The following is a 449,295-nucleotide window of genomic DNA, read 5'->3' as shown; positions in this document are numbered from 1 at the left end:
CTGAATAAACGAATGGGAAACTATTTAGTGACTCACTTAAAGCAGCTTCCCAAGCACTTCACATAAATTAATTACAGTGCGCTTGTAAATGTGTTATATAATTGTTGTTGTTGCTGTTGTCAGTTGTCTCGTAATTGTTGTTGTCGAGCTAAACAATTAAGTGCAAATTGTTAAACATGCAGAGCTGCGGTTTGTGGCCGTGTTTGTGTTCTTGTCTCTCTTCCTGTCCCATTACTATCTGGCGCTTTGAAACTCTCCCTCCGGTATCCCAAAACTAGCTGCGGTTTTGCATTTGACTGACTTTTAGAGTGGAGACCTTATACGAAACTTTGTGTTCTAGTTAGTTGCTTAAGTCATTAAGTTGTTGAAGCTGGGGCTAACTATTTAAAAAAAAAGACTACAGCATGCCGAAATTTAAACATTCATGCAACGAAAAATATATATTGGCTTTAAAATTTAATTTTTCCTTATTTCGGTACAAATCCTTATAACCATATTTATATCCAAATTATGCCAGATGCCAGTTTGATTATGATTTTTATATAAATTGAAAAAAGTCTGTCAGGCAGTCTATTTATTAGAAAAATGGCTGGTCATGTTATAGACAGATGAAGATAAGTGGGCTTTGGATATATTACAGGAGGCATTTGCTTACCTAGGGCTAAATCGATATAAATGTTAGTTTCATTCTTTTCACTTAAACACATGGTTTCTCTTCCGTGCGGCAGTCATGACTAACTTCATGAAAGTCACACCTGTGAGCGCTTGCTCATAACAACAATTATGCTAATGTAGTTCAGTCCGGCGACGTCAATCCAACATAATTGCTAACAAATTAGTCATGGTCACACTGGCCCAACTGCAGCTGCTGCAACAGCTACAAATGAGTGTCTGGGCTGTCGGAGTCCATTGTGCTCCCACTTGACTTGTCGGAGGCGAAGTTTAACACGTTTCATTGTCTAGCTATGTGTGTGTATGTGTGTGTGTGTGTGTGTCTGTGTGTGGATCCTGGCAATTTGCGTGTCACGCTGCACAAATGCCAGGCAGCCAGCTAGGTCCGGGTAAAAACCAACTGTGGCATTTGCCAGCCCACTTCTGCAGGGCCCAATGAAGCAAATGAGTTTCATTTCATGTCCTTCAAACAGACGCTTGTCTGTGTGTCCTAACTCCTGCCCGGCAGCCGGCTAAGTTGGCCCAAAGTGTTTGCCTGGCTGGCATCAGTGCCTGCCGGTATTCTAACCGTGTTCTGAAGCGATCTCCTCCCCCAACCCCGTCAACCTTCAACTGGTGTTGCCTTTCGAGTGCTCCACTTTTGATGGAGTGCGTTAAATTTATATTATAATATTAAGTAAATGAATGGGCTACTTAGGAAGAGAGAAGTAGCCCCAGTTTGTGTTTGAAGCATTGTTAATATATGCGTAATCATGCCGAAGAAGGTAATGCAGTGTCTATGAAAAGGAAGCTTGTGTCTAAAAAATTTCAATGCCCGTATAGCTTAATAATACTATACTATGAAATATCTCAGGAAAGTGTAACAGCTATTAGTAAATGAGATGTGAGATATTGATGGATTTTCTACGATTCTGTAGAAAAAATGAAAAGTATATGATATTTTATGTTTTTCGCCAATGTCAGTTTTCTTTTTATACACTGAACCCATTATAAATGAGTGAAAAGGGTATAATGTGTTTGTGCAAATGTATGTAACAGCCAGAAGGAAGTATCTCTGACCCCATAAAGTATATATCAGCATCAAGCCATGTCCGTCTGTCTATCCGTCCGTCCATCCATAAGTATCCGCATGTCTGAACACAGAAATCGGAGAACCTATAAGAGCTAGAGACTTGACAAGAAACACAAAAGTTATTAAAGAAAACGACACAGTAGCGCAACATGCATTTGGTGTTAGTAGAAGAGGGTTCAGGGTATGTCCCTTGTCTTACTTGTTTGTATTTGTATTGTTTTGTGGACCATAAATGTTTTTATAGACAGACTTTAAAAAGTGATCCACATAGACTTTACCTTAGTCCACTAGGGTACATAAATTCATATTTGAATAGCTCATACATATGGATTAAATGTTTTAGTTATTACTGTCAACTCCTGAAAGTTGCTTAGAACTGTTTTAAGGTTTCCACAATACCCTGCATAGAGGGACGCTTCTCGGGGTTCTTATCCCAACATTCTTGCATCAGAGTTTGTATTTGTTCAGGACATTCAAAAATTAGATCTTTTAGTGAGGGCCGTAACTCTGCATAAATTGAAATTTTAATGTTATTCTTTAACATCTATAATCAAACGCATATAATTTATGAACATACCGTGATCATTAATATGTCTTAAGAGTTCAATAGGTTTAAGGTCATCTTGTTCATAGTACGGCATCTTACGCGACAGAACTTCCCAGATTGTAATGCCCATGCTAAAAACATCACATTTCTCAGTATATCGCTGACCATTGAAAACCTGTGTTGTGTAAAGTGCGTTTATTGAAATGATTTATATACCCGACTATATGAGATATATGAACCTCGGGTGCCATATACAAGCAAGTACCCAGTCTACTTGTCATTAGGGTTTGCACATTTCTGACAAACCCGAAATCGCAAAGTTTCAAAGTGCTTCTTGTGCCGTCTAGCAACATATTGAGAGGCTTCACATCACGATGAATCACTGATCTCTCTGATAGCCGATGTAGATAAGCGAGTCCCTTTAAATGGAACATGAATAAGTTTCCATCCGCTCTGATTGAAAAACGTATGTATTATATACCTCCGCAGCCTGACGTAACCAGCTTATACCTTGTGCAAGTGTATATGGTGTCTTGCTTTCGTGTAAGAGGGACCACAAGGATCCGCCTTCTGCATATTCCATAATTAGGTGGGTTTTCATGTTTTCGGTCGCTATACCCTTTAATTTGATGATGTTCCTATGATCGACCATTGCCAGATAAATTACCTCGCGTTCAATATCCTTCCTCTCAGTTGTCTCCTCTACGGTTTTAATAGCAACCACATCGCCATTATAGGTGCCTTTGAAGACGGATCCAAAGGAGCCTCTTCCAATTTGCTACAAATGTTGCACTCTTTTTTTTACTAATATTAACCTTATACATATTTACCATATAAATGTACCTCTCCGAAAACAAGCTCACTAAGTTGAATTTCTGACATCTCTCCGTTAGCTTCGAACGTATACTGAAAGTACAAGTATAAACTGATATTAATTCGTACTACCTGGCGATATCTTATCAGCTGCGATAACAAATTTTCTTATTAGCAATACACATTCAGTTTTGCTATCGGCTAACAAGATTAAAATGATAAAGTGATGTAGAGTTTTGACCTGAATGAAAGGATGAGGACTTCTGTAATATATTACAAGCCGACATTGATGCCCTTAACTCTTGTGTCGATCCGATAAGTTTGGCGTATTATACACCTTAATCTTTTTAATTTTGTCTGACTTACTATGGCTTACATGAATCGTTTAGAGTGATTAGTATCAGTACATAACAGTATTCTCCATAAAGTTTGGCTAATGTCTTAGTTTAAATTCGTGTTGTACATTGAAAAAAAAAAAATGAGATAAAAGAAAGTGCTATAACACACGAAATATATTTCCGATAGTGCGAAACTCATATACCATATAAACAATTTCAGGTCATATGAACATGTACACATATTTTGAATTAGTTCACGTCAATAAATATTTTACACTAGATAGGCATTGTACTTTTTATTTTCTATATCTCTTAAGTTGTGATTGCAGTTATTCTGAAGAGCTGAAAGCATAGAAGCGTATTGTATATGTATATAGTCAACGTTGTTTATTTTGCCACGATGATAGGTGGTTCTTATCAATACCGCATGTGTTGAACTTTTGAGCATATATACTATTTTTTTGAGTCATATTTAATATTAAAGAAAAGAACTCAATCAATATATCATTGCATTAATTTGTATTATCATGTAAGGAAGCTATTGGTCGGGGTATGAGTCTTAGTCTCACCAGGCCCAGCGACTTACAAGTATTATCAACTTATTGCTTATGAGTTTTCTAAAGTTTTCTAGCGCTCAACACGTCTACTGGGTAGACGTTGCCAATTCAGATTTTTCCCGTCAGATCTGGCTTTTTTGCAAGCCTGAATGCTTTATTAAATAATATAATAATATATTTAAAAATGCTTTGGCTCCTCATTTCTATGAGGATCTGCAAATAGATATGGGTGATGCCAAGTTTAGTTTGCTGTTGGATGAAACAACAAACAGTAATTATCTGCATTTAGTCGGCATTAGCGAGTCCTTGAATTTGTTGTATACTCTATTACTTTTAATGAAAATTACTTTTAATGAGTAGAGACTCACCCTGATCGTTGCACTAGCTCAACTTCGCCTCGAGCTTTCGCAGCCTCGCTTCAAACTAGGCTCCTTGCCCTTAATTAGCTTCAATACCTCGGCACATTGCCTTAACTGGTCTGATTACTAATACAATGTTTACATAGTATACAATACTTATATCCTATAACTATAATTATGAACTGTGGGGTGGCTACATTAGTGGCCGCCCCACAATTATAATTATTTTTATTTTGGTTATTATTAAAAATACGGAATATGGTAACAAATTATTATGTTCTAAAATTGTCGCTTATTTTTTTAACTTGTACCTTATATAAGATACTGAATTAAAAGAGAACGTAGTACTTTTTTATGTTCGCTAGTCCTTCTTATTATGCAACCTGCCTTTTTAGCTGTCAACTCCTTTTTGATATTTTCAGCCAACAATTCTGTAGCTCTCACTCGACGTCTATTCGGGACACAAGTTATTTTTTTCTAGTATCTGCCACTGCCATTTGGCTGGCAGCCCTCGTTTCTTGTCATTTTAAAGCCATTTGATGTATGACAAATCAAATTTGACAAACTGCCAACAGTTGTTTTGCATCTTTGCAACATTTTTCAACGCCTTCGCATGGTGGAGGATTCGCTAGTCCCCAAGTGTGTCCAGAGGGACATGTGAAATCAACGCTGTACTTTTTCACATTAATACTGTAGCATAGATATAGAGATGCAAGAGAGAGGATGAGAGGGATAAAGAGAGAGAGAGAGAGAGAGAGAGAGAGAGAGAGGTAGGGAGAAAATTTACATACTCATGACATGACATGCAAAAATGCTGCAAGGGACCAGGGAATTGTGGGGGTTTCAGTGAATGTAACTTTAATACAGACAAAGGGATTGAATCTCAATATGGGGCTTGCAGGCCACAATTCTAATGATGATGCTAATGATATAGCAGAAATTTCATATCATGTCCGATTAGGCTCTTGCTAGACTAAGCAAACCTTAAAGAAAATAACTAAACACGTACGAGCTGCCATTACATCGGTCGGTGCTTTGAATCCAAACGAATATTGCGCCAAAGTTTCTACTGACACTTGGGAAATAAAAAGAGTTAGCCGTTGCCTTTTTTGTTTAATTTCGTGCACCACATACCCAATCCCCCACATCATGTTCTATATTTTAAATAAAAAGTCAAGTGAAGCTCTGACTGTCTGACAGTCCAACTCGAAGCCGGGAAAACGTGCGCTCAATCAAGCGCCTCTGCAAGTACTGCTGCTGCGGCTTCTGCTGCTGCTTCTGAGCTTCAACTGGGGAAATTTACAAGTCACACACACTCGCAAAGAGAAAGACACAAATGCGCCAAGTGGAAACCTAAGTATGTGGTCGGAGTTGGAGCAGCAATTGCAGTGGAGGCGACTCATGACTCTTGACTCTCTTGCATATCGCATAAAAAATTAAATCGCCAGCGTAAGAAATATGCAATTTGCTCGATTTGTGCATGATTTCCATTGAAAAAATGTGTACAGGCAGCGAAATGATTATAAGAAAATAAAACTGGAACGTCAGAAAACAAATTATAATAAAGATTCAGGCAACAGCTTACATGAATTTTTTTTTATTTTTTTTTTTTTTGACTCAATTCAGTTACCTAAAATTGTGCTTTAAAAATGTATTTAAGAAACTTATTTATGAAACAACCTTATTTATAATATGAATATTAATGTTGAATATAAACCTATCGATTGTTGTGCATGTGGTGCCAATTCATATTTGCAACCTATCAATAGCAATAGATAAAATGTGGAATCTTGCTCCTCTTTAGATTAGGGAAAGATTCAATATATTCAAACTTTTTAAATGCACCAAGGAACTACTCCCAACATAGGAGACTAGTTACCTCAAACATTCATTTAAATTTGCACCTGAAGGAAATTCCAAAATCTAAAGAGTTTTCGTTACAAATTTAAATTACCCCCTTCCTCCCTCGCTCCTTATTTTCAATATGAAGCGCTTAAAAAGATATAGCATATGTACACTACTCTTGCAATGGTTTTTCGCTAAGTGTACCCAAGCCCCATGTATACCCTGAATACACATGATGATGAGAAGTCGTGCGTGTAGTTCCCTTTCCTTATACAGATATAACTGAAAACAGGAGAAGAAAAAAAAAACTATTTTAGAACACAGAGCGCTACATGTGCCGCTTCCAAAAAGTGTACCCCAAGGATATGGTGTCAGTTTGGCAAGTTATTGCATTGCATCGAACCCAAACCCAATGCGCAATGCTATTGATGGGAACGGTTTTAGGCGCCCAGTTACCAGTCGCTCTCTATTTGGTCCTCCCGGTACCCTGTGCCGTGTGCCCTGTGGCGCCTTTGACTTCCATACGCTTTTTGATTGTTGTGCGACTGTCGCTTAACATTCGAGGCTCGGAGTCAGAGGTTGGAGCTTCCAGCTTCGATGTTTGCCGTTTGACTTCATGCATGAGCGACTTTGAGTGGAAGTTCATATTGGGTCTAGTCATGTGCCTGGAAGGCCACCAGATACTCCGCCTGCGTACCCAAAATTACTTTTGCTCTGTCGCTTTGTACATTTTATATGAAGACGAAGTTGCTCCAAAGGGATAGCCAACTGCAACGTGAATGTAACCTGGACGCAGGCTTCAACTTCTGTTGCATCAACGTCCTGTGCATTTACCTGATGTTAATGCCGGATCTGGTCTAACCTGGGCAACTACTGGCAAAATCAAGTTATCTGCATTTGTGTTGTCGTGATGCTATGTGAAGTTTTGGGCAGAAACTTGAGACATAGACGGCAAGTAAATTAGTAATCAATATGTAGAGTTTTTGTAGCTCTGATGCCGCCGCCTGCAACGCTGATCCCATTAGCTGCACATGCTACTCTAGACTCAAAGCTCCCAGAGAACTTCAGGCTCCACTCCAGCTTAATCAAAAAACTTACCAGTCTGATGGTGGCTGCTGATGAAATGCTGCCACAAGAGCTGCAACTGGAGCAGGAGGCGCAACATTTCCTCCATTTCGTGATACACACACATAAAGCACTTTGTATGCATGTCGGCGACTTGTGGGCGCTGGCGCCTTCGGCTCCACCAACGTCTTTTGCCTTGTCCGCGTCCTGTGTTATGAATATAAATTTATTTCCCACGTCACAACACAAACATGAGGTACACACACACACACACACGCACTCCCCATATATATATATACAGACATTTCACACATCGCGCATAATAATAATAATAAACGATAACGAAATTTACTTCCTAGTAAGCCACACACATACACGACACATACACAGACAGGGGCACACGCATAGCGGGATGGCTCCTAGATGGAGCGACAAAGCGCATCCTTCCTATTTCCGGAGTGTGCTCTTTATGAAATTTGATGTTGCCAAACTATTACAGTGCCTTAGAATAGGTATATATACGCCTGATCCCACTCCATGGCTTATAATTTGGTTAATGCGTCTGCTTTGTGCGCTTACTTTGTGGCGTATGTCCGTTCACAGTAGAATATTTTGGTGTTAAACATTTCCAAAGTTGGTAGTAAGCGCAGTTCGCAGTTTGTGGACTTAAAACGATTTGAGAGTGAAAACTTAAATAGATTTTAATTTATGATCCATCAGATAAGCTAATAACAGAGAAAATGTTTGCTATAACTTTTCGACATCCTTTCCCCAATTGGCCGAAGTTGGTGCAAGCAGCATTTCTTGATTTGTCTGTTCATCAAAGTATTCTTATAAGCAGATCCACCTCATCACAGCACCCCTCAAATGTAGCCGGGTGCAATGAGTCAATGATCTCCTGTTTAACATGTATGTAACAATAAATTACAATCAAATGTAAAGTTACATTGTTTTGCACATTTTTATAGCAGCTTTAACTTAATCCAAATTTGTGGTGTCAAACTATTTTAACTATTAAAAGAAATCACAATCATATAAAAATAGAAATATCGATACTATTAATATATTTACATCCAATGCATTTGCCGAAACTTCAAAGTCTTATTAAATTGAACTTGAATTATTTAGAGCTAAATTTGCGGCCAATTATCATCAAGCCATGAATAATTTCTGCAATAACTTTGTAGCGAAGCACAGATGAGGTAAGTCTGGCCCAAAAAAATAAGGATAATATATAAATATACTTATAAAGGTCTATATATACGGCAGAAAGCGCAGCTGCTTGCCATTTTTCTAATACACGTTATATTGATGTAAGTTTTCATTATGCGGGGCGACAAACGCGCCGCAAGAAGTCAGCCAGCCAGCCAGGCAGGCAGACAAGCAATCTGTCCCAGCTACATGAGTGTGTGAGGGTGTGTTAGTGTGCGGGTCTGTGTGTGTGTGTGTGTGTGTGCATGGTACAACATTATGATGATGACGTTGACAAACCTACGCACAAGGCGACAAGGCAAGACGGCAGCTTAGCTTAGATTTTTTTATTTTCTTTTTTTTCCATACCCTGCACCCATTACACATGAATACAGAAGAGGGTTTAATGTTTTTATGCAAATAAATGTAACAGGCAGAAGTTGGCATTTCTCTGCTCCGATGGATTGGTCAAATTATGAACAAACTAATTCAATAAAATAAATTCTTATTGCTAGCATTTCGAAAATTATCGGCGAGGCATGGCTTAAACCATGAGCTCAAAGACCTGTTTTTCTCATAATTATGAGGAAGTGAGGAGATGTCGAATTCGTGCTGCGGCAGCTGGGTACAGGGTATCTGCTTGCGAGGCACACACGGCTAGTGCAATCTGATGTGTTTTTTTTTCGGTTTAGTTGCTGGCACAAGGAATCGCAGGAAACTCATCTAGAAAATTGTCAAAGTGACAGCTGTGCGAAAGTATTGTGACATGTGTTTAAATGAGCTGCATTTGCGATGCCTGTAGCCTTAAAGCCACTTCGAAGTCAACTTAAATTCAGTTTGCCTCAACTTTTTTGAATGCCGAATGCAAACATTCGAGTGGAGTAAGCCGAGCCAAGCCTCACAGACGTTTAGCAAACAAGCACAATGGTGCAGTAAGGGGGCGAGGAGATGGGGTGCGGGTGGTGGTGGATGTGGGGGGGAGTATTGCTCGTGTGTCCTGTTTTGTGTTTTGTCTGCATAATTTAAACGTTGCATGCTGCAAAGTTAACTGTTTTTTTCGTGTGGCGTGTGGCCCAATGGATTCTGTGCAGCTGACCAGCTGCTATTTTTAAACAAGTTGGCAACGCGGTGTCTATCGTCGGGAACTCGCTTTGTGCGCGGCAACTAAATTATCTCCATTGTTTGCGTTTGTCGTTTGCAACTGCCACACCTCTCTTCATCTCTCCATCCCCCCATTGCCATCTCTCTCTCTCTTTCTCTCTCTCTCGGTTGCTGTTTTGTGGTATTTGTTGCAATTGAAAAGGCCTCGCCGGCTCGTTTAGTGTGCCGTGGCATAAATTTCGTAGCTAAATTGTGTATTCCCGGCCTGGTTAGCTGACAGTCAAGCCATTGCGGCTGACTAGTTTATTGCGATTGCGTTGGTAACTGAAAAATACCGCCAAACAATGAAATCAATTAACTAGAGATGAGCACGAGGCGCATACAATCTTTTTTTTTTTTTCAATCCAGTGCATGTGAATTGATGCTAATGAAAGGCAAACATTATTGAGATTATACAACGAGAAATATTGCGTTTAATTGAACTGCTATTGTTGATCTAAACGGCGGCGAATTTTGTGAAACACGAAGAGTATTCTCTTAAATAAAACCCAGTACTACTTATTCTCATTGATATATGACTATATGACAGCATATAAATAATAATATATATAATTATATTAAACAATTAAAATTAACTAAAATTGAAGTTTCTTCATTTACAACTTCATTGAACATTCTTATCTATGAATGAATTTACTGAATCAATTTTGTACTAAGTATTATTATTATAATTTGCATCATTTTGATACTCTGAACCCATTAAAAATGGGTAAAATGGGTATAGCAGGCAGAAGGGAGCGGAAGGCTCCGAGCCGATAAAGTGTATATATTCTTGATCAGCAATAATAACCGAGTCGATCTAGCCATGTTCGTCTGTCTGTCTCTCCGTCTGTCTATCCGTAACCTAAGGATACCAGAACCTATAAGAGCTAGAGCCTTTAAATATTACCTGTAGGTTCTCCTAGTCATGCGCAGATCGAGTTTGTTTCCGATAATCGATAGCTTGCCGCGTTTCCAAGCAGTCTATAAAAATAGATATCGACATCAATTTTTTGAGATAATTGGGTAAATGTTAAGAGCTAGCCACCAAAATTGATATGTTGCTTCTAGAATATTATATATCATCTGAGTAGAGTCGGCAGCAACTTATGCGGTCTGTTGCGAATTCTGCTAGTGGAACTGGTGTTGGAATAAGAGGGTTCAGGGTATTTCCTAGTCGGAAGGTCCCGACTAGAACTCTTAATTGTTTTTTTAATAATATTATTATGATCATTATAACTTTTATTAATTATATTATTATTATTATTATTAATTTTGCTCCAACCTAAACTTTAATTTAATTCAGTGTCCAGTTAAAACTTAAAATTACCTTATAAGCTTTTTCGCTTTATTCAGTTGCCTGCTCTAACCGATATTCAACTCTTATTTCAATGTCAAAAAGTCAAGTAGGGAGTCGTTGTCCTTCTGGCACTTGACTCGTTAATCATTCGCCTCCAGAAATTACGTATACGTTACGTGTAACCGGTCAGATAAGCGGCGTGGGCGTCAGCCTGGGCAAGGTTAACGTTTCCGGATGACATTTTTGCTCTAGGACAAAACACAAAAGGGCTTTTCATTTGATAAATGAATGTAGTTTTCCACATGCAACGGGTTCAAGGTGACTAACAGCCACCTGAGTTGGCTCAGTGCCCATCTCCAAGATGCCAAGGTAAAATTATGCAAATGAGCGCACACTAAAGAGCCAAACAATTTGTCAGCCATGCAGTTTTCCGAGTGAAAACTTTGCAAGACAAATCAATATAACCGGCCAAAAATTGCAATTAAAATACTTGGCCTAAAAGTTGGCTGAGTCGAACGCGTGACTGCAGAAAAAACCCACTCGCTAATTAGGCAGAAAATCAATAATAAGAGACCTGAGCGGTCTTATCCATTAAAATCAATTGACAATGCCATTTTACAATCACCTGAAGTCAGGCATTGCGCAAACGGCACGTTGGATAAAAATCAAAGTCTGAAATGGCGCATACAAGAAAAAAAAAAAAAATAAATAAAAAGCATGCAAAAAGTTGTGGGAAGGTGGTTTCAGCCATTGGCTGTTGCATTTGGCTTTCTTTACGCCATGTTGTCATTTAACTGTCAGTTTGTCTGTGTGTTTGTGTCGCGAAGCTGTCGCCTAAATGTCGCCTGGGGAGCTCAGCAAATGCGTTCGGGGAGTCACAAGCTTTTTGGGTTGCGGCATGTGGCAACCCATAAAATTGTGAAGCATATGTGGAATATGTTTGCTGTGTTTTACTTTGCCGTCCCATGGGCTGAAGTGCCGCTAAAGATATAGCTAATCTCTATTACTCTTTACCTTTAAAACTTTTAAAACTTATCGCACAGCTTCAAGCTCAGTTAAATACCAAAAAATTCAGCTACACCTTAGACTCGTATATATACAAAAACATATAGTTGGTTGCCGCCAAAGTTTATCTCTGCTAATTTCCACCAAGCATTTGGGTTTTTGTCACCTGACAAGTACTTACAGGAGCTTTAAACTTAAGTTTTCGAGAGCGAAAAAGATTTTATAACAAACTTCTATTTAAGATAATGCTATGAGCAAATGTAGAGAAATTTCGTAATTTAAAGTGGCTGAAATTTTACTAATAAAAAGTTTCTGTTTAGGTTTTCCTACTGCTAATCTTTCAGTCTAAAAGATTCCTTATTTATTTAAATGAATATATATATATAAACTTATCAGAGTTGAAGATAAATGGTAGGACAATCAATGCATTGACGTTCAGGGCTTTTTCAGAGTATGTAAATATAGAAGTCTTAACACATATTTACAATTTAACATAGTTTTGCTTAGGTAAAAGGTTATGGATTCTTATCAGTTAATCAGTCTGAAGACATAGTACTATATAATAAGACAGACTTCATAGTCTTCAGCCATCTCTGTCTCCTACCTAACTTTTTGGCTAGTCAATGTTAATTGGGCATCATTTTCAAATCTGAGAAATAAGAGTTATATAAATATTGTTATATGCTAGTTGCGGCACATGTTTGGTACACAAGTGTTGTTTAACAAGCAGGCAAATATTTAACGATGCCACGCACTCGAGTGGCTGCTTAAACCGGCTAAACAAGCACTCACTCTGGTGGGATGCGCACTCATATGCTCACACTTTCAGATTCATATGGTATGAGGAGCCGCAGCATTTGCACTCACCGTTAAGTAAGTGCCAGGACCTGTGCCACACTCTATAAGTAGCGATACGTAAAGCCGAAGGAAAAACTGTTACGAAATATTGTATACACTTATTGGTATAGGTATTTGGTTGTGTGTCTGTGTGTGCGTGTCTGCGTGTGTGTATGAGTGTGTGTTGGTGTTGGCCTGGTTTCTCAACGTTCGACTTTGCAGCCATAAGTAGCCGGCAGCCTGTCTGCTGCAATATCGCAAGGAAAAGGCAGCAAGTGAAAATGGCAAGGATGCAGCTGCAGTTACAGATGCAGCTGACACAAAATGCCAGCTGGCTCCTTAAAGTATTGAATGCCTCAGTGCACATGTGCGAGGGTGTAAATATATGTATAGCCCGCCAACCCGTCCTCCGCTCCTGCGAGCAGTGTTCTCTGTTGTTGTTGATTTCCATTACTTTCAATATTTTCCAGCATTTTATTTGTCTGCTTTAATTTAAATGCATGGCCTGGCCAACGAGCTAGACGAAAGTGGAAATTAAATTTAAAAAACAAAATTTCCCAACAATTTGCAGGCCTGCCGGCGCAAACGCTTAATCCTTTATGCCTGTTCCTTTAGTCGCAAAATATAGAAAAAGCGTATAAGAATGCAAACGGTGGGGTGCAAGAAAAAAAAAAAAAAAAAAACAAAAAAAAGGACGAAGAAGGAAACAAAGTTACCAAATACTTTGGCGCATTCCGCAGTCCTGAGCGCCGCTGGCTACACTCAAAAATGTTTGCTGGCGGCCCAATAAAATCATCAGGAAATCCGCAGCCAGAATTGCAGCTGCCAGGACAGCAACAGCAACAGCAACAGCAAAAGCAAAGGACGTGGCAGACACGACTGTCTTTCAATTTCTTCCCTTTGCGAAAAAATGCCTTTGCCTGTTTTGCCTGCCGCTTACCAAATTTCTTTCCTTCTTTTCGTTTTATGCGTTTTCATTTTTGCACTTGAAACCTTTCCATTGCTTTAAAAAGGAAACTTCACAGACGAATTTCCATTAAATTGCTGTGAGTGGCGCCTTTTCTTTTTGCCAAATCAAATGAACTTATTCTTGTTATTTATTTATTTTTTTGTACATATTTTCCAGATACCTCATTTTGATCTATCTGTAAGCGTCTGAGTTCTTTGGCAGCAATTGCAATAGGATACTATTTAATAGGGTAAGAACTATTTTATTTTTATCACATTGAATTTCACTCTATTCTCTCATATTATTTTCCATTGTATTTTTTACATACTCAACTATACTCTCTCTCTCTGGAAACAAGCGGATTTTCAGATATATCATTAAACTCTTCTACATTTGGAGGGAATATTATACTCCAGAATTGGAATTTCGAATTTGAAAAGTTCAAAATTCTCAGATATTTATTTTATAAAATTCTTTTCTATGCAAAATATTTACAGTATTCTGCTTGTACTCTTAATTCGTAGGGTCAAATCTGGTAGGCAGCCAATTAAGTTTGACAGTCGTCAGTTGAAGTTCCATTTCCGTTGCGCCAAGTTTTCTTTAGGGAGCAATCAGCTTGAATCCCTTTTTTTCACTAAACACAGTCATAAAAAGCATTCAAGGCTCCCCACTAGTTGAGTGTTAATGCAGAGCATGTGAAATTGTGGGTATGAGAGAGAGAGAAAGATACACTAAGAGAGGGAGATAGAAAGAGAGAGAGAGAGAGAGCATGTGAGTGGCTTCTAGCCTCAAAGGAAAATCCTTGCCGAATACGTGCGGCATTTTCAACGCCAATAAAATCACAAAGTCACGTACGGTACGCCTTGGCCCATGTCCATCACGGGCACCACAACTCCTTTCGTCCTTTTGGTCCTTTCGGTCCTTCTGTGCTTGCGTCTGGTTGCGTTTTGTACTAGTGTTTTATGGATGTCCTGCGGTTGCTCTACCCATATAAGTGTGCGTCCCATCATGTCCTTTATTATGACAAGCTGCGGTTTTTGGGCTCGCCGATTGCCTTATCGTTGAGGTCCTTGTAATAACTCTGCGTTGTGTTTGTGTTAATAGTTTTTGTTTGTTGTACATATTTATGGGGCGAATTTTGTTGCTCTGGCCGCTTAATGTCAAGGAAAGGGGGTAGATAAAAGTATTTGTGGCTGTGTGGCTAGTTATTAGAATTAATGCGAGGAAATATCCTTGACAATTGTTGCTTTTGGATATCCAACATTGGCTTGCGGCAAGTTTATTGTGATGGGTATGTTTTGGGAGGAAATTGAAAGATGATTCGATTGGGAAATATACTTGAGATTACTGAAGATAAACTGTTTTATAATGTGCAGAGATATTCAGACAGATAAATAATTGCTGAAAATTAAAGATAATAAAGGGTGCTTATAAAAATAATATATATTAAAAGCAACATGTTTAGCATACTTCTTTCTCTTGTAATATTTTGTTTACACACAACATCACGATAATCTCGTTGTAGATTAGTCAATGGCAACTTTCACTTGACTGCGTGCAAGTGCATGTCATGCTCAAATCAATGTAAAGGTTACCACAGTCCCTTATACCTTACCCCTAGTTTGTCTGTCGCCCGCTCGACCCTCATGTATATCTATCTATTCATATATTTACATCACTCTCTCCAGCTGCGCTGTTGCACAAATACAAACGGGAAGGTTGTTGGCAATTTTTCAATGATGTCCGCTTTAAGAATTTATGAAAACGATGAAGCTGATTTCATGGTAACCGTGCCAACTATCATGTGAGAGCCAAAGCAAAAAGCAAACTAAAGCGAAACGAAACGAAACGAACGGAACGCAGCGAAACGAACCAAAGCTGGGCAAACAAACACGAACTCAGTCTCAAAAACAAAGATCCTTTTCGCAGGATTGCCACAAAAGGTTGCCAATGCCATTACCACAGTCAGTGCTGCACAATCCCCGTTGTTGTTGTTGTTGTTGTTGCGGTTATATCCTTGCAATGATTTTCCAACGCTGTGTTTACCCACGTTCGTCCCCCGGCTCATCTGTTTGTCCTGCGTCCTGTGCCCTTTGCTGCCTCAGCAGCTCACTGAGCTGTGCGAAAACCCGCGGCCCTGGCCGGGAATAAATTATTAAATCATACACAGTTCTAGTTTAAGGCAAGCAGCTTAAAGTTCATCTAGGTTTACCTAGCACTGGCAGGCGGTTGGGTAGCTACGATGGGGGCGGTGTGTGCCTGAGCCATTTATGAATATGCGGCGTTGAAATTTCACAGTCAGCGCTTTGCAAATCTGCTTATGAGCTGCCGTGCCACTCGCTCAAGCGTCTAATTGAAGTTGCGGCAAGAACGCGTAGCATGCCACAAGCGACGCAACGGCCAACTACCGCGATAAATTCTGCCAAAGAAATCGCTGGCAATCGATAATCGCTTAATTGGCCACAGGACGAACTGGTTGATGCAGTCGCTGGTACCGAGCATAGAAGTACAAAAACCACAATAAAAAATGAGCTAACGAATTCTCAATTGCGGCGTCACGTGCGCGGCTTGTGGCAAATGGCTTAACTTGTGGTCTGTATATGGCTCTGTATATGTGTGTGGGTCTGTGTCTGTGTTGGCCATATGATTTTAAGGCCAGTAGAAGCAGCGGGAAGACAAGAATATTATTTCCACACTTAAACGGTACACTGATCAAAAACTGAGTTTTTTTATATTAGAACAAACTGTTTATGATGAAAGGTTTTTTGTAGTTTTTAGTTTTGGACATAATGCGAAAAACTATTTCTTTTCTTACATTAATTATTAAAACTATATCTGGTTTTTATTAAAACTAAGTATATCTTGAAGTAGAACAATCTACAGAATGCTATCAATATATATTTTTAAATGTAAATATTGCTTGAATATTTCACATAGCTATTCTAACTGATCATGAATTAGAAGTAACTCCACATCAGCACTTGCGAAGAAAATATAGAGATTATTCAACTTTAAATTATTAATAAAAATAATATAAAATTATATGAAATGTGAAATTTTTAATGAATGATATATATGTAAATGATATATATGTGAATTATATATCAAATTTCAGCTCAATCAGATTTTTTATATTTTCTACATAGTTTTTATTTGTATAAAACTCAGTGCTAACCGAATTCGACAGTTTTTCTCCGATTTTTTTTTTTGCCAGGTCATTTACAATGCTTTTGGTCAGCATTAAAACCCTTTGAAATGACTCGTTAAAACTTAATGTTTGCACCTTTTTATGATTACCTGTGCTTATGGGCCACATAATTGCCAATTGCGGCGCATTGCTCAAATATTTTTCGCAGCCCCCAAAATGTATTCCACGAAAACAGCTTACATATGTCGACATTTTATACGAGACTGAGTACTAAAATGCCTTCTTTTTCCTGCTCTTTGGGTCTGCAGGCGTTGTAAATAAAACATTGTAAAGAGACAAAAGGCAAGTGGCATAAAATGAGCAGCGACCAACTCATAAAACAAAATGCCAAAGTGCCAAAGCACAAGCCGCAAGTGCCGTCAAGTGCGAAATTTAAATTTGCATAAATTATACAACAGCACAAAAATTTGAGGGAACAAGCAAGAAAAATCAGCGTAGCAATACAAAAAAAATAGATATATTTAAAAATTGTTGGCGGAATATCATGAAAAATATATGATATAATCATGAGGCCCATTCCGCAGAGCGTTACAGATTTGGGCTTGGTCAGAAGCTGACCGACCAGCTCTTTGTGCTATTATGTTTTAAAAAAAATGCTGCAACAAAATGAAACAAATATAATAAAAAGACAACAAGTTATATATATATATATATATATATATATATATATATATATATAAGTTATATATATATATATATATATATATATAAATATTAGTTTTATATATTATTGAACTGAGGTTTCATGATTTTCAAAATTACGAAGAGTGTTGACTTATTAAAAATTAAAATCTTTAGCTGACTAAATGTTAACTATAGTTAACATAAGCATTAGCTGCGTCACTTTAAGGCTTACTTGTCTAATGAGTTGTCAGTTCCGGTAAATCAAAGTTAGTGTTGCCCCAACATCAAAGAGAGCGGGTCTCTAGTTGAATGGAGGGGGGTTTTTTTTTGTTATTTTGGGTGCTTTCTGCCTCTTCGATTAAACTCGCATTCGCAGCTCAAAGAGATATATTATCTTTTATGTGTGGCCTCGCAGCATCGTCGTCATTAGGCTATGCACTTTTTCTTCTTTTGGGCTTATGTCTGGTCGGTTTTTTTTATATATGTGTCTTCCACCAATTTTTTTCTTTTTTGAGCACATTGCACTGAACGGGAATCATCACACACACTATCACACACACACACACACACACACACGCACACATATTCGCAGATGCCGTGACGCTGCAATTTTAACACTTTGAAGTCCAGTTTGAATTTGGGCGTTGTTGCATGCTGGCCTTCTTTCTAGTGGCAGCCGCCCCAGAACCCGAACCCACCGGTTCCTGTGCTCCTGCGGTGCTTTAGCGCTCGTTTCCTTTTGCAACTATTTCAACAAAGCGCAGTGCAGTTACTTTTATGTTTTGTACGTGCCCCAGCAAAACGACAGCTGAGCAAAAACGCAAAAGAATCGCCGGCTATGATGATGTAGCACGTGTCAACATCAGTTGTGACTGCTGCCTCTATTGCTGCTGCTGCTGCTGCTGCTGCTGCAACTGGCTCAGGCATTGGCTCTGTGTACGCTGCACAACATGACCGCCTGTCATCATAAATGTCAGAGGAGTTCAGCGTCCAGAGGGGTAACAAACAGAAACACAAAAAATAAAAAACTAAGAAATGCTAGACGGGACATGCACTGACATTTTGCTGCATATCAAAGTGAAATGGGATCTGTGTATAACCTGCCAAAAATTATATGGAATGTGTTGACAACTGATTGAGAACTGTTTAGTTAACTGTGTGTGTGTGTCTTTTGAAATTAAAATAAGCATAGCAGGGTCTTCTTCTGGCGTTAAAGAAAGCTTTTGCAGCTTTTTATACCCTGAACCCATTAAAAATGGGTATAAGGGTATATTGTATTTGTGCAAAATCCAAATGTATGTAACAGGCAGAACGAAGTATCTCCGACCCCATAAAGTATATATATTCTTGATCAGCATCAATAGCCGAGTCGATTTACCCATGTCCGTCTGTCTGTCCGTCATTGGGTATCATGAGTTATCAGATCCAATAAAAACTCACTTTCACTTATTTATATCTTCAAAGAAGTTTTGTACGATTCAACTGATTCAACAAAAAGTTGAGTACTTATATGAAATTTAATTTTTAGAAAATATGAATCTATAAAACAAAGCGTATACAAGTATTTGTTTAGCTTTTATTGTCTACCTGAACCCAATTGAGTTACTTACAAATCTCCACCTGCAATTTGTTTAGACGTAATTTGTGTTTGCCACAGTTTCGACAGGCTCAATAGGCGATGCCCAGTTGCCCAGTGGTCCAAATTAATTGGCACCATTGCGGCAATTGGGGGATTGGCAAATTTGGTGGCTGGCTGCCAAAACTGTCAGAAATTCAATGCGCGTTGCCCCGACCAGCATAATTTCAATTAATAATCAAATCGGCAAAACGGACACGAACCACGCCCATACCTGCTTGGATCCCGGGGGGAAAAAGACCATGCTGACGACTTTACAAATTGAAATTAACATCGTGTCGCGGGCGGTGGGAAATGAAGAGGGGGCTATGCAGCCACAAATGTAACCAGGTCATTTTGTGGGTTGCGCTGAAATTAGAATAAGTTTTGGGGACTGCCAACACTGGGGTAGGCCCATCAGCAGAATTGTGTTAATGAAGGCGTCAGTGTCTGGCACAAGTATCTTTATTATTTCGTAATTAAGTGGCTTGCCAAGTGCCGCCGAGACGAGCACGAGCATGAGTAGGGGCCTCGCCCTCCCAGGTCACTTAGAAATGCACAAAAAGAAGAAGACGGCAACTCTGGCAAAGAAAATTGTGTTGATTCAATTTGAAAAGCCTCGACGGGCTGTCAAACTCTGGCAAGGAGTCGAAAAACAGACAGACAGACAGGCAGACGAACAGACTGACTTGCTCTCGAGTGGGCGGCCGGAGTTGAGTTAGTTCAGGTCTGGGTACCACCAGGACAGTTGTGTTGACAGCCCATTCAAGTTGTTTGCGTTTTTGTTGTCGGCCGCTTTCATTTGTATCTACGCTCTTTATATATTGTCTTAAGCCGTTGCCAGGTGACTCGCAAAAGGAGTCAACAACTTGTTGGCTTTTGACCTAAGAATTGTAAACTATATTATGCCTATGAACTCGCTCTTGACAACATCAGCTTAAATAAACAAGCTTACTGAATGCATTTACAATTGAAGATGGGCGCGGTTGGGTTATTCTACGGAACTGGAATAATAGCTTCTAAGCTAGCCATAACGAGCTAATTGTCGAAAGTCTTTTAATTTCATGCCATATGCGACTATCTTGATAATTATTGCAGACCCATTTATAAATTTAGTTAAATTTAGTTAGCCACACAGCCTAATTTACTATTTATATTTATTTTCTTCGATTTTCTTTTTAAGCTCCTATTATTTTCATTAGTGTCTGACCACCTTCTCAAAGACAAGGTTAAATATTGATTCACAGAGTTGTTTATCTTAATTCATATATGGTCTTAATTTGAGATTTGGGCTCATTTATAAGAATTTATAGTTGATAACATAGAATATACATTTTTAAATTAAAATTTTCAACAATTTATAAAGCGGCATGGATAAATTCCTAAGCAAAAGATAAACGACAGCGCCAGAGTAAACATATCAGCATCATCAATGCCCAACCAGAAATAAAGAAACGTGCCGCCGGCATATTCTTTTTATGGAAAATCGAATGCGGGGCAACTGGAATATTGTAAGACAAGCGAGAGGAAAAAGAAAACACGCGCGTATTTTTTGCTTCTTTTCTTATCTGTAATGATAGATGCCACGCCCACGTACGCAATGCCGCGCCTGCGGCAATGCAAGCGACAACAATTTACAATAAATGGAGTTAAAAGTTACAATTCAAACGGGTGTGGAGGTGGAGCGGAGAGGAGCGTGGCACATCATCATTGTTGTTGTTGCTTTTTTAAACGTGCGATAAGCCGAAGCAATTTAATAGCAAAAATAACAATAAAATACGAGACAGACAGGCTGGCAGGCAGACCGACAAGCAGACGGACGGACGGACGGACAGAGAGACAGAATGCCTGGCAGCAGGACAACGAGACGGCAGCCAGGATCCAGGCAGCAGCCTTAGCAAACAGTCGAAAAATAAATGTAGCTGCCTTGAGGGCGCCGCCCGCCCCCGCCGACAAGGACACTGGGCGTGAAAAGTGTGTCGTCGCGCATATGTAAATATTTGCATAAAAAAAAACCAAGTCGGAGGCGACAGACTAATGTGGGCATAATAGCTTTCGATTATCGAAAGAGAACAGCGAGTGCCGCACCTTAAAGCAATGCCACTTAAAGAGCTAAAACAATAAAAAAGTAATAATACTAACGTAACTTCATGGATTTTACAATGGCACATATTTTGTGCATGTGTAAAAAATTGAATCATAGCATTTAAAATTGTTTTGCATTAATTTTCTCAACATATTTGTAATCATAAATATTTGTCAGCACTAAAAATTAACAATCTATTTTTAAGCAAAGAGGTTTGAAAAGCCACAACAGATATAATGTTTTTTAATGTATTTCTTTTTACTTCAGAGCTGCTCAAAAATTCCCTCACATATATATCTAGTAAAAAGGCTAAAATAGGAATCTTTTACCTTTAATATGTTATATTTTATATTAACAAATTAACATTTAGTACCTCTTGACTTTCATATATTGTTGACTAGATTTTAAAAACAAATTTTAAGGTTCTTACAATATTTATGTATGTATGTTTTTGAATTGAGAAAATTATTCCAATCGTTAATCCTTTCTTTTGAAATTTATTAGTTGAAGCTTTTTTTTGTTTTATTCATAAAGACACACAAGTAAATAAGCCCTTTGTTTAAGTGCAATGGGCCCAGTTCAGCTTAGCATTTGGTAGGCAATTTTCATAGCTCGCATTTTCCGACTTCTGCATATTTGTGCGACAAATTGCGAGCCAATTCCGTAAAACAGTTGCATTCTCTTAGACGCCAGAAGAACACATAAAAGAGAATTATCAGAATGAACAAAATTTCTGTGTGCATGCCTAACAAGAGATAGGAGGCTTACCAAGGTGGGGCGTGGCATACAGAAAAAAAAAATGCAAAATGTGTGTGGCAAAGTTTTGTGCGGAACATGTTTGCCATACTTTTTATCTGCGCCCAATTCTTTATGCGAGCAGTTTATTAAAGGATGCGAACAACAGGCAAGAAGTGTCCTGCACAAAAGAAGTCCTGCGTGCCAGCACACGAGTGTGTGTGTGTGTGTGTGTGAGGTAAAAAGTTGTAAGTGCATTTCGCATAAATGGAAAATTGTTCAATTTATCGGCGCACAAAGGAACGCAACCCATGAGCCAGGAACGTGGTCAAAGAATAACTTCAGAAACTTTATGCAATTGAATAGATAAATATTTATGCTGGTCAAATCGTGTGAAGGGACTCCCCCGCTTAACCCTTGAAGTCATGAATATTATGACTTTATTTCCGTCTCACTCCCAAGTTCTCGCCACAAGTAATTGCCACAAATGAGGCGCATCAAATTTGATTTGATTTGAGCTTTTAAACCACAACAAGAATACAACGCTTGAAGGACAACATTTAAAGCGCTGCAAAAAAACAGCCATAAGCAGGATAAAGAGCTGCGTAAGGAGGATGATAAAAATATCAACAAGCCAGCAATAAAACATTCAACATTCAAGGAGTGCAGAGCAGAGCAGCCAAGTGAACATTGGACCATTGTCGAAATGACATCAATAAAATATTTAAGGCGACAACAAAGAGAAGCAGCCACCACATTCGCATCCACGAATGGCCTTCATGCTTCAGCTACCTCTGCCCCTGCTTCTTATTCTCCTCCTGTTCCTGCTCCTGCCCCTGCCACGCCCTCACAGTTGGCAAAACAAACTCAAGAAGTGCGCTGAATGGGTAACTCCACTCGACTGGCGCCGTGGCAAACGAGCTTAACAGGATAAACCGATGAGAACTGACGAAGGCGCTGTGAATGAGGTTGAGAATGAGGAGGAAAAGGGTTTGGGGTTAAAATTGAGATTGAGACGAGAAACTCACTTCAGCAGGTTTTCACTCGTCTCGGTTTCAACTCGACTTTGAAGTGCAACATCGGAATTTGAATTCAATCGCAATTGCAATCGCTTCCCTCAGAGCCCCATTCCACGCCCTCATCTCAGCTCCATCTCCATAACTGGCTTTTTATTGCGGCTTCCCCTTCTGTTTTTCTATCTGTGTATTATTTGTGGCTGCTCCGTGGCAAGCGGCTTAGACTTGTTAGCAACGTCTTCCAACTGTTTACGGGTCTTAAACGAACAGAGCGGGGAGTGGAAGTGGGTGGAGGCAGTGGACGGAACCAAAGTTTACTCTGGAAATCGCGACTGACAATCAGGGACAGCACATAGATGGGTTGCCATCGATAGGCAAAAGACAGCAATTGGGATTGGAAACCGAATTGGGCAGTTACTTTAAATGTTGACCAAATAGCCCATAGACTGGATATTCCCTTGGTTCGGTTTTGGTTTCGGTTTCGATTTCTCATAATTTGCATCATTATTTTGGTGGCTGGTGGCTGCCTCTGGAATTGGGTAAAGATAAGAACTTAAGTATTTCTGGATTTTTATGAAATTTACATATTTTAATCAGCCAGCGTCGATTTCCCAGCGGCAATCAATTTTCTGGCAACGCTTTGTTTCGTTATTCAGCTCAAAAAATCAGCTGCGATTTTATCTTTCGATTTTCTTTGATCTAATTTCGCGGGTAGTTGCAATTTCTGAGCTATGCATACATTAAGATATATACCCTGTGCCATCGCCGCACTTAAAGCTGCATTTGAAAATACACTCGATCCAGCCGGACAAGGGCTTTGGGGTCTGTCAGGGCTGACGTCGTCGCGACTAGGGCTTAGAAACGCGACAGGAAATGATAAATGGGTTCGTTTACTGTTGCTTCGCTTAAGCATTTAACTTAAAGCATATTTTCTAAGAATAGCTGCGCTGTTTACAGCCCCACACGGTTCAAAAGTCGAAGCGGATATCAAATGACCTTTTAATGAGCCGCCTGACCACAGGGGACAGGCGCGATGGAATTTGAGACTTAAGTGTTAATCGATGCATTAAATGTACAATTTTAATGCAAATATTATATAATTAGAGGACTTTAAAAGGAACAGCCTATAAAATGGAACCAATAATCTGAGCAGGCAAAGTTTCCCATTTAGATCGAGCGCCTGCGGAGGGAGTACGAAATGCAATTGGGACATAAATTTCCATTTTCGGTTTTATGCCCTCGAGAGCTCAGAGTAATTTAACGCTAAGTTTTTTGTTGTTTTTTCTGTTGCTGTTGCTGCTGTTGTTCTTCTGGTTGAGCCAAGCCGACGCGCCGCAATAAAATAAAATAGTAAACATGCAGAACAAGAAGAAGAAAAGGAAAATAAGTCGCGCAAAAAATGCGAAAAGCAACTTGGCGCTAAGTGTATCCCTGTCCTATTCTACACTCCTTTGCCGCTTCCGTGTCCATGTCCTGCCTGCTTCAGCTGGTTTCGCTGCTGACCGCAAAAACTAAAATGGGCAAAAGTTTTTTGGGTACTACTTTTGGGCCGGGGTAACGAGTGGCGCCTCAATTTACGCGGCTTTGAGTGGTTTTTGTTTTGCTATTTATCTTGGCCTGGTTAGCAGTTGTCCCCCTCACCTAACCACGGCTGGGCCCTTTTGCTTTGCTCCTTTCTTATTTTGGCGGCAATTTAATGTCATCATAAATACAAATTCCATGCGCAGCAGGACTTTTGCAGTTGCTTTAGTTGCGCTTGAACTTCATTTCGTGGTCCTGTTGGCTGCTGCTTTAATCCTTTGTTCCGCAACTCGGCTGCAATTCTATTAACCCAAGCCAAGCCACAAGCGAGCCTTTCTTTCTTCTGCTCTCTCCAGTTATTTTAGCCACTTGCCAGTCTCTCAATTGCCAATAAATTTTAGCCGTTATCAAGCTGGCCAGTCCCCACTTATTCATACACGTGCCAGCAGCTGCTGCATCGACTGAAACACCGCAGCCATAAAGCCGGAACTGGAACTGAAGCTGAAGAGGGAACTAGTGCTGAGTCTGGGCACGGACGTGAAAATGGGCTGGGACTGGGCATGGGGTCTGGTACTCGACTCACATTATTTAGCAGTTTTATTTTTTGTTAGCAGCACATAAAACTAGCCGAGTAGAAAATATTCCAGGCTGCATTCACTTTCGTGTGCGCTTTTTTCGTGCTTAATTTTAACGCCCAATAAAATATTTTCTTAACGAATTTTCATAGGCAAATATTTAATCCTGTTGAATCGGTTATTTGGAAATTTTTTAAACGTATATTAAATTTGTATTTTTAAGTTTTGTTTGATTAAAATATATTGAATTTCTTTTGAGAAAAGGTTTTTGAGATAACTTGACTCAGATTTTAAATTTGGCTATTTGGTTTCTTGTTTTTCTTGTTATTGTTTTCTAAAAGAGAAAACAAATATAAAATATTTATTTATCTGCTAAAGGTAGACTATTTATCTATTTTTTCTATTAATATGTTCATTAAGATTTGTTTAAGAAATAATAATTTTCACATGACAATTTTGGTTAGTATACAATTTTATATTAAAGACTGTTTTTGTCATTAAAATTGTTTGAAAATATAATTTTAGGCTGTTCGTTTAATTTTTCCCCTGGATAGATAATAGAAAATTCATTGAACAAGGCAAATATGGGGATATTTCCGTTTGGAAATAGGAAAACTAACTGTACGGTTCTAAGCTTTTGCTAAGCTATTTCTCAGTTGAATCCAATGAAATTTCATTGCACCGCATGCCACAAGTCTCCTTGGAGAATCCTAGACTTTTCCGCGTGTCAGGAGGACGCGCCATGTCCTTGCACTTGAGCAACAGTGGCAAATGTAATAAAAATTGTTGCAAGAGCGCGAGAAGAACACACGGAGAACAAACCACCAGAGCACGTGCTCCAGCGGGAAATGTTTCCCGGTTGCGAGTAGCAAATGCCGACACCCTTCACTTTCCCCTCCCCGCCCAGTTAACCTAGTGTGGTGGAGCTCTACAAGTGCCGACTTTGGCCGTCGTTTGTTTTGCCCGTTGAGTGCAAATTATTTATGCCACATGCGGGACTCCAAACACACCTGCCCTCCGCTCAACAGCAACTGGCAATGCAATCAAAGCAGGCAGCAGAAGATAGATGCATATATATGGTGAGAGAGAGAGAGAGAGAGAGAGAGAGTGAGTGGCGGGATGGGGGCGAGCGAAGAGGCGAGAGAACAAAAGCCACATTGCCATTTTCCACTTTCCATTTTCACTCGAGTGCAATTTGGTGGCTTTGGTTTCTCTCCGTCTCGCGCCTTGGCCGGAAGTTGAAGTCTTTTGTTTTCATTTCCGTTATTTAATGCAAGTGGCATTGTTATTGTTGTTGTTGTTGTTGCGCGTGTTGCAGGTGCCGTTGCCAGCTGCCTTGACTAACATAATATATGACATTGCCCCGGCTGCGCGGTCCTCCCCTCTGCCCGCCTAAGCTGGGCGCCCGAGCGCCTTCAACAACTTTTAACGCCGCAAACTTGTTGGCACCTACTTGTCCTTGCTCTGGCTCCTTGCCGGGGCATCCTTTCACCACTTGGCAGCACTTTTCAGGCAGCCCATTTGCATTTCGCCGCTCTGAAAAATGTTGCCTTCTCCTTTATTTTTTGCCTTTTGCTCTAAACGAAGTTAACCAGATTCTCATGTTCAGATAATGATTTTCGCTTTATTTGCATGCGATTTTTACCAGACAGTTGTTGTTGCTGTTGTCCTTTTCTCATGAGTTTTACTCTATTTTTGTGGCACATTCGCGGATTCTTTGTTTTCTTGCTGCTTAAAATTTATTGCCGAAATGTGTATTTTAAATAAACTTTGTTAAGCTGCTTTCACGAATATTTTTGAATTGTGGTCTCTGATATTTATTACTCTCCAGCTAAGAGTCAGTTGCGAATTTAAATTCTATTATATATTTTTTTATTACAATTTTCATTGAATTAATGCGGATAGTAGAAAAATTATAAATATATATATTATATATTATAAAAACAAGCTAATATGGCCATCGTCGAGGATATTACAGTAAATAAAGAACATTTATGAAATTCCGTCTGACTGTTTTTTTGCCAAGTAGGACTTTTCCATTTCTCCCCATTCCAGGCAGCTTATATGATGGTACTGACCAGATCGGGTATTGTATCTTACAGTTGCCGTAGGTAAAATCTGTCGAAAACTAAGTTTTTGCAAGAACTTTTATGTTTCTCAAGATGTCCTGATCAAACTCGGCATTTATTAGATTGACTATGCTATGTATGTATGTATGTATTTTTTTATTTTCAGATATTTACATTGAAGTACATAATACGGAGAGAGTCGTCATCCCCATACCTAATTTCCGAAAGGTTATTCCGTGAACTAGGTAAGTCGCATAAAGTGGCAGCATTGGAAGTCACGCTTTATATTTTTTTGTTTCTAATTGAAATTGCTTAGCTAAAGATTGGCTTACAGATTGGCTCGTATGGAGCTTAATCCATTTGGGCCCTCCCCCCTCAACCCAAACGCAATCAAAAAACAACTTTTGCGCTGCGGGGTAACTTTGAGCTCAGCTGCATTTACGCTCAATCTGCCACACACTTGCCTTGACGGCCACAAATTGCTTTTTAATAACTCAACTAAGCCAAGTTAAACTAGCAACAAAAACAAGAACACCTACAACAACTGCAACAACAACAACAATCGCTGCTACTGTTTCAATTTACCAACTGGCAGTTAAATGAAGGCAACAAACCACAAACTATGCAAGCAAATCTGTTAACTATCCCCGCCCGGCTCTATTCGAACTTCTTGGCTTAGCTTCCTGGGCAGCCCCTCTCGCCTATGGATTGCGTAAATCTCTGTTTTTGAATAGTTTCCCCAAACCAAAAATGTTCTCTCTCAACCCTTCATGGGGCTGTCGAAACTTTAAAACTTGAGCAATTTGTGAATTTAGTGCCAAACTTTGTTTCTCCACTTTTTCATTATCGTTTGCTGCTGTTGTTGGTTCTGTTGAGGCCACCTTCTCGTCAGATCTCAATTCTCACTGTTGTTGGTTGCGGCTGGCCAAATTGCGATTGCTGACCTTTTTTTTCGGACAGCTAATGGCAAAGAAGATAAACTACTTAGAGAAATGTTTATATGATATGTCCTTAATTTAAATGTCATTCACTATAGACGAGGACTCACAGCCAATTTAGTAGCAAGATTTCAACATTGCTTCAAAATAGAGAGCTGGATCGAGCCAAAAACGGAGCAAGTAAAATAAAAAGTAGAAGAGAGAACGAGTGAGAGTTTTAAAAGACAAATGGAGATGCGAAACAAGGCGGTGTTATATATAGTTAGATGAATATACATATAGGTAATAGATAGATATATAGATAGGTAGGGTGGCCAAGAGAAGGTGGCCAAAATGGATAAAATGCTGAATGTAGAAAAAGGAAAGAAGAGAGAGAAAAAAATGTATTTTTATATACAAAAGAAAAATACTGATAAAACAGCATGTAAACCAGGTCATGTGCTAATGTTTTGGTTCCTTTTAGAGCACATTCATACATTCATTTGTACTTGTATATTGCGGCTTGTCCTTGACAACTGCAACATAAATGTCAAGTAAATTACTTTTCCTCTCTTTTTTAGACTGCCTCACACCGAGTCTATGTATTTTTCTGTCTATCTAAGCGACACGAAATGTACACACACACACACACACACACACACATACACAAGGGTGCACACATGCAACATAAAATGGAACTATTTAACAGCGACACCGACGCCAAATCGCAACAAACAGAACCAAAGAAGGCAATAGCAACAAAAATAAAAACAACAACATAAACTACATCCATGAAATGTTCCATATGCAATGCAGCAACAACAACAGCAGAAGCTACAACAACAATAAGCGGCACATTTTCTTTTTGTGGTAATAAAAACTAATTAAATCTGCACGAAAAACACGCCAACAAACAGCAACTCCTTGTTGCTGTAGTTGTTGTTGTTGCTGCTGCTTGCAGTGTGTAACATGTTTCAACACTTTGCGTCTGGTCTAGGGCCAAAAACTACGCCAGCTACATATAGTAGAATGTGTGTGTGTGTGTGTGTGTAGGTAGAGGGAGGGGGGCACTCAAATCCACATTGAAAATTTAATAACCAAAAATTTGCAGCCGAGTTTCGTTTTAGTTTCTCTTTCTCCTTCTCTTTTTTTTTTCTTTTTTCGTGAGCATCCAAATTGCAAAAGTGCGCCGTATAGCCGCCACCCTGCTTCCTCCCCCACACTTTGTATATTCATCTCTTTTGCTCTGTCTCTGCTTTGCATGTTTGTGTGTGACTGGCTCTAATTGTTGTTGTCGTCGCTAACTGTTATTGTCATACCCTACAGTAATCAGTTATCGGCAGCAGCGAGATTGAAGATTCGCAGCAGGCGCTCTTAATCACATAATATATATTTCTCGATGTAAAAATCAGAGTTATCTTTAACTCTGTAATATTGAGGATTTACTTGCTTTAATTGCAATTTATATTAAATACTTGACATAGGGTATTTTGGTAGTCGTAGCAATTGGTTGTTTCTTTTTTCGTATATTCTAATTGTTGCTGTTGTTGCTGTTATTCATTTATGTTTTATGTGGCATTTGCCGTCGACTGTTTTTGGCACACGGCAACGGAGACAACGAAACTTTTTGGCAGACAGTTGCTGCTGTGATTTTTGTTGCTATTGTAATTATTATTGTTGGCACTTTGGGCTCGAGTTGTGCTGCTGCTGCTGCTAAGTAATAAGCAGCCACAGCAGCAATAGTAACAACACAAAAGTGTCGACAGACGAAAATGTAATAAAATTGTTGGCAAGTCTGCAGCACAAGGTTGAGGACGTAGTCGAGCTGCCGCCAGCGCGTTTGCTGCCAAGTGACCAGCATAAAAGAGCACACACACACACACACACACACACACACACACACACACATACACATACACTGGCACTCCGCACACATACCATAATGGCGTTGTAATGCTCGTAAGCAGGTGTAATTGAATGGCCTTCCCCGTCCCTCATCTTCCTGTTACCAGCCAAACTCCCAGCGGAGTTTTCACTTTTGGCACGAGATTTCAAGTGAGCTACGACATGTCTATATCTATGTTTGTGTGGGTGTTCAGCTGTTTGAGTGTGGCTTTTCCGGCTGCAGGAAATATCACATGCATTGTGGCATAGAATTAAATGCGATAATTGTATTAATTGCCTCCTGAAATATTGTGTGGTATTCAATTATATAAAAAACGCTATATCTTATTTAATTTATCTTTGTTCTTAATAATATGAATACATTAAATATTTATCTTTAAATATTTAATGAAGAATTTAAATTGCTTACAAATTCTGATTTTTAAGCGCCCATTGGTCACGTTGGTTGGCAGAAAATAAAACGTTGCATACCTTAAAGGGCGTCTGTTAGCATTTTTAACAGTATGCTATTTACATTAACAGCCGACTGTTAACAGCCGCGAATACAATTTTTTTGGCCTCCTTTGGGGTATGCAATAAATTTTTTGTTGGCAGGCCAAGTAAAAATTGTATATTTGAATGCTTATAACTGGGCCATATCCTAGCGGATTTTCGAAAGATTAAGTTCGTTGGGATCGTTAGGGCCAAGCGCATCGGCCTGCATCAACTAGAATTTCTATACCGCTAAGAAAATTTAGGCGAAATTTCCTTTGTTCAGCTGATAGTCCTCATCATCCAATTCAAAAATATTCTATAAGAAGGACGAAAGTCATAAAAACAGCTAAGCAAAAAGGACATTCTTGTACTTACGAATAAGCACATAGCTCAGCCATATACCTATGTATCCTGACGAGTCCTGTGTCAATCACACTGTATTCACTACGACTACCAGCTGGCCAAGGGACATCAAAATGTTCCTTGTCATTGTCAAGAAATCAAGGATTTTGGTATATTTTCTAGAATATCGCGAAAAATTTTACAAGGCCATGAGTCTTTGACGACCCCATAATGTTTTAATGCAATTCGATACAGTTGGCCTCCACGATCCTAACGCACCATGTCTTTTGAAAATCTGCAAGGATATGGCCGAGTTATGGCTATTTCTTTCCTCAAAATACCCTTTTAACTCGCTTATGATATTTTTGATTCAAATGTGCTTTTATCTTTTTAGATTGAAGGATTCAAGGACTCTAATCGATTCAAAGGACTTTTACGAATCTTACAAGGCTATTCCTTCCAGGATCGGACGTATTTTAAGCTAGATGTAGCAATATTACGTTAAAATCGAAAATACATTTAAAACACAACCAAATTGTTAACTTTCGGAAAAATAAACAATTTATTTAAAATTATAAAACAAATCTCTGTTTGGCCATTTTTGGCCATTTTCTGATTAAACCCCTGTAATAAAATTTCGTGAAATTTTTTGTCGATTCCTGGAAATCCTTAAATGCCAATCGATAGTGCTGCTTCTCACGAGTTCGGAAAGGTATATCCTTCTGATATCCTTAAGGATATGGCCAAGATATGGCTATAAAAAGAATGTCCTTTTCAGAGAAGTAGCCATATCTCTGCAACCAGAAGGACGATTTTGATGTCCTTTGGCCACTTTGAAGTTTTAGTCAATGCACGTTGGTTGACACAGTACTTCCAAGGATCCGCAAGGATACTGCTGAGATATAACCATTTGAATTTACAAACCAAATGTCCTCATATCGTGGCTGTTTAAAGGACTTTCGTCCTTTTCATTATATTTTATGAATGGGCAAGAAAAGGACAGTGTGATAGCCAAAGGACATGCCGATAGTCCTTGATGTGCCCAAGTTACGGCTAGTTTTGTACTAATATCCTTTTTAAAAAAATAGCCCTAGCTCGGCCATATCTTTGCAGATTTTTAAAAGAAATGGTGCGTTTGGATCGTAGGGACCAACTGCGTCAATTTGCATCAAAACATTATTGGGTTATCTTAGAATGATTGACTTTTAAGATTAGAAACGTGGCTAGATATCTCGGAAACTGCTTAGACGCTTTTGATGACTTTTAGCCAGCTTATAGTCCTAGTCTATGCGAGTTGGTGAATACAGGACTCTTCAGGATCAGCAAGGATGTGGTTATCCGAAAAAGGAATTTGAGATTTGCGTTACTATAATTATAAACTTAAAAAATATGTATGTGAGAGGACGCCTAGTAGGGCGGGCAAGAGAGCGATCTCGGAAAGAATTCGCCTTTAACCAATAACCGATGAGCGTTAAGAGTAAGAAATGCATCTGAGCAAGGATATGATCAATATTCGTACCGACCAATGAGCGTTAAGCACCAAATATTCGTATTAGAGGGATGCATACATGTAGGGCAGCTCATAAAATAGCATATAAGTATGAGTCAAGTGCGAAAATTTGGAGGCTCTTCAATACTATAAACAGATTAAGAATAGGTTTCTTTGGTCATTGTCAAAATCGTCTGGGTTCGCTCGGACACGATTCGAATCGTCATATCAATGAATATTCTGTTGTCCTTTGGCCAACAAACAGTGCGTCTGGCGCCAGCTCAGAAAAGGTAGGCCATATTTAATTATCATAAAATAGAATGATGGCCACCAGAGCTTAACAAGTTTATGGCCACCATTCGAATATTTGCCCAGCAGCTTGCTATTAACCCCGGGCCAAGAGGCGACCACTTCAAAAGCCGTTCACTAAGGGCGTTACTCATTAGTCGAATGGCCTCTGGGCCGGAATGGTAATTTGATACTTTATTGACTTGACAGAGGCATGACCTCTCAAATTGCCTGCCTATTAATAGTCGAAACACTTTAAAATTAAATGCAAATTTGCCAAGGAAGCAACAATCGAGTACGGAAAACGGGAAAACTCGTTTATCATTTCTAGCCGCAGTCGACGGCTTGACAGGTCTCTTAGATAACGGCCAGAATGGGTTAAGGTGTAGACAAAAGTTAAATTCAAATATAAAGTATTCCTCTCAATTCGTAACTACGCAACGAAATTAGATCAAAGAGCAGAAAGGAAGATAAAATCTTTACAGATTCTTTGCTTGAAAGGCGAAACGCAAATTGATTGCCTCTGGGAAATCGACGCTGGCTGATTAAAATATGTAAATTTCATAAAAATGCAGAAATACTTAAGTTCTTATCTTTACCCAATTCCAGAGGCAGCCACCAGCCACCAAAATAATGATGCAAATTATGAGAAATCGAAACCGAAACCAAAACCGAACCAAGGGAATATCCAGTCTATGGGCTATTTGGTCAACATTTAAAGTAACTGCCCAATTCGGTTTCCAATCCCAATTGCTGTCTTTTGCCTATCGATGGCAACCCATCTATGTGCTGTCCCTGATTGTCAGTCGCGATTTCCAGAGTAAACTTTGGTTCCGTCCACTGCCTCCACCCATTTCCACTAACCGCTCTGTTCGTCTAAGACCCGTAAACAGTTGGAAGACGTTGCTAACAAGTCTAAGCCGCTTGCCACGGAGCAGCCACAAATAATACACAGATAGAAAAACAGAAGGGGAAGCCGCAATAAAAAGCCAGTTATGGAGATGGAGCTGAGCTGGGCGTGGAATGGGGCTCTCAGGGAAGCGATTGCAATTGCGATTGAATTCAAATTCCGATGTTGCACTTCAAAGTCGAGTTGAAACCGAGACGAGTGAAAACCTGCTGAAGTGAGTTTCTCGTCTCAATCTCAATTTTAACCCCAAACCCTTTTCCTCCTCAATCTCAACCTCATTCACAGCGCCTTCGTCAGTTCTCATCGGTTTATCCTGTTAAGCTCGTTTGCCACGGCGCCAGTCGAGTGGAGTTACCCATTCAGCGCACTCCTTGAGTTTGTTTTGCCAACTGTAAGGGCGTGGCAGGGGCAGGAGCAGGAACAGGAGGAGAATAAGAAGCAGGGGCAGAGGTAGCTGAAGCATGAAGGCCATTCGTGGATGCGAATGTGGTGGCTGCTTCTCTTTGTTGTCGCCTTAAATATTTTATTGATGTCATTTCGACAATGGTCCAATGTTCACTTGGCTGCTCTGCTCTGCTCTGCTCTGCACTCCTTGAATGTTGAATGTTTTATTGCTGGCTTGTTGATATTTTTATCATCCTTCTTACGCAGCTCTTTATCCTGCTTATGGCTGTTTACAGCGCTTTAAATGTTGTCCTTCAAGCGTTGTATTCTTGTTTTGGTTTAAAAGCTCAAATCAAATCAAATTTGATGCGCCTCATTTGTGGCAATTACTTGTGGCGAGAACTTGGGAGTGAGACGGAAATAAAGTCATAATATTCATGACTTCAAGGGTTAAGCGGGGGAGTCCCTTCACACGATTTGACCAGCATAAATATTTATCTATTCAATTGCATAAAGTTTCTGAAGTTATTCTTTGACCACGTTCCCAACTCATGGGTTGCGTTCCTTTGTGCGCCGATAAATTGAACAATTTTCCATTTATGCGAAATGCACTTACAACTTTTTACCTCACACACACACACACACACACACTCGTGTGCTGGCACGCAGGACTTCTTTTGTGCAGGACACTTCTTGCCTGTTGTTCGCATCCTTTAATAAACTGCTCGCATAAAGAATTGGGCGCAGATAAAAAGTGTGGCAAACATGTTCCGCACAAAACTTTGCCATACACTGGGTCCCATTATCAAAATGCTGTTACGCCCCTGTTCATGAGTATCTCTTTTAGGCTTGAGAGGCAGGCACAAGGAACTGCAAGAGAGTTTCGCATTTTGCTGCTGTTCGTTGAGAATGGGAGGGGTTTCCGGGCTGACCAGAGATATAAGTGCATTCGAGGGTTAATAGAAAGTAGCTGCAGTAATAGGTATTTGCTATGCATTTTTCATAAATATAATTCCATTTTTTTGCAAGTGCCCAATTCTTTGTTGCTTCTCCTTGCTAGTTCCTCTTGGGCGTAATTTATTTTTCCAGTATTTTGGCTTCATTTGTATTTGTTTGTTGACTTTGTTAACTTTGTTGTTGCTTTACATAAATTTCAGTTGAAGACTTTTTCTTGCATTGCGGAAATTGTCGTGAATAGTTCATTTCAGCATTTTACGTTTCGCGGGGATTTATTTTCGTTTGGATCTTTTTTCTACATTTCTTTTTTTGGCGTGGAAAACTTTGTCCAAGCAGCTGCGATTGCAATTGCCATTTAGTTGTTGTTGTATCTGTTGGCAGTTGGTAGCAAAAATAATTTCCCCTTTATGCAGATGAGTCCTGTTCGCCGTCCTTGGCATCGTCCTTTCTCGTAATGAAATTGACATCTTGTGTCGCGATTTCAAGCTGATTTTGTGCTTTGCTTTCCCTTTATTTCTTTTACAGCGCATTCTGTGGTCCTTGTTTTCCCATCAACATGAAAATAGTGCCGGTATCTTTGCTTGCCTCGCAATTTAATTTCCGCATTTTGTTTAGCTTCCCAGCATGACCTTTTAATAAATGAGAAAAGAATCGCTTCATGCCCCTAATCTCTATAAATGCAGCACATTTTTTGTAAATCTAGCTATTAATTAATTTTGATTGGGAAGTCCTAAAATCGTAAAATATTAATTTGAAGTTATAATTGCAATTTTTGCAATTTTGACCCAGTTCTCCGCCACACTGAAAGCCAATTTTACAATTTACTCTGCACTTCTTGCCCATTTTAATTTGGAACATCAAACTATTAAATTTAAGTATTTAAATTATATGCAAATTTTTATATTATTTGTTATCTTGATATTAAGATCTTTGTATATTAATAAATTAAATATAGCCTTCAGCCCGCTTGAATGAACAGGGTATTCTGCAACCCATCAATTATACAGTAAAACCAACCCTCAGTGAAGTTTCGAGAGCGCAAAGTTAACGAAAAGTTCGGCGCACAGCAAATAGCGCAGGCACACGATCATAAGGGACTTTCGCAGAGAAGTATTTCCTAAAGTGACCAATAAACGTCAAACAATGAAATGTCGTGTGAGCGCGAGGCATATGTATTTGTGAGGCCTCTCAGAAAATAAAGCAAGCATTCGACTATACGAGGAATTCGCGCAGAAGCATTTCTTTTGGTGGCCAATTAGTGCCAAGCCTTTAAAATCTTGTCTTTGCGATACATATCTACCTGAACTACACCTTACTCTTACGAATAATTAGTGATTAACGCTCACACGCTTCACTACGAGAATTGCTTTCTCTAATTTCTAAGTAGCCTCGCACTCTCACGAAATTCTAATGATAAAGGCATGAATTCCTCGTATGTTTGAATTCGTGCTCTATTTTCTGAGCGCTTCACAAATGCATTTGCATAGCGATTTTACAAATATTTATTGCTTAACGCTTTGGGTCCATTGCTTCATTTTCTGAACACTGATATTTTTTGTTCGTTTGCTATGCGCCCTCACAAATCCATGCATTCACAACAATGTTAAGGCTTGGCGTTCATTGTTTTGTACAAGAAATGCTTTTGGGTAAATTTCTCGAATTTGTATTGCTCAATACAAAAATTATGTTGTGCGATATATTCCTATGATAGAGTGAATACATGTTTTTAACCCAAGTCAAGCTATTCGATTCGACAAGAATCAATTGTGTTAAAAAATCTGTTTCTTGCTTCCTGTGCTCTCTCCCATTGTGTTTCTGTCTCTCTCGTTTTCGCTCTACCTCTCTCATAAGCCATGGCAACAGGCACACAATGCGCGGCGCTTGAACTTTTATTAAAAATTGAAAAACTGTAATGAAAAATGCATGAAACCGATCGACGACAGGCTGCATTTGGGAACAATAATTAAATTGAAAATGACAAATTTTATTAATTATTATACTTTTCTTTTTTGTTTTACATTCTCAATGACTTGAAAATGTTGTGTGCAATAAAAAATGAATAAATTAAATGGCATAACAAATAAAATGCGGTCGCAATATTCAGTTCAATCGTTTCGAAGTTACCTCACACTTTGTGCACCGACTAATTGTTTATTAATGTGATGCACTTTATTTACTCCGTAATCTGTAAATGGTTAAATGGGGTATAGTGGACTTATACGATACTACGAATAAAATACATGAAGAATGAATAAAAGCTGTGGGCTACAGGTACTTTGCTTAACTTTTTTTTATCGAAAATTTGATTGTTCTTTCATCGAATTTCCATGACCTATAAAAGTTAGGGAATGACTTTCTGATTGATTATGAAATAGGAAGGTGCTTAAGTATTTTACAGTTGAGCATACAGAAATTAAACTTTTAATATTTACCTGAAAGAAAGCCACGCTCAGCACATCATAATGAGTGAGGGTATTTAACATTCGGTAGGGTATCTGCTGATCAAGAATAGCCGACTGGAACTTTCCCACTTGTTTTATTATGTATTGTTAATTCGTGTTGTTTGTGGTGCTTGTTGTTGTTGGTGCTTGTTGTTTTTTATTTGGTGTTTGTTGTTGTTGTTGTTGTTGTTGTTGTTGTTGTTTTTGTTGTTGTTGGTGGTGTCGGTGTGTTTCGTGTTTCAATATGGTTGGCAATTAAGCATTTCACACATATACACGTATTTGTTGTTGATTTTTATTTTAATTTGCTCATTTTGGAGTCGGGCTTATTATATCAATTTATATGCCATTTCCTTTTTGCAGCTTCAACTCATTTCGTATGCTTAAATACAAGTTACATAGTTATATATATTTAGTGTATATATATTTTTATATATTTATGTATACATATATATATACGTATTTGTATATATGTATTTTTTTTTGTGTCGTTAGCTTTGCAATTATTCGTAACTCATTAATATATTTTATATTTAACATATTTCGTTTTGTATTGAAAGCAACACAATTTTATAGCTTTAATGTTTAACATTCTCATTAGGTATATTTTTTTTACACTAATATTTAAGCCTTAGTTACAATTTACTTATTAAGGCTTAAGTATTTTAACAAACGGATGGGACAAATGTAAAAAAAAAAAAAACATATTAAATATCCAGTTTGTGCAATCGATTGGGTTATTTATGGGTAGCATTATAAGCAGGGTGTATTTAATGGCAATTATACCTGTTTATATTCTTTTTAAACTCTGATAAACTGAAGAATAGAGGTTCCTTGGCAACATAGTTTTTCATGATTCCAAGACAGAATATAATTAATTTAAATGAACTTCTGGAATAATGATTTCTTATGGAGTTTTATTTCTGAGGAAGTTTAGGGTATACTGGAAGTATTGATGCATGTGAGAATAATATGATTTATTTCATATCGAAGATTTTGTGACTGACGCCTATTAACTCTACAACACATAAGCATACATACATCTTGAGAGCAGCATCAGCTATAAAGCGCTTGACCAGCCTATTTCTAATACTTTCGACGCATTCCAACATATTATAGTCTACAGCTTTGCTTCAACTGAAAAATGCATTTATAATTGGGTGCACCAAAAACCTAAATACACACAGTTGCACAATCGAACATCCTTTTTTATATTTATGTACTATTATTTAAATGATTTTTACTCTCGATATGTTGTTGTTTTTGCTCTAACAATATACTTGTATAATTCGCATTTTAATGTTGCATACCTTAAGGCAAAAGTATGACAACTATCTGGTGCGTGTGTGTGTGTGCTTGTGTGAGGGTGTGTATAAAAATGCCATCAGCGTTTAACGCACAAATATATATATATTCATCATATAATTATTAAAACTCTTTGACTCCAATTGAGTGCATCAAATTGGTTATATACTGAATTTTTTGTTTTATCTTTTCATCTTTAAGCACAGCATTGAAGCAAAATTAAATTGCAATTGTTTACCCTTGTGAAAGTTTATAAATTTTAACTATACATATAAATATTTATATATATTTACTATATATGATAAGCTAATATATATTTGTTAGGTTCACACACAGGGTTGCCACATTATTTAAGCAGCAAGCTCTATTTGGCTTTGTTGCGTACTTCGTTTCGGGGGCGGATCATAACTACGGTCTTGTTGACTAGGGGCTATACGAGTAGCTTGTGTTATATAGTGTATATATATCTATATATCGTTCATATGCTAGATGAAAGCCTTACATCAAGTAGATATGTAGCTCAAAGTTAACATATACTTAAACTAAAACTTGCACAAACCTCTCCCCGCACCGCTATTAACAATGTTGGCAGCAGAGCGAGCCACGCTATGGCGACAGCGCAGTTGGCGTCGCTGTCGGCGCTGCTGACGACGGCGGCGCCAGGGGAATTGCCATTTCCGGTTATCGCATTCTGCGTTTTATCTAGGAAGGATTTTTGTTCTGATAAACCGATTTCATTCAAATTCGATTGATAACGCGTATCTGGAGGCGATTTTGACAATTTTTTTTTTTTTTTTGATGATGATGATTGGGACAGCACAAGAGAAAGAGAGAGTAAGATGGGAATAAAAAGAGGATAGACAGAGATATAAAGCAAATGTTTTGTGGTAAAACAAATAGGGTGCCAGGTGATCTATTGAGTATTCTCGATGATGCGCCGATCTCCTTGGATACTTACTCTTATCCTGACCGTAATTGGAGCGCGTTGCATCGGAATTGCCATAGCCGATATTATTGCTGCCGCCCTCGCCCCAATGCGACTCGCTTGTGTACAGACCCGAAGAGGCCGTCGTTGGCGGATAAGAAACTGCAAAGTGAATTGAGCAGAGTAATTAGTTCTTACGAGCTAATTAAAAGTTAGAGAAGTTCTTTGTGCTATTGATATATAAATAATAACACTTCTATCTACCCGTCAATTTATCTAGTCATTTCACTCGATAGCCATTTTTTACCCTAAGTTTTTCATAGTTATAGACATTGTCTCTGTGCTTCTTGTTACTCGAACTATTTTGATTGATTTCTGTCTATAGGAATTTCCTGCAAATTTGCTTACGGCCCACTGTCAGGCCTCTCACACATAAAGGTTTTTCTTTTCGTCTCACGCCCACACTCACACATGCTCAATTTTGCATAAAATAGCACAACTTGTAGAGTTTATTTTGTTGTATTCTGTTTATCTTTTTTTTTAGCATTTGTTGTTTATGATTCATTTACATATTTTTATTTTTATACATCAGACAAATGTATTTCAATATTCTGTTGTTGTTGCTTTCACTGGAATTTGCATGCAAATTGATCAATTTTAGCATTTTTAGCACGTCTCATTTCATTTGATTTTTTATGTTATTTATTTAAAATTGGTGCCGTCTGTTATTTTGCGTCTCACTCCACATATTTTATATGCCCGAGTTGATAGAACAAAATGCTAATTATTTTGTATTTTCATTATGTGACAATATGCACAAATTCCAACAGCCCAGCCATACGCCCTACCAATTGCAATTGCTCATATAATTAAAGCTCTCAGCTGTCCCGGCTACATCGTCCATATTTTCAATTAAAGCACGTTTTAATTATGCCGCCCAGTAAAATATCTCCGCACGTTTGTCCGAAGCGCAAATTCAGTTTTTCCCCAAACTATTTTAAATATGCAAAATCATTTTGATTGTCAAACGGTCTTTGGTCAGGATAGTACCTATTATATGCAATATTGAATATTCAGTTCACTCGGGAATCTCATTAGAAACTAATTAAAACATTGATTTCTGGTCATACTAAATTGAATAGGATATGTTCAAATTAAAATATATTGGCCTTTTTTTCGGGTTTGGTATTGAATATGAATACGTGATTACGCTGCTTTCTATTCTATAGAGTGTACATTTCAAGTCAAGTTGGGGACGTGCGAAGCAAAGTGGATTAGCTAAGGGTTGTGTTGGTTCCCAGAAGGAATGAGGAAGTCGAATCTTATAATATATGCAATAATATCTATAATATTATGTCTCTATTATTGCATTACTTGTACACTTAAATAACTAGCTGCAAGTTGTAATTTAAGCTGTTTTCTATTTTCACCACAAATAATCTACCTAGGTTAAATCCTAGTAAGTCAACAAAAAGAAAGTCTAGCTCACATCTAATGAGCTTTCGAGCATAGCTTCAAGCCGAATTCAGCTAATTAAGAGATCCATATCCAAGGAGCAGGCTGAGAGAAAATACGATGTAGTCCATATTGAAAAAGTGCCGCATTGGCCTTAACACGAATTGACAAATTTCAGCCATTTAGCCATTGAGGCGAAAAGCAGAACAAAGAAAATCTCAACCGCAATGGCCCAGAAAGGGTCGGACTTAATTGCCTGGCGCGCTGCTGACCAGGAACGTGAACTTTTCAGCGGAAGGGGACTAAGACGAATGCTTAACACCTTGCAATGCCCTGCTCGGTGCTTGGCCAAAACTAAAGGCAGCAGAGCTGAGCCATAATCAAGCCACTGGAAATCAAGTCACGTGCTCTGTGCCTGAGGTGAGCAATTGGCTGGGCAGGGTTGCCGGATTGTCCTGACAGAAGTTTTTACTCGGATGGGGCGGGGCGGCATAGAGGGGCCTCAACTGGGTTTTTGACTCACACATGTGCTGCTAACCTCAGGCAAACTTAAATTTTATTTCACATGGATGGAAGGGAAAGTGTGTAACTTTTCTTTCTGCAACGCTTCAATTTTGTAGCTCAAGTTGTGAGTTAATATCACGTTTTAAGTTTAATTACGTGATGGATTTGCTGAGGGCTGCTTTAAGTTGCCGAAGGTTGAACGAAATGGCATTTCTTTGCTCCACAATGAACGAAATTTTGTGCCCGAGTCTAATTATAAATAATTGTAAAATAAAGTTTAAGCGCGTTAAAGCAAGTCGAAAACTATAGATTCGGACAAAGATTTGCCAAACATTAAATAATACTTTTTTAATGCATACATCCCATATGAAAGCTTTTTTCTATATCATATTATTGATATATATTAAATCGTTTAAATGGGTTTCTCTTCGCTCCTGACGTCAATATGCAGGCGTTACGCAGATAAACTGAACTCTCTTTACTTACATAAAAACAACATTTCATTAATAATAAGCTATTTTCATTAAAATAAACAAAAAGAAAATAGAACTCAAAAAACTTATTTAAACGCTGACTTTGCATTCCCACCATAAAATAAACCAGGCTGCGTATGCGCAACATATTTTGCTCTGCCTCGCGAGGCTTTTCCTTTTCAGTTTTCGCAACTTTTGTTTGGCAAACAATTAAAAATGCATTTGATGGCAACTTTTTGAACAAGCTGCGGAATTGCATGACGAGAGTGCTGAGTGCTTAAATGTGTCGCACAATTTTAGAAGCCTCGAGTTATTTACTCACCATATAATCGTATAATGCCATCCGTTTCGCCTCTGGGATTCTTGGCCACGCATTTATAGATGCCATCATCCCCGCTGCCGACATTTATAATAGTCAGCTTCATGTGCGTTTTGTAAGCGGGCACGCCGACGCTTGATTCGACTCTGGAAATGAATTGAGATTCAAGAAGGAAAATGTTAGTCCTCAATGCATACTATGTAAAGTTTACTTAAATGATAAAGAATTTGACTATAACTTACTTGTATTTATACGAATCATGTATGATTGGTCCCTCGCCGCGTGTCCAATAATTCAAAGATGTCGGATGCGCCTCCGTAAAACATTCGATGGTAACATTGAAACCTTCGGGAGCGCCAACCAACTGATGTGGAATGAGCAACATGGGCGGAACTATAAAAAAATATGCATTATGTTTAAGCAATATTACAAACTTTGTCTAGACTTGAAAATATGTAAGTAGCTATCAGATTCTGTTTTAATAAAGAGTGGAAACTCCTAACTTGGTTTATCTAAAGATTGTTATAGTATACAATCTATTAGAACATTTATTCATATTTTCTTCTATATGTTTCATGGATTGGTTACAGTTTGTAAACAGCGTTTATATATGTTTATTGGTTTTCAAAAATCGTCGTTACTCAGGCAGCTTACCATAGATTTAGAAAATGTATAATTAAATAATACTACTTTTAAGAAAGAAACTTAAAGAATTTGTTGCGGTTAAGGGAGGCTTAAACTACAAAAAAAAAATCGTTGTTTCATTCCGTTGCAAATTGTAATTTGTCTATAATTTAACTATTTTCATTTATTCTGTATTCTTTTAGTAGAGTCCCTCAGACACTATTGCGCACCGTATCAAATGTGTTTAGCTATATCTTTTATTAAAAAAAAACTATCATATTTAGGCATCTTTGTTGTAAGCTAATTATGGTGAGACCGTCGGCATTGTCAACTTATCGCATTAATGCTGACAGCTTCCAACTTTCAATGCTTTTGTTTACTGCGTTACCCAACACTATAGTGTACATAATATCCAGTCAGCTCACTTAACCCCTTGACAAGTTAATTAAGTTGCGCATTTTGTCACACTTAAGCCGCGTGACTTAATATCCTTTTGATTAAGGATATTAAAAAAAAAAAGCGAAAAAGTGGGAAAAGGTGTCCAACAAACCCGTCAAAAGGCAGCCATAAGCGCAGATACTTAAGGCCACTTTTCATAAACATAAAAACAACGCTAATTTGTGTCCAAGCTGATTAAAATTTCAATTGGCTTGCCACAGCAGGGAAGAAGGAGAGATGGAAGGTGGAAAACCCTTCAGGTTTGAGCCGCAGCTTAATTGCCAGCTCGTGGCTCGCATAAATCAACAAAAGGTAAAAGAGCCAGCGAAATGACAAGACAAACCCAATGAATGAATGGAGGAACCATTGTGTATAGAGTCAGGACTTTTTATGCTCAGCCTAATGATGATGACAGGCTCAGGGATCTCACAGACAATAACTACAGCAAATGCAAAAAAATATTCATTAGTGGCCATTGAGGAGGAGAAAGAAAAAAGCAGCTGCTACTCGCATTTAATATCTTAATTAAAAACATGCGCTGTGGTGCATCTCGAGTGTGGCAAAAGTTCTGTCAGGGATTTTGTATTATGTTTTTTATATGGATTTTGGGTGCACAATGACAAATTTTTGTATAGGTGTCTTTATATAATTACTAGCGAGGCGCAGGACTCAACAGATGCACACAAATCACAAATAGACTCGAAGAAACAGAAGAAAAAAACAAGCCAAACAAAATACTGAATAATGCTATTCATAAGATTTTTCATGAGCTGCGCTCGCTGAAAGAAAAATAGTTTTTCTTTTTCTCTTGTTACCCACTTTGAATCAGACTTGTGTATATGTGTGTGTGTGTGTGTGTGTGTGCCTGTGCGAACTATGGCGAACTTTTCCTGCTGGGCAAAGAAAAGGCGTAGCCTCGTTGCCTCGTGTACTCTTGACTTGTCTTGGCTCTCAATTTAAATGAAAATCAGTTGCATAAAAAATTATACTTAAGATCTGGCTCGACATGCATTTGCATAAACCAAAGTCAGGAAAAAATGTATATATGTATATATATATATGTTGGACGAGCGAAATAACTTGAATGCATGCATAAATTGGACTTGAAACTTTGTTTGTCAATATGCAGCAGGAAGAAACTTATAAGTTTACCGAAATGAATTAAAGAGATTGTACGGTCAAGAAAGGTCGCTAGTTATGATGAAATAAAGTTCTTCAAACTGTTGGCCAAATAAAATCAGCAAGTTTTTTTGGAATAAATTCTAGATTGCAATTCAGTAAGGGCGACGTACCATAACTCAAGGTAGAATTATAGATATTGATTATAAAAATATTTAAGGCCAGCGAAGAAATTTACAAATTTCAATGGCACCCGCCTAAAAGAAACCTACGTTTCGATATATTAGATATTGCGGCAAATCGGGAACAAGCATATTGAAAATTATAAAAATCTGATAGAAAGGAATAGTTAGTAGAAAGGAGCAGAACATAAGTTGTGTAATAGAGGAAAATAACAGAACGTGGTACATGCTTGAAAATCGCATATAAAGGCGGATGCTAGAAAAGATAGAAATTGAAAGCAATTCAAGTATACACATCTCAGATAAGCCTTCTTTATGTCTGTGTTGAAAGAAGTTTTCCATTGCTTCCATCGAGTTTCTCACTGCAAGCTCTTTAACTCGCGTTTATTTTTGTTTCTGCTCACTTTTAAGAGCACGTGCTGTACGCAATCCTTTTGTCCATCTTTATAGTCCATTCACCTGTCCCATTTGGCCAATCGCAATGCAATCAGCTCACTGCCATCATCTTGTCCATTTGCCATTACACTAATTCCGCAAATATTGCGCCAACATCCTTTGGTGCAATCAAGTCCACCTCTTCGCCAAACAATACCGTGGTACTTGAACGGTAATCCTTGACTGAGCCCCAGTCCAAACTACGCCAACCGTAACGAGGCTTCATTAACTGCTAATTTTCAAGTTGTTTACACTCGGCAATGGCACCTTGCAATTTTCTACAAGCTGCCAGACAAAACTGTCACTCAGTGTCCACTCTGACTACTGAGGCGCAAGCACCAAACCACTCAGCAGCCCCCTCGCTCTCACCTTCGCCCACGCCCTCGCCCTCGTCCTTGTCTTCGCCCGCCCTAGTCCGCACTGCCTGGCTAAATTATTGTTGACTCAAGTCCTTTTTTATCCAGCTACCCGACTCGCTGGCCACTTAGCAGCGTCGCTTGCTGCTTTCTTATGTTCAGCTTTTACAATATTGTCGCCACTCAATTGTAATTTAAATCAGCGCCAAGAACTATACAGGAAATGCTGGAAATGCTTGTCCTGTCACCATGTCGAGAGTACCTAAAGTCAAGTACATTAGTGTTTTCTTTCATATGCCCTGGCATTGGGTATTATCATTTTGTAGGGCACTTGAGCTGGAAAAATATTGAACAGTACACATCTTTTCGTTTCCAAAATATCACTAGATTTAAGGCTTATATAATCTAAACAAAAGATGCAACTGACTTCAAATATTTATTTTGAATTTAGTTAACTTTAAGACACAAGAACAAAAGAATTTTCGTTTTTATATATTATAAAAAGCTGTAACGGCAACTGGATCGATAGTACTGTATGCAGTTGATTTCGATATTATCGAAACTGTTACCGATAGTTTTGCAAGACTACAAACGCGTGAATGCTAGCTTTGGCTCTCAGAACTTTAGCCTTTTTTTATTTGGCTTACAGCTTTTGCATTCACTTCGAGTCTTCGAAAATTTTGTGTGCAATTAGATGGCAGCAAACTGGCTCAAATGAAAGCCAGTGCAAATCAGTCATTGGCATTTTAAAGCGCTGCTAAGCACCGACAAATTGTATAAAAAGCCAAAAGAAATAATATGAATGCTGAATATCTGGATTGCATACCAAATTAGCTGCTTAAGTTGCCGATTTGGTAAACCAAACAGCGAACGTTGCCTCGAGAAATCTTTTTGCCTTATTTTTTGTTTTTTTTTTTTGTTTTTTTCTGAAGTGGTTCAGGTTAAGGGTCGTTCCCAGCATATGTTGTCCCTGTGTCCTGCTGCTGCTGCTGCACAAGGCAAGCAAATCAGTATGCAGTCACAAATGTAGGAAACAAACTCGTTTACACACACACAAACACACGCACGCACACACACGAGCACACACTAACCGGAAACAGTAGCTGAATTTGTTGCTTCCTGTTTGTTAAGCAACGCACGCCACAATAAACGTACAAACATAGAACAAAATATAGTAAAAAGAGAAATAAAACTAGAGAGCTAGCGAGGGAGAGCAAGCTTGTGTGCGTGTGTCCTGGCCAAAGGACATATGCAAGCTGTCACAGTTGTTTTAACAAATTGTTTGGGAAGCTTCTGCAGACTTTTTTTTTCAGTGGATTGGAAATTTGTTTTGACAATTTTTTAAAATCAGCGTACGATTTTATTTTTGTCCCAAACAAAAATCGTTGCTTCCAATACAAAGTATATTTATCGAGCCATGTTATATGTCTGGGTTTACTGCAAAATGAAGACCAAGTTTAGAAATTGGATTTTGTGACTGCTGCCTCACAAGCTGCATACAAATTGCGACTAAAAGGCAGCTATGCATTAGTTTTGCTAATTGTGTTTATTGAGAGTGTCTGGGTGGGCAATTTTGGATGTACACCGATTAAAGGGCGAGCTTTTATAATTGCCAGAAATGTGTTCAAATGGTTTGCATGTGCTATTTCAACGATGCTCGTCCGAAGACGACATACCTCGAACTGGGCCTGCTTTTTGAAACACAGTAAATATACTCTTGATTTGTATTTTAAACAGATATATAAAAAAAGTCCCTATAAATCGGCTTGTACTGTTTTCTTGAAGGCATTACACATTTACGTTACTAGTCACCTGCTTTTTTAACAGTGTATACAGTGTGCAACAAGGTTTATTAGGTTTGTTGTTTTCTATCCCATCTGAAGTTTGTTTAGGCTTCCCAAACACTCCATTGCACAGCAAATCTGTTTAGTTTCCTTTTGTTTTTTTTTTTGTGCTTTGCTTTTTTTGCTCTTGCCATTTTGAAGTAATTTTTTCATATTTTCTACCCAATGTTAGTCCTCACTCTCTGGCCCAGGCGATGCACATTTTTTGCCGGGTCCGTCTGCAGCAATCAGGCATTTCGACTTACTCTTTTATGGCTTCGCCTCGCACACGTGTAATTTGTATTGCACTTTTTGTTGCCGTTCGGGGAGTCAATGGCAAAGGAGTGTGGGTGCGGTGGGTACTTGTTACCGGGCCGTGGGCCTTGTGTAGTGGTTCCTACGGGTGTCGCCTCGGTCGGTTTGTTGTGTTGCCTGCCCAGCGAATGTCGTGCACAAAACCAAAATAGATTTATGCTTGCGGCATTTTTAAGTGACAGCAAACGAGCAAATTTTCTGTAACGTCCCGCCTACCCGCCAGCCACGCCCCTCAATTGTTGCCCACTGCCCACTGCCCACTGACATGACAGCGCACGGACAACATGTGATGTGACTGACTGTCGCTTGTAATAAATCTTAAAAAGAACCGCACACTGATTTGAACTTTGTTTCCCTTCTTTTTTTTGTTTGCAATTTTTTGTCTGAGCTTTCGCAAAACTGCGGCAACAGCTACAAGTGGCGCCTCAAATTGCAAACAGTCATCGACAGTGGGCTCAAAGCGAAAATAAGAAAGAAGAAAATAATATAATGCGGCCAGCTTCAAAAAGCATATGTCCCAAAAAATTTCAGACTAGCCTGAAATATGTATTTTGGCTTTTGCTAAAAAGGATATTAGGAATTTTGGGCAAAAGTGGACGTTAGCTTTGTATTGAGTAGATATGATTGCTAAAAAAGGCAAAAGTATGTATTATATAGATTTCGTTCAGTTCACGAGCCAAAATAAACTGGGATCTTTGTTCGAGGTTATTACAAAATATGAATACCAAGTTGCAGGTTTTTGTTTGCATAAAACAGAAATGTACAAATTATTTCCATGGCAAAAGAATATAAAAAAAAAAAAAACAGTTTTGACAGAGCTCACTAATTTGTGCTAAAATTCGTATACACGCAAAACTGTTTTCGGCTTAATGTCAAAGGCGGGCAGCTCTAACTTTTTTATATATATTTTTTTTTTTGTCAATAGTAAGCCGGATTATTTGAACTGCTTCAAAAATCCGCGAATAGTTACGTCAAAATTTATTTTATTTTATTTAAAGTCTGTCTACTTATGCGGAGTCATAAGATTCATAGGGCCTTTAGTTCTGAGAAGTTTCTAAGATATATTCTTATTCGAAGCACCATCGAATTCGCCAATTTCTGTCACTGTGCATGTTATGTGACCCGCTATCAGATCGAGTTTAATCCTCAACCGCGAAATGGAAATATGAGTTGCCCGGGACAACAGAACATATAACACACAACCACTTGCGTACTCAAACACCTATACAGACTCACACACACTCACACACATGCAGGACACAAGCGGATTCTATACAAATGTAGAAAGGTAGTTTTTAGCCATCATTTTTAGCCATCAAAAAAAATAAATTGAAAATCGTTGGGCAAAGCGCAAACGCAATGCATAAACTGTAAAACTGTGTTTAGTTTTTGCAAAATTTCTGCAATTTTTACAAATTTCACAATTTTTTACAACTTTGAATAGTTGTTTGTGTTAACAAAACTGTTAACGCTGCAAGTGCTTGGTAAATAGTCGTAAAAAAAATATGTTCAGTAGAACGTAAGAATCACTTTATCATTTTCCTGCTGACAAACAGTCAAAGAGCAAAAGTGAAAAGCTAACCCGTAGCCCCCGGCATCCTGCAAAAATCCCCCATGGCAGCCATTATACTCACAGTCCACGCTGACTTTGATGCGCTTCGAAACCGTTGGGGGTACGCCATTGGATGCAATGCAGAGATAGGCGCCCATGTCCAGGCGTGAGATGCGGGTTATCTCTAGCGTGTCGCCCTCCCATTCATTCACTGCAACAAGAAAGAGAGAGGCCGTCAGAGAGAGAAAGAGAGAGAGAGAGAGAGAGAGGAATAGAACAGCTAAATGATTGATGCAGGCAATGCGAATGCTTCTCTACTGTCCGTTGCGTTTGCACTTACCTATGTGATTCTTATTGATGGCTATGCGCGAATTATCATCACGTTTCCATTTGATAATGGGTCGGGGACTGCCACTGGCCCGACATCTCAGCGAAATGTTGGCGCCCTCGCGCACGATGACATCGCTGGAGCTCAGCGAATCATCGATATTTGGTGGCACTGTAAGCATGTAGCATGTAGGTTTTAAAGATGAAAGAAATGTGATGAGTATTCGGGCAAAATGACAGCGAATTATTTATTTAAAACAAGCCAGCCCTGCTTTATAGAGTTGTTGCTAACACTCAATTGTTATAGCCATAATCCGCTTAAATCGCAAACAATGCCCGGCCACATGCAACTGGTTATCATAAAACCCATTTAAGATTAAAGCGCCTACATTGCGTAATATACACATATATCGCATATAGCCACATTCACAATGCACACACATACATATATAACTGTTGGCACCCAAATACAATGGAACTGAGCCGAAAAAGCTGCGTATAGCGTCAGCTAAAATAGGTGATAAATTTTATTGTTTGTGGGTGTCAATTCTGAGTGTGAGTGGGCGTGTGTGTGTGCGTGTGTATGTGTGTGTGTGCAGCAGGATATTGCAATTGAAATGTTTTCAGTTTCAATTTTATCAGCTTTCAATATGCATTTCGTAATTATTTCAGTTATATTGTGCAATTGATCCCAGTGCACAAAATGTGCTATATTTCTGTATATATTTATAACGCAGATGCTTAAATCGAAACCTACAGAAAATTTGGCAACAATTTTGAGGCATTTAATGAGACTGGCATTAATTTTTGATTATTTTCCTTGTTCTATGCCGACCATTTTAATAATGTGTAATAAGTTTGTCAAAGCCAACAACAGTTGTAGAAAAGGAAAACCAGAAAAGGAAAACTAAACAGCCGTAACTGTGGATGCCAAGGTGCTAAGTTATTTTTTTTTCGATGGGTTAAACATTTTATGGCAAAAATATTATCAACATTTCAAAAGTACAAATTTAACACCAGGGAATTATATGTCAAAATCTCAGCTGCATTTAAATAAATAAAACGCCAAGAGCCCATTTTTATTATGATCTGATTCATTATGCGGCTGATGCAGATTAGTTGATTTCAACATTATTAAATTATTTTTTAAACAATTAAATTTTAATCGTGTTATTTTAATAAATTTTCATTTGACGTGTGATTTAATATTAATAATTCACAACGAACTGCACTCAATTTACTAAATTTTTCATTTCGGTTCAACTTTTTTATGCAGAACCGTGCCTTTAAAAATATTGTTCAATTTCCATATAAGTATTTGTCTTGTTTATTGGTTTTATGAATATGCAAATCAAATCAATGATGCTTCAATAATAATATTAACAACGCTTTTTTCCCTTATATTGATATTTTTTTTCAGATCCAACTGACGAAGTTTTTATCAATTTTGATTAGAGCAAAGCGAGTGCCAATATTTTGGCTAACATCATTTTTGCACAACTTTTTTTTTAATTTTGTGTCGCTTTTAAGCTTTCTGCTATATTTTTTTTTGCGCATAATTTTTTAATTAAAAATATGCGCTCCCTTTTGGCCAAATTTCGAATGCATTTTTAATAATTTGTTTTGTTTGCCAGCCAGGAAAATAATTTCGCCTGGCCGAAGGATTCACTGAACTGTATACTGGACACACACATACACACACACACACACACACTCACACAGACACTCACACACATACACAGCAAAATTTTGCTTTTGCTTTTGGCTTCTTCTGGTACCGAGTTCTGTTTCGGTATCCGTTCCCGTTGCCTTTGTTATTGTTTTTTCTCTCGCTGTGCGCGCGCTTTAAGGCATATAAATTATTTTTTAATTCGCCGCGTATTTGTACAGGATTTTCGTGTGTTTTTTCCGCCACGGCTGACGCCCACCTTTGGGGCATTTTGGCGCACTGGAGCCGCTTCGCTCTGGCTGCGCCGCGTGCTGATTAGATTAGATTTAACCACATTTTTTTTTTTAAGCTCCGGCTAACCAACTTACCCACAACATTCAGATAGCCGAACTGCGTTTTGGCCGTCACCGTATTGATCTGGCACATGTAGCGCCCCTTGTCCTCCTCGTGCACATTATTGATGTGCAGGTACCAGGTGCGATGTCTGTCGTGCTTGTCGTGCGTGACACTGATGCGCGGATTGCGCGTGATCACGTGATTGTGCACGGTAAGTATGGCTGATTGTTCAAAGTGCATCCAAGCGACCTGAAAAAAACCAGATTGTTGAAGAAAACAGATTATTATAAATATATAAAAATAACTGATTCTTTAACTGAGTTAAGTTTATTATTAATTCATTAGTAATTATTAATCCAACAGCGTATGAACAGAAAAATATATGCATATATATGTGAAAAATAATATAAGCCCCAATATTAATATCTTCTAAAATTAATAATTTCTAAAGAATAAAGGCGTGTTCATAAGTTTTTTAATCAAACAAATGTAATTAAGAAACTGAAATATTTCTTGCGTAGGTTGGTCTTGCAAATTTAAAAAAATTCAGATTTTTACGGCGACATTTTTAATCTAAATATAAAAATTCTAAGAAAAGAGCTATAAATGTGAAGGGGTTAAGTAAAAGAAAAATAATGCTTTACATTCATTATTCAAATTAACGCTTCTTAGGAAAACTTTTATAAAACTGAGCAAATAAAGCGAAACGAAGCTGAAAGAGCGGGAGACCAAAGCAAAAACAAGCCGTTTCGTCCTTTCATGGCCCATTAGCATTTTTATACACTGTTGTCAACGGGATTTGGGAAATGTTGGAATTGAAGACGGCTAAGTCTTTCTGTCCGAATAATATTTGTTTCTACAACAATATCAGAGTCCAACATTCATGTTTTAGTCTGTAACATAGACAGTTGAAAAGTTCACTCGTGAATTTCCTTTCCTACGCGATTTTAAAAGCAAGAAATGGACCTGTTTTTTAATTTGTAATACCAAAAATTATAATTTGTATGTGCCATATGATTCTCTGGAGAGAGAAACGACATTGACTCGCCTACAATTGTGGAGAAAAGCCACATAAACCTTTTATACGTTTTTTTTTTTTTTCAAAACAGAGTATCTAGCGGTCGTAGACTTTCAACTGACACATTTTAACTTGTTTTTCTTGCGGTTCGGTAAGTAAAAAATGGAATAGAAAAAAGCGAAATGATTTATTAATTAAGCAGCTTGTGAGAAATCAGCGTGTAATGAGCGATAATGATTTGATTACTCGACAAAAAGGGAAAAAGAAAACGGATTAATGCAATTAGATAAAAGAGAGAAAAGGAAGAAGCAAGGCAAATGCAAAGTGAATCTGATTGAATAAATGCAGCAAAGATGACAGTAAAAGTCAACTAATTAGTAGCTTACATTGCGCATACGCCTTGTACAACCAACAACTAAATCAGTAGTTTAAGCAAACGATGCCTTTCGATAGATGTTCACGGTAAATGCAAAGATCAAGAGCTGGCCAGGCTTAGACACATCATTACCATGGGAAATGGAGAGCACGGCCATGAATATCAAAAGCACTTGAATTGCTGCAGCGACGCCTTAGAGCATCATTACCAAGCACTCAAAAAGCTGGCTCAAGTAGCTAAGCCCAAGTCAGCTTCACGGACTGGCTGACTGGCTGACTGAGTGACAGCGGGTGAGTGTGGGAGAGGTATACCTAGGTGTGCCACCTGATATCTTGGCTGTATTTTTTGGCTTGCCATATCCAGGAAATAGAATCAAATTGAGGTGTAAATGCGAGCAACAAGAAAACGAGAGCTGACGACGACACAAGAAACGTGCAGCGCATGAAGTAAATAAAATGGCCAAATTGAAGATGGGGCTGCAGTGGGGGTGAGCGTAGAACAGGTACCAAAAAGCGTAGACCGACTCGTTTTAGCTGATGGCATGTCTAAGTAGCTGTGTCTGTGCGAGTCAGTGGGACGCAGCTCCACAAGCCAACCCCCCGCCCGCCACCGCACTTACCAATGACAGCCAGCTTCTCGGTTACATGTATTGCATGCGTGTAATTCATAGCTATCATAGTACACACACCCGCACACCCGCACACCCGCACACCCGCACACACTCGCACCGCAACGCACATGAAACCGGTCGAGTTTATTTTTATATGCGACACTATGATGCAATTTTCTCGCTTCCGCTTTTTGCCAGCGCTTCTGGATTTTTTACATTTTATTCTTTTTTTTCTTTTTGGTTTTTTGTACCTACTTTTCCTTTTTGTGATGCTGAGCTGTGAAATTGCAGTCGTCTACGTGTGCACATTGCGGGGTGAAGTAGGAGTTAACCCTTATAAGAGCAAGTATATATAGTTGCATGCCGTTAGATGTTATTAAATAGTTTTTAAAGGGGCGAACGAGGAAAAAAACCACTAAATGCGTTTATGCACGCTGCACAGGTGTGTAAAAATTTGCTTAGCACTTCGTTAAGGGAGATTCTTAAGCAGATATTGGAAAAGTGGAATAGAGTGGACACGCAGTCGAAATTGGTATGGATTTAAAAGTAATTTAGCTGGGCTGCACAGCTACGGGAGCTCGATCTCGTCGTGCATGTTCGACTATAAATATCTTGTTATTTTCTTTAACCTATTTATTATTTTTTTATATATATTAATATAAATATATTCCATATTAAAATACAACCAATTCATATGCTTTGACACAAAGATATGTGATATGAACCTTATTCTTATTTGGGATCTGTCATTTAACTCACCTTGTATGAGCCAAGATTTTTAACCGAGCAACCCAATTTGACATTTCGTCCAGCAGGTACAGTTACATTTTCGATGTATTCAGTAAATTCGGGTTCTTCAACAACAGCTGCAAAATAAACATAATTTACTTATTATAGTTTTGTCAACAATTCGTGCGTATTAATTTGCATCTATTATTTTATAATTGTTGGGATTAGATTTATATATATAAAATTCAATTGGCTGCATTAAATTAATTGTTCAAAAAAATTGGAGCAGCATGAAATAATCAAATTTTACTGAATTGAAAGTGGGAATAAAAAACAAACAGGCTGAAATATTTACAAGGAAAATGAAACATATGTTAACACAAACACCCACGCACACTCGCTTTATTTGCTTTAAATATCAACAAGTTAAACATTTTCACGCTTCGAGTTTTTCGCAATTCATTTTGAGTTTTCCTCGCGGCTCTCATTAAATTATTAACGAATACACAATTTATTTTCTTTTTTTTTTTTTGAACGCATCAAATTGCGGCGACCAAAAATCTTGTCAGAAATGATTTTCAATTTAAGTGCGAATAAATATGTAAACGAAAAATTATTTGCGACAAGCCGAAGCTTAAATTCACTTTCATAAAAAGATACATTATTTACGATTTTTCATTCAAGCTTTCAGAATTATATATAATTTTGGCTGGGATCGCAAATAAAAATAATTTTTATGGAATCAATTTAACTTTATCCGACCCAAAAATGTATCTGTAACAGCTCGAAGACTCTTCAATTAAGCTTAACAAGAATACTCTTAGTTTACATGGCAACAGCGGACAAGGCCATAGCAATATAATTGCATTCCCAAAAGCATATAATATCCTCCAGACACACAAATGGGTTGTCCTCAATAAAGTTCAAATATATTTCTCTGCATTGGCTACTGTATGCGCTTTATGAATAAGTATCTTCTACTTTTGCTGGCTTTCGTCTTGATTGCGTAATGAAATAAAATTGCCAGTGAAAACATCAGACTTATGTACGTTTATTTAATTGAATTCAATCGCTTTGAGCCGTTGCAATTAAATTAACTTGTTATTAAATCACATGGCCAAAAGGCATCAATTCAAATTAAAGGTAAAGAAATGAGTTTATAAATGGGTCGATGGTACCTACAAAGCTGAGACGGCAACTTGACAAACTCTTGCCTAAGAAAAAAGCTAAACTAATTCATAATTATATCAGTGTTCAAAGACGTTCGAGTTATGTTCGGATTGGTCTTTATAATTGTATATAGCTTGTATCTTGTATTGATTCCTATGTAATAAGTGCCTCGCTCTAATAACTTTTATCGAATTGTTCAATATGTATAATATAAATAGTTATATATGTTAATGAAATAATTTTCGATTGACATTTGTATAGAATGTTAGGAATTTAATATAATTTTCAGCGCCCACAAGTATGCAACAGTTTTGGGGCCCTGCTCTAGCCTAATTAGCTATTTATAATGCCTGGCAGCCACAAGCACATAATACACACTCACACGCAAACCCGTATTTGTGCAATATGGCAGAATGCACAAGGCAAAAGTCAATACAATTTGGTTAGCGCTGCCAATACAACTGCCCCCAGGGCTCTTTCCATACACACACACACACACACTCTCTCGATCACAGCCAGCTGGCATTTGACATATGACATTCGCCACGCCCACTACATGCATCGACCCATCTAATTATGAAACAGCAACAAGGGGAGAGGAAAAGTCGCATAAATTAGCAGCACTCAAGGCAAACATAACCATGACATTCATTCCGCCTTTTTTCCATTCTATGCCTCATGCACTTGAATTGATAAACAAAAAACAAAAAAAAACAGAAACAAGCAAACAAACAACAAACGGAACAATAGTAAAATAGAAGAGAAAAAAAAGAAGGGAAACTGCTGCTGCAACTCGAGCGTGCAACCTTTTTGCAGCAGCGTCAAATTCTCTGCATAATCATGGGATTTCATCCAGCTGCAATTTTCGCGCCAGAGCGCGTGTCTGCATATAAATTTTGTGAGGGCCTCGACCGCCATCACCTCCCACAAAACATCCCCTAGCCCCACCACGCACTTGTTAAACTACAGCACCTACTCCCCAAACAGGGGCGAGACCCAGAGCAGAGTTAGGTGACACGCAGATGACCTGTTAAATTCATTATTTTAAATTAAATAGAATTTAATAGTTTAATAACATTTTGAATTCATAAGAGGGCAAACCCCTTTATAGAATTTGATTTAAAGTTCTCCTATGTTTGGTTAAGATTCGCCTGAAGAAAAGCAAATATTTACAGAATATTCTATATACTTAATGTGATATTCCATTCTTCCAATTTGTTTAGACTTTGTTAAAAAATAAACTAAACACTTATTAAAATCTACTTAGTTGAAATACCAATAATTACAATAATAATAAGATGATTTTATAGAGAGTCCCCCAACAAACCGTCATAACTATTCCGTTTCGACTGTTGTGCAACATAATATACCCAATTTAACGTCTGGCATTGCACAAAAAGTTGGCAATGATATTGGCCAGCAGCAGTTGATGGGCTTGTCAGAGAAGGGGTGTGGGAGCAACAGTGGTTATGGGTGCAGAAACAGAAGGGAGCGGGAACGGGAGCGAGAGCGGAAACTGGGAGCTCGGAATGTGGCTGATGTTGCCTGTTGCGACGTAAATTGCGTTGCCTGAATGAATTTTGCGCACAGTTAAGCGACATTTGCGTTGTTTTTTGTTGTTTGCCTCTCGCGTGACTCCAACTGCACCTGAGAACAATGACAGCCGGCAAGGGCGTCAATATTTCTGTGAATGGGGGTACATCTCTTTCTCTCTCTCTCTCTCGCTTGTGGGTGCTCCGATTCCTGTCACCAATATTCTTTTTTCACGCCGCGTATCTGTGCAGCTGCTAGCTTTCAATTTTTGGCATATAGCACAGTGTATCACTTATGACCCGCGGCTGCATTTTATCCCTGTCGGTATCTCTGTATTTCTATCTGTCTCCCTGTCAGTGTGTAAATATGATTGCCCGCGGTCAGCCGTCTACGAGCCGAGTGTTATTGATGGCATCAGACACTCGTGTCAGCCCAACAGGCAAACCAGGCATAAAGATAACCAAGATAAGTACGCCGCATTACACTGTGCAGCAAAATAACAATATCACAAGAAATGTGTCAGCTCCGAAAAGAACCCTATGACTAGACAATACTCTGTACGGCTTAAAAAATTCACTCTGTAAAAAAAAAACAATATCTTCATTAAAAAACAATCACGAGCTATTGATTGAGGACTCACATTTTAAATTGACTAACATTTAAAATTGTTTCTCATAATTTGATATCTGATTTCATAAAAAGACTATGCTCACGTAACTACAATCTTTCTAACAATTTATATACACCTTTATTAAATATACAGTTAAAACTTTTAAATATTTCCGCTTAAACTATAAGTGAAAACTAGGCTGAAACGTTTTATTTCATGCCTATTTCTATAATTAAGAAATTCCTGCACAATTGCCGACTACGAGAAATATATATGAGATATACATATTAACTGGTCGATTTCAAAATATTTATATATATTTCAATAAGTCAAGCTCAACCAAGGTAGCTATTTACTAATTATTAAGGGCAGACAGACAGACAGACTCGGGGCTTAATACTGCTTATGAATATATATTCAAGTATATATTTATTTGTTAAAATTCTTTCAATTTTTTCTAAATAAATACATTAAATCTATCTAAACAATTTCGTATTGAAGCAATAATAATATAATTGAGCTTTTTATTATATAATTGAATATGTTTTCTCCACAAAAAGCTTACTAAAAATCTGAAAAACAAATGTAAATAAACATTTGCAATTTGTAATCTGAAATAGCGCGTTTTGTGGGCGGTTCTACTTACTATTTAAATTCGATGTTGGCACATTGGGCATACCGCCGGCGACAATTACACCATTGCTGCTTAGAACGGTGTTGCCATTGGCGGTGGCGCCACCGCTGCCAGTTGCGGGTGCCGCTGATTTGCTGCCACTGAGATGCTTGCTGCTGGCGCCGTAGGCGCCGCTGCCGCTGCTGCTGCCGACGCTGCCGTTGAGTATCTGCGGCAAGATGATCTTGTTGGTGGAGTCCCCCGCTGTTGCCGTAAGCACTAGGAGGGCCCCAATTAGATGCCAAGACGGCAGCAACATCAACTTGCCGTTGCCTTGCCACTTTCCCCAGCCAGGAGCACCAACGTTGGCCTCGTGGCCTGGCTTAAGTGCATCTCTCCACGCGAGTCCCCGCGAGCCGCTTTACTTAGCCCTGCTCCACTCTCGGCTATCAAATTTGCCTGCGGCTCGATTAAATATTGTTTGTGCGTTGCTTTTTGTTTGCTTAGCTTCTTAACACGGTTTAATTTTCTTTGACCAAAACAGCTGCAAGGTTCATTTGACTTGTGATATTTTTCAAATTATAAAAGTGTCCGTCAACCTAGGTGCAATGCATTTTTAAGTTTAAATATTTTTATATTTTTGAAAAGTGAACGAACTTTGAAACATAAATTTATTAGTTTATTTAGCTCAAACAATTAAATATGCTTCTAAAACTTTTTTTTAGACATCGAGTTAAGTTTCTTGAAAATTTTCGCTAGATTTTTTTCTTTCCTAAATATCTTTAACTGCACGCACTCAATTCCTAATCTACTTATCACTTCTGTTACACGCTCATCAATTAAAAAAAAAGCCGCATAAAAAACTAATTAAGCTTAACAATTAAATTTTAATTTGCAGCGGTATAAAAACGAGCCGAGCAGAATTTATTAATTTAATTACAAACACTTTGGCGAACTCATAAAAAGTGCATAAAATTTGTTATTTCCACTTTTTTGTTGCTGTTTGTAAATCTGTTTTTGTCTATGCCAAAACGTCATCATGTGTGTGTCGGTGCGGGTCGGAGCGGGCGGGTGCGTGGTTTGTAGAAAATTGCTTAATTTCATAAGCGAGTCATAAGGGAAAAAGTTTTTGTGCGTGTACCGCAAGCTGTGGACCCACACCGCACACAGTTCCCAGCCCATTCGCATTCTGTGCATCCATGAAAAAAGCGACACGCTTAAAAGCCATAAAAAAGTATGGATGCTCTAGAGAAAGTTTTTCTATATTTCTTGTATTCTGCTTTATATATATAAATTTTGTTTTTTTTTTTTTCGAAATTTGAGCAGATCGCCAGCAACACGCACGACACATAAAATGTTTCATATATTTTTGTTGAACGCAGATGAAGTTAAGCGGCGAAAGCAACTTAATAACTGACGACGTTGACAAAGTTAACCGAAACCCACTGAAAACTTAAGATAAACGTAAATGAAAACAGCTTTTAAATTAATTGCCTGACATTTTGCATACGAGTTGACAATATTTCTGTCCCGTTCTCTTTCGCTCTCTATCATTCTACTGTTGCAGAGAGTATAAATGGAATAGTAAAATTGACAGAGTAAGAGGGCTTACAATAATTCCTTATAAGTTTGTTAATTTGCAGAACAGTCATTATTCCTTTTAAGATGTTAAATAAATCTGTTACAAGAGGTATTTGTATATAAATAACTTTACTTTTTCAATGATCAATAGACTTAACCATATTTCACATATACTTATTACTGACCAATACGATTTACTCTACTAACTATTTATTGTTTTAGTTTATCTATTGTTATTTCCTTAACTGTGTTTTTGAATATACGAATCGGGTACTGCTCCCATTTCGCGGCAGAGTTGGGCAACTATTTTCCACTGCTGCTGACTTTTGTTCTTATCTAAAAAGTGGAACAGCATTTTTATCTGCGCGCATATCCCAAAAGAAAGTCGCACACCTTTCGCCCAGATAAACCAGACCATATATCAATTGGGCGCCAGAGGGCGCTGCAGCCGTTGCAAACAAACTCAGAGGGAAATCTTTATGACTTTTTGAGATTCGGTCTGGCGAAAGGGTTTTCTTTCTCACTCACTTTTTCCAAATGGCTGAAACTTTTCTGCGGCACGTGCAGCAGCAACTGCAAAATGGGCGTGGCATCCAGAATATGGCGGCTTAGTCGGGCATAATATTTTGCCAAACTTTATTGAATTCCCAGTCAAATCTGCGTGGCATCTGTGAGGTTAGCCCAGGCCCGGAAGGGAAACTGAACGCACAAGTTGCTAGACAGCAAACAATTGACAGGGTACAGCAGGGCGTAGGGGAGGCTAGGGGGTTCTGTAAACCAGAGTGCATTGAAAGCAAATTTATGGACGCCAAAGTCATATGGAAAACTCGAGAATTAAGCAATTTCTGCGTGCATACTTTCTGGCTTTTTGGGTTGCTCTACTATCTTCTTTTTTTAGGCTAAACAAATGGAAAACTTGTTATTAGGATATGCCAGGAAGTGGTAAAGAGATAAAAAGAAATCCTGGCTGAAACGAAAAAAAGGAGCTAAAAATGAATTAGTCAATGCGGAAAAAGCAAACATTGGCACTACAGTGGAGGATGTCAGAAGTCGGGTTGAAAGCATTTCGAAGCTTACAAGGATACACATTCGTGAGTTGTTTGCCTTTAAAACTATATAATTTATTATAGCCTTTGCCTTAACCTCTTCTATGTTTTGAGTAAAGTTTTTTATTTATAAATTAAATTTTATATATAAACAATTTCCTTTTCAACGCTATTAAAACATTTTCTAAGGCAGACAGATAAAACGTGAGTCTAATAAACATTGCTTAACCACAAGTCGTCCTTTTTCCCTTCACTCAACACACGTTTATATTAAATTTAAATAAATTTACTTATGCATTCTCATTTCGGTAACAAAAACTTCATGCATGTACGTTTTCCTCGAATAGCATAATTTTCTTTTGAAGTTCTCTAAAAAACTTTAAGAATCTGCTATTAGTTCACTTATAAATTTAAATCAGCGCAGCATCAAAAAATATTTATGTGTGCATAAATAAAACCCCATTAGGCCATTATTTTTCAAACGGACAAATAATTTACAAACTATAATAATTTAAAGTTGAAAGACTTTGTTGACTTAAATGTTTGTTTTATATTGTATGCTGTCACCCTCATTTTCACCATAAAAAATAATCAAATGAATATGCAAAGAAATAACCCAATTATTTTAAAAAATAAATATGCGTTTTATTGCCTTAGACAAAGTCTCTATGAAATCGAGTCCAATAAAACCAATTGATTTAATTAGACGCCTTTGCCGAATTTCATCCTCTTGTAATATATCCTGCTGAAAGGACAGTCCTACAAACTGCCTGTGTAAGTTTTTTCGATGCTCATCAGAAATCCAAGTCAGACTGAAATCAATGCCAGCACAGAGCCCAACTTCAAATGGAAATAAAATACAGTCATACGAGTACATGTACACATTTCCAACTGTGGACTGGACAAAGCCAGACATGTGACCAATTAGCGCCAAAATACTGAAGGACAATTCGAGGCATAGGGCGGGTCAGAGGCTGGAGCTTGCCAGTCGGCAAGTTCTCAGGACCAGAAAGTAGGTTCTGAGTGCAAACAGAAAGCGAATGCCGCATTGGCAGCCATTAGCTATTAGTTAGGCATTCCAGGCACACGTTTTAATTTCAGAATTTTTTGCTTCTCTTTTCTCAAGCCTAATTAAAAGCGTGTGTGTGTCGCACACGAGAAAGAAATAGAGAAAGGGAGACAAACATGAACGTGAATTTAGAGTTGAATAACATTTATTTTCTCTCGCACAAAACGTCATGGATATTTTGTATTTTGTGGAGCTTCCTTAGTGGCACCCAGAAAACAAACAGAATTTGTTTAAATGGTAAACAACAGCAGAATAAAAAGAAAACAAAATATAATAAATATAATAATAATAAGCTGGGGCAGCTGTGGTCCTCGCTTGACGTGCCAAATCACCAGCCCCAGCGCATTCACCCTCTGGCCTTTATTTATTTTTGTTTTGTGGCCTAAGCTACAGTCGCTAAATGCTGACAGCTTTTGGCTTTCAACGCTGCGACATTTGCTGCGGGTAATGGCAACTGTCGGTTAAAGAGGGGCGGCTCTTAGGGGCGGGGTTTAGCACGGGGCTCATTGTTGCCCTGCCATGTTTACAATGAAAAGCCGCCGACCAACAAATTAGCATATGCTTAAGTGGGTTCTACTTTAATGTGGCTCAAACTGAAGTTTCAGGTGTCTGAAATGTTTTCTATTTTTAAAAGTGTTTACAATTAAATTGTAGGAGAGAGAGAAACTAACGACAGAAAAGAAAGAAAGAGAAAAGGAGCATAAGATCCCGCTTTGGGAGAGCGAGAAAAAGGAGAGGGACAGAAAAATAGAGAGAATTTTCAGTCTAGGAGAATAAGAACAATAGAAGATACAAAGAGAGAGACAGAATAATAAAAAATATTCGAGTGAATGGAAGTGCGGATCAGTTAAAGAAAATGGATGAGACAAGGCGAAAATACGAAAAAAAAAATAGAGAAATTAAGGATTTAAAAGAAGCAAATTTAAATTAAAAAAATAAAATAAAATGAAATAAAATAAAAACATATAAAATGTATGTATTTCAAGTAATAATTGAGTTGGTAATTATAATGCTTTTTAATATAAATTTCAATTACTACGCCTATATGCTCTCGACGAAAATGCTCTTCCTAAGCCCAGATTTCACCGCAAATTCTATTTATCTTACTCAAGCCCAAACTGATCCGGAAACTCACTGTAGACAGGCCAGACAAATTGCTGGCAATTTGTAGTTGGTAACAACAAGGAGCTCAATAGCATCAATGCCAATGTTACAGATGTAGCCTACAGATACAGCTACAGAGATACAGATACACAGATACAAAATACAAATAAATACAGTTATTGTGCTCCATTGAGTTGCATCAATAACTTTTCACTTGTGCCTCACAATTTGTCGCACTGCGTGGTGGCAATTTAAAAGGCCAACTCGTCCCACCGCACCATTCTCCGGCTATGCCCTGGCTCAGCTGAAAATCCAGTCCTTGGCGGAGTGGGCCCCATCATCATCATCAATGGCAATGGCAATGGCAATGGGAATGGGAATGGGAATGGGAATGGGAACGGGAATGGCAGCCAATGGCATCATATTTTTGCAATTTGTTTGCCTTGCTCTGCGCAATTTGTAAATTTGTTACGCCAAACGATACACAAAAGATATGCAAAAACTAAAGCGCAGCAGGCAAAAGTCCAAAAACCAAAGAGAAAACAATAAGCTGCAATGACGCTGGCTGAATAAAAAAAACTTTTTTCGGTAGCGCCATCTGCCATTGATCTGCATTGATGCCAGCAAGCACGCACACGCATGCAAAGAGCGAGCGATAGAAAGAAAAAGAGAAAGAGAAAGAGAGGGAGTTGGGCAAGCGCGACAGTCATACTTATTATGTATGCAGTTTTCAAGCTGTTTCCTGCAGACTGGCACTCTCTCTCTCTCTCTTTCTCTCTGCCTTTGTGGATGTGTGTGTGTGTGTCTTTCTCTCTCCTCCTCTCTGAGTTTGTGCTGGGTTAATGTATTTTTAAGCTAAATTCTTTGTTTATATTTGCTTTGCTGTTTTCGTTGGTGTTTTGCTGGTTGCCACTGCAACAACACCAACTACGATTCCAATTTCAAAACCCTCTCTCTCTTGCTCTCTTTCAATCCTATGTTCCGAGTCAAGCCCCCATTTAACTTTGGTTTATTCATTTAGACATACGCCCATAAGTTTGTCTCAAGTTTTCGGCATTCAGCCTTTTAAGTTCTCTGATGACATGAGTGTTTTTGTGGTTCCTTTTATTGTTGTTGTTGTTGATGTTTTGCTGTTCTGATTGTTCTTGTTGCTGTTTGCTTTTATTGCATGAAATGTGCATTAGCTGAGAGAACTGTTAATTGTTTGCACATGTTAAGTGCTTAACATAGGCAAAGAACTAGTTACATTCAAGTGTTGGCATAAGTCAGTTTAGTGCTCTGCTTAAAAGTAATTTAAGATTTTGATTCAAGAACTTAAATATAAATATTTACATAATGATCGTGGACCATTACTTATTATATTTTGCTTTGCTTGCAACTTATTTAATTGCACTTCCCATTTAACAACTATTTTTGGGCTTTCTATAAATGTATCAAATGCCGTTCTTTATGTCAACTTAGATATTTTTCATAATAATTACTTGAAATTCTTATTTTTTAAGATTGCAAACAACATCAGAAATTAAATTACATTTACTTAAAATCATTCGTATTTTTTATTAACCAAGCTATTTTTGTGCTATGTTATTTGCCTAACTATTTTTTTCTTTTTTTGGTAATAGACCTAAAACTCCTGAAATTTTTAAATTTGTAAATATTATAATTTTTTCTAATAGATCGTTTTTTTTTTTTTTGTCTACTCAAACTGTTAAAAGTATCAATAAAATATTTCAACTTAAGTGAAAAATGATTGAAAACATTATTATTAACTGTATTTAAATATTTATATTTTTCTCATATTTGAAACCTTCGAAAATAGTTTTTTTTTTTAATAATTTTAGCTAGTTCTTCAATGTCTCAAACTCAACAGAAAGCACTTTCACAACACTTTATTAATATTTCGAAAACGCTCTCAAAAAGTCAACGTAAGTTTTCGAAACACGACATTTCGTTAGAAGATCCTCCGGGTAGTGAATGCGACCAACAACTCGACGCGTCCGCTTCGTGCAGAATCCGTAGCGAAACTGATTCGTCGACTGGCGCCATACGCACACAGAACAGAGCCGGCTGGCTCCAACAACAACAAAAACAACAAGGACAACAACAGCATTGAGAAGAAAATGGCAAAATCAACGCCAACGGCAAAAAGAATAACTGACGAATGAAATAAAAAAAGAAAAATCCTAACGCTTTGGCAAACGAATGATAACAGGCCAAAAGCCGAGCGGCAAGCACGAAGCAGCTTCGGCTGGCACCAAGCATCGTGTAGGATGCTGTTCGTTGTGGGTTGTGTTGTTTTTGGTATTGTTGTGATAGCCGGCATGCTTGTCGGTTGGCTTGTAGTCTGCGTGCAACCACAACCGCAACAACAGACCGCAAAACACGCGACAAAAATGTTAACAGAGCTTCCAACCGTAACATGCCGCCCGCAACAGCCCACCAACACCAACACCAACAAACAACATACCCTTGCCATTTACATGGCACGTAAATGACTTCCGGACTGTTGAGCACTGACGCTGCAAGGGTTTGAGTTGTGTTTGGGCTTGGTTTGCGTCGAACCCAAGCCCGAACCGACTTGCAACAAGTTGACAAGTTCTGTTGAGGTTGAGGCATTCGCCAATGCGTATTCGGCTTAATTAAATGAATGCAAATTAAAAAAATAGAATAGCAAACAGAAATCAAAACAAGTTTGTGTGATCCTGCAACGCTGCCTATTATATATTTAATTAAGCAAGTTAATTAATTTCATTTAAATGAATTTTATTTGATATGTGCGTGTGTGTGGCCAACTGTAAAATACATTTAATATGCACTTCGTGTGTCAACTAAATTGAAAATTGCCTTTTTTGTACTCTGCCAATTTAATTTACTCACACATAATTTAATTACGCAATTGTGTTGTATTGAAAATTTTCAATGTTAAAAACATTTTTTTTGAGTTATGCCACAAACAACAATAACTTTTTTTTTTTTCAAAATGAATCGTATGTACTCAAGTATATTAAATAGTCGTATAAAAAAAATTGTTGTTTTGCATTAAGTATGAATTATTATTGTTGTTGACATTGCAAATATTTAAATTCTTTAAGTAACTCTCAGATCTTAATTTAACGCAGTAATTTCTATATGTATTTCAAAATTAGCAGCTATATCCATCTGTAGTTATATCTATTTTCATATTGATTTATTGAATATATATATATATATATCGAAACATTAAACCTGCATTATAATATGATTGACTACATTTTTTTAGTTACCAGTTGAAAGTTTTTTGTAGCAATAGATCTAAATGTGTGCATCTCGAATCCATTTCCAACTGCTTGTTCCTTAAGACTAGCAACTCCTCAGACAGATGCCAGCTGGTGAAATATCAACAACCAGACGAACAACAGAAAAGAACAACAACAACAGCAGCAAGAGGAATTCCTCCCAGTTGGACGAACTAACTAACAAGCTTAATGAACTCTTTCAAATCAGAGGCATCGCTCAATGCCAGCAACATTAAAACTGACAAGGCTAGACACACGCAGCAAGATGGTCTCTAGGGGCGGGGGCGGTTAGTAGGGGGCACGCCGGTCGACCAGGACAGTACGTGCCAATGCCAACAACAACAACAACAACAACAACAAGAACCTCAGACGCCACTTGGCATGTTCATTATGTAAGGCGCTTGCCCAGGGGACATGGTGTGGTAGGGGAGCTGTCCCCCTTGTGTGGGCGTGGCCGACTGTTGCGCCGCGAACAGCAGATTGTGCGCGTGTGTGTGTGTGCAGCATGTGGCGCGACGCAGAGGCCGCAAAGGTCGTTGCAACACATTTTGTTGTTGTGACGCCAAAAGTCAAGTGTGTAGTGGGGCGGGGAATGTCGGGCAGGTCCTTTGCCGGCCATTACAACACTTTGTTGGCTGCTTTGTAAAGTTGTTGGCCCTGGCAAAAAGTTTCATTATTTTTTTCTCATTTTGTTGTTTTTTTTTTTTTTGCCGCCTCTTTGTATTTTTCACGCCGTGTCGAAAGTTTTCCTCTGCGCGTTAGTTGTTGTTGTTGATTTTTTCTCGACAATGAAATTTTTGACTGCTGATTGTTTGGTGTTCAATGTTATTCTTCCGGTTCCTGACTTAAAGCAGACGGCGCTGTGAAAAAAACAGCTAAGAAAATTTCTATAAGCATTCTTAAAAAAAAAAAACGAAAAAAGAAAAGCTTGCAGCAAATTGAAAATGGAAAGTTTTTGTTTTGCAGTGGCGCTTCTACTTTTGCAACATTATATAACTAAACATTTTTTTTTACATTTTCTTTTTTGTACCAACTATCTCTGTTCCTCTTGTGCTGCTGCTGCTTAAGTATGCGTCTAGTCGCAGGTCTCAGCAAATGAGGTAAAATAGTTTGGTATTGTACGAGCTGGCAAAACTTTTGCTCAGCGATATAAAGATTTATGCGGCAGATATTCAAGTTACTTGGCAACTGAAGAAAGAAAAACAGCACGTGATTCCTCAGGTGTATAAGTATAAATTAAGTAAAGGAAAGCAAAATGTGAAAACTGATGTATGGCACTTCCTTTTCAAAATGTGGATTGTAGCATTAGGTAAATGTCTTTAAGCTATTGATGCATGCAATAGTATTTAGGTATTTTATGTGAAGTATGTGATTAAATGTGTAAAAGCTCTTTTGAGTTTCTAACTATATTAAGATTTATGTTTAAGCATTACATATTTTGTTTTAAAAATACTCAAAGTTTTGTAGCTCACCTATAAATATGTAGAAAATTATGAACTAAGAATTAATTTATCCAGATAATGGCGACAATTTTCATTTCAAATTGTTGGAATTACAACATTGTGTAGGAAAAGTTTGTAAAATAATCTTTTTTACTAAATTATTAGATTTATCCTTTTTTATGAAAATAAAAAAAACACGTAGTCTTATATGCAGAACTGGCAGATGATAGTAGGTACTATAAGCATGTGGAATGCAAATAAGTATATTCCTCAATGCCAAAAGTTGAAATTTGTTTATTCTTTATAAAGTTGAAATTGCTTTGGGGAACAAATCGAATCACTCATCGGCAAATAGAACCAAATATTTGCTTCAACAAGCTGCCATAAATAATTCCACACTCAAAATATGCATTTAGCGTCGCTGTTCGCATCACCAGCTTCCTCTTGCTCTTGCTGTGAGATGTGCCACAACACCATAAAATGCGAATCGCAACAACATTCCGGGCCACAAGAAAAACAAACCCACAAAATGCTTGCACATATGCTTTGGCTTCGCCCCGCTCCCTACGACCAGTTGCTTTCATGCATAAAAAAATCAAAGTTTCAATGCATTTTCCAGCAATTTTCACACTCAAGCTGCCATGCAATGCATATGCAGCACTTCTCTACTTCAACTCTTCAACGCTTCAATCCCCTGCCCTTTCATACCCTCCATTGGCCTGACAGCTGCACTTACGCAATGTTACGCATAAGTGAACCCCGCTCCACCTCTCCCAACCAAACATGGGCCGGCAAAAAGTATGCAACGCGTTTTTCAGCGAATTTAATAAAATGACATGCCGAAAATTGCCAGAATTCGCATGCATACAGATATATGTCGAAAAAGGTTTCGTTATGCCATGCCCCCCAACGTCGCCCTCGCGCATATCGAGCTAACAGCAAAAAGCATTGCATAACATCAGGCATTTTGGCGATGAACCCGTGTGGAAAATGATGCTTTTAAAGTGCGATTAGAATGTGTTTTGTCATTCTGCAAAAATTTTGCATAGCCATCGGCAGTCAATAAACAGCCCCCATGCCCTACCACGACCCACACCCACCCACAACAACCCCTAAAAAAAAGGCCGCACTTTATTAGCCGCCGTGACTAAGCGCCTGGCCAAGATAGAGTCGCGTGGCGCCCGAATGTATGCCTCGGCATTTCAGCGGCTAATAACTCAATAAAACCAAAGAGGCAGGCGCCTTCAGCCGACCCACAGCATCCCCCTGCCCCGCACCTGCAATCCACCCGATGCTAAGCCGATTTCCGCTTGTTTGCCACGCAATTACAATTTGTCAGCTTGTGGCTCAGGTTGTCGTCTCTGGCTCGTCGGCTGCCAACTGCGGCGCATATATATCAAACGCCTAATTAGTGATTATAGCGAATGGCACAACACTCACAAAGGACCAAAGGCAAGCGCCTGGGCAGGGCCAAACGTCAGGTTGACACTTTGCCTGTCAGGATTTGAGACTTCACTTTGCCAATTGGCCGGGCCAAAGGCTATCAAATTTCTATTATTTCTTACTGACAACCCATAAATGGCATACAAGCCAGAGGTAGATCCTTACACTTCGAGAGTTGTCTGCCGATTTTAAGCATAAGACTCAATGCGAATTTTGAATTCAGAATATGTGTGATCCACACACTTATTCGAATCGAATTATTATTTTCAAATATATATATACATAAATTTTCAAATATATTTCATAATTCTATTTATGAATTTAGCTTTTAATTTGTATACTTGAAGTTCTAAGAATTGTTAAAATATTTAAGGAAACTTTATATATGCTTAGTTCAAATAATTTTATATATTTAAATGACTTACTAACAATATATTTATTAAAATAATTTTTAAATAATTTCTTTTAATGATTTTATTTGTTATATGTCTCGCCTTATTCACATCAAAAACTGATCTACAGAAAGCTGCAGCACTTCAGTCAAAACAACCTGCCGTGCGTTTTTGGGAATGTATTTTTAATATGATTACCTATTGCGTTGCGCTCAAGAGTGTGCAATAAAGCAGAGAGTTTTAAGTTGGGCCACACGCCTACGGGGCCTAATGACCACACGTAGGACATCTTGTCCTGCGGTCACCATAAATAACGCCGGGCGCATTTGTCATACGACCCGTTGCCTCTCGAGCTGCCAGGAGCCATGGCCAGCGTGGAACTGCTGCAGTCTTGGCCCTGGCGCCGACGTGTTGTTGGGCTGTAAATCAGCTCATTAGTTAAGTTGGCAGCCCCTGTTACCCCGGTTACCTTCCACGTGGTTTGCCTTTTGCCTGGGCGGCTCGTTAAGCTTCATTTAATCAAAACAAAAGTTTGGGCTGATGAAAAATGGCCAATCGGCCTGGCCGAACGCGGCTAAAATGCCGCTTTGAATGCTAATAAATCTCATTTGGAGGCTTAAACTCAACCTTTGCCACTGCCAAATATAATTTAAGGCAACGAGAACAAAATCTATCTTCGTGTGTGTGTGTGTGTGTGTGTGTGCGGAAAACTTGTCGACAAGTTTCCATGTGGGGATTTCGTTTAGTGTTAATGCCCCACTCGAATCTCGGGATTTCTTTTGCTGCCACTTGATAGCCGGGCATAAGCCAAGGATTGTGGGAATTCGTTTAGAGTGTAAGTGTGTGTGGTTGTGTATGTGCGACTGTGTGTGTGTGGGTTAATGAAGCGTTGCCAATGGGCGTGTTGCGAGTGGGCTCTTAAAGTTAACTGAAGGATTGTCCGATGCGGGGTTATGATCTTTTGTTGATTGGCCGAACACGAACTGCTTTTTGTATTGCTGTTTATCAGCGCATGCGAATTTAAGCAAAAGTTTATTTTGACAAATACCCAAAGAAAGGCAGGGTATAAAAATAAGGAAACCCGAAAGGCATACGCTTCCCTCTAAAGTTTCAGCAACGCGAAAAACTTTGCTGTCGAACAATAATAATTCAGAAAATAGCCCAAAGGAGCTGCACACACAACAACAGCAATTTAAACAAGTAAAATTGCTAGAATCGACAGTGCTGACTAGGCGATACCCTGTATTAAGATCTGTTGAGTCACACATTTACAGAACTGTATTTTTGTAAATTAATTGCAACTACAGTTCAATGGACGCCTTTAAATTATCGCCGTGAAAATGGTATGCCAATTAAAAAGAAAAGATTAGGAAAAAATTATAGCAAAATAAAAAAGGAACCTAAAGAGAAGATATTGTGGAACACTCGCTTTTCAATGACAAAAAATATTATAGATATAATATCGATAAATTATCGGATTTGAGACTGTTTTAAAGAAAACTAAGAAGATACGAACGCTATTAACGTACAATTATTTTGTTCATTTCGGAAATAAATCTATTGAGCGACATATTTTCTTATCTTATTGGCAGATTGCCTTTTCCTTAAAGTGAAAATCATTTTAACAGGAACTTAACCAAAGTGAAAAATCGATATCATAACAGACAACCAATTAGAATAACTATAAGAACATTTTCAATATGTATATGTTATACAAGAATAAATTAATAAGCTCTCGACCCACCGCTTGCAAAAATTGTTCCTCAATAATTTCTGTATTTATTATGCGAATATACCATGGAATATAGAGTAGAGTAGAGTGGAAGTTAAACTAGATATTTAACTAAAGGAATATTTGAAACCGACATAAAACAATTTTGAATGAAACTGTCACAAATTCAATAAAATTATGCAAGGTTTTATGGGTAAGGGTTAAACAATGTATTCCTTATATGGTGTCTTCTTTTCGCACTATTTATTCATGCCGCATTTTCCCGTTTCCCATCTTAACAGGGTATTAGCGCAACAACAAGAGCTTAAGTAGCGACCATAACGAGGGGCTAAGTGTATTTGACTTGCAGGTATGCCAGCTATAATGACGTCAAAGTTGGCAGCACTTTTACTCATATTGTTGCCGTTACCTAACTGTTACCTCGCCGTTGCTCTCTCCCGTTCCCGTTACCGTTCCGGTTCCCGTTCCCGTTCCAAACACCTTTCCTCCCTTTTCAGCTCCACTATCATAATGATAATGATGATAATGGACGAGCGCGGACCAGTGGCTGGAGCTGCGTTGATGACTTGCAGCTACTCCAAGCGCGCTAATCTTAATTACTTTTGTTTAATTACTTTGACGTTTCGGCCCTTCTCAGTCTTTCCCCCTTTCACCGCCCTTGCATTGTTACAGCGCGCTGTGGTGTGCCGGAAGCTATGCAACGGCTTTTCTTCTTTTAAAATAAATAATGTTTACTTATTATTTTGAGGGGGGAGCGCGCAAAGTTTACGCAGTTAACAAAAGCTTTGTGTACCTTTTTTTTTTGTGTTGCTCAGCGAAAAAACCGAAACCGTAAGACAAATAAAGGCCACATGCTTTTAGGCGATTTTCGCGGCACATTTTTTTTGTTTTTGTAAACTAATTTAGTGATTAAAATCTGTGAAGCAGCTGCTGTTGCTGCTGCGCACCTGAAACGCCGCAGGGAGTCACCTGTACGCCGAACCCCTAACCAATTAACATAATAATGTTGATTTTTATTGCTTGCCAAAAAGTTTTGTCATTGACTTGGCCGATCCCCTAATTAGGGCGTGGCCCGACCTGACTTCCAGCCTCGATGCTAAGTTTATGTTAATTTAAAGTGCCGCCTGCTTAAATTTTTCATATTCTGCAAAAGACTTGCTGCCTCCGCCTCTTTAGCGTTATATGGGCCATAAAATGGTTTGATTGCTCACTAAGCGCCTGAAAGTATGCACTAAAATTTCCACAAGCACAAGTTTGTGAGCTGCAAATTATTTATGGGGCCAATGAAAATCAAAAGCCACAAGCTCAGTCACACATTCTGGACATAAAATCACCAAAAACGAAAAGCAGGCCCAACTAAAAAGGGAGTTTTTTGAATTGCGACATTTAAATGCTCTGCATAATGATGGGATTAAATTTGTGTAACTAATTTTATCAACATTAACTGTTGCAATGCTTAAATCAAAGTTTTCAATGGTATTTCAAGCAATTTTCAAAAGCACTACTTACTCTTTTGATAGAATTTGAAACTAACAGTAGCAGTCCCAGGCGTTGACGTTTGCGAATCCATTTGGAAATATAATAACACAGTTCCTCCACATGCCTACCAAAAGGCTTTCCAGTCTCATCTTGACAGCTAAAAATAAATGTAATTCAAATTTATTTCGTTAACAAAAAATAACAGCCATATTATAGGATATAGGTTATAGAAATATATATAGAATAGTACTTGATGCAACTAGTTTCATTCTACTTACAAACATTTTATATAAGACTTTATCTAAGATGGTTGTAGAGGACTTTATTTTATTATTTATTTATTTATGTTTATGATTATATTTAAAATGTATATTTATTTATATATCAATCAGTTTAGCTTTACGTCTAGGCTTTTCGATATTCCACATACCTTAAATTTTGTAGCACAAACTATTTGTATTTCTGGCTGCCCTCAAAAGTAGGCTATAAATGTTAAGACCAAGCAATTGCTCTCCCGCACAGGCTTATGACGTGTTTAAAAGGCGAGCGTTAGCTTCAAGCTGTGGGCGTATGTGTGTGTGTGTGTGTGTATGTGTGTGAGGGCATGTGCAAGTCAGTGAAGCATGAAACTGAGCCCAAAAAATATGCGACTGCGGCAGCTACAAAGGCGTTGAAGCAATGTGCGTTGTGACAGGCTGCGTGTGTAGGTGTGTGGGTGTGTGGGTGTGTGGGTGTGTGTGTGTCTCTGTGTGTGTGTGTGTGTAGACTAACACCTGATTAGATTTGGCGAAATAATAATGCGAAAGCGGACAAGGACTCAAGCAAACGCAGACAAAGTTAATGCGATTTTCTAGATACTTTGCATTTATTTATTTCCCATTTGCACCTCAAGCAGGCAGCTGGGGAGGCGCGGGGCTGCCTGTTGTAGCAGGCGCTTGTTTTGGGTTGTTTTTTTTTTTTTTTTACCGAAACACTTTTGAAATGTATTCGAAAACCTAGCTAAATTCCAAATTATAAGAAGGCATCGCAAAACGTGAAAAGTATACAATTTAACGATAGATTCCACGGAGATGGTTTCCCCGCCCTCAATTGTGGCCGCAACGCTGCTGCAAATGTGTGGCATCACGCTGTTCATACGCCAGCCGCAGGATCAGTGCTCGCCGGCGCCGATGCTGGCCAAATGGCTGTTCGTGCTGACTCTGCTGCTGTTGCTGTGGAGGTGCGAGATGCTGCCAAAGCGTTACACTAGCCTCTATCCGCGCATCCACATCTGTGTCGAGCTGCTGGGCACAGTCTTCATCTCGGAGCTGGCCATACTGATTGGCTGGTGCAGCTACGAGCGTCTCGTCCACCAGCTAAGCCATCTGCTCTGCCCGAACTGCCGCTGGTGCGGCTACTTTACGCTCGGGATGCTAACGCTGCTGCCGTCGGCGCTGCTACTGTTCACCCTGGCACCGGCACAGTGGCGCGAATTTCTGGTGCAGCTACTGTGGCAGCTGCCCCGGCCGGAGGCAGATGAGTGCCTGCTGGCATGTGCCCGCGAGCTGTCCAACTATGTAAGGGGATTGGTGTACTTTTGTCAGCTGAGGCGCGAGGATCGGTTGCGTGCCATACGCTTGTTTCAGCTGCAGGCGGAGCGTACGGCACCGCGCGAGGAGCGGCAGCACTAAATAATTGAAATCACAATCGGAATTGGAATCGAAATCGGAATCGGAATCGGTATCGGTATTGGTATTGGTATTGGTATCGGAATCGTAAATTGTTTATTATGCACACAAATTTATGCGAACATCTGTTGTTGTTATCCTGGCCTCTCACATTTCACAGTCTTTCTTTTCGCATCCGCAGGGGGGGTGGCTTTTGGGATACGGTTTTTGTCTTTGCCAACTTTGTTTGCTTTTAATTTTTTGCTCGAGCTACTGTTGTTCGTCCCTCCTCCTCTCTCTATATCTCTCCCTCCCATCTCACTCTCCCGCTCTCTCTATCTATCTGTCTGTACCTTCGCTCTCTTGGCCATTTTAATTTTCGTTGGCTGTCGTCGACATGTTAGCCGCAATTGATTTGCCGTAAATTGTATTTTTAATCTGCCGACAGGCGTACCACATTTACGTTACGTTCAATTCGCCTCTTGTTTTTCTTTTACTCTTTTCCCTTCCTTTTTTTTTTGGGAGATGGCCCAAATGAATGTGCCAGAATCTTATTTATTTATTAGCTCACGCACTGCACACAAAGGTAACGCACTTATGTTCAAAACAATATCGTCGCAATTTCAACAATTTTCCGTCGAAAATAAGTTTGATCTAGACTGAGAATAGCTTGGCTACTTAAATAAGCTTCAATATTCAGAATCAGGATTTCGAGAATCGAATTTTTTTGTCTCAACTCTAATTTTGCTAGTTTTACAAAGGCTAAGCTACTTAAATAATAGAATTATACATTTTTTTTGTTGAGATTTTTCAAACTAGATAAATTTTGAAAGGAATAAAATTCAGCGATTTTGTGTGGGCGACTTTGAAAAATACCTTGTAACCATACGAAAGAAAGTACATACAAATATTTTTTAAATTAAATAAAAATAAAGAAATTATAGCAAATTGTTGGTTTCGAGAAGAATTGCTGTGCTTATTTCATTTTCTAAATTTATGTATTGAAACTTCAAAGGCAATAACGTTTTCCAAAACATCTAACTATGAGAGGAATACACAGGTGTTTTATTTATTTGTAGATTTTCGAGCAATCGATTTAATTGCAAATTGTGACAAAGCAGACATCAAACAGCGACCCTAGAAATAACATGAGTGCTCGGCCCACAATATTTTTAGGCGATGCCAATGAAAAATGATTGACAGTTCCGAAAATCGCATTAATGTCACTCATACGCCGCGTGTGCCAGTTGCTGTTGCTGTTGCTGTTGCTATTTCTGTTGAGTAATTGAATTTGTGTTTGTGTTGATTTGATGTAACCTGCTCAAAGTCGAAGTGGAAACAGTACATTTAATATATCAGCATACCCAAAGACACACAAGCAACAAATAGTATGCCACCTCACTCCCCCGACAGTCACAAGCAGCGTGTCAAGTTTCTTGAAGGGGATGAGACAGTGAAAGGGGGAGAGAGAGAGGGTGTAGTGCTTGGCATTCCATCTGGCAGTGTGTGTTTTTTGTCTTAAGACATTTATTTCATTGTTTGTCTTTTGCTAGGGAATTTGATTAGCTACGAACTGCATGGAGCATCCCAGCTTCTGCTTCTCTCTCTCTCTCTCCCTCTCGAGTGCAACACGGCGTATGCTTTATGTAAAATAATGTTAGCTGCACTTGCCACAGGGAGTCGAGTATCGCATAATATATATTTAACTAAAGTAACGCTTGTTTTTTGTTGCTGTTGATTTGCAAATAAAAATCAACTCTCAAGTAGAGTTATATATGGTCTGAAGACAAAGTTGATTGAATGTGCAAATTACTCGCATATATAATGATGGAGAAAGATGTGCGTAATGCAACATAGAAGTGTTATACAGTTTCAAATAGATTCGGCAACGCATTGCAAATGAAATAATATAAAGTTAAGGGATACCAAAGAATATCTAGAAAAAAAATAGAATTTGTTGCAATTAGGAAAGTGCCTAAATATTTAGTCGGGCAAACAATAGAAACACATAAATTGAAAGCGAGTCTTGAGCATTTCGTGATGGAATGTTATAAAAATATATATATCCAACAGTGGTATGAAAAACTGCCAAAGTATAGAAAGTAAAAATATAAAATATAAAACAATGTTGCAAAGAACAGTATAATACAAATTTATTAGCGCTAAGAAAATGCGGCATATGTACCAAGATTTTAATATTATTGAGTATTTTAGTAAAAGAGAAATATTTATTTTGCAAAGAACAAAAGTCAAAAGTGATTGGAAATAAAATATGTATCCAAAGTAATGTCTGTAAATACTATTAATTTCATAAGTATGGTAAATTATTATATAATATTTATTAATATTAAATAAATAAAATTACAATTGATCGATCGCTCAAGTCGAATATCGGAACATAAGTTAGTTTCGAGTAGTAGTTGGGATAATGCCACTATGCTGCATTCGCAAGGCAACAGCAGTTATTGTTTTGTTTATTGTATCTATTTCTTGTATTTGTTGTTGTTGTTGTTGTTGTTGCTGCTGCTGTTGCAGCTGCAGTGGCCACTTGAGTTGCTTTTATTTTATTGAAGATTTGTATCAAAATGTCAACAGCTACGTATGTCAACAACGAGAACGGCAACGGAAATAAAAGCAAAATGGCAAAGAAGTTGCTCTTTTGATGTGGATTGTGCAGTTGTCTCGAGTTGCCCTACCCCTCCCACATGCTGCCCGCTTCTTGCTGCTGCAGCCAGTGCTCGCTGCTTTCTTGACTGCCTTTTGAGAACTGTAGCAAATAAAATGTTTACTTAAAAAATTGCAGACATGCACTGCTCGCTGTTCGGCTGTTCGGCTGCCTGAAAATGTTGAAATGCGCATTTCAGTTGCTGCTACATTTGCTTTTGGGGTGTTCGGGTCTTTGGGTGTTTTGTTACCAGGAATTTACTGCAGTCACGACTACGCCCTGACACAAATACATTTAAAAATGTGCCAACATATGTTGAGCTTGGCGGGCGGAGAGGCATTTAAGCACATATTTCTTTTGGGGTAACAGCGTTGACAGTAGCCCAGTACGCTTGCCACTTACGTTCGGAAAGCAGAAAGTATTTACAGACTACGGATTGGAATTACGTAAAAATTTATCGCTATAAGCCAAAGTATTAAATATTTAATTTACATTAAAACTGTTTTGTATCTCTTTTAGATAAGAGAGTCTAAATGCCCATAGAAAATGTATTCAGACCTGAAATCTTCTACTCGAATGAACATACAAAAATTATTAAAATTAAATAATAAATAAATAGGCAATCAATAAATTAAATAATTGCTAAAATCGAAAATCTTTGTGCCAATTTTAACTAAACGTATGTCAAAAATTTAAAAAATATATATTTCGTAGCGAAAAATACAAAAAATAGTTCAATTTAATATAATAATTTTTACTTCGATTTTTGTTTTATTTAAATGCGATAAATTCAAAACGGATTGTCCAATTTTGTTTAATCCTTTATTTTTCTCGCATATATCCCGTCAAGCATATGGCACACAGCACAACACAACAGAACACAATGCGACAGGCTGGCCAACAGGAGGTAACAACAACAACAACAACAACAACAGCAGCAGCAACAGCAACAGCAACAGCAAAGGATCAACAATCAAGTCACAACAAAAAGTAAAGAAGACTAGCAAAAAGTTGTTAGCCAATTTAGTAAATGTCCAGTCTATGTGTGTGTGTGTGTGTGTGTGTGTGTAGCTCGTTTGCCGCTTTGTGTACTTTTTGTGTTTCGTATTGAATAACAAATCATTTGTGGCATATGTTTAGGGGCCTCAACACAACTTGCAGACTGACAATAACAACAACAACAACAACAACAACTTAAGCCCAAAATGGGCGAACACGTTAAATGGCCAGTTAACATTTGGATAGTTGGTTAGTTCGTCAAGTTGTTAGCGCTTACGAAAAGTTGTAGATCACAGTTAACCAAATTGAGGCATAGTTAAATAGCACAATTTTCATTGATAGCTCAACTATTGACTTTTATATCCGATATAAATGCTGCTTCACTTTGGTTAAAGTTTTGCGGTTTTTTTTTTTCGTTTGCGTTTGCATTTTGGCCATGGCCTGTCACGCTTGCGGGGATTAGCAAAAGGCTCTCTGCGCTCTCTGCTACGTGAGTAATTTTTCAAAGCATGCAGCCACACACACACACACACATAGACATTCACACAGACGCGCTCACAGACAATCGTAGCTTTCATGGATATAGATGCCTGCCAATCGTTATGAAGTCAAAAAACAAAAACAAAAAAAACAAAGATTGAAATTTCTTACGCAATATCTACGACTCTCAGATGACCTGTAATTGTGCTTCTCTTTTGATTTTATTTATATGCATTTAAGAAAAAATGCTCTCATCGAACTCTACTGCGGGTTAATTTTAACATAATATATGTTTTTTTTTTTTAATATTATGTGGGCACTTATAGTTAAAATTATTGTTTAAGTATTGTTTCTTTCTTAAAAATGTCATTTTTTTTATGTTTTGCTTTCAGTTAATATACCCTTGAATATGCCTCGTTCAGAGTGAACATTTTAGAGTGCTGAACGTTAAACAAAAAATGTGAAGTATAAGCCGTAATACAATTTGTAGGCTCCGCTCTCTTCATTAGGAATTTTATTTCTTTTTGGCCAGCGATAAAAAAGAATTTATTGCCGCAAGTTCAAACCATTTTGTGTAGTAACATTTTTTTTCTTTGGCCCCAATTGCCACGCTCGCTGCATTTTCAATTGCATTTAATGTATATATTTAGGGTCCGCGCATTTTCTGCTTTTTGCGCTTTTCCAATTTAGTAAAAAAGCTCGCGCAGAGCATTTAATTTTCTCATGACTTTGCTGAACTTTAGCGGCATATTTTAGATTTAGAGGACGCGCTTGAATTGCCCCCGCCGGTTGAGGTTAATTAGACCTTGTTAATTGACGGTAATTAGGTCAGTGCTAAAGGTTAGTTTGCCAGCTGCCTGATGGGGGCTATAAATTATCCCGATCTGAGCAAAGTTCCTACTAATGAAATTTTTGCAATGAAGCAACTGACGATTATTCGAATGGTGATGCATAGTGTAAATTACCAAACATAATTGCGAAATAACTTATCAACGATGAATATCGATATAATCATCAATCAAGGAAAAACTAAATTGAACGATATCAAATGAATTGTAATTAAAAACCAAAATTGATCCTCCATGAAATACCCTTGAATAGTCATTATTAAAAGAAAAATTAGATATTAGCTCATCGTGTTTCTAAATAAGATCACAAATTCAAGGGTTATTGTAAAATAATTCCATGTGATCGCAAAAGAGCTGAATCCCAGGCTCCCCTCAGGCTGACCACCTGATAGCTCGATTGAAGAAAATATGTATTCAAAAGAAAATTCTGAATGAGTCAAGTTTCTATACTATTAGAAAACAGGACAACTTAATCTAACTTAATTCACATAAATGGCGCATTAGGAAAAAGCGAGCTTGGAAGGCGAAAATATTAAAAAGTAATAAAAATATATATGTTTATCCATCTCCTACAGGCCTTTTAGGGGAAAACTATTTTTTTCCATTTTCAGAGATATTCTCAGAATTTCCAATTTTAAGTTTGGAATTTGTTAATAGTTGTCATGAAAGAAAAGAAAAACCAACATGATTTATTTGGATGTTCAAATAAAAATGGGTATACATTATCATATTTCTCCATTTTAACTTCTTTAGGTCAAATAAATTATTTTCCTTGTAACCATTTTCAAGTAAAACGAATTTAAACTATTTTAAAACATTTATTTCGAGTATTTTGTTTAAGACAAATAACTATTTATTTACCAAAGTCAAGCCAACTCATGTTCCTTCAAAATCGCATCAGTCTCTGGCCAAGTCCAGTTCCCAACTGATGTTTAATTGGGTGCTGCTTGGACTTTTAAAAGGGGCACATAGCCAATAAGAAATGAGCATTTAATTTCTAAGCTGCACAGGATTGGCGTGGGTGCCTTGGGGGTTGATGAGAGCGGAAGCTTGATGTATGACAGTGAAAGCTCAGCAGCAGAGCTTGCAAGCTTAACATAACAAGAGCTTTTTGAAGGGATAAATTGACCAGTATTTGCTGGGCAATTTAGGATGAAGCTTGCGTGTCAACAGACTGTTAGTTAACAGTAACAGTGGGGTAATTGTGTAACAGACACGCTTAAGAGCGTAAGCATTGGCACTGTTAGTTGACTTAACAGATATGTTAACATATGAGCTTAAGAGAGTTTCCTTTTAACAGCGTGTTGGGGAAGTCTGTTATTCAGACAGCTAAAGAGATTCTAACAGTAGTAAGGCTTTGTTAACATGGAAGCTTAAGAGAACTCAAATGTTAAATATGTATAACTTTCTTTACTAATTAACTAACAAATTTATTTAATGCTTTAAGTTTAATATGCCGGAAGGACACGCTGTAAAGTGTAGATAAATAGATTTAGATTCACCAAGAATGACTTTTCAGGCTAATTATTATCAACTTATCAGCAACATTTTTAGGGATAATATACCAATCAATTAGATGCACTTAAATGCTTATCTTTAAGCATTAAACCATAACTGTATATCCACAGCTTGCAAAAGCGTTTAACATTCATTCGGCGGATGGCATAAAAATATATCTTTTGCTTGTTGTTGCTTTGTGGTTAAAACAAATTAAGTGGAATTAATGCGGCTACCTCTGACTTTTCACCTGTGCAACCGCACAGATACACACACACACACACACACACACACACACACACACACACACACACACACACACATACATACGCTCAACTCTCGCACATTTATGATTTTCGAAAAGCCCAAAAGGACTGGCAAGCCTTTGTGTAATGCGTTTTTTGGTTTCGCTGTTTTTGACATTTGAGCTCTTCCCGTGTGCATTAAATATTCAACACGGCCTGAACGCCAGTGAAAAGGCCGAGCATATTCAGTGTAAAGAGGAAGAGTCGCATTGCTAGCACGTGTAAATGCCAAAGATATTTATGTGGATTGTAGTACCAAAACATAGCTATAATTGCAAATGATGTAAATAAAAGGGCAGTTGAAAATAATTAAAATAAAATAACAACTTGGCAGAAGGCATGAAATTACTTGTTTTTTTATACAAAATATGAACTCACCTTTCGCTTGCTGTCGCCGACAAGCCGCACTCTCTGCATATATAGAGCTACTTCTTATTTGTAGTATTTGGCCAAAAAATATAAAAAAAAAAAAACGTGAAGCAGCAAAATGCAAAAAACTTTACGCCAGACGCTCCACTTGAATTGCCCCACCTTGGCGTCGAGCCTTTTGGCCCAAGTGGGTAGCGTCCTTTCAAGTGGATTCAGCTGGGAGCACAGCGCAGACAAACGACCCACGTGCAAATTCTGTTGCCACAGTTAAAGAAATATTTGCTTCGTTTTTTTTTTTCTTTTGGCCAAACAACTGGGAAAATATTTTTATAATTTCCTTTTTATAGAAATTTGCATTTTGGTGCCTGCCATTTCCGCTTTGCCACTTTACCATTTCCGGTTTTGACGTGCCATAATTGCGAGTCCTTTGCCTGAATTCCAATTGTGCACTATGTGTATATGCGGTTTAATGCCATTTGGCTTGATTTTCAATTCATGTCAAATAAATTAAGCGATTTCAATTTGCTTCATATTCGCTTGAGCAAATCATTTACCATGTGTCATGCGGTCCGTCTGCTCTCTGTTACTTTGCCTGCAATGCAAGAATTTAATTTTAAATCGAGCATTTTGCGAGCGTGTATTCAACAGTTAAAAGGCAATGCATACTAACTAATTTGTATATCTATAAACTCTTTGATGCTGCGTTTCATTTATGAACCAACACCTGCTTGTTTGCACCTGCTTAAGCATGTATAGCTCAGTCTCAGCAGTATACAAATAATTAAACGTAAAGAAACTATTTAAACCGAAAACGAAAACATATTTATACATACTTATATTTAAATTAAGGATAAGCATATGCCTTCTTGTTACAGCTTTAATGCAACATTTCGACAGCTTTGTTCGACTTTCATGTAGGAATTGATTTTTGATAGCACGAAATCACACTCTCGACCAAAACGGATGCTATTTCAGTGTGAGCCAAATGTGTATATAATTGTACAATATTAATAATTAAAATCAATTAACATTCTTATCCTCTGATATTGTTACTTTATTACCCATCTGAGCGAGCAGAGCAGTTAAAAATTCCATTAAAATCAATCTTGCAATTTACACAAGTTTATTCATTTAATGTGGCTGCGCGTCGGTGGGGAAATTCGATTTCGATTCACACACGCATAGCGAGCTATTTGTGAAAGTCTTTAATATTTTAATTGGCAACAATAAGTGTAATTAACATTTAAAATTATCAAGGCAACATAAATTGTTTGACGGCCATAAATATGAATGAGGTGGAGCAGCATAAACAGTGCCAAAACGAAAGAACAATAAGGACAGCATTCGGATGGCTCTTTTCCTTTTCCTTTCCCCTGTCGTAGTCCCCTGTTCACATCGATGGCTCGCCGGGACTTCAGACGGCGGCGCGTGTAAGGCAAATATATCAAACCAGGAAAAGGCATAAATGTTGCATAATTTAAATAAAATTGCATTAATATGTTCTTGAAAAGGACACAGCAGAGCACAGCACACACACACACACAGACATAACTGCAAGCTGCGGCAGCAGTCGCGCCTGCCTGGGCACAGTTCCAGACTCCACAGACAGCACAGAGTTCTCCTTGCTGAGGCCCATAACTCATCGCAGCCACGTTGCTGGCCACAAACACAAACACACTCGAGCTGGTTCACATTCACACACACTCGCACACTCGTCCTGCAAATTCACACCAAAATCAAAAAGCAATAATGATGCTCGAAAAGTGAACAAGCAGACCATTCCACATACGCGGTGTGTATGTGTGTTTGTGTGTTTGGCATGCAACACAGCTCGGTGTGCGTATGTGTGTGTGCATGTGAAGGGGAAGCAAAGAACGTACGGGGAGTGAACGTGTGCTCAGCAAGTTTTGTAGTATTTGTCGTTATAAATTTGACATCAATTGGCGCAGCATGTGACCAGCAAAGGGCCAAAGGACTAAAGTGTAGACAAGGATTCGAACTGTTCTGTTGCGGTAAATAAGTGCCGAGAATTGGAATATACATAAATATCTAGGAATATATACATAAATTTAAGATTTATGTACATTAAACACATTTAAAATATGTTTTTCAAATGTTATATATGTAGCTTTACATTAACTAGACATATTCTTATGCATTTCAAGGCTATTTTATATGAAAATTAATAATTATAATATAACATTTAGAATTCATAGCATTATTTTAAAATTTAATATTAATATATTAAAGTCGGTTTTAATGAATATTTTACTTTGTTTTAATGTACATAAATTAATATACTATTATTACTGATTAAAAGTAATAATATTTTCGATTTGCGTCAAATTAAATATTCAACTTAAATTTCGCGGCAATAGCTCACAGACAAAGTCTCAATGGCACACAGCGCGGACTTTAAAGCAGCCCTGGTTTGCTCCTTTTTTTTAAATCTGCTAACATGGCTCCAGAGCCTTTTACGACAAACAAAATTTGCAATATTGAGAGCTTTGCAAGCAGTGAAGGCTAGTCTGGGAAGAAGCTTAACTATTGCCCTCAAGCAGTGCTCCTCGGCAAGCAGTTCATAAGCTAACAAAGCAGAGCAGGTGCACATCCTTTTCGATGTTTCTTAGCAAAGTTAACAGCCAAGACACATATTTTAAAGCAGTACAAATTCAACTGCTTGCCACTGTTGTAAAAGTGTAACGAGTTTTTGAATATTCTTATGTTAATAACAATAGCAAATAATTAAAATCTTAAATTGTTTAACAATGTCTGAAGAACCACTCAATGTAATATACCTGAAGAAACAGTAAAACTTCTAAAAATATTCGCATAATGTATGACATCAGAAACAACAACAAAGTGACTATGAAGTTAATGACAATATAATAAATTCGAATCTAATACAGAGACTAGCTAAGTATATGTATATATGTATATGTCTGTAGTAACTTACACATGCAGTCAAGCGAATTATCTATAACCCAATTAGTTACGCATATCTTGGCTTTCTGTTCTCATATTCAGCAGACAGCACTTTCTATAAATCACTTTGGTTGCACGCTAACTTATTACAATCTTCAACCTGGTTACAGCTGCCACATGCCACAGCATATTCAGCCCCGTCCGCCTCGCAGCGAGCTAATGACGTGTGAAATTCTCCATGTAAACTGATGCTAATGCTGTCTGTCTCTGCCAACAGACTGAGCAGTCCCAGCTACTTAGCTGTCGGCTGCCGGCTGCCCACATCCTTGCTTTAAGAGCAGCCGCTTTTTCAATTTCACGCGGCTCGCCAAAGGACATAAACAAAAGTGCAAGCGTTTCATGTCGGCGCATTGCAAACGACTCCACGCAGGGGAGTTCAGGTGCACAGCTAGCAAGGGGCACGGCGGCTAAGCGGGGGAGGGTTTGGCTGGCAGGACGTCGTCAACCCCGCAATTCGAAATGCGCGTCACGTTTTTAGCCACTTTTTGGGCGACAGACGACGACGCCGACGCCGACGAGGACGAGGAGGGCGCGGCGCGGCGCGAATCGCGTGCAGACAAAACCCTAAAACGGCGCACGTGTGTGCATGTGCAAATGCCACGCCCCCTCAAAAAAGGCGCTGTCGACATATTCAAGTGCATTTTAAAATTGCAAATAATTTTTTATAATATTGTGCACATTTTCTCTTTTTGCAGTTAGAAGCGCCCGGATGGGTTATTATTCAATCAGCAATTCAAGTGTGGTCACAGCTACAGTGGAGCCTAGCTAACTAGAACGCTTAACTATATCATATTGCAACCTTTTAGGTTAATTGAAATCGTTAGCCTACAATTAAGTGGATAACGAATTGACAGCTCCCTGCATAAGTTGTACATTTTATGTGCACGTTTCGTGTGGAGAAGACTGTAGCTAATTACGTTTATTGTACTGACACATAATTACAATTGGCGCATTTTATTGTTTACTTTATGTCCAAAGTTTCTACCTCATTGCGACTCCTCGGCTACTCCTTCAGCCTGTTGAAGTTTTTCCTTTTTTTTTATATATTTTGGCACAGCTCTAGGAAAACTTTTCACATTTGGGCCAACAATTTCATGTGGAGTTTATTTTTTCTATTTCTTAAGCAAATTTATGCTGACAGTTGTAAAAATTATGCAAATTTTGTGTTTGTTTTTTTTTTTGTGCAGACTTCTAGGCGTTTTACTGGCTGCAAAACTGGATATAAAAACTAATAATAATAATATATCATAATGCATTTAATCAGCTAAGTTATGTTGATTACTTTAGAGCCTTGGGTAAAATGATTCCACTACAAAATCTTCTGTGTCCCCTTCTTACTAATACCTCTTTTTAGCTACTACAATTTATCAAAAAAAAATATTATTAAATTTTCATTACTTGAGGTCAAATTGATATTCAGCTAAATGAACTTGTAAGCTCCGCGTTTCAAATGGGTTTAGGAATCAAAAAACTGTAATCCAAATTTCAGTTATAAAAATAAATTTAATAAAAGTTTTAGTTACAAATTGTAAACCCCAGAAAAAAGTCTTTAAAATACTCTCAAGGGTTTACGTCATATTTTCTAATCAAAGAAAAATTGTTTAAGCAAAAACTACAACGAAAAATAAACTGCTGCAAATACTTTAAACTCGAGCAGCAAGAAACAAGTAACAGGGAACAGGGAACAGGGAACAGAGAACAGGCTCGATTGAAATATAAAAACCACAAAATACGAAAAAGCAACAAAACAGACTGAGCGGGTCCCGGGTTCAAAGGACAACACACTAAGAAACAGGCAAATTTTATTTGCATGCGGCTTTTCAATTCGTCTAAGAACATAAAACGAGCCAAAAGGAATGTTTTTGGGGAACCCTTTCGATGATGCAAAATAAAATAAAGTTGTAAAAATAGAAAAATAGAACAGAGCAACAGCGCGACGGAGAGGGAGAGCAAGAGAGAGAGAGAGAGAGAGAGAAGGGGACGAGGAATTAGGGGAGGGGAGCGAGTGAGCGGAGCCGCGGCGTCTTAACAATTTCCTGCCAACTTCTGCTTCATTGCATATTTCCGTTTCCGCCCGTGTTTGTCTGTCTGTCTGTCTCTGTCTCTGCCTCTTTCTCTCTCTGTCTCACTCGCTCACTTGCTGCCGTCTGACATCGTCTGGCAACACACATGAGTACTGTGAACTGGGAATCGAGTACTGAGTAGTGAATAGCGACGACAGCCTCAACAAATTTTTGTTCTTTTTACGATTTGCAATTATTTTTGCTCATTTCAGCAGAAGCAAACATGCCCGCAATTCCTTGAGGACAACTAAAGGACCAGACGCGCCTCCCACATAGTGGCCACTATGCTGGAGGGCGACAGGGGCAGCGGCAGTGGGAGTGGGAATGGGTGAGTGAGCGAGAGTAAAAGAGAGAGCGAGAGAGTGCGAACTGCAGCTGTCTTACAGCTGTCCCTCACATTACAATTTACATAAGTTGATGTACTCAGCAGTTGATATTTTTCGACTTGTTTCCTTAGAGAACCCCCATCCTCATCCTCATCCCCACCCCGCTCTGCTCATCTCTCTGTGTTCGGTTATTTGTCCGCTTGAGCAAAGTTCTTGAGCAATGCTCTGAGCAGTTTACATGAAAAGCATTTTAACTGCAACGAGGCGAACGACATAAATCGGCATTGGCAACATCTTCTATCCCCCCCACTAGGCGCCATACGGTATCCGCCCACTACGCTGAAGGTTGTGGCAGGGAAATGCAAGGACTCGCTGCCAATTGTCTTTGCCCGGCATGCTGTACACAAGTAGTTGCTTTTCAGGACTGAGAACAGCTGTTTTCATTTGTTATCCAACCGAATATCTTTATTTAAAGAGATGCACCAGACAAAAAGTCAATATTTTTGCATGGGTTTCGATTTTCTAAAGGAAGTTTTTTCATTTTAAGATTTATTAAACTCATGCAATCTAAGCTTTAAGAAATTTGTTACTTTAAAAGAACAAATATAATTTGTTCCAATTTAATTGGTTTAATAAACTTGAGTTTCAATTGATAAAAAAAATAGTATGGAACACTTTCATGAAGTCCTTTGAATATTTCTATAAACAACCTTTTATATATTTCTAGCAACGCGCTTAATTCAAATTTAAAGTATTTGAAAAAGCTTTTCTATCACTTGTGCAACTTTTTTTTGAGAAGCGCCTGGCATATGGTGGGTCTGGCAGGCTCTCAACATGTGGCACCTCCAACTCTGCCAGCATTTCCATCTCCATTTCCGTCTTCATTCGCGTGTGTCGCTCACTTTTTGTCTCAGCTCCCCGCAAATTGGCCACGTAAAAAGCACAAACAAAAAGAAAATCCCTTTTGCAGTGCATGGCCAAATGAAAATAGAATAAGTTGGTTTAGTTGACCCAAACAGGCTCGACTATGAAATACCCTTTAATTGGTTTAACTTATTAACAATTTTTTGACTAAATTAGTATGTAGTTCAAATTTAAGCATACAAGAAGAGATGAGAATATATTAAATGAAAATTTGATTAATATATTAAATGAAAAATATTTATTTATAATTATTAGGTTTTAACTACGCTCTTAAGTGCAAACATTGCGCGCAGTTATACTTTGTTAGTCAGGTATACCACACTAGATATATTTTTAAAATTATAGGGTATATACAAAAATTGAAAATGAATGATTTTACTCACTCTCAAGTTGCTTTCATGCGCACAATTACATTAGCTGGCAGTAGCTTGGCATACCCCACCTGCTTTGCCAAAACAGGGTATGTATATGTATATATATGGTTAGAAGCAGCAAACAGTTGGCTTTGAAGTGCCATCCCTTGCCTTACGAAATGTTTCGAACGCGTGCAGAAAATCAAAATAAAACGTTTTTCGTTTCATTTGCAATGAAATTCGCAAGTGCTGTCTTTTGTTTTGTTATTTCTATACTCGTATCTCTCTCACTCTCTCTCTCTCTCTCTCAGTTTGTTTGTTTGTCTGTTTGTTTGTTTGTAGCTGAGACTCAAATCGTTTTCCAATATACCGGGACGCCTCTCGATGGGCATTTTCTATGCACACGGCATGTGGGCAATCGGCAATCAGCGACCCGCTTCCGTGTCCGAGTGTCATTTCCATGCTAAACATTATATATGTGTAGGCATCTCTGTGTATGTGTATGTGTGTGTGTGCGTGTGTTTTTATGTTTTCAGTTTTATTTCTCGCCACGGATAACTGAGGGCCCATGAATATTTAACTAGCTACAATTGACTATGATTGTTATGTTTGTTGCTTAGTTCTCGACAGCATCCAGTCCGCATTTTACAATTAGATTGGCAGCGGGTTGCAGGGGACTGGGTATGGGGTTTGCCCTTTCATTTATCAATTTGCTTAACATTTTTACCATCTTGAAGGCTGCTTCGCATTTGCTTTGAGCGAGCGAGAAAAAATTGCAATTTTAACGCATGACGGCGCATTTTCAATGCGCTCCTGAGGCACAAAAAAAAAAAAAAAAAAAGAAAGTAAGAATAAAAAGAGAAATGTGCTTCAGATTTTTCCGACTCCTACTTAGACATCGTCGCGTAATCGAATATAAATTGAATTTTTTACAACAAATGGATTTTGCCAAAGGTTTTTGCTTTGCTCTTCCTGCCAGCTGCCTCTTAACTTCATTCAAACGAAATAAGCGTCAGATTAATATATGCATTAAAAAATATAAGCAAAGCAAATATTATAGAGAAAACTCAAGCTGTGAATCGACTCTTAGCCAGGCCTTTGTGTGTGCATATGCTTTTATTGCAGTCTAGCCCATTTGATGACTTGGCCAAGCGGCTTGCCAGTTGCCATAATCGAAAATGTTTTGGCAACATCAACAAACAACCCACTCATAAGCCAATGTCGATTCGATTTTGCGCTGCTCATATGTTTTGTTTGTGTCCGCCTCAGCCACGCCCCTTTATTTTTATTTTTATCGTTTTAATTAAATATTTGTTTGGCCCTGTGCCATTTGCGTGTCAGTCAATAGCTGTTCAGGGCCAAATTGTGGTAACAATCTGTGTCTTGTCTCCTACTTGGCCACAAATTTATTGGTACGGGTCAGGTGCACATTAATCAGTCACGATATCATTGACTTGGACAAGGACTTCTTTAAACGACTCAGAAAACTAAACACTAAGCAAAGCTTTAAGCTATATGTATATGTTCTTATTAGAAATCCCTTAAATATATAAATAAGTATATCCTTTGCCAATTTTTGAAAGCCTACCTCGCTCTATGTTTACAGAAAGTTATTTAAGAAAAGAAATAACTAGATTAATCACGATGAATACAAAATGGTTATTTCATCAAACAAAAACAAAATTTAATAAATATATTGAAAACAAGAAAGTAAGCTTATCATCTTGCTAAATAGTGAAGCTCGTAGCTGCTGATGTTGATGGAAACAGAATATTCTGACATACAAGAACCTACTCTTCAGACGATTGTTCCTATAGCATATGATATAGTGGTCCGATCGGGTTCCGTAAGAAAGTTGGACCCATGAAAAGTTTCAGGACGATAGCTTCAAAACTGAGAGACTAGTTCGCATAGAAACAGACAGACGGACAGACGAATATGCCTTTATCAATTCGTCTGTTGATCTAGGATATATATAATTATAGTGTATATATAGCCTATAGTACTATAGGAGCATAATAATTAATTATCTCTGCCCGAAATATAAAGCTGCGGCATAAATTTCTTTATTCAGCTGAGCCAGTTCACAAGGGGTTCAGTTCAAAGGGAACATTTTTGAACGTTGTGCATGTCTGATTTCTTCGTACATCTGTTATGAAATTGGCTTCAACTGGGCTCGACACATTTTCGAATTTTTTGCACGCATATTTTCCACTTGGCCCCGCGACTTCCATCTCTCTTTGCACACGCTGCTGTCTGATTGTCTGATTGAATATTTTTTCTTATTCTTTTTTGACATTTACTTTTTTTTGTTTCTGCTAGCGCTCGCACTTTTTGCTACCAGTCGACACTTGAACGCCTTTTTCTATGGCATGTTTTGCACTTTATGCATATTTTTTGCATTTATTGTGGTGCCAAAACATGTAGACGAGTCGGCTCGAGGAGTGCTGGCTGTTGGATATAGACCCAGGCTAATGTATGCTCGTCACGTTTAGCCACTTGTGTCCTGCGGGCTTCTGGCTGCCGTGTCTTCACATTCACTTAGTGGCAAGTCTTGGCTAAACCTCTTTTGCATATTGATACGCTTACATATGAAATCCACTTGCTATCCTAGCCCGAACCTGCCTTTCGCTTTGTAATGGAAATTAACAGCAGTTTATGTTGGACCATTGCAAGCACATGAAATTCACCAGCATAGATATGAGCTAATAATACGCATGGCATAAATTACGTGCAGGCAAAAACTAGAAAATATTTCAGTTTAGCACAATAAACTTAATTTGCTTTAAAAGCCCAAATGAAAAACGAATCCAATCGAGTACAAATGACTGCGTTGTATTGTGTTCATAGTCTAAACACAGCACAAATTTGTTAAAAGATCACAAATAAGTAAATTTTAAACTTTGCCTTTGTCATTTTTGAGGATGGTGGAACGTGCTTAGACGGGTCAGAACTCCAAAACACTAAACCAAAAATATGGCTCGGTTCAAACTGCTCATTGGGCAGCTAATCCGGCTTACGTTGCGATTCATAGTTAATAAAAATTGAAATTCTGCTATATTATTTAATGGAACTTTGAGAAGAATTTTAAAACTTACGGAAATTGCATTGAATTCTGGGATGTTCATGCACTGCTTGCAAAAAAACACAGCGCGTGTTCAAGTGCAGTTTTGCACTGCTTGCTTTGCTGGCGAGCTAAGCAAATTAAACGTGACGCCTGAAAGTAGGCAACACCGAATTTAATTGCGGCAGCAAATGCATTTAAAGACCGTTAAAACTGACCAACCCCAATTCGTGGCAAAGCGCAAACATTTTTTGTGTAGAATTTTGTAGCGAAATTGTTTGCTCGCGGGCCATAAAAATGCACATAAAAACCAAGCCGAACACAGAAAAAAAAAACATACACAGACACTCGAACAACCAACAACCCTCGGCGTAACAATTTCGCTTGGCACGCAAAGCAATTAAAGTAACAACGCAAACTTTTGGCGCCCAAATGGCGCACGAAGGCGCCTCAATGTCAGCTCATTAAAGTTTAGTGGGCGTCTTTTGCATATAGCAAAAAACATGCTAGACGCAAGTGCAGCCAGCGGGAGGCGTGTAAGTTCCCAACTGGCAGCTGATAGACTGTTTGTTGCTGCCACGCCCACATACGAAAAAACTTTCGCCAAGTCAAGGCGAGCAACAAGACGGCAAGGCGCAAACTTTTTTGCTAGCGATAAATCAAATTTTTGCTTGTTAACTCGCTCGCTTAAAATAAGCTGAACATTAGCACAGCCCACAAGACAAGAGAGGCGTGAGAGGCCTAAAAGAGCGCGTCCAAAAACCGCGCTCAAATTTTATGTAATTTAAGGCATTTCCTGGCAAGAGGGGGTTCCAGAAGCAGGAAATGCCCAAATGAGGCGACGGCGTCGGCGGCGGCGTCGCTGCTGACAGCTAATGAAAATATTTGGCAACTTTGCTCGAACGAGCCTCAAGTTTGAGCCTTGAGGTAGGTTTGGTAATTAGCGCAGTGCATATTTTAGGCGGGTTTTCGTTTTGCACCAAAGGAAAAGCAATGAAAAGAAAAGAAATGGGCAAAGTGTTTGCTTAGCAGAAATGCATAAAAACTTAGGGAAATTAGATTAGTTCGCTTTGCGAAAGAATGCAATCATCTTTTTTTTTTTTGGTAAAGAAGAATTATGGCTTAATAAGGGACATAATTTAATGCAGCTATACAAGAATTTAAAGAGAAATTATTAAGCCACAAATGTAATTTGTAAATTGATTTTATAAACTATTTATACTTCACCTAGTGTAAGTAATTAAGAGAGGATAGTTGAGATAGAGACGTCTTACATTTGGGTTCTTTCCAATATGGGAATTCAAGTTTTAAGAAATCCTTACCATTTTAGCTAAATTTCGTGCGCTGCTTGTAAATTTTTAAAGTATTTTTATCCTTTTTAAAATATTTCGCTAAGATTTAGTTCGAGTGTCGTCACATTTTGTGATGCTATCTAACACAACACACCAAGGTTGATTGTCCTCTGCGACCATTGGCAGGTCAACAGCCCATTTCATGTGATTACTCACAAAACGCAGCTCAGGGGAAGCATCTAACTAAACACACACACACAAAACGTCGCCCATGCAGCAGATCCCCAATCAGAGCTGATCCATACGCCCACCCCACTGCCCCTTCTCAACTGAACACCTCAGGGCGCCGCCTGCTTGTTATTGTCATTGTTATCAACAATGTCAGAGCAAACAGCAACAACTACGACAATAAATAGAGGCCCATAGCTGAAGCATGGCCTGATGGGGTGTGTGGGGCACGTCTCATGTGGGCATATGTTAAACATTTTGACACTTTTGCGCACGGTTGAGCCTCTGCCGACGACGTCGACGCCGACGCCGACGCCGACGCGAACCCCTACGCCAACGCTGAACTTTGACAATCTAATGGAACTTGATGAGGGTACATTTCCGCTTTAGCCAAAATTACAACGACAACAAGAGCTAAAGTTACCTCTTGCAGATTTATTTGAATCACAAAATAAAAAAAAAAGTAGTTGCCCAAATTTGTAACAATTTGCAGTTGTTGTTGTGGACTTTTTCACCTGTTTCCCAGCTGGTCAGGTGCATTGGTCACCGATAATCAACGAACTGAAATCAGCGAATGCCAGAATTTTGTTACATTTTGTGTGATGCCAACAGCAATTGCAAAAGGGGGTCGGTTTTTTCTGTGGGGTAGTTTAAACCGAACCGCATTAGCGGTCGCCACTGAGCTTTGCTGTGGCCTCATGCGCAGTTAACGCCAGATTGGAGTTCGGTGGCGAGCGTGGGCCCAACCAGAGCCGGGGCATGTTGGCAGTGAGTTTTAGGAGCTGCTAACGGGGCAGCGACTGAAACTTAATTAAGTGTTGGTTGAAGGCCCTTTGGGCCAGTTCCAGGGCAAATATTGTTCAGCGGTTGTCGATAAATGTTAACTGTTTTTGGTTTTTGCGGACTGCAGTTGATTTTATTGGATTTTTAACGATACAGCGAATGGGCGAGTCACTATCTGGCTAGAAAATAAATTTAAATTCCTTTTTTTTTTCATATACTCTTTTTGTAAGCTGTTAATAGAATACCTTTCGAAGCCCGAAACTATTTTGCATTAATATAAATTTAAGATACGCATGAAAACATGTCAGCGTTAAAAAAATATAAGAGACATTTTATAATAAAGTGTAATACTGATTGAAGACTTCTTAAAGAATGGGAGGTATTTACAAAATGTTTCGTATTCATTTACCTAAAACGCAAGAATCTCGATAACTGGACATTTTTATTAACAACTCATATTCTGCTTTAGTTTTGACTGATTCTGTTTTAGTGTATAAATAAAAGGAATAATTTAAAGAGGAGCAAAAGTAATATAAGTACTTAAACTGCAAGTCAACATAATATAGAAACAATTAGGTACCACAACTTGAACAAAGTGCAAGGCTTGCTGATAAACACCTACATACAGACAAAGAAAATAGCCTGTTACACAAGAATTGATTGCACCATCATTTTGTGTATGCGAAGTATAATTATGCTTGTTAAGACATTGCCGCTAAAATACCCGCGAGACACAAAGGCGCCCTATTTTATGTACTATTCAACAATTCCCAAGCAGACATCCTCTGGGACAACGCATGGCAATTGGTTTAGCTGCTGGTGGTGTGTGGGGGGCTAGCTTCCCCCTTAGCAACGCTGCCAATTTTCGTTATCGTTTTCAAATTGAAAATTTGCGTAATCACATTTTAAGTGAAAATCGTTTTACAAATGAAATTAAATCGATTTTTTAGCCAGACACTTAAAGCGAGATACGAATCCTTGGCAAAAGTTACGCATACGCCGCGTTTGGCGTTTACATTATGGCTTCCCATATCCGCTTCCGTTGCCGCTTCCACTTCCGTCTCACACAACTTTAAGTCCGCTGCACTTTTGCGTGAAATATGCGGCGACAACTTCTGCTTTAGCTGTTTTTATATTTTTTTTTAAGTGTCAACCCGATGCGTTTCAAAGCCCCATCAACGTCATCAAATCGTTAGTCAAATACGCAAAAACTTTTCTAGTTTTAGAAGAAGGAAAAGGAGCTGGGCAGCAAGGTGGCGGGAGGTGAGGAGTATTTTACTTGGCAATAAAAATGATGAAGTGCTGTGTGAGTACTTCAGAGTGCAGCCCAGCTTACATTCTTATGGGGAAACTGACTGAGCTCGAGAGTAAAAATGTGAGCATTGCCTGCAGTTGGTGTTTCTTGCACTTAATACAGGGTATATCTGTTTTATCAGGTTTTAGTGCTAAATACAGATTTATACATATATTGTAATTGCATCAAGTGAGCCTTGATTGTTCACTTAAAAACAGTTGTTTCTTTCAACGAGCACTGACAGTTATCCAATCTGAGGAAGAACGAATTTTGTATGCCATGAAGTACGTGCAATTATTTTGCTTTCTAGTTTTAATTACTGGAATAATAGCTCCCTATAATAAAGTCATTCGGTCACGTAAGTAATGTATATCAATAATTCAAGATCTCATTGGCTATACTTCAGCCGAATGCCTGTATATGGCTGATAAAGGACCCTGCGATGAAAATGTCCGAGTTTTTGGCTATGATTACCTAACCAATCGCTGCGTTCATTTCTATTACGGTGGCTGTGGAGGCAATCCAAATCGTTTCGCTACAAGAAAGGAATGCATGGACAAATGCTTTGTGGAGAATGCGGAGGGACAGGACCTGGAAGAAGATGCTAAGTTTAATATGTACTACAAAGATGATTTTTAACGCGATAAATTAAACTAATTCTGTTGAAGAGACAGAATAAGAACATATATGCAGCAATTAATATTGTTTTTAGAACTATGTAGACATTCATTTAAAATGTAACTTTTTTTTTAAATGAATATTGTATTTTATTTATAATAGTAATATTTACATATTACAATTAGAGTAGAAAAGTAAATAATAAAAAAAAGCGATGCCTTAAAAAGATACTTAAAGATCAATTATATATCTTTGTTTTTTGCTCTTGGAAAATAAATACAAAAATATATTTAAATATATATTTGCTTTAATTTTTGCAGTCAGATGTTAGTTATTTAATAATTAATGTTCCCTGATTATAAACAATTATTATTTTCGAGGGTATAGCAGCGTCGGCTCGTCTTATTTTACATTTGCTACTGTACTATGCTACTGCTATATGTGCAATCGCATAATTTCAGTTGAACTTTCTTTTGCCCCGTCGAGTTGCAAGTAATGCGTTTTCTTTTGACGTCGACTGTCTGCATGACTCTCTGTCTCCCTCCCTTTCACTTGTCTGTCTCACTTGCTGCCTCTCTGTGTAGCCGTCTGTTTGCTGCCAATCTGAGCGGCCATTAAGTCAAACAGCTCCAGCAATTTTATTTGCTGCAGCTGAGTCTTCACTGCATTCAGTGTTGCGGCATGTTTCTAGCATCTTATTTTGCTTCAAGACCCTTGACAATTTTTGACATGTAATTTGCTCTGCAGGCGCTAAATAAGTTAACTCCAGACATAACGCGCCCATGCTTTAGTTGTTAATAAACCATTTTATATAGAAATATAGATAATTTGTACTAAGAGAGCGCATTGCGTTGGTGTAAGTGAGAGAGCAAGAGTGATCGTCACGCTACATATGTGAATATATAGTTGCACTGCTCACACACTTAGCTCGCAAACGGTCGAATTACAAGAAGAGAGTGAGATGGCTGCAGACAGCACATTTAACAAACGCGAGCCAATTGATTTTATTGGTAGAAAGATGTATGCAACGATTTAACAAGATGGCTTCAAAAAAATGGCAGACGAATATAAAAATTATTTATATTAATTTCGCAAGGTGAACAATTTTTATTAGTTTTTATATTGATATTTTTATTTATTTTTTTAATTTCCATTAGTTTTGAGCCATGTTCATTTTGCTGCCAAACAATTAGTATAATTTATTATCGCACGAATGGAATTCACACGCTTGTGTCTAAAAGTTTTTTATTTCTTTTTTGGGCAGACTTGACGTAGTGCAACCTCGTCCACCAGGCTTACAAACTATAATTCAAGTTAAACTAAATATCCCCAAATTCATAATTTTTTATAAAATTTCTAAATTTATCACTAGCCCAAAAAAACTTAAAAATTAACCTCTTCTTAGATCACACTCATGGCTTTGAGTAAAAGTTTAAAGACCGCTATCCCCATCAAGTGTGTTTTTTCTTCCTGTTTTTTACTTTAATTACACTCTACAGTGCAGTTAACTAACCCATATACATTTTTATATTAAATTTTTGTGCATAAAAATTTACCCTTTACTGGAAATGTTGCGTTGGCACCCAACAACCGCAAGCTCCAAGCACCCCCAACTTGGTCACTTCAAGCAGCCATTTATTTTAATTTATCGCATTTTTAACAACCCGCACATAACTTCATGCATTTTATTGGGCAGTCCAGAGACCTTCTTTCTCCATGCCATTTACCCACACCAATCATTATAATACCTGATACACCTGATGCTGCACGAATGGGCCAAGAATTTACCTCAAGCTGCTCATTAGCCATAAAAATAGTCACATCCACACGCAGGCCAAGTGGCAATTAAATGCCGAAAAACAACATAATCAGTCATAAAAGTAAACCCTAACCCCGGCCCCAAAAGAGCAACGTGAGCGGCAAGTTAAGTAGCTGGGCGAATTGACATGGGATGTGGGTGCGGATGTTGCGGAAGTGTCACATGACCAGCTGGGCATATGCGGCTGGAGTTCGCATTTAACTAGATCTCTGGGTGGGAGCGGCTTTTATGTTGCTAATTAAGCCACAAATGCCTTTCGAGGCTCTAATGAGCGAACACTCTGACCAAGAGGCACACGTAAAGGCAACACTTTCTCCTAAAATACTTCAGCTTTAATAAACTAAAATGTGGCATTTGCCAAAATTGTTTTTAATTAGCAGTAAATTAAGCGATTGCCGCAATTTAGTCGCAGGTATTGCCAGTTGGCAATGCAATCGCCGGGTTCCCTCATCAATAATGAAAACACGGTGACATTGACAACACTTGGCCTGCTGTGAAGTAAAGTTGGACACGGATTCAGCAATTCCAACTTATGTACTAAATGATGAATATATAAAAAACTGGTCAAAAGAACTGGTTTAAAAGAAGATTAGCTGTATATAAAATTTTTGAAAATGGCATATGTTATATATGTAAATTAAAAAAATATTGAGCTTCAAAGTAAAGAAATATCCAACTTATGGAACTCACATCAAATGGATAAATTATTCCTCAAATTTGCTTTTGCATTAATTATAATGCGCATTATTGATATTGCGTAAGTAAATTGTGTGAGAATATTTATCGACTGATAGATAAATCATATTTTTTTTTTGTGTTCTTCAAAGACATTTCATTCCGAATCATTTACCATAATGCCGAGCTTCTCAGTATATGTTAATTGTTTGGAATGGAATTAAAATTAGAACTGACCAAACTCGAAAGCCTCTTTAGCTTTAGGATGTCTATTTGATTATCATAAATGGGATGCTGTTAAATACTTTAGTATTTTCTATTTCTATTTCAAAGAGTTATTTAAAAACTCAATTAAATCGCTTATGTCGCATATGTTTAGTTCCAACTCAACTTCAGTCACTTAACCAACTCTACTTTATTTATTTGCGCATCAATTCGTGTCTCAATTTGACACACGCAAACGCACGCAAACGTTGAAACATATTTCACAATAAGTTAAATTTCATAGGCTCTTGAATTGTTGCTCAAAAAATTTAAATAGGTCAAACATGCATTTAATTTCCGCACGAATGAAATGAATTTGTCTGCTCGACCTGCCCACAGCTGTCAGCTACATAAAAACACACAAACACACACATACACAGGCACTGGCAGCCACACCCACACTGTCCACACCGCCCACAAAGGACACGTAAGACTGGTGGATTCACCTGCTGTGTGCTGCTCGGCATTTGCACACTTAACTTCTTTGGCTCCATTAAAATCTTGCTAAATAAATATTTAATGCGTGAACAACTGGGAAATCGAGGAGCTGCTTCACAAACACATATATACTTATATATGTGTGTGTATATAAAGATGGCCAGACCTGAAGTCGGCGCAACAGCCTGCCAGATGATTTATGAGCTACACTTGCGCATGGGTGGAGGAGTGGGGGCCCAGGCAGTCCTGGCAGCTCGTGGACCGCTTTTTGTGCCTCGGCTAATGGCTCATAATTGATTTTTATGCCTATTGTTTGGCCCTGGCCCTTTAAATGGCGCGTTGTTAATTCGACGCACTGCAGCAGTTGCCATGTTGCCCATATTAGCGGGCACATCGGGTGGATTGGGTGGAGTATATTAAAATCTTATAATTTCAGCCACATTTGAAGTGTGCATAAATTAATGTTAATGCCACAAAATTTGCGCTTAATGATGCAGCTGCAATTGGTCAATGGCTCGGATTGCGATTTAGCTTACTCTTAAATAATATTGGATATGGTTTTATGAAGCTCATGGCAGTGGCTATATGAAAATTGAAATATTAAAAAGATAGACATTGTTATTGGTTATTTGAAGGTATAAGAGTAAAAGTAAAATTAAGGTGTCTGTTACTTTAATATAAGTAGTCCTTTGTATAAGTAGTCCTTTGAGTGATAGCCGAGAATTATATATTTTGATTAATTCAACCCAAAATAAAGTTCCTTTTCGCGTAAAGATATTTTTATACTTTATCTTTTATTTATACATTAATTTGTAGAGTACTCTCCGAATATTTTTAATTTTTACTCCCACAAAATTGTGTTTAATTTTTGCTTACATTTGCAATGTCTCTTCTTCATCTGGTTGACTTTCTATATAACAGCCATACAACAGTCCCTTATCAAAATGAAGCCCCCTACTTGATTTAATAATTCTAATAAGAAGCAGGGCAACAACATACCTCACACCACCCACGCATCTCTACCCCACGAACAGTCTGTTGCCTTCGAGTAAAATCTAAATAAATAAATGTCCGCTTACGACACCTATGTACGTGAACATCAGCAGGCAGGACAGGCCAGGTTAGACCAACCGGACCAGACTAGACCCCAATCGACCCGATCTGCGCTGACTTGAACCGGAACGTAGCGCCCACCTTTGGCATGTGAAGCATCTCATGCATTCGTTTTAATAATGCGCATAAATTGGTAGACCCCGCCCTGGTCCTTTTGACTGCTTCATTCCCTTGCTCCAGACATTCGCACAGAGTTGAATGGTGGCAGCTCCTCGGACACGCGTGCGTTCATTTCATTTGGCTTTTGTTTGACTTGGCCCCGTCCATCTCTAGCTCCAACTCCAACTTCAACTCCGACTCTGACTCCCCTAGCGCTGTCTGTTTAGCTGGGGCATTGTTTTTGGAGCCTTCTCTTGCCACCCATCCCCCGAATGACCCCTAGAATATTTTTGCCAGCGTTTAATCTTTAATTTGCCCACTACTGTGTGGGCTACCCTCCGACCCCGTACAGTCTGCCGCCTGCCTGTCTATCCAACTGTCGGCTGCCAGCATCCGTGGCTCGCCTTTGGCCCCCAGCTCAATTTATTTGTTTTCAGCTTAGCTTTTCGGGGGAGCGACGCATTAAATTAAATACTTAGCCGCTGGAATAGTAAAAATTATGCCAGCATTTAAGTGTTTAATATCCGTCTGAGACTTCAGCTCCGGCCGGACCCCCTTCGGGTGACCGCCGCGCCAAGCAGCTCAAATATTTATTAGTTGACTTTAATGGAAAAACCAGCCAGCAGTTGGGCAAAACCAAATTGTTTTTGGCCACTGAGTTATGAGGAACCATAAAGAAATTTGGGTTGTCCCTTTCGAAGATGTCACTTTAAGGAATTAAGTTATATGCGCTTTCATGCAAATTAGGTGGCAATTATCATTTTTCTTAATATTTAACTTAAAGTATTTTAAGCAATCGTTTCACAAGATAACTATTCAATTTCAAGTATCAAGAATTGACAGCCGAAAAAATTAGCATTAAATTATAGTTCAAGCTCCAAAACTATTTAAATTATTGTTGCTTGGTCTGTCTATGTTTGTCTCTAACTATATTTCAACATTTCTTTATTATCTGAATTGATATGAAATAGTTTAAAATGCCTTTAAGTTATGACGCACCTTAAACGAACTGAACCCTCAACTAAAACCCCAAAGGACACCCTCAAACTATACTCAAAGGCGCTTTAGTTGTGCAACTGCAGGTGGAGTTGGGTGGAAGGAAGCCGCACAGCAACCAAAGAGTGAACCCAATGGATTACACACTCAACTGAACTGCACTCGACCGATGGCTGCTGCTGCTGCTGCTGCTGGCAGCAATTGTTAATAAGATTTGCACATCATTTCACGTGTCTCGACCAAGCGTCTATGTGTTGTTGTGTATTTGCATGCAATAAGGCCACAAGGAGCCACACTGCAGCTCCCAACGATGCTTGGCCACAACAACTACTGAAGCCTCAACTCCAGCCTCAGTCTCGCTGGCAATTTGCATTGTCTGCTGGCATTTTATGGCAGGGCACAGCAGTTGGTGCTACATTTGTGGATAGTTCTCCGACCTGCAACTGGCAAAATGGCCATGCTTAGTGCACGAAGGGGAATACGTACGGAAAAGTACCAATCCCTGACCCTCTCACAGTTAGTTGTGTGTACCACAGCCATTGGGCTGACCATTATTGCAATTTTTGACACAAATTTAATGGAATTTCCAAGAAATTCCCAATTCCTTGGCCTTAAATATTCGACGAGCATTTCATTTGCCAGCGCTAGACGAGAGATGTCCCATGTAATCTGGCCATTTGTTATAAATAAATTATGTGAGCCTTAGTTGATTTAGCTACTGTTTTTTTTTTATTTAATTCAACAATAAATTATGCACGCTTTATACTCTTCCCGGAGAAGAGGAAGTATATTACTTTATGTAGAACTAATTAAGGCGACAAGCCAGACTGCTTATTAAAACGAATTTCAGTTGCTTTTATACAATTTATCTCATATTTTCTTCTATCTTTTACTTTATATGTCTTCCATGAAAACTAAGTTGGCTAGGACTATATAATTATATCTCACAGCTGCTAGTGTATTCAATATTCGATACTCGTAAGCTAACTGGGTTTTCTTGTTGTAAATATTTATTGCGCATCTTAACCCGAAAAAAGGGCAAATTAAATTGCCATAAAGGAATGATTTGCTTATTTTTTCTGGGGCACGAATGATAAAAAGAAATACAACAACATCGCAAATGGTTTTTTTTTTTTCAAATAAAATGCGACAAATTAATTGAAATTTATGGCGCAAAGGCGTGTTAAGCCAGGGGAGCAAATGGGGTCGAGGGTTGTTTTGCGCTGGCAAATAAAGCCTGTATCAAGGAACAATTAGAGTGGATCTTAGAACTGCCACATGTTGAGTTAGAGCATTTTTTTCTTAAAGAAAAAAAGTCGCTTATATTTAGTTTATAAACGTTTTCCTTGCAGAAAAGTTGTGGTGCCTTCAGGCGATTGTTGTCTAGGAATTTGCTCCTTTTCTTTGCCTTTTCACATGCAGATATGCTTATTCGCATTTTCAGATAACCTGAACAGAAAGCCGACTTTAGAGCCCCCTCACCTGCGGTTGGGATTTACGAGCCTCAACGCAACTTTTTGCCGGCTCTCAACTCATTCAAAAGTCAAATTCAATGTGACAACAGACTGGCGCCTAAAGGCATTTCGGTTTGTGTGGGTCTTCGCGTTGAGCAAGGCTCCAAAAATGACTCAATACAAAATCCATTAAAATATCAACGAAACTCAAAGATGTCGCCGACGACGACATCAAAATGTAATTTTCTGCTGGGGCACAGCTTACGCATAATAATGAGCTGATGTGCATGGAGCTTAGTCCGGAAACGAGGTGGAGCATGTGTGCCGAGGTTTTTTTTAGCCTTAAACTTATAAGCCTTTTTCCCAAGGCTAAGGCAGTTCTTCCAGGGGTTGCTGCTAATGTTAGTCTATGAGTCCTCATTTTGACCTACTTCATACAAATTATCGTAGAGTTTGCATAAGCGAAGCAGTTGAAGTCATATTAATATGGATGTGTTGTCAATTATTATATTGCCTCATGCTTTTAATAATGTACGCTACTTTTGTGTTCACGAAAAGATATTGAAGCCCCACTTAGAATGCCCAAGACGCTGACCTAAGATAAGGCAAGTCGTTTTTAACTATTGTTTTTACCACACATCAGTTTATGTTTATCAAACAATTTAGAAAAAAAAAATAAATGGAAATTGTTGAAAGCTGCTTTCTAAAAACATTGCAAATTCTTATTACTCAAGGCTAGCTGGCATATTACGTATTACTTATTACTTTTTTATTACATTCTACAAAGAGCAAGCAAGGTGCTAATGCCCTATGCTCTCCATGATGCTATCTCGTACCTTTGCATACGGAAATCAAGTGAGACAGCAGATGGTCTTCATGTACAAGTGTGTGTGTGTGTGTGTGTGTGAGAGAGAAAATTAACGATCAGTAAGAGAGCTCTCTCACAGCAATGAGAGCGAGGAGAACAACAGCTGATTATCAAATGAAAATATATATATTTGACAACAGAGAAACAGGGCAGGCTTTTATTGAAATTATTTCTATGGGATAAGAAATATTTGCAAGCCATAAAATGGCTGAAAAATATAAAGTCTAAAGTCTATTATAAAAGAGCGACGAATAGTCCAGCAAAACATTCTCCAATAGACATTTTAAGTACTTAAACTGAAGACTTTTCTGCCCGCCAGATTTACCATTCATTAATCTAATAATTTTGTTTAAACATTTTCTTCGAATTCCTTTCTGACTTTCCAAGCACGTTTCCCATATATTTGATGACTCAATTTCGAGCCAGACACATTTCTTTGGCACAATTTCATTGATTTTCATTACCCAATAGCAAACGCTGCTTACGCAAGTCAACCGACAATTTCAACAACATTTCCGTTTCCTTTTCAATTCTCAGCCCAAGCCCAAACTGAGTTTCAACTTTGTTGTTGCACATTTGCCAATGTCAGGGCCGCAAATGCTCTTGAAATTGAAGTTCAAGTGCAACAGGAACAACAGCCGACACGTAGCTTGTAATATCATTTATATTTATAAGTTGCTACTGAGATTTTTCACTCTTCCTTCTTTTTGCTGCAACGAGTTGGCTTTAAATTTAAGCAAATTATTTTCACAATTTTCCGCACGGCAAGCGCCGTCAACTGACAGCAACTAATTGCAAGTTATTTTTGCCAGCAGCTTTCCAGCTTGTTCAGTTTTTCCTACTGTCTCGCTTGTGGGTTGCCCTTTTGGTTATTCACTTTTTTCTCCCTGCAACTAAATTTTTACATTATTCCATGCCATGTAGCCCTGTTCTGCTCACTTCCTTCCCGTCTTCTGTTCTGTTCTGAAGAGCCTTTCACCTGATTTCTCCTTGCTGCGCTCGCATGTAGTGCGAATAATTTACTGTCAACGCCGCTGTCGACGCAGGCAAGGAAATTAAAAATCGGTCGAGAGTTATTTATAATTCGTCGACCTTTGCTGCAGCTTGTAATTGAAGCACTTAAAGCTACACAGGACTCTGGAATATGTATCTGCCGTGTCTGTCGCAAAGAGCTGAAGATTGCGTTTTAAATAAAAAATGAGGCAATGTCAAATGACAAGAGTATACGAAAGTAGTCGAAAATCAATTGCAAGTCGAACATTGAACAATTTCCTAATCAACTTGCAACATTTTGTGGCACTTTAAGTCACAAGGCAGGAATATTGCTTATAAATTGTGGGTTGTGTCTTGTTTTGTGGTACGTGTTGCTTCATCCTCCATTTCTGGGGCGCAACTTCTGCCATCCTGCCTTACTGCCAGTCATTATTAATGCGTATAATTAGCGCACTTTATAAAGATTGATTGGTGGGGCTTTGTGCCCCAGCAAAGCCAAAAGGCGCCACCAGACGTGGCACTCATGCACACAAAAACCACAGCGTAAGCAAATACAGAGACACACACCACGAGTTGAACACGCCTCTCACATATGTGTATATACATATGTACAATCACAATCACATTTACACACACGCACACACACACGCCACTTGTTTATGTGCCACACGCATGACTTGAGCGTAATTTCTTTCTGTTTTCCCTACAATCGAATGTAAGCAAGGTATACTCATTCACATTATTATTTATCGTAATAATTAATTTTGAATATCTATTATTTAAATAGAGTATATATTCCCATTAAATGTTTTTCAATGTCTTCCTACAGTTTGTAATAGTATGATTTTCGTCGTTGATTTAACTTATGTTCGGGTTGCCTTTTTATTTTTAACAACACGTCTTCTTACTGCTAGTACTGTAGAGAGACTGCCTTCCACTTCTTCTCTGCAGCCGCTTTTCTTTATCGATATTTACTTATCGTACTGTTATAATTAACATAGATAGTGACACTATAATACCCTGGCTAGGGTTACCAATGATGCTCTTATCCTATTACAACTCGGCCATCCTGACAAAGAGAGCTCCCGATCTCTGTCTTTTATATGTGTATCTATCTTTATAACTAATGCTTATTGCCTATTTTCGCATCCAATGCTTAAAGTTTTGGCTATTCCAGATACCAACGTACGGGTTGCGAGATAATTGAAAGCCTTCTACATCCTTTAACAAGTATCTATCATTTTTTAAAATCTTTTCTATACTATAAGGCCCTTTATATCTTGGTATTAACTTTTTTGAAACTCCTGGTGTGCTATCAAAATTTTTTACCATGACATAGTCACCTATTTTATATTCTACTGATACTTTCTTCTTTTTATTAATCCGCTCTTCATTTCTGATTTGAGCTTCTTTTTGATATATTTCTCCACTCTTTCTTATATTTTCTAAATTTCTTTTATCACACGTGTTCACCTGTGTAAACTCTTCTAATTTTTCTTTTAATTCATCAACAACTTTTCCTTTCTGTTGTAATCCGAATAACATTTCGCTTGGAAATTTCTTTATGCTTTTGTGTTGTGTGTTGTTTATTGCATATTCAACATTTTCTATAATAACATCCCAATGTAAACCATTTTCTGGCTCCGCCATTTTTGCCATCATCGGACCCAAGTCCCTATTCAACCTTTCCACCTGACCATTTGCTTGCGGACAACCCGTTGCTATTTTAATATGCGTTACTCCCTCATTTTTTAAAAATTCATCAAACTCTTTTGCAGTAAAACAACTCCCTCTGTCCGATACAATGAACTTAGGTCTACTATACGCTCTGAAATAATCTTTTAATGCCTTAATCGCTTCTTTCGTACTTGTTGTCTTTGCTGTATATAGTCTAACAAATTTTGAAAATCCGTCAACCACCGCCAATATATATTTATTAGCCCTTCCTGCATTAATTGGTCCATAATGGTCTATATGGATCATCTCCCACGGTTTGTTTCCTTTCGGTATGCTATGTAATAGTCCTTCACTCTTACCCGTCTTGGGGGCGAAGGCAATGCATTTTAAACAATTCCCTATATGCTTTATTGCTTTTTCCTTAATATATGGGAACCAGTAACTCTTTCCAATGGCATCGATCATCTTATCTCTCCCAGCATGTCCCAACTCATCATGATATTTGTAAAGTACATGTTCTTCCATATCCTTTGGTACATAAAAAACTAATCTGCCATCATTTGTTTTTCTGTAAATGACCCCATTTCTCATTTCGAATAGCTTGTGCTCTTCTTTTTCTAACATCTTTCTAATATCTACCAGTTTGTCATCTTTGCTTTGGCAAATAACTAAATTGTCCTCAAAACTATTGGATTCAATAACTAAAATGTCCTCATAACATCTGCTTAACGCATCCACATGTTGCATTTGCTTGCCCGATCTATGCACTAACTCAAAATCGTAATTTTGTAGTTCTAACGCCCATCTAGCAATTCTCGGATTTAAATCTATTTTGTTAAGCGTTAAAGTTAAAGAGTTGCAATCTGTCATTATTTTAAATCGTTTTCCCTGTAGATATATACGAAATCTGCGTAATGCGTAAATGATGGCTAGCGTTTCTAACTCAAAACTATGATATTTAGACTCTACTTCGGTTGTTCTTTTAGAAAAATAAAAAATCGGGTGTAATTTCCTATCTTCTTTTTTTTGAAATAAAACAGCCCCAAATCCCACTGCGCTGGCATCACAATGTAGTTCTATTTCTTCTTTGTAATTATATATTGATAGTACTGGCGCCTCTAACAATTTATCTTTTAACATATTAAAACACTTAAACTCCTCTTCTCCAAACTTGAATTTCTTATCTTTTTTCAATAAATCATATAAGGGTTTAGCTAATATAGAAAAGTTTAAAATGAACCTCCTGAAGTAGGAGCATAACCCTAGGAAACTTTGTACTCCCTGAATTTTGTTTGGTATTGGAAAGGATTTAACCGCTTCTAACCCTTTTTCATCAGCCCTAACGCCTTTACTATCCACCACAAATCCTAAATATTTAACGCTGCTTTTAAAAAATTCACACTTATCTAATTTCAACTCTAATTTGTTTTGCACCAGTCTTATAAACACTTCCTTTAAGGTCTCCATGTGTTCCTTTATGTTTGTACTTGCTATCATAATATCATCCATGTAAACAATTACCTTATTATCTTTTATCATATCACAAAATATGTTATTAACAAATCTTTGAAATACATGTGGCGCAGTTTTTAAACCCATGGGCATCCTAAGAAATTCATATTGTCCTAAAGGGGTAACAAATGAAGTGTATTTAATAGATTGCTCATTAACAAAAACATGAAAATACCCGTTTTTTAGATCCAACTTTGAAAATACTGTTTTTCCGCATAGTCTGTCTAATAAATCGTCGATCAATGGTAGCGGGTAGTTGTCTCTACATATAATTTTGTTCAGTCTTCTAAAATCAATACATAACCTCATGTCTCCAGTTTTTTTCTTCACTAGTACTATAGGTGATGCATACTCTGAACAACTTGGCCTAATGATTCCATCTTTTAAATAGTCGTCTAATAATTCTTGCAACTTTTCTTTTTCCATATAAGATAACCGCCTAGGTGTACAATTAAATACTTTGTCGTTTTCTAATCTTATGCTTAACTCATGTCTTAATTTTGGCTGATTTGGCCTTTTCGCTTTTACATAAGTATTTTCAAATAAATTTTCAAATTCACACTTTGTGCTGTAATCAATATCTTCACTTAAAATATATATATTTTCTCTTTTGTTAGAATCTTCCCAACTTATTGTTAAGATATCCTTCTCAAAATTCTCTTCTAACACTCCCATGATTTCGCTATTCACTGGCGCTTCATTAACATGATTATTAATTTTAACTGCACTGTTTCCTATATCTTCTATAATCACTTTTTCAATCCCGGTTTGATTATAGATAATTTCATCACTAACAACTTCTTCACTATCAGGTTCGAGCTTAAGCTCTCCATAACTAACTATCTCATCACTAACAGTTTCGATCCCAATCACTTCATTTCTAACTATTTCACCACTAATTATTTTATTTCTAACTATCTCATCACTACCAACTTTATCACCAAGCGTTTCCGGACTAACAATTTTCTCACTAACTAATTCATCACTAACAGTTTCATTACTGACTATTTCCTTATTAACGATTTTATCATTTAACAATATAGTTTCATTTTGCTCGTGTTTGATATCTTCATCGTCCACTTTTTTTTGTTTTTCTTTGTAGCTTGTAGCTATAATATCATTTTTACCATTATTCTGGTGATCAACTTTATGCCCGTTCACAATTTTTTATGTTCTTAAATCAATATTTAAACCAAAAGAATCCATAAAATCTCTACCAAGCACAGCGTCATACCTCATAGACTCATTTGCCACAATTATAACATTAAAATAAACATTTATTAACTTTTTCTTCATAAAACATAAAATTTTTCCAAAATTTTTCAATTTACTTTCATTTAAACCTACATACGAATTTGCATCTGGCATACGCTTTACTTTTAATGGCACAAACTTTTCCTTTAAAAATGAAATAGGGCTGCCAGAGTCTATAAGGCATTCTGCAATTATTGATTTGTTAAATGAGTTACTAAAATGAATTCTTAAGTATCTTACATATTTGTTTTCCATATCATACTTTTTATTTGGACATCCTGCTATTAAATGATCCTTTGAGCCGCACGCATAGCAAGATCCTGCCTCCCGTTTGGGCTTTAAACAATCTTTGGCCCAATGGCCCTTAACATTGCAATTGTAGCAACGTTGTTGTTTGTCCGCCTGTGCTTCCTGTGCAGTTTGTTTCACTACATGGTTTCGTACCCGTTTAATTGGCAACTTTATAGCTGCAAACGCACGTAAAATTTGAGCCGGATTGGTAAAGCAATGCATACTAGCTTGAGTGCGCAAGTTTTCGCAAGGTATGCCTCGAATAATACCCTCCATTAACTCCTCTACATCAATGTTGATGTCCTGTGCCAATATGCTTTTTTCGCTAAAATATGTGGCGAACACCTCATCTGGTTTCCAAACCCGATCCTCGAACTTCTGTCGTAGTTCCGACTTCGAAAATCCTCCCCCGAAGGCCAAAACCAATTGATTTAGCATCTCGTCAATCGGAGCAATGATGCGCATAGGGTCTGCATGCAACCACTTCAAAGCACCGCCTTTCAATTTGCTTATACAAAGCAAGTGCTGTTGCATATCATTTAGTCTGTAGATCTTGGCCACATTGAAGAATTGCATTACCCATTTACGCACCTCACTTTCTCCAGTAAATTCTAATAAAATTTCCTTGGCTAACATCATCGCTCCAGTTTGGATGCAATTATTTAAGTTGCCTCCGACAGCGTTGCCACTTTCGTCGATCCTTCCAGCTGCCCCAGCGTTGCCCGCTGCACCAGCGTGATCAGCTGCACCAGCGTTGCCATCCGTTCCAGTGTAATCAGCTGCACCAGCGTTGCCATCCGTCGACCGTGGTCTTTCTTCAGTGTGACCATCCTCTAGCTGCAATAAATCGCCGACTTCACTTTCTTGCTCTCCCCCGTCGCTCCCGCCGATGTGCGAGTTGCGGTTCACCGTTACTTGAAATTCTTCTAGGAATTTTCGAGACGCTTCAATTTCGAGACGCATCAATTTCAGCATCTCGGCGCCATTTGCTATTTCGTCACGCTGTTGTTGCATTATGTTTTGCAACTCATTTTGAGCCTCAATTGTCTGTTCCTTGTTACGTTGAACTTCAAGTTCCTTTGCAGCATCGTCTCGGATGTCCACTGGTACCTTATTTAATCTCGCCATCAGCTCAGTTTTGGTACCCTCTGTTGGCAAATTTAGTAATGCCAACCAACTTTTCAATGTCGCTATTGACACGTCATTTATATTTATATTTTCCATTTTGTTGTGTTTTTTTTTTTTTTCTGAGTCAATCCCACTTCTGATATTGTAATAGTATGATTTTCGTCGTTGATTTAACTTATGTTCGGGTTGCCTTTTTATTTTTAACAACACGTCTTCTTACTGCTAGTACTGTAGAGAGACTGCCTTCCACTTCTTCTCTGCAGCCGCTTTTCTTTATCGATATTTACTTATCGTACTGTTATAATTAACATAGATAGTGACACTATAATACCCTGGCTAGGGTTACCAATGATGCTCTTATCCTATTACAAGTTAATAATTTAAAAGTTGCATTTTTATATTTCTTCAGATCAAATTTATTTTATTATATATTATTACTATTATTGATCATTATACTTTTTTTTAATGTGATCTATATATTTCATAACTTGACTCTCTTATATACTGCTAATAAAATAATATTTAAATGGCATAAAAAGTTCATAGCATTATTACAAAATAAATTAATTTCTTTTATATATTTTGTTTTAAGAGGAATCATGCAGTTAAGCACTATAATATTTACTTGCTTTAATATAAACAACGCAACGCGTTGCTTTCGTATTCGGAAACTCGTTTCAACTATACGGGAAGTGGGATTTATTGTATTATTAGCAATGCAGGAAGTTTTCTGAGAATGAAGCAGTTCAAGCGTTTTGTACTCGAGTAGTGTGCTATCGGCAAAAAGTGGCATTAAAGAATCAAGATTCAAGTATTACATAAACTTCCATTGAATATAAAAACTGTACATATCGGAATATTAAAGTAACTCTAAGATAATAGTATTATCTATGCTTCAACTTTATACGGTTTTAGCCGGTAGATGTGCGAGTAAATGTATTCTGCTTTTTAAGTTCATTATTTAGCTACATATATTGCGGTTAGGCACATTTGAATGCGCTAGATCAAATTTGCTGGGCCTATAAGTTGCCTTGAGGATTAGTTTTGTAAACTTATTTGAAGTTAAATATAATTTGTCAATTTCATATACAGTAGATACTCTTCGATATGTATTATTTCTATGTTCTTATTTAACGTAGGGCATCTTTTTTCGTTGCGAGCGCTTTCCCGCCATATTTTGCTATCTCAAGCGATTTTGTTGGATATTTCCCCAGACTTTAGCTGGCTTATTAGAGGCTTCGTCAATGGCACAGCGTGTAAGTGTTTAGTTGGCATTCAATTCAAGAACACTCGCATGTGTTTTGACCTTGGGTGTCTTATTACTAAGCCTGGTCATAACTAACTCACACACACAAGCTCTCAATGGCTTGGTTTATGTGCTTGGCATTACACTAATCATGCAATTTTTGCTACATTTTGATTGGCCTTCAAGCTCGGGCATTAGCACGTTGAGTGCATGGCTAATGAGAGAAGCTGGCAAATAAGCGCTGTTAGTTAACATTGAGTTAACTGTACGGCCAGCTTTAAGCCATGTTTAACTCATCCAACAACTTGGCATTTGCATTAAATTTGCATTTCAAGCAAATTACAACAACAAGCGAAATGAAACGAAACAAAAGCAGACAATGAAAATTCCGACAACATGAAATTGAGACAATTGGCTGAATGATTGTTGTCTCCCTCTTCTGTGACTTTTCTCTGGCCGTGTCGGCAATTGTCTTTGTCTTGGGGCCACGTAATTTGAAGCGTTCGTCAAGGCAATAGACAACCAAAAAGTTGCAGGAAGTGAAAAGTTGTACCAGAAATGTTTGAAGGATTTTCAAGCCATTGTGCAAGTGCACCGAACAGTTGATAAAGTTTTTGGCATGGTAAAGTGAGTTTTGGGTAAATTGTGGAATGTGAGAAAAAGCTCTTGCTTGCAACTTGAAATATGTGCGTTTACATAAATAACAGTATTTAATTTTATCACTATATCATTCAAGTCAAAAATTTGAAAACCATTTAAAAATTGTCCGTAAAAAAATAGCATAAATTTCCCAAATGTAAAAATAATACAATACAATAGGTAATCGCAAAACAAGTCAATGAATATATAAACGAAATCATTTGCGTATTATTTTTTATAGTAAACAGAACAAATTTTAAAATTTTCTTTTTTAATCGTAGTCAAATTTTAGGACTGCATTATTATCTTAAGCAATTATGCTTCAATAATCGATAAATTCTCAATCATTGACTCTCTTTATTAGCCCATGCAAATTATATACGATTTGAGCTTAGCCAAAAAATCAAACAATGGCTGCGACTACCTTCCTGTAGAGCCTGTGCTCCAAACGCAACCTTACCATATAAATTAAATCACGGTAAGTAAAAGCAACCGCCAACGTCACATTCAAATGGTAAACCAGTGAGGGCTCAACCCTCACCTCGGCGCTATCTCTGCGCACAAACTTGGCGCGGCATTTCATCTAAATGTTAATAAGTCTGTCGGTCGCTGGTCTCGCTATACTCAGTTCTCGTTTCTCTGTAACACTCGGGCTTCGCTTTAACAAGGTGTCAGACGCTATGCGGAGGCATTTTCCACTTGGTCGCGCTGATTGAGCGACGCTGCCTACATCCTTGAGGCAAACGGGCTAAGCGGAGGTGGAAGGGCGCAAAATCCCAACAGCTGGCGGCGCCTTGAAGCTTACATCCTGTTTATTTGACTGGCTTTATTGATGAGACACAGCTTGGGCCGCCTTTCTGTTTGTTTTTACTCGCATTTTGTGTGTGGATTTGCAGGCCAAATAGTTGCGCAAAAATAAAACTGGGCCACGACTCAGGGGCGGCTCGAGTACTTGACTCTTGGACAGGGGTTTATATTGTTGATATTGATTGATTGACTTCTGATTGCCAAGGTATGTTCAGGTGGATACCTACATCAACTATACCCAAGCGTTTCAAGGCCCGTTTTAAGTAAGAAAAAGCAAATAACACTTTGAATAAATGATACCCTGCATTCAAAAAAACAACTGAGCCCTTTTAAAGTAGATAAGCCCCATTGAGCTGATTCATAAGAATTTTAATTTCTATTGGAATCTAAATAGAAATATCTGTCTTTCAAACATTAACACAACTTTTAAAACCTGCCGCTGGCAAGACGAAATCTGGCAAAATAAGCTGTAATTTCCCTGTAAAAGTTACGGCTGCTTAATTCTGTAAAAATATTTTTCAGTATATCAAAAAGTTAACAAATTAACGTAGAATCCAGCCTAAATACTCTACTTTTTTTGTGTCATCAATATTATTTAATGGAATGCGTGAAGAAAGTTCTCTTAAATAAATTTGTAAAGAAATCCACAGATTTTGATTTTAATTTTATACTTTTATTGTAAAAAAGAAATACATATATAACATATATGTCTCTGGCATTTGTTTGCTTTTTCGTGCGATACATGCTAATAAAGAATTCATGTAACTAATTTAAATGCATGAGAATTCGCACACACACACACGCATACATACACAGGTTGCGCATAATAAAAACCAATGCAATTTTTATTTCATTTATGTGTTTTAATTAAATTATATGCATAAAATATTAAATAGCCACGCAATTTGCGTATTTTTGCCGACACAAACGCAAATGCTAATGTTTTAAATTAATTAATAGCAAAAACAACAACAAACGAAAGCAATTAACGTCATTTTAGTCTATTGACTATCAGCTCAAATAATACAACAAAGGCAATTCAAAAACGTTTTTACAAGAACGCCAATGCACTTTAAAACTTGAGCAAAAGCCACTTTAAATGTATTGCAAAAAACCAAAAACTAAAGTAATTTGCTCATCATGCTAATTCATGGCTCCCGAAATTTTACGCCTCGCCAAACTTTACGCACCTTTCCTTCAAAGAAACAGACATAGGGAAGGGGGTCGGGGAGGATACAAGCCATCAATCTCTAATGCGGATCTGACATGAAAAGCAGTTGAAAAGTTTTTGGGTTTTCCTCGCCGCCTTTTAGGCAAATTCACTTGCTGGAAAACTGTGTCAAGGCAAAGGCGGCCTCAGTTTAAAATAAACATAATTTAGTCCAAAATAAATAAGCTTGCCCCACAAAAGTGCGCAGTAAACATCGAATAAGGTATTGATAGATGAGCCTGCAGTAGGAATTGCTTCGCTATTCCGATTTAAGCTAAATTACAACTAAAAATGTGTATGTTCAGACAGTTTCAGACATTTAATCCTCTAAGAAGCAAGTATAAAATTATTCCTAGAGCCAATGCAATTGAAGGTATTCTAATAACAAAAGTAACAGAATTAACCATATTTGTAAGTGGAGCTGGCATAAGCAATCAATAATAGTCAAAGAAATCCATTCCAATGCACATCAGCTGATTGACCTAGCACTCATAACTGACTACACATTGTTTTGCGACGACAAACCCCATAAACAGTTCTTGTTCTTTCTCAAGCCAAAACGAAAAAATTAAAAATTCTCTATCTCTGCGCGTGAAATAAGAAAAGTAATTATTTTTGTTAATGATTGTTTTATTTAATCGAAATATGGCTAATTTAGGTACATATAAATTCATTTATGCTTACATTTCCTAGTGCTCTGACTAGATACATTTCTCATATGCTCACATAGGACTTGCTTGCTTTGCGCTTTTGATTTTAATAGTGGCTTATTTTGCTGCACTGGGTTTTCTTTTTCTTGTAGCTTTCTGTCAGATACAAAATCTTAATCGCCAGCAATTTGTCTGACACAAGGCCCCTCTATCCAAAAACCAATTCATAGCACAATGCTATAGACCCAAGCTCAAAGCAACCTTTTCCATTATAACTCGCTGCGGCTAATACGAGGGCTGCACATACACAAGCCACACACACCCACACACACACACACACACACATACATCAATTACAGCTGTAGACCTTTCAGGCTATGAACTTTGAACCCAGAGGCGCTTCTATAAGCTTCTTTGTGTTTTCCACAAATATTTATGGGCTGAAAACGGACCAGAGGAAAATTATATATATATACTACGAGTGGTCAGAGCTTAAATGGAAGATATTTCTTTTATTTGTAGATTGCCATCTTAATTGAGTTGCAATTGTTAAATGTGAGGGTGGAAACAGAAGCCTGTCATCATCAATCATACAATTACGAAGTAAAATAATTAAAATATGTAAAGAAACTTTTGCTTAATTAGCTGCCATTGCGTATACGCCGTGTAGCTAAGGTGTTGGCCACATTTGCCATTATTAACGCTTGATTTGGCTTCTGGTTGCATGTTGCAATATGAAACTTTGCCGTCGGCGGCAATTTTTATAGAGCTTTAAGCCGCCTTTGTTGGCGCTTCATTTTTATGAGTGGCAATTAAAGTTTTAATTGGCCGAACGTGGCCATTCAAATGGGCGCTTCCAAAATGCATAAAGACAATTGCAAATGCCTGGCGAGAATATCTTAATGCTGTTAAAAGACATATCCAAGGAATATATATATATATATATATATATATTCACAAAGCACTTCGATGTGCAGCTTTAAGGGCTGTTGCCCAGGCAACCTGGCTGCAACAGGAAGCAGTGAACTAACAAGCGCAGGCAAACTTGTATCTTGCAGTTTGTATCTTGTATCTTGTATCTAGCTGCACTTAATACGCGTTATGCGCCAGAGACAAGGGCAAAGGGCGTTTATAGAATGCAAGAAACTTGCAAGTTTTTGCTAGCTGCTAAGTAGGAAAATCGCTTCGAGACACAACACGAACAGCCAGACAGCCAGATATAGAGATAGTAAGAGGTAGAGAGAAAGAGAGAAAGAGAGAGAGAGAGACAGAGAGAGAGAGGAATATAGAAGGTGCGGTTGGAAATAAGTACGTGTCATATGACAAGTGAAATGTGCACAAAATTACTTGTTTTAGCAGCGGTTAAGACGCTTGTCGGTTTTATGCACACATACTACATATAGTTTTATACATATTTATACATAAATATTCAGACACTCGAGTTACTTTGCACTCTTGAGGTTTGCCCCGTGGACATGCAACAAATGCAAATGCAGCGCTTAACTGTAATTTTCTAGATAAACATTTCACAATTCGTGGCATTTCGACAAATATACAAATTTGTTGCTTATTTTGTGGCGAAATATATTTGCAGACAGCAAAACGGGGCGTATACTTAATGTATGCATAAGAAATTTTAATTTCAGTCTGAGGTTACATTTGGCAACAGTTTCTAGACCCAAACGAAGTATGCTCATTATGGCTTAAGAATTTGGTATATAGTATAACATTTCAGTGTAAAATAATAAATTCCCAAATGAATTGAACACCTTTATTATATGAATGTAAAGTTGGAAAAATAAACCAGAATAACGAAAAACACGTTTTTTTTTAATATGTGTAGCTTACATTGAAAATATTTTGAAAATATATTCCTTAGCAATTAACTTAAAATTGTAAAAAATGCTTTGTTGCAATTCGATAAATAATTTACTTTTTGTTGCACATTTTCCTTTTGGTTTTAGCTGGTGTCTGGAAATTTGCAACAATTTAAATATTTATTCCAGAATAAAATTAATCACATGTGATACTAGCATAACAAATCTCTCTAAGAAGAGCCTCATATGCTTTCTATATTGTTGCGACCCAAGTAGCCAACATGTTTCATTAAATCTAACAAAAGGAGCAAGTTGTTTGTTGCTATTGCGGCACCCCACTGGCAAATTACAACGCCGAGCTACAACAAGAAAAACTTGCTGCCAGTTTTCCTTTTTCTTTATTTTTTTTTTTTATTATTTTCTTTTCTTTTCGCTTGAGCTCTGCTGCGTTGTGTTGTGTTGCACACCTCAAGGGATGTCATTTAGAAGGCGACGAGCGTGCGTCAAGTGTAAGAATTAAGCAGCTGCGAACTGAGCAGGCAATAAGTGAGATAAAATTACGCGGCGCAGCCCGCGGGGAGGGTTGCCTCAAATGTAATTGTAAAGTATGCGAATGGGCGACACACAGCCTGAAAAAAAGGCGGAACTGGCACAAGGTCGCTGACGAATTCAATGTGAGATTTAAGTGGTTGGCCTTAAAAGAAACTCAAATTGTTGTAATTTTAAAGAGTTCGCTTTCTATGCGTACCATACTCTTCCAAAATTTCACTTTTTATCAAATCTGCGACGTGACTAAAAAGCTGGCAACAAAAAACTTTTTCAATCTAAAATTATCAAAGTAAACATCAAAGTTATACCAAAAGAAAAAAAAGCGAATAATAATAAAAACAAGTAGAAACTTGCAAATTAGCAAGACATACAAATACTGCATGGGCTAAGCAAAATAGCAGACGTCGCGACACCGAGTGTAAAAGAGATAGGCGCATGGCAAAAAGTTGTACAAGCGAATCAACAAAAATGTTCACACCTCATGTGTAGAATTTAAATTTGCTGCCAACACACGCACACACACACTACAGGGCACACTTTTGAGTGCATGTGCGAGGAGACATGGCTCATACGCCCCAAGAGCCGAGTAGAGTATGGCAAGCACACACTGTGTAAAATTTCATATCAATTTCATTGGGATTAAGTTATATTTTATATTTTAGTGCTTGCCAAGGTGTTGATGTGCTCTTGTTTGCTTCTGTGTGTGTGTGTATATATATGTAAGTTGTAGCTGAGATTTTGTGCACGTGCAGCTCCTTTGATTTTATGTGTTGTGTTTGCCGAAAAAGGGGATTTAACACAAGCCCAAAATAGTGAGTTTACCATAAAGCCTCACTAAACACTGATTCGAAAGAGACTTAAGAATAATTAAAGTTGACGAGAAGAGGAATTTGTCTGAAGAACAGAAAGAATTAAAGAAATCGTACACAATATAAACACCTGATTTATCAGCAATTTCCCTTTTTCTCTAACTGTTACCCATATGCCAGCCATTAGCTTCGAATTACTGAGTTTTTTCCAGATATTTTGAAAAACCAAGGAGTTGTTCATATAAGTACTCAATTTTCGGCAGATCATTCCTAAAACTACGTAAAATACTTGTCTTAACTAAGATCTGTAACAAGTTACATACACAAACAGACAGGCAAATTCTACTGTCATCACTAATATATAAATAACAATATAAGAATGAAGTATGGAACCCAAAGAAAAGGTATCTGATTTTAGCCGTCAAATGTACAATTAGTCACAAGCTGCATAGGAGTTATGTGGTCTGTGAATCTAAAGCATCTAAGTTATATATGTATGTATATGTATATATGTTCTTTCATCATGATGTACTTAATGCAATAGTATTCAGAATTGGATTGTGCCCACTCCAGTTGAGTGCCCCTTTGCCGCATTGCCTGACCATTTGCTTAATTCAATGACTTCTGTGACTCGAAACAACACACTTGTGAATTGGTGCTTGTCACACACACACACACACACACACACACTCTCAGCCAGACACATACTGTGTGCAGTACAATTTCCTGTTCAAGCCGAAAAATACAAATCATAAAAGTCATGGCCCGACAGTTCATAAAAAATGCGACCCAGCGCAGCGATTGCCATACAAACAGGCGCATTACATGGCCAAAATCTACCAATCCCATGACCGGCATATAATTCAAACACGTACCGATACAAAAGACAGAGACAGCACTAGAGAAGGTAACAGAGACAGACGGAAAGAATGCGATAGAGAGAGAGAGAGGGAGAGAGAGAGAGCGCAGCGGGTGGGCTGTAATCAGGCAATTTCATATGAATAAGTTAGCAGGCAATGCCGCCTGAGTGTTTGCAATAAATTTCGTTTGTATTACGAATGCGACGCTGCTTATGAAAATTTTAAAGGCGCCAAACTATGTGCCACAACTGAGATTGGCCCCACCCTCGACACGCCCACAGCAACAACAACAAAATGGAAATTTATTACACCAAAACGTGCACAGACCACGTCCCAGGCCAGAAAAGGTGTTTATTACTTATTTAGAGCGGCACGCCTACATAGACCCTCCAAGGTGCTAGAGATAAAATGTTGGCACGATTTTGACGGCATACCTTATTTTTAGATACGGCTGGTTTACGCTCAAAAGTTAAAAGGATAAGAAAGGTTTTTTAAAATTGTATACTTAAAATAAAATTTCTTAGTAATTTGTTAGCTATTGCACAGCTATCATACAGATAAAAAATGTTAGAACTATCTTTTTTAAGTTTCTAAAAGGAGCTTCAAACTTAAAGAACATTTCACATATCACATATATTTATCTATATTTGTTTCACTTCTTTAATTTATATGAAGTGCGTCGCTCTCAATTTGCTTTCAAGTGGAACATAGATCGGTAATTGTGTATCTCAAAGAGCTATGTTTGTGTAGGGATTTCTAATAATTCAAATTTCCAAAAAGTAGTTAAATAATAATATATGTATATGTACATTTGTTATGATAAGCCGCATGTTAATTTTTATTTTATTTTCGGCGATCATTACTTTAAAAGATCGCTTATTATGCCGTCATAATTTGAGTTTCTTTTCTTGTCTCCCTGCAAAGCAAAGCATGGTTAATATGCTCTGTTCGAGGGTATCATAACAATGTGGGAGGTTGTTCACTCGGCTGCTCACAGCGGGCGACCGGCAGCCACTTGGCCGCTTGGTCGTGCTGTGTAGTACGTGCCTGAGGCTTAGCGCCATCAAGTGGCAATTGGGGAGTGCCGCCTGGTCTCGCCAGCCACTAAACATTTTAATTAGAAAATTTCGCACAGCCAGTTGAGCCGACCGCAAATCCAATTATCAAGTAATTATGCATTTAATTTGGCGCATAGGAGCACCGGACTGATGTGCATTATCGACAAGCGGACAGATCCTTAATACGACTGCCCAACCGAGAGAGCAACAAATCAACACAAGTACGCATATGCAAAAAGCAAAACTTTTCGTTGAATAACTTTGGGCGCCAAGGCGGGCTGGATTTCAATTTTAAGCGTTGCCAGTTGTCTGCATGCCCGAAAACAGTTGGCAAACAAACAGAAAGACAAACACACACATGTACTCACACATGACTATGTATTTGCCACGCCCATCATTCTTTATGTTGTGCTGTCTGCGTGTTGCAATTAAAAGTTTGCCGACGCTTATTACAAATGTCGAGAACCGCAGTCAGGGTATCAAAGAGGTCAAGTGCAGCGTCTGCACAAGTTGCATAGTGTTGCGTAGGGTAATGTCCACTGGCCAGCACTGGTAATTGGCCAATGTCATATTGCAGAACACTTTAAAGTCTTTTAAGCTACCTATTTGAAAATGTTTGCAAATTTTTAACGTCTCCTTTGGACTGCAATTTATTTGGTTTGTTTTTATTTTTTGCATTCACTGCAAGTATAATTAAATAACAGCTCCTAATATTGTCGCAAAAACCCATTTACGTTTAACTAAACATTTTATTCATAAATACCAATACTAAAAAGTAAGTAAAGGATATTATTATGTCTATTGAGGGCTTATATTATTAATATTCTAGCTCCTTTACAATAAATTTGTATACCCCAGCCTGAGTATCTTTTCATGATTCTTCTTTACTGACTTGACAAAAGACTTAAAATGGCATATATTTTCTTAAATTAATTTGTAACTCCATACAAAAAGTAGCATTTGAATAGCATTGTTAGACATTTTCAAATTAAATTAATTTAATTTAATAAATTTAATTTAATTAATAAATTTAAAGGGTTACACCTACATATTTTTGTGTGTATAAATATGAACTAAGTTTATATGAGACGAAGAGAGGCACATGCGAGATGCACTTTTCTTTTATATTCATAATTACATACACAATAAGGTTTGTTATTCTCCGATATAATTCGATATACCCAGAGCAAGTCATTTAAAGCTACAGCACATTGCAAATTTCAATAAAATATATCTGTAATCAATACCTATAATTTTTACATCTGCGATTTTGTAAACCTGGACCTATGCTAAGTTATTAATGGTATTAAATTTGAATTGAAGCATAGCTTTAACTTTGGTGAAAAGCTCTTACAAAAAATTTCTGTTAAAAGCAGACAATTACAGTCCTTGTTAAGTAATATAAATTGAGCTAGTGACAGTCAAACAAAATGAAATGCTTTAGACCTTTAATTAGGCCCTCGCAAGCCAATTAACACCCGCCTACACATCATATCTATGGCGCAGCTAATAATTAGACGCTAATGATGACACCACGCAACCACTGAAACCACAATCATGAAACCCAGCGTCAAGTATATAAAAGAAGCTTTAACGCCAGCCGTGTAGTTTCTACCGTGAGAAGCGTCTTTGGCTTAACATGGACGATGTACAGACGATGTCCACCTCAGAGATGCCGATTTTTGACATAACGCTGCACCTGATGAAGTTCTGGTCATATCTATTCGTTCATAATTGGCGACGCTATGTCGCGCTGACGCCATTTGCTCTCATCAATGTTACCCAATACGTCGACATCTACCTAAGCTCCGAATCCCTGGATTTCATCATTCGGAATGTCTACCTGGCGGTCCTCTTTACCAATACATTTGTTCGGGGTGTTCAGCTGTGTGTGCAGCGCACGCGTTACGAGCGATTTCTGGAACTGTTCAAGGGCTACTATATTCAGCTACTGGTGAGTTTAATACGAATAAGAAGAGTGAACAGCCGTTTTTAGGGTGGCCTAGATTAAGTATATATATCATATACATATAGAACAAATATACAAGCGAATGCAATTTCTTGCTAATGTGTGAAAAATTGAAAGCCGTAAGGCTAGTTATGCCGCAGATGCGTTAAGCCTTTCGCACCCCTTACGGCTTTCCAGATATTTATGTATGGAGAAGCTCTTGTTTTCCCAGATATTTTATGATATTTTCTCACACATCTGCAAACCCATAAATGTTCGGCGTGTCGCAGAGTCCTTATTTTCTCGTTTTAATTATTTTATTGACACCCTTGTCGTTGTCTTAAAACCATAAATATATTCTTATTTCAGAACAGTTCGGATCTGCACATTCGTCAATTGGTGGCTGACGCCACGCAACTTTCGAAAACCATTGGACGCATTAATTTGGTAATGGGAACCTGCAGCTGTGTTGGTTTTGTGACCTATCCCATTTTTGGCTCGGAGCGTGGTAGGCGAACTACACAATCTCGATGTAATTTCTGTGCACATTGGTAATTGTATTTGTATTTGCAGTGCTGCCCTATGGCATGTATGTGCCTGGTATTGACAAATACGCCAGCCCCTACTATGAGATCTTCTTTGTGGTGCAGTTCATAATGACGCCTATGGGCTGTTGCATGTACATACCCTATACCAATCTGGTGGTTACCTTCACACTGTTTGCTATACTCATGTGCCGAGTGCTCCAGCACAAGCTGCGCACCTTACAGCAATTGCGAGGCATACGAGTGCGTCACGAAATTATATGGTGCATACGTTATCAGGTCAAGTTGGCAAGGTGTGCTATTTACCAACAATTTACCCAAGAACTAACAATCCAAATATCCTATACAGACTAGTGGATGCCATGAATGAATTAACGACCAATTTGCATCTGTTTGAGTTTCTGTGCTTTGGCGCGATGCTTTGTGTGTTGCTCTTCTCGTTGATCATTGTAAGTTTCAAACTTAAAATGAAATTCTATATATTATATTTTACTAATTTATATTTTCATTATAATTTAAGATTATTATTTTAGAAAAAGTCTTTTTTTTTATTAAATTCACAACGCTCCTTACATATATGCATCGGATCTTTTTATCATATAGCTTTAATAAGACCAATAGGTCGATTGTAGGTTTTCTTAGGAAAAACGTTTTAATTATCAAAATATTGACTAATTTATTTACTATTTTACTAATATTTTATATTTGTTTCAAGTCTTATTAAGATGAAATATAGCTCTATTTGAAGAATCGGTCGAAAAATTAGTTGACTATGCTTATTTTATTATGTTTATTTTATTAAATTCAGAATGCATGTATGATTAAATGTGATTCGTAATATTTCCCCATTTTTGTTATATAGGCACAAACTATTGCCCAGACTATAATAGTCATTTTCTATATGGTCATGATATTTGCCAACAGCGTTGTGCTTTATTACGTGGCCAATGAGCTTTATTTTCAGGTGGGTCCACAAAAAATATATTTTACCAACAAGTTGAAAATTAAAAATTCCATTTCCTTAGAGCTTCTACATATCTATTGCCGCCTATGAAAGTAATTGGACTGATTTGGATATTGAGACACAGAAAACATTAAAGTTTCTAATCATGCGCTCGCAAAAACCACTAGCGGTAAGGAATCCTTGAAGCTCCTATAAAATACATTTACGCATATATATGTAAATGATTTATATCTGACATATCTTTAGATACTCGTTGGCGGTGTTTATCCAATGAACCTGAAGATGCTGCAATCGCTGCTGAACGTCATTTATTCCTTTTTTACGTTGCTGCGACGCGTCTATGGCTGAGTTGCTTTTAAAGTTAGACCACATTTATCCTTTGTAGATCGGACAATTGTAAAATTGATTGCATTTAGCTTTTGGGCCAATAAACGTTATCCGCAATTCGATTGGCCAATGCATGCGGAATTGCATTTTAACGTTTCAGAGCCAAAAATGGTACAAAAGCCAGAGAAAATAAACTATAATAAAAATGCGTCTGGACTCCATTGTCCGTTGTCTCCCTCCACACTTGCAACCGGGGAGCTGGACACTGAGTACTGGCCAGGACTTTCTTTTGTTGTGTTGGCCCTGTTGGCTATGCCCGGCACGTGCCACTTAGATAACTTCTATTTAAGCAAATATAAATCTAAAGTGTGTTAAATTAGATTAAAATGTTCTCGTAAACTAAATGCTGTGGCAGCAGGAGGCAAGGCATGTGGCCGTCCAGTCTCATGTTGTTTTTCGTATTGCTTACAAATTTAACACAATGTCTCGAAATTGGCAAGCAGACAATTCAGTTAATTAATGTGGAAATGGAAAGCTAAGCTGTTTACACGTGTATACACACTTATATTCCAAACGGGAATACTGAGCAGTTTGTGTACATAAACTTTTTGTATAGCCTTAAGCTAAACCACAGCAAATTTAATTGCCAAACTGCTTTTTGTGATATGTATATATTCTTCTTGGGTTTAGAAAAGCCACAAGCTATTGATACAGTATTTTATTTATGGAAATTATTTGTGGTTTGCTTAGTTGGGCTGTGTTTATTCAAAACTATTCTGCGTTTTAATTTGCCTTGAACAGCCATAAATAAAGGAAGCTGCCTGTTATAAATTTATTTAATAATCATAAATTGACTAACTCGGTAGCTTGACCAAAGTGCAAAGCTTCTCAATTTTCTCCAGCTAACGACATGATGTGAGTATATTTAATTTCAATAAAAAATGTTTAATAATAGAAAGTTAACTAAAAAATAGTAATATAATAATAATGACAATGACAATGACAACGAGAAGTACGATAATAATGATTAAAATATTAGCCCAATAGTTTTCTGTTCTATTATATTCACTTTTTTATCTAATTCAATCCATCCATAATAATATTATAAATTGATAATAATAATAATAACAATAATAATAATTATTATTATTATTAATAATAACAATAATAATAATTATTATTATTAATAATAATAACAATAATAATAATTATTATTATTATTATTACAGAAAATAATAATAATAATAATAATAATAATAATGCATGTTCGCGTACTAGTTTAATTAATTCTATTTTATGTTGTCACTAACACCGGATTTTTATCTTATATTCTCTGTTCTATAATATTTACTTTTTATTTAATTTAATATACGACCTACTTTCTGTTGTTCTGTTTTTTCTGTTCTTTCTTTTTAAGCTCTTTAATTGCTTTGCAAGTCTTTCTTGACATCAGTTTTGCAGCTCAGACTCCGCACATTATAGCTTCAATTTTCCTAATCAACATTAAGTTTCACTTCAGTCAAGCCCCATGCCACAGTCTCAGACATTTCGCACATTCAACGAGTCGTCAAATTGACTTTAATTCAAGAATTTTTTATATGCTTTACACACACACACGCACACAGAAACATACGTACACACACATGCGAACTGCCTCTCTAAAGACCTACAAAAGGAATTGCTGCCTATGTCCCAGTCTGCTGCTTAATGGCATTCCACTGCTCGCTGCTGTCTGTTTCTCAGTTCTCCCCGCTTTCACCTTCCACAAACTTAGCAATGACTCGCCGTTTTACTGCATACTTTTAGGAGCCTCACAGCAGCAGCAAAAACGCTGATGCGACAATTATAGTTATTGTCTGCCTAACCAACCGGGGAAATCTCCAGCCATCCCATCTCCTCCCACTGCCGCTGACTGGTTTCGCGTACGTGAGACAGCACAAACACCTCACAGCTGGCTGTATGTGTGGCAAGTGGGCGTGGCAGCAGTTGCAGCCAGCTTCAATTGCAGAAGCAGCTTCTTTCATTGCTAATGTAAACATGTATTGTTGTAGCTTTGGTACCCTGTTCATTAGCAGCGACGGAGGATAGGTTACGTTGCGCTACAGAAAATCTTAACAATTTATTGCACTGTCAGTGGGGAGTAGACAACAGTGTTAATTATATATTTATTGCAATTATTTTTATCATTACAATTATAGCTTACAACTTTTTAATTAAAAAAGAAAAGGTTGTTAGCACTCTTTACCCTTTACGGCAAAAAGCAAATTTTCCTTTTAGACTCGCTTTGCTGCAGGGTATTCGAAAAGTGCCAAGCATTATTATATTTGGTTTTGTGTTATTGTTGCCGCTGTCTGTCAATGTCTTTGCCGCCAAATTGACACATTTTGTAGTCGCCCCGTGGATCTGCACAGCACTCCTTAAATAGTGTGCTAAAATGTGGTACGTGTTCTCTGTGACAAAGTCTTATCTCTGTGGGTGGCTCAGCTGCTGCCTGGCAATGTTTAATTTCATTGGCAGGTGGCATGAATCGTGAAGCCCTGGAGCTGGTTAAAGTTGCCAAAGAAATTTATCAGAACGCAAATCAATTTTCAACACCTTGCCGCGGGCGTAATTCTTGTGTCTGTCTGTGTGTGTGAGCAGGTTGCCCAAGTAGCTGGCCAGAAATCAAAACCAGCTTTTGCCGCCTTCTGCCGAAGGAGGTGCACTTGACGCCCAGGAAAGATAACCCTTGCAGCATCCCGCTGCCTGGAGTTTGGCTCCATTAGCTTTCATTGGCCGTGCGGCCACACCCCGTATTTTATGCCTATTTTATGCGCATCAGAACAAAATTGCGTACGTGTTGTAATTTTTAAAACATTTTTCTTGTACTATTTTTGGGGCTCTGTTGACATTTGATGTTCGCACGGACGGACTTGCCTTAATACGGCGTCAACCAAAATAAAAAAAAAAAAATGAAAGTAAATAAACTTGTCAAATTTAGGTCAAGCGGTCAAGTGTTTTATGTCGTTGTTGGGCTCCTGTCAAGGGTCTTATGCTGTTTGCCTGCAGTGGCCCGCAGTTTTGTTTTATGTCCATATCAGGCAGGAGGGGTGAAGGAGGGCGTGTTATTATTCGTATATGTGCCGGGTTGAAGCAGCTGTGTTTGGTTAAGAGCTAAAGGATTCGTGTGTCAATATTTGAAAGCTTTAGATACGATAGATTTTCTTAAGATTTTACAAGTGCTGTTTGAAGTATAAATGAAAATGAGAACTGTTTAAAGAAACTTGAATTAAATATATAAAATTTTCATACTATCAAACACAGTCGATATCTTACTGCCACTTCCACTCAAAGCTCTTGCTGTCCCTTGTAAATTTATATTGTCTATCTTTGAGATTCTCATAACTACTCAAAAACTTTCTCGCAAATCTTTACCGAAAGAGTATATGAGGTTTTTTTTGAATTTATGTTACCTCCAAGTTAACGTTTTATTTAGTTATAGTTGAGTTCTAAATCAAATTTGTATTTCTATATGTTATACAAGGGCATGCTCGATTAAACTATAAAAGTATCAATAAATATTTTCTTCATATATGGTTGCTTTATAACACATATTTACATCCTTTAACAAATCTTATGATTTGTAACCTTCATAACAATTTACATTGGCAGATTACGAAGCATTTAGAAGTTGTGCACGACACACCCCAAAACCAACCCAACAAACTACCCTACCCCAGCCATTTCTGTTGCTGCCAAAAGATCAAAAAATAGAAATCAGTTCAACAAAAAGCAAAGTTCAAAAAAGAAACATGGACAAGAAATATATAAAGCCAGGCTAAAAATATGGGCTTGTGGCCGTCGTCCTAAGCCCGCCCAAACATAAATTATTATCACACTAGCCGACATTGACCCAAAAAAAAGTTAGCCTGACAAATTTGTTGACTCTTGAATTTTTCCAAGAGAAGAGGTGGAAATGAGCAAACGAAATTTCACATCGATTCGACAGCGCCTGCAAATGAAATTTGTGCCATGGCCAGCTAATAGAGTGGCCCGTAAATAATTTAAGGAATTGCAATGGCAATTTGCAATGCATTTGTGTGGCAATTGTAAAAGACCAAAGCGAGATTGGAGAAACCAAATTTAATTAACTAACAGGCAAACAACAAACAGATGCCGGTCTCGTACGTAACGTATACGTAATGTATTTGCTTAGGCCAAGCAGCCTGTTTATATTGGCTAAGCCAAAGTTTCTGCTCTACTTCAAACGTAGAGTCTACATATCTAGAGCTTAATTGCCAATGCCAATCAAAGTTGTCGCCAAAATTATATGTTAAAATGCGCTTAATTTGCAAAATGCCAAAAGGCAGGCAGCAAAGTGCCACGGAACGATAGGAGATGCAGTAAATGTTGCACTTTTGGTTCCCAGCTCGTTTGGGAAATTGCCATTTATGCCAGGTTGGCATTGGCAGGCTGGCTGTCTGGCAACAAAATTGTTGTGCAAATCTGATTAAGGCTGTAGTTTGGGTAAGCGATTTATGAATGCCATTGAATGCATGCCGGCCGCAACGAATACTTGACTATGAGTGGCAGGCAGCAAGTGCAAGGATTATGTGCGTCTCTCTGTATCCTTTTTGTGTTGCATAAACCGCCTGCAGGCCAACTGCACTGGCAAATGCGGGCCACAGGTCTGACAAACAATTGCAAGAGGCAGACAAAGAATTCACCAGGTGAATGCAACCGAATAAAGAGCTGCGATAAGAACAACATTTAATCCTTGTATGTGGCTAATACTTGTCACTTGTAAGCACATACTACAGCATATTTACACATTGTAAGTATATGCAGGACATAAAATGATCAAAAGATGAATGACAATAACACTGTTAGAGCAATAAATAGGAAATATGAGCTCAAAGATTTAAGTGTGTGATATTATCCAAATGTATCCTCCTGTGAACAAATGAATATACCCCTTGCAATAAACAAATTTATCCTGATGTCCTAATGTTATTTTATAATTTCTTAAAATATGTATTTGAATAACATTTCTACGGTTTTAATTTTATTTCAAAAATATTATAAAAGTTATGTAAAAACACAAGAAAAATCAATTGCTAAGGTGCCAAGGAGTTGAAAACCTTTCTATACCAAACCAAACCGTTTTTTGGCTACAATAGAATAATATTTCGGATTTATCGACTTAAGTTGTTTTCTCCCATGAAAGTGACTGGTTCAAACTATATTTAACTGTTATCTAAGCTCACTAAACTTCAACATTTTTTTTAAAATCGAATAATGTTTTCATTTGAAGCATTAACCGCCAAAATGTATATATTCAGCTCCATCCTAAAAGCATTTCCCATTCCTTCTTCATAGAAATTTCAAGACGTCTCCTTTGGGCTACTTTGCCACTTGTTGTGTTATTCGAATTTGATTATCATGCGGTTATTCAACATCTTTTCTTCTTTTGCTACTTTTAGCTGGCTACCCGTTTCTACATCTATTTATTATGCATTTCGTTCCATCACTTGTCCAACCAAATGTTCCCGTTGTCGTCTGTTGCCAGTCTGGCGCCTTTGACACTTTTTCGCTAGATATATATACATATATATATATATATACTTTACTTTTTGTTTAGAGAAACGACTATTTGTATCGACGCTGTCGCTCCCCATTTGATGGGGGAATGTCCTCGTGGAGTCGGGCCTGTCCTGGCTGTTCTGTGTGCTTAGTCTCTGTGGGCTACACATTATCACCGTTACGGACCGCTTGCCAGCCTCGTCATTTGGCTTTTTAACATTTCAATTCTAATTTAAATTTTATATTGTTAGCGGTTTCTTTGGCTCCTAGCTACTTAGGCTACGGCCAAGTATAACACAACTTTAACGATTTCTATCTCGGCCAAATATCATAAATATTTGCACAACTTTTGCGTGTTGACATTTTCGAGCTCTTAAGTCACGCCATTTTTACACGCTGGCAATTAGCTAATGTATTCCAACCTTATAATTTGCCTAAATATGTAACGAGGCGTAGCGAAGGTTAACAAAAGATATAAATCGTCTATTTTCATTCGAAGAATTCCAAATATATGAATATTTCAATTATTTATATTATTTTCAATGCAGATAAAATCAAAAAATTTATTTAAAACTTTTTAGCCATAAAACAAAATAAAAATAAATAAAATACGGAAAAATTGGTATTTTAAATTTCATTAAATTTATCTTCTCGAAATCAAAAAATTTGTATTGTTGCTAAAAACATTATAACCCAATTTAACAGAAAAAAATAAAATGATACAGCATATGATCATAATTAAATATTCCTGCTCGAAATGAGATAGTTTTTATTGCTGCTAAGAAAACGTACAGTTGTGCCAGCTACTGTTAGTGCACTGTTAATTATTATAACGATGCTGTCATCTTGATTTTATCTATGATCTGTACTCCTTTTTGAATTTGTGCCCCTTAACTTTTAAAATTTTATAGTGTTTGTTGTGGCTGTCAGTTGTTTTGTTTATTATTATTGTCTGGCTGCCACTGTCACATGTCAAGTGTCAGTTTTGTCGTTGTATTCTGGTTCGAGTCACAGCTGCGGGAAACTATTTTGCATTATTTGCACTTGCTGCAACCGAAAAGCAGAGCTGCAGCACTTGCCAACAGCCCTGCTTATGATAATTTATTGTATATATATACAAATATATACATATTCTTGTATATACTTAAGTACTGTTAAATTTACATGGTAAAGATGAAGAGCAGAAAGTCAGCGGCGCGTTCTGAACTTTTGGCAGCTGGCAAAAAGATTGAAAAGATTTCACAGTCAACGAGTTCAGGGGATGGGAATTAAGCGCAGACAACAGGGGTTGTAATGGGTTAAGCACCATGAACAATGCAGCAGCAATAGTTAGATGAGATGCTTAATGCAGTATATAAGCTGATATGGGAAAGCTTGCAGATTATAGAATAATACTAAAAATCGTAGCCGGTATTTATGTTAAGAGAATCAGTTCATGATTATGATTATGGTTCTTATTAGAACCCACCCACACATTCATTCAACTATCTTATTTGTTTCCGTGTATAAATTGATTAAATATTTAATCCTTAGCTTTTATGCTGGCATCATTTCGTTTTCTTTTCTTTTTAGAATTTCTCTCAAACTGGTTTTCCATATCAAATGAAGATATCAACCTAATGTTTCGATCAATTTACAACATGTCCAACATTGTTACTTGCAAAGTTTTGCTTTTATCTTTGGCACGCATTGTTTATGTATGTCACATTAAAGGCAGCTGCTCTGTCGGGGATGGGCGAACGCGCTTTGTAGAGTGACAGCAATGGAATTTCAATTTTGGCCAGGAACTTTCTAATAGGCAAGCGAAACATTTTGCTACACTTTGCGCCAAATTCAATAAGTGCAAACTTTTCACTTGTTCGGCTTTTGTGCGGGCAACAAAGCCTCTGATTAGCCGGTGACTCCCCATGGGCCACGGCAGGGGCGTGTCGTACAAGTGACAAGTGAATAATGCCCAAGTGTGGGACAGATCTACAGCTCCATTGTAATCACATTTGGCCAAAATGTTAGCTCAATAAACGCCAACAAAGGCGCAAGTTTACAATTCAATTAGATTTAATTTCGGGAAGACAACTTCCGGTGCAAAAACTTTTCGATTGCTTAACTCCAGCTGCCAGCTAGCGGCATAATTAACTGGCAGGTTGCTTAAAGTTTGACTTCAACTTTAAAAAGTTGCAATTTTTTGTTTATTTCGATGGCGTCAAATGTCAAGTGAGAGCGGCCGACATTAAATGCGCAAAAATTGCAAAACTTTTCTCATATAAAACGCATATTAAATCATTTTTATGGCAGACTTCGGCGAGCTTCAACGCAAATTTTCCGACTCATACATTTTCTTGGCTGTTAGTTTCTTTAACGCGAAAGCGACGCCATAAAGAAAAATGTTTTCACCTGTTTACATACTTTTTGTGTTTTCTTTTAGCATTTGCTCTTTATACATTTTTTTCATTATTACAGCACCTTGTTTTATGCTTAAAATATGCGTTAGACGTTGAGTTTTCAGTTTTTACTGCAGTTTGCACGCTGCGTATGAGTGTTATTTTGAAACATTCGTCTCTTTATAGTTATTATATAGTATATAGAATATTTTACAGCATTACTGTGTATATGTGCACTTCTTGGCCACATTTGCAGTTAATTTCGGTGCTTAAATATTTTTAGTTCAGTTTTATTTTTCTTTTTTTTATATTTTTTTGCTGTGAATAAAAATGGAGCTAAAATAGGAGAATAATAAACATGCTTATTCGTTTTTATTTATTTTTTTTAACATCTATTACTTTCCTTCTTATGCACAAATTTGGTTTTCGAGCGTTTTAAGACTTTTACAATTGAAAATTTCGAATAATAAAAACTTTTTTCTTGGGTATTTTGCCAGGGTAAATTTTATTTGAGTACATCCCACTGCAAGCATATAGAATACTCATTGTCAATTGTGCTTCTTGGTTATTTTGTAGTTATTACCAACTTTGGTTATTTTAACAGTTTTTCTTTTCCGTCTAGCTTTGTGCAATTCATTTCCCAAATGTCTTCAATGGCCCTGGCACGCCAACCCAACCAAGACTCCATCCGCCATTTTTATGCTCATTAAATGCGTCTTTGAAGCGATGTCGACGGCAACAACACGAGAAACTCATCAAATAAATCAAATTTTGCTTGTTAACCCCTACATTGAGATTCTTTACATTTTTTTTTCTTGCCTCTCGTGCTGGCCAAAAACTTTTTCTGGTCTGGCCTAAAGGGTTTTACGAGTAGCTCAGCAAAAGTTGCGCCAAAAATGGCGTTAAAATGTGTAATCAGAGAAACGACAGAAAACGGGCTGGGCGTAGCTCGAATCGAGGGACTTGAACTTGTCAGCGTCTGCCGAACGAACTGAACGACGACGGACTGTTAATGAAAATTGTTTCTGGCCTGGGCAAAAAATAGTACATACACACAGAAATAGTATACCCTATACCCTATGCACATCAAGTGGATAGAGTGAAATAACAAAATAAACAACAGTTCAAATTCCTAACAGCGATCGATCCTCGATCCTCCAAAACTCAAAAATATTTGTTCGTCAAAAATAGCCTTGTTTATCAAATCAAATTTAGAGAGAATGTTAAAGCTAGAGCTTCCAAATTGGGGTTACTGAGTTAACAATGAATCGAAGAAAAATTAAATGTAAGTTTCTTTAGTTTGCAGAGTAAATCTATTACTTAGTAAATAAAGCCACAATATTTAACATTGATTATATATTAATAATTTAGCATAAGGTAACTTTTTCTCAGAGTTCATAAAATGTGATGGTTACTAATGGTATATAACCATAACTTTGGACAGTTATCAAAAAAATAGAATATTAATATACTTGGGGGATACAATTTTCCAAGCTGAGCATTAATATTAATTTTTCCAATTTGCTATATGGCATGATTTTTTTTATTTTAATCTTGCTAGAGCTCGCACTGACTACAGGGTATCTCCTAGTCAAACCCTCACGCCTGGCATTTTTTTTTATTGGAGAACTGGCAAGGGTTGAGGGTCTGTTGTAAATGATTGGTGAAAGTCACACGCCCGCAGCGTTGCCAAACTAATTAACGCCAAATGCGGCTGTGTTCCTTGAATCATGCTTGATGGCGCAGCTGAGCGTCTGCGAGAGATTTGAAAGGGTTCCTTAAAATTCTACCCAAGCCAAGTTTTTATTTTGCTTGACTGCATCTATTGGAATGCTAAAGAACAAATAATACGGCCAGGGCAAAAATAATGTAAATGTGTAAAGTACTCGAAAGTTATCAATTGTGCTTTAAGATTTTTTAATAAGATCTAAATGGGATTTTTTTTAAATATATTTGAGTAATATCTTAATCTTAGTTGCATAATAAATAAATAATTATATATCTGATGAAAATATAAAAAATATTCTCATATCAAATAGTACGAATAGGGAAATTCAAGCCTTTAAGGACAAATTATGTATTAAACTAACACCGATTTATTCGTAAGAATAAAATTTAAAAAAGTTTTTATGCAGATAAAAAAAAGTGTAAGGTTGTCGTTTGTGAATTAAATTTGCAAATGCAACAAAACTGTCAACACAATTGTAAATAAACCGTGTTTAGGAGTAGTTTTATTGCAGCAACTGTCACTTCTCCTCATGAGTAGTTCTGAAAAGCCTTTATTTGCTGTGTTTGTTTTTGGACGTTTAGCCAAAACGAATTGAAATTTATTTCACTTGACGTTTTGTGAGTCTTCAGCGTCTAGACAAGCGGCACTTAGGCACGCGCCTTCAGTGCCACGCCTCATCTTCTGCTCTCCAGCTGAAGTTTATGCTGCAGCCTAAAGGAGCGCCAGGTCAAACTGACATCGAATATTTATGTGCACTTAAGAGTATGCAATGAAAAATTAAAATTTATTTTCTGACATCAAAGATTCCGGTTAAATCATAATGAATATTGAGTTGGTGTAAGGCAAAAGTGTCATAGAAGTCAGAGTAATGTTTAATTTCACATAAGCATTAAATTTTTTATATTGTTATCTAAATTTTATGAAACATTTTTAAGTATTTTTTTTTTCAACGGCTTATTAAAAACCGATATTTTCCTACTGTGGTTTGATTATATATAATATATATATTTAAAATGATTAACTCGTCGACTGACTAATGTGCTTATAGATATGCCTGATTCAGTTCACCCTGCAAGGGCACCATTTCAGTCTCTTCCTTGTTAATGACTTCTACAACGTCTTTGTTGTTCGTATCGAGACTTTCTCAATTAATGGCAGATCTTCTTGCCTATATATCTTTAGTTGTTGCCATAGTTCCAAAATTGTGGACATCCAGTCTCTTGTCTTTTGCACAAACTGCTCTGTAATTAATGAACAGTTTCGCAAATTCAGGGTATGCAAATGAGGTAAGCCTTATACATTTTCAAAATCGCGTCTAAATGAATAGTTAAGACGCATTTTTAAATGAATTCTACCGCATTGGCATCTGTACATGAATTTGAACAAAGATCTTTGAAAATGGGTTTGAGGCCGGTGAAATGGGGAACAAAATAAATAAGTATCGATTTAACAAGTCCAGCAATGAGAATTAACGAGATGTATAAAGAAATATATATATGTATGATGCCAAGAAATCTTAATATATCAATCAGCTTTCAATCAATATTCTTTAGAGAGCATGATGTTTTTATCATACTTGCTTAGCTTAGAAAAACTAAACGCTACCTTTGATTTTGTTATTTGCGCATCGCCCTTCAAAAATGCCACTAAATATTATACAAATATATATACTAAGATGATCCATTAAGTAAATATACAATTAAAATAACTATATGCTTCCTGAGCGCGAAAGACACACAAAAAAGCCATAACCAGATGTATTTTTGTTTAAATTCAATCGAATCTTGTTGACCGATGCTCTTTTCTGATCGTGGTGCGCAAACTGTTTTGATTTTATCTCAAAGACTTCCATGAAATTCCATGACTCAGGCTCTCGCACCTCACTGGCATTTTTTGCAGTTCGATTGAATAAACAAGATACAAATTTCACCTCTGCTTACGATATTATTGAGCAGACGATAGCATAAAACGGGTATAGACAGTCGGGCGTCAATTTGATGAGCCAGACAAAAGAAGGCGACGGGAACAACATCAAAATGATTTTAATGAAGTGAAACACGGGAGAATTCAAGACAGATAAACGACCCCTTTTTAAAATTCAAATATATGTAGTTCGACTGCTAACGAATTCTAATAAGATTATGGCCTTTGGGCTCGGGCTACCTGAGATATCAATCGAAACAGGTACCAAAGCGACAAAGTTCTTCAGCAGAAGAACAATCAAGGTTAGCCCTGGACAATGGAATGTGACTCGTCTTGACTGCTCAACGGTGCATTAAGAAAAGGTTTTCAATATGATAGGATATGATATAATTTGAAATAAAATGATGCGATAATTTTAAGATCAGTGTCAAAGTCTATGGGAATGTGGGTAGTGCAGAATGAGTCTGTGGAGTCTGTGCGGCATATAATACGCACGGCAAAAGACCAAAGAGTTGGGATTAACTAATGAGTCCTAAATGAAAACCTTTAAAAAACCCAATAATATTTAAGGATGGATTACAATAAAATCGATCAGTCGATTTAGAAACAAATTTAATAGACACAAAAAATATTCTTTAGCTTTGAAATTTTGATAAATATATTTTAAACAATTTAAGCCAGAAAATAAAACTAATAATAATTGATAGAAATGAGTCGAAATGTATTAATTTCTCATTATAAATGCCATGAATGAAAAATTATATATAAATAATAAGCATATATGTGTTTATTGTATATATTTATATATGCGCTATTAAAAATGTGTATAAATAACAAGAAAATAAATAATATCAATAATTATGTCATTAGCAATTGCAATAATGATAATAAAAATATCAACAATAAACTAACCATAAAAATAATTCACCAACAATCTATCATTTCCTAGATCCATAAAAACTGCGTGCAGTATTCAATCAGAGACGCGACAACGCATGAAGTTGTCAAAGCATATAAAGTTATTAGGGTCGTTAATTAGTTTAATTAAGTTAATTTTCTCTTATAGTGCGCCCCTACACTCCCCACTGAATTGCCGGCCTTTTTCATGTGGAGCGCCACATGAAATGTTTGATTTGCTGCTTGGAATGCATTTGAGTACAACTACTACAACTGGCTCGGGGAACTGAAAGGGAAACAGGGGCGAGCAAGGAATGCAGTCATTAGTTTCTATCACATGCGACGCGAGTTGACTAATTGCTTTGGCCAGTCCATGACCAGGCTCAAGGCACGGAAGCTGACGAAAGTCATATTAAAACCATATAAATGAATATAAATTGCAAATAAATGGAAAATATTTCATGCCTACGTTTTATCAATGATTTATGATGACTGCTAAAAAACAAGAGCATTTTTGCTGTGCACAAGTCGTGAAAAAAACTGCAATTAATATGCGTAGCAAATATAAAATTTAAGAATATATAAAATTAAAGAAAAGAGACGATTTTTTGCCCTCTAAATTTAGTTATTAAATAAGGGTTAATAATAAAATATATTTAATATTCATAGCTTAACTCATATATTTTACTATTTTGAAATTTTAAACAAGCAAGTTGAAAAAATATTTATTAATTATCATTAATTAATTATGAGAAATGCTTAATATTTGTTATGTCAAGATTATTATTATTATTTTATGATATAATTCTAGTTTCAAATCTGACATACCCTTTGTTTACCCATTTTATTTTGGGTACAGGGTATATGACTACTATCGGCGATTGGCAATCAGAGCGCAGTTTGCTCTTTGACTTCAATATAAGACAATATGAACAAGAAGCTATAGACGCGGCTTATCTTCAGTAAAGTCAGGCAAGAAAGAAAAAGAGGCAGCCTGGCAACCAGCATGCCAAACAGCTGATAACAGAACCCGCCACCCTTTGAGGAAATGTCATTTTTGCATTGTTTGATGCAATGCATACAAAGCATACAAGCACTCACGAATATGCATGTAAATATGTATATAGATATACACATATGTATATAATTAAAAGAAAGATCGCCACGCAAAGTCCAAGCCAACGCGCCTCTTCCTGCCTTGCCAAAGTTTGCGATAAAAAAAAGGAATAAAAAAATATAAAAGAACTTTTAGAATGCGTCGAATGCATACAAAAGATATGCCAAGCCGTACATGCGATATGCAGAGAAGGACAGAGAGGGAGTGGGAAATAAAGTGAATAAAAAACAAAAATCAGAAAAAACTATGGCAAACAATGGGAAACGCAAAAGAAACTTTGATTCCAAATGGCGACCAGACGACTTGGCGACTCGGCTTTGATAATACGTTGAAAATGTTAGAACAAAACCCATTGAAAGAATTTCCAATACGGAACGGAAATGCGGCACAGACCCAGAAATGGGCTGGGAGCATTTGGTTCCATAGAACATTGCATGCGTATATGGCAAGGCCTAGATATGGCACTGGCACAGGCAAAATACATAAAGACATTGCAACAGGCATACTTAGTGGTATTTAATAATATTTATGGCATATGAATATCAATAATATAGTTTTTATAAATATGTGTTATGCGAAAGCAAGCAAAGCTATTAAATACTTTTTAATAAAATCTATTAAGTGTTGTTCTATTGAATCATAACTAGGATAACGGGTATGCGCATATATATTATAATATATATTAAAACTATTCTGATTAGTTTGATAACAATTATTAATGTAGTCCGCCTTTTTATGGGATGGTAACATTTTATATTTGTCTTATGGAAAAAATGTATACATTCATATAAAAAACCTATTAAAAAGTTATTATTTTTTAAGTCTACTAATTCCTAAGAAGTTTAGATGTAGAATAGTGCAAAGTATTATATTTGTATAATGTTGAAAATTAAAATATTAATATATGTGTAACCAGAGTTATCTAAGATAATATCAACTATTCTTAACAAAAAATGTTAATAATAAACGGAAGCGCCTTATTAAATTTTAAAAAAATATGTTGAAACCATTTATAAAAATCTGATATACTTGTTGTTAAGACCTTCCATTGTGCGTGATATCTTTATACAAGCTGTTCTACCCTATCATATTTCTTTACACACACAACAACTTCATTGAATCGAGTTGCGATAATCACAACAAATTACTCAGACAAACATTTGGGAACACAACTAATAAAGTTATCAAACCACTTGACGGTCAACGTACAGACAAGAAAGAGAAAAAAAAAACAAGAAATAAAAATAAAACCAAAAATCTAAAATGATTCGAGAAACCACGTAAAATTCTTGGGAAAAAACAACAACAACATACGAGCTGCAAGTCGCGACAGATTTTCAATGGGTTTTTATATGAATGTGTATCTGAAATTATAAAAATTATGTTGGCGCCAGTCGTGCAGAGCCCATGAATGACGACAAAAGACGCGCAGTAATTGGAAACCTAAATTGAAACATTTGTTTCTTTCGCCTTTTCTTTTGGAAACACTTTATTGTTTTTAATAAAATTAGGCGGCATGCGCCATGCCTAAAATTGGCACGTCCCATGCCAAAAGATAAAGATGCGTTGATTATTTGCATAATTGCGTGATTCGCATGCCGTCAAATGCATGAATCATGTGTGGAGAATATGCTTAATATTTTTTTTTTATTGTAAATGGATAGTTGGATAAAGCCCCATGAGTCAAGTGATTGTCAAGTGTTTGTTTGATTAGCTCATCATAGAACCGCCTTCAATTGATCTCGAAGTGTGGGCCATTGAACTGCAACTGCAACCGAAATGCAACAAATGTTGTTGTTGTGTTGACGTTGCTGTCGCGCGGCATAAATCACTTGAAATGCCGCCCGGCCAAACAATGGGGCAAGCATAATATCAAAGAGGAAACACACGGCAGACCCAGCCACAGATTTAGATACTACTTTAAAACTGCTCATAAGACGCTAACTTTACCTGCTTTTACCTGTTTTTTTTTCCTCTTCAGCGCAATCGTTACCCAAACAAAATACCGGCTAAACACAATCGAACCAACATGTTCGATCGCTATGCGCTGGCATTTCAAGTTTTGTTTGTGCTCTTGTGAGTTTGTTTTGAGCAATCAAATTACCCGAGGAGGGAAATTATTTGAATTATGATTTATCTGCCTAACGTTCAGTTTTTCATAGATATTAAAACTGCTTCCTATTTGGCAATCGCGTAGTTCACTGATTCTAGTTAAATATAAGTTGTCCGTATATTTATATTTAGACGCTTACTGGGAGTAAATGATCAATATTATGGTTAAAAATTACAAAAATTTACAGATTCTTTTCTCTGGCCTTAATATTTGACTTTTATTATAGAAATAATTTAATAATGATGTACAATTTTTTATTTGACTTTGATAGACAGTAAGTAAATGAATAAATTAGTTTACTCAATTTAAATAAGTTTATAGGTAAATCGAAATTATCAAGAATGTAGCTTTGAAAATTACCACTTTTTCCTAGTACAAACCTACTTATTGAGTTCGTTATATGGCATAGTAAATGTAGAGCCGAAGTGCCCATTCTTTGTCGCTGTCCTTTGTTTAGTATTTTCAACTTGTGTGTGCTCTACTTAAAGATAAGTGAGTGTTATATAGAAAAGTAATGGAGATTGTACTATTTCAATTACTCAAAATAGCGCGACTAGCAGATACCTATAAATTATGTAAAACTGTATATCTGTACTATTTTCAGAGATCAGCATTAGTATGCAATATAATCGAATGAACTTTACAATCATTGGCTACTGTTAATGTGTCAGTTTATTCTTTCCAAAATAAGAAAAATATTTATCTCTAGCGATAAATTCAAAATAATGGTTTTACATATGGCAGTTAAGATTGCCTGCAATTTACGCACATTATTGACAAGGAATTGCATGTGAAACTTGCGCTGGCCACAGTCAACAATGCCAGCAAATAATACTGGGAAATTTGATGGCTTGCAGCCTCGAACATGTTCGCTGACAGCACAGCCGCATGCCGATGCATGGGCAACGTTGCCGACCGAGACACAACGGAAAACCAGTTTTTCTTGCGCGCACAGTCAACGACGGGCAGCTGACGTGAACAGTTCGCAGTTCGCAGTACGCAGTTCGAAAACGGTTCTCGGCTCGTCGACGGTCGCTCGTTTGCTTGGCGTGCCAAGAGGCAGAAGAAGCAGCATTGAAAATAAAATTTTGCCAAAAATTCAAAATTTGTTTTTTCAATCGCAACGCGAAGAAATGCGACGCGACAACAAATAAATTAACAAATAAATCAAAACAACAAAAGTATGTGTTCGAGATTTTCATATAGAGAATCAAATGGTCAGCGGAAATATGAAAACAAATGTGTTTGGCATGCCATATGCAAAAGCTACCCGCCAACTAAATAAATAATAAGCCAAAGACATCAGCAAACAAACAAACCTAAGAATTATGCACAAGCACAAGCACAGCGCCAGAAATTGGCTCGAACGTACTCAAAGATACATTTGTATCTTTTGCCTTGCAGTTTGTGCAGTTGCCAGTCGTTGTCGTCAATGGGGCTTTTATGTTTTTTGTTTTATCCGTTTTCTCGTTTTGTGCGAAAGTAAAAACTACCTGCAACACTTGGCAACTGGCCGAGAAACCAGTTTTGTGAAAATTATTGGCCATTGCTTTTGTTTTGGTTATTTTTCGTTATTTCAGATTTTGTTGTTTTCCTTTTTTTTTTTTTGGTCTGCTCACTCATTCGATGGATTCGAGGCCCCCCTAAAATAATAACCAGAAATTGGCCATTCAATTGGCTGCTGCAAGTGTTGCACGACGACAGATTCGTAAAATATTGTGCACTTTGTTTAGGTAGCGGTCAGCTGAAGGTGGACTGCTCGCATGAATCTCGGGATAATGCTTAGAATATCGGAAATATACACACATCGGGATGAATATGTATTCAAAACGTTGCAGTTTTTAAATATTCTTAAATATTTTATGTATATTTTCGAAAGATCATTTAATTTAAATCAACTGGAAATATTTCATAGAGATAGCAAAATAGTAAAATTTAAGCTTAAAAAAAAAATAAAGCTTGGCTTCTTAATTAGTATTTAAAACATATTCTGATAAATGAAAGAATATTTAAAAATCGTACGAATTTAATTTTTCAAATTCTTCAAAAATACTAGAAAGAATATGGAAATTTTTATTTGAATCTGGGATTTTCAAAATTAGCGGCAGATAAAAAATATTTTCATTAAGCAAATATTTTATCAAATCAATTTTAGAAACATATTTAGACATATAGTTTGCATGCAAATATATTCAAAAGATTCCACAATTAGAAAGAACTATTGAAAACGATTCTCAATTGTCAAGTAACTGCAAATACATTGACTGCTCTAAGTAACTTTTACCATAAAACTAGCAATATGCAACGAATTAAAAGGCTAAATATTTATTCACAAAATTTCTAATTTACAGTCAGGTAAAATTGAATATAAAAAGTGCGTGAATTACCAACTGCAGTTAAGTTCTAAATTATATACCGATACAAGTGCAGCAGCAGGGAGAACGCTCTCAGCAAATTTTCGCTTCTGAAACGCCCCTCAATAACCAAAACAAAACAAAAAAAGAAAAAAAAAATCAAAAGCAACATGCTGATGCACACCACATCGACCACATCGACGGCAACGATGACCAACTCATCCTCATCGGCCACGCCCACGCCGGGCTCGACGTCGTCCAACAACAGCGCCACGCTAGAGACGCTGCAGCAGCAGCAGCAACAGCAACAACAGCAGCTGCAACAACAACTGCAGCAACTGCATACAACAAACAATTCGCGGCCCCCCTCGCGCGCGCCCTCCATACTGGACAGTCCCACGCTGGCGCGTGTGGAACGTGCGCGTCTGCGTCTGGAACATGAACGCGAACGCGAACGCAGCAGTCAGCGCAGCAGCCAAGGAGGAAGCGGCGGCGGCGGTGGTGGCAGCAGCAGCGGCACAGGCAGCGCAGCAACAACCATGAATCGCGAGGATAGCCTGGAGCGCAGCATACTCGATCCAAAGGTGAGTCCAGTCCAGCCGTCGCCATACACACTCACATATAAATTACAATTAAGTTTCCGCCAATGTTTCAGTTTGTGATGTGAAAATGAAAAGATTACCATGTCTGGCATGGTACAGGGAGAGCCTGAGAATGGAAGCCACTCAGACAACTCCTTCAGTCTCAAGATATGTATTAAATCGATGGGTTTGTTAAGTGGGCAACTAGAGTTTATCGATCAGTTGTTGATACGAAACTCACTTGAAAGTTAAGGGTGTTCAAGAAAACCTACAAAATTAAATTCAAATTAAATAAACTACCAGTTTCTGAAGACTTTTGAGATACCGTATAGGTATAAAAGACGAAAAAGGAAATTTGTAATTACATTTTCTCTCCTTTCCTTTTTCTATATCATCCTGGAGTTGAAAATATATTTATATGTTTTGTTTTCCACAATCAGTTCCGATTGGAATATTCTTCATCTTATACAGTCATTCTTGTGATTCGAATTCCCAAATGTTCTATATGCATCGTTTGTGAAACGCCATGCATGTTGTTAACAAATCAAATTAATGAGGTTTATTCCCAAACAGCTGCCGTTTGGCAAGTAATTGGTCGTTAAGAAAGAAAAACTTGCACACATCAATGGATCTCATTTCTAGAACATTTAATTTGCTTATATCATTCAATTTTACTTTCCAATTCCATCTATGACAGGGTTTTTGGCAAACCTTAAAAAGAGTGACGCAGTCTGTGCGAGTTTTCGAGTCCATGTTAAATTATAAAAGCGATAGAATTTATCGGTCTCTTTTTCGGGATTTAAAGGTTTCTGTGGTACATGTGCTGTCTCTCTAGCTTAGCTAGCTTTTACTTCGGAAATAAAAATCCAGAAATCTTGAAATCTTTAATCTCAGCTCTGTCTATCCCTAGGCGACAATAAAGGTCATTTCGGATGTGGTAAATTAGTCGTGAGCTGAGCCAAAAATATGTGAGTGTATTCACATTCATTGTTGTTGCTAAGCCATGTTCACATTTTGTTGTTGGGTCGTTCCTGGCCTGTTCCTGACCAGCTCTTGACAGCATTTCACTAATGGCCGGTCCCCTGGTCCAATCCCCCTTGTAATTGGCCTCTGGGCTGTGTGTATATGTGTGTATGTATGTAAATGCTTTTTATTTTGTTATTATTTTGTTAACACTGTTATCTGTCGAGTGTTTATCTGAACAGCGTCTATCTGAGTTGTTGGCATTGCGGTCTCATCATCTACAGAGCATAAGCTCTTTAGACTTTGCTCGTTTTTAAAGCTTATCCAAGTGGACTTTGTGGACTCTGTTTTCTGTTCTTGTACATTTTAGCATACTGCTCTGCTAGCTACTATGTCAACCTGGCCTAAAACAGGCAGCTTTGTCTTGCCTTGTCAGGTAACTAACAATTTTTGGAGGGTTTGCTTAGGCTCTGCACAACAAGAACAATAACAACCAAACAAACAAAGATAATGAATTGCAAAAGATACAGCACGGCCTTAAGATAGGCACAATCGCATTCTCGTATCTATGCTGAGCAAACAGGCACTAAATGAATTGTGTGCGATTACATGATCGATGGGCATTGTATGCTTAACTAAGGAGTTCAGCACACACCAAATGAGTAGAGAGCACATAAGCTCTCCCTTGTACAATAGAATAGGCCTCGGAGGAGAAAGTAAGTTTGCTCTAACGAAAGAAAAAGTAAAGCTATTGTTATGATTACGCCAGAATAAACTTGAATATATATAACCTAACTAAAAAACAACACTACTAAGGCACATCTATACTGGGATTTGAACCTGTGTTCTCTCTTTTGGCTGCATAACATAATATCTAACAATTTGTAATTTATTGAGAGACTAGATAACAAGTCAGAAAGAGCATAAATATGTCGAGTTAAGAGAGAATTTGAATCTCAACAGAGGGCATGAGGAATTAGTCAGAAATTTAAGGTGTTTTCCCTTTTTGAAAATCCTATTTAGCATTTTTAGATTTACTTTTTATTCTAACATAAATGCAAGGTAGTTGCATTTTACATAATTTCTTTAATGGTACTCATCACAAATATTCTTTAAATAATTAGAGAAAAGCAGAGACGAAGAGTCTTCTATTTGGAAAGCGGAAGCTCAGTCTTGCCGAAGCTCAGCTTTGATGCCTTTAATAGGCACTCTTTGAGTAAAATCGTTGTCTCTTTCTTGTTTTTGTTGCTTGTGTCCCAGTTGAAGATTAGATAATTTTTAATGTTGACTAATGCAATTCTTTTGAGTCACATAAGTTTGCGACTTTCCGAATTTAATTCGCTTGGCTTTTCAATTTACTTTGGCTCGAAGCCAGTTTTGCCAGCAAACTGACTGATTACCTGAGAGCTCGTAAGTAGTGCATGCCAAATGCTTAAGCTCTGTCAGTTTGTCTGGCCACTCTTTTTAGTCTATTGACTCGTAACAAATTGTACTATGTAGAATTTTCGTCTGGAAGCAAATTGCCTGCATAATTTCCTCAGTTTCCTGAATGTCGCAACGCGACGTTGCAACAAAATGTTGCCAAATATTTGCGCAGTTGTTATGCAGTTTGTTTGGGGCTGCTGTCAATAGATTTAGCAACTGGAAAAATGGAAGCTGAGCACGTTGACGGCTGTACGAGAGGGGCGAGCAGCGAAGGTCGATAAATTTCTGTGTGCCTCATTTTTTATTCCCCACAGTTTTCTTTAAGCCAAGTTTTGGCAACGCCCGAAACTGTTATGCATGAGACACAAAATCAATGCTGCACTTTTTCGGGGTGATTTTGCTGGACAGCGACTGTTAGATGAGAGAAGGAAAGGTGGGGCGTTCATTGAACCCGACGGCCTAACGCTTCAAGTGCTTAAGACATTAAGACAAGTTCATAATTAGTCACACTTAAAAAGCCATTGGCCCTCAAAGTTTTTGCCCCGTTAGTGGCCAGGCCAGAAATATGAGCAAAGGCAAAAGCTGAAACAAAGCGAAGCACAAGAAAAATGGTAACCAGAGACACGGCACAGAGACAGCACCAAAGTTATGAGTAGGAAGCGCCAGGGCGATTCACTCGAGCAGCTCGCTCGCAAATGGAAAGCAAACAGCAAAAATCTCGGCAAGAAAATCGAGAAAAACTTGGTACGTGCCCGGCGAGCATTTGGCTGGACTTTGCCACAGATAGCTAGAAAATGTACACTACTAGTATATACGGTACCAAAAGCCAAACAAACGGACATCGTCTGCACGGTCAGTTTGGCCAGTTCCATCTCTGGCCATATGGCCAAGCCTCGCTGCACTCGAGTGCAGTTGCCAAAGGGCTTAAGTCGCGTATCTGGAGCAGAAAACATGCAGCGCTATGTGGGAGAAATGTGTTAGGTAGTGCGCGTGTGTGTGTGTTGGGTGAAATTCAACAAAGGCAAGAAAACACAGTTCACTTTTAGAGTGTCGCAAATTCTATACACTTGCAGATATATACCACATCTGGGCACATGAGCCACATGATAGCTTCAAGACTAAGAGACAGACTTGTTGGCTTGAACTAATCAATAATATTTTCAGCTTTATGGGGTAAGAGACGTCTCTTTCCATGTGTTACATATTTCGTAACTAAATTATGATGCACACACTGCAAGGGTATTAAGAGAAATGAAATGAAATCTATTCCAATGGTTGTAAAATATTTTCAAACGACTCTCAGTGCAAAAAAAAAAAAAATAATAAACAGGAGCAACAACAACGACCGCAAAACAATTGCAGCCCCCACGTAAACAATTTCAATAAATTTTACGTTCAATGTCAATTTATTTTGTGCCGCGCGTTTCAATTTGACGGCAGAGAGCTAACAACAACAACAACAACAACAAAAGGAAAGGCAACATTTAGAACACAGCACAAATTCATATTCGCGTTGTTACATTTTCAGTGTTTTTGCAACAAATTAAAAATAATGAAAAAAAAAAAGAAAAGAATTTTAAAATGAAAAATGTTTTCTGCACGGCTGAATGCGCACACAAGCCTCATGGGCGAGCGGGTAGGCGGTGTGGGGGGCAATTTGACGGGAAAATGTGCAGGGAAAGACGTGTAGAAAGTGTGTAGCTGATCGTAAATATAATAGAGTTAATAGCCAGAAAATGTTAAGAGAGCGAGAGAAAAGAACGAGAGAAAAGAACAGAGAAAGCGCCAATCCTTAAACTTATTTTAAACATTTTATACAAATTATATTTATAACAGAAAGCTTTTACAATTTGACCAATAAATGACAAATTCTCAAATCAAACACAAAGATTTTCTAATTTTGTGGTCATAAAATTGAGTATTGTATTGCCAAAGAGAACAAGAAAAACAACGAAGCAGCCAAAGATAAAAATAAATCACAAAATGATTTTATTGTTTTCCAATTGTTTCTGAGAACAACAACAAAAATAAAAGAAATGAGAAAAGCTTTTTGTATTGTAAACAAAAATTTCTTTTTAGAGGACATTAAAAAACAATAAAAACTCTTTCATATGTTTCTTTAAATAATAGACGACAAATTAAGCAAAATAGAATTATTAGTCATTAACTATAAAGTAAAAATTATTTATTTAAAATTGAATAATTATATGACAAGATTTCCCACATATTATACAAATAAGATATAAAGATATAAATATAAGTTTTACAAGAGAGATAATTTTATTTAGGTGTTAGAATTCTTGTAGAAAATATTTTATTTTTTACCGGATTTCGACAATGAATCTAAAAATGTTGACTTCCTGTCAAAGTCTTTTTCTCGTTTTAACAAAAAAAAAAAAGTCTAATTACTTTTCTCTCAAAACTCACTTCCGAAGCAATATTTAGTTATATCATTAGACCAAATACACACCGAAAACGCGCAAACACTTGTTTTCTCCATAAGAAGCAATTATGACCCCATAAATTAGCTCATAAATAGCAACACCCAAAATAACTGTAACACTAAACTCAGCCCCAGCGCTACGCACAGCTAAAATAACAACAAAAAAATACGACAAGGTAAATAAATAAATAGAAAATCAAATAAATTTTAGGGTTAAGGCAAAACTGCAACCGGGTAATTTGAGTCGGAATTGCCGCCAAGCACGCATCCAAAATCGTTGAATAAACACGGGGCACAAGCGGCAAGTGGGCGCGCAGACACACACAAACACACACACACACACACACACACAGATAAACACTCGCTGCTTATCTGCAAAGTCAAAAAATAGAGCGACGCATCGTAGAACCTCCACGTTCCCCCAACTCGACCCATTATGCCCCACTAAAAGTAAACTAAACGTAAAGACAAACAGACAAAAGGCAGACAAAGACAACGACACGCAAGAAATGCGTAAAAATAAAAATGAGCCAAACAAATTTATATATATATATATTCCTAGAAAATCATGCAACCCCCTCTCATAATACAGGCCCCAAAACGAAAATGTTTTCATTCATAAGGCGAGCGGCAAGGCAAAGAAAAGCGAAGCGAAGCATACGGAAAAACTTTAGCGGAAAATATGCGCCACAATAAAATATACAAATAAATGGCTCGGCTTAATGCAAATAACGGGTAGAGTGGGTAAAGGGGCAGGTCTGCAAATGCGACCCGCCACATAGGCTCAATGCTAGAACCGAAGCCCAGAAACAGTCCCAGGTTCACGTCGAGGCTGTTACGCAAGGGAATTTCCAGTCGCAGCTCCAAATGGCACACAGTAGTGCAATTTTTGGCAATGAAAGAGAGTGGTCAGAGAGGGGGAAGGCCGAGCAGGAAATTGGGCAGGAAAAGGAGCAGCAAATCAACTGAAAAACCAACTACATTGAAAATGTGGGGTAAAAATTGCCACAGAAACAGAAAAAAGTTGTTTGGGTTGTAAGCAAATTTTCAAAAGCTTTAATGCTGAGAGAAGATAAGTGTACGAGCGAAGGGCTGAAACCTGCAAAAATAACAGATAATTACAGAAGGATATATTTAATGTACACGGTTTTAATTTTTGCTAGATAATCTCAATATAAATAAATTGCAATATTTTAAAATCTTTATAAGAAATTAAAAATTTAATCTTTTGTTTAAATAAAATGATTCCCATGTTGAAAAACGAATTCTTATGAATATTTTCTTAGAAAGCATAGTAATTAGATAAGATATCCACATAAGATACAACATTTGATTTCATTTGATTGATGTTATCAGAACTTTTATTAGATGTGTTTATTGAAAAAATTAGATTAGTTACATTTCGTAAAATTTCTATTCTACATTCCATGAGTTCAAGAAAGTCAAAGAGTATAGCAAATGATCAGACAATTCATTTCCTGAAAAATATTCCCCATTCCTTCAAATATTTGCCAAAACTTTAAATGAACTTTTGTATATCTTAACACGATCTTCGGCGCAGCTTTTGAACTTCTCTGCCCGCCGTACTTTTTCTTTATTTTATCTGAATGCTGTTGCTCTCGGAGTGAAGTGATATATCACAATTAAGCGGTCCGGTCACTTTGACCCATAAAAACAAAACCGAAACGCCCGAAACGTGCACCCAGCTGTAGCAGAGGGGCAATTTTTATTTTTAATGCACTTTGATAGATTGCATTTGGTGGGCACAAGTTCTTATGTAGAGCAGTGTGTTAATTTTTATATGGCAACATGTAAATTGGGTGAAATTGATAAAGAGTGGGTTGCCAAGTGCCGCCAAGTGTGGCGAGTAAAGTGTGAAAGGGCTGACCTCAAAACTAAGAGAGAACATGTGCGGCAGAAAGCCGGGGGTCATATTACGAATAAAACGCGCATACTACTTGTATATTTGCATTAAGTTGGTATTTCGAATGAAATAGAGACAGATTTATCTTTCGAATATGAAATTTGACTTTCCGACTAAATTAGCACATAACCCTCTAAATCTCATTTCAATCTTTATTTAAACGATGAAAAGACTTAAATTAAATATTATGTACTTTAATAATTAATTTTTATATCTTTTAAACCTTTAATTAGCAAGATAAACTTTGCTTTTGATTAACATTTTTGTTCTCCCTTTAAAACAAAAAAGGATACAAAAAAAATCCCATTAACTATAAAAAGTCTGTCTATTGCTTACTTTGAAAATTGAACAAATATTTAAGGAAATTCTATTTTATATCAACAAATCACTGAAAGTATCTAACTGAATTTTCAAGTAAGCATACGCTTTATCTTGGTTATTCATATATATATTCAAGATTTTCTCTCAACCTTCCAACTGTCAGCTTGCAGCAGCTTCCTCTTGCGGCTTAAACAAGCCAGCGTTGACTACAACTTCGACGTTAGCAAATTTCTACGGAAAAACTCGAAACAATGGGGCGCACAGCATCAAATTTGCATATTACATCAACATGTTGCATGCCAAATGCTGTTGTTGTTGTTGTTTGTATCTAGTTTGTTGTTGCTCACAGTGCGAAGCTGCAACGAATTGTTGCATACATGCAATTGAGTTAAGCGCCCTGCACTTGCGCATGCACTCCCCTCAACTGCCGCCCGCCTTGCATTAAACGAGCCATGGCATAAAAAATAAGACAAGACGAAACTAAAGTAAAATCATGGAAAGATGCAGCCCGAGACGAGGCCCCCTCCACCAGTTGCATTGCAATCAGCGTTTATTGTGTGAGTGAGAGAGTGAGTGTGCGAGTGAGTGTGTGAGTGTGCGTGTGAGTGAATGCGTGAGTAACTCGGTTAGCATTTGATTCACATCGCATTATAGCTAAACAGCAACCTGCTATCTTTGTAGGGGGGCGCAACTTTAATAAATATTTAATATCTTTAATATGCGAACTGGGAACTGACCTCCTTCAGTACAGCCTCGCATGGCAAACTTCCTTCTTCCACATGTTGTGCATGCCCTGTATACCCATTATACCCATTTAAATTGCGTAAGGGGTATATTAAACTCTTGCAAATGCATCCAACATGCAGAGTTAAATATAGGCATGCACGACAGCGTCTGGTTGGGAATTGGCAATGTAAGTTTTTGTATATCAGAAAAATTTTTTACGAAAATTTAAGAAACTATCGTCAAATGTTCTGTTAAAAAAATAAATATTTGGAGCTATATATAATTTCTGAATAGCCTATTTGCTGCTTGTCACAGAGTAACTTCGAGTCAAGCATTTTCTCTAACAATTCGGGGCTTGCTACAGAGTATCACCAAGTCGGGCACGCTCTCACAACGTTCTCTTGTATATAATTTAATGACATATCATGCATATGGTTTAATTGCCATTTCCCGTTTTAATGAATTGTTTATGAATTAAGAAAAAAAAACTATATGCATGCATATAAATGCAGTCGGCGCAGAGGGCGGCGTGGGTCTTGGCAACAACAACACAAACACAAACACAAAAACACACACACACCCATGTGTGTGGATACTAAAGCCGAGGCAATTGTTGTGCCCATTTTCATTGCTTCCGTTCGCTGCCGCTGTTGCAGCCGGCGCTGCCGTTGCACTTGCCAAATGGCAGCGTGTTGCCCTTTTTTTTTGGCTAAAGGGCGTGGGCAGGGCGGCGGGGTGCACAACTGTTTGCATGACGAACGGAAATCATTTTTATTTGTTTAGCGTTTTGCGTCGCTGATGTATAGAGAAATGCCCCCCTACAGTCTTACTCTTTCACTCTCTCACCGTTTCTCTCTGCCACCAACTCTGTGGTGTTACGTGAGCACGGCGCGGTTAGAGACCCCAAAACCATAGACCCATTTAGCGACAAGGGCATGACTTTTAAATGCATTGCTCTGACCGCATTGGGTCTGGGGTTTGTGAATTTGAGCTATGCATATTATGATTGGGGCCTTTGTGTGTGGCATATGCATGTTTTGTGGGCTTAGCCTTGGCCAGAGCCACTGTAATAGGCGCAAAAAAACGATCTATGTAGGGGAACTGAGTAAACATAATAAAGGGGTAATATAAATTTAATTGGCGACAATATTTTGAGAATGTTTTAAACGTAGACAGTTTTATTTTTTAAATTTGTCAAACTAAAAAAAATTTCAATTATTTAAACAACATCAACATCAATAAAAAATAACAATAATTTATCCCAATTTAGATAGTGGAGCGTATCAAACAATTATAATTCCAGAAAAAAAACTTAATGTAATATTTTTTCGTATATTTTTGTTAGAAAAATACTTTTTTCAAACCATTTTGGGTTGCATAAGAAAACTTAAAACAAAAAACTTAAGTAAAGTTAAATCCTAAAAATAAATGGATAAATCAATAGAAATATCGTTATGGTACTCAATGTTTTTTTTTATGTATCCGCCATAATTAGTCAATCAAATTTCGCCACTATTTTTATTCAAATATCAATCCCAATAAAATTAACTATTATTTCCAAGTATTTCGACAGAGTTAATATTATATATATTTAATTAATACTAAATAACTCGTGCGGCACAAATGTTTATATGTTGTTCAAAAATTCTGAGTTTTTCTCTTCAATCCACGGTTTCACGGTTTTGAAGAAATTCAAAATTCATAACAAAAATAGCTTGACTACCTCAACATGAAATCGTCATAAATATTCCAGTTAATTAAGTTAGTCAACCCTATGAAGCAAATTGCTCTAACAATTACACAAAAACTGCCTTATCAAAATTCCGGCGTCTATCGCAACGCAACTGTTATCTCAAAAATTAAAAAAATTAAAACAAAAATGCAATATTATAGCCGGCAGTTTCAGTCTATTAGGTTGACATCATGCTGTCCACATATATGTACTTACTAAAAAAAAACCAACATTAAGTATATGCGAATGAAATTTAAATTGTTCGCGTGCTAGTGTTGGTTGGATGGATTGTGAATTGTTAAGAGTCGAGTGCATGACATCATAATAGCTGAGACATTGGGGGGTGTGATTTGTCTGTATGTGTTAGGGTGTTAAGTGTGTGCCATGTGCTAAGTGCGTGCAGTTGAATGTTGTTTGGGGTTCACTAGCTTGGCAACTCAAGGAATTATGTATATAATATACATATATACACAATATACCACAGAGGGAGAGAGAGAGAGAGAAACTTAAGCGAAAAGTGTACAAACTTTTGAAATATTTTCACAAAGGTGATCTAAACAAAAATCGTTGTATTATTTCGATAAAAAAATATCATAAGTTTTAAAATTACCAAAAATTATCGCAAATAATGTATAACATATACGCATTTACTATTTTCAACTCTATATAGCATTTGTTTATTTTAAATAAAGTTTTAATAAATTTACATAAATTAAAATTATAGTTTTGAATAATGAAAAATTGGCCGCATTCAATTAAAATAAAATTGTATTTATTTCTATTTTTTCGTACACCCAACAAACCAACTCAATACAATCCTTTACACTCTCTTACATATACACACGCACACAAAAAACTATACAACAACAAACTACTCTTCTTCCTGCGTGTACGCCACACCCCAACAACCCCCCAAAAAAATAAAAAATAAAAAAAAACCAAACAAAAAACTATATAGAAAGACGCGGCGCCCTGGCATCAGATGTGGACGCATATGAAACGCCTCTCACACGCCTCAAAAGTCAACTCGACGAGCAGTTTGACAGCACAGAAAACAGACGTGGGCGTTGGCCATCATCACCTGACAGCAAACAATAACACAACAACAAGAACAACAGCAACAACAACATCAACAATTAATGCTGGCTCAGGCAGAGGAACAATGCCAGGCAAATGCATATTATTTCCGGATAAGACGTCCTCATTGAAAAGTTCCATGTATACGCAACAGGTCTACTTCAGACCCGATATGGTAGGCTATACGCATATGCAAAAAGATCTATAGTTCCATAGTTTTCTTTGGCATGGTTATGGCTATACTATTTTTGATAGTACTTGGTTTCGGTTATTTATAAAATAAAAGTTATTCGCTGCACAACTTTAGTGTCTTGCATAGACATAAGTGTAGACAATTATTTGGGTATTTTATATCAATGGATTTTCAATATTCATATCTACTTTTCTTTATAGTTTTTGTAGTTTGTTTTTTAGCCCACATAAAACATGCAGAATTTTAAATGACTTTTAGAGTATATTTAATTATATGTTTTTATTTTTTGGCTGATGGATATTGGTTTCAAATTTGCTTTTTGAATTTTACAAAGTTTATGGTTTAAGGTTTTTTTTTTGCCTGGCTTTATGATTAATATTGAATACTGCCCGACTTTGTCCATGCTTTAATTTAAGCCACCCCTCACTAATCTCCACCTACCCTTAATGCATATTCCTCACATTATTTAAATTGCAAATATTTGCATAGCAACCTCAGCACCCGCTCACCGAGCTTAACGTTGCATTAAATGCAACGCATAAAAAATTTCATAATAATCGTAATCATAATCGTAAACCTCGTTGCAACCAAATGCCAGCAATTGGCTTTTCCAAGGCAACCCCGCGGTTATAAGTGCAACTTTACGAAGCATGCCAAGTTGAACTTTATGATTTTATACATAAATATGTACGGTATATATATATGGTTAGCTCTCTTCCAGCTTTGAAATACTGCAAATAACTTTTGATAATTATTTGAACAGAATTTTGGAAATGTTTATGATTTGATCACCTAATAATATATTATAGATAATTTGAAAATATTTGTAATGAAATTGGTATGCTTTAGTTCGCCGAGGAAATCGAAGCATAAATAGATAAAAATGTTTTTTAATATAACTTTTATCAGGAAGTACATCATATTTATTTAAATATACGCATATTTCAATGCCAATAGTTACATTTTAATATCAATAGGTATAGTAAATTGTAAGATCTACAGCTGTTACTCTTGTTAACATATTTATATTCCTGTTAACCGTCCAGAACAGAGAAACATGAGATACAGAAGGAAGAAGAAAATCATTGAAGTATATATTTAATTTTATAGACTAAAATTCACCAAAATAATATAGATGTACAGTTCTAGCTGATTTTTGTTCTGGGAAAAATATTAGAATTATAAACCTGTTAATTAGTAATGTAAAATTAACATTCATGAGCTCGATATAACAAAAGACAGAAACCTTTAAATTAGTTCTAGTGTAGTCCAAACTTAGGGTATTTAAATAAACCTTCACAAATTCAAATCCGCTGCGTACAGTGAGATATCGTACTTTAGGTATGCATTTAGTTAGTTCTAAGGCAATTGACTTTCATACTTATCAGAATAAATGTAGCTCTGACATTTTACATGACACTGGGGAATTTGTGCAGCCTGATTGAGGATAAATGTGCACAAATACTCTCATTTACGGCAACTTAAAATGCCACCAAGAAATATTGCGCACATGCATTACATGAAAGCCAGTTACGAGTCGGCCATAAACTATTGGATAAATCAGCTCAGGGTCAGAGCCGTCCCCGTTGCTGGCAAAAGCGTGAAATATAAACAAAAGCTCGTTAGCCAAGAAAAACAGAATGTGTAATAACGCTGTGAAAATGACACGGCTGGAAGGTGTGGGCCCAGCTCGAGAGATATTTGGTGACTGCCAAAGGTCGCCATATGCAAATTCGTCTTTAGGTTTTTTTTTTTCGAGACTAACATTTTCTGCCAGAAGCATAGGAAAAACCGGCTAAGCTGCACCAGCCGGCCACATAACAATTTTGTCTTTTTAATTTTTTTGTGAAAAACCTGTACAAGTTTTTCAATATCAAGACACATTTAAAGCTTCATTAACATAATTGATGCGCCATTGAGGCTGTTGTTGTATGCCGATGCTCTTCCATTACATTGTCTTGGGAGCAGAGCAAATCGCTGGACAGGTTTTCCGGCGCATGCGCAGCCAACGCGCTGGCCGTTCTCTGTCGCTGCGCAGTCGCGTGAACCGGTTTACAGTTGGATGCCATAAGCACCCATCTACCTGGCTCTGTCTGCCGCTGTCACTCCGTAGACACACACATACATATAATGAGTGGTGTCTGTGCTCGTCCGATTCGGTGGTTTGTATCCGTCGTGCTTTTGGTACAACTACTGCAACACCAACTGGTCGCACACTATAATTTTCCATTTCGTTTTGAATTGTTGACGATTTGTCTGACACGAGTACAACTGAAAATGCGAAGTAGAACATGCGGTGATAGACTTTCCAGTTTTATTAGGCAGCCAAAAAAAAAAAACTCAAATGTGGAAACGTGCGTCGTTATGCGAAATGGAGTAGATTGCGCGTTGCTACACAGTGGTTAGAGAGCTGTTTCTGCAATTGGCTACTGTTGTGTGAAGTTTATGGGCTTATAAATGGGTTGCATTAGATATAGCACCAATTTCTGTTGGACTTAAAAGTGTGAACTGTGCCGTTAGTGGCAAATGACTCGTACGTGTTATTTTTGTTATCAGGATAGATTACCAAATTCTGGTAATTATATGACTTCTTCACACATAGGAGTTTTATTTAAATGGGAAAATACTAAGAAATAAGTATGAGTATAGAATAATATCATAGATATAGACGCCGAAAAGCAGAAGCAATGGAAAATATATGCTTTCCAATTTTTAACAATTAATAAATTTGGGATCTTTTGTTTCCCACTATTTTCTAATGAATATATCAACTACTTAGCCCTGGTCATTTCTTACCCATTTGCTATATCAGCCGCTACAAAGAAGTTCAAAGAAGTCACTTCAAAAGAATATAATTAAAAGCTAAAAGCCGCTAGCCGCTTACACACCCTAGACAAGGCCCATTTAAAAGCTGTAGAGAAACTTCTCGGATCGATCTCCACATGTGCTGTAAAATACGCTTGTAATTATATCGCCAACGGGCAAGTTTTCTACAATGTATCAAAAGCCTCCACATGGCTATTAATTATGGCATCTGTAAAATATGCGGGCAACTGCTAAAATTTAATGAAATTTGCGCTGCACGCGTTTCACTTACATCAAATGCCAAAGCGATATCAATCAACGATATTTTTTATATGCTCAGCTATAAACTTTGATTTTCATGCGAAGCGAAAACACGATAGACAACCGGGTTTCAACGAACTTTAAATACCCTTGCAGCTGTAGCTGTAGCTAAGAACTCGACAGGTCTTTTAAGGACTTTAGAAATACGCAGTCAACAATTAAAAATGGTGTATTAAAAAGTGTTCCGACAATAAATATTGCATGAGTACTCAATTATAAAGTATAATTATGAGAATAACATATCTGCAGTTATAAAGTATAATTATGAGGAAAAATCAAACTTATCGATTCGATGTCAACTGCATATATGTGCAAGAAAACCCAATATTGTTACGCAAGATATAAATCATAAAATGTGGAACAAAATTAGAAACTAAACAGAGAACGTTACCTTATATAGAACCTGACCATGAGGCCTCATATACGTTGGGTATATATATTATTTGTTTCTGATGGGCTACGAAAGACTTTTTTCGATACGTTACGTATCGCTTGGCAATATTATAAGAGCCTCTGAAAGGGCATACAAAAAAATAGGCAGCAAAGCCTCCTGGGCAAACAGGTTCCTGGGCCCAGACAAAGGCAGCCGCAAGGCATGCGCCGCATTAATAACATAAATGGCAAAGCCACAAAGAGAGTATATATATACAAAAATACATACTATATATGTATGTGTATATATACACTCGTTTATCTCATGGTAGTCATACATAATGCAGCCGCAGATTCTATGTATATATAAAAGGCAATTTATTGTTGCGCCAAGTAAAGTGCAGTAAAAAATGAAAGAGCGAGAGGTAAAACCCAAGAGTCGAAGTCAGAATCAGAATCAGCGTCAACGTCGACGTCAGGGCCTAAGCTGCTGCGACATAAAATTCAATTCAAGGCAATTTTTTACTTCATTTTTTTTTTGCTGGCTGCGTCTTAAAATCATATTTGATATTCAATATATAGCTGCAGGCCGTGCCGAGCTATACAATATAAATCAGCACTAAAATCAAGTCAAGCAAAAAGAAGAAAAAATCGAGAAAAAAAAAAGCAGAGAAAATATTACCAGAGCGGAAGTTGAATTTGAACAGCGCAAAATGTTTATAGAACAAAGGCAGCCCAGGGATTCAGTTCGGTTTCTGGCAGCTGTTTCTCTAGGCGAAACAATGGGCCTGGGCATTACCACTTGTTTTTCCCTATTCGCATTGCCATGTGCAATTGTCCCTTTGGAAAATGTCAACTCGGCAACTCGGTTTCGAGTTTTTCCTCGGCATTTGCAATGGTTTGTTAGTGACGGCCTGGGCCGAGCACTGTCCAATTGTTTGATATTTCCGCCGTTTTGCTCAACATGGCAATGTGGCAATGCCAAAAATCATGACACAGAGAGGCGGCATGCAGCTGGGCATACACAGCTCGGATATTAATTTTTTGAATTTTTTACTCCGTTTATTTTGATGTCTGTCAATTGTCGTTAGGTAAACTTGCATTGAAATGTGGCCAGCCACATGTTGCAATATTGTCAGCATTTAATTAAAAACGAAAAAAAAGCATTGAGAAATAAAAGTCCGTCAGTTGGATAGGTTTACCATTGAAAAGTTGCTATGAAGTTGTTAAAATTCAATTTGCAAACATGGCTCAGCCCACAGATATTCTAGATATTGACAAAGAGGGCACACAATTTTTACTCAGTTTATCCAAACACAAATTGTAATTCAATTTACCTTTTTGGAAATACGTTATTCCTCCTAGAATGTAAATTTTCAATTTACTATATTTTTTAGTCAAGCGTACGAATATTACAGAACTGATCAAAAATCAATGTAAAAATCTTCAAGGCTTATCATTATAATATTTTAAGTTGATCATATTTTTTATACAATAACACATTGTTCATTGCATTAAATAGATTTCCCCGATACAATATGCTCTGCAGGGCTTCTCGCAAAACGCCCCGCCTCTTCACAGAAGCTACTGCAGCAACTGCACTTCAAAGTAGCCGCTATATGTGTGTATATAAAACACCTTAGACTCATTCCCGAAGCTCACCCACTTTCATTTATTGGTCTTCTAATTAACAGACTGACCTTAATCACTTAAGAGTTTATGTAACATACCCTCCGGTACTCCCACATGCTGGGAACGCTAATTGTTTGCCAGTTGACCCGCCCCAGCCCAACCCGTTCAATTATCAGGCGCTATGCCTAATGAATATTGTTTTTAGTGACGTAATTAACACAAATTTGTACAACTCAAAATTGTGTGGCAGCCAAGTAACACAGATAAGATAAGGCATCTGATAAGATCGGGCAGGTTGCGTAGTCTCTAAATCGAATTTCAAAGTCAACAAGAGCGTGTCAACAAGTCGCACAAGACCAAAACTTAAGGCAAATTTTGTTGATCTTTAGTTTTGGCCACGCGCAACGCCACTAAAAATATTTAGCCTTATATAGAAATACTATCCAAATTTGGCTGGACACACGAAATGAATTTAAAAGGAATTCAGGTTTGATTTCATTAATTTTTTATTTTGGTAGTGGGTTTTTGTAGAGGTGACAATTTAAATGTAGCGCTGTCAATAGGTATTACTTGCTTTTAGTTTTTGGTGTTAGTTTTTGACACAGCGTGGGTTGAAGCTTTGAATTTATATGAGAGCTATAGATAGGCCATCAACTTCCGCCTTTCAAGCGAGACATCAATATGACCCACAACTTCATATCGAATGCAATTAGCTGACAATTTACAGACGCCATAAGCCCAGACAATGCCACGCTCTGTGCTCAGCTACGACCCCATCACTCAGTCAGGGTCAATGTGTTGCAGGCAACGAGCAATGAGTAGAAAAGATCACACGGACATCAAAACCAATACTGACAACTGGCTAAAGATGAAAGTCGCTTGGCTGTATAATCAACAAATAATTTTATGATAATGCTAATGACAGCTTACATATCGCAGCCAACTTCAAATGAACCCAGACAGTGCATTGATCTGGCAACCCTTTACAGTGCACACGCCCGCTTAACGGAAATGCTGCAACCAATTAAGACCTTCAAAGTTCGCTGGCCTCTATTTATAATATACTTACTACATATAAGATCCATAGGCGCCTTTATCTTTTGCCATTTTGTTCGCACTTAATTATATGTCCAACTGTGAGAATATATGTGCATATATGTATATACATTCATATCTATATTTTCCTATATGACGTGGGTGCTGGCTCTGGTCATTTTTAAGATCAATAAATTTACAATGCTTGGTGCACATGGCCTTATTTATATATAGTACATACAAAGCACTCCAAATAGTAATACTTATTTGTTTATAATATTTGAATACTACTTGACTCAGCGTTAATTAATCATATTATAATTTCTTTCTTTCTAGGTAAGTCGCTTTTTGCCTCTCACTGACGTCAGTAAGTTGCATTCTCTATATTTACATATATATGTATATAAAACAATATTTATATATATCTTCTTCTATATATTGCATATTTTATATTAAAAGCTGACTTTATTTGCACTGCTTTTAAGTTAATAATACTTCTTATCGCACCAATCGCGATGAGTAATTTTGAGGAAGCACTTCAGCTGCTATCGATGGGTTTCCATGTGAGTCGCCTGGAAAGGTATCGCGTGAATACCTTTTACAGTTTCTTTTTTTTTTTTTTTGTTTTTGATTATTTGATTAATTGGTTGAGCTAAGTATGCAGGAAGTTATTTACAAGGCATGCGAAGACCCCATGAAAGATGCACTGTGCCCAGAATGAGGAAGACAAAACATAAAATATACAATTGGTGTGAGACTTAAGTTTAGAGTGTGGGAGTTAATCAATTAAGCAGCATGGAGCAAAAGAGAAAGGAAAGACCATGGATAAGTGCCAAGTGTAGGAAATGAGAGCGAAGATAATTACAAAACTATAATAGATCAAAGCGAGCGAAATTTGAAATGGAAATATGGTAGGAAAATGATAATTGTAGGACAGTTAAAACCTATGTGGGAGTGGGGGGAGGGGGCAGAGAAGCAAAAACTATTTAAAGAAACCACAAGAGTTTCTTCAAATCTTAAGCCCCAAAAATATAAAACTTTTTGGTATGAGTAAATCTGTTTTAAGAAATTATATATATTTGAAAATAATTTTTTTTAGAATCAAAAGATATATACGTACCTAATTTATTTTCTTCTGCATGGAAACAGCTACCTGTATTACCGCAAAAGTCAAGTCTAAATTTGTGCCTAACTTAGAAAATATCATTAGACAACTCCACACTTTCGATTGTGCCCCCCTCCGTTAAATGCCAAAGCATCAGCAGCGGGTCGAGCGAACATCGACTTTCACATGTTTCTCTCTTGGCGAGTTGCATTGAGGTTTGTTTATGGCCTCACGATCTTTGTGTTTGAGTAAGAAGAAGACGCTGCGTGGCTTTTTGCAAATTACTTTCATTTTCAGTCTCGTTGTGGCTTTTAGAAATTGTCAGTGAAAATTGCATTAATTTGTGTGGACACTGCCTCGCATTGCTAACAAGTCATTGACAAACTGCCAACGGGCAGTCGACAGGGGCTTTAAATGTAAGTTCAACTTGCGGACAGCTGAGGATTTAAGCATTGCCACTCCCACAGCTGGCAGTTGGCCTGGCTAAGTGTGTCATGCAAATTGTCGTGAATGTCCGACTGCCTGCCAGTGCGTCTGTGTGTAATTTGATATTGTCATTAAGTTTCGTGTGCGCACTCGACTGTGGCCCAAAGAGCTCTCGGACAAGGAAGTATCTTAGTATCTTTGTATCTCTTACACATGCGACGATGACGACGCGCTGCACTTGACAACCACTATTATGTTACTGTCGAGTGGGTGGCTGTGGTGGTGCCGGGCGACCATGCATTATGCATGCCATGACGCTCATTAGTGCGACTTGTTCGCCAGGGGCAGGGCAGGGGGCACTCGCTGTAGCTGGGGCCACTTTTAATGGGCCAAAAAGAACAATAGACTTAAATTGCTCTGGGGCGCATTCACGCATTGGCAGCTTCACTGTGTAGCCAATGCCAGCTTTTTATGTATACCCTGCAACCACTAAAATATAGAATGTACACTAGAATAACACATTTGCTTGCTGAAACATTGTAATCGAGCGGAAATTAAATAATAACAAATATCCCTATTGAGAGTTTTAATATTGTGTGGCAAAATAAAAAAAAAAGAATTGCACCCCTTCATGTTTTTCTTAAGCTCTTTGCAGAGTATCTTCTAGTCAGGCACTCTCGACTAGAGAACTCTCACTTGCTTTTTTGTGTCGCCCTAACTTTCCATTGCGACGCACAGCTGCTAAATTAGCTGGAAAATCTGAAAGTCTTCACTTTCATAACATCATCAAATTGACGCTGTGTTCTCTTGATTTTCCACTCAATGACAAAACTTTTAAATGGTTTTCGCCTTTGAGCGATTGCAGCAAGCACTTAACTTAAAATGTCAAATGTCACATTTTAGTTGCGTTTCCAACATTTTGGAGCTCTACCCAAAAATATGACAAAATGAAATTGTTACCCAATAATTTCGCAAGTACTGAGAGGCTAGCATAGAAATGATATCGCTCTTAAATGAAGAATGACACTTTTAGTGGCCCATTGAAATGGCAATTGAGTGCGGGCAAAAGCGGCACAAGAAGTGTTGACAGTTGGCTGTAAACTTTTGAAATGAAATGTGAAAGCAACTAATTGGATATACAGAGTACTCGGACTTTTGGAACCGTACCAAACATGATATGTGGCTCTTGGCGAGACAGTTTGTTGCTAATATTGTGGAACTACTTTTAGAAACTAGTTCGGAGCGTGTCACAGAAAACTTTTGCAAGTCAGCATTAGAGCAATTGCATATGATCAAAATGGCGATGTTGAAAAAATACTTGAAGAACACGTAACATTTGCAGTACCTTTTGGTGATTCAGCTGCTGGTACAACAAGCTAGCTATTGGGCTTCTTAAGGATAATAAATCTTAATATAAGACTAATTCCAATTTGCAAATTTTAACAATAATATAAAGAAACCTTGTAATACAGTGAAGATAATTTTCTGTTGTAAGAACTAGTAAGTTGTAAATGAATACTAGTTCCGTTAGAAGTTGTTCATCAATAACCAGACGATTAGATAAGTATGAATAAAAGAGAAAAAACAGAGAATTGACTATGCCAAAAATAAAAATAAAAAAAAACTATATTTCATCATATAAAACCACTCAACAAATTAAGTTATAATATACGCTCACGACTTAAACTAGTTTCCTTACTGGAAACATTAATCAAAATTTAATTCAATAAAACTCTGTCCCAAATGTTGCATAATGCGAAGCCAACGATTATTATGGCCGGCAGGCATCAGACAACTATAAAAAAAAAATGAACAAACAATGACAACTGATTCGAAAATGAATATGTTTTAATAAATGCACACTCTTTCTTCTTGCCTCTTTGGTCAGTCAGTCTAGTTATCTACTTTACGATTGGCCGTATTAACAAAAAAATGTATACACCCGTCTGCCAAGCGAGACCGCAACAAAACATTAAAAAAAAAATACATAAAAAATGAAAATACCATAAATACAAACCGCAGGCATTTTAATTTTTATGTTTAAACACGAAAAACACTCTGCACAACATGCGACCAATGTCATGATAGCGAAATTTGCATCCAATAGCTACAATGTTCGCGTTTGGGCATCCATCAGATACACTTTTCGCGCTAAAACAAATTTGCATACTAATCACGTACATTTTCTGGCTGCGTGCCGTATTTAAAAATGCAATCATTTGCCAAAATTTTTGACAAAAAAAAAATATAATATATATGAATTTATAAAAGCTTTTGGTTAATAACAAAAAATTTGCTGAATGAATTTGCGTCATTTGCCGCTCCGGAGCGCTGCCATTACAGTGCACATCACATTCGGATTTAATTCATAGATGATTCACTTGTCTCTCTTGATCGCCAGCGGCGAAACCCCAGCGTATGAGTAATCGTACCCGTTAAAGCTGAACGCTTTATGGAAATTTATGGCATATGAAATACTTTCGCTCAAGTGAGGAGTTCTTTCTGCTGGCTGTTTTTTCTTTTTCTATTTTATTTCATCTAACTGTTTGCACAGCTGAGCATCATCAATTAGTCATAGTTTGTCGTAGGCGTCTGTTAATTGTACGAGTTCCTATGGAAACAACTGCTGTATGCTGTTATACGAGTTTAGGTTTTGTTCTTAGTGAACAATTATTGCTAACCCTTAACAGTGTAGCAACCATTCAGCAAGATTTATCCTTATAAATCTTGCACAAAATGAATAAAGCAAACAAAAAAGCAAGATCAGATAAATAAATGGAATCTGATGATAATGAGAATGATAGTTCTTCTATTTAAATTAATTATTTTAATAATTAACCATGAAGATCAACGCTTTACAGTTATTTTGTTATTCCTGAATGAAGAGTTGTCAAGCGATACAAGAACATAAGACTTAATTTTTCCAAAAAGACATTGATAAAAATTGAAAAGAAAATATAAACCACTTACCAACAGATTATGAAGTATTCAAGCAAAGTTCATTAATAAACAATTGCGCCTGCAAAGAAAAATGTTAAGCAAATAAATCAATTTAAATTTAAGCAAACACATTAAAACAAATATATTATAATCATTATTACATTTTAAGGAAATCCTTGCAGTACGCATAAACTAAGAAACAAAATAAATACATCATAAAATAAAACAACTGAAATATGTTCAACAAATGCATAAACAAAAACAACTTTATTTTCCTTAATTATTATGCACAGCACAAGGTCTAGCACAAGTTTAAAATGCTTTAAAAATAACTGAAATAAACTTGGCTGAAACTTGCACAAATTCAGCCTTAAAATGTGGCCAAGTTGAAATATTTTTACAGCATTTCTTTTGCTGCAACAATTAAATTAATTAAATTTACGCTTTTGGCGCATTTAATTGGAAAACAAAGATGAAACAAACTGAAACAACTTTATTTCAAGAGAAGCAGTGAAATTTTCAACAACAGCGAACAAAAAACACAACACTTGAAAAAATCATCTTGAAGATACGCGCTGCTTGCGCATTAAACGGGGCGACAATAACAAAATACATACTATATACATATACATATATATATATATGTATGTATATTAATATTCATAAAGCAAAAGCAGCAACAACGCCCGCAGACAATAATGACAATTGCATAAGGCCAAAACTCGCAGACAGAGTTTTGACTGTAGCGGGGAGTTGGGAGTCTTAACCCCTTCATTTGCTCGCTTGGGCAATCATGGCGAGTAGTGGCAGATACAAAGCCAGATAATATTACAACAACAATCGAGTTGGGGCTGCTGTCTTCTTCTTCTTCTTCTTCTGTTACATTTTATTATCATTATGATTAGGTTGCTTACGATTATTTCGTTCATTATTTTGTGCTGTTGACACTCTGACATATTTCCAGATATGCCAACTTTCCCAAGTTTTTGTTTTATTATTCTTGCCATAATTTGGCAACGTATTTAAGTCATTTGAAACGTGTTAATGTGCCTTTCGGGCTTCTGAGTTTTTGAGCATTACGCCATGGCTCCGCACCAAAAAAAAAATTAGATACACTTTTATAGAAACACAAATGAAAAAAAAAAACCTGGTCAGCTCTTCGCTCTTAACTTTTCCACTTTAATTGTGGCGCACAACTTTCGCAAGTGAAATTTCTGGCAACTAAAAAGTTTATTTTTATTCATCTTTCTTTTTTTGGCCTTAACTTGAAGTTGTCTAGAGTTAATGTGGGATTTGACGGTCATTTTCGGGAAGGTTTCTATGTTAATTAGACAAAAAGCTGTTTGCGAAAGAGTTTTAATTTATTATTATGTTCCATGCAAGCTCTTGAAACTTGAAAAAAGCAAGACTTGAGTAACTGGATTAAATTTTTATTAAAAAAGCTCAAAAATAATGGCATACAGAATATGTTATGACTGCTTGTTTAGAGATTTTGTTCTGTTTTTTTAATTTTTACTAAACCCAAAATAAAACTCTGGCCATTTCCTTAGAAATTGTTTGCTGCGTGAGCTTTTTGCATCGGGGAATTATTATTAGAGTACTTTTTTGCTTAAAAACGGTGTTTATAAGCAAAACTTAGATAAGTACTTCTAAGTATAATACTTATAGGTACTCTTCCAGGCGTCTCTCTCAATTGTCAATTTATCAAATTCAACAATTGAACTCCACTTTTAATCTGTATAACTTAAATGACAAATGGCTAACATTGAATTCTCATTCTGAACAATTTCACAATGTGCTGCATCATTCGAAGCTTGTATGAAAATTATAGAAAATTTGCCGCTTCCTTGGTTTTTCACAAGTGACAGCCCCCAAAGTTAAAGACCAATTTTTTACTCAGATTCTTTTTTATTTAGCACCCCGGCTCTGACATTGACACAACAACTTTTACCAACCTCAATTACAATCAATCACATATGTTGTATTATGTGGTGTGTTTTCATTGTTGTTGTTGTTGTTGTTTTGGTTGTGTGCCAAATGGCCCAGAGCGAGAGAGACGTGCGTGTTGTGGCCAAATGCCTATGACAAGAAATTACAATAATAATAAACGCCGCCCCCCATAATCCACACAAACACACAGACATCCAGTGGCAACACAACAAAAGTTTTTGGTCTTAAGTAAAAGCAACATTTAGTGCAGAAAATTTCATTTATCATGAATGCCCCTAACTCTCTACCCCTAAGCCCCCTACACCAATACCAATGACAAAAGACTGGCGCTCTGCCTTTGTAAATGATGATGCGGCTGATGATAATGATAATGATGACGTTGTCGTTGTCGTCGCTGCGAGATGCTAGCTGATAAATCGCTCTTGGACACAAGTTGCAGCACATGTTTCCGAGCACTTTTCCCGCTCAAAAGATTTCACTCTCTAGGCGGTGTCCAACTAAGTGGTTAAACCGACTAGTTTTCGCCACATCGCAAATGTCACTTTTTCTAACGACCGAAACTTGACCAGTTTTTCATTTTCGTTTGCGGAAAAGCGCCGCTATTGATAAAACGATCAACACAAAAATGTTAATTATTAATTTGTTGACCATATAAAAAACTAATTCAATTAGGAGCAGGAAGTGCAGGAAACACATTAAATGAGAAAGTTGAAATCATATCAATGCATTTATGTGACAGGAGCAATACTTATCGTCACCAAATCTTTTAATTCAATAGAGCTATCCAGTAGAGATATTCAAATTTAATTGCAATAGAATTTATCGCTGCAAAAAATTTATAAGTTCATGGGATAATACAAGAAGTTGAAGTATTATGTTAATAAGCTAATAATTGTTTAAGCATAATTCTTACTACATAAAATGTAGACAAATGCAAACTGCCAATAACTTCTTGCCGTGAAGAACTAAACTATAGTTATTTAACACATGTTTCATTACACAGCTAAAACGAAAACATATTCATCACAGGCGCGGGCCTCAAGTGACCCACTTGAGATATTCCGCCCATAAACAATGTTTGGTCAAGTAACAGCAGAGATAACACCGACGGCTGCGGACATCATCCAACAGCAGAAAATAACAATCATAATTACAGCCTAAGAGCAAATAGTTTTTTTTGCGCGCTCTTTGTAAGCTGCTGTCCACTCTCCTTCTGAATTGCTTTGCTTGCATTGCTGCCCTTCGCTCTAACCGGCGAGCGTCTTATTGGAGTTTCGTTTCGATTCGCTTTACATATTGTCATAACCAGTCAGTCTTTCGTTTTGATCGCAACCTAGGCACAACTAATTCGAGTTGGCTGCCAAGCAACAATTTAAAACTTATAAATTCTAATAAGTGCCCTGCGCGGCAAATAAATCCATTTGAAAACTAATCTAAGTGTTTGAATTTCGCTGCACAAGCAGTTAGAATTAATTGGTTGCAAAAAAGCTTGCAACTACACATTTTGGTGACCCCGACGTGATTTTTCTTTCTTTCATTTTTTCTATTTTTTCTTGTACTTCGTTCTTGTCGTGTCAACGGACAGTTATCAGTTCGGGCAAAGCTGTGTGGTGAGCCGTTTGCTTGCGCATCTGCATACAGTTGGTTGTTATACATAAACGCCGTAGCAAATCCCCGCTAATCGTTGCGCGCTATAACCCGCTATACGCTATCTCGCTCGAACGAACACTTGCGCGATCAGACTTGTATTGTAGTTCGGCTGTGTGAACCTTGTTGTGCGCTACATTCATAATGTTTGATGAAGGTGCAAGTGCAAATGGAAATGATGAGGCGACATCAGCTAGTCAAGTGGCGGTTGGAACCCAGGCTGCTGTTTTTAAAATAAAGATCAAGAATTTAACTGATCGACTCAATAGATTGTCCTCGGAACTTGATCCCGCTCGACTTCGCGATGTTGATGACTACGAGCTGCAAGATTACATAAGCATGGCATCTGACTTGCAGGCGAAATTTGAGATAGTCTGTGATGGTTTGTTGGAGGTGGATCATGCCAGCGTTGATGAGGATCTTCAGACAAGTTTTGAGTCAACTATTAGGCAGCTACGGCTGTCCCTTCAACGCGAGCGCGGAAATCGAAGCAAGGTTCAGCAGATTCCGCATTGTTCCACCTTCAATTCAGCCGCAGCCGATGACTCGCGTTCTACCTTTGTTGTTCCAAACCACTCTCGATTGCCTCAACTTAAATTGCCGGAGTTTAGTGGAGGCTACACAGAATGGGCCGATTTCTCGAACCTGTTCACCACGGTCATTGACAAGGATCCGTATTTGACCAACATTGAAAAACTCCAGCATCTACGGTCATGCCTTAAAGGAACAGCGCTGGATACAATTCGCTCATTGGAAATTTCAAACGCAAATTATGCTGCCGCTTTAGAACTGCTTGATAAGCGTTTTAATAACAAGCGTCTTATTTTTCAGGCACACATCTCTGAAATTTTGGGTTTGAGAAAGGTGGACAAGGGCGCGACTGCACAGCTGCGCGAATTTTCAGATAAGCTCAACTCTCATCTACGTGCTTTAAAATCGATGGGCAGTGTGGAACAGATCGCCGGTTGCGTCATAGTACATACGTTGCTGCAAAAACTAGATAGCGTTACGCAGGCTAGCTGGGAGGATGATGCGCCGTTGGACGTCATACCATCATGCGAGCGGTTTACAACCTTCATAGAGAGGCGTTGCCAAAGGCTGGAAAATGCGGATCACGCTACGGCAATGTACACGCCTAGCTCCCAGGTGGGCCAGAACAACAGTAGTAGAAGAACGTTTGTAGTGACTAGGAATGGAACGAGTGCTTGTGTGTTTTGTGAAGTCGCAGGCCACTCTATTTATAAATGTTTGCAATTCGCAAATTTATCGCCCTTGCTGCGCCTTCACGAAGCCAAGCGGCTTGCGCTGTGCCTAAACTGCCTGCAAAGGGGACATCAGCTGAGAGTCTGCGGCTCCAGCGCTTGCAGAGTTTGTGGAAGCAAACATCATAGCTTGTTGCATCTTGGCAACACAAGCAGTCACATCGCTGCTTCTAGCCCAAACAATGCTCAAGATACCGAAACTTATTCGTCATCCCAAAACACCTTGGCGGCACTTTTATCTTCGCCTCTCACTACCGCCCAGCATCTCAAGCACGATGTGGTCCTGCTTGCCACTGCCGTCATCAACGTGAAAAATCGCGCTGGCTCCTTGGTGCCTTGCCGTGCGTTGCTCGACTCTGGGTCGCAGTTGCACATCATCACCTCTCGTCTTGCTCATCAGCTCCAGCTGCGCAAATTCAAGTCAACAGTAATCGTCTCTGGCATTGGTGATGCAGCATTTGCGTCCGATGGGTTTTCGGTCAACATCAATGTCAAATCTCGAGTGTCGGAGTACTCCACATGCATCCCGGCCTTGATTGCACCATCCATCACCGATAATCAGCCTGGCTTCACTCTTGACCCTGCATCATGGAACATTCCATCAAATATACAACTAGCTGATCCTGAATTCTTTAAATCTCAGCAAATCGACATGTTGATTGGAGCCAGTCTGTTCTTCGATCTGCTATGCGTCGGCCAGATTAAACTAGCTGCTGGACTGCCGATATTGCAAAAGACTCGCCTTGGTTGGGTGGCTACGGGAGGTGCCTCACATGCTGGAAAATCATCATTCATGGCCATGAGATCAATGGAGAATCCAGATCTGCTGGTTGACTCGCATCTGCAGCCTAATACACAGATTGATGAATTAATCCGTCGTTTTTGGGAATTGGAATGCTGCACCGACCCTGAGTCCTTACCAAACAAGGAGGAACGCGACTGTGAGGCACACTTTCAGGCCAATTTTAAACGTCTGTCGACTGGCGACTATTCAGTTCGTTTACCGCTACGTCTAGGCATGTATCCGCTGGGTGACTCCTATCAACAGGCGGTTCGTCGATTCCTGAACTTAGAAAGAAAACTAGACCGTAATCCACTATTGAAACCCCAGTATGCAGCATTTATCAAGGAGTATCTTGACTTGGGTCACATGTCACTTGTTACCTCAGCTGCACTGGGCCAATGCAAGTACTACCTGCCACATCACTGCGTGCTGAAGGAGGATAGCACTACAACCAAGCTAAGGGTCGTGTTTGATGGCTCAGCAGTTACTACCTCTGGACACTCGCTGAATGATGCACTGATGGCAGGTCCTACCATCCAACCGAAGCTGTTTTCGATACTGATGCGGTTTCGTACATTTGCAGTCGCCCTGACAGGCGATATATGCAAAATGTATCGATGCGTACGAGTCGAACCCGCAGACAGTTATTTTCAATGTATCTTGTGGCGTGAGTCTCAGCATCAGAAGATACAGATTTACAAATTAGACACCGTCACCTACGGCACAAAACCAGCATCGTTTCTCTCAGTGCGAGCTATGCACCAACTGGCCATGGATGAGCAGAAAACTTTCCCTATTGGCTCTGACATTGTTAAAAGAGATTTCTACGTGGATGACCTCATTTCTGGTGGTAGCTGTGTTCAAGAAGCAATTGAGATATTGAAACAAACATCTGGACTACTCGCCAAGGGGAACTTTAGGCTGCGCAAATGGTGTTCTAGCGACACATCTGTACTCCAAAACATACCGGAAGAGGATAGAGAAACGCTGCTTAAGTTTGACGATGGCAGTGACATCACGAAAACGTTAGGCCTCGTTTGGGATCCCGCTTCAGACTGTTTCCTTTTCTCCTTCTCTCCACTGAGGTTGCCCTCCAGACTGACAAAACGGTCAATACTCTCCGCAATTGCTCGCTTTTACGACCCCCTTGGTCTTGTTGGTCCCGTAATAACAAAATCGAAAATTTTTATGCAGGATCTCTGGAGAGAAAGGCTGGACTGGGATGAGAGCCTGCCCGTACACTTAAGCACAGCCTGGGTCAACTTCTGCGCTGATTTTGAGTATACTCAGCAATTCCAGTATCCCCGTCGAGCACTCTCATCAGACAGTACAGTGGAGATTCACGGATTTTGTGATGCCAGCCTAAGCGCTTATGGAGCATGCGTCTATACAGTCTCAAAGTGCAATGGCAACACCAGCGTGCGTCTCTTATGCTCCAAATCGCGTGTCGCGCCTGTGAAAACCATCACGGTACCAAAGCTGGAACTCTGCGGAGCTGCATTACTGGCTCAACTTCTCAGCGAAATATGCCAAATGAAAGTGTTCGACTGTCGGTATTACTGTTGGTCAGACTCTGCCGTGACTTTGGCTTGGATTCGCAATGATGCTTCGAAATTCAATGTTTTCGTTGCCAACCGAGTCGCAGCCATCCAAGAGCTCACCACTGGAATGGAATGGCATCATATTCCCACCGAATTAAACCCGGCGGATATAATTTCACGAGGAGCGCTGCCTAGTGAGCTCTTCCGGTCTCCATTATGGGCCCATGGTCCGAGTTTTCTCAGTAAGGGAAAGGAAGAGTGGCCTGCCTCCTGTGTACCTGTCGAATCCTTACCAGAACTTCGACACAAGGTACTCCTCGGAACTGCAGCGCAACCGGATCTCTCGATTGGTTGCAAGTTCATCAATTCGTTTTCCAAGCTGCAGCGGGTCTTTGCTTATGTTTACAAATTTGTAAATCGAATCCGAGGAGCTGAACTAACCGTTGACCACTTGCATCATGGCACACATTGGTTGCTGCGGTCAGTGCAAATGGCTACTCTCAGCGATGACTACAAGGCATTGAAGGAAGGAAGGCATGTCAAACCGTCTAGCTCAATGGCCTCTCTTGCACCATTCCTTGACGACTTCGGCCTACTTCGCATCGGTGGACGGCTGAAAAACTCGTCGTTGGACTTCTCAGCGCGACATCCGATTATATTGCCCCGTCAGCATCCTGTGACGCGAGCAATCATAGTTTACTTTCATAAACGAAACTTACACGCTGGACCTCGCGCTTTATTGTCTTCGATTCGGCTCCAGTACTGGCCCATTGGCGGTCGAAAAACAGTCTCCAGTATTGTTGCCAAATGCATAATCTGTTTTCGTGCCAAGCCACGATTGGCCGAGCATATAATGGCAGACCTACCAGCTGATCGTCTTAATACATCGTATCCCTTTATGGTCACTGGCGTTGATTACTGTGGACCATTTTACTACAAGAACGAAGTGCGCAACAGGCCACCAGTGAAATGCTATATCAGTCTGTTCATATGCTTCGCTACAAAGGCGGTGCACTTAGAGCTTGTAAAGGACTTGTCCACAACATCGTTTCTAAACGCCCTAAAACGTTTCATCCTGACTCGCTCTCGACCTTCAAGGATCTGGTCTGACAATGCGACAAACTTCGTAGGTGCCAAGAACGAACTAGCAGATCTGAACCGCCTGTTCCTGAGAGACGAGCATGTCAAGGCCGTTAACGAGTTTTGCCTAACCGAATCAATTGAATGGTTGTTCATCCCTCCTCGCTCTCCGCACTTTGGTGGACTATGGGAAGCCGCTGTGAAGACTGCTAAGCACCACTTTTATCGATCTGTTTGCTCTTCCATTTTGGATTTCGATTCGATTCGCTTTACATATTGTCATAACCAGTCAGTCTTTCGTTTTGATCGCAACCTAGGCACAACTAATTCGAGTTGGCTGCCAAGCAACAATTTAAAACTTATAAATTCTAATAAGTGCCCTGCGCGGCAAATAAATCCATTTGAAAACTAATCTAAGTGTTTGAATTTCGCTGCACAAGCAGTTAGAATTAATTGGTTGCAAAAAAGCTTGCAACTACACCAACCAATTAATTCTAACTGCTTGTGCAGCGAAATTCAAACACTTAGATTAGTTTTCAAATGGATTTATTTGCCGCGCAGGGCACTTATTAGAATTTATAAGTTTTAAATTGTTGCTTGGCAGCCAACTCGAATTAGTTGTGCCTAGGTTGCGATCAAAACGAAAGACTGACTGGTTATGACAATATGTAAAGCGAATCGAAACGAAACTCCAATAAGACGCGTCGGGGTCACCAAAATGTGTAGTTGCAAGCTTTTTTGCAACCAATTAATTCTAACTGCTTGTGCAGCGAAATTCAAACACTTAGATTAGTTTTCAAATGGATTTATTTGCCGCGCAGGGCACTTATTAGAATTTATAAGTTTTAAATTGTTGCTTGGCAGCCAACTCGAATTAGTTGTGCCTAGGTTGCGATCAAAACGAAAGACTGACTGGTTATAACAATATGTAAAGCGAATCGAAACGAAACTCCAATAAGACGCTCGCCGGTTAGAGCGAAGGGCAGCAATGCAAGCAAAGCAATTCAGAAGGAGAGTGGACAGCAGCTTACAAAGAGCGCGCAAAAAAAACTATTTGCTCTTAGGCTGTAATTATGATTGTTATTTTCTGCTGTTGGATGATGTCCGCAGCCGTCGGTGTTATCTCTGCTGTTACTTGACCAAACATTCTCCCCCCGTTGGAAGGCAAGGGCTTTCAACATCATCCTGTTTGGGCAGCAAACACAGCTTTCGTACAGCTCTACGTATGACTCCAGTCGCAGTTTGAAGCACAGCAACTCTGGATACCCCATCAGATCCAGAGATCAGCTCTTGCACTCTGGCGAGTGGCCACTTCAGCGGCGGTAGATTCTCATCCTTTACAAGGACAACATCGTTAATGGAGAGTCCAGGCTGAGGAGTGCGCCATTTGGAGCGCTGTTGAAGAAGCGTCAAATACTCTTCGCGCCAACGGGCCCAGAATACTTGTTGGAGATATGTGACGCGCTGAAAATAATTAAGCCGATTGAAGTTAAGCTGCCTTAGATCGGGCTCAATGTATGATGAAGATGGCGCTGTACCCAGGAAGTGTGCGGGTGTCAAGACGTCAAGATCACCTGGATGCTCTGAAAGTGGAAGTAATGGTCGAGAATTAATAATTGCCGTGATGTGGCAGACGAGCGTACGCAGCGAATCGAAATCCAAAATGGAAGAGCAAACAGATCGATAAAAGTGGTGCTTAGCAGTCTTCACAGCGGCTTCCCATAGTCCACCAAAGTGCGGAGAGCGAGGAGGGATGAACAACCATTCAATTGATTCGGTTAGGCAAAACTCGTTAACGGCCTTGACATGCTCGTCTCTCAGGAACAGGCGGTTCAGATCTGCTAGTTCGTTCTTGGCACCTACGAAGTTTGTCGCATTGTCAGACCAGATCCTTGAAGGTCGAGAGCGAGTCAGGATGAAACGTTTTAGGGCGTTTAGAAACGATGTTGTGGACAAGTCCTTTACAAGCTCTAAGTGCACCGCCTTTGTAGCGAAGCATATGAACAGACTGATATAGCATTTCACTGGTGGCCTGTTGCGCACTTCGTTCTTGTAGTAAAATGGTCCACAGTAATCAACGCCAGTGACCATAAAGGGATACGATGTATTAAGACGATCAGCTGGTAGGTCTGCCATTATATGCTCGGCCAATCGTGGCTTGGCACGAAAACAGATTATGCATTTGGCAACAATACTGGAGACTGTTTTTCGACCGCCAATGGGCCAGTACTGGAGCCGAATCGAAGACAATAAAGCGCGAGGTCCAGCGTGTAAGTTTCGTTTATGAAAGTAAACTATGATTGCTCGCGTCACAGGATGCTGACGGGGCAATATAATCGGATGTCGCGCTGAGAAGTCCAACGACGAGTTTTTCAGCCGTCCACCGATGCGAAGTAGGCCGAAGTCGTCAAGGAATGGTGCAAGAGAGGCCATTGAGCTAGACGGTTTGACATGCCTTCCTTCCTTCAATGCCTTGTAGTCATCGCTGAGAGTAGCCATTTGCACTGACCGCAGCAACCAATGTGTGCCATGATGCAAGTGGTCAACGGTTAGTTCAGCTCCTCGGATTCGATTTACAAATTTGTAAACATAAGCAAAGACCCGCTGCAGCTTGGAAAACGAATTGATGAACTTGCAACCAATCGAGAGATCCGGTTGCGCTGCAGTTCCGAGGAGTACCTTGTGTCGAAGTTCTGGTAAGGATTCGACAGGTACACAGGAGGCAGGCCACTCTTCCTTTCCCTTACTGAGAAAACTCGGACCATGGGCCCATAATGGAGACCGGAAGAGCTCACTAGGCAGCGCTCCTCGTGAAATTATATCCGCCGGGTTTAATTCGGTGGGAATATGATGCCATTCCATTCCAGTGGTGAGCTCTTGGATGGCTGCGACTCGGTTGGCAACGAAAACATTGAATTTCGAAGCATCATTGCGAATCCAAGCCAAAGTCACGGCAGAGTCTGACCAACAGTAATACCGACAGTCGAACACTTTCATTTGGCATATTTCGCTGAGAAGTTGAGCCAGTAATGCAGCTCCGCAGAGTTCCAGCTTTGGTACCGTGATGGTTTTCACAGGCGCGACACGCGATTTGGAGCATAAGAGACGCACGCTGGTGTTGCCATTGCACTTTGAGACTGTATAGACGCATGCTCCATAAGCGCTTAGGCTGGCATCACAAAATCCGTGAATCTCCACTGTACTGTCTGATGAGAGTGCTCGACGGGGATACTGGAATTGCTGAGTATACTCAAAATCAGCGCAGAAGTTGACCCAGGCTGTGCTTAAGTGTACGGGCAGGCTCTCATCCCAGTCCAGCCTTTCTCTCCAGAGATCCTGCATAAAAATTTTCGATTTTGTTATTACGGGACCAACAAGACCAAGGGGGTCGTAAAAGCGAGCAATTGCGGAGAGTATTGACCGTTTTGTCAGTCTGGAGGGCAACCTCAGTGGAGAGAAGGAGAAAAGGAAACAGTCTGAAGCGGGATCCCAAACGAGGCCTAACGTTTTCGTGATGTCACTGCCATCGTCAAACTTAAGCAGCGTTTCTCTATCCTCTTCCGGTATGTTTTGGAGTACAGATGTGTCGCTAGAACACCATTTGCGCAGCCTAAAGTTCCCCTTGGCGAGTAGTCCAGATGTTTGTTTCAATATCTCAATTGCTTCTTGAACACAGCTACCACCAGAAATGAGGTCATCCACGTAGAAATCTCTTTTAACAATGTCAGAGCCAATAGGGAAAGTTTTCTGCTCATCCATGGCCAGTTGGTGCATAGCTCGCACTGAGAGAAACGATGCTGGTTTTGTGCCGTAGGTGACGGTGTCTAATTTGTAAATCTGTATCTTCTGATGCTGAGACTCACGCCACAAGATACATTGAAAATAACTGTCTGCGGGTTCGACTCGTACGCATCGATACATTTTGCATATATCGCCTGTCAGGGCGACTGCAAATGTACGAAACCGCATCAGTATCGAAAACAGCTTCGGTTGGATGGTAGGACCTGCCATCAGTGCATCATTCAGCGAGTGTCCAGAGGTAGTAACTGCTGAGCCATCAAACACGACCCTTAGCTTGGTTGTAGTGCTATCCTCCTTCAGCACGCAGTGATGTGGCAGGTAGTACTTGCATTGGCCCAGTGCAGCTGAGGTAACAAGTGACATGTGACCCAAGTCAAGATACTCCTTGATAAATGCTGCATACTGGGGTTTCAATAGTGGATTACGGTCTAGTTTTCTTTCTAAGTTCAGGAATCGACGAACCGCCTGTTGATAGGAGTCACCCAGCGGATACATGCCTAGACGTAGCGGTAAACGAACTGAATAGTCGCCAGTCGACAGACGTTTAAAATTGGCCTGAAAGTGTGCCTCACAGTCGCGTTCCTCCTTGTTTGGTAAGGACTCAGGGTCGGTGCAGCATTCCAATTCCCAAAAACGACGGATTAATTCATCAATCTGTGTATTAGGCTGCAGATGCGAGTCAACCAGCAGATCTGGATTCTCCATTGATCTCATGGCCATGAATGATGATTTTCCAGCATGTGAGGCACCTCCCGTAGCCACCCAACCAAGGCGAGTCTTTTGCAATATCGGCAGTCCAGCAGCTAGTTTAATCTGGCCGACGCATAGCAGATCGAAGAACAGACTGGCTCCAATCAACATGTCGATTTGCTGAGATTTAAAGAATTCAGGATCAGCTAGTTGTATATTTGATGGAATGTTCCATGATGCAGGGTCAAGAGTGAAGCCAGGCTGATTATCGGTGATGGATGGTGCAATCAAGGCCGGGATGCATGTGGAGTACTCCGACACTCGAGATTTGACATTGATGTTGACCGAAAACCCATCGGACGCAAATGCTGCATCACCAATGCCAGAGACGATTACTGTTGACTTGAATTTGCGCAGCTGGAGCTGATGAGCAAGACGAGAGGTGATGATGTGCAACTGCGACCCAGAGTCGAGCAACGCACGGCAAGGCACCAAGGAGCCGACGTGATTTTTCTTTCTTTCATTTTTTCTATTTTTTCTTGTACTTCGTTCTTGTCGTGTCAACGGACAGTTATCAGTTCGGGCAAAGCTGTGTGGTGAGCCGTTTGCTTGCGCATCTGCATACAGTTGGTTGTTATACATAAACGCCGTAGCAAATCCCCGCTAATCGTTGCGCGCTATAACCCGCTATACGCTATCTCGCTCGAACGAACACTTGCGCGATCAGACTTGTATTGTAGTTCGGCTGTGTGAACCTTGTTGTGCGCTACATTCATAATGTTTGATGAAGGTGCAAGTGCAAATGGAAATGATGAGGCGACATCAGCTAGTCAAGTGGCGGTTGGAACCCAGGCTGCTGTTTTTAAAATAAAGATCAAGAATTTAACTGATCGACTCAATAGATTGTCCTCGGAACTTGATCCCGCTCGACTTCGCGATGTTGATGACTACGAGCTGCAAGATTACATAAGCATGGCATCTGACTTGCAGGCGAAATTTGAGATAGTCTGTGATGGTTTGTTGGAGGTGGACGTGATTATTTCTTTCTTTCATTTTTTCTATTTTTTCTTGTACTTCGTTCTTGTCGTGTCAACGGACAGTTATCAGTTCGGGCAAAGCTGTGTGGTGAGCCGTTTGCTTGCGCATCTGCATACAGTTGGTTGTTATACATAAACGCCGTAGCAAATCCCCGCTCGCCGGGGCACGTAGATGAGAGTTGAGCTTATCTGAAAATTCGCGCAGCTGTGCAGTCGCGCCCTTGCCGTGCGTTGCTCGACTCTGGGTCGCAGTTGCACATCATCACCTCTCGTCTTGCTCATCAGCTCCAGCTGCGCAAATTCAAGTCAACAGCAATCGTCTCTGGCATTGGTGATGCAGCATTTGCGTCCGATGGGTTTTCGGTCAACATCAATGTCAAATCTCGAGTGTCGGAGTACTCCACATGCATCCCGGCCTTGATTGCACCATCCATCACCGATAATCAGCCTGGCTTCACTCTTGACCCTGCATCATGGAACATTCCATCAAATATACAACTAGCTGATCCTGAATTCTTTAAATCTCAGCAAATCGACATGTTGATTGGAGCCAGTCTGTTCTTCGATCTGCTATGCGTCGGCCAGATTAAACTAGCTGCTGGACTGCCGATATTGCAAAAGACTCGCCTTGGTTGGGTGGCTACGGGAGGTGCCTCACATGCTGGAAAATCATCATTCATGGCCATGAGATCAATGGAGAATCCAGATCTGCTGGTTGACTCGCATCTGCAGCCTAATACACAGATTGATGAATTAATCCGTCGTTTTTGGGAATTGGAATGCTGCACCGACCCTGAGTCCTTACCAAACAAGGAGGAACGCGACTGTGAGGCACACTTTCAGGCCAATTTTAAACGTCTGTCGACTGGCGACTATTCAGTTCGTTTACCGCTACGTCTAGGCATGTATCCGCTGGGTGACTCCTATCAACAGGCGGTTCGTCGATTCCTGAACTTAGAAAGAAAACTAGACCGTAATCCACTATTGAAACCCCAGTATGCAGCATTTATCAAGGAGTATCTTGACTTGGGTCACATGTCACTTGTTACCTCAGCTGCACTGGGCCAATGCAAGTACTACCTGCCACATCACTGCGTGCTGAAGGAGGATAGCACTACAACCAAGCTAAGGGTCGTGTTTGATGGCTCAGCAGTTACTACCTCTGGACACTCGCTGAATGATGCACTGATGGCAGGTCCTACCATCCAACCGAAGCTGTTTTCGATACTGATGCGGTTTCGTACATTTGCAGTCGCCCTGACAGGCGATATATGCAAAATGTATCGATGCGTACGAGTCGAACCCGCAGACAGTTATTTTCAATGTATCTTGTGGCGTGAGTCTCAGCATCAGAAGATACAGATTTACAAATTAGACACCGTCACCTACGGCACAAAACCAGCATCGTTTCTCTCAGTGCGAGCTATGCACCAACTGGCCATGGATGAGCAGAAAACTTTCCCTATTGGCTCTGACATTGTTAAAAGAGATTTCTACGTGGATGACCTCATTTCTGGTGGTAGCTGTGTTCAAGAAGCAATTGAGATATTGAAACAAACATCTGGACTACTCGCCAAGGGGAACTTTAGGCTGCGCAAATGGTGTTCTAGCGACACATCTGTACTCCAAAACATACCGGAAGAGGATAGAGAAACGCTGCTTAAGTTTGACGATGGCAGTGACATCACGAAAACGTTAGGCCTCGTTTGGGATCCCGCTTCAGACTGTTTCCTTTTCTCCTTCTCTCCACTGAGGTTGCCCTCCAGACTGACAAAACGGTCAATACTCTCCGCAATTGCTCGCTTTTACGACCCCCTTGGTCTTGTTGGTCCCGTAATAACAAAATCGAAAATTTTTATGCAGGATCTCTGGAGAGAAAGGCTGGACTGGGATGAGAGCCTGCCCGTACACTTAAGCACAGCCTGGGTCAACTTCTGCGCTGATTTTGAGTATACTCAGCAATTCCAGTATCCCCGTCGAGCACTCTCATCAGACAGTACAGTGGAGATTCACGGATTTTGTGATGCCAGCCTAAGCGCTTATGGAGCATGCGTCTATACAGTCTCAAAGTGCAATGGCAACACCAGCGTGCGTCTCTTATGCTCCAAATCGCGTGTCGCGCCTGTGAAAACCATCACGGTACCAAAGCTGGAACTCTGCGGAGCTGCATTACTGGCTCAACTTCTCAGCGAAATATGCCAAATGAAAGTGTTCGACTGTCGGTATTACTGTTGGTCAGACTCTGCCGTGACTTTGGCTTGGATTCGCAATGATGCTTCGAAATTCAATGTTTTCGTTGCCAACCGAGTCGCAGCCATCCAAGAGCTCACCACTGGAATGGAATGGCATCATATTCCCACCGAATTAAACCCGGCGGATATAATTTCACGAGGAGCGCTGCCTAGTGAGCTCTTCCGGTCTCCATTATGGGCCCATGGTCCGAGTTTTCTCAGTAAGGGAAAGGAAGAGTGGCCTGCCTCCTGTGTACCTGTCGAATCCTTACCAGAACTTCGACACAAGGTACTCCTCGGAACTGCAGCGCAACCGGATCTCTCGATTGGTTGCAAGTTCATCAATTCGTTTTCCAAGCTGCAGCGGGTCTTTGCTTATGTTTACAAATTTGTAAATCGAATCCGAGGAGCTGAACTAACCGTTGACCACTTGCATCATGGCACACATTGGTTGCTGCGGTCAGTGCAAATGGCTACTCTCAGCGATGACTACAAGGCATTGAAGGAAGGAAGGCATGTCAAACCGTCTAGCTCAATGGCCTCTCTTGCACCATTCCTTGACGACTTCGGCCTACTTCGCATCGGTGGACGGCTGAAAAACTCGTCGTTGGACTTCTCAGCGCGACATCCGATTATATTGCCCCGTCAGCATCCTGTGACGCGAGCAATCATAGTTTACTTTCATAAACGAAACTTACACGCTGGACCTCGCGCTTTATTGTCTTCGATTCGGCTCCAGTACTGGCCCATTGGCGGTCGAAAAACAGTCTCCAGTATTGTTGCCAAATGCATAATCTGTTTTCGTGCCAAGCCACGATTGGCCGAGCATATAATGGCAGACCTACCAGCTGATCGTCTTAATACATCGTATCCCTTTATGGTCACTGGCGTTGATTACTGTGGACCATTTTACTACAAGAACGAAGTGCGCAACAGGCCACCAGTGAAATGCTATATCAGTCTGTTCATATGCTTCGCTACAAAGGCGGTGCACTTAGAGCTTGTAAAGGACTTGTCCACAACATCGTTTCTAAACGCCCTAAAACGTTTCATCCTGACTCGCTCTCGACCTTCAAGGATCTGGTCTGACAATGCGACAAACTTCGTAGGTGCCAAGAACGAACTAGCAGATCTGAACCGCCTGTTCCTGAGAGACGAGCATGTCAAGGCCGTTAACGAGTTTTGCCTAACCGAATCAATTGAATGGTTGTTCATCCCTCCTCGCTCTCCGCACTTTGGTGGACTATGGGAAGCCGCTGTGAAGACTGCTAAGCACCACTTTTATCGATCTGTTTGCTCTTCCATTTTGGATTTCGATTCGCTGCGTACGCTCGTCTGCCACATCACGGCAATTATTAATTCTAATTCTAATTCGAGTTGGCTGCCAAGCAACAATTTAAAACTTATAAATTCTAATAAGTGCCCTGCGCGGCAAATAAATCCATTTGAAAACTAATCTAAGTGTTTGAATTTCGCTGCACAAGCAGTTAGAATTAATTGGTTGCAAAAAAGCTTGCAACTACACATTTTGGTGGTGACCCCGACGTGATATGAACACGCAACCTTCGACCATTACTTCCACTTTCAGAGCATCCAGGTGATCTTGACGTCTTGACACCCGCACACTTCCTGGGTACAGCGCCATCTTCATCATACATTGAGCCCGATCTAAGGCAGCTTAACTTCAATCGGCTTAATTATTTTCAGCGCGTCACATATCTCCAACAAGTATTCTGGGCCCGTTGGCGCGAAGAGTATTTGACGCTTCTTCAACAGCGCTCCAAATGGCGCACTCCTCAGCCTGGACTCTCCATTAACGATGTTGTCCTTGTAAAGGATGAGAATCTACCGCCGCTGAAGTGGCCACTCGCCAGAGTGCAAGAGCTGATCTCTGGATCTGATGGGGTATCCAGAGTTGCTGTGCTTCAAACTGCGACTGGAGTCATACGTAGAGCTGTACGAAAGCTGTGTTTGCTGCCCAAACAGGATGATGTTGAAAGCCCTTGCCTTCCAACGGGGGGAGAATGTTTGGTCAAGTAACAGCAGAGATAACACCGACGGCTGCGGACATCATCCAACAGCAGAAAATAACAATCATAATTACAGCCTAAGAGCAAATAGTTTTTTTTGCGCGAAGCATAAAAATCAATGAAGCTTACGAAATGTTTACCGCCCATTAGCACATCATAAAACAGCATAAAAAGAAGACAGCGCCATGCACTTTTCTCACGGGCACCTCAAGTGTCCCAACCTTGGACGCAGTGCCTCCCTTCGGTTTCGGTAGCCACACACACGCATTCTGTATAGAGTCGGGTCCTTCAAGTGCACATGCTAATCAGCTGCGGAAATATGAGACGCTCGCTGTATGACATATGTGACAGGCCGTAGAAATAAACACACACATGTAAGACTTCGGTGTGGCATGAAGTCTTTCGGTGGGGAGGGGGTATGCTTATTGTAGGTGCTACAATGTCATCATTTAAAGGCACTTGTGACTAGTTGTACGGCTTACTATAAAAATACTAAGAAGAAGAAGAAGACGAAGAAAAAGTAAGCGGCTCCTTAGCAACTGCAGTGGGTCAGTGCAATGAACTGTGCAGCTAGCGCCAAAGCAAACTCATCTGATCCCACACATTTCCGCAAAAGTTAGAAAACTTAAGGGTACACAATCCAAGCAAGTCAGAATACTTGAGAGTAACTGACTAATAGATACCCTGCAGCAAAGTATCCTAAACGATTGGCGCACTCATCCAAAACTATTACACACTGCGAATATGACAATATAGCTTTTCTTATATTTATGCTCATCAAGCCGTAAATTGACTGTGCTGAAGTTATAGAATATTTGAAACATACCAGATTATAAATATCCTTCAAATGTCATATACAACATTTTCAAAGTCTATAAAATCTGTGAATCGTTAGGAAATTGGTCTTTAGCTTTTAATACTTTATGGATTTCATCTAGTTCTAGAATAGGTAAGATAAGATGTATATCGTTTGGTATCAAACAAGCATATAACTTTATATTTTGCAATATTAAAAGAGAATTATCTGCTGTTGTCACACACATATTTACAATTACGCCCACCTAATGGCTACAGGGTATAAAAATCAATAAGCTGCACCCAAAGCGGAGTCCAGCAATTTAATTATTTATAAACATTTAACTAAATTGCAAGGAGCTGAGCATGTTCTGGAAGAATCAGTACATTGCTGTTGTTGTTGATGTTGTTGTTGTAGGCGTTGCTGCACAACAAATGAAGGTAAAAATTTCTAAGGAATTGCAGCAGGTGCCCGAAGACGGGCGGCGTTTTGTCATTAAGGCGCTGCCTCCCTGGCTATATTGATGTGTCTGCGCTGTGCTGTGCTGTGGGTGTGTGCAATGTGTGTGTATTTTTTTCAGACAATTTGTCTTTCTTTCAATCTTTTTGGCATGCATTACCCTTAATGAACTGCGCTCAGGGTTCGACAAAGTGTGGAACGCTACCTGCATAATTCCGAGGCGTATGAGCGCGCGCGTTCTCCATGGCAATAAAGCAGACACCAGGCAGAAACCAGGCGCTATTATAAATAATTGCACAAGAAAATAGGTAAAAGAGCGCAAAGTTTCTTACAATGTCGCTGAACAACGGGCCAAGAACAATGGAGAGCCATTCACCTGGCACAGTTCTCACGGCGGGCATAAACGCGGTGGGTAGGCAAAAACCGACCAGACCTGCGTTTTGGTTAGGTAGGTAAATGAAAACACATTCAGGAAGTGGGCGGCACAGAGATAAAGCAAAGAGAGCGAACGAGATACGGAAGAGCGATACAACTGAGAGAATGAGGTGCAAATTTGAGTGGATTGTAGATTGTAGAACCGATTGAAGGGCAGACAGTTGCGCTCTAAACACAAGAGCAAATGTCTGTCACCTAATAATACCTACTGGTGTTAAATAGATAAAGAAAAGTAAAAGCCTAGAAACGAAAGGGAACGAGAAAGAGAAGAAGAGTATTATTGATCTGCTGACAAGTAGAAGAATTACAATAATTAAACAGGATTGCTAAAGTCTTAAGGAAGAAAAAGGATTTAAATGTTGGCGAGAATTTGAGAACTTGCCGTTTTATGGAGTAAATAAATAGTAAACTTCATACTATTTTGTAAAGAGAGAAAAAGATAGGTTAGGATAGAGAGGTAAGATATCTCTCAGCTGCAAAGAGATTAGAAAATTGGGTCAAAAAGCACATGGGAAATACACATGGCTAAAAAGTAAACTTGATGGTCTTCCAAGATTTACAACCAAACAAAGAAAAGCGTGAAATCCATAAATAGTACACGCTACCCACCAGCCCGCTAATCATAGAAGCCTCTAACACCTGTCTAACAGACACCTCAATGAACTTCAATGCAAATCAGTCAAAGTCAAAGTCAAAAAACCCATTTGCTAGCCAATGCACAAGCGCCGACAGCGCTAGCTAATCAAAACCAGCTATGAAATTTTCAAAATGCTCAACGAATTTTTCAAAACAAAACAAGTGAAATGCAGCAAAAGCCAACAGCGCAACATCGACGAAGTCAAAATATGATTGACAGGAAATTTAATTGAAGCATTGAACCTGGACCAACGCTACCGACTGCTAAGAGGGGCTTGGCGTGTGGAAGAGTTATGCGAGGTTTATCTACCGACTTTACAGACTTTTACGTCGTTTGTCAACGCTGCGTTCAATCAAATGGAATTTGCTGTACGCTCTTAAGTCTAGACGAACGGAGTTATGATGACAAAAGAGCTGGTTAACTGACGTTTACACTACCTGTTAGCTGAGCTAATTTGATAAGGGGCGGTCGGGTAAACAGGGCGGGCCACATATCAAGATAAATGACACGAGCTTTGACCGCAAACTTTGTGCTGCCTGCATTGGTCAAGAGCTGCACAAATTTTGAACGTACCCTGTTCGTGATGAACATGAAGTGGGGATATTCATGATTCATAGAATCTTTTAAATATGTTTGTCAATTACAAGAATACCTTACATAGATAATCATTTTTTTTAATAAATTTAAAAAAAATGGATTATATATGGATTAAATCTTTAGTTCCAATAAACAAAATAAAAAACGTATATCAAAAGAGACCAAAAACAATTTTTTTTTAATGAAAAATCTTTTATAGAAATAGAAGTTATACCAAAACTTCTCAATGGAATAATTATATTTTTAAGTAAACTGAAAAAAATATCTAAGTGCAATATTTGGTAAAGTAATTAAAAAACAATATTTATATATTATTAAAAATTGTATGTTCATTTTTTTTTTTCAATTCAAGTTAAGAGTTTTTTCTAAGAAATATAAAGTAACAACAATTTAATTTCGATTGAAAATCGGAGTAAACCAAGCACTCCTAATGTAAAACTATATGCTGTTGATTGCAGCAGCTCTTGACAAGTGAACCCAATTATGCTCAACAGTGCCCAATGCTCAGCTGCCATAGCTTACAGATACACGTGGCCAGCCACAGATACGCGCACTTGTCAACCCAGTTGAAATGCTGCGGCATCTTTTGTGGCGCAGTTGACACGAAGTTACGCTTCAGGCTCTAATAAGGCAAAAGTACTCGTTAACATTTGCTCGCAAAGTGTATTCACACCTTTATTTGCACAGCTAAAAGTAGCTGAGAGTTGCGGATACTTTTGCGCCATTCGCTTCCTCAAACTTTAATAATATAAAAGCGCTGAATGTGTATTTGAATTGCTCATCAGTAAATTCTAATTTACATAAACAATTAAAGGCAGGCAAAAATAAAACATAACAAAAACAAAATCAACCACAAGTGGAAAGCAGGCGGCGTGGCGGGCGTAAGTGAAATACTGTAGCTGGCAATCGTGACGCCCGTTAACTGTTTAATGCGACAATTAAAAAAATTATTGCTCATACGCACTGGTGAACGCCTGACCTTACCCGGCTGCCGCCTCAGCCTCCACGCCCCTGTCTGTCGTTCAACTTGACGCCCACACAACAATGTTGTACACTGTCCATAAAAGCAACAACAACCAGTGCTAAACAGCTCTAGTGACAAATAAGTCGTCACCGAGCACTTGACTTGCTGCTATTGTTGTTGTAGCTGTTCTCGTTCCACTTGATTTCTTTATAGAACTCGTTTCTGAGGTGACAAATATACATATTTCTTCTTTTTTTAAGCCAGTTTGGAATTTATTTTTCATGGATTGCAAGTTTTAAATATTTATAACATAATTGAGTTAGGCTTAAGGCCCGCTTGAATATTTGGTAGTCTATCGAGCTATATAAATATACCTTAAGCCTGTTGTTGTGGTATTTATAACAAGTGCTCTTTAAGCTAGCTCATTAAACAGGCAAGCTTTAGTTATTATTACTCGCTTTGCATACCTAACGAAACTTGTTTCAATTGTTACAAAATGTTAAGCCTTTAATTATATTTTGTGCACAAATTATAATACAGTTATTAGCCATAAATAATTTCACAAAATTATATTTAGTGATTCAACAGGAACCGTTTTGCAGTCCAAGGCTTGATTATTGTACGATATATCTATATGTTTATATACAAATTCCATAATGTTAAAGAATTTGAAATAAATTCAAGAATAATGCTGAGTGCTCAGTGTGGAAACAAGAGAGTTTATCCGATTATTTTGGCTATTCAAAAATCTATACATGTACATTTTTACATACTTCCATAAAATGTCTGCAATCTGTTACTCCTTCTTTAAGAAGGAATCTAGATAAATGCTAGTTTTACAATTAGTGGTTAGTTTTACATATTTTAATTAATTTCCAACTTCTTTCTCTTCTCTCTTTGCAGGTGAGTGTTAACAACAAAAATGTCTACAAGCGCGTTTCACAGGCAAGCCAGAAAAGTAAAAAACAAAACAAAAAAACATAGAAAAAAGCTCGAAACATTTTCCAATTCAATGCGCTGACTCCGCTGCCAATAGGCCGTCAGTTCTTATCAAGATACATTCGAACAAGCCAATTTAGCCATGGACAAACATCGATCCCAGACTCGAGCCAGACCCAAGCCCGACTCCCATCCTTGAGCAGGGGCAGCATTTTGTGTGCACTGCAGTTGGGTTTTTTTTTTTTAAGGTGCATTTGGCGCCTTAAAATGTTTGCCAATTTTGTTTTGGGCTGCGATAAGACAGCAAAATATGACAAGGCAGCAGCACGAAATGAATGAATGAATTCGCAATGCAGTCAAAAAAAAAAAAAAGAGAACTGGCCTCCAGTTCTGTACCCCGCCCCCATTTGCTATTTACCCTGCTGCCATGCTGTGAGTTCGTGTCTAGCAAAAATACCAACAGCAAAAATATAAAGAAGACAAAAAATATCAATCCTGTCGCTCGCATGTGTTGCGCTCGCTACGTGTTCATGTTAAATGTCATAATCAGACGCAGTCGCACACAGACAAACGTCCACACACACGCATACACTACTAAAAGTATCTAGATACAAAGTTGCCACTCTCGACATGTTGCATAAATGTAAACAGCATGCGAAATGGCATTGCCCAGAAGGGGGCGTGACCTCAGCACTCAGCACACATACTTAGTTGTAGCTAATGGCTACACAGATACTCAAATACTTAGATACATTTCAAGTTTTGTTTCTTATGCGAATTACTTGAGCTGTCATCAATTGCGGCACGTAAAAACCAACTCAAAATATAGCCATAATTTCTGCAGATTTATGCAGTGGTTCACACAACAGACCCAAAAAAGGCAAACAGCGCCAATAGCATCATTTTTATCGAGCCCGCATGACGCCATCGCATTATAGCTGCGAGCTTGCACAAATATGCAAGGCATTTTATTTTTTTGTTTTGATTATAAAATGTTTGATGCAATACGAAGCAGTAATACACTTCTGTTTGAATTTTTTAAAAGAAAATTTGCGAAAAATGAAACACATTATTTAACATAACAATTACACCTAAAATTAAATTCAAATAATTTTTAATTTTGTTTGAAAACTCTAATAAATAACAGCTAATATTGAAAAGGCTTTGTTCGAGCACCATTTGATTTCGAATATTAAATATAGAAGAATCTATAAAAGCATCCCATTTGAAGACTATCAAATCCAATTCTTTTCAAAATACTTGTATTACCTTCATGGAATATCGAGTTTGTTTTCATTACCAATAAAAAAAAACATAATTTGCATAATATATATATATAAATATGTACACATACATAACTTAGTGATCCATATCAACATTTTCTGCTCTGAGCCCCACAAAATATAATTCAACCATAATTCCCATTTACCCAATTTCATTGGAATACCTAACTCAACGGATATGATATCACTGCACAAATATATCACTTGCTTCTAAAGGGTATTAGCTATACCTACTTTCAAGATAAACTCACACGCCAAAAAGATAAACAGTATTTGGCACTGCCAATCGACCGACACTTCCTGGCCCAAGTTCAAGGGCTATTCTCCTGCTCTGCCTTCTGTATCTCTCCATCTGTGGCACATGCATAAGTTCTGAGCACTCTTTTTTTTTGCAGACCTGGCGACGCATCACAAGCAGGGCCATAGACGACAGCCAAGATGATGTATTTTTTTTTGCCTTTCTTTTCATCTTTTTGCTCATTTCTGAGAAACCAAGAGAACAGCAAAAATTGTGTACCTCTTTTTGGGCATGCCTCTTATTTTATATATATATTTTTTGCCTTCTTGCGCGCGGCAGGATCTTTGGTCGTGTAAATGATTCCGTTGAGGCCTCTGTTCACAGTTCATGGATGGTTCTCATTGGGCCGCCCCACTGCGATTCTGAAATTGTGCGAGTGGCAGCGAGTTTTCTATTGCATTTTAAATGACTTTTGAATGTTCAAATGTGTGTGCATGTGTGTGAGTGTGTATGAGCTGCATGTGGCAGCATTTGAACATTTTTGCACTCGGCCTGACATGCCCAAATATGTGCGCTTGATAACGGTTTTTGAGCGGGTTGAGTGGTTTGATGTATTGCGAGTACCTCTCAAGTGTTGCATGAAGGTCAATGGGTTGCTTTGTTATAGACTGCTGGCTTAAAGCCATGTAAAACAGCAGGATAAGCCAGAAGAGTTCTTGACAATTGGTAGTTAAGCGAGCAAACCTATGAAAAAGCGCAAGAGTACATTGCATATAAAAATTTTCACTGACTACAAAGTTAAGGTCATGTAAAGAATGGACCTTTTTTTATATTTTATTTAATAATGCTTAACGAATAAAATGGATATATATTATTCATCTTCTTCTCTTGAAACTGTCGGTTATTACAGCTGACCAGTTCGTCCAGTATTTCCATGGTTGTGGGGCATCGCATAGATTAGTTTTCTCCAAAACTGAGGATCATCACGTCGCAGATACGTATTTAATTTCATATAGGTTTTCAGCTCAGAGTCCAGGTCGTTAAAGTCTTCGACTTCTGGATACACGATTAAAATCAGACGTTTGTACCGGTCGATGGAGGTAGCCTGAATGGCCATACGGAATTCGAAGCGACCCCAGGATGAGTCCTTAAAATTCTTGGTCATCAGTATAATAATTCTTTTCGATTCCTCTATTGATTTTAAAATGCAGGCCGGAATGGATTCGCCAATTAGCCAGTCGCGTTGATAAAAACAAAGCTTGAATTCACGAGAGCCCTTCTCCAGCTTATCAATGTATTCTTCGACTAGTTCCAAGTCCTTGTGTGAAAATGCAAGAAATGCGTCAATTGTCAACGATGTTCTATTTTTAGCCTCCGGACGCGAAAGCAGCTTATGCACAGATTTCTTTCATAAAGACATATAATAATGGATTTCTTAAAGTAGAAATATGTCATTATTAAAATTATGAATCCAAGAAGACTAAAAAAAATTAGTGTCATTCTTGAATACCCGCAAATATCACTCCTCTTTAAATATAACATCTTTCCAAAATGTATTTCATTGCATTTAATATTTTCACGATCCTCAATCATATTAGAGAAATTGGCAACAAACGATACTAACGGCTCAGCATCGCAATTGCATATCCATGAATTGCCTGATAGCCTAAGTCGTATGGTTCCTGATCTACTGGAGAAAAACTCGAGCACTTGATTATCCAGAGTTTTCAAACTATTGTTGCTAACATCCAAATAGGTTAAATTAGGTGGTAGTTGGGCCACAGTTAAATTTGTGATTCTGTTATTGGCTACATGCAACTCTCGAAGATCAGCATATCCATATAAGGTTGAGTTTGGTAATTCAGTAAGGATTTTGTTATTGAAATACAACGATGCATTACCAATAATTGGGATAGGCAAATCTGGAACCAGTCCACGTGACTCCATGGAAGCGCAGTCTATTTTAAATCTCATTTTTATGCGGTCCAAAGTGCATACACAGCCAACGGGACATGTTTTATTAATAATGTCTCTTTTGAAAATACAATCACTTGAGAGTTGAGTACAAATAAAGGCAGTTGTATTATATTTATAAATCCAGTCGAAGTTTTTACTCTCAGATATGACATCAATTATGCCTAATTTTGAAAAATTTTGAAGATATTGCATTCCAGATAAATCCTCCTTTTCACTTGTAGAATTTTTAATTTCCAAATATTCCAAATTATTTTGTAATGTTTCAGAGCTAAAATGATAAGTTCCCACAGCACAAAAAAAAAAACAATTTAATCTCATATTTTATTTTCATTGTTATGAGCATACATCAATTAACATACCTGAGCCAGTCAAACTGATCTAGGCTTATACCTCTGAGTTGCAAAGATTTTAATTTGGTTAAATCTTTAAAATGGTCTGGAGTAAGGCCAAAAATTTGAAAGTTTTCAAATATAATTTTTGATAAATTTCTCAGACCTCCAAACATTTCTTTATGAATATCCAAGCCGATTTCATCATAAAAATATTGAAAAGAATTCACTTGAAATAGTTCCAAGTTAGGCATGCCTCTTAAAAACATTTTACTTAAAATAAATGTTTTCAATTTATATTTAGAACTTATCAAACTGATAGATTTGTAAATCGATATATGCAGTTCTCTAACTTGTGGTACATTGGTGAAATCATAAAGTTCGCACTTGTTTTCATTCGAGGATTCTATAACTTCAAGATACTTGTAACTTTTCACAATATCATTAAAACTCTGACATTCCCCATGCATTTGCCAACGTAGTTGCCTCAAGTTTGGCAAATTCGGAGTGGTGCGTAAGTCGTTATTATCAAACGCCTTTATACGCATTGAATTAACATGTGTATTATTGCAATTCCTCAAAATGACTTCGTATTTCTTAAACATTTCGCAATGCAGCGTGTTTTGTATATATCGTTGTTTTGCTGCAAAGCAATTAAACGTACTGATAGCTTCTTTATCCAAATAACAAGCTCCCTCAAATTCAGTCAAATAGTACAATGGACAGGAGCACTTGAATCCTAGAGTGGCGCTCATTAAAGTTAGCTCACAAGAACTAACTCCACCATCAAATTGAATTTGTAACGGGCATTTCGTGTTAAATATTAATCTATATACGAAACAATAACTTGTGTAGACTGTGATTGAACTCAAACCGGCATTAATTTTAACGACTACAAAACATATGCAACAAAATTGAATTATTTTCAACAACATTTTATATTCGTTTATATTCCAGTACAATTAGGTTTCACAGTCAAATTAGAACTGAACCAACGACTGGCATACTATATTTCTTATAGAGCAGTTCCCTGCCCGACAACATTTTTAAGAACTGCATATGGGCATTGCTGATATCGTAGCCCTTAGGGAATCTGACTTTATTTTTTTATTAATGTTATTTGCATATATGCAAGCCGATGCCTAGAAAGTTTTGATTTTTTTTCTATAATTTTGCCAAAGCATAGAACAGTGTTGTAATCAGTTTTGTTTTTTAAGAAAATTTAAATTTTTTGATTTGTGTTTAAAGTTGTTCTATTAAAAAACATTATTTAACTCTTGGATGGAAAATGCGAAAATTTATTTTCGTTTTGAAGTTTTATATCACGAGACTAAAATGGGTTCAAAGCCTAAGTTTAATTTTTAGTTTTTATTTCGTTATACTTAAAATATATTTTAAAATATATTTGTAAAATATAACCCGAAATGTGGATTGCGAGACAAGCTTGACAAGCTTGCTTTAGCTTTTGACCCATTGGTCGAAAAACAAAACTTGCTTACAATTAAATCCCAAATAATAAACAATAAATATACATTTTACAAAATTTTTAAAACAAGCATGAAATATTCACTTATATTTTGTTAACCCTTTTTTTTTATTTAAAACAACTTTTGTATTTTTCCTTTCCCCAACATAAAATCATAACCAATTAGTCAACTATTCCTTTGAACAAAACATAAAATGTTTGTTTAGACTATTTTTATAAACATAATCATCACACAGTCGAGATCATGTTATGACACAAAAATCGCTAATCATAATATATGTGTATATATTAAATGAAGATTCTACAGTTTGAATTTCTTTTAACTGATTTAAATGATAGCGTAACTCGAATAGAACCAGTTTACAGGAACTCAGTTCCGCATACATTTTTAAAGTTATGCTGTGCAATTGAAATAACCTGAGCTAACTTTGAGTGGGTTGTGATTATGAAATAAAAAAGGAAATCCTATTGCAATATGCCAGACATTGTGTCACCCGACAGCCACGCCCAATACTTGGGTATCAACGAACCACAAAAGTGAAAAAAAAGAAGAAACTTGATCTTAGTAAAGCGCTATGTAAGACAAGTAAAGTTTATTAGGTTTACTTTTTTGGCTGTTAAATATGCCAAAAAAGCAAAGAAAAATCTCAGACCGTTCTGAAGGTCGCCTTATTAACACATAAACCATAAAAGCCAGTCAAGAAACCAAAACGAAAGAAAAAAAATCGACCATAGGCACATGTTTGGCTAAACACAGTAACAACAACAGCAACGAAAACAACAACAATAGCAATAACAACAACATTATGAAGAACAACAACTACCATTGGCTGCATAGAATTGCCCACATGTGTGTCACGTCACGGCAGACGACAACGACAACGACAACGACAACGGCAATGGCAATAGCTACACTGGTATAGCCACAGCCACAGCTACGGCTACGGCAACGGCTACAGATACAGATACTTTTTTTTGTAGATACTTTGCGTGCTCATGTGTAGAACGGCAAACAGCACAATGGACTGGGCTTGTTTTTGCCATATGTGTAAAATGTTTAGGCGGCTGTGGCATGAAAAATAAATATATATTTTTTTCGCTCAGAATTTTTGAATAGTCGTCAATGGAAGTTGGTTCGTGTCGGTAGAGTTTGCAGCCGCAGCAAATTTTCCTCATTTTTTTTGTCGTATAGCTAAATGTTTGTTTAGCAGCGCATAAGAATCATTAGTGCTGTGCGTGTACGTGTGTGTGTGTGTGTGTGTTGGTGTGTTAAAGAAATTTTAAAAAAGAAAAGAAATTTATACGACATATTGTCTTGAAAAACAAAAGGCATTTAATGCAGCGCCTATAAATTGGTATTTATAGCATAGTAAACACACATCTTTTATAGGCGCGCGTGTCATGATTTTATCAACGGACTTTTACTGGGTAAGTTACCAGATAGCGCGTATGCCACATACCATCAGGCAGATAGTCGTATTTTATGATGCTTTAGTTGATTTTCAATTACCGTTGGGCAAATATTGAACAATTTGCCAACTTCACACATTGTTTCAACATGACTTGTTTGGAAATTGAATTTCATTCGCTGCACAGTCCGCTTTTTTTCGCAGATATTTCTTTGACTTGACTTTTCATAGCAATCATAAAATGTTTTTTAATTTTTCTTTTTATTTATACTGCGCGTTGTTTGCCTTTTGATGTCGGCAACCCAACAAGCTATCCACCTATCCATCCTACCAGCCAGCCAGCCAGCCAGCCAGTCATCCAAACCAACCAACCAGGCAGTCATCCATCCAACAAGCAGTCATAAATACTTGCTGTGCTTTCAAGTGGCAACAATAAAAATAAATAAAAAAAAAAATAAACTAAAGTAAAATAATAATAAAAATTATAAAATGCGACTCCTACGCTACCTTTGAGTTGCCATTTCCCCTACACCCAAAACTCCTGCGCTAGTCGCGTAATTTTCACTTCGCTGAGCTGAGTTTTCCCCGCGTTCTTTTCACTGATTTTTTAACTATTTTAACCAAGTAGTTTGTGTGTAAATGTATGCCTAATTAAATTACAAAAGCTTTTTCATTTTTGTACAAAAGTCATTGACTTTGGGGTCGTTAATGCAATTATTTCAAATGCCGCTTTTCGTTTAAAAAAATCCGAGCAACATATTCATCCAAAAAATAAAGTTGTTGAGTATAATTATTCTACTTAAATTACACAAAAATATATAATATCAAACGGCTTTCCCTCATCAGTCCATCCGATATCTCATATCTAGCATTGTATAAAATTTCTTATCAACTTGCACAACTATTTTCTTGTAGTAGTAAATACATATAATGTATGTATTTATATAGTTTTTGTTATGGGTATTTAAAGATATTTGCTATCTTAGTGCAAACAACATTTGAATGAGTTTACTTTTAATTAACAACAAGGTGCGGTGCACACTCAGAGATACTATGCGGCATAGCTATAAACAAACTTTTAGATACATATTTTAGCATATCCGTTAAATTTTTTGATAAAGAGCAAATAATGCGCAATGATAAGCAGATAAGCAAATGTACCGAAGGAGTTTTTATGCCACATTTTGAATGTTGTGAAGAGCTCTCAGTTTATTTGCGAGCAGCGCTCTGTGCCCCTCTCTCTCTCACTCTATTTCAGTCACTTTCGCCACATCTGTGAATAAATTTTTCATAATTTTCCCGCGCCAAATAAAATATTATATAACTCCAATGGCTTAATGCCCCCATTTTCATTGCATTTTATGTCAGCTTTTTGTTGGTTTGTGTAAATCCAACGAGTGCAGGAAGCTGACGCGCTTTTGCCAGCGAACAAGTTGAAGTTTTATTATTTATGCTGCGGGCGAGTTTTTTGCCTTTGGCTCAATGATGTATTCAAGACGCCGCCAAAATTGGCACGTAAATGTCTGGTATTTTTTTGTCTTTTTTTCAGGTATTTTCCTTCTTTTATATTTATTTTGATTGCAGTCAGTCTGTGCCGCTTACATAATTACCGGGTCGGGTCTGGTCTGGTCTGGTCTGGACAGACTGGCCCCAACCTTTTATAGCGCACTTTTAGTGGTTTTTAATTGGATTGGCATACAAATAACTCAGCGCATTGAATGGCCCAGAGTTAAGAGTTGGAATTGGAATTGAAGCTGCTATTGAGGCAATAAAAATGGGCTAAGCTCTCGACTAGAGTCGTGATGCCAAGATCTAACATCTCATTCTAAGCTGCCCACAGGCGTAATGTCATTCTGAGAGGGTCGTTTGTGTATATATGCCGCATGCAAATTAAGTTTTTAATCAATTTTTCCTTTTTTACAAAATATTTTTAAAAACATATTTTATGCTGTTGTTTAGCTTTTTAACTGAAATATTTGTTTATATATTTTCTATAATAAAACTATTTGCAATGGAAAAGCCCTCCTAGCCCTGACCCAGATGCTGCATTTTAGTCTATTCTTACGAATGAAATTCTTAATTCATTTTAATTGATGCTGTTTATACAAAAGCCCAAAGCAGATAAATTCCGTATAATTAAACTCAGAATTAATTGATTGCAACCAAACTTACAAATTGCTTAAATCTATTTGAATATTAATCCCTTATAAATTATTAAAAACTATAAGATTTAGAAAATACCAAAAAATGCAAGAGAAGATAGCCGCAAAAATGTTAATCTAATTTTGATTAATTATATATCATTTAGCCAAGGTTATCTACTCAATAAACAGCCCTCGCATTGCATTTTTCAGTCACTTTCGAGCACACACACACACACACACACCCACCATAATGCGCCGCCAACACAGAACTGTGGCAAACCTTTGGCAGATGCTGACGCTCCTCTTTCGCGTGGATTCGTCATGAAATGTGTTTCTTGTGTTAGCTTTAATTTTTGGCTCGAATTCAGTCCAAAACTGAAGGCGCAAATTTTATACTGCTCGTATTATTGAGTAATTGTGTCATCATCAATGATCATCTATCTGCAGCCGCGCTCATCTGCTCATCTTGTAAATTTCAATTTATGGTTGCGCAACTTGATTGATTTATGACAGATATTTTGCCACACTTTAAGCCCTTGGCAAAGTGAAGAGTTGCAGTTACAGCTGCCTTTTGATTTTCAACAGCTTTTGGCACACTTTTGCCCATAAAAATAACTCATATCAAGCCATAAAAGCTAAGTTCTTGGAAGGTTTTACAGCTTCACAGATGCGTGTTGAACAATTATACGCTTTATTTCCGCTCCCAGTCGCGCCACATGGGGCACACACGAATAAACAAGAAGAACAAAGCTGGCAAACAAAAGCCACAACAATTTTTGATATGCTTGGCCATAATTTACATGCACAGAACGTGACGAAAATTTAATTTTATTTTTTTATTTTTCCACTTTTTTTCTTTTCAAATTTTTCTTTAAAATAAAAGTTTTTGTTTGGCTTTTTTAGTAAAGGCTGTCATGGATTTTATTCTGTTCGAATTTATTTATGTGATTTTTTTTTTTTAAATGGCTTCGAGTAATCAGCTGATGAAGGTGATAATGAGTGGAAAGAGGTCAAGCACATTTAAAATTTATGAGCAGTAATATAGTGTAAAATATTTATTACTAACATATATTTAGTTTGTATTCAAAACAAATTAGAAAATGATTCAGAAATATTTGCAAGTAAAGCACTATAAATTTCTCTTAAGATATATATATATATAAAAAATTGGAAAGTAAGCTTTATTTATCAATTAAAAAAAACTTTTATTAAGTTATTTTTATTTATAATATTGAGATATCATATTTATTAACAAAATACTAATAAATATTTTCTTAATAATGTAATTCTCATATCGTTTTACTAAACTATTTCTATTTAAATTCTGCGAAACGAACTTTAAAAATTCTCAATTCCTATGCAAACTGCGCCAATCAACATTTAGCCAAATTTAAGGCGAAATTTCGACAGCTTCTATAGCTTATCTCTGGTATAGAATATGGATTGACAGATAAATCAGCGGCCATGTATCAGATGGCGGACAACAAATGTCAAGCATTAGGCTGTTCATTATAAAGCCATAAAAAATGCTAACCAATGGTTAGTTGCGGCTACCTCCGTGGCACCGTTTGGCTCGGGGCGTACAACTTAATGATATGCTTATGGCCAGTGCAAACTAACGTAACGAAATCAATCAACGGGGCAAAGCGGGGCGCTAACGGGCTTTCGATTTGACAAAAAAAAAAAAAGCATGAATCGAAATACCAAAAATGAATTATCGCCGGGTAGTAGGCAACGGGTGCTAAAGGCCATGCCGGCTTGATGCCGTCGCATCAATCGCTTTTATGTATGTATCTATATGTGTATGTATTCTGTAGATACATTTTGGCCAAAAGTATGTGAATCTCGAATCTGAGAGAAATGATATCATCAGCAAAGCGCTCGCTTAATTCGAAATACTTTTTCAAGCCGATAAATCTTTGACACGCTGTATTATTTTGTATTTTATTCTCCGTTTCGGTTTTCAAACCCAAAATAAAGATACTTTTCGGTTTTTTGTTTTCTGCTGTGCTACGTCTTTCGCTTATCGTTGCCACACAATCTAAGTATACTCTGGCAAGAAGTTCTTGCCAGTTGCTTTTGCCAGAGCATTAAATAAGGTTCTGGCCAAATTAACGGTAGTCACGTTTAAGCGCCCAGACACAAACAACAACAAGAACAAAAGGCATGCCTTGGCTAACTTCAAATTCAATATGGCAAACAGGCGGCAAGGAGTACGAAGGCGGCGCGGGGCGCCCAAATTCGACAAGAAATTGTGCGGGTAATTTTCTCTGAGGGGGGAAAATGGGAAGCGCTCTGTATAAGAGGCATTCGAAACTTAATTTAGCACATTAAAAACTATTGTTCAGCTCGAACGTTTCCATGGACTGAGTGGACTTTGAGGTTGTCTTTTTTTCTTCTTTGTGGGTAGAAACGTGCAGCAGCCATTGAGTTTAATGAGCAAATGAGCTTCGACAGAATTCTTGAAATTGGGGCCATTTGGTGGGCGGCAAACTAAATTCCCAGTTAGCTGATATTTTTGGAAAACTTAGGAGTTAATTAAATTGTATTTTAAATAAGTAAGACAATACTTAATAAAAATTTAAAAAAAAAATTTAACCAGATATATAGAGTTCTTCCCTTTAATAAAGCTAGATCGGACAGGCTGACCTAGAGGTAATTGTAATATATATGTAATTGAATTTCTGGCAGAAGTGTTTACAAAGTTAATAGATACTATTTCATAGATGCTTTCGCTTCCGTTTCAACACTCAAGCGTAATATTGAATTATTTTCAGCGAGTTCATCACAATGCGTAAGCCGCTAAATTATTGTTTATTGTTAATTTAAGCGTAAGCCGCAAAGATTAACCCAATATATAATTGCCTACATGCTCCAACTTAGCCAAACATACGCTCACATATATATTCACGAATATTATTTAACCAGCTACGAAGCATTTGTTAATATAAAATATTATAGCACAACCCGCTTGATAATAAATTGCATTTATGAGCAAACCAACAACAACAAACCACACAACAAAAAAAAAAAGGAACATACACCAAAATGGAATTTATGGTGCAGCAGGCGTGTCTCAAATGGGGGGATGCTTGTCCGCAGGGTTTGGGGCTGAAAAGCGGCGCAAGTGGCGGCTTTTTAAAGCAACATTAATCATAGCTCATGGGAGCCAGACATAAAGGTTCACGGCGCGCTGTTGTTTCTGTTATTGTTGTTTAAATTATTTAAAGTGCCGCAAAGTGCAGGGGCCAAAGAATTATGACAGCCACTGCGACTGATAGCAAAAACAGCTGAGACGCTCAGAAAATGTTCTATCATAAATTAAGCAAATTTGCAAAATCAGCAAAAACTAACTCCTTCTCCAAATGATAGCGCACACACATAAGTATATATATTATATATGCGTATTTTAATCAGTTCTGTTGCACTTTTATCTTTCACAGCAATCGCTGCTAGCGGGTCGCATACCTGTGGCCTCCATGACGGGACCCATTAAACGCGGACTACTCTTACAGCAACGGGATCGTCTCTTCTCGCGTTGGAAGGAGAGGTAAGATATACTTCCGTATATACAAATATCTTTATAAAAATGAAATAGTCATATTTTGGGACAAATAAAACCAGATTTCAAAATATCTTCTCTGGAGAAAATTATATTTTAAAGTTTCAGTTTTATAATTGAAATAATAATTTGTTAAAGTTAAATTATATTTTTTTAAGATGAGTTACGGATTTTCCTTAGCAAAAATCATATAAATTATTATATTGTAGAGGGTATACAATTTTGGCAAGATATGTGTATCCGACACCATAAAATATATATATTCTAGATCTTTATCAAGACATATAAAGATATAGATATAACTGAGTATATATTAGTTTTACTAGGCTCCTCAAATATATGCAAAATCTTTTCAACATCGGACAACACATCGTATAGCTCTGTCGAAAAAGAGTTTGTTGTATGGCAAAATATTCTGGTTTCTGTTGTATAAATAATATTTAAATATCCAAGTATTAACTTAGTTCCATATTGGATCGGCATTTTTATATTTTAATTGTACTCACTACATTTTCTAGAACTATAATTTCTCAGTTCTTTCAGTATGAAGTTAGACTTAGACAGTTATAATATAAAATATAGCATAATTCTCTATATTAAAGTATAGTATGTATATGGAACTATTCCCTAAATATATTAAAAATTCCACTACCTATTTCTGCGATCTTAAATATTTGTGCCTAGTTAAAAAATATGTCTTTTTTTTCGCATAGTGTTTAAACTTTATAAACCTTTCAGCATTTTCGAATATACCTGTGCAAAAGAGTGTTAAATTTAACAACCCTCTCGAGCTGACCGGGCAAAAATTATGCAAATATATTTAACCAGGGGTTGTTAATTGCAAAAAGCGCATAATTGACAGTGGCTGAAGTTTGCTTTCATATTGGGGACTGCAGATAATGCAAAATGTGAGATGCAAATTCAATAGGGGTATGCAAATGCGATTGCGAATGCGAACACGAATGCGATTGCGAATGGGTCGGTCTAGTGATTGAGTGGGTGGCAGAGAGGGCATTCAGGTCTCTGCTTTTGTTTTTGTTTGTTGTATATTTAATTGAAATTTAATTATGTTTCTTTCTCTCTCTCTCTGGTAATTACGTTTATCGGCATATTTTTAATTGACAGTTAATAGCCACTAAGCGCAGCCATCAATTGCGCATATTTGATCTCGCCAACTGCATGGAAATTCCATTAAAAATGATGCCAATTAGATATTTGATGCATTGTTTCGGCTGTTTTGTCAAATGTAATGCATAATTGATATTTTCGAAATTTGGCTAGTTGCAAATTAATTTTAAACATTTTCTTTATGTCGGTTATCAACCCAGCTCTTGCTTTTACACTACTGTCTATATCAATCAGCATACCCAGCCTAGATATTCTTACATTGCTTATCCATATTACCTGTCGAAATACCTCATCCATCATAATTATTATGTATCTACACACACATCTGATAAATTGTCTTATATGTAATTAAAGCTTTGCTTGACACGCATTGAATTTATTGCTTTTATCAATATAATCATATTTAACCTGCTTCCGCGAAACCAAATTACAATTATTTTCAACACGATCGTTGCTTTTTAGTTTATATGAAAATTTTCAAAAAATTCTAATACTATTTTTTTAGCATCGGCTTGTTTTATTTCGTATTATCGGCCTGTACTTTCATTTGAAATTTCTTTTTCATACCGCTCATTTACGTTAGTTTGGATTGTTCTACAATTCACCCGTTGCTTAGCCAATTTTTTTACCTTTTTTTTCACATTAGCTTCCCTCAGTTTCCAGTCATTAAGTTCTTGCAATCTGCATACCAATCGTCTTTACTAGGTTTCATGCTCCAAGCATTTAGCAAGCTTAACTAATCACTGCAGCTTCATTTTGTTAACCATACCCAAGCAATTGCTAAGCAATTACTCAAACTCGGTACGAAAGCATCTTACGGCTTTGCAAAGAGCTTACAAAACATTTAACGTCTCGCCTTAACTCAATTTGCTTGACCACGTTAATAGGCAGCTGCGAGTGCCAAGAACCCAAAACTCAACCAACTGCCAAATGGGAAGTGAGCAATTTGGCAAGAAAAGAAGTTGCCTAAGCGAAACACGCTTTTTCAACAGATCCGTAAATTATTTGAGACCACCTTTTGAAAACTCGAAAAACAAAATTTTCATTGCCTTTGCCAGAAACTTTTGGCCATAAATAAATCGATGGATAAAGTTGAAGCAGTCTATAAGCAAATATCTCTTGGCATGCATTATTAAGTTTTGCCAAAATAAAATTTATACTTTCTGAAAGGCAAGAAAAATAAATAAATGCCAAAAGCATATTAATAAAAGATTTCTCACTGCTGCGACCGAGACGATAAAATATTATTATCATCGTCTTATGAAAACCATAAAATGTAAAGCAGCTTCTGAGACCGAGTTACTCAAGTGCTTTTGGCTTTGACTTCTGGTATTTTTTTTTTGCTTTTATTTTGCCGCATGATTTATTATTTATTAATAAAAATTGTGTGCGCTACGGGTGGCCTGTTGAAGAGGGACAAGTGTGTCTAATCTTGGCCAATTGTTGCATTGCCAATTGTTGAACTTATTTTTGCTGAATGATAATTATTGAATGATCATCATTATTATATTGAAGCAATTGACCTTTAAAACGGAACCTTAAATATAACCAACGATGAATTTTTTTTTTTTATTTATTTATTATTTCTTTTATTGCAGATACTTTGTGCTCACCCGCGACTATTTGCATTGCTTTCTACGTGCCTCCGGCTCGGCCAATGAACGTGCCTCGGATATGGGACAATTTAAATTTAAGGTGAGCAAACGTTGCCCAAATTACTAATAATACAATATGTCAAAGGTTACGCTCCCAAAATCCAGTACAGAACAGGTTTAAGTAAAAAATGGATAGTTGGAGATCTTATTTATAACTTCCCTCTGTTCATAGTTCGGCGACTCAGTGTATTAAGATTTATTAAATTGAGAAAAAAACAAATCAAAAGAACATACTCTACTCTGGGCAAATACAAATGCTAAATTTAGCTAAGGTTCTATTTAAATCTGGCCAAATGAATAACAGATTTTGAATTACCATTCTATTAACAAACATTATAACAGAGACAACTATATATAACTGCAACAAATTTGAAGTTTAATAGAATGTACAGTCAATATATGATATATATATATAGTCTATCGCCAGCTGAATGCATCAACGATAGCCACAAAATAATAATAAGTAAATAAATAATTCAAAATGTTGTTTACATCATGAACTTGACTTACTTTTACTTCTTTTCAAATACTAACGTTACAAAATAGGCAGGCAGGGGTTTAGTGACGTCATAAATTCAGGAAGTTACAATAGACTTTGCCAATACCCTATATTTAAGTGTAAAACTTTTATTGGCGCACATATCTCTGTACATCTGCAGCACGCCCCTCAATTATCCAGAGTTACCTCAGTGGGGTTACCTCAACAGTTTGACCAAGTTAACAGGCAGCACAGCCCGAGCAAAAAGCACACATCTCATGCTTATTTACTACGCATTGTAAAATTCTATTACCACAACGAGATTTATGCCGAGCATTATGACAACTACGAGTATAACTTTGTCATACTTATGAGAGTTATAGCTATGCAGGGGTACGGGCAGAAGCCAGGGGACAGGGTGGGGCGTTAACTGTGCGCTTTATGTCCCATATCAGACATCAGGACACACCTTGAAAAAAGAAAAAAAAAAAAAATGAAAATAAAAACAAACTCAACACAATACAACAAATGCTTATAAATTGAGTCCCCACCGTGGCTGGCTGACACATAAAGTCACGTTCTGCAGTCTTGAGGTCTCCCGATAGAGATCTTTTATTAGGAGGGGTAGAGAAACTGAACTTATCGATGTGCAAGACATATGAGAAATTCATGCATTAGTTAAATGCTTTTTGCAGTTTACCAGCAAACTTTGTTTGCACTTGGCGTTGCGCACAGTTTCTCATTAAAATAGCGCGAATTCCAACAACATTTCCCCTACCTACTTAACAAAAATAAACAAAAAATAGAAAAAACTTCATTAGAGCGCCGGCAAGTTTTGGGCAAAACTCAACTAATTGGCTAAAACTTGCAGCTACTGCATGTTAATTTGCCTAACTATCGTTTCGTCCCACATGAGCCTGGCCCACTGGCCCAACTGCAGCAATTACCACCCCAGCCCTGCCCATGCCATGCAATGCCGCACAACTTTACCATTAAAACAAAGCAAATACGAGGCTAAAAGGCAGCTGGAAAAATTCAAATGCATAGAAAACAGGAAAAGCAACAACAATAAAAAACACGATTGTAATGAAATTGTCATTGTTGTTGTTGTCGTTGTTTTTTTTTTAACAAATAAGGAAAATACACATAAAACTACAACAACAACAACAACAACACAAATGCCACTTAACATGCACAGCAACAACAACAACAACCACAGTAAAGAGATCATGGGAAATTGCTTTTATTTTCATTTAATTTAAGTTTTTTCTAGTTTTATTTGCTAGCTTTACCGCTTAAACAAAAAAATCTCTGCAAAAGTAGCATCAATAAATAGCTGGCAGTCACTCTTGTTTACAGTTTAATTTAAAATTAAAATAAATTTCTAAAGCTGCAGCAGCTAACATTTTGTTTATTGCGGGCAATTTTCCAAAATAAACAATTCAGCGAACAGCAGATAATCAAGGTAAATGAAATTAAATGCGAAAAAGAAAAACAAGCTGGGAATTGTGCTCAAGTGCTTAAAGCGACAAATTGCAGTTAAATAATGCAAACAGCTCCTTAAATGGGTATTACGGGTTTAATTTAGCCATGAAATGTGGGATACGCATCTAAGTATAAAAAACTTGCCAAATAATTGCAGCCGTGTTCACACGCTCCATCAAATATTTGATGCGTGCTTGGGAAGCTATTTTCTTATATTTAAATAAAGCTTTCTAAAAATATAAACTTAAATATAATATTTTTCATAGTAAAGGCTATAATATATATACCTATCTAAAATATTATACAATACCAAATTATTTGACCTTCTTTTGTTTATTTTCCCCGACAAATAGTCACAAAATATACAATCTCGTGTTATCCCAATATGATGACACGTGTAAACTGAGCATTATCTCTCACATAGTTTTTCCCCATAAATTAGTTTTTGTTATTTTCGTGATTATTAAAATTGTTGCACGCATAACAATAAATATTACACCTGAGAGACCTTCAAATATCAAAAATTGTACCAAAAATGGTCTTCATAAGCTTAGACACCCACACTTATTAGCAGAGACAACAACCAGATAAACGAACCATGAACAAAGTCAAGTCATTGAGCAGAGAGGCCACACGCTGCCTTCCTCATTAGAGGCCTCCGGGTCGGCGACTTTTTGTAGTCCATAATACTCTTACGCTCGATAAGTACGTTTACTTTGACATTCATTAAGACAACATTTTAAAGATCTTAGCGTAAATTTGGAATTATATATTACACTATTATATATAAGAAAACACATCAAGAATTTCAAAGGCTACATTTTTTTGAACTATATCGCTTAGAGAAATTGAAAAGGGCATAAAGTACGTTAAGTTAATATACAAAAGCGCCAATTGGGATTTTCTTATTTTGCTCAATCTTGGATATTTAATTCAGAAATTGTTCTCAAGTCAAAATAATTATACATAAATAATTAATAGCCGGAAACAACCCAATAATTATCAATTTACTCTATAGGATTTACTGCTATAGGATTCTTTACTCGTTCTTTTATTTTCAAAGTGTACTCTTATACTCATGTACATTTCGTCGTTTCTCTGCTCGGTGGCAATTGACAGTAAGTGATACTGGAACTGGAATCAATACCGCCTTGTCAATGTAATCAACTTAATCAATTAGGTGTGCGATGGAGAGGCAGTCTCATTTACAGTCTAATTATTTAATTTAATTTTTGCATAAATTTCAAAGTGATTGCAAATTTTGTATCTACCTTTGGCAAAATGATGATTCGATTCGCCTGTCGATGAAACATTTCTGTGCCCAGTGACTGCAGTTGATTTCCATGGGGGAAATCAATCGCGCGTGAAACGTAGCGAAGCTTAATAATTACAGGTGATGTGACAGCCATGATGAGAGGTGTGGGCGGTGTGGGGGGGTAGGCACATAATGATATCGGGGAGAAGAGTGGAAAACGAAGCAATCGAGAGCCTGCGGGTCGCACAAAGTTGCCTGAAAGTTGCAATTTTTGCACTTTGACAGTGAACGAAATCAATATTGATTTTTATGTACTCCTCATAAAATGATTCGATATTAATTGAGTTGAATGCCTGGCGGCAGCTTGAAATCGTGTTTAAAATGCATTTGCATAATTAAAATTAAAAATATGATAAAATGCGTCAAATACTTTCCAAAATATTATTAGCATAACTTTACAAGCCTGACAAATCAATCAAGAGTGTACGAAATCAATGGCTTTACTTGAATTACGAGTACTCAAATATAGAGTGAAGCCTACATATCAAATTTGTTGATACAATGAATGGGCCACACAAATGAGTGAGTCGCCGTCTAGTTTTGTTACGTTTTGACAGACAATGCAATTAAATATGACAAAATATGAAACAACAAACAAAATAATAACAATAACAATAACAGCTAATCAATGCCAACCTTGAAAATCAGTTTTGATTTTTTTCTTTTTGAAAGTTTGCTTTGCTTAAATATTGTGTCGAATATCGGAAAATGTGATTATGAATTGTTTAATGAGGTCAGTTAAGCCAAACTCTTGGCTTAGTTTAAAAGCCAGATAATTATGCATATGGACATGAAAGTAAAAGTGAACTGCGTTTTTAATTAGTCATAACACTGAACACAGAAATACTAATTTATATAGTAAAACACATTTATATTTTAATGTTTTGCCAATTCTTTTATACGCGTAACACGCCCAGACCTTAGATACATTTTATTTAAATATTACCCAAATCACCCTGAGATGGCAAAAAGTGTATACGACTAGGCAAAAGGACACAAAGGATGATTCCATAAATTTAAATACTCTTGTACATTTTTGTGCAAATCATTTTAAGCGATTTTCTTTTTAATTACTTGTAATGGAAGAAAGTAATTTAAAATATATAACTACAAATAATTAAAAGAAAAACCGTTTAAATGTTAAGAATATATAATTCAGATATTTAATTGAAAATTTTCTAGTGGAAATAGAACTAACCTATTTAAAAGCTTTTCCCTATTCAAATTAATATTTTCTTATAATTTTGTACATTTTTCCAAACATTTCTAAATATCTCATCGGTAGTCTTTCATCAATGTCAAACAGCTTAGCAGCAAAACTCAAGAGCTGAATTAACAAGAAAACATTTTATTCTAAGCCCAAATAAATGTTTTATGCACAAAACAGCTCTAAATAAATTTACAAAAATCTTTTTATATAGACGGCGGCCACAAATTACATTAATATTTTGCATGTTCCAGCCCACACAAAAGAATTCTTAGATCATTTCATTGGGGCGCATTTTAATAGCTGTACGACAAGGCCTTTTGGTCTTGACATGCTGCATGATGAGCGATCGCATATCCAAAGTATTTCAAATCCCTTTCTAATGCCTTTTGATTTTTTTTTTTTATTTTGTAAACATAAATCGCGCAATTTATCATAAAAACGATCCAAAGCGCGCCCCGTTCACTCCGCAATGTTTAAGACAACTTAATTATGATTGGCCATAAATATAGAAGCTGGCAGCGTGGGGCTAAGAAAAATCTTGGCCAACGTTTGATATCGCATAACTTGGCTAATTGCCACACGCTGCTGACATATTTGCCTAATGGCCTCGTATAGTTTTTAGCTGGAGCGCAGAATCTGTAACAACTTTAAGTTCAGGCCATAAGGCAGTGCCGGCAACAACCTGCAAATAAAACCCATAAACATGCCCAGAGACCGACAACAACGACAACAATGTGGAAAAATGGGTTCAATAAAAGTTCTACATGGTAAAAAGTTTTGCACTTGGCCAAGGCAAAAACTGTCAGCCTGGCCTAATGACTTTTAACCGAGTTGCAAAATGCACTAAGAAGAAATAAAGGCGAACAGAGACCAGGCCAAACGGAGAAGCAAAAGAAATGCTTAGTCGTTAGAGAAAGGTAGATATATTTAGGGGGGGCCGCAACAGATAGAGGGTAGCACTTAATTGTTGTATTGTTGGGCCAAAAGTTTTGCATAAAGACGTGCTAAAAATAATTGAGTAGCAATTTATTTTATGGCGTCTGCTATTAAATTTAAGTACATTAGTTTCGTATGGCAAGTGCGATGCAATCTTAAATGGAACTACTCGCTACTATCCGCCAGCTGATGTCATAACCCGTAACATTCTGAGCCAATTTTGTGGGGCAAAGAAAGCTGCAAACATTTTTAATTAAAAATTAAAATACTGAACAGAAAACTTAGAACGAAGTTCAAAAACACTGAGTTTAAGAGAAGTTTTACTGTAATTTATATATATAAATCAGAGAAAGAACTTAATCAATGTGGCCCAGAGACATGTTTGTTGGAAAAGTTTGTTTTAAGAGTCTCCACTGCAATATGTTTTTAACTGATTAAGCTTAATAATTGTCTATAAATGTTTTTTATTAATATAACGACATCTTCGGTATCTGCTAAGTTACATCTTAAGTCCTAAGGAGTTTTGGGGTTTCCCTATGCAATCACGCACTACCTCACCGCAAATGATGTAATTCTTTGGCTGATCATTCATCGCTTTAAAGAAACGTGAACGTCTTTAGTTCGACGGCAATCCAATTCCCAGACCCCTGTTGCGTGACCCAGAGAAACCGACGATCATTGCCTAACCTTTGACTTGTATTGTATTGTAACAATGCTGTAGACCCTTGGCTTATTGTTTTGTTTAACCATTCCAGATCAAACTGGTGGACGTGGAGAAGGTGGAATGGCTGAATCGACGCTCGTACAGCGTCATTGGGCTGCTGCTGGGACGCGAGGGTCGCGTGCTCTTGCGCTGCGACGATGGCCTCGAGGATTGGTTTGAGCTGCTTGAGGCAAGTCTAAAGTGTGTCTTCTATGGGGTATACATCTAATGGGGTTTTCTTTTCATTGAACAGGAATGCACGCTGACATCCAAGGAGCGTCGACGCGCTCTGAAGATCGCCCAGGGTCCGAGATCGCGCGCTTCCCTAGCCGCGCCCGTATCGCATGCCTCGCTGCAGTTCCAACACTTCGGCCTAGGCAGCACCTACTCCAGCGCCCTGGACGATTGGCTGATGACGAATGGCGCCGGCGGTGGCGGTGGCCTGGCGCGTCACAAAATCGGCGCTGGCAGCTTGAATGGCTATGCGGGCGCCAATCCATTTCTGTTCAGCGATTCAGTGCCGGACTTGAGTGCATTGAATAATGAGAATCACAATCATCATTTGAGCGGCATCTCAACGAATCACTCTACGCCACAGAAGATACCGCACCACAGCAATGCGAATCTGAGTCGCTACTCGAATGGCTATGCCTCGGCCCAGAATAGCTTTACGCAGGCTGGTGGCGCTTTGTATGGCTCGCCACGGCGCATTTTTATCAACAGCAGCTTTGGCTCCAATCAGGTGGTGGACGAGGAGACCGCCGAGGAGGCGGAGGTGCAGCTGCGTCGGCCGCGGCTCTTCCGTGGCATCAGCGCCCAACCGGACAATGGCAACGAGCTGGACAGAGATTGGCTCTATCGCAAACCGCGTGCGCCCACCGATATGCGGCACTCAGGTGAGTTATAAAAAAACTGCCAACTGCAGCTGACCACAAGTGGCATCTCGTGATTTTCTCTTGAAAGAAAATGCAAGAATCTTATACTCAAATCGTACACAAAGTGAATATTTATTAACGAACAACGAAATTCTTTTGTAAAGAATATTTGTTGAGTCCGAAAATGTTTAGACATGCAAGTTTTGTATTCAATTCATTTACGAATTTAGATCATTTTTGCCATGCATTTTTTTTTAACATTTTGCCACATTTTAAAACTTTTAAATCAAGTTTGGTTTATACTCAATTTTAGCATTGTCAAGTAGGAAATGTCTACGATATATAGCTATAATTTCTATTGATACAGAATTTTCCCATGGGAAAGAAATTTAAATCTTCAAAAGGGACATCATCTTGCAAGAATTTATAGCTATAAATATTTTACTCCGACAAAAATATGGAAAGTAGAAACATATAGGCAAAAATGATTTATTTTTCAAGTAAATGATGTAGATTTCTAAAATTTACTTTTCCTTCCGTAATCTGAGGCACAAAGAAATGCGGATAACTTCGTGGTTCGTGATCGTGCCGCTCATTAAAGCTGTATACTAATCCAACCTTCCCTTACCCCTAGTGCAACCAATGCTGCCCACCCACAACACAAACGGCGGCAGCACTGCTGGCCTGGCCAACAAACAGGAGCTGGACTGCTCGGCACATGATAGCGGGCTGGACACACCGCCGTCAACACATCGTCCTTCGAGCTATCGGGAGGCAGCGAGTCGTGATAGCACCGAAACCAATGGCAGCTCTTCGCGTGGCACACTGCTGAACAATTCGCCAGGTGGTAGCTTTCGCGCCAAGAAACTGAGCGCCCAGGTAAACAATCTGAACCAGCTGAACTCCTTGCATGGATCGCGCTACTCGGTGCAGGATCAGCGCATATTGAAAATGCGCAACAACGAAGAGGAGCGCTGCGCCTCCATCAAGCTGGCTAATCGCCTGAATCACAATCATGATCAGAACACCACCGCCTATGATCCCAATCAGAATCGCTACTATAAGAATGGTAATGCCACGCCCCCGATTTCACTAACGCCCCAACATACGCCACAGCACAAAATGATGCACCATGGCAATGGCAACGGCAACGGCACGCTCAACGGCAATGGCAGCACCGGCATGAACGGTTCTGCCATATTCCGGGAGCGCTATCAACATCCGGCACTGGCGGCCATCATCAACGAAGCGCAAGGCTTGAAGTTTCGAGGTAAGCAACTGTACCCATAGCTGCACGTATATGTTTGTATGTAATATCGAATAATATTGTAACATAGTTGATTATTTAAATAATTACAAAAAAGTTTGGAGAAGATAGAAATTCAGACGATCTTTCGTCTTTAGGCACAGGAACTACATAATATAGAAAATAACATTCAAAATTGAGCATCAAATTTAGTACGGAAAATACAGAAGATAATATGAGTGTTATTTACACTTGAACTCAGTTTCAAATCTGGTTGGAGACATGCATGCTAAAGTTCAAGTACATGTTCGTATTTTCTTTTAATTTAATTGAAATCCACTTATTTTCCACTCAGCAGTGTGAATTTGTGGTATGCGGAATGTCCTGGCAAGGGCTCCACTTAAAATTGTAAATCTCCACCACTCCACCCATTTTCCATTCAGCAATGTAATATTTGCCACTAGATACTTGAATCCGATTGGATGGGAAAAACAAATAGATATAAAGAATAAAGGCGGATTGAAAATAGTAATAAGTCGGGTGTGGAATGTTTATATTATTTAATTTTACATATGATCATCAAATTTTTTCCAATTTTCATCAAGTATAAGCACGCACACCATTATTATTTGTAGCAATTATTCAATTGAAGTGTAAATATTTATTTTTATTTCAATTGCATGTTAACAATTTGCAGAAGAAACGGAAAATATTTGGTAAATAAAATAAAAAGTGCATGCAGCAACCCTACAAAAACAAAAATACCCAACAAGCATGGCAAATGATATGAATATGTATATATATATATATAAGTATATGTATGTATATGTGTATATATGTATATGGACATATGTCTGATAGATATGCCACCTTTTTGTAGAACGTGCCTATTCGGATAGCCAGCAACGTCGTCTGAACAACAACAACAATGGGCCAACACCGGTGCCCGCCTCCCCGTTGGCCCAGAGACGCAACAATGTCCCCATATTTGGAACACCTACGCGCGTATAGCGCTTAAAAGTCTAAGATAAATGATATGTGAGGTCGTAGAACACTTAAAATATGCATTACCATTAGCCCAATAAGTAGCTTAATGCATAAGTGAATCCATTAAATTAGTCAACGGATAATAATTGAATAAAGGAATAATACAGAAATTAGTTATAAGCAAATCCATATGTAATATATATATATATATAATTCGTAGAATTTTAATGCAGCGACTTTACAGCGCTTGGTTAACAGATGCCAGCGAAATATAATAGCAATTATACATATACATAGTTTAAATATGTAGCTTAAATAAATAAATACAAGTCTCAAGTAGTTTTAGTATGCTACATTGTCCAGCTTTATGTAAAACGTTAAATAAAATAAAAAACCGACTTTGTTCTGAATTTCGACTGCAAATCAATTGAAAAGTATTTATTTTTATTGAGATCAACTATTAATAATTATTTTGTTGCGGCCCAAAAGTCTTCAAACTTTTGAAAAATAAGATTATGTAATTGATTTGTATCAAAATTTAGAACAAGGTTTTCAATAAAATCAATTTCCAGAACTTTTATTAATGAAAACCAAAAGTGGGCCCTGTAAGAATTATTGGGAAAGATTGTACAGCAACGATAGTTAAATATAGATATTTTCCAAGCCTTATCAGAAGCAAAATGTTTTTAAACTTAATTTAAAAACTAACAAGGTTGTGCGTTGTGAATGGTCTAGGCCCACTTCCTCTGCATGGCGCCATTCACTTATTGACGCAACCATTTTTGTAAGAGATGAGAGATTTTATATTACAATTAATCATTACAATTAATCAAGAATCAAATAACAAATATTACAAATATCTAATAAATACTCTTGGAACATAATTCAAATTTTCTTGTTTTGATGTGCTTGTCTTTGATTTGTGCACTTTAATTAATAATTATTTCAGACTTCCTTAAGTTAGCCAATTAAATTCACGCACATGAGCTGCTACTGTGACTACTTCGAGAAACTGCTACTTAAAAATACTTGTGAACAGTCACTGCCACGCAAGTGCATCTTCAATCACTAAGAACAGCTGTCTCTAAGATTGTTAGCTTTTTGTTTTGTTTATTAACTGCCGTTAATAAACATTAATGTATAACACATTGTCTTTTACTTCCTTGTAAACCCATTAACTAAGAAATGAATGCGAAAACGCAGCGAATCCAAGGCGAATCTCTGGACAAAAGAAAACTCAGCTCGAACAGTTTAAATGTGATTACAGAAAATAATACGTTAAATATCTCTGCTATAATGAGCCAAAATATAGAAGTGTTCATCAAGACGAACTTTAACATGAAAAATGGGGACACAGAAGACTATATATTACCCGAGCAATCGGAGCCAGATATTAAACTCGAACCGTGCGTGATAAAAACAGATTATCCAACTCAGGATAGCATTGATATTGGTCCAGTTAAAATAGAACCGCAAGAGAACGATGGCGAGACAATGATGAAAATGCATGCTGAAGAGTCCTCTTGGAGGTGAGCCTATGCCTACTCGAACACCTAAACAAACCTGTAATCCCATTTAATATGTTACAGCAAATATTTCTCGGAATTTGCCACCAATCTGTAAGCCATACTCTTACCTTACCAATAATAATTTATTTAACTTGTGGCACCTATTCTGTGACAGTCCTGAGGAGCACGCCAAACGAATTTTTTTGATAGAATTTTTTCAGGCCTATCGCGCCTTGCCCGGCTTGTGGGATATTAACTCAGAAGATTTCCAAAAGAAGTTCAATACGCAAAACTGCTGACCAAATATCTGGAATACTATCCTGATGCCGACAGGAAAGAAATGCAAAAGAAAATCAATGGATATAGGTCATACTACAATCTCGAGCTGCGTAAGATTGATTATTTGAACAATGCCAACTTTGGCTCGAACAAAAAGTACGTTTCGAATCTGTGGTACTTTGATATATTTAACAGCATGTGCGGCAACAAGGAATCTGTGGACCCAATTAATAAGATTATTCCCTCAGCTAGCAGGGTTAGTACCTCAGTTATATTTAAAATTTGTATATTTATTATTTATTACTATGGAAAAACGGACTGTTAAAAGTACTCAAATATTCGTTTTGCACATCTCATACAATTTTAGAAGGCATTAGTTACTGAAAAGAGAAGGCTAATGGCAAAGCGGCAAAGGGAGGCTTTGAAAAAGGAACCCATAAAGTTGGCGTGTTACCGTGAAAAAGCCAAAGAGAGAGCACGAAAATATCGCGAGAGGCTAATGTCCGACAATGAGGAACGCGTCTTGGAAAAACATCGTATTAACCACAGAAGACAGAAAAATGAAACCCAAATAGAAAAAAACTGCGAGCCCTATGCATGCAAACAGACATTAGGAAAAGCGCTGGCAAAGGTAGAAAGAGCCATGCCAAATGACTTGGATAAAAAACTAAAAGTGATCAACATTTTGTATGAGAAATATGGAAATTCTACAAACTAATTTAATATTAATTTTTTTACATTCATAAGTATTATGAAATTAATATAAGTAAATTTAATTAAAACCTACAAGTATTACAAATTCAAACTGGGCAAACGCAGAGAGATCTTAATAATAAAATGTTTGCTTAAAAATAAATCTACATGAGATTTGCTTTAGAATTGCATGATAAGTTCATATATAACTAATGTCATTGCATCAGAGTTATTTCTACATTTTATTGAATTCCACCCATTTTTCACGCATATAAATGATTTTGTTTGAACAGACTTTAACTGGGTGAAGCGTTCCTTTCCGATGGAATTCGTTTACTTGTATCTCTACCAATTTCCTCAAGTTTTTGGTTTTAAGACGTAGCTTAAATAAATATATGCATGTCCTGGACAATGTATATATAATAATGAATAAATACTATTGAGTCATATTTAATCATTTATTTTTGGTTTTGTTGGAAATTTTAGTTACCAAACAAACAAATATTTCATTAAGGTAGATTTGTAGTGTCAAAGATTTGAATGGAAAAATAAACTGGAGGAAAAGAAACTAGAGATGGAGAAGCGAAAGATACAAGGTGAACTACAGTTGGATTATCGAAAGCTATCAAAAGAGTATGAATTACGTATATTGAAACTTAAATACAAATATGAAAAATAAAAAAAAATACACATATTTATGCAGTAATAAATGAACTACTAGAAATCGCAAAGCTTTGGTTAAGCGCTTAAATGTTTTAAATATAAATATAAGAAATAAAAGTAGAAAAAAATGATATCGATAAGTTTTTCAATTGTACATAAACCACGCTCACTTTCTGAAAATTAGTGGAAATCTTTAACATGAAACTAAGTACTCTTGGAAATAAGAATTATTCCAAGATTATAATCGTTATTATATACCTGGGGAAGAGACTGCAATTATTACATGATATTTGCAAAGCATTGAATACATAACATCGTCAACGCTATGGGGTATATATATATTCTTGATAAGTCGGCTCGATATAGAGTTATCTATCTGCAAGTTTCAACTTAAAAATATATATCGTAATGTTACATTATAAAGTAGAGAAAATCTATTAATACCAAAAATATTACGACTTGCCTGAAAAAGAAAATTTTAAATGTAAATAAATATATTTTTTGCGCTTATTTTTTAAATTTGTATATTTGAGTACATTTTCGAAACTGTATTTTAACAAACACATCCAAAACTGGGCCTTAAAAATAAATTATGTTTAATTATGGAATAAAAAAATTCGAATTTTTGATTCACATCAAGAAACAAATCAATGAAAATAAAACGAATTGTTTACTTGAAAAATCCGAGTAGTTTATTAATTTTTGCATTAGATACAATTTTTTTTTTTTTTAGTAACGCTGCCTGTATTAGATTTTAGCAACAGGTTTTAGGCCCAATATATGAAAACATGTTCGCAAAACGGCGGCTGTCGCCTCACAAATCAAAATCCTGCTATGATTAATCTTACAGATTTCGCCAGCCTTATTTTTCTCAATGCAATAGCAATTGTCATAGAACTCGGCAAACACAGTGCAGACCTCATAACAGAACTCGCAAAGAAAGTGCAGAAATAGACCATTGGCACACTTCATTAAAACATCATGCAATTTGAGCAGGGTCTTTACAAGTTTCCATTCTTTTTCGTGTTCCAAAACAATCTGAAATTTATCTAAAATCTCAGCCAGGTTGCTGAAATCTTCGCCAGAGTTGCGAGCAATCGAGCAAATGCGTGTATATGTATATAACAAATATACCGCGGTATTTCCGCGATCATCGAGCATTTTATCAAATGAAAATATATAATCGCTGATACGGTTATGGCAGAGATCCGTGTACTTGATACAACCGTATGCGACAGCCTCTTGAGCCTCGACCAACTCATTGGGCGTCAGTATTTGGTCACGTCCCCTTTCCTGTAACTGCTTCAAGGAGTACTTCAATCCCTCATCAAGCAGATCGGACAGTTTCACAGTATCACCCGATCGTGTTTTAAACTTTTTGCCATCCTCACCGAGTACCACTCCGAACTGTACGTGATCGACACGATGAATGTTCGGATTTAAAATGCCAGCCCGCTCTGCGGCCTTGAAAATTCCATGAAAATGGGTGCTTTGTCCGGCGTCCACGACATAAATTAGCCAAGTGGCAAGGTCTTCTTCAAGTCGACACCTTATAGCTGCCATATCCGAAGTATCGTATGTAAAGCCCCCATCAGATTTTACAATTGTCAATGGAATTCCGCTCTTATTAACATCGGGCCACATGATTTCCCGGCCGTCGTCTAGCTCCAGCAAGCCCTTATTGCGCAGAAACTCAACTACTGTCAGCATGCGGGACTGATAATATGATTCGCCGCGTTCTTGGATTGTCACATCCAAGCGATCATAAATCTTCTGAAATTCCTTACGCGATACATCACATATTTGTTGCCAGGCTTTCGTTGCTGCGGGCTCACCGCTTTGCAGGGTGACGACGCGATTGTAGGCCCGCTTTTTGAAACTTTCATCGGCATCAAAACGCTTCTTGGATTCCTTATAAAATTCCTGTAGATCTCCGATAGGTGGGCTTTCGTTTAGAAAATTGGGAAAGCGGTCTTCCAGATGTGCTATCAGCATGCCAAATTGCGTACCCCAATCGCCCAGATGATTTATGCGTATAACATCATGCTGCAGAAACTCTAGCAGCCGGCTAATTGATTCGCCAATTATTGTGGAGCGTAAATGACCGACATGCATCTGCTTTGCTATGTTTGGCGAAGAGAAATCGACTAGGATGCGCTTCCTTGGCACCTTGGGCGGCTTAACGCCTTCACGCAACATGCGGGTCAAGGAGCTCACCGCGAATTCCTTGCTGAGAAATATGTTTACGAAACCAGGACCTGCCACTTCGATCTTCTCTATAATTGGGGATGCCGGACAGCATCGCTGAATCTCTAGGCCAATATCACGTGGAGACTTATTAATGCCTTCATCTTTCATTTTCTTGGATAAGCCCATGGCATTGTTGCACTGGTAATCTCCGAATTTGGGGGACGCATTCACAGCCGCAATAATAGCTGGAACGTTGGAGAAGCGTGGATACGCTGTGGCTATAGCTTGTGTAAAAACCTTTTCCAAATGTTCCGTAATGGCAAATGTATCATCGTCGTGCATTTCAGAAGTTGTTTGTGACTGTAAGCTTAAAATACTTTTTTTAATTATAGCGTAGCGGTGTTTTAGTTTCGTATTTTCGACTTGCAACTTGGTCAACTCATCATCATTATGATCCCCAAAAGGCAAATTCTCTTCCAGCTTTGAATCCTTTATTTTGTCGTATAGCTGCGTCGCCACGTGTTCCACGTTTGTCAGCTTATTCAATTCTGTTTTTAAATCAGCACTCATACTGCAACCTCTCTCATATACAATAAGTCGTAAAGGTGAAGGATATTAAAAGTATATGCTGAGTTAAATTAGCTTAACGTTGATTTTCAGCGGCAAGAAGAAACGTTACAGAATAAAGAACTAAATAGCAGAAGACTTGCTGATGGCCGACTGAAATTGCAACGATAGTTGTGCCGTATCGATAACCACGACGAGTAACTAATCGATTACTGTATTCGCCACATGTCGCTATATGCGATAGCTGCGACTATAATAACTTACAATATCGTACCATCTCTAATGTGCAGCTGTTTAATAGCAAATAATTTTGTTTTGATTTTGATCTCATTAGCAGCAACTTGGTATGGAACAAAGCGAAAAAAGACTTAAAACGGAAATCATCGACGAAGACTTCATTGTACCTGACCACGATCGCGGCTATAATGTAGACAACATGAAAACGGAAGCGATTGCGGGCGAGGACGAAACTGATGATCCTTTCTCCGACAATGATTGCGATATTGGGCCGGTTAAGAATCAATTCTTGGTGAACGAGGGAATTAACGAATTGACGCAGCCAGAAAACAAGTAAGCTATATAAAATCTCAGCTATAACCCGCTTTTTAACCGCAAATCGTATTTATGCCTTACAGGTTGACAAAAGGTAAGCAAAGGTACTTGGGAAGCAAAGGGTATTTACACTTTTGTAGTCTAGATATTGGATAATGTGAACAATTTGTACTTAACTGCATTGTTATTATGTTAAGTTCAAATCAGAGAGCGAATAGACTGTCAAGGATTGAAGTTCGGTTTTTGCTTAAGTTTTCTTATTCTAAAGTTCCTTATGGAGAGTATTCACAGCTTAGTCCATGTTCGACACATAAATAGTATGTGTACATAAGGTTAGTTTAATTGAACATTAAGCATGGGATCTTTTATATTTGTTAACAACAACATAACATTATTTAGATGATTTTATATATTTCATAGACTCCGTAATTGACGAACTACTCAATATGAGAATTGAGCTACGAAATGTTAATAAAAAGCTGCAGAATGTTTTGCTTAAACAAGATCACATATTGCAAGAGCACAGCGATCTGAAGAAGGCAATGTCAGATATGTGTGCTCTATTAAAAATGAATCTTGGCTTAACAACCGACAAATTTGCAGACCTTTTTCCACTTCAAGATGAAGAAAATCTGCAATACCTAGAAGGACAGCTGCAAACTGAACAGAGGCCAAATATTGTAAGTATTCTAAAGACATTAGAAATTCACATTTAATTAACTCAAATTTACGTTCTACTTGTCAGATAAGGCAAATGCGAAAACTTCTTTGCGCCAATATTACAGAGAATTTTTCAAAGATATTTAGTGAGAAATTGATTCTCTCACACAATTATGATGGCATTCAAAACAAGAAGCCAATTAAAGTTTATGAGCATTTCATAGCTGGTCTTTTTGGTAAGATATTAAATTAAAAAAAAAATGTATTTTATATATTAATTCATTGATTATTATAGAAGCATCTGACTTGGAGTCACGTGAAGAATTTGTTGTTAATATCAGATCTGCATATAAAATCAACAAAAACAGGATTCATAAAAGTCGATCTCGCAAAATCAGAAAGAGGACTAGCTAAAAATGTATAAATTACTTACATATAATATAGTTTATAAAATCATATATATAATATAATATATACTCATATTTTAGTTGTAACTAAAGCTTTGTAAAAATAATATTAAATCTATTAAAAAATAATATACCATTTATATGTTAGGTTTTTAAATTTGGCTAAATATTGGACTGACTAGGCAACTAGAACTCCGTATTTAACCCTCTTTGTTTAATTTCATCATATATATAATATATTGTATATATTGTATATTGTATATATATATGATCAATATAAAAAAAAAGGATAATAAAATTAATATAACTTTTAAGAACGAACCATATTTAAATTTACTTTTTAGATTTCGTGAGTATCTTGCCGATAGCCGCTGCTAAATACTTTAAAGTACTTGTAGCCTTTTGAGTACTTGAGCAACATACCATCGCTAATCGCATTATTGTTCCATATCGAATAAATGAAAACTACAGTTGTTTACATACAACAACTACATACCGGTATATAGTGCCGCAATGGAAGCTATTGTGAACTCGAATGGCATTAAAAAGGAATACGAGAACGGCCATTGTGAACACATTGTGTCTGAGCAATGGGAAAGCAATCAAATAAAACTGGAGCCGAATGTATGTGTTGAGGAAGCAATAGATCAATTAACAGCAAATAATATTGATATAGAACCCACGAGAATAGCACAGGATGCGGCAATGGAAATGGACACCGTGGCGCCTCACGAGGTGCAGCGGTCGCAAGCCTTGTGAGCCATAATTATGTAATACAAATCAATGAACTAGTTTTAAAACCTATCTTTTATGTCTTACAGATCGAAAGCAGGTAAGAGATTGCCTATTCGACACTCCTCGTAAGGCTTTAGCCAGTAAAGAAAGCTACTTTAATATGTATGTATGTATGTATGTACATATGTATTAATGAATGCATGCACGTACCTGCTGCTGCCCTTTTTATTAGCAACTTCTTTTTTTTTTGCAATATTGCACTTTAGTTAATATTAAGCACACCGCACACATTGAAATCTTTAAATTATTAGCGATCACTTGCACAAATTTAACACGCGAACTAAAACACAACCAATTCGAGCTTTATTTTCACGTTAATTGCGACATATAATAAAAAGAAAAGAAAAGAAAAGAAAAAGCAGAAAGCACGAAAGCAAAATTAATGACAGTCGGCTTTTGCGTATTCCTTAAGCACAGCAGCCGTGCAGCTCTCTCTCTCTCCCTCTCTCTTTTAAGTTTAAGAGAGAATGTCAGCAGCTGTGTGTGTGTGTGAGTTATATTTTATTAAAAGTAAGAGAGCGAAAACTATTCAACTTTAGTTGAGCCCGCACCGCGTTCTCATTTAATCTTTTAAAATACATACATATATTTTACAAAACGCAATAATATATATTAATCGTCTGCCTATTTTTTTTAGCCGGAGTTGCAACGAATATTACTGCGGGCCAAGCATTTAATCAAATCTTAAGCGAAATACGAACTATGAATGATGTTTACCAAAGCATGTTCCATACACTAACCGAAGAGATCATAAGTCTAAGAAATGAAGTCAGCCAGTTAAGAGCTCTACCCATAACGGAGAGTGAATCAAATCTCTTGCCAGCTTTGCCGCTGCCAACGCTAGCGAAATTTCAGGAATTTGATCAGAAACTCTTGGTGGAAAATGATCTGCGCGTAAATCTGGTCGGTTATCTAGACATATTATAAATTTATTTTTTAAATAATTCTATTTTTTTTGTATAGAAAAACTTTCTGCTTCGAGTTGGCGGAAGCGATCTCTCAGCATTTACTAGACTAGCCTTGCGGCGGATATTATCGGATGAAGCGTCCACAAATATCACTTGGTGTGGCACCAATGACAAGCCCAGTTTCCAAAGCTTTGCCACGTTTAATGTGATTAAAGGTAAGTCTTTGATTTGAGAGTTATACATTTTATATATCACAAACTTTTTACAGAAATTGGCTTTCTAAGATTCAGTTATGCCACGGATATTGATGTACATAAAATTTGTCAACAGCATTTTCTGCACGCCAAGGATAGAATAAATAAAAAATTAAAAACTAAAACCAAAAAAGTAAATGTTAATGGCACAATTTAAAGCGAACTAAATGACAAAAGAGCTTCAGACCAAATAACTATGTAAATATTAATGCTAAAAATATAGGTTTAAGGGTGCATTTACATAAATCTAAAAATACGTAGCTAAAAAAACGAATAGTTAATATATTAGACTTGATTGCTGTTTAATGAAAAACATCAAATTTAAGTTTACAAAATTATTCAAATATATAAAAAGTATTAAATTACAATAAAGAAAACATGTCATTCAAATAGTTCTTATTGCGCTCCTTAGAGATGGCACTTTTGACTCCTTAGAGATGAGTTGCGCATAAATGAATTTGCCGATTGTTCCATTCCTAGCTACAGCTGTTTTTTTTTATAAACAACTCGAAGTTATTTTTATTTGTGTTATTTAAAGGAAATATTGCAAATGGAACAACTTATAGATGTGAGCTGCATTAAGAAGGAGTACACGGAAGCTAACAATGCAGATAAATACAATGTTAACATGGAAAAAGTAACAGTAAATGAATTGGACATAGGACCCGTAAAAATAGAACCGGGTGTTAGCAGAGCGATAAAGGTGGAGTGGGAGGAGGCACAACCGAAGCTGGAGTCTGAAGAGAAAGGTAAATATGTTAACTTAAATTTAAAAACGTTTTCGTAAATACATCAATTCCAGCTGTAAGCGGCAAAACCGACTCGCAACGGCCACAAGCCGCACATCAATTGCCTGCCGTTAGCAAATCGAATAATCGCCGCATTGTTGTGCGTGAGCTACATCAACGTCTGCTGAAACTCGACATGGCCATTCAACCCAGCAACAGATCAGCGGCCCATCCACGTTCGTTAGCTCCATCTAAATCCAGCGCACAGCGCATGCGGGAAATGCGACAACGCCGCAGGAATGCCGACAGTGCACCACATCCGGCGACTGGACAGCGTATGCAGGATCTGCGTCAGCGTCTCATGAATTTGGAGCAGCGCATCAAACTGCCCGCCAGTAGAACAAGTAGCCAAAGAAGCCTTGAGCCCCATTCGCGTCTGCTGCAACCGAAAAAAGTCCAGACGCCTGTCCAGACTGAAAACAAATCAAGCGAGACACGAACGCCGCCCAAATCAAGTGCTCAGCGCATGCGTGAGCTGCGTCAGCGTCGTCGGGATCTTCAGAATGACAATAAATCTGCCGAGCAGAAAAGTAACACCACCAGCTCGCGTCCACAGACACCGCCCGATCTGAGCGTCAAGCGTATGCGTGAATTTCGACAGCGTCTTCTGGAACTGGACAAATCTCACAAAGGCAAACACAGCGAGAGCATGAGAAAAACTGATCAAGTTCGAATAAGCTGACTATTGCAAAAGTTTCAATTTCAATTTTATAATATTTGAATACAAGTACTGAGAAATGCCAGGTAGCCATTGCAGAGTACTTCATCTAGCAGGTTATTTCCATGCAATACGATTTTCTGAAAATATTTTTTTGTACTTGTCGCATATGTTTACGCACCTTGTAGAGGGCCTACAACATTTTGCCAAAATACTTCTGATAATTATGTCAAATAACTGCCTCGAAAACAATGATATAAAAATACTTGTCGATATAGCATATAAAATATAAAAATATACCCTTTTTTTATACCTACTTAAAATTATGAAATTATTAAGTTCTGTTATTTATCAGCGCAATTATAATATCATATGTATAAGGTTTTTAGGGAGTATCTTGAAAGCAATCAGTTTTTGTTTAAGAAACTTTTGTTGGTGCCTTTTCGGCTTTAAGTTTTCGCTTGAAAGCTTTTTTGATGCTGCATTTAAATTTCGAAGTTCAGCTTATAAATGTAGGTAATAAAAGCTCAATGTGCAGAAAATCCCTGAAAATCCTGACGAATGCAACGCTGACGCAAGCTTTTAGGCACAAAAAGCTTTTGGAAAGAAGCTGAGAGTCCGGAGACGAAGCAAAACAACCCCCAAATATGGACGCTTCTGAGAAGATGTATTGCAATTTTCCCGAACGATGTGTATGGAGTCTCAACAACAACAATTTTCAGTTAGCTTTGCGAGGCAGCAGCCGCAGTCAGTGCTAGAGAAATTACAGGATAGAGAATTTCAGTTCAGTTTCAGGCGTAAAATGCGTAGTCGCACCGAACTGGTGACCACCACGTTTGATTTGGACTCCGACGAGGAGGATTACAGTCCCGACGACGATGACTCCGAGGAGGACTGGCGGCCCAACAAGAAGCGCCAACAGAAACAGTCACGTGCCAATGGCAACAGCAGCAGCGGCGGCGGCGGCGGCGGTGGCGATGCTGGTGGCGTAGGACGCAAGCGCAAGGCTGCCTCATCGGCTGCATCCAAAACCAAGAGACGTGCCACGGTCTCTAAGGTAAGCGATGAGGACTTTGAGTCCGTCGATGAGGATGACGATGAGCTGGACACGGAGCCCAGCGATGACGATTTCGATAATCCCGCCGCGGCAAGCACGTCCACATCGAAGCGAATGCAGAGTCTGCCGCCCAAGAAGCAGTTCGTTAAATTGACCCAACTGGATTTGTTGCTTAATAAGCGGGATCTAATGGACAAGGATTGGCTGCAGAACAGTCGACTGTGCCTTTGGCGCAAGGATGAGCAAACGAATCTATTGCAAAAATATTTGCGCGTCAAAACGTCACAGGATGCGGCCAAGCCGCACGAGCAACAGCTGCTCTTTACTTCCAGCTCTGTGGTAAGACCTATTTACTTTTAAGTACAGCATAGATCTGAATTCCTGTACAGTATACTTAAGATGAAGGAATCAATTTCTGCGGACAGTGAGGTTAATGATTGACAAAATTTGGCATTTATTAATTTTACTATACAATTTCAAACGTCGGCCTTAACATAAGTTTTCGAGCTATAAACCTATAGGAATCATTTGTGTATAATCTTCTCTTTCAGTATTCAAGCTGGGATGAGCAACACATTCGTGATTTCATAGATGTCAAAGTCAATTGTTTGGATCCCAACAATAGGCGAATAGAGTTAGATGATATAGAGGCTATTAAATGTCTATCTGCAGAGCTACAGGCGGAAAATGAACAGAGTCAAGGCGCCGCGGACAATGATGCGAGTGACAATAATGATGGCACAGGTGAACCGGAGCCGGGCTCTGACAAGGAGCAGGATGACAATGAGGAGGATGATGATCCATAAATTGAAACACTATTAACTTAATATTAATGATATATGAAATGGGTTCTAAACATAATTCCTAGAAGTTATTTAGAAAGTCAAGTTAGCCTTAGAAATTGAATTAAAAATGCGATTGCTATTTAAATTGAATTTAGTAAAAAACAATTTGAATTATCAACTCAATTCGCAACAAAATACATTGATATAATAATTACAATTTGTTACTTTGGTAGTTCGATTGCAATACAAATTGTATATGGGCATTATTTTGACTGAATTCGTAGAGGTTTTCTTTTTGTTTTCGTTTTCGTTTTAATGTCTCTGGGAGACAGCAAAAAATTTGCACTGATCTGTGCTGAGGGTGCTTGATGGGGCAGGCGGGTATTTTGGCCGGTTACCGGCGGCGTTCGCCTTTGACAGTTTTGCGTTTCTCTTTCTTTTCCTCGCGCAGCTGTTTTTGCTTTTCGCGATCTTCTTTGTCCTTTTGTTTTTTGGCCGCACTTTCTAGGCGCGCCTGCTCGCGCTTCTCCTTGGCCAGATTGGCGACATCCGACTTGTTCGTGTTCGGCGCCATGACGCCGGATCCGCTGGGTTCAGCGCTTTCGCCATCGGTATCCTCGTTCTCCTCCTCGCTGACGGCAGTCTAATGATGACACCACCCAAAACCATTAATTCAAGTTGCTCTCTTGAGTTTTTTAGCCTAATCAAACCTGTGAATATTGTGCCAGTATCTGTTGCTTAATGCGCAGCTCCTCCTCGGTGTATTCACGCTCTTTGGCGGCGGGTTGCAGCTTCTGTTGTTCCAGCAGCTTGGCCAGTTGTGCATTCACATCAATGTCCAGGCCCTTTTTGGGCGGCTCATCGGCGCTGGGATGGCTCTGCAGCCATTTCTGCAATATGCTGGCCACCAGCTCCTCAATGTTGGAAGCCTGCAAGAGTTAGCTGTTCCATAGATAAATGGGTTTATTACTGGAAGAAAGGGCCAAGCTTACGCCTGTTCCGCTGAGTATGCCTTCGAGTGCTTCTATTTTTTCATCTTGCGTTTCCTCCTCGCCCTCCAGAATGCCAATTATGTACGCACCAAATACACTTTCATCTGTGTTGAGCAGCCGGAGTTGATCGTTGAGCCATGTTTGAAACTCGCTCATCTTAAATGCAAGGGGCAGCAATTGTATTCCAGTTCCAGGCAAATAAAAGCCGCAAAAGGCAACTAAATTTCGCACACCATGTGAATTAGTGTTGCGAAGCGTTGTAAAAAGAACAGCTGCTTAAAAATTGTGAAATCAAAGTAAATATTATTCAAAATCAGATTATTTATATGAACGAGCAATTTGTAGGCGTTTATTTATATCTAATGCATTTAAGATGTGGCTGAACAGTGTTTAATTACTATAAGAATTTATTTTCACCTCTTTCTCGAATGAATATAAAAATAGCTATCGGTATTTGCGTGGTGGCGATGTCTGCCAGTGTGCACAGCTATGTACGTAGCTCCACTCAGCTGTGCGCAACAGTTGTGAACGCAAGCAGTGCTAGCAAGTGTTAAGCTAGTGTTATTAAACGCTGTACTTTTTATTGTTATTAATATATTTTGTGCTGTTGCTTGCCATTAAATTTGGTTTCTTAAAGTGTTTAATTGCGTATTTAATGTTCCAAATCGTACAAGCAATCGTGTAAATGCTATGAAATATGAATCATGAGCTTGGTTTTCGGGATGCGCATACTCACCATACCGCCAAACAGCAAGAGTGTGCAGCTGTTTGTTTTTGTTGCTGCTGCCAGCGATAACAACAACAATAACCATTCAATTTCATAAACAAATTCCAAGTGCAATCCAAGCTTAAGTTTTTACATGAAGTTTATACAATTGTTACGGTTAGTGCGTAATTGAAAGTGTGCCTGTAGTTGTGTCGCGTTCGTTTGTGTGTGTGTGTGTGTGTGTGCGTTTTTTCGTATTCTGCGTCTTCGTCGCGCTGTAATAATTTACCAACAACAACAGCAACACTGGCAACAACAACAGCAACACTGGCAACAACAACAGCAACACTGGCAACAACAACAGCAACACTGGCAACAACAACAGCAACACTGGCAACAACAACAAGAAGAGCCCCACACGACACCTGCGTTTTGTTTATTTGTTGTTGGGGCGTCATAAACAAAATCTATACAACTACATACAACACACGCGCAGTTGGCAGTCGGCAGTTAGCAACAAGTGGATAGATATAAAGCCACTCAAACTCGGACTCGCACCAAATACCATCCAAGTAACCAAATCGCCAGCCCCATTTGGCGTGGATTTTCTGTTTAGCTATGCAGGTGAGTGTTTATATATGTATAAATAGACACATTATATATATATATATATATGTATAAAGCTATTTTATTTTCATTTTCTTCTTACAATGCGTCAATTAGCAATTCTGATTGGGCCTACTGCCACCTGTAGCATAGCTTGAATCTGTCTTAAAATCTTATTTTATTGAACTATGCACATTTATTCTAAGTGATTGATTAGTTAAACTAGCTTATTAAGCATACAACAATTAAATGATAATATATATGCATAGTTAATATCAATTAATCAAAACTAATAAATATTTTCTTTGACTAGAGTATTATCAAATATTTATCTTATACAAATAATGAATACATATTTAAGTATAATTATATCAATTTTTTAAAACAAGCAATTTATTAATTTTACATACTAAAATTGCTTAAAAATAGCACAAACTAACTTTGCAAAAAAAGTAATTAGCTTTTTCAGGGGCTTACAAATTATTTTGACATTCAATGCAATTAAATTAAAAAAAAAATTAATAAGAAAAGAATGCCTTGCTCACAAAACTTCACCTTTTTTTATTAAGATGTTCCATTAAAAAAAAATAATAATTCATTAAGCGGTTAAATATTTATCAACTTTAATATCTCATGAATTTTTGAAATATTTTTTCATTTATTTTTATTTATTTAATATATTTTATATATATTTTATTTTATTTTTAGGTTTAATACCCGTTTAGTATATTACGGAGTTATTTATGAAAAGTTAGATTTTTCTTAATATTATGCACCAAGCCCGTTTAAATTGAAAAAAAAAAAAACAAGAGTACAATCTGATTAGAAGGAATAATTATTTAGTTTTTAGAGTTTCTTAATTTTAGTTGGAGCATTTTTATTTATATACTCTTGTAGAAGGAATTATGAAGATGAAACTTTTCATATGCAGACGGGACAAATATATCCTAAAGCTGTTATGAGAACGATCGAAAAGTAGGTTATATGGGAAACTTTTTTGCTTATCAAGAAATAATTTACTGGTCATTTATTAGCTTCACAATGCTGCTTATATAAATGCCCAATCTTATTAAAATCTAACAACAATATCATATACTTATATATCAAAGATCGGCCGATAATTCAATTGTTGTATGAAAACCTTTTTTGTTTTTCAAGATGTCTTGACCAACTTTGGCATTTAGTAATATTATAAATCATATAACATATAGCTGCCAAAAAGTCGATCGATTGGAAAGTAAGAAAGTTGATTTGCTTATCAAGTTAATTTGACCTCAAACTCTGCACTTTTTCCTTATTCTTACTTTCTCGTTGCGTTTGCTTCAGTTTTTCTTGCCAAATTGTTCGTGTTCCTTATTCTGCACTTGAATAAGTAGATCCATGGCCAGTGGCTTTTCCAACTTGGCTTTTATTTATTTTTAATGGCCCACACGGCGGGCGTTGTTTATGTGTGTGTGTGTGTGTGTGTGTGTTGGCCTTTTAGACTTTCTCGTGTGTGCGAGTGCATAATAAAAGCCATTAAAATTAAGTAATTGACGCATGCAGTCGTCGACACCTGGTGCGACTGTAGGCAAAACCGGAAAATGCCGCACAAAGGATATTGTCATAAAGCATCGAACAATAAATAAAGCCGAATCTTCTCAGCGAGCATCTCTGCAGCCTTGTGTACAATCTTTTTTGCATGCATTTCTGTAATTCTGCAATTTATTTTCACCTGGTCTGGTGTTCTTAACGCATCGCATTGGCCCATTAAATTGAAAGCCTCTTAAAATATCAGCCAGCTCATAAAATTCACACGTTTAGTCGCTGGGCCAGAAAATCATCCGGCTACGGTTTTAACTGCCCGACGAGGCATTAACCCGATTTCCTCACTGTAAATGCAGCATGTATAGCAGCATGTTTTATGTATATGCATACGCTATATGAATACCCCTTGATCAAACTGCAAGGCATATATATTTTAATTGGAATCTTATAGTTAAGTCATAGACATATTTGTGCCCGACTGTTTCCGGAAGGGTTTGTTATTTCGCTTGTTTTATATTCCACAAAAATTAAATATAAATAAATCCAGGATGTTGGACGTGAATTGAACTGAATTTTAATTTATGGAAATTTTTTTCAATGATTATTATCAAATGATTATTTTATGTTTTTATAAAAATCTATTGACAGTGTCGCGGTCAACTCTTTAGTCTTCATTTCATTTCTCAATTAAAAATTTCGCTGCAATCACACAGTAGTTACAGGGTATTTCACATTCGAGCAACTAGCCAGAACTGGCTTCTTTTTGGTGTTATATACATGCGTACATGTTTTTTTTCGGGTTTTATGTTTCATTGAGTAAAAATTATAGCACGAGATGAATTGATTTCATATATCAAATCCAAACTCAAAATATCAACTGCAAATGCAACAAGTCAAAAACATAAAAACAAACATCAAAGTAAAACAATTTGGAAAAAAACCAACGCTATAAAATAAAATGCTTCTGAGTTGTTGAGGCGGGAGGAAGCTAGGCAGGGGAACACATTACATTAGAGCGAATCCAACGTGTGCCAACGGGTGGTGTAGGCGACTTGTCAAGGATGCCATCGAGCGCTCCTTCTGCAAAGTATTTTGTGTTATTGTTACTGATGGAATTGTGCGCAACCTCCCCCCCGTAGAGCTGAAGGGTGTGTGGCTGGCTCCTTGTCATTTGGGTGGTGCTCTGTGTTTTTGCCTAATGGCTGAAAACATATGTTGCTGGTTAAGGCAGCAGGTTGGCTAGTTAAGAGCTCCGTAACTTGGCAACGAAATAACAAAACGATGCAATATGAAGTGGAATTAGTTGCATTAAGACAGTGTTGCATACGATTATAAGACTACTATTTTAATGAGGTTATCCATGTGCGCTACTGAGAGCAGTTAATAGATAAGTGATTTAGTTGTGTTCTCTAGTGTTTTGAACGTCTCTAAAAGTGTTAGAACAGTGTTGCACAAGTTTAAAATGCTAAAGAATAGAAACTGTGTAACATACTACTTTCATGAGGTACTCTTAGTCCATTTCTAAAGAATTTTAGTGTTGTAAATGTCCTTAAAACTCTTATAGCAGTGCTGTATAAGATATTAATAATAATAATAATAATATTACTTTTATGAGGTACTCCATCTTCACTTTTAAGAATTTTTAGCTATTATCCAGTGTTGTACAAGTCGTAACGGTTTTCTGTTAGTGATGTATAAGTTTACAAATAGGAAGTTCTACCCTTATAAGTTACGGCTATTATAAATTCTCTTAATAAGTTCTCTTTTCTTATGAGAATAGAAGACCGTATGTACTTATAGGGCATAAAATACGTTTTTATATAGAGTCAAATTGGTTTCTTTTTATAAACTTTACATCATTTGTAAATTTGTTGAGTTCAATATATTTAGTACTAATATTTCTGCCAGCCAATTAATTTGATAAAGTGCCCTCACCGCACCTCCCCAAACCTCAGTTATGAAGAGGTTTTTTAGTCAAAATTCGTTTAGACTTAATATGCCCAAGTTGAAAGCTTATTTAAGAAATGATCATATCATGGCATATGCCAACCATGCGAAACCTCCCGAAGCTAAGTGGGATACCGCTCTGCACCCAGCCCCCCCTCCTGCTACACCATCCCCTCTAAGAAATATGCGTTGTTCTCTTGTCGCATTTGAAAACTGATTGAATACGAGCGTTGCTGCGTTGCTTGACAACTTGCCAGCTGGGGGCCTTTGCTCCACGGGTGGTTGATGGATTCCATTCATGGTGGCCCCGCACTTGGTTTTGATGTCCTGGGTGGGCTTCTCTACCCGAGTTGCTCTGGTCGTAGTTGTTCTTGTCTTTGTTGTTGTTGTCGGCTTTGACATTTTAATTTTACAACTGGCAACAATTTCTGTTGCTATCATTGTCCATGTCGTTGACAAATTGTCCGTAAAAGTCGCTCGCAGGAGCAGGAATCTCCACGCCAACCCCCTCCCACAATCTCACAAAAAAAAAAAAAAGTAGAAAAAACGAACAAAATGTATGCCAATACGTGTGTGTTTCTGCTAAAAATACCGTTAACCATGACAGTCCAAGAGCCATAGAGCACCCAGATGGGTCACATTGATATATGAGAGTCAACTTGGAACTACCGACAACTGGCAACTGGCAACTGGCAACGATTCCTGTTGCGCTCTCAAGTAGCCGCGTCATGTGCGGCCTTTCAAACAATTTTCAATTAAGCGCACAATCACGATAAATAAATCTCATTGTGCAGCGAACTTCATCTTGGCCAGCTTACCCGGTATACTCTCTCTGTTATAGCTGTATAGCATTTTCTGCGGTTTTTCCTAGCTGTTGCCCAGGCTCTGCGTGTGTGTGTGTCGGGAGGGGTACGTCTATGGGCTCCACCCAGGTAGCCGACGCTGCTGCCATGCTGTGACTTTATTGCAATCTTCAAGCTTCCTCTGTGCTGCTAACACGCTTTTGCTTCTAGCCAGCTGATTGTCTTAGATGCTCTATGCGCTAAGCTCCATAACTTGCTAAGCTCTTTGGTAACACCTAAGCCAAAAACCCATTTATGTCAATTACTAAATACATCAATAACTATCATCTGAATTAAGACAACGATCCAATGAATACAATCTTTTTACCATAACAATTTTAATCATTATCATTATCATATACCATTAAGTTGGAGCTTTCCATGTTCATTGCAAAGTTAGTGTCAGCTCTTGTAATAATGTGAATTATCTTTTTTAGTTTTCTTATTATTATTTCATTTTAACTAAATGTTGAAATTTAATAGTTATTTATTGAACATTGTACAATGAACGTCTGGCTAGCAACTCTGACATTATAAGCTCCTTGTAATTATTTACAATGAAGATGAAGCGCCAACAAGCATATCAAATGATTTATGTATGGAATGTAAAATGCAATGAGCATAAGAAAATTATCATAAATTTAAATTTAAATTGAGCAAATTTCAAATGTTGCTTTAATTTCCTCAAACTTTTCTTAAATTAAAATAATTATATTAAATATTTGTGCTACATTAATTTATTCATATTCCTGTCATATAAAGGTCGTATTGCATAGGTAATTAGAATTAGAATATAAAAGTCAAGTCTATTTTCAATCTGACGTTAGAGTATTTTAGTTTCGTTCTATAACTATTAAAATCGGCACAAAAACTTGTTTATGTTTCATTTCCTTGCCATAAATTGTGCGGTTAGAGAGCTGTGTGTGTTTTTATAATGCTGATATATGTGTTTGTATTGCAATTTATGAGTTACATAAGAAACATTTCACCGGCTCAGCTATGGCTTCTCCCGGCTATTCTGCACTCGAATGCTGTGCGTGTGGTCAGTTTGAGGCGCTTGACAAATACAAAAAGAAATAAATATAAAATAAAGTGAAAGAAATAAAGAAACCGACAAATGCAGGCAAATTCAATCAAGCGAAATTTAACAAGATTTCCGTGAAGTCCGTGTGCAGTTCGCTCGCTCTTTCTATCTAATGGATAGAAGCCGTGCGTTCCCCTGCAAGACACAAATTAAGCAAAAGTCGCCCGAAAAAAAAGAACAAACAAATACACACAAATGATGAGAAAAAGATTCGCTAAAGCCAAAGCTGAGTCTGAGGTTGAGGCAGAGGCATTTTTTATAAAGTAAATAATAAATCAGCGACGAGACGATATATGAAAACCGAAGCACATAAACAGGCACACAAGCACACACATAGATACACACACACACACACACAGACACACACACACACACACACGCACGCACACAAACAGCTGCAGATACAAAAGCATCTGAAAACTACCTATAGAAGATTTAGTGGCTGTGTCTTCTGGTTGCTTAGGTAGCTCAAAGGAAGTAAACAGGATTTGAGCTTTACCAGGAATTTGGCTCTTCAGTTTTGCTGTTGTTGTTATTATTATGGCATGCCTTTAACCTACGCATTAGGTACAAAATAGTTCGTTCTTTGCGGTCCCCAACTTTGGCTTTGCGTTCGTTTATTTACTTTAGGAAATTCGATATATTTAAATATGTAGTTAGTTCATTTTTTTTTGTTGCTGCTTGTTATTCGTTCTTTAATGAATTCCCTGAATTTTATTAAATGATAAGCCGTGTAATTTGAAGACATTGTACATAATCTGTTGTTTGTGTGTGAACGTACGCTTAGAAATTATAAAAAAAAAAAATAAAACATACAAAATTATGTACTTTTTGTTATATATGTGTTATATATATAACACGGAGTCACTTGATGCCAGCAATACGCGGAATTCTGTGCTGGGCAACTTCAACTGGAAGTTAAAGTTAAGCTAATCAAATTTGTTCGTATGTGGATACAATTTTTGCTTGGGGTCAAATGTGAGAAATTCTGTGCAAAATTGTCATGGATGAACATTTAACAGTTCAGTTATGAACAAGCTAATGATGTTATTATAAATAACTGTTTAATTAGGCTTACTTGATTTAATGAGAAGCGCATAAAAAGGCGATTTTTAAGACTCAGAATGGAGCTTTGAGTGTGTGTAGGAAAGGGAGAGACTAAGAAATTGCCAGAAAGGAGGAAAAGATAAATACAATAAGAATAACCCAGGGAGAGCTAAGAAAGAAATCCTTAACACAAATATAAGTGAAAAGATAATTAGAAATTGCTGTGTAAATGTATAAAAGATGCATTTATGTAGATTTTCCTGTTGCCTCCCGTGTCTCTCTCTCTCTTTCTCCCTCTCTCTCTCCCTCTCCCTCTCTCTTCGTATACTTATTTGCATTTTCAATCTGTTAAATAAATGAATCGCCTTTCTATGCGATTTTCATAAATTCAGTTCAGGCTTTTTGCTTAACGAATCTGTGTAAGGGCAATCCAGGTACCAGATAATCCTCTGTTGTTTTGTTTTATTTAAATTGTCGAGATAACAACATTGTTAAATATCATTGTGCCAAAATACAACCATGGTGTTACTTGTGGCATATATTAATGGCAACTAGTCGAGGGGTTATGCAGCCTGGCCTAACAACATATTTGCGAATAATGTTTTACATGCAGCTGTTCATATTTTGTATTTTGTTTCCTCTCATTTTGTGTAGGCAACATATTTTAATTAAAATGTATAAAAATGTTCATGCGATCAATTATTCAAATTGCACTTTGGTTGCCCATTAGCATTCACAGTTATTGTTGCTGTTGTCCGTTGTTGTTGTTGTTGTTGTTGTTGTTGTTGCAGCAGCAGCAGCTTATTTGCTGCCATGTTATTCTGCACAAGTGCGCAATTATTTGTGCAACATAATTAAAATTTTATTAATTCATAAACAAATGCAGCGTTAAGCAACGGCAACAACAACAACAACAACAACAATTGCCGTTGCTTTTCAGCACTTCATCAACGCCAAAAGCGTTCCTGCTGCTGCTGCTGCTGCATCATTCATAAAAAATTCCATAAGCGCAGACAAACAACAGCAACAACAAGCCGCAACAGCACATCACCTCTGCGCGTGCATATTTTTGCCTGCACATTCCATTTTCACACCGGCTTACAACATTGACACCTGTCCCCCCCGCGCCCGTCTTCGCCGGTTCGCCTGTGCTGCCTCACCTGGCTTGTTGAGTTTCGTTGTAAGCACGTGTCGCAGCTCGTGTGTTGCTTGTTGCCTGCTTTTGGCACTGCCTGATGACGTTACTTGGCGACCAGAAAGAGAGAGAGAGACCACAAAACTATCATCAGTTGGTGTCTAATTGGCAGTGTAGGGGCCGAGGCTAGCTTTGGCAGCTGGAGAACGGAACACTTCAGATTTGGCTGGCCGAGAAACCAAATTCCGGAGTCACAGACCCGCTTGGCAACAAACAGCTAACACATCAATTTGTTGAGAGACTTAAACATACCCTGTACTATGAAAAAGTACGCAGTAAAATAAATGTTTGTTTTAAATATATTTTTTGTATTTATAACAAAAAAAAATATTTTAATTATCTTGTATATTATTGCTAATATATAAATTTATAGCTTAAATTTATTTTGAGTGATGTATTTCGTTCGCATTGGAAATATTTTCCGTTCTTTTCTTATATAAAACGCTTTTGGTTTTATTTTAAAATATTATTTTTTTTATATATATTGTATTTTACAACAAATAGCTACAAAAGGGAGCGGGAATATAACACTTTTATGTCATTTACTTTTAAAAGCTTTAATATTTTGAAAAGTCTGGTCTGTCTGTGTTTCTGAGCTCTAATATGCTTTCAGAGATTTGTTAACTTTTGGACTGCTATAAATTCTATAGAATAAAGTTCCCTAAAGGAGGTTATATGGGCAGGTAAAAGAAAGCATCTCCCACCCCATAAGGTATATATATTCTTTCGCGAGTCAATCCAGACATGAGTTTCAGCTTTCACATCAAGTTATTAAGTATATACAGATGCTTGCAGGGTATCTGTTAGTCGGCAATCAGGAATGCCTGACTGAAGCACTCTAACTTCTCGTAAAATGTTTTACATGAACTGACATTCTTAGGAATATATTTTGTCTTGTAATATGTATGATGCATAGCCTTCAAGTTGATTAACACCTTAAGAAGAAAGAGAAGAAAGTATATTGAGTATTTAAATTTATTATATTAAACAATATATGCATATTGATGAAAATATTTAATACAGTTTTTTTTTTTAAGTTAAATAAAACTTCAGGTAAAATCAACCTTACAATATTTGTACATAGATTGTAAATAAATAAACATAAAAGCCCAAAATTTTCACAAAAAAAAAATAAAAAATAAAATAAGTCACTGTCGACGTTGGCGTCGTTATTGTCGTTCATGGTTGCAACACCTGTCGAATTGTGGCATCAGCATAAAATAGAATAAAATGGAATAAAATAAATACGCTGAAGCTCAAAGCGAAAGCAGGCGGCAACCGCGAGGCGGACACACACACACAAAAAACAAAAAAAAAAAAATAAATAACAGAGAAAACCCAAAGCGCACACTGCAAATAAATGTATGGCAATGCATACAATATTAAATAAATATCATGAATTTGAAAGCAACACACAATGCTTTTATATTCGAGAGAGAAAGAAAACAAGTCTGCGCTTCAACTTGAGCAAATAGCAAATTAAGTAAATATTTTATAATAATAGATCTGCCAAAAGAAAAAAAAAAATGACAATATTAAAACACGCGCAACGTTTGTGCAACCACAAACAATTGATTGGAATATTGTAAAGAAATTATACACAATTTATGTACTCGCAAATATGAGCTTAAAAGAGTTTATTATAAGCTTGAAATTAAAAGAAAGTAATAATCGCATTATTAAAAACAATTAATTATTTTCAATTTATTTAACTAACATTTTTATGAAATCAAATAGGAATTACTTAAAAAAATAAAAAATATATATAGCATAATACAAATAAAATTTTTAAGTTTTTATTTAAAAAACTGAAGAAAAAAATACATAACTCTAAAAAAACCCACAATTAGTGGGCATATTTAAGCTTAAATAAAACACTTAAATATCGCATGAGCTAATGCCAAAATATTAAATAATATTCATTAAATATATTTATTCATAGCGATTTATGCGCCATGCCAAATCGCATAAAAATGATTTAATCAGCAATTTTTGCAGCACAACTCAAATCACAAAAAACACAAAAACCCCAAAGAAAAAAAAAACCAAAAGCAACAAAAAAAAAACGTCTTTAAGGTCTTCAACAAGAAAACAACAAATAAAAGGGCAAAAACCAAAAAGTTGAATATAATAGTTTCCACCAAAAAAAAAGAAGAAAAAACCATAAATAAATTGCTAACAAAGCATAGCAAAGGCAAAAAGCAACAAAAATAAAATAAATGCTGCCGCAGTACAGTCACCAAGTAGTTCTCGAAAAAAAGAAAGAAACTAAAACAGCCGCAAAGATACGGCTAAGGTCGAAGAATAAGATGTCCAGAAGTTGGCCAAAAATATGATTAGACGCTGCCTTGACTTTGTTCTTCTTGGGGGAATAAAATAACAGAGTTAATATTCAATTGAAGTTAAGGATAATGAGCGGAATTATCATGCTCTTTATTTAGAGTTTTTACTTTACCTTTAATTTGCTAGTTCGATTGATTTAGATTGTTTTGCAATTTCTTAACAAATTTGTGAAATTATTATCAATTTAATCTATCTAGCGATTTTTTTTAAAGTCAATATTTCAATCAAGAATACGTCTGAGTTATTTCAATTAGTTTCATTTCAATTGTATTTTGTTTTGAATTTGTTGTGCATTCTTTTAAATTAAATTCCTTTGAAAATCAATAAGAAATTTGTATTTAAATTAATAAAAAGAAAATGTTTATTTTAAGTATCTTTCATCCGATTTTCACCAGATTTGGCTCTTTGTTTATGGCTTGGTCTCTCTTGATCGATTTGGCATCTAAATCTGGCCACAATATTTTTGGTCAAAATTCATGGGAAAATGGCGCCCACAAATATCCTATATAGACATAGTTCCAAATTTCCCAGCCCCATAATTCGGTTAAATCTTATTCGATTTCCACGAGACTTAACCCTTTGTTTATCTATTTTATATGCCCTGCTACGGGCATGGCATATAAATCATCCCGCTAGTATATTATATATAATATTGTTAAACTATAATCTTTTTATCTTTGTCAAGTTTTAACATCATTCCAATTGTAGGCAGTATCAGTTTTTTTTGGCACTTCGTCCAATGCTTTTTCCGAAAATCAACTCAAGGCAATTCTTTGGCAAAACTCATTTTCGCTCCAACTCTGCACAGCCATTTGATTTCACTTTGTTTTGTTTTTTTTTTTTTTTTTTTTGTTCATTTCTTACCTGTGGGCCACGTTTTTTTTCGAGCAGACATTGATTTTGATTTTCGTCTAGCCGTGGGCTTTGGCGGGGGGTCCACAGAAGCGTCCATAAACTAACACACAGAAATTTATGGCATCACGTTGGGAACTACTGTTTTTTTTTCCTTCTTTCACGTAGTGTTTGCGGTTGTAGGGTTTTTGCTATTTGTTACACCCTGTAAAAGCGGCACACAGCGGGGTATGATAGAGTGGCGCTAAGTGTTTGCAAATCCATTTTAAAATTAATAAATTTAATTGAATTAATTACTTTAAGTTCAAACATATTCCAAGCAAAACCGAAAAAATACAGGGTATTTTGTAACGCAACATTCTCGAATTGAAAATATGAAATCTGCAGTAAGCTATCCATAAATTTAATGAAATTAATTAAATGAAATCCTAACATAATCAAATAAAAAATTACAGGGTATATTGCAATGCAACACTCTTCAACTGTTATGTTTATTATTTAGCCGCTTGGCTCAGGTAAAAATGAGTTGGGCTCTTGCAGACGCTTCAATGCCAACAAACAGTTTTCCAGCGAAAAGTTTTGGGAAATTGTGTATCTGCTGTCGCTAGTTTTGAGTTTTTCTTGTTGGTCATCAAGTTTTTTATTTTTATTTATTTTTTTTTTGTTATTTCGCTTAGCTTAAGCATTGTCTCCCGTCATTTGGTTTCTAATTGTTTGTTATATTAACAAAAAAAAAAAAAACAGAAAAAACTAGAAAAAAGAACGAAGCCAAAGCCAAAAGGAAAATGGCAAAAAAAAATAAAGTTTTCAAACTGTCAGCAATTAAAGTAGCACATTTGCCATTTGCCTTCTGTAGTTGCCAGTTTTGGTAAGTGTTTTAGTTGTTGCTGTTTTTTTTTTTTTATTATTTTATTTGTGTTCTTTTGCGGTAATTATGTGCATACAATCAGCAGCTTAACTGCATTTGTCATGCATAATTAAGGCTGGCAAAAGAATCTTAACTAAAATCTAAAGTGTCCACAAAAAAAAGACCTGCAAATTGAGTTGTACGAAAAAAATTGTTTGCCAAAGATCTTGTGTGAGATGACGTCATACGAACAGGAAAACAAGAAAACAGCATGGGCTGAAAATAAAAGTATAAATTAAAAATATAAAATGAACAAATTTTTTTAATTAGAAATGTTGCCTAAAATGTTAAAAAAAGATAATTAAATTGTTTCACTAGAGCTATATATTTTTTAAGTTCCATAATATATTCAGCATAGTTTTATTACTTGTCTTTTTCTTGAATTATTTTTATTATTTAATTTTTAGTATTTAATAATACAATTTGTAAGCCTTTATTAGATTAATCGCTTAACGAATGTGCAACAAAAATTAATTAGATAATTATAAATAAACGAAAATATGATTTATATAAAAGAAACCAAAAATGCAGATAAACAAACTCAATTCAAACTTGGATTGCAGCGCATTTAAATATTAAATTAATGAGCTTTTGGCGTCAAAGGCTTTAAGTAAAAATATAATAGAAAAATATTTTTCAATATTCAATAAATCATTAAATCAATCGCCTTTTGATTTTGCGATTAGTATCATCTCAAAATGTTATTTAAATTATATGTATATTTATTAGACTTACTTCGCATGTACTTGGAATTCAAGGAAAGCTTCACTCAAATATCGAGCTTTACCAAAGTCCATTTGACAAGAATATGCTCTTAATTAAAAAGTATCTGAAGTCTATCACCAGCTGAGGCTAAGATAGTATCTACTTAAAAGTTCATATCAGTTACTGAATTGGTTAATGCACACTTTTACGTTTAACTGAAACGTAATTTTTATAAAAATTAATTAATAGTTACATTTGTTTAAAACATTATTTTACTTGACCCATTTGAAACTTGAAGATTGCTTATCATATCTTTGACCATAAACCAATCTCTTTTATGCTGAACTCGCGATATTTCTTATCAATAACAGCCGATTGACACGAGTCTGCAATTGAAATTTGTTAATTTAGTTTTTCAAATAGATATTCAGCTGCTGAAAAGCTTTAAAATAGCTTGAATTGAGGCTTAAAGCTGCCCGAAGCTTTAATAAAAATAGCTATACAACAATATTTATTTACTATAAATTAACTTACGAGCAATATTTAAAAAATGCCAAATTAGCCTTTTCTTATCAAGTCAACTCTTTTAAAAATTTGTCGCCTAGACAAGTTTTAGGGAGAAGTTTAAAAATTTCTGATTTTTGACATTAAATAGAAAACATTAAAAAATTGTAAATACGCTATGCTTAAAAATTGCCATAAAAAGCAGCAAAATAGCTGCCAATAAAACTATATATGTATGTATGTATATATGTCGTCTAGCCGTATGTACATACTGTCGTATCTGTGTGTGTGTGTGTGTGTGTGTGTGTGTGTGTGTGTGTGTGTGTGTGTGTGTGTAGGAACAGCTAGTAGCGCCGAGTGCTATTGAAATTGAAGGCGACAGTGACGACGACGACGTTGAGAGCTTTTCCATTTTGTTTATTTTTGTGCTTAATTTTTTTTCGTCGTTTCGGCGCGCGACAAAGCTGCAAATGAGCGCATCTTTGCGAGAGCGTATTTGCGGCGCGCGCTCTTCGCGCTCTCTCGCAGTTCTCTCTGCGGCTCTCTGTGTGTGCCTGTGTGCATGTTTGTGTGCACTCATCACAAACACAACATGTGTTTCGTCATCAAAATTTGTTTTTGTTGCATTTGCCGTGTGTTTTGCTGGTGAAATTTTTTAGTGTCATCTCATTTTGTTTGTGACGTGTGATGATCAACGGTTTTTTTGTGGGTGTTAGCAGAAAAGCTTTGGAAAACTCTGCTGTACTGAGATTAGAATTATTTACATGTGCGTCTATTATTTTGGCAATTTTCTTATTTATTTTTCTTGGATTTTTTTTGTTTATTTCGATGCTGTTTTTATTTTGTTTTTTCTTGCAACCAAAAGCCACCATTAAATTTCTGGAAAGCACAACAAAAACAAAACGACGGCAATGTTGTTTTTGCGTACCGTTCTTGACGTAGTCGTCGCTGTCGCTGGCTGTCGTTAAGCGCCGCGTATCTCTGAGATACGCTAATTGTGGGGCCACCTCGCAAAATGAAAATGCCGGCAGTGGCCTCCAGAGAGCGGAAGAGTAAGCGAGCTTAAAAACAGCACAGAACAGTCGTTGCTGCATCTCGCTCTAATTGTGGGGTAGTCGAATGCTGGTGTAAGCAGAGGCGCACTATGCGCGGCCAGTGTTGGGCATTGCCAACAGGCAAAAATGTTTTTGCGCTCCCGCGACACTTGACACATGGAGCGAGTGGAGAGAGAGAGAGAGAGAGAGAGAGAGAGCGCGAGCGTGAGAGAGCATGAGAGCGGATTTAACTGAAAGACAGCGCAAACACACAGCTGGTGTATCTCTGCGTTGCGTTTCAGTTCGAGTTTGTATTTCGTTTGGTGAGGTTGTCTGGTTGAGCCCACGCAAGGCATTCAAAAAATAAAGTGCCAGCCTCTGCTGTCCCCACTGTCGACGTGTCTCGTTCGTGCGCCGTGCGTGTCTCTCAGCCTTAATTCCAATATCCAATTCACAACTAACTGGCCAAACAATTGTGAATATCTAGCTAAATATCTACAGTTATAAAATATAAGAAAGTGCGCAAAAAGCAAATCACTTGACGCAACCCAATAAAGAAAAAATAAATAAAGCAAAGTGCGTGCGTTCAACTGTGTGTGTGTGTGTGTGTGTGTGTGTGTGTGTGTGTGTGTGTATGAGTGTGCTTGCTAGTGTGCTTGTTTTGAGTGTTTGCAACGCAAATAACACTCAATAAAGCAACATTTTATGCTTTACAATATATTAACAACAAGAAAAACTGTAAAACAAATATCATTTGTGTGCATATTTTCTTTTACGACAATTTTTCAACTCGGTTACGGAATTTTTGTGTCGCGTTTCATTGCCAGCGCGTCTCAGAGCGCGCGCGTTTACTCTCTCTCTTCCTCTCTGAGGCGCTCTCTCGTGTCGCTTTGCGGCGTCGGCCGCGTTTCATAATCCAATTGCCGTCACTCGCTTTGTGGTCGTCTTCGTACGTCGCTGTCGCTGTCGTTGCCGTTGCCGTTGCCGCCTGCGCGTATCTTTATTTATATTTTGTTTCGTTTCCATTTCGTTTCGCACTCGCGCCTTGTGAAATGTTGTAGCCCCCCAGCCCATGCTCGCCGCCTCACTTTACAAAGTTTAAGTTCTTCTTTTACTAATAGTCTCTCAACTCTTTGTTTATTTCCCCCCACACTCTTTGCTCTATAGTTCTGAATTCTACGACAAGTACTATATAATTTCTCAAAGAAATCCATAAATACTATATATACATATATATTCTCACAAGCTTAACATACAACACAAGAAAAAAGATATTAAGAAAAAATAAAAAAATAAAAAAAAACAAAAATATATCAAGTTCGCCTTGAAAAATCTTGAAAGAAATGAAATTAAATCAATAGAAAGCAAATTTATTGCTACACATAAATATATATACACATATATTTATACACGCAACGGTTTCACTTTGCAAATTGTATACAACAACAACAACAACAACATAAATTTACAATCAACCATATTTATTGTTAGGCCAGTGTTGCCTAGTGCCGGAAATAAGTGCAAATAAATGTGCAACAAAAATTAATTAGATAATTATAAATAAATGAAAATATGAAAATATGATTTATATAAAAGATACCAAAAATGCCGATAAACAAACTCAATTAAAACTTGGATTACAACGCATTTAAATATTGATTAAATGAGCTTTTGGCGTCAAAAGCTTTAAGTAAAAAAGGTATATAGATAAATGTTATAACTTTTTATTAAGAATAATGCATAAACAACTTATTTACAATATTATATTCTTTTAGTACTGAAGACTTTTCTGAAAAATTCTTAGAAAGTTATTCAAAAGAGTTTGAGGTTTGCCTTTAAAAATCACAAGATCACAAGAAATAATAAAAAAAAACCTTTGAAAAACAGAAATCTTAAGTATTGAAAGGAAAAGGTAAAGTTAAGTATATAAAAATATTATGAACATAATTTTCGAATAAATAAAATCCCAGTTAAGTGCAGACTTTCGGTCTACAACGTGTCATCGACTTTTGGTCATATGCATTGTATTTCTCCGATTTCCGTTTGTTAATTGCATTTGGCTCAGCTACCACAGGTTATTTATCAGACATTGGCAGGGCGCTTATCAATTTTCCAGTCATAAGCAATTGCTGTGCATAAGATTGAGTATAGCCAAACGTGTGCACTAAGCAAACAGGTAAAAGATACATCAAATTCAAATCGATATGAAATACACTAAATATGGATACATATATTAATTGTTTGAAACTTATGTTCAAATATAATTTTGAATATGAATTTTCTGGATTTTCTTGAATTTTACTTGCTGAATTAAAATCTCGAAGGAATTGAGCCAACCCTACAATAGTTATTAAAATGCATATATATACATATATATATTCTAAATCTTTATTTTTAATAAGTCACTGAGTAAAAACTAAAATATATTTGATGAAAAGCTACAATCTTCTTTTTTGAGAGTTTCCAACTTGACTTTATGATAAAAAAGTTATACAGAGTAATATACTCTCGCTTTACAACACTGTCTCGGTTGGCTTTTGAAAGTTAACATAAATATTCATTGGGAGATTTGCAATCTTCTTCGCGCAATCTTCTTTGTTCTAATAGATTTCAACTTCTTCTCTTTTGAGAGTGCCCATATATATACTCTCGCTTTACAACACTACACATTTTACATAAATGAGATTCACCATGACTTTTGCTTGACTTAGGCCTTAAACCTATTTTCTTTCAGTGTATTGCTATTGCATAATCAAATAGAATCAACGTTGTCTGAGTTTCTGTTTCTGTTCAGTCGAAATTCCTCAGTTAATGCAGTGGCAAACACGGCTCTAAAGACTGCCTTGGCTGATCTGAAAGACAAACAAAACGTAGAGTAGAGAAAACTAAACTAACTGAATTGACAAACTGACATATTGAGGCGTTTTTTTTTTTTGTGTTTTATTTAGAATACATATATATATATATATACATAGAATTCTCAACCGCGCGAGTGCGAGTATTTCAAAGATACAGCGTATCTTGCAGATACAGATACATTTAGACCGCATCAGACGAGCCTGTCGGTCAATTTGTTTTGTTATCTCGCACTTTTTGCATATGATATTAAATGTATATGTATATATGCTTAAACATTTTTAAACATTTTATTTATAATTTTCAATGAATATTTCTTGAGTTATTTTTATATGCAGTTTGCTCTCTCTCTCTTTCCCTGTCTCTCTCTCTCTCTCTCTCTCTGTGCGCACTTTTGCGACGTATTTTGATTTGATTTAATTAGTTTATTGTTAGATGGTTTTTGATTTTTTTCGTTTTGGCCCACAGCATTTGCGAACAGGTTAAACCAGTTTCGAGCCGCACAAAAAAAAAATGTCTTCATAAATAGTTTTGCTTGTGAGTTTATATGAAATGTAAATATTTTACGGGTCCCTCAACTTAATTGCGCGCTGCTCATAATTTAATAAAAATAGCTAAACACTGCGCTTAGGCTTATCGCTAAGGCAAGTGCGCGCACTCCCTCTCTCTCTCTCTCTCTCTCTCTCTCTCTGTGTTCTTCTTTCTCTCTCACACACACACGCACACACTCTGAGGCGCAGCAGCGATTAGATAATAGCATTTTAAATGTTGTCTCTACTGTACGCTAGAAAGAATTGACCAACAATAACAAATGGACTTTGTTTTGAAACTGCAAACGCCAGAGAGATCGAGCGAGAGCCAGAGAGCGAGTAAAACGCTGCTGCTGATAAGACAATCGCACAAAGAGAGAGCGAGAGCGGGAGCGAGAGAGAGAGAGAGAGAGAGAGAGGTTGCATATAGTTCGGACTGTGCGTGTTAATGAAATGTTTTGAGTCTACGTCACAATGTCCAAATAAAATAACAAAATGAAAATTAAGTCTATAAACGAGACATAATAATAATAATAATAAAAATAATAAAAATAATAATAATAATAATAATAAAAGTAAACGAAACGTTTATTTCGAAATTAAGTGGAAATCATTTAGAAGCCAAATTTAATTAACTAAAACTTGATTTCCCTAAACGGAGCCTGTATAAAATGTTTTCAATATTAAATTCGTATTGAAAACGATTTTAAATTAAGTTATAATGCAATAAAATCTGCAATCCATAAAAATTAAATTTATAAGGAAAAACCACAAAACGTAACGAAATTGTTTTCGATTGACTTCTTGAGCTATTTGTGCCAGAAGCTTAACTGAAATTTTATGAAAAGTTTTCGCAGTAATTCAGCAAATTGTAATTCAATTTTATTGGCAAATTACTTTGAATATGCTCAAATCGTATTTGTGTTCGTTTACTGATTCATTGACAAATAACAAAGAAAAGAATTTTATTATAAAGTAAATAATAAAATAAAAAACAGTAAATGGGATAATTTAGTACACATTCTTATTAGACAACGGAGTTGTGTAGGAAAATATCAGACTACCTCAGCAGTACTCAAGTCTAGTTGTTCTGATTGGCTTCTTATTGGATGCATCGGGAAACTCAATATATAAAAAAAAACTTTACAACGGGATACATTGCAAGACATGACTTCCGAAATAATTAAACTTTGAGCAAAAAGAATTTTTTAATGGGAAAGGCATGAATTCTGAATTCCGAAACCTCCGATTGAGACTCACGTACAATGAAATCTATCACAGAAAATATTTCCAGAGCATTTTCTCGAGGTTTCTTTTAGATTTCACAACACGTATTTAACTCCGAAACTATTTGTGCTTCCCACTCCGAAACATTCGCATGCTATGTAATCCCTGAGGGGGAGCTAGCTACCTTTTGCAACTCGGAACCCATTTGCTGATATGCATACGCTTAAAAATAATATATTAATGTATCTGTATCTATATCGATATGTGCATTGCATGCGCCATTAAAAACTTGTTGTCGCCTGAGCGTCTCTCTGACCTTTGCGTCAATGTCCTCAAAACCTTGAATGGCATTTTATTTCAAAATTGTTGTTATTTTTTTTTCGAGGAAAAACTTTGAGCTCACGTTTTTCGACGCATGTGTGTAGAAAAAGAGCTTGCATGGAATATTGCACAATTTGATGTGAAGCGCAAATGAATTTTTGTGCCGTCTACAAAAAATATTATGTATATATATATATTTTTCCATGTTAATTGGGAAATTAAGCGTAGCCCCTCGCTGTGCGTCAGAGTCAGAGTGCCAAGTCGGAGTCTCGGTTCCAGTTCCCAGTTCCAGTTACATTCTCTTCGCCAAAATTTGCAGTTCGCTTATTTCGAGAGCTTCAACATTTTGTCACAGCGCATGCAAAGCTTTATATCAGGCAAATATATTCTCAGACGAAATGTCAATTTTTATGTAATCTAAAATTTGGCATAGATCTGTCTAGGATTTGAAAATCATATCATATATACGAAAAAAGTGTACTCCGACAACAGAAGCTATCTATGTGTATATATATATATATATTCTTGATCAGATTGTAATGTAATCTAATCTAATATCTGGCTTAGATCTATTTGCTTCCGGATCAAAATCAACTTTTATGTTTTTCTAGAAAAAAACACAATGTATATATAAGATAAAGGCAAACATCGATCGAAGCGACAACAGTCTCCCTTATTGTATTTTTTTAATATTAAAATAAAATAATTAAACAGTTTTTTGTCTTCTATTTATCATGTATCAGTCATGTGATTGGCAAGTGTATACGAACTTCGGGTCTACGAAAAAAACTCTACTTAAGTTTTTTTTTACCACGTTGTTCTTGTTGCTGGCCACGTTTATAATTACGTTAACTTCAATTACTGCTTACGTACAATATCATACCAATTTTTCTTCATCTTCTTCTTCTACTTGTTTATTGTTGTTGTTTTTCCAGCTGAAACAGGTTTCGATTGGCCGCTTTTTTTTTTGTCTTTTCGTATGCTCCACAAGCTTTGCTATAATTTTAATTCCTTTTTGAAGTTCTTCGCAAACGTATTGAAGGCCTCTTTGCCCGCGGCCTGTTGCCGGCTATTTAAATAGTAGTTAAATCATTTTTGGAACGTCTGAAATTGTTGATGTGCTAAGCTCAGTGGATACCGATATGTGGACTAAAATGGGTAACATTTAATAACGAGGGCTCTGTAATGATCGATTGGCATGCAGAGAGTGTAGTCTGTGGAAAGACACAAAATTTGTTATAACTTCGATAATTATTTTAATTATGTCTTGTACAAATATTAAATATAAACATTAATAACTGACTGAGTAACTAAACGGAGAAATAAATTTACTTTAAATGTATTATTTATTTAATTATTCCATTTGATTTAATTATACAATATAGTATATATAGAAGGGCATAATTGCAAATGTAATTAAGCTGAATTATGAAGGAAAATATTTGTTTGGTAGGAAAAGAAAATGTTAATCATGCATTAGTGAGAAAATGTTAAGATTGCAACTTTTAACAGAAGTGAGAAAATGTTAATTCGAAATGTTAACAGCAGTAAGACAATGTTAAGTTCGCACCATTTAACAGCAGTAAGAAAACAGTATTATTTAGTATACTTAAAATTATTAAGCAATTTATTTTCAATAATATTTAGCATAACAATTAAGCTCTGTTTATTTCGAAAAATGCAACAGCAGTGAGAAAATGTTAAGATCGGTACTTTTCACAGCAACAGAATATGTTAAGATCGGAACATTTAACAGAAGTCTAAAAATGTTAATTTCGAAACATTTAACAGCAGTGAGAAAATGTTAAGTTCGCACTTTTAACAGCAACAGAAAATGTTGAGATCGGAAGATTTAACAGCATTGAGCAAATGGTACTCTTAATTATAAATAAATTGATTTAATAATGCAGTTCCTATAATAGCATAATATTATAGTACTGATAACACATGGGCCTTAAGAGCGCAGCAAATGATATGTTTACTCAAAACGAGAACATTTTTACAAGCACGGTTTAAAATTTACAACCAGCAGATAGATTCCGAAACGCGTTCTTCTCGCGTTCTTTCACGCTTCTGTTTTCTATTTTAATCTGAATGCCGAATTTCTATACAATTTGTTGCATTTTGTTTTGCTTACGCTTCACTCCGCACATCTTCGTATCAACAAATGTCAAGAAGGGCGATTGTCATTTGTCGGCTTTGCTACACTACTTCCTTTAGTACAACACACACGCACACACAGGCACACACACACACACACAGTTCGAGTCGTTGTTTGTTTTGTTTTGGTTTGCGTTTTGGGGGTTTGCCGCATTTGAAATTCATTTTTAGATTTCAATTTATTTTCGGCGTAGTTTATGCCAATTTGGTTTTTTGGGTGCGATTTCTTTTCATATTATGTCTGCCATATATAAAAAAATATATACATATATTCTACATATGTGTGTGTGTGTGTGTGTGTGTGTGTGTGTGTGTGTGTGTGAGCTTCTTCAAGCGAATTTGATTTGATACTCATTTTTTTTATTTTAGCTAAAAAATCAAATTGCAAGCGCTTACCGCATTTTTTGAGCCCTACTGTACGGCCCGATTTTGGTGTCATGTGCTCTTCTATATAGTACATATATTATGTATATGTATTTATATGATGTGCCTTTTGAAAGCATATTAACTAATTGACGTTTGTGTTTATCCTAAATTTGTTTTACTTTGCGTTTCTCGAATACTGACATTTCGGACATGCCGCAAATGCGAGACAAATGTTTCAACTCATGTTGCGAAAAAGTTCATCAAATCAATGAATCAGTTTTTCGTTGAATACCCTGCAATTGGGTATACGATAAGGGATGGCAAACAAATTTGCCTAAGCCCCGCTGATCCGGCTGAATTTCAGCAATATCTATGAGATATATGCGTCTTCAGATACTCAGATACTCATTTTCATAGACTAGAGCAAAAGCACGCGCTTCTTAACTACTTCAGATCTGTCTACAGGGTAACTAATAGTCATGCGCTCTCTCTTTTTGTTGTTTGTTTTTGTATCAGCTGTACTTAGCGCTGGCCTTTTACAGACTGACGTTTGAATTTTTGTGGCTTACTACAATTATCTTAATTAAAAATCTGAAGTCAAAGTTGGCCAGAGTCGCACTCGGGCAACAACAAAAACAAAAACAAAAACAAAAGATTAGCTCATCTCTTTTCTGCTGAATTAAATAATCAACGTCGTTCAAATGGGCAACCGGCCGCGCTCAGAACAGGGCTTAAACGTGCTCTTAGCCAAAAGTATCTGTGCCCACCGCCCTGCGAGAATCGCTCTATGACCATTTTATTTATGAGTGTGAACAAAGCAAGAGATAAACTTATCTCAATCTAAGTGTGTGCAATAAAACATTTTGTTGCCTAATAAGTTTTACAATAAGCTTGAGCACACTTTATAATACTTAGTACACCTAACATGCAGATTAAATTTGAAATTTGAATATTCAGCTTATATTATAATTATACAAATATAATTTTTATTAAATTATGAAGCTGCTGTGAAATATATTCGAAACTTTCGAGCAATACAAATTTTTCAATTCGCGATCTTTGAGGCTCTGAGAACGTTGCGCATATCTTGTATATATGTATATATATATATTTAAATACGCCTCTCTAAACATTTATAGGGTAGAGGGCGTTTAAATAAATTTATTTCATTTATTTATTTATATATATATATCTTAAAATTTGTTTGGCTTTTTGGCTAAAATAATGTTGATGTCATAGGTTCGTTAGCTGGCGTAAAAAAATGTTTATGGCACGCACTCGGTTTGAAACTGTGTGAGCTAATGCAGGCATCAAATCGAAGGAATGCCGATGCCGATGTCGATGTCGATGCCGATTTAATGCCGTATAAATAATCAGGCAAAACATTTGCAGGCCTTTGAACTGTGCTAAACGGTGCTTGTGGAGAAGGCTTAAATGAAAGATGATGTAAAGAGTTTAACGCTTGAGTGTTTCGAAGTTTATCTTTGATGTGCAATAAAAACGTTTGACTAAGTCATAGATCTGACAAGCAATATATCTGGAATATAACATAACGTCAGCTTTGTTTTATCAGAGTCAGACTAAGCCTTGCAGAATTAACTCGGCCTACATATATGCATATATGCATACATTTTTCTAACCTTAAACACAATTAAATGCATGTAGACCCTTCTTTAGCCCCATCGCCCCAATATTGCAGTAGGAGCTAGAGTATAATGGGAAGCCATAATAATGCGCTCAAAATTTCATAAAGATCGGACTATAAGCACCGAAGCTAACAGAAAAACCAACAATAAATTATTTTAAACGAAAGAGACAAGCAAAAGGAAAAGAAAAAGCTTCTAGACCAACTTCCGATTAAGCTTCACAGCAGGAGGACAGCTACACACTTCGAAAGCTTCACTCCAATTGGAGTCTAATGTTTCTAATGAAGATATACTCAAATGATTTACAAGCTTCATATTAATGGCTACACGAAAGCTCGGTTGACAGTTAAATTGCATACGAGAGCAGCACACGGATCTGGTCGCAAGCTTTTCTGTGTGATCTGAGTTCAAACGGCGAGCGACCATTTTGGTTTTTCTGCGCAAACAAAAGTTTGTCTCGGATGTTGAACTGAATTTGGCTACCTGTTGCCCGTGCGCTGGCCCCAAACAACTTTGAGCGCAATTTGTTTTTTTGTTTTTTTCATTTTTGTTGCTCGGCTAAACGCCGCTAAACTCTATTATTACCACATGCAAGCGCAAAGCTCAGGCAAAAGATAAACCCCGAAAATCGGCAACTGACCAGACCAAAGCGTCAGAGCGACCACCTTTTAGAGAAGCAAAACACAACTAACACAAACAACAACAAGAGCGCACAGAATCTAGAATAATTATTATATGCGGTTTAGCACAACAACAATAACACACACACACACACACACAACTACAGGGACATATCAAGAGCGCAAAGAACAGGAGAGTGGGAGAGAGATGGCGGCATGTTGGGGCTTCAAGACTTTACCTAACGTTCTGGGCACTGCTGTGCGTGTGTGTGTGTGTGTGTGTGTGTGAGAAATGTAGGGGAAATATTAATGAGCATGTGTGCGGCAGCGGCTCTCAGCGTTGTCGTATGTGTGTATGAGTGTTTATAAAGTTGATTGCACTCGATTTTTAGATACAGCTTTTTCAAGGTCATCAACGAAAAAACGACAAGCTAACCGAAAAAAGCAAAGCGCTCGCTGCTTAGTCGCCGCTTCTAACAGCAGCGCCGAACAGTATAACAGAAAGAGATAGCTTAGAACGAGAGAGGGAGAGCGAGCAGAGACCGAACCGAACCATAGGGCGCCCTTTGCTTGTCTTTGCCGAAATTTGAGCCGCTCTTGTCTTTGCTGCTGCTGCTGCTGCCAACAGCGCTGCTTCTGTCGCTGCTGCTGCTGCTGCTGCTGCTGATTGACCGTTGCTCTCTTGTTTTCGTTTGCTTCCTCTTCTTCCTTTCCACTCTTATATGAGCGACGCGCGCATTTAATTGAAAACTATGCGCCAAAAGCTTTGAATTGAACTCGAAGCAGAGTTCCTTTTCGCTGCGCTGCGTCGATGTTGGCTGTGAAAAGATTCACAAATAAATAAATCAAAACAAGATTTATGTCTGCTGCGACAACTGCTCTGCGCCGCTGCGTATTCAAATCTGGCAGTCAAAATAATGCTATGACCAAAAAAAAATATATATATATGTATGTATATATGAAAAAAAGCTCAAATCGCAGACAATGAGAGCCCGGCAGCAGCAGCAGCAGCATCTTTAGAAATTATTAGATGATTTTTTTTATTCGTGCCTTTTTTTTTTTATTTTTTTTTTTTTTGGCATAAGCAGAAATTTTTCGTTGGATTTTGTTGTTGTGTGTGTGTTGCTTGCAGCTGTTGGAACTGAGCCGGTTTTATTTTGTGCTGCTGTGTGAAAAAAAAAAAACTCAAAACAAAACAAAACAAAAAAAAAAAAACAGCAAACGGAAAGGTGTTGAGTTTTTTTTTTTTTTTGCATGCCAAGCTTTGTTTGGCAGCTTTACAGATTTGGGCGTTGCAGGATATCGGAGCTGGAAAAGAAATGAGATAAAAATTGGTTTGCAGCTTTTTGTTGAACTTTTATCCTAACAGGCATATAAGAATATCCTGACAAGCATATTTACATTTTAACATTATTCTCTTTTTATTTTGATAATTATCAATATTTATTTCTTCTCACGGCTTCTTCGAAATGTGATCCAGTGTTGGACACTTTTAAAACAAAGACATTTCACAACACTCGAAATTCTCTTGCTAAATGAAGTACATTTTTAGAATACCTAAAGATTTTTGCAAGCACAAAATCAATAAAATAAATATATACGCATTTGAAAAGAGCTTATTTATTATATAGAAAATTTGAAATATCTTGAAAATACTTTTAATGTTTTGCTTAAAATTGTCAAGTTGGCCTTGCCAATACAAAATCCAAGATCTTCAACATATTTTATATTCAATATTAGTTTAATTTTTAAGAGATGTTATTTCAAGAATACTTTTATCTATTGCAAATTTTGACCTAAGATCAGCTGAAAACCTTAGTTTTATTTTGAATTATAATTGTTCTGTGCATCTTTTACTTGGCTAGACTTAAGGAAACATTTATATTCCACTTTACTTATCTCTCGATAATATTTTTGTTTGCATATTTGTTTTTGTCTGCTTAATTGTTATTAGCCCATAAATACTTATCGAACAACCTGTACAGATTGGTTCAGTTTTTCCTCGAGTGCCAGCATTAAAAATCCATTTGTAGCCCGTTTTCTTTTTTTTTTCTTTCTTTCACCCATCTGGGCACATAAACAACTTGTTAAGGCCCTCCATAAAAAAGGCGCTTTCAAGTGCTAAATGTCAAATTTACGCAGCTTTATTTATGGTTAGCAAAATTTCTAAAGCAATTCAAACTGAATTTACATAAAAGCCAAATAAATAAAGTGAACTCAGATAGAGATATATACCCACAGCGTGTGTGTGTGTGTGTGTGTGTGTGAAATAACTCATGCTATTACGAATTTGACGCAAAGTTGTGTAATACGCGCTGTGAGTAATTATGACGAAAATAAAAAATGGCAAAAAATAGCTAACTTTGGCCTGCAGATAATTGAATACCCTTAAAAACCATTTGGCAAATGTGTGGCATATTATTATGAACTATTACTCTTACGATATATTATATTCGGCTCCATTTTCAACAAAATAAAAACAATATTTGTGTGTGAATATTGTTTTTGCCAAAAAATTTCAATGAAAATAAAATAAATATCTCACAAATCGTTTCTGTATAATAGCGCAATTTTCGAAGAACTGTTTCAATGTATGCTAATTGATATATTAATATAAAAGCATAATGAAACTCAAGAAAGATATTTTAGAAAATTTGAGTAAATCAATTTAATGACAATTATATGTATATAAAGAGATACTGTAGTTATCTGATCACATTAAAGTCTAAGAAACTAGAGTCAATTCTTATTAAGAAACGTTACAAAACGAATGACAATTTCATAGTATTCATTGTAAGCGTATTAAAAATGTGTGCTCCATTGAATGAGAATTTCTAAAATTCAAAGATTTTCCCCAAAGAATATGGCATCTATATTTATATATAACATGATGGATTGTGGACTTTATTGACAGGCCAACGCATAAATCATGCCAAAATCTTTAGCAGTTAATTAGTGTGTCGCCTGGCGACGATAGGAGCGCGGGGCGGGGCTGTGGTGCATATCATATTGAGTGAAATCTTGTGTCTGATATACATATATTGTTAACAATGCGCCAATGCAAATCAGCTGAAGTGCAAATGGGCCAGAAAATTCCATTCCAATTGTTGCATATTTTATACAATCCAAAAGCAAGCGTTCGGTCGCGCTACTCGGACCCAATTCAAATGCAATGCGATCCACACGGCCCCTGCATAAGTGTCGATTATTTTATGGAGCGGGCGTATTGCTCGACTCTCAAGAGGTCTGCCAAAAATGGCCAGACCAAAATCGAAAATCGTAACGCCGCGCTATATAACAATAACTTGTGCCAATGCACATTGCCTGCCTCTAATGATGATGGGCTCGCCTGCTTCTTCTTCTCATCTATTGTTGTTGTTATTGTTGTTGCTTTTGGCATATGGTAATACGTGGCAGCAAATATTTTAGTGCTCTACTCTATTTGTTTTCGCTTTTTGCTAGGCTCTTTGCATAGTGTATGCAAATTTATATGAAATCCATTGTGTATACCCTGTAGTACACATGGGTAAATGGGTATGTACGACAGGTAAATGGAGAAAGGTAACAAACACTTACATTCGGCTTGAAATTGTTGAATTTTTACATTTATTTAAATGGAGCTTAAATATGTTGTAGATACTTTCGGATTTGGAATATATACGGAATTAAAATATTTGGGCACTTCTGTTAAGTCTGTTTATTTTTTTTAATAAAAATGCTTTCTTCCCATTTAATTTTCATTTATTCAAAAGAGTTTTTTATTACTGGGTATCGCGCAGTCGTGCATTAGTATTTTGCACATTTCCCTCAATTATTTCTTGTATATTTGCTACTGCGCGTTATAAATTTTTAATTAAATTTGTTTTGGTCATGGAATTCAGCTATGAATCAAAGTCCAGCACAGTAGACAACAGGCCCAACCTAACCAAAAACTCGAGTCGGGAACTTGAAGCTAAGCGAGCATTATATTGTTATATATATTATATCGTATTACGCTCGACTTGTCGGCGAGAGTATCTTATGAATTGCCATGACAACTTTTGTGCCATTTGTGGTCTCAGCTCTATGCGAGTCGCTTGCATTGAAGATCTCGAAATTGAAATTTATTTCACGGCCATTTCACAGCTCCATATCCAGCACAGACTATATTATTGCAGCTATTTGGCCGCTTAGCTCAGCTGATGTTTTCGTAATTCTAGATCCAAGCACAATTAATTGCATACTACGAGGCGTCTTAACTTGGGCTACTCATAAAAATCAATAAATTGCTGTCATTGCCTGATGCTGCGTACTGTTGGCCAAGTCATTTGTTAAACGTGATTTGTCTGCAAAATAAACCCAGCTCATAAAATAGGCGCAAGTGTGCACCTATTCTACTTACGTATGCGTACAGCTTATGTGCGACAAATTGTCCTGCAAAAAGGGACTGAGCTTTTAGCAGTCGATAAATATCGATATCGAAATGCCGTTTTTGAGCAATGCTCTTTGGTTTCAAGAACTAGAGTAGCTAGATTTTGGGATAAATCCTATAATCATAATTAATTTGTTTCAAAGATTTTTCTTGTATAGTTCAGGCCACAATAAATATATTCAATAAAAAATAAGTAATTAAAGTCATCAACATATTTCGTTTTCACTAATTGTATGCCATTAATATTAAAAACACATACTTTAAAATTAGCTTAGCAGCTCGCATCATCTCATCTTTATGGCACTCTAAATAACATTTTATACGCGAGCGTTTTACAACACTGCAACACGGCACACTGTTCCCAAAATATATTGTACCAATTCACGCAAATCGAAGAATATGTTTTTCTGGCTAATTAAGTTTTATGTTCGCCGACTATCTTGTATCTTAACAACCTGCTTATTTATCCTACTCCTGGTAAGAACCTAGCTATCCGAAATTTACGTTTTACAACTCGGCTCATAATTTAATGGCCGGCGGCCCACAATAAAAATGCTCGGCGACATTTCTGTGGAGGGTCATAAAAAGAGTTTTACAAATGAAATTCTTCGTTCTTATGCGGCAGATAGAAGAGAGAGAGAGGGAGAGTTAGTTTCTTCTCACATGCGTTCCATTGCAAACATATTTTTCGACATTCAATTTAATTGTCAACCCGACAATTTTCACGCCAGGGCATTTGACAGTTTGTCAGAGACTTTTCCTTAACAAGTAAAAAATAACAAACAAGTCAATAGCTGCGATCTGATTTGACGGGAGCCGGAAACAGCAGCAGCGGCCGCAATGAATAATGGAAAATTAGCCGCACTTTTTCTGCATATTTTCAGCGTTTCAGCCTGTCTCGCTCGCACACGCGCTGCTGCTGTCCCTTTTTAATTTGATTAATTACTTAAATTTGACATAAACACGTTTTAGCACAAATGAAGCAGAACGCAGATAAAACCGAGCAAACTCCGTGCTCTGTCTCGCATTCTCTCTCTCTCTTTCTGGCTCTCTCTTTCTCTTACTAATTTTCGCTTGAACTGTGCCCCATTCTTTTGCTTTGATTAATGAATTGATTGACAACACGAGACAGCCTTACCTCAGTTGATTGTTGTGCCTTTTGTTGTTCTTGTCATTATCGGCTAAACACTTGCTAGAGGATATTGATGTAGGTGCTGCCTCTGTCGGTTTCTGGCATTTAAAAACTGCTTCCGGGCATACGAGTTAATTTATGCCATCCAATTTTTTGACTTCGATTGAGCCAATGCCTTCATAATGCGTTTTGACAAGCACAAATTGATTTGGGTTCGTTAGAGATAGACTCGTATATCCAAGGGATGCGAATTGTCTGTTACAAATATACCAAATGCGACGCTTTAAATGTAACTGGTAAAGCTTCTTACTTTGATTAAGAATTCTATTAGCAATTTTATATTAATTAGTTCTAGTAGTATTCATTATTTGTGTAGCAGACTTTAAGGCCAGTTGTTGAATAATATTTATTTTGACACTCTCAGAAATCAACATTTTTTCCAATTCAAATTCTTCAGTATAGTGTTAAAAACAATATTCGAAACTTTTTTCGCATTCTTTTCCATTTGAAACTATTTTTTTTTTTCTTTTTTTGAAAAAATATTCGCTGTGTCATTCAATCAGAAGTCGACCTTTTCTACAAACAATATTTTTCTTCATATTAAATTCAAATGTAAATAAAAGAAGAATAATGGGAATCCGGGACTGTTTTTCAATGTGGTCCAGGAACTCATCTATTATGCAGCCTTTTCCTTTTGGAATAACTTTTCAATGGTGGAAAACACATATATTTGGGATTAAGATTAAGAGAATGAAACAGATTTCCTAATTCATTCCAGTGTCAAGTAGATCATGAAAAGATGCTTTAACTTTTATTCAAGAAAATATTATATATAAAAATATTATCGCTTGACCACACTCTCGCTGTTTTTCCACATTTCAAAATACTTTCTTTTCAACATTTAATACAAAAAATGTTAATTTTAAATATATTATTATTGGGCTTTCTCTTTTAAGCAAACGCTGTTTAAATGTGTTTCTTATAAAAATCAAAAGTAAATATTTTGTATAAATTTAATGCAAAGCTTTTTTGACATTTTTGCGTTGACATTTATGGTTTATATATTTATATATTATTATAATTTAATATGTTTAATAATAATCTGTAACAAATTAAAAGAAAGGGTATTCAAGCGTGCCTTATTCGATAAACGTGTTCAAGATACATGTGTTATTTATTTTTTACAAACTAATTTAGCTTTAGTTATTTGCCTCGCATGCCAATGGGCCGTTATTTCGTAAAGCCTGAACTAGTTATAAATTAGTTTTAATATACAACGAATTTTGGCTGCAGACGCGAGATATTTCGGCAAATTATTTACGTTGATTTATGTTGCGTTTTATTGTTTTTTAATCAAATAAAGAAATAACCCTTTTTTTTTTTGTGCAAACTAACCCATTTTTAACTTTGGAAAAACCAAACATTTGTATTTACTCAACATTTAATGCTAAAATTCATTTGCGCAAGTACAAAAGGCTTTTGTGGGTGCCTCGTACAACCGAAACGGGTCTCTCGGCGTGGCTCTGTTTCTCTGTGTGCCAGTTTTGAAACAGCTATCGAATGGAAATGCTAAAACCGCATTTCTATACACTTTGCTGCGTGGGGTTGTATTATGCTTGGATCGCAAAATGTGTAAGGCATTGATTAAATCAGCTTCGGTTCCAAATTTAATTTCTTGTAGTTTTTCGTCTAGACTAGGCAGAAGCATTGCTTGAAAAATTGGTCTCTGTTATATGCATAATACGTATATTTTTGTAGGAATCGATCCTTTGAAGATATTAAATTCATCAGTTATCATCTTTTGCCCTAATCTATACTCGGTGCAATTATACAAACCTCTTAACTTTAGTAGTTCGAACCCGACTCTGTCTATTGTCGTTAACATACCTTATGTTATTTAACAGAGGTCTAACATTTGAATGGCCGCTTTAGGCTCTTATCGACATCTCTATATCTGAGAGACTTGCCAGCCCTACATTTATATACACATACATATGTGCCATATGATATGATAGAGGGTACTATTTCCGCCATAGGAACTATCGTTTAGAAAGCAAAAAATATTGTTTACATTTGTTATTGATTGCGCTCATTTAAGAAATAGCTACTAAAAATATACTAAATACTTGCTTAAATGCTTTTTTTGGTTTTCTATAAAATAAACCAAACTAAGCATTTACGAGCTTTGCACTTCATCTAGAGCCCATAAAAATTCTTGACTAGCTTAAGAGTCATATTGTGTGTGCGGGACATGTGTGTTAGGGTATTTGATCTTCGACAGCCTGCAGATAAATTTACTATCCGGTTGTTTTGTTCACGTTGGCGTTATCAGTAACAAAATTTAAACAGCTGCCGCGAACGCACTGCAAACAGTTAAAAAACATTCAAATGCTATGCCATGTGCTGTTTTTTCTTGTTTTTGTTTTTTATTTTATTTTTTTTTTTTTTTATTTCTCAGTTGTATTTCGTAGTCCGTCAAGCATTCCAGACACGTAAACCCGAGCACACCTCCCTCGTAATTTTGCTTACTTGTTGCTGCCTTTTCGTATCTACTCAAATTGGTCTTCAGCCAACGGCTGCCCTCCCCGTAAGCCCCCGCTGGGTGCAGGGCCCGAGCTGATATGCAAAACATGTGCCCCTATGCACACGCACACGCACACACACACACACACACACACACACACGCACACACGCTCGCATATTGAAAGACCTTTCCTTAACATTTTCATTTCCATTTCCATGGCGTTTTTCATGGCCTATGCCCACAGTTTGATAGCTATACGAGTTCTACGTCTATGGCTCTTTTCTATTACTTCTTATTATTCTTCTAGTCTTCTTCTTGTTGTTGTTGTAACTTGTGCGCTATGCGGAAATAGCTTTGGTAACTGATAAGTTGGCTTCATTTGTGGACAGGGCTTTCGGATTAAAGTCTGCTGGAAATTGTTATGCGCCTGAGGTAATGGCCAATAAAATTGATCGTGAAGTTGTCGTTTGAGCGTGTCTTGTGCAATTTAAATGACTTTTAAAGTGCTTGGAACTTTGGGAGTTCTCAACTGTTAGCCATATCCTGTTCGATGAAAATGCGGCAGAAACAAATAGCTTTAAGATAGCTTGGCCATAAAACCAAGCACATACACGTATCTTAAAGCTAAAAGCTTTTTTGATCAAATGTTTTTACATTTCTGCACAAGGTTTCTCGATATTATAAAGTTAATTTTCGATTCAAGCAAGCTTTAGATTAAAAAGACCATGCTTATAATTTATCTTTCGAATTTATAAGCTTACTCTGGGCGCATCTTAAGTTATTCTCGATGGGTCTGCTATTTCCATACATTTTCGATGAACTCTCAAAGATCATAATCTCTTTTGATGAAAATTTCCCTATCTAATAAACTTTATAAGTTTATGTTTGGTAAGAGCTCAAGCATGCCTCTCTATACTCCCTGCCACACGTGCTTTCCTAAAGCGACCCACCCAAAGCTAAAAAAAAAAAGAAATATTTACGTGACATTTTTACCAATCGCCTTTAATCCGAAATAATATAAACAATTACTTATATAAGTAATTCGACAGAGCGGAAAAGACATGTACCGTAAATAATGTGTAAATTATATTCAAAATTATTTTGTATACGCTTGATTAATTGGCTTTTAGGCTGAGTTACGAGACAGCTGCCTTTAAAATTTGGCCAGCTATGGTGTGGGGGGGCAAGGCACCTGTAAAACTCTTGACTACACTAAATACTTTTTTTTTTTTTTACAACTGATACAATAATAATGGCCCGCCAGATAAGAACAGCGGGCACTGTGCTTCCATTGTGGCTTATCAAGCACTTTAATTGTGGCGCTGGAAAGGGGATCGTTGAATGTTATTTTGTTGTTTTGCTTTTATGGTTACATTTGTTGTACGAAATGTCTACAAATTACTCATGCAACAAAAACAATTTATTCTTGTTCAAATGCCCTAAAGGTGCCTCAAATGTTCGTCTAGTTTTGGGCTTGAGAACAGCTTTAAATTCCAAACAAATCTTCAGTTACATTTGTCACACGACAATCGCTTGAGCAACCGCTCGTAATGGGGTCAGTTTAAAATACATAAACTCATTTTTTATTTTTTTTGCACAAACAATAAAAATATACAAAATAAGCGAAAAGCGCAAAATACTTTACTGTCGCGTACGCAAGAAAACGTACAACAATTTTTAGCGACACGCTGTGCCCCAAATAAGGAGTACAAACAACAACAACAACAAATACCAGACATTAATAATGCTAAGTAAATAAGCGAAATTGTTCAACAAACGAAATGCTATCTCTGAGAGCGAGCGCACTTAACACGCGCTTCCAAATGTATCTCAAGTATTCTCATATAGTATCTAAAAAAAAAAAAAAATAAAAAAGTGTAAAAATAAGAAGATTAATAAAACCAAACAGATTTACTCAAAATTTGTATACTGCCCGTGGCAAGTTTTGTGCTAAAAATTTTAGATAGAACTTTCATTTCATGTGGATATTTATTGAAAAGCACTTCAAATGAATTTTAAGAAAGTTATTTGAAAATTATTTTGATACCGATCGCATTGTAATCAAAAAATTTTTAATTAATCGTTTTTCACGTTTTTTTCACACTTACGGGTGGAATTTACCAAAATCCCACCGTTTTGGGTTGTGCGTTGATCAATCAATCAATCAGTCAAACACTTGGTCAAAGCTTCGGAAAGAGCAAAACTTGTGTAAACGCTTGACTTTTTTTTGAAATCATATTCAAAGAAAAGTAAATATAACTCGTAACATGAAATGATAAGTTCTTGATGTTTTATTTACTAAAAAAGATATGAGTTTATTTGCAATAATTTGATTTTGCACTGATTTTACTCACACACAATGTTTCCTTATACGATTTCTACTGGCAGCTCACGTACGAGACACACAGACACAGACGGTTTGCAAGCTGAAAGCTCGGCGCAGTGCTGAAATGCAGTGTGCTTAAAGCTCACCAATACTAGCACATTTATCAATACACACGCATGTAGGCAAGTTATATGTATGCATGTAGCATAGAGCTGATATCCAATCTTAAGCTATTAGTTCCAAGCGACTGCTCCGTAATCTACAACTACTTATTACGATAAGCTCCATACAATGGAGAGATAATAGAGTCAATGGATCTGGATCTCTGGAGCTGTGGGTACTGTTAATTAACACGCCACTTCATCAAATGAAATTCACTAAATTTTCACAAAGCCATGTTAATTAAAAGCGCCGTTCGTGGCACATCATTCCTTCTCTCTCTCTCTCTCTCTCGCTGTCTTTCTCTCCCACTCCCTATCTGTCCATCTCTTCTTGTCTGCTGCCTTTTTGCGCTTGAGATATTTTTTACACAAGTCTGGAAGTTGTTTGCTCTTTTGTCGTTGCTTCAAATGTTGTTTGTGGTTTTATTTTTATCAGCGACTGTAGAAAATATATATATATGTGTATACATATATATAAAAAAAAACTGCATTGAGGCATCGAGTGGCAGGCAAAACGTAAACAAAACGCATTTTGATAGTCACAGCCAGCACACGTTTGCCCTGCTCACTCGCTGCCTCCCTCTCCCTCTCTCTTTCAGTTTCTCTCTCTCTCCCACACTCGCTGCCTGCCTGGCAGCCTGCCTCTTTGTGCGCGTTGTATTTATTTATTGCGTGTAAATTTCGGGAGTAAACAAATAACCAAAAAAAAAAAAAAAAAAAAAAAAAGAAGAGAAATACTTAATAATATCGCAGCTTGCTGCTGCGCTTATTTGTATTTCCGTGACTGGAGCGCATGACGAATTGACAAATTGTTTGATTGTCGCTTGAGTGAAATTGTTGGAATGTGCATTTCGGTTTTGGGTTTTGCCTTATCGTCTGCCTTTGTTGTTGTTGTTGTTGTGCTCTGTTCTGGTTACATAACGCGCAGACGTAGCCACGCACACAACTAAACAAATTTGCCGGCTGTTTTATGAGAGAAAAAGAAAACCCCATCAAGAACCTGAGCATAAAAGACTTGCGACTCGCGAGCGCAAGTTTGGCTCATTGCAAGCTCCAATATGAAACATCACTCGCTCTCTCGCTCTCGCTCTCTGAGAGAGCCGCTCAGTTATGCAACGGCGAAGAGCGGCGCAAAGCGAGCATACGAAAATGCTACCTGCCACCGACCAGAACGCCCCCCACCCTTTGAGCAGCGGTTTATTGCGGGCAAAACTTCGACTTCAGCTTTGTCTGTGCGCAAGATTCTGCACATTTTACCGTTAACTTAATGGCTAAATCACCGTTTAGAAACGCAAGAACTTTTTGTAGCTTTCGTCTTGAGTGTTGAGCGATTTCAGCGAAAAATTCTCATGTCGAAACGTAATTATAGTATTTCTTATGTTTCGCAGACGTGCTTAGATTTTAATTAAATTCAAATTACACTCAATTGCAAGACCCTGAGATTTTGTGTGAGGATCAAGCGAAACATGCTCCATTGCCAGCGCCATTGGGGATTTATGCGCAGTGGATATATTAACAGTTAAAGCAGGCTGATGCACCAAAGCTTCGCTGAGCCTTGCACGTGTAATTTATATGCTCCGGGCGCTCTGATAAAACTCTTTTCTCACATGTATATTAATTGTTGTATGGCACACAAAATGAATTTACTTTTCTCTGTGTAACTTGTTTATTACTTGTCAACCGATAAGCTTTATGCTATAATCGAGTTGCAAATTGTGTTTTCTCTATGGCTGCCACGCCCACAAATGAACATAGAGCAAAATGTGATGAGTTTATGTTTTGCTCGCCAGTTCCTGACAAGAAGAAAACAATGCGCTTTGTTTTAATCAATCAAGAGACAAGAAAAAATATATGAAATGCAATTTGCACAGTGCAACAAAATATATATAAAATAAATACATACTTATACCAGATATCAGATACATATATGTATATATAAATGTATCTATGTATATGTATATCTAAAGGCGCCCACACAACGCAACAAAAAGCAACAATTATTAACAATGACAAGCAACAACAACAACAACAACAACAGCAACAACAGCAGCAAGAGCAAATGCATTATTATCAGTAAAAACACATGACAAAAGAATGCCAGAGAGCGAGACGGCCGAAAGAGGCAGGCAGAGAGAGAGTGAGAGGGAGAGGGAGAGCGACAGAGACTGAGACAGAGATTATGCTTCTGCTTTTGTGCCACGCGTACAGGAAATTATATAAAACATGTTTTTGCTGCTCGGGGCAGGGCAAGGCATTGCAAGGGGCCAAGGGAAAAGGGGGGGGGGGGGGTGGCGGGGCGGTAGGTGTGTGCGCGCACAGCCAAAGGCAAAAACAAGAAGAGAAAATAATAAAAACAAAAACAAAACGCATTGCAGTTGCAGTTGTTGTGCGTGTGTGTGCGTGTGTGCAACAGCAAATGTTGCTGTTTGCTTAAACAGCAAATACAATAAAGCATTCTCTCTCTCCCTCTCCCGCTCTCTCTCTTTCTCTCTCTCTCTATCCATGTGTATCTCTCAGTGCGAAAATATATATAAAGGCAACAAGAATGCAGCAGCAAAATAAAAAATATGAAAAAAAAAAACAACAAATATTTTATTGTTGTTGTTGTTGTTGGGTGGTGGCTGCGTTGAGTATACGACACGTTGGCAACAAGGGAAAAAATACTCGCGCGCACACACACACACACACACACACGCGTACCAACTGAATGCGTTGTCTCACATTCGGATTATGCAGCTGATGAGCTTATAAGAGGAAAGAACAAGCAAAGAAGATAAAGCAAAAGCCTCAACGGCAGCTTCTCAAGCACAAACAAACACACACACACACACACACATTGTAAGAGGATTTAATATAGGGTTCACCATTGAAGTTGTCAAATCGGAGTTAGTTTAATTAAGTAAATACTGCCGTGAAAAGGGAATAATTATTTAAAATGTATTCTCATTTTTTTGCTGTAAAATATTATAAGAAAAAAGGTTTGTTTTTTTTTGCCGTACTTAAAAGAAATATTTTAAAAGAAATTGTTAAAACAAAAAAATTATAAATTATAAATCAAATTAGTTATGAAAGCAATTAATTTTTGTTTTAAGTTTTTACAAAAATATTTGGCAAGTAATGAACCTTAGTCTAGCCTAGTTTTTGAGCTATCTTTTTACTGTGCTGTTTGCTTTAAGTCATCTTTTTCAAAAGTATCTTTTGAAAAATTTACAAATTTTGACCACTGTGCTTATTTCTAGCATACATTTAGACACAAGCCCCAAAACATTAACCCTTGCTTGCCGAAATGAAAAACTTGCACTTGGCCAGCGGCAACACATAAAGGCCCCCTACATAATGTCTGCCCCTGCGACCTCGTGACCTCTTCGCTTCCCCCTTTTTGCATAGAGAGATTCACACTTGACGCCTTTTACTAATTTCGCTTGGGCTACGCGCTGGTATTGTAGGGTTTTCTTTTTGGGCAACTGGATAAAGCGAGCAGAGTCGGGGGGCAAGGAAGATTTGCGGGGCAGGGCCGAGGGCGGCTCGACCCTAAGTGTTTCTTGTAACTTGAGTCTTCAAGTGGCCAGCTGGCATTTGCTTTTGCCAGTTTTTCTTCTTTTCCCGAGGCAAAATGCTCCCAGTGTGTGTGATTGTGTGTGTGTGTGTGCGAGTGTGCGAGTGTCGAGTGCGGCAACTTGTGTCAAGCCCAACAACGTTTTGTTAAAAAAAAAAAATTATAAAATAATGCCATAAAGTATTAAAAAGAATTGTAGAAAAATGTTAATAAAATTTTATTGTATTTTTTTCTTTCTTTGCAGTGTTTCATTTACGTTTCGTAGCGCGTTTTTATGTGTAGCCCCCCACAGTTAGACATCAAATCAACGACAAGCACAACATTAACAACAACAACAACAACAGCAGCAAAAACAACAACGGGCACATCTAACGCTGCAGCTAACAGATGAGCCCCAACAACAGATGTCAATTGCTGCAGCCGAAAATGCAGGGTAAGTGCACAAAACAAAACGTACAAACAAAAAAAAAAAAGGGGGGGGAGAAATGAAAATAAACTTGAGCACAAAGAACTTGAGATAAAACAAGCCAAAAGTGGCATTAAGATGAATGAATGACTAGTCGGAGTCTTATATGTCAGCTTCAGGAAGCTTCGGGGCTCATTCAGCATTTACTAAGATTTCTGCCTGGACTAGCACATCAAATGCCAGTAACAGCACAAGAGAACAAAAACACATAAAAAGCACATAAAAATATTTGTTAAAACGTTCGGAGAGTAGCATTAAGGAGAATGAGTCATTTTGAGTAGTTTATTTTAAAAGAATGAGTAGTAGTGAGTATTATATGTTAAAGAGATTAAATTGAAAAAATGAGTTGTTTTTAAAATTTCATTTAATTTTTAGCGCACTCAACACTTTATTTAAAATACTCAAAGTAGTTTATCTAAAATAATGAATAGTTTTGAGTATTGTATTTGCATATTTTCATGAAACTGAGTATTTATTAGTGGAACAATTGAGGAATTATATAGAGTAATCACAAGTTTCTCAATTATGCTCAATATTGATCTATTTAATGAGTTAATTAAGCAAATTCTTAACTATTCTTTTCCCAATTTGTATTGATAATTTGAATATTAGCCAAAAAATGCACATCCATCTAAATTTTTGGTTGTTTAACAATGCTCTAGCAAACTCGTCGAAATTCCTAAAGCAATGGAAAAATACAAGACATCACATGTTATAAGACACGCAATCTCAGAATTAGGTAGCTGCTGTTGCTGTATCTGTAAGTTACCTGGTCTAGACTTGAGCAAAAAAAAAAAAAAACGTATCTAACTGTATTTGGAGACGAGCAAGAAAATATACAGAAGATGATATATGGGCTCATGTGCGAGTCATTAGAAGCTCATTGAATATTGCGACATCACGCCCCGAAATCGGCAATCATTAATTGCACGTTCTGGCAGTCGACGACGTTGTCATGTGTATCTCACAGATACAAATGTAGCGACAAACTAACAAAACACTCAAGATACAAATGTATCTTCAACTTAACTGGCGGCGGCGGCGGCAGGTCACGCAAAGTCTACGACACCTTGCCACCAAATTTAGCTATAAAATTCGAGAGAGAGAGTGGGAAAATAGAGAGCGAGACGGATTGAGATTCTCTGCATTGTCTGCGGCTCAATCTTGTTCTCAAATATTTTTGCGCATATTTTGGCCTTTGATTTATAGCTTTCAATTTGGTTTTTTTTTTTTTTTTTTGGTTTTTTTGTGGCATATTTTTTCGCCGACATCGTTTCGGCGTTTCTATTGCCGCTCATAATTTCTCAAGTTTGTTTTGGTATTTCGTTTCATATGTTTTCTTTTTTTCTCAGCTTTTGATTGAAATTGATTTTATGACTTTTTTATATTAGTTAAACTGAACGCCGCGTGGAAATTTGTGGCGATTTTTATTATTTTACTTGCACCAAATGCGCGTCTCCTTATATATTATTTTTTTGTGACCATTTCGGGCTTACGGCCAGCGTGGGAGTTGTTCCTTAAGCTTTATAGAATGTGATCATGCGATAGAATATATATTTGGAATAACTGCTGTTATAAAACTGCAGCCGAATTTATTGAAGGAGCTTAGCTTATTCTTGACATATGTTATTTGTTGTAGGGAGCATTTTGTTAAATCATAAACTTGATGTCTTATGTTACGTTGGGCTTACATGCCTGACACAATTTTATGAAAGTTTATTTTAAATCTGAATAAGATGGATCAAAAAGTGAATTACAGGAGAATTGTGCCTGGATTTTATGTTTGAACATTATGCGTTATAATAAAATAAGATATTGACTAGTTTTAGTTATTTAATTTGCCTGTAAATAGATTTATAAATAGTTGAGACTATTTCGGATAACTCAGCCAGTCTTGAAGATAGTCTGCCTGGGCAATTGTTTTATATTTTAGGCACATATAAACAGGTTGCTTGGGCAACAATTTAGATAAAACGAAATATATAGTTATGTAAATATAAGACCTGAGTTCAACACAATTTACACTGTGCACACACACACACACACACACACACAGATAAAAATGTGTGTGTATATAAAATCCATTCGAATTTTATGCCACTTTCCCAGTGCAGGCAACAGCATTTAATGACTAAATCAACGCAACGTCTGTTGAACATTTTCACTGCATAATTTTCACTTTTCTTTGATGCGGCAACAGAAAACGAAAGTGAAATAAACCAAAGACGCAAAATTGCGGCTCAACGAAAGCGAAATAAATAAATATATGCAAAAAAATGAGAGGGCTAGAGTATCAGAGTGGGACAGACATTTCAGATAGAGTTACGAGTGCAAACGGTTTTTGGGTTTTTGGGCCTACAAACGCAGAGCCCAAGCACAGTGAAGCCTCTCTCGGCCACGCTGATGAGTTTGGCCTACTTTCACTTTCGTTTGGTTTCGTTTTCGTTACCATTTTATTTTTTCTCCGTTTTTTTTTTTTTTCTAACGCGTTAGGCTGTTTTTTGGGCCTGGCTCCGGCCCCAGCCTAGCCGGTTTTTCCAACCACACAGACCCACTGACAATGAAATAAAGTTGTTTCATATTTCATGGCAAGTTGAAAAACTCAAAACCGAAACTGAAACTATTTCAGCGGCAATGGCAGAGTCAGAGGCAGAGGCAGCAATAGATATGCAACAAACAGCGTCTAAAAAAAGTTGGCATAGAAAAATGCCTGTAAATTACTCATCAACCGTAGACAAACCAAAGGCTTTGTGCGGGCCTAGAAAACAAGTAGAAAAATAAAAACCTAGTTTTGTTTCGTTTTTTTGTTGTTGTTTATCAATGGCCAACAACAAGTCGTGGCTTTGTGTTTGCGCCCACGTAATAACAGGCAACAGGCACATATTTATTTATTTACTTATTTTTTTTTTCAATTTTATTTAGTACCTCATATAAATCTATTAATTTTTGAATGTTTTGCTCGCCTTGCGCTCCCACTTTCACTTTTGTCAATCGCAATTAGTGTGGCTAACAACAACAAAAACAACGACAATATGAATAAAGTTTCTCATTTTAATTGCGCTCGTCTTGAAATGAGCCTACAACAAAAGCAAAAAGCAATTTAATTGCTATTGCTGCGTTTTGTTGTCAAATCAAGCAACAAGCGACAACAACAACTGTGCAAACAGTGTTAAAACTTTTAATTGTTTGTGCATTGCCTTTAAACGAAAAGTTCGACGAGTTACTTGGCTTTTGGGCTTTCAGATACATTTGTATCTGAACGTGTCGCAACAGATTTGCGGCTTACATGCGTCTGCCTAATTGCTGCTTGGATAATCCTGCCGAAAGTTTTGATAAATGTTGCCTTGACAAAGTAAGATGTGTATATTTATAAGGTTTATAATCAATTTTAATTAAATAATAATAAACTGTTGGCAGTAGAGCAATAAAATACAAACATTTGCCTAGGATTAAAAGTAGATGTGCATAAAAAAGGCATTTTATTTATTAAATAAATGTTATATTATTAGAAACTTAGTAAGCTGCTGAACGAATCAGAAAATCAAATTAAGTGAGAAATATTCCAAAAAAAAATAGTATTATTAAGTACATATGGGCAAATGTTACTGCTAAAAGACTTGACACCTCACAATTCTCCATTTAAATTAATTTTCAATCAATTATTTCTATGTGCTTATCGATCGAAAAGTAGGCTCAAAGTTGGCAAAGCTCAGCATATACGAGCTTCACTATTCCCACATATTTGCAAGGGTATAAAATGTATGGCATGCTGAAGATATTCCTTCTTTCTCGTTTCAAATAGTTTTATTAATGTCTTTAAATTATATGTAGGCTGTTAAAGTAACAGACAATGTGCAATTCCCAAGCAGCTTTCACAAATTGGACACATTTTACAAAAAAAAAGAAGGCTTTTATGTTTGTATTTTCATCTAAGCACATATCTTGTTCTTTTTGCCTACAGCCCAATTCGGTTAAAACTGTTTCCCATAGTGAAAAGCATTTGATTGTCCACACTCACGCTTCACTTCAATTTGCTCAACGCTTTGGGCCAGCTTAATTTTTAAATCAGTTACAAATTTTATCTTCAAGCATTTTAGATACTTGGGCACGACCAAGCAAGAAACAAAAGTTACAACAAAAAAAAAATCATCTATAATTTTGCTAGCCAAGTGCCTGAAAACACACATTTTCCATTTGGCAACAACTACGTTGAAAATTTCATATAATTTCTAAAGCAACAACAACAACCGGAGAAACAACAAACAACGCCCACACAGGCTTAACAACGCCCAACAACAAAACGAAATCAGTTTTCTAGAAAGAGAAATAACAAAAAACAAGAAACAGAAAAATAAAAATTATAAGCCGCTTACATAAGAATCAATGAATGCGGCAATGCCTATGAATATGGCTTGTTATTTGTTTGATTTTCTTTTTTTTTATTGTTTTATATTTGTTGCTCGCTTATTGCTCAAGTTGGACTTAAAGTGCGCCCTAATTGGCGCGTTGGGGCGTGGCAAAGTAGATTTCGCCCACAAGTAATTTATTTTTCTTACATTTTCGCTGTAATAAATGTAGCTGTATCTATCTATCTATGTATCTGTATCTGTAGCTTCATTTTGGGCGTCTTCTGCTGCTCTTTTTTTTTGGACTGCGAAAAAAACTTTGATGAAAATTCCAATGTCCCGTCGCGCTGACGCCCAAAAACACACACACACACACACACACACACACACACACAATCGCGCGCGAGCTGAGCATGGAAAACTTTTTTTTATGAGCATGCTTTGTTATAAGCCCTGACCCCGCCCCCGCCGCCGCCCCCTAGCCACAGCTAATGCAGAAGCGCTGTACTTTGTGAAAGAAAAAAAAAGTAGAGAAAATAATAAAATTATTGCATTTTATTTTTATCCTTATCAGACGCATTTCTCTAGAAGACTTTGGCTGACTATTAAGTCGTTGGGGTTAGCTACGCTTGGTCACCCCACCATAATTTATATGCAGACAGCGCAATTGCAGTTTTGCGTTTCGTTCGGTTTTTCTTCATTCAGAAAAATCATTTTTATTTCTGTTATTACATACTTCATGCATTCGTTCATTCTTTCTCTAGACAGCGCTGTATGCATTGCGAATTGCTTTTAATATTTGATAGTTTCTTTGCTTCGACTTCAAGCGGAGTCTTAAGCGTGGTTAAAGTAACAAACTCTCAGCTTAAAAGGGTTTCTAAATCGTTCAGGTCATGTGCCACACTTTATGCACTTTGCAACACTTTACTTTGACAATCAGCTTTTGTCTGCGTGTGACTGATCAAAGAGAATCAACGTATAATTCATAGCAGTCAGCTTGACACCTTATTTTCTTTCGTTTTATAAGAGTTTGAAGTTTAAAATTGTTCTAATTATTATAAATTATATCACAATTTCAATTGTTAAGCGTCCAATTAAAGAAGCTGATAACACTTCACTCCTAACTTGTCTTTACTTTTGTAATAGACCAAAAATCCTGGGAAAAACTAGTCAAACTTTTGCATCTATATTCGCCGTAGCAGGCAGCTTTTTGTGTGGCTGCACGTCGGCCTAGACGCCCACACCGAATGCTAAGTACGTGCCACAGACTTAATCGTGCCTACAACTTTGGCCCAACACATGCCTCGAGGTGTCAATCACCCACAACAACAACAACAACAACAACAACAACAGCAATAAATGAACGAACCTGCGCATGTTGTTTATCACAAACAACATTTGATATATGATCCAACTCAGTCATTATGCTTATTATATATATATATATTATTTTTGTCTTGGCAAAAGTCGAAATTGGATTGGCGTCTTGAGCATATTGGAAGCTCTGTTGAGTATTCTCGATGTCAAAATATTAATTACATTTTACTTACCTCAGCATATTTGTTTCTCTAGTACCCTGTGCTCGATAAAAAGGGTATATTACAGTTGACAAAACGTATAATCGAAGTGTTTCGATAAAATCAAAAGAAAATTCGTTATAGAAGCTAGAGATAGGCTGTTTACCAAATACATTTCAAGTTAAGCAAAATAATTTTGTATAGCTTCTCCCTTTGTAGATTTATGGCTGAATAGATATGCAACTAGCTTTCTGAATGGCTTTTAAATATAATCTATATACACATACTATATTATAACTACGAGGTATTTTTTTGACTCGTATTTTGGTATTTTTGTTATTGACCAATCACCCAATTTTGTAATGTGAACCCGGCCAGCCGATGTACCCGCAGACACAGACCAGACGCGACCCCAAGAGAAGAGGCATTCTAATTACCCACAGGCAAATCTGGCAACCTGACCACAGCGAGGCACACTTTTGGGCTACTTAGATGACGGATGGATGGGCGTTTAAAGAGTCTTTTATATGGGCCCAACATTTGCTGGGCTTCTCACATTTATTAGGGCAGTGCGAATAAGTCATTAACTATTAGCAATTGGCCTATTTATACGCGAGGCATTTTTAGCATTCATAATGCATATTCATGCACGTATTTGCTGTTCGTTATACACAGTTTGTCTTTTATGCAATTTGCATTATTAACTATAATTGCCTTTGGTGCAATTATCAAATATTTATGTGGACCGTCGACCGGTCAACACTCTCTCTCTGTTGACAGAGTTGCTTCAGAGCTCTTGAGTGGAGCAAAATTGTTAGAATGGCCTGAACACCTGGTTCAAATATAAACTGGCAGACCTATTATTTAAATGCAGCTTTGAGACTGCAGTGGGGGCTGTTATTTTACCTTCCGTTTTGCTAAAATTAGCTTCTCCTTGCAAGCATGTTAAATCTACAATGAACATAACACATATTGGTAAAGTGAAATTTATCAGATATATAAATGTCTAGTTTATCAGCATGTTAAAGTACATGTTAAATTTACAACGTACTTGTGAAAGTAAGCCCAACGCTGTTAAATGTTGGATTTAGTATATTAGAACATTATCAAAATTAATCAAAAATAGTTTATCTGTGGTTTAAAGTGCATGTTAAGCTTACAATGAACAAGGTAGAACATGCTGCTAATGCTTTGAAATATAAAAATATTATTAAAGCATACAATTTATAGATATTTTCCCATATTTGTTAGTATTTGCGCATACTTAGTCTCGAAATTGGCGCTGATTTTTGAGAGTGAGAGCAAAGTATCTCAATTGAATAGGCCTTTCACAACGCTTTCAATGAAATCTAGAGTCTTTAAGCTGTCTCTGCTTCTACGCTGAGAATCTTTGGGGAACTACTTGGCAGTGCTTGCCCTTCTCCATAGTTTTTATTAATAAAGGTTCTGTTAACATTCTCCGCCACGCTGCCCAACTTCAAGGTCTTTTGCAGCTCTTTTGCTTTTCGATGCGCGCACTCTTTCCATTCATACATTACAGACTCAAAAGTTGTTTAATTACCCATCAACTACTCTGGGGCTTGGCTGTGAGACTTCGTGTACTCAACGCTGCCTGTTGCCTACCTCAATAACAAGACTTCACCTTCAACGCAAATTTTTGCAAATCAAGTTTAAAACCAAAATAAAAAAACCAGATACGAAAAACTTGGCTATTTTTTGTTCGGTTTTTTTTCTTCGCTCATTTTTTTTGTTTTCTGTTTTTGGTAGATTTTTTTGGTTTTAATTTTCGTAGCTGCTATTTTGCTTCTTTACGCCGCATAGTTTTTGCAACGTTTGATGTCTATAAATGTTGGTTAAGGTTGGTTTAACTTTGAAATCAAGTTTAGTTTTGGCTTAGTCGCAGCTATTAAGTTAGACGTACATTTATAGTGAATAGTCGGTCGGGTTGCTTGGCTAGTCGCTTTTTTTCAGGGTGGGCTGCATTAGCCACAGCCACTTGTAATTTAATGCCTTTGTCTTTATGCCTTTGTATCTGCGAGTACGCTGTTGAATCGCTTTCAGTTTTCCTCTTGTGTTTTATGACCAAGTTGCCTTGGTTTTTTTTTTTTTCGCTGGCTTTTTCTCATTTTCAGTATCATTGCTGGGCATTAGACACGGTCTGATTATTTGATAAATTCATAGATATGTGACGGTATTAAAATAATGGCAAATTATGTTTAACTGCAATAAGCTAGGCCTGCATTCTTTTATTTTCTTTATACAATTTACAATGGTCTGTTTACTGTTAGGGCTCGTATAATCTCGATTCCCATATGTCACGCTGCGCTAAAAACAATTTAAAATTGTCTAAAATTAGTTATTATTCATTTTCGATGTGTTATTATTCATTGTCTGTCAGTTATGTTGCGGTAGTGTTATCTGAGGATCTGTATATGGTTTTGTGATATGGGCTGGAATATTTGTAATATGCATGTTTTGGTTTAATATGCGTAACCTATTTATTTTTATTGCTGTTTGTTTTATCGGAAAGAACGCATAAGGTATAGGTATATATTCTCTCCATTTACCAGATAAATTCTTTAGGAGAAGCCAAAGATTTTTAGTTATATTTTGTAAGCTGAAAAAGAAAGCAACCAGATATAATTTCTAATTCTTGGCATTTAAACGCTTATCAACAAATTTCATTCAACTAAACCTAAGCCATTTTCAACTTGTTTGCTGGCCAAAAAGTATTCAACGCTTAAAGCCCATTCAAATAACGTCTCGGACTCGTTTTAGCTGCCAGCGACTGCCACTAAAAGTGTGGATAGAATGTCTGTAATATCATTCGTAGAATTTCAGTGCACTGCAAACATAATCAATGGCCTGCGGGTTGGCGGGCATTGTGCAAACTTTGTCTTAATGCCATATTACTCATTTATTGCCTTGCAGTTTGAAACAATGAAACCGTGTAGAGACGAGAACGGGAACGGGGACAGGGAGAGGTAGCGGGATGTGAAGAGGATTCAGCATGCGTATATAATTTTACTGCTTCATTTCGGTGTATGTAATAACACCAAAGGCAAATATGCCTTTTTGCCAGCCAACCGACCAGGCAACAATAAAAAATATAAAAAAAAAAATAAAAAAATCATATAAAGCAACAAAAAAGAAGAAAAATAATAATAATTTTCGCCTTGGGGTAGGTCATGCTCGTTCTGCTGCCTGCTGTTTGTATGCTGCACATTCTTTACAGAACTCGAGTTCGCTTGCTTTTGTCTGGGTCTACATGCGTAATAAAAGCTAAGAAATATCTGGCACAATGATACATGCCAGTCGCAAGCAAGTATATACAGTATCTATATGTATCTATATATATATTTGTATATATGTATATATGTATATAGTTTTGTATATGTAAAGAGCGTGTCTGGTCCATCAACTCATCTGTCGCTTCGTTTCATGTCTCATCAGTCGCCATCTCCAGACTTTTCGGTATGCATCAGCTTCAGCTTCAGTTTGAGTTCCTATCCAGATAGGATGTTTTCGTAACGGCCAGTGCACATTTCATATTCGTTTATAATATAAAGGGGGAAAAAAAAGAGCGTCTGGCTATGTTAATACAAGAAGCTTGATTTTTATTATATGCATATTTAACTTTCACCTATTTAATTGGCTTTTGCATTCGATATTATTGTGAATTTGTTGCCTCAATTATGCAAAGCGTTTTACTCACAATTAGTAAACAGGCCATCAATTAAATTAACAACTGCAACAATGACTTTTTATTGCTGCATAAATTATTATTAAATTTGCCGTCGCTTTAAATACGGACAGCCAACTGCTTCGTCTCTGCCCCTTCAAGGCGCCTGTCTCCGGCAAATGTCAGCTACATGCATATTTCAAACTTCATTTTTGTGGCTGTTGATAATGTTTCAAACTGTCATCATAAAATAGCAAAACAATGCTTAACTATTGCCAATTCTCGTGCTGCACATTTGTAATGTTATTTTTATTTTTCCCATAGTAGAGATTTTCCAATACATGCATATGCCTCAGCTGGTTGCACAACAACAACTGGCAGTTTTTATAATTTTAAGAAATTCCATATTTATCACAAATTTCCCAATTACGGACAAGTCTAACATTTATTTTTATGTGAATTTCCCCTTCTTGACTGCGATTATCACGTTTCATATTATTTTAAAAAAAGTGGCAAAAAAAAATCAGAAAATTATACGCAAATTTTTCATTTACGTACAAATAAGACATTTTTTCTAAGTGTATAGTTTGACATAAAAATCATATAAAAAAATAAGTAAATTTCCTCTAAATTTCCCATTTACAAATGAGTCAGCATTTTTTTGTGTAAGGAAGTTCTTAGGTTCCGAATTTACATTTTGGCAAAGTTTTGTGAATTCAATTTTTTGTTTGAAATAAGCAAAAAGAAAATATCTGTGAATTTCCCTCCAAATAAAACATTTTTTCTAGGTGCATTTCCATTATTCATTGTGATTTTCATGCTTGGCAAGATTTTGTAAATTGCATTTATATTTCTTTTAATTCACAAAATCTGCCCAAAATTTCCCTTATTTGCTCATCGATACTATTTCTTAAAATATTTCCAAATATTTTATTTTCAAATTTTCTCAATTAAGGAACAAATTTGCCTTGTAAAGATCTCTTAATACTTAAAAAAAAAAAAACTCAGAACTATTGCAACTGCGTGATTAACTCGACCTTTCTGAACAAAACCGCGAGTCGTCGATCGATCGATGGTCAATGGCATCGAAACTAAACCAAGCGATCGCAACTCACATTATTCACAATATATTTTGAGGTCTTTCAAATCGTTTGGTAATTAAAAGTACGGCACAAAAAGTTTGTAAATTGATTGAGCGCATTTTTAATTAAAAATTAAAAAAAAAAAACTTAGCTTGAAACCTTAACGTAAATAAATAACAATTGTTAATTGTGGAAGTTTTTTGTTATAGTTATGATATTTTTTTGTGCAACTTTTTGTTTAATTGTCTATTATTTTTGTTTTTGCTGCCATTTATGTTAATTGCTGCAATTTCCGCACAGAAGTCTTTAAAAAAAAAATAAAATGTTAACCGTGTCTTTTGTTAACAAGTTCGTTTATGCTTTTGCTTTTAATATGGCGTCTATTTAGGAGCTGTGCCTCATTAAAACTGCATTAAACCAGGCGGGTTATTTATTGGCCTTTAACATGTCATCAACCAAGCGGCAGGTTTGTGGCTTATGCAGTTTTCAGTGCTTTGTGGCCGCGATACCCTGTAATTTATATGACATTTGCTTGCAATGGGGCTAAATGAAAAGAGCTGTAGAGGAAACATGATTTAGACAGCGGTTAGAGTCAGGAAAATGTCTTCAGTGTTGTAAAAGTCTATTAAAAAATATCTATTAATAGTCGTACTTAAATCTTTCATCAATTGTGACATAGACATATAGTCCAATATAATAGTTAAAGTTCTTTTAAATATCAACATCTTGACAAAATTAGCGCTAGGAGCATTGAAAGACATGAATAATAGATTGGAAGATCTAACCAAATGCAATTTACCAAAATCTTTACATATTTGATATTCGATCTTTTTAAATCTCTAAACTCTGTAAATAGATATATGTCTTATTAATACCCTTTCCAAACAAAATAAAGGGAAAAGCTTTTGTATTTCGTTAAAAGCAAATGTAATTAATAATTAAAATTTGCTGCAGCGTATCTTCTAGTCAAGCAGCCGCCACTTGTTTTACTTTTTGGGGCGTGGCAAGCATTGCCAAATTGCTGTCGCTTCCTCTACTTCACATTATTATTATTATTATTATTATTAAACAGCATGTGGTCTCCGTTACAGTGGCATTCTGCTGCAGTCCAGCTGCCCAAGTTCTATACATTTGTGTGTTTCTGCGTAATGCCGCACACACAACACCACCCAGGGCCACGCCCTCTTTCCACACACTCTGCTACCATTTTCATTTTCAATTTTCCTCGCTGCATACGAAGCTATTGCACTGTTGCAGCTGTTTTGTGTCTTTCAGTTTGTGCGAAAATTTAATGAAAATGCTGCGCTGTTCCGCTGACTCGTTGTCCGTCCGTCCTGCCGTCCGTCTATCTGTTTGCCTTCAGCGTTTTTCTTTGGGGCGTGGGCGTTGCTTGTTTTTATTGCAATTAAACATGCAATTTGGGGCCAGCCATAAAGCATAGGTGCAGTCCTGCTTATGTGTGTAATTGGTAGATGGTATATATGGCTGTAGATACATATAGACATATGTATCTGTGAGATACTCACTTGCGAAATTACATAGTTAACAAGTGTGAGTCAGATATTTTACTTTCTTTGTTTGCATGCTCTTGTATTTCTTGCTGCAACAGAGCTTGAGAATATGTGTAACAAATTGAAAGGCAACATGGCATATTCTTTAGCAAAAGTTGGTAATTTATTAGGGAAAATAAAACACTTCCTATGGTTTCTTAAAGCGAACTTTCAGATATTTAAACTTTAGCTTTAAACAATATTATATATTGTTTCGATTCTTGTCTTATTTAGATAGCTATAAAATGAAAGACACTTGATCTCAAGAATATATATTGGAGATGATTTCTTTTCGCTTTTTAAACCCTCTTAATGGGCTCTGGGCTCTTTCATATATTTTGTATAGAGCTCCAATTATTTTATTTCCAATCAGCATAAGCTAGAGTTTTTCTTTTGCTCCTTTTAATTTTGATTTCTTGGCAACACACGCTAGCTTGACAGCAATTTTTTGATGAAATGGCTTTTCATATGATTTATGATTCTATTGGAAAGATTACGACTGACGCTGAACAAAATGAGCAGCGACGCCGACTGCTGCCGCTGCTGCTGCTGCTGCTGCTGCTGCTGCTGCTGCTGATGATGACGACAACAGCTGCAATTTAGAAATTAAATTTGCCATGCAACATTAAAAGCAGCAAAACAAATGAAAACAGGGCTGTGATTCACAAGAGTGCTGTAGACACGCCCCTTTGGCCCAGCCCCTTCTAGCCAGTCGGATGATGACTTCTCGGGAACTCGGCAACGAGTTGTCCATAGCGAGCGACTCCTGTGTGCGCGCGTCTCCATGACGCGACACATGTTGTCGCTTTAGCTTTGGTTGTTTGTTTTGCGCTAATATCCGGCAGATACTTTTGCCCTCTCGCTAATAATTCATTATCTGGCGCAATGTATCTGTATCTGTAGCTGGTAGGTGTTGCCAGTCAGCCAGTCAGCCCGTGCAGACCAAAGCGCCTGCATTATGTATCTGTGACTGTTGCTCATCTGGTTTTTTTTTTCTTCTTTTTTTTATTATTATTATATTTTCTGTATTTTGTTAATTAAGTGCAATAAACTGTAAAGGGAAGACAATGAACTGCTTTTTTTTTTAAATCAATATGCGTCAAATTGTAACTCATCAGCATAGAAATTGTCTTGGTATTGTCTTCTCTGCGAAAAAAAAACTGACCAAAACTGACGACAACTAAAGTGAATTAAATTATTATTAAATTAAAGTATTGCCACTCGAAATTTATAAAGCATCTTTTCAAAAATATATAAACTTTTATTAATTGCATAAGCTCATTATTGCTGGGTATGCAAAAGAGTTTCCTATCAATAATCTGTTAGGATCATTTCAAAAAATCTAAATTTTGCTTAAGCTTGCTAAGATCCTAATTAATATTACATAGCTCAGATGATTCAGTTTTAATGGGCTATACTATGACGCATATAGATTCGCACCTCAGTTGTCTTGGGTCTGTCTTTGTTTGTATTGTTTTTGGTTTTTCCTTGTTTCCATATATTATATTTATGTGTTGCCAGGTATTAATTACGTTTGGCGATTCCGCGAAACTTCGTTGCGATGCTTGCATGCCAGACATTTTCTATTGGGTGTGGCCGCAACATGGCAATTTGTAGACAAACTCTAATAATTATAAGTTATTAAAAATACTCGACTTTAACTTGGCTTCAAGGATGCGCAATATGGCAAAATTTTCCACAGACTTAGTTAGTCGTGCGGGGGCAGTGTGGAGGGGGGCGGTCGCTTGAAAATAAACTAGCAAATCAAATGGAAAGCGGCGTGTAAATCTGTCGCATTAGCAAAACATCATGTTTCACTAGAAATGGCACGCACTGTAAAATATGCTTACTAGAAGGAGGTTGTCTCCTCCAGTTGTTGTTGACGTAGGCGCGTGGCCGCTCTCGTGGGTACGTGGGGAAAATCTGAGGGGGGGTGGGATGGAGGGTCGGGTCGAGCGATCTCATGGCAACATCCAGAGACAAACAAGTGCTGCGAGTACGAAGCCAAAGCAAGGACATCATCAAATTGACACAGCGACAGTGCCCACGCGAATTGCACAGTGTGCCGAGAGTCAATAAATCTGAATTGAAATGAAAATGATATTTTATAAATGCGAGAAGAAAGTGCAATTATTTATATTTAATCAATAAAGTATTATATTAAAAACAAGATATAAGATAGATTGTTTTTATGGCCTACATTACTTTCTATGCTTTCAAGATATTGCTGCGTATTTAAAAGCAAAACATAATTATTTTAATTCCATCATTATTTATGATATATATTTTTTGCTGTCTCTCTCTCTCTCTACTCACACTCTCTATCTCTTAATTCCCTTTCTTCTTCGTTATTACTCTTGCCTTTTTGCCTCTTATTTGTCGCTTCTGCTTTGTGGCTTGTCCTTAAACGTTTTAAGCATAATATTAAATAAACGCATATTTATGTATATTTTTCTACTATTTCTATTAATTGCAGAGTTTTATAAGCTTGTAGAAAATTCTAGAAATGCCTTTTTTAGTTTTAATAACAGAACTCATCCATTTTCATTGCACATTTGCCCCACTGTGCGATGTGTCAACACTTGTAGATTTTGTTATCGCCGTTGTTGTTATTGTGGTGGTAATTGTTGTTGTTGTTGTTGTTGTTGTGTATTGGTTTCGTATACAACATGTTGAGCCGGAGCCTTAATTTATGCCACTCGCCGTCGCCAGTTGTCGTCCTCGTCCTCGTCCTCGTCTGTGTGTGCCAAAGGATTTTTCGGTCTCACCTTTTGCCTTGTGTTGGTGTCGATGTTGCTGCTGCTGCTGCTGCTGTTTGCCATTTTTGCTCATTGTCAATTTATTTTTTTTCTATATATATATATACTGCCGTTTACCCTGTTTCTTGGCGTTTCTATTAGCTTTTTATGCAGCGCCTCGCTTTGTGATATTTTTTTATGGCTTATTGTGTTTGATTACACGTGTAGAGCTGACAGAGACCAAAACATCGGCAACAACAACGAACAATGCCAACAACAACAACAACAACAAGTTGGTCTGGCCATTTGTTGGTTTCTCTTTGTGCTTTGTTGAGAGAGTTTCGCTTTTTAATTCTTTGCCAATTTTTTTTTCTTGTGCCTGCAAAGGTTTCCATTTCTTTGGGTGAGCTACATGAAAGAAAAAATGTATTTTTTTTGAAAATAATAAAAGCATTTATTTCTGGCCCAAACTAACATTAATTAATTATTTATTTGTTTTTCCTTGCAGGTATGTATTAAATGCACTTGGATCGAACAGATTATCAAAGATTAGAGCGTAACTTGCCCGAAAATAATATATAAAGAAGTTAAAGCCCATTAATAAAGCTTTGAAACAAAATAAAAACGAAATTCATAAATACTGCTCAGATATATCTATATATAAATATATATCTATATGTATTTAAGTGCAAAATTTGATCTGAGTCAAGTTTTTAATAGTTCGCTTTTTCATTAAATATGTCTGAAATATATAATATTTAATTTGATATAGTTTCCTTAAATTTCATAATTTTATTTTTCTTTGAGGATCAAATTACATTTTCTGCAACTTAATGTCGAAATCGAATCGAAATGTTTTTAATATTCGCTGAGAATAGTTTTCACAGCGTTTCAGACTCTCGAAGCTCAGATTTTCATTTTTGCAAAAATGCTTTTCTTCTTAAAGAAACAGAATATATTTTTAAATATTTACGAGAAAAAAGGTTTTTCGCATTTTTATATAATTTTATAATTTCCCTAGACGAATTGAAAAACTAGCTCAAAATATATAATTAAAAAAAAAACGCATTTAAATGAATATTGTTAAATGTTTGCTTTTCAAATTTTCTCTCGGTACTTCCATAAAATTGGAATGTTACATTTTGAACAGATATGCATTTGCCTTATATAAAGCACATTTTCCGACGTAGAAACCATTCAGAGCACGCTTGAGAACTAGTTGGTCAAGATTTGTAACCATTTATTGCTATCATTTTCTTGGCTTGCCCCGTTTGGGTTGTTATCAAGCGATAAATCTAATATGGTATTTCCGTTTTTCATTAAATTATTGGCAACAAGAAGTCATATATTTTGCTCCATTCTTGTGTTTTTCTTCTTTTTCTTTTTTTTGTTGTTGTTGCTGTTTAGCCACGAAGGCGCTTATTAAAAAACTTGCTCGTCCAATGCAAAAGCCAATAAGAGAACAACAACAACAGCAACAACAAAAGCAACAATAAGTGCAACCGCAACGCCAAACGACATTATTTGTATTTGCAGTGGATTTATGGCAACGGTTGGCGGGGATCTCGAGAAACTTTTAAAACTTTACGTAGTACAAAAACTACGCACACGCACACACACAGAGAGACAGAAACGCACGCACACAGGCGTTGTGAGTAGCCCACACTCACACAGACACACACACACACAGACAGACTCACACACAGAAACTCCAATGGCATATCACTTCACACAACGCGTTTGGCTTACGTTACGTACGCTTTGGCGAGCGGCAAGCGGTCGCGTGTTCCAATTGCCACAACGTTCCGCGCGAATAAGAACGTTTCTTGGCGCTTTTGGAGCTGCTACGAAAACTGCGACGCAATTGTGGCGCTGAACTGTACAGTGGAGGACATTGACATTTTGCATTTTCGTTTCGTTAGCATTTTTCGTTCGTTTCGCCCCAGCCAAAGAGACAGAGAGAGAGAGAGAGAGAGAGAGAGAGAGAGAGAGCCAAGCAAGCAGCACAACGTGTTGAAAAGAAACAACTTTTAGCCAATGCTGTTTCCTATCCCATTTCTGTTATTCTTGTTCGTTCTTGTTGTTGTTCTTGTTGTTGTTGTTATATCTTATGTTTCGCTATTGGAGCTCATTAAAGTTGTGATAATGCGCGACGGGCTCTCAAGTTTTCATGTTCTCACTTCAAAAATCTTGACAGTTTTATGGAGCATTCGGCTACCAACTGAGTATTTTTGTAGCTTCTTAAACTAATCCGGAGCATAAAACTGGGATTAGTTCTGAACCTTAAAAATCATTTGGACACATGTATATGACACCAACGTATGTCTAGGATCATTTTTAAAAGAACATAAAGTTAAGAGCTCGCCTTTTCTTTGGATTTTAACATTTCATAGTTTTCACGCAATTTTCCAAGCAATTTGTCTCAATTTATTTGTGTATTTATTTTTTTTTTTTTTGGGTCACAGAATCAGCTTAATTGTTGGGTGTGAAAATACAATATACAAATTGTCGAACATATCATATGTAAAACTATTTTTTCTCCATGTCTTTCATGTTAATTAAAAAGTTCGCTTTTTGCAAATTTTGCGCATAAATCTTGAGAAATTCATTTAAAAGTCTTTTGCGCTGCGAGTTAATTGCCATATTGAAAGATTTATGCACAGATTGTGTGGCTGGAAATGTTCTCCAAAGTGCTTTTTAATTAGTTTGATCTATTTATTGTCTTTTGATGTTGCCAATAAAAAAAAAAAAGAAACACAATTTTATAAACATCAAATGCTATAAGAAAAAAAAAATAACAATTTCATGAGCTGAGCTCTCGCAACGGTGCCATAAGACACATGTTGATTAAAATTGTCGTGATAAGGTTATCAAAAATGTCAGAAGGGTCTGTTTTGTTTAGTACGAACCAATTATAATTTGTTTAGCTGATAGAGAATATGATTCTCTAAATTGCAATTCGAGCTGTGAATTCGCAGGTGTCTGAAATGTCTTAAAGTTGCAATAAAATTAATATTATTATTTTTTAATGATTATATATATATATACTTTTTAATAATTCTGTATAAATACTTGAGCAACTCTTACTCTTGCCAATATTAATCACATATATCTTAAAATGACCTTCACTTGTCCTATAGAAAAGCACAACCCATCCAATTACAGCTAGAAATCTTCATTTCCGTTTAACCCGGCCAATATAATTTTTCGCAAACAGTCGCAACCCTAAACGTGACCCACTATTTCCGTTTCGTTCCAACAACAAACTCTAATTTCGCATAAGGAAATTTCCATTTCGTGTTCAAAATACGTTTTATTAGTGGGGAGAGGGGGGGAAAGTGAAGGATATTTCCTTGAAATTTTTTTTGACGGTCACACGCCTTTCTCTTAGCAAACAATTTGCATATTCTAGCTATATTCCTGATGCGCAATTCCCCGCAAAACAATAAAAAACAAAAACTCTTTTTAGTCACGCCCATAAGTAGAAGAAAAAAAAACTAAACTGATGACTTAACGCAGTTAAAAACAAAGACATAAAAACATTCTACACATTCTAAACATTTCAAATATGCTAGGCTAAAAAAAGAGAGAGTGAGAGTGAGAGAGAGAGAGGGGCAAGGGCAGCGACATATCAAGCTAAAAATTTGCATTAATATAAAACACAAAACAGGCGATATAATTAAAAGAAATTAAAAAAAAAAATACATACAAAAAAGTGGCGATTGTCGTCGCATCTCTCGTCCAAAATATGTGGTTTGGGGAAGTTTGGAACCCTATCCCAACCGGCGTTTTGACAGCAGCGACGGCGGCGGCGGCGGCGGCGTTGACGTTGTCATGAATGGGGCGGCTGACAATGAAACACACGTACACACATACACACACAGGCAGACAGGCACACAGAGGCGTGCGAGCTGCACGACACGGCGACAAAGCGACAAGCAGCTGTTTGGATTCCCAAGTGTTGAAGAAAAGCTTTCACCGCGCAGCCCTAGCCCAGGCCAAAGGCAAAAGTTGCAATGCCTAACAATTTCATTTGTATTTTATTTTCTTCTGTTTTTGTTTTTGTTTTTTTTTTTTTGTATTTGCAAACACAAAATGACGCAAGCGACAGCGCCACAAGGCGTGTTGGGAGCACGGCCGCCGGAGAGAGTAAGAGCGAGAGCGTGTGAGCGAACATCACAAAATGCAGTTGCTCTCCCAGTCGTGCCGTCTTGCTAATTGGAGCAAAACAAACACAAGCAAATGGCAATGGGTCGACGTTGCGTTCCAATGCCATACGTTTCATTGTTGACGTAGTATCGGAGCCTACGCGCTCTGCTTGCGTCGCTGCCAGCGTCCGCTGCTCTGACTGCCGTATATGGTGTGTTGTTGTTGTAAGGTAGGTCGGTTGGCGCAGGAGGGGCGCTGTGTTAGTGACGCCTTTATGCTGTGTCCACTGCGTGTCCTTACACAACTGTAAATGTAATGTGTCAGGATTTTATGCTGCGCTTTGCCTTGCTTTGCTTTGCTTTGCTTAGTGCCTTTGCTCTGCTTTACGTGTTTCGCATAGTTTTGCCGCCCAGCTGCATTATTGCTGTCCCACTCGCTCTCTCTCGGCTTGGCTTATCTCAACGTATTGATCTTGTTACAATTTGAAAATGTGTGCAATTTGTTTGTCTGACGCTGGCGCAGACGCGACGCGTTCTTCTCTTTTACTTCTCGTTTCATTTCCAATTTGCAGCCTTTGCATGTTTGCTGCGGCTGCTGCGCTGCTGCTGCGCGGCTGCCGCTCTTGTTGTTTGCTGCGCCTGTTTGCTGCCTATTACGTCACGTGGCTGTTGTTGCTTGTGTGTGTGTGTGCTTGCTAATTGTTGTTGCCGTGCGCTTTTTGGGTTGGTCTTCGCATTGTGTGCATTGTTTTGATGCGTTCTCTTGCTGGCTTTTGGGTGGGTTTTTGGGTGATTTGTTGTTGTTTGCTTTGTTGACGAGCGGAACTACTTTTGTGTTAGCTCTTGCAAGCTTCTCTGCTGTGTTTTTATATGGAAAATACTGTTGTAAGTTTTCATCAATTTCAGGCCTAATAGGTTTTCTGTTTTTGGTTCTATAACCAAAATATAGTGAAAGTTCTTATAAGTATGCACACCCTAGCTTAAAAAACATTTCTGATATATTTTTAAAGGAGATTGTCTTACATAATTTTTGTAATACTTATATAATAATGCTTATTCGAAGGAAAAACTCTGAGCATAAACATTGTTTTCATAGTAGTTACTATGGTAACGAAAGCTTAATGCTTTCCTCTACAACAAAACTCAACTAAAACTTTATTTTATACTTATTTCTTACTTACGCGGACTAGAAGCCTTTAAAATAATCATTAATTAAGTGTAAAACTTACCTATTTAAGCTAACAGGAAATGGGCACATATTAAGCATATCGTAGCTTAGAATATAACCTTAAAACCGTCTGGATCTTATTGTGTTGTAAATGGCAACTTCATGAGGGTAATGCAAAGTTATATGCATATTTCCTGCAACTCAGCTAAAAACCAAAAACTCTCAGGGCTCAAGGCAACGTAATATACACAATTTCCTGCCTAAATAATAGCTACAGTAACTGCAAACAACAACTAACTTGGACAAGTGCAGAAACAAGCAACAACAACAACGATTACAACAACTGGCCCAAAAAGCCATTAAAGCCCACCTTAAACTTTGGCCAATGTACACACACTATCACACACACACACACACACACACACACGAGCACACGCAACAGCAGAGCTCGAAGTTGGCCAGGTTTTTGAAGTTGAACTTTATCGGCAGGAAACTTCATTATAAACGACATTGGCACACAGACATAAAATGCACGCACACACACACACACACTCACACAGACACACGTACAAGCACACACACACACACACACACACACACACACTCCGAATCAAATGCACGACTCGCTTTCGCAGCCGACATCTAACGGCAAATGCAGCCACAGCCATAGTTACAGTGGGACGAGACTGTGCGGTAATACCCAAACAGCCAGTCGGAGACGAAAAATAACTGTGTGAAACAAATTATAGGTCTAGGCGCGTGAAGTTCGCGGGGAGAGAGAGAGAGAGATAGAGAGATAGAGAGAGAGAGAAAGAAATAAAAAAGAGTTGTTGCCTCTATGTAAAAAATGTCTAACATTGCAACGTGACCATCGGCGTTGCCTTTGCACTTGTAACGTGTTGTAATGCTGTTGTTGCCAACTAGCTGTAAACTTGTTCAAGTTGCATGCCGCGAACAAGTGAAAAGGAGAGAGCAAGATAATGAGCTAGCGGGTGCAAAAGAGATAGGGTGGGCGAGCCAGCAATAGCTAGAAAGAGGTGGCTTATTGGAAAACATGGCCTATGAAAAAAAAAAAAAAACGTTTCACAAAACTGGATTAGAGGCCTGCGTTGCGGCAAAACCAACAACTGCTGCTGCTGCTGCAAAAAGTAGAAAAAAAAAAAACAACACAACAACAGTATATGCATGCTTCTTCCACAACACTAGTTACAGTGGTGCACAATTACTTCAAAAATAAAATAAATATCAAGTTTTTTTTTTTTTTAAATTTCAGTTTTCTCCCAAAGACCCGTAAATATTTGATAATACAATTATAAGAGTTATTTAAAATGGGCTCCAAAATGATCTTTTTTGTTGTTATATAAGTCAGTAAAGCAGAAGCTTAATAATTGACAGGAGGTATTTCACGTGATGTTTAAATTATTCGTACTGTTTTTAAAGTAATTTAAAACGTGTTAATAAATAGAACAAATATGGCCTGACCTGGTAAGAAAAAACAAATACAGTATATAATCAGTTAACACCTGGTTTCAAAACGGTTCGTCACTTTATTTAATAAACGATGTCATTTGGTTTTGAATTTCCATTCGAAAACAGGTTGTAGTTCTATTCTATAAATTGTACATGTTATTACGGAGAATATAATTTATTGTGATTTTAAATCTGTTGAAATTGCTCTAACAAATATTTTTTGATTTAGACAATTTCAATATTAAAAACATCTAACAGTTGCAAAGAGTAAACAAAGATTTTAATAGTTTTCAATTGATTGAGACAACTTTGGCTTGTACTTACAAAAAAAAAAAAAAAAAATGAAGATTGGCTTGAATTTGTATCTTAGCTGCCAGCCTAAAAATAATATTGTTGATTCAGTTGATGGATACGTTTTTTTTTCACATGCACAAAGAAATTTGTTTTGGAGCTTGTAATTTAAATTTTTTTTATGTAAATTTAAATAAACCTCATACCACTGTGCGCACGTCATCGACCACAACGCAGCCGCAACAACAAATATGCGTGGCGTTGCCAACGTCGTCGTCGTCGTTGCTGTTGTTGTTGTTGTTTTCTTCTTGTTGTTGCTTTGCTCCGTTGCATGTTGCTTTGCTGTTTTTGTTTCTTTGTTGTTGTTGTTATTGGCACGTTTTTTTTTTTTTTAGTGTTGCCTTTGTTGTTGTTGTGAAATAGGCAAAAGTAGTGAAAACTCGTTTTTCACATGCCTCGCTGCAAGTTGTTTTTGCTGCTGCTGCTGCTGTTGTTGTTGGTGTTGTTGTTGTTGCCTATGTCGTTTGTCGGCTCTGAAGTTTAACTACTTTTGGAGGCAAGCAGCGGGCCAAAGTTTTATATACCTATTTGTTTGTTTGTGGCTGTTGCTGTTGCCATATCCTTTAGCCAATGACGCCCAGTTTTGTTGCACGTATGGGCCCCACCTGCTGTCAGACCGCGCCGACCCTGCGCCTGACCAGACCAGGCCAGGCCGTTGTCTCGCTGAAGTTGCAGAGTAGGTCAGGAATGCAACAAAAGTTGTTGTTGTTGTTGTTGCTGCTGCTGCTGCAGCTTTTAGCCTTGTTGAACAAGGCAGCAACAACGACGACGTCGCGCCCACTTAGCAACTGCAACTTGGCAATGTTTGTTGTTGTTGTTGTTGTTGTTGCTACTCATACGGTATTTGTGTTGTTGTTGTTGTTTTTTTTCTCTCGCTCATAAGTATTTTTATTTACCGTTAGAAGCCGCTAAAAGTTGACCAAGTTGTATGCAGCGCGTGTTCTTCAGACTTTCAACTGAGGGCCCCAATCGACCGACTAACTGACTGACAAACTGACTGTCAGACAGCTCGAGTGTCAGTGTGTTGCTGTTGCTGTTGCTGTCATGTCATGTCAGAAAATAAAATTAACATTTAGTTTCCGACCTTTTTTATTTAGTTTTAATTTATTGTTGCTCTTTTCGGTCTCTGACTTGATTTCATCCCTGTTGTTGGCCATGTTTGCCCATGTCCTTTCCCAAAATTGCATGTTGCAATTGACAGCACAGTTGACAGGCTGACATTTGAAATGAAAGCACAAACACGATGAGAGCGTTAAAGAAAACTCAATAGTTAGAGTTAGTTTTTAAATGGGTTAGGAAATTAAATTGAAACAATTATGATATTGACACTGATTGGCTAAGTCTAAAGTTATCTATTATTTATTGTTACCAATTTGAGGTTATCTTTTATTAAATATTTTTTTAGAGCTAATTGATTTAGATAAATCAGATATATATATTTAAGATAAATAATCTATTATAATGAGCAAATAAGTTTTTTTTTTGAGATCTCCGCATTATATACTTTCTTTTAAAAACAGTTTTATGTAGCTTTTGTTGTAGTTTCTTTATTGAGCATATTCATTTCATAACTTTTTTAAATTATTTTGCTTTAACAACCCTACTTCATTTATTAGGCTCTCATGAAATTCACATCAATATTTCCCCCTTATTCTCTCTCTCTCTCTGTTGCTTCTTTCTTCCTCTCTTGTCACAATTGTCAGTTGCGCCTCTCAATCGCTGATTTAACTGTCAGCGTAAGACTCTAGAGATACAGTTTGACAGGTCATTAGAGAACCAGTTTTCATATAGTTTTTGTTGCCTCCCCTCTCTCTGGCACAGCTTTTCCAGCGCCACTGATGATAGTGTAGCCTGGCATTTGGCTAGCTGACTGGCTGCCAATCTGGGTAACAGTAAGCCACAGTCATTATTGGCAACACAATCATAATTAGCTATCAGAGCTGGAGTCAGAGCATTTGGCTTGAGTTAACAGCAAATCTTGGCGACAATAATGAAAATACAGTTTGTGCTTTAATAATCCGAGCATAATGATCTGAACATGCAATCTATCTGTATGTATCTGTAACTTGGCTAGCTGTTGTGTATCTGTCAGTTAGCTGTATCTACAGCTAAGCTGCCAGTGCTAATATTCGCTTGTAATTAGCAAAACTAATTAATGCTGCTAAAATGTGTGCCATGTATCTATGCATCTACAATGCATGTACATATGTATCTGTAGTTGTGTATCTGTGCATCTGTGTATCTGCAGGCATGCAGCAGCATGTATCTACCTGCCACTCTCGCATATTAACAACATCAGAGCTGCTGCTTGCCGTTGGGCACCGTTAAGCTTATGGCAAAGTCGTTGCTTTTGCCAGTTTGTGGCATTAATTTAAAAGCAGCTTTGTGCTCTCTGATGGCTGAATTGGGCGGAAATGACTTGTAGATACTGCCTGACTATTTAACCATAGATACATGCATCTCTGTACGGCTAACAGGCCAAAATAAAACTTAAATATTTATGCTGCAAGCTTAGCCAGCGTGTGTGTGTGTGTGTGTGTGTGTGTGTGTGGGGGGGGCTTAAGCCAAATTATAATTAAGGCTGAATTTAGATGGAGTTTCGAGTGGCATGTAGCCAAACAAATTGCGCTTATATTATATAAACACTAAAAAAAATCGAAGCTTGGGTCGTTTTACATTTGCATTAAAAATCCTACAAACTAAGAGTGTGCAACGAAATTATTGTTTGAAAATTATTAAGAACAAAACTATTTTAAATTCTAATATAAAATTGTATAAAAAATTAGAATTATAAAATTTGTTTAAAGGAGTTCGTATACAAACTTAAGTTTATTGCAATATTTAGATTATTTTGGAATTTAGAAAAATGTTGTTCAAAATTTTATAATTTTCGATTTATTAAACCAAAAAAAACTTGACCTAACACGTTTGTCTCTGGAGTCGACAAAATAAGAAAAGGCAAAATGAAAACTAAAATAAATTGATTTCACTTTCAATATTTTCACAAAAATTTGATAATAATCTTAGATTTAAATCAAAATATCTTAGACCTGTCTCTGGCATCGAATTGGGAGTTTCTCGAAAACCAAAACTGTGATCAAATTCAATTCTTCTGTAGCATGCAGATAATCTTCATGTTAACTTTAAGTTGACCCTCAATTTAAAATTCCTTGGTCCTCCGTGGTCACTTTAATTTAATTGTTTGCCTATACCCGAAGAAACCTAATAAAAGTTCTTTAATTGCAGCACTTAACTTATGTAGGAGAGCTCTCATTGCTCTCCTTATTGCTTATGTCTGGAGTGTTCTTCTTCTTCTTAACATTAAGGCGATTTTAATTAAAATATGAGCTATCCCAAAAAATAAAAATGAGTTAATTCCCATTGCTGTATAGGCCTATAAAGCACGTTTCGGCTAACTTTGTGGCACAGCTGTGCGCCCAAAAGCAGACTACAATATCGGTACATATCTAAATAGGCAACGCGAATGTCTGCGTATAATGTTCCTTTAATATATATATATATATATATATATATGTATGTATTATGAAGTATGCAACTCTGAAACGTGTCGCTCAGCTGCTGAGTTCAATTGCTATGTAATATTCGCCATTACCAAATGATTCAAGTACGTGCGTAATTTACTTCAAAATAAAACGGCAAATCTCTCTCTCTCTCTCCCTTTCTCTCTTTTGCATAAGTTTAGCCACTGGAAAACGAGGGGGGGGGGTGTTGAAGGCTGGCAACAACATAGGAAAAAAAAAATCTTCAAGTCTTGTGCAAACTTTTTCTCTTTACGCCTTTCCTTTTTGGCAATGCCGCGGCCTCAAGTTCAAGGTTGTCTCTGCTGCCGCGCTCTCTCAGCCTCTCTGCCTCTTGCGCTCCGGCTCACCCACTCGTTTGCCAACTCTCTCTCTCTCTCTCTCTCGCGTTACGCTTTGCCTTTCGGTCTCGATTTTTTGGGCGTGAATTCATTTTTGTGGAGGATGTCTTGTAGCCTGTTGTTGTTATTGTTGTTGTTGTTGTTGCTGTTCTTGTCACAGCACATTTTTTGGGGTGTTGTCGCCGGCGCGTACGCCGCTGCCGTCGCTGCCGACGCTGACGTCGCAACGTCAACGTCAACGTTGACTGCATTGCCCGAGTTCAGGTTATTTACCCCCAGCGCGTAGAATTCGTTGAACTTGAATTTTTATTGCTGGCAAGTTTTTTGTACACCGAATCGTAATGGTCATGTGGGTGGTTGGGTGGCTGGGTGGCTAACTGGGTTGCGCGATGCGTAGGGAGCAGCATCTGTAGGGGCTTTTCCAACTGCCTGCACCTTAACTGAACGCATAAAAACATTTGCTTGAATGAGTTTTGATTATTTTCAAGCGTATTACTTAGTTTCACCTGTGATTAGGCTTACAGCGCCTAATATGATGTAACATGTCAATAAATGATTTGCTATCTTCCATCCTCTTATCTATCATCACGCTCTCTCAGTTTCGCCTGCTCTTAAACAAGCTCCAGCTCCAATTCAAAATTTGTCGTTCTATGCAATTCTCTTAATTCAAAAGTTGCACTTAGTGAAACAGGGATTATATTTGGTGATGGTTACAAAATAAATATACCATATAAAAAGAGCAAAAATACTAGGTATTTTAAAAATGTATCAAATTGACTAGAAGTTTCTAAAAAAGTATCTATCTTTCGCGTCTAAAACCCGAACACAATATCAAATACACGTAACAAACCCAACGATAAATTAAATATCAGCGGCAACAAAAACAAAAGATGACAAAACAGCAAAAGCAAATTATTTGCAATTTTTCGGGCCAAGCGTAAAATTGGCGAACAGAACAGTTAAAACAGTGCGAAAAAGCGAAAAGAAGAAGAAGAAGAACAACAACAACAACAGATGGAAATGTGTTACGCATGCGGCGATAACAAACGACGTAGAATATAAGCAATACATAAGAACAGTAGCAATAACAATAACAAATGCGACAAGCAAAAGAGCAGGCAACAAATCGAAAGAGCGCTTTTTGACGGTTGAACGTCCGCAGGTCCTGAGTTCATTCACCGTTGAAACCAAAATCAAGATACAAAACGGCAACGCTTAAGCGCCAACGCAGGCGTCAGCAGCGACGCCAGCGGCGATGCATACGTAAGACAACGATGGCAACAACGACAACAGCGTTGCGACGTAAAGCAGAAAAGATGTGAACAAAAAAACAAAAATACAACAAAATAATAAGAACAAATAAAACAAATGCAAAAACAACAACGTGAACAATAAGCGCGCGCGCGCCTCAAAGCTTTCAACGCACTTTTTGAAGCCAGCGCGTATAAGCGAGAGAGCAGCATGAGCAGCAAGTGGGTGCGAGTGAGTGCGAGTGCTTTTTCGAGGGAGTTGAAATATAAGAGCGCTGCTCTCTGTCGCTGTGTTTCTATGTGTGCATGTGTGTGTGCGTGTGTGTGTGTGTGTAAGTGGAAAATGTATGCAAATAAAATGCGTATGCGTGGCTGAAGTGGGTTAATATTAATACAACAACAATGCAAAGACACAAACAACGGTGCAAAACACTCGAAAAGGAAGACAGCGAAGGACAGGAGTGCATTGACCGAGGCTGGTCACTCTTAAAAAGCGATAACAAATGCCATCAATAGTTCTCGAAATTTATGGAAATCCCACTATAGAGCAAAGCCCCAAAAAGGCGCCTAAAAGCTGGCAACGAACTCTGCCAGCCAAACACACACACACACACACACACACACAGCATTTTGGTCGCTGCTGATTTATTGAATTGGTTTAGTCAACTTTTTATCTCGCGCCCGTCTTTGCATATTTTGCGCTTTTCCAAACACACATCTGGGCCCTGATGTGTGTGTGTGTGTGTGTGTGTGTGCGTAGGCGTTGCCACATATTTTTTTTAGCATTAGTAAGAAATTATTTTCACGATGAATTATGGCAAATACAATCAAAGTGGAGAGCATTTATGAGAGTGTGAGTTTTTATGTGAGACATAAAATGCAAAAAGAAAAATAAAATAAATTTAGCTGATATATTAAGAGAATATATCCATAAAACTCCAATACTCAGCAGAGTATAATAAAATAAATAAATTTGTATCTGTGTGCTCTTTTAGTGAGAGTCAAATTATTAAAAAAAAAAATATGAATCATGTAAATTGACATTAAAGTTTTAAGAACTATTAACATAGTACAGTTCTCTCTTTACTTATGTTCCGCTCCAGATTTAGTCGAACTGTGGACACACTCGGCCCTAGTAGAGTGGCTTTTCCTGTTAGCCTCTCAAATAGTTGGCTCAATTATTCAACGCAATTGAGCGACACGTGCAATCGCTTCCCGCTGTTCCTGTAATTTTATTTAAGCGGCACGCGCAATCATAATTACACAATGGGCGAGCGGCAAGTGCCGGGTACAGTCGGACAAAGGATAAAGCACAAGCACAAGGGGCAGGCAATCGAGGAATTTTGGACAAACAAAATATCAAATGAAACGCAGTGTGTCAGCTAAATTGGCCAATTGTAGGACGCAGCAAGACAGCAAGGATAATAAACTAAGAGAGCGAGACAGAGAGAGAGAGAGAGAGAGAGATAGGGAGAGAGACTTCTTGCCAGCACACATGTCAGTGACAAATGCACAATTTATTAAATTACCACGTAACCAAATAGAAATCAGAGTAAAGTAGGCAAAATACCAGAACCGATATGACAGGATGTGTGTGGCCAGGCACGAGGTCAGGCAGGCCGGCAACTGTTAAATGAACTGGCTAACATTGTGTGTGCCTGGGCGTTGATTTACGGCCAGAGAACGTGCTATAAATGGGCGACAAATGAGCCTTTGTGCGAGATCTCGACTGCTGAGTGATTGGTGTTGCGATTAAATGTCCTGCATGTATGTCCGGAATGAGACAGCAGTTGTGATAAATAATGATAAAATATCACCGGCCACACGCATTTCCACAACTTTTTTGTCAAATGTTTGCAATATGAATACATTCGTTGTCCAACACTTAAATATATTCAAAAGGATTTACACGCAGAAAGCATATTTGAGCTATTTCGTTTTGTCAAAATCATGTTTAATTAAATGGCATTTATGTTGATTGATCTATCTATATTTTGTATAGATTTATATCATTTTAATTTGTTATTTTATAAAATATATATTTTATTATTGCTGACTGACAAATATGAATGCCATCATTCGGCTAAAATACTCTCAAATTGTTTGACAATTGCCTCACTTGAAATCAATCAAATAAAAGTTGATTAGCTTGGTCACAAGCTGCTGTCCAACAACTCGATTTATTTGAGCCAATGCGCTTAACGGGTTTGCTTGGCTTAAGCCAAAAAATAAAATAAAAAATAACTGTTTGAGAATCGGAAAACACGTCGCGTCATGCAATCAAATTGGGCATCAACGAAGAGGAGCTGCTTTTTGAGGCCCAGCGATAGTTTGAAAGCCACTGAATGATTGCCAAATGTGCATGTGGGTCCTCCAATCGACTGGCTTCCCCATTGGCTATATCGGTCATTGGCAAGGTGTCAATGCCACCAAAAGATTAAGATATCGGGCGCAGAGGCACGTGTTGACTTGTTCGCTCGCTCGACTCCCTTGATTAGATAAACGCAGGCGGCAGCGAAATGAATTAGAATAGCGGCAAATGTGTGCTGCCAAATGTATAAGAAGTTAATGTCCTGAGCGGTTCAATGAACTTGGCATTCAAGAGAGGACCGCGTGGGAGGGGGGGGGGGGGGGGGCAGCTACTTAATGAAGTGTGCGCCACAAAAGCCAATTCAGTGCGTGGCTTCCAGCTGCAAATAAAACAAAATTTTGACATTTGGTCAATGCCGCTGTCTCGCTCTCGCGCACTTGCCCCCCCCTCCGCCCAGCCAGCCCTACATTCCCCGTTTATAAAAATAGTTATATTTACGCGTTGACGTCATCCCGAGAGAGCGGCTAGGAAATAAACGAGTACACAGAATAAGCCAAAAACAGAAAAGACGTCGAAACGGACTTGGACTGGTTTAGTTTGGGCCCTCGGCTCGCTGCCTACATTCAGTTTTGTTTTTCTCTCTGTTTTTTTTTTTTCTCTCTTTTTCTTTTTCATTTTATTTTTACTCATTTTGATGGGCCCACGTCAATGGCTTTTGGCCGGCGCAGCAATTTCTCGAGTTCCTGTTCGATTGCTTTAATTATGGCCACGTCATTTCTGTGAGCACCGGACTCCGACTCCGACTTCGATTCCGACTTCGACTCCGACAGAGACTCTGTCTTGGGCTGGCCAAGTGTACTTGAGAGCAAGTTTTGGGCTCGGTTCGCCAACTGCGTTCAACATGAAGCGGTAGGCGGTAGCTGCTTTTTAAAATAGTCCAAGTGAGGCACTGCTGTGGCGCCTACAACTTGGCTTTACGCCAAGTTTGTGTATCTACAGGAATGTTGAGCTCAAATGAATATACTGGAAATCAGAATGCTGGGCTGCTTGGCGTGTGTGCTAAAAATTATTTAATTAAGAAGCGCTGCAAACATTTTAAGATACAACATTTTCTTAATATTTAACAAAGGAATATAATTTATAATTTATTAAAAAGCAATATTTATTATTCCTTCATAAAATGTTGCGTAAATATGTAAAATAAATAATAGATATTTATTTCGATACAATTAATTTGAAGTTACCCAAATGAAAAATTCTTGTAAAAAGTATTTGCAATGTGAAAATTACGTTTCACAAACTTTTCAAGTTCAATAACAATTATATAATTGTTCGTTGATAGCGATAGTCTGTCATAATATTAATGGGCTTATCAACAAGCATAACAATACAACAAATTCTCTTTATGCTAGACGCACACACAAATGCACACACATACATACACACACACACGCTCGATTAGCTCACAGCTACTTAACCCTGAAAATCAAACACAAAAAAAAAAAAAAAAAGGAAAGCATACAAAGAAACACACTCAAAACATTCAAAGACAGCACAAAACAAACCAAAAGAAATCTATTTTTAAATTGTTTGAAATCAAATTGAATGATTTTGGCTTTGGGCTTGCCTTTGAAGCGCGCACACACACACACACACACACACATACACTGTCATAAAATATTACTCATACGCCGGGTTGCATTCATTGAGTTTTGTGAAATATTTGCAGCAGCTACAACAATTCTTGCTGATTTCCAAAAATAAATCATCAGAAATCAACTTGAACAAATCTCCACCCACTTCATGGGCAAATCGGTTCCGTTTGATGGACGCAACTCTTCAGACACTCGGCTGTTTGAATGCTTGAGTAGATGTACTCGCATTATCCACGAGTATGATTCAAGTATTTGTTTGTGTGTGGCCTTAAACTAATGACTGAATTTTGTATTTTTTTTTTTGAGGGGGGCGCGTGCAGAAATAATTTATTTTTGGCATTTTTATTGTTAATCTCTTGATCGAAAAAAAAAAAAAAACTGCAGACATTGAACGCATCGCTAATTTTAAATAACAAGCGGTCAAATATTTTGATTATTAGTAAACAAAAGCATTTCAGCAACTAAACATTTAATAAAAAGCAAATATTTTCTTTGAAAACAAGAAAGTGCCGACAGGCTTAATACCCTTGCAGACATTTGCCCTACAGTTTTGCACATTTGAAAGTATCTTGCCAAACAGAATGTTTTGCCATACGAACGATCGATCCTTTCCATTGCAACTAATAGAGTTGTTCTAGTATATTAATGATAGATAGATAATTCATAGAAGAACGTACTCTTTGGCCAATCGATCCTATGGCAACTTTCTAATTTAGTAGTCCGATCCGGCTGCCTGCAACCCAAAGACGGACCTAAACTGAGCTACTAATTCGCATAGAAACAGACAGACGGATAGATCAGGTTGTTGATGCTGATCTGGAATATATACCTTAATAGATTTTCTATATGTAAAGTAACCATATTATACTTATGTAAAATATGCTCAACAAAAAAATTTTAATTTTAAAATAGATTAATAGAATGTATAAAAAATAAATAAATAAAGTATACATCCAAGACAGATCTTTGTGTTAGAGCAAAAGGATACATTTTAACAAGTGACATTTATCTTTTTTTATTTATTTATTTATTTTTAAAGATATTCACGACACTTAACTAATATCTATTTACTTTTTCTCGTTCTTTTTGCAGGTAAGCAATCTTAACTGACAATCTACCATTTTTCATCCAACTCTGACATGTGAGTGCTCGTAAGTTTTTCCTTCACCGGTTCGGTTCAAGTCCTTGCAAACATTTTATCATTTTTTGCTCTGGCAAAACTTTCCACGCTCAACTTAACGGCAATACGAATCAGATACAGAATTCTTATAAATTGCTAATGTCAACACGTTGCGAGCAGCTACAAGTCCGTCGCCCGCTCCGCCGGCTCTCCTGGTCATGTCTCTGGGTGCTACTTGATTCGTGTTTAATTTTGCTTATTGCCTTGTAATGAAAATTAATTGCGGTCCAAAAGCGACGACAATTGCCCAATTCTTTTATTGTTTTTTTTTTTTTCATCTCTGCTAGCTTAGGTTTCGGTGATGGGTCGGACAAGCATTAAGAAATTATTTGCTGTAATATGTCTCTAGTATGTCAGCTTCGGGTCGCGGTCGGGGCCCGCTCTGAGGGTCAACCACGAAATCTGTGTGGGTGAAATACGTGCCGCATATTTACACAGCAGATTAATCTGTTTTATTTGGCTTGTAATGGTCGAGTGCGAACATGTGGGCAGCAGCTAAGAATTGCAGCTTAATAGCATTTGTTCGATGGGAAAATTCCAAGACTTTATAGATATCTATCTCTCTTAATTATTGGACACAAATAATATAAAAAGAGTCTGTACTGTAAAGGTTCTCGGCTCGGTAACAAAAATCGTTCTCCTTTGATATAAATTATTTATATTTTTAATTATTCAAATCTGTCTTCAAAACATCTTTATTTATCACAAGGGAAGCTTTGTTTTAAGTGAGCTTTAATATCTTATTTCTTAGAAGAAACTGAAAATATGTAGCTTTTTGTGGGATATCAAAATTTCGGGACTTTTTAAAGAATAAACTAGGTTTAAATATGAAATATATTAGAAAAAAGCTTGTCTTGCTTTATTTAAATATATTGAATAATTTATACTTGATATGTAGCCCGAATTTAAGTGAGGCTCAAAACAATGAGTTGAGCTTTAAGCTTTAAGAAATGAATATAATACAATTCAGCCTCAGAGCTTTCATGGGCTTTTATGTGAAAGTGCGTGTCTTGTTAAGTTGAACAATCGTTATTTACCTTCACTTTTTTTCGGAAAATCCATTTAAATTTATTTATTATATCGTTTAAGTGTAAGCCCGGCGCCCGCAACTATTGCGCCTTGGACTTCTATGATATTTATGTCTACTACAAATAGCTGCATCTAAATACCTTCTTTTTTGGGACTGCAATTGGTAAAAGAGATTACTCTTAACCGCATTTAATCACCTAATGCAATGGCATTAACCATTAAATTTTAAGCGCTTTCATCAGCCTCAACTCTCGTGCAGTTCACTTTTTATGTAGCCATTTTCTCGCTTGTTTCGTTGTTTGCAACGACTTTTTTATGGTCCATTTAGACAGCGAGTTGAGGAGCTGGAGCTGAAATGCAATTCGGCACACTTGAAATGGTTGTTTAACAAAAAAATAGACAAAAAAAAGGATAAACAACAACAACAAAACTCACAAAATTCTAGCATAAGGCATTTCCCGCTAACCGCAGACGTTTTATGAGCCACAAAAATTTAATTACCCAATGCGCTGACCACAAAACGACAGCCATGCAGACCAAATGGAGTCGCGCATTCCTTAAGCACTTCTATCAAAACAATTTATATAAATATATATACATGTTTAATTTGTAGCTCTCTCCGAGCGAGAGTACGAGAAATATATGCCATACATATAAATCGGGGCGCAAAATATTTGGCATATTTAGCACAAAGTCGTAAGACAGCTTTAGAGCCCCATAAACAATAGCATTTCGTCATGTTTGCCTTTGGCCAGACCGAAGACGAGCCCGACAGGCGCATTTCCTTATTGCATTTTGTTAAATTTGCTTTTTTTTATTTATTTTTTATTTACTATGCCCTATAAATATGCACAGGTATGGGTATGAGCAGCTGTGGCAAGCCGTAAATCCATATCTTAAGCAGTTTTCCGAGTTTTTTGCTTTATTTGAAAATATACATATATATATATCGTACATAAATCATTTAAGGTTTGGCACATCTGTATTGTTGCACATATGATATATATTCTCAAATGTATATGAATGGGATCAATATAAATTTGGCATGAACATGTCTTGGACCATTTGACAGCTTCATGCCGCATGATCTTTGAGAGTCGAGGCGCTTGAGTACTTAAAAACCGGAGTATCCTTAGTCGGGCAGTCTTGCTTTTGTGTTTAATATGTTCTTTTTGTATTGCGGCGTGCGCCTCAAATGCAAATATTTGCGAATGAGGCAGTTTTGCTCGTATTTGCGGCCCAGTTTATTACTCATAGAGCACACTTTTTTCTCCTCGTATAATTCATGTGCTGGGTTCAATGCCCCCCGTTTAACAAATATGACGCATAAATATGAAATTATATATACTTATAAGAAAGACGTTGAGCACAAAGAACACCTGATATTATTTCTAGTATTTTTTATTCTTAAAGTCAAAGTAGTTAAAGCTCTTTTCGTAATTATGAATAGTTTAAATATGTCGATTTGATTTCTCCTGCAGCGAGGCGTCCTCTGCCCACTCGGTTATATATATTCTATTGGAAATCTTTTGATCTTTAAGCACATTTTACACGTTTTTCTTATAACATAACGATTTGATACCCTTTCTTCTTTGGAAACATATCTTATACCACGTAAGAATCAGATATCTTTGGCTCCGTATACTTAGAACACAAAGTTTATGTCTTTGTCCAACCCCTATGTAATTTTATAGCTGCATCTTTAACTCTGGCAGCAAGACTCAACAAGTTGGCAACACGTTTATACATTTTTATTGCCTAGTTGGCAACACGTCACGACTGGAAGTCTGGAATTACCTTTAAATTAAGTTCCCAATTGGAAATTCTTTTCAGAATATGTACAAATTTTGTGCTTTTATTATGTTTAATTGGAATTCTAATATTCCCAACTCAATTTATGATGCTTTACTGTGTCTGGAGTATCTTTTAGGTGCAGTCAAGTAATTTTCAAGACTTTCGTTAAGTTATTAAATTTTCAATTTTCCTACTGATGATGAAGCGCTTAAATTAAAGTTATTTTTATGTAGAATACTGTTAAATCTCGTAAGTATTTTGTAGAAAATAACTGTCCCTATTTAATTTAATGGGTACTTTAAATTTTGGAGCTCAGCATACAGGTGTTTAACCGAGTTTAATGCACCTAACCGAAATATTGTTTCTGCTTTCGAATCTCTCATTTCTGTTGGGGCATGCCACAATTTGCGGAACGAATCATCGTTTATTCATTTTCTTGTTTACTTAACAATTGAGCATAATAAACGAACTGCCGTTAAAATTTGCCGCAATTTAACATGGCGACAAATTGGTTTTCTTTACTTGTTGTTGGCCTTTGTTTACAACAGGTTCATGTTTATTTTTTAACATTATGTTAACTGTAGCCCTGTGGCATCGAGTGTGGGGTGTGTTGACGGGGCGTTAGGCGTGCTGCTGCTTGCCTGTTAATTTTACATCGCATCCATTCAGTTTTCTGCTCTGTCAACCGAATTTCTGTGGCTTCTGTGTGCGCTTTTAGCGGCTGATTTTCGTTAAAATTAATGAATATCTTCAGTTCGACCGAGCATTTATGATTGCCGACCAATTCTAGCTATGCTTCGTTAAGTTTTTGATTGATTTTTTTTTTCAATACGATGTTTGGGTGGTGCTAACACCTCCACGGCAGTCATAAGTACGTTATGTTGTTGTAGTTTCGTTAAATTTCGTTAAGTTGTGTTTTTGAAGTTTAATGATATTAAAGTTGACGATAAGTATGTGAATGTGTAGTGCTTATTTGATTTAGGGTTTCGTTGAATTTCGTTAAGTTGTTAAACTCCAACTTCTTATGATAAAAGAAGCCTGCACTTGCGCTACCCTACAGGATTTCGTTTAGTTTCGTCAAGTTTGATTTATATGCTTATTTATAAGCTAAAGCATTGTCAGCGCATTGTCGCATGCAGTTGAGCCCTTGATTATGCCTTTTAACTCAAATAATAACGGGCCTGTTGTATATAAATATATATTCTGCTTGACAGTTGCTTCATTAAGTTTGCTACCCTCCGTGTTTTTTTTTTCCTTTCTGAACTTCTCCAACACTGGCCCATCAATCTCCTGAAAGACTGAATAGACTCACCCCAGTTACATGTTTTGCAAATGCAGTTCGCGCACAGCCCTGATTCGAAAAGAAAAACTTCATCTGCCAGGCAGTTAAAGTGAATGCAACGGCAACAGCAACAGCAACGGTAGCGGCAACGGCAACGGCAACTGCTTTTAATCTGCGTCAGTTTTAACATATTTTTGCATTTACGTCACATGAAATTACACTATGCGTGACATGCTTTTATGTTGTTGCGTGCGTGTATGTGTGTGTGTGTGTGTGTGTGTGAACATAACCTCAGCTAACCCAACGGCAGCCAGGAGATGCAAACTTCAACTTCAAAACAACAGAGGCAGCAACAAGAGTACAAACAGCAACAACAACTGCAGCAACAGCGTTGACATATTTCCGCAATATGGCTGCAGGGCGAAGCAGCAGCAGCAAATGGACAAGTTTAAGCAAGACCGAGAGAGCAGCACGAAGAGAGCGAGAAAGCTAGAGAAAAGGAGCGCGCGTGCAGTCTGTTGCACAATTAAGAATTTGTTATGCAAGTCTTTTAGTCTTCGAGTGTGCAACTGCAGCTGCCCTGCAGCAATGTTGCCTGGTGCATTATGCGTCGACTGCCGTTACATTGGGGTAGGACCAACAAACAAAGAGCAAAGCGGAGATAAAGAGAGAATGAGAGAGGGAGCTTGAAAGTTTGTTGTTTTGCTGCGCTATCCCAAATCAAGCCTGATTGACCAGCTCTAAGCGTAATTAATGCAGTGCCTGTCAAACATTTTGTTACTTGCACTTCTTTTACTTTGCGCTCCCTTAATACGTTCTTATTGCCATGGCAAATGTGTGCGAATGTGTGTTTGTGTGTGTAAAGAGAAAGAAAACAAAAATCCATCAGCAGCGAGAACTTAACGAAGCATAAAATTGCGTAATTTACTGCGCATTTAATTTCAAGTTGCGTTGCAAAAGAATGAAACCTAACAAAAAAGAACGAGAGAAACCAGCAAAGAATCCGCTCAAAATAACTGAGCTTTACTAAGCTGAGCTTTCGATACGCTTATACGCGCTCACAGAGCTCAACCAGAAACCTACCGAAAAAAAAACACTCACAAATTTATGATGGCGGCTGACTTTTTGTAATGAGCAGCGCGTTGGAGGGGTGTGAAGCTCAGTGCGCAATGGTCATGGCGAGGGGTGCAGCGGAGTCTAATGGTGAATAAGTTCTTATGGTCGCGTGGGTGCTCAGTCATAAACTTGAGCGCAAATGCGATTAACAGTGTTCGAGCAAATTACACACGTATTTACCGTAATACGTTCAGATTGTGAATCTGATTTTAGTATATATATATATATATATTTTTTTTTTTTGTTTTGTTATAAAAGCGCTCAAGCGAGTGATATTTGAAAATGATAGCAATAAGAAATGTTACTTTAAAAATCCAAACTGAAAATCAGCTCGGTTTCCGTTGATGCCATAAAACTTCATAGAGCTCTTCAAGGCGTACTTTTCTTAACATATTTTTGTGGGACTGCCTGTCTACCTGAAAGTGGATATCTGAAACGCTGAGCGTATTTTCTCTTATCAGACATAAACCCAATTGGCTTTGAATTTAAAATCAAGCTATGCATACATGTTCATATTATTTTTTTAGATAGAGATTAATTGTTAAAGAAAAATTCTATATATAATAAAATTGACAATCACAGCTGCTATTTCTCGCTCTCTCATTTTCACATATAGATTTTTCGATTTTGGTATATAACACATTGTTAATAGGCTTATCAAAAAAAAAAAAAAAACGTAATTAATTGAGTCATGATAGCTTGAAATACTTTAGACATATGCTATATAACTGTATGCGTAGCTCGCCTCAGCCATTAATCATGCACGTGCAAGCGTCGCCTTCTTCTTATATTTTACAACCACGCACACAATTCCCATTCCTTTCATTGTCAGCGCGCCTGGTGATCGACAGGCTTTGAGAGCGACCCGTAGACAAAAGCTAACTGAGACAAAAGGCGGCTGCAGCTGAATGCCGACAGCAACAGCAGCAACAGCAGAAACAACAACAACAACCACTACAGCCGCAATAATCTTCACAGAGCACCGTAATACTCGCTGAGACCTAGAAACCCACAAGAACATATACATGCACATACGCATGTATTTGTATATGTATAAGAAGTGAGAACTTGCCGCTGTTTTGCCAAATCAAGTTTGAAAATGCCGGAGCTTGTTTTAAAGCTGTTTTCCGTCTCGTTGCCTCGTCTCCTGCCTCGACTTCTGCTGCCCCCCTCCCCCCTTCCTCCTTTTGCCGGCCACTGCCTTCGCCCTTTTTGGACTGCTGGCAACCCGGCAACAGGGCGTTGGTTGTTGCCGCCTCTGCTTCAGCCTCTGCCTCAACCTACGTTCGCTGCCGCCGTTGCTGCTGCTGCTGCTGCTGCCTGTGGCTCTGGCTTTAGCTTTTGTGCTGCAAAATCTCAGCCATCGTGTTTGTTGGTTTATTTGTACTCGACCCTGCCCCCGCCCGCCGCCCCGTAGTCGTATCCTCTGTCAATCCGTTCATCCGTTTGGTGCAGCGCTCTGTAATTAATTTGGCAGCTCCACAGCGCACAACAGCAGAGCAAAGAGAATATTTAAAGCGGCATAATATTATTACCATTGACAGACGTGTCGACGAGCAGGCCAAAAGGCTCCATTTAAACAGGGTGTTCCACTAGTAGGCAGACAGGTGAACTGAGACTAGGTAAAGGCAAACCCATAGATTCTGCAAGAACCGAAACCGAAAATCAAAGTGTATCTAAATTCTATATAAGTCCAGGAATTAACATATTAAGGAACTAGAATTGAAATAAATCCAATGGCTAAAAAAAGAGTACAGTTACGTAGTCAATTCAAAAACAGCTATACAGGGTGTTCCTCGAACGAGAACGAAATAAGTCCATCAATCACAATCAATCCACAAGCAAACTTAACACATGCAGGCTGTTTCACGCTTGAACAGATGAGCCAGCATTCAGCTCAGGAAAAGTAAATAAAATCTGGGCAACTAATGCTAAAAATATCTCCAATCTGCATTTCCAATTATTCAACAATCAAATTCAATCAGCGCGAAGGCAAACTGCCAAATAATTAATAAAAAAAAAAACCAAAGAAAGGACTTTGAACTGCAAACTAGATCAATTGGATGGATAAGTCCAACTATAGCACAATCATAATTCAATTAATTATAGTAGCATTAGCAACTGTTTAAGTTCAGCGGGTCCACCCTTTTTGGCCTTTGACTGAGCGACCCTTCGTTAAGTTTGCATTCTGCGTTGGCCCGACTTAATTAAGTTGCCTCCGTTGCTCGCCCCTGTGTTGATGCCACAGCGCAGCGGCTCAGCTAACAAACACAATAAAAGTGGAAAGAAAAAAAAAAAAAGTCCATTTAATTAAATTTGCATGAGAAATAAACAAACACAACAACATCAACAGCAGCAATTGGATAGAGCGGAGACAACAGTGCTTGTCAAACTGTCGACTGGCAACGGGGAAAGCAGGAAGAGTTGTGCAGCAACTGGCCCCGCAGCACGGTTGCAGGTGCGTTTCTGTTAGCCCCAGAAAAACTTGTTGCTTCACTTTACATAATACAATTTCCTTTTTAAGCTCTTTTTTGATTAGAAACCCAAAATATTCCATACATTAATTTATTATAATTATTTATTTATGTTAGGGCCATAAAGCGAAAGGCTCTTTTCACACATTATTCTATCTAGCCCAGTTAGTTAGTTATTAGTTTTTAGATACTCATTGAATGCCTCTACTAGAAAGTCTTAAGCGAAGTAGTAAACGCTGCGTTCTATTTATTTATTTTTCAAATTATAGCAAATTTTTTGTTTATATCGTTTTGCAATTGCAATTTTATTTATTGATTTGAAATGTTTTTCTGAACTAATTGATGAAAGCATATTGCCAGGAATCGTTTATTCTAAATAAACTGTTTCATTGCATTTTACAAGGTTGTTAAAGACAAGGGGAATTCCTTTTAACTATTTTATATTATTCCGATATTCTCTATTTTATAGGAAATATTATTTTGCAGTCCTTTTAGAGTTGATTCTAAAAGAAAAACTTTGCACATACTTTATATCTAAGCCCAGAATTCAAAAAATTCTCTTTTAGTTCCTCTGAAAGTATTTTGTAGCTGATCCATTGGGTATCCATTGGGTATCCATTGGGTATCCGATTTATGTATGTCAACCTCAAATTGTCGAAAGAATTTCCATTTGCAAGCTATAAAAATGTTTTTACAATATATCTGTCGCTTATTGATTTAGCTGTTCGATTGTCCAGTGCACCTGCCGTTCAAGTCAAACAACTGTCGAAAACCAAACGAAAAACCAACAGAGAAAAAATCGGAAAAGCTAGTAGTTTATACAGCTCAACTGATAATGGGGAATTTCCCGCAATACCCCGTCCTCATATCGGTCAACAAGGCAAACGACGACTGAAACACACACCTACACACACACACATACACACACACACTGTGAGCAGGAAGCCACATGAGCGGAAAATTGAAAAAACTCTGGAAAAATACAACAGCAGAAAAAAAAATTAAATTCTCACTGGCAAATGTAAAGTTGAAAAGCATACAAAATGCTGGGCAATTGCGTTTGGTCAGGTAGGAGGGGGGGATTTGCGAGCGGCGGGCGGAATATCAAGTGAAATGTTAGACAAAGTGGCAGCCATATATACCCACACACACACACTCACACACACACACGCACATTTAGCAGGATATATGTATGCAGAGCGCTTGTTGTAAACTTATACTTTGAGCAAACAAAAAAAAAAAAAAACCAAAGGCAGCTAACAGGAGTCACACACATGAAGACGCACAATTACATCTGTATGGGTGTGTGTGTGGCGTGGCAGGCTTAAAAGGATATACGAGGACCAAGAGTAAAATGGGGGCGTCATGTCTGACTACAATTGCAACCGCCGTGGCAACTGTTAAAACTGTGACAATGTGCAGTCGTGTGTGTAAACAATTGTAATCCGGTAGAAAAATCACAGACAGAACAGAAGAACCCAAACCGAACCTAACCCAACAAAAGGGGCACCAAAAGGCCTACGAGATACACCAGACATTGGCGCAGTATGAAGACCATGTTGGATTTAGTTTGAAACACAATATTGAACATCAAACTGCGAATGTATGGAGCATAGCATTTAACAAAGGGTATATGAGCCAACTGAAGGATGAAATACCTTAAAGCAAATGGTAGCAATAAATTAGAACACGCTAGCAATAAATGCTGTACTTTTTACAAATACCCGTTGGGCAACTAGTTCACATTTATATTTTCACATAAAATGTACAAACGATAAGTTCAATTGTTATCGAAAACTGCTTTTAATGTTGACTCAACTTAATACACTAGCACAAGATATCTGTATGGAATTACAACTTGTCTAAACTTAACTTGTTCACATTTATTCGTCATTCAAGTGATGCTCTAGCAAATACGCTCCATGCACTTCGATATATATCGTTCAGAGAGAAACGATAGCTGGACTTGTTATCGAAACTTCTTTTCGCATACTACTTTACATACTCATACAAAAGAGATCCTGCATTGACTTATAAGCTGATCAAAATTAATACAAAACACTCTTAAAAATATTTGTTTTTATTTTTAAAAATTTTGATTTTTTAAGCTTTTCTGTAGCTATTTAAACCAGGCTCTTTGCCTTATACATGTATTCAAATAATGTCGCCTCTCTAGGCGATTGTCAAAAAAAAAAAAAGAGTTGTGTCTGAACATTTATACGTATATATGAATAAATGTGAGTCAGTAAAGAGAGAGAGAAAAATAAATTTGAAAAATTTCAAAGGAAAGATAATAGTGGACAGAGATCGCTCGACAAGGCAAGTGATAAAGAGATTCAAAGCCATATCAAAGTTTTTTTTTTCTACCATAATAATTTCCATAAAAATTTCCATAAAATAAACAATATAATATTCAGAACTGGTTATCAAAGCGAATAAATAAGAACAAGTTTACATTTGATTTTTTTTTTATCTTGTATACTTGACTGCATTTATTTTAATCAACACTTTTTCTTTCTTTCTTCTTTACAGGTGAGTAAGACAATAAAAATTTCCATCGAAAATTTCTCGCGACCAGAAGGAGAATAAAAGCACGCAGTTAAATCACATGAAAATTTTAATCTGTGAAATATCAAAAACAACAAAAAAAAAATAATAAATAAATAAATAAATAAATTTGCACATTTAACTGAGTCGTCGTCACCTTTATGGCTTGTAAACAAAATGCGAAATGCACAGCAACAGCAAAAATTGAAGCATATTCAACAACAACAACAACAACAACTTGAAGGTTAGCTTATAAATTTTATTTACTCATAAATAACATTTTTGCAGTGCGTTTTCATTGAAACGCAGCCAAGAGAATGAGAAAAAATAACATTTTGTACAAATTAAATTTAATTGTTAAAACTGTTGAGCAAATCTTTCCAAAATTAATTGAAATAATTATATTTCCTGTCGATTTAAGTATTTGTTCAAATCCGCCAATGTGGTGTATTATATGCAAACAGCTTCTTTCCAAACACCACGTGCAGCAGTGCACATGCAACACGCCCCCAAATCGACCGCCCACGCAACAACAACAGTTGCAATTTTGTTGATAAGCTTCAGACTTACCCTCCCACAGCTTAAATTAGCCTTAGCCCCGTTACAAAACTAGCAATTCAGTTAGTTCAGTGTGACCATATTCTGTACAGCCAAACACAAACAAACACACACACACACAAAACAGCTGTTCCTCAGTCGAGTGTAACCTTAGCCAATGCAGCTACAGCAACAACAAGAACAACAACAACAACAACAACAACAATAGACTGCCGCAAAATGCTAAATCGACTCTGACCCACTGACATTATTTCGCTATAGCGACGATGACGACTACTGCAGCTACTTAGACATCAACAGCAACAACAACAACAAGCTGGCAAAGTGCATTTTGTCAGCAGGTGGATTTCTGGGGCCGGTTATACAATGTCACACTATATACAATATATTAATACATATATGGAGAGGGGCAGAGATAGAGATAGAGACTGAGAGCGGCATTCAAATGCCGGAAAGAGAACGACCCTGTTTGTCTATTACATTGTTTAAGCTAGTTGATAGTTAGTATAGATCTTGTTTATACCCTGTAAATGCCCTGTAACTCAACACATAGATTACCGAAAAGTTATAAAAGTTTTGCGGGCTTGATTTAACAAAACTATTATTGTTTTTTTTTGTATACATAAAAAGTTTCTTGTATTATATATTTATATATTTTTTTATTTATTATTTATTATTTTATTATTATTATTATTATTATTATTATTATTATTATTATTATTATTATTATTATTATTATTATTATTATTATTATTATTATTATTATTATTATTATTATTATTATTATTATTATTATTATTATTATTATTATTATTATTATTGTTATTATTATCATTGATTTCATATGTATTATTTTTGCAAGAATAACAATTTTCTATCCCTATTTCCAATTTTAATGAATAAATAAGACAGTTTTATGGCTTATTTATGATGTCATAAAATATTGCACATTTCACTGAATTATTTGACCATTAATATAAATTTATAAAATTTTGTATTGTGTTTAAATGCTATTTAAAAAAAAAAAAAAAACAAGTGAGAGTATCTGCTAGTGCTTAAAGCCTTATAAATAACATTTTCAACTATTGAATCACTCAGATACAACATGATACAATCGACTAAGTGTATAATTGAGGATTTAAGATTGTAAACAAAAGATGTTTTATAACTTTTATACGACAATTAATGATTACTTAAACTGAGTGTACCGTAAGTACCTGGCTTAATATGAGGTTGAGATAAAGATAAACTTAATAAACAAATAACGATCAGTTATGGATATTATTGTGTCGCTAAATACTGCAATTATGCAAGGCAATAATTTTATGGAGACAACTTAAACTTCATATTTCGAGCTACAATTATATGGAGAAACAGCTCTCATATCATATTCTTAAATATTTTTTGTTATATTATGCATATGTAAACCTTTGTCGCCTTAAAGTTGCCCTATCAGCTTTTGCTTGCCGCTTGTTGATATTTCCCATTTGTTAATTTGTTGTTTCTGGTTTCATTTTTTGCGCTAAATGAAAAGTGAAAACTGTCAACGCATGGCCCGGCAATTAGTCAGTGAAAGTGAATCAAAGCACTTGCTGCCTACCGCAAACCCCTCCTCAAACACTCTCTTTTCCTGATTTTCATTCGGTTTTTTTCGTTCATTCGAATCGCAGCAATTAAAATGACAAAACTCACATAATAAGAGCAAAATTATGTGAAACATAAATCAATGTCAATTAATTGAGTCATGATAAACAAGTAAAAACATAAATAATATATTTCGAGGGTTGAGTTTGAGCTTTAAGAAAGTACATAAAAAACTTTAAGAAATTTAACTGAAAATTGAGCTGAATATAAACTAGATTTTTTTAAGTAAAAACAAACAATATAATTAAGATCAAATAAAAAAAAATTGTGAAATATAATAAATTGACTTTTATAAAAAATAGTGAATGCACATTTTGGCGACATTTCTATTTTAAAAGATATAAAAAAAATACACTTTGGAAAACATTAAAAAATAAATTTAAAGGTAAATATTTTAGAATTTAATTTTAATTTAAATTTGTTTATAATATACAAGATTTTAACCGAATTCTTACTGTTCCAATTTCAAAATTATTAATATAAAAGAAAACTTTTCAACATTAGAATAATCCACTTACTTTAACTTTAAAATATTTGACGTTATGTGTAAAAAGTCAATAGAGGAAATATTTAAAATATTTTGTTTACCAAATTTTATTGAAATTTGTTAAAAAAAACCATTGCAGCTGTACAAATTTTGAAAATTGGGCAAAAAAAATAGATTTTATCATTGCCAAAAATTTATTAGCTATATCGTCTCAATACAAAGTCAAAACGAAACAACATATAAATAAATAATAAAATAAAAATTTTATAAAAAACCTACTCAGCTCCAAAACTAACGCCAAAATGGAAGAAACAACAGAAAAAAAAAACAAACAAGAAGCAAACAAAAACCTGAATCATGCGACAAAGCATATAAAAATACTTTATGCTTTTTGCACAAAAAAAAAAATAAATTTATATATATATTTAAAAAAAAATTCAGCAAACTCAAAAACAACAACAAGGAGAAGAGTAACAACAAGCGGCAATCGAAATACACTTGAACGTGAGTGAAACAAAATTCATGACCCACTTTATAAAACGCTTTTTCTTTCATCCATGACCCACTTTATTATTTGTAGCAATGATTGAGCGCGTGCGAGACAGAGAGGTGCAGAGAGAGGCAGAGCGAGAGAGAGAGAGAGAGAGAGCTTGACTGTACTGAGCGTTGAAGCATATGTTTTATATACAGACAATTAGTTGCTAAAATGCAGGCTTACAACAGCAATAAACAACAACAACAACAGCCGCAACAGCCACAACAACAGCTGAGCAAATGAGCTGAGCCAGACTCAGCTGTGGGCGCTGTGCGGTGCAAGGGGGGGGTTACGGCGGGGGCGCTGCTCAGAGGCTGGCAAAACATAGCCGAGAGCTGAGCGAGGCGGCTTAGTTAGCTCAGCTTTTTTTTTTTAGTTAGGGGCCAGACAAGTGCCAAGTGTGTGTGTGTGTGTGTGTGTGTGTGTGTGATTATGAATGTCAGTCAGTCGTTTGAAGAGGCAGACAGCTAAAAAACACTCGAAAAGCCGCACAACAACTGAATTATGTGCATAAAAAGACTGCAAAATGATTTGCCGTGGAGGTTAAGAGCACACTCAGCTGATATGATATAATATGTTGTATATAGAATTGATTAATATAAATAAACCAATTTGTTATCAAGTTACTACTTTTGCCATGATATTGCACAGAATTAATTAATAATTATATTGTATTTAAGCAAACATAAAAGTATTATTAATTCTCTCATTTAAGTATTTTTGCCGTGATAAAATATGGTACTTAGAAGCGATTAATATGAATATCTAATTTAGACACAAATATAAATATATTTAAATTTCTTGTCTAATTTTTCATTATTATTATTTTTAAATATTTTAATTATTAGCTAGATAGCTGTATTTAATTCTATACACATAAAAGTTTTATTCACTTTATTACTACTGCTATTATTATGCTATTATTTGTGGCTATGTTTATTACACACTCGCCACACTTTTGGGGCAAGCCCACCCAGCTGCGACCCACATAATTAGTCATCCACAGTAATCGTTAAAAAATTACCCCACATAAAACAGTTATCAATAAAACGTATCAATACAATGTTTCGTAGTTTGTAGCTAACCCCGCCCATTGTCATTACGATATGCGTCAACACTTGCAAGATAGTCATACGCATTCCATGAAATTCCAAAAAAAATGATATTTGCAAAAATGGATGTCAAGGATATGTGTTTGAGGAAGCAAAACCAAAATGTGAATCATTTTTCAAGTAGAAGTATATATTCGTTTAACAAATTCAAGATCATTACGGACATTTGGATTTTTATGAGAATTTGTTATATCATAAACATTATGTTAAAAAATAATTATTTTTATGATGGTAACGCCGAGAGTATTACTTTGAACAATATAAACATAACATTTTTTAGATTCTTATTTTAGGAATAAAAAAAAAAAAGAAAATATAATATAAATATATTATTTTTATATATAATTAAGGTTTATATAATTTTCTTAGCTCAGAGCTGTTAAGGATTTATAATTTATATAATTTGAAATGGATTATTATTATTATAAGTATTATAAACCATATTACTATAGAAAGATTCTTAGTCGTAAGCTGCTTTAATGGCAACATTTAAAACGTTCTCTTGACAGTGGAAACAACAAAAGTGTGGACATTTTGTCGGCACTGTGTGTGTTGTGCTTCTTGTCATCGTTGTTGTTGCGGTTGTTCTGGTTATTATTGTTGTTGTTGCTGTTGCTGTTGCTGCTGGACGTCAGCCACATTGTCGCGCACTTTGCCTACGTTGACATTGTGGTCAGCACAGTAGCAATTGCAGTTGCTGTTGTTGTTGTTGTTGTTTGTCATGTTGCTGTTGTCGTTTCAGTTGCATTTTGCCCATTTTGTATTACATTTTCATAGCGCTTGTCATCGTTGGCGTTCGTTGCTGTTGTCACTAGCAGCTGTCTGCTATTGTTCAAAATTGTTGTTGTTATTACTCTCACTCGCTTGCAATTAATTGTGAGTGGCAACATCGACAATATGTTTGTTTGCGTTGCATTGCGTTGGGAAATTGCTTGCTGCCTGAAATCCCATCAGCAGCAGCGGCCATCAAATTGGATCATTGTTACATTTCGTGTTCAAGTTGCACTCAAAGTGCAAGCTTCTATCTATATGTATGCATGTAGTAGTGCCTGGGTGTGCGTGTATTGGTGAGCTTTTGAATACGCAGCGCTCAGCTTGCTACGAGCTCTGCAGCTCTACTCGTGCGTGTTTTCTATTTGTGACCTACAAGTTACAGCACATTCAATTACTTGAATCAATTAGAAGCAATTCCTATAAAAAAAAAAAAAAAGAAAAAATAAACTGCTGTGACTCACGCCTCACCTTGCTTGGCACTAAAACTCAAAAGCTCACATGTGCACAATTCAGGTTTTATTTTTCACAGACAGCGCAATTTCAACAATTTCAGCATAATTTATGTAGCTCGTAAAATCTCTTCTCTTTCGGGCATTTCATTATGGGTCCCAGCTACCGAATTACGTCCCAGCGGCGACTGCCTACAAGTCCAACTTCACGTAGACCAAACCTAAATCAAATAAATAAAACACAAAATGTTTAAGCTTTGCCCCAAGCAACAGCAGCGGCTTCTTTCGGGAGAAATAAAAGAAAAGAAAAATTGCTGCCTTGCTTCATACAGTGCGTATGAGTAATTTGTTGTTGACTGCAATCTGTACAGATTGCAAAGCTATGCCCGCATCATCAACACCACCACCATCATCATCATTATCGCCATAATTATTATGTTAATTATTATCAATTTGTCTTTGCCCGCTTAGGTGTTTAAGGTGGCAATGCCTTGTGGCCCATTATAATCTATATAAATGTAATCTAGAATTTTGAGCACATTTCTTATGATTCATTGGCACGACCTTGTCTAGCGCTCATTGTGACAGATTGAGTCTGAAAGTGTTTAAAAGTTTAAAGCTGAGAGTCGAGATAAATGGATTATCTATATATATTTATATCAATAATTCGAGTTCCAACTATTAATATTCAGGGAGCTTTCAATGATATTGTTTGTGAGCAATAAAGCTTATTTCTAGATTAAAGCTTGACAATAAAGCATATTCATAGCCAAAAGCTCTATAATGCAGTTTTAGCTGAATGCGAACTTTAAACAGAACTTTAAAAATAAATTGATTTTAAAGTTAATTTGAAATAGTTAGTTATTGGTTAGTTAGCTGACAAGAGGCCACAATTGGAAGCTTGGCTTACTGCAAGTAATTAAATCTACTTTCAAGCTGAATTAACATATCGAACCCCTAATATAGGGAAGTTTTTAATATTAGCCCTTTAAATTGTAAACTGCACTTTGTTGTGCGAAATGTAAATACTGAAAAATTAGTTTGGCTTCATGTTGAAATTTCATCGATTGATTTCAGTTAATTAAGCCACGACCATGTGCCTGCTTTCATGTCAGCTGCAACAACTCCGCCCACAATGCGAAGCAAACGCTTCTCAACTGCCCACCAAGTGTTCCAGCAGTCAATTCAACTGCATCTCAACTCCATTCTTGAAAGACAACTCCCTGGCAGCGAAGCGTTAAGGAATTTTCAGCTTTGTGTTTTTGATATCTGTAGCTTACCTGGGAGACCACCCGGCAACTAGTGGCTAGTGTCCAGCGACCGACTTCCCGACATCCCGACTTCCCTTTTAATTACATTATATGCATAATAAAAGCCTCGCCCGAGTCCCAAAGAGATTGCGACTGCGAATGCGAATGCAAGCAAAAATAATTACAGACACTGGACGCCCCGAGTTAGCGATGTAATCAGCATAAAGCAGAGCAGAACGGCAGGAATGGGTTAAACGCAGTATTTGCTTATGATGTACATGAAAATACTCTGTAAAAAAAGACTAGTTTCTTACATAGAAATTTAAATTTAAGGTGTTTGAGGTGATGCTGCTTTTATTTTTCATTGAAATTTAATCCAGAATGAACAAAACTGATGCCAAATCTTGTCGCACGTTCCAAATTCTATTCTATACTTTTACTAGTCACCTTAGACATATACTAAATCCACCCATTCGCAGCTATTGTGCAGGGTATTAAAAGAATCTACAAAAAAGTGTGCATTGACTCAGAGTCAAGGGGCGAGCGGAGCTGAAACCAAAGGTGGAGGTGACGGGCAGCTGGCCAAAAAAAAAAAAAAAAATAAAATAAAAAGAGGCAAAAAAGAGGAAAAATTGTGAATGGCCGCCCAATGCAATAAGCGCGAAAATGAGTGACGTACAAGCACCTCCGCCACGTTCCGTGCCCCACCGAGCCGCCGCTGGGCAACCGGATGGGTTCCCTTGACAGGCGCAATAATTGTGCAGATTCTTTAGCGTTCTGTGGCTCACTTTTTTTTATGTTTTCTCTGCTGCCTGCTTTGACAGGGTGACACATTAATGTGCCAGCTAGCTGTGAGGCAGATGATGATCATCATGATGATGATGATGATGAGAGGGTATTCTATTTGGGCAGTGGCTGGCGCACGGGGCGTATGATTGACGCGCTTAATTAAAGAAGCCAGCGAATATAATGCGCAGCGTTAATTAATTAAATTACAATTAATGCAGTTGCTGCTGTCTTGTTGTTGTTGCTGTTGCTGTTGTTGCAGTGCTTATCATTATTTGCACTTTGCCAGGCCATAAATATATAGCTACACATTTATATATTTATTTATATACACAAACGTATATTATGTGCAGCTATCGCATTGCTCATAGCGCTAATTTCACAACTTATCAATCGTAGGCTGTTGAGGGCCGCGATATTTATAGCAGTCCCAAGAGGCCAGTCTGTAGTCGGAGAATCGCAAAGAGATTCGCTCGATTTCACGTTTAACACAACTTTCGCCTCACCTCAAACACGACAAACATTTGACACACACACACACACACACAATGACAATGCGAATCTTTTGTTTGCCGAGCGCTGAGAGAGAACAACTGAATCACCTGTTAACTAATTGTGAACTTTTTATATATATTTATGCCCATTACATTTAAATTCACTTTCATGCTAATTTTCAATGCCGAATCGAGTTTTCTGGTATTTTCGAAGTTTTTCTCGTATTTCTGGACAATATACTTAACAAATAATTGAAATGTCAGTTATCAAGAGATGTCTTTTCAGTTAAAATTAAAAACATCTTCTTCTACCGATTTATCTCATCCAGAATTTCATGTGAACAATTTAATTATACAATTTAATAGAATACAAATCCATGATTATAAATAACTTCTTCTTTTAATTGAATTCATCGAAATCTTCAGTCGAACGAACTGAACTGAACTGAACTGAACATTATTATACAATATATAATCTCGATTATGGATATATATATCTTCGACTTTCGTATTTCGCAACACTCTTACTTTTCACATAAAGAATATGTTTAATTTGTTTGTTAGCCTTTTGTCGAATTCTCTTAATAAAACAATTCTTCTGGCATTCTTCCTCTTTAGAAATTATTTAAAAATCATGCGAAATTCCAATAATGTCATTATAAAATAGCTGCTCAGTTCGCTAAAGTTTTCTAAATTTTCATTCCAAAAATATTTGCCACATTTTCCGCATACTGTTCGAAATGTCAGGCCCAATTAAAATTTCCGCTTTTGAAAAGTGGCGTTAAAATCCAAATTAAAAAGAAAAATATAAACAAATTTTTCAAGTGGTCCTTACGTAAATAAAAACCAAATAATATGGCACACTTTGGGCGCACAAAGTAAACAATTAATCACGTAAGCAAATACATGCCAGAAAAAAATATATGAAAAATGAATAAAAATAAAAAATAACATTTTAAAGACAAAAGGCAGTCATGACAACGCCAACGGCAACAGCAGCAGCCAATGCTAATGACGATGATGACCACTTGAATTCCACGGAGAGTGGGTCTGGTCAAGTGTCGGGCTCAGGTTCTGGGCTCTGTTGCTGGACCAGGGCAACGAGGAAGCAACCAACGAAAACTGACAACATTTATTTGCCTCACGTTGTGGTGAATGTGGCATGGGCGGCCAATGGGGGTGGCAGTCAGAGCGGGCGTTGCGATTCCTGGACTTATTTTATTTATTTTTATTTTTATTTTTTATAATCTGTTCATGGCAGCGGGTAGGAAATTGTTGCCTGGCAACACTGAGAAATTATTTTTTGATCATTGCTAATGCGCAAATACTTTCTTTTTGGTTGTTGATTTTCTTTTTTTTTTTTTGAATATTTTCAATTTACTAAGAAAAAAGTCCAATAATAAATTAATAAAAGAAGTCCAATAAATTTTAAATTGATTTTAAAAAAGAATTATAAATAATGAAATACTTAATTTTAAAATACTGACACTTCCACAAACTACTTAAACAGTCTAGCTATAAGCTGCGTAAATATTTGTACACATTACTTGGCTTAGCCTAGACATAAACCCAAATGTCAGCCTCTCTATGCGATTCAGCACATGCTAATGTATTAGATAATACAAACCTGTAATCGAATCAGCACATTAGCGCAGAGAGCACAGAATGAGGCCTATGGGCAAAGCATTTGCATTTTGTTTCGGGCGTTTGGGGCGACAGACAACGCCAAGGCCAAGGCCGCAACATTTGCGAAATTTAATGAAAACGAAAACTTTCCACTAATGTCTAAATCAATTTTATTGCTACTCTCTTACAGGCTTAGCCCAGGTGACTTACCAGATCATTGGGCCTCAGGTACAGCAACAACTAACGGCAGAGCCGCAGCAGCAGCAGCAACAGCCACAAGCAACAAGCACAGCAGCAACATCAGCAGCAGCAGCAACACGAACAGCAACATCAACAGCTACAACAACAACAGCAACTCAGTTTGCAATCTGCCGCGCTCATCGCCGGCCGCTGCGACCGCAGCCGTTACAATCCCAGCCACTGGCGGTAGCGTGGTAACTGGCCCGGGCCCCGTCCCGGCACCGGTGGCGCAGCTGCAACACGGATTGGCGCCCAGCACGCCACTGCAGCGCGCGACGGCAGCGAGCGGAGGCGCTGGTATTGCCGGCGCATTGGGCGTTACAGGCGCCTCCCCCTCACCAGCAGCAGTTGCCGCTGCGGCAGCCGCAGCAGCAGCTGCCAACAATCTGCTCACCCTGCCGCAACAGCAGCAACAGCTCCTCTACCAGCAGCATCAGCAGCAACAGCAACAGCAGCAGCAGCAGCAACAGCTCAACTCCCATCATTCGCATCATAGCAAGGCAGCGGCTGCCGCCGCAACGGCGCATATTGCAGCTGCGCTGCAGCGCTCGGCCGCCATTATGAATGCGGTGGCATCGCCGATTCCAGCCAACTCAGCGACGCCGGGTCGCAAGATACGCCGCAAAACGGATACAAAAGTTAATTTGGTAAGTAATGAGACAAGATGACTGCGATAAACTAAAGGCCAATTGTAAAGTCCCTTTTAATATCAAAGAGTGGAGCTTTGAGTTGCGTTTAATCTAACAGCACACTAGAAAATTAAATTCTATTGACAAAAAAAACTCGCTTAGGCTGGAAGGCTGCTTTAAAGTTCATAGAGATGAGCTTTAAGTTGCGATTAATCCAGCAGCACAGTAAAAAATAAAGTTTTATGAAAAAGTGGTAAGATTATTTGAAGCTTAAGTTTTATTAGTGGAGCTTAAAGCTGCAATAAATTCGGCAAAACAGTCAACAAATAAAAGTCTAGAGGGAATAAATCTAGCTTAAAATTTGAGCTTTCAAACTGGTAAAAATATTCGCTCAAGTGTCAGAAAATACGCTTTTGCATAAATGTCGAATTAAAGGATTCTGTAATTAATAGAGGCTGATTTTTAATTTAAATTGTGCTTTAAAAATATTAATTAATATAAAAAGCTAGTAAGAATTCAAATAAATTTATTTATTTGAAGACCTGATTGACTCTTATGTCTCTTTAATATACACGTATATACGCTAGTCTGTGCAAAATCAAATCAAATAAATTTATTTCAATGAACAACTTATAATGCACATAAAAAGCTTTACATTAAATAGCACGATGTTCGGAAAGCTTATTTTTAGTGCTGTACAACACCAGAATTTGTAGTGAGCTTTAAAAGCTTGATTTAAGCACATACAAAGCTTTTCAAAGATTAATCCTCAGCTTTAAACCTTAGTCTGTTGGAAAAAAGATTTTGTAATTAGCGCTTTGTCAAAAGAAATTCTATTAAATATATGACATTTAATCGTTTATAAATTTTATTGAATTAATTTACTGCATTTTTGCAGCCTCAATCACAGATAAACAAATGCAACAATGAGAAACGCCGACGTGAAATGGAAAATAATTATATTGAGCAGCTCTCCGAGTTTTTGCAGCTCAATAAGCGTGGAGATATGACATCAACGAAACCGGATAAGGCGGCAATATTAAATCAAGTGGTTCGAACGGTAAGTGAAAAAACAAAAATTCTTTAAGTTTCGTCCATCTGTCTAATAAACCCAAACTAACAACATCTATCAATCAAAAAACTCATCAAATAAAACTAATAGACAAATTTGTCGTGCGTGAACTCTGGGCCTCTGCCTGGAATAACTAATGATCAATTAATATAGTAATCCCCAATCCCCAATGTAATTTCCATGCAGTTTTTCTATTTGGCGACACTCGCGTTTCAATTAAAAAGCAATTATTTTCAAACCGAAGAGAAGATTACACAAATAAGCTGGAACAAGCATAAAAGCCGGTTGCCAGAGGACCCACAGAGACTTTTTTGACTGACGTAATTTCGCTCTGCAAGAATTTAATTAATATTTTTATTCAATTTACATAAATTTATTTATGTTTCCATTGACAGCGACACGCGGTTAGCAGCGAGCTTCAGTCTCGTCATGTTATTTTAGGCTTCGGTTTTTTTTCACTTTTTTTTTTGAGTATTTCTTTTATTGGTTTCAGGTAGCCTAAGCACTTTATTATGCAAATTATAAGCGCCACGCTTTGCCGAACTTCAAAAACAAAATTCAATGAAATGCGACAGCGACAAAACCAAAAACCACAACAAAATCAACAACAACAACAACATTCAAAAGGCCCAACAACAAACAAAATACATAATACATAATTTTATTTAAACTAAACAAAGGTTAATGCAATTAATGCGGCTTAGTACAGCTCTATTAGGTTGGTTCTCCATTAGCGCTATATTAGAAGTATTCTGTGTACAATTATAAAATAAATTCAATTAAGTCCATATATTGCTGGGTTGATTTATTGCTAATGAGAAACCCTGCAGCTGTGGTCTAATTTGTATTACCAAGAGAACCAAGCGAATAGATATTTTATTGATGAACTAAAGCAAGTAGGAGCACAGTGTTAACACTAAAAAGGAGCTAAAAAACTTAGCCTTAGTATATATTGTATTTATTTAGGCAAAAATTATTTGCTTCATATCAGTTTAATGGGGTTTTCATTTATGTTAAAGCTCATAGGTATGGATGTATCTACATATATATCTACATATATATCTGCAATGCAAACTTACCGGCAAATTCTTAGATACCTAAACTTCCAGCTAAAGCTTAAGCAAAGCTGCCCATAGTCCGTTTTTTTTTTTTTGCTGCTGCTGCTATTCTGTTTTGCTCTTCTTTTCAAAATTCCGCCGCCGGCCTGCCATCGGCTTGAGTTCGGCTTGAAACAGTGTGGAAAGCTGAAGCTTTGCGCGTCTGGCTCACTCGATTGAGCTGCCGATGCTCTCACTCAGCGACGCATTTTTACTCAAACAGCTTTAGAGTCTGAGTGCGAGTGCGAGTGCGAAAAGCTAGCGCATGAGAATCGAACTTATTTTTGGCAACAGTTTTGCTTGCGCTCATTTTGAATTTTAGTGCGTCACCTACGACCTTATAGAAATTACTCGAAATCGTAGACAAAGTTTTAGTAACTGAACATTAGAGTAAGAGTATTGTACACATTATGGATGATTATAAAACATGAGAAATATGAAATTTGCAAGAGTTTAGGAGAAATACCCTATTAGAAGACGGGCATATTTCATTAAAGAGAATGCTTCCAAAAATGAACGAGTATTGAATCCACTATTTAAAAAAAAAGATCAACTTAAAAAGATCTGCTTAAATTGCGTGAAATTTGTAAGAAAGAAAAAGTCTGTTCATTAATTTCGGATTGCTACCGCTGTGACACTTCATCCACTACTTTATTAAAAGCCCAACATCACATTGTATTTTCAGGTCGCAGATAATACTTACCCCTTTTTTTGTTATTGTGCGGGGATCTGTTTAAGTTTTTGGCTGGCTTTTTGTTGTTGTTGCTGCTGTTGTTGTATGCGTTGCTTTGCATCTGCGTTTTTCAAAAAGCTCTCGTAAAATTCGCACATTACCTGATGCGATCAATTGAAGCTACAGGCCAAAGCCCGCAACAAAAAAAAAACACACACACACACAAACGCACACATTGAGAACAAAAAGTCCAGACACGTTTTAGACATATTCGTCATTGCATGCCCCGATTCGTGTTGTTGTTGTTTATTTTATCATTTGACTGATATTTTCGGAGTGCCTTCACCCCAAAAAAAAAAAAAAAAAAAAAAATGTTTTGTGCCCGTTGCTTGAGCAACTTTTCCTGGTTGGCTGGCGCACATACATATACCAATACATACGCGCACACACATTTATACTCACTGACACAGATGTGAGCTTCCTTCCAAACAAAAAGAAGTAAAAGCTCGCTCAGCGCTCTCGCAATTGCACTGGCAGATCAACGAACTGCGTTTGCTTTTCGGCGATGACGTCGCACATCGCAATTTCATATTTTATTGTTATTATTTGCGTGCAGCAGTAACAGCAACAGCAACAGCAGCAACAGCAGCAACAGCGGCAGCGGCAGCTTCTTTGACGCCCTCTCACACAAGGTGCAAAGGCAATGGTTGATAACAATGCACACACATACGAATTCTCGCACAAACACATACACGCATACGTATCACACGTGAGCCGGTAAACAAACGGCAGGAGAGCAACATCAGAGCATGTTATATCGCGAGAGCGCCAGAAAGAGAGCAACGCTTCGTCAGCTTTTGCCTTCTTTGTTGTTGTATTCGTGTATTTTTCGCCGTGTTTTCGGGTTTCTTCTTCTTTTTTTTTCTTTTTTTTAATACAATAATACAATTGCATCAAAAAATGTGTGTTTAGTATTTCGGCAACTTTGTGACAGTGCTGAGTGTGCGCAACGATTCTGTGATTTTTTTAATTGCTGCTTTCATGTCAGCAGCATTTTAACAGTGAGTAATTTCAAAAACGAAAACTATTTAGTGCCGCACACACATACATGCATACATATATGCACATATGCTAATGCAATACAGCAAACAAACAAAATATAGAAAGAAAACAAAAGTGAGTGATGGAGCGAGCCATTGACACGTTGATCAAGTTGATTGACCTTGAGAATGTTGTGAAAATTGTGAAATTCGTGTGTCTGAACTACGTCTTAAAACTTTTCAAATCAAACAATAATATTGAAAAACAATTTTTTGTTGTGCTTTCATTGAAGTTCTCTTGTTCAGTTTTGTTGTGCTTGTGCTGTGCGTGCAATCGCGCGCAGATGTGTGCGTGTTTCTGTGTGTGAGTGTGTGTGTGTGTGTGTGTGTGCGTTCGTTATGCCTGTGTCAATGACTCAAAGCTCAAACGCGCGCGCAAAATTTGCTTGGTGGAGTAAAAATATAACACGCACACATACACACGCACACTCAAAAGAAATGGAATGAAATGCGGTTTATTGCACTTTATTGTGTAAACACACACACACACACACACACACACACATTGAGCGAAACGCCGACGCACGATATTTCAACGCGAGCTTTTCGCTCTTTTCCTAGCACTCGCAAAAGCTTGGCAAAAAACAATAACAACAGCAAACGATGTCGATCGTAAAGACAGCTATAATTATTATTTTGAGTGAAGCTCAATGTTGTATACGGTTTTTTTTGTTTTGTTTATGTGTAGTACATAAAAAAAGAGCTTCGTCGAGAATACTTCCGCATGTCAGAACTTTTTCGACATACATAGATGTGTAAATGTGCAAACGTGATGTGTAAATGTGTGATATTTAAATGTATGCATGAAGATGTTAAATATACAAAGGTGTTCATAAATACATACGGTGCACACATACATGCATAAATATAAATATTCGGCGCTGTATAATATACAACATTTAACTATTTAAGTGAACTCTATTTGGAAAATTTAGATTTTTCGAACACGTGCTGATATACATATGTTTCATTCTCGAAATATCTACAAATATGCTGTTTGTATATCTTTTAACTCCTAATTGGAAAAATATTTGGATTTTGATTCAGTTTCAATTTAATTCAAAAACGCCCCTAACTCTATACTACGAATTTTCCCTATATAAACGAATATCATATTTTCTTAGTATATGTGAATTAAACACATTTGAAGCACTTTCATCAGTCGCGGCAGATAATTGATGTTCATACTAAAAATGGCGTAAAATTATGAGAAATTATAAATAACATGTTGTTTAATCATTTTAACTAATCGAACCATCTTGAAGTAATTTAAATAAATATTTTGCGAACAATTCTTTCTAATCAATTTCGAATTTCTATTGCCTTTGCAGTATCGTGATATTTGTGACAAAGGCCAAAGCCGTGATATATCCTCAACATCTACCAATAATAACAACAATAATAACAACAACTCCACAACAACGACCAACAACAACAACAATAACAACAACAACAACAACAATAATAACAACAACAACAATAACAACAATAGCCACAAACCGCAAGCAACCTCAACGCGCTGCACCCGCTGTGCCACCGACAACTGCTCGATACACCCTGTGCAACAGGGTGAGGTCTCCTCAACGGAGCCACCATTGCCAGAGCCATCGCTGCTGAACGGTCAAGTGCCTGAAATATCCGCTTACTTCGAAGCGCTCGAGCACTATATCAGCTCGGTGGGTTGGGTCCTGCTGCAGGTGAACGCGAACGGCATCATTGAGTCCTGCACGCAGAACATACGCGAACTGATCGGCTATGAGAAGCAGGAGCTCTTCCACCAGCCGCTCTATAGGTACCTCTATGCGGGGGATCACGCCAAACTGGAGCCGATCATAAACAACATGTACAGCAGCAGCGGCAGCAGTGGACCAGGCGGTGGAGGAGCAGGAGGAGGAGCCGCCGGTGGCGCCGGCAGTGGCGGAGGCAACGGATCAGGCGCTGGCTCGGTTGGCGGCTGGGGTGATCTCGATGAGCTGAACAATGGCAATGCCTCACAGCAATCGGCTGGCTCCAATTCCAGTTCCAGTGCTGGCAATGGCGCCGGAGGTGCAAGTAAATCGAAACGCAGCATTTCCACCAAGGTGCGCATGCTAGTCAAGGACACACGCCCGGCCACACAGACCTCCTCCAATTGCGATGCCATGGACCAGAAGCCGCTCAGGCAGTCCGGACACCAGGACAAGTATGAAGAGGTCGTGTTGATAGCGGCGCCAGTAAAGGGTGAGTCCAAGAACTATCCCAACTAAAAAAGGTTTTAGTTTTGGAGATGGAGAAATAAAAAAAAAAATGATAAAAATCTTTTTGGAAAAGCTTGAAAATACAGGGTTATTAGAAAAGATGTATTGCTAAACTGTGAAATATTATCTCATTCTCAGAAAACATAATCGAATTTGTTTTCCTGACCCTATAAAAAATGCATGCATAAAATATGTATATTATATACATATTAAAAAAGCAACAATTTATAATAGGAATAATTGTAGAACTTTCTGTTGACAGTATTAGAGAGATTGAAATAAACATGGCATACTGTGGAAATCAAACATATAATCTTATAAACTGTACTTAAGGTTTTGAACAAATACTGTTTATACGGAATATAATATTAAAGTTGTCAGATTTCGTATGAAAGTACTGGGGGTTCTTATCTTCCAAAACATTATCAACTGTTTTATGAGAGTAACCCGATGATAAGAAATTTGAAAAATTATACAAGAAATAGCAAGATATTAACTAGAAACCAGAACGAAGCGCATATCGAAATCGTTTTAGTTGATCAATCAGAAAAACAAAGAAAGAAAGAAAGTAAAGAATAATGTCGTTCGGTTCGTTTCACATCCCACAAATCCCGCCGCAATTTCCTGGAACAATTCATTAAACTATTCTCCGCTTGCAGATGACGCCGATGCGAGCAGCTCGGTGCTGTGCTTGATCACACGACCAGAGGATGAGTCGCCGCTGGAGATCAATATGCAGCAGCATGTGCATCAGCAGCCCATCGAACAGATGACCTTTAAGCTGGACGCACATGGCAAAATACTCAGCCTGGATGCGACGGCGCTGCGTGAGCCGTTCAAGCAGCATCTGCAGACGTGGGTGGGCCGCCTGTGGCAGGATCTGTGCCATCCGCACGATCTGTCCACGCTCAAGGCACATCTGCGGGATATACAAGAATCGATTGCCGTGCATTCACCTGGCAGCTCTGGCGGTGGTCCAACCAATGCTGGCTCCATATCGAATGTTATATCACGTCCATTTCGCCTGCGCCTCGGCGCACCCGATGTCTATGTCCATGTGAAGGCCAATTCGAGACTGTTCCTCAATCAGACGCCCGGCGAAAGCGACTTCATCATGTCCGTGCAGACGCTGCTCAACTCCGAGAACGATATGAATTGCAACAATACGGGCTCGGGCTCAGGCTCGGGCGTAGGCGTGGGAGTGGGCGTGGGCGGCGGCTTGGGCTTGAGCCAAATGTGCGCAATGTCGCCGGGCGCCTCGTTGGCTAGCTCGCTGGTCAACACGCTCTCCATGGAGGCGCTGGGGCACAGTTCCTCCACATCCTCGGTGGCGCAAACTCTGCTGCCCACACATCTGCTTGGCGGTCTCGTTGGCGGCGGACAGCACAACAACAACAACAGCAACAGCGGCGGCGGCGGCAGCAGCAGCGGCAGCAACAACAGCACACAAACCACCAATGTGGGTGGACCGCTGATGAGCTCGGCGATCATCAATGGCAGCGGCATGCAGCAGCGTCTGGGCAATGCCGGCGGCTCCTCGGCCAACTCCTCGGCGGCGACGCTGGTCAATGCGTTCACCGCCTCGCCGGCGCCCGGAGAGCATTTCACGTATGGCAGCGATGCGTTTGAGTTTGATATTGCACATTCCTCGTTCGACATTGATCCCAGCGGTGGGGTTGGCGCCTGGACCGATTCGCGGCCCAATTCGCGCGCCTCCGTTGCGACGCCTGTCAGCACGCCGCGTCCGCCCTCGGGGCATGGCTTTAGTCCGGCGGTGTGCGCCTCACCGGCCACGCCCTATCAATTGTCCTCGCACTCAGCTGCAAGTTTGCCCTCGCCGCAGTCAAATGCCAGCGCCGGCGCCGGCGGCAGCTACGGTTTCAATTTTCACTCTTACGATCCGGCGGACACCAAACCGGACAAAGAGCTACAACAACAACAACAGCAGCAACAACAGCAGCAGCAGCAGCAAAGCAACAACAACAGTGGCAACAACAACAACAATGCGCTTATGGGCGGCGGTCTACCAAATGGCGTCGGTGGCTTGCTGCTCAGCCAGCAACATCAACAACAGCAACAACAACAACAACAGCAGACGCCACCACTGCAGGAATCGTCGGAGCGACTGCGTCATCTGTTGACCAAATCGCAGAGCCTGGCCAGTGGCCTAGGCGGCGGCGGTCTTGGAGATGAGGAGAAGGTAAGTCGCTCAATCTTTAATTGATTCGATTTTGTTCAATTAAATTTGTGCTTAATTATTAAATTGACAGTATTTGAGCTTATTTTGTGCCTAGTTCCTGTAACTAGTTCTTATTTGATGAACTAGTTGTTGCTAGTTCCTGTTTGTAAATGTACAAACTAAAGTTTCTTGACTTTTCGTCCGTCCGACATTTGATAAAGTAAAAATATTGCAGGTCCAAAATTAATTCATTCACACTTACCAATATCTTGGATATTTAGTATTTCTCCAAAAATCTTTGAAAAAAACTTTCATGGCCTTATTAAAGCTTAAGTTGAGAATTTTTATAATTAACACTTAATTATATTTTTAGAAATTGAATGGAATTGATGATAAACTTGAATATATCGAGAATAGGGTTATTATTTAATTTTTTCTATTTCGATTTTAAAATTTATGAATAGCTTATAAAAATTACAATTTCCATATTCCTATAAAAAAGAACAACGCAAAATAAGACTCGAAGAAGTTTTTTTAACTGGTTCCGACCTAACTTGCTGGGATTGGCAATTATTTTAAACTAGTTCCAACACATTTTGATTTCAATATCACCTTCCCGAGGCTATTACAAGCTAGTAAATAGCCATCTTTATGCTATTAATATCGATGGCATATATTTTGTTAGCATCGGTTCATGGAACTAGTTCACTAAAGAATAACTGAAATACCTAATAATTATCGGACCTTGTTGTTTTACTAAAAATGTTCTTATTGAATTGCTTGCAGTACTTTAAGCAGGAGTGCAGCGAGGATGAGAAGCTCAATGTTGGGCCAATTGGCGGTCCAGCAGGCAGCTTCAAAATGGGCGGCCAGCCGAGTCAAATGGGCTTGTTTCCACCAATCGGACGCGGCGGCGCAAGTGCCACACTGTTGCAGAAGGCGGGCAACTCGCAGAATCCCATGCTGCTGAAGGTAAGTGAACAGTTGCTGTTGCCAGAAATGATGCTCAACCGATTTTGGAATTCGTTGCAGCTGCTAAACGAGAAGAGCGAAGAGGATGATGGCAGCAGTGGCACAGGCCCGGGCGGCCCCGGTGTCCTTAGCAATACGCGGCAGAGCGAGCTAATGCGTCAGCTGCAGAAGGATGACGGCGGCAACCATGGACCTGGCCACGGCATGCTGGGCGGCAGCGGTGCCAGCGGTGGCGGCAACATGAGCAACGAGGATCTCAAGCGCATGCTAAAAATCCAAAGCGATCCGGCCATGAGTCGCAAGCGTTCGCTCAACGAGCCCGATGACGACATCTCGGCCAAGCGCTCCGAGGATAAGCCCAGCAAGCTGTGCAGCCAAAACAAGATGCTGGCGAAGCTGCTACAGAATCCGCCAAAGTTGCCCAAAGCGCCCAATCCGGAGCAGCCGCTGCAAGTGAAAACCCTGCCGGACATAACTAGCTCCACTGTGAACAATGTGAGCAGCTCGCTGGCGGCGCCGGGCAACCTCATTAGCGCAGGCAGCACCGGACCCAAGGCGGCGGCAGCAGCCAATAGTCGAGCGCGCAAGTTGCAGCAGCAGCAGCAACAACAGCAGCAACAGCAGCAGCAACAGCACCAACAACAGCAGCAACAACAGCAGCAACAGCAGCAGCAGCAACAGCAGCAGCAGCAGCAACAGCAGCAGCAGCACCAGCAACAGTCAACGCCACAGCAAAACGATGTCTACCTCAGTCAGCAGCAACTTGCATACCAGCAGCAGCAACAGCAACAGCTGGCGACCACAGCAACTACCTCACTTACCACAGCGGCCTCAACGTCAGCGGCTGCTGGGCCCGATACGGAGCTGTCCAAGCTGCTGGACAGCGTTATGGACTATTATACGGATGACACGCCCATTGTGCCCGCAGCTCCCTCAGAGGCTTCAGCCATCAGCGACATACAAAAGTCGTTGATGCTCGATGTGGAAATTGCCACGTTTGGCGGCATAAATCAGCATTTGCTCATGTCACAGCAGCAACAGCAACAGTTGCTAGTACAGCAGCAGCAGCAGCAACAGCAGCAGCAGCAACAACAACAACAACAACAACAGCAGCAGCAACAGCAACGCCAGCATTTGCAGCCTCCTGCCTATCCAGGCATGTTGAGTCTTCAGCAACAGCATCAACAGCAGCAGCAGCAACAGCAACAGCAGCAGCAGCAACAGAATCAACAGCAGCAGCAGCACTTGCTGCGCCAACAACAGCAACAGTTGCTGGAGGCCATGCGCAATCAGCCCTTTCAACGCCCACCGCCCATGTATCCGGTGCGCAATCGTGGCCCCATGAACGCCGTTGCCACGCCCGGCGGCGGCGTTGTGCTGCCCAATCAGCAGATGCGCAACATGCGCCAGCAACAGCAGCAGCAAAAGGAGCGACTGCTGCAGCAGCAGCAAAAGCAACAGTTGCTGGTGCCCGAAAATGCCAGTGAGTAGTTAAAAAAGAGCTAGATGATAGGTACCTATATATTTGGAAGTTAGGATAAACCACATTTTGGCTGCTGCTATCAATAACTTATCAGCTAAATAGCTTCCTGAGATCCATCGATCAATCGGAAGCAAAGATATACGTTTCTTCTTCAAAATATCTTACAAAATTCATGAGCTCGACCTTGAGCAAAAAATGATAATCAAAATATTAATTAATCATACAGACTCATAGGTAGAATCGGTCGAAATATAAGTTATAAGCCATGTCAGAGATATTCCTTTTTTAATTTGAATTTATATTTCTTTCAGCTGGCATCAATGCGGGCATCAACAATATTGGCTCACTGATGAACACAACTGTGGCGCCTAATGTGTCGCTGTCCAGGACCAATCTGCCAGCGGATGCGCAACTGAGTCCAAACTTTGCGCAAACCCTGATGCAGCAGCAGCTCAGCCCCGGACGCAGTGCACCCTACAGTCCGCAGCCAAATCAAGGTGCGTAACAGAACGCGTATCACTCGGATTAGACTATTAAAATGCGTATCTCTTGCTCTATACAGGCTATGGGCCGCAGTTTGCTCAAAATGCACAGCGTCTGTCGCCGCTGCAGCAGCAGCAGAATCCTCAGCAGCAGCAGCAACAGTTGGCGTACCTGCAACAGCAGCAGCAGCAACAGCAGCAGCAGCAGGCGGGCGATGGCGGACGCTCCAATACGCCGTTCGGCAGTGGCTCCGGCCTGCAATCGCCTGGCATGCAGAACAGTCCACAGCAGTGGCCCACAGGTGGTGGCAACGCGGGAGCTGGTGGTGGTGCAGGTGGTGCTGTTGGCGGACCGGGTGGACCGCTGCCTGCTGGCAATGCCGGACGCTCACTGCAGCAGCACAATAATCCCTTGCTCATTGCGCAGCTGCAGGTGAGTAGCAAAGAGTTTGCTTTGCCCAATGAAGCACCACTAATGTCCTTCCGTGATGTTCAGAGCAACTACAATGCGCGTCAGTATCAGCAGCAGAGCCAGCAGCGTCGCGGCCTCAACTCACCCGGCGCCGTTGGCCCTGTCGGCGTCGGCGTCGGCAACAGTGCGGCAGCAGCAGCGGCGGCGGCTCTGCAGCGGCAGAACTCCTTCCAGGCTCAAGGCGGCGGCGGTGCAACCACGCCCGATGGCAGCACTGGACCCGGCGGCGTTGGCCTGGGCGTCAGCTTTGGCGGCCCACAGTCACCCTACGGTGGCAGCGCTGCGGCCAATGTGTTCCAGCAACAGCAGCTGCAGCGCCTGCAACGGCAGAGCAGCGTGCCGCAGGCGACGCAACATTTGCCAGGTGAGTAACGTGCGCTACCATGAAGCGTGTCCTGTGCCGGCCTGTCCAGCCGGAGTCTGCGTGTCAGATGAATGCCGTCTTCGAAACTTAGGCTTAGTTTTAGTGATTCTACCCATGCGCCCCTGAAGAATGCCCAACTGAATTAAGCCCAAAAGTTTTACTACTCAAACTTGTTTCAAATGTAGGCGGAACTAGTTAACTAAAAGGTGCCGACTGATTTTCTGCTGGAACTGGAATTAAATTAAAGTGGAACCAGTTCAAAAGCTATGCTATAACTCAATTGTATGTAAAAAAAAAACACTTGTTTTTAACAAAAAAGGTGGAACTTGTTCTAAAAATGAACGAACCTAGTTTTAAATATAACCAAAATCTTAATTGAAGTAGACTCAAATTGAATTCATTAAAAGATGAAAATATAAAGTTCATATAAGACACTAGTTCCAGCTTAGCTTTAGTCATGTAACTAACTGTGAACTAACTCAAGCTGAGCTAGTTCCAACTTTACATAAAACTCAAGAGTGTCACTTAAATGGCGCATTACTTTTAACTATACTCTATAAACCAAATGAACCAGCTCCACATAAAAAAGAGATAGTTCCACTAATAAAAATAGCTGGTTCCACTTAAAAATGAACTAGTTCCACTTAAAATTAACTAGTTTCAGCTCCACAAGATTGTTATCCCAAAGCGCGCCAAGCACACAATTACTTAGATTCCATGCAGCGTGAACCAGTTCACAACATGCCGCTTGCCCTAATTACTGTACTAAATATTAATACATAAACAGCTTCACACACACACACACACACGAGCATACCAACACCGTTTCAAACACACACACACACACACACACACACACACATACACGCAGACATTGTTAATATTTGACTAGTTTTTAACCAAAGCCAAACAAATCAAACGCTTAACCGAAACAGGCTCAACGCGTTTCGGTTTGTCGCCTGGCAACAACAACAACAACAACAGCGGCAACAACCACAACAATCACAATGATAGTGCAGCTGCCGCCGCTAGTCAACAGCAGCAGCAGCAGCAGCAACAACAGCAACAACACCAACACCAGCACCAGCAGCAACAACAACAGCAGCAGCAACAGCTGATGAACGGCATGAGCATGTCCCCCCATCCGGCCATGATGGGCGTGGGCGGCATGGGCAGTGGCGGTGGCAACGGCATCATAGGGCTGGGCGGTGGCGGCGGCGGCGGCGGCGGCAGCGGTTATGCAGCCCTCGCTGCCTATGGTCAGGCGCAGCAGGCGAATGATTTCTATGGTCGAGCGCAGACCGGTAAGCCGTGTGCTCACACTTGAACTCTCTCTCACTCTCACACTCTCTCTCTCTCTCTATATATATATATATATATAAATATATATCTCTCTGCTCGCTCTCATGCGCTCGCTGTAATCACATATCATGCCCTACATACATACATATATATATTGTGTACATATATGTGTTTATGTACATACATGCATATGCATATCAAAAATTCGTGCTAATCATTGTGTATATAAGTATAAATAAGCAAATTAAATTACCCAAAAACGATCCACACATTTTGTACATAGAAACTAAAAACAAACAAAAATCCTTGGGGCTCCCAGAACACACATATCTATTGCCTAACCACATTTGCGTGTTTTGTATAATCGTATAACTGTGCCACATACTATATATGATCTTGTATATAACCTAGGTATATTTGAGTATAATTAATTAAACGGTTAGTTTTTAGGCGCTGCACCCACCCACTGTATTAACCCATGTAAAGACTTTAGATATAGCTGAGACCCTAGAACCGAATCGACAATATCGTATATAATCACTATGATAATTGGGGAACGTATGTATTGTTTATGTTAAGTTTTAGTTTTAGTTTTGGCTTTATTTAATTTTTGTATATGAACTACTCACATGGCCATATAATGGAGTGTGAGTGCTTTGATATGAAAGGCTTCAGTCAAGTTAAGAGATATTAAATTATTTATATATTCAAATAGGAAAGTTATCCTATACAATAGTATAAATTCAGCATATAAAAAATTAAAAAAAAAAAAAAAAAAAAACATTTTAAATAAGAAGATTTCTATTTACGCAGCATAATTTAAAGATAAATTATACAAAGTACTCACAAAAAAGCCCAAGTGAATAATTCATGTAATTATGATTAATTTTAAATTATTATATGTTTACTTTTTAAAATAAACCACTCGCCTATATATACCCCTTATTTGCAACCTTGCCCTCAAACCTAGCCGCCAGATTAAACATTTAAGTGTGTGTCGTATATTTTATTATATATTTAATATATTATTTATATTACATTTATGTGTTATATGTTGTATTCTGTTGTCTGTTGTGTATTTATTTATGTTATATGTCTAGCTAAGTTCAACTATAATTGTGACTAAAAATCATTTTTTTTTTGTTGTGGGTTGAAATATGCGTTGGCCAAGACCAATTGTAGACTTGACTAATCATTGGCGTCTCTTCAATTCTTGCAGCTGGCAACGGCGGCGGCGTAGCTGGTGGCAATGCCAATTCGGAGTTTGTCAAGCAGGAGCTGCGCGCGGTGGTCAGCGTGCGGGCCCAGCAGGCGGCTGCGGCAGCCACGGGCGGTGTTGTCGGCGTTGGCGGCGCGGGCGTGGCACAACGGGGTCAGACACCGCAGAGTCCGCTGCAGCAGGGACCAATGATTGGCGGCGGCAATAGTACAAATTCCATGGGCAATGTCACGCCCACTGGCAGCGGCAGCAGCGGCAATCCAATGCTCAACACACCGCCAGATCCAACGCTCGGCTTTAGCTTCGAGACGCGTGAGTATACAAATACAAATACACACATACATATATATATGTATATACTTATATATCTGCGTCTACGAGCTAAATTGAGATTGTTTTTTCCCACACAGCGGACTTCTTTACAAGCAGCGCCACGAGGTGACCCTAAGGAGCCTGAGCAAAACCCAAGGACTCAAGAACAACAACTGCTAAACAACATCAACAACAACAATTCATGTTCTTCAAACGCATTTAAGGCTCTCAGAACGTTTTTCCTTTAAAAAAAAAAAACAACAATAAATAAATGAAATGAAAGTCGCAGCATTTTTGTTAAAACATAAACAAAACAAGGCTTGCAACAAATTTTAAACAAAAGCGATCGAACGTCTAGAAATGTGTAAAATGTATATGTAAAATTTAAATTATATTAGCAGCACTATAAAATAAGCCAAAACGTTAAAAACAAATATATATGTATATATACACAAATATATTTATTATTAACACTAGCAAATATTAATTGTAATGCATAAAAAATGGGAACCTCGTCTAAAAAAAATAACAAAAAAAGAAAAATCATTAACAAGCTATAGTTAAATATTTTGAAAGCTGCTAAAAAATATACAAGAAAACACAAAAAAAAAAAACAAAAAAAAACATATTTATTACGTTTAAACATAAAGATTAGACTAAGATGCTATATATACAAAAACCAACACACATACATATATGTACATGCATATGTATATGTATGTATATATTTATATATATATAAGAAACTGCATGTTAATATTGCGGCTGGCGCAACGTTTCAAGCTGTTGTTTATTATGGAAATATGTATAACACTAAAGATCTAAAAAAAAAAACAAAAAACAAGCGGATCGGCTTTAAATTATAACGGCATTAGTGTTACGTTTAACTAAACTAATTAATTAAAAAAAAACGTATACAATTTGAACGAACTATATAAGCATATAGCACACACACAGATTTATACATATGTATATATACATATATGCTAAACGTTCATATATATATATGTATATGTATACATATTTAAAATTAGTGTTGAATTTTTTTCAGTGTGATAATTTGTTAAATTTTATAATATACTAATGTTGCTTATTTGTTGCTATAGATCGTCTCCCTAGACATATTTCTATACGATTTTTATTATATTCAATTCCCAAACATTTACGTTTCTATCCTTTTTATACATACATCCATATCATTTTAAGCGATCGCTTTATGAACAACTATTTGGGATACTAAATCAATTTTAAAATACAACAATTTGAAAAAAAATATTTTGTTTAGTTATATGTATGTATATTTGTTATGCTATTTGATTTTGAGCTGCACGTAACTGTGTAACTGGAATTGTACATATAATTTTCACTATTACATACATATATTATTATTTACGAAATTGTAATTGATAATTTAGTTAATGCTTTAAACGTAATTAATTATTTTTATAATTTTTAACAAGCAGATAGAAAAGCGCGCGCACTGCACAAAAGTCGTCGTTGCAATTCAATGTGAAGGCTATTTTACAGGTTTTTTGTTTAAACTAATTTGTAACAACGTTTTAACGATAACACAACATTTCTTTTATATATATATATATATATATATATATATATATATATATATATATATATATATTTTATGTAGCATATCACAATTACTTCAACTTTACTGAGAAATCTTTTAAATGTTTCTCCTTTATATTGTGTAATTATTTTTATTATCGATTTTTGATTTTGTTCACGCAAACGCATCTGTAAGCTGTAAACTGTAAACTGTAGTTGGGTTCAATCGTTATAAATATTATTTTTTAAAACAAAGCTATACAAATATTACGGTACATATAAATATTTTAAAATTAGTTTTTTAATTTTATTAAATATGTTTAAAATGCAACAAAGCCTAAATAAAAATTTATATACAATATATAAAAGTAAAATATGGGGTAAGTGGTTTTGTTTTTCATTTATTTCCATTTTATATGCTTTAACAAATTATGATGCTGAGAAAAGAACAACGACAACAACGATAAAAATGTTTATGAAATAATGGAGTGTATACACAAATGGCGATATTAACACTTGGGAAAATAGAAATACCTCTCGTTAAGTTCAAAAAAACCTATAATAAACATACAAATTTATATATAAACTCTTAACAGAAAACTAAAAAAAAAACTAAATAAAAAGATAAAAAAACATAAATAAATGCCAGTTACCATACAAAATTATAATACTAACAATATAATTGAACATTAACAACAATATGTATTTATTTGTACATATATGTATTTAAATGCTGATCGCAAGTTTCACATACATTAATTTAGTAAGTACTTTTAAGTAAGAACATTTTTGAGACAGCGTTAGTTGAAATTCGTTTTTTCTAAGAGGCTACATTTAATGCAATTAAATTAAATCATAAAAGAAGTGCTATATATATACGACATGCCGACGATTTAATACCCTTGCAGATGTGCTAAATACAAATATCTATTTTATGTCTATCTTAACCCATTTTGTCTAATATCTATCAAATTTCAAATATCAGTTTTGATAGATGTATGATGCTAATGGGAAGAGTTTAATAATTTCTGCAGAGGTAAATAGATAGATTGTCGAAAGCCAAGTTTGAGCTTTGCTCTTGGTTCTCACGTAGCTTTGATTTATACAGAATAGGACCTCAACCAAAACAAGAAATGAATATACACAAGTATACTGCATTTAGTATAGGTTTGAATGATTAACAAGTACATTGCATACGTATATATATTTATATTGATAAGTGACTTGGCAAAGATTCTAGCAAATTTCACACACACAGCAACACAAAAAGTACATATAAAGTGCATTAATGAATTTAAGCATTTAATGAAATTAATTAATTTATAAGCATATAAAAATATATATTAAATTACCAAAATAGTTATACATACTTATATATATATATATTGAACAAAAAAAATATTTACAAAAAAAGAAAACAGAAAAAACAAACCAAATTACCATAAACTTTCGTATTCATAACAAGAATTAATTTCATAAATTTATTACAACACTAAAGCTAGCTACGAATTATACAGCAAAAAAAAAAAACGAACAAAAAACATTAATATTACTAACATTTAACAGTTTCCATTTTGATACATACATATAATATACATATATATTTAATTAGTTACAAGCACATCTATAAATAAGTTATTACTAATTAATTGTATATATGCATTCGACTTTTTAATAATTCCATTCAGTTTTTATATGTATATTTTTACTGTATATACTCGTATTCTCTTTATGCAACCTAGTACCATAAATTTGTACCAAAATAACAAAATACATTTAACATGAAACCATAAAATGAAAAAATATGAGGAAAAAAATACAAAATGCAACGCCCTGTACCCGTGCATAAGCCTACAAAACAAATTGTTAAGAACAAAAAATATTACAAAAATATAAAATGAAAAAAAAAAAATACTATTTACTAATTACAATGAAGCCCTGAACCGTAATAAGTAGTGCCCAAAAGAACTAATACAAAAATACAAAAACAAATATATATTAATTAGCATTTAAACGTTATAACGAATTCTAAAACAACAGCCTAAACAAATAGTTATTTGTAAAACAAAATAGTGAAAAAAAAAAAACAAAAAACAAAAAAACTCATAGCACAATTTTGTATAAACAAAAAATTCATAATAACCACAAAAAACTTTCAATACAAGGATTAGAACTTTATACACAAGGCTTACAAGAGTATAGACTCATGATAGAACACACACACACACACGCGGGAATAACTAGGAACCATTTCACAGTTACAACAAAAAGTATAGCAACACCTTTACCAAGTTTTGTACATCATTTTACAGTTATTGTGTCTGCTGCTGTACATATATAGAGATTTTGCATGAAATTACGTATCGGAAAAGCTGGGAGGATCTATTGTTGATTGGCTGTGTTAAACAAAAAAAATAATAAAATAAAGATGACCGATAAATACTGATACAAAAATAGTTCAACAGGATAACCAAGAAATGAAAGCAAAACAAGTTTGTGGTATCTATCGAGTTTTAGTACGGTTGAGAATGGGATTAGCGTAGTTAGACGCGTTCGGGGAACGCCTAGTTAACTGATTTACGAGGTTAGGTTAGTTTCGGTAGGCATTGGATAAGGTAAATACGTACATGGGAATGAAATTAGTTTTATTTCGAGCAAACTTCAGTTCAAATCATTCACATATGCATCTAATTTCTAAGTATTGACATGTTTCGTAACACTTAGGCACATATTTATACGCTATTGTTTCCTGTTTCCCTATGTTGACGGACCCAAACTGGAACCAAATGGTTTTTAAAATTGCGGATTATATATGGATATTGAAAGACTTATTTTGTTAGGAGCATAATTTACAATGTAAGGCATCGTTTTAAAGGCATTCGATTGGGCGCATATTTATTTAATTCAGTGTATAAAATTGGCTACACTTAGGATATACGAAAGACACCCAAAACTTGAACCCAAATACAAGCCACATAAATGTTACAAACAAAAAATGAAAGATTAAAACTAAATGTTATATTGTGTTGTTGTCACTGTCGCAGTCACTGTTTATATGTTGTCTATGTCTCTCCTCTCTCCCTCTCTAAAAAAAACTACTAAGAAATGATAATTCAGACATATTTTGTGTAAGTCTATGTACCTTTTTGCTAAATATTATATTTCTATGTACGACTCACCCTCTCACACATACACACACACACACAGTTGCATATTATATAAAGGTTCACATGGAAAAAAAAACAAAACTAAATTTCAACACTTCACAAAACATTTGTTATGCAAAACAACGTACATAAGTAATTCATGAAATGGATAATTTCGAATGTAATTAATTAATAAACGTACGTGAGTAAATGTAATTCTCGTGTAAAGATCAGGCGATATTCAGAGAGGAACGCACTTTCAATTGAATTTACATTAAACAAATGAAAACAATTTAAACATTAATATTATGTGCGCTACGTTTATGTTTGTACTTACAAATCTATGAATAATTAAATTTATTAATTAATTATAAATTAAATATACAATGAAATTGCAACAACACAACAGCAGCAACAACAACAACAGCAACACGTACACTTAATGTTTAACAAAAAAGAGAAAAAAAACATTGAAAATGAGAAAATGAAAAAGACTAAATAAAATATTAATGAAATAAGAGTAAACCGAAGCGATATCCTTGACTGCCTGCCTGCCAATCCTCTAGAGCTTGCGCAACTTGGTGGCCATGTCGACAATCATATGCAGATTGGAGTTGAGCGTTTTTATCTGATTCAAAGTAGCCGAGTCCAACTGCTTGAGCACCTCGCGCTTCACCTCGGACATCTTTTGCGGCTTCAGCTTGAGCACGCCCAGCTTGGTCGGTATGTGCACGTTGGCGCAGCGATCCGGAAATCTGCAGCAGATAGGAACTAGTGGAGCTGAGGAGTAGTAATAGACATGCTCATTGCTTACGTCTGCACGGCCAGTGGACTGCCGCCCGTGGAGAGAGCCACCTCTCCCGGTTTGGGCCAGCGTAACAGGGCCACAGCTGGTAAGTCGGCGCGCCGGGACATGCCTCGGTCCACGGATTTAACTTGAGGGCGCGCCGACAGCGGCTGCTGTGGCGTGCGCAAGCGTCCGATGCGCGTAATGGACTGGCTGCGCTTCGTGGGCGGTTTGGGCGCTGAAAGTCTTTATTAACGGTGGACTTTAATAAAAGGGATGGCTGCTGCTCACCTATCCATTGATAATCCTCGAAGTGGTGCAGCTTGAGCTTGAGAAACTCGCTCCACTTCATCTGCAGCACATGCTGATGGGTGCGCGCCAGTATGAGCTGCAGCTGATTGTTCACCTGCTGCACGCTGCGCTTGCCAAGCTCATCGATCTTCTCCAGCGCCGACTCCAGTTTCATTTGTGCCATGCGCAGCTGCTCCTCCCGCTCCGCATCTAGGCGCATCTGCTGACGGGTACGTTTGCCTATTTTGGTGCGTGGCATCTCGAATTTGTACTGAAACCGTTTTTAAATACTTAAGAGTTGAGAATTGACAGCTTCTGCGCCTGCTGCGATTGAACATTTGAATTTTTATTAACTTGGGACCAACTTAATTTTAGAATACACTTTAAAAAATGGATTAGCAACTGCAAAATGAACTTAAACTAAACGAACATAAAATACGTATGTATATAGATTAGGAATATATATATATATATAGATTAAAAATTTATGTTTGTAGGCTTTCGACGTTTGGGCAGCTACTTGAAGCCGGCCTTGTTGGCCGTGTTAACAATCAATTGCAAGTTCTCATGCAATGTCTTTATTTGGCTTAAAGTGTCCGCATCCAGATTCTCCAACAGATCCGCCTTGATCTCGGACAGCTTCTTGGGCCGCAACGATAATACGCCATTGCGTATGGGTATATTGACATTGGCAAACTTGTCTGGCATGCTGCAAATGGAAGGGGGGCAGAATTCAGTTAGCTGATAGACGCATGCTCCAGGGGAAATAACTTACACCTGGGACACAATGGGGCTGCCGAACTTGGAGAGCGCCACCTCGCCGGGCTTGGGCCAGCGTAGAAAGGCCATGGGCGGCGTGGATGGCGAAGAGGAGCGCTTCTTTAGAAGCCGCGGCGTACGATCTGCGCTAAATGCCTTTGGACGCGATGCCATCGGTGTGCGCATCTTGCTGCGTGAATTGCGCAGCGCATTCGAGCTGCTGCTGCTGGCCACAGTGCTGCTCGTATTCACCAGCACCTTGGAGGCACCACAAGCGGAGCGACTGCGGCGCTCGCGACGCGCACGCGCCGAATGCAACGGTCCAGGTGTGCGCATGGCCTTAGCCGAGCGCAGCATGGAGCCAGTGTAAGCGGATATGGTGCTTACGCTGTTGCTGCTGATGGCACCGCCCAGGCTGCTGTCCTCTGTAAGGTAGCCTAAATAGAGTGTGGCCAGACCAACAGCAAATGTATGGGTGTACGTGTGCATGTGTGCGTGCGTGAGGATGACAAATGTTAGGATCATAAGAAAATTAGAGCAGAGTTCGAGAACGCGCCACCAAAAAGCAGAGAATAAATCAAAATATAGAAAGAAATAATACCCTCATCATTGCGACTGCTGGTCGCTGTTGCGGCTGCGCAAATGTTGGTACTGGCACCGCCGCCGTTTGTTGTATTGCTGCACATGGACTGCGAGCCGAAGTGCTGCGTCTGATCGCTGGCCTTGAAGTCGGAGAAGTGCTCGAGAGTGAGCAGCAGCTCCAGAAAGTCGCACATTTTCATTTCGCGCAGCTCGGTTTGCAGCCGCGAGGTAATCATCTGCAGCTGCGTATCCACCATCGATTTGTAGCGCATCTCCAAGTCGTCGATGCTCATCAGTACGGAATCCATTTTTAATTCGTAGGTGCGTATCTTTTCCTCACGATTGGCCGCCTCGCGATTTCTTTTCGAATTTTTTGTTATCTTTGTGCGCGGCATTTTGGCAGCGAGTTTTTGGTTTCTTATGTTTCGAAATATTCTCTAGTAAATATATATTTTAATTTGCGTCTTTCGTTTTATCACACTGAGCAGGCGTCGTTTTTGTATGTTTCTTTTGAGTTTTTCCGCCGTTTTCTTTGCAGCTGGCGTCGATAGGCAGCATCAATGTGAATGTAATCGCATCGTTACATGCGATATATCGATATGTTAACATTTCAGCCGACAGTCTGTGCAGCTCTGTAATATTGGGCAGACCATTTGTTGCAGTGTTTCCCGCGAAAGTGAGCATGTTAAAAATGCAGTGATTTATGCTCGGTGTTTCTTATTAATATTTATAAATAATAGCGGTTTGATGTATTGTGCAAATATGTGAACAATGGCAAACGTGTTTTTGGCCTGTGCAACTACAACTTTTAGTTATTTTGTGCCTGTGCAACATTCATACATACTCTGATGCAAGCACCGTTACTTGGCCGACCAACGCTCCTCTCACTGCTCCACACTGCATAAAACATATGTATGTATGCATGTACACAAGCTGCGAAGAAATTGGTAATTAATTTTTTGTTTATTAATTCGACGAAAGATAATATAAGACTATTTTGTTTATATTTAGTTTGGCCAATTGGCATATTGTGATGTCTTTAAATTGCGGGGATATTTAATGTACATTTTTAAGATCATTTATAGAAAGTGTGTTTAAAGTTGTCTAAAACAATGGAGCAAGAGTCTCCAACGTCTCTCATAGGCTATCTTGATAAAGCTTCACCATCCTAGTTTTTCTTTGCATATGACGTCATAGCATAAGGCTTTTCGAGTGCGATCGTTACGTACAGTAAATTAGTACACTTTTAACTGAATTATTTATGATAAAAGACAATATTAAATATTTATTTAAATGTGCATAAAAAAGGTAGAAGTATATGCTAAACAACAGAAATAATATTCTATGAAAAGTGACGTCATACTTTCTGATGCTGACGTGTGCGTAATCTTTTCATTAGAATACCATGGCCTTCAGACATTCAAATTTTCTACCTGGTTGCGCCGGGACTCGGCACTGCAACAACAACATTTGTGTTGTTTTTGTTTTTATGATTAATGCGGATGAAGGCCTAAATGTGCGAATCAGCTTCAAACTAATTGTTAAAGCCTCACATACAAATTAAATAAGTACGTGTTGCAGCGGTTTCTGAAATTCCATCCGCAACTATGAAATTTTCGGTTTTAGACTCATTTTCCAAGATCTTTACGAATACTTATTTAATACGTGTTCGTAAAGCTTAACGCTCTTGGATGAAAAATGTGGGTCAAAGGAAAGTTTATGTTTCCACTTCAAGATTCTTATCACAAGGCCAAAATAGCAGGTCGTTAAACATACATAAATATAAATAGAAGTGTAGATCAAGATCTTATGGGTAGATTTCAATAATTCACGGGCGTGTATTTGTTGGAAAGGCAGTATCTAAAATTTGTATCCACGGGCAAGGCCGGGCAGTACCGGCTAGTAAATCTACATAAATAATTTATGGCTGCCACCTTCTGATAGGGTATAAAAGCTGTTGTATGTGTTGCCCCTTTAATTTTAATCACTGCGAGGTGTTTTTTTTTGTTTGTTTTATCGTCCAATGCACACGCCTATGTATGTATGTATGTATGTAGTGCGTGTGACAGTGTGTATGTATGTATGTACACATATCAGCATGGCCACTTAATTTGTCAAACTTTACATTTTCGTTGGTGTGAGCAGGACAGATGCTTGTCAACATGCAAATAGATGGTATATAGATATTCCAACTTCTAAAAACACGCATAAATATATATCCTATATGCATGTATTAATTGCAGTATGATATTAGACAGTTGTGTACGGTCTATGAACAAGTTTCTTTGCTATGTCGTAAAGCAAGAGTATATTGTGTGCATTAACTGCATTAATTCATTCGGCAGAATGCGGCACACACATTTCAAGATTGCAAAACTGAAGTTCCAAAAATTACAGCCGCAATCCTATTAGGCAGCCCAACCCCTGCCGCCCTTGCCACATTGCTGCAGCATAAATTGTATGCTGTGGCAGGCGTAGCTTGTGCTAAATACGAGTGCATAGCATATAAAAGATATGAATGTACTTCTCAGCCAGACTATGGTGGGTATATAATGTATCTGCAGTTGACTGCGTGCTCTCTCTCTCTCTCTCTGTCTCTGGGCTAACATTCTGCTTGGCTGTGACCACTTTTATGAGATTCGAAACATTTTGGACAGCCATTGATTAGGTTTTGCTAATTAAATTGCCAGACCGAGCAGGCGAACAAAGTGTCAAAGTTTTTAATTGGCAATTGGCTGGAGCACAAAAGCCAGCAACAGTTAATCCGCTTGGCTGGCCTAAAAGCTAAAGTCAAAGACGCAGCTGAAGCTGAGCCTTGGTCACAATTGATGTGCGGACATCTCCAAAGCATATCCAATCAGCGGTAACGTCAACATTTTCGCTCCACTTTATTTGTGAGAGAAATTCAACAATAGCAGATGCCACAGCAGCAGCGACAACCACAACAACAGTGAAACCCAATTTGCGCGACCAAACGATGCGTTAAGCACACAAAATGCAAAACGGATGCGACTTTCATGGATAGATTACACAACGACTTATTTTACATACACACATACACATACACACACGCACACGCATACATAAAGTGTGCGTTTATCCTGGCTTCATTCCTGTCCCAACCGCAGCTCTTTGCCGCTTCTGATTGCCGCTCGCCTCGTCTGCGTATTTGCAACTGTTGCATATTGCATAGTGCGTGCAACGCTTTTATTGTGCCGCCTGTCGCCGCAGCAGCCGCTGGCAGACAGCCTACATGTGAAAACGGGAGCATACCAACCAGGAGCATCATTACATTTTGTATATATTGTAGAACAGGTGAAGCCAGGACGGGCACAATGAAAGCCACACAAAGACCAGGATATACAATCCAGACAGGCAGCCAAGCGGACGGGCAACCAGCCATATCGAGAGCTGTGAGATCTGATACGAATATGTTATACCCTGCCATTAGCAGTGTTGTATACTAAAATAACAATCATCAACGGTCTCTCATTTACTTGAAGTCTTTCAAAAGTCAGATTATTTTTAAATTGCCCAAAATATGAAAAATATATATTGGAAAATATCATGATCAATTACATGTTAAAAATTGTATACATATTCTATTCTATTCTTTTCTTAGTATTTATTATTAAATCAACTGATTTAGAATTATATTTGTGTAAACCCACGCTAACTAATATGCATTTATCCCTAATAACTTTATATATTACAATCATTAGCTTTATTTTTACTTTTGCCTAATACTACTTTTTCGCTCACATAACTCGCTCCCTTCTTTTACATAACATCGCCCTTCTATGCGATTTTCATAAATTCAATGCTTTCTATTTTGATGTTTTTGCTTTTCAGAAATGTGCACTTGTAATTAGTAGTTTTGTTTAAGCCGTTTGAGAAAGAGGAATGCACATTAACAGGTTAGTTTAAATCTTACAATACATCTTTAACTAACCGTATACAAGTAATTAATGAAATGCATCACGTAAAGAAATCTTAATTCGAAATGGACTTTTCTAGATTGCAATTTCGATTCCTTTAATTAAATAAAGTTCAGAGTCTCTGCCAAAAGTTTGCTACCATTTAGGGGCTTTAATTTGATAACAAAATGTTCAGCATTCATCTGGCTGCAATTTGCACCAAGCCACTACAAGCCAACATTTTCAATTAAAACCAGTTGCATGTGCTCCACTTTGTACGGGTTATTTACTATTCACTCCTTCGTGTTCTTTACTATCTAAGTTCTTGTACATTTCAAATTGTCTCTGCAACTACCCTGACGGCTAAGTACACATAATATATGTATGTAGATAGTAAATAGATGTACCAAAAAAGCAATCATTTAAATGTTATGGCTTTTTGATATAATATGTATGGGAGTTTCATCCCCCTCTTCGCAACTACCCTTAGACATTAATGAGCCAAATATTGAATTGTGTGCGCTCTAAGTAGGGAGTAAGTATCGTAAACTCAATTAAATTTTCGTCTAGCATTCTAGTTCAATATAAAATTACCCCCCCACACACATCTACACGCAAGCAAACCGGCACCCCCGCTGGCTCAAACCCTCTCTGGGCACAGGTGTGCACTTGGACTGTTTCAAAGTTTTCGACCCGTTCCGGAACACTCAAAACTGCAAGTTGCACTCAAAAGCAACGACTCTCGACTGTTCCATTGCCGCGCGTTCCTCTCGTGGGTCGCCTTGGCGTATGCAACAGAGACGCCGAGCAGTCGCTCGTAGCAGGCAGCGGCAGCAGTTGCATTCGATTGCCAGCCATCGCCAGCAGTTAGCCAGAGCCAAAGCCAGCGACAGAGTAGCCAGAGTAGCCAGAGCAGGCAGCAGCCAGCAGTCAGCGTTAGCGCCAGCGTCCAACTGAACGGACTGAGGTTCCGTTCTGCATCGTTCGCATTCGCATTCGCATTCGCATTCGAATCAAATTTGGCACTCCACACATTCCACATTCATTCGCCATTCATTCGACATTCGCGCGCTCGCTTCTGGTTATTTTTATAGTCGGTCGAGCGAAATAGACTTGTGCTCGGGAACGTTGCCGCAAGCGTACCCCGCAGTCGTCTCTCTGTCGGTTCAGCTGCCTTTTGTTTGTTTGTTATTGTTGCCTTTGTTTATTGGTGCGTGTCTTTAGTTTGCGCTCGTTTGCTTTGAGCCGTTTTTTCGTAACTGAAGAGCGAGGCGAAGAACAGGAGTGCGACGAGGGCATAATTAAATTAAAATTTACTCACAAGACACTCACACACACACACACACACACACGGCAGAGGCAACTAATCACATTACCAGCCATCAGGCATTGACATCGACGGCGGCAGTCGACCAGCAACGGAACCAGAAGACATTCACAGTTTGTGTTGCATAGTTTTTGGCGCGCGCCATACACACGACATCTTAACGCAAATTGAAAACTTTCCATTTCGGACGTCCTAAGTTCAGGTGTACTTCCCAAGCGAAGCGATCAAATTATCAACTCTTCTGTCTGGTAAGTAAGATTTGAAAATATGAATTGAAAAGATCTATTAAATATAATATAAAACTGAAAATAGTTGCACATTTATAAATATATTTTCTGTACATTTCAACATAAAATATTACGCATATTCTAAAGCTCAAAACAAGAATCCCTTTAAATAAAATAGAAATTCAACAGAGGTGTGTTCTTTAGTCTTTATAAAGTTCCAAATAAAAACAGCCAGAAATCCAAATAAAGTCAAGATGAAGCTGAGATAGTATAGAGTTGATCTAAAATGTAAGTTAAAATTAGTAACAAGTATCAATTTAATGGAGTCCAAAGCATTGCTAAAATCTTTTAGATCAAAGCAAGAGGAAACATTCAATATTCAATGTGTTAATGATTTTTATCTTATTAATTATTTCCAAAACTTTGTCGTGTAACTGTGAATTGAGTATTAATGAGATTGATTGTAAATAAGTTTGATATTTATTAATATATGTTGCCTGATTGAAAAACTATATTTATCTTGCCAAAAAATGTATTATTAAGTTACACTTGATCAAATTGAATATTCCATTTCCTATGCGATAGCATTAAGGAGACCCCCGCTATAGACCATCGCATTTCCATTGTATCGCTGTTCATGTGTAACCACATTAAATGGCATTTTCAATTTCCTGTTGTCCTCATAAATCGCCTGGCAGTTTAAATTCCAGACACCAGCAATAAAAATAAAAAAGTTCTGAAATTGTCTGATGATTAAAATCCATGGCCGGCATTATTTACCTCAGAGGCTCCTTTGTACTTTTTTAATGAGTGAGCTTCGGCCCAAAATGTGCGCAATAAAATTGTCATTTACTCACGCAGGCAGTCTTTCAATAAATATTGCAGCGAGGTCCTGGCCAGGCCATTTGCTCTTTCCATTGTCCTGGTGCATCTGCGGTTAATGTACGCGAATTGTCCAACTGCAATTTACTGTTGTTCTGATATAAACGCAGATGTAGCTACATATGCGTATATATAATACATATGTATATATATATATATATTATTTTTGCTGCTGTCAGCGGCACGCCCCGAAACAACGCCCTCGGGCCGCGGCCAATTATTATTGCGCCATATATTTTTATATCTTTTATCTTAAATTCAATTAAAAAACATTTTGTAAGCAAAGCAGGCGTTTATATTGTCAATATACCCTGCATAAATATTTTTTTGATGTAGGGTATACGCAATCAAATATTCAAATGAATGTGTTTTAGTTGTTTAGCACTTTTAACGTTTTCTTTCCTTTCTTTTGTACTGCTCTTGATCACATTGAAATGTTATTATTTTTAATTTAATTCTTTTTAGTTTTGTGATTTGTAATACAAAAATGAATTGAATTGCTTGCATATTGTGGTGCTTGCTTGTTTATTTGTTTGTTGGTTGGCCGAGTGATGATTGAATTACACTCTCATTCACAAACACATTCATTCCATTACCATTCCCATTCGCTTTCACATTCACATTCACAGTCACAATTCCCCTTTCGCGTTTGTCCTGCTTCAATTATAGTGCAAAATATTTGCATTTCATTGCAAAAGACACTACTGGGAAGGGGGCGGGGCTTAAATTGTGGAGCCAATACTACGTGCCATTTGCTGAATTTTCGAGTACCTTTAGGTGCCGTTTTGCACGTCCAAATACCGAGTGCCTGGAATTAAACATGTTTCAATTAATTTTTAATTAAATGCGCAGTATTTTTTTAAATTCTTTTTATATGTAATAAACAATAAATGATAGACATGTGAGGGGATGCAGTTATCCGGGGGGACTTAAGCTGCGTGTATTTGTATTTGAATAGCAAATTATATTTTGTTTGTGAGCTAATTTCTTTTTTATTGCAGTTATAAAAGCTTGTAATCTCGGTAAAAAAATAAAATAAATTTGTTCATTTAATCCGTGGGATAATTAAATAGCTCAATTACGCGAATAGAATTTATGGTTAAAGTTTCAATTATCCTGTAAGCTATTAGTCATAATTATGCAGAAAAATTATTTTTATTCAAGCTTATTAAGCCATTTCTTTTTATTTATTAATTGCAAAACTTTGCTCGCATGCCAGCATGATCCATGTAGCCGCGAGATGCAAAGTGGTCAAAAGTTTTCTGTACATTTCTTATACCATTCAGAAAAGGTCTTCAGATTCAGATTTTCGCTTTTTTTGTTTCACTTCTTGCTTGTCGCATTTAAACATTTCCAATGGAGCCTCTTTTTACAGGGGTTCCCGTTAATTCTGACGGTTGTAGCAAATATGAATTTAAATTTCCAAAAAAACTTTCTAGAAAAACTTCTTATCCATTCTCAGTACTTATACTTATTGCTCCTTAACACTTCGATTCGATTTCATTTTCAATCTAAATTTCTTATCGCCCCTTAGTAAAGTTCGTATGCATAATTTAAAATGAAAAAAAAAAAAATTGATTTTCGCTGCGTCTGCAGTGGCCATTGGGCCATGACAATAACAATGTTTTCTTGCTGCAAGACACAGCCTGCATTTCCTGGTAAATGCGATGGCCTCTGCGCCTGTGAGGAAGACTCTTCAGACTTGAAACTCTGTCACTGAGCAAGCATTTTTTTTTTGTTATGCTTGAGCCAGCGCGTCAACAAATTATAATTGTATATAGAATAAGCGTGGTCTGCAAGCTGGGGTTGGGGTATGGTGGTGTCAGAGTTTGCGTGCGCTGTTCAAGTGTCGTAAAAAGTGCTTGGACAGGAAATTCTCATTTCAAGGCCTTCTGCTCTGGAGCACAGAGCGTTGTCGTCCGCGGCGTCAGCGTCGAGTGCTGGACAAGCTGACGTTTGGGGGCAAAGGCTGTTGCTTACAGAAAAGTATGTTAATAAAAATTTTAATTTATTGCCAAGCATAAAAAGTGGTAAAGTGCCGGGCCGTACAGTTCCCGCTCTCCACCTGTCTGTTCGCCTGCGCCGTTAAGTATGCAACGTTATTTTCGTTTTCATTTTCATATTTTCACATTTTCTGTGTGCTTTAACACGCACAAAACGCATTCGTTGCCGCGACAACTCAATGGCCCCTCCCCCAGCTTCGCACTTGTACCCTCAGCCCCATCCTTACCCGCAGCAGCTCCAGTTCCAACAGCTGGCGTCCGTAAGCTGGCCTTTGTTCCATCTCCTCGCTTGGCTCGGCCCTCAGTTCATCGCGCGTGTTCATCAATAACTGTTTCAAGTGGTTTTTGGCCAAGCCAGAAAGAAATGCACGCGATGTGCAGCAGCGGTAGCTGCAGCCGCGTTGCAAGCAAAGTTTAACCATGCCCCATAGGAGCCGCCCCACCGCCCCCGCGGCTGCAGTCTTCAAAATAGCTCGCGACGCGTCGGCGCCCACTTCAAAGTTCGATTTTCTGTATTGAAAATTGGCGTGTATTAGTTTCAACCAAGCCGCCTTGGAAAAATATGTGGCATGGCCCGATAGAGTGGCAAGCAGCCAGTGGAAGTGGGGGAGAGAGTGACAGTGGAAGAAGGGGTGTGCGTGTGTGTATGCATACCTTTTGCCATTCCTTCAATTAGGGTCAAGGCCCTAAATTGAAAAACCTTTAAGTCGGTTTACTTTAAATTCAAAGTTGTCAAATCAAAATTTTCAAAGGTTAAAACTTTTATTATTACCTTAGAGCCCAACTTTTGCGGCTTCAACCTTCCTCTGTTGTCCATATGCCCTTAAACATTGGCTTGAACGTTTCCAAGCAGTCGACTACGAACTGATTTTCTGAGCTGCCTTAATAACTCGATTACTTAGACAAGTTTCCCGTGTATTTAGTAGACAACGATTTTAAATATATAAAAGCAAAAATGCGCGCGGCAGAAAGTGTAAATGTTTGGCAAATTAAATATTGTCAATTTATTCTTAGTTAAACTTCTTAATGAGAATTCATTTACTGTGACTTAACTTTCGGAAAATATAAGAATTTAAAATAAACTATATCTGCTTAAGAAAGAGCTTATGTTATTTTAATTCTTGAGATATAATTCTATGAGCTTGTATTGTATCTATGATTATTGTATTGAAACAAAAATAGCATACATTTTTATTACAACACAGTTGACTTAGGCTTTATCATGGACAAACGTCAAACGCGATTTCTTTCAATAAGGCTGCATCGTCACATATGTAGTCTGTGGCTCTGGGGCGTCTCCTATGCCTTGTTTGGAGGAGGTCCTTAAAGAATCTTCTCTTCAGCCTCCTGACTACAAACTAAAAGAGATCTAAGTAACTTAATTAATAAGGAGGATCCTGGTTCAAGTCCTAGATGTGAAACTGCAATGCCCCTTTTAAAGTTCGTAGTGGCTAAATATAACTACACAAAATGAACTGAAAAGCCTAACAATATATATAATATGGATTGTCTTATTCAATTCATTTATTATTTGTTTCTGATAACCTTTTTCATATGGGATTTAAGGGTGCAGGCAAAACGGAACTGAACTGTAAATAGAAATCAATCTAACGTACAATAGTCCAAATTGTAAATTTAATACAATTGAGTTTATTTGGGCTGATAATATTTAATGCCAACCATGCGTCATTTATTTAATTTTGTTGATTAACTTATGCTTTTATTTATGTGCATGGAGAGCTCGAATGTATGCTACAAAATGCACAGGATGTAATTGTGTGATGTGTGCAGCACATAAATTCTGCTATTCAATAAATTTTTGGTATAGTTCACTTCGCATTTCATTGCGCCAGTTGCATTATAAATAACAAAAGCCCGTGCCGTGCACACATAAGTATCTGGCAACAAATTTGTGGGCGCACGACAACCGTGTACCACACACAGACACATAGACACACGCACGCACACACAGTCGAATCCGCAGGCCACTAAGCGGAAGTGCATTCACAAAATTTGCGCTCTACTTCCGGTTTCCGTGTGGTGTCTCTTTCTGCGGTGTCGGTAACAGTGTGTATGTATGTGTGTGTGTGTGTGTGTGTGTCTGTGTTTGCTGGCTGTGCAACGGCGTGGAAGTTTGATAAATTAAATTTTACAAGCAAGTCCTTTGGCAAATTATATTTTTGCTGAAAATTCTATAGTTTACGCTGAGAAGTCTTTTCGAACTAAAATACACTGCAGTAATGCAATTGTATTTAATGGTCCGATACGATCATATTTGACAAGTGCAAAGTGCAAATTTCGATGGTGAAAGTTTTTCGTAAATAAAAATGTGTACTGGTACTCAATACAATTTATTATCAATTATCAACCAATTATTATACTGTATTTCTGTATTTTTTAAATATAATACAAGGCATTTCATATTGGGACGTTGTGTACGACTTAAAAATATTTATGAATTTATTAATAAGTATATTAAGGAAAATTTATATTTTATATAATGCTTAATTTGGCGACCTTTGCATTTTCTTTCGAGTTTTGAATATTTAGTTAGAACCTTGAGTCGGTTATCTAACTATTTGAATATCTTATTTTTATTATATATATCATAAGTTGAATTAGGAAATGATTAAATAAGATAAGTGTAATTATTTCTTAGTTTTCATTAGTTCTAATTAGATACGAACCATTGAGCTAGAGAGATCCAAAATATAATATAAAGGATTTTAAGAACTAGCTAGATCGACTCAGTTCATCACTGGGAACTTTTTAATATATGTGCTAAGCCATTTAAAATTTATTAAAAGCCATTTATTTAAGTCCTTTCAAAGAGTAATTTATTTTATTTTTTTTTCAACTAAATAAATACCCCAGAGATAACGTGGGCAAGCGCAAATTATATATGAGTCGGCAAAAAAATCCGGGGAGCTGCTTCGTCTAATTAAAACTATAAATTATGCTCGTTTAAATCCATTTGGTTTTTTATTTCACTTTTTTTGCCTGCACTTTTAATTGCTATTTGTGCAACATATTAAAAGGGCAACAACAGTTGTCACAACAACAACAACAACAACAACAAGAACGGCAACAACGGCAACAATTATCGCTGGTGCCGTTGCTGAAGTTACGAAAGGCAGGGCGATGCATAATTTAACACCTGCACGCCCAAAACTAGGCCAAAATATAATCAGTGGGCGTGGCAGGAAAGCAAGCATAAAAAGACATCTGCGAATGCAGAAAAAACTGAACTATAAAAGTTTTTCCGACCAGCAAAATTATAAGAGCGCGTATGTAGCACATCCACAAAGCTTCCATGGGCAGGTGGCATAGTATTGGAGGCGTGGCAGCAACCAGCTACCAGCTACCGGCTACAGATAATTTCTTTGCCTTTTACATTGCAACGAGCATTTTCCCAATGTATTTTTCGCAAAGTTTCCGGTACGTTCGGCAGCAAATTTATTGAACCATGAAATGTTTGTGTACGTGTCTGGGCCGAGCCCGTAAAACGGATGCCGGAGCGGGACGGTGGGACGGCGGAAACGCGATGAGGGGGCAAGCGAGCAGCAGCGGATGCTACAGGAGACAGGAGGCTGCAATGTGAGGCAAGTGCAAAGCAGGAGGCGGCACGACAAATGCTTGTTTGTTGTAGCTTCAATTGATACCCTCGAGTTAGGGTTATGCGGGTTGGCATATTCTGCCATTTTGTTCTTAGGCAAACTTATTAAGGTAAGGCTTTTTTTTTTTTAATTTAGTAAGAGCCGTTTTTAAAAAATTCATTAAGTCTTTACAAAAAATTGTGAGCTCTTCAAAAGCGAATGCGAAATTCCATTGATAAAACAATGATAACATTCCTTTCTCGAGGGTGTGATGAGACTTGATTTCAATCTTTGCTTGAAGTCTGTTTACACCATTTTGGTTTCTTGATTAGCATTCTTTGAAGTTTATTAAGTTCACTTCGAACGTGAGTAAAATCTTACAAGAAGGGAATAGATGTTAGGCTTGTCTGTGTTACCATAACATCTGGTTCTCTGTAAAGCTCTTTATTTATTTATTTATTTATTTATTTATTAATGGTCGACAAAACGAGTGTCTTCCTCATTATTCAAAAGGTTGTACAATATAAGTATATTCTAAAAGCCTAGTTAAAGGATACAATTTTCTAAATAGCATCACCGACCGATGGAGGTGTTTTATTTGCCAGTCCGGCCAGCTGTGCCCCTTTTCACAGCTAATTTTGTCAGTGACGCTATTAGAGCCTACATCTAAGCAGAAGGTTGTAAGTAGGAAAAAAGTGATCTCAAGTGAAATTAAAAATAATCTTAATTTGCTAAATTAATAAAGAAAATACAATAAATAGGAAAAAAGAAAGTAAGAAAATTGTTAATAAAGTAAAGCAATGTAAGTTAGATAAAGAGTGTTAAGTGGATAGGACAAAGAGAAAAGTATTGGGAAATCACCGACACGGTGGGGGAAAATTTTTCAGCCTGTCCGGCTAGCTATGCCCCTGCTCATAGCTGGGAATGGTCAGCGACTTCCCGAAGGTATCCTGAAAGCAACGATTTTATTAGGGGTAGAGACAGTTCGGTAGAGAAAACGTGATGCAAACTATTATAATTTTTACATAGCACGCGAAAAGAATTGTGCATAGCGTAATCAGTTGTGCACGTAGATAGTAATAAGGGGCGATAATTTCTGGTTGGTCTAGCCGGAACAGAGAATTGAAGACGCCCTAGCAGAAAAGGAGAATCAATGTCGCCAATAATCAACTTATGTAGAAGGACAACACCGAGAATTGTCCTACGGTTGATTAACGACGGAAGGTTGAGAAGAAGCAGTCTGCTGGAGTAGGACGGCAACCGAAGATTAGGGTCCCAATTTAAACCTCGTAAGGCAAAAACATCATTATCTTCTAATGTATACAGTAAAATATATATTACTTTAAAATATATTACTTATTATTTATTAGAATGATCTACTGCTTGAACATAATTTATGAGTATATCTACAAACTGGTATTTAGAAGCTGTAGAAATCATCAATAAATTTCTACAAGATTTTTAGTTTAGTAGTAGCTTGTACACGATTTCAAATATGACAAATTTTATTTACCCGGCTTAAATAAGTAAAGAAGAGATACATTATCCCAAAACACTTAGATACATTTTACATTTGATACATTAAGCCAATCCTTAGAATTTAACTTTGGCGATCTGATTCCACTTAGCTTCGTCTTTAGCCTTTAACCCTAGACATAACTTAGGGCATTGTCAAGTCGTTGGCTTGCGACTTTAGATTATTTTTCCACTGGTTAGCAGTTGGCTTTTACTTGGCCAACATTGCTTAAAGCACCCCCGCACCGCCTGCATCGCCCATTTTGTTGTCTTCCGATTTTTTGTTCTTGTGGAAACTTTGCATCACTTTGGGTCATCGCCTGCTGCCTGCTTGGAAATTCGCTTGTTTTTGCTTTGGGAAATATTTAGTTGAAGTTTTTATTTAACGCATCAATGGCCACTTGGCTATTGGATCGTCCTGGTCGATTGCAGTGCCAAAGGGTTTGCCTCAACTTTGTTTGTTATTGTTATTGTCGACAGTTTTGTTGTTATAGTTGCTGTTGTTGTTGTTGTTGCTGTTGCCAGAGTTGCCACATGGCTCATAATTTTTCATTGGTATTTCAGTTTGCTTTTACAGCGTTTTTGCGCCATGAAAAATTGATGCCGGTTTCGATTTGATTGGATTTTGAAATGCTATCGAAGTAAATTAAATTTCATTGCATGAGAGATAGTGAGAACGCACAAGTTGGGGTGCTGAAATATATATTTATGTATATATAGGTTCAGGTGGCGCTTTAAAAGTTGCCAGCTAAGGGAAAGTTTCGTAATTGCTCTTAAATTTACTTGTTACTTGCGGTTTTCTGTTCTGCCTTTGAGGTAATTAATCTTGTGGCTTCACTTGCCAATTGACGTGGACTGCGGGGTCGGAGAAGAGTATGCTTTTGTTCTTTTCGTGAATTGGGGTAATAAATTGAGCTGCAAATGGGTGCAATAATTTCGTTGGGTAATGGATGATTTGTTTTGATGGGCGTAAACTTAGCGTTATGTATGGGGCATGCTTAAAACAATAGGAATTTGATATATAGCTTGTCAAACGGAATGAGCTGAAGAATATTTAAACAATTTGCTGAAAAACAACGTTGCCAGAAAGTTATTCTTATGCAGCAAATGACAAAAACTTTAACCAAGGAACTTTTTAGTAATTCTTCCCTAAATATATAGGATTATTTATTTTTATATCTTTCTTCTCATGTTGTCATTGCTTTTATATTATTTCTTAAACCAGTTAGTTTCATCGGGAATTAGGAATTTTTAAAACGAACTTTGGGCATAAACAAAAAAAAAAAATAGATTAAAAGAAATATAATACACTTATATTTGCAATAAAAAAATTTTTTTATTTTAAATTAAAGAAATGATGAACGGACCTAAGGAAATAAAATATCTAGAGCACTTTGTTGGGCTCAAAAAGATTTCTTGGCTTTTGCACGAAAACTGTTGTTAACAAACGTTGCATAAAAAGAAAAATCCATTCTCATAACGAACAGAGCACCCGACTTTCGCCACTTGACCAAAAAGCAATTATCGTGGCAACCTTTTTGCAGCGGCTACCACGCACAACAACAAACAATTGCACAAACTGAAGAGAGTTTCAGCCAGGGCCTAAACGAAGCATGAATCAAGTGAATAGCGGGCGTCGCTATTGACCTGCACTCGGGCCACAGCTAATTCAATTAAACCGTTTTTGCGAGTTTTTCGAGCTTTTGGCGAGTTTTGTGGCCACCGTCGCATTCACGAAATGAATTTCGGGGGCCTTGGAACTTGTTCACCTATTGATCGCTTATTCAATTATTTACGCCGTCATTTATAGACAGAGAGGAAGGAGGGAGAGAGGGCGAGAGCAGCCCAAACCGACACCAATTTGCCGCTGCCCCTTAACCAAACGTCAGACAAAAGGCGACAGCTGCCCCCAGCGTCTCATCCCGCGCCCATTTTGGCTTGCCTCGCCTCGTGCTGGAATGATGCAACTCGGCATTTCTATGGATGCTTTTCTGCAACGGCAACGTTTTCGCTCGCATTGCATTCCTTGGCAGAATGTATATCAATGTCGGGCGCGCCCTCCCACACCTCTCCCCCTCCGCCCATCACCCCTGCCCAGGCACACCCCCCTGATAGTGCGTTGCGCTTTTCGTGCCTCAATTATGTGTTTGCTCGCAAGCGAAGCACAAAATCGCAGCCTGGTCAAGGACCAAACAAAAAAAAACTGCCGTAAACTAAATTCAATTAGAGTCATTTTTTTTTGTCTGGCTCAGCTCTTGGCTCTTCCCTAGCTGTCACAATGGATTTGCATAGATCAAGGGCAAAGTGTGCGAGCGGATTTCCCCAGCCATTTGGCTGCAGAGACTGCAAAGTGCGGCTTCGAAGCGCATGAAGTATGGTCGGGGATTTGCAAATAGTTCGAACATTTGTAACATGTGTAAAAGCAACGGAAAGTCAACAAAAAATATTTGATTTGATTAAACGTCGCTGCGTTTGCAACAAGTGCGCTAAATGGATGCGGGCGTGCGGGCGGAGGGCGCTAAGTGATTGGGCGTGGCGGGCAGCAGCTGTGACAGCTGTTTATCCCACTCGGACACCGATTCACATCCTGATTCCGATTCAGATTGATTGTGCGTGGAGGGCAACTGCAAATTGCGATAAGTGATGCGAGTATTTGCAGTGGTCAATCCTAATGCTCTCCTACGTATTCGTTGATTGTGCGGCAAGTGGTCAGGGGGTAGGGTGGGAGAGGGTCAAAGCACTGCGTCTTCCACTAATGCGTTTGCGGCGTGTTTAATAAATGCTATGGTATTGTTAAATATTTCGCTCAGATCATAACAAATTGCATAAGCATTGCAAAGTTGGTTTTTTTCGATAGCGTTTATTATTAAAACGAAAAAGAATGCCTTCGGCACGTCGAAGATTTAATACCCTTATAATACATTTAAAATATAAAGACAGGAAGTTTATTCTACAACGATAATGTTTAATTTATTTGAACACAGAAAAGCAATAAGAATGAATTTAATCTGCTTTTTTAATTCACAAGACAAGTCCAAGACAAAGGTATTCAATTGACAAACATAAACTTTTCTTGTTTTATAGCCAAAACAAATAAATTTAAAATTGTTTTTGGCATGGAAATGTCAACTGTTTCTGGTTATAAAATATTCGCAAGTGCAGAAAAATCAATATATATTCATTTTGCATTTTCTCGAAATACAATACCTTGTGCACACATACCCCAAGCGAAATCTGATGCATTTTCGTTGCCTCTTATTTCGGAGAGCAAACTTTAAGGCTCTATGTAGATAACATTTTAATAAAATATATTAGCATTTGTTCAAGAGGCTAACAAAGTTGGTCCTTGCGCCATGTGCTGCAAACTAAGCCGACTAAGCTTTTAAGTATACCCATAAGGACAGTCTCACATAAATACTCGTACCCAGTGACACTCAATTAAAAACGCACGAAAAACTATATCTCAACTGTAATCAAAGTCTGACCTAAGAGAGTGTACGTGTGTTTATGTGTGTGTGTGTGTGTGTGTGTGTGTGGTTGTGTGTGTGTGCTAGCGAGTGTATGCTGTGCTCTGATATGGCGAATTTATGGCTCTTGCTTAAAGTAAATTGTATCGGATTTAAAACTAAGCACTCGACAGCAGCCACTAACTAAATGGCTGTCTGCGAGCTCAGTGCACGTATTTGTGTGAGTCTCTGTTTGTGTTTGTGTGTGCGTGTGTGAGGCTCCGTATGGCTGTGGCTGTGTGCTGGCAAGAACAACATAAGTAAATCCGTAAAGCAAGCATCAGCAGCAACAGCAGCCATGCAGCTGTTAAACTTTGCTGCATACTTTGCGGCGCTCTTAAATATGCAGACACGCACACTCAACACAGCCACACACAAACACAGACGCACATGCACGCACAACACGCACACTCACAGCTGCTGACTTCAATGTAATTCATTTTTGACATACGCACACACACCCATAGAGATGCAACGCGGCCCGAATAATGCGGCAGCTGGCATCTCTGAGTTACAGTGCTTTCTACATATTTACAACTTAATACCTTGCCCAATGTATGTGTGAGTGTGAGTGTGTGTGTGTGTGTGTGAGTGTCTGTGTGTCTGCTGGGGCTTAACTTTGCATGCTACAAATAATTAAAGCAGAAAAGAAGGCGCCACAAACTGAATGCTACAGATAGAAAAGGAGAGCTAGACCAGAAGAAAGAGACAGAAAGAGAGAGAGAGAGAGAGAGAGAGAGAGAGAGAGAGAGGGAGAGAGGCAGAGAGACAGAGAGAAACAGCTAGCTGAGCAGCTGGATGTGTCATCGTCATCTTCTCATAAAAGTCGCCCACTTCCTTTGATGCACTCCGCAAGGAGCACTAGCCAGAGCCATAGCCACAGCCATAGAAGCATCTACCACATCTTTTACAAAGTGTCCCCACGTTCTGTGTGTGTGTGTGTGTGTGTGTGTGTGCTCTCTAAATTGAATATTTTAATGCAAATTTAATGGCTGGGTTTTTGTGTCAGTGCTTACATTTAATTTTGCTCTCAAGTTTTTGAGGTGCCTTCCCCTGTGACACTTGTCGGCGCTCTGCTGTTTAGTTGTACATCTCTGTGTTCTTAGTTGAGTCGCTTAGAATTTAAGTACACGTCATTTGCAGGATAAAAGCGAGCAAACTTTATGACACATTTTCAGGGCAAGCTCCTTATCTTATATTTTTAAAGGTTTTTGTCCACTCGAGAGTCGTTGGATTATTTATTTGTAAGATCTTTCCTTTTGATTTTAACTAGTTTTTATATAATTTGTAGGTCATATTTTTAATTTGGTTTTCTGTATCAATTCATTTGAATAGTTCCTGTGACTATATCTAGTTTCTGCCTCTCGCTTCACTTGCCTGCCGTTACTTTCTTCAATTACAGGCATGGCCCTCTCGCTACTTCGTCTGACTTCCCGCCACTTCCTGATACAGCTTCTCGCTGCTGCCAATTCTCATTATAATCTTTCAGCTTCTTATTGCTTGGCTGTTGCATTGGCTGCCTTCCGCTATTGTTTCCCATTTTAGGCTCTAGTTGCTATCATGCATGGCTGTCTCTCGTCTTTGTTACTCATAATTGATTCTTACTTCCTTGTTTTCTCGTGAATTTTTCCCGTTTTTATCTCTCGCCATTGTCTTTCGTCATTGTCTCTCGTCAGTGTCCCTCGTTGTCTGCTCTCGTCGCAAAATCTGCGTGCTATCTGCCTTGAATGTTTCGCATTTTTTCTATGTTCATCCCTACCTATTTTTGGCTCTCGCTAAGCTTATTTATGCACTCCTTTCACTTTAAAAACTTTGCTAAATTTATTCTAAGTAGTGTTCTGTTATATACTCAGTAAAATATTTCCTTTACCTATATCTATGTATATAATTGTTAGCTCTTCTTTTGTTTGCGATATCTGTCTTCAACGATTTAATGCAACTGTCAGCCGTATTTTTTTATTGTCCTTATTCCATTCGTTGAAACTTGAACACATAAATTGATGTGCTCTTTTTATGTCTTTGTTCCGGCCTCTAGTACACCAATGCTGGTCTTGTTCTCCTCTAGCTCCTGTTGCCCCCACAGGGCCAGATAACTATTATTATCGTATTTTTTCTGTCGAGCAATCTATCTGCCAATGTGGTACGGTCCCCGATTCGTTCAATATCCCATCACCTGCAGCACGCGACACTCATGCTACGATTATGCAATATCCCGATAGTCTCCGGGCGAGTCAACAAATGGACCCCAGTGTACAGTGTGTACAGACAGAGAGAAAGAGAGAGAATAGAAAGAGAGAAGCTACTGAAGTGTCACATGAAACGCGCTTAATTGCATTTTTTGTAGCCCCACTTTTTGCTGGTCCTGCCATCAACTGTTTGCCATTGTCGGCAAACAGACGACAAACAGATAAACAAAGTGCGGCGCAATAAAACGGTTGCAAAATGGTTCCATCTTCCATCTTTCATCTCCGGCTGATTGGGACTCCTCCTACATGCGGCCACTGGTTAGGTCAGGTCGTAAATTTAATAGCCATTGGGCTCGCCGTGGATCGTTTGATTTATGCGATTCGCCAGACAAACTTGGCAAACTTCTTTAAATGCCATAACTTACACAAAGTTTTGCGCTCACTGTGCACCTCATTCCCATAACAAGTAAATTTACTTGCTCGAATAATGAAATACCCTGGCAAAGGGCACAAACTAGTATATGCAATTTTTATAGGTCCTCAATATTTAATAGGATTTATGTTAACTTATTAGTTTTTGTAGTGAAGCAAATTGACTTAAATTAGTTTTAGTTATTAATTTATAACAATTTCAAGTAGTTGTCTTCTATTTTGAATGAAATGGATAAAACGTTCTGTAAGCATTGTTCTCCAGGGTGACTTGGCTCGAGACAAATCTTCAAATATCAAACAAGTATAAAAGAAAACATTTCCTAGCTTAGGATCATTTTGGTAAAATATATTTATATGTAGCTTGATGACTTATGACAATACTCCACAGTTATCCTCCGTTGTTTCTTTAAACTCGTATTCTAGCTTCATTGTTATTTATATAGACGAATCATAGATAATAAGAATAACATTTGTGCTTTTACTTAGCATTATATTGCTGATTTTCAAATAATTAAACAGTTTTCCTCTCTGTTTACCTTAGTTAAGAGTGCCGCTTCAATTAAATAGCTCATACAATCATTAATATACATTTTTTATGAATTCATGCCCTTCATGGTTAATTGCAAACAATGCATGCACAGTATGAAGCTTGTTAGCTAATGCCTTTAGGCTATTTTCACAATAGAATATTTATTAAATGAATGCATAGGACCCGAGTGCTTATGCTGTGTAGGCTGTTAAAAATTAATTCGATATTAGGCAACACATGGCCAAGGTATAAATCACGTATACGCCGCTTGGAGCGTGCCGCAGGAACTGCTGTGGACTTTGTGGGCGTTGCATAAGCGACTTTGTTTGCATTGTTTGCGGGCCATAATTTAACACATTTTGCGGCTGACGGGGCACGCTAATAAGTCCGGTTAACCGACCACGGATCCGGCAACTAATGTACCAAGTCGCCCGCACACGCTAATGGCAAATCGCGAACGTATTTTGTGCTTAAATTATTTAGCTCCGCAAATTGATGCTGCGAGTGTGGCCTGAAACACTTGACTGCTGCACATTGTTGCAGCTGCATTTTGTGGTTCGCTGGCTTTTGTTGGTTTCCAAAGTTTTCGAGTTGAAAGTTTTCTGCAAATTGTCGTCGTCGAGGCGTGCAACTCAGCTCTGAAGTGCCGCCAAAGGTAGCCGAGTATTCGGAATGAAATTTTGTTAATGACTCTATAAACATTTGTTGCACAATGTGGAATTGTTTTCAAAACTAGTACGTGACGATTCAAACGAAAATAGTCGCTTTTTGCTAAATTTCAATTCAAGATGCTTTCAACTTTTTTTTTTTTGTGTTTACGAAGTTTTCTTGTGCTAAAGCGTATCTGAAATTATTAATTCGAATTATTTAAGCTCTTTGAGATTGTTTTTACCAATCTTTGGCACCTATTTCTTTTTATGGAATGAATGATAAACCTACGGTTCCACCCTGACTCGTACTTCTCAAATTTTGACTATTATTATTTTTTATTTAAAAATAATATTCAGCTGATTTAAGCGAAATTTTGTATCCAAGCGATTATTTTTGTTATTATTCATATACATTTTTTTATTGCATTATTTTTTGTGTTCATTTATTATTATTTCCTTAATTAATTCTTATATTAATGTTAGGTCAGAAACAAGTGTTTACAGCTCAAGCAAGTTGAGGCAAAGAGCAAGTTACGACGTTGCAGTCGAATTCAGCCGACTGCACGATACCGTGTTCGCAGTGTGATAACAGCATATAATTAATTAAAAAGACTTTTTGCTCATTATGTAGTTCGTTCTTAAACTGCAATCCAAATGAACGTTAAAAATGTCGAACTTAAGAGGAAGACTTAATCTGTCTGCAAACTATTGGTACTCTACAACTGTAGGATATATAACATTATACTGACATTGCACAGAACTTATACTTATACTCTTTTCCACCTTCTGAAGAGAGTTTAACAAGCATTTAATCTCCTGCTTCTTGCTGTGATCGACAAATCTCCTTTTGATTTTTGCCTCTCAATTGGCGCCTGACCTTGTTTAAGTCTTAACTTGTCGCTAGGCATTAGCTTCGGTTCTTAATTCGCTTTTCTCTTCTCGTTTCGCCAACTGAGAAAATCGCAAAAAGCTTTAATCTTTTCTTTTTTTTTCTAGTTAAGCTTTTCATTCATTATTCAGTTTTCACTATTTATTTTGCCTATTTTTTTTTTTTGCTATTTTTCTGACTGCATCTTGATTGATTTCTTTACGCACTTTAAACCTATTTTTATTGAATTTTTTGTAGCTCTGTTTCTTGCTTTACTTCTCACTTCGCTTTGTAATTCTTTGCCAGAGGCATATTTTAAGTTGAATAGCCATAAGCTGGCAATTTCCATACAATACCTGGCATTTATGAAATTGACAGGCAGCTTGCGGCCAACTTTGAGAGCCTCATCAAAGTCCTTACACAAAATAAAATGAAAGAATATTATCGCATTTATACTTAAGCTAACAAGCCAAAATTGTGGCTCAAAGCCATTTTATTTTTCTTCTATATGATTCAGAAGCGGCCCCAGTTGGACACATTTTGGCTAATGCCACTTATATTAACAATTTTAGACGACGCCTTTGGGCTGCACAAAAAGATGAGAAAATAAAATGAAACCACAAGATGATGCTGAAAATTGTGTCCAGGCACAAAGTTATTTTCAAGTGCTGGGAAAATGTTTGAAATACACTCGGTACTTGATAATAAATAAAATATATACATTTTTCCTAAGCCAGACTCGTCTGCACACTAGAGTGCATAAATACCATATATATATATATTTTTATATATATGTATATAACAAATATATGCTTGATTTCTATGGCTGACTAACTGGCTGACAGCAGCCGGCTGCCGGTTGACAATTTGTTTTTGTAGTCGGACTTGCGGGAACAATAACAGCAACAACAGCTACAGGACACCAACAACAATCAAAAAAGAAAATCACTTGACTTTTCCCAGTTGTCCTTGTCGCTTGCAGAGCACGAGAAGCCAAGAGCCTGGGAAAGGGGTGCCTTTTAGAGGAGGGAACTTTGGATTGTGTTACTGGGGGCGGGTGTCAAAAACTTGAGCGCCTGTTGACACACACGCGAAACACTCAAGCGCTTTTAAGGAGGGGGCTAGGAAAACTGCAGACCGTGTGGTATAGGGCTTGGGCGCTTGGAGGGGGAATGAAGCCGAGGAGGGGACCACCGCTTGTAACCGCCAAAAACATTTTGCTAACGATTTATGTCCGTTGCATGTTCTCCGCCAAAAGCTGTAAGATAAATTTTTGCAACTTTTTCAGTTGCAGCCACTGTGCCACATCCACGGCTCCTGCAGCTCCTGCGGCTCCTGCTGTGTCTGTGCTTAATGGCGCATCCTATTCTCCGGGTCACATGTCAGCTGATGGCGTCTCTAACCAGACGCCTGCAATTGCTGCAAGCAATTAGTTTAGATTTCTCTTGCGTTCAGCCGAGGTCCAACTAGATTGCAGCCACTTCTTATACATGTCCTTAACACAAAAGTAGGCAACCGGGTGCTATAAAAATATATGGAGATGCCTGAATGCCAAAGCGGGCCCTTCTCAGGCAGCCCATATAATTTAAATGCTTATATTATTTTATTTCATCTGTACAAGTATTACGAAATGCAGAAATGCACATAGTGAATTTTGTGTAATTGTAATTATTTTATTTATATTAACAACCGAAAAATAGTTCTTGAAGAATTCCAAATTTCCATATCAAATTTATCTCGCAATATTTTTCGCATCAATTATGTAGTCAGACACTTGCTATCTATAACCAATTTTTGCATTTTCTGAACTTTTCGTTTGGCCCAATAATTCCCAAATAGTTTCTGGCAATTAGAGCTTGTTCTGTTTGCTAGAAACATGCTGACTTCTTTACACATCAAAAGGACACTGCTGGACGGCATGTGGTAACAGGCAGCGAATGGGAAACCTACAGTAAAACTTTTAATTAAACCAACTTTAAGCTTTTAGTGCTGCTGGTCAGGGCTGTCAGCACGTAAGCACAGCAGGCAGGACACATATTTTACAACGGCAACAGGGGGCGTCGGCGGGGCGAGGTGTCTGGCAAAATGCTGTTGAGGCACAAGCCAACATTAAATCTGGGCTTTTACAACAAATTTCACCATTAACACTTTGGCCAGTGCTTAAAGCAGATGTAATGTGAAATAAAGAAAAAAACAAAAAAAATCAACAGCCCGCAGGCAACACAGCTGCTCAGCAGCTTGGCTTAAAGCCTAAAATCCTTGCCCAAGAGCTCCATAGCACTGTGGAGCGGCAACCGCTGTCAGCTGTCCAGCGAAGCGACAAAAAATGATGTGCATACATTGTGAATGGAGCTGGCCATTTGGCCAAGGGAAGCAGCAGTACACGGAAAAGCTGGCCAACTAGCCGGGTTCGTCCCTTTTGTATTTTCAGTTACACCTACAAAAGCGACAGCTGTGCATCATTGTCCACGCCCCCCGCTTCAGTCTTGGTCGTTGGTGTCAAATTCGAGCCTGGCGGTCGGGGGATGGTTCGGCTCACTGGACATAGGAAGTCAACTCACAGCAATGCTGTTGATTAAGGCCGAAGTTCGGTCCCCACCTTTTGGGAGCTCATTTTGGGTAGCAACCTTCTGCTTGCGGTTTACAGCTGTCTGTCCGCTGTCAGACCCGCAGAAACTAAGGGTCTCAGCCCATTCGACAACCTCAATATTGTCTACTCTCCTATGTTGCGGCTCTTTTATTTGAGTTTGGTATTAGTTCATGATGATGAGACAGTCATTCGGTTTTGACGATGTCTATATTATCAAAATTTGTGGCATTTCGTAGGGATACTCTCGCATGCGATAATTGTGATTCTAACAGCTATCATTAACAGTTCTGTTAATGGTGGTTTGTGTCCGCGCTAAGGGCAACAGCGGCTGTTAATGCTAGTCGTGCGTGTTCTGCTACTTAACAGAGTTCCGTTAACTGGAGAGTAGGAAAGAATTAGGCCGAAATAAAATTTAAAAAAGAAATAAGTTATTTCATATAACTAAACATATTTTATTATTTAATTTATTTGATATACTCGCTTTAATTATTTGAAAACCGTTCAGCGTTCTTAAAGAGATACTACCTATATAAATGATTTTCATAAAATAAATAAAAATAAAAAAGGTTGGTAAATTATTTCATATAATTTGTTGTATATATTTACACTATGCTAAAAGATTTCCGTCAACTAGGCTATTTTGTTGATTAAAAAAATGTGTATTAAATATAATTTTAATGAAATATTAAATAATTGAATGCTCGCCAAAACCAGCATTAAATTTATAAATAACAGTAATTCTATTCTTGCTCCTAGTTTAGTTTAATTTTCTTTTAAAGTTTCTGTTTTCTTGTTTTTATTTTTGCTTTACATGTATGTTTGTTTGTAATAACAAGAAGTATGAAAATTTAAAGTAGAACAAATAGAAAATATTGAAAAATGTTTTTTCCAATGTCATATAATGTGAGCATGAAAAAAGCATAAAAATGAGTGCCTTCGAGTTAATACATTATTTCATAATACTTTAATAGAACTTATCCGTCGCAAATCATTTTGTTCTGCAAATATTTAGTAATGTGCTTAAATATCCAAAGATTGATTAATATATTTATATAAATTTTTTGTTGTTTACCGACATTTCTCCCAAATTTCCTTTGCACTGACGGCGTCTTTTGCCATTTAATTTATCTGCAAAAACCGGCAATAAATACGCTTAGTTAAACAATTCGCTGTTAACAAAAATTAATTGTCCTACAACACGCAGCATTTTCTCACTGCCTTTATTCAATTTTCGCACTCATCCCCTAATTTCGGGACCAAAAAAATGTGACACGCTGCTTTTATTTATGACGAGGCGAGCTAACAAAAACAAAAATCGGAAAATAAAATCCGTCTTCACTAAATAAACAAAGCACAAGTTTCATAAATTACAGCATGAAAGCCGGTCAAGCAGGCTCGCGAGAGAGAGGGAGAAAGCAAGATGGGGTGTGAGAGTGAAATAGAGACGGTGGAGGTGAGGGAAAGGCAGCGCGTGGGGCAGCTGCGTGCTTGGCTCAGCTGTTTTTTGGGAATTTCGCTTTTGGTTTGACGTTTTTTAAGTTTTCGAGCGCGCCGCGCCCTTTTATTTTTGGCTGCATATTTTGCTCTCTGGCCAGACGGAGGTAAACAAATGTATTTTGGGCCGTTTAACAGCGACGACAAAGAACCGTTTTATAGCATGCTTTCAGGCGGCGCTGTTAAAACGTCACTCTCATTATTTTACTCTCTCTCTCTCTTGCTCTCTCTATTGATTCGTTGTGCACAGTGCGCGCAGGCGTCAGCTGAGCTGTAAACGCCAGACACCGGCCATAAACATACAGGGTGTTCGGCAAACCAAAACAAACCTTCAGCAACCCCTAAACCAACCCCGCATAAACAAATACAAAGCTGGCAAACAAGCACTGGGTAAAGCCAAGCGTGCTGGGCTGATTGAGGGGGTGGGCTGATGGAGAGTGCGAGAGTAAGAGAGAGGGAGAGAGAGCGAGAGCTAGAGTACAGCCTTGCAGCTTTTATAGCATCGGGTAACATTTCGCTAACTGTTGTTCTCTGTTGGCTTTGCAGGGGTGGTATGTGGATAAATTTTAGCCGCCATGGATCCCAGTGCTCTACAAAACATGGATCGGGACGCATTAAAGAAGCAAATCGAGAATATGAAATATCAGGCCTCCATGGAGCGCTGGCCGTTATCTAAAAGCATTGCTGAGTAAGTATACAAATAATAAAAATAACAAGTCATTATTGTGAACAAGTGTGTTTATACTACAGTGCAAAAGTTAATTTTAATATATATAAAAGCAACACGCACAACAATTTTTGACTGTCTGCCAAAACGCGTGTGCTAAATGTGTGACTGTGTGTGTGTATGACTGTATCGCTCTGTGTGCGTGTGTGTGTGTGTGAGTTTCTCTTGTGAGTTTACCAAAAAAACGTTGCGAACTCAGGTTTGTCTAGACGCGCGTCCCAGGCAGCAGTTTGATGCTGCCACCCAGTTGACACAGTGCTTGCCTAAAATATTCATACACGTGCCTCACCCGCAGACCAAGACTCAGCGACAACACCTGAGCTGAAGTGTCCGTCCGGCTGTGTTGTTTGCATTTGTTAAATATTTACTGTTGCTGTTCTTGTTGTTGTTGTTGTATCTTTGTTGTTGCCACGGTTTCTCATCTCCTCACAATAAGCGACTTTTGCCTTTCAAACTGCCTTCAGTTAACTGTCTTTTTACATACTTTTATGTGTGTATATGAGTGTGTGTGTGTGAGTGTGTGTGTAGACAGCGACTAGACGAAGTTCCGTGGGGCACCAGCAATTTCTTTGAGCGAATACGTATGAATATACTCGTAACACACTGTCAAAATAGGGCAATGCTAAAATCCGTCGGTAATTTGATTTCTGTTGTGAGCTCTTTATTTATTCGTTTAGGCATAAAAATAGGTTACCGTCAGGTAAAAATATTTCTTAAACGTATTTTTTTTTTCCAATCCAAGTAACATTCGAAACACTTAAGTTCAGCTCAGTACCAGCTATTCAGACTTTGTAATAAAATATAACATAAAGCAAATAAAGATATCCAGTTAGAAGACGACCCCTGAAACCCGCTAATGGAACGACACGTAGCATTCTATCTGTCTTTTCGTCTGTCTATTTATCTGTTGTGTAAACGCGGTAAATTCAAAGACTAGGTAAAATAGTTTTAATGATGAATGCAGTTGCTTAAATGATATTGCTCAATTAAATAACTAATTTTTCGAGTCGAGCACGTAATTATCAAAAATTAAAAGAGCTGAAAAAGTAACCTTTTAATAATATGATTTTTAACATTTATATACTGTCTTGAGTTGTTCAATATAAATATTTATCTTCCCGGATTTCCGTGACTACTTTGTTTTATTTAGCTGGGAGTCACTGGGTTCTAAACTTTTGTTCGCTTCTGTTTCCGTCGCTCTCGCATTCTGTGCCAGTTGCTAAATCTAATACGAACCGCACATTTTCCCACTTTCCACATGCCTTCTGTTAAAAATTGTTAATTGCCATTTTCATGGCTCGTGCAGCAAATGCCGCACATAAATCACAATAAATGCGACGCTCTCTAATGACCAAGTTTTAATATTGTTGAACCAAAAATAAACAGCATTCCCGTTGTTGGCCAACTGTGACTGCGTTCTAAAATAAACAGACAGTTGGATTCCGAGTCAAGGATTTAGTTAAGCATTTAGTCAGCAGCTAATTATGAATAATTTATTAACGTTAAGCAGCGCGGATTTGGGCAACCCGATACCTTAACCCCTGGAGCTCACTTGGGGCCAAAATGTGTGCCTTAGTTTCAGCTTTGTCTTAGGTGCTAATTTCAAAAAGCAAATCTATTTATCATAATCATGCTGATAAATACGCTTAATTCTGTGCTCTTACCCGTTTGTCACTGTCGCGAACTTGAAATCCATTTTAAAACACATTTATTAGCCAACTGTGAATGCGTTTGTCTCACTTCTATTCACTTTATGCGCATTTACCCAAAACAAATATAACCAACATTTTATTGTATTTTATTTGTTTTCGACTGACCACGGCGATTCATAGCTGCATACGGTTTTTAATAGAAACTTTTATATGAATTTTGTTGGTATCTTCAGCAAATATGTATTTAAACATAGAAAATTCAACAAAAAATAGAGTTAATATTGAATGACATAGAGGTAAATGGAACATAGTAAAGAAAATGCATAAACAAAATTAAATATTTATTTAATTAGAAAAAATCGTATTTATAACAAAAGAAATATTATTTAATTCTATGTTTTTTTTTCTCTGGCAGAGTATAGTAATATTCAACATTCAATCCCATTTATTTTCTATTTCACATGGTCGAAAATTTGTAAATGTCGGAGCACGTATTTTTGTGATTTATAAAGATACAATTTTTAACTTACAAGCACGTCATTTAATAATAGCTTCAACTGTCAAGAATGTTAAATTCGAGGTGAGGAGTAAACATGGCATTGTTCCATTTCGTTTATCAAAGTATTTGTTTAATATAGAATGAAGCTAAGCACTTGAAAACTTTTATGTTTGTTGACAGTACAATTTGTTTAAATTTTCATAATTGCCAAATATAAACAATTGGTTTTCATTTTGTAGAAATTAAAAACGCCTTCTCCAAATATACACAACTTAAAAGTCAAACTTTCGAGTACAAAGAAAAACAATTTGTGCTAAAGACTAAAAATGTATTTGCTCTGTTTGGTAATCGATGTAAACCAAACACAAATACGTACAGTAAAACTTTTAACAGCATTGACAGCCAAGCATTAACAACAACAACAACAACAAAATGGCATAAAAAGCATGACAAATGCAATTTTATGGAACAATTTGTAGTCGATTCTCGAAGCACTTAGCAAAAGCATCAACTCAATTTCACGAAACATCAAACATTTGTCACTCAATCAGCAGCAAAACGAAGCAAATTAGACAAACTCACACATAAACACACCCACACACACACACACACACATGAACAGTGGTCAACTTTACAAAATCAAAGTCAATTAAATTTTGAGATGCGAAATCGAGGCGTATGATTGATGGACAAATTGCACAGACTGACCACTGTGGACAAGAGAAATGAAGAGCAGAGGCGGGGGGAAATGTTGTGTGCGTGTGTGTCTGTGTGTGTGTGTGTGTGTGTGTGTGTGTGTGTGTGCGTGTGGTAGGCTTCTCGTTAAGTGCAGCAAACACCGCACATTACGGCGATTTGGTGCAACCGAGCGGCAGCCGAACACGCATCAATGAAATGGAACCCAATCTTTCGTCCACATCCGCTACCTCTCCCGCTGCCATCGTGATTGATTGACACTTTGTGTTGTGGCTGTAACCACACACACACTCACCCACACACACACACGCGGAGACCAACCTGCGTGACAGCTCCTGGAGGGCACGCCTGTCTAAAGGCTAGCCACACGGGCCGGTTGTCCGTAACAAAATGTTGCATACCTCTGGGCGCACATATCACAACCTCCCGGGCATGTATATTTCACCTTAATGATAAGTCCAAGTTTTACGGCTGCCTTTGTTTTTCCTATTACGGCGCTTGCTAAACTTTGCCGGCAGCGGCAGCGTCCCTGCCTTCTACCAAAAACTTTCCAGGTGGCAAAAAGTTTGCACGTGGAAGCCTCTCATAAAATCTCAATGCGCCCGCAAAACTGTGCGCTCGAGTCTTAACTGTTTGCTGTATACTTTGCGGGGTGTAAGTTGGTGTGCGGAGAGGGGTATCTTCATGTGCATATAAATCTGTTGTGCATTTTAATTTACCATCAACAACAAGTGCAAATTTATTTTCGGCTACGTTGTATAAATAAGACAAGTCAGAAAATATAACAGGCAGCTGTTGATTTATTGCAGCTGATCGAAGAGCACATACCCTGAGGGTAGTGCTTGAGCAGGGTTATCTTCCGCTCGGGCATCAAACAATTTGGGAAAACACAGCTAGTCAACTTTTAGTATTTCAGCATTGAATCTAAATTCTGTTGAGTAAAAATGATCTTAATACTAAGTTTAATACTGTGCTCATATAAAATCTAGTTAGGTCTACCTCCATTTATTTTTTGAAAATATTGTAATACACTATCTACAAGGTTAAAAATGCCTTCTAGCATTTGGCTTATCTTGAAAATAGTAATTCCTCGAATAGAAATGCATTAATATTATAAATTCCTAGTAAAACTATCCTTAAATTTTCCACGACAAATTACTTATAAATATTTATATAAAGTTAGTTCTTAAAAGGGTGGTACGCCCGCCAAAATATTCAGTATAGGGTATAATATATGTTCATTTGGCATTTCGAGCAGAAAATTGTCTTACTTTGAAAGGGTCAGGAGTGAAGGAACAGGGGGAGGGGACCAGCCAGAGCAATGAACATAGATCGCATTTTTGGCATTTCATATTTCATGTATGCCTGGTGGATTTTCCTCTACTTTTCTTTTCGTTTCGTATTCTTTTTCCTTCATATTTTTATGACATTTTATATGTTGGAGGCACAACAACAGCCACAACCAACGAACATGGCTGCAATTTATGGTTGCTGTTGTCGCCTTTGTTGCGGTTTATTGTGGTTATAAATTTGGAACTGTGAGTGCGACTCGGAGCGAATGCATTCTACTTAGATAGGGTATGGTGGCAGGATAGGGCCTGTGCCTCTTAAAAGCTCAATTGGCGTTGGGCTTGCTGCAGCAGCGCCTGATTTAATGCGCCTTATAAAAAATATTGCATCAAGCATAAAATAATCCATATGCTTTTCGTTTTCAACCTTTTTTATCCGCTTAAATCACAGCGATTTATTTTTACTTTTATACATCATTTATTTTAAAATTTATGTGGCTCCCATAAATATTTGAAAAGGTTGCATGCTTTGATTTGATGAGTTTAAGAAAATAAAATCAGCTGATATTCGTGTGTCCGTAAACAAAGTTACGTAGCTTAAGATCACAATTTTCAATTATTGAATAATCTATTATAATTCAATTATAAAATGGTGTTAGGTTATTTGTCAACAGCTGGAACTATGAATTGCCTGTAGGTCCGTTGGCTTTGCTCTCTGCTCTGGTCAATTGGGCGTAATTTCAAATATTGTTTGCTCAATCAATATACAAAGCGCCATCAAAATGTTGCCATAGTCTGCCAATAGATATTCATGAATTTTGAACCTCAATAGTTATGCGTGAGAATACATTATTTTTGCCTTTTTCTATTTCACGAAATGCATATACTAAAATAGTTCAATATTTACAGAAGCTTATTACAGTAAAATTCGTATAAAAGTAATTAAAACGTAATTAACTATATTCAATGATTATTGATTTTCACTAATGGCTCCTTCAGATCATATTTTCGTGCAACTGTCAAATTGCTTTATGAACAAATTATGCTGCGGTCAACTGAATGCGCCATAAATTTGACAGATACTTATTTAAGTGTTGGCAGCTTAATAGAATTTTAATTAAAACGCGCAGTGCTGCCAAACGCCTTGTACTAAATCATAGAACAAAAAATTTAAACTATTTTCTGTTCAGCAGAAAACACAATCGCCACGTGTAAACTCGATATGCTACCAAAGTAATTTTAATATTTGATAACAAAAGCCGCATTAATATGCTAATTCTGTCAGATACAATTTGCTAGTGTTGACTGGTCAAAAGAGCATAATTTTTAATTTGCATTACATTAGATTGCATAACTATAATAGAAATGGGATTTTAATGTAGTTTTAATATTTAGTAATTCAAATGGAATATTTTGTTTAATAAGATTATTAAATTTTGAGCTGCGCACAGAATGTGGTTCGTAAAAGTATTTCTTTATGTGTATTTGATGTGCGCAGTAAAGGATGTCCATCTATAGGATAAGAAATCTTTGTAAAAGCTTTTAGCTTTTCTTTAGCTGACTTGGCACCAGTGTATGAGCATTTTAAGTCAGGTAAAGTTCAAGTTTATTGATACCAAAAGCTGCAATAATATGGTAAGACTGTCAGTTACAATTGTTTAGTGCTCACTATGCAAAAGAGCATTATTTTAAATAAGCTTGACAAGACATAGACTTAATAGAAATGGAATGGAATTGGAATTTAAAATAAAATATTTAGCCTTTCAATATTTTGGTTCTTGTTGTATTAAATTTAGAACAGTATATAGAAAGGGTCTGCACTTCAAATTTCTATTCTAGATAGCTTACTTAGCTATCATAGTTCGCATCTTCTTCAATCTAAATCGCTGTGTGATGTAAACAGGAATTTCAACAATTATTTCAGCTTTTATTTAGCTGACTTGGCATTTTAAAACTGTGAGTCAGCATTTTTAGTCTGGGCAACTTCACGTAGTCAGCTGCATGGCCAGCTGCAAAATTAGACCACATTTAATGAATGCAATAACAATATGAACAGCAAAAACAATCTTGTTTTGTTTCAATTGTCTGTTGCCGGAGAGTGGACCCGTTTTTCTGGCCAACTAAAGACGCGCAACTGCGCCAAAAGTCGCAGCCGCAAAGCTGTTGTTGCCATTGTCACGGCACATTAAACACACGCGCCAGCACACGCGCACACACACACACACACACACACACACACACACGCACGCACACACTGTGACAGAAGCTGAAAGCCATAGCACACTTTTGGGCGTCAGCAGTGAAGCGTGCAAGTCAGTTGGCTTAGTTTTGCCTGCCACACCCCTCTGCTGCACCCATTGCGTTGCCATTAGCGAGTGCAATTGTCCTTGTTGGACGCAGAGTCAGGTCAGCTAATTGGGGTTGTCATGCTGGGCGTGGCGTTTTTAAACTGGTTGTCTAACGGCAGCCCGAATGGCTGCTAAACTTTAAAATGGCATAGCCGCGCGACATGCAAATTAATTGGCATAAGAGTTCACAGTGAAAGGAGAAGAATATGGAAATTGTTTGTGTTCTTTGTCTGTGTCTGCCCGCCCTCTGCCCGGTTTTGTCGGGCTTTTGTTTGCACTGTTGCTGCAGGGGCAGCGCGGGGGGTTGGGTTGGGTGTGGCCAGTGAATTGGATTAGCGGTTTATTCAATTTAATTTAAATGCAAAACATTTTATAAACCGCTGACTTTTTGTGCCAAAGCTCGAGCAAAAGCAAAAGGCAAAGTGCGTAAACCAAGCGAAAAGATTTTCGCCCGGGTGGGGCGGGTTAACATTTGAGATGTGTAAAGTTTGTTCAACGAAAAAAAAAAATTGAATTCCTCAATTGGCAAACGAAACGCTGATTGTAGTCTTGCACTCTAGAGCAGCAGTTTCCCGCTGCAGCCCATCTGCAGAGAAAAACTCCCTGCGCATAACAATATAGTTATAGCAGCTATTGTAGAATATTCTGCCGATTGTTGCGGGCAAATTTACTTTTTACAACAGTTTTAAGAATTCATCTCAATGTTTACATTCAAGTAAAAGAAATATAAGCAATTTTTAAATTTAATGTATTTGATTTTCAAGTTTTGAATAATAATAATAATAATAAATTGGCGAGCACTGCCAATAAAATATAAAAAGTTTTTCATTAAATTCGATTTCAAAGGAAAGTCAATATAAGCTAAATGTAAAACTCGATCAAAGCGCATACAGAGAGTTTTCTAAGCCCACATTGAAAACTTCTTCAATAACAAGCTTTCACAAAAGCCTTGCTCATAGAAACATTCTCGGAACAATGGCGCCTACGACTTTTCCCGGGAAGTGACGCTGAAAGGTGAATGGCGACTGGCGACTGGCGACTGGCGAGTGGTGTATTAACAACTTGCCAGGGCAAATAAATTACTCGAGGAATATGACAAACACCTGCTGATTGCTTTATGTCTACCCCAGTTCTATACACAGCTCTGCCGCACTACCCCAAGCCTCCCTTCAATATCCTTGCCCGCCTGCCACGTTTCACTTGGCGTCTTGTCAGCTATTTATGAGCGCTTTTCACATTTTATTTTGCATACAGCCAGGCGTTGGCTCGGCACTTTCTTTTCTCCTGGTTGTAACTGTTGTTGTTATTGTTGTTGTTGACACTTTTAATGTTGATTAATGGCAGCAGAGCAAAGTATGCCATAAAACATGCCACACATATAAATGAATTGTAATGGCAACGGCAGCCAGCAGCCAATTCAAGTGCAGTCCAGGCAAAATGCTTGCTTCTATGAATCATACTTCCAGCCACTTCCAAACCAGTTGCTTGTCATACATTATGCACACCCTCACACTCACATCCACATCCATATACACACGCAGATAGCTTTGCCTATCTGAATGCCAGACACATTAATCTTGCTCTCTGCGTGTTTGTGAATTTCAACTATGAATTATGCTGCCTGCGCCTAAATGTCTACTTGGACATTTTCTATTGTGAAAATTGTAACGAAATTTTGTTACGATTACAGATTGCATTAAAAACGTATTTCCACAGTAATAAGCAACTTTAAAGTACAAAAGGCCATTCATCATAAGTTGTGCTCATGTGTTATAGAAAATATCTGCTAATAGAGCAAAAATTCGTTTTACAATTTAAATTTAATCAATTAGACAAAATACCATAGCTATAAGCTAAAAAAAAGGTAATTGAATAAAATGGTCGCCAGGTCGGTTTCCGGTCCGAACCGACTTCCTGTTTGAGGCTCAGCTGAGCGCAGATTTTGAACTGTCATATGTTTTTACTGTAAATAATTTCATTTTTTAATTACTCGTTCTACCGAAAATATGGAGCAAATTTTAATATTTCAATTGCAGCCTATATTTGATCTTTACCTGAAATTGGCAAAATCTATCAAATATCGTTGGTTAAATCCAATGATAGGAACCCAAGTTGCCCTTTGATAGAAAAAAGTGATTCGGTTCGGCTCTCGTTTAATTTTTTTGCTGCATTTTACACACATCTGTCAAATAGTTGTGCAAATATGCGTGCTTTTTACTCCTGTGTGTGAAAAGCAGCTCTTACACAAAAAGCAAAAGGAAATTGAGTTCAATTAAGATTTATTGCGCCAGAGTTGTACAAATGGGTTTTCGATCATTTGTAGATTAAATAATAATAGTCATTATATCTTTTTGTTCTGCTTAAGCGCTGCTCAATTAAATTCCCAGTACATATATTCCGCATAGGAATTTGGAAATGCGGCAGCCAAAAAGTATGCTACAAATAAAAATACCGAAAGTTATCTGATTTTCTTTCATTGTATTTGTGTTATCCTATCTGTTGCTGTGGGCGTATTCCCCGACTGCAAAAGCCAATTAAGCGGTTGTCTATTAGAGGAGCACGACACGCTTAAAATCCAATGCAACGCACACCAAGTCACGCCCCAATTCTTTGCAATTACGCCCACTGCAGAGTTGAGGAGTGCATCGTCGCCTGGTCTATTAGTTGAATGATTGAGCAATTGGCTCGAGGGCTGCAACTGCCGCCACGTAGAAGAGCAAGAATGCGAAACTGTGGCACAAGCCAAAGAATAAGATGAAGATGCCACGCAGCTCAGCTTGGACTGCTTAAAGCGAAAACTATTAAGCTTGCAACATTATTCAGCCAGCAAATGAGCTCTTTAATTGTTAAGAGAGTAGGACAGGGCGAGAAACAGGGAGATAGGGAGAGGCGAAGGGTGAGTGAGTGGTCTTTAAGCTTCCGCTCATTAGGCACTTTGGCTCATTCTCATTCCTATGGCGTCATTTATTAAAACAAATATTACACCAAATTTCGGGCTATAATAAAATCAAGAGCCAATTAACATGGTAATTGAAGGACCCTTAAAGCCACGGGCTCGCGTTTCAGTTAATTAGCTGATGGATTTCCGCCCAGTGCGTGTGTGTGTATGTGTGTGATTTAACATGGTCAATATTGCATGCGGTTAATTAAAAAGTTATGACTGGCATCTGCTTGGTTTAGCTTAAGCTTAGCCCGATGTCAAGAGAGGCCATTGAGCTCAAATACCCATTAAAGAATTTGAGTGCTATAAACCTGATAGAATTAGTTTAACATAAGAGCCAAACTATAAATAAGTTATGACGTTGCCAGATGTTGAATACCCATTGAGCTGAATACCCATTAATGAATTCGAGTGTTGTAAATCTGATAGAATTAGTTTAACAAATGAATCAAACTATAAAAAACTTATTAGGTTGCCAGATGTTTGGTCTCAAGTACGAGAGCCTAATAGGTCGCCAGATAATTGGCATTAAGTGCTAATTTCTGATCAGCCCAACCAATTGGACAACTTCTCGTTATGTATTTGTAGGGAGTTGACAATTATGATTATGGAGAAATAGCTAAATAAATTAAAATTAAATTAAAAAACCCTTTAAATTGTGTTATTTCCAATATATCATACCGCACATTTAGGTGCAGAGATAACCTTTACAAAGCAGAAAATGTGTCAATTTTTTTCAGGCTAAAATTTTCTTCCGATTTAAATCGTTTAAGTTCCAACCTAATGTAGATATTATGGCTCCCCTTTTAAAAAACCTCCTGAGTTTCAGACTTTAGTCTTTTGCCATTCTTCACAGCTTTTTTTCAGCTAAACTAAGTATGAGACTAAGATTTATATAACTCTATTAGCTGACCTTGCTTGCCATCGTTTGTATATATGTCATTATTTGTACAATATTATTGCTTTTATTTTAATTGGTTTCTTTTGGCTTAAGCTGTCATTTATTTTAAGTTCTGCTGTCGTTCGCATTGTTAATAAAAACAGAAATTATGAGCACATGTGAGAGAGATGGAGAGACACAGTTTGAGTGAGAGGGCACAGAAATTGCCTCGGAAAAACTGCGACATTTTGGCGTTTCGATATTTTTTTTATTGCGATTACGCGCGTTTTTCATTGACACATGAGAGAAATGGCAGCAAATGGCGGCATCTGAGCGCATGGAGAAGAGGTGGCTGCACACAGGGACACACACACATACACATACACACTCACACACATTATGAGCATTGGCATAACTACAAACAATTTATGTGCAAACAACGGTTACGTCTCGTTACGTCCCCAACAGCCGCACATCCTGCTCCACCTTTAGCTCAGGCTGTCTCCCCTAGCCCTACCCGCTTTTCCGCTAGCCACGCTTCCCCTTGTTGGCTTGTTGACTGCCATAGTAGTAATTGAATTTCGCTGCATGCGCTTCCCATTGCTCTTATTTCTGCTTTTCCGTATTTTCTGTTTGCCATATTTTCTTCTTTTTTTCTGCTCGTTTTGGCGATTGCATTTTTGACAGCCAACCAATAGTGCCAGGACTTAAATAATAAATGAAATGACTTAATACCATATTAAAGCAACCAGCACCCGGTACCCAGAGCAAGTTAATAATTCAGATTTACGTGCGGACCGTAAATCCCCATGATGTCTATGCCTCGACTCTTTACCAGAAAAAAGGGTTGAAAACTCTGTTAGTGCATATATGAGCACATCTGGGAAATTCACGTTTACATGCCCGATTCATGCCTTTTTTATGGTCTACAAAATATTTACATTTAAATACAGTGTGGGAAAAAAATGATAGAGCTTATTCGAAAGATTTAAATGAGCAGAGTATGTAAATCTGTCGCAGATCTATTGAGTTTTTATGGGCTTATGCTAGATTCTCTTGTATATTTAATTTTGTCATTTAATTTCATAATTTATTGAAAAGATTTTTAATTAAGGTATTGAACTTTTAAGTTAATACCGAGCTGCTGCCTAAATCTAAATAAAACTTTAATACGACAAAGGTTTAAATAATGTCAAAATTAATTTGAATCTTGTCAAATGCTTAAGACATTTTGAAGAATTTATAAATACTCGCTAATCAAATTTAAAATGAAATATATATTATTTCTTCCTCTAAATTCATGTCTTTTCTCCTTTTTTTCAGGTGAGTATGCCAATAAGAAATTAGATGTCATTTAAATAATATGTACCTCTACCTGGTTGTGTGAGTATGTTCCCAGCATAATACTTAATATTTAACATTCGAGTCCACAAATCACCAATTAGTATTTAATCTTAGTTAAAGCACTGCCATTGCAATTAGTAATTGCAAACTCGAAACTCTCGGGTTGGTTTAGAGTTCAGTTTGTTTGTTTTCTATTTAAGCCCACCTCATATTCAGTTTTAAGCAATTGTTTTCGATGTCATATGGTATTTATTTAGCTTTAAAAACTGTTAGTTAATCAAACTATAGTAGCTGCCAGCTGTGTTCGCAAAGCCCTTGTTTTATCTGAGCGGGCAGGACTTCCGGTCCACAATTTGGGGCACATGCAGTCAGCGAGCATTTTGCATATTTGTCGCCTCGGCTTGCAAAACTCTTGGTCATGGCCATTCCGTTTCGTACGGTTCCGTCCGGGTTGTTCATCCTGTCATTCTTCCTTTTTGCAGCGCCCTTTTTTTAATTTGTTAAATTGTGTCTGGTCGCAAAATATGCGCATAGAGTCAAAAAGCAGCTCTCGGAATTGCTCGAGGCAATGACAATGACAAGGATAGAGACAGCGTGATAAAGCGTGATTTCAGTTTCAATCACATTCACATTCACAGTTGCAGTCACTGTGAAAGGTTCCTGTCATTTGTGGAATTAAATTTTGCATACGTAATGCGCCCAGCATCTTTTGTCTTTTGTTACAACTGTACCTCTCCGTAAACACACACACTCACACACACACACACACACATGCGCAGACTCACATGTGCAGGCCTCGTAGGATGCTGCCGTCAGGTGTTATAATTAAAACAACTTCTCGAGAAAAAAAAATGCCAACATAAAAATCTTATTCTTCGTGTTTTTGTCTCTCTGCACATCATTGTCCATAACAATGAGGCATTGTCGACCGTCGACGACTGCTCGTAAAGCTTTATGACCCACAACCGAGGCACACACACACATTCAAACATGTGCATATGAATGAATATATACTACATAAACATATAGGTTGTTCGAAGCACCCCGCATTTCGCATTCATGAACCGCTGCGCTGTGCTTTCAGTCACAGGTGCGGGCTTTAAATGAAATTATTGGTTTATTTATGAAACGAAATGGTCAAATTGTGATTGCAGATTGCAGCGAAAGGGAACGTGAACGTGAAGTGGCCATTAAATAGAACGAGATATGGCCCGTTCCCTGCATATGCCGAGCCACTTCAATATGCGCCTGCTTAAAGCTCGAAAAAATGCCAATTAAAGCTAAGCCCAAAGGCAGTTTGGCTACGCAAATTCTGCCAGAATATTTGAACAAAATACTCTACATTTTATCAAACACTATTTTTCTTTCATTAAGTTCTTGTAAGCTAAGAGCCCCCTCTTCTCTGATTCAGCTGAAAAGCTCATCAAAATAAACCGCATAGAATACTTGAGTAGACACTTTCTTAAACAAATTTCGCAGCTTTCAAAGTGAAATGCGTCTGTACATCAACGAATGAAGCGTCGCATTATCCCAATTAATGTTAGTTCATATCACTTCAGACAGCTTTCATTGGAACGCTCGTTATCCTATATACTAGGAAATATAATGTTTTAGAGTGAAAAGCAACAGCAAAGACAGCACTGTGCAGTTTTCTTTTTACCTGCTATGAATTGACATATTTAATGCCTGTCAACGCTGTGAGTTTCCACATTCAATTTCTACCAAGTACAGTATGGAATTTCAGCTGATATTCCCTCAAGTAATTTGTGTGCTTTCATTCAATCCATCCAACTTTTCGTCTCCAGTCGGTATATCAACGCCATCAGCTGGTAAAGCAATTTGTGCAGCTTTTGTGCTTAACTTTTTCAAGAGCACTTTAAACACTTTGTTGGTCGAGTCAAGTTGTGTTGGGGGCCCGGCCAAAAACTTCTCGCTTGTCACTCATTAATTTACCGCAACTGAACTTAAGACGCTGCCATTTACCAACACTGGCCAAACCGCTAGAAGTATCGAATACGCAAACAACAACAATGCCAAAAGCCACAGCAAGTGGGTTGAAAAAAGGGAGAAAGTTTTGCAACAAATGTCCAAAAGCCACTTAACGGCGAATTAGAGCAAAAACATCCACGGCAACAACAATAGCAGCATCAACTTCAACAACAACAACAACAACATTGACAACAACAATAAATAGCTGAATAAAACCTGCAGAAGGACAACAACTGCAACACAACTAAAAAGTACAGTTAACGCTAAAAGGATACACAAAACTTTTCAAGCGACGCGACTCGTTGCGTAGCACCAATTAGGGAAAACGCCCACGCTGCCTGCCCCTATCCACTTACCGCTTCAGCGAATCACGAACAACAAATACAACATACAACATCAACTAGGAGAAAAAGTCAGTTTAATACCCTGTAAAAAGCGTAACATATTCAGTAGACAACAAGTGCAGCTTAAGTATGTACGTAAAAGACTTGAACTAATTGGGAATTCTAAATATAATGGGAATTCTAACAAGTGGAAGTGAGAAAACGCGTTACTATTTTATTTTATTGAATTTTGGGCTAACACCAAAACAAATTTGTGTAAAATTGATTCGAATGCGTTGTAGCTGTCGGGGCACATTACTCACCTCCACTCTCTCGGCTCACCCGCATATAAGATATGAATACGTGACTCTGGGACTTGAGTTCGCTTACTCTCAACGTAACATTTGATTTGTCAGTTTCAGTTTGCGCAACATTCTTTTAAATATGTATGACAATATCTATGTAAGCTATTGCACACACGTTTATTTTAAACGGACTTCATTTTCTTTTGAAATCAAATCGAAAAATACAGCTCTGTTATCAATTTAAATTCTGATTCCGAAGGTCCTTTTAAAAATTCTTTAATTTAAAAGCTGTGATATTTGATATCTTTCGAAACGAAGCAAAAAGCATATTATAAAACAGGACTGTCCGATCTATTTCTATTTCAAATGTCAATTCCAGTGTTGCACATTTTCACTCGAATTGCGTTCGATAAATTCTTGTTAACTGCCTGAATTTCTATGTTAATTTTGTTGCTCACAGCTGCGATTTTTTTTCTCTGTACACTCCAGAGATAATTTAAAATTCTGGAAATTGGCCTACTTATGCAATTCTCGTCTGTCTAGTGGGCATCCCGTAGTCGCTTCGACTCGTACAACGGATTTCTTATTTATGGCGCCAGTGCTGGCTAACGCGTACATTGTGTTCAGCGCTGAACTAGTTCGTTAGCGGTTGCATAATCAACTGTCTGTCATTCATTTTGTTCACTCCAATTTAATTTTTTCCTCCTTTTGCAGCTGGGTAACAAAGTGTAGCATATTTTTGGGTATGCCACGCAAATTAATCGTTGCAGTTGTGCGTTACAAGCTGTTGCCGCAAAAATGTTGCCCACTTTTTGTGGATGGTAGGGGCGGGGCATAAGTTGACGGCAACAACTAGGAAATTTACATGCCAAATGAAAATCGTGGATAGCTATTGTTGATGTTGCTGCTGCTTCTACTGATCACATCATTTAATTTGCCGGCTTTTGTTGTCGCTGGCAAATTGCTTTGGGCCGGAAAGAGTCGTGTCCTTTAGGTCCAGCAACGCTTCGTCCTGATTGTCGTGCAATCCATCAAAAGAGACGCTACTTTTTGCTTTATTACCAGCAAATTGTGTTTGTGTGCATTTGCAATTTGTGGGGCAACAAAGTTTAATTAAAGTCAGGTGAAGCTCATTTGTAGCCCGCCAGCAATTGTGTATGTAAATATGCGAGCGTGACTCACCTGATAAAATCCTGGCGGCGACTCCCCGAGCTCTGTCAAGTGTTTGGTTAACTCATTTAAGCCAAAGAGCAACAGCAGGGCCAGCCGCTGGCATAAAAGTTGGCCTATAGGCTCATTAAACCGAGCTTAAGCTATCAATCATACTCGTTGCTCTGGTTACTAACTTGGCTTTAGTGCTTGCCCAGCAATTTTCCACTTCAATTAATCAACCGCAGGCCAAAGAAAAAGAAAAATGCTTAGCCTACTTTTCGGCAAGCCGACGCAGCTCTTAGCCCGAGTGAGTGCGAGTGTATGTGTGTGTGTGTGTGTTTGCGGCAAAAGACAAAAGCCAATTCTTGCATGTGTTCCTAAAATCGATTTCCCTTCAATTCCACACCAATTTTATTTGCTTGAGTTGGGTTCAATTTCTGCTTAGATTAATCGATTTGTAACGTGACTCCAAGCTTAACTCAAGCTTATATATCTTTTTGAATACTCTACAAAAATGCAGGCTCAAAACTGTCTCAAAAATGGGACATGAAAATAAATTCCCCATTATACACTGCAGATTATATATCCTGCAGTTTCTTAAACTTCCTTTTCCTAACTCTTCATATGAAATATAATCTTGTTTAAATGTAAAAAATATTACAAGTAAGAATCAAATTCTATGAAAATTATTGCGGCTAATTAATGTTGATGACAATTGGTGATGTTAAGCTTATAGATGTAAATAAATTATTAGCAATTTCTGTTGTCTCATTACGTACAAAATGAGAATATACCCAATGTTAATTAGCTGCAGTTTTTTGCTTCGGTTTCCCCAAAATGGGTATTAAATATGCATGGGCTCGAGGCTGGGCAATTACAATTACAGATAAGAGAGGTAATGCCAGAGCCGGGACAATTGTAGAGGCACATTGGGGGCCGCAATGAAAGGCATTCCATATCATTGATTAAGGCCCGACACAATGCCAGGTATGTGGAGCTAGCTGCGATTGCGATGCTGTGGTGTATGGCTTGAGGCGCCGCTGCAAATCGGGGCTTGCCACAGCTGCATGCACCTTTATAATGAGCCTTGTCAACCACACACACGCACACGTTGTGGTAAATTCTATGGCAGGTGTGTGCAGAACACGCATACGCAGCGTGTGCCTGTACTTGATGAGCGAGAGAGAGAGAGAGTGTGTGTGTGATAGAGTAAAAACATAACTTGGCTGCCAGTTGGAAATCAAATATGCAAATACGCATGCCACAAGGCACACAGCACATTGACAGGCGGGTCGACAAACCGTTTTTAGGTAGCACATCCTGGCAGCCAACCCTTTGCCAGCTCCCAACCTCGCCTCGCCTCACCTCGCATGCAATGCCTTGTCTTGAGCTTAAACTCGGGCTGAAACTCGACAAGACTTTGATAGCAGGAAATTTGCAATTTCTGTCATTGAATTTCCGCTGAGCATTTATTTAGCAATATGCATGCACTTGTATTACACTCCTCTGGTATCTATAGATATCTCTCTCACCTGTAATTATCGATGGTGTCTAGAAATTATGTGCTTAAGCCGTTTCACATGTCTCCCCGCCGGCAGCTGTGGAATCCTTTCTGCGTGTCTCGCATACGCAATGGCGGGAATTAAGCACACGGCGCTCAAATGTATGCTAAGCTCTTCCTGTCACGGTTTATGTGCGTGCACGTGTCCCTACGTGCCTTCCAGCCATCAATATGCAGTCCCTACATATGCAAAATAGCACACAGGCACGCACACACGCTTACTTATAAGCCCATATTGGGCATCGTTTGTTGACATTTTGTATTTGTTATTGCCTTTTTTTGTTTTATCATTTTTCAGTGTGATTTATAATAGCAAAAATAAATACAAACACGAATTCTAAATTCAAACACGTTAAAGTGGCGTAGACGGAAATGGCCGACTAGTAGAGACCCTTACGCTGGGGCTGTGCCTCTTCTGCTTCCCGTAGCCCCACACTATGGCTCAATCAAATGTTGGAGATTATCGTCGGTTGTTTATTGTTTAATCCTAATTCAATTTTTTGGCATAAATTTGGCATTCAAAGTCCCAAGTTTAATATTTAATTTTTACACAGCGGGCGTCCCAAAAAGTTAAATAGTTTGTGTTCACAAAAACATAATTCGAAAATCAATATTTATGTATTTTGTGGAAAAGTGAAATTAAACTAACCTTGATTGGCAAATTTCATGTCTCTAATTGTAGTTTTATAAGATAAACTCGTTCATACAGACAGAGAGAAAGGCAGGGCTAGATGGAATAGGATCTTTATGCTGCATATGCATACAAATTAATACTTATTCACTCAAGTACTTTACTTTGCAATATCGACTCAATACTGACCAATAATATTGTTACTTTGTGGGTCTGAGATAGAAATAGGGAATACCCTCAATATAAAGTAGAGGCTTCCATTGTTTATGTAAAAACTTGACAAGCTAAAGCATTTATCTCAACAGCAAATTGTTGACTCCTTAAAAAATTGTTATTTTTTGTTCCACATAACCAGCAATAATACTAGTTTTTTGTGCTCTCTCTCTCTCTCTCTCTCCCTCACCTTTTCTCTCTTAACCTGTCACATTACACTCAACTGCACGCGTTGGTTGTGTTTTTTTGTGTGGCCTTGAGGAAAAGGATTTAGTATATAGCTCGATTTTGTGGCAAGTTTTTACATGATATCCTGGGCTGGCCGCACTTGTCGCACGTCATTTGATTTGCTACTTTTGAGATGGCAGCTGCGGGGCAAATACAACAAATTTCTATGGCCCAACCTGAGGCAAACTTTGACAAACACTTGACGACGCCGACGAAGATGATGATGAGTGGGCTGATGATGATCATCATCATGATGTGGAGAACTCGGCTCAAGTGTTTTTTGCACAATTTCTTTTCAATTCAACAAAAGTGGACCAGAAGGCCTGCAAAACATTTCTAGGCCAGTTATACCGCAACCCATTCCCGAGGCCCATTTCTATCCCCGCCCACAGCAACATCCGCCTCTTTGCCATGCTAAACACATTTTTTCCTTTTGTGGCGCTTTTTGTTTTACGGATTTTCGTTGTCGCCTTCGCCGTCGTTTTGTATGCATAGAACTGAGAACTAAGAACTTGCGGCTTTTGGCCGTCCAGGCCATAGAGCATACAATCTGCCCGCTTTGCCTCATGCCGACCTGGCAGGGATTGTCTTTCAGCCTGATTTGTTATTCATGAAAAGACAGAAACGAGAACATTCACGAGTGCGAGTGAGAATGCGAGTGCGAGTGCGATGCAAGAGCAGCCACAAGTCTCAGTCGCAGCGTGTGGCCAGGGCCCATTCGAGTGGTCCGAAAGTGGTTAAGAAAATGCCAAGCACTCTTCTGCGCCCGACTGTGGCAACTCTGGCGCAATGGCAACTCTGCTGCATAATAAAGCCGACGAAAAAAGTTGCCATTGAGTGGTTCAGCAGGTGAGCTCAACTATTTTCCTTGGCCTTTTTTTTTCCTTCCCTCTTTTATTAGTTTAAAGCGTGGCCAACGATTAGCGTTTGTCAAGATTCGGATTCATCTTTAAGGCTCAGCCCTGTGACCGGTTCGGTAACAGAGACTCGGTTCGACAGATTGTTCACTGATTCCCAATTGAAATGCAAACAAAATCAGGGCACAGACAGCAGCTGTCACAAGTCGAACATATTCATAAATACCCTGTAGCCCCAGCTGATGGGGTATCTTTACCAAATATACTGTCAGTTCATTAGAAGCGTTTGTAAGCTCGGCATTTACATTGAGCTCAACTCTTCTACTCACATTTGATAGGGCACTTGAAAGTCGTGCAGCCTCATTCTTGAGCTGCTTAGTCGCATTTTGCCATTCATTGCACAATTCGCATTCCGATTTCTTTTTTGGGATTTCTGATTGCAGCGCACAAATCAGTTCCAGTCGCAGTTACTTTCCGGCTTCTGTTTGTGCAACGTGCAACGCTCTGCGCCCTAATCTATCCAACGAAGCCAACACAAATGTCACAATTCTGCAGGGACTCAGCTTTGGATATACGTAACAGAAAGGCAGGTGTGGCAAGCAACTATAACGAATGTTGACTTCCTTGTGCACTGTTTAAGGTTAACCAATAATTCTCAAAAATTCCAGAGGTAGCTCAGTGCAGTTGAGCAGAAGAGATGCAAATGTTGGGATGAAAAAACATTTGAAAAGTAAATGCAATTTATTATTTATCTGCAAGAAGCTAGAAAGTTTTTAATTCTTAAGAGAAGTCTTTAAGGGCAACAAATATGCTTGCTTTAAATATTTAGAGTAAAATCGAGAGATGTCTTATAAAACAAGATAAAATATAATAAGATTATAAGATTAAATCTTAAATCTTAAATCATCATTCTTTTGCTCTTGTACAGTAAATTGTTATTATTAATTTCGCTTTAAACATTTAGACGGTTATTCGTAACTATATTTTCGTGTCGGTTACAATAGTTCTCTTTTGCTTATGAGCAATGCCACATTTTCTTCTACCCAGACAAACTTTCTTCATACCGCTTACTCCCTAAGTCTACCCATTAAGCTGAGTCACGGTAAGGTATCCACGACCTCTTGAAGCTAATGGAATTCATCACATGTTAATCTACATATACTATTTGCATATTTCAAGCAATTTATGGCACGCGAGGGGAAAGCCAATTTTATGCATATTTTTACCCTATAAGAAAGAAACAAAAGGTTGCTTTGTTATTTAAGTTATCAAATCAAATGCCGAAAAAAAATTAGATAAAATTGAATAGATATATTTTTAAAAGAATTTTAATGAAAAATACTTTAAAGTATTTGAATAGCAATATAAAAAAAATCAGTCCGAATTGGCATAATTTATTGATAAAAACAAAAACTTTAACTGGCATATTCCACAGAAGGTTTCATAAGTTACTTGTATTTGTTTACGGGGCATCTTCTGTTTGAGCTCTCTCATTGATTTGTTTTTGGCAACACCTGGATATATTTCCAACAGGCAGCAAATAATGCGCATTAAAATGCAATTAGCTGGTTGCATGCTCCTGCACACAAGCACACACACACACACACACACACACTTACAAGCACACATACTCATATACATATAAGTGGATACTCGCATATTATGCATAACAACAAAATGCTTCAACTTGGCGGGTTTTGCTGGAGGGTCTTCTTACTGGGCTTGAAGTGGCTTTGCCTTGTTTAGTTGTGCTGAAAGTGTGCTAAATTTAGCATAGCCACAGCGAAGGCCGAGACTTACACACACACCCAAACACGCACACACACACACACACACACGCATGCACGCAGAAGTGAAATGAGCTAGAAATTAGTTTATGGCGAAGGTCGCGCAAGGCGCTTCAAAGTATACCATAATCTAAGAGTCGAAAATGGGCAGCCCTTTTGCCTGGTTGAAGGTGCTCGGGGTGCGAGGGGTGTGAGGGTTTTGGGGAGGTGGCGAAGCTGAGGGCCGAGGGTGCTGTCACGCCAGGCCTGGCAATTATGCGTAAACAATTAAAATATGAATGAAATGAAATTTTAAGCTTTTCATTTCTGTCACATGTGCACAAAAGCAAACAACAAAGCGAGAGGAGGCGGGACAGCAAGCGAAAGAGTAAGAGAGTTAGACTTATGCAAAGATAAGGGCAAAGCACACACACGCACGCACGCACGCACACAAATGCGAATTGACATGTGGCTGTCGCATTTTGTTTACACAAACTGAATATGAAATTTATGTTGGTGGCTGTCGCAATGTGTGCTTATGCTGCGGCAGAGTGGGGGGGAGTCTGGGCACAGTGGTGCGGGGTTGCGTTGCGCAGTCCTCGCAAAGCTGCCGTAGATAATTTAGAACAGCTCGATGTGGGTTCTGGTTATTGTGCTCGATAGATGCCTAGAATGTTGACGCCATCGATAAATAATGCTGTTGTTGTTCGTTTTTTTTTTTTTTTTTTTTTGTCATGCTTTCAGGTGCTCGAATTGCGTGTGTTGTGTGTTCTTGTCATAAATCAACATTTAAATCGTGTTTAGGTCTGTTCTATCAAGCAAACCGCAGCGCACAGACAATGACAAATGCCTGGCTGCCCCCCACTCAGGGGCAGGGGCAGGGCGGTTAGCAGGGGTGGGTGACTGCTTAAATGTGAATAGAGCATGCTCTTAGAATTTGTTGGGGTTGGAGTTGGGTGTTTCTGGCGTTGCACAATGGTATTTTTATATAATTAATAGCTTATGTGCTTTCCAGCATTTAGCTTAGCATAGATTTTCGGACAGGCATTGTTTACAGAACAAGAGTGTTCAAGTCGGGAGTGCTCGACTGGGAGATACTCTGAACCTAGCTCTGAATCAGCCGAATTTTATGTCGCTTAAAATTATTATTATAGTTACCTGGATATATGTATGTATTTGTATGCATACAAACTTATACAAAATTAACTGTTACATTTAACCATTTCAACAAAAATAAAAAACTTATCTAAAACATTTGCGGCCCCTTAAATATAATTACTATAAAATAGGCTTAATATAATACAAATTATAGCCCACCCACAAGGGGAATAATAGTTTTTGTCAAAGTTGGTTGGGTTTTAAAAGGAAAATATTTGTATTCAATGCGATTGTATAGACACTAACTCGCATTTCTTGCAATGTACTTCTACAAGATCGGGCTTAATAAACCCGCGCATTTAATCAGGAAAAGGCTGAATAAGAGCAGACCTTGCGTTTTGCAGCCAAAGTTTCTACTTTAATTCAAGCTACACGCGCATCACTATTTGGCAACTTTTCTGTTAGTCTCTCGCTAGTCATTCACCCGCACATACATATATGTAGGTATGTTATGTGGCGAAGTGAGATAGCAAGATCATTCTGATATGTGCTCCGTGAGCACAGAGACAACTCGAATATTAAAACAATCAACAGTCGAGTATGTGCGACTGGCACTTTGCATTTGAATTGAAACCGCGGCGACTGATGTCGTCACAACTAAACGAAGATATTTTAAAGTTTTAATACATCTTAGGGCTTAATAAAACTATAAAATCAGATAAATATGTAGGATTCATAGAAGCCTGAAACGGGTTTGGGAACGTGTGATTATACATATATAATTTAATGTTTTCGTGTTAGCTTAAACATGCGATACATCGACTAAATCGATGCTGTTACAATAGCTTGGTTTCACAATAGCCTGCACGGACCCATATTGAACACGCACGAAAGATGGGTTTGCAGTACGGAGAATAACATGACCCATTGTCTCGTTCACAAATCTCTCGAAAATTCTGTGCTAAATCTCTGTCACTTTTTCCACGTTTCATATTTTAGTCTGTCAATTTCATCTAAGTCGATAGTCTCGGCTGCCGCATAATTTATAACCTGTTTAATATAATAAATTGCTCAACCCAAAGAGCAAAATGTTGTCAGGCCCATTTGGCAGATGGCAGGAAATACGCATCTAAATGGCTCGAATACCATTTCGCAACTGTTGGACTCGACTCAACTCGACACACACACACACACACACACACACGCCAATACACACACAGCTTGGCAGTCGTTTGAACGGAAGTGCTTTTAATTAGCCCACAAAAGCACTGTTGGCCAAGGGGCTGAAGCGCCGGAGAACTAGATGAAGATTGGATGAAAGTGCACATATTTAATTAAAGCTTTTGAATTAGTTTTCAATGAATGTGCTCAATGGCCGAACGACGCAGACAGTTTAGAAATCTCAACGCACTCTTCTTTTGCTCTAGGAGCGGGCTGTGGGAATATGAGCTGCAGTTGCGCGACGTTCTAGCCCATGAGGAGAAACTTTTTATATTTTTCTCATATTCCATCAACTTTTCACCATTGCTTATTAAATGCGTCTTACAGTTATGAGCAAACTTTTCGACAGCAGATTTCCACGTACGGCTGCCTGATGACATCATCATTAGGCAGCAGGAGTCTTCTACTGGTCCTGGAACTGCGTATGCCTCCTCTGCCTATTTCATAGACCTGCATCATTAAAGTCTACTGGGCACCCTGTAACTTAAATATGTGATAAAGTTTTCGTAGACATACTTGACCTATGAGATTCAAATTGTTAGGATCAGAGCGAAGAAAGGGCCCTGTAACCCTTTTACTTTGCCAATAAAATGACTCATTTTGGATTTTGGTTTTTGCCATTTGCTAAGATAGAATCTTTTGCTGATTTTTGCCTGGGTATCTTCTAGTCGGATACTCGACTAAAGCATGCTTTGTTTGCTGCCATATTGGCAGCGTAAATACTTGAAATGCCAGATTTAAACTGTTTAAGCGCCGCCGAAAAGTAGACTATAAATTCTAAAGACAATGATAAGGCAAGAACGGAAATAGAAGAAAACTGAAAATATGGAGACGAGTAGGTCGTGGTTTATAAATGTAAATGTCCACGCCAAACGCTTTAAGTGCAATCGCCTTTCGCTTTTCTCTAACTTTATTTCTGTCTCTGGCCGATTTAGTCCCTCTTTGCCTGAATAAGATACTTAGGAGACTTGGCAAACCTTTTCGGGACATTTCTTGCTAATGCGCTCATTATAAATACATGATAAGGAGCAGCGTTCTCCCTGGGCTGAGCCGCACAAAATGAAATGTCATAGAGCTAACGGAGGGCTGCAAGAATTTGCTTTTACTTTCATTTTCACTTTCTCGCAGCATTCGCCGCAAAAACGTCATCATAACAACTTTGTTGACTGGCTTTTTAGGGCAAGTCCCCATTTCGCCCCCTCGGAATAGCCTTGACTGTCGAACCGTAACCCAAGCAACAAAAAAAAAACACCATGGAACCCTTGGCCTTTTGTTTAGGGGCTAAAATACTTTCGCTGTCGTCGTCGCATTCGCTTTCTCTCTTGCTTGTGGATTTTGGCTCAGTTTAGAGGTCCTGCCTGCGGGGTTTTCCGGCTGCACAGGCCAAAAACCGCAGAGTCATAAGCCCATTAGCCTTGCTGGGCATTGTTTTATGTATCTACCTAAACCTATACCATGCCCCTTCCTTCTGCCCAGGCATGTACCTGCTCTACGATCTCATATGACGTTGCCTTTTGCTCTGCTGATGCGGAAAATGAGCAAGGAAATAGAAACGCCCACACACACACATACGCACAGATACGCACACAACAAGGACAGCAAAGTCGACAAGGTCTTGTTAGTTAAATTATGCATAAATGCGGCAACATGAGTGGGCGTATCCTGCGCCTACACCTGCCAAACACAATAGTTTGCGCACATTTGCAGCAGTCAACAAAATTGCGTATACGAAACGTGTGCCACAATTTAAGTTAGACGAATATTTCGTTCATTTAAAAGCAAGTAAACAAAACTAATGAGGGCAAGCCTTATGCCTATAACCAAATCTACGATAAATGTAAATACTAGCACGCAAAACCGACAAGAACCAAATGCAAGTACACAAAATCTAACAGCCATATTGAACAGAATTTTAAACAGAGGTGATAACCAGTTGAGCAAATAGATACACAATAACAAATACTGCACCCACAAATGAAGCCAAAGCCCAAATAACAATACCAGAAATAATGTGTCGATTATAAACGAAGAATTAATAATAAATAAATTCCTTTGGATTCTTACTGCTAATTGAATTAAATTCGATTCGTGAGGATAAAATTGATGTTTCTGTGACTATCAATTACTTAAATTCTTTTCAAAGCTTCTCAATATGTTGACTAATTATAATTGATGGCATTTTTATAAATATTTGTAAAAAGTATAATCTTGATAACATGAAAGCTTCCTGCTCAAATGTCTAATCATTATATTTTTATTTTTATTTATTCAAATTTGTGTTTAAATTGTAATTTAAACTTTTTTGCTCATGGCAAACTAAATTTTAAGTCCCCCCCCGAAAAAAAAAACCATTTTAAATTAGTTGAATTGTCACCAATTTGTATCTACCTTAAAACGCTTTACATCTATAATTTTTCAATGTTCTGCTCCTTGTTTCAACGCAAAATTGTGCGGAAATCGTTTTGCAATAAGCATTTTCATAAAAATATAAATATAACGCATACGCCGCGTGATCCATACCAAACTGAATGGGATGTAGCAAAAATGAAAAGTAAACAATTCATGCACTAAATTGAAATGCAAAGCATGTGCCACAGTGTCTGTCGGTCTGTCTGTCCGTCTGTCTATCTGGCTGTACGAATACTTTTATCTGCGGACTGTAACGAACGACTGCCATTTCTTATGTTTTCGTCGTACTCTCTTCTCCATCTCAATAAATAAATTCTTGCAAATTTTCTGAAAAAAAAAAAAAATGGGAATGAAGAGAAAAAGCAAAGGAAAACGTGGCAAGGAAAAGTGCACGAAATTTCGTCTTGAGCGAAACAAACGAAAACAAATGGGCAGACAAGCGAACAGGCAGACAGACAGACAGTCAGAACGAATGAGAAAGAGACAAATGCAAACGACGGGGCAGCCATTTTTATGGTGCTAAAGGATAAGTGTATTACAACAACAACAAAACGTATATGCAGACGACTTCCATTCGCTGAATGCCGTGTAGATAGAGCGAGGCAGGGCTTGGTATATATCTGGTGTCGTCTTAAGTTTCCTACGGCGCGTGTAAAGCGTTGAATATTTTTAATGTCCATCTGTGTGCAGATTAGCATAAAAGCAGCTGACTGAATGGACCCCCTTTCCCAGCCCCACTGAGCACACTTTAGCAGCTAGTCATGTGCCTGACCCGCCCATCTTGAATTTTGCCTGGTTTTTTATGGACATACCCGTTCGGACGACGAGCTGGCGAAGCGCCGACCCGACCCTCTGTCCATGGCGCGTGCGGTGTCGTTTTATGTCTGCTTAGCTTTAAGTACGCAGCCATTAAACAATTTTTAAAATGGCTTGATTTTTCGTTGTACATAGAGAGCTTACAAGTTTTATGATCTTTAAAGAACAGAATCTAGCTGGGATTAGGCGAGGTGTGGCAGTAGTTGGTTGACAAAAGGAATGAAGATATGCAACTATGTGAGTTAAGCTTTTATTGAGGACGACAAGGACTTGCTTTATAATATGAGACTCAATGTCAGTTGACTTTTTTAATGCACAAGAAAACTATAAAAAGGAACAGTATGTGCGGTAAAAATGCCTTTAAAAATTTAAAAGTCTACAGATTGGCAAGCTGTAAATAATGTGAATGCATCCCGAATATATATATTCTAACATATTAGTAAATTGTATACTGTTATTTAAAAACAAATGTACGATATATGTTTTATACTACCTACCTTAATTTGCGGCAACTAATCACATTTAATTTTATTTCCATGCTCCACAGAATGCGCTCGTTTATTGAGGAGAACGAGAAGAATGATCCATTGATTAATGCTCCGGATAAAAAGAACAATCCGTGGGCTGAAAAGGGCAAATGTATCATCATGTAATATTATCGCAAACCACAGAAATACCGTAATGATGAACATCCAAACAACAACCACAATAATAACAATAACAACAACAACAACAACAACAGTAGCAGCAGCAACATTAAAACCAATTCAGCTAACATTACAACAACAGCAACAAATCAGTTCCAAAATAATGACAACTATTTAGCGAGCAATCGATGTAGCAGCCAAGCATCCAATTCCCTAGATCTAGTACCGGTAGAGCTGCAGCATTACAACAACAACTACTACTATTATTACAACTACAATTTGAGCTATGCACCGCCGCCGGCAGCACCTCACGAGTGCCTACTCGGGGGGCCCAAGGGGCGCCTCCAGCAACTGAAGCGTCGCACACGCCACGAGCTACAACAGTGGCCGCTGCTCATGCAGCTGGTGGTGCTCGTCCTGTGGCTGCATGGCAAATTCTGGCAGATCGTGAACGAGCAGATCCTGATGCACCGCAGGCGCTGGCATTAAGTGGCGAACATCAGCAGAGGCAGAGATATGGAGTTGGGGCAACTTGTTTGGTATGCCGTGAGATCTATGCTTAAGTTCATAATTATTCCACTCTTTCCAAGTCAATCTTAATAAATATAATCACAATATGCTGCATACTCTAAATGCTCCCCCCAAAGACAACAGATTTCTTGACCGACCAATCAACAACAACAACAACAGCTCGCAGTACAATGACAGCAAAAACAACAACAACTACAACAACAACATAAATGGGTACTCGTTCTTGTACTCGTTCCATCGTACATCGAACGCTCTCATCGCTGTCGCTGTCGTCTCGTTTCTATCTCTCTCTCCCTCTCTCTTTGTTGAACTATCGCACCACACTCGCTATCGCTCGCTCTCGTCGTAAATCTACTCGTAGCTCGCTCGCTCGTTCATCTCTACGTTTCTTTCTAGCTATCGTCTGTAGTCGTTATAGATCTTTCAGTTGAAGCATGCAATACATTTGTAGTTTATTTGTTTTGATGTTTTCTTAGAATTTCTTTATTCATATATGATTTCTTGCATCATCATCATCATATCATCAACGAATCCCAGCCCACACGATCCACACATTAGGCGACAGCGCTAACTATCATATCCAATGCTAGAAATGTCTTAATTGCCTATACGTTAAGCCTCGATAAATGTAACCCACCCATCAAACTATCTAGTCAAGAAAACGCAAACCAAACTGTTTGCAACAATTTTTGGTAACCCTTGATGCATATTTTAACTGTTTTATTTAACCCGAAGCCTAAAAGCAAATGCCAACTATTTATGGGCAGCATTTTACACATGGCTTTCGTTTGGCTAGCCTAAGAAATCACTGAAAGCGGAATGTGGGCATAAAACAAACGATCTTGCTGTTTCATTCCCAGCGTTCCCAATTAAACGTACGTTCTTAAGCTTGTCAAACGAAACGAACCTATTTTGTAATGAGTTTTTGACAAAACCCAGCTGCTAAATACAATTACAACAGACTGGAATGTGGGCATGAAACAAACGATCTTGCTGTTTCATACCCAACGTTTCAGTGCTGTGCGTACTGTGTGAATTGCAGTGCTTAAAGTTTGCCAAACAAAACAATTTATAAACGATTTTGAGATAAGTTTTTGACAAGCTGCTAAAAAACATAAGATATTTATCGGGTGGACCTAAACCACATAGTTCCGATCTAGTAGCACATTATACATCAATATTTTATGTAATTAGTGAAAAGGAGAACACGTATTTTGTGTAGCGCTTTCTTTTTAGCAAATGCGAAGGCAAACGCAAACCGATAGACAATTTTACGTATGGTTTTCTATTAAGAATATACTTATATATTAAAATACATACTTATATGAATACGAATATGATTTTGTATACAATATATGCATATATATAAAAATATATGTTTAGTCAAACGAAACTATTTAAACGAAAGGCAGACGCTGTAGTTACTGAACGATAATATTTATTTAGTTTTAATGCTATGTTTATCATTAACTAGTCAGATATTATTATATACGCAAAACACAACAATAACAACAAAAGACAAAGAATACACAAAGATACACTCGACGTATACACACAATAATGATTAATGTAGTGCGATTAAAACCATAATATCTGCATAAATAGCAAATAGTTGAGACCCACTTAGTAGAATTCAAATCGAATATTTTAAAAAAGCAGTCGAAAATCCATTGCGAAGTCAGCTGAAACTTTATATCGTATAGATAAAACTTCAAATGGACTAGACAAGCTGATTTTCGGAAAGCAAAGAATGCTAATTATACATAAATTAACAGTTATATATAGTATACTATTTTGAAAATGAGGCGCTGTTCAGCTGTTTGAAACAAGAACAAACACATAAGAAGTACTTGTGTATATATTATATATATATACATACGTGTTCAATATCTTTAAATTGGTTTACGTTTAATCAAATGCTAAGTTATGCCAATGATTTCAATTAAACATAATTAGTGTTATAATTTTAGCAGAAAGTTAAAAGACAACAACAGAATACACGACACTACACTACACAAAATACACTCGTCAAAAATGAGGTTACCAAAAGAAGAAGAACATTTATGAAAATACAATTCGAACAGTAAATGTTGCTACAACAAGCACATTTGAATTTAAGATAAAAAAGAGACAACAAACAAACAAAAGTAGAAAATTGAAAACGAGCGTAAATTTAATTAAAAATAAGTCGCGCAAAACAACAACAACTTAACTAAAAAGTATGCAAAACAAAAATTAAAACTTACAAAACTTAAAAACTTATAATAATAAGAGCAGCAGAACTACAGCAAAGTTATTTGAGAAGCAGAAGTAAAGTACGAGTAGCTGAGGTACTACAGTAAATTAAACAACAGACTGCCCAAGCGAGGAACGGCAGAGACCGGAACAACGGAATGGAGCAAAATCATAATACCGATAACCCACAAAACGTAGATGCAAAAACCAACGTAGCGGTAAGCAACAATGTGGAATAAACGTAGTGCAGTAATCTATTAACAGGATCTAGGGAATTCACACAAAAACAAAAACCGAAACAAATGCCAAACATTTGGGCAATGAAATGCATGAAATGGAACACGCTCAGCGTCAATAGCACAAAGTAGCAGCCAGCTACAAGGCGTGAACCAAGCTGCACTTTAAATCTACATATATAACACATATAAATTAAATAAGGTATTGGTGGTTACAGAAAACGAAAAAAAAATACAATTAAACAATTATATAAAGTTACGAATTCAAATTTAAAAACATTGCTAGCGAAACGATGGAATAGTATAATCAAAAGAGCAGAGCCAAGTCAAGCATACGCAATTGCTGCATTGCCGCGGCTCGCAGACATGGAAACGATTGGCATATGAAACACGCAGCGTTGCCAGACAGCGCCTTGCTTCAAATGCCACCCGTTGCGTGGCTGGGTAACAGTTTAAATCAAAGAAAAATGTTCAAGCTAAATTATAAATGTATTGTAAGTAGGTGTCTATTGCTTTAAGCACTTCAATTGTGCCACACAGTTAGCCTAGACAATTGGATTTCCGATAAAACGTTTTCCCGAGGGTTTCCATTGGTTCAGCGTTGCCACTGTTCAAGAGCGCATTAAGCACGCTGAGTAGTCTGGTAAGGAGTCCAGACGAAACGGGTGTGATGGTGCCACGAAAATTGTTCAGAGCCCCGTTGGACCGAGAGTATTGAAATTTTGAGAAGTCTCCCAATGCAATGTCATACATTTTCGTTGGCTAGGCTCTCGTTGTGGCATAAGGTTTGCTCAAAGCACACGCACTCTCAAAATATTTAATCGAAAATGCGTTAATTCAAAATCGTTTTTTAAATTAGTCAAAACTACAAAAAGAAAAATCCACAAAAATTAATGTTGAGGGTCATATGAGATGTGGAAAATTAATGGAAAGTTAAATAACAAGATATATTAAACATACATTTTAGTGATTTTTCCAAAGTTCTTACATTACAATATACGAAAAATTATAAATGTTACAATTAAAATATATTTATTAAATCAATATACATATATATACACATATATAAACATATGTAAACGTATATATTCAAATATTTAAAAACCAGTTAATAACATTACATAACTACTCATGAATTGATGAAGAAATGTGCATGTTATATAACAACTCAACTCAATTAATCTAGCTGCTAAGTTATGGCCGTTGGCAGTGTTGCGAAACGACACGACAAAAAGTACAGCATGTGCCAAAAGTTGGTGCGCCAGAGTCAAAGCGAAAATATAATTATTATATACGATTATAGAAATCAATTCTCTAGCATGTAAGTTGGTGTTAAAGTTCATTCCAAGCGTTTAAATTCAATATATAAGTACATATATTATATGGGCATACCAATTATATAACGAAATATTATTACTATGTGTATTGCTTAAATGAATGCAAAAGTTACCATTCACAAAAATACAAAACTTATTGTTACAATTTAGGCTATTAAGTCACGTAACTATTAAGATATATGGACATATAGATTAATACCTAATTTAAGGAAAAATGATTGATTCTTAAACTTGTCGAAATGCGAACTCTAAAGACAAAAACAACAACACGGTGCCGCACAACATCCAAGGCTAAACCAGAAACCAAATAACAAAAAAACAATTATAATTTAGAAAGATAAAACATAATTAAAACCTAGCTAGTAAGTGAATTTTAACGCAGCAAAACCAAATAACAAACAAACAAAATATACCATACGTCAAAAACATTACCAGAAAGAACAGGAACCGAAAATTGAAATCGAAAAACACAACACACTCAAATATTATAACATGTATTTAGCTGTTAAACAACAACTATTAAACAAAAAAAAAAAAAACAAAAACTTTTAAAAACAAAAGGCAAACAGCAAACAGCAAAACAAAAAAAAAAAAACAAAAAACCATAAGTATGATTATCATTAAAGGAACTTCTCTAAATAAAAGTAAACTTTGAAAATCCTTAGCGGAGAAAACTACCCTCTCTATAAAAAAAAAAAAACAAAACTAAAAAACTAACAAAAATTGCGCTTGTGTTTTATTTTTGATCCCTCCGTCTATAAGAATCCACCAGCACAGAAAATACTAAACCTGGTATTGCTTTGAATCCCCCGTATGGTATGATGATGCTGCTAAGTTATGCTTTTGTTTCGAGTCTGCTGACGCTTTGCTTAATCGTATATTTTTGCCATTTATTTGCATTTAATTTCAGTATTTTTGATATTTTCTTTATGTTGAATGCTCTTTTACTCAGGCTGTATATAACTGCGCAGACATTTAGCTGGAATATTAAAATGTACATTTGATGAACCGAAAATTCAACGTTGGCAATTCCGTGACATGCTCTTGGTTGACAGGTGTCTTCGGTTTGTCAGTAAGTATTTGGAGGAGTTGGGAGTACATCAGGCGGCTAATGTCAAAGAAAATGCATCTGTTGTTGCAAACTTTTCCGAGCTTGTCTAGCCAGCCAGCCAGCTAGTTGATAAGCAGGCAGGCAACAAACTTTACAGCAGGACAAGTTTGCATTTGATGCCTGCGATAATGCGCCGCTGCAAGTTCTGGCAACAGTTTTGCGAGCAAGTTTCATGTAATTAGCAAACGGTGCGTATGCGTAATGAAATAATGTTCAAGTAAGTGCAAAACAGCTGCAGAAGAAACGTGAAAGTATCTCGAAATACAGACAATGTCAAAGAAGAGGAAGAGTTTGCGGACATTGACAATGACAGCTGCTACAACTGACCCTATCCAACTGGAAATTCAATTAAGCCAATGCATAATGCACGAACGGATGCCTAAACACTGCTGATATGACATGGAAATGGTATTTTTAATTTGCACAGAACGAAGCATTTGGCATTTGCTGCTTGACGCCGCTTTGTTTGCTGGCAAATCAATTGAAATTCAGTGAACTGTGCAAATGTCCGGCTGTCAATTGAGAGCGATTGGGAAACCGTAATGGAAATGCTCACACATTGCAAATCTCATATAAATATAGAGTAAAATGGCGAAAAAATTTAATAAAAAATAACTGTCGATCGAGCTTTATTTGAAATATTTGTATTCATTTAATTTCAGCTAAATTTTATATATATTTTTAAATTTGTAAAAAATTCTACTGAAATAAAGTTAAAATGCAAATGAAAATGTATTTTTAGAAATTATAGGATATATTGTTTCGATTTAATTTATCATATGTCCAAAAAGCAGGCAGCACGAAATATTATACACGCCGTTAGCTTGGCAAATATATAACAAATTTTTGGTTCATGTGCTCGCTGGAAATTTGCATATTTGGACATATTTCATATGCAAATTGAGGCAGGAAGCCACAGGGCATACATGGAAAACACACGGTTGGGCGACTTCAACATACCCTGTAAGAATACTCATGAGCCAATAAATTGCAACTGTTCCATAAGAATATATTTAGGCCAATTTATTTGCTCAATTCAATATTCGACGAAAGCTTGAAATACCCCTAGGCAACAAGATAAAGGGTATTAAATGGCAATTGTGCCAAATTTATATGCCACAATTGCCACAGCGCGAAATTAATGTGACCCCGGTGACCGATCCAACAACTGAGCCAGTCGCAAGGCAACTCAACTACCTGTAGCCCAGGCGGCAGGACGTAAGAATCCTTGTTTACTGAGGCGTGTGTTTACGAGTATGTGAGCTAACGGAAGTATCTAAATTACCATGGAGCAATAAAAGAAACGTTACGGCGAGAGGTGGTAGCCAAGTCAAGCCAAAGGATGCGCTCATGACAGCTAAACCCAAAACTAAGCCGGCAAGGGGATGGCTTTTGCTAGTTGGCTCGTCATTGTCAACAGTGTCCGCATTAAGTAATCATTCACTTGTCCCGTTTTTTTCGTAGCTCTCACAATTGGCCATTTGTGCTGTCTGCCGCCTATTCTGGTGTGTCCATTGAGTTGAAATGCCACAGTTATCACTGGCTTAGTTGCACAGTTGGTGGGCTCTCAAATCACTTTGTAGTCTGACGGATGAGCAGCGAGTGCGTAAGTCAGAATTTGAAGAATTCTGAGAATTACAGCAGAGCACAAAGGCATTTTTTAAAGGAGCAAGATCCAGCCAAATGAAGTATGTAAATTGTTATTTTAAAATGTTTATGAATATTTGAGAACATATATAAACAAGTGTGTTCCGTTTTGTTTTTAGTATTTATTTCAATATATGTATTCCAAACAATCAATGTTTGAACTAGTTCATTCCGTAAGCCACATGCCACAGCGCTTTTCCAATCAAAGGGTAATTTCATTCTTTATTTCTCTTTCCGTTATATTCGTAAACGTTTGCTGTTTAATCTGCTCGCCTTATTCAGTAAGCATTCATTCTATCAATTACAAAATGATTTGAAATGTCACGTTTTGATTTGATTCATGCCGATCCACTGCACATTTCCTTTGAATTGCAGCATTCGAGAATAATGCATTTAATTTTATCCATGGATGACATTCATGATAATCTAAACAATATTCACAAAACATAATTAAATCAAATGCGCACGGATTGAGCTGGTTTATGTAAATTAATGTATATATCGAACACAAATTGTTTTCCATTGTTTTTGCAACTAACATGCAAATGTCTTGTCAAAAGGTAAACGCATGTTTATAATTAATAGTATCTATGTAGGGATATGCTGGCTTTGTTCGCTCTTATTCAAAGCCAAGCTCGCTTGTGGTTATTCATTTGGTTTACTACATGGAATAGCACATTTAAGTGTTTATTCAGCTGGCAAGCTGGCCGAGTCTATGGCATGTCCCCGTTAAGGCGCCATTTTGGCGACTCGTTGTCGCCATTTTCTACGCCATTTGCCCAACACGGGGAGCAGCTGCTCTGCCTCTGGCAGCCATCACTTTTCTGGCTGTCTCTAGCTGGCGCGCTCATTAAATGCAATTTCTAATGCAATTGACGTGGCTGCCTCTGCGGTCCCTGCTCGGGCGCGCCTCGTCTCCATCGCCTCCCACTGGCCTTGTGTTTTGTGCTGTGTGATTTTCAGTTTGTTTGATTATGAAAATGACTGCGTCGTGGCTTGTTTTTTGTGGTTGCCAACACGCGCTGATTTTTAATGAGTCGACAATATGCAGAGCACAAAGCCAGTGGGAGTTTCAATTGCGCTGCCAGCGAGGAGCGAGGCGTGAAGCGCAGTCAAGGCTGCCCTAGAACCATTTTATCTTATCTGGACCTTACGTGCCGGCGTGCCAGCCCACAAAAGTCACACTAATTAACACGTCAGCTCGAGTTTTACTCGCACACTGCACAGCTTGGTTCGGGCTTAAAACTTTGGCGAGCTCGCGTGGACAGCGCCAACTCTCGAAAAGGCACAGCAGCTAACGAACTGTCGGCCCACGAGCAGAGCTTCAGACACAAACAAATAAGCCCGCTGACTGAAACGGGTCAACCGCCACCCCCTCCGTCTCTGATGCTAGCATTTGCCTTGATTTATATTTTATTTAAAATGTGAAGGCAAATTATCAGCCTCCATTTTCTGTTTGTGCTTTTTTTTCTTATTCATTTGGCTGGCTTGCATAAAGTTTGCTTAACGTCTGTCTTGCAGCAGCTTTGCGATGCTGCATGACCAGCAAAGTTTCTTTGAGGACTTCGCAGCAGCTGATGAGAAGACATCGCAAGAAGCTGACGGATAGGGCCGGGGCCAGTCGGGCTAAATGCAGTAGGTGGGGTAACGACTTTTTGCAAGTTTAAGTGAAATTTAAGGATGAATAATTAAACATTCTCTGCGAAATTGGATGCATGATTGCGAAAAGCCGTCGCTGCACAGAAAAGGTTAATGAGATTGCCGTACCGCAATATTATGGCATTGATTATGTATGCATGACAACCAGGTAATGGAGTCCACTAATCTCTTGTATATTCGTCAAAATATTTATTTAATGTGATGACCAGCATTAAAAACTAAAGAAGAGGCCTCTGCTTGCCCCGACAATTACTTTAAACTTTACCTCTCTAAGCCCAAAACCATTTTCATTCTCCTTGAACATGAAAGGATAGTCACAGCTGGCGCGTTAAATTTATGTAAGTATTTGCATAAGCCGCACAAGAAACAAGTTTATTGTCATTTTCTCTTGGGCTAAGATTCTTAAAGTTATTGACCAGTTCTTCGCAACGTAAGCTATCTAAATAACAGTCAATCTGGCAATTATAGTTATAAATAAAATATAAGCATCGCCTTCATTTGATCCTGAATATTCATTAATAAAGACAATAAAAACAATGGACAATCCTTCAAATAATAGTGTTCTTAAAGGATTTCTCTTCCCAAGAGAAGGCTTTAAAGAAACTATTAAAAACCTATACGCATTCTATTATTTTCGCAATTAGGTTAAATGGCTTTATGAGCAGACATTGTAAATTTTCCCAGTGATAATTTATGCTATGCACGTAACAAATTGGAGGTCCAGGCCTACGTTGACAATTTAACAAAACAGAGAGCAATTGTGGTGTAATTAATGCAGATAAATTCTTAAAAACGCACGCATCATTTTGCTTTCTGACCATAATATATTAAACTCATAAAAATTAATATTATCTGCCCTTAATTCAAAGTGAAGAAAGACAATTGATGCTGTGATTCTTGCCATATGACACGCGTTAACAACAGGCAACAGACTTTTATGGCCAGCGAAGTGTAAGAAAAATGCCAAATCTTATAAGCATTAATACCTTTTTGAGTTAATTGCGGCTGATTTGGGTTCCTTATGTTTGGCTGCTGGAAAATATGCAAATGACTAGGATTCCAGCTGGCTGAGCCCTTTGTGAGGCGAGGCGTTGAAAGCTTCCGCAAGCAATTACCCTAAAATTTTCACCTGCCAGACTGGATTACGAGCTGCAGGAAACAAAAACGCCAGTCAAAAAGAAAAGCACAAGAAGAAGAAGAAGAAGAATAAATTACTTAACACTCAATAGTGCGGCAAAACGCCAAAAAGTTTAGTAAGAAACACGAACAACTAAAACCGAAAACAAACAAAAAATTTGCTTAGCAATTTTCAACAGAATTTGTTGGCAGCAAATTAATTTGAACGCCAAATGGCAGCAGAGCTCCACCCCACCCGTCCCGGCCACCATCGGCGGGGGCATTTCAATTAATTTCCCTGCTCGCAAGTCCGTAAATATCATGAGCGATAAGCGCCAGACTCCTAGGGAGGGAGGGTTACGGCAGGGCAACTAACTATTCGTGCACGTATGTGGGTTACATTTGTAGTCGTCTTTGCGGCTTGTGTATTTGCTCTTTGCGGTTTTGCTTGCCAACAATTTGGCTGGTGTTTTGGCAATAGGTTTTTGCTTGTTTAAACGACCCCTTTGCGGTGGCAACAAAGTTGAGAATGGCATTAGACACGAGTATCTAATGGATGCCATTCAGCGAATGTCTGTCTCGAGTAAACAGCGAGGTAAACAAAAATGCATTTAGGGTAGATGCTCTTCAAATAATTAGATTGTTGATGCAAAGATAAAGATGCATTTGCAAAGAAAATGTTATCGTTATGATGTCAGATGCTCAAGAAAACGAATTGGTAAATTTATGAGAATGGGTAAATTTATGTGCCAAGTGTTCATAAATTGAATTCCATTCGATTTGCCTGCCAGTAATGTATCCATTTGATATTTTGAGTAAGGCTCTTTTGAATTAAATTAAGACACTGCAGCTACACTATCAGAATGTTGCAATCATCCTTTGGGGAATGTTGACATTCGCTTCGAGCAGATTTATTATTATGACGATAAAGCACGAGAATTGTTTTTGTTGTTCAACTACCTTAACTTAATTAACTCAACTTGCCAAGTGCCAGGACCAAGTTACATTAAATTGCTCCACTTTAAAGTAAATTCAAGCTGTAAAATGTGCACTGTAATAACCTGCGTTAATTCTTTTTAATTCCATTTTATGACTACAATTTTTATGAGCAGTCATTTACAGTTTTTTTTTTTTTTATAATTGTTGCCTTGACTCAGAACAACATCAACCTGCTTTGATTAACTGTCTACATTGTTTTGAGCGTGATGCGCTTTAGCAAACTTCCCCTTGGCTGCTGTTTAACGAGTCGAGTCAGCTCCGATTACATTAAAAAAAAAAAGAAGAGAACTCAGACGGCAGTCTGTTGGGTTAACATATTCTATAAATTGCTTATAAATGCCTGGCGCATTTTATAATGCTGGAGATAGCCCGGTTCCTCATGCCTCGCAGACCTCCTCTATTGACTTAATAGACGTCCGGTATGCCCCCGGCTACCGCCTGACAGCTTTGTTTACTGCCATGAAAGAGGGGGCAACATTTTTATTAAACTGAGCCGATGTAAATGCAAAATGGGACCTATGGAGACGGGCGAAGGGAGACGAGCTGCTGCTGGACTTGTTGGCTGATTTGCCTGTGGCTAGGCTCCAACGCAAACTAGGACGCCATGGATAACGTTTGGAGTTCAACAGGCGCCTGGGTGCCGCTAATGCGCTTTACTTAGCACTTGCTCACGACTTTTTTGCACTCTAGCTTTTAATAGGCCCAAAAAGTTGCTGAAAAACGCTCGTTTTCAAAACGCAACAAATGAAATTTAACAACGGCACGTGTCTCCCAACATACACACACACACAGTTGGTGCCACGCCCACTCGCTCGCTTAAATTATGCGCGGCATGTCCAGAATCCCAGCCAGACATGACCAGGATGCGAGTGTGCCGCTATGTGGGCGCTGCTCAGCATTATATCAGAGCCAGACCCGTGCTTCCGCTTCACCCCCGCTTTCCGCTCTAAATAGTACAGCCTGCAACCCCTTTTGTTATTTAGACTTTTTTTCTGTGCTGTCCTCTGTGCAAAACGGTCAACGTGGCTGTCACACGCTGCGTATACGTAATCGCATTTGTAGCACAGTGTTGCACACTTGTTATGGACACCAAGGCACAGCCCGGAAGGGCCAGCCCTGCAAAGTCGCATTTTATTTGCCCATAACCGTTGACTTTTACACAACCGCAACAATAACAACTACAACAATGGCCAAAAATGTGTCAAGAATTTTTCGCAATTGTTCGCTGGATACGACAAAAATTAAACGAGAAGCTGGAGGAGAAGTAAAAAGTGGACTTCTCATAAAATGTAGTTGGCTCCTTGCTACGCGTTATGCATAAAGAAATTTGTGCACAGGATTGAGTTCTCTGCCGCGCATTCCCCCCCAAACTAACGAACCCTACGGAATTGCGGTTTATTTTCACTGTACAATGTATTTCCTTTCTGTTTAAACTTCAAAATAGCCTTGAAATTAAATATTGAATATATAAATATTTTTTTTCGTATAAATTGCCTTTATATTGATTGAAAAATCTTTTAAATATGAGTTTGTTAAAATATATTATATAAGCAAAGTAGCTATGGATACCATTTTCCCCCCAATTTAATTAATAATTTGTTTTCCCTTGGCCGTCTGTGTTTTGTGTAACAACAATGTACAGAAATGTGATCAACTTGTCACGCGCCCTAAAACCAATTTCATAATTTCCAAGCGAAGCTCATGCGCTGCATTCAAGTGTTGAGCAAAGCAAAACGAAGGATTTTTTTTCGACTTTCCTCGCGCCTCTTAACGCCCCGATCCGTTGGCCCAGTTGCTAACAAAGTGGCCCGAAAAGCTGAAGCTAATCAGAGCCAACAATGGAGCTGTTGGCACGTTGTCTGAATGCGACTAGTTAGCGTCTTTTCAAGTTGCAAGAACCAACTTAGCTCGGCTTTGATTTGGACTGAAAATGGCGGAAGGAACAGATAAGAGGGCCAGTTGTGTAGGTGTACAGGTGGCCTGACTACTTATAGGTAGTATCCTATTTGCTTTGCTAAACTCGGTCAAAAGTCATGCGAATTGTTCTCAACTGTGCCCCGAGAGCAAAAGCAAATTGAACTTTGGCTCCTAAAAGTATGCAAACAAAAGCCGCAACCGGCAGAGCGAATGCAGCTCGTCAGCTCTTTCGCAGACAGCTGCCAGCACGTGCTCCACTTGCCTTTTCATGACTGGAACATGGGCTGGGCCCAGTCCTGACTGGGATCACTTAGTTTTGTGTCCGTTTGCTGTCTGCTCTTTGCTTCTCTTGATATGCTTTTTGGGGCGCGGCACGCACCAAAAAATACCCGACACATTGGCCAAGCAGTCGATGAATGTGCAACGAGCAAAGCACAAGGCGGAACGGATGATAGATAAAAGTTAACGCGCTGCGCTGCGGACAATGGCCAAAGTGGGTTTGGCTTGCAACACGACGCGCAGCGACTTGGCTGCAATTTTCTTCTTTATTTTCCGGGCTTGGCAATTCCCAGAAGCTATGGAGCTGACAAATTCTGAATAGACGTTTAAAAGGGACTTCAAAAGATGGACAAAGCAACATATTTGCTGCTGCAAAAATATGAATACGCTGAGAAGGAAGCCTAAATTTAGCATTAAAATAGCCATCTCGCTCTATACGAGTAAAGCATTTGCAAGGAATTATGAATTTATACAAGCTAAACTTACTTTCAATCATAATCCATATTTCATAATACTGTCTTCTAGATAAAATATTAAAAATATTAACAAGGAAAAGCGATAAAAATAAAACCTAATAATCATTAACATTTCATTGGTTTGAGAACTTTTATCGTGCATCCCCATAACAAGAACGTTTGAAAATTTAAGAGCTTGAAACCTTTTTAATATTCATAACAGAAATTCCATTTTATTCTCGACTTATACCCTAGAGTAATTTAGCATAGCCAAGCAGTTTCAGATAATAATAACTTTCTGGAATATCATGCTGCGATTGTGAACTGAATGCTGAATGCTTCAAAGAAGCGCAGCGTCAGTCAAACGAGCACATGGGAAAAACAAACATAATCAAGTTGACATCTGGCTGATATCAGTCATTCGGCAGAAGTGAGCGGTTACCGTTATCTGCGCTGACGGATATCCGGAAAATGCAGCTCGACTGGCTGTGACATCAGACAGTTATTCAAAGCAATCAGTAATCAGCAGCAGATGCCAAGCTAGTCAGTCGTACGCATGACTCAATTCCCAATGCCGAGCGCCAAGTTCCAATCGCAGCAAGCGATTTCCTTGCTTAGTTACTCTACAGTCAAACAAAGCACGAGCGTTACACGTGTCTCGATAGCTGGCCACCCCGCGGCCCCTCCTTGCCCAGCCGCTCGCTACTCTGCACTCTATTCAGACGCAACTGCATTATAACATATGCAATCACAATTGTCAATTGTACAAATGGCAGCGAGAAAAGCGAAAGACATGCAGACACAGTCAACAATTACGCTTAGTGCCACAGTTTGACTGCGGAAACCCCACCGCCCCAACCCATATACTGTGTGACTGTGTGTGCGTGTGTGTGTGTGTGTATATGTCTTAATGCGATTGTGCAGCAGGCGGAAGATGAAGGGGCGGCAAAGCGAACTGACAGCGTCTACGTAGGTTCCTCGCAACGAGTGTATAATGGGCACGGATGACACAGACACAGGCACAGACGGCGCCCGAGCAGGGACTCTGACATGTGGCAGGTGAGCAGCAAAAAAAGAAAAAAACAACAACAGAAACTATTGCATGCCGACAGGCGTTTGACAGCCGTAACATTTGCAAAAAATAAATAAAGGAAAGAAAGAAAGACAGAAAGAGATAGCACTGTCAGCAAAGGGCAACAATGGCCGGACCGAGCAGCCGGCGATGTCAATGCAAATTGTATGAATGCTAAGCTCCATTCCAGTCAGCATGGCAAGAGCGAAATCCATGTTGTCCTGGCCGAGCAAAGAAAAAGCTTTTAAAATAATGTTTAAGCCAAATAAGAATCAAGTGCTCGCAGCACTTTTAGCCAAATTGCGAAAAACTCTTACGCTCAATGTGCGATTCGATGGCTGGCGGGCATATTTTCTATTTCTTTTCGCTCTTCGAAAATCAAGCAATTTAATTTGCCAGCCAAGCCGAAAAGTATGCCACAATAAATTTTAATTAAAAGCAAGTGCCATCAATCAGGCTCCACATAGCGTAGAAATTACACTCAGAAAAATTCAACGGTTTTCAATGTCATATGTAGAAATGAGAAAATTATGATTACAATAAGCAGAAACAAAATCATCATGGAATATTCTTACTAGAGTTCTGGCTTTCTTATGAACTGAATGACGTTCAAATTGAGGAAGAGAGTTGAGGAAATTTATATAAGCTGAATTAACTTTTAAGCATGATTACTGTTCTCAATTAAAGTCGCTTGTGTTAAGATTAACTTGTAGTTAAAAAGACAATATTCTTTCCAAACTCTTTATTTTTTTTACATATATTTTAATTATATGTAGAACATAAAATGTAAAGTTTCGGGCATTTTAATCACTGAATGAATATAAATTTAATTAAATATTCCGATTTAAATTCGAATATAAGCTAATATTTCATTATTTTCAAGTCTGGACTAATTTTTCCCTTAATTGAATGTCTCCCAATATATTGATATTTTTTTGAGTGCAGGCACATTTTCCACTTCAATTAATCAGGCACAGCCTCAGCCGCCTCGGCGGTTGACGATGATGTCGCACATGTCAAAAAGCTTAGAATACTTTGGGCACTTTTATCGCATTATTTAGGGGAGGGGGCGTGTCCCTTGGTGGGCGTAACGCGTGTGCGGCATACTATGCGACATGCGAACCACTCGATTGATAAAAAGACAATGGCATCTTAACTTCTTCCCCTTCGCGCTAGGCTAACGCCGACGTCCTTTGTATGTAATTATATGGGCACCCATTAAGTGGCAAAGGCAGGTTTTTTTTTGTTTTTTTTTTTGTGGCAAGTGACCCACAAGTTAAGCTGGCAGGCAAAAAGCCAAGTCGAGGCGAGGCAGGCAGCTGAGGCCGCAAAATGCAACGCAAAGTGAAATGTAAGTAGACTTGAGACCCAAAGCGTTGCGACTCAAGACAATGTCCGAAACGGGCTCTGGACGAAGAGAGGCGTCGATGCCTAGTAGTCCTGCCTGTCTGTCTGCCTGTGCGCCTCGCTGTATACTATGCTAATGAACTGAACTACTTCCTCTACCGCGGCCTGTGCCTGGCTGCAAATAGTTTCGACAGTTGCCACGGCTTTTGTGATAAGTTTTGGGATGGGCCGATTGGTTGAAGTAGTATGTAGCAGTGTTATGTGACTGCTTTTTTGTGTTAATAAGTTTCATTTGCATATTGAAACAGTCGCATTTTGAAATTGAACAGTGCATAATTTAAGATCTGCCGCATTAACCAACTAGATTACTAAAACAAACTTCTTAGTTAGCCTAACATCTAATGTTATTATCTTGTTATCTCTAGATTTATCTACTCCATCTACTTATCCATATTATCTCAGTTCTTTAACGACACACCCCCTGAAAGTCCGTTGGCCAACGCCCATTTCAGCAATAACAATGCCAAAGTAGAATACGAAAACTAGCGAAAAAAAAATAATTTGAAAAAGTTTCCATTTCACAACAAACTTTTTTAAATATCTGAAAAACAAAACAAAAAACTCAAACTATTAAAATAGGAAACGGAAACACAAGAAACAACGTTTACCCTTAGAAAGCCGCAGCACAAATACCCTTGCGGAAACTTTTGCCAAATGTACATATTATTAGAGCCTTATTATAGTATGAAAAGAACGTTTTTAATTAAAGCGCTCAGATACGATATCTAGAGAAGCAAAGAGAATTATAATGGAAAACTCCGCTTTCGTTTCTTTAGAATCTGTATACTATATAGATGTCCGATTCTACCGACTGCGACCTATGTATGCTTGCGCCATACTGATAAGAAATATACATAAGCTTGTTATACCCTTTGCCGGGCTATCAAAAGAGCAATGCTAGAAAAAGCGCACAAAATAGGCGCCAGTTGCGCTGGCCAAAAAGTTTTGACCGTGTCGAAAAATGTAATAAGTGAGAGAATGTAAAACTAATATAAAAACAAGAAGGAATGTAACAAAAGAATAAATTCAACTAGAACTTACCCTACATAAAGAGCTGGAGAGAAGTTCATATGTCCTCTAGGTAACAACACATTTTATATGGTTTTCCATTAAAATTCTGAAAAGTAAAAAGATAAACCGACTAATATAAGTTAATGTAGTCAAGGTATAATTTTATAATAGATTTTTTGTCTTAAATTATATTATTTGCTATGCAAGCATGTGAAAAAAACAGGGTATTTATTGCCAAAATTGTTTCTTTCCTTCTGTCTCGCTCTTTTTCGCACATTTGAACGTCAGTGCGGCAAATTAACGCGTCGAAAACGAAAATAAATTAAGCAGCCAACATTAAGGCGCATAAATCAAACGAGCCTCGCGAATACGAAGTGTGCAAAATGGGCAGCTGCAGCTGCCAAGGCGACTTATTTAAATATTTAATGCGCAGGAAGAGCATAGGCCGCGGCGGTAGGGTATATTAGCAAACTGTGATATGATGTAACAAAAAATATATGTAATTTATTTGAGCTTAGCTTATGCAATACTTAAAACTATCGAAACAAAATTTATGAAATAATTGATACGTGTGAAAATAATAATAGCCTTTCATAGTTGAATTTAGTTCGTGAGTTAATTATAATTCATTATTTTTCATTTCATTAAAATAAATTAAGCAATTAAACATAAGTAAAGTAATAAATAAATAAATTATCCCAGTTTGTTTTTATTATTTATAAATTCATTAAATTGAGTCGCTTTAATTGTATTTATTTAATATATTATTGTTTTATGTAGTTGCTGTTCACATAATTAAGTTAATATCCAGTTTGATTTCATGTACATTAATATTTTGTTTTTAACTATAGTGTATTTTAGAGTTGTATGTCCTTGACCAAAATCCACTTTCATTTTTCCTTCTTTTCCAGCCACGCCCACACTTTGATTACATCTGTTTAAGCGCAGCGCCTTTGGCCATGTGCGCCGGCCATTTATTTTAATTTTGATTTTTATTTATATTTATATTTGTATTCATTTTATTTTTATTTTATTTCTCCTGCCTGCGTCGGTGTCAAAAGTATTTTTCGCATTATTTACGTGGCTTCATTTTTGGTTGAACGATTTCGGCCCTGAAGATTGTGAGTGCGATTACAACACGCACAATGCGTGATAATAATTAAATGAGTCCAATGTGCAAATGAGTAGGATATTTAAATGTAAATTGCCGCAGGACATTTTAATTAGCCAAATGCTGATATTTCTTGCCTGCTCCCAAATAAGGCGGAACTTCATTTAGCTGCCTTCAAACGTCGTCTAATTGTGGCTAATAACATGCACGAGCCAAAAGCAGAAACATTTGATCATCAGTCAGCCAAAAAGCAGCACAAATTGCCCAATTACGCAATCGATTTCAATAAAAGAGCCAATGGACTATGCCCTGTGTAGCTGGAAGTGTGGGGCGGGCACTTGGAGTGGGTGCCGAATAGTCAGGGCCTGGGCACTGGATAAGTCAGTTGTCATTGCTGGGGCAACGGGCCACTGAAGCACACAAATCAAGGGAACAAGGAAAAAGTAAAACACAACTGAAAGCAAATTCAACGCCTGATCAATTCTTAAATAACAAATAAAACGAAACCAGACAAAGGCCAATGCGGAATTGCTAAGGTACGTGGGGGGCGGGTGTAAATATATGTGAGTGGGGGATATGTCGGTCAAATCTTCTGTATTCACTGCGAATATTGTATTTTATTTTATTTATTTTTTGCGCACACATCAACAAATACGCTGGCAAAATATTGGTTATTTGTTGTGCAAGGAGCAGCAAATAAAAAATATCTGAGCCTAAAATAGTCGGTGGTATACGACTATTAAATACCCGCAACGAAAAGTTCATAAATAATCAAATAAAGACGTTGTGTGGTAAATGTAACCAAATAAAATTAATAGAACGATTAAGATTTTCAAAGCAAGGCAAACAATTATCTCAAGAGATTTCTATATGTCTAAATTATATTATACTACGAAACATTTAGATAGACTAAGTTAGCTTCTGAGGCAAACCGACTGTAGAAATTCATATTCATTTTGGAAAAAACATTTATAATGCATTTTTATATAATAATAAATACAAGAATTAATAGCCTTAAATTTTATTACCATGCTTGGCATATATCCTTAAACGCATATGCCCTTAGAAAGATCCTATTATTTAACAAATACCCCGAGAGTATCGAAATTGATGCCACGAACTTTCTGAATAAATGCTGTGGATTCGAAGAACATGTGTAATTCCTTGTACAGGCTGTTCCTCGTATTAGCTTACGCCAAAAATAGTCGCGCAACTTTGTTGTTTTGTTTGTTTAGGCCAGTTAGCCGTGAGTTTGGGATTCCGACAATTCAATGTATTCGTCTGAATGAGTGATTCATTTGCCTGTCACGAGTCTGTATAAACTTTGCGATGAGTACTTAAAGTACTTCTACAACAACTTTTGGCACCTCGCATAGACTTATTTGAACTTTCAGTGGGCACCAACTGTCAGTCAGGAAGTTTGGCATGACGAACAGCCAGCCAATCAGCCCTTGGAACGAGATGCCTCAAGGCATGCCGCACCGCAGCCAATTTTTAATTGAAATTAGCATACGAAATGTGATGTTGCCGCAAATTCAAAACTGGGCTCCATTGAAAATTGAATGCCACCCCGTGGTGGCCAACTGTGAGGACGCCAAGCTGTGAGTTGCCAACTCATAATTACAACAGACGCTGAGCGCGGGTGTTCGTTGGTCGATTTGAAAGGGTTCCGTTCTGGTCTGAAGCCAACGAGACTGGGCAAGAGCAGCAGCGCGGACAGGCTAATTATTCGCCAGGAAAATAGCAAAATAGGAGGCAATTTGTGAAATTTTGTGCCGGCCAAAACTATTTGTCGACAAATTTTTATTTCGGTGCCATTTTTATTCAGTTGGCTGCCTGTCTTGAGGCGCCAGCGAATTGCGGCGCATGTCCTGGCCAATGTCCTGTCAAATCGAATCAAAGTGAATCGAGCACTTCGTAACAATGCGACGCTTTGGTCTCCATTCATAAACAAATAAGCGCATCAAATCGAACCAAAGAAATCTATTTGTCCAATATATTACGAACAGGCCTATTCTTAGCCCCCATTTTGCCCCCGAGGCGCATTGGACTTTTATTTACGCATCATTTGCTCGTTTGTTGCCTTTTGCGGCTGCCACTCACTAATAACGGAATTTATTATGGCCGCTTATCAATCACAAGCTTCAAGTGGAACTGGATACAGAAATAGCAATGAGCGTGGCAGTAGAAATGGCAGTGGGGACGGAATATAAATGGAAATGGCAGGTCTTTAAAGCCGAACAGTTAATGGGAAGCAGTGTGCCCAGCTTTTAGGCAGTGGCACATTAAGAGATTGTGTGTGTTGCTAAGAGTTATGGGTTTTTATTCGGGGAATTCCAAATTTATGACACTTACATTTTGCCACAATATTCCGAATGATGTCATTCGATTTATCCATTTGGAAATTACTTTTAATACAAATAAAATTGTGCAGCGAAAAGCCAGAATACACTTTAATTTGGAGATTCTATTTAAGTTATATGTAAAAATGTTTACTGGAAAATGTTAATATTTTAGTTGAAGCCAAAGGCAATCTAATCCTTAAAATAAATTAAATTTGTTTGGCAAAGTCTATTTTAATAACAAATTATATATCAATTTTCCGAAATTAAATAGTAGAACTTAAACTCTAAGGTCCTCTTTCTTAATTTTAAATAATTTTTGCTGAGGTATATTAATTTAAAACTTGTTTTATAACTCAAGTGGAAAAACGAATACTCAGAAATATTGTTTTATGCTTAATTTGGATTTTTGCAGCTCTCTGAATTTTACGCAGCGCTAACAAGCAGGGTCATTAGCAAACGCACTTAGTCGGCAACCATGATAGCCTTGGCAATCTGAAGGATATGCACACACACAGAGACACACACACAGACACACACGGACGCATGCTCATGGCCGTTTCATGTCCGGTGATTGTAACTTTTGGGTGTCCAGCGCTGATAAACACATAAACAAATAGCACTCGGTGACAGCGAGGGGGTAGTGTAGTGGTCCAAGGGGAGGGCCACGAGGTGTAGAGAAGAGTGAGCGCATTAATTCCAGACCAACACTTGAGCCGCTTATTAGGCAGCCAGCAGCAATATAACCAACAACAAACCCAACAACAAGAACTACAACAACAACAGAAGCAACAACGCATCGAAGAGGCAAATTATGTAACCTTTTGGGTGGGCGTGGCACCGGTCATACAATCAGGGTCGAGGTCAGGCAAATGGTGTGTTGCAAACAATAACTTTAGGCTTTTCCATGTCAACAGACATTAACACGAACGCCAGCCAAGAATCGACCAGCAGCACATTGTGAAAATCGAGTGAAGCGGATGCGAGCGATGGTTGAAGCTCGAGGAGGGCCGTAAGAGATAAGTGCTAGGGACAAGGACTGTTCCTTGTGAAGATGAGTTGATAGCCCGCAAACATTGCTATTGAGCATATTTCGACATGACACAGAAATGCCTCGTCGACCCACAAGTCCAAAGCATGCTTTATTATTTGCGCACTTGAGGTGCTCGGAATAGGGCTGGGGTATTTTGCTTGGCTTGTGTGCCTTGATGTATGCAAAATTTTATGTTGATAAACTTAACAACGACAACATTTGCATTGTGTTCGGGCTTTTCACGTACTTCGTCTGCTTCTACTTTTCGCTCTTCTCGGTTTTTTTTTGGTGGCCGGATGTTGGCGATAAGTCGCTTGGAAAGTCGCCTTTTGATGCTGTGAATCGGGCAAGTTTGCCGTTTTGTGCGAAATGAAAAGTGTTGCCTAATTTAAGTTATCTTCTAGCGTGGCTTATCTCTAGCTCAGCGATTTGCACTGCGAATTCGCATAGCACACTTTTGAGTGTTGCACAAATATTCGCTGCTAAGTTTATTTTCATAAATAAAATAAATAAATCAAGTAGCACTATTTGCCAGTAGTTTTTTAGACGGCTTTAAGCACGCGCCAAACTTGAATGCGAATCCATTGCTCGAGTGTTCAGCAAACAAACGAACAGTTAAAATGGCCCAAACAACTTAAACTGACGTCAGGTTAATATTATTTAATAAAATATTTGCCAGCACTTCCGAGCGCTTTAAGCACTTGGTTAATTGCATTCTCTACCTTTAATTCCGCTCGTCCGTATTGTCATTCTTCAGTATTCGAATTTTCGAGTCGGCGACTCTTGACTTATTGATAAACATTTTGGTTTCAGTGGAAATCTGTTTGCTGTTATTAATTAAACCGTAATATGCACAGCTGGAACAGCTGAAGGACCCTTCATAAGTAGCCACACGAGCAGTGGGCATCATGCATTCCGAGGCAGCCACAATTCGAAATAAGGTATAAAAAAGAGCACGAAAAGAACTCAAGTGAAATGGGATATTTACCAAATCAAACTTGAGCATATTTGTCTGGCTACAAATAATAATCTAATAATAAGTTATTATTAATTAAATTAAAAATAGGATTATTCATAAAAATAATCGAACAAATATTTAAAAGAATAATTTAAACTTACATACATTTAGATTCATATATCCATCCAAAAAAGTAATCGAGAAATGTCAGAAAACTGCAAAATGTAGTTAAATTAAATTAAAATACTTATATATGGAATTTTAAAAAATATGTACATAAGCAACTTTTTGAAAGAAGATTTTTCTTTTTTGTTCAATTCAATTCATTCATTTCAAATATCAAGAATGTACTCATTACTTTATCAATTGGTATTTAAGCAAATTGTTTATCAAAACAATGGCTAAAATCATATAAACAATTAAAAAGTATGTAACTTATAGTATTACCAAAGTTTTAATCTCTTACGTCTGTTAAACTTTATATACGTTCATTAAATATAAACAATGGCTAATTAACGTAATGAAACGTAAATGCTTGTCAGCGTATTTAAAAGTTGGCTAACAATTGCAGAAATGGATTTCAGCTTGTTTTCATTGCAATTTTTTTGGCTTGAAATGTTTTAATAAATGTGTTTGCACAGCAGCATACACACATACACACACAAACACACTCACACAGACAAGCACACCAATACATCTGCGCCAGCAACAAAAGTTGCCATAAAAAGGCATATTTTTTATAAGCTTTTCCTTCGGTTGTGTGAGGGTTCTGTAGGGTTTGTGGGGTTCGCAGTCGTGCATTAAAGCAAAGCTTATTACGCTTGAGTTTACCCCCAACTCGCTTTTGCACATTTCGCCTTTTTTTTTCAACGAGGCGTATGAATTTAAAAATTCTTACACAGCCCCAGATTTTAATTAACAATTATAGCACACGGCACAAAAGTTATTAAAAAAATAAAAATTCTTTGCAATCTGGCAAATATTTCATTAAAGTTTAGTCACATGGTGCGAGCAAAAAGCGTGTAAACTGCTTTCTATGAGTTTTTTTCTACATTCTTACAACGCATATTCTACCCTTGAACCAAAAAGGGGCTAAGGGGTTTTAGAAAGTTTTCATGTGCTTAAATACATACTAGCATATGCGGAAAATAAATAATCTAAATATTATAGGTTTGAGAAAGCTTTCGAGGTAGGACTGACAATCAAATAGAGAAGTATGAACATAAACGATTTGCATGCTATGGACAAATGGTAGGCAGCTTGAAAATTGTACAGGGTAATTGCTAGTCGAGCATTCTCTAGAATTTGGCCACTTGCTTTTCCGATACCTGCGTTTGTGTGTGTGCTTGTATATTCATGTTTTTTTCACTCAGTTTCCTTCCATACATGCAGTAGCAGCAAAATTTTCATTTAAATGCCCAGCAGCCCGCAAAGTATGCAACGATTTTTTGTGTGTGTATCTGAGCGACTCATTTGCAAGTGCACGTGTAGTATGTGTGTGTGTGTGTGTGTGTGTGTGGGTGAGTGTGTGCGTGCGTATGCTGCGAGAGTATGTGCGTGTGCTGTGTGCTAAATGCGCTTGTTCTAGATAATTAAAAATGTCATGCAGTTTTAGCTGCCTCGAGTTTTTGTGCTTAATTTCATTTGGCTGCACAGCTTTTGGCTAGTGTGTTTTTCCTCCTCTGTAGGTGTGTCTGCGTATGCGTAGGTGTATGTGAAATTTAACGGTAAATGTTGTATTTAAATTTTATGTTTAATTTTAGCTTTCGATTGGGCGTGTATTGTTTGAAGTTGTATACGCTTGACTTGGCGATTAGTTGGCCCACACTAGGTATTTAATTCAATGTGACATTATCTTTTTGCTTATCGTAACACACGAATGAGTATGAATAGGATCGAATATGAGCGGGCTTACTGCGCTGTCCCTGTGCCCCTTGCTAGTCAGCCTTGCTGCACACCATTTCATTTAAAGGCATCATTATATTTAGGGCAGTTTTTAGCCTTTTCATGCTAATAACATGGCCAATTCGCATTCAGTGCTATAAATCTCGCATTCACAAGGCATCGACACACGCATGCATGCACACACAAACGCACACACACACACACACACACGCATAGCTAATGGCACATAAATCGCCATGAAATCGGTGTCAGTGGAACATCGAATGCAAAATGATTTTCAAGTATTCAGCACCACGGTTGAATCGCTCAAATCTCAAATGGCAGTTGTGGGAAGAAACGCGTCACGCATGCAACGTGACCACGCCCCAACTCCAGCACACCTTGACGCCTGCAGCCCTGCAGGGTCCTGCTCTCAAATGCAAATGTGTCACACAACACAGGATTTTTCCGTTGCTACCTCTCCCAGCATTCACACGCAAAGGTGCAAAAATGATGAGGAATTCGAACGTGGGAAACCTGGCATAAGATAGGCCAAAGCTGAGATACACCAAGAAAGCTAAAGAGAACAAATAACAGTTGTTTGCCGAGAGATTTATATGGGAAAGTCAATCTTTAAATGAAATGAAATAGTATTAGATATTAATTAGTAGAGTAGAGAAATAGGCTATTGAATTCTAGTTTGAAAACTAAACAAGCCTATATATTAATGGATTCATAAAATATTTTTATTAGCATATTGGTGTACATGTATTTAAGCAAAATCTCACAAATTTGCCTCAATTTTTCTAAACAAATATAATTATATATATATTCAAGCATGTACATATGCAGCTAATGCAAATTATGGAAGTTCCACATTAAAAAAATAGACGTCACGCGGGCTAAAAACAAATTTTAAAACTCTTTTAGTGCCGTAACAGATTTCGATAACCGATATACCCCAAGGCAACCCTGGCTCTCTGTCCGCGCAGGCAGTTTAGAAGATCGTCTGCAGATTTCGACCTGACCATGTGTGTGGGGCACAACTCAATTGAGTTAACCTGTGGCAAGTGGGCTCTATTTTGTACAACGGCATTAACTTGTTCCCCTCGAGCATGGAGATCATCGTCGTTTGTGCTCTCGGTGGCCAGTTGCATTTTTAAGAAACACTCACTTGGAGCCACTGAATTTGAACCCTGTCCATCAGCCTTGCAGCTGTCAGCTAGCAGCTTTTTGGTGCTGTTTTGGCTACTTCTGCTGGAGTCAATTGTGAGCAACCCCCCGCGTAGCCCTGTTCTGCAGTTGCCAACTGCTAGTATATCCCGACTCATCACAGTTGTGTTCATCATGCTTAGCACAAGCCTCAGCTGCTGTTGCGCTTTGTTGCACTTTGATAGACACATCTCGCTCTGGGATCTGTTCGTCGGGTCGTATGCCCTGCGTTTCTTTTTCTGACGCTTGCCAGTTCCTTTCGTACGACGCTTATCTGTCAGGACTCTGTACAGGCCCTCGAGCAGAAATTTCTTGCTTAATTGTTGCTCCTTGTGGTGTCGCGCCCGCAGGTCTGTTGTGCCCTCCACGGATCGGGGCTTTAGCGAACAACTGATGCTCGACTGCCAGTCTCGATTCCATAGGACTGTTATTGATTTCTGTTTCAGTGGACTTATGCACAGTTCCTTGGTCTTGCCACAAAACTTCGTCCTGTGCATATCACGTGGCAGGAAGCAACCGGAACACAGACAATTCTCGGAGCACGCTTCCGAATAGTTGCCACTGTTGCAGATGGCAGTCTTTTTGCTGGACGAGCTTATGGCTGATTGGGTGCGCTTTGAAATAACATTATCTATCATATCGCCAGCCTCCTGATGTGGCTTTAAAATGGCCACTGAACTCTCCGAATCGGCGTACGCTGTGACCAAGTCCAACATATCTCCACATATGGTTCGCTTCTTCAACATATTTGCGAAAGACTTGCGATTCCTTTTTCAACTTTGATAATTTATATAATTTGGTTTAAAGAGATGATGCATGCTACACTAAGGATTTTTCAAAATTGATCTGAGAAACAATCATGAAAGTGCAGAAATATTTTTTGCCTGACAGAAGAGGCAATGTGGACTCTTCCCAAAACTAATAAAACGTTGCCAAAAGAATATTATGATGAAATTGATTTAACGCTTAAACTGTATTTAAGGGATTTCAGATTCATTTTGTATATGTACAAACTTAGTTTCTTCTTTTCGTATTGCATATCTAAATGTAATCCTAGCTAGAAAGTTTTACAGAGCATACAAACTTTAGCTCGGTTGTGGCTAATTTTCTAAAGGTGGCGTTTAATAAAACTTTATAGAAATTTACTGGCCCAATTTAGTGCTTACTTTTATGTCCGTTGAACTAACTTTCAGAGATGTGTACACTTCGAGCAGAACTTAAGGTGCAAAAATTGTAATTTGAAAAAATGTAAGTCCATATTCATTCGTAATTCTGAAAGGATCCCTTTAAACTCCTTGTAAATAAATCTTTTCAAATAAAGCAGCTGTCAAAATTGAAACTTTATTGATAAGAAATTAATTTACAGTCAAGGTGAGGAAACAGCTGATCTACCTAAGCTTACATCTCTCAATTATTAATCTTATTCATTATCTTTTGGATATTTGAAATTATTCTTATATTCATTATTAATAAAAGCGGCAACATAGCAAACTGCAACAGAAATCTACAACACTCCCCCAAAGAATGTTGCGAAAGCAGAGCAAACCGATCCATATCTGAGTCTGCGAGTGAGTTGCTTATGTGGGTGTGTGCCTGTTACTTATGTTAAGTGAAATGGAAAGCTGTGAAAATGGGGAAAGGAAGCGATAAAGCAGCAGCGGGACATCTAATAACGGCAGGTGGGGGGTTGGCTAAAGTGGGCGTGAAAGTAAGGAGGCAGGTGGCGATGACTTTGATTTCGTGCTGACATTTTATTGGCAGCTGTCGCTACTGATGCTGCTGCTGCTGCTGCTGCTGCTGCTGCCAGGCATGCCAACTCATTTCACAGCTGAATGGCACAGAGCATAGCATGTTATCATTAGAATTTTATGCATGGCTGATATGCGAAAGATGAGTGGGAGATAAGCAGCACTTTGCATTTATCTGGCATACGTAAATACATGTGTCTCTGCATGAGATACTTTCTGTATCTGCGGGTGGTTGGGTGCGTGGCAAAGAGCTGTTAGACTAGCAAAAAACTTTGTTAATTACTGGCAAAAGCTCAGAATTTTTAATTGCTTGCCGTTGTGACTGAGCGCAAAGTGAAAATGGAAATGAGAGATTCGTGCAAGATAAAAATAATAAGAACAAGAAAGAACGGCTATCTTGGGCATGCCGCAGATCAAATACCCTTGCCGACAAACGGCTTACGAGAGTTCTTATGCAAAATTATTCCAACAGAAAGATCAAATCATATATTTTTATGACGATAGTTTTAAGGCAAAATAGAAACAGGCAGACAGATCGAAATTGTAGAAACTTTCTGCGATGTCCCTGTACAGGTGTTAAAAACTGAATAAACCTTTCCAAGGGTGTTATAAACAGTTTGAAATAAAATTTCTTGGAAATTGCAACACAAGTTCGCATCAGGCAAAAAGTGTCACACATAATTTACCCAAGTTTACGAATTTGCATTGCATATTTTGTGGCATACAGCCATGCCACAGCTTATAAATACATGTGTATATTAAAAAATAAACGTGCAAAAATAAATAACAACACAAAACAAAGTACTTTGCATTTAATGCAGCTTTAATCAAAAATTCATGCATATTGTTCGACCTGTGGCAAAAGTAAACGTTGTCAAATTGAGAAGCGACTCAAATTTTTAGAATGCAAATGAATACATGCATAAATATTTCGCAAGCAAAAGCATTCCGATGAAAAAATAAGAAATATTTTTTAAAAATGGCCAAATGTCTTTGTCCAAAAATGAACATATAGTAGTATTTTTCGGTCTTGCCTCTATGGATAAATAATTTTCAAAATAATTTAAGAAAATTGAAAATTTTTTAGTGTACATGCGGATTCCTTTAAACGCATTTCCCAAATGAGTAGATTTCTTTAAGAGCTTTTAAATACATTGCTTTACAGGAAAATCCAGCATGCTCGAAATGTAGGCTACTTTAATATTAATTGTTAAGCCAATAATTTTATATTTGATTTGCAATTATATCGCGCGCTTATTTTATATTGGCTTGATTATTAAAAGCGACACAGAAATGTATGTTATATTTTATTCCATAATTTGTTTGCTAATTAAAATGAGAAATTTTGTTGGCAGCTCGCAAAACTCAATTTTCGTGTCCAATTTGCTTTTCTGAACAATTTAATTGGTTTGGCCCAGGGGCATGCACTCCAACCTCAACTTTTGCTCTCTCTTCACTCAGATATCTCTCCTCCCCCTGCCCCTCTCTCTCTCTCTATCTCTCTCTCTCTCTCTCTCGCTTTCTCTTTTCAGCATATCAAACATTGTTTACCGTTTTGAAATCGCATGTGGTTCACAATAAATTTGCAGTTTTTATTTTGTGGATTCTCTTTCATCACACAAAAAGGTACGCCCTCTCAGGGGGCAGACTGAAAGCGATGGGTCGAGAAGGGGGCTTGAGAGCGAGACAGAGAGATAACGAGGAGCTGTGGGGGCCGGGATGGGCGGCATTTGCAAATTGGCTGCAGGGTAAGCGGCAAAACATTTTTCGATGACAAATGCAAAAACAACACTTGCACACACACACACGCACGTTCACACAGATTCAACAAATACACAAACACAACTTAAGAGAAAGAGACAGAGAATAGGAGACAACAGTTATTCACGTGAAATTTTCCAAATTCTCAAGTGTATGCAAAAAGGTACGCCATGCACTTTGGCACAGCCTGGGAAATGTGACTAGGGCAGAACCATAAGGCACACACAGACCCACACATACACAGCAAAAGATTTTTTTTTTTTTGGGTCATGCGTGTGTGGGATTTACAAAATATGATTGGGAAAATCCTTGGAATTGTGGGCAATGTGGTTGGGTCTACGCTTTCATGTGGCTGCAAATCAACTGCGGAAACTTTGGATGCGAAATTATGAGCGTAATATAAGCAAGATAGAGATTGTTGGCAGCACTCGAAGTGGGGCAGGAAATTCAAATGGAAGAATGCGAATTAAGTCTTGAATCTTGACAGTTGAGCAGCTTGTGGTTTCATAAAACATTCTTGCGCGCGTAGAAGTAGCTAATCAACTATTTGAAGAGTTTTTCCAGTATGTTATTTGCAGCTAAAATTTCACTTCCGATTTGTTATAAATAATTGAACATTTTATGCTGTTCTCAAATCCAATTAGGAACTACACAGATTGAAAAAACCTTTGACATTTATACGTGTTAAACTGAATGCCACACCTTTTCTTTTATTAGCCCACAAAGTCCCGCTCAGTTCGTCGATTCAACACCGCAAAAGCCACGAAATGTGCACCGCAGCAAACAACAAAAACTGCAAAAGCTTTTTGGCTGCCGTCTAAAATATGCAGCAGTCAAGTTGGTTTTAACAAAAGGCACACCCAAACAGAAGAGGGTTCATCTATGCTAATCGACATTGAAATACCCTAGAAAACTCAAAAAACAAATAAAATAATACCTATAGTCTTTAAGCTATGAACCATCCATATACAAGCTTAGATAATACAATCAACCTGGCGTCAAAATTCAACCGAGCCGCAATACATTCTAGAAACCCCATTGATATAGGGTATTCCAGCGAAAAAACAAGCTGAGCAAGAGCCACAGCTGTCGCTTCTACGGATCCTGTGAACAGCAAACGGCAATGACGCTAATTTTTCACGCAGCTTCGAATCCAGAAGGGCATTTTTTCTTCCAATTTTTTTTTTGTTCTACCCTGCTTTTAATGAGAAAAAAAGGTTATATTTGTGATCCAACCCAATATATTATTTAAACTAAATTCTGTGCAAAATCCAGATGAAAAGTTCAGCAAATTTTAGGCAAGGCCCATCCTCATAAATAAGAAGCGTTAATATATCAAGCTAGATTATTTAATATATTTAAAATTTCATTTATGATCTCATTGGACATGTCATGCAAGAAACAGTGTATTTAGCAGTTGTGAACTATTCTGATTGAGGAACGTTGTGGCTTGGTTGAGGGGTAAGGGGTTTTGCTTCAACTACAAAAGAACCTCTGCCAGAAGCCGAAAAAAAAGAAAACTGCGAGCTGTGCCTGGCATATGCCATATAGCATAGCGTATATACATATGCATATAGAGAAAATGTTCTGACAACTGGCAACTGGCATGCATGCAGAGCCTGCAGAGATCCGAGGTCAAGAGCAGTTACCTTGTAGCATACGCAACGCCTTTGCCAGGCACACACATACACCCCTCCCGCCCCGCGGCAGCCATCACCCACTCCGCATTTAGCACTAACTGCAGTTGGCAGGACCGCGCGCCGATTTTCGACAAAATTACAATTCGTCGGGCTGCCGAAGCATTTGGCAACACTTTGAAGTTTCGTCCAATTCGCGTTTGGGGGCATGTACATCGGACTGAAATGGAGTTGCTGCCACGCCCACGCAATGAATGCATGCATATTGCCGCAGGTAAAGCCACGACTTGAGCACTAGACTCAAATCCAAATGGAGACCGGGAGAGACCAGGTTAATTAAGTGCCATGAGCCAAAGCTGCCAATGTCTGAACATTGGCTGCTCGTGACGCTTTATGCTTGCCTCTTGGCTCCTGTTTGTCCGTGGGCGGCGGCTAATTAAAAGGCGGTTGCGCGCCTACGTGTATGCAATGCCAAAGCAGAAATTAGTTAGCTTAAGCTGCCCCGCCTGCCACGCCCACTTGGGCATGCAAAACACGCACAGTTTGCAAAACAATTAAATGGAAACACCAAAGGCGCCGCTAGCCTTCCCTTCAACAGCTACTGCGTCGTGGTCAGAACTTCATTGATCGAGTGTCGGTGGCAGGGGGAAGGGAGGTGGAGCGGTTACGCCAATTAATGACTTAACTTGGCCGGGACTTAACAAATTGACAGCCCTTGGAGCTCTTAATGCGCCCCAAAAGTATGCTTTGCATTTGTAAGTTATATTTACAGTCTTTATTTAATTGTTGACATAGCTGGACACTTCAGGTGCAATTACCTGATAATACCCAGGTGTCTATTCGCTGTATTCAAGAGCAATTGGCAATTCTTCAAGAATTCTCTAAATGTCTTCGTTTCCCTTTCTCTTAATTGCAACAAGCTCAACAAGTCTTTAAATGAGAGTTCCTTGTGATTATTAATGGAGGTATTCGATAAGTTATTATAGTCTTGAATACTTTTAGTTACTGCTTAGGTAAAATATTGTAGCCTAGATCAACAGCTTGAAACAATTCATTTTATGTGCGATACGCACGAAAATGTAATGCATTCCTCGTGCAAAGATTCCAATTTACATCCTTAAGCTAGATGCGGCGTTTGAAATAGGCCTCCTAACATTTTCTGTAACATATTTGAAATCTCTCCCAACTCCAATTCAGCTGATACTCGTAATTTGGGTAAAATAGCTACGTATAGTTGCCGCTGGCTGGCGTCGCATGAAAGGATTGCATTGGGCACATAAATTGGATGGGATAAATTTGAAACAAACGTGGAAAGTTGCTTTCGATGTTTGCCGCCTGTTTCCATTTCCATTTCTAGTTTCAGTTCGATTTTCATTCTTGTTTTCATTTCTATTGCCATTCTCGTTGTCGTTGTCGTTGTCGTCGCTTTGCTTTTGATTTCAATTTCAATGTCTTTGTCCCAGCTCGATTTTATGTCCAAATTGGAAATGGTGTTATGTGAGCTAGATGAAGCATGCCCTGAGCTCAAACAGAGTCTGAAAGCCGTCCTCCCAGGTAGGCAAACAGACAGACAGCTAAGCAGGCACAGACACACCGAACGACAAAGAGAGGGGCCAAAGGGACACACAGTTGGCAAATGTGGCCAGTCAAGCGTAAGAACAAAGTACTCGGCGGGTGCCCAGAGTTCGGGCCAGCAATGCCAAGAGATTCCCGGAATGAGAATGGATTGGTCGTGCACCTGGCCCATATTGACATACATGAAGTAGCTTAGTGATTGACAAATAACAAATAGACACGTAACTAAGATAAGACCGGCAAACATTGATTTGATTAACTTTTGACTACTGCACTGGGCGCCTATCTGCGAATTCGAGCTGCCATTTACGTAATTGACAGCTCCGCCTCCCCCACAATGGGGCGGAATGCGGATATTATTTGGCATTATTAGTGCCAAAAATAAGACCATAAAAAATTATTCATGCATTAGCAGTAAATACAACTGTAACGTTGCGTATCATTAATGTTAAGCTGTTAAGTTAACAGCTGTTAAAGAGAGCTCTGCTGATTGCTATGTACATTTTGATGAGCCATGAAGTGCTTTAAACAGAGCGCCAAAAATCTAATAAAATCGTATCTTAATGATTTTAGCTACACATTTTTATTGCATGTTAGAAACGGCGCTCAAACAAAACAATTTTGACCAAACTGCAAGTAGCCGAACTAACTACGAGAATTTGGGATCAGCTTAGTATAAACCAGATGCTAAATGAAGAGTAGAATTAAGAGTAAAATTGTATATTTGCTACTAATTTTTTCTCTATAAATGTATTCTGTATTTTTTTTTTTAACATTTTTGACATTGAAGCACAAAAAGTTGAGACAAGCTGACCTACTTATAATTCATTTAAAATAGTATTTTCAACAAGTCAAAGCTAACACGAACACACGCTTAAAATATTGTCTTCGAAAACTTCTATTATTCAACCTACATGCAATCAGAATTAAATTAAGTGTCCTTCTCTAAGGAAATGTTAAAAAAAAAAGTGTTTTTAAGGAAGCTAAAAAGGACTTTTGATTGATTGTTATTTATAATTAAGATTGTACATCTTTTGAAACCATTAAAAGATATTGTAAACTTTATTCTTGTGGAAAAAATTGACTTGTGCTTGTACAGAAATAATTTAAAATGTATTGCTCAACTTCCGATTCGGTCTAGTGAATATTTAAAATCAGAAACTTTCCAAGTTATCATTTTTTTTTTTTTAACAAAAAGTATTAAGTTTCCCCATAGTGCAATTTGGTCTCGAGCTGCTTGAATAGCTACGCGCACCTGTGCAAACCCTCTCAGGCTCCCTCAAGCCCATGAAAGAGCAATTGAAGCAACTCTTTTTTAGCCCGACAAAATTCAAAAAATTCTTGTTATTTGTTATTGTTTTGTGTTTGCTTTTTCTAGCGTGCGAGTCCCTGCGGGGTCGTTGAGATCTTTGCGCGCCTCGAACAACTTCCTGCATCAGTGTCTGTTTCGTATGCGTGCGTGGGTGTGTCTGCGTGTGTGGTGTGTGACATGTGTGTGTGTGTGTGTTGTTTTCGTATTGGCCACTTGGGCATAAATCTAATTAAAAGCGGGATTTCTGTTTGGATTTCGTTGCAGAGTTTTTCCTGAAAGGGGTTAAGCTGATTGCGGTGCTGCTCCTGACAGTGTTGCAAAGTGGCCAAGAGCTCAGCTGCGAACATGCGTGAGTGTGTGTATGTGCATGGGTGAAGAAAGACAAGGCTAAGCATCTTACATATCCAGCTTGACTTTGCTTTGAACGGATTTAACAGTAACGTGGCCAAAACCGTTGAACACTTGAAATGGAACGACTCAACAGTTCAGATCCGGCAAAAAGTTTTCACTCTTCCCTTTTCCAGCACAGATAAAACACAAGTCTAAACTTTTGGCAACAACCGAAATGAGCAGCTGCATAACTGATGAAAAGTGCACAGCAACAAGAAGAGGAACACACTAAGGCAGCGAAATTAAGAAAGCACGACTAATTCAAAGTCGAGTGAAATGAATAAACTTGCGAAAATAAAACAGATGAAAATGGAACACGATACAAATATAAAACTATTCAAAAGTTGCTTTGGAATTTTAATTTAAATATGTTGGAAAACAAAGCGTATGGCTTGGAAGATATGTCTCACATGTGTGATTAATTAAACTTAAATAATTAAAATATTTCATTTATTGATCTTGTCTTTTTTGCTATACTTGCATTTTATGGAATTTTCTTTTTTTCTGGGAGATCTCTAATTATGAGCAACCCGTTAACCAACAATTATTTAAAGACAAACAAAATGCTTTTTTTCTGCTGACAGTGTTTTTCATATTTACAATTTAGACCAAACCATTTGATTGAATTGTGGATGGAAAAAGTATGAGCTTGACTGTATATATAGTTAAAAAAAAACAAACACACAATGTTAAAACTATGCAAGCGTAAAATTAAACGCATTCATTTTAAAATTGCTTTGCATGCAAAACCATCGACTGAATTTTTGGTAAACAGCAGCGCAACACTCTGTTCGTAGAAGTAACTTAAACATGGGCGGTGAAACCCTATTCTGATCAGAAAGATGTAGTTGGAAGTGAGAAAAATCAATAATATAATCAAAAGTTAATCGAATATGAATGCTCTCTTTCGCCGCGAAAGCTTTTACAGCGCATCGCATGTATACCTTTATCCTGTAAAGATAGAGTATCAACAGCAGGCAGAACATGCACTTGTGCTGGGGCCAATCTAAGCGCCTCTCGTAGCAGCAAAATGTCAACCATAAATCCAGTGCTCGAATGTGGCATAAAGCAAGCCGCGTGGCTAATTCAAATTCAGAGAGCTGTGCAATTTTTATTCTAACTAATCAAGATCTCGATCATATAAAACTAATTTATGCACGCGAACTGTGTAATTGATGAGCTAAACCATTTTTGTTTAAGCTTCAGTCCCAAAAATCTGTCTGGTTGTGTGAAGAGAGAGGGGTTTGGAGACATCCTCCGCTTTGTGTCGTGTCTCATTTGACTGTCGCCTCATCAGCAGCAGCAGCAGCAGCAGCTGCTGCTTGGAGCAAGTCGCTCCTCCCTGGCCTGCCCTAATGTGACTGTTGTTTCGGCTGCTTCGAACGGCAGAGTTTTGTGATTTTACTAGGCAGCCGGTTGGGGGTTAAGGGCGGTTGAGCGGGACGCATAGGGAACTCACCCAGTTACCCAGTTTTCACACCAAATGTGTTTACTTCTGCGCCATTTATCTTGCTTTGGCGCCTCGACTACAATGAACGCCAGACTTGGCCCGGCTTCAGAGGCTATTCCTTTTATATTTCTTTTCATTTGCTTGCTCTATTCACTGTGCCTTGTGAAAAGTCAAAAAATGTCGCCTGTCGTCGAGTTTTCCGTTTTCCATTTTGTTTTTCTCTCTCGTTCGCAGAACAATTTAATTCGCTGTTGCATAGTTCTGGGCGCTGGTGCGTTTAATGACAGTCGCGAGAATTGAGATATTACGTATACGCTATGCGCTGCCATTATAATTCTTGCACGACATTTCAAATACGAAAAAGCAGCCGAGCTTTAAATTATTTTTAGCAGTTGTTTTCTCTGTGGTTGTTATGCAAATTGTAGAAAAACAGATCGATAGTTATGCCTCCCATTAGGCACTCGATGCTTTATTTTGACCTCCCACCCACCAGAATTTATTGTTGTTTCTCTACTTCAAGAACACCCTTAGAAATCGCATTGCTTACATTTGGGCCATTGTTTAATGTTTGGCTTAACAATCTATTGACGAAGTTGATCCTTAACAATCCTTACTCAAAAACTGCTTCAGCTTATTCAATTCAATCGTTGCATGCCTTGCTTTTAGGCCCTCCCATATAATTTAATCTCCTTTTTAGTCAACATAAAATGTTTGATACTCGTATATCCTATATCGTATATCGCCTCAACACACAACATGATGGCTACTTAAAGTCGCAATTTTATGGCTAACACTAAACCGCCAGTTAAACACACAACAGAAAGACACACGCACTGTAAACTGGTTGATGGAATGTACTTATGGATATCCTATAAAACGGCTTAGTATTGATTAACTTTTCGTAGAGAATGTAATACCAATTTATTATCTACTATCAAAACATCTATGGGACAGTTAATACTGAGAAAATCGTATAGATCCGACTGCGTAATACTCTTCATTACAATTAAGGGCAGGTAGAAATGTTATTGTTCATTGGGTACCTGAGTATCTGAGTATCCCTGTAACGAGATTTAACACTGAGATATTTGTTTGCGTTGAAACAGAATGCGAAGTTAATATATATCTATGCAGTCTGAGATTTTAAATGTTAATTTTAGTTCACTGTGGGTCAAAACATCTACTTATTGAAATATTTTTAGTAGTTAAGACGAGGTAAAGAGGTAATTAGCGGCACACCAAATAGCGAAAAAAAAAGAGAGAGAAACTCAGAATTTCTTCCATTAAGAGAAACGCTAATGCTCTCTACGCAGCGTGCCGCCTAAGAGCAACAAAATGCAGAGCAAAAAGGAAAAAAACAAAGCTTTCAAATAACGGATCTTAAAAAACGTTGGTTACATTCAAAGCTTTTTATACATATATAGAAATGTATAAATGAACAATTGAAATTATATATATTTCAAAGCAATATATGGCAGCACGCTTACCGCATTATTTAAAGGAGATTATAATCGTATTAAAGCGCACAAAGTGAGCACTAATTCGCGAAACACTACAAATGATACACTGAAAACTAACACTAACAACTGGCGTGGAGTTTGCCTCCTAGAATTCACTGCGCCAACTAAAGAAATTCAGCTAAGCGCACGCCTTTAGTATCTAAATGCGCTTACGCTCATCCTGCTTTGATCTTGTACAATGGAAAATACAAGCATTCCACTGCACTCATAAGCAAAGCATAGCGCAGCGCAACAACAGCACTGGAATTTCGGGCAGAGAGAGAGAGAGCGAGAGAGCGCAGATAAGAGCGCGCGCTCCGCAGCGCATTTTAGAGTAGCGGATCTTAGCTTAGCCTAAGCGCATTACAGAAACTGTTCACTTGCTAAAGAGAGACAGACATATGCTGTGCTTGAGTAAGGCTTAAATTATTCCAGCCGAAATCAATAATTGGCTCCGGCATTGAGCATGGCGATACTCTTAAATTATTCGATGCCAAAACAATATACAGTGTATATACACACACTTTTGCATGGCCAAGCCACAGGGTATATACTGGGCAAGAGCACAAACAGAAGCCGCTGGGGGAATTATTGTTGTTTTTCTTCCTGCTTTACCCCCAGCAGGCAGCTGTATACACAGCTCCATGAATTGCATTTTTATGAGGCGCTGCGCATGGGAAGTGAAGCGCCTGGCGGCAGGCAAACAATCAATTGACATGTTTAATACTTGCAGCAACAATAGAAACAACGGGACTACAATATAAAAGCTTGCATTCGAGCAATAAGGGCGCGTTAAGTACACCATAAGAAGCCATTGCCAGCATCAATCAGCCATCAATCAGTCAATCAACAGCATTGAAAATTGCAGTGCTTGCTGCCAATGACAATGATCTACTGGGCCTAATGGCAGGCGGGCATTTATATTTATTAACTGGGCAAACTGCTGAAAACAAGCCAAAGAGCCGACCTCACAGCAGCCCAGCTGTTGGCCCTGACCTGACCATTTGTTTTGGAAGGGGGGGGGAGGGCGACCCCATGAGGAATGAGCTGCTGACCTTGCTGACAAATATCGCTTCAATCATGTGGGCTGGCCAGGGGTGTGGCGTATCAATCAATTGCCATAACATCGAACTGGGCAGCGAGGCGTGGTCTCGTTGGCGCCAATTAAGGGACCCATAAAAAACGAACAGCTTCCCCCCGGCATGACAGTTGCCTGATTGTCTTAACGCCCGGCGGAGGCGCCTCCGAGTGGCAGTTAAGAGAATACAGCATTCTGTTGCCAAACTTCTCAAAAACTTTTTCGCCTTAATTCGGTGCAAGTTTTCCATAAGCAATGCATGTTGAAAGTTGAGAAAATAAAAGGACTGCCGGAGGAAATTCATGAAACACGTAGCTTAAAACAAAAAACTACCATTGATTACCCAAACCTGCAACAGTTCTAAGGGATCATTAAATTGTTCTTTGAGTAGTCCACAACACAAATATCCCATTTAGTCTAGGTGCAACCTATCCAACCTACCCAACCTCATTTCTTACCACTTTTTTTGGGTAAGAATATGCGATTCCCTTCTCTCCAATTATTTGCACATTTATTCAACTGACTTTCCAAAAATAAATAAATATAAAATAAAAAAAATAAACCCCCTCAATATACAAAATCCCCGCATTTCTCGAGGAGATAAATCTTCGATAAAACAGGTAGCTAAGCAGATAAAATTTTCAATAAAATGAAGCAATTAAGTGAAACATTTTAAGATATTTCATTATTTATAGAATAAATATATTATAATTACTCGAAGTACATTCCAATAATTTTTCATCAATGTTAATAAATTGTTTTCAAGACTCCAATTTAGCAAATTTTACTGGAGCTTTCTCTTTAGCAATTCCGTGAAGAAAAGGATTTCCGGAACACACACTCGTATATGTGTGTGCTTTTAGGTGCTACTCTACCCGCCGCCAGTCTAGCGCAAATGCTTGCCGAGACTCTCAAGTACTTCAGTACAGTTGCCTCTCGAGGGAAGGCTGCTGGCCGTAGGGTATAGGGTATATTCAGAGAAAAAACTAGAAAACCAAAAACAACAAGAAGTGTGTCAACCAAGCACCAACAGTCAACGTCAACACCCCAGGGCTGTGTCTGCAAGTGTGTGTGTGTGTGTGTGTACGATTGTGTGCAGTGTGTCGCACGTCGCGTCATTTAGGCAAATGTTTATTTAGAGGGGTGGCTAGGGACAGGGGTGCCACTCAGCGTTAAGTCCGCTTTAAATAACTTTTGCATACTTTGCGGCGACATAGCCAAACAAACCGAGATGTACAAATGTAATTAGCAAGTCATGCCCCCATCCTCCCACAATCACACCCAAAAAAAAGCACCCCTAAATAAAATTTACCCATTAGCTCATGCACAGATATTTTAGCCGCAGCAGCCCCAAAGCATGCAATATAATATGCTAGCTAAAATAGCACAAGCAGTCACCCTTCACCCAACACCCTACACCCTACATCCCTCAGCACACACCATGCACCCTACCTTCCAACCCAAAGCCCAGATTTGACAGCAGTATATAAACTTTTTTTGCAGTTGTTTCCGGCAAATCATTGCAGACATTAAGGTTAAGCAAAAACAGTTTAGACTCACAGATACCCTGCACCAGCATCTAAGGTTTATATTGCATGCCTTAAGCCGCCTCAGACAACAGAGCTGAAAATGTATTTGATATAAAAATAGAAATAGCAGCAAATCGACAGCTAATGTTGCGAACGGCTACATAACAAACATTGTGTCTTCAGGTATTATAATATTGACAACTGGGTATTTTAAACTAGCAGCTGCCCTGTAAATAGCCATTCAGATGTGTTCATGTACATTGGGTTAGATTGTCGGAAGAAATTATTCAAAATATCAAAGTGGCATAAATATTCTAAGAGATCTCGTATTTTAAGTTCATGATATGATAGTTAAGAAGGCGATATCAATTATTTAGTTCAATTACTTGATAATTATTTTTCCACCGAATTTAGCACTCGCAAATATTACAAGGATTTTGCTCTCATTATATTTATTATGCAGAGTATCAGTATTCGAGCAAGAAGCATACAGACGGACAAGGCTACGTCGACTCGACTATACCTTATGCCGTCTAATACTCATTAGATATATACAGAGTACACCATAAAATACACTCTACAGGCCGTGAACAATTTATTGCTATTAGACTAATATCTGTGCAATTTTAAGCTTGAAGCATTTTCACGAATTCAAAGCATGCAAATACGTGCAAATTATATTTAAGTGAATAATGCTCCAATTCGATTTGCATTTGTATTTGTTTTTGTTGTATCAGTTTTGTGTTTTTCGAAATATCAGTGCAAATTAAACTTTTCCATTCAGCTTAAGGCAATGCTATATTATTTCGATTTTATTTTTAGACCTCTTTGCTTGTATTACATTTAAACCCGCCCCGAGGGCCTTGTCCCGGGCATCATGATTGATTCTATTCTCTAAGCCCATTGACCTTTCAAATGCCCTCGCTGTCGCAGGGGTGTCTCAGCTGGATGGCAAGTCAAAAACATATATTTCTATTTATTCATTTTAGACAAGCTAATATCCAAGCAATCACTTTTTGTCTTTGAAGTGCATTTTCATAAAAGATGTCTAAGTATCGCATTTCTATCTTATTCTTATCATCCCTCGACATGCAAAGTAGTTATCTTTGCCTTGGATATGAAAGAGCCAAATTATTGCTTTAAAAATTTAAAACATTTGTTCGACTAACTGTGACTCTGGCGATAACACAAGCATTGCCTCTTTGTTAACTCCTGTATACACTTACTATTCACTTCAAATTCTATTTGTCTATCATGAAAAATCGCAAGCCGTTAATCTCATTGACACATCTTACTTCAATTGGAAGATAAAGTGTATATTTACTGCGACTTTGCCTGATTGCTTGAAAGATAACCTTTCATTCCTATTGGCTTGCATGCTGAGCTTTTCATTTTGAATTTAGGCCACCCACTCGAGGGACAACAGAAAAAGGTACAGGACAGCGACAGAACAACGAATGACCCTTGGGCAGGTGAAATAGTAATTCGCAAATTGACTGACAGTCAATGGGCGTTACAGCGTCTAACACCTACTTTAAGCCGCTTTGCGTTAGCCTGTCAAGTGTGGCACGAAAATTGCTTAGCCCAAAGAAGATCTAACAGTTCGTTAAGGCGGACTGAGCTGCGAATTAAAACGTTTTACGACATTTAATGAGCGGCATTTAAAGTTCGCAATCCCCTACGCTAACAAGCTGCAATTGTTGGCCGATTACAGTTGGCCGTAAAAATAAAGAGACGATTTCTACGTTTATTTAAATACCAGGCATTTGTTGGCCAGCAGCATTGCGCAGCAAGCAATTAAAGTCGCCAGCAGGTCGGCACCAAAAAAAACACAGCACACTTTTGGGCGCGCACAGTTTTTATGGCAGAGCGCAAATGTTTAACAGCGCTCTGTTAAGTTTCAGACGCGCTCTTTGCGCTCATACTGGGTGTCTCTCTCTCTCTCTCCCCTCTCTCTCTCTCTCTCTCTCTCGCTTTCCCTCTCTGTCTGTGTGTCTGAATGCTACCCGGTAATTTCTGTGCAGCAGCCTTTTGGGCGTCTGTTTATCATTCGCTATTTGCCTAATGGTTGACATATTGATTGAGAAACCAGGTCGACCCAGCGCGTGGCGGCTGCCCTGCGGCTCTGTGTTTGTTTTTTGGCCTAGCTCGTGGTTAAGCAATGCATTTGCAGGAGCTACGCGAAAGTCTGCAATCAAACTCAGCCCTCAAACGGCCTTAGCTGGCACATTATGTGGCCGCCCATATGCCAATGGTTGCTGCAAAGAACCAAAAGAGACTGAGCAACTCTCGCTGTTAACAGCGTGCCGCATTGCATACGCCTAACATTTGCTTACTTAACATGGGACTTACATTGTGCTAATATTTGGACTTTATAAGTCTATTTACATTAGCCTAGACAACAACCTGGCTGCAAATTTAACAGATTTCTCGCATGCGAGAAATGAAATGTCTGCTCATCTGCGTTGATAGAGCCAAGTACATAATATATATATATATATATATATATATATATAAGCTATTCCTTTCTCACATAATTGTAGTAGTAGAAATTGGCTAACATATAGTTATTATAAACAAGTAACATATCTTTCAGGGCACAACACGTGCCACAAGTTGCTGTGAGGGGCGATATTTTATAGTGGGGATGGAGGAGTACACATTATGAGGTAGAAGATAAGTTAACCTATTCACTGCATGTCTGAGTAGCTTAACGAGCTGGCAAGACCAGAAAAAATGCAAATGCGCTGCCAGGGAAATAGGGAAATGGAGTCGGGGCAGACAAGCTACCCCATTAAGCAGCTGTTGCTCATACGCACTGTTGTGCGGCGCAGTCAGTGATGCCACCAAATCTGTGCTGCAGTCATTTGTTGTATTTTTGGCTTCTGACAAGCACTTGCCACACAGCCCTTTGCCCGTCTTCTGGTCGAGTGTTGGCTCGTTTATTTATCTACTTGTATAGAATATGTGTATGTATATATTTTTACGGTATTTTAATTTAATGCTTGTTGACATTTGGTGGTAATACGCTTTGAAAACAATGTCCTGCCGCACACAGCCCGCAGTTCGTTATCCCTGAGCAACTTTTTGCAGCTGGCAGTTGTTGAAATTAATTGTTTGGTCTCGTTGCGACCAAGTCCTGCTCAGCCAGGATATGCCAGTGGATGGCTTTTAATAATATTTTCGTTATGCATGACAACGACTGTAGCTCGCCGGGCGAAAGCCAGAGCTTTCAGAGGCAGCCTCATTAGGCGAATTTCTATACAAAGTTTACTTGCGCCCCAAATGTAAACAGCACCCATAAAAATGTTCTGCACACAACAATTTATTCTAGTCGAACATCTTGTGGCTGCTTCCAATTAGCTCTAACTTTTCATTAGCCTTGTCTTCGCAAAAATTCTGGGAATGAAAACTTTAAGAGTAATACAAAGTTTATCATGTCGCTGCTAAATACTGTCCGTTCAGATGAAAACAAGACTCAATCCTAAAGGAAGTTTAAAATATATAACAGACACATAAAAAACAAGTTGTGGAAGGGGTTAAATAAAACAAAAAGAGAGATATATAAAGAAGAAATAAAGAAAAAATGTATTATAAAATAATAATAATAATGAATATTTTCTAGATGTATTTAATATGTTTGACATCGCAGCCATTATAATATTTACAGCAAAACTAAAAATTTCAAGTCTTTATTTATTTTATAAAAATATAAAAATAAAACCTTGTAAGTGTAAGACTTAAAATGAATTTTAAGTAAAAAACCGCTAAGCAAAACTGCGTCTTTAGTTTAAGCTAAAAACTAAATTAATTATTTTGATATAACTTAAAAAAATTTATTTAATATTGCATTGAAAAGAAATACGCAGCAGATCGCAAGCGTTTCTCTCAAGCATTTTCAATTTCTATATTTAAATAAAGTTGTAAAAGCAACCCGTTGCTGTGACTCGAACGCACAATTTGTATAATTTTCCACAAACATGCAGAAAAAAATGTGTGCAACACGATGCAAGGACATGCCGAGGACGATGTCTTCCGTTCATCCGACGCAATTTGCATTTTATGCGGATGCCCACAAAAATGCGAAAGCAGCGCAAAAATTTGTTGTCGTTGTTGCTGTCACGTTCAGAAATTGAATCTAACACATGACAAACATGCGAAATTCCTGCACAACACCAGGCAAAAGTCGAGATTTATGTAATTAATCAGCTTAACTGCAAAGGTTGCTGCTGACCGCACCGTAAATATGGCCAACTTGGCCATAAGAATTATAAAGCAACTTAAGCGCTCAGCTTATGATGTATGTGGAGCCAGGCCAAAACTAAGATTGGCCAAAAGCTCTAAGGGCAACAGCTGCATTAAGCTGGGTAATTGATTTATATGCGTTTTAATGAAGCTGCCAAATGCCCGAGGAGTTGGTTGAGCACCTTTACCAGGGCTTAGGAACATCCTGTGTGTGCCGCTATATGTGTCTGTGTCTGTGTGTGTGTGTGTGTGTATGCGAGCGTGTTAAATGCCTTTATTGAGCGTAATTAATAGCAATATTAGCAGCCAGAGGCTTCATCAATTATTTACAGAACATGAATTTCAGTTAATGCGCTTTGCAAGTTTAACGTCAATTTTCTGTTGCAAATTTTTAAATCCCATTTTATAGCTAAATTAATGAACACAACAGCTGAATAGAATATTCAAATGCACTGAGCCCAAAACATGCCTCATTTTAGCGTAAATTGTTAATATTTTAAAATATTTCAAGAATCCAAATAGAAGAAATTCATTTATACAGATGCATAAGAATATGAAAGTAAAATAATAGTAATTACTCAATTAAAAATTGGAATATCAGGAACCAAGGCTGAAATCGATTTCCCTTCCCTCATATCACTTTAAAATTTATATGCCCCACTCGACACATACTACAGGGTAGAGCAACACATAAATTAGCTTCTGACCAAAAAGCCAGAGCACCAGTAAAAATATGTTGATTAGTTTGCAATTTTGCTGGCTCAAATATATTTTACATATGAAATTTTGTCAGCCATGGATTTGTGGGCTGGTTGATTCGTTGGTTTGCTATCAAGTGGCGGGGCGTGATGGTGGATAGTCAGAGGGGTAGGGGGGGAAGGATAGCGAAATGTGATGACATTTATTGTGCTTGTTGCATGCTGCTTGCGGCTTGTTGCAGTGTTGTGTGGCAGTTGCTGCTGCTCATTAGCATGCGACAGTTGATGCGAAATGTTGTCGGATTATCAACGGAGTGTAGCTGGTCGAGGGGGAGGAGGAGGAGGAGGAGGAGGAGGAGGAGGAGGAGGAGGAGGAGGAGGAGGAGGAGGAGGAGGAGGAGGAGGAGGAGGAGGAGGAGGAGGAGAAGAAGCCAATTGCATTAGAGTGGCCTTCGATTGCACGGGCATGTTATGTAACAGCAATATTGTCGAACATATTTTTAGTATGGCCAAATTACACATTGGTTCATATGCAAATTTGGGAAATATTTGCATAATATACCACAAAAATGAATGTAAGGCGAAAAATTGATTAATTCATAAAGATGGGAAATTTTCTTGCAAAAGAAAAAACTAAATCTGCTTGCATAATAAAATAATGTTTTATATATTTATTGCACTGTTTTTCCCAAAAAGAAAAATATCTGCATTAATATATGATTCTGATGCATTATAAATATCTCAATACTCAGGACTTACAAAACGCTTTTGACAGCAATTTCTTAAAACAGCATCAAGGCTTTTACAATCCGAAACAGCAATTTATTAAATTTGATCAAAAAAAACAAAGAGACGGCAAGGGAATTTCCAAAAAAAAAAAATTGTTCAAAGGCTTACGACTTATTTTCAACATAATACAAACAACAATGTCAACATCTCAGGCCACAGTATTTGCATATCAATGTACCCAACTGTCACACCACCCACACACACGCACACACACGCACACCCACACACATTTCAAGCGCATATAGAGATAATCCGCGGCGCCCAAAAGTATGCAGACATTTTTATAGTATATGTACAATTGTGTATACCGTACGCCAGGCACGATTGCCAAACTGCCAGCAAAAAAAAAATAAAATAAAAATAAAACACTAAGAATGCTGTGTGCACAGTTGCCAGTTACGTTGTGAAAACAAGAACAACAATGGAAACAACAACTTCGACAACGTTGCCAAAGAAATGCTAACAACAAACAACTAAAAGCGCATTTCGAAAATCGAAAAAGAGCCAAAAAGTGCCACAAATATGCAACCGCACAGACCAAAACGAGACACACACAACACCCAAGCACGCAGCCACACACACACATACACACCCACACACACAAGCACACACTCATGCATACACTGTGCGCCAGAGCAGAGAGCTCGCACAATTAAATATTCAGAGCGAATATTCCGTTTGGTAGTCAACAAAAAGTGAAATACTAAATGGCCAAAAGTAAAGAGTAAAAAGTGAAAAGTTTTGCGGCAACGCACGTGAAGCGGCTATCAAAATATATTTGCTTAAGCTAGAGAAAACCAAAATATATATAAATGCATATATCTGTAAATTTGTTTTAAGTCTTTGCAATTGCCAAAGGCAACATTTAACATTAACTAATTGCTTTAATAGTTTAAAGTGCGGATATTTAGCACAAAGTGCATAATTGATGTGTCAAAAATATTATTTCAAATTTATTTTATAACACAATTTCCAGATAATCTCCTAAATGAATGAAATGGCGGACAGTTTGGCACAGCTAAATATATTCAGTTGCTGCTGATCAGAAATATATATGCATATATTCCTATAAAAACACAAAGTAAACACAAAAACTAAGTACTGTTTAGTTTTCATTTGCTCAAATGAGTTCTCCAGAAACTTATATAAAATCTCAAATCAGTATATTAAACAGAATCAATGCAACAGATGCCAGACGATGTTAGATGTCAGGATATATAGAATTATTACTTTTTGTTGCCCATTTCCATGAAATTGCCTCAATTTAAACTGTCTTCGTCTTTTATTTTCAGTAACCGCAATGCCCTACGTTAACCTAGATTATTTGGCGAGCCATGTTGATTTTATGTAAAAAACTGCAATGGCCCGTGTCTTTTACTTTTTTTTAACTAATTTACTTTTTAGTTATTCCATTTACTTTGTCGCAAAAAACGAACATAAATCAGTGGGTTTTAGTGAGACAACTCCTAAATAAGAAATGTATACACATTTACCTGAAATAAATACGACCCACATTTCCCGGATAAGCATGCAGACTTACCTTTGTTTCCATCACTGTTCGAGTATTTCATCCACATTCCCGTGGCAGGAACTGTCGAAATTGGCAACTGTTTCACGTTTTCACCAAAACTTGGTTCACTTGCCACTCTTTTTGGGCGGGGCAGAGTGCTCGACCTCGAGCTCGACCGGCTGCAATCGCGGTTCGGCACATTGATGACAACGAGGATGCGGTTTCCGTTTGCAGTCCTGCGGCTTTGACTAAGCTGCTCGTTTGTTGTTATCGACTGTTAACGTTGAATTGTTTGCCTTTGTTGTTGTTGTTTTTCCTCACTTTGTCGCATTGTGTTAAAGTTTTTCCATTTAAATGCGACTAACTTCCTGGCACTGGCACTGTCGAATAGACACTAACACAGCCGGAATACACAGAACTATGTTCCACTTAATCCGAACGCGTTCTGCTTCTTGTAGCCCATGGAATGGCCACTTAAGCTGCATACGAAAAGTTAGTCGACTGCATTTCCTGCTGCAAAATGTTGCATTTCCTACGAACTGGACAGCGGCAAAGGAAACGAAACAAGTTTAGTTGCCTTTTGCCTAAACTTGTTTTTGTGATTAAGTTTGCCAATTTGAACCGAACTTTGACAGAGCTAAACCAATAAGCCGGGAGTTAAGCCTTTGACAATCCATTGAATGTCACCCAAACAGCAAACAGGGCGTATGTGTAATATCCCAGCAGAGACATGGCGTATGTGTGATATTGCTGAGATTAAGCACATGGTTAGCCATTGGGTCTAAATACAAAGAAAAATTAAAATGATTTCATATTGAAAACGAATTTCTCAATTATACACATTTTCTAGCTATTTTAGTGGGATTTTATAATGTATAGTTAATTTTGTTGGCCGCTGAAGAAATATGAAGATTTCCTATAGATCTGGGCATGTATACGCAGTCAATACACAATTCGTTTGTGCTTTACTTGTCAACAATATTTTGATTAAGCCCAGATTACAAAAACATACAGTAACGTCCTTCAAGGGTATTTTATATGTACTTTAGCCAGATCAAATATAAGCCTAAATTTTCACACAGAATCGCTCTCACACTTCAAATTATTTTCCACGCTGTTTCATGGCTTAATTGCATTTTCCTAACCAAATTTCGTTGTGGCTTTATCTCTATGCTGTTGCAGTTGCAGCAAGGCTCAAAAAAGAGCTCGTATTTTCATTATTATTTTTGAAAGCTGACAATGAAAAACGGTCAAAATGTGTGCACACACACACACACACACACGCACACACTTGAACACACGGAACACGCAAACATGAAGCCACTTTAGGGGCGTGCCTAGGCTGAAATGCTGCAGTTACAGCAGCAGCCAACATGGTGTACGTAATTTGCATTACAATGAACCCGCTGTAGCCACAACAATCGTTGCACTTCCCCCTATCTCATCTGGCCCCTCATAACGTTTTTGTTGCTCATCACATCAGCTCCTTTCATTGCTGCAAGGTGTATAATTTTGATAGCATCGCACAAAGCCCGCACATTCTAGGGTGTTGACAATGCCGGCGAGGGGGGTTGTTTGTTGGGGGTGCTGGAGTGGGGCTTGCTGGCATGGGCAAAGCTGCATTTAAATTGAAATAACAATAATTGTTTGCTGCAGCCACAGCGGCTATGTCCATTCCTACTTTCCTATTGCAAGCCCTTTTATTGCAAAATACAATTCTTGCTACCGCATAGAATTGGCACAGCGGATGTCGAGTGTCACTAACAGCCACGCCCCAAGCCCCTAAGGTGCACTTTAAATAAGAGGCTCTTAACTAAACAATCTATTCTTCAGTTGACACAACCCTGAACTATTTGCTGAGACAGGCAATTAAATAAATGTTGAAGCAAAATAAATTCATATTAAAGAATGAATGATCTTAAAAACATACCAAAAATAAAATGGATTAAATGCTAACTGCTCTTACTAACTAAAAGAAGACACCGAGCAATAAACTCTAGAACTCTAGAAAGGCGATATGAGCAACACAGACTGTGACAAAGAAAGAGAGAAGCAAATGCTGTACCCCAACTATTTGTAGCTATGACCTCGTATTTAATAGCCACTGAAAAAAAATGATTATAAAAATAAAATTACCATGACATATTTTGCCAGAGCATTTCGTAGGATGCCTTTACTTCTCGAGTCTGAAACTGTTTTTCGCTTAACGTGAGCTTGCATCTGAAACCAAGAATGAGACGTAGACCGTTACGACCGCCAACATACTAGCAGGAAACTTATTCTACCTGTCTAGGGAGCAGGCAAAAAATTACTTGCTTAAAAACTTTTTAATTGCCATATGCTCTAAGAGCGGCGCCGAAAGGATGCAGCGAAGTGCGCGCTTCTATACCATGTGCCCAAAAATGAACAGAGTATATTGGTTGTTGAACTGAGTTATGTATGTAGGAATGTTTATAACCTGCTAGAGTTGGGTTTTGCTTCACAACATAAATTTAACGACAAGAACAGTTTAGTAAGTCAATATCGATAGCCAGATGTATGCCATATATTTGATGATATAAAAGATGAATAAAAAAATAGAGTGCATTCATAGAACAGAGTATCTAACAGTTGGGTGCACTCAACTGTAGCGTTCTCGCTTGTTTTCTTTTTTATATCGTAATTAGCTGCCAGAGCTGAGACTGCAAATTATGCCATAATTATGCGGCAGGCGACGGGCTCACTGAATGAATATTACGAGCACATAAAGTATTTGGCAGAGCACTCAACGCTTTTTGATTGGCTTCCGAATGCAGCCACAAAAACGGTTGACCGAAACATGAAAAGTTCTTGAAAGTCAAACCACAACAATTGGCCAACAAGTTGTCGCCAGCAACTTGCCAAGTGCCCCTCAAAAATTGTTTAAGCTGTGTCAAATTTAAATACTTCCCCACATTCGACGTCCGACTGCAGCGGGAACAGCTGGCAATGGAGCGCATTTGAGTGGGTTTTTTGAGTGCATTGGAACGCTGAAAATATTGAAACACTCAACGACTACAACATCACACAGCAAAAGCTCGGCTGTTGACGCTGACGAGCGACAATTGTAGCTGCCTTGTCTCCTGGTCATGCACTTTGCTCATTGTTATTGTTAGGGATCGGGATCGAAATCAGAATCGGGTTCAACGGGGTGGTGATTGAGAGGCGCGGGAGCGACGCTGTCACGGGCTGTGATTGATGCACAGGTTGTCGATTAGTAGTACAGTTGGCTCAGTTGGTTTCATTTCATGAGCAACCATTAAATTACACGCAAAAAATACCAAACGACACAAAAACACAAAAGTAAACATTGAGAAAATCAAAAAAAAAAACCTCAGCACCAGCTAGTAATTTGTACTGTCCTGAGTTCGCTGGTATTTCCTTGATTTATTATTTGCAATTGTCAGATATAGCACTGTCTTTTTGTGTGTTTGAAGCAAAATACTAAAATATATTTAGAAATATTAAAATAATTTTTAAAATATTGTTTTATTCATTAAAATATTCTTTCTTTTTCTCTTTTTCTGCTACTTCAAGGGGTTTTGTTTTTCGGTAGCTAACAAATGCAAACATGATTTATATTCATTTAACTTTCTGCCACATCACGTGTGGCATGCATCTTAAGCAACCACTGTGCCACACAGTAGCTCAGAGTCCATCTAATTGTCGCTTATGTGCTCTTCTAGACTGCAATTGTCGGCGCACTAACTGTAAATGATGTTCGCTCAATGCCTCAATGCACACGACTCGTTGCAAGTGGCAACTGGGAGCTGGGAACTGGCAACTGGCACCCACACATGATGTCGCTTGCAACGCGTGTTTGGGGTTTGTTTTTGACAGGCGCGTTGGCACTAATGTCTTTTTCTTGCTCGTTTGTTGGCCGCACTCACAATTACAATCATGCAAACAGACACCCACACAGACACACAAGCACACACACTCATACACTCACACTCGCCGTTGGCCTTTGGCACTTTGTCAATCGACAAAACAAAACGAATTGCAACGACATCGCCAGTTGCCCTGCGGAGCAAGTGGCAAGATTTGGGGGGCAACTGCAAGGTGCATGCGGATGTGCACCTACTGCCAGCTCTATCTCATCCAGTTGCATTCAGATATGCATGTTAGTTGCTTCCGCTAAAGCCCTGGCTATTGTTTTGATTGTTTGCAACTGCCACCAATGCTCCAAGCCAAGTCGAGCAACAAAAAAGAACCAGAAGATTTAAGTTGAACAAGGTTAGGTCAGATTGACTCTGGAATTACCTTTTAATATTTAAAAGAACTCTGTTCTCTGTTTATCGTTCGATTAATTAAAAGAATGAAAAGACATTTTTAAATTTGTTAAAATCTCACAATGCAATTTTTCAGGTATCTATGTCTGCAATCTGAAAATCTCATTTTCAATTAAAGACGAACATTAAATTTAATGCATAGAGCAATTGTAATAATTTAACTGAATTATTTTTAATTTAATAAGAGCTCCAGCTAGATTCTTCTACTTAAACTTATTTGCATGCAAAAAGATTCAAAATGTAGATGCCAAACAGAAGTATGCCACAAAGTCCCTCCTTTATGCAACGCCAACACACTCGTAAAGCCCAAGGCTATGAATTGTGTGCGTGTGCGTGTGTGTGTGTGTGTGTCTGCGTAGCACAGCATTCAAAGGATCTGGCAGGGCTGACCCTTTTCGTGTTGGTGTAGGTGTTCGCATGTGCGGCTGACCATTTATGAATATTTACGAGTGTGCAACATGCAGTGGCGCCCCGGGGCGTGCAGTGCAGACTTCTAATGGCATTAAGAGAACGTGGCAAAGTCGAGCAATGGGATGTGTGGGGCGTGGCAGCACAGTGCGGCAAATGTTATAGGTAAATTTGTAGCTTTCAATTTGACTACGTGCTCAAATCAGAGCAACTTATTGAGAGCTTGAATATATTAACAAATACAAACTAAAAAAAACACATGCATTGATCTAAAACAACAAAAATGTCAAAAAATCCGTGCACAGGCGTGCTGAAGCCCTTGCCGATCTATCAGAAGTTAATGGTGGACAACCTGACAGTCATACGCCCGCCCATACTCAAGTTGTACTATTGGGAGAGTTTCAATATAACTGGGTGAGTAGCGCTTGGCTGTGAACAGAAAATCCCTATCCAAATACACCTATACTCCACTCGGACAGACTCAACAAGAAACTCCGATCGAACAAGCAGGAGCATGAGCATGTCCTGGCGGTTCCATTGCGTCAAATACAAAGCCAGCCCCTGAAGATGATCTTCTGGCTGCGCAACATGTCCGCCAAGCCGCTGGAATTGAAATTGAAACGCATTCAGAATTGCCAGTGCCAGCCATTGCAAACTCGCGTGGGCTTCAATCAGTTCCGGCAACTCTTCCACTGCCCGCATCGCCGGCTCATACATATTAGCCAGGAGCAGCTCAATTTACGGCCGGATGAGGTGCTACCTCTCACAGTTACCGCTCATTTTTTTCTTTATGGCGAACACTACCTTACCTATGAAATCTAGTAAGTATTTCAAAAATCTAGATACTGAGAGCTACATCTGATTTCCTTTGACTTTAGCACTGGGGACAATCGCAAATTTGTGTGGAACTTCAAGCTGGAAATCACAGCCTTTGATCCAGAGCGGTGTCTGCTTACCAAGGAGCTATTGCCCATAAATATTAAAAACTTTTATCATGTGACCCAACCGATTTGGGTCCAGAACATAACCATGACACATCTGGCATTTGCCTTCTCCTCGCGCGAACGCAGCTTCAAGCTGCACAACTCAAATCTGACTGTGCCCAGGCAAAGTGTTTGGCCCCTGCTGGTGGAATATCGACCATTGGACTATGAGAATGACGTAAGCACGAAATCTTCTATTTTACATCTTTAATTATGAATGCTCAACAATGAATGGAGTGTTCACTTAGAAGAAATTACGTATTTCCTTTAAAAAAAAATGCAGAGCAGTCGCAGCAAAGTAGTTTAATATCAATTAACCTGTCTATGTGTAGCAAGTCGAAAACTATTTCCAGCTCTAAGTCGCATCTTTATCTTGTCGCAGATTGAGCTGATGCTGACATATGAGAACTCCAAGGCGCGGTATAAGATCAAGGCCCGTGGCACTACTACAGACGATAATGAGATAACAGATATGCCGCTCAAGGACAGAGAATCCTCTGAGTATCTTTACATTATATATCCGAATCGTTTAAACTTTGAACTGTGCATGAAGGAGAATCGCACACAGCTCGTCAATGTGCACAACTATGGACAAAAATGCATGGAGTTTCGCTGGCAAAAGTAAGTCCCAGCAGAATTTCTCCAGCATTCAACTTACTCAAATGCTTCTCTCTCTCTCTCTCTACTCTAGCTACATTATCAGCGATTTCTTTGCAGTCACATTTGAACCATCTGTTTTTCGACTGAAGGGCCATCATTCGAAACTCTGCGAGATAAAGGTAAGCGTCTTCGACCGGCTCATCTTCTTTCGCCGCATACCCATTGTGCTGGAGGTGCATCGCATACTTGATCCCGCCACGCTTATAGCCAAGGCTGAGTTGGCCGAAATCGAGTCCATAGACGATCCCAAGTGGAAGGAAGATAGCTACGTGGAGCACGCTTTTCTACACCTCAACATACGTGTCCATATGCAAAATAACGAGGATAGGCAAGACGATAACATGTACGATATCGATGGCACCTGCGCACCATGTGGCGGCGTGGGCATTGATGCGGGCGCCGGCGGAGATGGTTCGCCCGTTGAGCTAACCGAGGAACAGCAGAAGCAGGCGGAACGCGAGGAGCTGATCAAGCGTTTGTCCATGAAACGCAAGCTGAATGCAAATGAAATCATTGAACTAAGTATGGCCATCGATCACCGTATTACCATATTCGAGAAACTCTTCTGGAAAAACCTATCCAAGTCGAATTTTATGCGCATTAACCCGGAACGAACACGCAACAAATTCAACCAGACCTATGACCAAGTGGTGGTTGTGGATAACGCTCCGAGTCCCCTCGAAAATCTGCGTACAAACGTGGACCACAAGTGAGTAGTTCTTAAAAGCAAGCTAGTTCCAAAATTGAAAACTTCTTTATATTTTTTGCCTACGCCAGCACAATTTTGTCCATAATCAGTCGCCTCATGGTGGAGGCTATTAACGATTTGGCCAAGAACTGGCGATTTATACCACCGGAATATTATGACCATGATCCTTAAGCTCTTTACTTTAAATGTTCAACTATGCAAAATGCATTACATACCCGCAAAGCTCATTGCGTTGCACATTTTGCGGCTGTGGCAGCCATTTGTGCTGTCCACATGCCGCATGCCTCCGAAATTTATGTAAGATTTCGCACAGCACAGCACACGCCCAGCCGAGTCACAGCTTGCCCAGCTCGCAATTTATGTCTTCGCCTAAAAGCATGCTATATTTAAAGCATTGCAACAGTCGCTATCCGCGCGCCACACACACACACACACACATACCACGACAGAAAGGGAAAGGAAGGCTACATAGAGAGAGTACATAGAGACTTAAGTTTACTCGACCAATCTGACAGCAAGATATGAAATACTTTCAGGCTGCTTAAAATTGCATTCATGGTAGATATCTTCTTCCGCAGAGTAAATATACATAACAGGTTTTTAACAGCAGCATATTTAAGGCGTGTCTCCGCATATTTCTGTCAAACTGTTTGCCAAATTCAATTTTGTTTTAAAAATAAAGTATGCTATGCATTAGAAAAGTTAAGTGTTTTTTGATATTTTGCTATTTGTTCTTTAATTTAACCATGCTGATAAATTCAGTTCGACAAGTTCAAGTTCATGTTAGCTGAACTCAAATGAGAAAAGCGGCAAGAAACTTCTACCATCTGCATTGTAAATAATACAATGCGAAAGAACTACGGGTATTCTCTTGAACTTGTTAAATAAGGACTAAGATAACTTGTGATGCACTATTAGGCGGCCTTACAAAAACCGTTGAACTATCAATAATTTAGGTAAATATTTGAAACTTAATTAAAAGTGCAAATTTCGTAGAAGCGCTTCTACTTGGACAATAGAAATGATACAAAACTTAAGGAATAATTGGCATATTTAAAGTTCGGTGAATACCGAAATTAAATTCATGATTCGTAAGTTAATTTTGTTCAAATAAGACTACTTTTATATTCGATTTACAACTTACCAAAATTCCTTTGTTCGATTACAATTAGCTGCTGGAACTGGTTCCATGATTAATGAATTTGCCGAAATTGTTTTTAAACACATCATTTCATAGCTTTATTGAATAAATTGTTGTTTCCTTCATTTTGTGTGTGTGTTCGTGTGTGTTTTTGCTGTTGTAAATTCTCAGATTAATTCATAATGAAGTTTAATTGATTTTTAATAATCTTGCACAGAGTATACCATAAATATGCTATATAAATTTGTTTCGTTTTTTGTTTTCATATTTGTGTGGTTTTTTGTTTTCTTTCTTTTGTTTTCGTTTAAGTTAATTGAATGAAAATTCGAAGAAATTTGGTTAAGGTGTGTGACTGTGTCAGTGTACGGTTGGGCGTGGCATTAAATCCACAGCCCATATGAGAGAATTCGACAGTAATTCAATAGATAAATATGCACTTTGTAATTAAATTGGAATAATTGTTGTTTCTATTATCTGACATGATTAAGTTAAATATTTGCTACTACAATACGATACGGCCCACCAATATTTTGACTATGTTTATAACGACGAGAAAAAAACTGCATAGTTTAAATACACACATATATATAAATATGCTTATATATATATCTGTCATAATTAGTATGTTGACTTCAAGTACTATACGTAAGCTAAACCATAGACGATAATAGAAATTATTTGAATTATTCTTCTTTTTTTTTTATCATATCTTATGCTGAATTAAATACGTTTCACATTAAATTATGCATATGTTGAGCTTGAGCTTGAAAGAACTAATGCAAGTATTCTGTGTTTCACTTATTCTTTTCTTCATTATTTCCGTTTTTCTTCGAATCCGAATTGTTTTAATTCTGTTTTCTTCAATCGTTTCAAGTGAATGCTTATGCTGCTTGCTTTGCATTTAACAAGAGTGCTTAAAATTAGTACCTTTGACTAAGTTGTTTTCGACTAAGTTTGGTTTATACATAATTAATTTAATATATCTTCTTTTTTTTTTTGTTAGTTTTCCTTTTGCTTGAACATTTAATGCAAACATATAGAGAGAGAGCTTCTTTCAATATTTACTTTACTGATGACATGCACTACGAAATTTTCATTGGATAGATATTTTTTCATTGTTAGTTTTTTGTTGTATTTTTTTTTTTTTTTTTTTTGTAATTTGTTGCAAATATTTTTACCAAAGTTTTGTGTAGGTTTGAGGGAGCAGGTAATGCGGAGACTCGGTCATAAAAGAGGGTCACAATCGAAATAAAACACATTTAAAGTACTGAATCAATTGTTGGAATAGGTCTATAATAGCTGGGGTGTCTGATTGGCATGTAAATCTGCTTAGGGCTACATTTTTTCTTTTACCTAGAATTCTTGAGCAAAATTGAAGGAAAAATCTAAAAATTTAAACAAGAAAAATCCTGTTGGTACTCACACTTAGATTACATTTGACTTCGACATTAGGGGACATCATGGTAAGAATTGTTCAACATTAGGTTTACTCAATTATTTCAATCATTCAACATTAGGGGTACTCATGGTAAAACCTTTTCGACTTTTTAAAAGCACATTTAAATCAATGTTTTGCATTAAATCTTAGCAAATCTTAGGG

At 37.8% G+C, this 449,295-nt stretch overlaps 20 protein-coding genes and 1 long non-coding RNA gene across 46 annotated transcripts in view; 12 read left to right on the top strand and 9 right to left on the bottom strand.

The window, feature by feature from the left end:
• Nucleotides 1-1,891: 1,891 nt before the first annotated feature.
• LOC6627632 (mitogen-activated protein kinase kinase kinase 7) lies at nt 1,892-37,327 on the bottom strand. Its single transcript, XM_002051062.4, has 6 exons — nt 37,238-37,327; nt 3,135-3,197; nt 2,773-3,069; nt 2,531-2,710; nt 2,322-2,466; nt 1,892-2,251 (listed from the first exon to the last, which is right to left on the bottom strand). Exons 1-6 carry the CDS (start codon nt 37,286-37,288, stop codon nt 2,115-2,117), a joined length of 873 nt encoding a protein of 290 aa, XP_002051098.2. The 5' UTR covers nt 37,289-37,327; the 3' UTR covers nt 1,892-2,114.
• A 23-nt stretch (nt 37,328-37,350) lies between these two features.
• On the bottom strand, nt 37,351-219,486 carry DIP-zeta (Dpr-interacting protein zeta). 7 transcript variants are annotated; one of them, XM_032437552.2, is made up of 13 exons: nt 219,259-219,486; nt 163,499-163,547; nt 81,826-82,026; nt 81,444-81,496; nt 72,656-72,782; nt 54,167-54,273; nt 51,436-51,652; nt 49,412-49,570; nt 49,154-49,282; nt 42,470-42,620; nt 42,231-42,373; nt 39,510-39,638; nt 38,637-39,313 (listed from the first exon to the last, which is right to left on the bottom strand). In XM_032437552.2, exons 5-13 carry the CDS (start codon nt 72,714-72,716, stop codon nt 39,078-39,080), a joined length of 1,332 nt encoding a protein of 443 aa, XP_032293443.1. In that variant the 5' UTR covers nt 72,717-72,782; nt 81,444-81,496; nt 81,826-82,026; nt 163,499-163,547; nt 219,259-219,486; the 3' UTR covers nt 38,637-39,077. The 7 variants fall into 7 exon arrangements, with proteins under 7 accessions (XP_070065076.1, XP_032293443.1, XP_015028094.1 ...); XM_015172608.3 differs by having other exon boundaries at nt 81,444-82,026; XM_070208977.1 differs by lacking the exons at nt 81,444-81,496; nt 81,826-82,026.
• On the top strand, nt 73,583-74,442 carry LOC6627634 (uncharacterized). Its single transcript, XM_002051064.4, has one exon. The coding sequence runs from the start codon at nt 73,696-73,698 to the stop codon at nt 74,293-74,295; it is 600 nt and encodes a 199-aa protein (XP_002051100.1). The 5' UTR covers nt 73,583-73,695; the 3' UTR covers nt 74,296-74,442.
• Nucleotides 94,949-95,432, top strand: LOC6627662 (kunitz-type serine protease inhibitor). The gene is made up of 2 exons (XM_002051066.4): nt 94,949-95,104; nt 95,153-95,432. The coding sequence occupies exons 1-2, from the start codon at nt 95,026-95,028 to the stop codon at nt 95,383-95,385; spliced, it is 312 nt and encodes a 103-aa protein (XP_002051102.2). The 5' UTR covers nt 94,949-95,025; the 3' UTR covers nt 95,386-95,432.
• Nucleotides 108,108-110,311, bottom strand: LOC138911226 (uncharacterized). 4 transcript variants are annotated; one of them, XM_070209067.1, is made up of 2 exons: nt 108,767-110,311; nt 108,108-108,711 (listed from the first exon to the last, which is right to left on the bottom strand). In XM_070209067.1, exons 1-2 carry the CDS (start codon nt 110,039-110,041, stop codon nt 108,700-108,702), a joined length of 1,287 nt encoding a protein of 428 aa, XP_070065168.1. In that variant the 5' UTR covers nt 110,042-110,311; the 3' UTR covers nt 108,108-108,699. The 4 variants fall into 4 exon arrangements, with proteins under 4 accessions (XP_070065168.1, XP_070065167.1, XP_070065165.1 ...); XM_070209066.1 differs by having other exon boundaries at nt 108,789-110,311; XM_070209064.1 differs by having other exon boundaries at nt 108,108-109,342; nt 109,397-110,311.
• On the top strand, nt 121,230-123,484 carry Or30a (Odorant receptor 30a). The gene is made up of 7 exons (XM_002051067.2): nt 121,230-121,544; nt 121,908-122,046; nt 122,112-122,376; nt 122,433-122,532; nt 122,946-123,047; nt 123,109-123,216; nt 123,294-123,484. Exons 1-7 carry the CDS (start codon nt 121,230-121,232, stop codon nt 123,393-123,395), a joined length of 1,131 nt encoding a protein of 376 aa, XP_002051103.1. The 3' UTR covers nt 123,396-123,484.
• On the top strand, nt 140,043-214,668 carry LOC6627664 (uncharacterized). Of its 6 annotated transcripts, XM_070208967.1 has the most exons (13): nt 140,043-140,274; nt 141,445-142,031; nt 152,521-152,814; nt 198,658-198,764; nt 201,503-201,599; nt 207,739-207,876; nt 207,940-208,582; nt 209,196-209,831; nt 210,688-212,323; nt 212,384-212,413; nt 212,478-212,691; nt 212,777-212,837; nt 212,949-214,668. In XM_070208967.1, exons 2-9 carry the CDS (start codon nt 141,618-141,620, stop codon nt 210,816-210,818), a joined length of 2,460 nt encoding a protein of 819 aa, XP_070065068.1. In that variant the 5' UTR covers nt 140,043-140,274; nt 141,445-141,617; the 3' UTR covers nt 210,819-212,323; nt 212,384-212,413; nt 212,478-212,691; nt 212,777-212,837; nt 212,949-214,668. The 6 variants fall into 6 exon arrangements, with proteins under 6 accessions (XP_070065068.1, XP_070065067.1, XP_070065069.1 ...); XM_070208966.1 differs by having other exon boundaries at nt 212,478-212,837; XM_032437550.2 differs by lacking the exon at nt 152,521-152,814 and having other exon boundaries at nt 140,044-140,274; nt 212,478-212,837.
• Nucleotides 172,522-176,865, bottom strand: LOC138911190 (uncharacterized). Its single transcript, XM_070208905.1, has 2 exons — nt 173,376-176,865; nt 172,522-173,315 (listed from the first exon to the last, which is right to left on the bottom strand). Exons 1-2 carry the CDS (start codon nt 176,863-176,865, stop codon nt 172,864-172,866), a joined length of 3,942 nt encoding a protein of 1,313 aa, XP_070065006.1. The 3' UTR covers nt 172,522-172,863.
• Nucleotides 177,001-181,619, top strand: LOC138911189 (uncharacterized). Its single transcript, XM_070208904.1, has 3 exons — nt 177,001-177,238; nt 177,466-180,816; nt 181,080-181,619. Exons 1-3 carry the CDS (start codon nt 177,001-177,003, stop codon nt 181,529-181,531), a joined length of 4,041 nt encoding a protein of 1,346 aa, XP_070065005.1. The 3' UTR covers nt 181,532-181,619.
• On the bottom strand, nt 214,604-216,860 carry ArgRS (arginine--tRNA ligase-like protein). The gene has a single exon (XM_002051069.4). It carries the CDS (start codon nt 216,695-216,697, stop codon nt 214,685-214,687), a length of 2,013 nt encoding a protein of 670 aa, XP_002051105.2. The 5' UTR covers nt 216,698-216,860; the 3' UTR covers nt 214,604-214,684.
• LOC6627666 (uncharacterized) lies at nt 216,971-218,430 on the top strand. 3 transcript variants are annotated; one of them, XM_070208982.1, is made up of 5 exons: nt 216,971-217,264; nt 217,330-217,340; nt 217,667-217,926; nt 217,992-218,142; nt 218,205-218,430. In XM_070208982.1, exons 1-5 carry the CDS (start codon nt 217,041-217,043, stop codon nt 218,318-218,320), a joined length of 762 nt encoding a protein of 253 aa, XP_070065083.1. In that variant the 5' UTR covers nt 216,971-217,040; the 3' UTR covers nt 218,321-218,430. The 3 variants fall into 3 exon arrangements, 2 of the variants coding, with proteins under 2 accessions (XP_070065083.1, XP_015028122.1); XM_015172636.3 differs by having other exon boundaries at nt 218,202-218,426; XR_011416607.1 differs by lacking the exons at nt 217,992-218,142; nt 218,205-218,430 and having other exon boundaries at nt 217,330-217,578; nt 217,646-217,816.
• Nucleotides 218,754-220,574, top strand: LOC26531606 (uncharacterized). 6 transcript variants are annotated; one of them, XM_015173477.3, is made up of 6 exons: nt 218,792-218,937; nt 218,990-219,068; nt 219,135-219,145; nt 219,746-220,011; nt 220,072-220,231; nt 220,285-220,571. In XM_015173477.3, exons 2-6 carry the CDS (start codon nt 219,019-219,021, stop codon nt 220,425-220,427), a joined length of 630 nt encoding a protein of 209 aa, XP_015028963.1. In that variant the 5' UTR covers nt 218,792-218,937; nt 218,990-219,018; the 3' UTR covers nt 220,428-220,571. The 6 variants fall into 6 exon arrangements, with proteins under 6 accessions (XP_032293449.1, XP_015028962.1, XP_015028963.1 ...); XM_015173476.3 differs by having other exon boundaries at nt 218,767-219,068; nt 220,285-220,574; XM_032437556.2 differs by lacking the exon at nt 219,135-219,145.
• Nucleotides 220,575-220,743: 169 nt separating this feature from the next.
• Nucleotides 220,744-222,025, top strand: LOC26530570 (uncharacterized). Its single transcript, XM_015173345.3, has 2 exons — nt 220,744-221,019; nt 221,073-222,025. The coding sequence occupies exons 1-2, from the start codon at nt 220,821-220,823 to the stop codon at nt 221,738-221,740; spliced, it is 867 nt and encodes a 288-aa protein (XP_015028831.1). The 5' UTR covers nt 220,744-220,820; the 3' UTR covers nt 221,741-222,025.
• A 92-nt stretch (nt 222,026-222,117) lies between these two features.
• Nucleotides 222,118-223,604, top strand: LOC6627667 (uncharacterized). Its single transcript, XM_002051071.4, has 2 exons — nt 222,118-223,112; nt 223,325-223,604. Exons 1-2 carry the CDS (start codon nt 222,405-222,407, stop codon nt 223,577-223,579), a joined length of 963 nt encoding a protein of 320 aa, XP_002051107.2. The 5' UTR covers nt 222,118-222,404; the 3' UTR covers nt 223,580-223,604.
• A 241-nt stretch (nt 223,605-223,845) lies between these two features.
• Nucleotides 223,846-225,036, bottom strand: LOC6627668 (coiled-coil domain-containing protein 43). Its single transcript, XM_002051072.4, has 4 exons — nt 224,968-225,036; nt 224,551-224,822; nt 224,269-224,487; nt 223,846-224,201 (listed from the first exon to the last, which is right to left on the bottom strand). The coding sequence occupies exons 2-4, from the start codon at nt 224,704-224,706 to the stop codon at nt 223,953-223,955; spliced, it is 624 nt and encodes a 207-aa protein (XP_002051108.1). The 5' UTR covers nt 224,707-224,822; nt 224,968-225,036; the 3' UTR covers nt 223,846-223,952.
• Nucleotides 225,037-225,104: 68 nt separating this feature from the next.
• On the top strand, nt 225,105-332,918 carry tai (taiman). Of its 3 annotated transcripts, none has more exons than XM_070208956.1 (14): nt 225,105-225,880; nt 263,930-264,118; nt 316,627-317,323; nt 318,204-318,365; nt 322,579-323,467; nt 324,144-325,684; nt 326,450-326,635; nt 326,696-328,118; nt 328,430-328,615; nt 328,681-329,033; nt 329,097-329,436; nt 330,372-330,740; nt 331,958-332,269; nt 332,368-332,918. In XM_070208956.1, the coding sequence occupies exons 2-14, from the start codon at nt 264,090-264,092 to the stop codon at nt 332,397-332,399; spliced, it is 6,519 nt and encodes a 2,172-aa protein (XP_070065057.1). In that variant the 5' UTR covers nt 225,105-225,880; nt 263,930-264,089; the 3' UTR covers nt 332,400-332,918. The 3 variants fall into 3 exon arrangements, with proteins under 3 accessions (XP_070065057.1, XP_070065056.1, XP_070065058.1); XM_070208955.1 differs by lacking the exon at nt 225,105-225,880 and adding an exon at nt 240,156-241,548; XM_070208957.1 differs by lacking the exons at nt 225,105-225,880; nt 330,372-330,740 and adding an exon at nt 240,157-241,548.
• LOC138911280 (uncharacterized) lies at nt 311,432-313,824 on the bottom strand. Its single transcript, XR_011416764.1, has 3 exons — nt 313,561-313,824; nt 312,330-312,501; nt 311,432-312,248 (listed from the first exon to the last, which is right to left on the bottom strand). It is a non-coding gene; the product is annotated as an uncharacterized lncRNA (long non-coding RNA).
• Nucleotides 332,919-337,383: 4,465 nt separating the features above from the next.
• On the bottom strand, nt 337,384-338,315 carry aust (australin). Its single transcript, XM_002051074.4, has 3 exons — nt 338,057-338,315; nt 337,793-338,003; nt 337,384-337,733 (listed from the first exon to the last, which is right to left on the bottom strand). Exons 1-3 carry the CDS (start codon nt 338,313-338,315, stop codon nt 337,541-337,543), a joined length of 663 nt encoding a protein of 220 aa, XP_002051110.1. The 3' UTR covers nt 337,384-337,540.
• A 66-nt stretch (nt 338,316-338,381) lies between these two features.
• On the bottom strand, nt 338,382-339,956 carry borr (borealin-related). Of its 2 annotated transcripts, none has more exons than XM_070208979.1 (3): nt 339,417-339,956; nt 338,832-339,240; nt 338,382-338,765 (listed from the first exon to the last, which is right to left on the bottom strand). In XM_070208979.1, the coding sequence occupies exons 1-3, from the start codon at nt 339,790-339,792 to the stop codon at nt 338,573-338,575; spliced, it is 978 nt and encodes a 325-aa protein (XP_070065080.1). In that variant the 5' UTR covers nt 339,793-339,956; the 3' UTR covers nt 338,382-338,572. The 2 variants fall into 2 exon arrangements, with proteins under 2 accessions (XP_070065080.1, XP_002051111.2); XM_002051075.4 differs by having other exon boundaries at nt 338,832-339,252; nt 339,417-339,954.
• Nucleotides 339,957-344,143: 4,187 nt separating this feature from the next.
• Ggamma30A (guanine nucleotide-binding protein subunit gamma-e) lies at nt 344,144-393,328 on the top strand. The gene is given in 3 exon segments (XM_002051076.4): nt 344,144-344,889; nt 365,666-365,807; nt 392,612-393,328. Coding segments are annotated over 2 exon segments (702 nt in total). The 5' UTR covers nt 344,144-344,889; nt 365,666-365,694; the 3' UTR covers nt 393,201-393,328.
• Nucleotides 393,329-444,418: 51,090 nt separating this feature from the next.
• LOC6627641 (uncharacterized) overlaps nt 444,419-449,295 on the top strand; it is a 19,306-nt gene continuing 14,429 nt past the window's right edge. Inside the window, exons 1-6 of one of the 2 annotated variants that reach the window (XM_002051079.4) lie at nt 444,420-444,616; nt 444,682-445,023; nt 445,081-445,363; nt 445,568-445,806; nt 445,877-446,554; nt 446,623-447,251. In XM_002051079.4, the coding sequence (XP_002051115.1) occupies nt 444,486-444,616; nt 444,682-445,023; nt 445,081-445,363; nt 445,568-445,806; nt 445,877-446,554; nt 446,623-446,725 (1,776 nt within the window). In that variant the 5' untranslated portion in view covers nt 444,420-444,485 and the 3' untranslated portion in view covers nt 446,726-447,251. Of the gene's footprint in view, nt 444,617-444,681; nt 445,024-445,080; nt 445,364-445,567; nt 445,807-445,876; nt 446,555-446,622; nt 447,252-449,295 lie in introns of those variants that run through there. The other variant, XM_032437609.2, reaches the window with a different exon arrangement.

Source organism: Drosophila virilis, chromosome 4 (assembly GCF_030788295.1).
Source record: "Drosophila virilis strain 15010-1051.87 chromosome 4, Dvir_AGI_RSII-ME, whole genome shotgun sequence".
NCBI lineage: Eukaryota > Metazoa > Arthropoda > Insecta > Diptera > Drosophilidae > Drosophila > Drosophila virilis.
The sequence above is the reverse complement of the archived record's forward strand: the minus strand, read 5'-3'. Positions and strand labels throughout refer to the sequence as shown.

Coding starts and splice junctions, on each gene's coding strand:
- borr (XM_002051075.4), bottom strand. CDS start 339,792: ATGCCGCGCACAAAGATAACAAAAAATTCGAAAAGAAATCGCGAGGCG. Junction 339,253..339,416: donor CAGCAGTCGCAATGATGAGG/GTATTATTTCTT, acceptor CACTCTATTTAG/GCTACCTTACAGAGGACAGC. Junction 338,766..338,831: donor AGCCCCATTGTGTCCCAGGT/GTAAGTTATTTC, acceptor TTCCATTTGCAG/CATGCCAGACAAGTTTGCCA.
- LOC6627662 (XM_002051066.4), top strand. CDS start 95,026: ATGAAGTACGTGCAATTATTTTGCTTTCTAGTTTTAATTACTGGAATA. Junction 95,105..95,152: donor TAATAAAGTCATTCGGTCAC/GTAAGTAATGTA, acceptor GCTATACTTCAG/CCGAATGCCTGTATATGGCT.
- LOC138911189 (XM_070208904.1), top strand. CDS start 177,001: ATGTTTGATGAAGGTGCAAGTGCAAATGGAAATGATGAGGCGACATCA. Junction 177,239..177,465: donor ATTTGAGATAGTCTGTGATG/GTTTGTTGGAGG, acceptor AAATTCGCGCAG/CTGTGCAGTCGCGCCCTTGC. Junction 180,817..181,079: donor TTTGGATTTCGATTCGCTGC/GTACGCTCGTCT, acceptor TTCCACTTTCAG/AGCATCCAGGTGATCTTGAC.
- LOC6627668 (XM_002051072.4), bottom strand. CDS start 224,706: ATGAGCGAGTTTCAAACATGGCTCAACGATCAACTCCGGCTGCTCAAC. Junction 224,488..224,550: donor GCATACTCAGCGGAACAGGC/GTAAGCTTGGCC, acceptor TAACTCTTGCAG/GCTTCCAACATTGAGGAGCT. Junction 224,202..224,268: donor TACTGGCACAATATTCACAG/GTTTGATTAGGC, acceptor TGTCATCATTAG/ACTGCCGTCAGCGAGGAGGA.
- LOC6627632 (XM_002051062.4), bottom strand. CDS start 37,288: ATGTTAAATACCCTCACTCATTATGATGTGCTGAGCGTGGCTTTCTTT. Junction 2,467..2,530: donor GCTTGTATATGGCACCCGAG/GTTCATATATCT, acceptor TACACAACACAG/GTTTTCAATGGTCAGCGATA. Junction 2,252..2,321: donor AAGACATATTAATGATCACG/GTATGTTCATAA, acceptor CAATTTATGCAG/AGTTACGGCCCTCACTAAAA.
- LOC6627634 (XM_002051064.4), top strand. CDS start 73,696: ATGGTTTCCCCGCCCTCAATTGTGGCCGCAACGCTGCTGCAAATGTGT.
- LOC6627667 (XM_002051071.4), top strand. CDS start 222,405: ATGTGTATGGAGTCTCAACAACAACAATTTTCAGTTAGCTTTGCGAGG. Junction 223,113..223,324: donor TCTTTACTTCCAGCTCTGTG/GTAAGACCTATT, acceptor CTTCTCTTTCAG/TATTCAAGCTGGGATGAGCA.
- LOC6627664 (XM_070208967.1), top strand. CDS start 141,618: ATGCTGATGCACACCACATCGACCACATCGACGGCAACGATGACCAAC. Junction 152,815..198,657: donor TCTACTTCAGACCCGATATG/GTAGGCTATACG, acceptor TATCTTTCACAG/CAATCGCTGCTAGCGGGTCG. Junction 198,765..201,502: donor TTCTCGCGTTGGAAGGAGAG/GTAAGATATACT, acceptor CTTTTATTGCAG/ATACTTTGTGCTCACCCGCG.
- ArgRS (XM_002051069.4), bottom strand. CDS start 216,697: ATGAGTGCTGATTTAAAAACAGAATTGAATAAGCTGACAAACGTGGAA.
- LOC138911226 (XM_070209064.1), bottom strand. CDS start 110,041: ATGGAAAATATAAATATAAATGACGTGTCAATAGCGACATTGAAAAGT. Junction 109,343..109,396: donor AAAGTGAGGTGCGTAAATGG/GTAATGCAATTC, acceptor GATATGCAACAG/CACTTGCTTTGTATAAGCAA.
- tai (XM_070208956.1), top strand. CDS start 264,090: ATGTCAATTGCTGCAGCCGAAAATGCAGG. Junction 317,324..318,203: donor CGGATACAAAAGTTAATTTG/GTAAGTAATGAG, acceptor GCATTTTTGCAG/CCTCAATCACAGATAAACAA. Junction 330,741..331,957: donor CTATGGTCGAGCGCAGACCG/GTAAGCCGTGTG, acceptor CAATTCTTGCAG/CTGGCAACGGCGGCGGCGTA.
- LOC26531606 (XM_015173476.3), top strand. CDS start 218,827: ATGGAAGCTATTGTGAACTCGAATGGCATTAAAAAGGAATACGAGAAC. Junction 220,012..220,071: donor ATGATCTGCGCGTAAATCTG/GTCGGTTATCTA, acceptor TTTTTTGTATAG/AAAAACTTTCTGCTTCGAGT. Junction 220,232..220,284: donor CACGTTTAATGTGATTAAAG/GTAAGTCTTTGA, acceptor AACTTTTTACAG/AAATTGGCTTTCTAAGATTC.
- LOC138911190 (XM_070208905.1), bottom strand. CDS start 176,865: ATGTATAACAACCAACTGTATGCAGATGCGCAAGCAAACGGCTCACCA. Junction 173,316..173,375: donor TTTGGATTTCGATTCGCTGC/GTACGCTCGTCT, acceptor TTCCACTTTCAG/AGCATCCAGGTGATCTTGAC.
- DIP-zeta (XM_070208973.1), bottom strand. CDS start 58,381: ATGTTGCTGCCGTCTTGGCATCTAATTGGGGCCCTCCTAGTGCTTACG. Junction 39,639..42,230: donor TGGCATTATACGATTATATG/GTGAGTAAATAA, acceptor TTCACTTTGCAG/TTTCTTATCCGCCAACGACG. Junction 39,314..39,509: donor CAATTACGGTCAGGATAAGA/GTAAGTATCCAA, acceptor AATCGCCTCCAG/ATACGCGTTATCAATCGAAT.
- aust (XM_002051074.4), bottom strand. CDS start 338,315: ATGCCACGCACCAAAATAGGCAAACGTACCCGTCAGCAGATGCGCCTA. Junction 338,004..338,056: donor CGAGGATTATCAATGGATAG/GTGAGCAGCAGC, acceptor AAAGACTTTCAG/CGCCCAAACCGCCCACGAAG. Junction 337,734..337,792: donor AGTCCACTGGCCGTGCAGAC/GTAAGCAATGAG, acceptor TATCTGCTGCAG/ATTTCCGGATCGCTGCGCCA.
- Or30a (XM_002051067.2), top strand. CDS start 121,230: ATGGACGATGTACAGACGATGTCCACCTCAGAGATGCCGATTTTTGAC. Junction 122,047..122,111: donor CATTTTTGGCTCGGAGCGTG/GTAGGCGAACTA, acceptor TTGTATTTGCAG/TGCTGCCCTATGGCATGTAT. Junction 122,377..122,432: donor TATCAGGTCAAGTTGGCAAG/GTGTGCTATTTA, acceptor TATCCTATACAG/ACTAGTGGATGCCATGAATG.
- LOC6627666 (XM_015172636.3), top strand. CDS start 217,041: ATGGAACAAAGCGAAAAAAGACTTAAAACGGAAATCATCGACGAAGAC. Junction 217,927..217,991: donor CTGAACAGAGGCCAAATATT/GTAAGTATTCTA, acceptor TCTACTTGTCAG/ATAAGGCAAATGCGAAAACT. Junction 218,143..218,201: donor TTTCATAGCTGGTCTTTTTG/GTAAGATATTAA, acceptor TGATTATTATAG/AAGCATCTGACTTGGAGTCA.
- LOC26530570 (XM_015173345.3), top strand. CDS start 220,821: ATGGAACAACTTATAGATGTGAGCTGCATTAAGAAGGAGTACACGGAA. Junction 221,020..221,072: donor GCTGGAGTCTGAAGAGAAAG/GTAAATATGTTA, acceptor CATCAATTCCAG/CTGTAAGCGGCAAAACCGAC.